The sequence below is a fragment of the Triturus cristatus genome, chromosome 9 (assembly GCF_964204655.1).
Source record: "Triturus cristatus chromosome 9, aTriCri1.1, whole genome shotgun sequence".
NCBI lineage: Eukaryota > Metazoa > Chordata > Amphibia > Caudata > Salamandridae > Triturus > Triturus cristatus.
The window spans coordinates 937,755,383-938,332,098 of NC_140592.1; the positions used below are offsets into that span (position 1 = coordinate 937,755,383).

The 576,716-nt window shown below is 47.0% G+C and overlaps 1 protein-coding gene and 1 pseudogene across 1 annotated transcript; one reads left to right on the plus strand and one right to left on the minus strand.

The window, feature by feature from the left end:
• Positions 1–20,334: 20,334 nt before the first annotated feature.
• Positions 20,335–297,131, plus strand: FBLN5 (fibulin 5). The gene is made up of 11 exons (XM_085626515.1): positions 20,335–20,781; positions 66,407–66,461; positions 68,277–68,328; positions 69,089–69,337; positions 170,542–170,664; positions 225,564–225,680; positions 235,349–235,468; positions 240,874–240,996; positions 242,707–242,833; positions 251,599–251,794; positions 296,580–297,131. The coding sequence occupies exons 1-11, from the start codon at positions 20,768–20,770 to the stop codon at positions 296,739–296,741; spliced, it is 1,338 nt and encodes a 445-aa protein (XP_085482641.1). The 5' UTR covers positions 20,335–20,767; the 3' UTR covers positions 296,742–297,131.
• A 129,442-nt stretch (positions 297,132–426,573) lies between these two features.
• LOC146799106 (transmembrane protein 45B pseudogene) lies at positions 426,574–427,471 on the minus strand (annotated as a pseudogene).
• Positions 427,472–576,716: the final 149,245 nt, after the last annotated feature.

Here is a 576,716-nt window from a genome sequence, read left to right on the forward strand (position 1 = left end):
GAGATGAGGGGTGCTAGTGAAGGGAGCAGTGAGGAAATCCGAGGAGGTGGTCACGGGATGGAGGAATAATAAATTGGTTATATTTAAATTCATGTTTTGTGCTCGACATTTCATTTTTTAGTGTTCTCTGTAGGTATGTCTGTGTTTTATGACTGTGTATCTTGGTGCTCCTTAAGGTAATCATTTACTATAGCCTTATAGCCCGCCGTAGCGGGCTATACCGGCTGTTAATGGCCCGCTGCAGCGTTAAAGGCCCGAGCCGAAGGCGAGGGACTTTAACAACAGCAGCGGGACATTAACAGCGGTATAGCCCTGCTACGAAGGGCTATAAGGCTATTAGAACATTCTGCCACTAGAGGGCAGAATGTTCTACCAAAACAAAGCCCTTCAGGGAGCGCGAGGGGATTGAAATCCCCTCAGGCTCCCTGAAGTCTTTGTTCACAGCCAGAGCTGTGAACAAAGACAATCATTGGAATGTTGGAGCTCCGGGCTTATACCAGCCAGTATTAGCCCGGAGCGCTCCATTGTCTTCAATGGAGCTGCCAACGTTCCAATGTTCTAATATGCTTTAAAAGTTAATACAATCCAATATGTAATGTAATGTAATGAAAAATGTGTTGAAAAATGCTTTTTTTTTTTGGCCTTTCTGTCTCCCAAATTTCTTGTGTGGGGGGGACAAGTTCAACCCCCCCCCAAACTCCCCCTAATAGTGGTTGCTCACTGCGCTTGCTCGCTACACACCATGTGGGGGCTGGTCTCACTTTTATTTCTCTCTGATTTACTACTCGTGCCTATTTTTGGTGCTCTCTGAAAGAATGTCTATGGGTACATATGACTGGGTGGGTAACCTGGTGCTCTTGAAGGTCATCATCTACTATTTACTGTGGTTTGAAAGTTGATACAACTGAATATGTGATGAAAAATGTGCTGTAAAATTCACCATTTTGGTCGGTTGTTTTCCAAAATTTTCTTGGGGGGAGAATCCCCCCAAACCCCCCTAGTAGCGGTCGGGCTCGCTCGCTATGCTCGCTCGCTACGCGCTGGACGGAGGTTGGTCTGCCAAATTTGACGGGGGCTGGTCTGCCAAATTTTGCCAGGGCTGATTTCAGTTCCCAGTCCGGCCCTGGGGGGGGGGGGGGGGAGATCAACTGCTATGCCTTTTGAGGTCCATGGCTTTGATAACCAATGTTTGGATACCACTGGTAAATGTGGCTATGCACTTTTGGGACCTCACTTCTGAGGATTCACTAAGCCCGCTAGGTTGTTAAGGGGCTTGAAAATTAACAAATTCTGAATTTGTGCAAATTCACGATTCGCAGTCGCACCTGGGATTTTGTTTTGTAACTAAAACTTGGAAAAGAGGGCCCCGTTAGGAGGGTTTATCAGAGCATTAAAGAGACTACATTGGTGGCAGATACAACACAAAGCTTCAATGATCTACTTGTGTTCCTTTTCTATAGCGACAGGGCCCGGACACTGCAGCATTGTCCTTTTAGATCGACCTTTAACTGAAGTGACACAGACCCAATAGTTCATTATTAGTGGCATATGGCTAACGTCGTGGGAACACTTTTTCAACGGGAATTCAGTACATTTGCTGTGACAATTGCAGAGCGAGGTGCACTTTCATTCGCCATCTCTGCGTTTTGCAACACATCCTGCAGTGGACTGGCCATTGCAGCTCCACTGCTGGTTGTGATCGAGGGATGAAGAAGCTGGCTTTGACGGAAAATGTGCGCAGTTTTGGCCTGGCCACAAACTGCTAGGACAACTGTGATGCTTTTTGAAGACCTTTCCCATCCTAATAAGCTATATCCCTCCAAGAGCCTCTGTGTGATGGAGAACATTTCTGACCCTGCTCGCACTCCCCTGCTGCAATCTTACAAGAAGTGCAACACTTGACTGTAGGCTGTTTTTGATAGTGCCCCCGCAAAGATGAACCAACCAGCAGCATCACGCGTGGGGCCAAGAGAGGTACTATTTCCTTGAAGGCACCTATGCCTGGTTGGCTACATGCTATGTGTAGATCTGTCTGTGTGCATGTTGGAAAGCATGCGTGGCTGAGTGAGTGCGTATCTATCTGCATGTTTGTGTATTTGTATCCTAGTGCATGCGTGTGCATGCATGTTCCCATTCTTGCATGCCAGCTGGCGTTTATATGTGCACGTGTCTGTGAGTGCAACGCAAACGTTTAAGTGCCTGTGTGCCTGCAGAAGAAATTTAGACATATTGGCTTGGCCCATTTTTGCTTACATTTTCATTGATTGATTTTTTAAATGTCATTGCATTTTTGTCCAGGGGATTACTTTGTGTTCTTATTTCTCACTTTTATCGTTTCCAACATCCTGCATTTACACTTTAACCTACTTTAAAGCCTTATGTTACCAATATCTTTTGAATTTAGATAATACATTTACTTATAAGAGCTTTCTGCCGGAAAGCTTAATTTTATTAGTTTGTTGTGCCATTCACATTTTTCTTCTCCCCCACTATAGTAAACAGATTGGATGGGGAATGGTCAGTTCACTTCAGCCATTGGCTTACTTCAGTGTGAGTGACAGCATTTTGCTCCTGCACAAGGTTATCATCTGTGCAAAAACTTCAGTGCTAGGAACTACTGTTACTATTTTTTTGTATTTAAAAATTACATTTAGTCAATGCTTGTTTTATTTGGGATTGGCGAAGGCTCAGCAGCTCCTCTAACACTGCTACCAGGCTGTTAGTGTTTTTGTCATCTAGGCATCATGGGCATAATAACAATAAATATTTTTTTAATCTAAAATGTCGATGTGTGCATTCGTCTGAATGCGTGGTTGCCCCTCTTTTAATGTTTCTTTTCATAAAAATATTCTAAGGTGGCTGCTTATTTGTTAAAGTGTGTGGTTAGGTGGTCATTTGTCAATGTTATTCATTTTAATAAAAACTACTCTGCAATGGCTTCCATTGTTTTCGCATGTGTACAAATAAGCAGCCTGGCTTTTAATGATTTTACAAAAGTAAAAAACATTCAAAGATAGTCACCAACATGTGCACTTTCTTTGTATGATTTCAAAAAATGATTTAAAGACGACTGCCAAGGCGCGTGCATGTACATGTGAGTAGCCATTTTGCAGTGTTTTTTGTAATAAAGGTTGCCAAAAAGCATTACAAAACAAAATAAGCACTGGTAAAGCCAAAAGGTTGCCAACTAATGCCAGACCAATTGGCTATGCCAGTGCTTGGTAATATATTGTAGTTGCCCCAAGTTTCTTGCAGCTACTCCATTGTGGACAGGAGTTGTCCATAGGCAGTACTTTAAGCATCCCATAGGTTCTGACAATGCTGTGCTGGTGTAAGCAATGGGTGAGACAGGCACTTGCGAGGGATGGGACAGTTGCAGGGCAGTAGCATGATAACTTCTTAACCTCAGCTCGGTGTGGAGAAGGAGGCCCTAAACAGTGTATACACCTGGTGGGTGGGTTTCAAGCCAGAGAAGGATTGTGTTCCTAATGAGGAACCATGACAATTCCCCCTGCTTTGCTGAATTTCGCCCTTGGCCCTCAGGAAGCTCCAAGGCCGGCTGCTTGGATCGATTTACCATGCAACGTGATGTGAAAATAGATTATCGTGCATATATCCCTCGTGGATCAGAAGGGACACACGCACATACACCTCCGTACTCTGATCATAGGTGTTTATGAAGGGTGCACTGTCCAGTCATCCAAAAGAGAGCCACAACGATAGCAAGTGTCCAGAGCAGGCTTACTGAGGTGGTCCCAGCTCTCAAGCAAGGCCAGCGTTCTCCCTCTCCAGGATAGACTGGACCATTGCCCCAGTATTCCCCTGAGCTGGCCCTGAAGGGCATATCTGTTGTATTTGTGGTGCCTTGTGGGTACATTTGGGCATGTGTTATTGTTAGAAAGCTAGGGGCGGTTCCATAGTGGATGTTACTGTCAGTCTTCGTTTGGGTTGGTAGCCCCATCCTTACAAGTATAACCCAAATGTGCAAGTAGTAATAAGGGTGCAAACTGGGAAAGGGAGCCTTGGATTGTAAAGCCTTGAAGTGAAACGACTGCTGTCACAATTGAAGCCACCGCTGAGCTGCACGCAGTGATAATCCTGGAAGAAGGATGACCTAAGCTATTGGAAGGATTAGATCTTAGGGTCAACTTCACAAAGTCTTTTGCCATGACCTGTGGTCCCAAAGGGGTAAAATCTCGCAGGTTTATGGTGAAAGACTCAATTATTGCAAAAGTGGACAATTTTAATTATCTGGGGAATTTATTTAATAAAACGTTGAGTTGGGACTTTTTAATATCAGCTCGCGCCCAAAAGGCTGCACAATCTATAGAGGCCCTTTTTCATTTTTCTAGTAAATTGGGTCAAAAGTCGATTGCAGAACTAAAAACTTTATACAAAGCAAAATGCCTCCCCGTTGCCACATATGGTGCAGGAGTGTGGGGGATACAAAACTGTGACAAGAGCCAAGTTATGGAAAATAAATTTATAAAGCGCCTTTTATCTGTCCCATCTGGTACTTCAAATAGTTTCTGCCATACTGAGGTGGGTATTGATTTTGTGAGCGATATTATTCATGTCTCTCCTCTGCTGCTATGGAGCAAGGTTTGGCGGTCTGAAGAATTGAAACTTACAAAGGAAATTTTACAAGACTGCCTTAAGCTTGATTATTCTATGGAGATCCCATGGCTGTTATATGTAAGGGAAACCCTTTATAAGGTTGGGTTGGGACATATATTCCAAAATCCCGAAATGGTTGGTAAGGAGTCTAAGTTAATGATTAAAAACACTTATTGTACCAGGTTAGGCATGCTAAGAAATAGTGAGCATGCACTATATAATAGGGGTAAGCTGCAGCAGCAGTTTTACCTATCGAATATCATGCATACCCAATGGCGTTTTTACTTGACAAGGTTCCGTCTCAGCTCTTTGCACTTTCTTTTTGCTTTCCCAAAACAAGGGGGGTGGTGTGAGAGACTACCCCCTTGCCCTTGCAACGATAAGGCTTTACAAAGCACAGTGCACCTCATTCTTTTTTGTGCTTTGTATAATGATCCAAGAAACCGATTTATTAAGCCTGTTTTGTTAACCCTTGGATCTCGTTATTATAAAGAGGGTTATGAGTATCTACTGTCCTTGTCATCTTCGGCTATATGTAGTGCTGTGCTTAGTTTTATTAGATTGGCACTCAATATTAGAAATCGATATTGAACAGTATTATTATTGGAAATCTATTGTAATAGACTATTATGTGGATTTGTACTTTAATGGAATGCACAAGCACTTTACAATATGTTTATATATGTGACCCCTTTAGTCTAAATGTATTGCAATTTTAATATGGATAAATTACGTGTTTTTTTTTTTAAACAAATTTTATGTAATCTTTTTAAATCTGTGTACACTTTTATGATTCTAGTTATGAATCGAAATAAAGTTTATTGAATCAAATCGACCTAAGCTATCCTGGACCAAGCGATATGCAATATATGGTTCAAGTCACTGCCCATTTCAGCTACCAGCACTAAGATGTTTTGTAGGGAACCTCCCTATTAATGCATTCCCATCAGTGCCTGCTCCCACCTGCATGATGGTTTAAGTATGCACAATGTGGTCTAGGAGCTGCTGCTCGGAACGGCCTGCTGTGGCATTATAGCCACCAATTGTTACTGCACATTTCACCACAGTGTGACTAAGGACTTCTTTCTGCCTGTAGTCATTCTCTGCAGTGGAAGTGGTGATATTGGTGGGTATCATAGACCGCCCTGCAGCGTTTGCAGTACCTTTTTTGGGAGCAACTCTGAGTTTGGACTGAGTGGGCCGAGTTGGATGTACAATAGTTTAGTCATGAAGGTGTTGGCGGTTAAGCCACTGCTTTGGAACCATGGTTGCGAATACAGTATTCCATGTTTTAAGCGTTTCAGCTGAAACGGGCACCTTTGGTTGTTTTGTATGGCAGATTGGAGTGGAGCTTGTCACCAAGAAGGAAACACAAGGATTCTATATTTTTGCCGGTATTGGGCACGAATCCTGAACTTGGGAGTCCACGTCTAATGAGTAGAGGGGTCTGTGTAACGAGAAATGTGGAAGAGAACCAGAGGAGAAGAAAATCCTAGAGACTACTTACATTTTTGGAGATAGGCAGAGCCTTGTGGAACCCCGAAAGGGGTATGTGAGAGGAGGATATAAAGTAATCAATTCTGATGAACTCGGAGCAAAAGACTCAGAGCCCCTCCCAAACTTCTTTGCAAGGCTCCTGTTCCACACGGGTACCAGCCATTCAAAGGCGACAACTTCTGGTAGGATGCTTCTGTATTATTGAACAATAACAGGCCACATGTTGTGCATGTTTCTTGTCCTTGTCCCTCGTACATAAGTTCTGCACAATGCATTTCAATGGGGGTGTTGACAGCAGTCCTTTGTTCTAACTTCAACGGGCCATTTAGACAATTGCATCAGTTGGCAGCTATAGAACACCCCAGTCAACATATTGTCTGTGTCATGACCTGGCTGTGTTAATTCCCTATTCGGAATACAGTGGTAATAAAAAATGGAGGACAATTTATAAAAAACATTTGTGCAGCTGTTTCAATGTTTTTACATATTTTTTTATGTGCACAGGCTGACTGTTCAAATATCTATTCATCAGCCTTTTGATATTTGGGAGGGGCGTTAGCAGAGTCGTTTTTAAGGCATGGGCAAAGTTGTCAGTTGCCCAGGACCCACACCTTCCAAGGAACTCCCGGATAAAGCGAATGGACATTCGAAATTCCTGCCCTGATAACATTTGCTCATAAAAAACACAGCATCTTTTTTTTAGATTTTACCGCAGAACATGCTTAACAGAAAATTATGGCCACATTTACTAGGGATTTGGGCCAGAAAAAAGTCATGCAAAGCAGCATGAACCCTTGCAAGGGTATTTACATTCTAACCCAAAAGTTATTTTGTGCAGGAACGTTACATTTTTCTCAATGCCAATAGTGGTTTGCCCTGCTTTGTACCACTTAAGTATACAAAAAAGTGATAGATTGAATGCTTGAATTGATCTCAGCCACAGGAAATAACTAGCTGCATCCCAGTCATTTTTAGGTCTTGCCTGAGCCAGCGCGCATGCGCTGCTCTGTGAAGCTTCTAGTAAGGACTTTGAACTCGGACCACACACTATTGGCCTTTGCGTGCGTCTTTCTAAGAAGGACAGCACACAATTGGCCATAGGCGGGTGCATGTCCTGCCTTCTCTCTTCCCTGGCCTAGGGAGGTCGGGAGCGAGCAGCAGTGCGGCCAGGTGCCAGCTGCATACCTTGCATTCTTTGCAGTGCGTGCGGACCGCGCTTGTTTTTTCTGGGGGAAGATTTTTTCCGGACGATTAAACAGAACAGTTAAATGTCACCATGGTTTTTGTTTTCAGTTCCTGTCTACAAAATTCATCTCTGAACAATTTCATGCACGGCTATGGCACTTCATTTTCCACAAGTTGTATCTAATGTCTCCATACAGAGCCGATAGCTGTACACTCTCAGGCGGAGGTCTTGTGGGCCAGAGACCCCATCCTGAGATGTGAGACCCCTTGCTGTCTCTGGCAAGCCTCCCTACAAGCGCCAGACCCCACGCCATTGCTACTCTGTCCGTCTGCACCAGGCACAACTTAAAATCGGCACATTAGTATTTGTATTTGCGGCCAACGCTGCATTTTAATTATCCCCTGTACAGATGGCTATTAAAGAGGACGCATCCCTTTTGTGCGGAGCATGTAGAAAGCCTTTATTGTCTTATCAAAGAATCCAATATTGCCCACAAGAGGGGCGCGCTCTACTCGTACTAAAGAGCACAGATTTTTTCATTTTTCTATCTAATTCTTTATGCCATAATGAGAGAGCTTAATGATTCTTAGCACAGAATGCAATCTGATACATTCGCTGCTTTGAAGCAAAATTCTTCTTTGCTTACACTTTCTAAAAACTCTTTGCCAACATATCCTCTTTGGAGACGTAGTGCAAACCAGCTTTACAATTCACAATTGTGTAAAAACTGCTAACCTGCATGCAGGCTTTTCCATGCTATTAAATATATAATAAAACAGAAAAGATGTTCAGTGCAGTGCTTAATTATACTGAGCCTACCTAGCTAGGGCACAAGTCTTAAAAAATGAAGTGGGGGGGACTAGCCAAGTTAGGTAGTATGTAAGTGATATCATGGCATGTAACATCACAGCGTGTGACATCACGGAGCATAATATCGCACATGGCATCTCAGGAAGTGGCATCACAACCCATGAACTCACAGGAAGTGACATCACAAGAAGTGACTTCAGATCTTAAGACCTTACACACAGGGCTTTAAGTGGAATGAATAAACTGGGGAGGGGGGTCTAACAAAGGGACGTGGCCAATGTAATTAAGGGCGTGGCTTAAAAACACGTAAGCTAAAAACATACTTATAAGGTCCCAAAAGCGAGACCTATTGGCTATGCCAAAGCTTGTTATTTTACACACCACGCCACCTCAGTTTAGATCCAGCCATATGCAAATCCATCTTGACCCTTGATCCTGTGGGGACAGTCCAACCCGAACAGCCAGGTCTGGTCCTCCCTTAACTGGAACACAAGCAATCCAGGACCAGTTTTGACCTTATCAGGGCTCATCAGCCAGGTGCAAAGGTTGCGCGGAAGCGTAGGGATAGTGAGCAGATGATTTGTAATAATATGGCGCTGCCCTGCTTTCTCCTCCTTGCTCAACACAGCACAGCAGTTTCTGTTGCTGCTCTCCTCTGCACTCAAAAATAAATCGCCCCCTTTGTGTGCATGCCTGGTCTGCACAGCCTTACCCTCACACTCAGGCAGCTGGTGGCTTTTCTCAGTATTTTCCTATAATTTCTCTCTCCTTAATTCACTGTACCTCTTCTCCCTTAACCATGTCTCTTTTCTCTATTTCAGCTATCTGTACCTCACATTTGCCTGCCTCACTTATCTCTCAATATAGCCAAATTACCTGACTCAACTTAATCTCTACCTCTCTCATGACCGTGCTCCTCTCTCTGTCACTGTGCGGATATTTATTGCTATCATTCTAGATCCCATCTCTTGACCTCAACTCTCTCGCTACAACATCCCCTTTTCTCTCCCTTACTGCACTTTTTTCATCTGGCTTCCCTGTGTCTCTCCTCCTTCTACTTCACTTCTCACACAGCCTCATTTCTATCTCTCTCCATATCTCTGCTACATTACCTCTCTCTATCTCTCTCTCAGTCCTTTCTGTACCACACCCCTCTGTCTCACCACTCTATCTCATTTCTCTCTCTACCGCTCTTTCTCACTACCTCACCTCTCAATATACCTCCCCATTAGTTCACTACACCACCTCACCTCTCCCCCTCCTCTCTCTCATTCCACCCCTTTTCCCTTTCCTTCACCTCTCTAACTATCATAAACATTTCTGGCTAGCTCTCTACTTTTTTTTCTCTATCATCAACTCCTGTGCTTCTCCCTCTCTCTGTCTATCTCTCTTTGACATCTCTCATCGGACCTCCTTCACCATTTCAACTCACTGCTCCTCCTCCTCAACTATCTTGATCAACCTCTTCTTTATAAATCTCTTTACCTCACTAGCAATTCCTCTTTTTCTGTACCACAACTCTGTAGCTCTATATAAGCTTCACCTCTCTTTCTCTATTTCATGTCTCTTGTCTTCCTCTTTTCACTCCACATATTTCTCCTACCTTTCATCCCTCTCTCTACCTTTTTCCTCTTCCCCACTACTCTCTTTAACTGACCTGTTTTTTTATACCTCTTTTAATTCTGCTCAGGCTACCTTTCATTTTTGTTTTTCCTAAAGCTCAAGTCTAATAATTGCTTCTTTTAGCTTGCTCTAATTCACCATTTTAGGTCGAGCCTAGCAGCGCGCATGTGCTGCTCTGCGAGGCATGCTGTATCTGGTCGGGATGCTTAAGCCACGCCCACCGCTTTCCATTTGTTCCTTCTTGCCTCTATATTATCTCTCGAACTCCCTACCTCACCTCTTGCAGTACTTTATTCCTCTACCTCTCCTTTTCTTCCTCTATCTTCTTCTACCTCTCTAGCCCACTCTAAAAACGTATCTATTACTCTGCCTGTCTTTCTCTACCTAGATCATACTCTTTCTACCTCTCCTTAGCTTTCTGTGTGGCTACCTTTATTTCTTTCCTTACTTTACTACCTCTTATATCTGTCTACATCATCTCTAGCTCTACCACTTTCTCTCTTTACTTTACATCTCTTATTATATTGTTCTCTTTATGTCCATGTACATCTCTTGGATCATGTCCAATTTTCTTACTGAGCAGGGTCGCATGTAATGGGTTAGCCAGAGAAGTGCTTACATTTAAAGAGGAAAGGGAGCAAAGCAGGGTAAGAGAACTTAAGCCAAAGTTACTACATTTTTACCAATGGAATGGTGAAAATGGTCAGAGCAGCACTCCTGCAACAAGAATGCCAGTAGTGAAGGGGGATATATTTGTGATTATTTGTAATTCCAGATATTCATCAATTAAAGCTACAATTTCAAGCAATATGAGCAAACGTCTTTAATAATATACACTAGTCCACTAAACTATTAGCCATTCACCCCTAGTGTGTTTCCTGCTATGGGAGTAACACGCTGGTTAGGCATCAAAAGCCACATAAAATGCTGTTTCAAGTAAAAAGAATCTAGAACCAAACCTGAAAAAGAAACATCTTTATCAGTGCTTGTTCACTCTTTTTTTTGTACCATTTAGGTGGAGGACACCAAGCAGATTGTTGATTTTGGCTAGTCTTCAGTGGTCCAGTTTCTGAAGGTTTAACATGTAATTCAAAATTGTTTGTCCTCAGGGGGGATTGAATGAGTCGGAAAATGTGTTAAATTGAAGGTTGCTGCAAACAGTGCCCGAAAATATATCGTGCCCAGGGCCTCACAAATCCTTAAGCCTTCCCTGTGCGGTGGAATGAGTGGGCGCACTGCTTCATACATCTCCCATCCCTTTCTGTAGGAAGCCCCCCAATGAAACCTAATTATAGCTGTCTTTACCTTACTTACTCTAGTTTATATGCAATTACGACTCTATTATAAGTGAGCTGGGAAATTTCGACCGCTGCGCACACCTGTTTATACAGAGGTCAGAACTATGAGTTGTGCAGATGTAATGGGGTAGGGGAGGAAGAGACACGTGAACCAGTGGACTGTACTAATCCGGGATTTATTAAGTTCAGGATACGTCTTCTTCATACAGTTAACAAGTCAGGGGTGGGGAAAAAGAGTCCTTTTGGGGCAGAAGCTTTTCCTTTTCTGGAAGTGGTAGACTCCTCGTTGTACCTTCTGTTCCGCCGTTTCCAGGGAGACTCCGTGGTGGCGCATAAAATAAAGAAAGAAAACGGTGTGAGCTGGTAGTTTGATACCTTCAAACTAATTAAGGATAGGGGGAGTGAAGGACCACCTCCCAATGTGCTTCACACAGTCTTACAAAAAGCAATGATGGGGTGAAGGGGGACCGGGTTCGTGCTCGCGGCAAGGGTTCGTTATGTAGAAGGGGGAATAAGGCGGTTAGTCTTCCGGGCGCCCTTCCCGCCTCCCAATCCAGCCCGTTACCCGTTCCCGTACCTTTGAAAGCCACGCTCCTCCTGGAGCGTGGCGGGGCTGTTCGCGTGGCAGAGGTTTTCGCAGCCGACTTGGCTCCTTCAGTAGCTTCGGCGTTCACGGTGTTCTTCGTTCTGCAAGCCCGTAGAGAATCGTGTTCTGCCTCTCAGCGTCTTCTTCTCTGTCGGTGTACGTGCACACTTCCTTCTTCTCTTCGGTCAATCTTATTGGATGGTTAGGCGAAACGCCCATAACGGGTGGGGCTTCAGCGGACGCGCTTCCCCAATTAAAGGGACCCTCCTCCGCTTCCTCTACTGTTTCCCAATGCGGTGCTGAAGCGTGATTCCACTCTTCCTGTTGGTGGGAGAGAAGAGGGAAAAAAAGGGGGACGTTGCAGACCACCAGTCCTCACATATATTGTCCTCCTCTGATATCAATCCCACCTCGTTACAGCAGACTTTATACATCGGGTAATTACTAAGAGAGATTATGCCCACAACCCAGTTACATTTTAGTCGGTCAAACCTGAGGGAGTTTACCAGAGGACAAAGGCCCAAGTAATAACCTTATCTGAAAGAGACACATTAGTGATAGATTCCTTATCTTAGTATATCCCCAGGCGTCCGACTGGATCCGGAAAGTTTCGCTTAGCAGTACCCCTGCGCGTCAGTAGGTGGTGTCGTGCGGCTCCGCGTCCGTCACTGGCGTCGTAAGCACCGAGATGACTCCACGGAGAGTACTTAGGCGCCACCCATGCACGCTGACGTCATTTCTTTCTTTTCCGGGGCAAGCAAGCGCAGATATGGATTGAGCACGTACCTTAGTCACTTTTTGACTACTATTTTGAGACTTTTTGTCTCCTCTCGTTTCTCCTGGTGCACGTAGGGATGCATGGCTTTAAGTCCTGTGGGGCCTGCCGCCGGAGTATGTCGGTGGCGGACCCCCACAATGTTTGCCTCTACTGCCTGAGGACTGCCCACGATTCCCGGGACTGGAGGGATTGTCACGCCATGGACCCAAGGCCTTGCTGGAGCGGCGTAGGAAGTTGCTGGAGGTCTGGCATTCGTCACGCCGCCGCTCCGGGTCCAGGGGCCATTCCCGGGAGCGCTCGCGGGACCGGAGCCGTCGCTCCTCAGGCTCCAAGTCTTCGCCTTTGGATTCCGGTAAGCGACGCCATAAAAAGAAGTCGAAGAAGCGTGTTCTCTCTCCGACGTCCCCCCGTCGCTCCCCGGAGGCGGATGAGAGGGACAGGGGCTTCGCCCCGGCGGCTCCCCTGGAGCCTGGGAGTCCCGCGGCCTTCCTGCCATACCCGGGTCAATCTGCGACTCCCGAACAGGTGCAAGAATTCCTTGATACCATGGACCGCCTTTTTAGGCCTCGGGCTCCTGCTGGCGCGCCTTCGGGCCCCGCGGTCCCATGTCCAGATCCTGTTGGCCCGGCGGCTCCGCCACCGGCACCACAGGATCCTGCGCCAGCGGCTCTGGCCCTGGCACCACGGGGTGCGGCGTTGCAGGCTCTGGCCCCAGCACCGCCCTCGGCTCCACCCTGGGCGCCACACTGGGTGCCGTTTATTCCTCCCTTGCCCTGATTCCAGGACTATTTTGTTCCAGCCTGGGATCCGCATTGGGAGCCAACGCCGGTCCGACCCCGGCCGACGCCGTTCCCGGCGCTGTTAGTCCCTTCTCCGGCTCTGGCTTTGCCGCCGCGACCGGCTCCCTCTACGCCAGAGGCGGACGAAGACTGGGAAGGGTCCATGGACCCTCTTGCCCGGCAATGTGACTCCGAGCAGGATTGGGTGGACGACTTGGAGGAGGCAGGCGACCTCGATGTCTCCCCTGACCCGGGGTTCGCTTCCCCCCGGCCTACGATGGAGGAAGGTGCCTCTTACACGATGGTCCTCCGTCGGGTGGCTGAGGCCCTTAATCTTGACCTCTCCACAGTGGCCCTCAAGACAAACCTCCTCACCGAGGTGCTCCAGACGGCGTCTACTTCGTCGGAGCCGTTGCTTCCCTTCAATGACGCCCTTACAGACGTCCTCTTGGGCACTTGGTCGATGCCGGCCACGGGGGCCACGTGGATAAAAACGTTGCCAGACGCCACCGACAGGCGCCCGGTGACCCCGTCTTTTTGACTACTCACCCTACGCCTGAGAGCCTGGTCATTCAGGCCTCGACGTCACAGAGTGCTTTTCCTACGGCCCCGCCAGATAAGGACTCTAAACGGCTGGACCAGTTTGGGAAGCGGTTTTTCTCTTTGGCCAGCTTAGGGCTGCGGTCGGTGAACACCGCCTGCTTGTTGGGCCGCTACTCCCTCGCGGTGTGGGATGCCGTTGCTCAGGTGTTGCCTCAGTGTCCTGAGGAGGTGCAGGCTGTCCTTTCTCAGGCAATTGCTGAGGGTAAGGATGCGGCTAAGTTCGCCATTCGGTGTGGGTTGGACACCACCGACTCACTGGGCAGGGCGATTTCTACAACGGTGGCGTTGCGACATTACGCCTTGTTGCGTTCGACTGGGTTTTCGCCTGATGTTCAAAGCTCGCTCATGGACAAGCCCTTTGATGGCACCCGCCTGTTTGGCGACAAGGCTGACAGTGCCCTGAAGCCCTTTAAGGATTTGCAGGCTACGGCCAAGTCCTTGGGCCTTTCTACTAAAAGTTCTGCCTCTCCTGGTTTTCTTTCCTTTCGTGGTCAAGGTAGAGGCAGTCAGGCGCTCCCGTCTCCTAAGCCTGGGCAGAACCAGCCCCAGCGCGGCCGGGGTCGCGGTTTTCACAGGGGCGGGACGGGGAACCAGCGTGCGGGTCAGTCCACCTCCACCCCCTCTGCTTCCGCCCCCAAACCTTCCTAATCTCAGCTTTGGGGAGCACCCCACGCCGGTGGGTGGCGGGATCCGCCACCACCTACCTCACTGGCATGAGATTACATCAGACAGATGGGTGCTGCAGATAATCTGCCACGGTTACTCCCTTCCCTTTAAGTCCTCCCCTCCTGCTATGCCACCTCGGTGCCACCGCATGTTGAGGATCACTTGGTTCTTTTCCGACAGGAAGTCACGGCCCTCTTGGCCAAGGGGGCCATCGAGTGCATTCCTGGGCCAGAAGTAGGGTGTGGTTGTTAGTCCCACTGCTTTTTGGTCCCCAAGAAGGACAAAGGGAGCCTGCGTCCTATCTTGGACCTTCGGGACATCAATCGCTTCCACCGGAAGGAGAAGTTCAAGATGCTGACTCTGGCTCAGGTCTTAGCTGCCCTCGACCCTGGAGACTGGATGGACCTTCAGGACGCATATTTTCATATTCCCGCACTGCCGGCCCACCGGCGTTACCTGCGGTTCAAGGTAGGCCAGGAGCATTTTCAGTTTGCCGTGCTCCCCTTTGGCCTTATCAGCGCCCCTCAGGTGTTCACGAAAGTGATGGCGGTGGTTGCAGCTTATCTGCGCAGGTCGGGGTGGCAGTCTTCCCCTACCTCGACGACTGGTTGTTGAAGGCGGGCTCGCCCCAGGCAGTCGTCCACCACCTTCAGACTACGGCCGACCTCTTGCATTTGCTGGGGTTCTCCGTCAACGTGCCGAAGTCGCACCTGAGTCCCTCTCAGAAGCTCACCTTCATCGAAGCGGTTCTGGATTCAACGCTTTTTTGGGTTTATCCTCCCGAGCAGCGAGTCCGAGATATTCAGGCCATGATTCCGATCTTTCAGCCTCTGTCCCGGGTTTCAGTCAGGGTGACCCTCCGGCTCCTGGGCCTGATGGCCTCCTGCATCCTGCTAGTGCCACATGCCAGATGGCATATGCGGGCTCTGCAGTGGGACCTGAAGTTCCAGTGAGCGCAGCATCAGGGCAACCTGTCTGATCATGTCCAGATCTCGGAGGGCACTGCACAACAATTGCAGTGGTGGCTCACGAATCACGATTGGGTCAATGGCAGATCCCTCTCCCTTCCCCAACCAGAGCACACAGTGGTGACGGATGCGTCCCTCCTGGGATGGGGAAGCCACTTGGGAGAGGTGGAGATCAGAGGACTCTGGTCTCCAGCGGAGTCCCGGCTCCACATCAATCTGTTGGAGCTTCGGGCGATCCGACTGGCACTGAAGGCATTCCTTCCCTCTGTCTGGGGAAGTGTGGTGCAGGTTTTTCATGGACAACACCACTGCCATGTGGTATTGCAACAAACACGGCGGGGTGGGGTCCTGGACCCTATATCAGGAGGCTCTGCGCCTCTGGACATGGCTGGAACATCAAGGCATTACCTTGGTGGTTCAACACCTGGCAGGTTCTCGGAACGCCAGGGCGGACAAACTCAGCCGCCAGTGCTTGATGGATCACGATAGGCGTCTGCACTCGGACGTGGTGCAAGGTCTCTTTCAGCAGTGGGGAGAGCCTTGGTTAGATCTATTTGCCACCGACGAGAATGCGCAATGTCATCAGTTCTGTGCGTTGGAATTTCCATGGAGGCACTCGCTCTGAGACACTTTTCGTCGCGAGTGGAGTTGCCGTCTGTTGTACGCCTTTCCGCCTATACCACTTCTGCCCAGAGTGCTGAAGAAGATTCGCCGCGACCGGGCCCAAGTCATCCTTGTGCTCCGGATTGGGCACGAAGATACTGGTATCCCGAGCTACTCTGCATGGCAATTGATCCCCCGATCCGTCTGCCTCTTCGGGAGGATCTTCTGTTGCAGCAGCAGGAGACGGTCCTCAACCCGAACCTGCCCAGCCTCCACCTCCATGCGTGGAGATTGAGCAGCGACAGTTGACAGCTTTCGATCTTCCTCCCGAAGTCTGTGCTGCTATCTTGGCAGCCAGGCGTCCCTCCACTAAAATGGTATACGCCTGTCGGTGGAACAAATTTGTGGCATGGTGCACAGCGAAGGCTGTGGATAACCTTTCTGCCCCTCTTTCAGAAGTTCTTCTGTTCCTGCTTTCCTTGGCCCAGCAGGGATCTGCTCTGGGCACTCTTAAAGGTTATCTTTCTGCCATCTCCGCCTTTCTCCGGCTTCCTGATCAGCCTTCTCTTTTTAAGTCTCCGGTTGTTAACCGTTTCCTTCAAGGCATTACGCACATGTTTCCTCCCAGGCCGTTCATCATGCCTCAATGGGACTTGAATCTCGTTTTGACCTATCTGATGTGCGCTCCTTTCGAGCCCCTTCATACCTGTCCTTTGAGTCTTTTCACTTTCAAGACGGCTTTCCTGGTAGCTATCACCTCTGCCAGGAGAGTGAGTGAGCTCCAGGCTCTTTCTTCCAAACCTCCTTTCCTTTCCTTTCTGTTCATCCGGACAAGGTGGTTTCAAGGACCCGTCCTTCTTTCTTGCCAAAGGTTGTCACGCCCCTTCCACATCGAGCAGACCATCACTTTGCCCACCTTCTTTCGCCTCCGCATCCTTCAAGGGAGGAGGAGAGGCTCCATCGTCTGGACCCAAAACGTGCGCTTGCATTATATCTGCAGCATACACAGCAGTTCCGGGTGGATGAACAGCTCTTTGTTGGGTACGTGGGCGCCAAAAAAGGTTGAGCCGTGCACAAACGAACCATCTCGCGGTGGGACATTCTGTGCATCAAAGCATGTTACTCCTTGGCTAAGAAGGAGCCTCCTGTGGGGATGCGTGCCCCTTCTACCAGGGCAACTGCAGCCACTACTGCCTTGGGACGCGGCGTGCCCTTGCAGGACATTTGTCAGGCAGCTATTTGGGCCTCGCTGCACACGTTTACCAAGCATTACTGCCTTGATAGTCAAGTCCAGAGAGACGGCTTCTTTGGCCGTTCTTTTCTCCGTGACTTTCTGGTATAATTTGTTTGCAGATCCACCACCGAGGTTGGTTTTGCTGGGGTATCTATTCTAAGGTAAGGAATCTATCACTAACGTGTCTCTTTCAGATGCACACGTTACTACTTGTGTAACGATATATCTGTAAGAGACATTAGTTAGTGATAGATTCCTTACCGCCCCACCCATCCTCCCCGTTCTGCAAACTGGTTACTAGGATTAAGGTCATCCCTCTTAAAGCCCTAGTTTTCTGCACCAATGGTCAGTATCTTGCATGGCTCTGCATTCCTGGTTCAAGTAGTAACTTGTGCGACATGCATCCTTTGGTATCTGGATACTATACACCATTTTAGCACCAATGTATTTTACATGCCATTTATCGCATCTGATAAATTCCAAATCCCATGATGTTGGATTTTATTGGGTGTGATAAATACAGAATATCCTTACGAGACACTTGTAACCAAGGTCTTAGCGTCTAGGTACTATGTTAATGCGATCAGTGTAGGGCCAGTGAGGTGCAAACAATCCAGTTTATTTTTTAGAGTTGCTCTTAAATGGGGTACACGGTAGATCAGTCCTACTCTTGCTGCAGTAGGGCCGAAGAAGCTAAGTCACCCTAGTTTTTGGAAACTTCTTGTGAAAATAAACTCTTTAAACGGTTATCAGGGCTATAGATTACATTCAATAACCCTTTTCAAAAGATGGTGTGTGCACTCTGCCTCGATGGATATCTACATTTATTAACCCATGAAACACTTTTCTAGGCAAGATGGTACAAGACATTGCTAACCATAAGGTGCTCAGTGGGCTGCGTCAACAATGCCCACGCCATATAGCTGGGTGTAAAACAGTATTTTCTTTATTTAAAACTTTAACATGCATCTAAAACATAAAGGTCAAATCCCAGCTGGACCCAACTCTAGGTAAATAATTTCTGCACCTTGTTAAAATTAACACTTGACATTAACGCAATTCACATGATCAATTTCAGACTGAAATAGAGGTTATTACATAGTCCAATTGGGTAACCAGCTTCACTCACAATTTTGGAGATTAAAAGTGATTCATTTTGAGAATTATATTTTCATCCGTTTTACTGTGGTGATTTGAGTAGGTGAACGTATAAACCGGTATCTCATTTGAGTCCCTCCTCTGACTGTAATAAGTGCATGATGTACCAATCTTCAGTCACACGTGCCAATACAGCTGCCCCCCTCACCCTCAACCCAAAAAAGTGGTTGCAATCCCGTCAGTTCACCAGACGCACCATGAGTTTGTCTCAGGGTTTCCCTCTCAGGTGCAGACCTCTTACATATGAAGGGAAGTAGAGTCACTGGAACACATCTGATGTTCTGCCAAGGGAGATTCTTGGGTGAATCCCTAAATACAAGTTATCCCATGAGCTGACTCTACAAAATTTTCTAACACGTTTACCTGGGGAAAACCAAGCCCTCCTGGCCTCTGCCTTTTTCTGCTTCTACTCTCTAGTTCTCCAGACTCCTCCTTCCACCTGCCTCCCAGACCCTTCCCAACATTCCAGTGATGACATCACAGCATCTTAGCATGAGCCGACTCCAGGATCTTCTACACAGCAGCTCTCATACAGGACATCTATTGTACGGACAAAATGCACCAAGAAATACAGGCGCAATGTGAAATACTAGAATCCATGAGATATAGAACTCCTGCTTGGCAACCAATACAATGACGTACGAAAAATGTAGAGAAACATAACACGGATACACCATGTAAGGGTGTTCCAGGCGTTCCTTTGTAAACACTGGTCTGTGCCTTCCTCACATATTTTACACGACCACTCTGTTTCTTTATCTTTGCCAGAATAGATCCACAACTTCAAATCTAGCTATTCTTTTGCTTCCCACATGCTATAAAATTGGACTCTGTCCTTCATTATAGTTGGCATACATTGTGCAATTCACCACCCCTCTCCCCGCACCCTGTGTGGGGTTAAGACCCAGTAAAACACACGAGACGGTAGTTGGTCTTCACAGCGTAGTCTTTATTAGCTTAAGATACTGCCAATTTCAGCATTGGCTCACTACTGTCAATCTCTTGACCAACTTTATTGTTGATTTATTTATTACACCACAACAGGCAAAGAAGATATCAGGGTTATGCATTTTAGCATTTGTATTTACATTTGTCTCTCCACAGGTACTTTGTCTCGGGTTGTGCCAGCAGGCCACAACCAAGATACCCTGCTCTCTTTTGTGCTGACCGCCCACCGGCCAACAGAGCCGCAGGTAGCTTCACCACTGCTTATGACTAGCACCGGCTTCCTGGGTAGGACCAGATAGTCCAGGGCCACCAGCAGGTCAGCCCCCTCTCCCGCCAGCCCCAAGCCCCCAATAGACTGCACGCCCTGTTCTGGGGCCAAGCAGCCGCCGCCAAACGGAGTCCCTGTCATTTCTCTTGTCCAGGATCCCGCTTAACCAAAACACTGAACTTAGGGATGGGTGGGTGGGTAACTTCCGCGACGCTCCGATCTTGTTCTTCTGCAGGCAAGAGGACAAAGAGGGCGACGTTATTACCCCCTGGCCTTTTAAACCCCCCTGCCAGTTTGGGGTTTCCGTTGACCCCGCATGACGCGTTTCCGGAGGTTCCTGAGGAGAGCCCGCCCTCTTCCGGGTCGCTTGACCCGGAAGAGCTCCTAGACACGTTCCTGCTCCTTGTTGCCACTAAAGGTTCCACGCCCCCTAGGTGGGGTGGTGCCCGTCAAGAGCCAGAGATGATGATAGGCCTAGTGGGTACAGTGAAGACAGGTACAAGGCGATCTGGCGCCTTATTTCGGCATCTCTACTTGAACACTCTGTGATCTTAAGCAACGTCCTTTATCACTCCCTGCCTCAATCTCCTTGTCCACCAAAGTATTTGGCGCGATCAGAAACCGCTTACATCGCTATGAAGCTTGTATTTGTGCAGTCCAGAGTTTGGAAGTGCACCAAGGCGCTCAGTCTGGGAGTGTGTGCGTTTTTTTTGTTTTTCCTTGGGACGTATGCTATCCCTCCTATTCTTGGCAGGCTCCTCGAGATTGTAGTGGCCCGTCTGGGCCAGCTGGTGATATAAACCAGCCGTCCCCAGACTGGGGCCCCCATAAGCATTGTTGAGCAGACTTAGAAAACGAAGTGTTCATTTTTAGCATTCCTCCCCCAATTGGTTTGATGCAGAATCACCGAGGAGCGCTAAGTAAAACCAGGTGGCCGCGCTGGGCTCGCGCCAGTGTCCCAGTCAGCTCGCGGCCCGTCGCCTCGGCTCCGTTGTTCGGTGCTGCTCGTCGTTCTGCGCACTTCGGGTCCCGGCGACTTCCGGTGGGCGCTTCACAGAGGTGGATCCGTGTCCGTCCAGGTGCGACGCTGTCCTGAAAACAGACTTTGAGTGGGAAGGAAGAGTATACAACACAAGACTTTGAGCATGCCAAACATGAGGTAAGCCCTCCATTGAGTTCTTCGTCGTGTCAGCGCAAGAAAGATGCGTGTCTTAAATGCGTATTCCCTTCAGTTTTATTGAAAAACAAAATGATTTCGAAGAAGAGCAGTGGCGTAGCAACGGTGATCTAGGTGGTAATGCGAACATGTACCACGCCAGCCTTAGTTGGGTAGTAAAAGGTAGATGTAGTTGGGATTTATTGGGACGCTAAGATCCCGGTGCGACTGCACCTGCCGCACTATTGATAGCTACTCACTTGAAGGTAGTACAGCTCAATAGCTTTTTTTCAGATGCAAGCATTTCCAGACGAATGTGCTGCAAATCCTACATAACACACAACGCAACTCAAAATCCCAGGACCCGAATCACAACCGAACCAAAGACATGGCATGGTGCAAACGCATCTTGACTCAACTAAACATAACATACCTCTTCCTAAAATGACGTAACATAATAACTTTTAAGTGACGCTGTGAAGTTCGGTGGCTGGTGCTTTGAAATATTTCTCTTTCATGGAAAATGCTTTTTACGTGGCGAAAATGTTATGGTTACGTATGCAAAAAAACACTTTATTTAGTCTTTCTGAGGAAGGGTTCTTTGTCTCTTTAAGCCACCGCGTCTTGTGAAGTGCGTGCGTAGAATTTTATCGGCACAGGGGAAAAGTTCTTTCAGCAGTTGTTTTCGTCCAAGATGCTGGGGCGAAATCCGAGTCCCCTTGAAGTCGAGAAAGAGAGAGGCTCACGCTTCGGATAATTCAGCCACCGATTTGGACCTCTCCATAAAATATATGGAAGTGAACAGACAGACCTTACTACTGACCAGGGTTAGTCTCTGAAACCAAATGACCAAAGTATACTCAGACTCCATGAAATAGATACGCACACCACAGAAATGCGGTAGGTTGATAAGGTTGGATCGATAGTACCACTCCTAGGAGATCACTTGTATAAAGGCGGGCAGTTTACTGGGCTCAACTGGACTGTTGTTGGCATTAAGAAAGTCTGGCATGAAACACCACCCATGTTGTAACACATGCGACTAGAATAACTTAAATCACAACATAGAACAGGCTGTATGACCCATACCATGGCGGCCCATCAACCTTGCAGCATGGCTAATGTATAACAGGACATCATGCATGAAGTATGGCTGCACTAACATAACATAGATAAAGATAACATAGCATCACTTATGAAGTATGGTTGTACTAACATGACAACATAAGCCAATTCTTTAACGATACACAATACTGTGTGTGAAGCACTACCGTACTAACATAACACAACATTTATGTTTTTTAATAGTGTTTTTAAGTCGTTCGAACACTATTGCTGAACACAGACATCATAACCTCCAACTGCTCGGCTAAGGTATCATAACACACCACAGCATAACAAGTTGTTCCTAGCATGACTGGAGTGGCATAAAATATCGCCACACATCAATGCATGGACTAAGACAGGCTTCCTCGGGCAGGTTTGGGGACCCCCTGTTGTGATTTTCAACCTGTTGGCGGGCGGTAGACCTTCGTCTCTTTCTGTTTCCGGGTCAGCCCCGGTCGGTGATAACACACCGCTGAGCACAGCTGTCAAACTCTGCCAGGGGAGGAGGTGTTAGAGATGCATTTCTTGCTTCCCCCTGACTGTGCTGAAAGACAGAACAGGATGTCACTGACCAATGACCTGTAGAAAAGACCGCGTTGTACAAAAAAAAAAAAACATCATCCAGATTACTTTTGACTTCAACATCAGCAGTTTCTGATGAGACAGAATGGAATGAGTGTACACTGCCTGGCATAAACAGGCGGGCTGCCATGCCCGCCCTCCTCACGCGCATACTGCTTGCCCATTCATTCCAGGGCCTCACTACCGAGAACGGTCGAGGGCCAGTTTCGCATTATCGTTTGAGACCGAAAGGACAAGTTGGCCAAAAGAGATACAAGTCAATTTGGGAATTATATATTAAATGGCTTCAGAATTTTCGAGAGAGGCACTGAGCGAGAGACATAAAGGGGGGCAGTCATACATGACTCATTCACTCTATACACAATCTGCAACCTGCTAGGTGATTGTGGGGGTGAACACAGTTGCCACATTTAAAACCCAGTTTTGATGAACCCGTATTTTGGGGGTAGAAGGATATTTTCAAGGACATGTGTACTCTAACCCCTTAGTCTACAAAATAATCTTTTTAAGGATATGATGGCTTTATCTAAAATAAATCCTTAATATACACGTTTCTAATCTTAGTAAAGCAATTCACATCTTAAGGAGTCTGGCGGTCCCCCAGTGTCTATTTGCGCCCATCTGCCACTATTTAGGAGAACTACGACCCTGCTCTGCAGTTTCTCAAAGCGAAGTCGTTTTTGCATCTTTGCCAGAAATATTCAAATGCCGAATTATATTCCCTCATTGGCAGACTTTTTCAATCAAATCCATGAAGGGAATAAAAGGTGCTACTCTTTTATTGCAACCAATTTTGAGCAACTTGCTATGTTATAACAAATCCATGCAGCATCATGTTAGGATGCGGAAAGGTGAATATAGCTACTTGTGAAGCAATTTCAAATTGACTTGCTGCTTGCAATTTAAAATCTACTTGCGGCTGTTGCAGGCCCACGAAGATTACTCTCTGTAAAATTCCAGGTGATTCAGATAATGTTAATATCTGTATGAAATGTGATGCACCGCGGGTGAGAGTAGTTTTCGCAAATGAGATGTAATGGTCAATTTTGACTGAGGTTGTAAAGTTAATATTTTTTAAATTAGCATGCAAACTTTATTTTTCATCGTATTGTAGGTTTGCCATTTGCTAGTTCAGAATATTGTTGGGAAAGGTTGTTCATTTACTTAAAAACAATCTTTGGGTTTACTTGCCACCTCAGACCACGGGAGAGAGTTGAGTGATTAATTATTTATTTTGTGTGAGTGTTTTGGCCCAAATTCTTTCGTGTGTATGTGTCTTTGGCTTCATGGCAACAGAAACCCTGCCTCTGAAAAGAAATTGTATGCGAATGGGGATTAGTGCCGATGAGATCTGACCTGTAGGACCGGGTGCCTTCTAAACAAGCCAGTGTCTCTGAAAGGCCAGGAGAGCTGGGGCTGAGTCGGGCAAGGGCAGAAAGTGATACACAACCGAGGGCCATCAGCCCTCCTGAGGCTTTCAGGTACATGACAAGGTTGGCAACAGACCAGTGTCAACGTGTAGTTTTCCCACCTGAGCATACCAGTCTAACTGCAAGCACCACAGACTTAAGGGTCAAAAGAAAGAATTCTGTGTAGATCGCAAACACGACAAGATGATGGACAGAGTAGTGAAACTTTTCATCCACTCACCCCCAGTCAAGACATTTGTTCTTTTGCTCACTATGACACCCCGGTTTGGAACCAGCCATATGCAAATCAGCCTAGAACCTGCTCCTCATGAGAACATTCCAGCCCGAACTGCCAGGCCAGGTCCTCTCTGGACCGTAAACAAGCATCCTGGGATCGGTTTAGGGATATCACCCCATATCAGCCAAGCTAGCTTGAATCCAGTGGCACAGCAAGCAAGGGACCCACGTCTGGGATTACCCTTGGCCACTTAGGGCAAACATAGCAAACGCAACAAGATGATGGACTAAGTGCTGAAACTTTTCAATCACTTACCCCAAGTCAGTAGATCTGGGTTTAATCCATTTTTCTTTTGCTGACTATGGCATCCCAGTTTGGACCTAGCCATATGCAAATCAGTCTTTTTTTTTTAAACATCTTTTTATTGAAAAGGAAAAAAGAAACATAAGAACACACAACAGCGGTAGGTATCTCAGCCAACGTCACATCACAATTGCATGTTTCATACATAACAGGACATTTATCTCCATTTTCATATGCAAATCAGTCTTGACCCTGCTCCTCATGGGAACAGTCAAGCCTGAACTACAGGACAGTTCCTCTCTGGACCGGAAACAAGCATCCTGGGACCAGTTTCGGGGTCATTTTGTGATGAATTCTGTACACATGTCTGGTTCCTGTATGCTGAGTGCAGGACGTCATTCAATATATTTTGAAGCATTCCCAATTGTTGACGCTTAGATGAACAAATAAAAGTGATTTGTAGAGGATCATGTATGGTCAACTTCGGAAGTCTGGAATTTAAACCTTATCGTCTTGTACCAGTGCCAACACTTTAGCCATTGCACCCTAGACCATGTGTCTGCTTCGTAAAATTAATTTGTGATCAATGTCTATCCTTTGAACACCCCTTAACCTCTGGAGTCAAAGGACGCTGCAAATGATGAAACTAAACTTTTCATCACCTCCTACAAAACCAGATCTTTCACAATGATATGTCCTCCCCAAAATAATGCTGGATGCTCAAAACCACCTTGCTCATATCTAGGGCCTACCCCATGCACATTAAGATTTCAAAGAAACATCTGTCAGTGCAAACTCCCTAGGTAAAGGTATTGGTGTAACAGTGAGAGTACAGAGGCCCAGTGGGCCCCTGGAAAAGGTGCAGCAAACGACAACCTGCCTAGCCCCATCAGGGAGTATACACATTTCATCAAACAAAAGTCAAACAAAGAGGGAAAAATGGCTGAATGTAAGCATGGCAAAGATCATCCTGTCATTTATGAGATCACTAATAACACACTATATATATTACCCAGTGACGGTCACCACTGGGTAGTTATAAGCGGTTGTATGATGGTACACCGCTAGTAAAAACATTGCATTCCTTTAAAATGCATTTGTTACCCCACATTTGTTTAGTACGCATATGCTCTTACCTCACATGCCATTACCACGCATTACTAAGGTAAGTTTATATATATATATATATATATATATATATATATATAAAGCCGGGAGCTCGTTATTGCTACTTTTAACCTGTTTGTGTCCTGTTTTTAAAATATATGCTTATTTGCACATTGTTTATCACTGGCACTCACCCTTGACTCGCCGAGCAGCTGAATACTAGCTGTTTGAAGGGAATCGCTCGTTTCTTTGGCGCCATTGCACGCCGAGGGAGACTACAGTCACGCCCATCTCTTGCTGGCCACGCCCCCTCCGCAGAGATAAAAATAGAGCGCGCTGAATACTAGCGCTGCTCCACTGTATGCATTACTCCTGAGGCGAAAAGCCGGGAGCTCGTTATTGCTACTTTTAACCTGTTTGTGTCCTGTTTTTAAAATATATGCTTATTTGCACATTGTTTATCACTGGCACTCACCCTTGACTCGCCGAGCAGCTGAATACTAGCTGTTTGAAGGGAATCGCTCGTTTCTTTGGCGCCACTGCACGCCGAGGGAGACTACAGTCACGCCCATCTCTTGCTGGCCACGCCCCCTCCCACGTCATTCGCTGCCACTATAAATCATGTGTCAACACCGGAAGCGCAGTGGACGAGCGCAGCGGGCACGCCGATTGCGCGCCAAAGGCGCGCTTAAGGCAAGCTCGTCTGCGCTCGTCCGCGACGAGGACGCGACTAGCGCCACCAACCATGCCCTTTTCGGCCCACAGTCCCCACGTCACACCCGGGATGCATTGCTTAACCTACGAGGGTCTGCACACGAAGGTAAGCTCACCTTTGAAGAGACAGCTTTTCCCTTACCCGACTTCACCCACAAGGGCTTAATAGTAGGAGGTCTGCTGAACGTCAGATCCCTACCTAAGCATGCCACTGAAATCAATCTCCTCATAGAATCCCACCATCTAGATGTCCTTTTCTTAACTGAGACTTGGACAAATGCCGACTGTGATATCGATTTAGCATCTGCCTGCCCTTTAAACTTCAACATCTTGCATCTTCCCAGACCCAAAGGCCGCGGCGGCGGAGTTGGCATTATCTTCCGAGCCTCATGGCAAATAAACACCATAGACATAGACTCAGTGCCTGGGATTGAGCTCCTTGGTCTGGCCATAAACTGCCACCCAGGAGTCACCTTCACGGTGATCATCTGTTACCGACCTCCAGGGGCATTCTCCATCCCGCAACAGCAAGCTCTTCTTACTATATTTACAAACATGGCAACCTCCCACAACAAACTAGTTATTCTAGGAGATTTCAATCTCTGGCCAAACGGCAGCCTAGATACAGGTTTAGTCAACCTCTTGCTGTCCTGTGACAGCGTGGGGCTTCACCAACTGATTAAGGATCCCACCCACTCTGCAGGCAATCGTCTCGACCTTATTTTTTCAAGCCCTGATCTAACACAAGTAGGCGACATTTTGCCTATGAGCTGGACGGATCACTCACTTATCAAACTCTACATTACCTGCACCACAATTAGAAAGCCCAACAATACCTCTCTACCTGAATTTACGTACCGAAACTGGAAAGCCCTAGAAAAACTCAGCGCCACCACCAAAGTATTTGACGTGGAAGATAGTTTCTCTCCTACCAGCTCGGTTGAAAACAACTACAGAGCCTTCAGCACGAGAATAACCGCCATCACGGACTCTATTGCCCCATTAAAACACTGCAAACCCAAAGGTAGAGCACCTGCCCCCTGGTACAACGACTCCCTGAAAACTCTTAAATCAGCTTGTAAACAGGCCGAGAGAAAGCGGAGACACGGATACTGTGACAATAATAAAACCCTCTGGAAAAATATGCTCCGTGACTACAAATCTGCCATTACTGAGAGCAAATCGACTTACTACTGCTCCACTATAGTTAACGCAGCCAACAGTCCTAAAAGCATATTCCAGATTCTGGATAACCTTATACATCCTGATTGCGCCAAGAAGTCTATTCCCCCATCTCAGACCCTCTGTGACAATCTCGCACAGTTTTTCACGGACAAAATCGAGACTATCATTAACAACTTGGCAACCCCCCTATCACTTAACACTCCAACCCCCCCCGGACCTGGTTCCACTAACCTTGATCCTCCTAGTTCTGCATGCCCTCCTGGGGAAAGTCTTTTGGCCTTGCCCCAGATCCATGAAGCAGATTTTGAAAAACTGGTACTGGGCATTACCTCGGGATCCCCCCTTGACCCTCTGCCCCCGAAAACCTGGAAAGCTTGCGGGAACGAGCTATTCCACACCCTCCGGAGGATCTGCAATCAATCTCTCGGTTGTGGACTCGTTCCCAACCCCTGGAAGCAAGCGCTCATTACACCGCTACTGAAGAAACCAACTCTGAACCCAGAATGCCTTTCCAACTTTCGCCCCATCTCACTTCTGCCCTTTCCGGCGAAAGTGGTAGAACGTTGGGTTAGCACCTGCCTCTCAACCCATCTCGAGCAGCATCACGTTTTGGACGATTTCCAATTCGGATTTCGTCCAGTCCATGGCACTGAAACAGCAGTGCTTACTGCCATGGAAGAACTTCGAGTGCGTGCAGACAGGGGCCAAGCTGTGGCCTTGATCTTATTAGACCTGTCTGCCGCATTCGATACTGTCAACCACGTGACCCTGCTTGAGAGGCTGAGAGAGGCCGGGGTTGATGGCACGGCCCTGCTCTGGTTCCACTCTTATCTCAGAGACAGGAAACAGGCCGTATCTCTCCCTCCTTTTCAATCTGCCTTCTCCCCAGTCCCTCACGGTGTACCCCAGGGTTCCTCTATCAGTCCGATTCTTTTCAATGTTTACTTAAAACCACTGGTCACTTTAATCAAATCTCATAATATGACCACAGTAAACTATGGGGACGATACCCAGCTCCTTTTCTCCTGGGAGGGCGAAGATTCCATTCCCTTGGAAGCCTTCCACAACTGCCTTAGAGACACCGCAGGCTGGTTACAACGGAACTCCCTCCAATTCAACTCCTCGAAAACCGAGGTTCTGTTCTGTCCGGCGAGCCGTATCCCTCGCCCTCTGCCTGCGGAGTTCTGGCCCCCGGAATATCCAAACAATCCGCTACCTGTTGCCAGCGTTCACAACTTGGGCGTCATGCTAAATAACAAACTTAGCATGGAAACGCAGGTAACAAGAACAGTCGCCACCTGCTCGGCCCTTATGCGCTCACTGCGCAAAATCCTGCCACTATTGCCACCTTCAGCCCGAGTATTGATAGTCAGGTGCACTATTCTGAGTCGCCTCGACTATTGCAACGCCCTCCTGCTTGAATCTCCTTCGATACTGTTAGACAGACTCCAACGAGTCCAGTCGGCAGCAGCCAAACTGGCCCTCGGATGGTCCAGGAGATCCTCGGCCACCGCTGCCTTGGCCGAGTTGCATTGGCTTCCCTTGAAGCAACGAATAGGTTTCAAAGCCCTTTGCTTGGTCTTCAAGGCACTACACGGTGCAGGACCTAGACCTCTTCAACATTTGTTCTCTTGGTACACCCCTACCAGAACGCTACGATCCACGACCGCCTGCCTTGTGAAAGTACCCAGATTTAAGAAGGCCAGGATCGGGGGAAGATCTTTCAGAGTAGCTGCCGCCAAGCTCTGGAACAGTCTGCCTGCCGACATTCGCCAAACTTCACAGCTCCTACCTTTCAGGAAATGAATAAAAACATGGCTCTTCCCCCAGCCTTCCACCCCCGCCCCCCCTTAATCAATTCCCATCGCTTCTAACCCAGGAGTAAGCTACCAGCGCCAGGATACCTGCCAGGTGACAGCCGCGCTCTATAAATGTTTTAAATAAATAAATAAATTATATATATATATATATATATATATATTCTGTCAGCTCACAGATCCTTCACTTCCTGTAAGTACGAGCCACACGAATCCAGTTGATTTACAATTTTTTAATGTTTACGGGCAAACAAAAATGACGCGTTTCGAGCAAACGTGCTCTTGGTCACATGACCATAGGTTCCGAGTTCAGTGTATTTGAAGTCATACAGGAACATAAACAACAGACTTTTCAATTCATACATTTAGAAGAAAAATAATAATGATATTTTTATAAATCATCGAGCTGCTGCGCAACGGTAATCATAAACATGAAACGAATGTAATTTAAAGAATTTAGAAAATATAAAGGAACACCATTTGTTTGCTATTGCGTCTCCTGTGAACAATCACATATATAAGGAGGACAAGCAGAATTTACATACTTCATTATATTGTATTTATGTGAGTACAAATAAAACTTATAGTAAGTCAAATTCAACATACATTTTGCCGCCGCCAAGATATGCAAAGAAAATAGTAAATGATTCATCATTGTTAGGTTTCACCCGAAATCAAGGTATAGTACCCTATCAAGCTAAAGAAAAGTGTGTTTCGAGCTCTTTTCATATATATATATATTTTCACTGAAAAAACCATAGGTTTCAGAGACGTTATAGTTAGAAATTAGCATTTAAAAAACCTTAGAAACTCACAGAAAAAACCATAGGTTTCAGGGGTGTTATAGTTGGCCATTTCACTCGTACAAAACCATAGAAATTCCTCCGTTATAGTTAGTTCTGCTAGCTATAACTCGCGCGCCCGCAATGCACTGCTGATGATGTCACATATTGCATCATTCATGACATGGTCAGTGACATCACTGATGACATCACTGATGACATCTCAAATGACATCACTGATGACATCATCCAGTGAATGTGGTTTAGTTTGAAATTTAAATATGTATTATGTATATACCAATCTGTATTGAAGATTGAGAGGATATATAACTGTCTGGATGGAGGATTTAGTAGCTGTCTGACTGTCTGTATGAAGTGAGTAATTAAAAGTGTCTCACTTAATACATGGATTAGTAACTAAACTATGTGAATGTGTGCAACACTGTCTCTGTTGTTGTATAACATGCCGCATCAGTTGGTCACTAACTACATGAGTGTGTATATTAGTTATTGATTAGTTGGGTGAGTATTTGTATGGGACACTGAGTTTGTGTGTGGTTGGATGGGGTGTGTGTAACTTTATGCATAGATGTGTGAATGGTTGATTCACTAGGTGTATAGGTTTAAGAGTGCATGTGGAAACAGTTGTTTGGGTGACTGAGTGTATTTATTTGTGTGTTGGTGAGCAAATATATGTTTTAGTTTTACATCTTCAACAAAGTAAAAAAATAAAAGGCATTGTATGTGAGAGTTGGTGTATATAAATAAGTATGTGTAAGAGTCAGTGATTGTGAGAGTAACTATATGAATGAGTGTATAATTGTAATGGTGATTTTTTAACATATTAACTATGAGTTACTATGTGTTTGAATAAATTAGGTGTTGTTGGATAATTGTGTAAGTGAGTAAATGTAAGTGTGATTAATTTTTTTCATGAGTGAGTAGGATGACTGCATAACCGACTAAGATGACTGCTGATGTGTCAATGTCTATATATGTGTATAAGTGCATTTGATAGTGTTCTATTAATTAGTGACTGCATGTATAAATTATTCTGTTGTTGAATGGGTAGTTGTGTGTGTAGACTTAGGAATCAGTGAGTGGGTATGTAGTAACTGGTATTGGTGTGTCAATGGTTTCAACTATGGTACTCTGTATTTTACAGTGAGTGATGAAAGGTTATACTAGTGTATGATGAGATGTATCAGATTGTCACGTGGATGATGTCATCAGTGATGTCATTTAAAATGTCATCAGTGATGTCATCAGTGATGTCACTGACCATGTCATGAATGATGCAATATGTGACATCATCAGTAGTGCATTGCGGGCGCGCGAGTTATAGTTAGCAGAACTAACTATAACGGAGGAATTTCTATGGTGTTGTACGAGTGAAATGGCCAGCTAACTATAACACCCCTGAAACCTATGGTTTTTTCTGTAAATTTCTTAGGTTTTTTAAATGCTAATTTCTAACTATAACGTCTCTGAAACCTATGTTTTTTTCAGTGAATTTCAAAGCTTTTTTAAATGTTAATTTCTAACTATAACTTGTCTGAAACCTATGTTTTTTTCAGTGAATTTCAAAGGTTTTTTAAATGCTAGTTTTTAAGTGTGATAGTAGTTATACCTATTTTTTTGTACTGATTTTCTACAGTTTTTTAACTGTTTATTTATAAATATTTTATTCATTGAATAACATTATATAGTTTTCTGAAAATTGCAAAAAAAATTTAGCAGAAAAAATCCAAACTGAAATATTGATTAATTTTCTTGTTTCAATTTTGTATTTTAATCTATTTATATTATTTTCTTTAAAAAAAAAGAATTACATTTTTTTTTCAGAGTCGCGCACTCAAAGCGTACACATCACGGTGGGTGCGCGCATTCTAGCTGCCATTCTAGAAAAGTCGTGAAGGATCCGCGTACGGTGTGCGATGGCTGCGTGTTTTTCAGTTACGTCATATACATTTAATATTACGTGATGTGCGCGATTGGTATGCGACCAGTCCGAGACTCCTGCGCATTCGCGACACATGCGCATTACGGTATGAGATGCTTACGTGGTTGCGGGTCCCGCATGACGTCATATACGTGCTGGGGTGCGCTGGGTGTGCGACTCCCGCAAAAAAATGTTATGTTCCAAAATGATATGTATGTGTCTTTAATATACATATTAGGGCAAGAGATTATCTAAGATATTCATAAAAATAATATATTTGTACTTCTAATAAACGTATATTATTTTTAAATATATTTTTGGGAAGTCGGGTGCGTGCATCGTGAGTGCAGAGAACCAGGTCATCAGAGCTGCTCTAGAGCCTAAGAAACAGGTCAGCAGAGCTGCTCTAGAACGAGAGACCCAGGTCAACAGAGCTGCTCTAGAGCCAGAGACCCAGGTCAACAGAGCTGCTCTAGAGGACGAGAACCAGGTCAGCAGAGCTGCTGTAGAGCCAGAGAAGCAGGTCAGCAGAGCTGCTGTAGAGCCAGAGAAGCAGGTCAGCAGAACTGCTTTAGAGTCAGAGAACCAGGTCAGCAGAGCTGCTCTAGAGCCAGAGAACCAGGCCAGCAGAGCTGCTTTAGAGCCATAGAACGAGGTCAGCAGAGCTGCTCTAGAGGCAGAGAACCAGGTCAGCAGAACTGCTTTAGAGCCAGAGAACCAGGTCAGCAGAGCTCTTTAGAGGGAGAGAATCAGGTCAGCAGAGCTGCTTTAGATCCAGAGAACCAGGTCAGCAAAGCTGCTCTAGCTTTAGAGCCAGAGAACCAGGTCAGCAGAGCTGCTTTAGAGCCATAGAACCAGGTCAGCAGAGCTGCTTTAGAGCCAGAGAACCAGGTCAGCAGAGCTGCTCTAGAGGCAGAGAACACGGTCAGCAGAGCTGCTTTAGAGCCAGAGAACCAGGTCAGCAGAGCTGCTTTAGAGCCAGTGAACCAGGTCAGCAGAGCTGCTCTGGAGCCAGAGAAACCAGGTCAGCAGAGCTGCTTTAGAGCCATAGAACCAGGTCAGCAGAGCTGCTTTAGAGCCAGAGAACCAGGTCAGCAGAGCTGCTCTAGAGGCAGAGAACATGGCCAGCAGAGCTGCTTTAGAGGGAGAGAACCAGGTCAGCAGAGCTGCTCTAGAGCCAGAGAACCAGGTCAGCAGAGCTGCTTTAGAGCCAGAGAACCAGGTCATCAGAGCTGCTTTAGAGCATCAGCAGACCTGCTCTAGAGCCAGAGAACCAAGTCAGCAGAGCTGCTTTAGAGCCAGAGAACTAGGTCAGCAGAGCTGTTGTAGAGCCAGAGAACCAGATCAGCAGAGCTGCTCTGTAGCCTAAGAACTAGGTCAGTAGAGCTGCTTTAGAGCCAGAGAACCAGGGCAGCAGACCTGCTGTAGAGCCAGAGAAACCAGGTCAGCATAGCTGCTTTAGAGGGAGAGAACCAGGTCAGCAGAGCTGCTTTAGAGCCAGAGAACCAGGTCAGCAGAGCTGGTCTAGCTGACACTGACTGACTGACACTGACTGACTGAAACTGACTAACAATGACTGACACTTACTGACTGACACTGACTGACTGACACTGACTAACTGACACTGACTGATTGACACTGACTGACACTGATTGACTGAAACTGACTGACTAACAATGACTGACACTTACTGACTGACACTGACTGACACTGACTGATTGACACTGACTGACACTGATTGACTGACACTGACACCAACTGACACTGACTGACACTGATTGACTGAAACTGACTGACTGACAATGACTGACTGACAATGACTGACACTGACTGACTGACACTGACTGACACTGATTGACTGACTTAGAGCCAGAGAACCAGGTCAGCAGAGCTGCTCTAGAGCCAGTGAACCAGGTCAGCAGAGCTGCTCTAGAGCCAGAGAAACCAGGTCAGCAGAGCTGCTTTAGAGCCAAAGAACCAGGTCAGCAGAGCTGCTTTAGAGCCAGAGAACCAGGTCAGCAGAGCTGCCTGTGGCAGAGAACACGGTCAGCAGAGCTGCTTTAGAGGGAGAGAACCAGGTCAGCAGAGCTGCTTTAGAGCCAGAGAACCAGGTCAGCAGAGCTGCTCTAGAGCCAGAGAAACCAGGTCAGCAGAGCTGCTTTAGAGGGAGAGAACCAGGTCAGCAGAGTTGCTTTAGAGCCAGAGAACCAGGTCAGCAGAGCTGCTCTAGAGCCAGAGAACCAGGTTAGCAGAGCTGCTCTAGAGCCAGAGAACCAGGTCAGCAGAGCTGCTTTAGAGCCATAGAACCAGGTCAGCAGAGCTGCTCTAGAGGCAGAGAACCAGGTCAGTAGAGCTGATTTAGAGGGAGAGAACCAGGTCAGCAGAGCTGCTCTAGAGCCAGAGAACAGGTCAGCAGAGCTGCTTTAGAGCCAGAGAACCAGGTCAGCAGAGCTGCTTTAGAGCCAGAGAACCAGGTCAGCAGAGCTGCTCTAGAGCCTAAGAACCGGGTCAGCAGAGCTGCTCTAGAGCCAGAGAATAAGGTCAGCAGAGCTGCTGTAGAGCCAGAGAAACCAGGTCAGTAGAGCTGCTTTAGAGTGAGAGAACCAGGTCAGCAGAGCTGTTTAGAGGGAGAGAACCAGGTCAGCAGAGCTGCTTTAGAGCCAGAGAACCAGGCCAGCAGAGCTGCTTTTGAGCCAGAGAACCAGGTCATCAGAGCTGCTTTAGAGCCAGAGAACCAGGTCAGCAGAGCTGCTTTAGAGCCAGAGAACCAGGTCAGCAGAGCTGCTCTAGCTGACACTGACTGACTGACACTGACTGACACTGATTGACTGAAACTGACTGACTAACAATACCTGACACTTACTGACTGACACTGACTGATTGACACTGACTGACACTGATTGACTGACACTGACACCAACTGACACTGACTGACACTGATTGACTGAAACTGACTGACTGACAATGACTGACACTGACTGACTGACACTGACTGACTGACAATGACTGACTGACAATGACTGACACTGACTGACTGACACTGACTGACTGACACTGACTGACACTGATTGACTGACACTGACACCAACTGACACTGACTGACACTGATTGACTGAAACTGACTGACTGACAATGACTGACACTGACTGACTGACACTGACTGACTGACAATGACTGACTGACAATGACTGACACTGACTGACTGACACTGACTGACTGACACTGACTGACTGACACTGACTGACTGACACTGACTGACTGACACTGACTGACTGACACTGACTGACTGACACTGACTGACTGACACTGACTGATTGACACTGACTGACACCGATTGACTGCCACTGACACCAACTGACACTGACTGACACAGATTGACTGAAACTGACTGACTGACAATGACTCACTGACAATGACTGACACTGACTGACTGACACTGATTGACTGAAACTGACATTGACTGACTGACACTGACTGACTGACACTGACTGACTACTCTACTACTCTACTACTCACTCTCTACAACTCTCTACTACTCTCTCTCTACTACTCACTCTACTACTCGCTCTCTACTACTCACTCTACTATTCACTCTCTACTACTCACTATCTACTACTCACTCTCTACTACTTTATACTACCCACTCTACTACTCTCTACTACTCTCTACCACTCACTCTCTACTACTCACTCTCTTCAACGCTCTACTACTCTCTCTCTACTACTCACTCTCTACTACTCTCTCTCTACTACTCTCTCTCTACTACTCTCTCTCTATTACTCACTCTCTATTACTCACTCACTACTACTCACTCTCTACTACTCACTCTCTACTACTCACTCGCTACTACTCTCTACTAAGTCTCTACTACTCTCTCTCTACTACTTCTCTCTACTATTAACTCTCTACTACTCACTCTCTACTCTCTACTACTCACTCTACTACTCTTTACTACTCTCTACCACTCACTCTCTACTACTCTGCTACTCACTCTCTACTACTCTCTCTCTACTACTCACTCTCTACTATTCACTCTTTACTACTCGCTCTCTACTACTCACTCTCCACTACTCACTCTCTACTACTCTCCACTACTCACTCTCCACTACTCACTCTCCACTACTCCCTCTCTACTACTCGCTCTCTACTACTCTCTAATAATCACACTCTACTACTCTATACTACTCTCTCTACTACTCACTCTCTACTACTCACTCTCTCCTACTCACTCTCTGCTACTCTACTACTCTCTCTACTACTCACTTTCTACTATTTTCTACTTCTCACTCTACTACTCTCTACTACTCTCTTCCACTCACTCTCTACTACTCTACTACTCATGCTCTACTACTCTCTCTACTACTCACTCTACTACTCACTCTACTACTCTCTACTAATCACTCTCTACTACTCTCTCTCTACTACTCTCTACTACTCACTCTCTACTACTCACTCTCTACTACTCTCTACTGCTCACTCTCCACTACTCACTCTCTACTACTCGCTTTCAACTACTCTCTACTACTCACTCTACTACTCACTCTCTACTACTCTACTACTCTCTCTTACTCTCTCTACTACTCACTCTCTATTACTCTACTACTCACTCTCTACTACACACTCTCTACTTCTCACTCTACTACTCACTCTCTACTACTCTCTCTCTACTACTCACTCTCTACTACTCACTCTCTACTACTCCACTACTCTGTACTACTCACTCTCTACTACTCACTCTCTACTACTCTCTCGCTACTACTCACTCTCTACTACTCTCTACTACTCTCTGTCTACTAGTCTCTCTACTACTCACTCTCTACTACTCACTCTCTAACTCTCTACTACTCACTCTCTACTACTCTTTACTACTCACTCTCTACTACTCTCTCTACTACTCTCTACTACTCTCTACTAATCACTCTCTACTACTCACTCTCTACTACTCCACTACTCTCTACTACTCACTCTCTACTACTCACTCTCTACTACTCACTCTCTACTACTCTACACTACTCTCTCTTTACTACTCATTCTCTACTACTCACTCTCTACTACTCACTTTACTATTCACTCTCTACTACTCACTCTCTACTACTTTATACTACCCACTCTACTACTCTCTACTACTCTCTACCACTCACTCTCTACTACTCACTCTCTACTATGTCCTACTACTCTCTCCCTACTACTCACTCTCTACTACTCTCTCTACTACTCTCTCTCTACTACTCACTCTCTACTACTCACTCACTACTACTCACTCTCTACTACTCACTCTCTACTACTCACTCGCTACTACTCTCTAATAAGTCTCTACTTCTCTCTCTCTACTACTCTCTACTACTTCTCTCTACTATTCACTCTCTACTAATCACTCTCTACTCTCTACTACTCACTCTACTACTCTCTACTACTCTCTACCACTCACTCTCTACTACTCTGCTACTCACTCTCTACTACTCTCTCTCTACTACTCACTCTCTACTATTCACTCTTTACTACTCGCTCTCTACTACTCACTCTCCACTACTCACTCTCTACTACTCTCCACTATTCACTCTCTACTACTCTCCACTATTCACTCTCCACTACTCCCTCTCCACTACTCCCTCTCTACTACTCGCTCTCTACTACTCTCTACTAATCACACTGTACTACTCTACTACTCTATACTACTATCTCTACTACTCACTCTCTACTACTCACTCTCTACTACTCACTCTCTGCTACTCTACTACTCTCTCTACTACTCACTCTCTACTATTTTCTACTTCTCACTCTACTACTCTCTACTACTCTCTACCACTCACTCTCTACTACTCTACTACTCATGCTCTACTACTCTCTCTACTACTCACTCTACTACTTTCTACTACTCACTCTCTAACTCTCTACTACTCACTCTCTACTACTCTTTACTACTCACTCTCTACTACTCTCTCTACTACTCTCTACTACTCTCTACTAATCACTCTCTACTACTCCACTACTCTCTACTACTCACTCTCTACTACTCTACACTACTCTCTCTTTACTACTCACTCTCTACTACTCTCTACTACTCACTCTCTACTACTCACTCTACTATTCACTCTCTACTACTCACTCTCTACTACTTTATACTACCCACTCTACTACTCTCTACTACTCTCTACCACTCACTCTCTACTACTCACTCTCTACTACGTCCTACTACTCTCTCTCTACTACTCACTCTCTACTACTCACTCTCTACTACTCACTCTCTACTACTCTCTCTCTACTACTCTCTCTCTACTACTCCCTCTCTACTACTCTCTCTCTACTACTCTCTCTCTACTACTCTCTCTCTACTACTCACTCTCTACTACTCACTCTCTACTACTCACTCGCTACTACTCTCTATTAAGTCTCTACTACTCTCTCTCTACTACTCTCTACTACTTCTCTCTACTATTCACTCTCTACTAATCACTCTCTACTCTCTACTACTCACTCTACTACTCTCTACCACTCACTCTCTACTACTCTGCTATTCACTCTCTACTACTCTCTCTCTACTACTCACTCTCTACTATTCACTCTTTACTACTCGCTCTCTACTACTCACTCTCCACTACTCACTCTCTACTACTCTCCACTATTCACTCTCCACTACTCCCTCTCCACTACTCCCTCTCTACTACTCGCTCTCTACTACTCTCTACTAATCACACTCTACTACTCTACTACTCTATACTACTCTCTCTACTACTCACTCCCTACTACTCACTCTCTACTACTCACTCTCTGCTACTCTACTACTCTCTCTACTACTCACTCTCTACTATTTTCTACTTCTCACTCTACTACTCTCTACTACTCTCTACCACTCACTCTCTACTACTCTACTACTCATGCTCTACTACTCTCTCTACTACTCACTCTACTACTCACTCTACTACTCTCTACTAATCACTCTCTACTACTCTCTCTCTACTACTCTCTACTACTCTCTACTACTCACTCTCTACTACTCACTCTCTACTACTCTCTACTGCTCACTCTCCACTACTCACTCTCTACTACTCGCTTTCAACTACTCTCTACTACTCACTCTACTACTCACTCTCTACTACTCTACTACTCTCTCTTACTCTCTCTACTACTCACTCTCTATTACTCTACTACTCACTCTCTACTACACACTCTCTACTTCTCACTCTACTACTCACTCTCTACTACTCTCTCTCTACTACTCACTCTCTACTACTCACTCTCTACTACTCCACTACTCTGTACTACTCACTCTCTACTACTCACTCTCTACTACTCTCTCGCTACTACTCACTCTCTACTACTCTCTACTACTCTCTGTCTACTAGTCTCTCTACTACTCACTCTCTACTACTCACTCTCTAACTCTCTACTACTCACTCTCTACTACTCTTTACTACTCACTCTCTACTACTCTCTCTACTACTCTCTACTACTCTCTACTAATCACTCTCTACTACTCACTCTCTACTACTCCACTACTCTCTACTACTCACTCTCTACTACTCACTCTCTACTACTCACTCTCTACTACTCTACACTACTCTCTCTTTACTACTCATTCTCTACTACTCACTCTCTACTACTCACTTTACTATTCACTCTCTACTACTCACTCTCTACTACTTTATACTACCCACTCTACTACTCTCTACTACTCTCTACCACTCACTCTCTACTACTCACTCTCTACTATGTCCTACTACTCTCTCCCTACTACTCACTCTCTACTACTCTCTCTACTACTCTCTCTCTACTACTCACTCTCTACTACTCACTCACTACTACTCACTCTCTACTACTCACTCTCTACTACTCACTCGCTACTACTCTCTAATAAGTCTCTACTTCTCTCTCTCTACTACTCTCTACTACTTCTCTCTACTATTCACTCTCTACTAATCACTCTCTACTCTCTACTACTCACTCTACTACTCTCTACTACTCTCTACCACTCACTCTCTACTACTCTGCTACTCACTCTCTACTACTCTCTCTCTACTACTCACTCTCTACTATTCACTCTTTACTACTCGCTCTCTACTACTCACTCTCCACTACTCACTCTCTACTACTCTCCACTATTCACTCTCCACTACTCTCCACTATTCACTCTCCACTACTCCCTCTCCACTACTCCCTCTCTACTACTCGCTCTCTACTACTCTCTACTAATCACACTGTACTACTCTACTACTCTATACTACTATCTCTACTACTCACTCTCTACTACTCACTCTCTACTACTCACTCTCTGCTACTCTACTACTCTCTCTACTACTCACTCTCTACTATTTTCTACTTCTCACTCTACTACTCTCTACTACTCTCTACCACTCACTCTCTACTACTCTACTACTCATGCTCTACTACTCTCTCTACTACTCACTCTACTACTTTCTACTACTCACTCTCTAACTCTCTACTACTCACTCTCTACTACTCTTTACTACTCACTCTCTACTACTCTCTCTACTACTCTCTACTACTCTCTACTAATCACTCTCTACTACTCCACTACTCTCTACTACTCACTCTCTACTACTCACTCTCTACTACTCTACACTACTCTCTCTTTACTACTCACTCTCTACTACTCTCTACTACTCACTCTCTACTACTCACTCTACTATTCACTCTCTACTACTCACTCTCTACTACTTTATACTACCCACTCTACTACTCTCTACTACTCTCTACCACTCACTCTCTACTACTCACTCTCTACTACGTCCTACTACTCTCTCTCTACTACTCACTCTCTACTACTCACTCTCTACTACTCACTCTCTACTACTCTCTCTCTACTACTCTCTCTCTACTACTCCCTCTCTACTACTCTCTCTCTACTACTCTCTCTCTACTACTCACTCTCTACTACTCACTCTCTACTACTCACTCGCTACTACTCTCTATTAAGTCTCTACTACTCTCTCTCTACTACTCTCTACTACTTCTCTCTACTATTCACTCTCTACTAATCACTCTCTACTCTCTACTACTCACTCTACTACTCTCTACTACTCTCTACCACTCACTCTCTACTACTCTGCTATTCACTCTCTACTACTCTCTCTCTACTACTCACTCTCTACTATTCACTCTTTACTACTCGCTCTCTACTACTCACTCTCCACTACTCACTCTCTACTACTCTCCACTATTCACTCTCCACTACTCCCTCTCCACTACTCCCTCTCTACTACTCGCTCTCTACTACTCTCTACTAATCACACTCTACTACTCTACTACTCTATACTACTCTCTCTACTACTCACTCTCTACTACTCACTCTCTACTACTCACTCTCTGCTACTCTACTACTCTCTCTACTACTCACTCTCTACTATTTTCTACTTCTCACTCTACTACTCTCTACTACTCTCTACCACTCACTCTCTACTACTCTACTACTCATGCTCTACTACTCTCTCTACTACTCACTCTACTACTTTCTACTACTCACTCTCTACTACTCTCTCTCTCTACTACTCTCTACTACGCACTCTCTACTACTCACTCTCTACTACTCTCTACTGCTGACTCTCCACTACTCACTCTCTACTACTCTCTACTGCTCACTCTCCACTACTCACTCTCTACTACTCGCTTTCAACTACTCTCTACTACTCACTCTCTACTACTCTACTACTCTCTCTTACTCTCTCTACTACTCACTCTCTATTACTCACTCTACTACTCACTCTCTACTACTCTCTCTCTACTACTCACTCTCTACTACTCACTCTCTACTACTCACTCTCTACTACTCTCTCGCTACTACTCACTCTCTACTACTCTCTCTCTACTAGTCTCTCTACTACTCACTCTCTACTACTCACTCTCTACTACTCACTCTCTACTACTCTTTACTACTCACTCTCTACTACTCTCTCTACTACTCTCTACTAATCACTCTCTACTACTCTCTACTACTCCCTCTCTACTACTCCACTACTCTCTACTACTCACTCTCTACTACTCACTCTCTACTACTCACTCTCTACTACTCACTCTCTACTACTCTACACTACTCTCTCTTTACTACTCACTCTCTACTACTCTCTACTACTCACTCTCTACTACTCTCTACTACTCTCTCTACTACTCTCTCTCTACTACTCACTCTCTACTACTCACTCTTTACTGCTCACTCTCTACTACTCACTCTCTACTACTCTCTACTACTCTCTACTACTCACTCTGTACTTCTCTCTCTCTACTACTCATTCTCTACTACTCACTCTACTACTCACTCTCTACCACTCTCTACTACTCACTCTCAACTACTCTCTCTCTACTCCTCTCTACTACTCACTCTACTACTCACTCTACTACTCACTCTCTATTACTCTCAAATACTCTCTCTCTGCAACTCACTCTCTACTACTCTCTACTACTCACTCTCTACTACTCTCTACTACTCACTCTCTACTACTCTCTACTTCTCACTCTCTACTACTCTCTACTACTCACTCTCTACTCACTCTCTACTACTCACTCTCTACTACTCACTCTCTACTACTCACTCTCCTACTCTCTACTACTCACTCTCTGCTACTCTCTCTACTACTCTCTACTACTCACTCTCTATTACTCACTCTCTACTCTCTACCTCTCTCTGCCTCTCTCTCTACTTCTCTCTACCTCTCTACCTCTTCCTCTCTACCTCTCTACCTCTACCTCTACACCTCTACCTCTACACCTCTCTCTACACGCACACATATGCACATATATATGCATATATATGCATATGCATTTATATATATGTATGTGTATATATATATACATACATACATATATAAATATATATAATCTGCATATCTATATAAATACAAATATAAATGCATGCATACATATACATATATGCATACATATGCATGTTATGTACATGAACGTTTGAAAACCACTAATACAAGCAAAGCAAAAAAGCCACCTAATTACAAACAGAATTGCTTTAACTTAAACGAGGGCAAGACCTATTGCATTTTCAATGCTTGTTTACTTTGGTTCCATCAAGAAGGCATTCCGATGTGTCACACATTTGCCATAAATTCTGAATGGTAGCACTCTAGTTGCTCATTAGATCACTGTAGTAAAGCTACTGCTCTTAGTCAAACAAATAGAGCCTCCTTGTCATTAATACATTACAATCAACACACCTTTCACACTAACGGGATGAGGATGGACAACGTAAATGTAGTCACAACAATTGAGAGAAAAAATAAGTCATAAAAATGTATTCACTATATCATTAAAGAATCTGCAAGTTCAATACTATATATGGTCATATAGCGGATTATGTAGCAATAACAATATAAACATATCAATACATAAATATCAGTATATTGTTAAAAAAACATCTGCAATAACAATTCAATAAACACCATAAAACATAAGATTGGGAACACAATAAAAAAGGACAGAGTAGTCCTATTCACAAAGGGAAATCACCAAATCAAAGATTCATCAATTGCGACCCCAAGAGATATCGCTTTTAATCATGCATGTCACAAAGAACTGTAATCAAAGATTTTATGTGGTTTCCTCTTTAAGAGCATCGACGCGATTCGGTGGGCACTAATTCACGGCCAACACCTTCTTCAGGAAAATTAAAATAGAGTCCCAATATCAGTTACATTTAAAACAAGTGATACCTATTATTTAAAGAGCTGTATCCATATAAATACTGCCAAAGGTTCTTTTTATTCTTATCTGCGGCCAGGATAGGTCCTTCACAAAGGGTTTATGAACACCTTAATTGCATACACTCTGCATAGATCTACCATCTAATGTGATACATATTGTCTTGTCTGTTTTAGCCTCTTCTGTGCCCATGACGAGATAGTCTCGTCATGGAGCACGGTCGCGCTGTGCCCATGACGAGACTATCTCGTCATGAAACCCACCCACTAAGGAAACGCCCGGCACAGGAGGGGGAAAGGGCGTGGCACCGAAGGGGTTAAGAAATTGTTTTTGTCTATATATATGTGGTGTATATTACAATATATGTGTTTTTATATGTTATCCGCAGCCTTGAAGAAGCCCCACTGGGGCGAAACGCGCGTCGGCTGTTGTGTTTGATAAAGAAAATAATAAAGTGGAATGATCTACAGCTACGTTGCCATCCAACGATGTTGAATTACTTATGTTTTTTAAGTGTGCGCAATGTACAAGAGGATGAAAGTAACATACATATGCTGTGCTCTGGTGTCATTTTCTCAATTGTGACCTATATCACACATTGTGAGTTTAGGAATTAATACTCTAGGTGGATGAGTATTAGACACCAATGTTGCACCTAATATTTGGTTTGATGCTTTTGAATCATTTACTTTTACAATAAGGTGACATTATTGATGTGCAGATAATTGAAAGCATATCCACCACATTCTAACTACACCTTCCAAATCTCTGTGGGAAAAGCATGAGAAAATAGTTTTCTCTCAAACATAATTCATGATATCCCAGCAGAAGGCTTTTTCACATTGTAATATCACCTTAGAACATACCACAATTCCTAAAATGAGTATGGTACCATCAACAAATGATTTATAATGTAACTAAAGTCTTAAAACCTTCTATTAACTGCAATGCTTTTTAATGAGGTGCTATCATGTATATTGGTCCCAAGATGGTCGCCAACACTTCTTGGATGAAGTGCTGACAGCCAATCAGATCTCACGATGAGATGTGTGGTTAGGCTCCGCCCAGATATATGTGATTTTACTTTTGATTTTCTCAGGAACTACTGAACGGATTTACACCATTTAAGCAAAAGGCACGACTCTGAACCAAGGTCTACCTTTCTGCCAAATTTGGTGTAATTCCGTTCAGCAGTTCGGGCTGTAGCTGCGACTAAAGGTCCCTATGGAAAATTGCATGGGGAAAACATGTTTTGGGACCCCCCTTTTTTCTTGGCCCCCGCTTGACGAATCACCCCGAGACTTTCAGGATAGGAGCGGACCGGAGCGGGCCACGAGTTTTGAAAATTTCACAAAGATTCATCCACCGGCGCCAATGTTATTCTAAATAGAATGTTGCGGATTTCCTATGGATAATAGGTCCTAACTATAATTACCTACTGGCGACCGCCAGTAGGTAATATATATATTTATTTATCTTTTTGGTGGTAGACCCCCAACCCCGTACTTAACTTAAATGCGTGGTAAAGGCCTCTATGTGCTAAACAAATGCAGGTGTAACAAATGCATGGTAAAGGCACTGCGATGTAAAAATCGCGTTGCAAAGACTGTGTCCCATTATAAGCTCGGTCTGGTTTTCCATAGGAAATGCTTTTTTTGGTTTGCTAATAACTTTGAAGCCGTTTGATGAATCTTCACAAAAATGTCCCAAAATGTGCTCTTTTTTGGTTAGCCCATTCCTGGAAAGTATCGGGGTGATCCGTCAAGCGGGAGCCTGAGAAAAAGGGGATCCCAAAACACAAAATAGCCATGCATTTTCCATAGACTTTTTGGGAATGTGATACTGCAAAAACTGCTGAAAGGAATGACACCAAATTTGGCAGGAAGCTAGATCTTGGTCCAAAAAATTTGCTTTTTGTGGTTTGGTGTAAATTCATTCAGTAATTTTTGAGAAATTAAGGTTAAAAAATATTTGTATATCTGGATGGTTGGGCTCGAGGGACTCTCATAAGTGTCCCTCAATCACAACTTTAAAAAAGTGAGTCTTCTGATTAGCTGAAGGGGCATTCTTTTTTTCTTGGGCCATCTTGCTCTTGTGGGAGTGAATGTCCAATGGGAGTGAGCACACTGATTGGCTGGCCACAACATGAACAATAATGTTGCTGCAGTCATTACAGGAATTCGGGGACTTAGTCCCCTGTCCTGAAATTGTGCAAACAAAAAAACAATATAAGTTGGCAGGGTAGGATACCCTGCCCCGCTAGCCCTTGTGGGCAGGTCACAAAGGGACCGTCCCTGGGGCATACATACTAAAAAAAGGTTTTTTTTACGTGATCCTGAGGTACTCCAGTGGGATTGTGTAAAAAACAAACCAAAATGGCAGCTGCCATTCATTTTCTTAAAAGTAAAATGACCACTGGGCTGGCCAGGGCCCGCAGTTAAACAAAATATATATTGGAGAGGGGACATGCACGTGACCTCCTTCCCCGAGGTAATTACTGACCTAGGGACCCCACCCCATGGCACGACATCATTAACAAAGGGGAGGGGGTTTGTGGCCCCCCCTTCCAGGGGTCATTTATGGCCCTGGGGACCGGCATAGAATTGAAAGGGAGGGGGGCATGAGGCCTTCAAGAGCCGATTATATCCCTGTGGACCACATCCCCTGGAGCCCTGCATATATATGAAAGGAGAAGGGGGTGCAAGGCCACCGTTCCGAGCCGATTTCGACCCGTGGACCTCATCCCCCAGGACCTGACTTAATGTTGAAAGGGGAGGGGGGTATGACCCCCATGCCCCAATTACAGCTCGGGGGCCCCAGCATAATTGTTGAAGGAGAGGGAGGCATGCATGCCTCCCTTCCCAAGCCTTCTCAGGCACCGGAGGCCCCATCCTTGGGGCCAAATGTATTTTAAAAATGGAGGGAGGCGTGCGTCTCCCTCCCCTTGCTGATATCAGCCATGGGGACACCATCACCAGAAGTCAAATACAGTACAGTGTCCCAGGGTGCACACTCAGATACCGTGCCTGCACTCTTCCGTATAGGGAACTCAACTTTCCTCCCACCTGGCGGAAGCAGTAAACAATGCTGCTCCCGCCTGGGCGGGAGCAAAGGAAAGGCATTGGCTCCTGCCGGAACCCTGTATTGTGGTGACTGTGGAGCTGGCTGGGGCCACAAGGGCCTTAAGGCTATTTCAGCAGCCCCCAATGAAGCCAGCAGTGTCGGTGCCCTAGGCAGGCACCGGGGCACTCATTAGAATTTTTTTTTAAAAGCTGTTTCCCACCGGGGGACCCGGCTGGGCCACGGGGGCATAGGGGCTCCCCTCACAGCTCCCCAAATAAGTTGAGCTGAGGGTGCCTTGGTGGACTCCGGGGCACCCATTTAGAAAAAAAATGCCAGCTCCCACTGGTACCCATTATGGGTGCCAACTGGGGCTGCAGTCCTGGGTGGGCACCGGGACACTCAACAATATTTACAGAAAAAAGTGAATAATAAATGAGTGGCAGGAACTGCCCATTTGTTATTCACTGCGTGTTAATGGAATGCCCCATAATGCCCTGCAAGACTATTTAATTTTGTTTTCATAGCATGGTGATGTCCTTAGAAAAACATGCTGCTCCCACCCGGACGGGAACAAGGGAAATGTGCCAGCTCCTGCCAGCACCCACAATGGTGCTGACTGCGGAGCCGGCTGGGGGCTTAAATCTACCCCAGCGCCCCGCATAGAGTCGGCAGTGTCAGTGGCCCATGTGGGCACTGGAGCACCCACCAGAAATCTTGTGAAAAAGGGCCATCTCCTGTCAGGTTAGCCCGACAGGGCCCGATGGCTGACCCTGTGGCCCCCCAAAAAAAGATGAGCTGTGGGTGCCCTGGGTGGGCACCGGGGTCACCCATTTAAGAAAACAAATGCTGCCTCCCACCGGTACCCACTATGGTTGCCAGCTGAGGATCTGGCTGGGGTCGCAAAGGCCGTGCGCTGCATGGGGTTGCTTGACTTTGTGGAGCTGGCTGGGGGGGGACACAAGGGCCTTAAGGATATTCCAGCAGCCCCCAATGGAGCCAGCAGTGTCGGTGCCCTAAGCAGGCAGCGGGGCACTCACTAGAATTTTTCTTTAAAAAGCTGTTTCCGACCGGGGGACCCGGCTGGGCCACGGGGGCATAGGGACTCCCCTCACAGCTCCCCAAATAAGTTGAGCTGAGGGTGCCTTGGTGGACTCTGGGGCACCCATTTAGAAAAAAAATGCCAGCTCCCACTGGTACCCATTATGGGTGCCAACTGGGGCTGCAGGGGCCCTGGGGCTCCCCCTGCAGCCCCAAGCCAAATTTATAATGTGAGTGTCCTGGGTGGGCACCGGGACACTCACAACAATATTTACAGAAAAAAGTGAATAATAAATGAGTGGCAGGAACTGAACATTTATTATTCACTGCTTGTTGATGGAATGCCCCATAATGCCCCGCAAGACTATTTAATTATTTTTTTCATAGTATGGTGATGTCCTTAGAAAAAAATGCTGCTCCCACCTGGACGGGAACAAGGTAAATGTGCCAGCTCCTGCCAGCACCCACAATGGTGCTGACTGTGGAGCCGGCTGGGGGCTTAAATCTACCCCAGCGCCCCGCATAGAGTCAGCAGTTTCAGTGGCCCATGTGGGCACTGGAGCACCCACCAGAAATCTTTTGAAAAAGGGCCATCTCCTGTCAGGTTAGCCCAACAGGACCCGGTGGCCGACCCTGTGGCCCCCCAAAACAAGATGAGCTGTGGGTGCCGTGGATGGGCACCGGGAGCACCCATTTAAGAAAACAAATGCTGGCTCCCACCGGTACCCATTATGGTTGCCAGCTGAGGATCTGGCTGGGGTCACAAGGGCCGTGCGCTGCATGGGGTTGCTTGACTTTGAGGAGCTGTGGCTGGGCCCTGCGGCCAACCTGATGCCATAAATGGTCTTCAGCTGTGCAGAGCGGAGGGTTGGCTGTCCGTGGTGGGTTGGATCATAGAGCTCCAGCTCAGAAGTTCTTTGAAAATATGGTAAGTTCTTTTGGAGTCAATGATTTAATGACCCAGGAGACACTGTTTTTTTAAAATGTTTCTGGAGGGCTGCTGTACTCCCTGCAGTCTCTCACAGTGTTAAAAAAATGGTGGTGGCCCTGCCCCTTCTAGGGACATCACCAAACAAAGAAAAAACATATAAATAGCCTCGCATGGCATTATGGGGTGTGCCTTCAAGGAGCAGTAAATAATAAATTAGCTCCCCCTGCCGTTCATTTAGTATTCACTTTTTTTCCAAGCTAGGACGCTCTCTAGCCTTTAGGCCATATCTCCTACTCTATAGAAGTTGTTAGCGAGTCAACAAGTATGGGCTACGTGGGACTAAGGCTGATATTTTGGCTAGTGAATGTGAAGAGCAGTTTGCCTACCTCTATGGTGCCGACCAAGTGAACCTTAAGAGGAGAAAGCCGGAAGCAAATGTAACAGACGTAGAGCTGGTCCAATCTATTGTAGATCTCAGTTTCTATGTAAAAGCACCACAATTCTTCAACAGCGCCGCAGCCCATGACCCAATAGAGTTCCTGTGGATGTCTTTAAAGAATGAATAGAAATGTAGGCAACAATATTCCTGAAAGGAATAAATGACGTCATAGGGTTAGTTGTCAATGGGCAGAAATATTCTCCATATTTAGCAAGCACTGACAAAGCTGATGGGCTTCCTAAACCTTCCTAAAGTGTGAATACTAGGTATTCCAACCTTTTCTGTAGTAAGAAGTACTTATGTATGATGAAAATCCTCCTGAGCTACTAATATTATTAGAGTTTTAATACTGACCACATCAGACAAGGTTACATTAGTGGCCACCACATGCAAGGCTACCAGCAGTGATCACCTCAGTGCATCAGGCAGCAGTAATGTAAAAAAAGGTTTGTCACTGCAAAATGCCTCAGGGGCAATACATAACAGCCATTGCTGCAATACCCCTGCACCAAGTTAATATTACAGTAAGTCTCTCCAAACATTACCTCATAATTTCTGGAAATGCACACATTTTTGTATCAAATAGTACTTTTTTGGTATACATACATTAATTCAACCAAGCAAAAGCTTCAAATTTATTATGTTGGGCTGCAAACAGGATAGCTAATTATCAGTAGCCGAAGATCTATCAGTAACTCATGAGCTACTCGTTGGAGAAGTCTGGTGTATAGAAATGTACAATTCAGATGGTTTGAAGGAACAGGCACTGTGGGGTTGCAGAAGTGTTGTGGTGGCCTCTACTTGCCAACCAGGGCTCAATTTGTGCAGGTGAGAACAGGCACCTGTTTTTGGGTACCATGCACTTATTTTTCATCATTTGACCTAGAGAACATAGAGCAAGAAGGGAACGATGAATATAGGAAAGAATTGATGAAGAGAGAAATAAAGGATGAAAAAGAGGCCCTAAGGCTGAGATAAAGAGACAGGAAAGTGCGAGGCGGTGCAAGAAAGAGGCAGGAGGTGGAATAAAGTCTAGGCAGCACTGGCCGTGGGCTCATCAGAGCAGCACTGCCCCCTGCACCTGTTTATTTTTTATTTATTTTTTTACAAAGGAAAGACTGATGCTAACCCCGATTTATTCAGTCTGGCTGCACGACGCAGACATGCCCTCATGTCTGCTTCAAGTCAAATATTTAATGAGTTGCTTCACATTCTGCCTGAGGTTCTGCCATGGATATAGCTGTTGCATAAATCAGCCATATCAACATCAATACACATAAGGACAAATGTAGGGGCTGTACCTGGCAGTGAGGAACCTAGGCAGCAGTGAAAGGACAAGCTGAAAAATAATTTTCGAGCTGCCCTGGTCACCCAGAACAGTAGCACTTGAATGAGACTTTGGATATCAACCAACTGCAACTAGGGTCTTCTGAGTCCCTTCCTCGTGCAAGGCCACAGGAGCAGCCTGTACAAGCTTTAACGTCATCTCGGAGGCCAGGGAAGAGAGGAAGACCCAATGCCCCAGCAGCAGCTGTTTGCAGAGGTTGGATGCCACAACTGGGCCATGCAGAGGATCTGTTAGCTCCCTTCAAGAAACAAGTAAGGTCAGAGGCGATGCCATATTGGCCAGTGTGGAAGCCATATTATCCAGCATTCCCTTGCCCAGCATCTTTTACCCAGGAAACAGGATGCAGGACTATCTGACGATACAGCCACACGAAGAATGCCTTGCATTTATGAAAGCAAGAGTGAGGTATGAGGCCATTACTTCGCAGTTTTTACTTTGTGGATTATTACATCACAGGTAAGCACATCGGAGTCTTTTGCACTGTAGGTAGGTTTTTCAATACTTTGCATCACATGATTTTATTTGGTAAGTAAGTTATTTTTTGATTGTTTAAAGTCATTTGTTTTTATCAATATAGGACTCGGGGATGGACAGCGTTTAGTAAGGTTTTGTTTTTCGGGATTCAGGTGCGAGTAGTCTTTAGGGATAGTTCGTTTTTTGGGGGGATTTCGGGATGTATAGTGTTTAGAGGTTGTAACAATTTTTAAGGTCCTGGGAAGGGTCAATTTAAGGGTTGTAAGGTGTTTGTTATGGTCTACGATGGGTAGTGTATAGGAGTTGTAACAGGGCCGGACTGGCTTTTTATTCCATGATCAGCTGGGGCCAGTGGAGGCTGTTTTTTAAAGCACAGGGCTTCTGTCACTTCCCCAGCTCCCTAAGATTAATTGCAGGTGGCACAGGGGGCTTCAAGAGACAACAAGCATTTGCAATGCAATCGGTCTCGCCTTTGGGGCCTTTTAAGTATTTGGCAATGCAATACATTTATCGCACATTACTGCAACGTAGCTTCGCTTACATGTATTTGTAGCACAATGACATTCCCAGATGATGGTAATCACCACAACATATTCAATAATTGAGACCTACGCCCCAGATTCAGGGGAGCAAATTGAAAGTTATAAGAATGGCTTTGTTACCTTGTTCTTATTGGCGTATTACTTATCCTTTGTCATTCCAGTAGGAAGGGCATTGGCACCTTATCTTTATGTGAAATAGAATCTTCATTTTGCTTATGTATTTCTGTACTGAACCTGTATTAACATAATCAAGAGTTGTTTGGACAATGCTTATTACGAATGATTCTAGAGGCATTGTACCATATTTTCCGACCATCACCTGGAAGAGAATGAGACATGTACCTAGGTAGATTAAAAACTCTTTATTGCCATTTGTTTGTGTACTGTGGTTTTCTATAAAACTCAACAAAATATTTGCTACACAAAAAAGCAAATGTTCAAATCCCAGAATACTAGGTCTATAAAGCCAGTAATTACTTAGGGAGTCATGACATGGGGCCCCTTGGCAGCTGAGTGAATTCTTAAATGTAGATGTATAGGTTAACGACGCTTAAATTACATAATGTATGTATGACATGCAGTTTATACTGAATTGTGTTCTGAAATTACAAAACACGTCCGTTTACTGTATTTTGGTCAATTCACAGAAATACTGCTTTACTGTGATTCTGCCGACCATGAATCACTTAAAAAGTAAAATAACTCAGTTTTACGGAAGAGCAGACAAGCGGCACATTTTGCTTCAAATAAACAGTGTTATTTATCACACACAGTACATACCATTACCCGGGGGGGAGGGCGAGGGCGGGTTGAATACTGAATGTGATCTATACATCTCCATACTCAGATTTTGTCAGGGAAACTGAAACAATGTGGAATCTGTGTTTGCCTTTATGGTTACCTGAAGAAATCTGGGAGGGGGGAAACTGCGAGCATACAGTATTTATCGCACGTGGTAATACACCATATGGAATTTTACGCATAACTCAGAAATTATCTCCTAAATAATAATCTGGCCAAAACGGTCACTCACAACCAAAACGGTCACTCACAACCCCTCCACCCTCATGATAACGCCCTCCCAAAAAAAGTAAAACACAAAAGACTTCCCACTTCCACTCCCTAGAACCACCACGTCTAAGAGAACATACATTAAATCCCACACAAGATAACTCAGTTCTCCAAACACCACTAAGCTTTCGTTAATTATAACGCAGCATTTGTTACCCTACCAAGCTCTGAAATTTCCGCCCCAAAAGAAAAAGGACTCAATAACGGGCATATGCAGAACCCACTCAACACGCACCAATGAAATATGAAGTACCTACTGAGGAATCCATAGCAGCCCCCCTCCAACCCCCCAAAAAAGAACCAAAATCCCCACTGCTCATAGAGCTTAATATAACCCCCACACAAGACCAGACGCTGCTTCGAAGGAGCACTTGGGAGCACTTCCACCTTCTAGCCTAAAACAAAGCATATAATCCCAAAGAAGCACAACACATTTTTAAAGCATTATTTAACCTCACCCCAAGCAGTACAAAAGTCCCCTAACTTAACGAGCACAAACATCGACTCACCCTACCCCAAGGAGATGAGACCCACTCCCTAAACAGAACATACAAGCCGCACCTTACTGAAAGGAGCATAACACCCACAAGTATATACACACACACACACACAATAACGCCCCGCCCCGATGCTGCACTCACTAGTTTGAACTCTTCCAGAAGTTCCCGGCCATGGAAGAACCGCACAGGCTTTGCCAGCCCGAGGCTGTGGTTACCGGGGTAAGGCAGCGGTTGTAGCGCCCCACGGAGGTGGAACCCCGGCTCCTGTGCTAACAGGAGGAAGGGACTGAAGACGTCCAATGTCACAAAACGACGTCTAACCGCCCTTATTGCGCACCATTAGCTATTGCTGTAGAGAGTGTTGTGCGCGCTTCGGATGCCTGGTGTCACAGCAGGTTAAGCTGAGCACCCAGACGCGGCTCTCAAAAGCAGTAAAAAAAAACAACATGCATTGGCAATGCCCTGAGATCACCACTGCGGCCCCGAGCTAAGATAATGCCCCCAAAGCAAAGCAAGCTCCTACGAGTCGGCTCTCACTGCCAATGTCCGAGAGCCGACTCACCCACACTCTTGCGACTCACCCACACTCTTGCCCCCACCCCAGGCGATTAATAGACATAAGCAGTGTACGTAGGGGAATACCGAGAGGGAGTGGGGGCCGCAAGTTCACTGATGTGACGCCGGCAGTGATATAAATGTTAAATTGCCCGAACACCTCAATGAAAATATCGGACATGTAATAACACCAACGCTTTTATATAGCGCTTGCTAAAAGAGGTTAGTGCTCTGACTGCTCAGCAAAGAAGCCTTGCACGTTTAATCAAATTGGCTCCTTGTTCCGAGTCTCTGAAAGACGAAGGCTGAATTTGCTTTGGTGTGGTCAGAGTGTGCCGCGGGCAAGCCGAAACTGAATAACAAAGTGCGTACCACTTAATGAGGTAGAGAGTGTCACGCCGCCGGTAAAAGATCAAATCCCGGTGGGCGTGGCCAAAAGGAGACAAGGCGGCAACAAGGAGAGACTAAAAAGCCTCCTTTGCAATCAAAAGCCAGCGTTTTGCATTAAAGATGACGCTGGCCAATAAAAAAGAGCTTTGGAATCTGAATTGATTCCAAGAAGCTCTCGGATGCCGAGAGCAGCGCATGCGCGCTGATTTCTCCAGCCGAGACCTAAAAAGGGAGACAGGATGGAGAGAGCAAGCAATTTTAAAGGGAGGAGAGAGAGAGAGAATGGATGGATGGTTAGAGAGAAATGGGGCAAAGAGGATGTGAGTGATGCTGGTTTGGACATTTGTGCCAGGGCTGCTTTTGGATCTCCAGTCCGACCCTGGTTAGTAAGAAGTTTTTAGGGTTCAGGGATGATTACTATTTAGTGGTAGTAATGTGTTTTTAGGGTTCAGAGATGCGTGGTGTTTAGGAGCAGAACGTTTTATTTAGAGTCCAGTGAATGGTAATAGAAAATTAATTTAGAATGAATTAAATTTAAAAAAAACATGAATTATATTTTTGACTGAATTAATATTAATGTAATTAAAAATAATTCAATATATTTAAATAAAATATATTTTATAATTTAAAAACATGCCACATTGTAATTTTTTATATATATGTTTAATAAAGTCATCAAAATAAAAGGCAATCTGACATGCAAATCATGCTAATCTGATCATGTTGTGTATATTCTTTTGTGTCCCTTCAAGAAAATCTATGTGGGTAGCACCACATTGCCTGCACACAAAAGAATATTACAGCATATTTGTGCCATCATACACAAGGACCGCAGTTACCCTAATGACCGCCATCCTGAAAAAGTCCATCATGGTGATCCCACAGCCTTGAGGTACAGCTGTGTGGCACAAATACCTAAAAAGAAAAGAGGAGGAAACAGAAGGAAGGAATTGCGGAAACTTGAAACTTGGTTCATTTTAGAACTAGATAGTAGGGAACCTATGGTTCTTAATATGGACTAAGAACTGCACACCTGTCTTCTCTGAGAGTCAAACATGAGCAGTTGATACATGTTTTCTTTCAGTATGTGGAGTTATTATCTATGAATAGATATGTACAAAGGGTAACTTTCGGAATGTAGGATTCCTAATCTACAATTGTCGTTTTGGGGGCTATGTTCAATTATGAATTTTCCATTCTTAATAATTCTTATTTTCTTACCTTGTTATCTTCTAATGATTATTTTCATGTGTATACATGATACTATAGGAAGATGTGGAATGTCCCCTATCTGCGAAATCTTTTGAATATTTCATTATGATTTAAACTCTGATGGGTCTTCCTACCCCAAGCTGGACGTGTATATATATATATATATATGTTTATTTGTATTAATTTGACACAAGTGCACTTTATTTTAGGTGATGTAAGGTACACAACATGGCATGCATTAGGCACTTGCCGATGAACATTTTTTCGAATAAATGCACTTTATTTGAGATTAGAGGGTTTGTGGGTAGTCTCAGGCCTCTCTTGTGTATTATTGCTGAATTTAAACCAACTTTGGTTTACACACTAAATTATTTACTCAACTGGCAGCACTGTGCTTGAAAATTATTCAGAAAATTACTTCTGGAAGGCATAATGTATAGGCAACTCTTTTTAATTAGGACAATATAATTTTATGTTTCATCAATTTTGATTTCTGTTTCTAAATTTTGTTAATATATTGCTATGGAGACTACTAAAAACCACAACCACCCCCCCAGAGAAATACAAAAAGCCTTTAACAGTAATGTTATGCCTGTATATGTGTACACTTCTAACCAAATATGTTTTCTATGTCTATTGAACTCTTTGTCTTTGTTTACCACATGTATTCACTACTATATATGCATTTAAAAAAATGGTGCTCACTGTGATTAAGGCTGCTGTGAGCAGTTGAAACGCGTAGACAGTCACTCTGTATGCTTTTAAATAAAGCATCTGCTGAACAATTTGCCGAGGAGTTTGTCCGTATCCTTTGTTTTGGCGTTTGGATACATTGGGATATATATATATATATATATATATATATATATACCAAAAAGAAAGCAGGGAACTCTGGGTAGTTCCCAAGTTTAGGCAGGGAGCAGTTCCTTTATATGGAGCACTCTACAACATCACCTGCACTCAGAATTAGCACACCTCAAAATGTCTGTTTGTCTTGCAGAGTTTTTAGGTCTCGCTGAGTCAGCGCGCATGCGCTGCTCGGAGAGACTTTAGTAGGTGAGTTTTCAAAGTGCTGCTGGCTGGCGACAAGCTTGCGTTCACGCGAGCGTGCACGCGCAAACCGCCAGCCTTCAGCAGCACTTTCAAAACTCACCTACTAAAGTCTCTCCAAGCAGCGCATGCGCACTCAATCAGCGAGACCTAAAAAATGGCTCTTAACTGTTGGCTTCATCTTGCTCCTACATCAGAGAATGGAAACTGAAAAGTGCTTGCAGTGAGCGCAGACGAGCAGCTGAACGACACCGCATTTTGGGACACTCACGTGGCCAGTAGCGAGATAAGCCATGATTGAGACATTAGTGCCTTAATTAAAGGCCGCTCAGTAGCCTCAATGCTCTCACAAACAAGGGCCCGTATGTGTACTTTAATACCTAGTAAGTTTGGAACATACACGAAGCACGAACCAGACGCCAGTGCAAGGCAGGAAAGGTCTTGTGTTAGGCAGCTGCGCCTCCAGATTCTTGCATTCCTTAACCCAGCCTTCTCTGGTCCCCCCTTATCTGAGTAGGAGGCAACGTTAACCTGTTCACCTAAAAAGGTGGTCTTCCAGTCCAACAGCATAAACCCTGTGAAACTGGTACTGTGTTCTATGCTCATCCATTCTATGTACCAACATATTCAGGTGTTTGACCGGGGGCTGTAATAACATGGGAAAAATCAGCTTTTAATTGGACACCGCACTTGACAGTGAATACGTCTCTCAAGCACTTCCTGTCCACTTACAGCCTGATTAACATAAGACCTGGCTAGTCTTTTTCATGAGCCTTGACTCAAGGAGTGTGAAGAAAGTTATGCCTCAATCATGTTGGTCTTAGGACCTGATTGCAAACATAATGCATGGTAATGGCTCACACATTCTTACTGATATCCAATGGTATTACCATGCGTTTACCAGGAAATTCAGTTTTCGCTGCTGGAATGGTGAATAAAAAGTGGTAAATGTAATTTCCACACCATTTCCCTGCCTTTTGCAACTGGCTGTGTATCCCAAAATACCAGGAAAATTGGAACTCCTTACCACCTGAAAACAGAATTACCGGCTGTCTATTAACCGTGCCCTTAGATGTGCCCAACAAATCACTTTCTCAGTATTTTTTCTATGGTGAATGAATTTGCCATCTATTTGCATGCCATATTGAATCTCTTGAGATTTGAAAGATTAGCTCAAATCTAGTCAGTTATAGGTCGAGCCAATTTCGGTTTTAATATATAGTAATGTTTTGCAAAATAGATTGCATTGTATTACATTCCATTCCATCAGTCCATGTAATAAAATGCATGCGTTGTGTTGCAACCGGTCTAAGAACGGCCGGGTCAAATAAAAAACCCTAGGCACAAAAACATTTGAAAGTTTGACAAAATGTAAATCACCACAAAATGTGGGTGATTCAAGTTTGACCTAATTCAGTTCAAACAAGGTTCTATGAAATTCTCCGAAGAAGTCCAATCAGGAAGTTTGAAACACTGTTGCTGTGCTTTTGTTACAGGGGGCCGATTTTGAAGCTGCTGCTAAACCGGCCCCCAGTAACAACAAGCATTTGCAATGCAATAGGTCTCGCATTTACAGGAGTTTCAGCTATTGACATTGCAAATACCAATACCTTTTATTTTTGTTTTCGTTTTTAAAACCTAAATAAAAGGCATTGTAATTTGCAGTGCCAATAGCTTAAACTCGCATAAATGCGAGACCTATTGCATTGCAAATGCTTGTTAGTCATAGGATTATCACAGTGCTATCTACCCCGAGCTAGAAAGTCACAAAGCCTTTTTCCAGTTTTACAGCAAAGTCTTTAAGCATAGGATTAGCACAATGACATCCACTACGAGCTGAAAAATGACAACATCCTTTTACCACTCCAGGTACAGTATTGCACCTTTGGATTGGTAATACACCATTCAAGCCAATCTGGAATGAATATAAGCAACTCCGGACACGTGTTTTTCTCTAGTTAGAGCTCATCAGAAACGTACCGCTTTGTCCACTGACACGCTGAATCTGCTCACTTCAAATGTCTGTTTTAGTAGCAGAGTTTTTAAGCATAGGATTAGCACATTACTATGCATATATTTCCCAGTGTTGGACTGAATAAGTATAGTTAGTACCACGTTTTCATAGGAAATTGCATTTTTGGTTTCCAAATACCTTTTGCACCCTTTGACAAATCTTCATGAAACTTTCCAAAGTAAGTGTCATCCACCTCAGCTGCTTCCTGGAACCTTTTCTGGTGATCTGTAATAATGGGTCTGAGAAAAAGGTTACCCGAGGAAAATTTGACACAGCTACATTCAAAACGCCTGAACGGAATTACACCAGATTTGGGAGAAAGCTAGATCTTTCTCCAGAAAGTGTGCTTTTAGTGATTTGTAAATTCATTCAGTAGTTTTTGAGAAATTAAGGTTTAAAATGAATGTATATATTGAGCAGCAGAGGGTCTGTGGAGCCAACAGATTACTAGATGAGATCGGATGGGCTGCCACCACATTAAGAAAGATGTGGCATCAGCCATCTTAAGAGTCGGTGATTCAGTTCCCTGTCCTAGATAAAAGTAAAAATAAAAAATATGGGGGGCAGGGGACAGGATAGAGATACCCTACCTACCCAGGCCTAGTTGAGGGGGGTGCGGATGCATGCGGAAGGCAATTTTTTCAATCAGCGCCGTAGGAGGATCTGTGGATTCAATAAATAAATGGCAGCCTTCCGCCTTTTGTTAAAAACTTCCCAGAGTGGGCCTGGACATAGGGGCAGCAGACTTATCGTTTTTGCTCATTCAAAGACACATGTCTGCCGGTTTGAATGAGAGGAGCCAGATGATTTTCTAACTGCCTTCGCATGGCTGAAATGAAAGGAAACAGTCAGGATTATTGCAGAAGAAATTCACGGCGATGCGCCCAGGAGCTCTAACTACATTTCACGAGTCTCAAGATCCTGGCCCTTTTTTAAATCATTATCAAGAGTTTACACACGCCCAGAAAATGTAAGCCTCGATTAACACTATGAATTGAAGAACAGATAATGGACATCTGTCTGCAGCACAATTGAGAGCCCAAACCAAACCAAGTCCGAGTCCTGAAGATAATCCCGGAATTGTTGCGGATTCGAAACGCGTTGGCTGTTTGAGTGTGGGGGACGGTAGAACAAGGTGTGCCACGAGGGGACTGAATAGAAATTATTTCCCCCTTGTTCTAGGTTGTCAACACCCTCAAGTAGGATATGCATCCCCACCCTCCCACAGGCAGGACAGTAGACATGTGTCTTTGAATGAGCAATTGTCCGCCTTGTGTTTTCAGTGAAAATGCAGGACTGGTTTAATTTCAGGCTGGCACACATAATTTATCGCTGTTTGTCTTGTCTTCATTGGTTTGTTGTATATATTTTTGTCACAAATAACGTTTGGTATTATGTATCTGTTGTATGTATTGTCTCACAAAAGAAATGGTTCTAAATTACGCATACAAATATCTTGCAATTGTGTGATTTACTAATGTGGTGTTTCCTTTTAAAAGATATGTCCAATTGATTTATGAATGTCTTTTTGAATTATCAAAACTAAGCAGAATAAATGCTCAAAAACCTCAGAATTAGTGGTCTCAGGTTTGTCGCGAATATTTAAAATAAACCTCCCTTGACATCTTTCTGTGATTTCAAAACCAAAAGTCTGGCGGCCAATACCACAGCACTTGACTTTACCAGTGCCTGTTTTTTTCTTTCTTAGTGACCTGAATGAGAGATCCTCCAAAAGGAACAGCAAGACTAGTCACATGACAACGTATTTAAAGCACGATAGTCTGTATTACCCTCATGGATTTGATGTATTCCATTTACACCATCCCTTTCCTCTTTTTTCTTTCTCATCTCTGTTTTCTCCATATTGTTTGGTCTGCAAGATTGATGCTTTCATATGCATTATTTTTCCTGCTTGAAATACAGGACTGCTGGAAATACTTAATATAAAATGTACAAATATTTGGGCATTTGAAAATGCACTTGGACATATGAAATATGAAATCTAATCTTTAGTTTCCTAGCTAAACAAACTGTGTGGTCATACAAAAATGGATGCATCTACTCCCCTGTTTCCCCAAATTAAGAGAATTTAAAGAGGGAATGACTCTTACTAGGTGTTTCATAAAATAAAAGTGACATTTATGAAATCGCAAATTTCAGATGGATTTTTGATCCAGCCTGGTCATAATAACACAAACTATATAATACACAGATGGCTTAGCGGGTGTTTTGGGGAGTTTATGCCGTACGTTAATCATAAGCAGCGCTGGAACAGTTGACATAACGGAGATATAGCATCTGTGCTACACCTAGAGAAAACATAATGATCATAGATAACAAACATCTTTTCTAAGTACTGTGCCAGAAGATACTATGTCTTTCCCTATCTCAATGCTAGCGAATGACACAGCAAATGTGTGGACATCACATGCCAGGGTGCTGCATTATATATTTTGGTACCACTGGTGTTTGTCATCTGCCAACACTGGAGCTGTTGATGTACCAGATTGGGGTTTATGATGGATCAGTTTCTTGAGTGAGTTATTGGATCCTTGACAAATTACTAAATTAGAAATATAATTTATTACAAGCTACTGAATACATAATGAATCTAGCCTCCGTGTTCAATACCACCTCATATCTCACTCACCATCTCAGGATCCTAGCTCGGAAGACAGTGGCCTGCCTCTGAGCCCAGGAAGGACAGGGTAGTATTAACTGCTGATCGCTTAGCAGAGATTAGCTTTCTTGGAGTGGGCAGGAACAGCTGGCAGAACCAAAGACAGACTTAGCACTACCTCTTTTGGACTGGAGATGCAAGAGATGGCTTCTCCTAATCATTCCCTGGATCCTCCTAGAAAGCCAGCTCCAGTCACAGTGGGGGAGGAAACCAGTCTGGACACTGTCAGGCGTGGGGAAGAGAGTTCATCTAAATAGGGGAGTAGGTACGGAACTGAATGCAAACAGTCCAATGGTGAAATAGTTCTGCCATTTTGAAATTAGGACTCCTGGTTAGTTTTGAAGTAAGGCAAAGAGAAAGTGCTGCAAAAAGAGGTGGGAGAACTGTGAGAATAATGTTAGGATTGAGTGGTTGAATTTCTGCAATCACTGGATAGAGCACATATTAATCTGGCACCAGAACCACCACCCATCCCCAGTATGTTCCTGGATCTAGTAAGACTCTACCTATAGAAGGCCATGCTTGAAGAAAAACAATCCTGACTCCCTGTGGAAACCAGGCACAGAATTTAGAGGAGGAAGATATCCCTTAGCATGTCATTCATACTTCTCCCTTACCTGAACAATCTTCTTCACGGCAGCCAACACTTAGCTCTGGCTCTGCTCCACAGGAGGCTTTCGGGCAGGGTCATGTGAGGAATAGCAAGCCCTCCAGACCCGATCACGTGGAAAACCAAGAACCAATTACAACACGAAGCGGACCCTTTAAAATGGAAGATACGGAAGGAGAAGGGGAGGATAGAGAAAAAAAGGCAGCCGGCGAACCAGAAGATTGGACGTGCCACTACCAGGGAACCCTCGTGGACCCAGAACCCACCTGGTTTCTTTCCCGAGACTGGAGGAGATGAGGAGCTGCCAGAGGATTTGCAGTTCTGAGGCCGACACCTTCGGAGTCCTCAGCCCAGATGGCGAAATCAGAGAGGACGCCAAGAGCACTTTAGCACTGGCGTCCCTACAATCAGATTGAAGCGGAAGGCTATGGCAGAGCCCCTGGTTGGACTCACAGTCCCGCCCCGTTTCTGGAGAAACGTGGCTTAGTCAGGTACGGGGTCGGATCTGGGGAAAGCCAAAGGGAAGAAGGACATAGTTAATTTTCTTCTATCTCTCCTTGAGTTCTTTTTTCTTATTTCTTTTTTTCTTTTCTTGGCATACTCGTAAGACTACAAATGAGCACATACTTTCTAAATACGTTATAACCCTGCATCGAGAGGGTACCTTATTTTGGGTTTTCCAACCAAAGGACTTTGTGAAGTTAACCAAGTCCTTTCTGCATTACCTAAAGTTTTCTATCTCATCTGCATGACACTTTATACTGTTTGCTTAAACCACGGGTGCAAGCCTCTCTGGGAACGGACCCTTTCTGTTCACATATGTTGAAAGGTAAAATGACTTACCCCTGGCCTATCTTCTCTTTGTTTGAGGGTGTGATATGACCGGGTCGCTAAAGACTGAAGAAGCTGAAAGCCTAAAAAAAGGGGAAAGACAGAAAAAGAAAAGACTATATTAGCGCCTTGGTTGCTTTCCCAGCGAAAAAATATAACTAAAAATAAAAAGAGCACTAAAATAAATTAGTTGTGAGCGGATTGAAATCCCACCAACCGTGACACTCCCGCTAGAGGAAGAGAACTCATTCAAGGTGCAAGGACTCCTGACTGCTGCTGGCACAGCGAGACTGGAACTGCTCCCCAAGAGTCCATTTTTTGGCCTGCTTCAGGGACATGATGACCCAGTTGATTACAGAAGAATGGATCAAGCAGGAGACCAAGCTAAAAAGAGACCTAGTGCCTTGAAGCCTGCGCTGGGGAGCTCTGGAGGACTGCAACAATGTGCTGAGACTTGCCCTGGGAAGCTGCATTACCGGTGGGCAAGAAGACCAAGTATGTGACGCTTGGAGCTTTTTCCATGCTGAAATCAGGTTCAACAGGACCTCGTGGTAACAGTATCTGGTTTTCTGGAGCCCTGTCTGTTTACAGCTTTATGCCTTGTCTTGCTGGAGGATATTGGCTTCCAAAAAAGTGACAAAGCCCAAAGGTAAAGTCTTGGATCAGGATGAGGCAAAAAATCTGAGCCTCCGGGGAAACACCCTCCGCGACCACAAAATCCAGCTTTGTCCACTCTGAACACTAAAATGAGCAGCTTCAGTGGGAGCTTGGCAACTAGGTATCTGACATCGAGAGGCCCGTTCTAGCCACGGCGTTGAATCTTTCATTTCAAAGATACTTAATTTGGTGAATCTGACCTCTGCTCCATCACAGTCAGCCTGAAATTGTGTCCAGGTCCTGGACAACAGCAAACTACTGTTTTCCAATGAAACTTTGCTTTTTCTAGGTCCTTTTTGCATCTAAACATTTAAAATCACCTCTATGGTTACTCTTATCCCATTTTGATGATCTTGGTTTCTTTTTCTATTAAAGTTTTCTCTAATTTTCTAAATTAGTTTAGGATTTATTGGGTTGTGTTCTTTACTTTAAAATTGTTTATACTGCTCGAGTTTAACACACACTTCCCCGGGGACTGCCCACTGTTAGTGCCATATCCACTTGGATCTTAGCATAGATTTTCTCAAAACTGTGCTTTAATCTGACCAGATTGTGTTCATTAAATCAGTTGGGGGCACTTACTCCCTCAAATTAGTAATCCGGTATCTGACAACCTCCCTAAGAGGTGGGACTTCTGCTGGGTGACTAATGGATAACAATCAACTGTCTGGAACTTCCTCGCTGCTACTCTGAGCTAAGTGCAGCCTATAATGGTAGCAGTCAAAAATCCCTGCAGACAGACATCCCACTCATCTTAGACACGACATCTGGCTGTGAAAAATAACTACCAAAATGTTCAACTCTACCTTGAGCCGTGTCAGGCAGCTTTTCTCACCTTTATGAAGTGTGAAGCATTCCTAATTCCTAGTATGATAGCAACAACTTAATTTCGAACAGCTTTAAATATGGAGGAAACAGCACCTTTTGAGCAACAAGGCACATTACATCAAATAGAGCTTTTTCAAACATTTGTTATAAACCTATTTAAAAATTGTATTACAATTGCACATATTTAGGTTTTGTGGAGAGGTAGGTTAAGTAATTTGTCCTGATTCACAAAATCTTTAGTAAAGTGTTAAAGCCAGCAATAGGGCCCAGGTCCCCAATTTCCGAAACAGACCACTATAACGCATCTCCTTTCCATACAGTGTGCACAAGACTTATTATCTAGATGATTGCAGAGAAGACCACTACTTAAACTTTTCTTCTTCAAATGTATCCTGCAAGCAACTGAGATCACCAGTCCCACTGTCATTGCCTGCATCCACAGGCAAACCTCTGCCACACAACGAATCCCAAGTGGAAGGGCGCAACTACATATGCTGCAGAAAACAGATTAAAAAAAGTATTTGAGCTATAACCTTTCAGACTTTAGAAAGCAATTTCTCATTTTTGTTGGTATTCAGTGAACTTTGCCTATGCCCTCAAATGAATAAGGAATACATAATTCTGGACGGAACAAAGTGTGGAAAGTTAACAATGTTTTTTTGAACTATATTACAATGGGAAGCTTTAAAGAGATCAACATTATTTGAAACCATCATACCAGGCTCTCTCTCTCTCTCTCTCTCTCTCTCTCTCATACATATATTACAAATATTTTTTTTTCATAAAGACACATATGTCATCAGCACAGGATTACGGTCGCGTGAGTTATAGTTGCCTACAGTAACTATAACGGGGGAATTTCATTGGTTTTTTATCAGTAAAATTTCCAGCTAACTATAACATGTGTGAAACCTATGGTTTTTTCAGTGAATTTGCAAGGTTTTTTAAATGCTAATTCCTAACTATAACGTGTGTGAAACCTATGGTTTTTTCAGTGAATTTGTACGGTTTTTTAAATGCTAAGTTACTTTACGCCATTCGTGGCGTGCGCGCCCACTTCGCGCACCGTGCGCACATGGAGGACATATTATGCGCTTCCTTGTGATAGGTAATCTGTTGAAATTTTTTGGGGAAATGCTGGAGTTATATATGCCATGCACAAATGGTGGTCTTCGACCACCATTTGCACACGGGGTGGAGAGAGTGTGGATTTTTTTTTTTTTCTATTTTTTTACCGTACGCGTACGGTAAGCGTACGGTAAGCGTAATCGGCGAAATTTTCGAAAAATAAAAAATTACCGTTTTTTGCCTTGGGGGATCTTTGAAGACTCAACTAACATGGTTATGTGCATGGGCGCTGTCTAAACAGCCCCTTTATATGTTTTTGACATTTGTTTATCAGCTCCCCCCTCAGAGTGCGAGAGAGAAAATGGCGGCCGCCGCTTCCTGGTTTCGACCGATTCGAATGTTTACTAAGATCTAACAGCCAATCAGAATCGCGCACGCCACCGTACGCGCACGGTAAGCGCACGGTAAGCGCACCGTAAGCTGCCACAGATATATATATTGATTTAAAGGCTATTTTCTCAGATTCTACTGAACAGATTTACACCAAACCTACAAAAGGCACTTCCTTGACCTGGGGACTACCTCTCTGCCAAATTTCATTAAATTCTGTTCAGCCGTTCGGGCTGTAGCCCTGTCTAAAGGTCCTATGGAAAAATGCATGGGAAAAATGCGTTTTGGGACCCCCCTTTTATCTCAGCCCCCGCTTGACGAATCCCCCCGAGACTTTCAGGGTAGGAGCGGAGCGTAGCGCCCCACCTATTTTGAAAAATTCGCGAGGATTCGTCGACCGGCGCCAAAGTTATTCAAAATAGAATGTTGCGGATTTCCTATGGAAACGTGGTCCTAACTATAACTACCTACTGGCGACCGCCAGTAGGTAATATTATATATATATATATATATATATATATATACACGCACACACACACACACACACACACACACACATATATATGGAGTTAAGTATAGTACATTTATACTTAACGATTGATACTTTCACAATATTCTTATTTGAAATTTAAACCTAAATATTTGTGATTTTGTGTGCTGAGCTGCATAGAAAGGGATGTATGGTCTGTGGTGTGTTACAGTATGCTTAGTGTAGTGTCAGGGTATGTTTGTTGTGGGTTTGTGTGAAGCGTGTTCTGAAATTGTGATGGCTGTCAGGGGCAGGTTTCAGGGCTGTATGGACTAAGAATGCCTCATTTCATGCTGTTCTGAATGTGTCCCACTTCCCCAACCCCACCATGAATTTTTCATGTGGCTCAAATGGTCAGTCCAAGCCTGCCTTTATTAATACAATGCAAACTATGCCGCGCGAGAACGAGATTAGAGTTCCCTGCACTAACATAAAACCTCATAGACAAAAAGACAGAAATACAGTGACACATTATGTCACAAGTCAATAATAGCCTCCTAGAATACCGGCTGTCAATGAAAAGATCCAACTTCTTCATGTACTTTTCTCTTCCTCTTACAGGATACTGGCCCTCTTCCTGCTTGCCATCGGCTTCAGACACCAAGGGAGTGCACAAGTAAGCATGCAAAACCCAGATTGTTTATTCATGAGGTGACTTTTTGACATATGTGTAAATTACAATATAATTGCATTCTATTGAAAGACCATGGAATTCATTCTCAATGTATCTAAGCCACCAAAAATGGTTTCAGTCAGAAAAAGTGGTTACAATGCTGAACCGCCAAAGTCCGGAAGCTACACAACCTTAATTTCAACCATTCCAAAGATCTGAAATGGGTTGTGAGATCACCACGTTTTAGGGCCTTGGAACGATAAGGCAGGGATGCCACATGTTTCTCAAGAGCATGCAGGCTCAATCTACCATCCAGAGCTATCAGACTAATATTGCACAGATGGCAGCATTTATGGGTAATATAACCAATGTACAGAAGTTGTGTCTGACTCTCAAAAAACATTACTACTATACTTGTGTATTTTTAGATTCAGATGTATTCCTTCCTGCCTTTGCTTTCAATTGTTGTCTTCTCCCTACTTTCCCCCTCAAACCTGATGATCCAATGAGAAGGTGTTTTTGTGCCATCATACTCTGATACTGAAAAATGGTTGCAAAACCCTCAAGGCTCCTGGCATCATCTTTGGAATGACCCGGATCCAAACCTGAGATCCCAGCCGCTCTATTGAAAATTAGTGGATGACTTGAATAACCTCTGTATTCACGAAAACATTTGGTGTAGAGAAGACAGAGTGGAAACTACCACTACTGGCCTCTGCTTTGAGGCATACATCAAGTGATCACTTAAAATCCTTTGTAAGTTTGACACATTTTTCTGATTGGAAGTAGCATGTTTCAGCCTCCATTCACAAACCACCAGATAAATGTTCCTGAGGCAGGTTCAATGATACACACCAAATGGATCCAGTAAACCTCAGCTGAGAGGACACCATTCAATTGGAGGATGCACCCTAAAACAAACGAAATGGCATTACTATTTGCCATTTATCTTAACAATCATGCACTCAGATGTAGCAGTGAAATGAATTTGCTCTACACGAAATTTCATAATAAATCAATACACTTATGAAATTCCTGGATAAAACTGGCTTTTGTAAGAAAGTGCAAATAAAGATATTCCCTTTCCTGTCACTTACCAAAAACCAGGGGGCCGATTCACAGAACTAACTTAAGACAAAATCCTAAACTTACTACTTTTGGTATTCACAGAAGTTAGGATTTTGTCTTAAGTTTGTCTTAAGACAGACTTAAGACAGTCTTAAGACAGACTTAAGACAGTCTTAAGACAGACTTAAGACAAACTTAAGACAGACTTAAGACAGACTTAAGACAGACTTAAGACAAACTTAAGACAAAATCCTAACTTAAGTCAGTCTTAAGTCTGTCTTAAGTCTGTCTTAAGTTTGTCTTAAGTCTGTCTTAAGACTGTCTTAAGTCTGTCTTAAGACTGTCTTAAGTCTGTCTTAAGTTTGTCTTAAGACAAACTTAAGACAAAATCCTATCTTCTGTGAATACCAAAAGTAGTAAGTTTAGGATTTTGTCTTAAGTTTGTTCTGTGAATCGGGCCCCAGATATTTATTCAGGAATATCTGTGGTGCTCAGGATTTGCTTGGTAGTAGATCTGCTACCAGACACACGCCCTCCTGCTTTTAACACCTTCTCCCAGGTTTATGGTATGGAGGGACTTCAGAGTCTTATACCATTGGCTGCCAACTACTGGCATTGTAATCAGCATCCAATAGTGAATTCAATTTGCTGTATGCACTATATAAATGGTCACTATTCGTATTCCCTTTGTCGCTCTCAAGAATTCAAATATTACATTTCAATGAACAATTCTGTTCTGTTTTGTTTCAGCAACAATGCAGCAATGGATTTGAGATGGACCGCATATCCGGACAGTGCTTAGGTAAGAAATGGCAATAGATCGTAGCCGATAGTTAATTAAAAGAGCAACTATTTAATTTATTTATGTCCTCCATGGGTGTAAAGCATTGTAACCACATTCTCCAATTCTAGAGCATGATGCCAGATAGAGCCCTAAGACCAGTTTGGAATTAAAACACCAATCTGAGCCCTTAATCCAAGTGCACAATACTTTATATTGGCCTTCCATCAAGTTAATTCTCATCCCAACAGACACATTCCCTCCAAAGTTCTTATATGTGTGTGACACATGATATCTCCCATTGCAGTGGTCACAAGCATGATACTATATACAAGCTCGTCTGTAAGGTTTGCTCGGATACCAGCTATATCCTTTCTATACTCCTGGTGACAAATAATGGCCTAGATCCATCTTATGTGCATTACGTCAGATGCAAGGCATATGTCTAGATTCTGTGTGACAAAAAGTAGAAACCTAAAGTACTTGTATGTAGTGTATATGCAGTAGACTAAATACAATTCTAAATCATTTTATGTGCATGATACCAAATTCGTATATAAGTTCATTGTACGCACATTTCAGAATGTACAGACAGGAACTTAGAAAATAGAACATGCATGATGTTTCGTCCAGAGTATATGAATTGTTCCAGATATTGATCTCCTGTGTCCTGAAGTGTGTATGTACTGTGCACCTTTGCATGCTAATGGGACAATTGTGTAGGATTTGGACGTCATCCCATTGCTGATCCTGCTCTTTCACGATTTATTTAATTCTTAAGATGTTGATGAATGCCGCACCATCGCTGAAGCCTGCAGAGGAGATATGATGTGTGTAAATCAGAACGGAGGATACCTGTGCATTCCCCGAAGAAGTACTGTGTACCGCGACCCTTATGCAAGTCCTTACGAGCGCCCCAATGCCTATCCACCTCCTCCTGCGCCTGTACCTGCACCCAACTTCCCTTCTGCCTCCAGACCTCCAATCTGCCGTTTTGGGTACACAATGGACGAAAGCAACCAGTGTGTTGGTAAGTCATATGTAACTTTGGCCAGTGGGCCAGCATAAATCGAATGCATCTGAAAGTGAATCTGACATCTGAGAAATTGTCTGAGAAAGATGTCCACTAAATTGTTTTCAAATAATTTCTATGAAGTCTGGGGGTTTGCATTTTAGTAGGAGATTGTACTGATTAAACCTCTTCGAGTGCAGTGATCTTGTACTGTGTATCTATAGATTTTAATAGGATGCCAGCCTGCCACCATGGCAGCCTCAGTGTGCTATGTGGGATCTCACGGAGGTCTGAAGCTGACTGCCTACAGAGAAATGTTGGCATTTTAAGTTAAGCAGGCGCTTTTGAAAATATGCTCAGGCTGCCCCATAAACCAATTTGAAAAAACACAACATTTTCCAAAGCAGCAGTCCTCGTGGCTCCATGTATCCTGGGCAGTATATCTGGCAAAACCCAGTTCTGCACTTCAGTGGAGAGTGGGTGACAATAACAGTGATGCTTCACCGAGTGCCTGGCAGAAATACTGTGTGTCCGAATCACAAAGCCATTTTACAGAGTAGTAAACCACACACAAGCAGTGGTGAGTAGGCAGATTAAGATGTGGTTTGCCCTGGAAATTTGCGAACAGCGAACTATCTCAAATATTTGTGAGTTTATGGGCATCCACAACGTCCGATCTGTCCATTTCCCACCCCGTAAATGGTTAGAGTTTTACTTCCACAGTGAGAAGGGAAATTGTTGATTCCAAACTTGAGGGCGATGGGAAGATCTTTCCTTATGGGAAAAAAAATCCTTTGTGGAAAAAAGAAACACTAAAAAATGTGTGTTTGCACACCAGGCTGTATTTCGATGTCATGTGATATTCCCAGAATTATACCTGTAAACCAATACCTATCGCAGCTTTCTAGGAATGTTTGAGAATTCCCAAAAGTAGTACATCTGCACCTGTTTTCTTGTGTATTGGTCTTTAATGTATCATTTGATGCTAAAGTCATAAATTATATCCCATAAACACAAGTCATAAACATTTCTCCTCTTAGAACTAATGTAGTTCCATTAGGAGTGATATGTTATAGATGAACATGCGGAAATTAGCTATCGATGATTTGTAAATGTTTATTTGGTGCACCTGAGCATATGGTGTCTATGTCGATATTTTTTGCATTAGTTACAGTGTCTCTAGGGAAAAGGGTTTGAGCAATATTCAAGAAAAAGATTAAATGTGGATCAGTAACTAAGGCAAAAATACCCGTTTCTTTCTGCCAATAATTATGAAGAAAGTTTAGCTTTAGAAAAATAGGCAGAGAAAGTGCAAAGGCTTGGGTTCGAATTGCGTTTATAAATGGACATTGTACCTAGAGGTTTTTTAATATATTTCTAAAATGTGTGTTTTTATATGTATGTTTGTTTGATTTGGAAAACTGTATTTTTATTTATCTGTCACTGAACAAGTGAGTAATCCGACCAAAGTACTTATATACTAGTACATTTGAAAACATACCACAAGATGCATCATGTGCCTTGCAATGTCCCTTTTTTTATTTAGTATTTTGATTCAACTGTGCCATTGAATCACTGTGCGTGATTTGTCAGTATCTATTGATTAATCCAGTACACGTATACAGAGCACTAACATCCTGACGCGTCTACTGTTTCTGTCCATTCATCACTGCCATTTAGAATATGTGTGCCTTGAGTACAGCCTGGAGCTAATCAGACGCGGGTGTGGGCCGGGAGGTGGATCTAAGTCACAGCTGCTTGTTCAGAATATCAATGTTTGCTCTTAGACACAAATGACTAGCTAGTTTCAGAGTCGGTGATCTTTTCCGCTTCTAAGTGGCCGAGGTTTGACAATAGAAGCTGGTCTGGGATACATTCAATCTTTAGCTACCCAGAAATTTGCAACGCTGTACTTAGCTACATAATTTTAGCTCTGAAGCTTAGGAAAATCTATGCAATGTAATATACTTTTTGTTCTGATTTTAGATTTTCTAAAAAATCATATTGATTGTATTTGATGAATTATTGTATTATCTTTATTAACTGTGATTCATTTCTATGTGCTTTTATGACCAACACATTGGTCGAATAAAGATTTTGTTGTTTTTGTTGACAATAGAAGCTGATTTTAGTGGCAAGGTAAAGAGGGGCCAGGCGCAAGTGTTAAAAGCTGATTAAGTCACGCTCTGGTTAGAATTTATGAGTATGACACAGACCGTCTTGTTATTCTGAGAATATAAATGGAGGAGCCTTTCTAATTACTCTAAATTTATTTACAGAGAAATGTAGGGAACGGCAACTGTAGGGCACATCAAGACAAGGTAGCAATAGAAGATGGAGGGGACTTATCAGTCGATGAAGTGACCACCCTGGCTTTCTGATATTTTGTGAAAGAGAACAAGTTAGAGAGGTGTTTCTGAGCTGGTGTGGAAGTGCAGTGCCTTTGACTGCAAATCTTTAGCCTTCCTGGGTGTGTGATATGAAATAGTGGGGTAGGTATAGACCAAAGGAGGAGGGGTCTGCAAGTCTTGTCGGAAATAGTGAGTTGTAATTGCTTAATTAATAAATTAAAACCGAACTAGAAAGACAGTGAAAATAAGATAATAGCCCATCCGAAAATTGTTATGAAAGCAATAGAGTTTACCTTTCCTCTCTAACATATACATGTAAAATTCATTTTCTACAAACATTTGAGTATTTTTCAAAAGTAAAGGATGCGTCTATCCTTCCCTAAAACAGAACGTATAACACACTGCATCCATAAAAATGAACTACCGTTCAAAAACAAAAGGCTTCTATAATAAGCAAATAGAACTATTATAATTTCAGCATAATAATTTTTAATGGACAGATGAGGATCTATAATTGATTCATCACTAGGAAACGCAAATGGTTTGGTACTTCAATCTCCAACATCTAACGCTTCTATACAGCATATCTAGATCTTTCACGCCAATTAAATAAACAGAGGACTTCTCGTCTGCTTCAAAGGTTGCCTGCATAAAAAACAAAAGTATTAAGTATGATTCAAAAAGTAGAAATACACTCATCTCCAAACTATAGTTCAAAGGATCACGATGTAATACACAGAATCTCTAACAAAAAACTAATTGTGATTGAAAAACTAGAGACATGCTAATCTCAAACTATAGTTGGCCCACAGGAGTCCCACCCCTTCTACTTACAGGTCTGAAAACAGAACCAAACTTACAAATCTGGCTGCGCAAGAGCGTGAACCTGCATTTCGATTGTCTGCTTCTGAGTGGTGCTCACAAGAGGCACAGTGGAGGTCCCGGGAGTCCAAGAGACCCGACCCACAGATGGAAAGTCAGAGAAGTTATAGTTAGAGTGGCCAGTTCAAGAGGCTGCAGCTCTAGAAGGGTAAATAAGACACATTAGGCATTGTCTGGTGATGGGCAACCAAGCCGGTCTGTATTGAATTCAATAAATGAAGGCAACAGGGGTTATGAATTCAGTTGCGGTTGGTTAGCATGTTCTAGCAGACACATTAATCTATTGTGAGAGGTCATGATATAAAAATAGTCGTGAGCGGCTCAGTAGTTAGCATAATGCTACGCTAAAAGCATTTGTCTAACTCACTTCTACCATTAGTAAGGCACTGCAGGCCTTTGCAATCTGGGCACCCTTTTCATAACGTTTGTGAATATCCATTGATCAGTTGTGATGGTTTTGTATGTTGTGTCTGGTTCATAGTTGTTGACTCTCTGATTTATTAATGGTTTGTGTTGGTTGATGTGAAAGGAAAATGAGTTTAATTCGGCTAGAGGGTTTTGCCCGAAGGTATACGCATCGAGGGGTGTGCCACAGAACTTTTTTGCATTTCATTGCAGTTAATTGGTCAGTTGTCCATTGCCCAGGATGGGCAGCTTGTTTTGCCCGGGTATGGTATACTGTGCACGTGAGAATGTGTTATGTTTAAGATAACTTTATTTAAGTGGTTCTAAAATGTGTATTAATGCATTGAGGGAAAATAAAATTCTGTTCAGTTTGAAGCATCTTACTACTTTACATACATGAAAGTATCAAGGGTGTTTTCAGCGACTTGTCATTGAGTAAGGTGAACGATAAAATGACATTGAAAAGGTGATGTGTAAAGGTAGTTTCTGGAAAGTGCTGTTTGTGATGGTAGCCAGTGATGGCTTGTGTGATGGGTGCATATGGCTAAGGTCTCTCTACTGTGCAGTATTGGATTTGGGTGGACATAGTGAAGCACTGTCAAAGATGACTGAATGCCAGACCCGAACTGCGCTGCATGCCTGCGAGATGTTCTGTCAAGGAAGCCTTATTGAGGCCTGGCAGTTTGTGGGAGAAAAGCAAACAATCATCTTTTGAAAGTTCATGGTGTTGTCATTTAGTCCAGTATCACACTGAATAATTGAGACAGGACTAAAGCACTCATTTCACATATGCATCGTTTTATTTCTCGAGGTAAAATGTGTTTGTGGTGTGTGAAAGCTATGGAGTTTCTAGTTTCCTGCCGGCATATGCCGTGGTCACCCCAGATTCCAATTGTGTGGAGCCTCCCGGTTCCTAACAGTATTTGTGATGTTCATACAGCTGCGACTTAGGAGGATCCTAAGCAGGTACTCAGTTCCTTGCAGTATTTGCGTTGTCCAGCCAGTTGTGATTTATGTAGAAGTGAAGGAGCTTTTCTCTTCCTAGCAGCATATGCGAGGTCCTTCCAGGTGGGATTAGAGACCTGGAGACTTAAGTAGTTCGGAGAGGTATTTGCGAAGTCCACTAAATGAACAGTATGTTCTGAATGCTCCTGTGCTCTGTGGAAACGAAGTGCTGGGTGAGGTAGCAGATGCAGCAAGCAAACAGCAAAATCTAACTGAACTGCAAACAATGCCACCATCCAACAACTCATCCACACAGCCAGTAAAGATTATTTATTTAAAACGTTAGATCCATTTCAGAAAACATATTTTCATAAAAATAAATTTATGGAAAAATAAACTGCTGCTTACAATATTAACATTCATGTCCCCAAAGGATACGCCATGCCTCTTTGTCAGGGATTTACAGCATGATCGAACCAAACAAAAAACTGCTTTACGACAATGTAAGGCTTTGCTGTTTCAAAAATTATTCATTAATCAAATTAGTTGATTAATTCAATTGTTAATTAATCCACAATGATCAATTAATTAACAAACCGTGGAAATCTGAGGATGTTTATGTTGCCAAATGACTAATTTATGTATTACAATAACAATTGTGTTGCACAAGTGGCCTTTGGGGGAGCTGAGGTACAGGAGGGGAAAGAGGCATTGACCCAGGTTGTTTGAGATCATTATGAAATCTGTCCAGATGCTGACCTCAAATGAAGCTAGCAGCAACTCCTTGTCCGGACAGTAAAAAAGCAAAGGTAGTGCAAGAATAGGGGAACCATGGGTGTGTCCAGATGGAGATGAGTGTGACACGAGGACAGGCAAGTAGAGACTATGGGGCAGAGCGGTGATGGAAGAAGCGAGAACAGATGGGGAGAGAGTTATCCACTGAAACATTCAAGGAGCAAGGCTGGAAGTGTGGAGGGAACTGGGAATGCTACTTTGTCCTATGTTTGCCTCACACAGTGAATTGATACATATTCCTATTAAAGACGTGTATGACATCATGTCCAGATTAGGTGGCATAAACACTTCCTTTGTTTGGGCACATGCCGTCTTCTATTGGTCATCTGGTCCATCATCCACCTCACTCGGATTGCAGAAGTTATTGTAGGATGTCTAATTATTATGAGGCTCTTCTTACCATTGCAGGGTATAGCCTTTTATGCATCATGCAGTGCACTGTATTCCAGATGAAGTTCATGGCCTTGTTATGATACACACTTTTTCTGATACATTTATCCAGCCTGGGACCACGCAGAGATAGCCTAGCCTTAGGTGGCTCATTTGTACTGTCAATGTGTATATTCGATAAACGTGTCATGCAATGCTGTTCGTTTTCCATGAAGTTAATCTCCATGATATGACACTATTTGATATGATATGATACCAGAGCCTAAAAATTTTTGGGAGGATGGACAGCGTTGTTGTACCTGGTAGAAATCAGGGTCTCTAGTTGGCAGTGGTATACACCCTGTCCAAGTAGAGACCTTTCCTTCTAGTCCAGATAAGGGGATTACACACCCAAGATCACCCCTGCTCACCCCCGTGGTAGCTTTGCATGAGCAGTCGGGCTTATCTCAAAGACAATGCATAAAGTATTTATACATAACACGCACAGTAATACAGTGAGAACACTACAAATGGACACCACACCAGTTTAAGAAAAAAGAAAGTATCTCTAGCTAAACCAAACAAGACCAAAACAACAAAAATCCAACATACACAACTCAAAATATGACTTTTAAAATGTTTTAGCAATTCTGTCCATTGGAACCCATGGATGCGTTGATTTTACACAAGGTACCTTCAAATGCGTCAAAATTCACAAGGCAAAACAGTCGCAGAGGAGGAAAGCGTCGGAAAACACAGCGATGCATCTGTTCCTGAGTCCATGGGAAGTCGATGCATCAGTTCTGCTGCACGCAGGAGAAGTGTTGTATTAAATCCAGACTGTAGGGGGTAGCGAAGAGTCGAAATCCAAGACGGTTCTTGTCTGCCGGTGATGCGTCTGAAAAACGTGCTGCACAGGGGAAATGCGTGGAAATCCAGATGCGCTGGAGGTTGATGCAGTGGTGGCCCACAGGCACTGCGTCAGTTTCTTTAGCCGCAGTCCAACGATGCTTCGGTTCTTTCAACCGCACAGCAGGGTCTGCGTCGGAGTCAGTGCGGTGGTCTCGAACTTCTAAGACAAAGTGCGCTGAACTCGAGCTGCGGTGGTTTCTTCAGGCTCTGACAGGTGCTGCGTCAATGTCTTCACCCACACGCTAGCAGTGCATGGAAATTCTTCCCGCACGTTGGTGCTGTATCATAAAAACATGCGCTGGAAGGGCGATGCTTTGATTTCCAGCTCTTCTTGATGCTTTGTGTCTCAGGAACAACCTCCAAGGGTCCAGGACTGGAATTGGCACCACAAGGCAGTTCAGAACCGCCAGCAGTGGAGTTCAGGGATGCTGCAGGTGAAGTCTTTGTGTCCCTGAGACTTCTTAACAGAAGGTAAGCTCTACATCAAGCCCTTGGAGAATCTTCTCAAGCAGGATACAGCAAAGTAAAAGTCCAGTCATTTCCACGTCCCGCATTCAGAAGCAGCAGTTGCAGGCCAAACTAGCGAAGCAATACACAGCAAAGGGGTAGTACTCCTCCTGACAGCTCTTCTTCTTGGCAGAGTCCTCTTGATCCAGGCGTGTTTTAAAAACCTGGGGTTTTCGGTGAAATACATATACCCCTTTTGGCCTTTGAAGTTGGCAAACTTCAAAAGAAAGCCTTTGTTGTTTACAAGTTCTTACCTTGCCCAGCCTTGGCTCCAGACACACATCATCAGTAGGTACAGACATCATTGTGAGAGGACAGGCACATCCCTATTCAGGTGTCTGTGACAACTCCTTCCACCACTCTATCCCAGGAAGACCCATCAGCCTGGAGATGGCCCATCAGGATATGCAGGACCTCAGCTTCCTTTGTGTGCTGTCTAGAGTGAATGCACAAACAGTCCCCTGTCAGCCTAAACCAGACATTGAGTCCACAGGCAGGCAGAGGCACAGGATGGTTAAACAAGAAAATGCACACTTTCTAAAAGTGGCATTTTCAAACACACAATTTAAAAACCAACTTCACTGAAAGATGTATCTTTAAATTCTGAGTTCAGAAAGCCCAAGCTCCAAGCCTCTATTTCTTCCCAACTGAAAGTTACACTTGTAAAATGTTACAAGGCAGCTCCAATGATAACCTATGGGAGAGACAGGTTTTGCAATAGTGAAAAAAGAAATTGCCAGTATTTCACTATCAGTACATGCAAAACACACCAGCTCATGTCCTACCTTTTACATACACTGCACTCTGCTGGAGGGGGGTACCTAGGTTCCACCTTAGGGTTGCCTTACATATATAAAAAGGGAAGGTTAGGGCCTAGCAAGTGGATGCACTTGCTAAGTCGACATGGCAGTGTAAAATTGCCCTCACAGACACTGCAATGGTAGGCCTGAGACAAATTTACAGGACTACTCGTGGGTGGCACAACCAGTGCTGCAGGCCTACTAGTAGCATTTGATTTACAGGCCCTGGGCCCACACAGTGCACTTTACTAGGGACTTACCAGTAAATCAAATATACAAATCAGTATCACAAATTACACAGGGAGCACTTGCGCACTGATCAGCAGTGGTTATGTGCCCAAAGTCCTAAAGCCTACAAAAACAGGGTAAGAAAAATAGGAGGAAAAAGGCGAGGTTTGGGGATAAACCTGCAAAAAGGGCCAGGTCCAACAGTACCCCATATCATCAACTCACTATGTTGTATTTTCCTACTTTTCTCCTTTTGTTAACAGTAACGTGACACCCTCCAGTCCTGGTTCATGCTATGTCAACCCGCAGTTAAATAAATTAATAAATCTAGTAAAATAAATATAATTTTGATCAATCCCTTAGCCACACAGAGAAAGAAACACTTGTAATGGTGGGGCTTCTTTCTGAAACCTTTGCATTGTCAATATCCAATTTTACTGATGATGAAGACTTGCCAGTAATGGTCAGTGAAGGCAAAAAGGAGGCCAACGAAATCCCACTTGTCCACCTGTTTTGATCGGGACAATATAGACAAACTTCTCAATTAGGAACCAGGGTAAAAATAGAGGTAGACACTGGTTGAGGACAGGCACTGGATATCTGATCAGGACAATGTAAGAACTAGTGCTTGGTGCTATTCCGAAAAGAACACATATTTACGGACTATAAAAATGTGACGGTCAATCGATAAAAGATATAGTGCACTCAGGATTGAGTGTACTCTACTCTTGATTTGGGAAAACAGTGGTGAGTTCTGCATCCGATCTGGAACCTGGATCTCCAGGACATCCAGGAAAGGGGAAACATATCATATTCAATAACCAAAATCAAAGGGGGGGGGGAAGGAGAAGGCAATAAAAAGGAAGAAATCATCAAAATTGCAGAAAGTCCGGTGACAAACTAATCGACAGAGAAGAAGCTGACGCAACTAGAGATGTTGCAGGGACCTGAGGGAGTGTCTGTCTACGTGCCCTGGAAGACCCAACCTAGAAACTTGGAGATGATTTTCTCTGAGCCTAACTCTGACTAAAGAAATATCCCCAAATTATCTGTTTCCAAAACTTCCGGCCCTGATCTCTCCTGATTTTAAAGGATTTGTTAAGACCCCTGAGTGAATCAGGTACGCGAGAACAGTTTCCCTTTTGACATATGACACACAACTCTGAGGTCCGGCATAACCTGACAGCTATTGCTCTGTCCTGCTTAATGTCCATTGCTTTTAGTCGATATTTAATGGCCCTGATTAATACTAATTCAATCCTTATATATATTGAGGCATAGTATAATCCGATTATCTGCTCTGAAAATTTACTTCACTTCTTCACTGGCTCCCACAATGGCAGCTGGTGTTTTCAGAAGAGTGTAGAATGAACGTGATCTGTGGGATTGAAAGGACAGCTTTGGATGGCATCACTCTTGCAGCTTTCCTTGGGTCCAGTATTATTTTTATTGGCTTGGATATGCTTTATTTAATTTGTATTCACTATGAAACAGGTTATCTAGATGCTGACCTAATGACGTTCACATAACCTATGCAAAATTAAAAACAAACATAAAAAAACGATCTAAGTTTTATCGGCCAGATCTGGCGTTCTTAATACATTACGTGGCCAGACCTAAATGTGCAATTTCCATTTACCTGAAATCCGCGAAGTAAAGCAGTAATGAAAGGAATAAATAATGTTTCTAATAAACTCCCAACAAAAATGAATGCTAAGTTTAGCTTTTTAGATTTGTATTCGTGGCTTTAGAGTAATTCCCAGGTGAAGCAGGTTGAAGATAGACCTTCGTCGCACTAGAGACTGGCACATAGCAATAGTCCTCACAATATATTTCACTAAAATATTTTCCCAGCTTAGTGATTAATATCAGTTATTATTAGCTGATGCATACTTGGCATAACGATCCATAATGCTGGAGTGGGTTTTCTATTTAGGTGGCTCCTCTCACAACTTCTGCTGTACAAGATTTTACCATGTTATTATAATTAATCGTAAAATGATGTAGCAACATTCTCTTCTAGCATAGTTTGTTCTTTCTTAACTAGTTGATGCTGGCCACCGACATCTGCATTTTGTATCGTATTATTATGCGTGCTTAGCAGATGTATTAATTTAACCTTATAACCTGTTGCCCAGGACTATACCTATTAGCCCACTAGGGGGCTTATACTGTATACCATTAAAAGTCTGCTCCAGCATCGGAGAGGGCATTTAACAAGGGAGCGGGAATTTAATGGCCAGTGTAGCCCGCTATGGCAGGATGTAAGGCTATTAGAACATTCCGCCCCATGAAGCCAGAATGTCTTAATTAAAAAAACAAAGGCCTCTCGGAGACGGAGGGGGTCGAAACCCCCTGTGGCTCCAAAGCCTTTGTTTCACAGCTTTTGTTGTGATTGGTCAAGACATAACAGCCGTGCGCAGGGCGACAACTGTTAGCTGTTGAACATTCACAGCAATAGCTGTGAAAGGAGGATGAAGTCAGCCATGGCCTCCCTGGGCTGACTAAACTACTTTTCCTCGTTCACTTGAGCCAAGGAGACACCGGAGCTGAGCAGAATTCCCCCTCCCTCCTTCCAAGGCTCCAGAGACACTGTGAGCTATGGGAGGAGGGGGCGGGGAAGGCTCCAGTGGGACCTGCTGCACAGCCTCTGCCTTTCGCTTTTTCCTGCCCAATCCATATATTTTGGATAGACAGGATAAAGAGAGATGCAGAGGCTGTGTATTAGGACATTTTAATGTTGATAACAGCGGTCCTATACCAGTTTATATAGGCCAAGCTGCCCCATTGTCTACAAAGGAGCTCTTGACAATCCAGTGTTCTATTATAGCTTTATAGCCAGCTGTTGAGGGCTATACCAGTTGTTATTGGCCCTGAACCCATGTTATAACCCTGAGCTGCAGGTGAGGGCCTATAACAAATGAGAGAGCCTTTGACAACCAGTATAGCCTGAGATAGAAAGGCTATATGGCTATTAGAACATTCTACCCACTAAGGGCAGACTGTTCTGAATTAAAACTGGAAAAACGAAAAGACAAACATTGGAATGTTGGAGCAGAAGGCCTGTACTGGCTATTATTATCCCTAAGCCACTTCATTGTCTTTAAAGAAGCTCTCAACATTCCAATATTCTAATGGGTGTTAAAGGCACAGAACCCAAGGTATAGGCCTGAGCTGCAGACGAGGGCCTCTAAAGATGGGAGAGGGCCTTTAGCAACTCATATGACCCAAGACAGAAGACCTTATAAGGCTATTAGAGCATTCAAACATTGGAATGTTGGAGCAGAAGGCTTATAACTGCCATTATCAGCTCTGAGCCACTTCATTGTCTTCAAGGGAGCTCTCAACATTCCAGTGTTGTAATCTTCTTTATCCAGAGACCAAACCTTACCAGTCGAACTTACCTTGGATCTCAAGTTTTAATGGAAATGTATTTTGTTTGATATAGCACTTTTAACTGTTTTAGTTAGGTGCAGGAGACTGGGAATAGACGGTAGGTTACCGGGCTCCACTATTGGATACAAAGTAACTTACAGCACTATGAAAAGCGCACTTGACAGTGCACTGGAAGTCATCTGGTTAATTCACTACAAAAGGCTGCTTGTCCATCATCACATTTTCATATTATTTCTTTCAGCACTTTGGTTTTCTGCCTTGCGTCAATCTGCCGGCATGCACTGCATGATGCCAACACTAAATGTAGTCAACTCATCTCTTGTTTCACTTGTGCCTCACACTTGTAGGATTTGTCGGCCAGACTTGTTTTGTGGCCAAATGTCTGTTATGCATTATGTCTGTGTTCCCTTGTCAGTCTGTTCCTGGGCCCTGATTTATGATCCAGACCAGTAACTCACAACATACCCTATAAGCGCATGGAAGAAGGAATATTGGCTCAATTACATTGTAAAACAAATGGGGCGAAGAGCCTTTCTTTTCAGTGTATGCTGAGTTCGAGCATTTCAAGGTAAGCTGCTCATACCATGGGATTTCCAGCAGTCTTCGAGACCACATATCCCATTTTTCCGCTGCAGTACGCCATGACACTGATGGCAATGCGAGATGTTCGCACAGGTTGATGCCTCGACAGGTGGGTAGGATCAGTCCAGAATGCCTCTGAAGGGGTTGGAGGGATATGGCAGATTGAGTGACATTTGAAGGATGCCTGGCGTCTGCCCGAGCCAGGGGTCCCTTCAAAGCCAGCGGGGTTGGGGGGTTGGGGACGAGCCAGGCACATGTCTGGCTAGCCTCTTGCTACTAACTGAATCGCCTGCGTCTGATTTTAGCAGGGCTAACACTGACTCCCTTGTGACCATAACATGGTCTGAAAAAGCATTGAAAATGCAATAAGTCTCGCCTTTGATTAAGTTAAAGCCATTTGCTTTGCTAATGGTATTGTATAGTAAAGCAAATGGCTTTAACTTAATAAAAGGCAAGAACTATTGCATTTTTAATGCTTGTTGTTGCACTAGGAGCCACCATGTTGGCTGTCATAATATTGATTCTCTACATAGATTACAGTGACATCTACAAGCTCTAAGGGGTGGGGAAGAAATGGCTTCCAGTTAAGAGTGATGGATTGGCTTTACTTTAGGGGAATGTAGCCATCCTTAACTATGAATTGGCTCTTTTTGGAGTAGTCCCCTACTGAAGCATAAGGAATTTGGTTATGGGACCAAACAAAGATAAAAGTTGATGCACACCTTATAGGAGTCATTACACAAGTTTCACAAAGATAAAAAAGCAGGTGGCATACCAAAATGAGCAAAAGAAAGCATGATAGTGCAAGTGGACTGTGTCAAATGGTTTTGAGACACTACACCTTTCTACCTCACCTCTTAACACTAACCCCACTCTAGTGAACATAACGGAGTTCTCACCAAACCCATCCTAATGCCAGCAGCCCACGTCCCTCCTGCTCCTTTTCAAACCTCACCCCTCAAAATATCACTCTGTCCACAATCTCAGCATTCCTTACCTTTCCCTTCTAGGCCATCAGGGTTCCATGAGTCATCTAGTCAGCCCAGCTGGGTCTCTGCTACACCCGATCTTTGTTCCTTCCAGTTGCAGTAGTGCCATAAAAGTCAATGTTATAAAAGGCACTTTGTGTCTTTTTGGTTTTTTAAAGACATTTATGATGATCTTTTTCAACATAAAACGTAGCTATCCTGAAGTCAGGTCACTAAGAACCTTCTTGATCAGAGGGACAAGACTAGGATGGATTGGTCTGAGGTTGGGGTCTTTGGGATGCAATAGAATGGAATCAGCCAGTAAAACATTAGGGAAATCCTGTAGGCCAATTACATTTTAAGTAAGGAGTTCTGATTAGGTTCAAGAACATCTTCCTATATGTGCTCAATGCGTGGAAGCTATTCCAAGTCAAAAGTGGGCGGTGGGTAAGCGGGGTTGGCAGATCACGTGTCAATTGTGCCAGTAAAGGAAGCTCGGTTTGTTTAAAGCTATGGGTACCCACTGTAGCTTTGATGGAGTCAAGTGTTGTGACTTCCATGTCAATAAGAGGGCGAATCAAACGGATGATGGATGGAAACACAATTTGACTTAGTTCTTTAATTCATCTAAGCAGGCCCCTACTGACAAGACCATTGTGGTACAGAGTGCAAGAGGCATCCTAACTTATCTTTTGACTTTGTTTGTGTTAGATACAAACTATGCCTTTTGGATCTTGTGAGCTTGGTTTCCAGTTCCAACAGTAATGCCTTGTTACCAATTTTGATTTATGGAGGCACGGAACAGAGGAGTATCGATGCGTACTGTACTTTTTGAAGGGTACCCTTACGGTTTCTGCATGGAGTGACTTTTTTGAAGAAGATTTTAAGTGTGAGTAGATCGTTGCATGTTGGCTATTGCACTTATATTGAGACTTAAAATAGGGAGGTGATGCTGAAGAGAAAAAGAGACCTGCAGATTAACATATCTTACTTGGGATTGCTTTCCCACACTAGAATACGTGTGTAAATGATATTTTTCAATAGTTTAATTAAGTTCCAAGCTCCCTGAAATTATAACCCGATTCTAGTCTGCCTCCAAATAAGAAACTCCTTCATTGGCTTATTTATCGCTGTTGACCCATCATTCCTGTCTACGTTTGAAAGCTGTAACACGTTTTCCTAAGATTCTGCTGCACAGCTCGCAAACACAATTGTCTAGAAAAAGGAACCTGCATCACTCAAAGGGCAAAACTTTCTACAAAACACATATGAGAAGACAAACAATAGACATGCAGTAATAATCAGCTGCAAATGGAGATGGTCCTAAAAACAAGGAAAAGTCAAACAATTTAGAGTGTTTAAGGCCAAAACAACTGCTGTAAAGAGAAGCCCAGCTCAAGCAGATTACCTTTACAGGCTGGGCAAAGGAGAACAAAGTCTGAGCAGTTTCTACTATTAGCTATAAACTCTGCAACACTGGAAATGGTGGACCGCTCAGGTTAACAAAAGGAAGCAGAAAATTATAAGCAAAGAGAAGTAAACCCCGATTTCCTTTGCATACTTAAAGATGCATTCATCACAGGATTAAAAGTGTGATTTGTGCTCATTGTGCAACGGTATCTTGTGTGATATAAATCCACAGCTCCTGGTAATCACAAAGTAAGTGAAGAACCTAGCTTCCCAAGAGATGTTTTGCGGCCATGCAAACTCAAGCCGAAAATTACTTTTCAAACGGTGGCACGTTCTTTCTGATCAATGCATATTAAAGAGACAGAGTTTGGTAGGTGTGGGAAGGATGTTGGAATACAGGGCGTCAGGGTGAAAGACTTACTACCCAAAGTACCTGTAGGCCTGTCAGCCTCACTCGGATATCCAATCTTTTAGCTAGAAGCTCACAGGTGTTATTGATTGTCCTAAAAATTTAACTGTGACTCTATCCATTTCATTCTTACGCAAATGAAACAACGCCCAAACACAAACTGGGTAGTCCTCCACAGTATGCTTACACTGTCCTCCTTGTATTCACAGCTTAGTTTATAGGAAATAATAGCTGGGGTGAAAGTTGGGGTCTCAACCCAATCAGTTCAGCATACCTCCCAACGCAATTGTCATAAAAATCTGAATTAGTATATGTCTGGGTTATAAAAAAAAGACACTACATGCCTCTTAAAGCGGTGGGTGCTGGTTACTATGGCTTACGCAGGCAGGGGCGTGAGTGGAACGCAGGCATATAGTGTTGATGTGTTTCTAGCGGGGTTAGGTTAGCTATCCTGAGTAGAGGTGCTATCTTTGATTTTTGGGTGTGTGTGTTTTTTTTAAAGATGGTCGGCGTTCAGTCGGGATATATATGATTGGGGGAAGTTGTAACCAGAGCAGGGGTTATATCGGTCTTGTTAACAGATGGTGGTTGCCCAGGGTACTGGTCGCGTTGTCTGGAGAAGTACGGGTTGCTCACTACAGGGGGCAGGTGGACAGTTAAACAGTCTTGGGGGAAGAGGTGGTCTACTTAGCTCGTTATAAGGATCCCTCCGTTACCGGTGGGGATAATGTTGGCAGGCCGGTTTGACCTCCCCATAGAGAACTCACTCGCAACGCGACCAAGTGCGCACCAGATCTCCCATCAGCCTCGCAGAAACTGCAATTCCGTGGCCAAAAAAAACCCCGCCCACAAAGGGACCCGCAAAACACGGAGTGTACGAGCTGGCAACGGACGAATAGCCCAAGTATATAGGATAATATTTCCGGAACTTTCTGGTTACGGGTAACAGAAAATAGCATTTTCTTTTTATTAATAACACATACTGGTGTATTCAGAAGGAAAAATAACACCCCTTATGTGCTGGTGGTAACACAACCAGAAAGTACTAAATGAAACAAGCTCATTTTTTAACTTGACAAAGAAGCCCAGTGGTTTCCCTTGAGTCTACGAACACATATTTGAAAACAGAAAAGGGCCGTGACGTATTTGCTCGGCTTTCTCGCCTGCTAAAAGGTTTATTGTCTTTATGGGGCCATGTGTTTGGCCCCATAAAGATAAGAAACCTTTTGCGAAGAACGCAAAGCAGGCGAGGCCGTACAAACGGGACGGCCGAAAAAGCAGAGCGAATACGTAACAAGGAGCTCTTTTCCAATGGCTGGCCATCGTTTAGCATAAATGGTGACGCCAGCCAATGGAAAAGAGGGGCGGGGCTTAATGCCCCTTACAGAAAATACCCCATATCATTAAATCTCGCCAGCGAGACTGCGCATGCGCTCAGCCTACGCCAGGCGAGACCTAAAAATGGCATGGTCGCGTAGGGGTGGTAGAACCTGGGGTGCGTGAGGTGAGGTTGAGATATGCTTGAAAGAGTTAAAACAGGAGAAGAGCAATAATGAGACCTTTGAAATGTTGTTGTTGGGCAGGATAGGATGCTTGACCAAAAACACGGAACTGCTGCAAATGATTTTGACATATATGTTAATGTTTCCTTTCTCTGGCTGCAAAGGTGGACAATTTTGTATATTGAACCAAGGGCAATCTTACTGGTAGAGAGGGGTGTGAAAAGAGAAGACAGTTCTTACACGCATACAAATAAAAATATTGTATATTAATCCAAAAATGTGAGGGAATAAAGATTTTGGTAGTTTCAAAACAAATCAAGGCAAATTAATTGTACTTTGCATGCTGTGCACGAAGTTAAACTGCTCTAATTATTTTCTTTTTTAAGTATTTCCTGTGTTCTTTTAAAATTGACACAACAACAAACTGAAGCCGCACCGTACTTTGTTAAATGTTACTTGAACCAATGTATTTTTGGCACATATCATGCCACTTAACTCCCCCCGCTACATGCTGGCCCTACTTGAGAGAGCTGCGCCTGCGTACACAGTAAGAATGGGCAGAAACCTGACATCAACATGTCGGCTGAGTGTATTATGAGTTTTTTGGTAAAGCGTTTTGTCTTATGTAGTTTTGCCACATCAGTGAAAAGGTAAAATCGAATCACGCCATGTAAAATGTGTCCTTTTACAGCCAGAAGCACGCTGGTACAAAACAATGTAAATACACATATTGGAACAGTGCTATATTGTATCATGTTTCGTTTTGTTCCTAAAAATGAGAATGCTTAGTTGAGTGGTAAAGCACAGAAAAGTTACCAATGCTAAAGGGATGTACCTTCGCATTTAGGAGGTGCAGGGATGAACTGCACCTCCCTTTCCTCAATGGGAGATTGTGTTGCGGCCGGTTTACGGCCATAACACGAGCTCCCATTGAGGAAAGGGAGCATGCGACCGAAATTAGTACCCCCAGGGGCACCCCGCTGTCCGCCTCCCCCATCATGGGTTACCCAAATGACACACACAAGACAGTTGGTGTTGGGTAACAAAATGCTGCAGGTTTATTACATAATTCCAGAATATGTAATGGGTGGGTTATCTTACGGGCGATCCAAGGGCAGGCAACCAACTGGGTCGCCTGCCCGCCTGATGAGCCGGGCAGCGCGGGAGCGATGCCCGCCGTTGCTGCCCTCCAGGTGATTCTTTCTATGATCACGTGCCGTTGGTAACTCTACTCACGCCCCCCCTATTGGGGCGGAGCGTCGCATAGCAAGCCCCCGGTTGTTCAGGCCCACAACCGCCCGCAGGACTAGCGGGGCGCCGACACGGCTTCCGGGACCTCCCATGAGGCTCCTCGTTTTGGCTCAGGCACCACCTCTGGTGCCGCGCAGAGGTACCCTTTGTACCGGCCTGCTTCCAGATCGCCCTGTAACTCCGCCACAGCCCTGGAGGCGGCTCACCGTCGCAGCCAGGGCCCCCCACCAACCCGCTATAGTCTTACCTGCCACCTCTCCTATCTAGGGCTTCCTGCAACTAGCTGGAAGGGAACCATCCTAGCAGAAAGAAGAGTTTGAAATTCTGCCTCTTCATGACAGTGTGACAGCGCTAGCGGGACTCAAACCTTGTGAGATCCCTTATATCCACAGGCCCAAGACTTACCAGTTAGCTATAGCTCCTGGTGTTGTAGATGGCCCCATCTAAGCCCCCAAGACCCGAGACGCTATCCTAATCGGAATAGGGTCTGCTGAAATAAAGGACCCGTTGGGCCTGGGGAGATGTGCCAAGAACTATTCGCCCCCCATGCGGGCAGGTTACCCTCTTCACAATTCTGGGCCTGCCCTCTTAGGCTATGAAGGCGAGAAGGGGTTTACTTAACCTTTGGCCAGCCCCCTCTGTTTGCTAAACCTGGAGCACAGGAGTGCTCCTAGCTGCCAGCGCGTGACCGTGGGCAAGGGGCGACTCCTGCCCCTGCCCACCATCCCCTATTCCTTATGGGAATTATGCCCCTACAGATCCCTCAGTGATGTAACCCCCTAGGTATACCATCTTCGGGAATCTGTCTGGCTTAAACCTTGCGCGCTGTCAGTAAAGTTCAAGCATTGAGGATTGACTAAGTCCTACTACGCCCCTCCCATCATGCTCCTCAGAAGGAGGGTGGCGGGGGGTGCCCCCCACCACAAACCCAGAGCATCCCCAGCGGTGCCAAATTCCTGCTCCGTTGAAGTGGAGATTTAGTGCACCCTGGGCGTGTCAAATGTACTATTGACATACTGTCCCCTTGCGATTGCCCCGCTGACACCCCAGTTACTGGGACAGCAGCACCCTATGTTTGCTGGCAGCGCCCCTAGCACGGTAACGTGTCCGTAAACCCGGATCCCAGTCTCCCGCAGCTGCGGTACGCGACCAGTGAATCCGGTGGGGGATACCCCCAACCGCAATGGTCCTCTAGACATTAAGAAAAGCCCTATTTTACCTGGGCCTATCTCCAAATGATGGTGGTTTCACCCAGCTGTAAGGCCCGAGGCCCGCCTATGGAGCCTATTTAATTGTTTTGCTACTCGGCCCCTTTATGGGTAGGCCTCAGAATTAGGGCAACGCGCGTGCTCCCAGGGCACGGTGCTCCCTGAAAGCAGATGTCCGATACCCACACGCTGATACTTTCATCTGATGCTAACTGCCCTACGCCTGGAAGCTTCCCAGGAACCGTAGACTTCGTGGTCCCACCTAAAATGATCCCATCGACTGGCGGGAACCCAGTGGTGGCAGGACCTGCATGGTACTCCATCCCCGCGTAGCTAACGCTTATTTGTGACGCCGGAGCAGGAGATGACCCCTTAGTCTCAAGTTCTACCCCTAAAGGGTAACCTCGGGGGCGGACAAGTCTGTGGAAACCAACCGGAAACTTTGGTGCAAATACCGGCCCTATTCTGAATGTTGCGAATGCTGCAAGGTCCATAATGCCCTGACGCCATGAGGTTCTACGTGGTGTTTACCAAACTTTGAACGACCGCACCCTTGCTATATAACAACTATACCACCCACAAGCCGCCCTGGCTAAAGCGCGGGTGGAAGGTCTTCACTGAAGCAACCCGAAATCTGTCTTTTGTTGCAGTGGAATGCCCCCCAAAGTACACCTGGACCTATTCCTATATGGTTCCTTTAGCTACTTCTCCTGCAGGCCAAACTCTTGGTTATGGTGCCCAGCTCAGTGTGCTGCAGGCTAATCGGCTTAACTATGAACTATCGGTGGATTTGAGACAGAGGTACACTACAAAACACCGAAATAACCACGGGTTAAAATCCGCTCGCGAGCGGCGCACCCGCAACCACTTGGTCAATCACGCCGGTAACCTATGTGGTGACCACTTATTCTTTTGCCGCTAAGTCAGTGCGTCCCCGTATCCAATGCGATTGGGGCACTGAGCTACACCCATATCTACACCCATCTAGTGGCTCAATCCAGACTTCCTTTAGCATTAGATAATAACTACCATTCTATCTCGGTTGCGTTGCCCTGCCCGACTAGGCACCCACCTGGGTGTCTAGGTTACAGTTAGTTATGTGTGGTTTCCCCCATATCAGTGCCACTATAAGTGACAGTTGAAAGCGGCCCACATAAGCATGTTGGCGGGGCAGAGATGCGGGCATAAGCATACCTCTTATAGACTGTCGGCAGCGACCCGTGTTTAACTGTTACTAATATGGCAATGACCGTTCTACATTAGGACTATCCTACTCTGGTCCGTCCTACCCAAGGACTGATGCACTTGGGAGCGCGAGGCCGTACGCAATGGGGGTGGGTGTCGAGACAACAACAACAATGACAAACGACCCAAGCCCCCTTTCAGCAAAAGGTTGGCGACGAGATACACGCATATCTGGGCATGGGGCGATCAGTGATAGCCCAGTCATATATATACCTATTCGTGCACGGTGGATTAGTGATTAGCTCAAACCGTAATGCTTGCAAAATTATTAGAGCGCCGGACACAAGCACCGACCAAATAACCCATTCGGGTGCAGGGGGTGTCGTAATGCCCAGATTCACCTAATGCGCGCGAATGTGGGCACGAGCAAATTCTTGTGAATAATACATGCACTTGTATCATGTGTCTGCATTATAGGAAGCCAGCGAATACATGTTGCATATTTATCTAGCGTGAACTCGACCCGAGGGTACTGGAGCAAAATCTTGTGAACAATGCCTGCACTTGTATCAAGTATCTGCCTCATAGGAAGCCAGCACATACATGTTGCATATTTGTATGGCGCGAACTCGCCGCCAAAAGTATTGCACCGCTTTACATGAGCACTGTATTTACGTTACACATACAGGCACGGGGAGCGTGAGGGATTCGTACCATGGAACACGAACCCCGTGCCAGGTCACGCGAGCACCGCCCCAGATTAACCCTTGAGGTGCGGGGGGGCCCAAAGCACAACTATGTGCTCAGCATACTGTGTGGGCCGACATGTAATTTTGCTGTTTCTGACCTTGCTCCTAGCTGTATGATACGCGTAACATCATACCTACCACAAGTCAGCACTATTGGCTTTGTTCCTGACTCGCACAACTGTCCCCATTACATCACGCGACAGTAGCCCCCAGCTCAGCGTATGGAGCAAAAGGCCACAACGTCAATCTACCGGCCCCAATATACGCGAGGCCAAACAACCCGTTTACGCGAAGCCTCTGTCGCTAACGCCACCGCGCGCCAAGGCAACTGAGCCTGGACGCGAGCACCGTACCACCTAACTCAGGTCAGGTGAGGGCGCATGTACTGGAGCGCTGGACGCCCGCTACATGCTACACATGCCTGCGCGGGGAACGACGAAGTTCCTTAAAACAGTAATACGCGCCAACGAGTAATGACCTGAATCACCTAATGCGCGCGCATATAGGCACGATCGAGATCTTGCGAACACTGCTTGCACATGAGCTCATAGGCCTCCAGCAATCGTAGCTTGCATATTCATCTAGCGCCAACGCGACCCGAAGGAATTGGCGCCAAATTCGTGGCCAAGCAATCTATGCATCGCGCATCTGCCCATGTAGGCAGCCAACCAATACCTGTTGCCTACTATATAGCTCGAAATCGACCCGAGGTATTGAGCGCTTTGCATGAGCATCACAAGGCACTGGGAGCTCAGTACCGTATTAAATGTTCCAATACGAAATCGACCTGAGGTATTGGAGCGCTTTACATGAGCACCGTATTTACCTCACACAAGCAGGCACGGGGAGAGTGAGAGATTCGTACCATATAACACGAACCCCGTGCCAAATCACGCGAGTACCGCACCAGATTAACCATTGAGGTGCGGGGGGTTAGTAATGCCCGTAAGCGCGTGATGTGAATAATGCTTGTACTTGTGTCATGTATCTGGCTTATAGGAAGCCAGCAATTACATGTTGCATATTTATATAGCGCGAACTCGCCCGGAAGGTATTGGAGGACTTTACATGAGCACCGTATTTACATTACGCATTCAGGCACGGGGAGATTAAGTGATTCGGCCAGAATCACAGGATGTGGACGCGACCCAAAATGATCGAACTCTGGTTACCAGCACCCAAATCAGCAGTCCAGCCGAGGCCCATCCCTTCCGCTTTCTACCTGACCTGCTCGTTCAAATTCCATGCTAACTGCACCTGGTGCAGTTCCAAATTCCAGCGCGAGCGCTATCCATGCAGCGCTTGTTTTGTGGCAGCTTCTGTTTTTAACTACCCGTTTTGCATTTGATTTGAAAATTGTTTTAGAGTTATTTCCTGGTCTTACCTGCCTGGCCTCGCATACCCCCACCTCTGCCATCACACCTGCACTGTAATTTTGGTATATCACCGCGTTTTGCGGGTCCTTCGCCCCTGACTCGCGGCGGCCATCTTGGGTGAGTGGGTCCCAGCGCGCCAGCAAGTCCTCTCTCCATTTCGTTTGGAGACTACTTAGGTAGCCATGCTTACGCGCAGCGGCCACGCGCAGCGGGGACGCCGGACTGACGCCGAAGTTACGCCAGAGTTTAGCCCGTCTGTGCCCGTCCGGGCCCAGACGGGCTCAGGGCTGGTCTCAATGCCCGCCCCTCTGGAACCGCGTTACACTCGTATTGGGTATAGGAGGGAGGAACTTATGTCTTGGCGGTCCTCGAAACCCTCCACATGTAGATATGCCCACGAGGGTGGACTACCGTTCCTGCCTTGTGGGATATGTACTGGGGGTCGGGGTATGACCCTTGATAAATCGGTTCTTTCTATAGCTCTGTTGAATTGTCGGTCTTTGCCCAGTCACGCCATAGAAATGAATTCCCTTATTTTGGACCACAAGCTGGATGTGTTATTTTTAACAGAGACCTGGATTTCCTCCTGCTCGGGCCCGACATGGTTAGAGCTCTTCCTTCTGGTTTTCTTATTACACATTTGGATAGGCCTGTGGGGAGGGGAGGAGGAATTGCCATCCTCTATAGGGACTCGCTAGTTTGTAAGGTGCAGGACGGAGGGATGAGCGACTGCGAGAGCTGTCAGTTCTCTCTTCGCCTGTCACCCACTGCGTCTTTGACGGGTTTTTTGATTTACCGTCCACCCGGGACCTTGGGAAATTTTCTTAACTCCTTCCTAGAATCAGCTGCGCTCCTTGCCTCGTCCACTGGTAACTTTATAGCTTTGGGTGATCTTAACATCCACTTCGATGACCCTTCCAACTCCCTGGGAGTAGATCTGCAAGGCGATCTCAAAGCCTTTGGGATCAACTTGGCTAATTTGGGTGCTACACATGGGAAGGGCCACTTGTTGGATCCTATATTCTCAAACTCTGTTTGCCTTAAAGCTTTTCCAGTGCTGGCCCTGCCTTGGACAGACCATTTTATGGTGCCTGCCCAGTCGCAGTTTGATGTCCCAGTTACATCGGCCCCCAGGGTATACACCGTGGAAAGAGCCTGGTCCAGGCTCCCAGTGGATACCTGGGCGGTACATCTGGAGGCGTCCCGGCCTCCCCTTGGGTCCAATCCGTTAGTTGCCGATGAGACGTTTAAACTTCTGGCTCACCAACTCGCTTGATGCTCTCCTCCCCAAGAAGAAACAACTCACCAGGGGTAAGAGAGTGGGATCTGCGCCCTGGTACACATTGGAGTTGAGAATTTTGAGGAAGGGTTGCAAGAGGTTGGCTTGCGCCCTGCACCCCCTGGGTCCCCCCTCGCACAATAAATCACCAACCACCACTTACTTGTTAGCAAAAAAGGCCACTTTATTAAGACAGGTGCCAAATCATAATTTTCTGCAATGCAATAGCTTTCAAAGTTTGTCTTCAAATCTCCCCAAAACCTACCCCCAATGTAAAAAACCCCACTCCTAACCAGAACACTGACCCCTGTGTGCATTTTCCCCTACTTCCCATTTCCTGTTCACGTGACTGCTCCCCCCCTCCCACGTTGGAGGATGGGCTAACCCGCTCAAGGCTGCCCACCCCCCATCAAAACCCCGCCACCCAGGAAAACCAACAGAGTTTTCCTGCCCCACCTAAAAGAAAATTTTTGGTATTGCAAAAAACCCCTTTTCAAGAGCACCATATATGTTCCTTCCAAATTTGCGCAATCAAATCCCTTAACTCCAGAAGGTAGTACGCCTGCCCCATTGTAGATAAATGTACCCCATCTTCACGAAAAAGATACCCTTCCGTGCATTTTATGTTGGAGTGAGCGAGGACCCGCACCCCATGACCTTCACAGAACAGTCTCATAGTACGGTTGACCTTCCTTCTCGCTTTTTCCATAGCTGCATGATGACGTGCTCCTCTCCAGTGCAACCTCGTAATGAACTCTGTCCAGATCAACTGGGTGCTCACCCAGGTAGCCTGGAGGACCTCCAGATCATGTTTCATCAATTTGATTAACGTCAGCCCTGATAGGTCAACCAGGTCATTCTCTCCCAAATGAATAATTAGCAAATTTGGTGGTCCCCTTCCAGAACACATCGTGGCCAGCACCGGAAACAAACCCTCCCAACGCATTCCCCCTTTGCCTTTCCATACCACCTCGTGGCGAGCACTGGGCAGTCCAAGGGAACGCCCGCACATCTGTTGTTCAGCATAAACTGCAGCCCATTTAACGAAGGAGTGTCCTACAATCCATGTTGATTTTTTCGAACTTACGGGCCCCGGCGCCGTACCTAGATAGAAAAACAATGATTAACCAAAGAAACGAGGATCTATGCAGAGACTTTCCTAACATATTTCTCACAACACTTGGACTTCCATCTCCCAATACGGCGTATGTCTGCCCAGGACCCCCCCAACCTGGCCGCCTCTGTGGCTGCCCCAATACGAAAAGAGTGCGTTCCAAAACAGAAAGGGTTTCCCCCCAAAATAATGAGTACCTTTCTCATCACCGCCAGCAACTGGGCCACGGAAATTGGTTGACCCGAGGCGTGGCAAAATATGAGTCCCAGAGCAAAACTACTAGAAGCCTTGAAACTTTCCCATTCCCCTACAGGACAGCAGAAACCATCCCCACTTCTGCTTAAGAAAACCCATTTACCCCTGCCCAGCTGATCCGTCTTTGAAAATCGCAACCAAAGGCTCAACCTGTGTCCGTCGAGAAAAACCTCATCACTGCGGATACCTGGCCTATGGCGCAGCCCAAGCAGTTCAGACGCTCTGAAAGCCCCAAATAACAACCATAGGAAACATAACCGAAACAGCCTGCACTCGAACTCATCGTAATATACAAATGGTAGCTGCAACAGCATTCTTCGCAGCAAATCATAAGTCACTGCCCTGCGTAACTGTTTCGTCCCTGCCTGCACCCCTGAGGACCCTCTTCACCAAAACCCCCTGTACCAGATCCCTCCCCCACCACAACTGCCCGTAAAAGGAAATCCCCGCCAACTTGCCGGAAATAGTAGTATGTGTGAGACCTTTGTCTATCAAGTGTAACACAAAACCTAGAACCAAATGAGCATCGTCCAAACTCCACCTATTCTCAGCACACAGTTTACCATAGTGTAAGAACTCTCTCCACGCCTGCTGATAGCTCCGTCTCGTAGAAGCCGCTATTGAGTTCTCCACGAAGGCGACAAGTCTCAATCCCCCCACTCCCAGACACACTGCGGGATTGGAGTCTTGGTGTGGTCCGCCCCAGGGGCCAGCCTGCGAAATCTCACCCACTGAAAACGAGACAGAGAGTCTGCTACAGCGTTATGCACTCCCGGGATATGCCGCGCCTTAAAAACAACATTGAGCTGTAAACATTTGAGCATAAAAGCACGCAGTAAGCGTAAAACTCTCAAATCCCTGGCTTTCTGTTTGTTAATCAACTCTACCACCGTTAAATTGTCAACGTGGAAAAGCACTGAACGATTCTGAAACTCAGCGCCCCAAACATACAGGGCAACCAAAAGAGGAAAAAACTCTAGGAAAGCGATACTGCGACCTTGCAACATCCAATGGCGTGGCCAACTCTCCGCACACCAACGCCCTTCCCAAAAGACACCAAAGCCTTTAGCACCGGACGCATCCGAGTAGATCTGCACTTGCCAAATCATGTCTTCATCCGCAAAAAACAAAGACACACCATTAAAATCTGCTAGAAAAGTCAACCATATAGCCAAATCAGCCCTCGTAGCTGCTGAAATACGCACTCTGTGGTGAGGAAGAAAAGCCCCAGACGTGGCCAATCCCAATCTCCTGCAAAACGTTCTCCCAGCACGAATCACCCTGCATGCAAAGTTAAGATAGCCCAAAAGCTTCTGCACCTTCCTGAGCTCCAACTTGCGCTCCTCAATCACAGATGACAAAAATGCAGAGATTTCCTGAACTTTCACCGCTGGCAACCTCGCTACCATAGCCACTGTGTCTATTTCAATACCCAAGAACACCATCGTTGTACTCGGCCCCTCTGTCTTATCCGGGGCCAATGGCACTCCCACTCCCTGCGCCATTTTCTGAAAAGAATGCAAAGCCTCCTGACACTGACCTGTGCCCTGAACACCAATGAAAAGAAAATCATCCAAATAATGACAAATGAGGGCCTGACCAGTAATCTGAGTGAAACGCCACTGCAAAAACGTGCTGAACATTTCGAAGAGGGCACAAGAGATAGAGCATCCCATAGGAAGCATCCTATCTACATAAAACACCCCCTGCACCTGCATTCCCAACAGTTCAAAGTCAGAAGGATGAATTGGTAACAGCCTAAAAGCAGATTGGATATCACTCTTGGCCAATTGTGCCTCCCTCCCTGCCAATCTAACCAAACGCAGGGCATCATCCACTGAAGCGTATGACACACATGCATCGTCGGGCGATATGAAATCATTGATGGAGGAGCCCTCAGGCCATGACAGGTGGTGGATCAGACGAAACTCCCCTACTTTCTTTTTGGGTACCACCCCCAGTGGAGAGACAATCAAATTGGGCAGAGGACAGCTTAAAAAAGGACCAGCAACTCTACCTGCCTCCACTTCATCCTGCAACTTCAGCTGAACCACCTGTGGCAACTCTTTAGCAGACTTCAAATTATCTGACCACCTACGCTGTCTCGGACCCTGGTAACCGATTTTGAAACCGTCCTTGAAACCCCAGAAGAGTCTGCTGGCAACCTCAGCATCCGGATATTCCTGCAACCATCGCCCCAAAACCTCCAACTTAACCGGGGTAGGACCCTTTTCCTGCAAACTGGAAAGCATTGCCTCTTCCCCCTCTGCCCCCTGCCCATGTCACCAAACCGCTGGCCGGCGAAACATTGTGTGAGGAGATGTTTGCCTCCACACTGTGAACACTCGTGCTTGTATCTGCAAAACTGCCTATTGCAGAAACCCCTGTTGAAATTCCAACAGGCTTCAAAATTAGTTGACTGACCTCTGCCCCCAAACCCCGCCCCAGGCTGGGCGGGACGAGAGGGAAAGGGCCGATAAGATATAGGTAACCCACTAGCCGTGTGCGTGGTCGCAGGCGGCTGAGAAGACACCATCCATTGTAGCCACAGCTCGGAATCCACAACGCCCCAAGGTCTGTCCTGAGACACACTCATACGAGCTCTAAACTCCTCGTCATATGACAGCCATGCAAAACCCCCAAAGTAACTCTGAGCCTTCCGAATAATATCCATGTATTTGAAAATCGCTACCGCCCTATCTGGATATTTTTCACAATAGACGCTGGCATATATCAGAAACGCAGAAGACCAGTTCTCAATAGTCTTAGGTACCCTATGACGCCTAGCCAGCTCCCATTCTTCCTCCTTAGAGCCCTCTTTTGCCTGAATGTCACGGTGCAAAAATTTGAAAACATCCACAAACTCATGACGCCAAATCCTGCTTTTTGTCTTTTCTGATAAATGCGAGCCCAACGGCATAGCAATCCCCATATAAGGCAATTTTTTGTGTATATTTTTATCTTCCTCCACTGCCTCCGGGGCCCCCTTAACCTGATCCGAAAGGGGCTGTGACCCAGGGACGGGGGCACTCCCCCCCCTCCCCTCACCCGTTGACGAACCTTGCAGCTCCGAAGCCTTGTCCCCCAAGGTATCCCCCCCAATGCCAATAGACCTGGTTGCTTTTGGCGGTTGTCCCCCTTGCCAAACCGACCACCACCCCGTCGTACCTGTAGACAATGGAGCTGTTCGTGGGTTGCTGACTGGCCGATCTGCTTGCCTGCGACTGATAGCTGCCAGAGCCTGCTCCTTTGCATTGTCCGCACTAGACGTCTGCAAAAAACTAAGCACATTTGGTTGCCCCAAAAAAACCCTTCTCACCCCTCACAGATTTCCCCATTTTTTCCCCACAATCACCGTCCCCGTCCCTTAATTCACCTTCCTCCAAGTCATCACAGTCCAAATCCAAGTGCCCCAAAACACCAAAATCACCAGCAGGTGCCCCATTGTCCCCCATCTCCGCAAATAAACCCCCTCTCCCAGAACCCAAATGCCGCTGAGCAGTCCTCCCAGCGGAGGGGTGACCTATCTGTGAAAGGAAATCCGCTCCAGATCGCCCTCCCTCAGTAGGCCCCCCAGACAGAGCCGCAGCATGCTCCATCCGCCGTGTGCGCTTGCCGGCCGCAAACCGCGTGGCTAAAACCGGCATATCTTCCTGTAAGCCGCTCAAACCATGCTGTTCCTTCTCACCCGTCGCAAACCCCTGGCCCTCAAATCCGCCACCCCTCCCAACGCCCGAGGCACCCTCACTGCCCACCCACATCCACTGTCCATCCCGTGGCACCTGTAACCCCTGTGTGGAAAACCCCTCCAAGCTGTAAACCTGTGCCTCTTGTCCCAACGTGGAGTCCGTGCCCTGAACCGCTGCCTGGCCGATGTATTTGCCTTGAGAAACAAGGGGGCAAGTGCCAACTAGTTCAGGAGGTCTGGCAGTCAATTGCTGAAAATCCGCCCCTCCCTGCGCACTCTCCTGCCCCAAGTCGCTTCCTCCTGCGTGGACTGGGCCTGTCCCAACTGTACCCGGGGCCCCCACCACCCTCCTGGGTGGCACAACCACTGACCACCCCTTGGAGGGGAATCCCTGAGGCACCACCGGAGGAAGAACACCAGGCAAGGACGGCGCGGGGCTCAAAATAAACGTCTGCCCATTCACCTGCACTAACTGAGGGCTGCTCTGCCACACCAACTCAACAGGCCCTGAAACTGGGGTGGTGGCTTGCCTCTGAAACGGCCCGGGGGCCTGCAATACCTCCAAACTCCTTGCACGTCCACCACTCCTAGCATGCCCAGGCCTGAAATCCAGCCCTGCAACCGGCTCTCCTCCCACGAAGACCGGCAGACGATAGGGACCGCCCCCTCCTTCCCCCCACCTTAGCGCGCCTCGCGCCCACAACAAGACGGGCAGGCGCACATACCTGCACCTCTTCTGCCGCCTCCTCCGACGGGCCAGCCTGTGCCGCAGCAGCCTCGAACCAGGCCGGTTCTGGCTCCACCATCAGCCCCGGCGCGACCTCCTCCTCCGGCTCCACCATCAGCCCCGGCGCGACCTCCTCCTCCGCAGCGGGCCCCGGGGATAAGCAGGCCGCCACCGCTCTAGCGACGCCCCTCCTGGCCTTACGTGGGGCGAGTTCAAGGCCCACCCAAGCCTGACCTGCAACGCCGGGCTTCAGTAGGTCGCCTCTGCCGGCCTCGCAAAGCACCCGTACCGCCTCCCGAACCGCCTCCTGTGACGCCATGACGCCTAAGCAGACCGACGGTAGGCGAAAAGAGACAAAACTACAACCAGCCCCTCCTCCCCGCTCCCGAGGGCACAGTGATTTTCCCGCCCTTGCCTCCCCCTACTTATGACCTCCGTCGCGCCGCGCGCCCTCCTGATTAAATCCCCTGCCCTACACCTGGGTGGCCGCTCCATTGTGCGAAGCCACCCAGGGGGAGACCTGGCTCGCGCCCTGCACCCCCTGGGTCCCCCCTTCCACCCACTAAATGGCTTCCTTTCAGCATGGATGCCTCATTGCCAGCCGCGTTATTGAAGGTTCTAGTGTTATGCCTCAGAGGGCTGGCCCAGCTCTCCACGAATAGGCATGGACTTTGTACTTAGGCCCCCCGAGTCTCGCGCCAGCACAGCTGTGCCCAGCCGCGGCCTCAGTACATGCCAATTCCCCCTATCTAGAGGGAAAATGCAATTTTTAACTCACGACGGTTTAATTTCCTACTGTATTTCACATTCTACGCGCTCCCTATTCCTGCTGCGTTGCCGGCAGACTCTAATAAATCGCCACCCTCGCCCTGATCTTGCGCCCCCTCCGCCCGTGGCCATCCGAGCCACAGGGCCCCGTCGACCTGGTACTGCCCAGGGACGGGGCCAGGGCGGAGTGGGACAGCAAGACTCACCGTAAGTGCTAGGCCACAGCGACGAGACGACGCCCAGTGCAACGAGACGGGAACCACGACCGATGTTGCAAAAGGCGAGGTGGGCGACAAAGAGGTCGCCAGGAAGGGTGGGGGAAGGCTAAATAGCCTCCCCCTCACACCAGGGCCAGGAAGTGACACGCATTGCGCGTCACTTCCGGCCAAGCCCGAGGAGGGGGGCTCCGGTCTGCGTCCCCGCCCCCCCCCGTGGGAGGGGGTGGGGAGGGGTGACCGGTGCCCCGGGGCCACTAAGGCGCCGACCGCCTATTGGCCCCCTGCGGGGGCCGCGGTCAGCGGCAGAGTCGGTCGGAACAGCCGACCGGGTGTCGGTCAGTCCCAGGAACGAGTCGGTGTCAGGCAGAGGTAATTCCGCCCAACATCCAAATAAGCCCCTTAGTGTTCTTTTCTACAGGAGCACCACAGTTTTGTTTCATCCCTATGATCTTTGCGGTTCAGTGAACCATGTGCTATGTTGTTATGCACCTCACACAATCATCTAATGAGAGCAAATCCCCGTACACACCAACAACTTTCTGCCCCATCGGTTTCATGGCACTTTGCTGGCATGCTGCTCCTTTCTGTCACTCCTCCGTCGCTAAGACCCTTATGCGGCATTTATGCTAAGCATGCACACACAGTTCCTACCTAACCCATGCTGCTGTATGTAAAGGGGGTTGTAGCAGTGCTGGATTACCAAATAGGCAAAGTAGGCACTGGCCTATGGGCCCCACTCCTTTTAGAGACCCCGCAATATTATTTACAAAAGATAGAAAAAAATGAATCAACTCAAAGGAAAACTTTACATTTACAACTCTATTAAGAAAATACAGTATTAATGTGATGTACCCATTAAGAACTTAAAGTAAATAAACCAGAGACATCAGATTCACATAAAAGTTTGCCTCTTTAAAAGCTCATCTTCTGGCATTTGTCAGTTTGTAAACAAATTCAGTGCATTGGCTATTTATTTATTTATCCATTTTTGCCATTTATAAAGTGCACAGCTACCTTTAGGTTTCCCAGCGCTAAGCACCACATAGGCATTACTGAAGACACTACCAATTAAAAGAGCCATGTTTGCAAGAGGTACAATTCCTCATATACTGAGGTAAGGCATTCCACAGTTTCGGACCTAGATATGAAAATGAGCGCCCGCCTGAACGTACCCGATGTATTCTTGGAACACGATTTTGTCCCTGGACGGCTGATCTCAAGTTACGAGAGGAAATATACAAGGAAACAAGATCTTTAATATATTCAGAGCCAAACCCAGCCTTAGCTCTAAACATATAACAAAGGGTTTTGAAAGGTATTCTTTTTTCGATCGATAACCGATGTAATTCCCTCAGAATAGGGGAGGCCGCGGTCCTTCTTGAAGAGCAAGTGAGAAGCCTAGCTGCAGTGTTCTGTGCCACCTGGAGTCGACGGATAGCTGCCTTATTCGCCCCCAGGTACAAGACATTACCATAATCCAATATAGAAAGAATGAGAGGCTGAATTATCGCACTCATAGCTAGTTACGAATAATCGAACCATTTATTTTTACCCACTTCTTGACTGCGAAGCAGGTTCATGCCACTATGGCTGCTTGGGGAAGCATAGACAGATCTTTATATAGCCAGACGCCCAAGCTTTTTACTTTTGGAGAAGGGGTGGGAACAGAGCCTAAAAAAGCCTGCCAATATTCCGGACCCCATTGTTATGGATTTTTTCCCATAATCAAAACCTCAGTTTTATCCCCGTTCAATTTGAGCAGATTGCCATCCATCTATGCTGCAATCTGTTTGAGACTATAGTTGATTGACCCAGCGTAATGTTTCTGATGGGAAGTCAGTGAGAAAACGATTTCGTATTAGGAGATAATTTGCGAGGGGGCGGGGGGCGAAATTTCGACTGCCTAAGGGCTGCGACAGGGTTTAATCTGCCACTAGGTTGCTGGTTTATTTGTTAGGGCTGGAATGTAAATAGTAATCTGCCTAGTTCTAGTACATCACAAAGAAGTATTGTACATTTTTACACATTGAAAACCTTGGTTTAGCCCACACCAGTGGCTTAAAAGAGCCAGCCTTGGACAGGAAAAATAAATGACTGCCCACCACTGCTGTGTCAATGCTGTGCTCTGTGGATAGTAATTCAAGGAGCTGACTCCATTCTTAGTTTTATTACGAATGATTTGACTCCTGCTGACTTTCTAGCTTGCTTTAGGGGAAAAATGTCCAATCGGTTGTAGTTAGAGCGGCGTAGGAAGGGGGGGGGGGGGGGTGCAGTGGGTGCGAGACGCCCCGGGTGTCATCACTGAGGGGGGTGACAAAATAGCAAAAATATGTGTTTTTAAACAACATTTTTTGGGAAAAAATAATATTATTTAAAACAAGTGGTGCGCAGCAAAGAAAAAAACAGAAAGGCAAAGCTTTAAGTATCTTATTTTTCCTTCTTTTAATAATTTCAATGTGGGGGCTGGGGAGGACAAGAAATTTTCTGCACCGGGTACCACCTAACCTTGCTACGCCACTGTGTTGTTATTTTTAATTGTGCCGGTGTTTAGCATCCTCTCTTTCCAGTGATATCTTGCCTGGGGTAGCTTGTGTGTTATGTTTAGCAAACTAACCAAGCAAGCAGAAATGTGATCAGAGAAGCAAAGAACTTAATCTTCACTCAAAGTTCTAGTAAAAGGATGGAATTTTAATAGGGAAGGTGTAGCAAAAGTGGAGGAAATCTATGGGAGGTTTAAGGATTATGGGAACATAAAAAACATCACCATTGAAAATCAATCGGAAAATAATTAAATAAAAAATAGATGGTGAAAAAACTGTGAAAATCTAGGTTCCTCCAGAGGCTTGGTCAAGATATGGACGCCATTGGTGGCCAACCCTGCAGTTGCACATGGTCATGTTCAAATAGGGGTGTTTGTCTTAGCAACGTTTTTATACTTGAACCTAGAAAAACTTATGGGGCAAAAAATTGTCTAGTTGAACTAATCTTTGGGCTGTATTGGGGCAGGTCTTCCGCATTTAGAAAGTATGATGTAGGAGCTGTCATTGTACTACTTAAAAAACACCCAAGCAGCACTGAGGGATGTATGAATGCACACAGCCAACCTGAAGTTGGGAGTTCACCTTGGTGAAAATTCCTACTTTCCCACTTAGAAATGCTTAAGGTGATCAAAATGTTCTAGCAAGAATCTGTGTAGCTTGAGGAGCTATGAGCTTCACATTTTACAACAATTATAAAGTTAAAATACATTATACCACAAGCAGGGTGCATGAGAGGGGCTTAAGCGACAGTGAAAAGGGAGAGGAATGTGGATTGGAAGGGGTACTAAGTGAGAGAAATCACAATATTTTGTAAAGTAACCAACATTTTGTAAGGCTTTAAAAAAATGAGTGTGTGTGTGTGCATTTTTGTCTATGTGTATGTAAAAACTTGTGGTGAAATCCAACAGACACCTCACCATACCCGACTGAAAGCACCTATAGCCAACTATTTACCAGAAAATACATTTATTAGGGGGGTGTGACATCCCAAACACCCTCCTTGAAGCTACGCCCCTAAGCAGGATGAAGTCAAAGAGAGCATCCAGCGAGAGATTTATGAGATCAGTAGGCATAGCAGGAACCCATCATGAGTACTTTTGTGGAGAATCAAAATACGCAGAGTGAGATATGTCTGTGCAGGTATCTAATGAGGTCACAACTTTGTGAAATATTTTTTCTAGTCCACTGGGACCTACAAATAAGCAGCCTTTGTTTCTTAAAGCAGTTAAAGCAAAGTCAAACAAAAACTATTCTTTAAGTTCCTCAAAGCAAGTCCACAAAGGTCTTCTCAGTACACAGGAAATATGTTAGGTTTCTTAGGTTGCAAGACCATGCCTATTTACAGGTAGCCCAGCTCTCACGACCATACGAGTCTGTGGACGACCCCACACATCTGGTACACGTTCTCTTCCTACTTCCATCACTTTTAGGTAATTTAGAATACTTGACTTTCTGGTAGCTCCCGCTGGCTACAGGTCTGTTTTCTTTATCTCTGTCAGGCTTTTTAGGAGACATAGTTCCCAAATGGCAATTGACACTCTTCACAGCAAAATCAAATCTCACTGTTCCTGAAGGTCAGTGAGAAGGCTGACTGAAACAAATCCTTTCCAACAAGAGATTAAGGGGTCGATTAGTATGACGGGTGGATTGCCACCGCCCGCATGGCGGTGGTGATCCGCCCGACATTTACGTCCGCCCGCATGCCATTTCCCCCCACCACATTAGTATGGCAGGGGGACCCCGGCGGACGGAAAGACCGTCCGCCGGTTTTCCGCCAGTCGACGAGTCGACCGGGCAGAAAAGGGGCTGTATATGGTGGCGGTGTCTGCCAGTCACCGCCATCCATATTACAATGCAGGCGGTGAAACGCCGCCATGGAAAGACATGCAGTAACTGCATGCGGGGGCCCGTTGGGGGTGGGGGGTGCACCCACGCAAATGCACAGCATGCCTTTTTGCTATTGCGGCGGATGCTGCTGAAAGCACCACCCGCTGCAATGTCAGAAATGCAGGATGCGCCCGCCAGTGTGGCGGGCGCATCCTAATCTTCCCCACGGGACCGCCGCGCATATGGGCGGTGGTCCCATCTCTGTTAGGGTGGCAGGCGGACAAGAGTCCGCCCGCCATCCTAATCAGCCCCTTAATGTGGAAAATTTGGGCACCTCCTCTTGTATTTTCTCTACATAGGAACCTGGGTACAAAGGCGACAGGACCTTTTTCTATTCTGTGCTTCTTCTCTTCCAGCCTTGAAATCCTTAAATGTGGATGGGGTGGTGGGTCTATTTATCTTCCTCAAACACATGTTCTTTTGTGCACCACACTTTCCCTGCCATTATGATTTCAATGCGACCAGTGCCAGACATAATGCTGTATCCGCTTCAGAGATGAGTCCCCCCATACCCTATACCTCTGCAGAACTTCACAAACTAGGTTCCCGTAGGAGGAATTGTTTTAACCCAGTACTAGTGGACTGTGTGGGCACTGTCACTTGCCTCTTTCAGAAACAGCACCTTCTCTCGGTAAACCTAGGAATCAGGGAGAAGTCAGGGAAGCCAGACGCTCCTTTAAGTCTGAAAGCAGCCCTAATCAATGTTCGCTTCTCCGTAAACATGCACTGGACATATATAACCTCATTGAAGAGGAGCATTTAGGTATCCTCTCTATGACCGAAACCTGGCTTAATGACGAATCCTGTCAAAACCTGTGACTGAACCTTCCCCCCAAACTATGGCTGTGTACATCTAGATAGAGCGTGGCAAGTGGGTTGCCCTAGCACTTAGAAAATCACTCCATGCAGTACCTTCCAGGTCGAAGAACTGACAGGAGCGGAGGCATTGTGCTTCCACATTTCTCCTTCCGCTCCCTGCTCCCTTGCAGGCGCCCTGGAGTATTGCCCCCGGGATATGCTGCCGACTTCATCAAAGCTATCATTCAGGCACTTGCTCAGAAAATCTTTAATTATGTCAATTTTACCCTCCTGTGTGATTTCAACATTAATTTAGACAATCCTTCAGACAGCTCTGCATAGAAGCTGACAGGTACACTTGCGACCGCCAACTAATCTATGACCCCCATGGGAACGACACATAGAGCAGGGCACATATCCAATGCTATATTTTCCAATAAGCTAATTAATCTTTAAAAGCCTTGAAAAGTCCCTTGGTCTAACCATTTTATACTTCCCCTCTCCTGGCCTTCGTCCGCTCCAAGAGAACGGATCCCCTCTGTAGAAACCATGCCGGCCAGAACAAGGTCAGTATATCCTTGCTGAAGGCTATCTTAGCTTCTACCAAACCAGTACGAAGTAGAGACACTATGTTAGATGAGGAGACAGTGAACAACTGGCTATCAGAGGCTGCTAATTCACTTGTCCCCAAAACCAGATCCAGAACTTTCAGACAGCATCCTTCCGCCCGCTGGATCACTACTGAACTAGCAGGAGAAAGGAAAGAGTGTTAAAAATTAGAACGACTATGGAAGAAATACTACTCTGAACCTGACACAACTTGATACAAAGCTTCCTTGAATACCTACCACAACAATCTGAAGCTTGCTCATCACACCTTTTATTCTAACCAAATAGTGGAAGCTAACAATAACACAAAATACATTTTTAAAATTGTGATAGATTTTACAGACCCTAAAATTACTGCTCCCCCTGAGACAAACTCCTCCCTATATACTAAACTGAGTACTTTTTGTGAAGAGCAAATTCTAAAGATTCAGAACAATCTCTCAGAATTGAGTGATAATGAGCTCATGGGTGATGCCCAAACTATAAGAATTCCCCCAGTTCAGGTCAAGTTGTCACAGTTCATACCTCCAAATGAATCTGAACTAATGGGGTTATTCACCAAGTGCAAATCAGGCTCCCCCTGGATCCCTTTCCCTCTCAGATTGTGAGGCAAATAAGGGAAATACTAAGCCCAATCTACCAGGATCTTTACGCTACCTCACTCAGCTCTGTGACAGTCCCCGCTTCATGAAAAAGGGCAGGCATAATCCCCCTCCTTAGGAAGACTAATGCATATCCTGAAATCTTTGCTAACTTTAGACCAACCTCTACGTTCCCAGGCATCTCAAAGATCATTGAGAAGATTGTAAATATCCAACTGTCGGCTTACCTGAACACCTTCAATCTCCTCCATCCTTCACAATCTGGCTTCAGGGCTATCCACAACTTGGAGACAGTGCTTATGGAAATAACAGACTCCATTAAATTTGCACTGGACGCCAGCCAAAACCCAGCGCTAATTCTATTCCTCTCTGCAGCGTTTGACAAGATCCCTTATGAGATCCTGTTGGATCGCCTGGCAGCCATTTGAGTGCAGAGGCCTGCTCTAGCCTGGTTGAGTTCCTATTTGGAGCACAGAGAACAGGCATTGTGACTGAAATCGTTCTACTCCGAGGCAAAAGCCCTAAAGTGTCGAGTGCCTCAGGGCTCCTCCCTGAGTCCCGTGCTTTTTAATATCTACATGACGCCACTGGCATACCTTATTGAATGATTTGGTATCCATGGTATCATACACAGATGACACCCAGCTTCTGTTAACCTATGAAAATATTACGACAGAATCTAGGTTAGAATTTGCTGCATGCATACTATAATGGGGTAGCTTAAGGCCAATTTGCTCCAATGCAATCCAGATAAAACGGAGGTCTTATTGTTTTGTGCCAACCCCCTGCCCAGCTGGTTAGGGATATGGCCGGACAGTTGTACCTCACCACCCCCATCCACAGAGATAGCTAAGAATTTATGGGTGCTCATTGACGCTCACCAATCCTTCAAAACCCAGATCGCAGCGGTGGTTAAAACCCCTTCTGGATTCTGAGGATGTTGAGAAAATTAAAGAACCCCGTGCCTTAGGATGCCCAGAGAAGTAGTCCAGGCCATAATCCATTCCAGAGTGGACTACGCGAACATAGGAGCACCGTATTATCTCATTCATCGAGTACAAATGATGCAGCATATGGCAATTCGCCTCTTATTTAAGCTTCTCAAGCACACCTTCATCTCCCAATACTGCAACCAGCTGGACTGGTTAGCAGTTAAAAAGAGGATCAGGTTCAAGGTACTGACGGTGGCACAAACCACCTTCTATAAGATGGGATCCAAATACCTGTCCTGTCCAATAGGATGGTGGAATACTGCATCAAAAGAAGTTTACATTCAAAGTCTGCAAGGTTGCTAACAATTCCTTTCACCAAACTGAGGAAATGTGGTGAAACATCCTACTTGGTTCTTGCAGCTAAATACTGAACGAGCTCCCTCTTCCTCTCAGGTGCATCCCTCTTTCCGCAAGCTTCTGAAAACTCATCTGTTTAAGCCGTAGGGTGTGGAACACCTCCTATGGCTGTCTGTCTCAGTACCAGGACACTCTTGCAGCAACTGTCACACTTTACAAAAACCCTCATTCATTCATTCAATTAAGACCTGTGAACTGTAATTTCAGGCTGTGCAAATCTCACCGAGGGCTTCTAGGAAAAATGAAGATGGCGGTGCTCACCTCCATTGGAAAGATCACTCTAAAGCCCACACCCTCCCTTTACTTCTCCAATATAATCCAGACCATCCCTTCAACTGAACATTCACATTATTCCTCTCTCTTTGACACCAACGAACATGTATGGTAAAAATGGTGACTGAAGATTATTTGACATGGAGTGATGTCCCATTAAAAATAACCTGTTCTTATTTCTAAATATTCATCTTTCTATTCTTTATTGAACATCTTTCTTTGGGCTCATTTCAACACTTGATCAACGTTTTAGAGGTATCTGCCTTTTCAGCTTTTATTTTATGTGAGGCCCACTTTGTGTGCAAGGATCTGTTGATGAGAAACAGTTTAGAGCCTGAAGACGGCCTGTTTTTGTTTTATTCACAGTATATGTAAGGGCGAAACTGACTCTTGCTTCAGAAGTTCTACACTTTCTTCTTGAAGTCATAGTTCTTTGACATTTTTCTGCCAGGAGTCCTGAATTAGATATGTAATTAGGGGAGCCTGAACAAAATCTCTTTTCTATGATCTTCCTTTTTATAGCCAGACATCCTCTTTCAGGTTTTTCACATCCCACCTCCTTATTCATTAGGAGCCCTCTCTCGAGTTTCATTCAGAGTGTTGTCTTGTTTCTCCGGGTCAAACACTCAAGCTGTGTTCAAATGAGGAGGCTTCAGATGCGTCTGAATTTATTGTTGACCTTCTGTAGACAAAGACAAGTTGTGGAACAGCATAAGCACTAAGAGAACAGAGATTTAATTCTACAGACTCAGTGGGCCTGGGCTGTTACTGGTAACATCACAGAATCATGCTGAGCTGACAAGTGAAAGGAAAGGGAGAAGAGATTCCTCCTGACCTGTATTACTGATAATCAGAATCCATGGCGATTGCATGAGAAAGCTGTGTCTACATGAATGTTGATGCCTGGGGAAATAGGAGTAGATATACCTTATCAGCAGTGGCTTCTTAGAGGGAACGGGGTTTCAAGAACAATGACGATAAGCGGGACGGCTAGAACGGAGATGCTGCAGCCGTTGTGGGATGGAGTACAGCTCGAACCATTCAGAAGAAATCTCATGTTTAATTTAGCTTACCAGCCTCTGGATAACAGCTGTTTTCTATAAATATTCTCTGATATCTTGTTTGGATTGTTTTTAAAACAATTTCTACCCAGTTAATTTTAATGCCATTGAGCATAGCAATGTGTACTATGCTTCAAAACGCCGGTTACTAGATACTTACAATCTTTCTCAGCTTGACTCATCGCCTACCCAGGACAAAGGTCACATTCTAGAATTTGTTTATTGCTCCTTGCTTATTCATTTACTTATACAGGCCCATTCCTCTAGGTTCGACTCATCACTTTTTTTTTTTGTAATTCTTTTTATTAACATACATAAACATATTGGTCACTTCACAGTTTTAGGTCATTGGAGTTACAGTGGTTCAGCCTTGGACCCTTAAACAGTCCTGAAATTTAATATGGTACAGCAGAGCAGGATCAGACAATCTCGTCATTTTATTGGGTTAACATTTCCTCAAGGGGAGAAGAAACTGGGGGCTCACAGATGTTGCCGCGGTATGCATTCCAGGGAGACCAGACCGCTACCCACTTCCCGGGGCACCCTCTCGAGACATACACTATCTTTTCCTGCAGCATGCACCAGTCCATGTCTTTCTTCCATGTTCCAAGCAATGGGGGCGCTTCCGCCCACCACAGGTGCGCTATGTTACGCTTTGCAATCACCAGCCCCAGTGTTGCCCACAATTTGCCTTTTACCGGTAGGTCCGTGGGCTCCCAAATGTGTAAGAGGCATCGTTTAGCCTCAGGCCGCAACCTTACCACCCAAACCTTGCTTATACAGTCATGTATTTTTGTCCAGTATGTTCCAACTTGCGGGCATTCCCATAATACGTGAAGAAATGTCCCCCTTTCCCCACACCGCCTCCGGCAGAGCCCATCCGTACTCCTCCCCATCAACACTAGTCTGGTGACTGAGATATACACCCGGTGTAATATTTTGAGTTGTATCAGCCGCAATTTTGCCGATATTGCCACTTCTTTGGGGGAGGAGAGCGCCTCTCTCCATTCCTCCTCGTCAATTTCCAGGCCGTCCGACTCCCACTTCCCCCTGAGGGGGCCTAGTGGATCTGGAGAGTGATGTATGAGTTTCTTGTATGTGAGGGATATCGCCCTTTCCGGTAAGTGGCCGTCTAATAATCTATCCTCTAGGGGGGAGGATTCCGGGAGCGTTGTCCCCGGCGGAATGTTAGATTGAAGAGAGTGCCGGACCTGCACATAACGGAAGAATTCCGTGTGTGCCAACTCGTGTGACTGCTGTAGGGAGGCAAAGGGCACCATTCTCCCAGCCCCCCAGAGGTCCCCTATACGGGATATACCGATCAGATCCCAATTGCGGAATCCCTTAGTGCGTCCCAAGGACCCGAGCCTTTCCGACACCCAGAGTGGGGTTGCCTTCGTAAGTTTGTCAGCCCATCCCAACTTCCGGTTCACAATATGCCACAGTTGGACCGAGTGTTTTGTAGGCCCCGTGAGGCGGAACTTATTAGGTCGCGAATAGAGTGCGGCCTCAAAATTCCCTCCGGGGAGGAGCCACCTATCCATCCCATACCTGGGGTCGTCCCCACTACCGTACGTGCCCTGATTGATGGCCAAGAGATGCGCTGCCCAGTAATACCACCCCAAGGTAAGTTTCGGGAGAGCCATGCGCGGTGTGCCACTCCACAGCAGGTCCCGCTGAGTGGCCTCAATATCTGCAAAGTATTTGTGTGGTACCAGATCCGAGTAGTTTTGGAGCGCGTATAAAAACCGCGGCAGGGCCATCATTTTGAATAGGGCCACACAACCCAGCGGCGATAGCGGGAGCCTTTTCCAGGTTGCCGCATCCCTTTGGAACCTCTGTAGAGGTGGCCTGAGGTTATTCTCAAAGCGTGTTTTTGCATCTCCGGAGATGTAGATTCCGAGATATCTGAACCCTTCCGTGGCTATCTGGATCGGGCAACCACGAGGAACAGGAGGAGGGGCCCCGTGCAACACATAAAGCAATGACTTTCCCCAGTTGATGCTATAGCCGGAGTTTTTCCAAAATCTTGTAAGGATGTCTAAGGCCACACGGAGTGATTTTGCGGGGGAGACAAGGTAGAGCAGGACATCGTCCGCATATAGCGAGATCCTGTCCTCCCATCCCCCCGCCCATATCAGCCCTCGTATAGAGGGATCCTGTCTTATCCAGGCTGCCAGAGGCTCTAGGCAGAGTGCAAACAGTAAGGGTGAGTGGGGGCAGCCCTGTCTCTTCCCCCTCTCGAGTGTCAAGACCTCAGAACTCTTATTATTAACTACCACCTGTGCCAATGGTTCGGTATATAGGAGGCGCACCCACCCGACAAAGTTGGGACCAAATCCCAACCTCGTAAGGACCGCCATCATATAGGGCCATTCCAGGGTATCAAATGCCATAGCAGCATCCAATGATACCACCACCACCGCGTCTTCCTGGATCGTATGGCAGCGTCCCATCACACCATGGAGCCGCCGCAGATGACTCATCACTTTTAAGCAATTTTAACATTAGAATAGGATGGAGCTCTGTAAGTACAGTGTAGCATTTCTAACGGATCACTGACGTAATATTGTGGTAAATAATATCGTTGACAAAAATATTGTTAACAATATTGTTTACCATAATATTGTGCTCCTATACTTGCAATGGTAAGTACAAAATATCAGAAAAAACAATTCTGTTGATACTAATATAGTAAAAAAATAGACAATAATACCGATTTTTTAATATAAATAAAGTTTTAAGTAATACATTTTAAATATTTTAATATATAAATGTGATATAATGTATATTAAATATATTCTACTAATAGTTAATATTATATACCTACCACAAGTGACCCACTGGGGAAGGATTTGCATAAAGTTTAAGGTGCAGCGGCACCCACTTGGGATTCATCTTACATCGTGGACTGCAAATACCATAGTGCAATGGTGCACACACCCATTGGGGCGGAACTTTCCAGTAGCGGGAGTTTGATCATGACATGCAGGTGTTTCACGATATGGCCGCTGTTTCCTTTCTGCAATGCCTGTGAACAAGGGCGATGTGAGTGCCCGAAACGCATCTGGCGGAATTGATTACATCTGTGGCAGGATAGCGGATTCGGCATAGTCCTCAAATAAAGGAGTAGAACTTACCTTGGCTGGCGTCTTCACTTTTAGGTGTTTTGCGGTTTGATATATGTGTATATATATATATATATATACACTATAGCCACTAAGCCCCATCGGTGGGATCCAAAGGTGCCCCCCAGTGCCAAAATAAAAAAACAGTTTCTGCTGCAATCCCGCAAGACTCCCACAGGGTTGGGAAAGTAGGCGGGTGGAAGAGGGCAAGTAGCCCCGCTCCCCAACCCATTATAGGCCCGTGAAGCCCACCGCCAGATAACACTTAACCCCTTCCCTGCTCATGACGGAACCATTCCGTCATGAGCCACGGTTGGCGTGTGCTCATGACGGAACGGTTCCGTCATGACAATCCTGTTGGCGGCCGCTCCGCCTGCGCGGCGCTGTTTCCCCGCCTGTGCGAGGGGACAACGCAAATGGGCGGAGTCATGACGGAACCGTTCCGTCATGAGCACAGCTCAACTGTGGCTCATGACGGAGCGGCTCCGTCATGAGCACAGGCCCGCCGCGCTGCCCCCCTGCCCCCCCCCCAGCGCTGCAGCGGAATGTCCGCAGCAGCGAAGGGGTTAATAAGGGGATGGGAGAGCGTGCTCCTACTCCCTAAGCCATTATAAGCCTCGGGGAGTACACCCTAGGGTTGCAATAATAGGTGGAAGGAGGACATTGTAGGCCCTGGAGAGCCCAACCCGGACCAATATTTTGCAAGAAAGGAGAGCGGGCCACGCGGCCCCTCTTACCGAATCATTATAGGCTCTGGGGAGCCTACCCCGGTGGCCGAAATTCACCAATAAGAGGGCTTCTAACTTCACAAAAAAGGAGGGGGCCGCACTGCTCCCCTCCCTGAACGATTAATGGCCCCGTGGACCACATCCACCAGGGCAGGCTCACTTTCTGTTGCCTGGTGAGACAACCCTGGGACACAGTGGTTTCCCTGCCCACACCGGCAGGGAAACCTGTATTTGCTCCCGCATGGGAGGGATGTCATCAATTGTGTCATCAACCATTTAATTTGAGATGTCATCAGTGATGTCATAAATGATGTCATAGAACATGTCACAAATGATGTAATATGTGAGGTCAGAAGTAGTCCATGGTGGGGCTGCAAGTTATAGTCAGCTCTGCTAACTATAACTGGTAAATTTCTGTATTTTTATAGTTCAAAATATTAATGGTGTCACGGAAATGTTCACCTAACTATAATGTTACTTTTGTTTTGTCTCTGTGAATGGATCTATATGTGAACTAAAACAATTAATCAATGTACTTAATTACTGGTACATTTTGTTATCATTTAATAAATCATTGTTATCCAATTATTCATTAACTTCCAACCCTGTACCACTACAAATTTAGTAGTCTGCACCTAAAATATAACAGAAAAATAACTAATCCATAACTTCCATATTTAAAAACAATTACATAATTAACATTTAATAATTAATTATTAATTGTTAATTAATTATTACTTAACTTCCCACCTTACACCCCTACAAACCCAGAGCCCTGCAAATAAAATATAATACAATAACATACAGCACAATTTACCTAATTGATAAATAATTTAATAATTAATTGATAATGAATAATTAATTGACAATTAATAAATAAGTGGTAATAATTGTTATCCAATTATTCATTAACTTCCAACCCTGTACCACTAAAAATCTAGTAGTCTGCACCTAAAATATAACTAAAAAAATAACTAATCCATACCTTCCATATTTAAACATAATTACATAATTAACATTTAATTATTAATGATTAATTGTTAATTAATTATTACTTGATAACTTCCCACCTTACACCCCTACAAACCCAGAGTCCTGCAAATAAAATATAATACAAAAACTAACAGCACGCTTTACCTAATTGATAAAATAATTAATTGATAAAAAATAATTAATTGACAATTAATAATTCAGTGTTAATTATTATTACTTAACTAATTTCCTACCTTATACCCAGCAGCCTGCACCTAAAACATTAAAAAATATATAATTGTTGCACAATTGACTTAACTAATAATCAATTAAATATTTATTAATAAAACATTTTTTAAATTTAATTATCACTTACCTTCCCACCCTATACGTTAAAAACCTAGCACCCTGCACCTAAAATATAACTAATAGAAATGTATATAACACAGTTAACATAATTAATACCATTCAAATATTTATTGAAAATGATTATTTCATTCATAATTAGTGTTTGCTTAATGAACTTTTCATCTTACCCCCTACAAACCCATCAACCAATTACAACACTATAAATTACTACTAACAATTACACAAAACATTCGAAATCACTTAAAATTGTAAACTATATTTTATAAAATTAATAATAATGACACAAACAACAGTAACATTAAATTAATATATGAACAAACCACATTACAATAATTAAAAAAGAATATTTTTGCAACTATATTATTGAAAACAATATTAAAAACAATAGTATTCTTAAAAACAATATTAAATCACTGGGAGGAGACTAGCGCGCAACCAAGATGGCCGCGTAGGTGCGAGGCTCCCGAGGACCTCCGCAACCTCCTACGACTATCCTGCATTTATCCTGTCTCGGATGAGGGGAATGTGTTGGTGAGCCTGAGCTGAGGTGGCACCCGTTTCCCGTTGTCAAATCGGACCTCGGACACCGAGTGAGCACCGATTGAAGTCTGCGGCCTTCTCCTCGCCAGACCCCGGATTTGCGCTGAGGGGTGACCCAGTGACAAAGTGAACAACAGCGGCGGGCCGGGCCTGGCGAGTCGCGTACCCCGCACTTTCGCTTTCGCACCCCCTTGCCGTCTCTGCAGGTTTGGGTCGCGGGGCTCTTTGTGTTGGTGTGGTCTCGCTGGGAGACTCGGCCTGCCCGCCGGCTGTGACCCACCCCGCCGATCTGGGGTGGCCCCCCCCGGAGCTTGTAGCCCTGATTGCCTGCCCTTCACGACGTGCCTGGTGCGACCGGGGGACTGGTGGCCATGGCCACGAAACAAGATGGAGACCGGGCAAAGACCAAATCGACCCGGCGTGGCACCACCCATCAGGCCAACAGTATGGACCGCTATACCCTCCAGAAGGGATCTCCCGGCGGACCGCACAAATCCCCTGAGGGCCCTCCTGATGCCCCGGACCTGCCCACGGATCTGACTCTGCGGGATGTCATGGGCGCCATTGCCGAGATGAAGGCCTCGGTGGGCCAGCGGTTCGACACACTGGCACAGAAGATCGACTCGGTCCTCGTGGATGTTGGCCTGGTGAGGGCCGATCTTTCCAAGACCAACGACCGAGTTGATTCTTTGGCCCACACTGCATCGGGCCTTACTACTGAGGTGGCGGCACTACAAACAGAGGTGCGCCGGCTTAGTCAGGCGAGCGCGCTTATGGATCGGCGCCTGGAGGCCTCCGAGAATCGGGCCCGGAGGAACAACATCCGCATCATCGGGGTGCCCGAGGGACGGGAGGAAGCGGCGGTGGACCTATTTGTGGAGGACCTGATCGCTACCCATCTCCAGCCACGGAGGCTGAGTAAATTCTTCGCGGTGGAGCGGGCCCACAGGGTTCCCGGGGGAAGGCCGAAGGTCGGAGCCCCTCCGCGACCTCTCATTGCCCGGATTTTCAACTTTCGGGACAGAGACGCTATCCTGCAAGCCTCCAGACTGCATGGGCCGGTTAAGCTCGACAATATGGAGATGAACTTTTACCCTGATTTCACCCCAGCGGTCCAGAAGCAGAGACTGAGCTTCCTAGGCGTCAAGCGCCGTCTTCGGGACCTGAACCTTAAATACGCTATGCTCTTCCCAGCCAAACTGCGAGTGGAGGTAGAGGGTCGCACGCACTTTTTTGATCGTCCCGAAACGGCCGGAGACTGGCTGGACACTCTGTCTGGGGATCGTGATCGAGGGGGCGGGGGGGGGGGCGGCGGGGGGAGACGGCACACTGGATCGGGACTGAGGGGGTAATATTGGGCTTCACTCTGGACAAAAATGACGCCACTCTCGATTAAGCGTCTGTCTGTATAATTTCTCCTCCTATGGAGGTTGTGTGGGGTCAACTGGGGGTTCTCCTTCCTCCTCTAGGGGGTTTAGCTAGTTTTTACTATATATATGGGGCGACAGGCACACTGCACGTTGGGGGGGCTGTTCGGGCTCATGCAGGGGTGCAGGGAGGGGGGAGTTTTGTTGGGGCGGGTGGGCAGGGATGGGGGAGTGTTGTTCGTTTTTACCACAAGGCAAAAGTATCATTGTGTCAGCTCTATAGTGCTCTCGGGGGGACAAATGGTGGTTTCTGTCTATGATGGGGGGTAGGGAACTAACTCTGTTGTCCTGGAACGTGAATGGACTGGGGGACAGGATTAAACGTGGTGTGGTCCTGCAGTTCTTGAAGCGAATCTCGCCCGATGTAGTTTTTCTGCAGGAGACACACCTCATTGGCAACTCCTTCTGCGCCATGAATCGGCGTGGCTATCGCCTAGTGGCCTATTCGGGCTTCACGTCTGGCTCAAGGGGTGTGGGCATCATGGTTAAGAACTCGCTCCCGTTGGAGATTGATGAGGTGCTCCATGACGACAGGGGACGTTACACGGTCTTGGTGGGAAGGATGGAGGGCAAAGTGGTCGTTTTTGTGTCAGTATACGTCCCGCCGGGGCTGCAGTCGACTACCTTTGCGGACCTGGGGCGCCTCCTCCTTGGCCTTCCGGGGGGGATTCTGGTGGTGGGGGGGGATTTCAATGCGGTGGTTTCCGGGACTGTGGATCGTCACCCCCCTAGGGACCTCCCCCGGGCCCAAGCGTGGCTATCTGGCCTATTGGACACTTTGGGATTGGTGGATTGCTGGCGTTTAAAACATCCCACGCAGCTACAGTATACCTTCCATTCGGGGGCCCATGGTAGTCTCTCACGACTAGATTATGTCCTGGTCCCGGCGGCCTATGTTGGGAGGGTGGGAGAGGTGCGCCATTTGGCACGGGGTATCTCGGACCATTCCCCGCTCCTGTTACACCTGGATCTTTTTCCGAGGGGTGAGGGTAGGGTGGTCCCGATCAATCCCTGGTACCTGCGCGACCCCACCATTCGCGCTGAATTGATTAAATCCCTCCAGCGCTATTTTGACGAGAATGTGGGGTCCGTGCCTTCGGCTGTCTCACTGTGGGAGGCATTCAAGACAGTACTACGAGGAGAGGCCCTGTCCCTTATTTCCCACACCCGGAGGCGCGAGCGGGAGGAGGTGACCCGGGTGGAAGCTGAGATAGCCGAGTTGGAGGGTAATCTAGAATGTGGGGTGACGGATGCCGTATTACATGTTCTCCAACTCAAGCAAGCGGCCTATAGGGCCCTCGTCACGGAGGCGGCCAGGGGCCTCAGTAGAGAGCAACAGGGGAGACTGTATGATGTGGGTGATAAGGCTGGTAAATTGATTGCGTGGCTGGACAAAAAGGAGAGAGCGAGTCGTGTAGTCCCGCTGATTGAGAAAATGGACGGTGTGTGTGTTACTGAGCCGGAAGAAATTGTCTCCTGCTTCGCGGATTATTTCCGTGGGGTGTATTCCCCGGTGTCTTCCCGCTCTGAAGAAGATTCCCGTGCCCTGCTCAGGGATATCGCGCTGCCTTCCCTTTCGGAGGAGGACAGAGTGTCGTTGGACGCCGCTCCAACCTCCGACGAAATCGCCCTCGCCATACGTTCGGTCGCTTCCGGCAAGGCCATGGGTCCTAATGGTCTCCCCATCGAGTTGTACAAGTTGCGACCGGATACGCTGGCACCACATCTCCGATCGATGTTCCTGGAGGCTCACTCGGTGGGCTCCCTCCCGCTGGACCAGCGTCTGGCTACAATCGTGGTTATCCACAAGGAGGGGAGACCTCGGGACCAGGTTACATCCTATCGGCCCATTTCGCTACTGAACGCAGAGCCCAAAATTCTCGCCAAAGTCCTGGCCAATCGGCTGGTCGGCGTGGTGGGTGACCTGGTTCACCAGGATCAGTCCGGCTTTATTCCCCATCGTAACACGGCCCTTAATTTGTGGCGTTTGCATGGGGTGCTCGCACGTGTTCAGTACATACGGGAGCCGGCCATTTTGGCGTCCTTGGACGCCACCATGGCGTTTGACACACTTGAATGGCCATACATCTGGGCGATGCTTGCGAAGTTTGGCTTTGGCGCAGGGTTCATCAGTTGGGTCAAATTGCTGTATTCGGGCCCATTGGCGCAGGTGGTGGTGAACGGTAGAGTATCGGCTCCGTTCGAGCTGGGCCGGGGCACGCGGCAGGGCTGCCCCTTATCGCCGCTCCTTTTTGCGCTTGCCTTGGAGCCCCTGGCGGAGTGGCTGCGGTGGGAGCCTTCCATCCGTGGTCTCCGTTGGACCCCCGAGTATGAGGACCGCGTATCCCTATACGCTGATGACATCCTCTTGTACCTAGCTTCCCCACGTAAATCACTGATAGTACTGGTTGATGTTTTGCATTCATTTGGTCGTAACTCCGGCCTTGTCATCAACTGGGCTAAATCGTGCGTGTATGTTCTCTCTGGGGAGGCTCCTATTCTTCCGCGGGGCTGTCCGATCCAGATCGCCCCGCAGGGATTTCGGTACCTGGGTGTCTTCATTACTCTGGACCCGGAGGCCCGGTATGATCGGAACTTGCTTCCCCCCCTCCAGCGCCTGAAGGAAGATGTCGCGCGCTGGCGGCGCTTGCCGCTTTCGCCGCTCGGCCGGGCAGCATTGTTTAAGATGATGTCTCTGCCGCGTTTCCTGTACGCTTTGCAGAATACTATGGACCTCGTCCCAGCGCGCTACTTCCGTGAGGTGGAGAGTTTGCAGCGCCGCCTGTTCTGGGACGGGAGGCCGCGTATCGCCCTGGCGAAGCTGACGCTCCCATGGTATGACGGAGGGATCGCCCTCCCGGATATCAAACGGTACTATTGGGCCTCCCAGCTGGCTGCGATTAATCACGGCCTGTACGGGCCCGCCTTAAACCCGGCATTCGAAATGGATAAGATGCTACTCCCGGGTGGGGACTATAATCGAGCGCTCTACTCCAGCGCGCCCGACGCTCGGCTGACCGGCCCCACGGGTGTCATGGTGCGAGTGTGGCACGCGGCTAATGTGGCGATGGGGTGGAAGGACCGTCTGACCCGGGCATCACCACTATACGCGTCCGAGCAGTTGGGCTCCCTGTGGACCTCGAAGGGCTTCGAGAAGTGGGACATGATAGGCATCAGCAAAGTGGGGGATCTCTGGACGAGGGGAGGATTTAAAACGTTCGAGATGCTGCAGACGGAATTCCAGTTGCATGATAGGGAGTACTTTCGGTATTTGCAGATCCGTCATGCACTGGGCTCCGTCTTCCCGGACGTTGCATCCATCCCGGAGTATTCCCCCCTGGAGGATAGAGTGCTGGATGGACACGTTCCGGACAGCACGATCTCACTGATCTACAAAAAACTGATCAATGACCGCTCGGGATTGCTGACTGCCCTTCGTGAGGCTTGGGTTGCCGATGGACTGGAGCTGGACGACGAGGACTGGACCTCTGCGGTGGCCTCCCCGAAAGAGGTGGCCATACCGGCCCGCCTTCGCTTCGTCCAGCTCAAGATACTCCACAGAGTCTACATGACGGGGCCAAGGCTCTGCGTATGGGCTATGCTGTGGACGGGTTGTGTAAGCGTGGGTGTGGCGCTTTGGGGACCTTTCTGCATATATTGTGGGAATGCCCGGAGGTGGAGCGATTCTGGTGTGGTGTGCATGAGGTCCTGCGTGTGGTTACGCATGTGGTGCTGCTACCCGAAGCAAGGAGATGCCTGTTGAATGTGTGGGAACCCACCGACTACTCGGCGCCACAGACGTAGTGGGTGACTCTGGGATATATGGTGGCCAAGCGTGATATTGCTCAACTGTGGGGATCCCAGAGGTCCCCGACTGTCTCGGCCTGGAAGGAACATATGGATTGGTGCATGTTTCGGGAAAAGGTGGTGTATGTGGCGAGAGGTAAGCCTGGGACATGGGTGAAAGTATGGGGCCCCTGGAACGCCTACCGCGGGGGAATCCGTGCTCCGCCGTTATTGCCCGATCCGTCGCCTGCCCCATCCCCTTAGCCGACCCATCTTCCTTGTTCCGGGCATTGAGTTTACCCAGCCCTAGTCCTGATCTCTTCCCCTTCTTGATACTCCTATGGACTGGTAGGGTCCCCCTATCAGGGGAGCACATGCTGCTATTTCTGATTGTGGATTGCCTTGTGGGTTTGTTTTTCTGGTTGTTCTTTCAGTTTAAAATGAAACCGTACAGTGGGGTCCGGATGGTGTGGCTATCAACGCTGCTAACTCCTGTGCATCTTCCTCAGCCGTAACACACGCTTTACAATGTGTATCATATTCTCCTTTTGTCTGCTAGCGGCCGGCCGGAAGGTTGTAGGCCCATCTTTGTATATTTTTTGAGTTTTGTAATAAACGGTTTCAAAAAAAAAAAAAAAAAAAAACAATATTAATTACCCAAAAAAGATATTCTTGACAACAATTTATTGCATCACGATATTTTTGCTTTACAATATTTTCTTCCGCTATTTGTGTCCCACAATATTTGCAACTCAATTTTTTGTCCAAACACCTTTTTAACAACTTCCTATAGCTAACTTGAAGAGCTCTCCTACCCTACTATTCTATCTAACCTGTACTGAGTAAGTGAACAAATTGTAATTGAGAGATCTACTTCCAATTTGATTGGTCCTGTGACTGATGACCAATATCCATTAAAATTGAAAATATGTGTGAAACAGAAATTAGCCCTATGATATTCTTGTGAGCTATGAATGTGCATGTTATGTTCAAAAGCTCATCAATACAACCAGCTTCTATGGATCTCATTAATTCTCTGGTGTACTCACTCACAAACACTGATACATAATTAAACCTCCCCAGTTACTTAGGACCTAATTATGAGTTTGGCAGTCCATCGGAAGCCCCCCTGGTATTGCACCCCGAGTTGCTTCATGGGAAGAAATGCACAACATGGTGCATTGCTTCCCATGCAGGAATGTGCTGCGGCTGTCCCACGGCGGTGCCTTTCTATGGCTTTCCTTTGAGCCTTAGAAAGGCACTGCTGTGGGACCGCCACAGCAATGACCGCCTGGCCTGCATTCCAGTCGCAATCCAGCAGGCGGTCTCACTATGGGTTTGGCGATCCTCCCGTGGAGCGCTGGCGTGGCGCTCTGCGGGAGGACGCCAAACTCATAATTAGGCTCTAGTATGTCACGCACCCTAACTCTGAAACTCACATGCATTCCCTCAGTCACTTAGACATTCTCCTACTTCAGTTTAGAGTGGCTGATGTCCCAATGTTTTGTAGATCCCCTGGGCAACTAAAACCTGTGTTTCTGCTAATTAAAGTTGGTATACTGTTCAAGCTTTTGTCATTAAATAAATAAATATGCTATAAATCAAAACTGTTAAATCTGTCTTCTGCAGACATAGTAGAATGTGCAGATTGCATTGCTTCTGAAGAAAATAAGAAAACCACAAAACTAAAAACAAAACAAACACTGGCAAAGCCAACAAATCTGACTTGCATTTTTGAAACCTAACTAAAAAGGTTTTTAAAAGCTGCTTCAATTAAACTGGTTCAATTAAAAAAAACACTAAAAATAAATGCATTCTCTATACAATTCATCCATGAGTGAAAGAACAGAATGAATGATGATTTATTATACGTTTGAGTTATCAGGTATTCCCACATGCATCAGAAAGCTAGTATCTCTATATTAGGTGGATTGCTACACCAACCAGCCAATATCACAAGGTGAGAGGATAATATTATTTTATACTTTACTTATTTTCTTTCAGTGCATTCTTAAGGTCGTTGAACTGGACATCAGTAGAATTTAACTTCATCAGTCTGCTTCAGATTAAAATTAGTGCAAGATCATACAGTCCCTAACCCAGCTTGAAGGCAGGTATCTGGGGCTGTACGAAGTGGAAAAATCAAATAGCAGAAAATAAACAGTATTAATTACATTTTGGAAAAGATTGCATCAAAAATGTATCCTTATTATTAAGACACATATCAGCACTCTAACCTGCCTCATTATTTGCTGCCTCAAAGTACAGATAGCCACTGCTTTAACCTCTGCATTCCAACCTCAAGCATGTGGTCTACAAACTGGGGTTGGGGGAATTATTTGTACAGTGAACTGTACACACCATTTCCTCACCTTTCCCTCCTTACAATACAATACAATATTTTTATTTGATTCAGACCTCTACTGAGATCAACAAATACCAACACATAAACTCATCCTTATTGAAATACAATCGCAAACAATTCATTATAAAAATAAAACAATAAAAATGCTTTAGAATCCGCCTGTGCAACCTTCTATTAAGTATAAATGTTACGATTGTGTGCTCTACTTTAAAACAATTTCAAGAAACTTTAAAAAAATTTAAACAAGTTATGACAGACTAATTTGTTATCTGGAGAGTTACACAAAGTAATTAAGTCACGAGCTAGAGTCGCTTTGTGCTTTAATTGAATAGTTTTTATGAATCTTCGTCGAGCCTCTACCATTCTCGGGTTTGGACAAATTAGTAAAATATGCAATAAATCTTGTGGTCCTCCTTTACACATTTCACATATACCTTTCTTATTATTTATACCGTCCCAACTGGCTAGGTATGTTGCTAAAGGGAGTATTCCCATACGTAAAAGAAGAATACAACGTCTTACCGTGTGTTTTAATTGAAATTGTAAATAGGGTGCATGGGTTTTCAAATCTATGCCTTCAGCGAATGCTTTATACTGCTTTAGCTGAATGCAATATTCTTTGTCATTTTCGTAACTGATTCATGGAGTCAGGTTTTTAAAAAAAAGCTTCAAATGTGCTGGGGACCACTCCTGTAAAAGTGCTACAGTGCATTGAGAGACCTCAACAGACTTTGACAAATTCCTATTAAAAGTATACTGTGATGCTTCCTCTCTAAAAGTCTCCAATTTTAAGAGATACCTTAAAGTGTCTGGTGCAGCGTGTAATAAATTGTACGCCCACCTTATGATGTTAGAAATTATTCGAGCGAAGTTTCCCGTTAGAGATAATTCCAAACGGAGGGCTTGAACTGGTACCGACTGAGACACCTTTACAAATTTTCTAAGTATGATTCCCTCCTTTACCTTTATAGATTGCCATGTTTTAATTTGTGAAAATTCCATAGCATATGATAGAATCGGTGGGATTTTCATACTATAATCCTCCAACATAGCTTTTAAGTGTCTATTACCCATAGTGCGATACAGTCACTGTAAAGCCCTACATGAGATTCTGCCTTATGATTTAAATGTTGAAGGTGGGCTGTTTCTTGTAGATTATTCGTGAAAATACGGCCCAGATACACATACTCTTTTACTGTCTCAATTGGTTTACCTCCTAATGACCATGTAAAAGATAAAGATTTCCTTCTACCACTGAAAGGAAGAGCTTTTGTGTTAGAAATATTAGGCAGCAGAAAGTTTTCATTAGCATATTGGTTTAGTTCGTTCAGGTTTCTTTGCAGTCCTATTGGGGTACGATCGTATATAACTATGTCATCGGCATATATTAAACAATGTAAATCAACTTGTGACAGTTTCGGAGGGTGGTTTTTGATTTGGGAGAAACGCCCTGGTAGATCACTAATATAGATAGAGAATAATAAGGGAGCTAGTAGGCATCCCTGTTTCAACACGTTTTTCGTGGGGAATGATTCAGTTAGGCCCTTTTCGCCCCCCATTTGAACTCTACACCATGTTGCCGTATGAAGGGAAAATATAATTGTTAAAAGATCTTTAGGAATCCACAAATTCTCCAATTTTCTCCATAAAATCGGTCTATCTACAATGTCAAAAGCAGTTGAAAAATCGATAAAAGCACAATATAAAATTTGAGCATTTAACTTAACATATTTGTGAAGGACTGTTTGAAACACAGCAATATTATCCAGTGTAGAGTGCTTTGATCGAAACCCAGCCTGGAACATAGGAATTACTTTATTCGAAAATGCCCAGTCTTTTAAATGTCCCAAGACACAAGCTGCAAAAATGTTGCCGGTGGCGTCAAGAAGGGCTATTTGTCTGTAGTTGGCTGGATTCATTCTTGAGCCTTTTTTCAGGAGCGGAACCACTACACTTCCCCGCCATGATTCCGGTATTTCCCCACTTTGCAGACAGTATTGGAAGAGTGGGGATAAAAATTTACTCCAATCATCAGCTTTTTTTTGTATGACTTTAATTGCAATTCTATCCGGACCCATCGCCGCTGATGCTCTGGCTGAAGTTATAAAAACTAATATTTGTGCTGCTGAAATTTTCATTCATTCCTGCTCGCATTTTCTCTTCTGCCCATAGTTCTGTTTAGGAAGGATCTGATTTTGATGGTTAGGTTTATAGAGCCCAAGGATGTGTTTTTCCCAGTCAGATGACGAGACTGGTGTAGCTTGAATTGATTTTCGTATTCCCATTTTTGCGGTAATTATGTTCCAAAATGATTTATTCTTTCTGTATTTTACTGCCAGTTGGATATCGACCCAAACACGGTCTCTTAAAGCTTGCCTCTCTCTCTCTCTCTTTTTAACGTTGACGAATTTTTCTCAGTTTTCTTATTTCTCCTTGTCTTACATCACAAAAGGAACGAAATTGAGTTCTAATCAGTCTATTTAGTTGTCGAGTGTTGTTATCTGCTTGTTTTACTTTTTGGAACTTTTTAATGATCTCTTGTCTTGTTGGATTCACTTGAAGAGAGGCAACTATGGACTGTGTGATAGCTTCATATCTCTCTATATGATTGCCTTCTCTATTTGCAGATGATGACAACACTTGGGTTATTGTGTGATTTAATTTACTAGTTGCTTTGGAGCTCCAATGTATCCTTCCTGTTTTATGATTTATAACTGCCCGTCCCTCCAGGGAACTTAAAGACCAAGAAGATGTATGCTGTGTAAAAACGTCAATTTCTATGAGAAGTAATGCGTGGTCACTTTCATGGGTTTGCTGGGTAGATAATGATTGGACCTTCGAGAAAAAGTCTAAGCTACAGATAAAGTAATCAATTATTAAGCATTTAGTGGGTCCCAGCCTGGTGTATGCCGCCGGGATATCTCCGTCAACTCTTCCATTTAAGATGACACTATTGCTTGCTTCTATAGATGCTACCAGCAATTTCCCTCTTTTATCTACTTTTATCTTTTCAGGAAAAACAGGAGTTGGTATTAAACATGCTTCTTCTTGAGGAGTTCTCCCCCTATTATTGACTAGAGCGTTGGAAATTTTTTCCTCCTTACCTCCCTACCTCAACAGGCTTTTTTTCTGGCCTCTGCCTAGTCTCCATTCAGAGACAAAAGTTACATCTTTCCAAAGTAACTCCTCCTCTCTCCTTACCAGCTCAAGAAGCACAACGTAACTCCAGTATATTCTAAACTGCTGCATCCCACACATACATCATAACACTGCTTAATGCTATACCATTTTACAGCCCCAGAGCAGTCTCTGTTTTTATAGCAAACTGAAATACTCTCCCAGGAGTATTCTCTCTTCATTCCATTTCCTACTGCCTTCTATGCCCTGCAGTCCATCTTCACCTTGACTTAGGCGAACCAGTTTTCATTTCAAATGCTTTTAAACGCTTGTGGCCTGAGAAACACTGAGTGCGAGACTCCCAACAAAATTTTTCCTGCGATCAGCCAATAATGCTCCTTCTCCCTCGTCCCCATCCGACAACCAATCTATACTTCTCCCCTTAACTTTTCTGGTATCATACCTCATTCTCGAAAAGACCTCCAACCACTTTTCCTTTCCCCCAACTTCCCTACCCTCTTCCACTTCTCCTTCCAAGGGATAGCCAACCACACAACCTAACACTCAACCCTCCACAGCATTCTTGTAATATAAACTGCCAATCCTCCCTAACTGCACCACATGAACCAACTGCACCCTACCATAAGCCGGCCACACTTGATGCTGTCAAACCGACCAGTAAAAAAGTCTGAATCTGGTACAAATAACCCCAAAACCATAACCCTTAGTGTGAACAACGAGCCCACCCATGAGAAGGGCCACCTATTGGATCCTATCTTCACCAATATAGCAACGGTGACCACCAACTCACCTGTGACCCTTCCATGGACAGACCATTTCCTGGTCCCTTTTTCCTGGGAAACTCCCATACCTATTCACCTAACCCCTAAAACCCAGGTTACCGACCGCCAATGGCACAAACTGTCACCTGAGAAATGGGCCCTTTCTCTTGCAGATTCCATTCCCGAGCTCTCCTCTGACTCTAATACGGCCGACAAACAATTCAGTGATTGGATCACGTCGTCTCTTGACACTATACTTCCAAAAATCACCACCTTTAAACAGCCTAAAAGGATATCTCCCGCTTCATGGTACACTCCAGAGCTTAAAGCCCTACGCCAAGAGTGTAAAAAAACCGAACGCTCATGGAGACGCGATAAATCAGGAACCAATAAAAACATCTACTCTATTTCTCTTCTAACTTATAAAACCGCTATTCGCAAAACCAAAAGCGTGTTTTTTCAGGAGAGAATAGAGAAAGCGGGATGCTCCGGGAAGGAAGCATACGCTATCCTTAAAGAGCTCTCAAAACCTCCAGAACAAGGACGGGGACCTCCTTCCGACCCCAAAGCCGACCAGGAGAAATGCCAACAATTGGCTAACTTCTTCCAGGACAAAATCCGACTAATCCTGGACTCAATTCCTCCCTCGAGCCCGAGGGGAGAAATTGCTCTCCCATGTTCGACATCTTCTACTGGTCTGTCCACGTGGGGCCAGGTCACAATAGACGAAGTACGGACGACGTTCAACTTCATGAAGAGCGGTTCCCCCAGAGATCCTGCTCCTCTTCGGATCCTTAAGGAGGTAGCCCCTTCTATCATTCCCTCCCTCACTCATCTGATTAATACCTCACTCCAACAGGGAGTTGTACCCCCGAGCTGGAAGAAGGCTGTGGTAAAAGCCTTACTGAAGAAACCTGCTCTTGACCCTGAGAACCTGGCGAACTACAGGCCCATTTCCTTACTCCCAGGAGTTAGTAAGATCGCGGAAAAACTTGTCAACAGGAAACTCTCGCAGTTCCTAGAGGCCAATAACAAACTGAAAAACTCCCAGACGGGCTTCCGACCAGGACAGGGCACGGACATCGCCCTCCTGGCGGCGGTAGAGGAAGCCAGAACGCTATTGGACGGGGGAGGATCAGTGGCAGTGATCCTCCTCGACCGTAGCGCAGCGTTCGATACCGTTGACCACCAACTCCTCATCGAAAGACTGGCAAGAGTTGGAGTGGAAGGTACAGCCTTATCCTGGCTTTCATCCTTCTTGACACAACGATCTTATCAGATCTGGGAGAAGAACGCCCGCTCCTCCGAAATGCCCCTCCAATGTGGTGTGCCTCAGGGCTCCTCCCTGAGCCCCACATTATTTAATATCTATATGTCCACATTGGAGGAGGTTATCACCCCTTTCGGAGTGAGTGTCGTCAGCTATGCTGACGACACACAATTAGTGGTGTCTCTGTCCCACCCCAAACAACAGAAAGCTGATCTCTTCAACTGCCTCACGCAGGTCCATCACTGGATGAATAGATCAGCCCTAAAGCTAAACGGGACAAAAACTGAGGTCCTTTTACTTGGCCCAAAAGGAACCTCACTCCCCCTGGACATGTGGCCAACCTGTCTAGGTCCTCCCCCAGACCCAAAGACTGAGGTGAAAAGTCTGGGTGTATGGATAGATTCTGAACTCTCATTCGCCCCGCAAGCAAAGAAGGTCGTAGGGACCTGCTTTGGTCTTCTAAAGTCCTTGAGGAAAGTCCTGCCCCTTCTTCCTCCTAAATCGCAAAAATTACTAGTCCAAGGTCTTATAATATCAAGACTAGACTATAGTAACGCGATTTATTTGGGCGCACCGGAAGCGACTCTGAATAAACTGCAGAGAATTCAGAACACGGCTGCCCGGATTATCACCAACACCCCGGCCAGATCATCGGCCAAACCCGCTCTCAAACTCCTTCATTGGCTCCCCATAAGGGAGAGAATCAAATTTAAAGCCTTGTGTCTTGTGCACAAAACTTTGCACAACCAAGGCCCCCCAGTCCTCTGCAATTTTATCACCCCTTACATAGCCACTAGATCCCTCCGTTCCAACGCAGAAAATCTCATCAACACCCCAAGATTTAGGAAAGTCCGTTCAGGAGGAAGACGTTTCTCGGTACAAGCGGCCCGTCTCTGGAACTCTCTTCCTCGTGACCTACGTCTTGAACCTCAATATCTGCGTTTCAGGAAGTTGTTAAAGACACATCTGTTTCCCTAGTTCCTATGCCCTCCCCGTGAACTCAGCCTCGGTCCTCAGATTTTACTGTTTTAGGGTTCTCTAGCGCTGGGATACCTCCGGGTGACTATGCGCTTTATAAAAATAAATAATAATAATAATAATAATAATCCTAAATGCCACGCTTTGCCTTTTGTTCCCCATGATGAAGCTGTTAACTGCCAGTCCACATCCCCTGCCACCTAGGCGAAATCCCCTTGCCCACCAAGTCTGAAACTATCTTTAAAGTCCTCTATATCCCATCCTCAAATCCTCTTGTTCTTTCACGCTCACACATGTAAAATACCTTTAGGTTGTACTAAGGCTGTTTCAATACATTCCCATGAAAGTAGCCTTGGCAATTGTTCTGCCCTTGTCCATCCTTTTTCATTTCTTCACACCCCACTCCACTAATACCTGTTCAGTTTTTAACAAGGGCTCTTGTAGATCTTCCTGCAAACTACCAACATTCTGCTTCCTTCATTTCTTACCCTGAAGGCAATTCAGTATTTAATCATAAATGGGTTGGAAATCAGTCTTATCAGCTCCTTCCTAATCCAGCCAAGACCAATATTATCTTTGCAGTCTGAAAACGTATGGCACGGGTCTGCTTTTTGTCCCACTGTTGTTTCATACGAGACAATTAACAATAAATTACACTTCCCTCCTTGAATCACAGCCTACTATATAAGGTAACCAAATATTCCACAAACGACCACCACAGCACCATAATAAAAACAGTTTATCCCCCTACTTTAACGGTATCACAGCAGGTGCAAAACAGCGTTAGGTCCTCGAAAGAAAATATTTTAAACTACCCTTCAACATTGTTTACCTGTCTGCTCCCTCACTCGAAGTATCATCCTCCTCCTGTCCTGTGTGATGAGCCACACTGCCCTAATTTGCCTGGACCGCATCTCAGCCCTTGATATGTGTTGGCTGCCTTCCATTCCTTGCCATTCTTGAGTAAATCACCAACAAGTAATCCGTATCTCATTGCAAAACCAGTAATTACTAGTATCCTTCCCACTATTCCTTCCTGTAGAGTCTTACCTCAACTCACTCCTGCTAGCAATAGCTATTGCTTTAAAACTTCTGCTCCCTCCGCCTGAATGACGCAAAGCTGAAAACTCCTTGGTAAAAAAGCACCTCTTAACCCTATTTCATCTTTCTAACCCCAAACTAAAAAGTACTACTGTAAAGAGTGCATGTGATTACCATTGTCTGTATCTGTTCTCATGAAAACAGTTTAAATCAAGTCATAACTATGATTGCATTTTACCTTTTCCATTACCTTTTAACCCATCACTGCATTTTTTACCTTGAAAAGTGATCACCCTTTTTCACGTTCCTTCCTAATCTTTGACATCTATATTTTCCTTTGCCATTAGAACACCTTGGGCATCCCCTTTTGGTGACCTATGCGACCTTAAATATACTACTCTTCCCCTATTAATTTCTGACTATTTTTAATGCGACAAAATCCCTCATGCCTCCTCGACTTCCCATCTTTTCCACAAATGCCCCTGCATGCTTCGTGCAATTCGGCTCAAGGTGTACACATCCCTGCTGCTGGTTTCAAATTCACAAAATTTTCCCCACTTCTAATTTTCCACCATGGCAAGCAGTGAAAAAGCAGAACGCTTCCTACTGGGCCACGTCTGGTGCACAACTTGCCCCTATAAATTCCAATGACCCAGTTGAGTGTCCCTGTCATCGCCTTTCTAGACTAATAACCCTTTATCGTAGAATCCTGTTTTTAATTGACACTAGTGCCCTGTTATTTGGATTTCACCCTTCCTCATATGACCAATTTTTAATTGAGGCTAATGTCGCATTCCTTGGCTAATCACAGCCTATACCTTGTTTTCACTTGAGTCTTTCAATCCATTTCCTGTCCAGTCACCCTTAATGCCAATCGCTCTTCTACAGGTGTCACTATTATCTAATTCCTTGACCACGCCCACTTCTTGATTCAAATCCATAGTTTGACCAAGATTCCTCTTCACTCATTCAGACTTTGCTTTCCTCAACACATTCACACAATGTGGCACAAGGTTCTAGGTCGCATTCACAAGGCACACTTTTTCCCCCAAAAATCCCAACGTCCCTCTAGTTATCTTTGGTATCCTGTTCTTTCACCAGCTATATACATCTTCCTTAGAACTTTCTATTTGTAACCTGCAGCAGTAAGTTTGCGAACTTGAAAGTCTGAGTTTATACAACTTTAAATCTTCATCTATTATCTTCTGTATACATGTATATTTGAAGAAGTACTATTGGAGGCAGGGTGAAGATATGAAGTTCTTCTTTATGCCAGGATCATATAATAAAAGCGGCCTACCCACAGGACACACAGCAGTAATGACACTAGAAGACTTGGTAGCTAGGCACCAAGTACATTCCACATTCTAGAGTTGCCTACAAGAGTTAAACACATTGAAAAGCAGTAACATAGGTGAATACCACACACCTTCCCCCAAACACAAACATATGAACAATGGCTGATATTCTCAGTTGCAAACGTAATCATGTAGTCTCACAGGAGTTGCACATGTGCGAGTAATCCAGCGCAGAGGAGAAATACGCTTGGAGGAGGTGGGTTGAGAATGAGAATCGGAAGAAACAGGTGAACGTACAAGAGAAATTCTACCAAGATTCCAAATGCACCCATCCTCAAGTTTCACAGCATTAAGGAATAATTTAATAACTTTGTGAGGAGTAGAGAACTTGGTGCCTCCAGACTTCTGTGGAAATCGTACCCTCACACAATCACCTACATTGACTCGAGTGTGAGCTACAGCATGTCTGAGATAATAGTTGGCCTTCCTTTTAACAGACTTTAGATCCTGGAGAGCCCTCCACTGAGGATCCTCAGTAACACTAATGTCATCCCCATTCCCTCTCATTCAAGATTGAAACAAATGAGTGTTAGGTGTACGTCCCCCAAACAACTCAAAAGGAACTTTATCAGTGGTAGAGTGGGGAGTCAACCAGTAAGCCATAACCTTCTCAAATATTGCGGCTCTCCAGTCACGACCTTGTTCCTTAGCTGACTGAATAGATTCTTTTAATATACGGCTGAATATCTCAACCATCCCAGTACAATCTGGGTGATAGAGAGAGCACCGTTTATGAATAATTCCCTTCTTAGCTAGAAAGTCCTCCATTTCTCTTGACACCAATTGTACACCATTGTCAGTCTGGAGAGACTCAGGAAGACCTTTCCTGTAGACAATGCCTTCTAAAAATGTTATAACATCTCTGGTTTCAATACCCTGAGTAACCTTGACCTCCGGCCACCTAGAGTACATATCAATAAGTACCAGAACGTAAAACTGGCCTGTCTTGGAAGAAACAGGACCCAAAAGATCAAGTGCCACATGTTGCCAACATCTAGTCGGGGATTCACAAACAACCATTGGTTGAGTTCTAGTTTTACACACTTTATCACACATTCTACACTCAGAGCATTCTCTGACCAGCTGTTCCACAAGAATATCGACCCCTGGCCACCAGAAGTGCAAACAAACTCTCTCCTTCGTTTTGAAGATGCTCTGGTGACCATCATGTGCCAAATGAATGAACTTCTCCCGAAGAGAGGACGGAGGAACAAGGCGTGTCCCTCTCCACAAGAGATCATTATATAGTGAGAGTTTGTGGCTCACATTCCAAAGTTTTTTTGCATCCTCTGAGAAGGACTTAATACCTGTCCACCCATCGGACACAAACTTGCAAACTTCAAGCAATACAATGTAATTTTTCAAGGAATCTCTCCATTCCATTTCAGATACAACACCTTCAACAACCTCACACACCTTGAAGTTGTCTAATTCCCATGTGTCTTCAGGATGAAGATCAGCAGAACATTTGGGTATTAACCGGGAGAGACAATCAGCAACTTTGTTATCTACCCCAGGGATATACTTGACAACAAAATCAAAATCTTGAAGTGCTATGACCCATTTACAAATTCTAGAAGAAACAGAATCCAGATATTTCTTGCAAAATAGGTCTTTGAGCGGTTTGTGATCCGAATGAACGACAAATGAAGTGCCCCAGAGAAACTTCTTGAGTTTCTTGATTGCCCAAAAAATGCTAAGTGATTCCTTCTCAATCACGGAGTACTGCAATTCTGGGCCAACAAGAGCTCTCGAAAGATACATAATAGTTTCTTTCCCATCTTTTATTTGCTTAAGGGCAGCTCCTAACCCTTTAGAACTTGCATCAGTGACAAGGATGGAGTCCGAGGAAGTATCGAAACTTGGTAAGGAAGGAGCAGAATTGAGTGCACTTTTGATTTCTTCAAAATCCAATTGACACTGGGGCGACCATAGAAACTTCACCCCTTTCTTCAGAAGAGCCCTGAGTGCATGAGTACGGCAGGCAAAGCGTGGCCCAAACTTATTATAATATTTGGCCATACCCAAGAAAGTTACCAGCTCCTCCCTGGATTGAGGAACCGGGAGTTCATTTATGGTTTTCACTAAGCGAATCTTAGGTCTGACTCCATCACATGTCTAGCGATGACCAAGATAATCAATTTCGGTAAGATTAAACATACACTTATTTTCACGGAGAGTCAAACCTCTCATGCGAAACCGTTCAAGCACACATCTCAGTTGCGGATCATGTTCAAGTTGTGAAGAGCCATGAATCACCACATCATCTTGATAGATCTTGACTCCCTCTACACCCCTCAACACATCCTCCATTACCCTCTGATAAACAGAGACTGCAGAGACCAAACCGAATTGAAGACGTGTGAACTTGTAAGTCCCAAAAGGAGTAATAAAGGCAGTCAAGTCCATGGAAGTAACATCTATCTTGACTTGATGGTAGGCAGCACGCAAGTCTAATGTGGAGAAAATACGAGAATCCCTCAATTGTGACAACATTTCAGTTATGTTCGGGAGAGGGTACCTGTCCGCAACAACTGCATGATTGAGGGCTCGTAGGTCCACACATAGACTCACCTCACCTGAGGTCTTGCGTGCAAGAACGACTGGAGCTAACCATTGACTGGCCTCAGTCTCAATGATAATCCCAAGACTTTTTAATTTCTCAAGCTCTGCACGCATCGACTCTTTCATGGCTAAAGGAAAATACTACACCTCACATGTGACTGGAACAGCATCTGGTTTTAAAGTGATTTTGTGGATATAATCAGAGAGTCAACCCAATTTTTTGCTAAAACTTCTTTGAATTCAGTTTGTAATGTAAAGCTAGAATCACCAACACTTGAAACATCATTGCGCACTTTGTCACACAAGTTATTGTTTTTAAGGAGAAAACGTGAGGTAATGTCTCTTAAAACAATGCAGGGATCAGCGCCAGGAACTAAAGACACTCCCAAATCAGCCTGGTGAAACCAGCTGATTATGCTGTCGCCTCTGCATGACACATACATTTTCCCAGCAGTCAGTCTTCCTCTATACTCAATGTTGCCAAGAAAATACCCAAAGAGTTTAATCGTTGACCTCCATATGCTAAAGGTTTGATATCTGGCTTATACATTTTTACTTTCCCATGTAGTTTTAGATCAAAGAATTCCTTGGGTATAAGAGATAATTTAGCACCTGAATAGAAGAGGATTCTTATATTACAGTCATTCACAAGAACAGCATCAACTGGATCCTTACACTTGTTTTTTTATTAGGAGTCAAAATCTCCCCACAGTGCAAGTCATCTTGTTCATATTCAGAGTCATCACTTTCAAAGAAAATTTCTTTGACACGCTTAATTGACTTGATCTTCTTGGCCCTGCAAGCCTTGGCTATATGTCCTAGTTTTCCACAATGGTGGCACTTAGAGGAGAGAGCAGGACAAGATTTGTCATTAGCAAGATGACCAACTAAGTCACAACGGTAACATTTGACTCAAGGATTTTCTATTTGTCTGGAATTAGAAGGAAAGTTAGTAGGAGTGTGTGCCTTCCAACCAGGTTCACTTTGCTTCCAAATGGGTTTCACAGGGTTTTTGTTAACAGTGTGAACCTTCTCTTCCAAGACCCCATTCTCCTTTTTTATTACCTCCACACAAGCTAAAGAATGTTCAATCCTCTTGGCCAAAACAATCACCTTATCAAGTTTCGGATCATCTTTTTGCCAAAGTTCATCTTTTATCTTCGCGACATTACAACCAAGCATGAACTGGTCACGTATGCGTTCCTCTAACGAACCTTCAAATTTACAAGTCGCACCTAATTTGCGTAAGGCTGTGATGTAAGTCTCAACAGACTCCTCAGACTTCTGTACACGTTTCCCAAAGTGATAATGTTCAAATATAGTACTTAGTTTTGGAAGATAATGTTTATCTAGTTTTTTTAGACAAATTTCAAACTCATTAATATTGTCAGATTCACCATTGTTTAAGTCAGGAAGGTGTTCAAACACATCTTGGCCCTCTGACCCCAAACAGTGTAATAACAGTGCTGTTTTTCTCTCCTTCCATCCTCGTCGCCAGTGTGAATAAGTCGAGTTGGAGGCAGGATGAAGATATGAAGTTCTGCTTTATTTCAGGATCATATAATAAAAGTGTCCTACCCACAGGACACACAGCAGTAACTGACACTAGAAGACTTGGTAGCTAGGCACCAAGTACATTCCACATTCTATAGACGCCTCCAAGAGTTAAACACATTGACTAGACGAAGAACAACATATGCATGCAAAGCAGTAACATAGGTGAATACCACACTATACCCTTTCTATGTACCATTGTACAAGACTTAAGGCAACTAACTTCTTGTATAACAGTACTGTACATAATAAAAGCACCAAAAAATACTTTTTATATCCACAAACAAAAAACTTACTTTTATTCATAACAGTCAATATATATTACACTAAGAAACTCACTCATACAGTCTCACTCATGTCCACATGCATACCTCACATCAAAACATTGCTTTTTAAAAACAAAAATACAATATACAAAGGCAATTGCAAAAAACGTTTGATATATTTTTTTGAACGGAGCTAATCTATTTTGCTCCAACATTGATTGAATAATTAATTACACATGTACATAAAAATTGAACATTCTCTAATAAAGGTTTTTTTGCTTAAGGACTTGCTATGTAGTCTTATGTCTATATATTTATTACTTTACACCTCTTGTAGAAGAAGGAAGAAAACAACACCTTTCACTCTCTCCAATACAGTACTCTATCTCACCCTATGCCTCTCTCAATATACCTCTTACCTCCACTCTCTGACTCATCCCAACCTCATTCTACTATTATGATCGCCAAAGTAACCTTTTCTAGACTCTTCTCTCCTCTATAATTCCTGGCTCACCCCAAACCTCATTTTAATACTCTGATCTTCCAAACAACCCTTTCTAAATTCTTCCCTCATAGATCCCTCAATTGACTCATCCCAAACTCATTTTACTACTATGACTAGAGACTCTTCCTTCCTCCATCTCTCCTTTTTACTCATCCCAAACCTCATCTTACTACTATGAGCTCCCAAAAAATACTAATCCACCACTAATTCTTCGGGTACTCGAGTAGCGTGCTACTTGCCAAAAAGTGCTTTGATGCCTCATCATGGGTTGTAAGTGCTTTATAAATTCAATTACAAGTACAACTGATTCCAAAATGTCCCCCTCTCTATTCTGTCTTCTTCGGTCACAACCCTTCAAAGGATTTTATCATCCTCTTCATACGTGCTTCTTCACATACTGTATTCACCCCTCCTCACTTCTGAATTACAATTCCTTCCTATTCACTCCTTCCTCCTGGCCCTTTTTAACGTCACCCTTACCCTTTCGATGAGTCCCCTCTGTGTATTGCATTCATCACCCTCCTTATGCCAACTGTCGCGCTTTGTTCCCTCTTCACCCTTTTTGTCTCCAGGGCACCATGATCCATCCCTTTCTCCCTGTCACATGGCCTTCTCACCCTTCAGTTGCACTTCCTGGTCACTCTATCCCCCAGTATTCTGCAAGCTGTGTTTGAAATACGAATAAGGAAATTGCTCATGTTCACGAGTCCTTTCATTATCATCCTTTAGGTCAGCAAAACTAATTTAAAACCTTGAAGACTTAATAGTGACTTTCCGGGCTCTCCATTCCAATTAAGGCTTCATTTTTTCTTTCTTGAACTTTCTGTAGAGCCTTACATTCTCCTTGGTCTTTTGGGAAATTAATGTTTTTGTGACACAGTTCTGCCATTATAATTCCCTATCGTTTTCCTTATGTCTGATAAAAACTTTTTTTACAAATCTTTTTATTTAAGCAAGTATACAAACAGCAAGCAATCAGCGAGGCAATGCACATTCAGTATCATTACATTTTTTTTTTAAACCTGTTTCAAAGTATGCTTTCAGATACAATTACTCCTTACAAAGTAAGCCCTGCTTAAAATCTGCAAAAGTGATGGAATTAATGTGTTTCCTGCCAACTCAACCCATTCTATGCTGAAATGTGCAGCACTGTGAAAAAATGTGGCATATTATGTAGAATGATGCATAATTATTGAAGGTTGACTGAAAACATTTCAGTATTATAAAATTATGAGGGTTAATGTTTGAACAAATAGCATAGAACTCCTAGAGAATTGTGCAAAATTAGCAAATTATGGAATGCAAATCTAAAATGTTCTATTATGTGATCCTGCTCAAAAAGAATTGCTTGCACTAACATTGTTAATGGCTGGGAGTTGATTCAAAAATACCAAAATTGTTTTTACACTAAACGTCTGCATGGAGAAATGCTCTTAATGGACACCATCTTGAAGCTTTGGCCATCTGGGCATTGTACTAATTTATCATGATGCAGCTGATGCCTTTACTTACTCAGTGAACTTCAAAACTTAAAGTCTAGCCAAGGTACTCCCCTCCAAAACATTCACCAACCTATTTCAATTAAACCCTAGAGAGGGTGATGTATATTCAAACTAACAGGAGAGGGGGCTTCACACTTGAAGTATGCGCAAGCCAAAGTCAACCTGAGTCTTGCTTAGGCATAAAGGCAGTGCGTAATTTTACAAATAATCTAATTCTGAAAGTTGATTCAATAGTTTAACTACACGGCGCCTCCACTCTGCCTGCTTTGTAGGTGCTTTAGAATGTTGTGTTTCTTTGTCTACACGATGATCATAGAGATTACATGCTACCTCATGAAAATATACAGCTCCTTGAAACTCCGTCCTCTCCAATCATTCGGTGTGAAGCAGTCTATATTTATTAACCTGACAAAACATATGACCACATCAACTTGGCAGTCAAATAGAAAGATTATGAGACAATTAGCTTGGTCTACCCAACCCTTGTGGAAATGTGTATCTTTAAATGACAAATATATAAAGATATATATTAAAACCCACAACGATATATATCAATATTTATTTGAGTTTTATATAGCACTGGCTAGACCCGGAGGTATCAGAGCGCTTTACATGAGGAGATTTACATAGTTAACAAATTACACATTGTTACAGAAGGTACAACAGTTACAAGTTACATCCGTTGGTTCTTGACGTGCAGAAGGGTAAGGGGGTAATGTAAAAGGGTGAGGGGAGGGAGATTAAGTGGAGTATAAGGCATAAGGATAGACAAAGCAGGCAGGTGGAGAGGAATTCAGGGGAGAGAGGAAAGGAAATAGGGAGGTAGCCAAATAATGAAGGAGGGAAGCGAAGGTGGAGGGGGTAGGGGACACAGCATGGAGACGTGGAAATAACTGCGTCTGGCGTCCAGCTGGGTGGGAGACAGCTCCCCACGGGACAGGGATCATTCTCAGTCCTCAGTTATGAGTGATTCCCTTGTCACGGTGGACTCTCTCAGCGGGGTCGCTGAGACTCCAGGGCATAGATGCTGGATCCCTCCCCAACAAGGGGAGAGGAGTGCTTTGGTCACGGGCACACTCTGAAGAATGAAGGAGGGAAGAGGTGGGGGAGGGGGTAGGAAACCCAACGGTTAACACAGTGTCCGACGTCCAGCAGGGTAGGAGACGGCTCCCAGTGGTAAGGGGTCAATCCCAGTCCTCCACTATGTGCTTCATCCTTGTCACTTTGGACTCTCTCAGAGGGGTCTCTGAGACTCCAGGGCAAAGATGCTGGATCCATCCCCAACAAGGGAAGTAGGAGTGCTTTGGACAAGGGCATAGTTATGTGGGCCATTTAAGGGAGTCAAGCTGGTAGAGAAAGGCACTCCCTGTAAAAGGGTCTAATGGCATTGCAAATGAGGAAACAATGTCCGATGTCCGGCTGGGTAGGTGACGGCCGAGGGGTGAACTAGAGCCAAACTCCTCAACAAACTGCATAGGACAGCACCACAGGGCTTCGGCCAACGTTGCTCAGGCACAGAGGTGAGTATATTAGAAAAGGTTTATATAGCGCTGACTTGACCCGGGGGGTATCAGAGCACTTAACATGAGGAAGGTGTACAGTGGGTTACAGGGTTGCATAAGTTCCTGGAGCATAAACATAGCATAGAGAAAAAAAAAACGTGATTTCAAAATTACATCAGTTACTTAGTACATTTAATAACAATAGAAAACCAGTTCTTTGGATCATGGAGGGAGGGGGGGGGGGAAAGTAAAGGGGATTAGAAAGCAGATCTGGTCTGGCAGATCTGTCATGGAGGAAAGTACTTCACGAGACAACAAAAGTCAGAGTATGCGAGTCTATAAACCGATAAGTGTTCAGTGAAAGAGCAACATCTAGTACCTTATACCATCACTGCGTTGGATCAAAAAAGAAAGAAAAGGCATGGGTCCGAAACGAGCCACAAGGGGGTTTTACTGTGACCAAAACAAGAAGTGAGGGGTGTGTGAGTCATAAGAAGGGGTCGAACTAAGGCAAAGGTCAAGCTGGTGGCAAAGGTGGTGACCAGCGGCAAGAATCGATCATGAGATTCAGGCATAGCCACAAGATGGAGGATCCAAGTCATGAACGCCAAGAACTTCAAAACAAAATGGAGGGGTTGCGGAAGAACAGAAATCCAACAACAAGGTCGAAGAAAAAGAAAAAAATGCCATAAGAAGGGCTGGATGAGGAAGGCAGCCACCAGATCTGGCGGGCGGAACCCGGAGGTCGACGAAACCATTCACGGGTCGTCATCGTCAGGGGGAGTCAGCGCGGGCGTCCATCATGCAGCAAAGCCGGACTAGTAGAGCTGCTGCAGGGTCAGGAGGATGTGCAGATTCGGTGAAGAAATAGGGGGATCAAGCTCACCGGTACAGGGCAGCTGCATCGCAGTCCGTTTCTGCCCTTGTTGATGGCGAGAGACTCGTGAGTCCATCCGACCTCCTGGAGACGCAAAGCGTTGCAGCCTTTTCGTTGCTGCCTCTGCTAATGGACAGAGACTCGCGAGTCCATCCGGCCTCCCGGATAAGCAAAGCGGGATGTCCAGCAATCAGCGGTCTAGGTCCGGAAGGCAGGTGAGGGCAGCAGTGCCGCAGCATCAATACCTCCCTACTTGTTTTTTTGTTTCTTTTCTTTCCCCTTGAATGAAAAGTTTACCTACTCTGAGAACTATTGCAGCTTGAAAAAAAATGATATGGTTCTGAAGGAATAACACGGGAAATTGAGATGAATCCTGTATAGTGCCTATAAGCTGTGGCCCGTGCAGGTAAGAGTGGTGAGGCAGTTGGTCCCGGTGGGGGGGATTTTGACAGATGATGATGAGGGAAAATTATTTAATTTTCCCTTTTCATCGTCCATCGAAATCCCCCCTCCCCCCACCGCTCTTACCTGCATGGGCCACGGCTGGTGTCTATGAGGAGGTGGTTGGTCAAGGTACCAATTCCCTCTATTTCCCTAACTCTGTCATCTTGAAAACAACAAACATGCAGTGTTTCTGTGTCATATGAAATCTGCTTGCACATACCCTAGTTGAGCACTCTTACATAGTCTAGCCTTTAGTGGAAATTGACAGGTAAAGTTACTTTGCAATATTATCTTCAACCAGGTCTGATCAGCCCGCACCTATGTCAGCTATTCCTTTGTTCCTCTGTGAACATTACATTTTCCTGGTCATATGTATTCCATATATCTCTCTTAATTAATACTTATGCTTTTAGTGAAGTGATTTCAGCCAATAAATCAAAATACATAATTCTGATGTCTGTGTGTCCTTGTTTGATCATTACCAAAAGCATATAAGAGAAACGTATTTTATTCAAGGGCTAAACTTCTCGCTGCATATTCATCTCCCCATATTCCGTCACTCCCCACCTTTTTTGTCAATGTAGCATTTTTAGAAACTGTCTGACACTCTGGGAAGCCATTGTAATGAGGTATTCAGCACTACAGAATACATATCTGGACATATTCACCCTCATTAATTCTCTCAAGACTGTCAGTCCTACTCGCTGCTGTCTTATCAACATCCGGTGACTTAGAACTTCCAGCAGTGCCACTAAAATGGGATTTTGCTGGTTCACTGACCAGTCTGGTGTTGCAGGGTGTCTCACTTTAACACTGTAAGTAATGAAGGAAGAAGGGAAGGTGCACTCAAAATGAAGTCAATCAGTCCAGTCCGATATAATCCAAAAAGTTCCTTCATTTATTGGGCTCAGTTAGAGAAACAGCACACAGCCAATGCGTTTCGTCACAAAAGTGACTTCGTCGGGGCACACGCACGTCCAATCAATAAGTTGAAAAGAATAAGTAGATCTAGATAAATAATTTGAGTGCTTTACAATCTGGCAGAATAAGCCATGAATCAATCAAATGCGAAAATTTAAAATCGCCATGTCAAAGAAATCTATATACATATTCAGTGGGCAATGGTCTTGTAATCACTTTCCAAGTAGGGAGCATCTAGTTCCATAAATTCAAGAACTACAATCTAATCTGTAGGATGTGGCGCATCACGGCATAATAACCTGTAGTAGCGTCTCCGGTAAGGAACGCGCCGAGTTTAGAAGATGCCATTGGTAAGGGGGCCGACGTCACGGCATTCTCGATAGTCACATGATCAAAGTCACATGTGGCGTGTTATTTACTGTAAGTAATGATATGGCATTCCTGAAATGAGTCAGTAATTCAGAAGCCTGGGCCCCGCAGTCAGCTCCAGCCTCAACATCCACAGTGGAATCACAGTCACTCTGCCCTGGCTGGCCCTAGAATGTTACCCTCAGACCCCAAAAGGTCATAATCAGAAGCAATAATCACAAGCATACACAGGAGTTCTTCTGGAAATCTGCACCAGGTTCCGGGTATACATCTAGGAAAGCCATGTGATATTTCCAGCAGGATTCTATTCCCGCTATATAGAGTTTTCCATAGCACAGAACTCCGCACTTGGAGAATAGGATACCCTCTGCAAAAATGCATGTTTTTTGATCTCCACGCGGAAAATATTTTTCCCTGTGGAGAAACCCCTTTTCCTCCAACTCCATCAAATCTAAGGGGTGAACCTTCCCTCTCTCCACCCTGACAAGGAAGGTATACCAGCCCTAGAGTAAAAATCCTACTGTTTTTATAATGGAAAGAGGAATTAGAAAAGTTTGTTGATGCCAACAAACGTACAAGCTTCAGGGCGTTCAAAAACTTTCAGATCTAACCACGCTTTGAAATATACTGAAATGCCTAATTCACATCCCTGAGCACAACTTACAGGTGCAGAGAACATCACATTTGTGGCAGAAACTTCCACGCATATAAATTGGGTTTATGCTTGCCAGGAATTCCTTTGTGGATCCTTGCCAAGTGTAAAGCTAGTCAATGTGGTTAAATGTACTTTTGTGAACAGGGCCGCATGTTGGAAACATACTGATCAGTGTCCAGGATGTCTCACGTCTACCCAAGCAGAACGAGGCCACAAATAACCAGAAAGTACTTCTTAATGGTACTACACAAATACATCTGATAGTTGTCCTTTATATAGCATTATTATTATATTTCTATTATGACAGCTGTAACACCTGCTCAAAGTAACGTTAGATACACTATGGTGGTGTTCTCGGCTTCCTCCTTGTTTGTTTTTACAAGCAGAGGTATTTTATGTGGTGTTTCTTTTGGGATAACAACAGACTGTACCCGCATTTGTTTGTATTATTGTCTGGTTTAAAATTCGGCAGACGGGATACTCTGTCCTGTCCGCCCTATTACAAGTGCCATAGGATATAAGGCACTTATAACATGGCAGACGGTGTATCTGTCACGTTTGGGAAGGAGAACCCCTTCCGCCGAAATCAAAATCAGCCCAACGGTTTCTTGTTTCTTCGAGTTTTGGTGTTGGGATTTTGAACAAGATTGTTTAGTTGAAGTGAATACTTTTGAAGCAGCCCTGAGCAGGGCTGCCAGTTCTCACACACACTTAAGCAATTTACGAGGGACAAGAGGAGGTCATGGAGTCCAAGGGGACTCTGGCAGGGAGGGCGTGGGCCTAAAAACAGACAACTTTGGCAAGCGGAGCAGATTGCAGCAGAGAGAGATTTAGAATCATTGCCTCTTCCGGGAAGACAGGCTCAGGAGTCTTACAGCGTGAGGTTTTCAATTCATTTTGATTAATTTGTGACTTTTCTTTGGTGTAGCAATGCAAGGTGGATCACATCTGGGTGTATTGAAACTACGTATGTGATTACACCAGCATCCAGGAGTCTGAACCTTGCTTATTACCTGCAAGGCAAGAAAGACATGCTGTGTGCTATACAAATGCTAGCTAACATAACATATCATTAGATGTTTCTGTCCTAATTAGATAGCTCAGTGGGTCAGAGTGTTTGTTGTAGAGATTACTGTGTGACTCGTAGATCACAAATTACAAACTTGTAATGTAGCTCAGTGTGATATGCTTCTAGTACAATCACCTGTATGTAAACTGCAAGACACACATTTGTTGTAATTTTCTAATTTCGAGAAAATGAGCTTCAATGAATTGTATTTAATTACAATTACTTTTGTATATAGGGTCTTATGGAAATAGTCGTTTTACTGTAGTTGCACAAATAGAAAAACATACTTCGCATACACAATAGAGGCCTCATCTACAAAAACAAAATGCAGCGACTCAAGCCATTTAGCTGCGCCGTGCTAGGTCATTTCAAAGCACAGGGATGCGTCATATTAACAATATGACGCATCCCTGTGCTTTCTCCTGCTCTGGCGCGTAATTGGCTGCCATGCACCAGCATAGTCACCCTTGCATCATTTTGCAAGGGTGCCTGCGCTGCGGGGATGATTGTTTTTGTGCAGGAAAGGACACCTTCTTGTACAAAAATAATAATTAATGTCATTTTCCTCTTGCTATTCGTGCTGCAGAATGCAGCACACATGGAAAGAGGAAAAAACGAGGAGAAATAAAAGTTTTTCTCCTCGTTGCACCATTCCTATGCCTCGGGGAGGCGTAGGATTCTGACACTTTACAAGTTTTACAAAATGTTGTTATTCTGGGAATGCATTACGTTCCATGGATGTTGCGTGGGAACACCCACATCAACACCCATGGAGTGCCCCTTTCACACGGAGTAATGAATGGGACTCATATTTACAAGGCCATGGAAAGTCACGCAGGGCGACTTTACGTGGCCTTGTATATATAGGCAAGCCCAGTGCACCGCCTGTGCATCAAAAAAAAGTGACACACCAGCGGCGCAATGGGCTTGCAAATAAGGTTCGGCAATGTAAACATATTCATATCTTGCTTTATCTCGTATTCAACTTGTGCTATGACACCCAGAGTGTACCTTTGTTTCGCCTGATTTTTTGGGGGGGATATATCTTTATTAGTGTTTTTAGTTTTTCATAATTGCATACATACAGGTATCACTAAGGTATAGTATGTTACCTAATCCAACATTTATATCATTAATTACATCAATGCATCTTTGGACACTCAGTGTGCACTCAATTCTTTTTTCAAACTCTATTTCAAAACAGTGTATTGGTACCATAGTACTTTCAAATAGCTGTTCCTGTTCTAGCATAGCATTATGTACACTCGGGAGTCTCAGATATATTTGCATCTAATAACCATATGTTGTTTTATGTTAACAACCAAAATGTCCTATTTTCTGGGAATCCATGCAATCTAATGATATCCAATGGTGCCTTCTGAGTTCGGTTTTCTAATTTCTTTGTATCGCCTGAAGGTCAGTTGCATCTGGATGCTGGTTATGGCCGTATGCATATGACCTTTCTTTGACCTCTGACATCTGCGTCAAGCCAGAACACAATACTGACAAAATAATCATCCTTTTAGATTTGTGGCTGGGCAGTCCCCTGGCCATGTGTCCTTGTACCACTACACTACACCTCGATACAATATGGATGATTCAGTGGGACCCGCCTGGAATCCTGTCATGCATGCGTAGAGCTGGTGGGCTTAAATTCAGCCGGCTCTAAAGCATCTTGATGCAGACCTGAGCTAGGTTCAATGGATGGATTTATGAGACTCCAAAGTGTGCTCGCAGGGTGCCATATTCACAGCCAATTTCAATAAAGAGGTTTGCACCCCGAGGGGCTTAACACAGGCCCCCACAGCCCCTGCGGTGCGGGGGACCCCAAGCTCCAGGGGGCCCCCTCAGCACAGCACTACGGTTGGAGGGCTCATGATAAAGTCTGGAGGAGACCACTCCATGTACCCTGCAGGGGGGCCCCCCTCAAGTTTCGTTACGCTACTGTGCACCACATACCTGAAATTTTAGTCGTGCTGGGTCAAGATTGTGATGGTCGCAGCTTTCTGTTTTCTGTTATAATCCAAGATTTTTGTTAATATGATTTTAAGGGTCCTGATTTAGGATTTGTATCTAGTATTAGTGTGCAAAGGTTCTTTGCCTCAGTACAGAGAAAACCTTGCATGCAATGTGATTGGCCTGATTCACAGTGCAATGCTTAGTGAAATCCAGAAATATATTCCTGGTTTCCTCCTAGGTTTTGAGTGGAATGCCAGCTTTTATGGGAGCCGGAAAATTTTAGAAGTATTCTTTGAAATGTATTGTAGCTGTAGAATGTAAGGAGTTGATCCTGTGGAACCGTGCTTGAACATTTTTTAGATTTGTTTTCTCCACAAGGATGTTTTCCATATGGAGAAACCCTTTTCGCCTTCGCCCCCATGAAATGTCTGTTCCTTGCACTTTTTTAACATGCAAAATCACGAACTCACATACATGCCAACATTTTAGAGCAGGCAAGGGGGAGATTTAAAAAATGAAATAGTCTAGATAATGTATTTTCCCTATTGATTTAGAATGAAGCTGAGGCAATCTGCATGAATCGGGCCTATTGGCATGCGTGGTTACCGACAATCAGCATTTCATTTTTGGCAGTTTAATAACATAGCACAAAGAAAAACAGTTGTAAACTCTCTTTTTTGTGCGTGCCATGTAAAATTGCCTTCACACACTCTAATCTCCCCCTCCAAGAATTAAGGGCAAGCGTTCTGGCTCAGGATATATATTTCCAACCTGGAGCTGCCTTGTTTCCGATAGATCATGATTCGACAATCCAAATCGGGTTTCTGCATGCAGGAATCAGGAGGCTACCCTTGAAATCGGTCCTCTCCCGTCTGCATTGAGAGTGCTGGCATGTATGAACTTACTACACATGAATAGTTTGACTAACTGCAAAATGTATATGAGTCCCAGCAAACGTTTGTAAATGTTCAATGGATTTTGCATATGTCACCTCCCATGTAATATGTTTGCTAGAAAGTGTTATTTGTTTAGTTCATGTGTTTCCAAAGGCAGTGAATGGCTGTAAAAGATCATAGACAAAGATACAGTCAATGAGTGATTGGAGGGGTATGGGTTCTGCGAGTGCGCGTAGACAGTTACTTTGACTTTGGCATATTGTTTGATTTCATTTGAATATTTGTATAGCGCTCAAATGCCCTGAGGTGTCTTGACGCTGCATCTAATACTAGAATGATGCAGGATCCTGAATGTTGCTGGTGCTAGTTGTTAAAGAGCCAGGTTTTTAATGATTTTCTAAAAGACCAAAGATTAGGACTGTCTTTTATGGCTAAGGGGAGAACATTCCAAAGTTTAGCTATTCCTATAATGAAACTTCTCCCGTCCCAGTGAGCTCTTTTAGTTCTGTGGGCCACCAGGAGCTTAGCAGCAGATGATCTTAGATTTCTTGATGGAGAGTACCAAGTGAAGCCATCTCTCAGATAGTCTGGGACAATATTATGTAGCGCCTTAAAGGCTATGCATCGTGATTTGAATTTAATCCTTTTGTCGATTGGGAGTTAGTGTAGTTTGATCAGTCCATGGGGCACAAATTGGTACTTGGGGATGCCCAGGAGCAATCATGTAGATGCATTTTGTAACATCTTCTGTCTCTTTAAGAATCTTTATTGGATATTTAGAAATAATGCATTTTCAAGATCAAGTTTGGACAGGGCAAGAGCAGTCACGTCTGCCTTCTGGAGGTCAGACGGAATGAAGGGACAGATCTTACTAATCATCTCTAGGATGCTGATACCTGGGTATTGATCTGATTTTTGAAGGTCAATCTATCATCAAAGATAATCCATAGATTCCTTTCCTTTCTCACAGGTGATGGTATGGAGCACAAGTCTATAGGCCACCAGCTAGATGACCAGAAAGAGGAGAATCTCAGTTTTCCCATAGTTAAGTTTTGGGTATTTGGTCTTCATCCATTCATTATTCTGGGCAAGGCAGATGTTAAAACGTTCTGCTGTTTCTTCTGGGCTGCTGGATACCGAGACGATTAACTGGGTATTTTCAGTGTAGAGGACGACTGAGAAGCCGAAGGATCTGATGAGCTTGGCCAGAAATAAAAGAGTTGGGCTCAGTGAGGAGCCCTGCGGTGCCCCACATGGCAGCCTGAACTGATCTGAGTAGTATGCTCCCATCGCCACATACCTGGCAAGAAAGATTTGAGTACTTTTAGTTAAAGAGGTGTGCATACAGCTCTATCCTAAATTGGAGCAGTGCCAGGCTAGTTCTGAAGGATACTGAGCTGTTGCTCCACATCATTCGTGCATAAATGTAAAAAGATTGTTGTTTTGTTTTTTATTTTATTCACTTCTTCTTTTTCAGTCTTATTACATCTTGTTCACCATGACTAATCCAAAATGTAAGACATTAGAAAAGGTGCAATTTTACTCACCTACGTTACATCGTTTCATTAAAAGTAGTACCCTCTTGCTTTACACACTCAATGAATCAAGCAACATTCACTGGAAGGAAGATGGAACGAAGGGAGCTACTCCTGTGGCCCCAATCCTCAAAGAAGAGTTAAATGTAGGTGTAAACCTGTTGCGTTGGACTCCACGTTAGCAAGAAGTAGATTTTGATCCTCTTGGGGATTCACAAAGAATCACATGAGCACTTGGTGAAATCTCTGACTGTTATAGTTGTAGAGATGTGTTTTTACTGCACAAAGTATTTTCCATTATGTTGAAAATGGCATTGTGAATATCTGTGTTTGCACATATAAAAAAAATTCTCCATAGGGAAAATATTTTTCTCAATATAGAAATACCTTCCTCCTAACTGCCGTGACATGTAGCTGGTGCTGCCTCTCCTTTCTTACCCTTGAAAGGTAATTGCCTTTAGTAGCATTATTTGCATTTCCAGGGTGGAAAACCATCTGCAAATTGTTGGGGAATACCCCAAAACATTTGAGTTTGTACGTGTTCACTTATTTTGCAGGACCACCTCATGTAATGTCCCCTTTACCACCCTTACCCTAAATTTATGACAGCAGAAAATCCACCACATTGACAGATTTTATGCTGTCATAAATGCAAGTTATCATAATTGCATTTTTCATACGCATAGGCTCCACCTTGGTGTGCAGAAATGTTTGTGCGTCAGAGACCTGCTCTCTCCCCTGCAGCTCTGCTGTTGTGCCGCTGCCTGTGCAGTGCCCTGTGAAGGGTAGATGTCGAGGCCCTCCTCCACCCGCAGGCTCCAGCCTGCACCTCATCCCTGGTGGTCCAGTGGGAGAGCCTTGCTCTTCTGCAGGCTCTGCCGCTATCTGTATTGTGTTGTGCCCGTTTTTCTGTCTGTTGTCACTGTGCCCATTTTTCTGTCCTACTCTTATTGTGCCTCTGTACTTTTATTTGTAATCTGTTAATTGTTGTCTTGTCATTCTCTGCTTGTTTTGTCTTTGTCATACTCTGCCTGTTTTGTTTTTCTGCCCGTTTCCCTTTCCCGCTGCTGCTGCCCCTGTGGCCCCTGCTGGTTCCCGCTCACGCCTCCCAGCTGCGCTTCCCTCCCCCTTCCCTATTTAATGGTGGCCGCCGTGAGGGTTTGTGAGCAAGACCTCTGGCCTCCTGGTCAGAGACCTGCTCTCTCCCCCTGCAGCTCGGCTGTTGTGCCGCTGCCTGTGCAGTGCCCTGTGCAAGTAAGGTGTTCGAGGCACTCCTCCACCCGTAGGCTCCTGTCTGCTCCTCATCCCTGGTGGACCAGTGGGAGAGCCTTGCTCTTCTGCTGGTCCGCCGCTATTTGTATTGTGTTGTGCAGGTTTTTCTGTCTGTTGTCACTGTGCCCATTTTTCTGTCCTATTCTTATTGCGCCTCTGCACTTTTATTTGTAATCTGTTAATTGCTGCCTTGTCATTCTCTGCTTGTTTTGTCTTTGTCCTTCTCTGCCTATTTTGTTTTTCTGCCCGTTTCCCTTTCCTGCTGCTGCTGCCCCCGCTGCCCCTCCACCCTGCCAGTTCCCACTCCCGCCTCCCAGCTGCACTTCCCTCCCCTATATAATGGCGCTGTGCGCAGCGGACGCACCGCTGGCTCGCCAAAGGCGCGCCAATGCGACCCGACCGCGACCAGTGCCACCGCCCCTGGTTCTCCGACCTCCCACTACTTCGACTCAGCTGCCCTCCTCGCACTCAACCCTGGAAGAAACTACAACTGCCAGCTGTTCAAGCCTAATACCACCCGCGGTCAGTTCTCCTGCCGCCACTGCTGCCAAACCTTTGCCAACCTTTGCACCGCCGCCGCCCCCACACCGGACGCCAACACCACCGAAGCCTTGAGGTGCATCCTCGTCAACGTGCACTCCCTTCTTCAGGCACGCTGTAAATATCTGGGACCCCATTCACCACCAAAGACTCTGCATCAACCATGAAAGGCATTCACTCAGGGGCACCTTTGAGCCCCTACCCCCCCACATCTTCCACAGAGCCGCTGGCGCCATCGCTCCAGAACTACGATGCACCATCAATGCCACCTTCGAAACCGGCATCTTTCCAGACGACTGGAAACATGCAGAAGTCAGACCCCTTCTCAAGAAGCCTTCAGCAGAGCTTATGGACCTCAAGAACTACCGACCCATCTCCCTCCTCCTCTTTGCGGCCATAGTCACTGAGAGGACCGTCAATATCCAACTAACGAAATTCATCAAAGAAAACTCCATCCTCGACCCCTCCCAATCTGGATTCTGCAATAACCACAGCACTGAGACCACCTTACTCACCACCACAGACAACATCCACACCCTCCTCGACCAAGGGCACACTGCAGCCCTGATCCTTCTCTACCTCTCTGCAGCATTCGACACTGTCTCTCACCACCAGACTCCACGATGCCGGCATGCAGAGAACCGCCCTCAACTGGCTCTGCTCTTTTGTCACCGGCTGAACCCAAAGAATCAGACTGCCACCCTTCCTCTCCGAACCCACAGAAATAAACTGCGGAGTACCCCAAGGATTGTCACTCAGCTCCCACGCTCTTCAACATCTACATGGCCTCCCACGCCGCCATCGTCAGAGAGCACGGACTCAGCATAGTATCCTACGCCGACAACACCCAGCTCATCCTCTCCCTCACCAAGGACCCCATCACCACCAGACTCAACCTCCAGGACTAGATGACGTTGCATCCTGGATGAGCAGCAGCTGCCTGAAGCTCACCTCGGAAAGACAGAGGTCCTCATCCTCGGATGCTCCCCCTCGGCATGGGACAACACCTGGTGACCCACCACCCTCAGCAGCCCCTCCCACCCCAAAGGGCCACACCCAAAACCTCGACATGGTACTTAACTCCTCCCTCTCCATGACCCAACAGGTCAACGTCGTCGCCTCCACCTGCTTTAACACCCGCAGCTTCCTCTGAAAGACATTCAAATGGTCCCCCCGAATCAAGGAAGACCATCACCCATGCACTCATAACCAGTAGACTGGACTGCAGAAATGCCCTCTACACTGGGATCAACAAGTCTGTGCTCCGCAAACTCCAGATCATACAGAACACCGCAGCCAGACTCGTCCTCGGCACCCCTTATCACGAACACATCACCCAACACCTGCGTAACCTCCACTGGCTCCCCGTTGAAAAGAGAGTAACCTTCAAGATACTCACCCACGCCTTCAAATGCCTCCACAACATCGGACATTAATATCTCAATGATAGAATCTCCTTCCACGTACCCAAGAGGAACCTCTGATCCGCCAACCTCGCCCTCGTCGAACCCCCGCACATCTGCAGAGCAAGAACGGGAGGAAGAACCTTCTCCTACATCGCGGCCAAGACTTGGAACGAGCTCCCAATCAACATCAGACACGCCCCCACCCTGCACATCTTCAGGAGAACCCTCAAGACCTGGCTCTTCGACTAACCGGCGCTGCTCCCCCACCCCCCAAGCAGCTTGAGACCCTCACAGGTGAGTTGCACACTTAAAACTCCATGATTGATTGATTGTGCGTCAGGCTGCATGCAGAGTTGCAATAGATTTTTAAAGAACCAAAGAAGGCGATATACAAGTGTACAAGTAAAGACTGCAAATCAGCATGACAGCAATACTTCCATACTTCCCAGTGCTCTCTTTGTAAGTTCTTCCAGCACACTAAAAGGTTTTAATTGAACAACCACTACTCAATAGAAGATGACACCCCAGCAAAGAGGCTGTTATTGATCAGGTACTCATTCTATTCTGTGAAAAATTTAAATTTAAACTACTTTCAGATGAGCTGTGTTACATTCCTCTCCAGAGCTCCAAAAAGTGATTTATATTTATTGTACTGTGTAGAAAAAAAAAATGTACTGAGCTAATACCTGAATACACATTTATTTAGTCACGTTGAGGAAGGGTTGACTGATAGAGAACATCAAAGTCATCTGATTCCCCTTTATAGGAGGCATGTTCAAACAAAGGGGTCTATTATGATGTCGGGCATATCGTCCCTGCCCGCATGGCGGTGGCGATCCGCCCGACATCATCCGCCGCCTGCCTCCCATTTCCCCCCGCCATATTATGATGGCGGGGGGTACCACGGTGGACGGGAAGACCGTGCGCCGCTTTTCCACCCAGTCGACGAGTCTACCGGGAGGAAAAGGGTTGAATATGGTGGCGGTGTCTGCTAGACACCGCCATACATATTACAATGGGAGCAGGAGGCAGCCTTTCCGTGGGGACGTTGCTGCCACGTAAAGGCATGCGGATTTTGCAGTTGGGGGCCCGTTGCAGGCACCCAGGATGTTGGGGGGGCACATGAGGTACCCCTCTGCATTGGCACGGACAAAGTGGTAGGCACAGCGCGGTGCCTGTCACCTTGTGCATGCCAATGCACGATGTGCATTCCCAGCATTGTGGTGGGCGGTGCTCTGAGCACCGCCCGCCACAATGCTGGGAATTTAGGATGCCACTTCCACGGTGGTGGTGGCATCCTAATTGCCGGTGCGGGACCGCCGCTCCACTGGCGGCCGGTCCCAGCACCGCTAGGGTGCCCTCCTAATAGGCCCCTAAGTGTTTTACAGCTTAACAGGTGTGCAACATAATTTAAGCAAGGCTTCCTGCATTTAGAAACTGTTCCAGCTTCTCTCTCTCTCTCTCTCACACATTTATTTTGTTTTCTCATCATGTGTTTTTCATTTATGTTCCACCATTGTAATGATCATAATTTACTGGCATGGGCTACAGAGCAAAAAGACTGAATATAAGAAAGTTGGGAAATATAAACTGTATGATACATAACTACATTACTCATAATCCGAAGCATGACTAGTAAAAAAGAAAAGACTGTTTGACCAATTAATTGCACCTATAAGTGAGTTGCTGGCAAGGAGTCAGCAGTCCCACTCACCAAAAATGGATCAGTCAGCCGTGTAGGCGGTCAGAAATTGCCTTTTTTTACTGCAGCTTGTGGTGCGGTTCAGAAAAGGGCCAAGCACAAGCCGTAGTAGAAGAAAGCATTTTTAAAAAATTCATGGTGCCTGGCAGACGGTGCATGGGTGTTTGGAGGGCACCACAGGTGCCCCCCTGGCCACTTAGCAGTGGCCCACAGGGGACAGGGGCCCTGCTTCTGGCCCCCAAAGTCCCTTTCCCACAGCCTTTTCATGGCGGTGGCATTGCCATAAAAAGGCTGTGGGAAATAGACTTTGTGATCGTGACAGCGGTGTCAGAGCAGGCACCGCCTCCATTCAGGATCACGAGTCCTACCGCGGCCAAGTTGGGATCAGTAGATCCTGGCGGAGGCGAGGGTCTGTCCCCCGACAGACAAGGGTCCGACCGTCTGCATCCTAATGCGGTGGTTGGCCTGAAGGGCTGTCTGTTGGTGGGACGCCACCGACGGCCAGCCGGCATCGTGAGGTGCCCCTGTTTTAATTGTATCGTCATTACATGATGATCAGAAGATGATCTTGGATACACTGGTTAAATTGATGGCCCTACTAGGATTCAAATCAAGGTTCATAATCAGTGACCCAGAGTTTAGACAGATACCCACAGTGGGTGCATTAATCGGCTGAATTATCTCATTCATTTTTTAGTAAGAAAAAATGAGAAGGAGCAGGATAAAGCACATCATGTATATATGGAGGTACCACCTCATTAGCCTGCTCTCTAGATCTGACCCTTGCACCCATTAACAAATGCTCCCTATCTTTGCCACTTTTTCTACATATTATTGATGACGGGTTAATCATGTTGTTTACACCACACAAGAGAGTTATTACTCAGTTTAAGAATACCAGTTTTAGTAAAATGATTTGGCAAACACGTTTCTACATTGCTGCAACTGGGGAAGCATCCATTACCACACGAGCATTGCATCGCAATGCCTTTACATCGCGGGTAATACAACGCAAGTCGTTACAACAACTTGCGCTGGATGGCGCTCTAACCTTAGGAATAGTATGATTTACTATTCCAACACCTTCCCTACTGGACGTAGACTGGTGTTGGAATAGTAAATCATACTATTCCTAAGTCCAGCGCCCTCCAGCGCAAGTCGTTGTAACGACTTGCGTTGTAAAAACTGCGATGTAACATTCCACGATCATTTTGATCGCGTTGTAACGTCACATATTCCTGCGACTGCAATGCTTAATTTGTAAAAACATTATTTTCAAAAGGGCAGGGATCAAGGTTTTTCTCAGGAACCCTCCGCCAGTTCTGCAAATTCCACGTCATGTCTCTTTTGTCCACCTCATTCCTCTTTCTTCCACCACCCTACACTTTCTCTAACTTATACTGGTTGTTTTGAACCCCTACTTTCTCTTTGTCGCTTTTTCCTAGGTTTGATTGCCCCCTTTTCCACTTTTCTCTCTCTTAATTTAGGTCAAAGTCTGATGATGAAAATTAAGTCTGGGCCCAAAAACTAGTGCGAGTAATCACCACTTGTAGCCACCGGCACAAATTAAGCACTGGGCGACCAATTTATGTGCAATGAATAATGCAAATATGAACAAATACATTTATGAAGTGAATGAATGAAAGTGAGAGCCTAATAGCATAAAAAGGCATTTTTACAGTGCGTTAACAATCACAAAGAATCTGTTATAGCAAAACCAGAATCACCAACATCTTTGGAAAAATCCCTAATGTTTTTCCTCAGCGTACACCGAGTCCTATCCCTCAACACAGCCTTAACCCCAAACCACGCACTAAACTTAGCACTAATCGAAGCAACAATAGTATCTCTAATTTACAGCAGAATCTTAAAGTCCACACGCATAACCTTAATTAACACCTTTGCCCTATGTTGAGGACTTACAGCTACCCTAGCCCTTATCCTTACTATATCACTGATCTACTATATGTTATGATGATGACATACATTTTTCCAGTGTTTTATGGAGTTTCTTCGTTATTACTCAAAATGCAATTTTTTCGTAATTGATTTATCAGTGCAGTGTAGCACACTTATAATCCGTGAAAATGTAGGAAATATGTAAACATTTCTCCTATTTAGTGCCTACTCAAAAGAGGCAATATTTTTGGGTGCAAAACCTTTGCCTAACAGTTTTAGTAATGCCCATGTCTCACCCATGGGATGCTTCCTTGATGCAAAGTAGCACAAAGCACTATCTGCGTTGCTTTAAGGACTACTTTCCAGTGCAAAAAAGTTTTGCTCTGGGAAAAAAATACTTTATAAAGAGTTTGCACCGCTTTGCTTGATATTGTGATGGCACATAGTACTGAGAAATCTACTCGGCAGTGCTTCAAATGTCACTATGGGCAGTCTGACATCTTTCTCTTTCATGGGAGTCAGACCTCCAACTTAAAACCGGATGTGAACATGCACAAAGATCATTATGCATCATGGGTTCATTGTTTTACTTATATACGACTCTTTCTAGGCCAGACGCATTAAACCCACAAATAATATACAGTGAGTGCATCAGTGAACTGTGCACTTTAGGTTTTAAATATATCTCTCATTCACAATGGTGTGAGATATATTTTGGTAGAGGTAAATTGTTGGTGATTAATGTGGGTGTGAGCAAAAACATTTTTTCACCCTTAAAGCTTTGTCAAGTTCCCCTTTTTCTCCCTTTATGTGGCTTCCCTTTGCCCGCATATCACGACCTGCAGAGTGTTATTGGCGCTATTTGAATATTTGTATCATAATTCCTGCTGGAAAATGTATGCAGATTTTTTTCTCCTCAAGGCAAGTTCCCCTTTTGCTGATCTTTGGGCAGTGCATTGTAGAGAAAATCTACACAGCCATTTTCAGCTTTAAGAAAGGCTGGGTACAACATACACTTCATAAACTGCAATTTCAGACTGAACAAGCATATGCAACATAAGTTGTCGTAAAATGTATAACTATCACATGGATATCTTTAAGCCAAAAAACTGGAAGCCATGGTAGTATGAAAATTCCCATTGACCTTCGTGAAGGTTATAAAAAATAGCTAAATCTTTACAACTTCGCACTGGGTGCAGTTCTTGAGTATGAAATGATCCTCCCTAGCTTCAGTGACTTTGCTTGGGTCACATTACACAGCCGTACTCTAGCCAGTTCTTGACCTCATCTGTGCAGTCTTACTTGACTGTGACCTTCTATTCTGGCAGTACCTCTGTGCACTCCACATAGAATGGCTAATGTAAAGAGTTGTTAATAGAACAAGAATGGGCCTAGGAAAGCATGCAACACTTATTTCAAGCAGAGCCCTTTGCAGAAGATAACCAAGAACTGGAGAGGATATTTTTTTTTTTTAAGATTGGTGTTGCCCTCAGCTGGTATTCTGTTGTGTGTCATTCATATCTGTCTCTTCTGTGAGTTTGACAGTCTGGTATTTATGCTACTAGGTTTGGAGCCACCCGTCTGGGAAACTTTTGTCCAAGATGTTTCAGCCCGGTGTCCAGTCTCTTGGTTCTCATATGTGGTATTTCTGCTTTCCCTACTTTTCTTCCTTTTACTCTCTTTCTCTCTTGTTTTCTTTCCTGGTGTTTCCCTCTCTCCCTTTCACCTTGTCCAACCTACACAGAGTTCTCCCTTCTGTGTAGTTGGGGACTTCTACCCTTTCTGCTTCTTTCCCACCCCTTCTGCTCCTCCCCATTCTCCGCCTGTTTAATACTTCAGAGTGTATCCGCTGAGGCATCCAGGCAAAGTGTGGAAGGTTGACTGCTGCTTCCTGTGGTGTCTTCCTCTTATGGGCCTGTTAGGACCTAGGGCCAGAACCATATCTCTTCCTCTGACTTACCACTTCATGAACCTCCTCCCCACTCATCCAGGATACACTCCATACAGGTATCCTTTGGTTGTTTAACATTGCCTCAGATGGGTTGTTTGTCTATTGCTTCGGGGTAGACTCAATGTCCTACTCCTAGGTAGTTTATCAGTACTTCAGGTGGGTTTCTTCTCTGTGTCGCAACTCTCGCTCCTGAGTAGACTTTATATAATACTTGGTTGTGCCTCCGATCATTTGCTCCTCTGTCGCTCCTGGATGGACTCCGTATATTCCTTGATGGTTTTGCAGTGTCCCCAATGGGTTGCTCCTGAGTTGGTTCTATATAATACTCCTTGGTGGTTTAAGCGCGCCTCCAAGGGGTTCTCTTGTGTCACTCTGTGGTAGATTCCATATAAAACTCATTGGTGGTTTTCCAGGACTTCCAATTGGTTGCTCCCCTATGACACTTGACTGGACCCAATATCCTTGGTGGTTTAACAGTACCTACAACATGTTGCTCCTCTGTTGCTCCCATGTTGATCCATATAATATTCTTGGTTTTTTAACAGTGCCATGATTGGACTTCTTTGCTATTACTCCTCCTTTGCTTCTGACTAGACTTCCTGAAATACTATCTAGTGGTTTTGCATTGTCTCCAATGGGGTGCCCCTCTGTCACTCCCTGCTAGACTCCGTGTAATACTACTACATGGTTTATTAGTGCCTCCAAAGGCAATTGGGTGATTTCCATATTTTATAATGTACCCCACTGATGTACATTAACTGTGGCTTCTATGTATAATACTAACCAACCCAAAGGATGATAACTACCTGCATGTGTGGCTGCATCTGTTCTCACACTCCCTGCAGCATCCATTCTTAAACACAGTAATACTCAGCTAAATATGCTCCTACCACGTCCTCAAACCACAAGAACCTCACTAGCATATCTCATATAAGTCAAAACACAAACACTCTTTCAACCATGCACTTCAAAGGAAACCCAGGAGCTCAATGCAAACCAAGCCGCTTGACGACCTTGATGAACACCTATATTAGTAACAAAACTGGACCGCTGAGGCTTCACAAAAGATATAGAATGTGCTGATTCCAATACCATACATTTAAAACAAAAGAAGCTGGAATAACCTTAATACCTCATGTTGCAGGATGTTGTAACATGTTCATACAGCAGTCTAGAATGTCTTAGGAATTAGAAAACAAGTTGTGACTCCAAACCTTCCTAAAGCAAGAACTTGTCAATATAGGGTATTTTGGATTACTCAGTGGTGGTCAATCTACATAAGGACACCAGTTTAAATGAGGCACAAAATTCCAGCGCTACTGTTTACCAAAAAATGCCCTCCATTCGCAGGAAGGTATGGCAAAAATGGCGTATTGACGACAAGCCTAATCAAACCGTTACTGAGAAAAAAGACGGATTTTTAAGTTTTTGTAAAAAGGGACAATGTAAAGGCATTTCGGTATTCAAATGGAAGCTCGATTCAATATTTAGCCGAAAGGATGGCAAAAGAGCAGAATCTTGTTGGTTGGATATGAAGGGTGTTTGAACTTCCTTAAAAATGGACAGGATTGTAAGGGGTGATGACCAACTGAAGATACACTGGGCCCTTGTTTGTAAAAGGGCTGGTAAGTTAAGGTAAGGGCCTTAAATGTACCTCTCTTGGTCACTGGCAGCTGTTGAGAATTTTAAGATGTGAAGAAGTGGGGCTGTGTTGAGGTACGTTAAAAATCAGTTTAACTGCTGCATTCTAGTCAACATTTATAGTTTATGTATAAGATGTTTGAGAAGACCTAAAATTAGAGCATTCTCATAGTCCAGCCTTGAGATGATAAGGGCATGTACCATTACTTAGTATTTTGGAGATGGAATGATTATAAGAATGTTCTGCTGTGCTTTAAGCAGTGGAAAGCACAAGCTGCCACTGAGGTAACTTGGGGACTGATGGGAAGGTTGCAGTCAAACTTAACTCACAAGTGTTTGCAGTGGTGGCCAGCAATGCTTGCGGGTGGGGGACGAGCTCAGGGAGGTGCGGGGGGGGGGGGGGGGGGTTGTGGGGTTGCAGGGGTCACGCGAGGAGGAGTGGAGGGCGTGATTGCGGTAGGGAGTAAGCATAAAGAAAACATACCTTGCTGCTGGGCCCTGTGTCTCAGCTCCTGCTCTCCTGCCTCTGACTTCAGGAACAGGGAGCAGGCAGCCAGGCTACCTCCCCGAGGCCAATCACAATTCTGCAATGCAGCGTTGTGATTGATCTGAGCACCGTGAAAGGGCGCTCAGCCATGGGCTGGAGAGGTGGGCATGTTCTCAGTGCAGGCTGTAATGAAGCCTGCATGGAGAATGGGGAAAGTGTGCATGACTGGTTTGGGCGCTCGAGAGGGCTGAACAAACAGTTGTTGCGCACTGAAGAATGGGCAAACCACTCCTCCCCTGCCCTGCTCCGAGAGCAAAGCAGCCCCACCCGCCCGCCCACAAAGCAGCACAAACATAAAATGATAATAACTGAAAGTTATCATTTTATGTTTTTGCTTATTGCACTGCTTGAAAGCAGTGGGGCGACGCCCCTCCACCAAAGCGGAGGAGCCGCCACTGAATGTTTGGCTGCTTGCCTGATGGAAGTGGACTCAGATGGCCACCAAGACTCTGTACATCTTCAATGAGGAGAATTTCGGTTTAGTCTCAGACAGCTGTCTTTCATCCAGTTAATGACGGCCAAAAGGCCGACCTTAAAGGCTAACCGAGTGGCCCCATAATTTTCTGTTGAAGACACAATTAGTTGGGTTTCATCTGCATATGAAAAGACTTCAAAATCTAAGTCTAGTATCAGGTTGGTTAATGGGGCCATATAAAATTTAAAAGAGTTTTGCATAGGGAGGAGCCCTGTGGGACACCACATCATATCAGAGAAGGGAAGATGTGAAGGAGGAGGGAAAAACAACACAAGCAAAAAGAAATCTGTTGCAATGCATGATGTTGATTGCATGGTTCACTTAAGGCACCAGTTGCTGGCAGCTCATGTTGGGTCAGCCCTGTTAATCCCTTAGTTGCTGGGCCTTTCCCCCTTCAGTGATGATCCCATGAGGTTTCTTTTACGCACAGTGCCATGCAAAACTCAAACTTTGCTTGAAATCACGCATTTTCCTTACATTTCCGTGATGGAAACGTCTAGAATTTTTAGGAATTTACAAAATTCCTACCACCCAACATTGCCCGACTTGTGCCATGCACCACTTAGGATATTATTTGATTTTCTGTGTTGGACTGTAAAACATGTGTTTTCATGAGTGATGTTGTGCCGAAGGTGCTAGCATCACCCATGAGTTCAAAGGAATGTGATGTCAACAAAGGAATATTGCTGTTGAGCCGTAGAGACGAAGAAAATAATAAATTTGCAGTTTTCAGTATTAACCTATATGCCCAAAGATTCTCCATGGGAAACTGTAATAGGTGGCTGTTTCCAGGCATAATACAAGAATTTCCAGGTGAATCTTCATTGAGGGTGCTTTTCCCCTTTGCTGAGTTCTTTATTGTGGAGAAGTACGCACAGGGAGACTGGATCCTCCTTTTCAAACACACACTTTCTTCTGCAGGGAAAACATTTTCCTCATGCAGAAAGCCGTTCCATTACACCCCCACCATATCTGAAGGTGACCAGTTCCTGTTCCCAACCATTTCCAGGTAGAAAAGGGTCAGAGAGCAGTTTGGGAATTCCCAAGAATGGACATTTTTGTGGACAATCCCAAATTTCCAAGGTAAACCATTCCTTGGAGAACCAATTTTTCACCCCTTGAGTGGAATTTCCAAATATGGACTTTTCCTTGTGGAATTCCATTGTGGATTCCAGACAGGTGTAAACGATGTCAATTGAGTTGTAAAGTTAAACGCTTATGAACGAATTTACCTTTGTGAATCGGGCACAATGGGTCAGAAGGGATTAGGAAACTGAAGAGATCTGAGTGACGAATGAAGCAGAGAAGGGGTGGAGGACAGGAGCCACAGTTTTCGGACAGGTATTCATGATAAAGCCCTGGGCAGAAGTGGCCCCTGGGGTGACTTATTACGTAAGCGTTATCCTGGTTCTCCCATAGGATTACACTAAAATTAGTTCAGAAGCCACAAATTTGTTTCATTGACCCATCCTTCTGAGTAGGATCGCTGGAAATGAGAGGGTGACCATGAGATAAATATGATTTCAGGTGGGCTGCTAGGATTCTGTACATTAATAAGCATTGAGTTAGTGAGCTAGTTTTTGCCATGGGTTTACCTGAAGTAATTAGTGGGAAAAAAGCACTTTGTGCAGCGACCGGAGAGAAGATTCCAGGTGCCATGTTTTAGCATTTTTATTCGGGTCACACTTCTCTGGAATAAAGGTCATGCAGTGTGCCTCACCACATGAGCATGCTCACTACCTTTGGGGGTCAGTATCAGCTTTGTCAAGGACAGTCCCCATACATGGAGCCTCATGCACGTAGCGAGTTCTGGAAATAAAGTTTAGAGAGTCTTTAGAGGGCCATTCATTTGGTTGAGGATCCCTTGTGAGCCTGCTTTCTTTTGCCACGTCAGACAGTGCAAACCCCATTGGCTGACGATACGTGTTATAGTTTCAACCTCAAAGAGACTGTTAGGAAGGGCCTTCATCCTTTTCCCATCATCTGCTTTTAAGTTGAGAATGTCTCCTCTTGGACGGCAGGGCAGGAACCACCAGGAACTACAGAGCAGGAACCCAAGGTGCATTAAGTGTTTCCCCTGGCCTGGACAATGGGATTCAAGCCCAGCAGTGAAGTTCCCCTTGGTGAATGGAGTGGCCACAAAGAGAGGCCCTAAGGAGTAGAGCAACTACCATACCCCCTTCTCATCAGTGGCACGATATGCACACTTTACAAGGACACTTAACAGCTGATGTCTCTGATGACAAATGACTGACCACAAAATATCCCTGGACTAATTCGACTTGAAAGGCAGCTGGGGTAGGTAACCCAGGTCCTCCTCATCTGTGCTCCCACACCAAATTATTAGCACTGCTGACTGCCTAGGCGAGGCATTTTTGGGGAGGGAAACTTGAACACAATTTACAGTGTCTGTGTAACCGGTCATAAAGTGATTGGTGGGTCTAGGGTACGCCTTACATTCACTATGTTGGACCAACCCCTTTGCGAGAAAATGTACACAAGGCCACAGGCAGAGTCCCACTGGCCACCCCCTAGTATCTTTCTTCCACTCCCTATCCACACCAGCTGTTGAAGTTCTGAAAGCGAATTATTTTTGTTGTTGAAATGCATGAACATTTTCTGTGTCTGGTCTGTCATACCGGAAAAATGCATTATTTCATGTTATCCACTAAACGGCCAGTAGCAGAGCCAGTGTGTCATGGGCTCTAGTTCAAGTATGCAAATGAACTCCCTGGCTGCTGTTCGAATTATAAAATACAGCAATAATCATGGTTCAGTGGGCCCCTCAGTTCTATGGGCCCTGGAGCCATTGTACCTGCTGCACCAATGTAAGCTACTGTCTCATTGCAAAATGGCAGCCACATAAAGTGAGAAAGAACAACCATGATGAGACAGAGTATTTTTCACTTTTTATATAGACTAGTTTATTTTCTCTTTGCAGATGTATTCCAGTGTCAGTATTTAAAATGTACATGTGTATGTGTAATTTTAAAATGGTATTTCTATATTGAATTAGTTTATCAACTGTAAAAATGTATACTACGTTCGAAAAAGTAATTTTATTTAAGTAAATAAATCATGAAATTGGAATCCATAATGCTAAAAGAACCTAAACTCAATAGGATGTGACTGGTGGTGGGCTCCTACCTGCCCCTCGCTACCTCGTCCGCCACAGCGGAAGTTGCATCAATGAACTATGACAGAATAGCAATGCACACCTTGCCCTGGAAATGCCTGTGTTGCACTTCTGTGCAGAAGCAGAGAGTTGGCAGCCAATCATTTTGTTGCACTCTTTGCTGTGTTAGGAGCACTTGCAATATGGCTTAGCAATGGTAGATATGCCCTAATTCAAGCAAGGGAAATTGCCACTTTTGACCTTTGCTTGGGTAGCCAAAAAACCCAAATTTGTGGTACAGAAGACCCTTCTGACCTTGGTGTCCTCCTGTCATGGATGATGCTGCACTAATGAACGGGAACACAGGGCGGTTCGGCATATAAAGCTAGTCCTTTAGAGTCTCCAACTCAAACGTTTTGGGGAGAAAGTTGAGAACCTGGGTGGAGGTAGCCTTTGATAGCCACTTTGAGACAACTCTGGAAGAGCTTCAGTCACCAAGAGCTTTTTTCTAAAGTAACTTAAGTAGAAAGGCTGGGGTATGTCCAGTTAATCCAACGGCAGAACAATCCCTAGCAGGGGAGATTAGTCTATGGAGTTTAAAGTGAAAAGAGCCGGTGAAAAGGCATTTGGATTTGAATTCCAAACTTTGGAAGGTTCGAGCAAAACATAGAGCAGTCAAAACACTGGATCCGGCACTGGCTCCGGCACTGGCTCCTGGGTGTATTTATAGTGCAACACAGCTGTTGTCTGCCAACGTTAACATACATAAACCAGACACGCGAAGTGATGGATGTCGGCAGCCTTTGGAAAAGGAACCCTTTCTTCCCACAGGCTTATGAATTGCCTATCATTGGATGGATAGTTTGTGGGAAGCAATGGGGAGAGGTGCAGGGGATACTATCTATGCACTGATAAAGCTTTTGTTTGGAGCTTTTATGGTTTTCTTCTAAGATCACAAACTAATTAGATAAATAAAAAATAAAACTTGCAAATCCCCTCGATAAACAAATTGAAAATACGTTATAGTTACTAAAAAAAAACCCCATCAAATTCGCCAGTTTTGTTTATCTATTCAGCCATGACTACCTCATGCACTGTGTAAGAAGTGAAACTTGCTATCACAGAAGGCATCATTGATTACATCACATATTACGTCACCACTTCCTGCGTGACATCACCAGTGACGCATCATGGCCTTACACAGTCCAGGACCTGTGTCCATGCCATGTCTGAAGGATGCATACAGTAAGTCCACTGGTCATTATCTTTGTGCACAGTATCTCAAATATGTGCCTGCCTTGCCCTGTGCCCCCAGTTCCTGAGGTAGTAGACATGCAGGGCACAACCTGTAACCAAGCAGTTTATGTATCGCAAACAAGTACGTGCTTCGCACCATACTCTGTGCAGACTACTTGCACGGGTGGGACGCATCTGTATGTAGTGCACATGCAGCAGACGAGGTAAAATGCACATAGTTAATGGCCTATTTCATTGAGGTCATTGGTTATGTCATCAGTAAAGTCTGGTGATGCCAAGGGCAGTGCTGGGGGGTTGGGGGTTATAATTTCACCTTTAACTATAACTGGCTAATTTATGGAGATCTGAGGATTTAAATGTTAATTAAAGAGCCCCTCGCGATGATTTTTTTTCCCATGAATATGCACTTTTTTAATATGACATATTAAGTTTCTTTGTAGCACAGTGTGCACTTGCTGTGTTACTCGAGCCATAAAAAGACATAACATAATCCGCACTACACCTTTGCATGAGGTTCGTAGGAAATGCAAGATCCTCGAACAGGTGAACTTTTTTGTTGTGCATTTCATAGTCAGATCCATTTTTACCTCTTATTGCATAGTGTAGACAGTGGCTTACATCAACATGGCATTGTAAGGCATCAAAACACACTCATTTATAGGTAACCACATTTTTTTAACTTTTCGAAGAGAATTTCGATTTTTCCCGAGAGCTGGGGAAAAGGTGGGTGCGCAAGGAGTGAGACTAGAAAGAAGGAAAGAGAAAAAGTAATGCACCAAAATAAACATAAACTCTAAACTATGGTGTCTTCATGACCCCCTAAATAAGTGCTTCCCAAACTATTTAGAAGCAGGACCCAATTTTTAGAATGACAAACTTTCACAACCTACCTAGCTTTAATGGAGATGAGGTGGGGCGAGTTTTTTTTATTTAATTGTAGACTTGCTTTCAAATTGCTGTGCGTGACTAAAATAGCACCCTGTTTGCAATTTTTAGTGTTCCTTACTAACAGAAATTGTCCGTAAATGTTACCCTTCCTTATGTCTTTATCGTTCTGTGGCCAAGATGTTGATGGGCCCATAAAAGTGGCAGATGATGAACTGTACTCCAGCTTTGAGCAGGAACACTTTTCAGAGTGGAGATCTGGTTTGTGGCATCTGTTCACTAAAATCACAAGGCTTCTGAAAAAACTTGGTGTCAGTACCAGTGATTTTATTTGTAAAGCTCCTTCTGCAGCAGAGTATGGGATAATGCCGCATATCCATTGATGTGTTAAAACGAGACACAGTGGTGCATTTTGGACTCCATAAATATTTTCTTTGCAGTTTTATATAACATGAACACAGCCCAAGAACATTGGAGCACTTAACATGAGCACCAGATTACATTACACAAGGTCAGAGGATGTTGAGCCAATGACACTCCTCAGCACACGTAGCATTTATGAAATAACATCAGTATGTAGTGTGTTTCCATAGAATAGTTGACAAATTTAAAGTGGAAAAACATATATATAGAGTCTTCTTTCTTCTTTCTTGTTCTTTTTATTTAATGAAATCTTCCAATAGTTCACTACAGCCAACACGTGTTTCGTCGCAAAATGGGGGAGTAGTCCCGCGACTTTTTCAAGGCTAAATTCCGTGTATCTGTAGATTTTGTTATGCGGTGATAATTCCAAACCGCAATGGTATCTATTGTGGTAGCGTCTTAAAAATCGGAATGAGACTTTACTGGTTCTTATTTTCCAGTTCCAGTTCCAAAATTCCTACGTGCTCCTGTGTATCCTCCGTGAATATAATATATATGTGTATATATATATCCACACGAAAGCTGCACCACTGTGTATATATATATATATATATATATATAAAGAAGACTCTCTATATGTATGTTTTTGCACTTTAAATTTGTCAACTATTCTGTGGAAACACACTACATACTGATGTTATTTCATAAATGCTACGTGTGCGATGGAATGTCATTTTTTACTGAAGGCTCAGGCCTATCCTGAGGAGGAAGGTGGTTCTACTTACCTTTTAGCACCGTCACATACTAGGTTTGTTCATGGTGATATGTGCCAATAGTCTCTGCGGTGGCCTTTACCTAAACCCAAAACCACTATCTAGCTTCTTCCAATGTCAGGACTCAGCCCTTGTTTCTGAGATCCAAAGTTGGCAGCACTGGCTGTTAGGCCACATCTGTATTTCTCAGTTTATTTGTGAAAGTCATACATGATTGTGTACGGTCTTGCATAGTGAGTGCATTCTCTGTTGAAATGACTTTGTGAAGTAAAGAAACAGCAGCAACATATACTGGAAGGGTCAGTCAGAGCCTTGCTTGGGAATAGCTCAAGGGTTTGTTTTGAAAGTGCCGTTAGGGACATATTTCAACACCTTTGCATCAGTGGTGCTGGAACAATTATCAAAGTAGGGGTGCTAACATCTGTGTCAAATCATTGAAATCCTAGGGATTGTGAAAAATCCTAGCCTCACACAAAGAACAAGTGTAGCAAATGTATTCAGCAGATAAGTGGTAGGGGTGTATTATTTTGGAGCACACTGTCAAAAATATATTACTGAAGCACTGTCATTTACAGACAGCACAATTTCTATTGAAATAGCCACTGAAATTGCACAGACATACAGTTATACTGATAAGATTATAAAGCACACAGATTGATAATGTGTGGAAACCAGGTTTCAGTGAAAATGTATCATTTGCGCATCACCAAGTAAAGTGTCTTTATTTGTTTTGATCCTATTCAAATCTTTATTTCGATCACATTTTGGCATTACCCAAAAAATAGCTTAATTTTTCCTCCCTAACTGCTGATATATTCTGAAATCTGTGCCCAGTTCATTTACAGGTATTCACATTTCGTTGTGTTTCAAAAAATGGCATACCTCCAGCTTTTTCTTTCACACTCATTATACCCAGCAAGATTGTCACAAAGTTGACTTTACAAAGTCCTCTCACTTTGTAGTCAGAGAAAGAAAAGTAAACACCAATCCCTAAGTTAAAAGAATAAGCAGCAATTCTTCAGAAGACGTAGCCAGACATTTACCCTGTCTTTAAAGCACAGCAAATGCGATAAGATGAATGCAGAATTTAAAAGCATCTTTTCTTATTGCTGGTCCACCTTCTGAAGAACAGGACTTTTAGTACTGTGGGTCGCACCAGTGCATTGCGACCCACAGTTTGGGAACCGCAGTCCTAAATAGTAGCTCTCCACTTAAAGCGCAGCGATCTTTTAACTTTATATCACATTAATATAGAATGCAAAACCTGGTGTATTCTCAACCAATGTGAATGATTCAGGTCAATTATAATTTGCTGAAGACCCCAAATGTTATCATTTTCCGCACACTTGGGGCATGAGAATAGGTGGCTCACTAAATTATGATCCATGTGAATGCAATTCCAAGTGATGCAATGTTTATTACACAGGGTAATTACCAGGTGCAACATAGTTTACACCCTTTGTTAAATTTCAGCAAGTCAAAATAGCCTGAATGTAACAAAGGCTAAAGGCCCGGTATTGACTGGGGAGTATAGATTTTGATGCAGAGGCTCCTTTCCTGATATGTCTACTCACACTTTAAATCTCGTTTCTGTCTATGGTCCATTGTTGTGGTGTCTGTACTTTATGGCTTAAGCCCTATTTTTCTTTCATAGGTTTATTTTCTTTATTTGTGCATATATTTAATTAATAGATTTTTAATATATTGTGATCCATAGGGGACGGGTATGGGGGCAAATTACATTGAGGGGAAATTCAGATTTCGCTGAAAGGAGTCATTTGAAAAGTGTACTGAGAGTTCAAAACATCAGTTGGTACTTCTTTATACTATGTAAAGAGATTTCTACTCTAATAAGCTATAGAGACTTTGGGCCTAATTATGAGTTTGGCGGTCCACGGAACCGCAAAACCTGCGGTGGCATTGTGGCTGCTGCTACACTGCCGGTTCGACTGTTGGATTCCAACTTCGGAAGTCAGACCGCCTTGGGACTGCCGCATCTGCCGAGGATCCGCGATCCCTCGGCTGGGGAATGGCAGTCTGGGGCAGCAATATGCTGGTGGTGCTGCTGTGGCGCCATCAAGCATACTATGACTTTCCTGACCTCCACACTTTTCATGGCGGTGATACCGCCATGAAAAGTGTGGTGGTCTGGACAATAAGGGACCCTACAGAGCCCCCTGGTGGCCCAGTGCATGCAGAAGGGCCCCTGATGCCCCCCGTGTGCATGCACCCCAGTTCCTGCACTGCATGGACTGCACAGTGCATCTCGTGCAGGAACTTGCTTTGGGGCTCCCTCTGTGCTGCAGTTGAAAGGCTCACTTATGAGCCTTAGAACTGCACTGCCATGGGACTGCCAAAGCACCACCCAGCAGACCACACAGAAATTCGTAATCCAGCGGGCGTGCGGCGGTTGACTTTGTCGGTGTGGAAGCGGGGCACAGGTATGGCAGCCCGCTCCCTCACCGCCAAAGTCATAATCGGGCCCTAAGATTAAAGGCTTTACAGAATTATGTGGATTTTCTACAGAATGGATAACATCTAAAGTGTAGTTGGAGGTGACAATAGTCATCAAATGAGAGAAGAGTGGGATAGAGAAGGTTAGATAAGGAGGGTGTATTTGATATATAGAACGAGGATATCTGACATAGAACTACTCGTTCAGTACTTACTATTAGGTGTGTCTGGGACTTCACCCTTGGCATATGGGTGGCTATCTCTTGTGTCCTCTGAAATAAACTGTTCCATTGCTCTCATGTAGATGCCGAATTCATGTTTAGTTTCTCTCGTGCAGCAAACCGACTTTGCAGCACTCCACACCTGGGAGGTGTGCTCACTGGGCAGCTTCCCACGCTCTGCGGAAAAATGTACCGAAGTGCGCTTCCTGGACCTAGTTGTGGTTTTGGTGAAGCTCACTAGTATGTGTCGCTGGAGGGCCCTGCTACCCCCTGCTCCGACGGCGTGGAGGTGTTTGCTTCAGACTTGCGTGGAGCCTGAGAGCACTGCTATGAGAAGGGAGGTGGCTCAGGGACTCTGGAAGTGCCCCATCTCCATGGAATGGGACGCTCTACTGCTCAGGTTCTGAGGCCATGGCTCCTCTTTTCCTTAGTTGCAGTCCCCCCGTCTGCACGCGGAGCATAATTCTTGCATCTTCTGATATACCTAGCACAACCTAACCCCTGTTCATATTCTCCTTTATGCATCTACCCCCGCTCACCCGCATTAGGGGCCCACTACCCAAGAGGGACCATCTCCCTAATTCAGTTACATAGGATGCTCCCAGTGCATAGTTGGCCTTCACTATAGGCCGTTACTTCGATCTGTATTGGACTTGGAGTGAAAGACGCCTACTTTCCCGATGTCAGCTTTTGCCGCCAGCCTGTCTTGTTGATGCTTCCTCCACACCCTATCCCCTTCTCCCCTGTTCTCCTTGCTGGTGTATTATTGGTGGGATTTTCTCTCTATGTTAATAGTTCGTATTCAAAGACAGACCAGTCTTTCAATGTCAATATACCACAAGCATATGACTAGGACACAACGTAACCATATCTCGACCACTGCACGTTATGCCATTGGTGTTTTGCTAAATTACATAGATACTGTCGTTATTGTCGATTTGAAAAGCAAAACTCAATGAAACATATTTCAAAAAGAGGGTATAGAGGAAGGGCTTTCCTTGTGGAGAAAGAATGGAAACTTGCAGTTGCTCTCATGCAGAAGTATTCTAGCATGCACAATTGTACACTGTGCACAATTCTGCGAGCAGCACAGCCAACCGGTGGCCATGGAGTTTGCTCCAAAAGGAGTCAATCGTCTCTCTTCTGACGCTCGGGATCTTGCTTGTGAAGAGGTGTGCAAGCTCGGCTCAGTGCCCTAGGGTGAGAGGTGCAGAGGGCTGAGAGCGACAAGTATGTTCTCCGGTAAAGTTAATACGTTTTAATAGGCGACCTTTGGTATTGTTGAACTTGTGTGAACTAATCTGCTGTTTATGCTACTTTTTATCTCTGCTCCTGTGAAGCATGGTGTGAAGTGCTGTGGTTTGGTGTTTTCTTTATTTATACACAAAGGGCATTTACAATGGAGAGACTCGCGTGAATAAAGGGAGAACAGGGAGCAGCATATTTCATAAGAAGAGTCCTCTAGAAGAAATGTCACAACGAGACACTGAAGAAGGTGGGATGAGTAGGAGTACATTAAAACATATTTGAAGATTGGAATATTGTGTGCTTAATTAAAGGCAATGAGGTGGCCCAGGGTCACTAATGGCTGGTACTGACCTTCTCTTCCAACATTCCAGTTGTTTCTATTTTTGCCGTTTTAATTTAGAACATTTTACCCTCAGTGAGTGGACTGGTCCAATTGCATTGTAGCCCTTCTGCCTCGGGCTACAACAGTTCTTGAAGGTCTCCATGCTGGTTTTAGGCTCTTGCTTTACTTGGACGTATAACTCTGGTTGGGAGCCTTCAATATTCGCTACATTCCTCGGAAATGGACTATAATTCTTCATTGGGTCACCCAATGGTCAGCCTGCTGGTAGAGGTATGTGAGGCGCCTACAGTAAATCAGCTCCAAAAGTTTTAGGCAGAGGAAGTTCAATGTGCAGGGTCTCTATGTCAAGGGCAGATAAGAAATGGACAAAAAATGTCCTCAAAAATCACTATCTTTCTTTGAATTCTATGGGGCATATGCATCAACATTGGCATTAGCGATTCCTTATTAGCGAAAAATAAGGAATCGCTAATAAGGAATAGCAAAAGGCTATGCATGTAGGAATCGCTATTCAAATAGCGATTCCTTAACTTTCCTTAATTGCTACTAGCAAATTGCGAGTAGCAATTAAGGAATGCCATCCCAATCATTCCTATGGGCCTCCAGGCCCATAGGAATGAATTGGAGATTGCATGAGCAAATAGCGAGTACCAGTAGGTTCTCGCAAATTGCTCATGCAATTTCAAGGGTGCAAGGGTGTCAAAATGACACCCTATTGCACCCCTGAAATTGATATGTGCACATATGTTGCACACACACATGCTCTAAGGGCATGTGTGTGCGCAACATGAAACTTTGAAAAATGCACAAAAGTGCATTTTTCAAACTTTTAGCAAATTACCATGCAGTTCATCTTCATGGTAATTTGCTTCCCCTATTAGCGAATTCGCTAATTTTTTTACTTTCATGCATTGCATTTAAGGAATCCCAAATAGAGATTCCTTAAATTAAGGAATCTCAATTTGGGATTCCTTAAATGCTATCGCTATTTAAGGAATTGCTATTTAAGGATTCCTTAAATAGCGATTTTTGCTTTTGGGTTGATGCATTGGGATTGGGTATTTTTAACTCAATACCGGGAGCTATTACCGAATCGGTATTTTACCGACTGGATTTTGGCTTGATGCATGAGGCTGTATATTCTTTAATGCTGTAAATATGTAGTCTTACCTTCAGATGATTAAATAGTATGCAAGTGTGTTCTTACTTTCAAAGGACAACATGATCCATGCATCTCCTTTTATTTTTACAGATATTGACGAATGTGTGTCGGAAACCCATCAGTGCAACCCCACCCAGGTTTGCATCAACACAGAAGGGGGGTACACCTGCTCCTGTACAGAAGGGTACTGGCTCCTCGAAGGGCAATGCCTGGGTGAGTGAGCTCAAGCTCTATGAATCCAGCCTGGATTGTTTTCATAAATCTATCTACTTCTCATACAAAGAATATTTAGATTTATTGGTTTGATTGTATTTTGTCTTGTATCAATATACACTTTTACAAAAGCCTTGCCTAACCGTTGGTGTTTCTCATTGTAACAATCAGCAAGTCATACAGGCTTCACTGCCAAGGAATTGGAATAGTATTTTTGTGGACGTCAGTAGAGTTAGAGTGACCAGTAAAAATTTTGGAAATTTCCTGAAAGGCCGGGGACTTTCGAAATCACAAATCAAAAGATATTTCTAGATTTACTAACTGAGATGCCTCCTGACTTGCCAGGTTTTCCTGTGATCTGGTACTCTTTTAAAACCACACAATAAGTGTCTGTCCTGGGTGAGGAGGGGACAGTCCACCTCTCTATTTAATGGGAGAGTAGGAGGCAGATAGATTTTCTCCTCAAATAATAAAGATTGCGCCTGTAAATAAGATGTTACATGTGCTGTTGCATATTTACCCATCGTTATCTCGTATGTGAAAATTCTGCAACGGGCAAATTGCGCACTTTGGCGCTTTCCAAAAGTCTACGACTGTCATCAATGTTCTTAGTTACTCCCGCAATTACTTTTGATTTTCTCAAAAGTTGAAAAGTCACTACTTCAAATGATAAAGTCTCTTGGAGCAGATTGATGATGTTTACAGCAGGGGCTGAGTAAAGTTTTTTTTTTAACATGAATGTGGGCCACCGCTAACATGTGAGTTACAAGATGGCAAAAAATAACATTGTTGAAATCAAATTACAAAGAATACTGTCAAGGGTTTAAGGAGCAATATGTTCACTGCTGAAAAACACTCAGACTGGAAGAGCTAAATTACAGATAAACAACCTTAGCAAGAGAGCTCCACCGTTTGGTGCAGTAGTTCCATGTTGGATAAATATTGATACCGCCAGGTGTGGTACGTATTGGGTATGGTACTATGTCCCTGTTCCGAGTTTTGCACCTTGGAATGTAGTATGAAATAGTAGTACTGCATGCATGCCCCCTTTTGAGTTGCAAAATTCCGAATGTGCAGTTTCCTATGTTTCACCGTCGAAGCTGTGATCACGATTCAGGTGCAATCTCCAATTTGCACTCGGATGAGGATTACTGCTGTCTCATACTGAGATACCCTCTGTGTTGAGAAAGTCTCGCCTTCATTTGTGCATCGAACTCCAATTTTGTAAATGGCAAGCTTCACCTGTCACTTCCCCTGTGCTTACTAGATTAAAACAGGTGTAACTATTATTAGAAAATTTACTCCGAGTCTCAATTGTCCTCTTTCATAAAATAGGTGTTAAATAGACCTCCTGCTCTACCTCTCTCCTATGACATAGGAAATTTGTGTGTAGCTAAGATAAATTCTGCATGTTTTGTTTTTAACCGCTCAGGTACCTGGCATTTTTAATGACATTTTTTATATACTGCATTAAACCTTTGCAGTTATTTTTGAAGTCTTTTGACAGAAGTAGGAGTAGGAAGTAAGATACACTTTATAGAGCGCACAAATACCTGAAGGTGTCAAAGCACTGAGTTGACGGGGGAGAAGAAAGAAGCACGTAGCCGCTCACTAGGATGAGAAAAGCCATGTTTTCAGCAATTTTCTGAAAGTCAGAAGACCAGGAAGACCTGGCTTGGCAGTTCGGGCTGGACTAGTTCCATGAGGAATAGGGTCAAGACTGATTTGCATATGGCTAGGTCTGAACTGGGGTGGCGAAGTGAGCTAAAGAACGATGATGGATTCAACCCAGATTTGTGACTGGGGTGAGTGTCTGAACAGTTTTGGCGCTCCGTCCATCATCGCCTTGTGTTTGTTTTGTTTACCCTAAGTTAGCAGGGTATGCCCAGACGTGGGTCCCTAGATCCCTTTGCCACTGGATCACGCTAGCCTGGCTGATGAAGGTGTTACCCTTAAACCAGTCCCAGAATGCTTGTTTCCGGTCCAGGGCAGATCTGGCTTGGCAATTCGGGCTGGACTATTCCCATGAGGAATAGGGTCAAGACTGATTTGCATGTGGCTGGGTCTGAACTAGGGTGGCAAAGTGAGCTAAAGAACGATAATGGATTCAACCGAAATCTGTGACTCGGAGTGAGTGTCTGAAAAGTTCTGGCGCTCCGTCCACCATCTCCTTGTGTTTGCTTTGTTCACCCTAAGTTGGCAGGGTATACCCAGACATGTGTCCCTTGCTCACTTTGCCACTGGATTCAAGCTAGCCTGGCTGATCAGGGGTCTTACCCCGAAACTGGTCCCAGAGTGCTTGTTTCTGGTCCAGGGAAGACCTGGCTTGGCAGGTCGGGCTGGACTATTCCCATGAGGAATAGGGTTAAGACTGATTTGCATATAGTTGGGTCTGAACTGAGGTGGCGAAGTGAATGATGGATGCAACCCAGATCTGTGACTGGGGGTGAGTGTCTGAACAGTTTCGGCGCTCCGTCCATCTTCTCCTTGTGTTTGCTGGTGTTAGCAAGACCTTTTAATTTTTCCCAAATTATATGTATAATATAGGTATTTGTAGGTGCTTTCAGCTAGTCCTCTTCATCCATTGGCCTGTTATTGTGACATTCTCATTTTTCTAAGCCACAGTACTGCATACATCATGGGGCAACTCACTCCAGCCATTAACTAATGTGATGGCATCCTCATGGACCTCAATTAGGGATCACCAGGGGTTGCAGCGGCGACTCCCTTGGTTGCCCTTTGCAACCCCTGGCACTGGTCCTGCAACCCCTAGCAAGATATGCAGAGGAAGCCACATGAGAATTAAGGTAACAAGCATTGGCATAGCCAATAGGTCTTGCTTTTGGGACCTTATAAGTATTTAGTTAGGCAGCACAATATCCTTGGTGCAACAACATCAACTATTGCATGGCTAAACACTTATAAGGTCCCAAAGTCGAGATCTATTGGCTATGTGCGTTTTACTTAGGTCGCATCGCAAAACACAGGGAGGTCACCAAAAGTCAATTCGCATTTCGCACCCACTATGTGGGACCTGCCTCAATCATACATTGGGACTTAGATCCTGACTTTTAAATGAGGAAATTTTCAAGCATGCCCACAGTGGCAAAGGGTCGTAAAAAATATTTGTGAATATCGCCCAAAACATGTCCTCAAACTTCTCAAGGAGCCCTACGCTGAAACATCCACTTCCTTTGCCAGAGTAGGATTTACTCATACACAATATTAAGACATGATGAGTAGTGAACATATGGATTTATGACTGCCAGGAAACATTTAGTAAATTCTTGCCCCTTGAAGATCGAGCCGTTTGCACGTGTAAATTGAACTCACACGCTCAAATGACTTTGGAAATCAAGCAGGTTTCTGAATTATATTAACTTACTAACATCACACTGTAATCAACAGGGAAAGAGAAGTAGCAGCAGGTATATATGTCTGCCAGTCAGGAGGGGCGTCTGGGATGGGGAACAGGATGCCGAGAGGCTGGGGAGGGGGTCTGTCCTGGAGGGGAAAGCTGGAAACTGAACGGAAGGTTTGTGGTTTTTGCGGTTGGAAAGGCCTGCGGAGTTTTGAAAAATGTAATGAACAGGAAGTCGTATGTAAACGTCGATGTTTATGACTCTATCACCAGCTGCAGATGGATAATAGCACGAGCCGCTTCTGGGTGACCCCAGATATAGTGATCTACGGGGCCAGGACCTGAACTCAGCTTGACCCCATGACCCTCCTGCGTTTGGAGCAAAGGGTATGATATATTGAGGTACAGCAGAACAAATTGAGCTGCCCAATTAGCTGTGTGCACATCTGTCAGAGGGAAAATGGGACTGTTGCCCCCGCACCCCTCCCCCCACCCCGTATCGAAGCTTCCCCGAAATACGGAGCTCCTGTTCTCAAGACGACGGCAAATTTGATTTTTCTTGTCCTGTGAGACATTACTGTAAAACAATTTGTTTATAAAGAACTTTCGAATGCTTTTCTCCTCATATGGCACTTGAAATGAAATAATCACGCGCCTGTGGCCATGAACTACAAGGGAAGGCGCTTGGCGACTGCTTATATTTTTCAATACTCAGCATTGAAAGGGAAAGTATGTTAGCGGGGAGAGCGAGGGAGAGTGTGAGAATGAGAGAGAACTACAGGGGAGGAATGGAGAGAAAGAGAGCAAGGAGTAACACAAAGAGAACACGGGTGAGAGAGTGAGAAAGAGAGACGTAGAGAGAGAGAGGGGTAGGAGGAGAAAATAAAAAATAAAAAAAATAACACACGAGTGGTGCGCACGTAGAAAGTGAAAAAAGTGAAAGTAAAAAAAACGAAACCCATGAGTTGTATGCGCGCACGCGCGTGCTAAAAGAAAAAAAAGAAAGAAAAAATAACACGCGAGTAGTGCGCACGACGCGCACGCACGAGACGGCAAAAGTGAAAGCAGCTGCAGCGCCAAATCTGGAAAGTGGTGTGCGATGTGCGCACACCATGACGAGAGAGGAAAGCCAGATGGCGCCTCTTCTCGTCATTGTACGCGAAACCGCACGCTCTATGCCACCCAAAAAGCGTGTGGTAGCACTTTGAAATCCCACTTACTAAATGTCTCACAGAGCAGCGCATGCGCTGGCTCAGGCGAGACCTAAAAATGAGAGCAGGGCTCTCAAGGACCAAATATCACTCTCTGAAGTCACCACCTCTGTTAGTCCTTTAGCCTTCAGTGGAAAATAGGAGGACATTGAAGGACACTGGGTATGAGGAGTCCTATCAAGGACATCACAGTGGCACGTGCACCTCTTGCCCAGCTGCTCAGTCTCCAAGGGAGTCCCTTGCCCTCAGCTTGTATTTGAGTGTGACCGTTCCTTTATCAGCAGTGAGGCGACTGTAAGGCCCAGCTGCCAGTGGCGTAATGAAACTGCAAAGTAGATGGAGAGGGCTCCCCATGCTCTGGGCCCAGTCAAGAGCTCTCAGGCCAGGGGCCTGCTGGCCGTGTGCAGTGCCTGCCGGGGCCCCCTGGAGCTCCGGCCCCCCTGCACTGCAGGCGCTCCCGGGGCTATTGTTACGCCACTACCAGCTGCTCCAAACCTGGAATTTCTGATGAAGCTGCCTGGGGAAGTGGGAGGGGGTCTCACCATTGAGTGGATGGGCCCTAGACATTTAAGAGAGTGGGTGACATTATGTCGCGTGATCATCACATACTATTGCAAAGTTTTGAGAACAAAGTGTGATAAGATAATTGAAGCTACAATTACAGTTATAAGATCTATTTGCCGCGCCCTTTCCACCTTGTTATTAGTAATGTGAGGGTCATGCAGGATAATGTCGCCCAAGGTCTGAGCATGGGAGGGTCAACCTTAAACCAATTCGGCCTATCCATTCACTGAAAAAAAACCTCAAACTTTTCCAGGAAGCTTCATTCAAACCGTTTTTTGGATCAGCTTGGCGCCTGCATGCCATCACCCCAGCAATCATCTATTACCTCACTTCAACTCCAGTGCTCCAAGCACATAAGTAAATCCCTTCTGAATAGGGCACACATAGTTTTTTGCTAACCATCCCTCTCCTGTGTAGTGTCTCTGTCATGGTCTGCATGCCGTCTTAAATGTAAATGTGGCTTAGTGCATTTCAATTGATGGTTTAATCATAATCTTTTCTCTGGTAAGGCAGCACAGTAGGGGAATGCAGATTCTTCATGTATGTAGATAACCTGTAGATTCACAGGGTTGCCTCTTGAGTAAGGCAACACATATATTCATATTAGCCACTTCAAGTGCAATTTGCCTGGTTGTTGAGATGAGAATGAAACACCTCAAGGTAATAAAGCTTAAATGTACTACAATGTTATTCATATTTCACCTAAGTATCCAAGTGCAAATATGAAGTGCCGAAAAAAATGGTTAAAAAGAGACTCCCACAGGGGGAGTGGCTAACGAGCTTTGTGATGCCCCCCTGAGCCGAAAGCTCCGTGCTCGATCCATCTACATCGCTAGCCCAGCATGTCTTAATTGAACAGAGAAGGCTGTTTTTGATGTCACAGTGACTGTGAGTATCTTGGTAGTGCTCCAATGGGTCTCTTAATTCAGTAGGCCACTTGAGCTTCCCACTGCCCGACTAACCCAACAAGGCGGCCATAATTGGAGCTCCTGCAGGAGAGTAGCGCTCAACACAGTGTGGCCTGCCATGCTGACTGTGTGCCAGAGCAAGGGAGAGTGTGTGGCCAGCAGATGATCGCCGAGACTTTAACTGGCGTTTCAACACCGTGAAGCCCCCAAACTAGGAGAGACTGTGATGAAGATAGCTGACTGAACCACTCTCCCACTGCAGAACCTTGGCACCTAGGTCCAAGGAACTGCATGCAACGGCCCCAAGCTTTCAGAAGACGTGCTATCGGAAACAAGCAAAGAATGGATGCTGCATATCAGAGGTGACCCTCTCCTAACTTGGGTTGCTAATGGCCATAGATTGGCTTTCCATACCTTGCAGTAATTTGCAAGGGCTCTGTGCTATTTCATCCTTTTCCTTGTTATTAAATAGAGCTTACGTGTGCATGACATTTCACTCCTCAGCTCTCAAGAAGATTTCCATGTCCCGATAGCATTAAAGTGCCATTGGGGTCCTATGGGGGTGTTTCTACAGCTGAGCATGATGGCAGCCTGAGCTGAAAGCTCTGCGCTTGATCCATCTACATCGCTAGCCCAGCACGTGATAATCGAACAGAGAAGGCTGTTTTTGCTCTCACAGTAATTGTGAGTATCATGGTAGTGCTCAAATGAATCTGTTAATCCAGTAGGCCACTCGAATTTACCACCACCCAACTAAACCAAGATGGCAGCCGTAATCGGAGCTCCCAGAGGGGCGTAGCGCTCATCGCTGTTGTGGCCTGCCATGCTTACCATGTGCCTATGCAAAGAAGAGTGTGTGGCCAGCGGATAATTGTAGACATTTTCACAGATGTGTCAACATCCTGAAAGCTGCAAATGGAGAGCGCTCCCATGACGAAGATAGCAGACTGAACCGCTGGCCTATTTCAGGACCTCGGCATCTTGGTCCAAGGGCCTACACGCAAAGACCACAAGCTTTCAGAAGATGTGCTATTTGGAACAAGCAAAAAATGGATGCTGCCTATCAGGGGTGACCCTCTCCTAACTTGAGTTGCTACTGGCCATGGATTGACTTTACAAACCTTGCAGTAAGGCGCAAGGGCATTGCACTGTTTCAACATTGTCTACATCATTAAATAAATCTGATGTAAGCTTGAAAATTCACTCGTCCGCTCTCAAGGGGATCTCCATGTCCCAATATCATTAAAGTGCTATTGGGGTCCTACTGGCAGACCTTTGTATTCCTACATAGTGCACTACAGAACTGATCAGATTGTGTGTTCATCATAAAGGCTCACTCTACAACCAAAAATCTTACCTCGCTTGCAAATGCGAGGACCCATAATGGCTGACTCCAAAAGCAAAGAGAACAGAGACCACAATGACACTAAAGAAGCCAAATCCAGACTGAAATGTGCAAAAGCGGATCCGCCTATTCCAGACTACCTTAAATCAGAGATAACATTGAATATGGACATTAGCATACAAAGACTGGGTGTGCTCCATGATCTGCCAAAAACACTAGAGCCAATACTGTTGTCAAGCACCATGATATTCAAGCTCTCCATAATCACTTCAAGGAGCTGACCAGTAGAATCGCAGAGGCGAATCCAAAATTAGTGCACTGGAGGATTTGAATACGTCAGAGAAGAAACAAACAGATGTGGCAACTCAAAAGCTTAATAGGTTAGGCAGAGAATTGTCTGACTTGAAGATCGCAACTGCAGAGGCAATCTGCGAATCTTTGGCCTACCCGAGAGTGTGGAATATGATGCAAACTCTTGTGCTGAATTTCTAGAATCTTGGCTGCCGCAAACTCTTGGACTCACATTTGAGAAGATTTTGAGATAGCAAGAGCACATAGAATTCCCTCGGGTAAACCATTGGCCACTTCAGCTATTCTCTCGAAATACCCTAGAGCAATGATCTTTAGGCCCCTACGACTTCAGCATGCTGAGTTATTCCTATCTTATATGAGGAAAATTCATAACATACAGTGGTATGGCACAAAGATAACTATCACACAGGATTATTCCAAAGACGGAAAGGTTTTCTGGCACTCAACCAATCATTGAAGGACCTCTCCATACCTTTCTCCTTTGTTGGCCCAGACAAATTCCACATTGTGTACAAAGAAAAAACAATGGTCTTCACTAATTCTATGTACCTACAAACTTTCATTTCTACTTCTGCCCAATCTAACATGCTAACCTGAAGATGTCGGGATCCCAACTCTTCTGGAGATGTCATCCAGTTTTCTCTTACAACTACACCTTCTTAAAGTTAAGAGTCTGGTTTTGGTTTGCCATACAACCTGTGCTTTCCCATGATATGTCAAAGTTTGGGTAATGTGAACATGATATATTCTTCGAACTTATTCTTTCCATCTTCTCTGTCTCCCAGTCCTACAGCAGTAGCTGGTCCGCTTTGCTCCATAACCTGAACATGTCAACCTCAGTACAACTCGGGAGCCAATTAGTACTGCTGTGACTATTTAAACACTTCACACTATCCATGCCATTCACTAAATTTATAGAATCACTTAGATTGTACATTCATTTGCAATCTTAGACCCAGACATAGGTATGGTTGGTGGGTAGAGTGTACACAACTTTTCCCAGTACCTTCCAAATCATTCAACACACTGATCCCAATGATCAGACTGCAAGATGACTTCACAAATTAAAATGCTTTGACTTAATTCCAAGGGCCTAAGTCATCTCATCAAACACAAGATGATTGCAGACTATTGTAATAGACTGAGGGGATGTTATCATGTTGCAGGAAACACATCCTAACTCCATCTAAGATGCTAAACTCTACTGCTCGCGGGTTGCAGAAATTATACTTTACCCAGCAGTCCACAAGAAAATGGATTAATCACCATAATTTTGAAGAACTCTGAAAATAATGTGATATTACACTCCCATGACCATGAAGGTAGATGGCTTATAATTAGAGCTAAGAAAAAGGGCAAGGAATTTTTAATTGTAACTATTTATGCCCCGACCAACAACTCAGTGGAGTTTTAGAAATACCTTGACACGTGATTATCAGAGATGCCTAACGACCTCTAAGTGATTTTGGGAGGCAATTTCAATCTCCTGATGTATGGGACCCTAGCTAAAATATTGAAAAGCAGATTTTTAAGTAGTAGATCACACTCCCAAATAAAAATATGCTGCAAGAACAATAGCCTGATTTATGTCTGGAGATTTTACAACCCTTCAGGTAGCCATTATTCATTATACTCAACTCCACATCACTCTTTCACTAGAATCAATTATATTTTGGTTAGTAAACTTCTACTACTTATGTCCACTAACCCAAAAATAGAGTCAATACTAGTTTTGGAACATGCGTACATGTTGTTAGTTCTTGTAATAAGTGATTCTCCTCCACCCCACAAAACAATGGCGTTTCAATAACGATCTCTTCGAAGATGCTACCTCCAGAAACAAAAGTAGAGATTAGCCAGTTTTTGAGTGAAAGCTCAGTTGGGGACACCTCTCCCATATTCAGATGGGACACGCTGAAAGTCACAATCCGAGAGCTCCTGATAAATTTAATGACGATCAAAAATAAAGCAAATTCCAAACAAGCAGCGTGACCAGTAACTGAAATTAAAAGTTTAGACAAAAAACTGAAACACACAAAAGGTTTGGCAGATCTAACAAAACTACGTAACCTACAATACGAGTACAATAAAATACTTAGTAAAAGAGCTCAAAAATGAGTTGATGTTTCCCTAGCAGAATTTTTTTTTACCAGGAACAGAGTCAGGAAATCGCTCGCAAATTAATTGAAGTATAGTAAAAATAAGTCTCTCATATCCACCTTCAGGAATGACAATTGGGAAGTTGTAACCTCATCTTAGGTCATTCTTGATTCTTTTCGATTATTTTACTCCAAACTCTACAATTCTAATAAGCCAGTGTCCCCAAAAAATGTGCTGAGTAGATAGATTCTTGTTTTCCCTCACATAAGTCACTAATAACGGCTATGTCTTAATACACCCATCGAAAATAGGAAATTCTGAAAGCCATCCACAGTCTTAAGTCCGGAATGGACATGGGACCTGATGGCTTCTCTGGTAAATTCTATAAATCTTTTGCAGATCTAGTGGTAGATCCATCAATATGAAGAATCCAAGACTATCTCAGATTCAGCCACTGAAGCCATGATGGTGATCATCCCGAAGGAGGGTAAAGATCATCTGGATTTGAAGAACTTCTGACCCATATTACTAATAAATCCTGACTGAAACTATATGCTAAATTTATGGTAATTCTATCTTCCCAAACTGGATTTCTAAACTGTAGATTGGCCGCCAACATCATCAGATTATTTTGCCATGCACTTGACAAGGCTAAATCCATCTGGCCCCCAACAGCTGCATTGGCCCTCGGTGTGGAAAAGGCCTTTGATAAGGTCTCTTGGACCTTTCGACATTCTACTTTATACAAATATCTGGGAAGTGATGTTACACGCATGGTTAGGGCGCTCTATTCGGACGCTGTAGCGAAGGTGGGAGTAAACGGGCACTTATCCCAATCATTTCCATTACCCCATGGGCACAAGTTAAGGGTGTCCTTTGTCCCCACTCCTCTTTGTGTTAGACATTGTACCAATGCTTTCAGCACTCAGGAATACCCAAGACATTAAAGGAATCTCTTTCCACTCTGGTAGACAACTAGTGGCTCCCTATGCTGATGATGTGCTACTATATACAGAGGAGGCCGAACACGCCATTCCGAACATGTCGCATGAGATAGGAAGATACTCGATTGTCTCAGGTTACTCTCTTAATAGAGAAAAGACAGAGGTCTTCCTACTCAATGTTCATTGCACAGCAACAGTGATTGATAATGCGGGTATGAAATGTCAGCCTGTTGCCCTCAAGCATCCAGGTATCTGGTATGGCAAAAACGTTAAACGCTCTCTAGCCGTTAAAGAAAGCAAAGTAGTATCAAATATCAAAAAATTGCCGGCTGCCTGGTCGCCTAAATACAGCACTTGGTGGGGAAGGACTGAAACTGTCAAACCGATGGTAGCCCCACTTGTTCATTTTATATTAAGTAGGCTACCAATTTCACTTTCGGCCGCCTTTATTGAATTTCTGAACAAATACAGCTCTGATTTCTTTTGGAAGGGTAAACGAGCCAGGATTGCCATGAATACATTAAAAATGAACACGATTAAAGTGAGCCTTAACATCCCTGATTTTCTGAGATACCACTGTGCTTTCCTGGCTTCCCAAGGCACGTGGTGGTGCATGCCCCGGTAAAATAGCTCTCTCCCCGGGCTACAGATAGAATCTCAGTTACTACACCCTTTACCCTTTAGCTCTTCTCTCTCCATACATCACGTATCAAAATTGTCATTAGAACACTCAAAAGCCATAATTCTAGATACAGCCTGTTCCTTACTGCAAATAGATAAGTTACAAGATACGAGAATGTGCGACCCTTTGAAGACCTTATTGGGAACAATGGGCAAATAAAGGCATAAACACCGTAGGGGATTTGGGAACACGCGAAAACCCTATTCCTTTCTCCACTTAACACATGAAATTTGCTCTGCCTGATAAAGAGTTCTATAACTTCCTGAAGCTGAAAAGTGTAATCATGAAACTGGTCCATCCTTATACCCCTAATCTTCCGGGTTGCTCGGTAACTTCAGGAAGATTGGTCACTCAGCATCACATATTTACAAATGCTTGAACCCACTAAAAACTACTTAATGAGAGGGCTGAAAAAGAAATGAGCCACATACTCTCTGCATACTAAATCCTTTAAGGATACATCATGGGGAAAGATCTGGCAGTCCCCATTTTACCCCGGCTATAGCACAATCCAGATTTTGGTCCATTCATAAAACTTACTGGACTCATGCCAGATTCTATAAATTGGGCTTATCTAGGACAGACACCTGGAAATGCAGGAAGGAGGTGAGCTGTTTGGAACACATGTTTTATTCCTGTACACCGGTCCAACCCCTTTGGACCAGAATACAGTCTCTGATCCAAGATGTTTACGAAAAACCCTTTAAGACAGACCTTCTGACAATTTTATTGAGAATTTCTGCAAATCCAGGTTCACCGTCTATCAGCAAAAAACTCATCACGTCTTGACCTACTTTTAACCTTAGGCACTAACGTGGTTTTGATGGAGTGGAAATTAGCTCACGCAATTTCATTCAAAAAATTTGTGGAACATGCTTTGTGCAACTAGAAATGCAGATAGCATAATGTACACATATCTGTGGGATTCCTTCGACAAATACTTACAGAAATGCAAACCCCGTAGGTGATACTATAAAACTCACTCTGTAAGATGATGGCTATTTACTTATCTCAATATGCACTTCCATTTGGGATATCATGTTATTTTAGTCATAAGTACAGTACTTTTGCATTGCTCGAGATATGTGATATATTGTGCTGTTCCTTGTTATCTCAAATATCCACATCTCAATACTGTGTTCTATAGTTGTTAAAATGATAAGATCACAGCTCTTTCCCCTGAGTCTACTCCCCGAGGTATGTTCCCTATGTTCCCTATTTAGAAGTGTAGCTTTGTTCGCTATAAATCCCATTACAAATCTGTTGAAATGAAAAAAGATACCGCCCGCATCGGGGAAGCATTAAGTATGTTGCGTACATTATGAATAGACTCTAAAATGTGCAGGATAGATAGTTCGGTGAGTTGAGCACAATGTTGCATCGATTGCGCAATAAGATGTTCCGACCAATAAGTCAACTCAACACAGTTCAGGCCACAACTCAGTAAGACAACTCGTTGGAGTAATGAACCTTTGACAGAGTGCTAACTTCTCCATGTCACAGAGTCCAGTGCCAGTAAGGTAGCCTGGTCGGTTAAGGCACTCTGGGAATATGTGTGTGCGTTACATAACATGCAGTTTGCTGGTTCCATGTAACATTTCAGTGTTGATTTATTTGCAGCAGGGCTGTGCGTGTACTCAGCAGGTCATAGATTCCAAACAGGTAATTCAGGGGGTCATGATGCTGGTGCAGTGATCTGTGCATCGTGTGTAGGTCACAGGTTACATTCCTATTTGGACAGCTTAGATTGTTAGTATTTTCTTTTTTTTTTAGAACAATCTAGTCTCTTGTTTGGTGGCAGTAAGCTTTAAAGAGCACATGTGCAGCACAAAGTGAAATGTATCACGGTGGGTAAAGAGGTTGCCTACAATATTAAGATTGATTGAGAAATACAATAATTTGTTTTCCAGCGTGACAGACATTGGTAATGCCAATTGTTCTGGTTTTAGTGGGCTAAGGACTGCAGGATTGGCAGACTGCAGCTTCACGCTCTGCGGGGAGCCAGCAGGAGGCGACAGAGGGTCATAGTTCTAAAGTACTCCCTCATGCATTATGTGAGTGATGACTACCCAATGGGCTGATACAAGATGTGACTGAAAAAAAGTATAAGCCAATTTCTAAAAGAGGGTGTTCAAAGAATGACTGTGGTTGAAAGGGCCATACTTAAAGCCTCTCTATGTATATTGGAAGTAATAGTTCTGTTTCACAGCTGTGCAGTCAATATCCAGACTTAGAAAGTAGAGGCATTAATACAGTCAGATTTGCAAAATTCTGGTCAGAGATATAAAATGTGAAGCGTCTACAGTGATGATCACGGAGACATAGCAAATGTCATAAAGTAATTGAGCATGGCAGGTAGAAGGTACTTCAGTTTTTATCACAGTGCGAACTTTATATGAAGGTGCCAAGGCGGGGCAAGTACTGAGGCTACTACTGAAATCAGTAATAACTGTATAATGGGTCTCTCACATCCTTAGACGCTGGTGCCATTTACCTTCTACACTAAAGTAGATACATTCCTAGGGGCTGGGGCATATTTAACAAATGTTCAAGCAAAGCAACGCAGCAAACCACGTTGCTGCGGTGTGCGAACGGGAGAGGGAGGAATGCGCCGTATTTAACATTATATGGAGCATTCCTGCTCGCCGCCTGCGCTGACTGCCGCCAAGCTCCATGGTGCAAGGGTGCCTGCATTGCTGGCAGGATTGTTTTTGTACAGGAAGGGCCTTCCTGCACAGAAACAATCCTCAGAGACATTTTCTTCTTTCCAAGTGTACTGCACAATGCAGAACACTTAGAGGAAACATTGAGGAGAAATGAAGACATTTCTCCTCTTGTGCTTTTGGTGGGGAGGTGTACAATTCGGAGGCATTCCCAGATCTACCAATGTTGGAATGTGTCAGAATGCATGGGTGGATGTATGAGAACACCCACGCTCCACCAATGGCAAGCCTCCCTGCTGCAGAGTAACACAAAGACAGTGATTTGCGCAGCCTTGCGTTACTCAAGTTTTATCAAGCCATGCAGGGCCATGCAAGGTGGCCCTGCATGGCTTGGTAAAACTCATTTTAGGATTTGTGTCTCCCTGTGTCCCCTTCCGTGGGACAGGGAGATGCAAAGACTTTAATAATTTTTGACCCCTAGTATCTTTAAGCAATTGACTGACTGCATGGTTGTTTAATGTGCCTGTTTCCCCAGAAATTTGAGAACCTCAGTCATATGAGATATGCAATACGACACTTTGATTTTCCCATTTTTGAGCAGTCACTTTGCTACATTTGGAATATTTAGGATGTTACAAATCTTGAGAGACCAAAACACAGAACTACAGGCAACTGAAGGTATTTCACTGTTAGGATTTCTGAACAGAGCTGGTGGGTCATTCTCCGATACGCACAGCTTGTGAATTGGGTGCCTCCTCCACCAATGCGGTTTGTTCTTTTATTGGAGCGGAGACATGTTGGTCTTGAGTGCTGATAACTGGCTACTAGCATCCACTGCTTACCTGTTCAAGCAAAGTCGTCTTTCCACAGAACACCAGAGTCTTCAATCCACAAGTAAGAAATCATAGAAGAAAATCTTACAGTGTAACTCCTTTCACCCTCATAGTCAGGTCCACTGTAGTTATGTGGCAGAGGAGGGCCAAATTATGGGGAAGGGTTGAGTAAATCATGCTGCAAGAAAAGGCATATTATGCAGCGTAATGCAGCACATTTTGTGATAGTAATCCTTTATTATTTTGTCATTTTAAGGCTTTTTAACACTCTCTGGGCATTGGTTACCAGTCGTTTAACACCCAAATATAGCAAGAAGCAACAAAAAGATTGCCAGTCAATTTTTGCAAAAGGCCTTCTACAGCGCGGCAACACGCATGACTACATTTTATTAACTTTTGAACTGTTTAAGCCAGAAACATTTTGTTTGTTAAAATCTGTAGATTGTGCAGCAGATGATGGATTCTGGGGCAAATGCCACAAATCTATAATCGTGCAAAAAAAAGCCATGGTTGATAATCACATAATTCTAGCAGCCCTGCTCATAGCCTCCACTGGAGAAATCTCCATTGACCAGCAAGTTCTGTCGATACATATGTAAGGGATGAAGCAACTGACAGCAAAGTGCTAACAGGTACTACAGGTTCTAACTTTCCATTCCTATTAATATATCTTAAACTTCAAATTTCAGAAATTATTCTCCGGCACCATCACAAACAGACTACTTTAACAGTTTCTCGTTGACTTGCACCTCTTCCTATTGAAATGAATTCGGGCCAAGCACTGATGGTGGGAAGGCAAAATGTTCAGGGATGACCCTACAAAAAGAGCCAAGTCCAACACTATTTCTCTGGTTATTGTGAGAATTCAAGACAGCAAAGTTGGCAATGTGTGCCAACTTGTTTATTATTGCAGGAACCATGTTTGCCAGTTCCTGTACCACGTGAATCTTGGGATGTGTACTTATTTTGTGATTTTGTCTTTCAAAACGTATTCTAGTACTACAGAAACATTCTGAGTATAATTTGCAGCAGTATTGCTACCAGGCATCTGTCTTGTTTATAAATCTAATTCATTATTTTCACTCTAAACATGGACATTATCCATTCCCACAATGTCACATCATGTGTTGTGATTAGGGGTAAATCCTGCAGGATGTCACTTGTTGTGTCACTGAGGTCATAGGCTGTGTGATGTAATTTCCTGTAATTTCATCGGATGAGTCGGTTAAAACTTGTGTGATGTCTTTTCCTCTACCCCTGACATTTTGGTGAATATATGTTCATGGGCACCCCACCCATTCAGAAGAAGCACATCCTCGCACAAAGTAGCCCCCATCAATGCAAATAATTAGCCTGGCAATATGTGATTTTTAAAGTCAAAAAATACTTTTGCTTTTTACCAATGTTTTTTGTTTGTTAGATTGAATGGGTCCCAAAAGCTTGCCCAACAATAAAGTTTCCAAAAACCATGCAAAGACAAAACAAGCATTGTCGAAGCCAAAAGGCTGATGGCCAGTGCCAGACTGGTTGGTATGCCAATGCTTTTTCTATTCTCAGGACCATCATCCAAGATTCATGAGCACCCTGAAGTAACTATACATGATATCTGCTTACTGTTAAAAAATGCAACGCACATATACCTATTATTGGCAAGAGGACAAGCTACAGATGTGTGATAAAGTGCTAAGTGAGTGGCCCTGTTGATAGGCCTAGATATAGAACTTATGACGTGGTGGAGAGTAATGTAAGATCCTCAGATTTGTAGAGGAAGTGCTAAAACTGGAGGAGGATCTGCCCCGTTATCGCTATTGTGTACACAAAAAATAAAATCTCTGGAGAGTGGGATTACCACAGTACTCGGTTCAGCAGGATCAACTGTATCAGTATTTCAGGCCATCTACTAACAAGGGCCTTGGTCACTGTGGTGACTTATTGCACAGTTTTCAACAGATGTTAAGGATAAAACGGATGCAAGCCACAACGCTCAGGTTTGGTAATAATATCAAATGTTCCTGGGGCTGGCAAATTCCACTGTGCTTGCGACTACTGGACCTGCTTTTGTGACTATGCTAAACACTGCATATGACAGCACAAATTATGTCACTCATTACATGTCTAATGACATCATTGATGACATCTCAAATCACCTCATTGCTGACATCATTGATAACACCATTGCAGTATGCAGCATAGAGTTACTGATAACAACATACAATCATTGTGACTCTGTCTTGTAGGGTTTTGGTCAGCTGAGTTGTATTTAATTAACTAACCATCTCAGGGCAATTATCTTTCAATTTATGCTGCATGTTAGTCCAGCGTGCAGGCGCTTTGGCCAACTCCCCCAAAGGCAGCCATCCGCCCTATAGGCCTGCCAACCCCATGCTCAGCACAACCTTTTGCATGTAGGGCAGCACCTATCCCCAAGACTTAATAGTCCCCAGGGGCTCCATCTCTGGGTCCGAATTCCATTAAAATGGGGAGTGGCTGGGTGGCCCCCCTCCATGAGCCCATTGTGGCCTCGGAGACCCCATCCCCCATGGCTTTTTGAAAGTATAGGTGGGTGCCTCAGAGGCCACCGGGGCACCCCCCAAACAAACATAGATCAAGGGGGGCACAAGTGGCCCCCCTCTCCGAGCCTCATTAAGCCCCGTGAACCACATACCCCAGGGCTCAATTCAATTAAAAGAGGGGAGGGATCCCCAATGCCCACCGCCCTGAGCATCATCAGGCCCTGGGGATCTCATCCCCGGGGCAAAATTCAACAAAAAAAGGAGAGGTGGTCACCCACCTCCCCTCCCTGAGTCTAAAAAGGCGCTGGAGACCCCTTCCCCGGGGATGTATGTTATTTAAAAGAGCCCGGGAGACTTCATCCCCTATGGCTGTATTTTTCTTTTTTTAAAAGGGTTGCAACACCCTCCCCAAGGCTCCATAGGCCCTGGGGAGCCCTCCTCCTGGTCCGTACCGTATTTTAAAGGGGTGGGGCCATTCTCAGTGCCCTAGGATTCCATGTACCCAGGGCCTCTCGTTATAATAGGTGGGGTCCCCGGCGCCCACCCGAGGCACCCACAAACCACACAATTGAGGCTGCAGGGGGAGCCCCCACAGCTGGCTAACCGCATGGTGTGGGAACCGGCATTGCCCCAGCATGGAGGAAGCAGCTGTTTTCTGCTTGCTCCCTCCAGACATGAGCATGTTAACAGAACAGAAGGCAGCTCACGGTCGGAGGAAGCATTTTTAAATCTCCTGCAGCTGGGAGCAGTCTTCCATGTTTGCTCCTGTCTTACGGAAGATTAAAAAATGCTCCAGCCAGCCTGTGCTCTGGCAGGGAAACTACTGTGTCATGTTGGTTGGCTCCCTGTATCACAGTCACTGAGCAGGCCCTGGAAGGTGGTATTCCGGGGCCTTTAAAGCTCAGGGAAGGGCTGCACAGCTCCCCTTCCTTTTAATTACTATCACCGCCTTGGGGGATCGGGTCCCTGGTGCCTTTTTAAGGCCCGGGAATGGTGGCAGCACGTCCCAGGGCCTAATTAGGCTCAGGGAGGAAGTTGTGTGTGCCCCTCCCGACATTAATTAATTGGCCCCCGGAGGCTGGGGTTCCAGTCCACTCTAGGCCACTCCACTCTATGCTACTGCGCTATAAACCACTCCACTGTACTCTATTATACTGTTCGCCTCTCCATTGTACGCCGCTTCAGTTTACACCACTCCACTGTACTCCACTACACTGTACACCAATCCACTCTACACTATTCAACTCTATGACACTCCACTCTTTTATACACTATTCCACTGTACACCACTCTACTCTATACCACTCCACTCTATGCCACTCCAGAGTATGCTATTCCACTCTACAACACTCAACTTTATATCACTCCAGTCTAAGCCACCCCACTGTACGTTGCTCTACTCTATGCTATTCTACTGTATGCAACTCAATTCTATGTGATTACACTATACGGCACTGCACTATACGCCACTCCACTCTATTCCACTCAACTGTATGCTCCTCCACTCTACACCCTTCCACTCTACACGATACCACTTTACACTATTCCACTCTACATCACTCCTCTATATGCTGTTCCACTCTACGCAACTCCACTCTACACAACTCTACTCTCCACTATTCCACTGTATGCCACAACACTCTACCTTACTCCTGTGTTCGGAGCTCCACTCTGTGACACTCCACTCCATGCTACTCCACTATATGCTATTACATTCTACCACACGGCACTCTATGCCACTCTACTCTTTGCCACTCTACTGTACGTCATTCCACTCTGAGTCACTTCATTGTACCCCACTCCTCTCTAAACAACTCGAGTATACACTATTTCAATAATTTTAATTGTAAAACAAAAACCACTGTTAAAATATGTATTTTTTAGTTATCTTTAACTTTTCTTGGGAAGGCTAAATTCTATTGAGTGTCATTTCGCTGATCAGAGCCTGCGTTCTCCATCTTTTCTTGTACTGCGAGTGCCATATATACCCTACTGTTCATCTGTGTATGGGAGGGAACATCAGCATCCATGCCTGCTAACTTTCACACCATTAAATGCAGGCACTTTTAGGAGCCTCAGTCATTATCATGCAAGCAACGTGATTTAGCAGAGTTTAAGAGCACACAGGCGACACTTGAAACATTAAAAAAATGTAACTAATTGAAGCTTTTTGCTTAAAAATTATAAGTGAAAGGGCCAGGAGACTTCCTTGACAGGGCCAGGCCCTCATGTCCCCCTCTAGAACTCTGCCTGTCTCGAAGCACAATGGGTTTAATGTGGTCTGAACTGGAGCAAGTTGAGAACCTAGCCACAGTGTTCAGCACTCAGGAGAGTTTGGCTCCGTTTCACAAACTGGATCAGGCCAGTCTGGCATCTTTCCTACGCTGTCATTTTTCTTTTCAACCAGTATATGTTTATAGTATGCATGTTGGCCTGCAATCATATGAATATTTAACCTCTGCTCTGTAATAGTTAAATAAGTTAGCAGCTGCAAGGTGTCCAGGCTTTACGAGTTAATTACTCTGATGCAGACTAAATACATTTCCAGGCCAAGAAATTTATTAGTCTAACATTTTGTTGGCTTGCCTGTACTAAAGACGTGATGTAGGCTTGTGTGCAACAAATTCCACAGAATTTCTGAGTTAGACAACCATGATTAGAAAGCAGCACATTAAAGAAAGCAATATCACATCAATTTAAGAAACAAAAAGAAATGTTCTTGTTCAATTTGTGCCCCGCCTGGACATCCACAATTATAGCAGTGACTAATGAAAAGTGTCATTTGCCCCTGCCCTGAGGCACTTCTCGTTGGCTGATTGAATGGCAGGACTGCCTAATGTCTGCAGGGAGAGAAATATTTGTGAGTTGTGTTTGGCGTCACCGCTTATTTGGATTGTCAGGGAGAATGTAGGCCAAATTCCACTAAAAGCCCAGACCTGTTTTTGTCTGTTCCCAAGAATTTTTTGCCAATTAAATGACAAATGTAGTGCCAACGGATTGCTAATGTGCATAATATGCATGGTGATGAAACCTTTTATAGGTGTCTCCCCTTGATTGATTGAAACCTTTATTCGATTATAAAATATATAATCATAAAAGAGTAAAACAACATAGAAATACCATATTCAATATAAATGCAAGGCAAGTCATAATAGAAAATATTAAAAACATACAAATAAAATCAACAGAATTAAAAAGATACAAATTCATCATACTTCACAGATGGTCACATTGACTCTAAAGTTAAAAAGCCAATTAGCATTTTAAGAATTCATCACTTTGTAATACAGTGCACTTTTCAAAAAAGAACAAACCGCAAAAGACACAGATTATTTTTTTTGCAGTTTTATATAGCGCAAACATGACCCGAATCGGGTATCAGAGCGCTTTGCATAGCACCAGTTACGTTACTTGAGGACACACATTCATTTTTGGTAGGCACGGGGAGATTAAGTGATTTGCCCAGAATCACAGGATGTTCAGCGTCATTGCCGAGACTCGAACCCAGTTCCCCAGGTTCGAGGTCGAGCGCCCTAATGATCAGCTAACAATAGTAAGTATAGAAAGGCCTCTCTATTTTGAAAGAAACCCCTTAACTTAAGAAAAGGCAACAGATGTGGGGGGGGGGGGGGGTCATAATATCTACAGAATAATACCAGGTGCTCCAATGTCTGGGGCGAGCTTCCATCACAGGGGCAAATATCAATAGAGCTCGGCTCATATTGCTGTGGAAGGAAACTAAGATTAAATATAGTACACAAGTGAAACCGCGTAAGAAGCGATCTCTCCCTGGAATTCCTAACACGAGAAGGAAAGGTAGGCTTCAGGGCTAGCACTGGTTTTTAAAAACAAGAGGAATCTCAGGGTTGGTTTTTCTAGGGCCATATTCTCTCTGTTCTCCCCATCACGTTTTAAGAACAAATCCTAGATTAGTTTTGTATTTCCTTAGTTTAACTGTTGAGGGCTATGGAACAGTTCTGGGTGGCCCAAAGACATGGCAGTACTCATCATGTAGTTAAGCCACATGATTTTGTGACCATACTCGCACCCAAGGCAAACTTCAATCACATCCCTATTGAATGCATTGTACTCACCACTCCACACTGCTATCCACAAAAGCAAGGGGGCAATTTTTACGACGTTTTCAACATATTCAGGGTACAGCCCATCATGCATGCAAAAACTCGAGCTGGTGGGACCCAGACCTAGTAGTCTCCTGCAAAAGCGGTTTTACTCTCGCCGGATGCTCAAGCAGTTACGATGCCTCCAGATGGCGGCACCATATAGCAACACAGGGAGGCATTCCATTCTGTATATTTGCAGCAGCGATCAGACAGGTTTACTGCCCACCATCGATTCACATCTAAAAAGAAATCCACATGCTTGATTAAATTGCTGGCAGAGGTGTGCAAGACAAGGTACCCAGCTGTTCTGTTGCTCAAAGGTAGCCCGTAAGTAAGGAAATGCCATCCTTGAAATGACCTTCCGCTTGATGGTGATGGGTCTAGCTTTGGAAGTCTGCCTCCCACAGGACAGCTAGTGCCTTTTGGCAATGCTAGTATCCAGCTCCAATTCATCCATGAACTTTACAAATGAATGAACAGGGCCCTTAAGGCCATTGGAGGTGTGGGACAGTTACACTGCATATAAGAGGGAAGGAAGAAATGTAGATTTAACTTTGGGCACGTACTTCCCATTGGCTGCCAAAAAATAATTCAAACCATTAATGTAAAGTAAAATACGCCAAAACGTAGCTTTGCCTAACCCCCCTAGACAGGCTAAATGAATCTGTGCACTCCCCTTCCATACCATAGCTCACCGATGCATTGACATCTGTATGAAGGGGACGTAGGAAGTCAATACAACATTTTCCAGCTGTCGCGACAAGAATTTTAGATTCTATTAAGGACACGAAGGTGAGGATTATGCTGTCTCAATTTCTTTACTGACTCACAGCAGCCAATGAGAACACAGTAACATTAATAAAAACTTCATTTCCCATGAGGCTTTGAACCACGCCTCTTCTAACAACCAATAGTAACACATTACATTATACAAAATAGTGAGGCACCATCTTGGCTTCCTCTTTCTTTGCAAACCAGTCCTTAAGTGTCCGAAAAACAAGTAACAGTCTTGACTCTCAACAGAGAGTAGTAACAGCAGGAGCAATTCTCAACGGAGAACACGATCCAAGGATCCTGAATACACTAGTCATCCTCCAACAACGAGGCGATCCATGCCAGGGAACAGCAGCGCACTAATTCTGTTTAGAATTAGTTCCTGAAAACAGAAACAATTATGAAAAAAAAGGAACCCAGAAGGTTCAACATTTCAGGGTGAGAATAACATGATTAAATATATATATATTTTACAACATGACAGTTGACATCATTCTTGTCCCAGCGGGTGGGATAATCCTCGCCTCCGTGTCTTTAATAGAATCTAAAATTCTTGTTGCGATAGCTGGAAAACGTTTTATTGTAAGGCAAGACCAGAGGCTTCAGATTATGCTGGTTCAAAGCTCACCAACACCAACAACAGATGAAACATGCGTAATAGGTTTGTAATAAACACCTTAAACATTGAGTCCGAAGACCAATCTGCCGCTTTTAGGATGTCTTCTAATCTAGACCCCAACATATATGCTTTAGAGGCCATAGCGCCTCTGGCAGAATGAGCACCATATACAGAAATGTCAATCCAAGATTCTGACATAACCCATCTTACCCAACGGGCCAAAGAGGCAGCTGAAACAGGTCGGAAAGGCTTTTGAATTGCTAACAACAGTTGACCCAAAGGGTCAGTCCTATGCGTTAAAGTACATTCTTCATACGTTTTTAAACACTGTAAAACACATAATTTAGCATTGTGTGGAAAAGCAGGATAGTCAACCGAACGTGACATAGTTTTGGTTCGTCTCGAGGTGATGAAAGAAACGCCCTGTGGAGAGAACATCCTTCCTGCCAAATATAAAGCACGCACATCAGAAACTCTGCGACAGGAGATCAAGCACAAGAGCATTGTAAGTTTGGCCAATAATTGTTTTAATGATAAATCCTTGTTATCTGGCCAGGATTCCAATAAAGACAATACTTTAGAAATGTCCCACAACGTAGAATGTCTGGGTCGTGGCGGTCCAGCCACCCTAATTCCCTTGAGCAATTTACACACCAGGGGATGCATCCCCACCGGCTTACCGTCAATGGGATCGTGTCCAGCCGAAAGCTCTGACCTAAAATTATTCACAGACCTATAAGAAAGACCAGATTCAGCACATTCTGATAAGAAATGTAATACTTCCTTAACATCTGATCCCACGGGATCCACCTGCTGTTGAAGGCACCAACCCAGCCATCGCTTCCATGAAGCCGAATACCGTTTGCGGGTGGATGGAGCCCAAGCTTGATGTATAAACTCAGTAGCCGCCGTTGAAAGGCCCTCAATTTGCTTGTGTCACCTCATAGCGTCCAGACCATGAGGGATAGCTGGTTCTGCAGGACCAGCGCATGTGGAGCTCCCACTGGGTCCTGGAGAAACAACGGAAACACCGGAAGCTGCAAGGGTAAGTCCACCGATAACTCCAATAGTGTCGAAAAACAAGACTGAGTCGTCCACAAGGGTGTGACCAACACTACTGACGCCACCTGTCGACGAATCTGGGCCGCCACTCTCAGGATCAGAGCAAAAGGCGGAAAGGCATAGTTCCTCTGCGGCCCCCAATGCTGCAGGAACGCATCCGTTCCCTTCGCCATCGGGTCCGGTCTCCAACTGAAGAAATGAGGGAGGTGTGTATTGAGGCGAGAAGCATAGAGGTCTATCAGGCAGGGACCTCGCATATGCATGATCTCTACAAACAAGGAAGCGTGAAGCCTCCAGTCACTGTAATCCCTCAGGAACCTGGAGTTCCAATCCACTACCGGATTGAGCTTGCCTGGCAGATATTCCGCTATCACACTGATCTTGTGGTCTAGGCAAAAATGCCAAAACTCCTTCACAATGTTGGCCAGCATCCAAGACTTCGTCCCTCTTAGGTGATTGATGTATCGCACCGCTGACACATTGTCCATCCTGAGAAGGATGCAACAATTGCTCTTCAGCTGAGAGATCGATTTTATGGCAAAGGAGCCCGCTAACAGTTCCAGACAATTGATGTGTAACTTTAACTCGTCGGTGGACCAACGTCCGCCGGTGGCAAAGTCTCCACATCGAGCGCCCCAGCGGCTGGCATCGGACTCTATTATGAAGTCAGGGGAGGCGCCAAAAATAGCTCTTCCATTCCAAGCCGCCATGTGCTCTAACCACCATAGAAGCTCTTCTCGAGCGTCTGGGGACAAGGGAATCAGATGACCGTAAGGAAACCTTTTTTGCAGGTAGTGAATCTTGAGCATAACCAGGCCCTGTAGTGGAGGGGACCTGGAAAGATGGCCTGAATAGAGGATGTCATAAGGCCTACAATCCTCGCTAAGACTCGCAACGAGATCATCTGTTTCGACAGGGTGGAGCTGATCTCTGTCTTGATGGATCTGAGTTTGGTCATTGGCAGAAGCAACTGGGCGGAGATCGACTTTATTTGAAAACCCAGAAACTCTATCTGTTGACTTGGGATAATCATGGATTTCTTGATGTTTATCACAAACCCCAACTCCTGTAACAATGACATTGTCCACTCTAAGTGAGTGAGGAGAAGATTCCGATCTTGAGCCAGAATTAGCATATCGTTGAGATAGACTATCATGCGCACCCCCACCTCCCGCAGGCGCATTTCCACCGGTTTTAACAGTTTGGTAAACAGCCAAGACGCTGAGGACAGGCCGAAGGGTAGTGTGCGGTACCGGTACCATTGCCCTTTCCAATAGAATTGAAGGAATTTCTGATGAGACGGGCAAATGGGGATTGTGAGATAGGCATCCTTTAGGTCCAGACGGACCATCCAGTCCTGTTCTAACAAAAGATCTCTCAACAGATGGATCCCTTCCATCTTGAAATGCTTGTACACCACAAAAGGATTGAATTTCCTGAGATTTAGAACTAATCTCTGTCCTCCTCCCTTCTTTTGCACCTGGAACACGTTGCTGCAAAACCCTTCGGGAATGAAGGGTCCTACGGCAATACCTTGCTTAACCAAAAGCTCTTGCAGTTCGGAGTCTATAAAAGCTTGCTCTTGTAGGGAAAAAAGGATGGGACGAGGAGTGGTCCTCTGACACGTGGAGTCCAATAGCTCTATCTGATACCCTTGGACCGTGTGGAGAATCCACGCATCTGTGGTTAGACGTGTCCAGTTCACTACAAAATGTAACAGTCTGCCCCCGAGGGGGATCATTGGAAGCAGATGGGAACTTACCAGATGACTAGACATCGAAGTTTTTGTAACCCCTGTTGACGTCTCTGTTGAAACGCCCACGGAAGCCGCGGGACCTGGAGGGGTAGAAGCCCCCTTGGTCTGGTTCCTGGGTGTACCCTCTGCGTCAAGGGGAGAAACCTCGTTGAGGACTGGGATTGACGTAGTGGCCGGTCGAGCGTCCCCTACCACAACCAGCCCTACCAGAGACCTGGTGGAAGACTCTTTTCAGCGAAGACTAGGACTTGTCCAAGGATGCAAAGGTACTGACAAATTTCCCTATGTCATTGACGAATCTCTCTCCAAATAATTGTCCCTCAGCTAGAGGGCCAGGCTCGGCTGCAGCCAATTTCGCAAGTTGTGGGTCGATTCTCAAAAGGACGGACATGCGACTCTCATAAGAGAGAGCGCAGTTGGTGTTGCCAAGGAGGCAAATCGCTCTCTGGGTCCACCCAGCTAGGACATCTGGATGAATAGCAGCTCTTGTGCTTGCAGGGCTAATTCAAGGATTTTCGCTAGGGGGCCTGCAACATTCAGCCCCTTGTCTAGGCATCCCCTAAGGACGCGATCTATGCCCTTCTTTGTGTCTTTCTTGTATTTCTTCAAAAAGGTGGTCACTGAAGAATCAATATCAGGGGTAACTGCCACCTTATGCGCCAAGTCTGGACGGGGACAATCAGATTTTAGTCGGGCTCTAACCTCCTTATAAAAACTTTTCCTGAGGTAGTTTTGCATATATTCTGCTACCGCTGTAGAGTGAGTCCAGTCAGCGGAGCGGGGGTGGACTATGTCTGAGGGTTCAAAGGAAAAGGGGGAAGGGTGAACAGGTGAGGAAGAGTGCTTGCGCTTCTTGGCACGTTTGCGTGGCTTGGACTCTTGGGAAGAGTCGTGTCAGTGCCTGCGTCAGTGGTAGTGTCTGGGACAGGGCTCGTAAGGGCAGGAGAGAGGGCAGGGATGTCAACCTGGGTTTGTTCCTTAGATTTGCATATAGAAGAATAAGCCTTAACATGAATCCAGGGAAGGCCAGCTGGTTCGGGGGTGGGGGTGCAGGAGTAGGCGTACCAGAGGGGGTAGGGTTACCTGCCACCAGTTGCTCTAAACGCTGGGAGATGGGTAGTAGGTCGGAGGAGAGGACCTTGTCCAGCATGGCATCTAATTTCTTGTCGATAATGTCCTTCATAGATTCATCATAATAGTACCCTTCCTCATCAGGGCCATCACACGCTGCCACCTCTTACTCGTAGACCTCGCAGTCTGACATATCAGCCATCAAGATTAGGCAATCTCAAATCCCCAGAGGGAAGCTTAATTATACAGCCCACTAACTCTCCAGAGCAAGGGCGTCGGTTGGGAGCAAAGCTGGGGCAGATGGGGCTACCTAGGTACCAAAAATACCCCTGGCTGACTAACGGAGGGTGTAAAACCCTGACTGCCTAATCTGTCTCAGGGTTGTCCAAAAATTACTATTTGCCACTTCTGGGCTTGCAAGGGTTAAACACTCGAAAGTTTCTCAATATGCGTGACAAAAAACGCTGCCAAAATCAGGGCCCCATACCTGTAGCGTGAAGATCCCTCATTCAGCCCGGGAAAGGCGTCACAACCAGTTTGCAGGATCGGGGCCGCACGCGTGCACTGACGCGTGCAGGCTCTCGAGACGCATGCAGGATTCCCAGCCGGGATCCGTCATACGTCTCGCTCCCTGGGAGGGGGGGGGGCAGTCCCCGCAGGGTGCCACCAAAGAGCAACCGCACAACCCGCACTGCGAGTCGGAAGCGGTAAGGAAACAGAAGTAATTATAGATTAACGGGCTAATGCAGCACAACATAAAGCAACACATGCACAGATAATCGACAGTTATCAAACGGCATAAAATGCATTAAATAGTAATTAAATTCAATGGAATACAAATCACACTAGAAGATAGAACAAAATAATGAGGCACTTATCTTGACTGCGGAGCAGCAAAGAAAGAGGAAGCCAAGATGGTGCCTCGCTATTTTGTATAATGTAATGTGTTACTATTGGTTGTTAGAAGAGGCGTGGTTCAAAGCGTCATGGGAAATGAAGTTTTTATTAATGTTACTGTGTTCTCAATGGCTGCTGTGAGTCAGTCAAGAAATTGAGACAGCCTAATCTGAAGTCTCCGGTCCTTCTATAGAATCAGTGGTTGAGGCAACCCAAGATTGGCTAAAATACTCCAAAGCTTTGATCTGTTGACCCGATCAAAAGCACTACTCAGGTCTATGATGGCTGGATAGATAGCCCCATTCTTGGCTACAGCATATTTCCCAACTATCAAATTTAAGTCCAAGCATTGTTCCATGGTTCCCTGCCTTCTCTCAAACTATATTGGGCTGGGCAAAGAATGTTGTTAAGTTGGGCCCAATCTTCCATGCGTTAGAATTATGCGAACCACTATTTTGACAGCAGAATCTAATAGTGATATGGGTCTGTAGCAACCAGGATCCTGCCTGCTACCCTTTTTAAAGAAGGGTACGATGACCGCAGTTTTCCATGAACTAGGAATTTTGATTGAGGTGGCAGCATTTAGGGCATTGGTTAATAGAGGAGCCCAAAGAAATATATTTGCCATCTAACGGTCCATAGTTTCCCCATCTGGACTGGGTGCTTTGTTCGAGGGGCTAGCTAAAATCGCTGAGTGTACTTCCTCAAGTTCAAATGTGACACCCAATGGGGATATTAAGGTTCCCTCGGTGGCAGCCGGGAGCCCCTCCACACCTAATGCATAGATATTTTTAAAATGTGCCACCCATTGTGTGAGAATACTGTTCGAGCCTATCTCATCGTCCCTCGCAGAGTAAGACTGCTTCTCATTAACTAACTCCCAAAAACCTGTGGCATCCCCAGAATTACTAGACGATCCCACGTTTCATCTTTTAGGATTAACTTCCTCTTCCTAATGGCATTCTTGTATTCTAATCTTGCGGTCGAAATATTCTTCTGGTTTCTTGGCCTAGCATTAAGGGCTTCATGGAGTCACTTATTAGCCACCTTGCACCATTTATCAAGCCAACCAATTTTAGGAGTTTTATGAGGGACGTATAATTTGAGCATGATGGTTCTTATGGAGTGATTTATAAACTGAAAAGCATATAAAACAGATGTCCGTGATCCTTCAAGTGTTAGCAGAGAATCCATAATCAGAGTCAGGTTTGAACCAACTGAAACTTTTAACAAAGTAGAAATTAATATGCTACGACATATAACCCTGAGATCTCGGTCTTTTGGGATCAAGCCAGTTAGTCCAGGAGGATCGGGACTGGGGTAGCTACTAACTGGCATCACCATCCTGGCCTCGATCAGGTTATTATCACTAAAAAAGGATCAGAGGCACTAGGGTTGAAACCCATTGTAGCATTAAAATCGCCTCGCAGTAGCACATTAAACCAGATGAGCTTGAAAAGAGACCTGTTCTCAAGAGCAGATAACACCTGGAACAAGGTCTCAATCTGGCAGCCTGATTCGTAGACTGGGTTGTAAAAGTTGACTAGGAAAAAGTGTAGCTCTTTTGATAGAACAACCCATAAGATCTGAATCCCGCTATGCCCAAAGGGGACCGGTATAACACTAAGATGTTTAGAAATGCGAGCACAGTGGCTAGCCTACCTTTTAGCCAGGGGAGGGAAAGTTGGGATGATAACACATTCAAAACCATCCCAGGTAAACTGTTCCTGAGCCCAGGTCTCTTGAAGCAAAATCACATCGAACTGGGCGATAAACATTAGCCTCTCTGGGCCCGCTAACTTGGCCCTAGTGCCTGCAATATTCCAACAATGGAACCTTAAGCGAAAATTTGTGGGTGAATCGCTGCTACAATGGGATGATTAGTCATGAGTGAACTGCTTGCATTGGTGCTAGGGGTTGGGATGTCTGGGAGTCAGTCATTATGGTCAAGGTCTGACGAGGAGAAACCTATTGCAGGTAGGAATACACAATTTCTCTGTATCCCACATCACCGATAACCCTACTTTATGTTGGGGTTGTATGTGCCTGTAGAAAAAGCCAAGCTGGAGAATGTTGATACCCACATCCAAGTGAAGCTGCTGTTTTTCACTGTGGCTCAGTCGTCTATCCAGATTGGGTGACATACAGTTGATTACTACCCAGTCCCGTTTCAGGCCCTTGACAACTGGACCAACCCACCCAACCCTCCTCACAAATAGTATGTCCCTGTATTCACTGATATTAAAATTAGGGTGGCGACACAACCAGGGGCATACTTTGTTTTTCAGGTAGGCGGTAGATTCATCTGCATTAGTGGTAAGATGAGGAACCCTGTCATAATTGCAACTTTTGAGCAACACTCCGGTGGCAGGTTAAGGTGAGGCAAACCTTTAACGGGCTGAGAGCACCCTCCTGGATTCTGAACATACGCTGCCTCGGAACGGCTAATCAAAATCCCATGAGCCAACCCTCCACTGGATGAGGGGGCAACAACAACACCAATAGGTAAGGGGGTGGCTGAGGGATAACAATATCAGCTGGTGGACTACTTTGGACGGAACAGGCAGTATTTGCATGATAGGACCTGGCTGTACCCCCAGGATAACAGAGCAGGCTGGTTGGTGCACACCTACAAAACAATGGAGGTGGTGGAAATTTTAGACAGGGCTAAAACAGCAGGTTCTAAGCTGTGCAATCTCTCCACTAACGAGGCAAGACACTGAACGATAACTGATTTTAACTTGTCCAAAATGAGATCATATTCTAGAGTAGGATCTTCACGAACAGCCTGATGATCCACAGCGGATCTCAATTGTTCGGTGTTCACTTGATATCTACTATTGGCAATTCACTTAGGTTGGCGCTTTGTTTTGGCTGAAGTGGCACACTTGTTACTCTTTGAAACTTCATGCACATCATTCCACGTTAAAAGCTTGTGATCAGCAGGCAAGATACTGGAGGGACATACACGTCCACAGGGTCAGAGTGGTGATGAGAGTCTGGTTGGGTTGGTGGCAGGAGACTATATCCCTCCCCTGCATCCATAGATAAAAGCCGCTCCGCAAGGTTGATTTCTTTTGCAATCACCCCTGCTGCACATGCTAAAAAGGAGTCTATGGTGGTGCATGAGATGACTTGTTGACAGAGTCTTTATCCCTGTGTAGCTTATGCTTGCCCATGCTAGTCACGTGTTTACCCTCAAACAATTAAGCTGGAATGTTTGGTTTTGCTTAAAGAGTGGCACACCCATGAAAGAAGGAAAACCAGGCTACACAATAAAAAATCATGTTATTGCTTACTACTCATGAATAGAAATATCAGGACCAGAGAGTGGGGGCCCAGCCCAGTCTCCTCCAGTCTGTGACTGGCGAAGGCTAGCCCTGTTTTGCCCCGGGCACATCCCTCGATGCAGGAGTGAAGCTAGCGATTTTTACTGCCCAGCTGGCACACAGCACGTTCTGCGCCTTCTCCGCAGTGCTCTGAGGCTTGTAGTCTTTCCCCAACTCCAGTAAGCACGTCCCATGCTGTGTGAGTAAAGCTAGCAATTTCTAGAGTCCGGCTGACGCACAGCACATTACCCGCCTTTTCCGTGGTGCTCTGGGGCTTGTAGTCCTGCCCCCAACTCCAGTGAGCAAATAGGGAGTAGGCACAGGTGCATGAAATGGCTTGTAACTACCCTCTGTTCCCAGAGCCTGCTATATATGCATCACGGACATGCTCAGCGGGGTCAGGAGCCTATGGGCAATGTTTATTTCTGTCCAAGTCCTGATTCCATAGACAGTTGAGAGCAGCTAAAGACTGTGTATAGTTGATTCCTAGGGCACAAGAGCATGGCACAATGCATGGCATCCTCTATGCCCTTCACCCATAATCCTCTGTACCTGCTGAATGGATGCCTGAATTGGATTTATGCTGCATGGGACCTGAGTTCATGGCATGGCCAGAGGCCACTTAGATTCCACTATTCATGGCCACATGAACACACACTGTGGTTTCTTGATTTGGCCATGGGCTAAAAAGTTTAAAAAGCTAAGTATACTCACTGAAAGAACTTTGAAAATGCAAGTTATAGTTCTCTAAATGTGATATAAATGAAAATAGAAAGTCACCTACACAATTTGGTGAATGAATGAAAAGGCCAGTTCCTGTACTCTACATTCTTAAAGTCAAACTTACTTGCTATTCCCTTTCACTGTGTCTCTAAACGGAGTGCCTAGATAGGCCTTGTTTGTGCTATATAAAAACAATGAATAACTAAATGAATAAATAATTTGACTGCTTTTCAAAAGCCTATACTCTCACCCAAATAACTCACTCTTGGCGATGCCCAGTACATTCTGAGGTGAAGGAGCCGGGTTCCACATTTACTCTGGAACCCCAGGCCAATGTCTCTTTGTCTCGGCATTAAAGTGTTACCCCATCAAACATTATCGTTCCAATGAACCATGACTCAGAAGAATCACCGACCCCCATTTTAAGTTTATTTAATTTATTACAAAGCCAAGGACAGTTGGACATACAAGCACCTCAAGATGAGGGTGTAGAAATACATTGGAGCTAATTCAAATCCAAACCTACAAATAAAGTTAAGGCGGTGCAACATGCATAGAATAACCAGTTCAAGAATCAGGATACATAAAATGATGAATCCAATGTCCAACTTTCCCTTCATCGAAGGTTCGTAGGTGAAAAGCATTAGTCTGCCCCTACACTACCACTAGCAAGAGATCCCCACTCAACATCTCCCCAAGACAAGTTCTGATAGGTGTCAGCACATGAGGATTCCCTAAGAAGTCCACTCACGTTGAATGGGTCAAGTAGCATGAAGCTACAGAGCTCGTTCTGAGATGCTCTCTTTCTCAAGGCAAGGCAGAAGTCCCCCACTGTCCCTACATCAACACATGAACCCGCAGGTAACATCCCAGAATACAATGCAGTATCACCCCATCTAAGCAAGCCACCTTCTTGCAGGTAACTTTCCACACAGCAGCAATGCTTCCAGGCCTTGATGACCTTGATTCCCAGGCTCACTCCGATGAGAAAGTACAGCGGTCCTCTCATTAGCAGTGTCGCCATTCAATGTATCCTCTCCTGCCTGAGCCTATCTCTTAAACAAAGACATTATTCTAACTAACGAAGACTAACTTTTCCACCTGCAACAGAAACCTGAGAAATGATAAATTCCATATGCACATAAAATTCACTAACAGGTCTAATGCAAGCCTCCAGAGAAGAGAAATACAATTCAGGCCTACAGAATTCGGCCAACATAAGAAATTACATATAACTCCATGAAAACACACGTATGAAATAAACATTATTACTCAGCACTCCCAAATTAACGCATCACATAAGCACATCAATTATATAAATGCTTGTTAGCTACATGTACGAACTTCGCACGTTAATGTCTTGTCTAATTATGTCGTACTATATCAAAATGGAGTAGAGCCAAGAGGCCTCGAGAGATCTGGCACAAATATGTAAAAGACCCGATTTTCCGCCTTTGGTATGTTTTTTGCCATTGGCGTAATCTTGACTGATGGCATCATCATCGGGTCTCTTGTTGACCTCCACCAGGAGGAGATCCTTAAAAACTGGTGAGGATCTAGTTTGAGCAGAATAGAAAATGGAAAATTACCTCTTTATCATGTAGTGCAATTTATTCTAAAAAATGATACGGGTAAGATTAACAAGCATTTGCAATGCAATAGGTCTCGCATTACTGAAAGTTTGAGCTCTTGACTTTGCAGATAATAATGCAACAACAATAGCTCAAACTTTCAATAATGCAAGACCTATTGCATTGCAAATGCTTGTTTTTTTTGTGTGTGCTGTGCTGCTGACAAAGGAGTTAAAACAGACCATCCCTTGGACGCCAGTACATATGATACCACCAAGCCCACTGCTAGGTTAGAATGTGACTAATTTCACCCACGCTCTTGTCAGAAAACAACCTTTACAGAAGAACGAATCATTAACAGACTCATTCAATTATAAAAATACAAAACATTTTTATTTCATCATTAATATCACAATAAAAACCATTTATTTAAAAACGTATTTTCTTTTTAAAATCTCACTAAAATGTATCCCACAATTCATATAAACAAATCATACAATGATCACAATTTTATACAGGACATACGTCACAATATAAACACAAGAGAAAAAGAAGAAGTTTCTGGACAATACACTCTGTTTTTGGGTATAACATATCATATGGGGTATTAAAGACCCAGCCCGGTTGCACTCCTCGTTTTGCAAATCCAGGATCCGATTAACCCTAAGATTATGTCAATCAATATGCGTCGACGCGTTTCGATGGTTTAACTTTTCATTCCATCTTTATCAAGACTGTAGATAATATTTCCTCTGTTATTGTCCTTTGTTATGGGAGGGAGGCATTCAACTATTGTATTATCTCATATGTTTTCTCTTCTCAATAATTTCTTCTTTTTGCCCACAGTTAGTTGCTTGCTTATAAATATTTTTTGTGTGTGTAGATCCCACACCAATTCGTTTGTTGTATTCAATATTTTAAAATAGGTCCGTCCATAAAATTTGCCTGGAATTAGCACCTAATTAGCGTGTTTATTGTATGCGCAATGCCCTCAGAGACAGCCAATCTACTCTCTCTTAAAAAGTCGGGGTATTCCAAATAGTCCACCTCCACTCTTTGGTTAATGCTGGTGAAATACAGCGGTCCGTCTAGAAATCGTCCTCCTCGTCGTTTTTGATTCATGCTGAAATAGGAAACACTCCGATACCAATCAGGCTTTTAAATAATGAGTTCAGTGCGAGGGTGATGTACGAAGTTTAAAAAATGAGAGCTTGGCATAACTCTGGTGGCTGAAGTGTCAGTGGTGGGGTTGGTTGGACGAGGGGGGATGGGAGGGGGGGTCTGTGGCCATCCAGAGTCTCCTACCTCCAGTTTGCACAGTCTAGGGCACTTCCCGGTCGTTATTTGCATATAAAGTGATATATATATACTTTGCATCGCTATTCAGAGGTGGGTTAGGGGCAGGTGTGTCTCCGTCCGAAGCGAGCTGGATGTTTTAGTGAGAGCAGGGGGTGGGGGAGCTTGACGGGCGCAGTTTACGGCCCTCTCGCGGCGGTAGTTACAGTGTTGTCGGTATGGCACATGTATGATCGTGCCTTTTATAGTTTCGACATTTATTGATCAAATCACACAGGGCTTCTTTGCAAAACTGTAATACACCCCACTCTTTATGTTTTCAGACACTGTTTTTTTAGTGTGTGCTGTGCTGCTGACAAAGGAAACACTCCGATGCCAATCAGGCTTTTAAATAATGAGTTCGGTGCGAGGGTGATGCACGAAGTTTAACAAGCAGTGTTCTTTACACTTACATGGGAAGCAACCGAAAATGAAATGAATCACATTCAATGGCACAGAATGAATAATCACACTTGCAAACATTGTAATCAGCTGGCAGAAAGGTGTGACTGTTTACTGACACATCGTTACGATTTAAGTACACTGCTATTGTTGCGGAGTTGCACTTTGAAGAAGTTGGCTGTGCAGTGCATGCTAAGTGTATCCAGTTGTTGGAACAGAACAACTGGCGCTGAATAGAGGCACAGCCGATAACAGCACAGTGGCAGAAAATAACCGCAGAGAGGCAAACTGCCACTCGGAGGTTTCATTGACACATTGTTCACAACCAGTGAGAGAGGTTTTATCCAGTCTTTTGCCTCTTGTTGGCAACACCGTGGGAACCTGATTCCGACACCATGTTATTAATTTTATTTAGAAATCTGTTTATTGAGTTTGCAGGTGGAATCACATGTTACATCATAGTTAATCAGCGAGCATCGTTACATATATCACTTGGCTAAATGTCAGTGCACAACGCACGTAGTCCGGCTGCGTTACATTAACTGAAAAGTAAACAGCAGTGCCCAAATTTACAACCTGCGGGGCTCTGAGCAAATCTATCGCCATGCGTGATGCTGTGGCCGCAGCCCTTGTGGAGAGCATCCGCTCACCATCTCCTGTACCAGTTACGTGCTAATCCCGGTGCATCCCCAAACAGTTATACAAACAGTGCTAAACTCCCCGCTCAGTAACCGGGTAGCTGTCTCCTCAACAGCCTAGCAACTAAAACAACTTCCAACAGCAGCTCGCAAGTTCTAGTCTAAACGGCCCCTCTCTTCTGATCCCCTTCCCCGTCAGATTCCAACCTCCCCAGCCCCCACCATCAGGACTAATTCAAGCACTGAAATTCGGTCCGCGACATGCACTGGCCTCACTTTTAAGCCTGCCACACTCACCAGCGCAGCATCTCCACCAGGCGGATTGCGCCCCATCGCCTAGCGCAGCTCCGACAGCGCGTCCCTGCCTCCACCCGGGGCCACCTCCTCCGATTGCAGCAGAGTCTGCAGCATCTCCCCCCATTGGGATGCGATCGGCGTCACTCCAAGGCCCAGAGTCTCTTCCCGCCGAAGTGCCACCTCCTCCGCCTTCGCCCACACCAGTAAAGAGCTACGCCATGCTCGCACATGTGGCGCAGCGTCTGCCTTCCAGCGTTTGGTGATAAGTCGCTTAGCCACAATGATCCCCAGATCGAGAAAACGAGAGGCCACCTTAGCCGGGGGTGGCCGGTGAAAGAGATGTAGTAAATAAGTGGGCCACTCAGATGGAATTTCCCGGCCCGTACACCTACGGAGCTCCCCATGTATCGCCTGCCAATACATTTGTAGTGCTGGGCAGCCCCACAGCATGTGGAGCAGGTCGGCGTCAACCACTGCGCAGCGGGGGCAGCATGCGTCTACGCGATGAAAATACTTATTAATGGCAGCCGGCGTAAGGTAGGCCCTGTGCAGGACAAAAAACTGTATTTGACGAGATCTCATGTTTCGAGGTACCCTCCTCGGCCCCTGCAGCACCCTCTCCCACTCTTTATCTACCATAGGGCGGACAAGATCCCCCTCCCATTTCTCACGCAGTGCCCCTAGGCTCGGTGCCGCGTGTATCCGCAAGGCCGCAGCAAACCATTTGATTAGATGCCCCCCTCGGCCCATGACATGGAGGTATTGCAGCACTAAGTGCTGCTCCGGCTCTTCCCGTAAGTCCCCCCAATGACCTGTCCGCGTCTCTATCAGAGCCCGGTGTCGGGGAAACTGGCCCTGCGCCAGCCCCGTCTCTTCCGCCAGGGTCGCGCACGGCATAAGGCCCCCTTCATGGTATAAGTCCTCCAGTGTGTGGATATCCGCCGCGTGCCAATCCCTAAGTTCTACAGCCCCAAGCGTGCCTCGCCCGCAAGGGGAGCCCTCCAGAGGAATAGCCGGGGCGTATGGGATCCTGGCCCGTGTCAGCCGGAGACATCGACGGTAGCATTTATACGCCACCACTAGCAACAACGGTTCGGGCTTGTGCGCGCTCGTCGTCGGGTGAAAGATTCTGAGGAGCTCCGTTAATGCCAGCGGCGGGTTCACCACCGTCGCCGTGTCCTCGCGGCATCTGTAAGCTAGCCAGCGGGCCACCCATTGCAGCTGTGCTGCCAGATAGTAGTGCTCAAGACACGGCATCCCTAGCCCGCCCTGGCCCACAGGAAGACACAGTTTCGGCAGCGCGACCCTGTGGCGCGCCGTTCCCCATATGAAATCACGGAGGGAGCGCGTGAAGGGCGTGAAGAAAGACACCGGTATGTATACCGGGAGGTTGGCAAAATAGTACAGCAGCCGGGGCAGTACTACCATTTTAACAAGCGCTATGCGGCCGGTCACCGAAAGGGCAAGCGTGCTCCAGAACGCCATCTGGGCCCGGACCGCTGTCACAGCGCGCCCCAGGTTACCCTCCACCAGATCCGCCGGGCGGCAATATATCTGGACACCCAGATAGCGAAAGGTGTCCGGTTGCCATTGGACCCGCACTCCGCCAAGGTGGTAGTCTGGGTCTTGGACGTCGTCCCGGAAGGCGAACAGACAGGATTTAGCGGCGTTGACTCGGAGGCCTGAGAGCTGCTCAAAGGTGTGTAGGATGCAGTCCAGCCTCGCCGGGATAGTAGACACGTCCCTAACATAGACCAGTAGGTCATCCGCGTAAAGGGACACCTGGTGAGTTGCGTCCCCCAGCGGGATGCCATCCGCTAGCTCCCTACGGAGCGTCGCCGCTAACGGTTCCATTGCAAGCGCAAACAGGAGGGGCGACAACGGACACCCCTGCCTGGTACCTCGGCCGATTTTGATGGGGTCCGAGACATATGGGCCAGTGCGCACGCGCACCGTGGGTCCTTTGTACAGAAGAGCCGCTAGCTGAAGAAAGCCCAGCCCCAATCCGAAGTGCGATAGCGTCGACACCAGGTATCCCCATTCCAGGCAATCAAAGGCTTTCTCCAGGTCCAAGACCAGGCAGCCCGCCTTGGGCCATTGTCGGGTGCTCTCCTCCATCACCCGAAAAAACCGCCGCAAATTAAGCGAAGTGCTGCGTTTGGGCACGAAGCCATTTTGATCGCTGTGCACCAGCGCGGGCACCACCGGCGCCAGTCTCTCTGCCAGTATCTTCGCCAAGATTTTATAGTCTGTGTTGAGCAGGGCGAGCGGGCGATAGGACCCCAGCTGAGTGGCGTCCCGTCCCGGTTTCAGCAGGGAAATCAGATAGGCTTCTGTCAACGATGCTGGCAATGTGCCCTCCTCTAGTGCTGTCAGGTAGAGGCTGTGAAGCCTCGGGATCAGGGACTCACGGCAGGTTTTGTAGTATTCTGCCGGAAGTCCATCCGGCCCCGGCGCCTTCCCCGAAGCCAGAGAGGAAATAGCCTCCCCTATCTCGTCAACTGTAGGGGGGCACTCCAGGGCCGCATGGTGATCCTCCGGAACCATGGGCAATCCCACCGCTTCTAAGAACTCATCCAGGTCGCTCGCACTCCTCCGCCCCGTTGACCGGTACAGAGAGGCGTAGTGTGCCGTGAACGCCTGATGGATTTCCCACTGTGTGTGGACCAGTGCTCCATCAGGTCCAGCGATTGTACCTACTGGGATACGTGCCGTCTCCTGCCTAATGAGCCAGGCCAGGAGTCGTCCCGCCCTGTCCGACGTAGCATGTACCCGGGCTGAGTGGGCCGCATAATTGAGGCAACGAAGCCGCTCAAGGAGGTCGGCATGGCGTGCCCGGAGATCCAGTAAGCGACTCGAGTCTGTGCCCCCCCCTCACCATGCAATTCGCACGAGAGAAGGCGGGCATCCAAGGCGGCGAGAGCACGTGCCAACTGCTTTCGAATATTCCAGGTCGCGCCCAGACAGTGCCCCCTAATATATACCTTATGGGCATCCCATTCTATCAGCTCGCTATCTGTGGAGCCCTCATTAAGATCAAAATACTGTTCGATCGCAGTGCCCAAGGAGGCCCGGAATTCCAGGTCCTCCAGTGCTGTTGTCTGGATGCGCCATGTCTGCACCGGGGGCCGATCGGGCCGCCATCGGAGCTCCAATATGAGGGGATTGTGGTCTGAATGTGTCCGACCCATGTATTCCGCACGGGTCACCCACGGAAGCACCGAAGGGGTGCCCACCACTCTGTCCAACCGGACATGGAGGCCGTGAACCGCGGAGTAGTACGAATAGACGCGCTCGTCCGGGTGGACATTCCACCACAGGTCAGTGAGAGTCCAGTGTGACAGCCAGGCGGTAAGGGCTCTGGCGTTCGACCCCACCTGCGTGCCCCGCAGGGGCGGGAACGACCGGTCCATGTGGATATCTAGCACGGAGTTAAAGTCTCCTCCCAAGAGCCAGGGGAGGCCAGCAAACGGCGCCAGTACCGACGACAGGGTGGCCAGGTAGGACGACTGCTCGACATTCGGCGCATAAAGGGACCCCAGCAGCACCTGCTGACCATCTATTCTTCCGTGTACCAGGATCCACCAGCGCCTGCAGACAGACAAACGGGGTACCCGCCCTCACCCATATCAGCGTGCCTCTAGCGTGTGCCGAGCATGTAGTGCCATATACCTGCCCCCTCCAGCGCGCGCGCAGCTTGCCCAACTCCCCAGCCGTCATGTGCGTCTCCTGCAGGAGTGCTATTGCCACTGCATGTCGCCGCATGTATGCGTAGACGGAGTATCTCCGCGCCGGTGTGTGCATGCCCCTAACATTCCATGTAATTACATTTGTTGCAGTCATGCGGAAGTCCTAAGGGTAAGTCTGTGGCGGGGGGGACTAAGGGCGGCCCTCCAGGGCGGGGAGCAGCGGGCCTTCGCCTGACCATGTAGAGAGCTGTGACATAAACCCTTCAACACAACAACGCACAAACATAGTACCGTGTGCAAGAACAAGCCAAACTGGCCAACTGAACTGCCAGGGCGAAACCCTCTATGGGTATTCGTCCAAACCATGAAACAATGCTCACAAAGCGTAACTAAGCCCAATTGTGGCTAGGGGGCAGGCTAGTGAGAATCCCTACGCCCGGGTGCACCTCCACAAAGGTGCTTGTGTACATGCGAAGCTAAGGGACCCTCAGGATCAAAGCGCAGCGCAGCGCCTATCCGGGAGATGTAGAGTCCCCCCCCCTCCCACATCATGCAAGGGCGGATGAGTCTCACCCCAGGTGGCCACCCCGCTGCGGTGGGGCAGGAGCCCGGCACCCACCCCAGCTCACCTGTCCCGTCAGCCCCCAGAGTTCCAGCAACAAGTCCTCTCCTGCCTGCCTCTCACCCCTCTGATCACTGCTCGGGCGGGAGCCGCAAGGTGTCAATCTGTTGGTTACAGGACCCATCTCCAAGGAGTACCCCTGGCGATGACCCCCGATGTCCTTCGTGTTCTCGTACTATATCACAAGATCTGCCGTTTGCGGGGTGACCAGCGGCAACAGCTGGTCTTCTGAGATCATAGTAGATGGGGAAGATGAGCCGCTGGTCAACACATCACCCCGGTCCTGAGCAGTCTCTCCACTCCCGCCGTCCGGTGATCCGAGGGTGGCCACCGCTGCCAGCGCATCCTGGCGTTCCAGCCTGCTCCTCTCCGGGCTGGGAGCCACCCCCAGGCTTCGTCCCTCTGCGCGCCGTTGCCTCCTCCCTTTACGCTGGCGGGATCTTCTACCACATTGCGTGGCGGCCTCCTGGCTCCGCGGTCGCTGGCCATCACTTCGCCCCGTGTCCTCCAGCCAGTCCCAGACCTCGGATGGCGTGTCAAAGAAGTGAGCACCGTCTGTAGTGATCACCCGCCGGCGGGAGGGGAACAGGAGAGCATACGATATTTCCAGCTCACGCAGGCGGCGCTTCACCGCCAGATAGTTGCTGCGGCGCTTCTGCACCAGAGCGGTGTAGTCCGGGAAAAAATGTACCTGTCCGCCCCCAATAGTGATGTCGCCTATCCTCCTGGTCTCGCGGAGCACCACATCTCTGTCCCGGTAGTTAAGGAGTTTGAACAGGAAGGGCCGCGGTCGGGACCCCGGGCTGGGCCTCTGTGCGCGCGTTCCACCACAAATTGCGGAGAGAGTTTCTCAGATCCGATCAGGTTGCGCAGCCACTCCTCCACATATTGCTCCGGTTGCCTCCCCTCCTCGCCTTCCGGCAGGCCAACCACGCGCACATTGTTGCGCCGAGAGCGCCCTTCTGCATCATCCACGCGGTCCTCCAAAGTATGGACACGGTCGATGAGGTCCTGAAGGGTGGCCGTGTGTGTGGTTACTACCGGCCGCACCTCCTGGAGAGTTTGCTCCTGCTGTGTCACCTTGTCTGCCAACTTGCGGTGGTCCGCGTGGAGCAGCGTGAAGTCAACCGTGACTTTATCAATGCGGGCTTCCAGCGATGACCTTGTCTGTTCAAGAGAGGAGCCGATCCGCTCTACCGCGGCCAGCACCGAATCCAGCTTAGCGGCCAACAGCTCAGTGCGCGGGGCCGCGCCAGCTTCTCCAGGCACTGCGACGGGACCCGGCCCGACCGCCGGCGTCCGGCCGTCTCTCTGGGCATTGCGCAGCCGGCCCATGACCAGTTGTTGTACAGTGGGCATCCGCCCGCAGTCCGGTCGGCCAGCAGGCAGGAACGGCCCAGTCCCAGCAAGCCTCTCCGCCACCGAATTAGCCGCCGCAGCAGGGCCCCACCACACTCACGGGTCCACCGCGCCGAAGGAGGAGGAAGTGGAATGGGGGGGGAAGGTAGAAAATGGCCCAGAGCGACAGGGGGGCTGGGCGACCCCGGAGCAAGTGACGCACCCCTCAGCTTTCTCCGGGCGCGTGATCGCCGCGGCCCCCAGAGACCGCCCGCCAGGCTCCGTCAAGGTCTCCTTCCGATCCACCTCTCTGCGTCCGGGTCTTCTCGCCTAGCGGCCCAGGCCCGGTCGGCACCACTCCCCACCGCAAGGCGGTCCCCAGTCTCGGCCCAGCGAACTCCGTCGCAGTCGCAGCCCCACAGCGTGGGGAGCCGCAAAGTGACCTCAGGCCGCCGGCCTCACGCGAATGTCGAGCGCCCCGGTCCCTCCTCTGCAGGCCCCTCCGGGGGCCGAGTCTCCTGGGCTGTAGGCCCCACCGGGGTCGCGCCACACCCTTCGCCCGTCGTCTCCTTCCCGGGCCAGTAACTCAAGTGCCGCGCTCCTTCACCTGTCCCCTCCGGGCAATCGGGCACCAGCGGGCGCTGGACCACAGAGTCCTCCCAGTCTAGTCTCCGGGCGTGTCTCGCCCTAGCGGTGTTCAGCCAGAGGGCCCCCCGCCCGGGGGCCGGCCGCCTCCAGTGTCCGTACCTTGGGCCTTGGACAGCCAGCCGCCGATGCCCCCCCGCAGGCACTCACGGGGCAGGTCGCTGCTGAACGTACGTTGTCCCTCTGAGGTCCGACCTCCTTTGTGGCTCCAGGCCGCCAAATCCGACACTCCGGCAGTCGCGGCCCAGGGATCTCTCGTCAAGCCGCGGGGCACAGTAGTGCGTGTGGCCGGTCGCGGAGCTCCAGCGCCTCCTCCAGCCGCCGGTCTCACCCTTCAGGCGGTCCCGAGCCGTCGCTCGATACCCTCGCTCGCCGCTCGGCCCGGCTATGCTGCGGTGGGTGAATGGGCTACCTCCGCCCTGGCTCCCGACATCAAAAGGGGGTCCTTTACAGGAGATATGCCAGGATTGGGGCACTGATGTGCCGGAGCTCTACAGGCTTGCGGCCATCTCGGTCGCGCGCCAAGCCACGCCCACCATTTTTTTTTTTAAACAAACTTTATTAGGTCACAGAACAAAATGCAGTCAATCCCCGTCCCCCATAGTCCTCCCCCCAGCCAAATCAGGACATCTTGCAATAATCACCCCAGCACATAAACTACATCTGTACAGCATTCACCCCAATAATGTCCGTGCTACTAGGTAGTGCATCCACAGGAGTAATCCACCATGAGTGTGCGAGACAGCCAAAACACCCAAGCCACGCCCACCATGTAATTAATTTTAAACATTTGCAGAGTATTACTCCCCAAAAATGGTTCAATACGTTTTTCTGCACATCTGTTCCCAGTCAATAGGCATCAGTGAGAGGCTGCTGCCAGATATAACAAGCCAAAGCCTTGTTATAGTGGAAATTGCCGCTGTGGGTGCCGATGAAACATGTATGGCGTCGACCTGCCCGGGGGCGTGCTGTGTCTTCTGAACATGGAGACCCCAGAACTGTTGATAAAATGGAGTTGCTGCATTTCATGTAACTGGGACAAACCAACCTTAGTTGGGCGAGCTGCGCATTTTATAAATATTACACACGGCCGCCATCAGTAACAAAAGAAGCTGTTCAAATGCTGCTCGTGAGCCACAAACTCAGACACGTACCGTGACATGGTCATGTGACCCCTGCGGCTGGTGTAAGCGCCCTGGGCATGCGTGCTATATTTTTGTGTCACTAAAATACAAATGGGATGCATAAAATATAGAGATTAGTACCATCCCCTGCTCAGCGGCCATTTAGACTCTGCCCACTGAGAATGTTCAGAATTTGGCAATTTCAATAAGAACAGAAATGAGTACTCACTTATACACTACAATCACCAGGACGCTAAAATCTGCCAGCAGTCACGAAGCAGAAAATATCACCGAACCGCAAGGGAGTGCCGCAGCCCCTTGTCTTTCATCGCAGACCAATGGAAAACAGTATACGAGCCACAAGATTCCTGCAGAGTTTACAGAAACGAAAGCGATTTGTGTCTCATTCCGAAGCGAAGCCGGCCAGGTCCATTGAGAACAAGAGCACGCTCAGCTGACACTGTGCGCTATACAGACACCCTCACTCATCTAGCGAGGCCTACTGATCACCACATGCAGGAGCGGGAGCAGCAGCAGACATGCGGCCCTTCCTTGATCCAACCTTGTCCTCTCACACTCTGGCCCGGCCATCCCCTGACTGACAGGAGGGACCCGCACACAGCCTTATTTACTCGGGAGGGCAGAAGCTCTGTGCCCACTACCAGCAGGTTCAGTCGTCGCTCTGCCTGGCCCGTCGCACAGGGGGCCGGCCCCATCAATGCTTAGGCTAGAAGGCATAAGCAGGGGGCGCGGAGGGCACCTGCGGCGTCTCTCCCAGCCCCAGACCTCCTCGGACTAGCCAGAGATAGGGATAGTTGTGAGATTTGCTAATGCGACGAGGATTTCATTAGGCACAGTCACGCTTATTACTGCTGGTATGCGGTATGGCTATCGGAACCAGGGAGGACCAGGCACGGGGAGCTCACCGGCTGCCCCAAGTCTGCAGCCCCTGCATAACCTGGCCAGCAGAGAGGGTTGGGCAGAGTGGCTCTGGGGGCACACACACCTCCACCCAAAACAAAGCCCCAGGCCCGTGATACAGCAGCCGTGACACATTTGAATATAACTATGGAGCAACAACACATGTTTCATTTGTTTTGCAACGTAAGCAAAAGTCCATGAAAAACGTTGCAACTTGCAAGTTTGGGGAATTTTTTCGTATTGTGTGCGTATAGAGACCGTTACGATTTACCCTCATGTGTCCTCCTATTACCAACATAAAAGTGGTTGCGCATTATAGACAAACGGCTGCACGCATATAAACTAAAAAAACAAACAGCCCCACGCATACAGAATTTAAAAAAAACTTCCACTATTGTCCCAGCTGCACTTGGAAACTGAAAGCGGCCATGGCCCTGAATGTAAGCCGGGAATCGAAAGTAGTGGTGCGCGCGCTCCACAGAGGAGCGGGGGGAGGGAGCGCGGCGAACGCGCGCTGCTGCGCATGCTAGACACGGACGGGAATGGGTGTTGCAAAGGTGGGACAATCACGTGCCTTTTTTTTTTTTAAACACGCGAAAGCCAATGCCTGCCAGCAAAAGCCTGATCACACGCATGAGCGTGTGGTCAGCTTTCAAAACCCCCTTACAAATGGTCTCGCGCTGCGCGAGCAGTGCTACGCACTGCAACGCTAGGCGCGAGACCTAAAAACGGTGTATGAGACGTGCACTGTGTCCTTCACATCACTTTGTCAACATGTTTCAGCCTGCATGCTCCCTTGCCGGGTCGATGGCTTTCGTCAGGACCTTATTTGGGAGAAAAACTAATCCCCCTTTAAATTTCTTACCCACGTCAGGTGGAGTACTATCCCCTGTACTTGGTGATACCACCGGTTAGGTAAACAACGTTTACCACAAAACTTTTTCCCCGCATACCATTACTCCGCAAGTCGGAACAACGACTTGCGGAGGGGGGGGGGAGGTGTTGAATTTAAAATCCAACACCTTCCCTAGTGTCCGCACAGACTGGAGTTGGAATAGTAAATTATACTATTCCAACATCCAGCGCCCCCCCTCCGCAAGTCGTTGTTCTGACTTGCGGAGTAATGGTATGCGGAATCACAACGCGGTCGTTGTAACAACCGTGTTGTGATTGCCTGCGGGCAAAAAGACGGCGGGATGACGACATAGATTTCACCGGTTATGTTCATTCTGGTATGCGAAGGAACCATTTCTCATCTGCTTTTAAGATTAAAAGACGTGACGTAAGAAATTTAGAGGGGGATTGATTTTTCTCCCAAATAATACTCGGCTTCTATGTTGACTGTGGAGCAGCGAAGAAATAGTGTGAGCGAAAGGGAAGTAGAATGGATATGGATAGTTCTGTATTCTCATTGGATGAACTTTTACCTTCATGTTGTTCCCTAGTGTTTCTAAGAAAATAAGTTTTTTATGATTGTTCTACCATTTTGATTTGGCTGCTGCGGAAATAGAAAAACGAAGAAAGGAAAGCCTAATCCTCGCCTTCTGTTCTTGACATAGAATTCGATCCATTATATGCCTTACATCAAACATGCCTGCTGTTTCCACAGATGAGCTCTCAATTCCATTTCTTGATAATTTATAGAAATAAATAGCCCAAGGGAGCATTGGGAGGACGTTAGATCGCAGTTCTTAATCTTTGACTTTTCAGAGCAGATACCTGCATGACCTAGTCGTACAAATTCTTTCAAATTTATATTGAGTGGGATTCAGTGCCTCCCAGGGGGGTATTGTCTCTCACCTGATGATTTTGGCTGTTCGATGTTGTAAACCACCTCCTACGGAGTAAATGTATCACAATGTACAAAGGACTATTTTACATTTCAAAGTACACTTATTTGTCACACATTAAATTCTTTATCTTATAAGTATATTGTGTACCGAAAGCAATTAGTTGTTCTTTTGTTTTCCACTGGAGTAGAAGTCTTTTATTAATGTTTTAATTAGGACTCAAAATGCAGGTCTTTTGCCAGTGCTTGTTTAAATTAGAGTTCATGTTGCTGGAGGTTCAGAACTGAGGCCCTCTTCGTCTCAAGTACCTTCACTTCCAGTTCAGGGGTGATCTAGGCATGTTCAAGGGTGATCTAGGCGATATGAGTTGTACTTTGCATTTGGGCACCTAAGGAGACCATATATTATTCACCACGAGTTTTCTCCGGAACGGTTGAGAGTAAGGACTGAAGATTCAAAGGAGAAGCAACAGCGCACTCTAGTGTACAAACAGCACCAGGTCCTAGCTATTTGTTTAATTTGTATAAGAATCAGTGAAGGAGGAGTCCAATGCTTTTACCAGGAGCCCTCCCTTACTGAGTGAGGCACCTTATCTTTATTTTGTAAATTCTTTTTATTTAACATCTTACACGTTATGACAATAGCTTTACATTTTTGCATCATACGAACTGCTTTGTTACATCTTCAATATTGGCATTCCCGTCTTGCTTTTCTTTCCCTCCTTTTCATTCCTTGTTTGGTAGTCTTACAGTCTGTTCACCCCCATCCCCTTATGTGCGACCCTTCTACTCTGCTGAGTCACTATCCTCTGAGTCTAGGTCATCAGACTGGGTGGGTTCACAAATATTTCCTCGGTACTCATTCCATCCACCCCAGACCTTTTCCCACTTTTTGGGGCACCTCCGATGAATGTATACTGACTTTTCCGCCACCATTGCCATATCCATGTCTTTACACCATTGAGCCAATGTGGGACAGATACTGGATCCCCACCGTTGGGCAATGTTGCGCTTTGTGATCGTCATGCCCAGCGTCACCCAATCTTGAGCCATCGCATTCAAATCTGTAGGTTCCCATATATTGAGCAGGCAGCACCTCGGGCTTGGAAGTGTCCCAATACGCGTGACCTGGGACATTGTACGCATTACCGCTGCCTAGAACCGCGCTATCTCAGGGCATAGCCAGACGGTGTGGTAAAATGTGCCTATCTCCCCGCACTGCCTGAGACAGAGCGGTGTGTCAGCCCTGTGTATTTTATGTAGAAGCTGCCTAGGGTAATAGGTACGATGTAGGATTTTTAGTTGGACTAGCCTCAATCTCGATGGGATTGCCGCCTCTCTGGGGGAGGCTAGCGCCTCCCTCCAGTCCGCCTCATCAATCTCCCTCAGCTCGCGCTCCCATTTCACTTTGAGCGCAACCATAAGGTCCTTTCGGTTATTCACTATTTTCTTATATGTCAGTGAGATCGCTCTCCTATGAAGGTGATCCGTTAAGAGTCTGTCTTCTAGTGGAGAGGCCTCTTCAGGCCTTGTGCCTCGTGGTATCAGGGACTGTAACGCATGCCTAACCTGCAGGTATCAGTAAAATTCCGTCTTGGCCATACCATACATCTCCTGAAGATGAGCAAAGGAGACCACCTCACCCTTTCTCCACAGGTCCCCCACTCTGGAGATGCCAATCAGATCCCAGCCACGGAATCCCTTCGTCCTTCCCAACCTCCCCAGTCGCTCGGTCTTCCATAATGGCATCGCCAGTGTGACAACCCCGTCCCAGCCTAGTGTGCGTTGCGCCTCGTACCATATTTGCAGTGTGTGCCGTGTGGGCCCGGTACTATTCCGCTGTACCTTTTTATTATATAGGGCACCCATTAATCCTGATGGTTCTAGCAGGTGTCTGTCTAGCCTAAATGCGGGATCATCCCGTGGGATATGCAGCCAGCTGAGAGGCCCAATAATAAATCTTCAGGTCCGGGAGGGCTATTCCGCCATCGTACCAACAGCTGGTGAGTTTCTGTGGAGGTATTTGAGGCGTTTTCCCGTCCCACAGCTGTGATGTTACCTCCGCCTTTACTGCAGTGAAGTATGCATCCGGGACCCAAAATGGCGTATTTTGCAAAGCATATAAAAACCGGGGGAGCGCAATCATTTTAAATAGGGCCGCTCATCCCAGGAGCGTTAAGGGTAGGGTGCGCCAAAACTTGACGTCTTTTTTTAACCGCTCCAGGGGCTGGTTCAGATTCCTTTCCATGAAAAGCGCCCGGTCATGTGTCACAAACACTCCTAAATACTTAAAGCCGTCCGTGACTATTTGTAGCGGGCAGCCTCTTGGGAGCCGCGGCGGAGGGCCGTGGAGTATATATAGCAAAGACTTTCCCCAGCTAATGGTGTACCCCGACATCTGGCCGTACGCGGCACAAATATCTAATAGGCAGTTGATGGACCATGCAGGGGACGTTAAGTATAGTAGTATATCATCCGCATATAGCGAAATGCGATTCTCCCAGCCAGCGGCCCATCGCAACACTCGTATTGAGAGGTCTTGACGAATCCAAGCCGCCAAAGGCTCTAGGACTATCGCAAATAGGAGCGGAGGCACCTTATCTTGATTACAGCCTATCATGCCTCTTGTTTTTCCCACCACCCTACCCTTCCTGTCTCTTAATTACACTCTTTCTGGTTATTTTTTATCAATATCCTTAGTCAGTTTTTTCTATTCTTCTCTTCCTCCTTCTTTTTCTGCCTATCTCTCTAATGTTCTGGGTCCATAAAATATCTGATCATGAGAAAATAAGTCCCACTCACCAAAAATAAGTGCCGGTGCCCCCCACCTTCAACCACTCCTACAGACATGCGGGAACTGTACTTGAACCACGATTTTCCCCTTTCTTGAATAGAGATTGTACTCTTTGCGCCATAAGTAGAGATATCACAGGGCTTCCTGGCTACAATCCCCTTTTCAGGTCGGCTAGGGTAATGAGGTCAGCTAGCCTGCGTTACACGACAGAGCCCTCTTCTTCTGTTATGTGATTTGCCGACCATCTTTTCCATGTCTTTTGTGCAGGATGTGGCACCTTCTCGCATGATCTGTTTTTGTTTTAACACATTGTCCTAAAGTTGTCCACTTAAGGGCATGGAGCTGTGCTATGTTTTTGGGATATTCACGTGAGATAAATGTGCATGCGCTGACTTCATGGGAATCATTTGGAGAGTCACTTGGTTATTTTGAGAACTTGGCCTTATTGCAACTCCGCTGAGTCCAGATTTGAAATGTGTGCCTATAAATATCTTCAAACTCTTAGCGCAATTTTCGAAATGTTTTGGATTTCATGAATATTTCCACAGGTACTCCTTAGAAGTTTCCACTCTTGCAGTGTTTTCCGAAGAGTACTCCTGGAAATGCCTGTGAATTCCACTTTCACTTCAGCAAATATGCACAGTTGTAATTTGCAAACCAACTCATTAATGTTTTGTACACAAGGAAAATATTCCAAGCCAGGAAGGTGATAGACCGAAGCCTTTGAGAGGAGTAAATCTCTAAACCCTTTCATGTCATAGGATGAAAATTGTTTATTGACAATGAATGATCCTGGGACCACCTGCTCAGTTCCAATCCATTGTCGGTCTTCCGATGGCTCTTTTTATCAGCATAAAAGCGTAGAGGGGAGTAAAAGGTAGCAATTCACTGGAAATACAGTGTAACACAAAACGGCTACACAAGAACCCAGGTTGAAAACCATTTGAAGGTTAGTCAAGTTTATTACAAATTTAAAAATAGCTGGACATGCACAAATCTTAGCTCGAGGGTATAAAAAGGTTCTCTCGGTGAAGCATGAAATGAACTATAAGTTTGATGACAATTATGCATGACATGAGAAAGCAAAAGTTCAAGTCCCCATGCATCGGCACTTCTTCTGTATACAGCATTTAGTTCCAGCTATCCCTACTCTAACTCTAGAAGTGGCATCCCTAAATTAGCATGTAAGCAAAGGATTTTCAAGAGAAAAGGTATCAGCAGGTAGAGCCTTCCTAAGAAGTTACTCCACCATAAGATGGGTCTGAGGCATGAAGCCACAACAAGGAAAGGGAAGCAAGGTGGCACTCAGATGCTCTCTGCCAAGATGGCAAGCGGGAATGGGATAACTGTCCCTCTCTACAACACATCATATATTCAAAGTCGTAGTCTGCAAATATTCCATGATACTTTTCGCACACAAGCCACAATCTTTTCCATGACGTAAACTCCCTTCACAGCCTTCTACATATACGCCCCACTGTAGCAGTTCGTCTTTGGTTGTTTCTCCTTCTCCCATGTGAAAACACCTCCCTCCACCTTATCTTCCTCAGGCCAGGCTAACTGTAACTCCTTCATTCCACAACCTTGTCTAATAGAGGGAGAGGATGTAGCCTTACGGCTAGAGTGGTCGACCTCGAACCTGGGGAACTGGGTTCGAGTCTTGGCAACGACGCTCAACATCCTGTGATTCTGGGCAAATCACTTAATCTCCCCGTGCCTAGCAAAAATGAATGTGTCCTTCTGTAACGAAATTGGTGCTCATGTAAAGCGCTCTGATACCCGATGTTTCGGGTCTAGTTCGCGCTATATAAAACTCTAAAAAAAAAAAAAATAGAACAATACCCCTACTCTTCACTAGGAAACGTCATCCACCTGAAATGCAAACGTGAGACAGAAAGCATTCTATGAAACTCACATGAGAATTTAAACATTAATTTTTTGAAACGAGGACATTTCAAATATCCTTCAAATTTAGGCCTACAACCTGGTCTAAAATAATGAATTCACCATACTGTGTATGTTAGGAACTACATAAACCATTGGCATTCAATAGAAACAATTTTCTTTAGCACATTAATATGTGTCTTGCATCTACAACTTAGCCTTCAAAAGCATTTAATACAATTAATACATCACTGAATCATATTCACTAATGAAGCCTATAAACAAGTTGCATTTGTTACACTTTCCAGCACAAGTTGTACATGTAAATTATTAAGCTCTAAGTCTGAATGTACTACCTTCGTAGAAACATATCACTTTATTCACGTTTCTTTTAGCATCTAATTTCTCTCATAATGTTGGATAATTCGTGAGTGCGTTCCGACAAGCAATACCATTGCACTACTAACAGGTGGTGAACAACCTTTACAACGCAACTATTACAACGCACTACACTTACAACAAAATTTTTACAACGCAACATCCACTACAACGCATTCCATTACATCGCATGACACTACAACGCATGTTTAAAAACTACCTTTACAACGCATTCCATTACATCGCATACTACCTTTACAACGCATACCATTACAACGCAATCCAACACTTACCCTACTGTTGCAACCCCTGGAGTTAGAATAGTAATTTTTACCCCTATACTATCCAATACTTACCTTAAATGCAATTTAATATTATGCGTTGTAATGGTATGCGTTGTAAAGGTAGTATGCGATGTAATGGAATGCGTTGTATAGGTAGTTTTTAAAAATGCGTTGTAGTGTCATGCTATGTAATGGAATGCGTTGTAGTGGATGTTGCGTTGTAAAAAATGCGTTGTAAGTGCATGCGTTGTAAAAGTGTGCGTTGTAACGACATACATCCCTAACAGGTACCCCATGTAGGATATTAATTATCCACTCTATCAACAAGTTCGTCCGCAAGCTCTCTCTCCGCCACACAGCACTCACCTCACACACTAAAACTCATGTCAAGACAATTCCACCTCGCCAATCTCTAGATCAGCAGATCCAGGCAGTGGTGTATCGAAAGTTGAGGGAGCCCCCCCTGCAAAGTACATGGAGGGGCCCCCTCCGTACTCACTCAGGAGCTCTCAGGCCAGGGTACTGTGCTGAGGATCCCCTGGAGCTCTGGGGTCCCTCCCACACTGCGTGGGCTGGGGGAGCCTTTGTTACGCCACTGGATCCAGCCTCTACATCTAAACCCAATCCCTAAGACCATCCCACATTTTTTAAGTCCCATTCAAATGAAAGCCACCATGATGAGAAACACAATGGCCTACCTCAAAATATTTAGCTTATGTAGAGAGTCAGACACCGCAGAACAAAGCAGATTGGCCTGTCACAGCAGTCTAATAACAGTTAGTCTAAGGCCCTCACAGTGAGACAATCAAAATGTGCGTAAATGAACTGCAGATTAGTACTGGCTAATATAGCTTTGTCCTCAGCTCTTTAACACAACGGTGCCATCCTTTTATTATGATAAACTGTGTTCTCCAATTGCTCCCTGGTGTGGGTCATGAAAATACTACACAAAAGTTCCCCGTGAAAATGTTTGTGAATACCCACAAACTCCCACATCCTTGGACGTAGAATTATACCGACATGATAGTCCATCATACTGGTGTAAATTATGTGTGGTATTTTATTTATGATTGTAAATTCATGCTTGTGAATACAAAAAGCCTGTACATTAAATTAGTATGGGCAAATGGCTTTGTGAATCAGGCACCAGTTTTTGCTCTCTCCAGTAAGGGTCCCACACAATCACCTCCTTTCCTATGCCAGTGGGTCTGACCCTGACTGAAGATCATTTTCATAATAGATATGAGCTAATACATTACACAGGAAGGGGTTATATATGTTTTAACCTTTGTTTGTATTCAATTGCATTTCTTAAAAGAAAACCAATACAAATTAAAAATCCCAAAATCTGGCTAGCCTTTTGCTAACTCATGAGAAAATATTTATGTAGTTGTTACAGATTTTTTTTATCATATGTAGTTGTGCAATAGGGTTTGCTGACCATGGATAGAATTAGGTATATTTCTAAACAATGCCCGTTCAAAACCTTTCCCTGTTGAGGTTCCATTAGTGTCCAGGATAACAAGAAGAGGGGCTCATGTTACTTAACATTAATAGGTGTGATAAACTGCGCTCTGGGAGTGGAATAGAAAACTGAGAAGACTGTGGGTAGCATTTCCAGCAACCCCAAATTTAAGTTGTCACTCTTACTGAAAAAGGTCAAATAGCCTGGCACTTGTCCAGAGATACCTAACAATGGCAGCACCAACAATGGTGGATACTAAAGAGTTATAACTAAAGTGAGTGTTATCAGGCACTCAATTTACCAAAATATATCTGGGAGAATTGTGTGCTGGTTTGTTGGAATGTGCTCCCTCCCTCATATGTGGTGGGATAGATTGTTTGTGGTTAACAAAAATGGGTGGGTGGTGATGTGTGCATTGAGGTGAACAGTATAGGACTATGACCTAATGTACCTAAATGAGCTGAATCTATATGTTGATGGGCCGCACCCATGTGTCTTTCTCTTTCTAACCCACCTGACCGTCCTCTATACTTGTGTTACCAGACAAGGAATGCTTAGCTTATTGGAGCCATTACAATAATGGGGTAACCCAATAGTCAAGGACCTTGGTGCAATGCGATACAAAAAACAATGGTCCTAGACCTTTATTACAAGAAAGGGGTATTAATCCCTACTAAGTGATATCACTCATTAATTATGAGCTATTTGGAGAGCCGAGTTAGGTAGCTCATGGTATTCAATACATTGATCATCATAAAACAAGGAGAGTGCAACAAACCATAATCTTCTTCACCATGCATTTATTTTCATGATACTTGGTGAAACATACAGTCTTTCTTTTAGCAATTTTGTAGTCAAGGTTGCTCCAGAGGGAACGTGCATGTAGCAAGGGTGCTCAAGAGTGAGTGAGTGAAAAAAGAGAGAATTCAGAGTGGTGACATAGGGAAACTAGACATAATTAAACAATGGACTGGTTTTCAATCACCGTCCTACAAAGCCTGGCCACGTTTCACAGTATACAATCCAAATCATATAATTTCAAAAGTGACTAGACATCCTTTCTAGTATAGCACGTGGGGAGATTACGGGTCCCAGGCTAAAACAAGGGGGCGTCGACGTTTCGATCCGTCTTTGTGGCCTTGAGGGTGATTTAATACTCGGCCGTGCGGATCTTCATCAGGACAGAATGGGGCAACCTGTGCGGGTACCGGTCTTAGTCATGTGCCCGCTATGATTCGCGGGACTGGGTTCTTCAGTTTATAACGTTGGGATAAAGTATATAGTTCCTGTGTCCATGCGTATTAACCCCTTTGGGGATACGTTTAAGGTCAGTGTCTGAAATCTTGAAGCAGAAGAATGCAGCATCCGCTTAAGAGGATTGTCTGACGGACGTATAAGTATCTCAGCTGGAATTAATGCCACACTGGATCCGCAACTCGAGGTGTTACACGGATGCGACCACTGAGCGGATCCAGTGTGGCATCAATTCCAGCTGACTGGAATATTCTTGGAAATGTGGGTGGGGGAATACAATGTAAAGAACTTTAAAAAGGGGGAGCAATTCTTGGAATTATGCAGGAGTCGAGTCACTTAGGTAAATGCGGAATGAGGCAGTTTTCAGTTTATTTCTGAAAGCAATGAGGATCGGTACAATTTCTAAATCGAAGGCGAAGGAGGCCCAGATGGAGGCAGTAATGCCGGAAAGGGTTGGTGGAGTTCTTGAAAGTTTTCCAGCCTGGGCTAAATTGCAAACCAGCAAAATTCCCACCTTAACTTATAATTGATTGATAGTTTCATTTCCGCTTTTGCACGAGTGTCGACATTTACACTTGGTGTGTGCTTTCTTGAAGAGTACTTAGAGGTGGTGTATCACAATTAGTGTTACCATGGTGTCATTACTCACTCTATCCCTTATTTTTATCCCTTTAAAAGACATTGACGAATGCCGCTACGGATACTGCCAGCAGCTGTGCGCCAACGTGCCTGGCTCCTACTCCTGTACCTGCAATCCAGGCTTTACTCTGAACTCCGATGGGCGGTCCTGCCAAGGTAAGCAGTCAGTGACGAGAATGAAGCATGTGCTTGGTGCAAGCGTGCAATGTCAATCAGAGGACATTTGTGTCTTCTGTACTCCTAGCATCCTCAAATGCTCAGGTGTACAGCCAGTGCAGTGTGAGAAGCACCATCAGAGCTGAGCACCATTCATGCACCCTACATGAGCATCGCAGTACCTCCTTGTAACCACTTTCCTCCTTGGAGGTATGTGCATAATATCTGACCTACTAGATTCATATTTCATGAAGCAATACGGTGTGCCACACATTTTCTGTTCACATTTTGTATGAAATGGAATCATACAGTAATATATTTTGAGTGAAAAACACAGTGTTATCAAGTTGGTACAGGGTCAGTATATCACATAACACAAATTTCATAGCCTCTACACTGACTAAAGCGCAGCATTGCATGATACGTTTAGGTAAGTAGATGTGGCGCTAAAAACAGCGAATATATACTCACCTAACCGTGTGGTGGGTGCGGTATTTTTATTACTCGATATTGCTGACCCTAATATACTGTCACAAAGCGATCAAATTATAATAGCCGTGTGAATTAAGGCCTCTTAGGCGTCTACAGAGGTTTAAATATTATCAAAATACAAGAGAGATTTTGGATGTGCACAACTCATCACCACCTGCAGTGAATCAATCTAAGATTTGGCCACCTTCGGATCACACTTTCTTCCCATATACTTTCACCTGCACACGGTGACCAACCAATTTATTGTCATGTCAAGGGTGAGGTATTGCCAGCCAGGTGGCTTCCAACCTTGCATAACATGGATTTGCTTTTTTATTATTTCTGACTATCACCCCGAATCTTCTTGCCTGTCGAGTCTTCATTTTATGTTTGTTCGGCTGTGCTGACCATACTAGCCAGGATTATAGGCAGAGGCTGGAAAGTTCATATGATGTATAACATTTTACTTTGCAATTGTCAGAAAAAACATCGAACCAAGATGGTTCCGATAAGCCCACACATATTAGAAAATTCCAACAATTTTCGCCTTTCTTTACTACTGTCAATCTTTCTATAATGTTCGTTGGTGGTAATAACCGTTCTTTGTTGGGATAAGTTCAGTAGATTCTACTGGTTTGACTCTGTAGCTATGGCACAATAATTCAGCAGTATCAAAAGTATTGTTCCCCAAGGAAGCATGCCAGTGCTTAATTTGAGCTGGCAGTTTCTAGTGGGACCAATCAGCAATCTTGTTCGGGGACATGACTTATTTTTTATCATCAGACTTAGAACTGGAGCAAAAGAGAGAAAAACAGCAAAAGAAGGAAGAAGAGAAAGATAGAAAAACTGTGGTAAGGGAGAAAGCAGGGATGAAAAGTAACCTATGAGAGTGTGCTATAGCAGCAGGCAAGCAAGTTGGGGATGAAAGAAACGTGAGGCGAAATAAAAACTAGACAGCTTGACATTCAGCAAATCTGACATTAAGCAATGATGCTGGCGGCCTTCTTAGAAATATTTGGCCCGGCACATATTGTTTTACAAAGTGATCACTGCAGCATCCCAATGCTGCACAGGAGCAATAATATTTCATACTTTACTCAAAATATGCCCTGGAATGACGTATTGCAAAATGTGTTTACACCCCTTTGGTTGTACTGCTACAAAGATAGGAGTAAAGGTATATCATTTTGTATTTTCCACCATGCTATTTTGTTACGCTGTAATGTTACTGTGACTGCTGTAAGTAACAAGTAAGGTTGTAGTCTAGCCTTATTTTGTGGTATTAGGATGGAACAATCTCCCACTAGTTGAGACAAAGTCCAGCAGCATATGGTTTCATTTATTCAGAATGTCTCACTGTCTCAGTAGCTTCAAGGGATGAAGACGCTCTCCAGTGGAAGATCCTGGACATAGGTGTTTATCACTGTTGTTTATGAGTGATTTGCCTCGCTCGTGCTCCACCTGTCAGCCTCCATGAGCAACTGCTACATAAAGTATTTCATTCTTTGTCCACTATTCCAGTTGTACTGTTGTGCTTCGTGCATTTCATTGAAGTTTGGTTCAAAATGTGGATCAATTTTGTCAGTAGTTATAACTACTTGTGAAGCACTTGCCCTCATACATTTTTATTTGGGATACCACTGATTTAAATATATGCTCTTTATCTGGTGTCAATGTATATATAAAGTAACCAGATATGCTTATTTTGCTTGGGGAAACTATAGCATTTAGACGTGGGGGTTTGCTTCAACATTATTGAGTTATTAATGTCATCTTGCAGAAATATTGATTCCAGAATATCATCTACTTCTGTATTGTGCAGATAAATATATATAGTTAAGTATAAATTCACTATCCTTAACTCCAAACCTATCTATGCACAGCTTTGTACATTGAGGTTTTGGAACTTCAGCCACTTTGCTACTGTTGCCATGGCAATGACACATGCTCGAGTATCCTAGAGACCTTAATACAGAGGAAGGTGCCAGGGCAGGGTTCTCTCGATCTGTGCCGCAAGAAGACGAATACTTTGATGCCTGCATTCAGTGCAGCAGCTGTCCTGAACAAAACAAACAAGTGACATTCTCTCCTCTACAAACAAATAAGGCAGGCCCCATCTGGCACTATGAAATATCTGCATACTCAAATCCACTTCGAATAATCATTTTTTTCTCATGAGCTCAATAATTGTTTTTTTTAGATATCCTGTTAAAAATGTAAAAAATATAGAGGAAGTAAGTTCAATATACCATGAAAATGTATGACATGGGTGTTTTTGAATGAAACAAAATACACCTTACTTTCAATCCAGCTTCATTTTTAGTTCACAGAAATTGTTCTGAAAGAACAAGAAACCAACAACAGGGCGAGGAGACCATTTTGCCCTAAACAGTCTACTAATTTTTTTCAAAATATTTATTGACTACTCATAATGATAAATTGCAAATAAAAATGTTGTGTGTTAGGCATGACTTTCACCATGCTCCCTTTGAGAATACAATGAAATTCGCCTCTATTATTAATGTAAACATATTTAACAGGCACTACATAACACCAAGGATCTTAGTCCTGAGGACGACCTCAATTAAATCACAGTCACCGGCAGGGAGGCTGAAACACAGCTTTTTTAAGCTGCCTGGTATCTTCAATCAAGGGGACAGTAGTACTCCACGTGACTGGCATAAAGAAAACAGAGATAGGGTCTTAATGAACTGGCATTCCTGTACCCTTAGCTGGGCCAAATTACTTTTTGACTGCAGACTGGTAGAGCAGTTTCAAACTGCTAACCCAACTTTGCCCTTTAAGGAGTATGGCAAAGCCCAGACCGTCCTTTGTAAAATATAAAAGACACTTCTAAGCCAGCCCCAACAAGCCCTAAGGCAGGGTGCTGCATATTAAAAGGTAGGACACTTTTTTTTCTTCACAGTAAAACCACCGCATTCAGTCATTTTTATTGTAGCCAGGCTCATTGGCTAGTATGAAGTTACACAGTGACAAATCAGCTGTGTTAACTTCCAAATGGGGCTACTAAAGTTTGAACTTCAAGGTAACAAATAAATCATTGCATTACACCCGACGTGATGCTCAAGTCAAATTTAATGTAACTTTTACACAAATTGCAACTTTAGAACTTTAGAAAGTTGCCACTCTGTTGACCCAAAGTCTCCGGAAGCTGTTCACATTTGCACACAAGCTTCTGTCCTCAAGACAGCCTTCTGCTGGACTTGGAGAAGGTGATACGGACTCTCAGGAAGCCAAACAATGGATCTGCTGTAAGAAGATGTGTGACCTCCTCCTGGCAGGATTGCCAAGAGTAGGTGCGTGCCCAAAAGACATGCTTTAAAGGGGCAGCTGCCTTTGTGGGGCAAATGGTGAAAACACATGGACGGAGCTGCTCTTTTATTTAGGCAGACAGTCAGGCATCTCGGGCAGAGAGGGAGAAGCCATTGTCAAACCATTTTTTCCGTGGGAGTGAAGATCCCAGGTAGCCACTCGTCTGAGATGGGTTAAAGCACTCTATACACCAAGAGAAGGGTTCTACCATGCTGGGAGTGAGCAAAATAGTGCATTCTGGGCTAGCCAGATGTCACACTTTGCCGTAAGTCATCCCTAGCCAGAAAGAGACCAAGTAGCCCATTGGTTAGTAGTTGCCACATCCGCCAAGGGCAATAAATGGGCAAAAAGGTGGAACCTCTGGCACCAAGACCTCAGATCATGTCTGAACTTGAGAGAGGACCGAAGAAGGACTGCCCTGCTGTTCTGGTCCCTAGACCCAGCAAATACAAGCTGCACCAAAGACTGGAATGCACCTAGTGAACCTTGGGCTAGCAAAGAGAGACTTTGCCTGTGATGCACTGCTCGGGGAAAAGTTGCCCACGAGCACCAGAGAGAAGGATTGACTCCAAGAGTCATTTGGCCGACTCCCTGTTACAGCCACAGGTTCATAAAAGCTGAGAAGTCTGCCTTTCGGAATTTCAGTAACTAGAATTGTCTGCCTTCTGTTGGAAGCTAACGGGCAGCCTGGGAGACCGAGTCACAACCCTCAAAAGTTGCGCCTGAGTCTGCTGGACCTGGGAGAGTTGCTGGATTGCAGTTTGATCACCCAGCATGGAAGTTACTGTAAGTTAATAGGAAAAACTGTTTTTCCTGTAACTGGAAACCAGTAGACCAGCAGCAACCAGTTTTGTGCTGAACCACATCAGGACTGCATAGAACAGCGACCCCTGAGGCCAAGTTCACCCCCCTCCTTTGCTCGAGGAAGCTGGGGTGGCCTCAGAACGACCCCCTGACAGCAGCTCTGCATCGTTAGCAACTCTGAGCATCTTCAGCATCCTGTATCGCTTGCATCAGGACCACTCAATTTTTTCCTAAGGAGGTTCACCTGTTGAGCCTGGAACTGGACTGGAGACTGCTTTCCTTGCAAGGAAACTGTTCTGTTGGATCTGACTAGTCTCTAGGACTAGCTCCATGTTGGAGGGAGCACACACAAGAGTGCCTATATATCCATTTTCAAATCACTTGGTGTGGCTAACCCCAAACCATGATTCACTGTATATTTTAATGATTTATTGCATAGGAGTGGAAAGCAGAGATTTATTGTTTACTTAAAAATTCATATCTCCTGAACCCTTCAGTGAGTTTTCTGTCACTGAGGTGTCTATTTAGTGATAAAAAATACGACCTATTTTTTAAATTGATGTTGGATTTTTATTGTGTTCTATTTTCTTATTATTTAACTGCTTTGGTTCTTCTTAATGCTTTACACTTGTCCTTTTGATAAAGCCTGACTTCTCTGAGCCACAGGTACCCAGGACTGAGCTAAGGTTTCACAAAGTGACCTGACTGGACCTGATAGAGATTTGTGCCATTTGTTGCACAACCACACCATATAAAAATCCACATTTCTCACAGCTAGCTTTAGATGTCTGGCCAGCACATAGTATAAGTCAGAATGAGGAGTAATGGAGAGAGGAAAGAGGGCAGAGATTGGCTATAGTTATGAGTTGGGGTCCCAGTAGATGTGGTAAGTGAGGCTAGCATATTCGCATCAAATTTAAATGCAGGTATTTGTCTCCTGTATATGTTTAGTGAAAGGATGTAGTGCTCATTTGAAAACAGCATATAGGCATGGGGCGTGACATAGTGGAGCGAAGTGCAGATCACTATGAACTTGAAACACCCTCAACTGCAGTGTTCAAAAGAATTAGAGTACCCTGTGTGGGAGCAAAAACTACCCAGCCAAGTAAATGACAACGTGCAAGAAGCTCCACCTTTCCATAAAAGCTGATATTTTTCCATTCATAGTGTATTAGTGCATTGCATTGTATCAGTTCTGGACTCAGTACTAATGCATTCCTGGTTTTAGCTGAGCAAGCAATACTGTCACAAGATGGCAGAGCAGTTCTTTACATAAAATATATCAATGTGCCTACACTGCAATGAATGCATACTTTACCATCTCTGCACTGTAATGAAAACAGCCATTTGACATGGGATGGGGATATGCGACCTATGCACCAATTAATTTTGAGTTGTCAATTTCAATTAACATACACTGCAGTAGTTTATTGTTAGCGGTGATAAAACGCCTATACAGCAAAATGTCAACATTTATGAAGTAGATTGGGCTTTGGCGCAATCCAAACGCAAAGATAAAATTGTGCAAAACAAATCTCTTACATATCAGCTGTGTGAGAAAATGCCCTTTTTGCATGATCACTCCCATTTTTTGAGGAATTTTATTGCTGTTTTTTTCTGACTGCACACTTGGGCACTGTTGTCCAGTGCCCAGTGTATATGCTCTGATCCTAAAACATATAGAAATTGATTATTACATGATTGGCATTTTTAACTTTCATATAAAGCCGTAGTATATGGTGTAGAAACGACACCCGAGGCAAGGAAAGTTAAATCTCACCTGTGGACTGCAACACGCATTGTACCATCCACTAGTGTGACACAAGAATACAGGGCTTCAAGCCTACCACTGTAGCATACCTGCTGCAGTTTAAACATGCAACCCGACCTGTGAAAATAACCCTTCCTTTTAAATATTAATGAATCACCCCTAATGTAGCCCTTGATGGCCCATAATGTACAGTGCATGGTATTTAAAAGTGTGACATATAGAAATATGATACCAGGTCCCTGCAGTGACAAGTTCCCAAAAGCTATTTCCATTGTGGAAGGCTCTGGCTGTTCTACAAGAAAACTAGAGTGCAGCTGATAGTATTATTTCTGCTGTCTCGGTTTGAGACCAGCTACAAAAATTATTCAACCACTGTTTTTAATATTGATTACAAATCCAGTTCAATGGTAAAGTAAGACGTATTTAGAAAAAATTACTTTTACTATGTTATCTTTTCCTTGCTCGAAGCTCCTGGATGTTAATCTCCTTTAGCTAGACAGCAGCTGCTAGCCAATGCTTGACTTTAATGAGGTGTGAAAACTGCTCCTGGACAGAAAAATTGACTTGGGTGTTGGGAGTTTTTCTTTCTTCCTTTGCAGGAATGCCAGTTAGGGTGGACCCAGAAACAATTAGCTCATAACGGGCCTGCCGTTTCACAAGTAAATGTAAGGTGAGACCCATGGAAGCTAAGATGGCTGCAAATCCAGTTGGAGGGACACTACAGCAGAACCATTTTTGAATGATCTCAGAGGAGGGGGTACTCATTTCCCCGGGCACACCTCTGGATAGCACACAGGCTCTGCACAAGGGAGAAAGGTAACCCCCATTTTGGATTTTGGAAGTAATGTGCACTGTGGTATTTTTTACAGTAGGGCGCATAGAAGCTTCTGCAAAAGTGCCCCCGGGAACCTTTACTCCATTTTGTAGGGAAGAGCCTGGAGTCAGTTCCATCCACTATCTAGTGCCAACTATAACTATGACACCAGCCTCAGAACACCTTCTGGACCTGTGGAAGAACAGAAGAGGAACTGCACCTGCTTTTTGAGACATGTACGCACTGGGCCTGCTCCCAATTGTATGCAGTACAAAGAAGTGGACTCCAAGAGTCAGCTGTCTGACCTCTTGTATGGCTATAGGGATAAAACAAACTGCAAGAAGCCTTCTTCCTGAAGTGCCCATCTAACCAGTTGCAACTGGACTTACCGCTGCTGGTGGCCTCTGCTGGAGGAAATCTTAAACCCTAATTGCTGTCCCTGAGGCCATGGGACCCTTGCTGTATCTAATTGGACTTTCCCTACAAACTCTGAAAAGTTTAGACTTCTTGCTGCCGGAGGACAGTGACCAACCACCTTGGTGGGACTTTGCTGTGCTGATGAACCAGGTTTCATCCTCTTTGAGCTTCTCCACTGCAGCAAATCTGTTTCAACAGGCCATCTGCGAGATGGTGTCCAGCCATGTGGAACTCATCATAGGATACAGCCTACAGCCTTGTTAGATTCTGACTAAACCTGAATGCAGATATCTTGACCGGGCAAAGGCACAAAAAGTATATCACCAACGAGAGAAATTCCTTGGGCATGAAATTTGAATTTTTCACACTTAAAGATTTTCCTCCCATAAGCCAGGGCTTCAGCAGGACTCTGTCCAACAGCTATCTAACCTCAAGAGGACTTCCTTGGACACAGTCTGCAACCTTGCCCAGCTGAAAGATTTTGACTTCCATTTCAGAGATATAGATGGATGGAGTAATTGTTGTCGCCATGGCAGAGTACCTTACTCTTACCATGATGAGGGTATTCCGCCGACCGTATATAAAAATGTTTGCTCCTCCTGCAGACATCTCTTACATTTCCAGGAACTGTCATCATGGTGGTTCTTGGAAATGCATTGTAAGTTTGACGTTTAGCTCCGACAAGATGATGAAGTCGTGCATCAAACTTACAACTTCCTTTTTATTTTCAAACAGGAAATCCCTAAGCGAGACTTTCTTTTTTAAATAAAAAGAACAATGACCCTCTCGCCATTCTCCCATGGCATAGGAGGGCATTTAATTTTTTTTACTGCCCTTTGCCATGCTTTTCATGGCAGTGACGAGAGGGTTTGAACAAAATATTGAGTCTAAAATATTGTGTGTCAAGAATATCGAGGACAAGAATATTGTGAAGGTAAGTTTCTGTGGGTGGGTAAAGTTGTACTATACTTAACTCCACATATATGTACCTTGAGGATGTATATATCTTCGAGGTGCGTAGATGTGGAGTTTAGTATAGTAAAGCTATACTTACCTATTTGGACTTACATTCTCGATATTTTGATCCTCAATAATTTTGATACAATATTCTGTCCACACAATATTTTTGTCCTTGATATTCTGTCAGCGTAGAGTGACGGGCAGAGAGAACTTGCCATGTGTCTGCCCAATCACATGGCAAACTTCCAATAGTCCTTACTCCGTTTGACCATTGGCGGTGTGTGAAGGTGGCAGAAACTGAAGATCTGTCCAACTCTAAATGAGATGGGCAGACCTTCAGGTTAGTGGAAAGGGTACTCAGTCGCCGTTGTGACAGAGTACCTTTTCCACCAAAATTTAAATCCGGCCCCCATTGTCTTAAGTTAATATCTTTGACCATGACAAATCTGAATAGCATATCTGAGCTACGCTCCATCTTGGTCGGCCTGAAATCACCTCATTTAGCGCTTTACTTTTTCATGGTGCTTTTTCTGTTAACTCTTTCAAAATACATATATTTAGTCCCCCTTATTGAATTTTTATCGCATTGATGTCCTTTTGTTTATTACATTTTACTATATTTATATAAATTGGAGTGGGATTTTAATTGTGTTGTGTTTCTGACCTTTTAACTGTTTTGGTATTTCTAAATGCTTTGCACATTTTCTCCAAGTGAAGCATGTCTGCACTGCGACACCGCTTCCACTGGTTGAGCTCAGGTTTAAATTACTTAAACCTTTATCTAGACCTAACAGATTAGTGAATGTATTACTTGGGATGGACTACCATTCACCTCAACTAATAATTCACATTTTTACAAGCTGGTAATAGAGCTCGGTCTGTTGACCGTCTATCACTGAAAAATATGTTTCATTTGCAAGGAACGGTTTGATTCTTTGTAATTTCTCGAAACATTCTCAGTTCAAGCGGTACCATTGAGTTGTCATCATATTATATGCTACATACCATGTATCCATGCTAAACACTTGCAACCATCGGTAGTATATTACTATGACCATATTACTGTCAATGTTACATTTAAGGCTTTTCTTCTTGCAGATGTGAATGAATGTGCCACTGAAAATCCATGTGTACAAAACTGTGTCAACACTTACGGCTCTTTCCTGTGTCGCTGTGATCCTGGCTATGAACTTGGCGACGATGGAATTGCTTGCAATGGTAATGGTTTTATTTGCAACCTGATGTGCATTGTCAAGTTTCTTACAAGTTGGAGATGGGTTCATTTGGTGTTTCCACTACAATAGCAATTTTTTAATATCAGTAGTGGCTGCTCTTGATAATAAGTGGCGGGGCAGGGGGTGGGGAGATGTGGGAGTTGGGGATAAATAACAAAAACAAAAAAAAGCACTTACCTGCCGGCTGCCGTCTTGGGAGTCTTCTGCTGCGGGCCTGACTTTGATTCCCAATGGGCTGGTGCACACTGCGCAGGCTCCTAGACGCCAATCAAGATGCTGCTCTCATACTGGTAATAGAGCGGGCTGGTTTGACACTCGCTCAGGTCCTAAGAGCCTGTGCCTCTTCTCCACCCAGCTGTGCAGCACAGCTCGGGTTGATAGAGATTTAAGTGCGCATGACGGTTTGGCCGGCCTTATACATCCGGCCAAACTGTCTTGTGCACTTACAGTATGCACTACTGCTCCCCTGCTGTCATCATGGCCCCACCACGCCCAGACTTGCCTGGCTCTAGCAGGGAAAGAAAAATAAAATTATAATAAAATGTTTTTTTAAATCATTTTATTTTTCTCGTTTCTCTCAGCTGGCTCTCAGGAAGGGGGGCGATGCTCCTCCGCCAGGTGGAGGAGCTGCCTCTGTTTAATATCAGCCTTCACAATATCGGCTACCAATGTTTTGTCAAGATAAATAGTTGTAGAGTTAAAAATAGTACATTAGAGGCGCATTTGGTACATCACCTGTCTCCCTTCATTCTCAACTAAGGTTTCTTTCCAATTTCCTGACAAATTTACAGATTAACATTCCCTTGCTCTCTTTTAATCGATGTGCTGTGCCCCGCCACTGGACAGGAGACTGTGTACCCTGACACAGATCACTTAGCCCTTCAGTAACCTGTTACTCTACCTTTTGTACTCCTCCTTCCAATGTGTGCCTAAACACTGTTCCTGTTGGCACGCCATTTCCCGTTGTGGGGCACTGTAGCGCATTAGTGGATGAATAGCATGCATGCACTATTGTGGAGTGCATGGTTGGCAATGTTGTGTTTACTGTGATCCATAGTGGGAAGTATTTTGATGTGGTGCATGAGTGACCAGCTCTTGGCTTGGGATGCAATGTTTAGCAGTGTGAAGGCGACGAAGATGTGAGGGATGGGCACACAAATATTAATTGTAATTAGCTAGCGGATATAATTAACTCTACAGCTCCTGTGTTATGTTTTATAGGTTCTATTCTGCTGTCAATTCACATCTCATGCTGACTGCAGCAGCTGGGTTACCCACTCTGTGAAGGTTTGTAGTCTGGTGGCAAGGCAGATGGAAGAAATAAGGGGAAAAGAGGCAGAGGAAAGAGACAAGAGATCTACCTGGAAGTTGTCTTTTATAGCTAGTATAGTTAGAGTTATTAAAGGGACTTCACCATAAAGGCAGCTACATAGCCTAAGGAGCAGAGGGGCACTCTCTGTGTGGGCACCAAAAACAGGGGTTGATCAGAGAAGGCCTGGTAATCCACCCAGTGTGTACTAAGTACAAATCATGCAATAATATTATGGATGAGTTCTTACTTACAAAGGCAGCAGCAGCGTCCCTGATTGTTGCAGGGGAGGTTCCACACATAGTTCAGCTGAGGAGTCTCTATCCTGACCTGCATGACATATGTGTTTTTTAGTACGGAAAACGTACACACTGCACTCTGCTGTAAGGATGACATTCCCACGCAGCTCTGCCAGTGCACCCCTACAATCACTAGCAAGCGAAAACTGCTTTGTAGACCTTCTCAAACAGTTCTGCCAATGCTTTAAACGTTCTAGGGGTGAATGTTTGATTTGTTCATCTTTCTGTTGATCATCTGTTCTATTTGCATTTTTTGCCCTAAGTGGAAAGGGTATGCTCGGACGTGGGTCCCGTGCTCGCTACACCACCGGATTCAAGCTAGCCTGGCTGGTATGGGGTGATACCCAGAAACCGGTCTTAGGATGCTTGTTTCTGGTCCTGGGAGGACTTGCCCTGGCAGTTCGGGCTGGACTGTTCCCATAGGGAGCAGGGTCAAGACTAATTTGCATATAGCGGGGTCTGAACTGGAATAGCGTGCCGTGCAGAAAACAATGGATTTTAACCCAGATCTGTGAATGAGAGTGAATGTTTGATTTGTTCAGCATTTTGTCCATCATCTGTTCTTTTTGCATCAGCATGGCATTCTCCTTTAATGGTACCTCATAAACTGCCCTGGTTGGGTACATCTATCCTGACATGTGTCAGCACAGTGCTTTCAAGCAGTAAAACACCACACAAAAGGCAAAGCCTAGACTCTGAGGGATGGCACATCTATGAGGAGAGGTCTTTTGAAGCCATCATCAGATATGGCACCCCAGACGGGAAGGAGCACAGGCCACTAGCTTATAATGATGATAATCTGTGGAATGTTCTTGAATGCACCTTCTACCATGACGTGTATTACACTAGTACTCTCCATTATGGTGTAATGCTCCACTGCAATGTCACAATGTGCTCTTCTACAGCACCTGAGACCCGGCCTGTTTACGCCTCTTTTTCCTTTTCTAGTTCTGGCACCAAGACAAGGATCTGCAAATACACATCAATCCCGGATATCACCACCACTCCTACATGGTCCTCTCTTCCCTCCTCCTTTCTCAACTTTTCACCTAGAAGCAATTTGTGGATGTCCATTATAGGTAGCCAGGGCTAGCAGTGGGTTCCAGTCTTGCCAATTGGTACACCTGGTACTGCCCCTGCTTCACCTGGTCTCAGGTGTCAGAAAGTAAGTGGCAGCCAGGCTTGCCCATTGGTACCCTTAGTATTGCCTGACTTGCCAAATGGTAATCCTGATACTGCCTTCCATTCCTGGTCTCAGGGGGGAGAAAAGAAGTGGCAGCCCAGGCTTGCCCATTGGTACTTCTGGTACTGCCTTACTATGTGTGGCTTCAGGGGCCAGAAAGGATGTGGTAGCCAAGTCTTGCTGATTGGTATCCTTGGTACCTCATTGCTGCGCCTGTTCTTAGGGGTCTGAAAAGAAGTGGCTTTCGAGTCTTGTCTATTGGAACCCCTGGTAGTACCTTGCTATGTATGGTCCCAGGGGTCAGAAAGGAAGTGTCAGCCCAGGCTTGCCATTGGTGCCCATTGAGTCTGAAAGGAAGAAGCTGCCCAGGCTTGCCTATTGGCTGTCCGGAAACGGCCTTGCTGTGCCTGTTCTCAAGAGTCCGAAAGGAAGAACATGGTCTAAGAGCCATGTTTACTTTCTGTAGTTTCCACGTCTTGCTCTTCCTCTCTGAGGGCCTGAGGGTAGAACAGGGGGCAAACCATGTGAAGTCATTAGAGTTTTTACTTAAAAAAGATTTTAATGACCAGGGCTTCTATGCACCCATAAAAGAACACATTGCTTTTATGCTCATTTACTGAATTTGATATGTCTACTATCACTCTTTTAAACTTTTATTTCATTATATGATGTGATAATGTGATTTTACTGTACTTTTATGATAATGCTTTTGCAGGTCGAATAAAGAATTTTGACTTGACTTGACATTAGTGGTGAAAGGATGTGTGATGCCACCTTCTCTACCACTGGCATTTTGGGTTAATTGATGTTGATGAAGCAGTTATGTTCGCACGACGAGAAATATATATAAGCCACTCTCAATTACATATATATTTTTATTTTATGTTTTTGTTATTAATTTACAACATAATGCATCGCAAATCTCCTTCCAGGGTTTACGTATGTCAGCACCTAATGCTATTGGTTCCTAATTGCGAGTACAAGATGCTATTACTGCAACGATAAACCTGAAAGGAAATATACAAAATATCAATAAAAAACGTGGCATTCTGGGTGAGTGGAGGCACTAGCAGGCTTGAATGCAATCCACCTTATATCACAAGAACACGTGCAAGTGACCGTTCAATCGGATCAGGAGAATGTTCTCGTCCATAATGCCTGAAACATTGATCAAGTATCAGCAGAATTGAATTAGACACCAGCATGAACGTTTTCCGGTATGTTAATCAATCAATCAATCAGGTTACTTGTAAAGCGCGACTGCTCACCCTAAAGGGTCTCAAGGCACTGGGGGGAGGGGTTGGGGGTGTACTGTGGTTCAGTCGAAGAGTCAGTTCTTAAGGTCCTTCCAGAATTGAGGCAGTAATGGAGATTGCCTGAGGTGGAGAGGCAGGGTGTTCCAGGTATGTTCAATACCAGTAATAAATATTTGTAATGAACTAATGCGCGTAAACCAGTAGCGGTCAATTTGCCATTACAGTTTTACGCATTTAATATTTTTCCCGAGTGCAATTTCACCCCACTATTTCTGTGCACTTGAATATTATTGAAGTTACTTTGGCTATGTTTGAATGAAAGTTCTTTGGATCCTATTCTAGTAATGGGCCCAAGCGCAAGACAAACCAATCTAAAAATAATGCTTCTATGAGGTTGTGTATTCATAAATTAACTATAGGAATCATAATCTAAAAAACATGTCTAGCAATAGGGTGTGTTGCTCACCTCATAAACTAACACTAGGGCTGTACCACAGGAGACCTGCACTCACTTCAGACCACACTGGAAATATACAATGGACACCTAGATGCAGTGGTGGAATGCAAAATGATGGAGCCCCCCGTAAATTATGAAGAGGGGCCCTTAGTATCCCATATCTCACAACTTTCCCCCTATCTCACAGAGGTATGTCAAATACCTGCAGTTTGATACCAACACATAAGACCAGGGCACCGCATAGCTCTCTGTCACTGCCGGGGTACCTGTCACCAGGTGAAAGCCCCTAAAATCGTCAACTCCAGGCAACTCAGCGTAGGGCAGAAAGGTCCAGAACCACCAGCAGGTCAGTACCCCCTCCAGCCAGCCCTTTGCCCTCACAAATCAACTCCTCGCCAAGGGGCCAGTCCATGAAATCAGTCCACTTTTTGGGTAGGTACCCCTTTCTCTGTTGCTAGAAACTCCGCCGTCCTCCAGGTGTAGGTGGGTGGGTGTATAATCTGGAATGCAGGTTCTCGGATAAGGAAAAAGAGGCTTTAAATGCCTCTGTCCCGTGTGCTCTGTGATGACGTCACAACCTTTGCGGGAGTGTTACAAATGAGGGGCACTTCTCCATGGCTCCTGCCTATGGGTTGACTAATGGCGCCCCTGCTGCTATGTGCAGGGTACGCCTGAATAATGCTAGCCACGGTCTTCTGAGGAAAGCTTTGGGCTTATTCTTTTACAAATTAAGCACTGCCCATACCCGATTGCTCTAGACCATTCCAAGCACTCTCACCCTCTCTTTGGTAAAGAACTCAGTTATACCTGTACAGATGTTCACATTTATTCATTCTGCCATCAGACGCCACCTCCTGCACATTAATCTTTCTCTGCCTTTCCAGATATGGACGAGTGCAGCTTCTCGGAGTTCCTCTGCCAGCACGTGTGCGTGAACGGACCCGGGTCTTTTCACTGCACCTGCCCGTCCGGGTACCTGCTTCTTGACGACAGCCGCAGTTGCGAAGGTAAGGATGTCAACACCCTAATAAACTAAAAAAAGAAGACCACATCCCACACCATTATAAGCAAGGATACCATTTTGATGCAGAAACCGTGCTCTGTTTAAATGCTGCCTTCTTACATACTTTTTCTGTGTAAGATAAAAAATGATGAACTAATTTCACAACGATTCCAATTTTATGTAAAATATCACAAATCGGCCTTACTAATACTAGAACATTAAGCATGGTCTGCTTACGTAGGTGTAAACATTCTTATCGCACTGCGCATGCTCCCAATTGGTCGATATACACCACCTGCTGCTACTGCTATTATTGCTTTCAATATTATCATTATGTCATTAGCAATATTATGGTTGTCATTGTCATGGTGTTGTTTCTGCTGCCCTTTTGAATTCTTCAGAGCCCTTTCCGAAACGCCCCAATGGCTCCTATCATTTTTAGATAAAACAAGCCATCCTAAAAATACAATTCTGGAACCATTTGTGAGCCTTCATCCCCACTCCAACTACCCACGTCCTAAATGCCCATTTCTGCCATTATCAGCTAATAAATGCTTAGAGTGTGAAGATAAAAAACTTGCCATACATCAATAGTTATTAACCTTTTGACTTATGTGGACCTCCACCAAATCATTACTGGAACCCTGTGACCCCGACAAAATCATAATTGGAATCTGGGGACCCCCATTGAGTCATTATTGGAAGCCAGGGACCCCGACCTAAGCATTTCCAATTATTTGAACTGCAAAAACACAACAATTGAGAAACAAGCTTCCTCAAACCAATACATAAATTATTAAATACATTTTCAAATTCCCAAATAAAAAAAATAAAAAATAAAAAATACATTTATAGGAAGGTTGGAGCTTTTCTAAATAACTTTGAGGCCACCTATCGTCCATATTATATTCTGTCCAATGCACTTGCACTGCTCCCACAAATAAATCTGGGGACACTAACTTAATGTTTAACCTCCAATGTCAAATTCCGTCACATTTATAGAACGTTCTATCATTTTCAGTTTTACATTTCGCTTTTGTATTTATTTGCACTTTATTATTCTGGTAATATCATGTAATATTCTAAGCAGTCACGGACACCCTGAGTAGGTTTTGTGGACCCCAGGGGTCCCTGGACAACAGATTAAGGATCACTGCCATACATTATGGACAGGCTGTTTATGTTTGAAAATCACCTCCTGGATTTTAACTGGAGACTATCACAAGACCGTCATAAGGAGGGTGAAACAAAGGGGTTATATAATGCCCCATCATCAGCAACTTTTATCTATAGATTTTTTACTATAAGCAAAGTTGCCGTCTTAATAATAAAGCAGCTTGTGCGGCCGGACCACTTGATGGCGCCAGAGGCCAGTCTTTCTCTTTCCCTGAGTACATTTTTAAACACTTAGACAAAAGTGCTTCAAATGGCACCTGGACAAAATGAAAGAAACACCCAGGGCCCTGCATCAACTTTTGGCCCCAGTGCTCGCACTATCTTCTGACAAGCCCGAACAGTCACAAAAAGTCGAGTTTAATCAGTCTTTGTTTTGCTCTAGCTATGCTCTCGTATATTGGATACATCTTGGGAAAGCGTCAGCCTCTTGGGTTTCTCGATGCAATGATCAAGGGTATTATTTGAAAAAGCTCATAGAAGGCTCACGTCAATGAATCCACCGCATGAGGCTCATGCAATCTCTTACGTTTGATTTCAGATATCGATGAATGTGAGAACAGAAACAACACGTGTACGGCGCAACAAACCTGTCTGAACATCCAAGGCGCCTACAAGTGCCTGGACCCGGCGCGGTGCGAGGAGCCCTACATCCCCTTCAATGACAAGTAAGCCGCAGTGGACTCGGTGCGGTCTGGAGTTTCACGTGAGCCGCGCGCGTCCTGCTGAAAGGAACAAACAAACACGCGCGCAAAGCGATTGTAAGAGTAGAGTTCTGTAATGCAGTACCAAGAATTCATTTACATAAAGGCATTGCTTTCCAAAGATGACATAACAGTCACTTGTTTTATTTATCACGCTAAATATGGCACTTCTGCTGTTTCTAAGTACTGTAAGTACAAGATGTCACTATGACCCCCATTTATGGCGCTCGGTTTACCCACCTCTGCAGGATGGAAGGCTGAGTCATGTTGTTTTTAATCTCGATTCTTTTTAATGTGAAGAAAGAAATGACTTTTTTTGTGAGCTCGCCTTGCCAAAGAATGCTCTCGCATAGATGGAACACTGCTGAGGTTAACAGCGTCGCCGATGCTGGAGTACAATGCAGTCGTGTTTGTGGTGATTTGCTGTGCTTCGGTTGTGGCCAACAGCTGCATTCTGTGTGAAAACGTCCGCCAGTCATGAGAGATGGAGGCACCTCCCTCTCCTGTGTGATCAGGATCTTGCCAAGGCCCGGCGTGGCCACATATTCCATCGTGCATTTTACTGGGGCCTGGAGCCGATGGATTCTGGGGTTTTTCAGCCCAAGGCCTGCTCCAGGTTCTTCTGTCACCTTGTTTTGCTCCACGGGGTTTATTGCCAAAGAGACCGTGGCAGAAAGAGAGAGGAGGCAAAGAGAGATCAAGATAAGAGAAAGAGAGTGAAGGCAAGAAAGAGAGGGGAGCTAGAGGGGGAAGAGCGATAGAGGAGAGAAGGAGAGAGACACTGAATGGATGGGAGAGAGAGAGAATGGGCGGCATGGAGCAGGGCTGGCTTTAACATGGTTGTCAAGGCTGCTTTTTGTTCCTCGTCCATCCCTGAATTTGTTCTCTCCAATGCTTCCAAACTGGTCCAGTCCAAGATCTGGGCTGCCATTTGTAGGTTGTTCCTGAGATACAGAGAAGCACTTTTTGTACACAGGCCAGAATATTCCCTGAGCTCATCCTCCTTGTTGTAGATAGACATGGCTGGGTGCTCTCTGGTGCTCCAGGCCTGGCCACTATAATGGAATTCGCTTGTATGTCATTTTGGGGCTGCCAGGGGTTGCAGCTGGGAACCCTGGCTTGCCCTTGCTACCTCTGTCTTCACGCCCATGGCCTCAGAAACGACAAAATGAGTGCCCAAACACAGGTGCAGCCTGCCCTTAATGGGCATCGGGCCTACACCGTACTTGTTTTCTGCCCACTAGTTCTTACTCTGAAAGTGAAAATTATTATTCTTTGATAGTGTAATTAAAAAAATGAAGCACCGGGGGCTGGAATGAGACATTCACTTGCAGCTGAGATAAGTTAAAATAAAATGACTTTAAATGTATGTTGTGTGCATGTGTGCAGATAAGAGTGTGTTTCTGCCACAGAGAACATTTGTATGTGTGAGCACGAGGGACTGTTTGCATGTGTGAGCGAGTGACAGGTAGTGCGTGGGAGTGAGTGAGATTGGCAGTAAGTGAGAATGAGTGAGTCAGGTGAGTGAAAATTAGTGAATGAAATAAAGAGTGGCTGCAAGTGAGTGCACAAGAATGATGAGTAAGAATGAGTGTGAGGGAGGTGTTAGTGAGATGGGTGAGAATGAGTAAGTGTAATTAGCCGTGAATGAAAATGAGAGAGTCAGAGTGATAGAAAATATATGAGTGTTAGTGAGTGAAAGTAAAAGTGAGTGCAACTGAATTTGAGTTAGAAAGTATGAATGAAAGAATGTCTGTGTGTGAGTGACTGCAAATTAGTGACTCCTATTTAGTGAAAATAAGCGAGACTGAGTGAGAATGACTAGTGAGTGTACATCAGTGAGAAAGTATGAATGAGTCAAAGTAGGAGTGAGTGAGATCGTGAATAAGTGAGAGTAAGAGTGAATGCAAAAGAGTTAGTGAGAATTAAAGAGTGTCAGTGTGTGAGAATCAGTGTGAGTGAGTGATGTAAGTGAGCATTAGTGAGAATGTGGTGTTAAGCGTTTGAGTCTTCCCTTGGCCCTGGCACACTGAAGATAATTCTTAGCTTGTGGAGGCAGCCATGGCAAAATGCTGGTGCCTGCATACTGGAAATGGTTCTTAGCATGACAGGTGCCTGTGATAAATACTGGCATTAGCATACTATAGTAGTGCTTCCCAACTTTTTACAACCATGACCCGCTCTTTTGAGCAGCAAACTTTCGTTACCTACCTAGCTTTAATGGACATGAGGTGGGTGATATTTTAATGTAAGTAAAGAATTGTGTGGCAGCGCAACTGTCATTTACAGATAGCACATTTTTTTGTAGAATTGGCTACTAAATTTCTACAAACAGTTTTATTGATAAAACTGTATTGCACACAAATGGTAATATATGGAAATCGGGTTTTGGTGAATATTCTTTCATTTGTGCATTCCCCAGTAAAGTGTCTTGATTTGTTTTGATCCTATTAACATCCATCACACTTCAAATTTTAAAAGAATGTGCTTCATTTTTGCTTTCCTAACTGCTGAATATGTACAATTCATTTACAGATATTTAATTTATGTTGTGGGGTAAAAATGAAGAACCTGCAGCCTTTCCTTTCAATCTCTGTGTGCCACAGAAAGATTGTCACATAATTCACCTTACTTTTATTTCTCTGCAAAATGTGAAGAGTTTGTAAACACCAATATATGTTTTTATTAGCATTTCCATATAGTATACAGTGTTACTGTATACTACACTTACTGTGGATCTCATCCTTCATTGTTTCCTAAAATTCGTGGTTATGCCAAGGTATCCCCTCAGGGCCCATGTTTCAGCAGTCTGTATCTTTATCCTCTCCCCGGTTCCCCCCCTTCATTCAGGCACCCTCCTCGGCCTCCACCCCATCTCCCTGGTGTGTCCCAGGTGCACTGTCAAGGGATCCACACACCGAGCATGGGCAGGGGGGAGCGCTCTTCCTCATTGGCCTCCTGTCGTGCCGTTAAGCGCATCCCCCATTTTTCAAGATCATCTTGTAATTTAGCACCCTTCCTGCTGGCTTTCATGTGTTCCTTCTCTGCAAGCCCCCACTCTGTCATGTCCTTAAGCCACCACGCGACAAAGGCATTCTATCACTCAACCACCCTGTGGACACACACCACTGTGCCAGGAACAAAGCTGGTTGCAGGAATTCCCAATGCCTTTCCCCCCTCTGGGTTGTTTTATGACCCCCAGGAGGCGGAGTAGTGGTCCCTCTTCTATGGTAATGCCAGTTGCTGCTTTTATTAGTGGGAGCACCACCACCCAGAAGGCACGCACCCCGGGGAACTCCCAGGCCAGATGCAGGAAGGAAGCGCCATCCACCCCACACCTCTGGCAATCTGCATCTCTGAGCCTCTACATCCTACAAAGTTTAACAGGGGTAGTATACAAATGTTGTACATACCTGGATGTGTCAACTTGAACCTGGCATTGCACAAGACTATTCTCACTAACGCACAAGTCATGCTCCTGTCTACATATGATAGTGGTGCACCAAGATTTTCCTCCAGGCCCGCTGGGCCCTGGGTTAAATTCCCACCCTGTCAATTTTAAGAGCCTTATAAAACAGGGACACAAAGTGACACGCTGACCCATCCGTCAATAGTACCTGTGGCGTCTCTCTCTTCAGGGGTGTTTTTGGAAAGTCCATCCAGATTTCCCTTGCCGTGTGTGCTATTTTTGCAAATTGGAAGAATTGCCCACCCCCTAAGGACAAAGCCTCTCGAGCCTCCGCAAAAGTGAGGAAACGCTTTCCTGGTTAGAGATCCCCGAATGTCTCACATCCCCCCTCTCTCCAACGTACAACTGACACAGCTACGCTAATGCAATTAAAGGGCAACCGCATCCACACAACCAAGTCCTGAGTAAGGGGGGCCTCTTTATTACTCACCAGATTACGTTTTCCCAGATCTCTGTGACCTGACGAACCACATATGGGTGGTGGTGTTTCGCCCTCGACCCCCTCATGAGTGAATCCATCAATGGAATGGCCCTACAGGTGCCCTTCAGCAAGTGTTTCTCCCAGTTGTCATAACCGCTGCCCAGTGCGCTACGTGTTGTAGCTTAGTGGCATAGTAGTAAAGCTCAAGGTCCAGTAGCCCCATACCCCCCTCCTCCGGGTCAAGTGTGAGTAGTGGCAGCGCCACTCTACTTCTTTTTCCCGCCCGCACCAATGAAATTAAGAGACTATCCAGTATTTTATAGAAGTCTCGGGAATAACCGTTTCCCATGTTAAAAAAATAAGGAGCAATTTGTCAGAAGAAATAGCCTCACATTTGACCTCTGTCTTTGAAGCACAGCAAATGTGACAAGATAAATACATAATTTAAAGCCATCTCTATTTATTGCTTGGACTTTCATGTCTGACCATAATCGGGTCGTAACCCACAGTTTGGGCAATAGGGTACTAGAGGTAATACTCAGCATATGGGACACCCACTGCAAAATGCTAGCACTGGCATACTGAAGATCATTTTTGGCACAGGACCACCCATAATAAACAAATGCTGGTGCTGGCATACTGTAGGAAATTATTTGCATGGGACACTAGAGACAAAATGCTGGTGCTCGAACATTGAAGGCAATTCTTGGCACAATGGAGGACAACCGTGGCAATATGGGAGGCGGTCTTTCACAACAAAATGCTTGTTCTGACATACTAGAGATATTTTGTCACACAAGGGTAGCACACATATGGATGGTACCAATGGCAACATTCTGGCTCTGGCATACCGTTTGTAATTTTTGGCCTAAGTAGGAAGAAAGCTATTGATGGGCACCCATGACTAAATGTCTGACCTGGTATAGCGGAGATAATTTTGATATATGGGTGCACCCATAGCATTTTGTGAAACAAAATATGGTAAATTCAAGGGTAGCATAACTTTTAATGGCTTAGCACGCCATGAAAGGCCTTGAATATTTAATGAGGGCCCTATCAGACTCTAAGCCTTTTAGCAAATAAATGTGATAATTGTGCCTTACAGAGTACTAATTGACTCAATTAAAAAAAAAATATATATATATATATATATATATTGGTAGAATAAACTGAACTCTCCCTAGAAATGGTTGGTGTCACTCGCCACAATTTAGGGCAAATAGTACACCTCACCACTTTGAAAGATCATCATCCGCCACTGGTGATCTTTATATTGGTAGGCCTGACTTATACTTTCAGTTTTCACTAGTAGATATTATTAAGTTGCATGATATTAACACCTACTTTTTAAAAACAAAATAGAGCTAGTAGGGTACCATCTACAGATATATGGTTGCATAAAATATCTATACCACTTGGGCCGTTGCCCCTTTGAAAATAATTGATAGGTGGAAGCTGATCACCCATCAGTAAAGAGTAACTTAGATTACAATTGAAATATGTGTATGTATGTTCTGCAGCTCTAGCCTGTAAATCATATTAAGGGCCATTAACCACCCTTATAGCCCATCAGCAACAGGCGGCACTGCTATATTATAATATATAAATATGTGGACAAACCTAGTTATACCCCGGCACTCCAAATATCAAATCTTTTCTTTGATAAGCTGTCTTCACAAAACCATGTAATCAATATATCACTGGTCAAACAACAAAGATAGGTTATTATTTTCTTAACTTTTGAAACATCACAAATTAAATCAAGACTGCAAAAAGACCCCTGTTGTAGAGAACATCTAGATGGGGGAAAAGTTGCACAGAAAATTCACAGTTGTACAGTCCTGATCAAGATGCGTGAGAACAGCCCGTCTAAAGGATGTCCAAAGCGTATTCCAGAGTGGAAGCCCAAATTCAGATTCCAATGTGTGTTTGTTCCTGTGCAGTAATGAGCATTCCAGTATTTGGTGCTTGAAAATATACAAGCCCTCTGAAATTCTGCTTTTTCAAGAGTCGCATCCGTATTCGGGATACCGGCTCGGGCTATGTTAGGCCCCGATTAGAGCAAATGCGCGACGTGGGCCTCCAGACTCGAGGTCAACACACATTGGAATCTGAATTTGGGCTTCCACTCGGGAATACGCTTTGGACATCCTTCAGACGGACTTACTTAAGCACCTTTGAGCTACATTTCCACTTAATATATGAAGAAGCAGGATCGGTTATTATCACAGACATTATTTCTTGTCTTGAAAGCCTTGAGGAAGTCACTGGATGTGACGAAACACGTGTCGGCTGTTCTCACGCATCTTGATCAGGACTGTACAACTGTGAATTTTCTGTGCAACTTTTCCCCCATCTATATGTTCTCTGCAACAGGGGTCTTTTTGCAGTCTTGATTTAATTTGTGATGTTTCAAAAGTAAAGAAAATAATAACCTATCTTTGTTGTTTGACCAGTGATATATTGATTACATGGTTTTGTGAAGACAGCTTATGAAGGTGTTACATGAGAAAAGATTTGATATTTGGAGTGCCGGGGTATAACTAGGTTTGTCTGTGTTGCACAGTGACTATTGTCAGTACCTTTCCATTTTTTCTCTAAGGTAGTAGGGTACACTTTCTACCCCTAGTGGCACCATAAACAATTGTTTTGTTGTCTGGGATAAATATGAGAAATAACCATATTTGTGACTGCCCAGTCTGATTGAATACCTTTCTGAAGTGCGACCCCCCAAAAAACACTACTACCGCCTTTTGTATTATATATAAACGTGTGTGTGTATATATATATATATATATATATATATTATATAAATATCTATCTCTCTCTATATATATTTATATATAGATAGATATAGAGATAGATATATCTATCTAAATGTATATATCTATATATATATTCACTTAAAAAACCATAGGTTTCACACATGTTATAGTTAGCTGGACATTTCACTCGTAAAAAACCATTGAAATTTCCCCGTTATAGTTAGTTCAGATAACTATAACTCACGCGCCCGCAATCCACTGCTGATGACGTCACATATTACATCACTCATGACATGGTCAGTGGCATCACTGATGACATCATCCTTGTGATAGAGTGGCGGTCGCGCGAGTTATAGTTATCTGAACTAACTATAACGGGGGAATTTCAATGGTTTTTTACGAATGAAATGTCCAGCTAACTATAACATGTGTGAAACCTATGGTTTTTTAAGTGAATTTGCAAGGTTTTTTAAATGCTAATTCCTAACTATAACGTGTGAAACCTATGGTTTTTAAAGTGAATTTGTAAGGTTTTTTAAATGCTAAGTTATGTATGTTTTATTATATTTTTTATATATTTATTTTACAATAAGCTACCTATGTATATAGTTATAGATTGACTGTATCCTGTAATATGGAATGGCTTGTTTAAAATGTTTTTTTTTTTTTTAAGGTTTTTCACCATGCTCGCACGGTGCGCGCTCCCTGCGATTTTTTGAACAAAAAATAAAATGTTTTTTTCACCCTTCGGGGTCCTTCAGGGACCCCCTGACAAAGGCTAGGGGGTCAGGAACTCTCTACCCTGCCCCCTTTTCACGTTCTCCACCTTTCTTTTTCACTGTCACACACAAAACACACAAAATGGTGGCCGACACTTCCTGATTTCGACCAATTCGAATGTTGACTGACATGTAATCACCAATCAGAATTACGCTCACGCACGTTATGGTGCGCGCACCGTTCGCGCACGGTGCGCGCTTATAGATATTTATGTGCTTTTAAATGCAATTTTCTCAGGACCTACTGAACAGATTGACACCATATATGCAAAAGGCACATGCCTGACCTGAGGACTACCTCTTTGCCAAATTTCAAGTAATTCTGTTCAGCCGTTCGGGCTGTACCTTCGACTAAAGGTCCTATGGGAAAATGCATGGGGAAAACGCGTTTTGGGACCCCCCTTTTTTCTCAGCCCCCGCTTGACGAATCACCCCGAGACTTTCAGGGTAGGAGCTGAGCGGAGCGCCCCATTAGTTTTGAAAATTTTGCGAGGTTTCGTCAACCGGCGCCAAAGTTATTCAAAATAGAATTTTCAGATTTCCTATGGAAACACGGTCCTAACTATAACTATCTACTGGCGACCACCAGTAGATAATATACATATCTATATATACATATATATTATCTACTGGCGCTTACGTAGTTTATTGAAAAAGAAATATATTTAAAAAAAAATACATACATAACTTAGCATTTAAAAAACCGTACAAATTCACTGAAAAAACCATAGGTTTCACACACGTTATAGTTAGGAATTAGCATTTAAAAAACCTTGCAAATTCACTTAAAAAACCATAGGTTTCACACATGTTATAGTTAGGTGGATATTTCACTCGTAAAAAAACAATGAAATTCCCCCGTTATAGTTAGTTGAGATAACTATAACTCGCGCGACCGCCACTCTATCACAAGGATGATGTCATCAGTGATGTCATGAGTGATGCCACTGACCATGTCATGAGTGATGTAATATGTGACGTCATGAGCAGAGGATTGCAGGCGCGCGAGTTATAGTTATCTCAACTAACTATAACGGGGGAATTTCATTGGTTTTTTACGAGTGAAATATCCACCTAACTATAACATGTGTGAAACCTATGGTTTTTTAAGTGAATTTGCAAGGTTTTTAAAATGCTAATTCCTAACTATAACGTGTGTGAAACCTATGGTTTTTTCAGTGAATATATATATATATATATATCTACATCTATATAAATATTCTGTGTGTTAAGGTGGCAATTGTAATCTGGGATCACTTGAGGACAACAGGAATAACCCTCCCTTTCTCTTCCAGTCGGTGCATGTGCCCAGCTGAAAATACTGGATGCCGCGACAAACCTTTTACCATCGTGCACAGGCATATGGACATGGTGTCCACACGCAGTGTTCCAACTGATATCTTCCAAATGCAAGCAACAACCCGCTACCCTGGTGCCTATTACATTTTCCAAATCAAGTCTGGGAATGAAGGCAGAGAATTCTACATGAGGGTAAGCTACACTTGGTGTTTCGGTTTGTAAACGGGAATTAGATGGTCTGAAGCTGGGCCTGACCTCTTCACCAGAAACTCTCCCCCTTGAAAACATTGTCTGCAATCACAGCACTCCTGGTTGGTTTTACCTGCTGTTGGAAAAAGTGTACTTTGAGGTGGAAATTTCCAAAATCATGATTTGCAGGATGAGGATATGAGAAAATTCACAAATCTGAGGCCCTGATTACAAGAGAAGGGCAAAATTCGAATCTCTCTGCAAACACGTCTGTACATGGATTAGAATGACAAATTATGCAAAAATTATCACATCCTCTCAGTTTTCCCTTGATAAATTCCAGCAGGTCAAACACTGCGAAATGTATCACGGTGAAAGGTCCATAAAAAAAGGCAAAACATGCAGATTTGGTGTGTTAAATACTGATTCCACAAGTTATGCCTCATTTGAAAGGTAAAAAGTTAGAATAGGAGACATTTGCTTATTTGGTAAATACCTCACTCCAGGGTAATTGTATTTTACTATATGTGGTACATTCCTCACTTGTTATGCCTAACTAGTAATGATGGCCTATATATATTCACTGATTTGCATATGGCCATGTCTGAACTGGGGTGGTGGAGTGAGCTAAAGCATGATGATGGATTAAACCCAGAACAGTTGACTGGGGGTGAGTGTTTGATTTGCTCAAACGCTCTGTCCATCATCCTCTTTGGTATCGCTTTGTTCGCCCTAAGTTGGCAGGGTATGCCCAGACTTGGGTCTCTTGCTCACTTTGCCATTGGATTCAAGATAGCCTGGCTGATGAGGGTTATTAACCCGAAACCGGTCTCAGGAATCTTGTTTCCGGTCCAGGGAAGACATGGCTCGGCAGTTCGGGCTGGACTGTTCCCATGAGGCACAGGGTCAGACTGATTTGCATATGGCCATGTCTGAACTGGGGTGGTGGAGTGAGCTAAAGAAAGATGATGGATTAAACCCAGATCAGTTGACTGGGGGTGAGTGTTTGATTTGCTCAAACGCTCCGTCCATCATCCTCTTTAGTATCGCTATATATATTCACCGACTTCATCAGTAGTAGGGAGGGTGAGACAGAAGTTGTGCCATTTACAAAAAGAGGGGTGGAATTTCAATTACGCTGACATAATTAGTGTAATTTCCAGTAGTGCATACTATGCTTTTTGCATGAACTTACACCATTACACCAAATGACGTAATTAGTTGTCCCTCGAAAGCACCCGAATAATGGAAAGGGATACTGTATGCTGAAACAAATTGCACAAAATGCCAGATTTGCATTTCACGTAATGTCTTGTAATTTGATGCCATTTTACTTAATGACACAATGGAACTTATGTGAACTTTGGACCCCAGGGAACAAGTGTTTATAGAAGCTCACTGCGTAGGCGACTGGGAATGCTGGGAGCACCCCTTTGTGAGCGGTCACAAACATTCATAAATGTTTGTCCCACCCCAATGAAACATCTAACTTCAGTTTTGAAAGCCTGATGGAGTAACATCCAATTATAGTGAACAAATGGCCAAACACCTCCGTTGTTTCAGAAGAAGGGATTTTCCCACATGAAAAAAATAATAGTGCAGAACTAATAGGTGGATTTGGAATTGAACAGTGACCTTCACCTGGTGTATTGCCCCCACTGTGGATATTCTTTCAGAGTTTGAAGAGAAATTGTTAGTCAGTGCATCGTCCTTGCGATTTTGTGAATTCCAGAAAATCCTACTCAAGTTGTATTCGTATACTTGTATTAATGTCTTTGGGAATCGTTCCCAGTGACGTTAAAGGGACATGTTATCTCAGTTGGTTCTTTTTAGCTGAAATCCCCTTGAGACTCTCGGAGAAAGACATTACAAATCCCCTTGAGACTCTTGGAGAAAGACATTACTCTTTAAAATGCCCTCTCTCTGCAAATCACCTGAAACCATGGAGGAGTGGAGGTCACAGCCATCCTTTTTTGCCAGGTCTTGCCATATACTATTTTAGATTGAACTATGGATACAAAGTCTCCCCCCCCCCTACATATAGTACTTGGTGTGATATTTAGATTGCGGTATTCTGTATGTTGAAACGTCCCATTGGGTAATGCCTCAGTGCCTTCCATATTTTTGATCACTGCACTCGCTGAGTACTTGAGGGTCACAGAAGAACTACTAACACAGATATCAAGCATTAGAACAGCCCTTGTGTTCTGTTTCAGTAAGTTTGTGCCTTTTGATAGGAGCCATATTTTTGTGGCTTTACTTGAAAGTGAAGGGAAGGTAAATTAAAAGCATTAAGTAGTCGAGGATTGGAAAGTTTACTATTCTAAACTCCTTCCCTGAATTTCACTACAAATATTTCAGAAATAGAGTTAGAATAGTACATTTTGTCCTGACTATGAACATTTTGGGATATTTCTGTGCTTTCATGTCTACTCTGAGCCGAGAACTTAAAATATCGCCACTTTTGGGGAGCCGTTCCTGCCACGCTCTTCAGCTGCCTGGGAGTTCATTGCACAGCAGAGTTGTAGGGAGAAAGAGAGGAACATAGAAATAAACATTGGCAAAGCCAATAGGACTCAGCTCTGGGACGATCTAAGTTGGTGGGCACCACTTAAATTGGTCGATATGAAAAAACAAAATTGTAGCTGCGTGAAAGCACTTTTGTGGAAGGCCGGCAAGAATTTTCTGCCTGGAACTCCCCCCAAAAATATATATGGAAAAAACACGGCGAGGCAGGGGTGCAACAGAGCAGCCGATCAGGAAGTGGGTGGGGGCACGAGGGCGAGAGCTACATGGGTGTGGGGTAGGAAGCGCAATAGGGAGACACAAAACAGGGAGTGGGGAGAAGTGTATGAGGTATTCGCCAACAAGGAGTGCAGGTGAGGCAGAGGAAGAAGTACATTGGAGAGAGACTGAGCAGCCATGAGGGAAAAGACAAGTATTTGGCGAGGGTGGGGGGGGGGGGGGGAAGAGAAATACAGGAGGAAGAAATCTGGAAAACACATGCACCTCTGATAGAGAAAAAGCAAAAAAAGTAGTTCTCTTAAATTGAGCAGTGGAAGGACACAAGTCAGACAGTCAAATGAATGGTAAACAAGATTTTGCTCCAGGGTAGAGCAAAATACAAGATGGACAAGCAAAGCTCTGGGATAAGAGGCACGCAAATTAGAATGACATTCAAGCCAAGAAATGGTAAGCGATGGGTGGGATATAAGCCCGTGTAAGTTCATGCTAAGCCTACAATTGGTCTTTTGGAAACAGACAGCTCCCGTTGTCTGGTAGGCTCCTTCTAAAAAGCGAGCCAGTTTCAATATTTTTGCCAGGGCTGCTTTTAGTTTCCAGTGTGACCCTAACAATCATATAGGCACTGCCAATGAGAAGCAAGTGTCTTGGTAAACAATTTTTACATTCACACATCTCTTCCTCACTCCTCGCCTGTTGCTTTGCTTCATGTGTTTTGGTCGCTTCTTTCCATCTCTCCTGTCTTAACTTGTCATTTGAGATAGTCTTAAGGGTTACAAATCACACAAAAAAGAAACCACTAACAACACAAATGATAGAAGACATAAAATGATACACAAATATTATAAAATGAATCCGACAGAGTGTGTGGTGTGTGTTGATCAGTTGTTCCTGAAGTGGTGGAACATGGTGCTCAGATTGGCACCTAGGTCCTGATGGAGCCCTTTGTGATATACTTACTGTAAGGCTCCAACCACAATATCCGTGTTCTTTGTGAGAGAACAGCCAAACAAATTGTGTGCACCCAGCTTCTTCACTTGGCTTGGAACAACATGACAGCCTTATGTAGCTGGTCTGGTTACGTTCTCTCTCTTCCGAAGAATCTCCATAACCATGTCAGGCGAAAAATGTTACTAATTATCTTGTCATCCGTCATACTCTTCACACTCTTATCAAAACAAGATTCTGTGTAGTGGCACTGCTGCTTTGCCAAGAGTGAGTGGACAGTGAGGGCGGAGGATGGCTGCAGCGAATCCCGCTGGTCCGTAGCCACAGGTGACCGGGAGCCCCTCCCCTCGGTTTGGAGGCAGCTGTTTGTGATGTCGGGATGTCGGAAGCGGGTTGCCGCGCTCTGAGACAAGCTGAGACAAGCTGTAATCGGCACCGTGTTTGACGGACTTTCATGCTGATCTGGTGGGTTTTTCTTTTTCTTGTTCGGCTCCTTGGCCCTGCCGAAGGATGGCCCGGAAGATGTTGCTCCCCAATGCCCGCGAAAAGTGAAGACGGGGAGAGTGAGGTTCCGGCCTTCCCCTTAGTGACATAGCGACGGTACAACGCTGGAAAAACTTTACTCTGCGGCAGCTCGACTGAACAAGGAGGTGCGAGGAGGTGCGGCTCAGCCCTTATGAAAAACTGCCTGTCTATCCCCATTTGCTGCGTATCCCCACCTGGAATTCCGCTTCTGAGGGATTTTTGCTCTCCTTTGGGGAAAGGAGCCTGCAAAGTTGAAGCTGCTTATCGGTGAGTCATCAGTCACCAGTAACCAGTCATCTGGTACCGGGGTACTCCTGCCCTTTTTGTTTTTTTTCTGCTTTCTGCTCTCTCCCCTACTGTTTTTTTCTTGCGCATTCTGTAAGGCACTGGGGAAAACAATCCGCAGGAAAGACCACCTTGTTATCTGGCAGGATGGGGCAAAACCTCAAATCTACGGTTACTGCCATAAGACCAGATGCAGCGACAAAACAACAGATAAAAACTCGCCCTGGGCGACTAAGACAACGTTACCTGCAGCAGCGAGGCTAGAGAGCAATCCATGCCAGACTGCTACTATCTCCAGTCTGGAGAGCACCGACGAAGAGGGGCGTCTCTCAGCAGAAATCGACTCACCCCCAAAAGGGTTAATGTCTGCCCCAGGTCTCGGGAATGATTCCCCCTTTGAAAATCCAGCTTTTGTTTTAGTTCCAGTCCATTTATCCCCAACTGTGGGCCCCAGCTTTAAAGAATTTCCATTATTCCCAAAAAAAAACATACAGCATGTATCTGATATCCTAAATGGGACATCTGGTAAGGACTTACACGCTGACGGATCACCAAAGGTTGATACTACTCAGGCATCCCGACTGAATACCTCCACCCCTATATTAAATCAGGTGAAGGGCACACCCTTAGTTTCGGCGCCGACCGTTGAACAGTCTATTTTAAGACCCCCTAAATTAATGATGCCGTTAGCGGGTTTACCAGCAATGGCAGCTATCTCACAGACCCCTGCCTTAACACTCCCCCTACAGGAAGGCTCAACTACTACTTCTGAAGATGCAGGTGAAAATATAACAGCAGTAAGTCCACGACTAGTAACAGCCCTATCCGAGACTGTCGCTGTGCACCCAGTAGTAGAAATAGGTGACTGTTTACCAGTTCCTGGGAAACAGGCAGGGAATTCATCTCTTTTGAATAATGCTCAGCTCCAGCCTCCAGTTTCTGAAATCAAAGAAGCAAATATGTTTAAAATAGACATTAAGGAAATGCTCAATATGATCTTAGATGAAATCAGGGATTTAAAAAAATCACATGAAACTGTGACGGCATCCATTCACCTTCGTCTGGATAAAATCGAAGAAGCAATGGCGGGTTTCCCCGCTAGAATTCAAGAAGCAGAGACAAGAATCTCTGACTTGGAAGACCAGATGAACATTATGTCCTTGAAAGTTAAAGAGGGGGTTAAGGAAAAACGAGTACTGGAAAATAAACTGGAGGAACTTGAAAATCATTCCAGGCGCACTAACCTCCGGTTTGTAGGGGTCCCGGAGGGTATTGAAGGAGCACAACCTCTCCAGTGGGCAGAATCCTTCATTAAACAGAAAATACTTCCTGACTGTATGGATGATTTAACAATTACCCGGGCGTATAAAATACCATCTCACCCTCTTCCAAACTCTCTGATACCTCGCACCATTTTAGTTAATTTTGCAGATTTCAGAGTCAAAGAGAGAATCCTCAGCAAGGCTATTGAACAAAGACAATTTTCGGTTAATGAGACATCAAAATGCCGAGTCTTCTCAGATATGTCAGCTCAGGCAGCCAGAAGACGAAAAGAGTTTGTTAAACTCCTGCATCTTTTTAAAGCTAAGGGGGCACAAGCCTCCATAGCACAACAATCAAAGCTAAAGGTTCTAGTGAGAGGAAAATTTCTTATGTTTTCGTCGGTTGAAGAAGCTCAGGAATTACTGAAAGAGCTATCAGCAGGATAGAACATCTTCTCGCAGGGGGAGGAAAATAAAGAAATGCGGGGGAAAGGTGAAGGGTAGAAAAAAAAGGAAGAAGAAAATGGGTTAAAAAGGGGGAAAAAGTGAACAGAGAAGAGGGGAAGAGAGGAGGAAGAAGAAGGAAAGGGCAAGGAAAAGGGAAAAGAAAGGAAAATTAAATGGCTACTGCCTTCACTGGGGAGGGGGGGTGAAAGGTCACATAGGGTGCATCAACAAGGCACCCCATGCGGTTTGGGAGGGTGAGATGTAGTAAGCGGGAATCTCTCACATCTCTAGAGGGTAGGCGGGGTTTGGGTTGGGGGGTTTGGGTTAAAAATAATAAAATGAGCAGTATCAGGGAAAATTGTAAATTTGGTAAATCCAGGGAAATTAAAATCAGGAATGTTTTACAAATGAATGGCTAATAAAGGTAACAAATGTACTATGATGTCAGTCAATGTAAATGGGATCTTAAACAAGCAGAAATATGGAGGATTAATAAGGTGGCTCACCTCCTTTTCCCCTCATGTATTATTTTTGCAAGAGACGCATTTGAAAACTAGCTTCCCTAAGCTATTTCTTCCCAGATTTTTTTCTCATGCGTTTTAATCTTCGTCAGGCTTAGCGAAAAGAGGGGTAGCAGTTTATTTCTCCAGGAATTTTTCCTGGCAGTTTGGCCAAATTGAGAGAGACCCACAAGGGAGGTGGATTTGGATTGTGGCTAAATTAAGTGGCACTATATTAAACTTCATAAACTACTATGGTCCGGTAGTAGATGAGATTTCACAGATAATTAAGATTGCGGACTTAATAAGGGGCGTCCCAGGAAAAATAATTATGGGAGGTGATTTTAACTTCATCCAAGATATTAAAAAAGATACTTCTAACATAAATAAAAAAGAGCTAAAACCGCATACTAAGAAGGTGCTTGAAGCCCTTAAAATGGAGCATCATCTTCATGACCCCTGGCGATATATGTATCCCTCACTACATAAATACACTTGTTATTCTCGCCAATTTCGCTCTGCTTCTCGGATTGACTTTTTTCTGTTATCCCAGTCAATGAAATGCATGGGTTCTGAAATAGGGGCTAACTCCTTTTCAGACCATTCTTTTATTAAATTAGAGGTTGCAATAATCGAACAAGCAAGTGCCCGCTCCAGGTGGCAAATGGATCGGCGTCTAACGCAAGATCCCATTTGGGTGGCGAATATGAGGATTTGGATATCTGAGTTCTTTACTCGTAATCAGGAGTCTGCAGGGGTATTTGCGGTCTGCGGAGCATTTAAAGCATCATTGCGAGGTCAACTGATAGCCTACTCTGCATTCCAGAACAAATTACGGTGGGATAAAATTGATAAACTCCAGCGGGCAGTAGAAAGCGCCCTTCAGCTTCGAAATAATCTACAAGGCTCTACCAATGTGGGGTGTCTGCCCGAGAAGGCGAAACAATCTCTTCGGGAATTTTTTCTGATAGAAGAGATCAATAGCACTAAAACCTTCCAACAGAGGGTGTATGAGGAAAGCCAGATGGTAGGTAAATTGCTACCCGGGGCGACGAAATTTAAGCAGGAAGCGGCACTGGTGTCTGAGATTATTGATCCTCAAACCGGTAATATAATGGGCGAAAAGGAAGGAATAGCTAAGGTTTTTATGGAGCATTACTCGAAGCTATATGCCACAAACTATGAGCTACCCCAGGAACAGATAATTCAATATTTTGAGGGAGTTACTTTGCCATGCCTTTCAGAATTTCGATTTGAGCAAATTGGTCAACAGATTATGGAATTGGAGGTCTCGCAAACAATAAAATCTATTGCAGGAGCCAAGGCGTGTGGGGTAGATGGCTTCCCTGCTGAACTGTATAAACATTTTTCAAACGAATTGACTCCCTTCTTGACAAAGCTGTTCAATGTTATTAAGAACGGCTCTGATATTCCATCCAGCTTTAAAGAGTCCATGATTGTCAGCTTTGTCAAGAAGGGTAAAAACTCAAAGGATGTGAATTCCTACAGTCCCATTAGTTTGCTCAATGTTGACTATAAAATTCTGATGAAAGTCTGGGCACAGCGGTTTACACCAGCCGCTCAAGAGTTAGTTCATAGTGATCAATCTGGCTTTGTAGCTGGTCGCTTCATGTCATCAAATACTGGGTTTTTAATTCAAGCCCTTGATTATTTTACTTGCAATAAAATTCCATCAATGTTTATGATGGTCGAGGCCGAAAAGGCTTTTGACCTCGTAAATTGGGACGCATTATTTACTGGGTTAATTAAATTCGGATTTCCGCTCCCAATCATCCACATGTTAAGGAATATATATCTGGGGGCTGAAGCCAGAATAGTTTTGAATGCCGATCAGATTGGGACAGTATCCATCAGGCGGGGGACCAGGCAGGGGTGTCCCCTGTCCCCCCTATTATTAATTTTTTTTAGTGAGCCTCTGGCAATTAGAATTCGGGAAAATCCTGAGATTAGAGCGCCCATAGACGGGATGGAGAAATTGAAACTCTTTGCTGATGACATCATCCTTTATCTGCGTCCGGATAAATTCAATCTAGAGCGGCTTCTAGCGGAGTTTACCAGCTTTGAATCTATAGGGGGGTATAAAATTAATCAAAATAAAACAGAAATCATTACATTAAATATTAATGACAATTCTTTTTTACCACCTATTCTGCAAATACAAGCATCCAAGTCAGCCCCCATACGATATTTGGGTATTTTTATCTCTAAGTCAATAGATCAATTGTTTACATTGAATAACACGGCTATGTTGATAAAAATAAAAAGCCTGCTTGATAAATAGTCCGTACTTCCTCTGACAGTTATAGGACGTGTGGCACAGATAAAAATGTCTATCCTCCCTCTTCTGGTGTTTCTCTTTAGCAACGTCCCTCTAAAGATTAATGCAAGTTATTTTAAAGAAATTGATTCTTTATTCAGGAACTTTATATGGGCAAAGAAGGCTCCCAGGGTGAAACTCTAAGTGTTACAACTGGAGGTAGATAAAGGGGGGCTAGCACTTCCAAAAATCCGCACTTACTATGAGGCTGCGATGCTCGATATAGTAGCTCGTCTATTAGATTTTAATAATTTAGAAGACCATTTTTTTCTAAATATAATGGTTCAGGAGGCAGGTGTACAACTTCCTACTTTCTTAAAAATTATCAAATTGCCAAAAAAAACAAGATACCAGACATTACGTGATCTATCATCCAGACTCCAATTGTTATTCAAACAGCACACTTCTCCAGGGTGGGTTTATTTAAAGCTGCAGGAATGTAAGACTTTAGGTCTATTACTACATCCTTCTCGAATTCGGAAGTGGAGGGAGATTGGTCTTGAGGGATTGGGTCATTTCTATATGAATAATAAGGTGATCTCGTGGCAGGAGGTCCAAAACAAGCTTTTAGATCGAACTATACCCAACTTCCTTGACTACTTGCAGGTCATTAATTTCCTGAAGAAGGTCAATTTTCTCTCCCCTTCCGCGACGATGAATTTGGCTTCCCTGCTTTAGGAAACTAAAGTTAAAGGCATAGGAAAATGGTACACTCTGCTCTGGAAAGATGGTGAGCTCCCTATCCTACATATGTTTTTGGGTAAGGTTGAGCACGAAACGGGGTGCGCCCTGTCCTGTCAAGAGTGGCAACTACAAGCCCAGCTCGGTCATAAGGCTTTGAAAGCGGCTAATTTTAAACGGATGGCTTTTTTAAATAGATGGCTAGCATACTATACTCCCAAGACTCTGAGTAAACGATATTCAGATGTGGAAAATAGATGCTTCCGTTATCAGGCTGAGGAGGAAGGAAATTGGCTCCACATTTTTTACACCTGTCCTAAACTTAATGAATTTTGGGGAAACATCTTTGTAGCTATCAGTCAGGCCATCCAAAAGCCGGTAGATCCTGAAGTTGAAATTGCCTTGTTCGGAATCTCCAGAGTCAAGCCAGGCTTGACCAAACATGAACAAGCATGTGTGATGATTTGTTCATTGATGGCACGTTCATTAATTCTTCAAAACTGGAGGTTGCTAGAGATACCCTCCTTTATGAAATGGTTTAATAAAATGAAGCGTACGAGGGGGTTCGAGGAAGCGTATGCTATGAGGGCTGGAGCAACAAGTACATTTGTGAAGATTTGGCAGTTATTTGACAATGGTATTAGGAAATGAGGTTTTATGGTTTTATAGTTTTAGTACTTTTTCCCATTTCACGCCCTCAAGAAGCTTAAATATAGGGAGCCTGAGGATAGGAAGACGGTGATAGGAAAAGTCTACTGTTTTGATTTATTATAAAAAAGGATTTAATGTCTATGAACTGTTATGCTCTCTACGTAGACCTCTCCCAGCACATAGTACTTTAAAGTATTTTTGCACTTTAGCTAAAGAACTTCCATGTACTGGTTTAGCATGAAAAAGGGTTTAATGTTTATGATAATGCTGCTATGGATTTTAAAGGTTTGTAGTCTAAATACTTTGAGTATTTGTCTTTGTATTTTTTTTGTTGTTGTTTTTTTTTTTTTTTAGCACTTTCTCACTTTTTGAACTTTAGGAATTGGGGTCCAGTTCTAGAAATGGATTTCATATTGAGTTAGTATTAAGCAGCAAATACTGTTTAAAAATTCATATGTACTGTATTCCGACACTTTGTAGTAACATTGGACTCTATGCCAAAATATTTATAGTTCTTCTCTTGCATTTTTTCACTTCACGTAAATGTTTTTTTGCCATTCAGTCATGGTATTTTAGTACATCAATGTCTAATTCTCTTAGGTGGTATATTATAAGGATTATGATTGATTTGTACATGGAGAATATTTCCTGATTGTTTGTTACTATCCCTGTTCTGCTCAATAAGAAAAAAAAAAAAGAGTGAGTGGACAGTGCATGTGCAAATTATTTGCCATCTTGAGGAAATGAGTCCCAGTTTTTAGACGTATGTTTCATCATAAAATGTTTTTTGCAAAGGATGTCACCCATTTCTTATTCCACCCTCTGTATGGAATAAAGAGGGTGCCTTGTGCGCATATCGCCACTATACAATTTGTGCAGGCGCAAATTATGAGATCATGTGAGTTTAGGCTATTGTCCTGTGGATGAGCCAAACGTTCTGGAAAACAAGTCTCACAAAATTGGAAATTTTGGCAATACTGTAGTGAACTATTCTTTGGGATCACTTTCTTTGCCTTCCAATTTAGGTGAATGTCTTGCCCTGGCATGTAAGGTCAAGAACTTAGATACAATACTAGACATAGAGGTGAATTTGGGCCAACAGATAGTCAATGTAACCAGGTTGTGTTATCATCTGATCCAGCTTATGCCTTTTCTGTCCTTTTTCCGTAAAATTCTTGCTTATATTGCTGTTGTCCATGCTAGGATAGGTTATAAAGCCTACCTGATCCGCTGACAGACCTCATACCACGCAGCCGACTGATCGCTGCGGTGGTAATTGTTTGTTTGTTGTTTGAGCGGCCGCCATCGCAGGTGTGCTCGCTAGCCACGCCCCCTTGAGGCCACGCCCCCTGCCCTGTTATAAGGCGCCGTTTCGCAAGCATCTTCAGAATCCAGATTCCCAGACCTGAGGCGGAAGCCGGGCTCTGGCGGTACACTTTTTACTTATTTTAAAATTGTTTACATTGTGTCACTTGCTTTTAACAGTTGATATCACGAACTCCTAAAGCCTACCTGATCCGCTGACAGACCTCATACCACGCAGCCGACTGATCGCAGCGGTGGTAATTGTTTGTTTGTTGTTTGAGCGGCCGCCATCGCAGGTGTGCTTGCTAGCCACGCCCCCTTGAGGCCACGCCCCCTGCCCTGTTATAAAGCGCCGTTTCGCAAACATCTTCAGAATCCAGATTCCCAGACCTGAGGCGGAAGCCGGGCTCTGGCGGTACACTTTTTACTTATTTTAAAATTGTTTACATTGTGTCACTTGCTTTTAACAGTTGATATCACGAACTCCTAAAGCCTACCTGATCCGCTGACAGACCTCATACCACGCAGCCGACTGATCGCTGCGGTGGTAATTGTTTGTTTGTTGTTTGAGCGGCCGCCATCGCAGGTGTGCTCGCTAGCCACGCCCGCTTGAGGCCACGCCCCCTGCCCTGTTATAAGGCGCCGTTTCGCAAGCATCTTCAGAATCCAGATTCCCAGACCTGAGGCGGAAGCCGGGCTCTGGCGGTACACTTTTTACTTATTTTAAAATTGTTTACATTGTGTCACTCGCTTTTAACAGTTGATATCACGAACTCCTAAAGCCTACCTGATCCGCTGACAGACCTCATACCACGCAGCCGACTGATCGCTGCGGTGGTAATTGTTTGTTTGTTGTTTGAGCGGCCGCCATCGCAGGTGTGCTCGCTAGCCACGCCCCCTTGAGGCCACGCCCCCTGCCCTGTTATAAGGCGCCGTTTCGCAAGCATCTTCAGAATCCAGATTCCCAGACCTGAGGCGGAAGCCGGGCTCTGGCGGTACACTTTTTACTTATTTTAAAATTGTTTACATTGTGTCACTTGCTTTTAACAGTTGATATCACGAACTCCTAAAGCCTACCTGATCCGCTGATAGACCTCATACCACGTAGCCGACTGATCGCTGCGGTGGTAATTGTTTGTTTGTTGTTTGAGCGGCCGCCATCGCAGGTGTGCTCGCTAGCCACGCCCCCTTGAGGCCACGCCCCCTGCCCTGTTATAAGGCGCCGTTTCGCAAGCATCTTCAGAATCCAGATTCCCAGACCTGAGGCGGAAGCCGGGCTCTGGCCGCCACTTTTTACTTATTTTAAAATTGTTTACATTGTGTCACTCGCTTTTAACAGTTGATATCACGAACTCCTAAAGCCTACCTGATCCGCTGACAGACCTCATACCACGCAGCCGACTGATCGCTGCGGTGGTAATTGTTTGTTTGTTGTTTGAGCGGCCGCCATCGCAGGTGTGCTCGCTAGTCACGCCCCCTTGAGGCCACGCCCCTTGCATCTCATTTCCTATAATATGTGCCTAGGCAGGAAGCGCAGCGGACGAGCGCAGCGGGAGCGCCGTTTGCGCGCCGAAGGCGCGCCTAAGGCAAGCCCGTCTGCGCCCGTCCGCGACAAGACCGCGACAGGCGCAGGAAACTCTGCCCATCCTTCCTCCCACATCTCCTACCAACCTAGCGACCTCCTTCAACTACAGGTCACTAAACAGTGTCCATGTATACTAGACCCAGCCGCACTTTCAGGCCCAGTCAGTTGCAAACACTGCCACTGGTCTACTGGCCTCTTCTCAACTATCCCATCGGCCTATACACCTCAGGCTCCCCTGCCCTCCCTCAAAGGTGGTCTGATCAACGCACGATCCATGTGCAAACACAACCAAGATATACACGACCTTATCTTGGAGTCCGACCTAGACTGCCTCATGATAACTGAGACATGGCTGACAGCAGATAGTAATCCTGATATTGCTGTTGCCCTTCCCCTAGGATATTCGCTCCTCAGGGAAGATAGAGCTAAGGGCCGAGGTGGAGGTGTCGCTATCATCCTTAAAGACACCCTCCCTTGCCACACCTTTAGTCTAGAGCCTTTAAAAAAGACAGAAGGACTAGGCTTCTCTATTAAATTGAACGAACATACTTCGTTCACAGGCGGTCTGATATACCGCCCACCCAGTAACGCATCTGAGTTCCTCGACTCACTGTATGATTCCTTAGGACAATTCTCACTCAGATATCCATTCTTCACCCTCCTTGGTGATTTTAACCTTCATCTAGAATCGAAAATAGATGCTCAAACCATCAATTTCGTACAAACCCTCGACATGTTCAATTTTAAGCAACTTGTCACCTTACCAACCCACTCCCTAGGCCACACCCTGGATGGAGTCTGCACAAACTCTCCCTCCTTGATCACACTATCCCCTTTGTCTCAGATCTGGTCTGACCACTCCCTAATTCCATTCCACATTCTGAGCGAAAATTTACCCAACCGTAACAAAGCTGTCTCTCGCCCTGAGAATCATATCAATTGGAAAAAGGTTCAGGATAACATCACTCTTAATCCCTCAATGCAAACTCAAGCACCCACCCTTTCCGGCATTGTCGACACCGACGCCGATCTTTTTCACAACTGGATCACTCAAGAAATTAAATCCAGACTCCCGCCTCCACGCCCTCGCACCTCCCGGGAAAAAAACAAAACAAATGCCCCCTGGTTCACACCAGAACTTGCAAATGTGCATCGGCTATGTAAAAAAGCAGAAAGAAACTGGCGAAAGACATACGAGGCCACTAACCGTATTTCCTATATCGCGACAAGGAAAAATTACCTGTTGGAAATCAAACTGGCTAAAAAAAACTACTACGTCAACGCCATCAAAAACGCTGGCCAAAAACAAAAGGTGCTGTTCGCTATAGTTAAATCCTTCACGCAGCCTAAGGCACTCGTACCTGAAATCCTCCCATCCCAGAAATTCTGTGACCAAATTTCTGATTACTTCGAGGACAAAATTGCCTCTATCCAAATCAATTTCCCCCCCCCCACCACTCCCCTTGTGCCCCTTCCACTGGTCCCCCAAGGCTGCACACTAAGTAGTTTCCCCTCTGTCACTTTTGAGCAGTCGAGAAAAGCCATCCTGGCCTGCAAATCGGGCGCTCCGTCTGATCCTTGTCCCCCTAAGATACTTCACCAATTAATTGACGAGGTTAACCCGACCATCAACAACCTAATCAACTCCTCGCTTAGCTCAGGTTCAGTACCCAGTCGTTGGAAAAAAGGAATAGTCAAACCCCTTATGAAGAAGGCAAATAAATCCCCAACTGACCTAACCAACCTCCGCCCAATTTCGCTACTCCCGGCTTTGGGAAAAATTACGGAACACCTAGTTCACAACGAACTTAAACGCTACCTGGATGAAAACAACCTTCTTCATCCCCAACAATCTGGTTTCCGCCCCAAGCATTCGACAGAAACCGCTCTTATCGAACTGTCTGACACCATAAAATCCCTACAAGATCAGAGAAAAAACTCCATTCTAATCCTCCTCGACTTAACGGCGGCGTTTGATACCATCTCCCACGCCATCCTCATCAGTAGACTCAGGGACATTGGCATCTCTGACTCCGCCCTATCTTGGTTAAAGTCTTTTCTCTCCGACCGATCCCAAACAGTCGCTCTGGGCGCATTCCACTCCAAAGACAAACTTGTCCCCTCAGGCGTCCCGCAAGGATCCATCCTTAGCCCCCTCCTTTTTAACATTTACCTTATTCCCCTTCTTAATTTGATAGAATCATTCGGCATACCTGTCACTTCGTATGCCGATGACACACAACTCATTGTGCCACTGGACGAACGATCCACCAAAGCTGAACTTAACCTGAAACACTGCCTGACCGAAGTATTTCGATGGATGGACAACAACCATTTGAAATGCAACTCGAGTAAAACGGAGATCCTCCCGATTGGTATCAACAGCTCCTTCTCTCCAGCACTTTGGTGGCCGGATAATTCTGCTGCCCCCCCCCAGACAGTATCGTCAGCCCGGAATCTCGGCGTAATCTTTGACTCCGAACTCTCCTTTGAGCAGCATGCCAGAACTGTCGCAGGCAAATGCTTCGGAACGATCAGATCCCTGAGAAAGTTCTTCGACTTCCTCCCCGTCGATGCCAGAAAAACAGTAGCAGTAGCACTCATAATCTCACGACTGGACTACTGCAACGGCCTGCTTGCAGGAGTCAAAAAGAGCACCACCCAAAAACTGCAGAGCGTTCTGCATACAGCTGCCCGTCTTGTCTTGGGCCTACCCCGCCGATCCTCTATCTCTGCAGCGCTTCGTTCACTTCACTGGCTCCCCCTTCACAAGAGGATTCTTTTCAAAATCCTGATTATAGCCTTTCGTGCCTACAACCAAACAGGCCCTAAATATCTCACCAAGCGCTTTCCCCACTATTTGCCCAACCGTCACCTTCGTTCGACCCACGACAACCTCATCCTTCCCCCTAAATACAATCTGAAAACGAAGGGTGAGAAGACTCAGTTTCCTTGCAGCCAAAGCTTGGAACAAACTGCCCAAAACACTCAGACAACAAACCCAGGAAAAACCCTTTAGAAAGCTCCTAAAGACATGGATCTTTAATCTCTCGGATGATTACTCCAAAGCTTCCTTATAAATTCTCATGGTCTGGGTCTTTCAGGATCCTCAGCGCCAAGATGCTCCCTCCGGAGCGTACGTTGCGCTTTAGAAATACCCCTCAAATATCAAATATCAAATAGTAATGCTGTCTGTTTAAGCTGAACCAAAGCAGGCATCCAGTGTCTTAAAAAAGTACAGAACTCCTTAGTGCGTACTACTATCAGCTCATCTTCGTTAGCTTCACTGGCTTCAAAATGCATTCTCAACATACGCCGTTATATTTTCGAAAACCATTGCTGAAGTGTCTACAAGACTGGGCTGTGAGATCTCGATCCACCAGCTGGTTCACCACACTCGCATTTAGAAATGAAAAATGCTGTGCTAGAGGATTTAGGGCCATATGTAGGTGGGCTAATACCGGTCGGTAACGGCCGAAAATCAGTACATTTTCCGTTACCGACCTGTATTTAGCCCTTTGAGATGTAGGAGGCTGTATCGAAGGATTCGGTAATTTACCGATTCGGTATTTTAAGAAATCGGTAAAATACCGAATCGGTAAATTAACGAATCCTTAAATCCTATGTAGGGAGCACTCAAGTGAGTGCATTTTTAGGTTAAGGATTCGTTATTTTCCACCAGCTACAAGTTGATGGTAAATTCCGAATACCTTTTCAAATGCAATTTTGTGCTTTTTTAAAAGTGCCATGTGGCAGACATACATGCCCTTATGGCATGTATGTGCGCCACATGTGCACACATGCACGATTCAGGGGTGCAACAGGGTGTCAATGTGACACCCTGCCACCCTTGAATATGCTCCCCCTATTACCGATTCGGTATTTACCGAATCGGTAATAGTGAATGGCTTCCCATTCATTCCTATGGGCCTTCAGGCCCATAGGAATGAATGGGAAGGTATGCCTTATTACCGATTCGGTAAATACCGAATCGGTAATAACGAATATTACCGAATCGGTAAAATTTACCGATTTTTTACCTACATTCTATTCACCGATTCTTAAATACCGAATCGGTAAAATTCGGTATTTAGGAATCGGTAAATAGAAATTACCTACATATGGCCCTTAGTGTCGAAGAAACTAAGGGGTCTATTACGATGTTGCCCACCACCGCAACGGCAAAAGGGACCACCCACCATAGGTGCTGCGGTCCCGCCATTCAAATTAGGATGGGCCCGCCCCACTGGCGGGCGCATTCTGCATTTTTTACATTGCGTCAGGCGGTGCTGTAAGCAGCACCCGCCGCAATGTAGAAAATGCATGTAGTGCATTTGCATGCACAATGTGACAGGCACTGCACGGTGCCTGCCACCTTGTGCATGCAAATGCAGGGGGGTACCATAGGTACCCCCCATGTGCACCTCCAACATCCTGGGGGCCCCGCTATGGTCCCCCAACAGCGAAAACCGCATGCTTTTCCATGGCGGCAACGCCGCCATGGAAAGGCTGTTCTCCGCCTGCATCGTGATATGGATGGCGGTGTCTTGCAGACACCGCCACCATATTCAGTCCCTTTTCCGCCCGGTCGATGAGTCGACCGGCGGAGAAGCGGCGGGTGGTCCTCCTGTCCGCCACGGACCCCCCAGTCATCCTAATGTGGCGGGGGTCATTCTTGGAAGGATGGCGGGTGGATCGCCCCCGCCGGGCCGGCGGTGGCTACCGACGGCCCGGCGGGAGCGATCTGCCCGCCATCCTAATGGGCCCTTCAGATGTGAAACTGTATTCCCACTGAGATCAGGGCCATACGTATATTTTGCGTTTCAGGAAAGCCCTTACAAATCAGCCTGTTCAGTATTTAGGTGTGTTTCCTTTTCTCCCTGGCAGTATCACTTACACCATGAATCTGCTTTGGGGTGTATGTTTGTCCTTTACTAATTACCCATAAATAGATAAAGAAAGAAAAATACATACCCGACGTCCAATATTGTGCATTATGGGTTTTCCTGCTTGTGAAAGTATTCCGACATATTCACTGTACAAAAATGCTCGGCAAATCTTTGTGAAAAGACCTCAAACAAATGCCACACTTCTGCGTATCTGGTACCTTTCTGTGATCTGCAGCATTTCCTTTTGGGCTATAGCATTTTAATGTTGTGCAAATGTTACCCAAGATTGCTTTAGCGAGCCTGTATCTTAGCTGAACGCAGATGAAACAGGGTTTGAGTCATAATGTTTTGTTTTATTGTTCCTTTTCACAGGTGACTTCAGGTGTTTCTCACACATAGCTATGATGATTTCTTTAGGTGTGTCTTAGGCGTGCACTCTTCCGACGTGGAAGAATTGCTCAAAATTGCAGTAGAGTTGCAGAAGCTGCACCTAACTCACAGCCTGACTCAGTGAAGGAGCGCGAGCGGCTGTACCCAACGCCACGCCCACCCGTGCCACCCGAGCCAATCACGTTGTGTGTGTGTGTGTGTGTGTGTGTGGAGGAAGAATCGAAGGGCACTGAATCAACAAATGTTGGCGTACTTGGAACTGCCCTTCCTGGGATGTGGAAGCCACAATGAGGAGAAACGTTTAGTGTAATAGTTGGAGCCTGATAAGTTCTGGCACAAACCACTCTCTGGAAAGGCGCTAAGAGACGTGCATCTCATGGTGGGAACTGAAAGTATATTAGCTCTTGGCAACTGGTCGAACAAACAGTGCACTGACGTGTCAAGGGTGCCATGAGCGCTAGTGTATGCAAGAGCCACTGGCTAAGTAGTAAATTATAGCAAAAATAAGAGTTCAATGGCCTCTCACACCTCTAGGCCCTGGTGCCTCTGCACCTGCTGCACCATTGAACATTACGCCCCTGAAAGAATTGCCAGTAAGCCCTCCATGCCGCCCAAAATGGATTCTGGTAACACATGCATATAAACCCTCTTCCATCAGTATGCACAACTTCAAGAACACTGCTCATCTCCCGCCATCCAATAAATGAAACGCTTGGAGATCTGGGAAGAAACGCGCGGGTCAGATGGGCACATGTTTGAAATTCCAGAACCATGTGCACGCGGCTAGTTTAGAAATAAACTGAAACCACTCCCGATCAGAGAGTTTCAAGCTTTCACCGACCCCGATCCTCCGCAAACAGAGAAACTATCTGTGTAAATTATAGCTTGAGTGCAAACAGGCTTCTGTCTTTGACCGCTGCTAGCACTGGCGCGCCCACGTCTGATGCAGCTTTCAGACATAAATAATGTGATTCAAATCAATCAATTTAATTTCCAGAGCAAAAGGCATCTTGCGCAGGAAGAGGCCCCTTTCCTTTGCCCAAAATTCGCTTTGCGCTGCTTCGTGCTACTTTGCATCAAGGGGGCATTGCATGGGTGGTACTTGGGCGTTATGGCACAGGTAGCAATAGTTTTTGATGCAAAGTCAGATGTACAGGGTAGACAGACTAGACTTTGCGTTACAAGATAACGCCTCTCTGAAGCGGGCACAAAGTTGGAGAAATGTTTTTATCTCTCCAAATAGATCACACATTGCAATAACTGATTTAATGTGTGGAATGTTTTACAATTTGTCTTGGTTTAGGATCTTGTACTGGAAGGGTAAACTTTCAGTACAAAACCTATACTGGCCATCCTGCACACTCCACTACACCGTGGTGCAAAGGTTGTGCATGAAACTAGACAGTTTGTTTGTGCACAAGTACAGGGGAAGCTGGGGAGAGCAGCAGCAAGTCATTTTTAGGCCTCAAATAAAACAGCACATGCCCTGCCTTTTGTAATACATAATATTTTCCTACAGGGGGCTGAGAGGCCACCCATTGTTTTCCCTGGTTGGCTTCATTGTCCCTCATTTGTTGTTTTTTATTGCTCAGCTGCTCAGAGCTCCCTTCCTCTTCGTGTGTTTGTCCCTCGCCTGGAGCACGGATACATTATGCTTCTGTACAACATGGATAAATACCTCCCTCCCACCAAAAATGTAAATAAAAAGTGCAATGACACAGCCAGCACTGATCTCTTCAAGCACTTAAAAAACTTTTTTTTAAATTCTTTCAGCCGCACAGCTACGCTGATGTATAACATGGCTAAAAACATTGACAAAGTCAATATCTTGTATAGGCGAGACCTATTGGCTTTGCTAACGCTTTTTAGTAAATAAGGGTCTGCCGTGCTTCCTCTCCCTCGCATAATGTAGCACAACAATTTTAGCTGCCGTGTTGTGATAACATTTAGAAAATATGCCCCATGATGTAAATTGCTACATATTATCTTTACATTGAAGGCTTCCTTGTAGTTCACAATTGGATTTAAACCTGGAACAAAAATGTGCAAGTTTGCTGCGGAACGGAGCGATGCAATCGTTTCTGACAGAGTAAACATGTGTAATCGCCCACACGAGTGCTTCGATTGTCTACGCATTGGATTCAAACAGAAATATAAAATAAATCATCAATATAAACAGTCAACTACACAGAAGCAAAAAAACCCCTCAATTGACAGGAATAAAATGGGGCAAAGTATCCGTGTCTTCTTATGTCCTGAAAAGTTCTTTTTCCTATTGCATCAGGTGCATGGTTGAACTTCACTAATTATCGAGGTCCTCATTTATGAGAAGTGACGCATCGCTGCGTGAAAGCGGTGATGCGTCACTTCTCAGTGCGCCCTCCTTGCGACATGGTGGGTGCATCATATTTACAGTAGGACGCATCATGTCGCAAGGAGTTACAGATACGTCAGTATTTGCTGACGTATCTGTAGGCGCAAAAGTGACGCATTGCTGGAGTGTGTCAGAAAAGTGACGCAACTCCAGCAATGTGTCCTTTCACATGGGACAAGCCCCATGTGAAACAGCCTGCGTCAGTCCTATGCCTGCCATGAGGCAGCTGTAAGATATTGACGCATTTGTGCCCTAGAAGTGGCGCCGTGAAATCTTGTACATTTCACTGCATCACTTCAACGAGGCTTACTTACGTGGGAATACATTATACCTGGCGCAGGTATAATGTGACGCACAGGTTTACAAAGTGACACATCTAGATAGATGCGTCACTTTGTAAATATGATGCAACAAGGCTCACTTTTTACGCCACCGGTGCGTCACAAAAGTGACGCTCCGGCAGCGTAAAAGTGACGCAAGGGCTCATAAATAAGCCCCCGAATACATGCACAAGATGCGTTTGCACAGCACATTATGGAATGGCCTCCATTGATTGCTCTGCGGCCCACCGGACACAGTCAGATAAAGAAACGGTTGGGTTTACATGTAATGAGAGATCGCCACCTGCTGGTTAAAACTCCAAATGTAAGGCTTTTTAGTTCTGCTTGAAGGAGCTTCAACTGAGTACCTTTGTGCTGGGGACAAAACTGCACTCAGGTCACTGCTCTGGGTGCAGAAGACTCAGGTGCAACGTTTGAGGGTCAGGACTCGGTTTCCCAGGCTGCACCTTGGCACCCAACTGCGATCAGGCTTTTTGGTGCTCGGCTGTCAGGCTTCTCAGCTTTTACGGCCCTGTGGCTGTAACAGGGAATCAACCAAATGACTCCTGGAGTCACCTTCTCTGTCTGGTGCTCAGGGATGACTTTTACTCCCGTGGGACACCAAAGGCACAGTCCCTTCTTTGCTAACCCAAGATGCAGCAGGTGCAGTCTAGCATTCGGTGCAGCCTCTCTTTGCTGGGTCAAGGAACTGCAGGGAGGTCCTTCTTCAGTTCTCTCTCCAGGACAGGCGTGATCTGAGTTCTGGGTATGAGGGGTGTCACCTTTACGCCCACTACCAGCCTAGGGGGAATTGGCAACTACCTAGCCACTGTGCTACCAGGTTGCTTTCCGCCTGAAGTCAACTTCCTGAGGAGTGTGGCTTCTAGCTATCCCAGAATGCACTATTGTACCCAATCCCAACACGGCAGAACTCTTCTGTTGGTGTGTGGAGTTCTGTTAGAAATGAGGATCTCAAGTTGGCAATGGTTTGCACCTTTGTCCAAGTAGGTACCCTTCTTCCTAGTCAGGATAAGGGGGATACACTACTGAAATAACCCCTGCTCACCCCCTTGGTAGCTTGGCATGAGCAGTCAGACTTATCTCAGAGGCAGTGTGTAACACATTTGCACGTACAGTAATACAGTGAAAACACTACAAAAGGACACCACACCAGTTTCAGAACAATAACCAATATTCATCTGTGCAAACAAGACCAAAACAATAAAAGACTCGCATACAGTATTCAAAAATAGGCACTTTGCAGAAATAACTTTAAAATGCAGTTCCTTGAAGCCGGTAACTCCGTCTGGAGCTACAGCAGTGCTAAAAACAACAGAATCCAACAGGTCCAGCCGACCACGTCAGTGCGGACCAGCTTTAGTGTCAGCAGACTCGTAAACAGTACTTTTGGTTCTGGCCGACCACGTCGGTGAGGGCCCGGCATGGCAACCGTTGCGGTTGCAATGCGAAGCATAGCAGTGCGGCGTGCGGTGCCCTCAAGTCGCGGTGCAGGCAGCAACTCAGTGATGGTCGTCCAGCAGCATCTGTGAGACCAGGGCTGCGGGGCCAAGTGAGGCGGTGCTAGTTGTGGTGCTGACAGGTTACAGTGCAATCAACAGTGCCGGTTGATGGGAGCTGGAGTTGGTCGGCCCAGACTGCGGTGTAGGATTGGGCGGTGTGTCGTGAAACTGTGGCAACTGAAACCCAAGGTTCCAGTCTCAGTACCCAGAGGTGAGTGAAATCTTTGCTGTCCCTGAGACTTCGTGAACAGAAGGCAAGTTCTAGTTCAAGCCCTTGGAGATACTCAGCAACAAGTAGATAAAGTTCAGTCCAGTCCTTTCACTGCCCAAGGCAGAAGCCATAACTGCAGGCCAACCCAAAAAAGCAACAACACAGCAAAGGGGTAGTACTCCTCCTGGCAGCTCTTCCAGCTGTATTAATTGGGGGGCACTTGTCCATAGCATATTCACTTCCTCTATGTATCTTCACCAGTAAATGATATATTCAGCACAGATTGCAGCCTCGGGGTTCCAGACATGCTTACTCTCAAATCACCTCATAATGAGTTTCACATTTGAGGGATCAAATCAGGAATTCATAACTACAATTTCCCTTTGTCTATAAACGCATACTTAATTGAAATGTATACATTGTTGGAAGTAATGAGTTTTATCAGCTCTATAAACCTTTTTCTATGTTCTAAAAGGTAGCTTTTCTTGAATAAAAAAATGATGCATCACTCTTTATGCCATTTCAGTAGGAATGCAGGTGTACACCAAGCAGACATTAAGTGTGACCTATAACATGCCTGGTTTTCTCTTTAGTATCTTAGATATAAGAAGGTAGATGTACCACTAATGGTTTAAGAAAGCACTCCAGATATTTTTCTCATAGGGGAACTAATATGTGATATTGTGTTGGTTTGTGGTTCCTGGAGGAAATATACCTAGGTGTAGATGTTGGACTGTATGTAAATGCATCTCTGTGTGGGTGAGTTTACCATGATATAGCTGTTCTCCTTGTCTGAGAGTGATAGTTTGTCTCTCCTTTCCTATAGTTAAGTTTCTATACTTTTAGTGATGGAACAATTTTTCATATCCAGTTTTGCCAGCTAATTGTCTATTTCATGTACATATGATTCCCTGTCCATAATTACAATGTTACCCCCATTGTCTGCCTCTTTGATGACGATGGACGTGTTATGAATCAGTTTCACTGTAGCATAGTGTTTGGATGTAGGACATAGGCGTTGGAAATAGGATTGGTGGGGTGCTGCAGCATCCCCAAAATAATTATACTCAGGTTCAAAAGTTAATTATGCAGCAAAGATGTGTTTTTATCTTGTTTAATTTCTGATGCATTCAGAAATAGGGGTCATATATCAGGGTATGTCTTCTTTGAAATAGCTGCATATTCTTTTTGCCATGGAGATAGATGTTTGCTTTTCTTTCTCGTTAAATTGAGAGGCTTTTGTAAAGTAAAGTAGTGTGACAATCTTGTTGGGGTACAGAGAGTGTGAAAGGATAGGAGGTAGGACGTAAATTATTTAACATTATACAATTTAAATATCTGAAAATGTACTGCACAAATATTTGTACGATTAGTGAAGTACAAATGAAAGACGGTTTTTGTAATTCTGAAGTGTGATGGAAACAAGATTTTAATAGGTTCAAAATAAACCAAGACACTTTACTTGATGATATACAAACAATAACTATTCAATAAAATCCAAATTCCACATATTAACTTTTGTGTTCTATATAGTTTTATCAGCGTCCCGTGCTCCACCATTGGACAACCTCTCATAGAGAGAATGGGAGGTTCTTAGGGCTGCTGAAATTAACTGTACGGTTGTTTTAGACCACTATTGGATGACCCTTCCTACTGGCAGAAATGCATATGTGAATGCTACCTAGCAGGACTTGATGTAGTTGCAGAACAGAATTGAGTGGCATTGGGCCAAAATGGATCTAAAGACAAGGATCCCGATTCACGAACTGCATTTTGTAATCTGTAAACTAATAGCGCAGTAGTACTCCTTACTTACTGTAAAATGCAATTCACAAACCTGCGTGCAGAAATCTTCACCATCACCTCTTCTATATTTCTGTGGGGAAATCTCTGTGTATGTTAGTTTACTACTTAGGGGTCGATTCCAATCTCGCTTGGAAGGCATACGTATCGGATTTGGCTTCTATGGATCCGATTCGTAGCCCTTTTTTCCAACCGAATCGTACACAGGTCCGAACGACCAAGTACGATGAAAATGCTTTGTACAGCTCTATGGACTGTTTCTGAGCGAGCAAGTACGAAGCAAGATTTGGACAGCTTACACGATTCGGTATGTCTGGATCGAAAAAGCTGCTGGAACCGTTCTTTTGGAGCCCGTTGCAGGCCCCCCCATCACCTACAGCCATCCGATTCCGACCAGTGGGGGTACCCATGTGTCTCCCCTTCCCATGCATGCACAGTGTGGCGGGCACCATGGGGTGCCCGCCACAGGGTGTACGCTTTTCCCCACCCACCCCTTTTTGTTATGGGAGCCTGTCTACACGTTTAGTATACAGGCTCCTATAGAATTCAATGGGAATCCAAGCGAATCGAGTCTGTAAGCATGTGAATGCATCGTACTCGCTCGCTCTGACTCCAGGTGCACGATTCGCTCGTAAAGCCCTACGGATCCAAGTTGTACGGAGGGCATTACAAGTGAGATCGGAATCAGGTCCAGAGTAGTAAAGGTGGGAGGAGCTAAGCCAAGCGATGGGAATATCTACCGCTATATGGGAGGAGATTAGGGAGGGGCACGAGTTTAGAGAGGTGTAAGGAGGAGTTTAGGGAGGGGTACACTAATGGAAACACCCACCCACAAAAGAGTATGACCATTGCTATTTACAAACTGCACTTCTAAAGTTACTACTGCTCTAAAGGTACCAAAACAGTAGTAAATGTATTCCAGCCCAGCCTTGGAGTAAGACTAGCATCACTAGGCCACTCACTGGTATTGCAACACATTCTCAAAACAGATGAAGGGACTTAATATAACACCCCATAAGAAATGTTAAAATATTTACATTATTTCCACTTTGAAATTATATATATTACACAGTGGTGGTTGCGACTTTGTAATTATAGTTAGGACCGAGTTTTCTTAGGAAATATATTTAGCAAATATATTTTTTGTTTTGCTAATAACTTTTTGGGACGCTTGTCGAATCTTCACAAAACTTTCCAAAAAAAGGTTAATCTAATTTGGCTCCTTCCTGGAAAGGTTTAGGATGATCGGTCAAGGGGGGGGGGGGATAGAAAGAGAGGAGGCCCCAAAACATGTTTTCCCAATGGAATTTTAGACAAGGCTACAGCCAAAACATCAGAACGGATTTACACCAAATTTAGCAGAAAGCTAGATCTTTACCCAGGAAGTGTGCTTTTTGTCATTTGGTGAAAATCTGTCTAGCTATTTGAGAGAAATTAAGCTTCAAAACGTACAAATATCTAGTGACACAATACTACAGGAGAGTACCAAGGGAGTATTGAGGGAAAAAATGAAAAATTAAGCATTCTGACTGGCAGGTCCTGTGGGACTGGACCCAGTCCCGCTAAATATATGGCTGGCAGCAATGTGAAGAGAAATGTTGCGGCTGCCATTTTATGACTTGGGGACTCGGTCCCTGTGTCCTGTATATTGAAATAGAACAACACATGAGGTGGCATGGTAAGGCTACCCTGAGACCTTGTGGGTGTGTACTTGAGAGCACCCCTCTCCCCTGCGTCAAGTGCAAAAAAGATGTTTTTTTCACGTTGCCGTGGACTCACTGTACTCACAAAACGTCAGAGGAGTACCACAAAATTATGGCGAGATTACAGTGGGACCAGATAGAAAAGACAAAAAAAAGTGGTTGTCTGTTGGTGTTGCATGACTGTGGGAGTTTGGCCACAAATGGGGGATTGGCCGCCTACAGGAGTATGAGTGCAGGGCCTTGCCACAGGTCATTCCTGCACCCAAACCCATGCTGCGCACGGCTAAAGACCAACGGGCATGCGTGGTGGGAAGTTGGATGCCCATGGGGGGTTGGGTGCAGGGTCTGGCCAAATGCTCGCCCTACGCCCAACCCCCTCACAGTGCACAACAAAAGCTGTGGGGTGTTGGGATAGTTATTTATGGTAATAAATTCTTACTTAATGTTAACGAAAAAAAACAGAACTTCACTGAAAAAAAGGTTTAAAGTGACGTGATAGGTAGGCCTGGTAATACCATACTTCACATTAAGAAAACTTAAAAATTCACTGTAAAAACAAAGGTTATAGCTGGGTCAAAATGTCAGTTCAAAAAAACATTCTAAACTCATAAAAAAACACTGAAATTTACCAGTAATAGTTAACTAACGTAACTATAAACTGCACACTTGCATGCACTGCTTATGACTTCACACATCACATCACTAATAACATATTATATTATATCATTGATAACAACACTGATGACATCTGAAATAACATCATTAAGGACATCATTGTGCATGTGAAGTGTGCAAGTTATAGTTGCTTTAGGTAACAATAACTGTTAAATTTCAGTGGTATATCAATAGATATAAACATACCACAGAGTGGCAGTAGTTATAGTCAGCGTTACCCAGAGATAGGAATTCCTTGGATTTTTGTCCCTTAATAAATTTGCACCCATTTGACAAATCTTCGCAAACCTTTGCAGACCTATTACACCTGTTACATTGGTGAAAATTGAAGGTTCGGCAGCATTTAGTCAATGAGGTGCAAAGAAAAAAGGGGGAACCCAAATCACACTTGGACTCCAACTCATTTCACATAGAATTGTGTATTTCACGTAAAGCAAAAACGGTCTGTCGGATTTTGATGAAAATTGGCAGGATTATGATTAGGGTCTGTAGATAATTCCTTTTGTGGTTGCAACTAAAAAGGGTAAGTATCTTTAGAGTTATTAGCAGTTAAACCTAGTGATATCTGCTAGCTCGCTAGTTTCAAAATAGTTTTCTAGGTAGTACCACAGTACATAGTGATGACAAGTCAATACTTGATTGGATAAGGACTGTCTTTGCAAAAATTGCAAGCATACATGTTGTTTTAAGGCCACCTTGCCGGTGTAGTAGTTTAGGGCCTTAAATATAGTTAAGCATTAGATTCCATATGTTTTCCCTACCTATTACCAGTTACTGTAAGTGCTAATAGGTAGGGAAATGTAATTATGTTTAAATATATGTATTTTTTAAACATTACGGAGTACCGAGGTATTATCTAGGTACTACCAAGGTACCTTAAAAAAAAAAATTAAAAGCATTGAAAACGCTGTAATGTCAAAAAAATATAGTGTATTAAAGTGTCTTAACAATTTTTTACATATCTTATCACGTAAAAAAAAAGTCTACGCATTACTGCGGTAATACCTACAAACTGTTGTGTTACTTTAAAACAATCACAAAAAAGGGTACATTTTGCAAAAAAGCAAGGTACGTCCTTGATACTACCGCAGAATTGCGTCAACTGGTTAAATAAATATATAGAACATTATTTTAAAAATTCCCAAACTTATTCCCTTTTTTAAAAAATGGTAATAGTTAGAGATCAGCAATAAAATCTGCTACTTACCTTTGTGTAACGCCCTAAGCCACAACAAACCAAAAGTCTATTACAAGTATTATGGCTGCTTTTAAATTTGTAAAGGCAGACATTAGCCAAATATACTCTGCCTTCTTACCGCTATGTACCACGGTAAACCGTTAATTTACCGTGGTATACCATTGCACAATATATCACCAGGGGACAAATGTGAGATTCTATTGCGTTACGCATAGTGTTGCAAGGGCAACTCAATACTTACATAACATTTACCAAACTACCCAAACCCACCATGCTTTCCCTGCTTGCTTGCTACATGTACAGAAACGCAGTGCAGCATAAGTCGCTGACTTGTGTTACTCTGCACACCTTAATCTACAGTCCGCCAAAATTTCTAGTACATCATACCCATACACCACTCCATTATACACCACTCAACTCTACGCTACCCCATTGTACGCCACTGCAGTGTACAACACTCCACTGTACATGACTCCACTATGAGCTAGTCCACTCTATGCCACTCCACTGTATGCTATTCCACTACATGGCAGTCCACTCTACGACACTCCACTCTATTTCACTTTATGCCACTCCAATGCACGCTGCTCCACTGTATGCCACGCTACTGTATGCTGTTTCATTCTATCCTATTACCTTAGATGACACACCATTCAATCACACTCCACTATATGCTATTCCACTCTACCCACACCATCAGTTCCACTATAAAATACTCCACTCAACAACACTCAACTGTAGAACACTCTCATTCATTTTACTATACAACACTCAAATTAACGAGACCTTAATAAATAACACTCAATACTATGTTTTGAAACTAATTTTCATTAACAACAAAAACAAAACAATGAAATTCCATGAAAAATCCAAAGGAGAGAGAGAATTGATAGTTAGGAAAGCTTTATTTATTATTTCCATACAAACAAGACTTAAACTACATAAACATTAGAAATTCTATAGTTACAGCTTAAATTTGGGAATTTAAACACCCCTTCTACTTACTATAAATCGCACACCTGCGTACACAGTGTTACTTATAACTTGCTTTTTAACTAAACACATGTAGGAAGCTGGCTCTTTATTTAGTGTACCAAAAAGAGGTATACTGTGCAAAGAGTCTAGGTGTCCCTTATAAGCAGGCAGTGGCTTGGTCCAGCAAACCCAAGGTAGTGTGGTCGAGCAGCCTTAGTCTTATCAGAGAGGAGGGTTAGATATCTGCTGAATGCACACAGTCAATAAATGAGGCACCCAACTCAATAAGGACATCCGCACCAATTTATAAAAATAACACATATTTATATAAATTTAAGCACCAAGATCATCAAAATTAGGCAAGTAAATTTTGAGTTAGAAATATTTACAATTTTTAAAAGTTGACACTTGCAATTTCTGGAGCAGTAATGTTATCCTATGGAGGAAAGACATGTACTGCATACTGTTACTTTACAGTGGCAGGACCAATCTTCTGGTCTTAAGGTGAGTGATGGGGGGGGGGGGTCCAAGCAAGCACCAACAGGTCACTATGGGTAGCACTGGAGGTAGAGAGCCAAAAGAGAAAGTTTGAGCTGGATGTGGCTGTGCAGATGATGAGACTCTTATGTTAAATGTAAGGGACCTTGAGGTGCTGGTCTCCACCAGTCAAGCCTCCCTCTCTTGATGAACATTATCATAATATGATTCTTAAAGAGACTGCAGACAAGGTAACGACAGACAAGAAGATAGACAGCCAGGCCTCTGATTTGCTCTGCAATTCTACAGTGAAGGCCTGGGAAAGCCTAGAGATTTCAGATACTCGGTGCAGTGGTATGTGTAACGTGAACACAGCTGCTTGAGCCTGAGGTATCTGTACCCATGAGAGCAGAAGTGACATTTCTTGGCTGCAGTGCACTGACACAAATTACATATGCTCAAGGTTGACAAACAGTCCGTAATATTTTCCAACTCCAAATACCTCACAACCAGAGGACCAGATACTGCAAATCTTTCAAGCATCAAATTGGCAACCCACTTCTAAAATACCCTGATGAAGGAAGATCTCAAAGCATGTCCAGCAGACTTATGAACCAACCTGGAAAAGTCCATTACTGAAAAGCTAGCCACCTGAAGAACTGCACTAGGTAAAGATGTAATGGACATTAGTGCTGATTGGAGTCCCTCAATCAAAGACGTGAGGCAGCAGAAAGCCACCTTGAGATAAATATAGCAGATGTGAAGCTGCTACATGCAGTAATGTTGCAATTGATGCCCAAACTCATCATCTACACAATAAATGTGCGGAGCTGGAGATCCATTCCAGAAAGGACAGCATTGCATTTGCAACCGGAAGAAAAGCATAGAAGCAGAAAACATCCATGCATTTTTAGAAGATACCTGTAGAAAGATATAACAGCAATCTCCAGATTCCAACATCTGCATCATTTCAGAGCACAGCGTGGGGAGGAAAACTAATTAGACAGCAGCTGACCTAGAGACATAGTAGCAAAAATGGTGGATTACAAAACTAAAGAAGAAATCATTAGCTATATGAAGATTCAAAGATTCTCCTGCTCCAAGATTTCAATGTTTTGACCCTTCAGAAGAGAAGAGAGTTGAAACCAGTTGTCCAGATTCTCAATGACAAGCATATCAAGTACAGATTGAGCTTCCCAATAGCTGTTCACTTTGAATGGAAAGGGGAAGAACAGATCTTTAAAGATATGGAAGCAGGGATGAAACTTCTGAGAACTTTCCAACTAGAGGCAGCCTTAGCGATCACCCAGCCGTGGAAGAGGAGAGACCCTAAAAAAGGCAAAATAAGTGCAGAGATGGAGCTCTAAGAGGAACGTGCACATTATCATTTTCAAGGACGGTTGATGAACCCATTAGACTAACAAGTGGGGTGAGGGAGAACTGAAGCACGATCTCAACTAGATCACAATATGTAGTGAGGGCACTGGGAAGGTATGGAGGATGTTTGGATACTGTGACTAATCCCCAATTTCATGAGAGGTAGATGTTCAACTCTAAGAACAGGCCCCAATAGAGGGATGGAGATCAAAAACACCAACTAGATCCTTGAATAGGGTATTGGTTCTTAGTGTACTACCCACTTCACTCAAGTCCACAGGTGAGAAACAACACCAACATTTAAACTATGATAAAATAAGTTGCTAGATATGATTTTGGTTTGATAACAAGGAGGGATACTAAAATGACAACAACAGCTATTACAAGTAGATGCACCAAATGTAATATGTTAAGTACTACCATTTAAAATAGCGTCCCTTAATGTTAGAGGGCTAACTTCCCCCAATTATAGACATAAAATGTAGAACTATAAATAGAGTATATCGTACAGATAGGAGTCCTAGGTTGTATATTAAATGTTTGAAATCCAACTAGGTCACTATGAGCGTGTGCTCATAGGAGCACAAGCCCTCACCCACCCAAGGGTGGCATGCTTCATCTTCAGGCCGTGCTCTTTGGAGGGGCCAGTGCTGCAATTCCTAATGGGCCCCGCTAAGGGGCAGTTTGCCAGGGATCTTTTATCGCCAATCGGGTTGTAAGAATGCAACTCAAGTTCCTCAAATGTTGAAAGACACTTGCAACTGAGTGGGAAGATTGGCGTTGATAAGATTAACTGTTGAGTTCTAATGACCTAATTTATTTGTATTTGGAGTTGGTAGCAATTTTATGTAAAGAACGCATAGACAAAAAGAAATCAACTGTAGTTAGAGATGCAGAGGGCCGATTTATAAAAAATCTACCTGTAGGTTAGGCATGTCAGTCACCCTCATAAACAGTTATGCACCCAATTCAACCCATGACAAATTTCTGTAAGCCATTAGAAACAAACTTATGGATGCCACAACAGGCAGGGTAATCGCAGGAGGGACTATAATTGGCATTGGACCACCAACCTTGATAGGTCCACCAAGTAAAATCATCTTCTGGAGTGGCCTCTAAAAGTCTTTGTTGACTGATGCTAGACTTGGGGTTAGAAGATGTCCGGTGCTCCCGACACCAGAGGGACAAAGACTTCTCTTTCTTTTCACATGTCCACAGGACCTACTCTCAATTATACAGAATCTTCCAATTCTTAGTATGTAGGCTACACATTGCAGGCATATCCTCCATCTCCATATCAGGCCATGGACCTGTTGAAATTGCCTGGTAATAGAGCCTGAACAGACACACTAGAATGCTTTGGCACATTAATACAGTACTAACATATACAAGTAAAATTTGTTCAACACAACTTGCTGTGAATCCTTCAAAGTGACCATATAAGGAGATAGAATTGCAATGAAGGCTGCCAGGAGAAGGGAAAGAAATCTAATCAAAGACAAAATAACTGAAGAGTTGAAAGAATGTGTAAAGCTAGGTGAATAGAAACCATCTCCCCTTTACTGTAGAAAACTAGCAGCCATAAGGGAACAGCTAAATGTTGTCAGAACAAATAGAGTTGAAATGACCATTTCAAGATTAGGTAAAACTTTTGTTTGAAGAGCAATGAGATAGGGATCCTATTAGTCTGACAATTAGCATCTCAAAGGTCCAAGAGGCACACAAAAGATTGTCGTTTGAGGTAAATCAGCACAAAGAGAAGCAGAAATAAAGAAGCCTTTAGATCATTCTTCCAACAGCTATATACAGAAGGCCCAGAAGCTGATGCAAACATTGAAAGAGTCGTTAAAAATGATGAAATCCTAAAGCTTACATATACTGGAGGGACATAGCGGAATAGCCCATCGACCTCTCTGCGATTCGAACAGCACTAAAGGAAATGTACTACAACAAGACACCAGGACCTGATAATTTCTCTCTCCTATTTTATTAAAAGTATCTCCTTTTACCTTTTAGTTCTTTAGACTGGTTTTCAGGCCCAACGCCCTTCATGAGAGAAGCATACATCATTCTCATCCATATGGCAGAAAAAGGCCCTGAGTAGTGCTCAGCCTCCTGGCCAATAGCACTATTCTTGATCTAGATGTTGAGATATTCCAAAACTTTGTGCAAACAGATTAGTCGGACTAATGCCATACCAGTTGAGCTTCATCAATAGCAGATAAGGGAGCGATCATGGAGAAAGCATATTACAAACATATACCACCTGTCTTTGTAAGCTGATGCACAGAAGAGGTGTTAAATATGGACGGCTAGAAATTCCATAAAAGTTAATGGACCGGGACCCAGAACGATGGGTTGGAAAATGGCAAACTGCAAGAGCCCATAAGGTAGAGTGACAGATAATGTCCTATTAACCCTAACCAAACTGCAGATTTCATTACTGGCAGGTTAAGAGGTATTGAGCGACTTTCAAAAGGTCTCAGGGTTTAAATTAACTTCAATAAGTCAGAGGTTTTAAGCTTAACTCTCTTGACTGATGAGGTCCAACAAAGTGCGGCATTCTGCCCCTTAGGATGGGAGGCAACTCTAAAAATTACCTACCCAACTGTGTAGAGGGGTGGTATAAAGATAACTGTCCTAAGCTGAAAAGGCAGGTGAAAAGGGACCTCAAACAGGTGGAGCTCACAATATATACCACGGCTCCATCATATCCACCTTCTTAACATGAATATAGTACCTGCTTACTATCTCTCTTGAAGACTTTGCCAGTAGCCATTCAGAAAAAGAAATAATATAACGTGAGAAAGAAAGTATGTCTTTTGTCTGGGCCAGAGGCAGATCCAGAGTAAATGCCAAAAAAGTAAAAGCACCAGAGGAGAGAGAAAGACTGGCATGTCCTGATCTTGTTGTTTACTACAAGGCAGCTCACCTGAGAAAAATTGTGAAATCTACCACGAGATGGAAAAGAAGTGGATCAGCATGGTCAAAGCTGTAGCGATATAGCAAGATGGGATCTTCCCTGTCTAGCTAAACCCCAGGGGCCTTGTAACACTTACATATCTATACCAGCATGGAACGATTTTGGCAATCTGGGATAAGGCGACACGTGATGGAAGACTGACATTGTTCCATTGTCCCATTTTCCTGATAAATGACAACCCCTCATTCACCCCATAAATAAACAGAGACATTTCAACAATGGAAAATAGGAGAATGTCATACTCTTTCTGACAGATTTGTCCAGGTGAGATAAAAACGTTCAAGCAATGTAAGAAAGACTTTAAGACTACAGAGAGAGGTAGGTTAAACTATCTACACGTAAGACACTGACTCCTGAGCCACAAGTAAAGCCAGGAATGACATGAGACCTAGTCCCCACTCAAGATGGCTCTGAGCAGCCATCTCGTTGTGCTCAGAGCCGTAACGAGATGGGCACCGAGCTCCACCAAACACAGCAGTGCGCCCGCCTAGAGGCTGGCGAGAACAGCCAGGGGCGGGGTTAAATCAACCTGTCTCTCTTGAGCTTTACTCTTTTTGGGTAGAGGGGACCTGGAAGTGTGCCATTGACAGGCATTGGTTCAGGGACTGTCCAACTGGAACTCCATTCCTTTGTGTCATCACAGTTGTGGAGATGTAGGAAGGATTCAGCTGCTGCACGTGTCTCCAGAGTGCGAGTAAACATGGAAAAGGGACATTGTCATCCTAGGCCACCTGCGAGTCTTTACCTATGAGTCTTCACGTTTGCTTGGGGCGAAAATTTCTTAAACGTATAATGTACTGTCTGTACACTCGCATTTGTACCTCCTCTGAGGAATGCTCTAGGCAATTTGGCTATAGCATGTCTAATTTATTTGAACCTTTCTGCATTGTCTTAGGCAATAAGAGCCATGTCCAGAGAAGACGTGACTCTGGTTTCCATGGAAACCTGCTCCCGGCCCGACTTGTTACAATGCATTTGTCTGGCACGGAATCATCACCGTACCTGCAGAGGCGCAGACTAAGCAGTGTTGGAGTGGGCCAATTGTATTACTGTGTCATTGTATTTGTACACCATAGTCTATTCTATTCTGCAGGTCTTATATTGCACATGACTACCCAAAGGCCTCCCAGTGGTAGAGCAGTCAACATATTAATTAGTTCTTAAACAGGACTTTAATTATAAAGCCACATTTTCAGGGACTTATGGAATGGGAGCTCTTTAGAAAGTAGATGTAATTCAAGGGGAGGAGTGTTCCAAAATTTGGGGGCCTAGTGACAAAATGAACGGCCACCACAGTGAGACCTGCTAAATTTGATGACCTGCAATAAGTGTGCTGAGGAAAATCTGAGAGACCTTTCTTGGATGTAGGGAGTAGCAAGCGGTCTTCGTAAGACAGGACCTTCCTTGTGGAGTGACCTGTACAGAATGCAGAAGGACTTAAACTGGACCCTCTGCTCAACTAGGAGCCGATTGAGGTCCTTCAAGGCCCTTTTTGCATAGTGTATTAATAATGTTCCTGTGTTCGAATTTTCAACTTGTCTGACACAACGCTCGGCAGTCGATGTAACTGCTGTTATCATATGTGGTCCTTGAGCTGTTCTTCCTAATATAATTGTATTTAGCAAAGAGTGTCAACAAATTAATATCCCAAGCTATGTTCACTACGAGCAGCAGCTCTCAAGAGCACATTTTGACGGTGCATGCTGCTGTGTGCCCACAGGACCAATGCCCAGCCAAGTTCTCTGTGCCAAAATGCCCTCAGTGACCCCAGATTATCGAGGGCTGCTTTTGGTAACGCCTTGTTGTGCCGCCGCCTGCCTCAGCCAATGTATTTAGCTGCATTCGGCACTCACGGCTGCCAGCCTCAGGGGAATCTAGAAGTTGTTGTTTTTATGGTGACTTATTGAACTTTCTTTTTGATACAATCTTTTCGCAAGTTCCGGCGCAGAGTTGAATAAACAAAACTGCGATGGCCAGTGCTGGCCTCTGGCACACACGGACTGGGCCAAGCCATGCTGAGCAGATTCCGTCTCCGCCACCTTGAATCACGGGCTGCTGCTGTCGCTTGGCTTAGCTGGTGCCGCTGCACCCAGATATAGTGTCACCAGCCGTGCAGGCGGCTGGATCGGCCGGAGCATGGACACTTTTCAGGACTTCACTGCACTGTACAGGGCGGCACTCCCGTCCTGCAGCTCTCACTCACTTTGGCAGCTGCCGAAAGTGTAGACAGACACAGTGACAGTCACTGACTGTCACTGAAAGGCTCTGGTCAGTGCACGCTTCACAGCAGTAGGATGTTTTAATTTCAAATTCCTGCAGCAGCTAGACCTGCTCCCCCAGGAAGTGCTGCTACCGCTGCAGAATGAATAAGTAAAGGGCCTCCATGACCTCCTTGAGAGGTGCTGACCCCTCCTGCTCGTGGGGGGTCCCTGGGGGCTGTGCCGTTCATGCTGAGAGCGGGCGCCGAGTGTCTGAAGGTGCAGGGCATAGCTCTGAAGACAGTGTGCCATGCCATGCCTTCTTACCACGACTTCCATCTATGGCTGCAGGTGGGTCAGCTTCATCTCTGTCACTGTGCCATCCTGCCCTCTCCGGACCGGTAACTTACTCCTGTCTCCAGCAGGCCCGGACTGGCAATGCCGGGCACCGGGCAATCCCCCGGTAGGCTGCCAGGGGTGGGGGCCGGTTTTTGGGCCGGGGGCCGGTTTTTGGGCCGGGGGCCGGTTTTGTTGCTCACTGTTTGCTCTGTACTGTCTCTGCTGCGTGACTGCGTCTCCCTCGCTCGGTGCGGAAAAAAGCAAAATTTATGAACACAATTAATGAATTTAGTGCTGACTGTAGGTCAGTGCTGGATAAATAGCGCGGTGCGCTGAAGTCTCCACCGCCGCGTCTGCGCTGCCTGCTCTTAGTCGCAGACTCGCAGTTCACCCACCTTAGGGGGGTGGGGCGGGTGCGGCTGTTGGTGGTGAGTTGACACATGCGCATTGGAGCTCACGCAATAAAAAGTGCGCGTGATCCCCAGGTTCCAGAACGCAGGCTGCAGCAGAGACTGAGACCTTGACGAGTCGACCAGAGGCCCTCTCTCGCCACCCCATAATTTAATTTATTTATAGCCCCCTAGCCCCTGCCTGTCCCAGTGTGTCCCAGTGCTGCCCGCCGCCAAGTGAGTGTTGTTTTTGCATTTTTGCTAATTGCATTTTCAATCAGATAATGCACAGCAGTAGGAGCGCGGGGTCAACGGGTAGGGATCGACCTGGTATTCTCTGATTGTCGTGTTCACCGAGCTCAGGTTTGTGTATGTAAGTTACGTAACAGAGCAACAGGAGAATCCAGATCAGAGTCTGATCTGGATTTTCCTTTTGCTCTGTTACATAACTTACATACACAAACCTGAGCTCGGTGAACACGACATATGGGCAACTGCGTGCATTGTTCCGTCCTATGGTGTGGTGGCACTGTAGTGTCAGGGCAGTGTTCCTGGTGCGGGGGAGTCGCGACTCAAGACCGGGCTGGAGCGGGCCAGAAATTTCAAAAGCAAAAGGGGCCTAAGGAAGTAAGGGGCAAGGGGGCTACTACTAGGCACAGGGAGCGAGGTGGTGGCTGGCCTCAGGCCTGGCACTGCAGCCAGCACGGGTTTAGGATTATCGCCTACTGCCTGACACGCGACGCTGCTCCCTGACACTAAAAGCCGCAGGACTGGGTGACTGTCCAGCGCTGATTGACAGTCTAGTTCACGGTGCGATGTGCGTCCCCTGTCTCATTCCTCTCCTTTCTTTTATTTGCTCCCCTGTGAAATGGATCCAAAAAAAAAAACACTTTTGTTGGAAATGTCGTATTTTTCTGTTATTTTATTTCCAAGGTGCAGCTTCGGGAATAAAAGGTTAAAATATGATAAAATAACTAAATAAAGTAAGACAGAGTGGTAGCAAGCTGGCCAGATTGATTTTATTAACACCCAAACACATTAGCGTCACTTTTACAGAGTTTGCCAGTGAAGCGCTATTTTTGTTTTCTTGTCTTTGTTTTTCCTGGGCTTGCACCTAGTGCACCAATCCTGGAGGTGCTGCAATGTGTGGATTGGAGAAAAGAAATGTGTACTGCGGCTCTGCGTCCAGGGATGTGGTCTTTTTTACCCTACTACTGCTTACATTTTGTAAGGATATAAGCAATGGACGTTAAAATGGGTCCATTCAGGGCCTTGTTGTCATGTCCTCAACTTTTCAGGCAAAAGCACTCACTGATTTCTGAATAGTGAGTGTAAAAGCGCTAAGCTAACCATGTTGTTCCTGCTTACATTTCACATGGTTTGCTAATTTTGCATTCCCTTTGAGTGTTTGCTTTTCCAGGATGTTGTTACTATTTTTTGTAGGCCACATATTGCTCTTGTCTAGTGCGTCATTTAAATTGAGCCACATCCAGGTGTTTATAGCCGGCAACAATTGGGTTGTAATTGAAGGTAGTGTGAGTTTTTCTCAGTGGGGCAGTATGGTTTTCAGTGGGGGAGAGGATGTGGCACTATGGCCAGAGCTGCTGAATTTGGAACTGGTGAACCAGGTTCAGCCTTAATAACCAGTCCATTAGACCACTCTCCTGAGTGAGCACAACCCATGCTAGACCTTAGAAGGCTTCGCAAGACCTTAGAAACTCTGGTGTCTTAGCACCAGCAGGCGGATCCTAGCAGTGGCAAGTGTGGTTTAACCTTCAAGGCTTGTCCACCACAATCCATACTGAAGTTCACCTCCAGTCTTGCGGGCAGGCCTATGAAGCAGCACACCCTAGAACAGTGACTGTCATTGAGGTCACAGGACCCTTGAAGGGCCAGCTCTAGGGCAGTGCAACCGGTGTGACCGCACCGGGTGCTGACTTTGGGTGGAGGCATTATGTTTGCAAGTATATTAAGATTTTAAAAGCGCTTGCTGCCTCCTTCCTGGCCTCCAGCAATTTTCGGCATCAATAAAAATGGCATGATGAATCTGGTGTTGAATGTTCTTCCTAGAGAGAGATCTGCATATTGTTTAGTGGAAGTTTTGACTTATGGAAAGGTAGCTCAGAGTGTTAATGTGCCTGCTGCAAAGAACATGTACCATGCAGATCACAAAGTGCACATAATGTAAATAGGTCAGTGGGCTACTGCTTTTGTCAGAGAGATCCTATTGTTACTTGCAGTTAATAAGTTAAAATCCTAACATAGAACAGTGAGCTATTAATGCAAAGGGCACCACCAGTGCTAAGGCCGTCCCTGGCCTTGAGGGCAGTCTTCCTCACTGACCTGCCTGTGCCTGAGGCTGCGAGCAAGACTCCGGCTATGCTAGCAGGCTGCACCACTACCTACCAGGCCCGGTTCTAGAGGGTGGGCCAGGCCCACCAAACATGAGCCTCCTTAGCCCTCGCAGTCGCAGTGAATCTGCCACCGATGTACAACAACAATAAAAACTGTTAACTTGTGATTTACGATCCTGCTGCAGAGCAACCATTTGTCGGTTGGTAGTTCGTAAATGCAGATAAACTGAATTTTATGGGAATAGCTCAGTGGGTTACTACCTCTGTCACAGATATCCTTGTGTTACTTGCAGTTCAGAAGTTAACATAAGACAGTGACCAATGAACTGTCATAAAAAAACTGCATACAAACTTCGCTTTTTTGTGTTGTGATGTAGTTAGAACTTCTCCATTCTTTCATTATTCTAATGTTACTAATAAGAGTTTGTTTGGGCAGTTATACATTTTTATCAGTAAAGCCAACCCTGACCACTGGAGTACTCTTTAAATCCTGACTTTGTGCTTCTCCGAGTCCCGACCAAACCCCTGTAAAATATACTGCCCACCAGAATGGATGAAGTGATTTCTACACCTTGTAATCCTCATTAGCTTATGTGACATTTCGCGTAAACTGATTTTGATTTATTGTCTCTGTATAATGTGTGCTGCTGTTATGTAAAGTACTGTGACACCTTACACTGATATGAGTAGTGCTATACAACGAATGGAATGGGTATGAGAGGGGCAACGGAGAGATAAGGGGCACTAGTGGAGGGTGGCAGTGAGGGAATACCAGGAAGAGGTCATGGGGTGGGGGGAGCTACAGAGAGATGAAGGGTGTGGGTGGCAGACAGTGAGGGAGGGTGGCAGTGAGGGAGTCAGAGGAGGAGGTCCCGGGGTGGGGGGGAACTACAGAGAGCTGAGGGGCACTAGTGGAGAGTGGGAGTGAGGGAAACCGAGGTGGAGGTCATGAGGTGGGGGAACTACAGGAGAGATGAGGGGTACTAATGGAGGGTGGCAGTGAGGGAAGCCAACGAGGATGTCATGGGGCAGGGGGAACTACAGAGCGATGAGGGGCAATAGTGGAGGGTGGCAGTGAGGGAATCTTATGAGGAGGTGGGTCACAGGCTGGAAGGGAACTACAGAGAGATGAGGGGCACTGGTGGGGGTGGCAGTGAGGGAATCCGAGGAGGAGGTCACGGGGTAGGGGGGGAACTACAGACAGATGAGGGGCGCTGGTGGAGGGAGCGGTGAGGGAATCTGAGTAGGTCATGGGGTGGGGGGCTACAGAGAAATGAGGGGCACTAGTGGAGGATGGAAGTGAGGGAATCTGAGGAGGAGGTCATGGGGTGGGGGGCTACAGAGAAATGAGGGGCACTAGTGGAGGATGGCAGTGAGGGAATCCGATGAGGGGGTCATGGGGTGGGGGGAAACTACGGAGTGATGAGGGGTGCTGGTGAAGGTTGGCAGTGAGGGAATCTGAGGAGGAGGTCATGGGGTGTGGGAGCTACGGAGAGATGAGGGGCACTGGTGGAGGGTGGTAGTTAGGGTGTCTGAGGAGGAGGCCATGAGGGGGAGTGGCTACGGAGAGATGCTTTATTTTAGCACTATTTACAAAACTCAGGATATAAAAATCATTTAATGTTTGCACATTGTCTTGTACACTTTTTACTCTGAACCTTTGCACAATTGTTTGAAGTTAAGTGCGTTTTTAAATGTCTTTATGCTATTTTATATGAAGAATAAATTGTTTATATTTATATTCATGTTTTGTGCTCGACATTTCATTTTTTAGTGTTCTCTGTAGGAATGTCTATGTTTTATGACTGTGTATCTTGGTGCTCCTTAAGGTAATCATTTACTATGCTTTAAAAGTTAATACAATCCAATATAATATGTAATGAAAAATGTGTTGAAAAATACTTTTTTTTTTTGGCCTTTCTGTCTCCCAAATTTCTTGTGTGGGGGGGACAAGTTCAACCCCCCCAAACTCCCCCTAATAGTGGTTGCTCACTGCGCTTGCTCGTTACACACCATGTGGGGGCTGGTCTCACTTTTATTTCTCTCTGATTTACTACTCGTGCCTATTTTTGGTGCTCTCTGAAAGAATGTCTATGGGTACATATGACTGGGTGGGTAACCTGGTGCTCTTGAAGGTCATCATCTACTATTTACTGTGGTTTGAAAGTTGATACAATTGAATATGTAATGAAAAATGTGCTGTAAAATTCACCATTTTGGTCGGTTGTTTTCCAAAATTTTCTTGGGGGGAGAACCCCCCCAAACCCCCCTAGTAGCGGTCGGGCTCGCTCGCTGCGCTCGCTCGCTACGCGCTGGACGGAGGCTGGTCTGCAAAATTTGACGGGGGCTGGTCTGCAAAATTTTGCCAGGGCTGATTTCAGTTCCCAGTCCGGCCCTGGTCTCCAGCACATCACAACACTGTCAGAGCATCTGTCTGCAGTGAGTGACTCCACAGACTGCAGCCACAGCTTCCAGCCCGAGGCAGGAGGCAGTATTTACCCAGCACTGTTAGTGCCTCCTTCGGTAAATCAAAGATAATGTGGTGATTAATGTTCCTAATGGATGAAGATATACATTTTGTCTATTGCAGGTTTTGACTCACCAGCAGCACAGAGGGTAAATGTACCTGCTGCAAAGAACGTGTATTCTGCATATCACCGAATACTATTTTATGTTAATTGTTCAGTGGGTAACTGCTTTTGTCACAGCGATACTTTTGTTACTTACAATTTATAAATTACAATCCTAATTTACACAGTGACTTAAAACATGTCATCAAAGAAATCAGATCCATGTAAAGTGCTTAGTATAGGTTGTAATGATATATCCACACCACCCCGTCTTTCATTATCCTAATTTTGCTGAAAGTTAGTTTGGGTAGAAATGCATTCTTATTAGTAAAAAAACCTCAACCGCTGTGGTATGTTTTTAAATTCTGAGTTTGTGCTTCTCCAAACCAAACACTCTTAAAATATACTGACTACTAGTATGGAGGACATGTGATTCCTACACCTTGTAATCCTCATGTTTTAAAATAATATTTCCTAATATAAAATAACCACGAATAATTCATTGTGTCTGTTTAATGTGTATGTGATGTAAAGTGCTCTGACACCCTGCACTGGTATGAGCAGCACTATAAAACAAATTAAATGTTCGTGAGAGAGGGGCTATGGAGAGATGAGGGGCACTGGTGTAGACTAAAGTGAGGGAATCTGTGAAAAAGGAAAAAAGAAGGTCATGGGGGGGCAAAAAAGAGTGTTACTGCGGGCACCAGCTGCGCTAATGCCAGCTCTGAAAGAGTGAGCTCAGTGATGCCTGTCACTGTGCTGTGTGACATTAATAGCTTTGTCCAGTTGGGAAGGTGCTGTACCTGGTCTTGACTGCATGTACATATGGAATTTAATAGTACATTTCTTAGTTTATAATGGAAGTGACAATCTCTAACATCCAGTAAGTATTTTTTTTTTTTTAATTTAACTGTGTGTCTTTGTATTTCTACAAAGAACGTTAATAATGTACTGCCTCCGAAAAACTTGTTTATTGTTTAATATCATGGTTACACAATTGATTTACAGTTTAATGAGCTTACAAGGGCACTAGGTTAGTGTCCTTCTATTTCAACTGCAGTTTCCAAATATTGGAGTCTCTCCTTGCTTAATTGGGTGTCATTTCGAAAATTTGTGTTTCCTAGGACTTCAGTGCTTGATTCTGCTCATTATAAAGTGTCACTATAAGTGGCACACATTTGGTTGTTGAATGTCACTCATAAGTACACTGAAACTATAAAAAAAATGGCACACATATGTAATCTGAAATCTTGGCAGCTATGCAGTAGTCCTCTGTGGGGCTGGCCTACATCCCAGATTGAGCGCGGCAATAACTGTAGGCGCTCGGGGGGGGGGGGGGGTCTCCCTGTATTCCAACACTGAGGCTGAATCAGTCCCACCTTAATCCGAATTTGTGACTTGCAGGTACCTCGATGGTTTCTGCAGCAGGTGCATTGACCCTTGAGCTAAGTTACCTGCTTAGGCAGTCACAGAGCTCATTTTGTTTAGTTTGTCAAAGAGTGTGGCAAAAGAGCATTGTGTAATTGGCTTGAACAAAGCCTCTTATAAAACCAAAGAGGATTGGGACTTGAGTTTCGCTTAAAATATGGGGTGCCATTCTGGATAGATTGTACAGAGTTCATTCTGCTTTTCTCTTGACAAAGTAAACCTGAGTTTGGTTTAGCACTTTGTGGGATTAGCTAGATGTAAGCTGATCAGGCAAAGTACAAGTTGTGGCTGTTATTTCTTTACCAAATGTGAAGATTAGGGTTTCGGGTAAATTAGTGGGTCAGATTATAATGTTTCATCTTTTAAAATAACTAAGCGGAAAGCACTGTGACTTCTGGTCAGGACTCCTGCCTCCCTTCTGGCACGTTGGGTTCTACTAGTACTATTTTGTTTCACCTCATCTACACTTTCTAGACTCTTCCCTCCTCTATCCCGCCATTATCCTTTTCAATCCAACTAACGGACTCACATGTCCGCTACTCAAATTAACTCATACTTTCCTATACTAATTCACCACTAATCCTTTTTGGGTTCAGAAGTAGTGTGCTACTTGCAAAAAAGCACTTCGACGCCTCCTCAGGGGTAGTAAGCGCTATATAAATATAATTACAACAAAGCTCTTGTTTTTTATTAATTACGGATGCCTAGCAATTTCTGCCCAAGGCTATGATGATCCGAAGGGAAGGTATGTGATGTTGTTCTTTTTTATTTAAACAAGCCATAGAATTAATGGGGACTTATTTATATCGGGTCCTTCTCCTGTCCAGCACAATTCATCTTGCATCATCATCATCTCGCAACAAACGCTCTCATGATACCCCGGGTACAAATCACTTTTGGCGCCTTTTCTCCCCTGTTCCACACTCCTCAGTGTTGGCCTATGGAAGTGTGTGTCACTCTGCGATTGGCCACACCATGTGTGTATGTACTGCATGGCTAAAAACTTATAGGGTCCCAAAGGCGAGACCTATTGGCTATGCCAATGCTCGCTAGGCAATGTGAACAATACGTCATCGTACAGCCAGACCTAAAAAGGGACTGATTAAACTGAGTAGGTTGTTTTGGTCTGCATTATTATGCTGAGAGGTAAAAGAGACGAGGGGTACGATTTAGAGAGGTGTGTAAAAGCATTTCATGAGAATGAATTAAAACAATTTATGGATATGGAGTCATTCCTCATTGATGTTCATGCAGCAGCAATACACAATTATGTTATACATGAAATTATACTCTTATTTTAAACACCCAGGAAATTCATGCATGCCTCTTTGTGTTTTTGTTCACAGCAAACAGGCCCCATAAGTGCCACCCTGGTGATGACTCGTCCCATCAAGGGGCCTCGCGACATCACGTTGGACCTGGAAATGGTCACCGTCAACACTGTTGTCAACTTCCGAGGAAGCTCAGTCATCCGGCTGACGATATTCATCTCCCCTCACTCATTTTAAATCAGGCATTTCTCCCTTTTCTCTTTAAAATAAGAGACATTGTTCCAATTTTGTTGAACTTTTTGTTCTATCAAAACCAGTCCCAACTCTGTAACTCAAAATTGAAAAAGAGGAAACCACAAATTTCACAGTGGACATTGAACCAGAGTCCCTTGTTTGGAAGAGTCCTTTTTCTTTGTCTCTTCCACAATGTTATTTTTGATGTAAGAGTCTCAGAAGATCCCCAATGTGTGTCACTTTATACAGGTTGTTTCTAAATCTTTATACGTTTTTATTTCTTATAAAAAAGCTTAATACGGATTCAGGTGGCGATAATTTTGAAATGTAAACGATGTTTAACAATAAAGGTGCCAGAGAAATAATGTGGAATAAATGAGATTTGCTACCGAATTTGTGAAAACTTATTGTCGGTCAGGGATTGGAACAGAAGGGAAATGGTCCATTTTCCTCAACTACTTTAAATCCTTAGCTATGGTGAGAAGTCTGGCCTGTGGCTGGAATCAGAAAATCTAAGGCCCAGATTTTCTAAGCTTTCCACAGCACTAGCGTGACCCAAAGCAGTAGAAGCAATGATTTGTTTACCAATGCAAAAGGAGTTCTGTGCTGGAAAGATGTCTTTTTCACAGCACCACATCTACTTTGGGCAGCTTTGTATAACGGGTTCGTTTCTGGAGGTGGCTCAGCGCAAACATCCATAGAAGTTGACCTGACCGGACTTTGTGTACAAACATTAAGACCTAGTCGAAGTAGATGCAAACAAGGGTGGATGTGTTGATTTCTCCCAGAAACTGATTCATTACATTTGTGCTGCAGTGCAAAGCACACATCAATGAGTCAGGTCCTTCTTCGGTTTCTATGCATAGAAATTTGTACTAGAAAGGTCTGGGCCAAGGTTCAAGGCTATATATTGTGAAAAGTAGTCTGTTTGTGGGTCAGCGTTGATGATGACACCAGCAGCAGGCCGGTCTTTGTATGTATGACTCTATGCTATTTGCCATTTGTGCAGTGCAGGCCTGTATATTTGTATGCTGCACTGTGTAGCAAGAAAACGTGGTAAATTTGGGCCTAATGGTTTCCAGTTCAGCATAAATTCTGTTTGGAAAGCGTGATTCTGAAGACCAGTTCAGAATAAATTCTGTGTGAAAAGCCTGATTCTGAAGAAGTCCTGAAGGGTATAAAAAGATTGATTTATGTTATATTTTATTAGTTTGTTGTATAATCCAATGTTGCTATATAATGCAATGTTCTCTGAAAAAGATGTGTTAGCACTCGTCCTGATGTGGTCCTTTCTTATGAAAGATGAATTTGTTCAAAATAAGTGTCTCTTAAGAATTTTCTAAAATAAAATACTAATACTTCTGTTCCCTAACAGTAAGGCATTCCTCAGATGTGGCCCTAATTGGAACGAGGAGAACCCATTTGTATCATTTTTTCTGTTTCTTCAACAGATTAGGCCCAGATTTAGAGTATTATGGACGGGTTATTCTGCCACAAAGTGACAGTTATCCCGTCTGCCTTATTATAGGTGCATTATATCCTACAGTGCTTGTAATACAGCGGACAGGATATCCATCACGTTTGTAACAGGGTCGCCGAACTCCAAATCAGTATTTAAATTCAAAACTCAGATCTTTGTAGCTTCTAAGTATTTGTTGTGGCTAGCTGTTCCAGAAGGGAGCTGTCCTGGTAGTTTAGTTTGGCATGCCTTTAAGGAGCATGACCAAGGTGGTCTGCATGTGGCTGTTCCTTGTCTGCAACAGTGCAGATGAGATAAACAATCTGCACATGGGTGTGGCCAATGGCTGAATTAAATTGAAGAATGTCATCCATTACCTTATTGTGCACTCTAAGGCCATTTCATTTAAATTTTGGATTTCATGTGCTACATTTCAACTATGGCAGGGGGCAAAAACATCCGAAAAGGGTGGTTAAGGTCCACCATGTTTTTACTAGGTATACAAAATAGACTTGAATACAGTGGAAGATGATTCCTTTGCAAACCCCTTTATCTACACCTCTATTATTCAAAATAATCAATTTATTTTATCATCTCTACCTTGTATAGTTGTGTGTGTGTATATATATATATATATATATATATATATATATATATATATATATATATATATATATATATATATATATATATATATATATATATCCACAAAAAGCCTCTCTTTATTTGAAGAAAAGCACACTGACACCCGATGGAAGTGGAGAAAAAGGCTTTTAATCCGAGTGGAAAGTTGCACAGGTAAAATACACCCAACGCGTTTCTCCTCCTGCGAGGCTTGATCACGGGTAGAAGTCTCTGCCTCTGACTGGCCGCGTGAGTTACCACCGCGGTTTAAGTCCTCCTTGAGAGTGCAAATACAAACAGGTGTGTCCATTTTTTATTCACTTTAGACAAACAGCATGGCAAAACTTTATTTGTTCACATATGCCCAATCGCTGCTCTTTGGTCTTAAACTGAAGAAAAGTTTGTAAAATGCAGTTCGTTTTAACCTGTCTTTATCTTGCATTTTACTTTCCCTCATAGCGTTCTTAAACACAATCCATCAGCAAGCGGAAAACATCCATCTCGCTTCCCTTGCCTGCTATATATATATATATGCGAAATTCACTGCAATTGGAGCCTACGGCCCGGTTGACTCTTGTTCTGGGGGCTTGAACGTATGCGGGGACCCGAGGAGACACTAGGACAACATACACCGGGACCTGCAATCACTGAACCTTGCTCTGCACAGCTCCAGCCGACACGGGCACAATTTTGAAACAATACCCCACGCAACACTATCCCAGTCATGGTGAACTCTGGGAGATGTAGTTTGTCAGCATAATGCATTATGCCACACTTGCTATCCATTAAAGTGTCTTCTCAAGGATTCCTCGCGTGGCCTCTACTTCTTCAACCTGAAGGGATGTGTTGTGATGTATGCGCGTCAGCCAGAGAAAAGGGGCCCCACTCAGCAAGTTGGCTGGTGCTTTACTGGTTCCTGCTTTTGAAGTTTTCTTTCGTCCAAGTAATTGGGAATGCACCAGCCCGCCATCCAGCGCAAGTGAAGCAAAGGGCCGCAGGCATTGGCAGCTTGTGACTGCACGGGAGGCGAAATTCACTGCAATTGGAGCCTACGGCCCGGTGGACTCTTGTTCTGGGGGCTTGAATGTATGCGGGGACCGAGGAGACACTGGGACAACATACACCGGGACCTGCAGTCACCGAGCCTTGTCCTGCACAGCTCCAGCTGACAGGGGCACAATTTTGAAACAATATCCCACGCAATGCTATCCCAGTCATGGTGAACTCTGAGAGATGTAGTTTGTCAGCATACTGCATCTAGTGGGCGAACAAATGGTTAGGGGTGGTGAGCACTCCCACCAATGGGAAGAGTGCAGGACATTTATAAGGTGATGTCAAGGCGAGATCTGGAAAGCAGCGGCATCTGAGGAAGGCGAATGTATGCCGAAATGCATTATGCCACACTTGCTATCCATTAAAGTGTCTCCTCAAGGAATCCTCGCATGGCCTCTACTTCTTCGACCTGAAGGGGTGTGTTGTGATATATATATACATATATATATATATACACATAATCCCACCCACCCCGTCTCCACTCTTCTGGGAACATGTGGCTGACCTCATTTGCTGGCTGACAGATACATTACTGAAATGTTTTCAGTTTTAAGAGTCACCTGTGAAAGGAGAGCATACATTTTAATTCTGTTGTACAGAATGACCTGCCCTTTGTTCCAAAACTGGACATATATTTAAAATTACAAAAAGTGGCGGGCCACTGGGACAGTCCTCTGAAAACTGGTGCTATCTGGGACATCGAATTACCCTATTCTGCCAATGCTTTTTTATTTTTGTTTTGTCACATTTTATGCTAATACCTTTGCAAGACGGCTTCCAAGCATGCACATGCCATATACACGCAAGGACGCCATCTGGGAATATTTTTTCGTCTGCTGTTTGAAAAAACTTTCAGTTTTCTGTAGTACTATCTTGTGAGGGGGAGAGCAGGACATAGTTAAATAGTGTGTGTGGACTTTGCAGGGTCAACAAAAGAGACAAAAGGAAATGAAATGAAAGGATGCAATGTAGGGGGCGCAAACAGGCGCTGGTAGACAGTCAAACATTTAAATTAAAAGAGCAGTGGGATGGTAAAGGGTGGGGGAGTAGAGAGAGCGACGAGAGATAGGGGACGAACATATTTTCTCATGCATTACAATTTAAGTTCTTGACATCAGCAGTGAATATCTACAACTCATCCAAAGAAAATACAGAGAGTTCAAAATGCTCCTAAGATGACAAACACAGGAATAGGTTGGAAAGCCATGAATCAGGGAATGAGAAACTGAGATAGATTGGAAAGCAACTGAGTCATGAGCAGGAGGAAGCTCTAAAGCCTGTTCTGGGATTATATTGAATATAATGGGTCCGTTGCCAGCAGCTAAAGCTGTCATGGGCAAGACATAAGATCAAATGCAACCTGTCTCTCAAATAATCGGGGAGCCAACACATTTCTGCCTTTTCACCATGTATCTCACGCTGATTATTCCGAACAAGAAACATAACTTTTCCACAAGATAAGACCCAGATGTGTACACTCTATTAACTCAAATTCTTAGGTAGCTCTGATTGCAATTGCTTCTTATTCCTCTCTTTAAGTTTACTGTCCGTGGTTAGATCTTTTGGGAAAGCAAAATACAGGCAGAGAACAGACTTCACAAAAAAATTCCATAGTGTTCCCTTATCCCAGGTTTCTTCAGTGCCATGTCTAATGTCTTCTAAAATGGACTTGCATGTACAGTCTCATCATTTATCAATATATCAATATATCTTAACCTGCTGCTGTAACTGTAGATTGCAGCTAGACTATATTCTCAACCCACTCAACAGCAGTTCTTTCTACATTTTCAGTATACATTTCCAGTTTAAAAGTGGCTATATTTCAGTCTGCATTTTCAATCCACAATAGTAGTTCTGTCTAGCTATTTGGTCTACATTCCCAGTCTACAAGAGTATTTCTGTCTAGATCTTTAGCCTTCTTTTCAACTCACACCAATCTTTAACAGAAGTTCTGCCTGGAACTACATTAGCAATCCACAACACAAGTTCTGTATAGATCTTTTAGATTCCCACAAACTAACCCTAACCAAATCAGTGATACATATAACTCCCATTGGTAATATACAGGTGCATATGTCATGCATACGTCTATTACCATGAAATGGCCAAATATCTATTGCTCCATTTATCTTTTTCAAATATAATTTCTATGCTAATGTAGTCCCCCATTAAATTGTTCCCCTCCAATAATAAATAATACACAGTAACAATATTTTTGGAACACCCCATGTTCCAACCATCTAAATTCTCGTATTAATGAAGAGTTTCCTAACTAATCAATGATAGAAAAATCGAAAGTTTATGAAAGAAAAGGGAGCGAGTATTATGCTCTGTTTTCTTTTTTATTAAATTCAGCAACTAAATTAAGAAGAAAAACTAGAAAACGTGCACTCCCTGGAAACCTGTGAGAGGTGAGACAGCAAGCAGAAAAACCTTTCCAAGTCCATCAATTGGAAAGCACCCACTGCTACCTAACCTTCCCATGCATGTAGGAAGCCATCCTTTCTTGCGATATCTAATAAGTTAAATGACGAAATGGGAACATGACAACCAAAACAAATTCCAAATAAGGACAAACCAATCCTCTCAGCCACCATACAGGATTCATCCCGTAATTCTAACAAAAGACCTGACCGCATGAAACCTTCTGTTTATAACCTTGGTGGTTTACATCTTACTGAAGAGGAGTCAAATATGAGTAGTTAACATATTATAAATAAGGCTCCCAGTTTTCCGTTTTTACAGATTTTTACAGATATTTACGGACAGAAAACAAAGTGTTTCCTGTCTGTATTTATTTTTAAAAGCAATAAAGTGTGATCCTTGTGGGTGACTCTCCATGCTGTTTCTCCCGATTTCTAGGAAAACAGCTGTGCAGATAGGCAGTATGAAAAGTTAAAAATAGGTTGAGATTTCCCTAAATGCAGGTGTATGGTAACATATATTTGTCACATAATGGTCATATTTACCTGAAGGTGCAGTGTTTTGCTATATTTGGCTGCTTAATTTACTAAAACGCGACAGGCAGTAAAGTATGAGTGCATGCTTATCAGTTAAATAAATGTGGAAATATACCATTTTATGACTCCATATATTCGCAAAATACAAAATAAATAAATACCAATAAGATGGGCAAAAATGAATATATGGATAAATACAGACGGAAATGTTAAAAAACATAAATGCCATAAAACCTTGAGCCCTAATTATAAAGAATACAAAATATAACTCAGTTTGTGTAATTCGAGCCATTTTTTGATGATTGCCTATTAAGAGCCCATCTATTTTGACTTACCCCACAGAAGTATTAGTTTAATCGAATTAATCTGAGTGGTAAATGATGCTTAGCTAACACAGTACCCTCTGAGAGAAATTCAATATTCATCAAAGAGAACTGGGCACCGGGAGCTATTTGGAAAAGAAGAAGGTCCAGTACACATGCTCCCAAAGAACAACATGGTATACAAGGGGGGGTAGCTGTTCCTAAGGTCTCAGGAAAGTAGCAAACAAACTTTGGTTGGCAGAGAGGAATGGTAACAAGTGGTCAGTCTCAAAGAGGGTTGGGTTATAAATAGTGATGGGGGAATCCCTCCTTTTGGATATAGTGCCCTCACACACCCTTGCGAGTGTCATGTTTCATTATTGGGCGTTGCTCCTCGTGGGGGTGGCGCTGCAGTCCCCCACGGGCCTCGCGAGAGGGCTCTTTAGCCGAGATATTTTAAGGAGACTCCGCAGTTGTGCATGTGGGTGTGTGGGCCTGGGGAGGTAAGTGAGTGGGTGAATTAAAATGACCAAACGGTACCTAGAACCTGTGTTTATTCGTGGGTCCGAGTGGTAAGTTAAAATAGATGTGGAACCTGGAGCTCCTCTTAGAAACAAATAAAGAGGACGGATGTGTAACTAACCGCTGCTCTCAGAATTATTGCAGGAGTGAATTAACTACACAAAAAATAGGTCAACATGTTTCGCGCTCTTTGTTGGTCCATAAGGGATCCATAGGCGCTTCGTCGGGACCGGAAAGCAGGTGAAGTGAAAAAGAGAAAGGGATAGGTCTCAGGAAAAGGAGCTCCTGTAAACCTGTTATACCTCGGTCTTAAGGTGTGTGAGCATCCTTGCGCAGATAGGGACTCTCAATGTGGGTTCCTACCCCCAAATGGATGAAAACAAAAATAGTGAGAGACACACAAATATAAAGGTATAAAAATGCACAACACATATGGGACAGACATCATTTCAATGCGGTGCTCTTTTCCGCTCTAGCATGCACAAGAGGTAGGCATATTTCGAAGCTGTGGTCTGGGTGCAGGCAGAGCTGGAGCCGCAGGGAAAATGGCCCACCACAGGTGGTAAGGCCCAAAGGGTTGGTTGCCTCGTGAGTGGTGGCTTAGGGCACGTGAGGACAAGGTGGTCCCTCAGATTCTGCGTGTGTTTGAATGTAAAATGGGGGGGGGGGGGCGGAGTAAATGTACCTGTCCTTAGAATGTCCCAGTGTTTTCTTATAACTCTATGAACCTTGTTGTAACTAAGCGTCAATGTAGTGAAACATGTAATAGCTTCAGATTTTGGTCTGTCCCTCACTTCTAGGAGGTCAGCTCTCGGGTTATTTCTCGCTCTTTTATGAGCCTGGCGTATGATGTTACTAGGGTAGTTACGCCTTCTCAGATTATCTGATAGAATCTCTGATTGCCTTTCGAACTCAGTGTTGGTGTCACAGTTCCTTAGCAAGCATAGGAATTGTCCGACTGGTAAGTTGTTCCTCAGTGCTTTCGGGTGATGGCTGTTGTAAATGAGGAGACTGTTTCTGTCTGTGGGCTTCCTGTAGTTGGTTGTATGTAAGGAACCGTTGTCCAGAGAGATGAGCAAATCTAGGAACGGGAAGTTGTACCGTGATTTTGTACTCGTGAATTTCACAAAGTGGTCCAGAGTTTTGATCCATCCGCAGAAAGTGGTACATAGTTCTTCGTCCCCTATCCAGAAGAGAATGATGTCGTCAATGTAACGATGCCACATCAAAGTGTTCTGTCGGTAGGGGTTGGACTCCCCTAGGATGTACTTCTCCTCAAAATCTGCCATGTAGAGGCAGGCCAGGCTGGGAGCGAAGGTGCTCCCCATACTGGTGCCCTGTACTTGATGGTATAGTTTTGACTTGAAGGCAAAGAAATTTTCTTTGAGGGCTATTGAAGCGCATTCACAAATGAAGGATATTGGTGTCTCATAAGGCCATGGTTTGATGATCCGTAGGGTAGACTCGAGCACCTCCAAGGTGGCATCCTGGGGAATGTTCGTATATAGAGTCTCCACGTCTAGAGTGACCAGCATGTCAACGGTTCCTGGTTCAGGAAAATCTTCTATCAGATTGAGTACTTTCGTGGTGTCCTTACGGTAGGACGGGGTTTTGCTCACCAAGGGACGTAGGTAGAAATCGCAGAACTTGCTGAGAGGTTCAAGGACCGATTTGGTGCCAGACACGATTGGACGGCCCAGTGGTGGGTTGACTCCCTTGTGAACCTTTGGTAGGGTATAGTAGTAAGGAGTCCGGGGGTCCTCATTGGTAAGGAAGTCCGCCTCCTGGCGGGAAATCCAACCTTCCGTGGCCGCTTCATTGATTAAGCTCTTTATCTGGATGGTGAGTCGCGTCGTTGGGTCTTCAGTGACAGGTTGGTAGTATTTTGTGTCCGTAAGTTGACGGTGGCATTCGGCATCGTATGTTTCAATATCCTGAATGGCTATGGCATCGCCTTTGTCTGCTGGTTTTAGAATGATGGTGGTATCTTCTGTGATGGATTTCAGAAGGGTCCTCTCCTCTTTAGAAAGGTTGTCATAAGGACGTTCATGGCCGCCACATCCTTTAGGATGGCTTGTTCAAATGTCAGGACTTCATTCGGTGTCATAGCAGCTGTGGGGGTGAACTTAGATTGCTTCTTGAGACCGGTCTCTATGGGAGAGGTTTCTGGTTTGTTTTGAAAGAAGGCCTTAAGTCTCACTTTTCTGAAGAATCGGTGGAGTTCTTGGAGAAGTCGGAATGAATCTTCAGTTGGAGTGGGCACAAAACCCAAACCCTTCTCCAAGAGTTTGGTTTCGCCCACTGTCAACTTTCTGGAGCACAAATTGACCACTAAGTTCTCTGCCCCATCATTTTGCTCCGTAGTGTCATTGGTTCCGGGTCTTGCCAATGGACTGTCTTGGATCCTCCTCTTCATCTGCCTCTTCCTCTGCCCCTCCCTCTGTTGTAAAAAAGGGAGTTTGGGAATTGGTGGAATTGGGGTGGTTGTAGGTGATGTCCCGGCAGTATGTCCCACATCGGGGGGGGGGGAGTCCCATCCATTGACCTGGGTACATTGGTGGTTGGAAAGGTTGCTGCGGGAAATTCTGGAATGGTGGGGGTCGATGTTGTCTCTGTGTCTCTCTGGCACGGGGTGTGTAGTTCCTTCCCTCGTGGCTTGAATCACTGCTGAAGGATCCTGATCTATTCCATTGGTTACTACTTCCTTCATAGTTCTGGATCACGTAGTCTTCCTTAATGTAAGGATATACCTTCTCTTTGTTGAAGCATTTGACGTCTTTCTGAAGTTTTGTTATTTTCTATTTTGTGAGGAATTCCTTATGTTCTTCATTAATTTCGGCGAGTCGTGATTTGTATGCCGTGATTGAAATCCCTGCCTTCAGTCCGTTTTCAGTTAGAGTAATCTGTATCAGAAGTACATCCGATAGACGTTTGGCTGTGTTAATGATTAGCACGAGCCAATCCCATGTGCACTTCCATGCGATCTTCGACCATTCCGTGCGGAAGGTTAAGTCTTCTAAAAAGATTCTGGGGGAAAGCGTGACTAGGAGGCCATTTGGCGCTATATTGGCCCTCATGTATTCCATCATTATTATCCCATGAAGGGCTGTCTTGATCTGCAACCTCCTCAATGATTTCAAGGCCTTCCAGTCATCTACCTTACTCCCTGTGGCTGCGCTGCCATCTTCTTCCAACAGTGAGGGTGCCCGGGAAATCTCCGCCACAATGTCTGCGTCAAAACTCAAACCCGGGTTGTCCATGATCAGTAGTGGGAGTGCCTCCGTACAACTACTCAAAGTGTAGTGTAGAGTATGAGTGCACGAGAGAGAGGTGTCTAGGGGAAAGGATACAATAAATGTCCCACGGCTGGCTGCCGTACTTAAATCATCACACAAAGAGAATTGGGGACCGGCAGCTATTTGGAAAAGAAGAAGGTCCAGTACCCGTGCTCCCAAAGAATAACGTGGTACACACGGGGGTAGCTGATCCTAAGGTCTCAGGAAAGTAGCAACCAAACTTTGGTTGGCAGATAGGAATGGTAACAAGTGGTCAATTTCAAAGAGGGTTGCGTTATAAATAGTGATGGGGGAATCCCTCCTTTTGGATATAGTGCCCTCACACACCCTTGCGAGTGTCATGCTTCATCATTGGGTGTTGCTCCTCGCGGGGGTGGCGCTGCAGTCCCCCACGGGCCCCGCGAGAGGGCTCTTTAGCGGAGATCTTTTAAGGAGATGCCGCAGTTGTGCATGTGGGTGTATGGGCCTGGGGAGGTAAGTGAGTGGGTGAATTAAAATGACCAAACGGTATCTAGAACTTGTGTTTATTCGTAGGTCCGAGTGGTAAGTTAAAATAGATGTGGATCCTGGAGCTCCTCTTAGAAACAAATAAAGAGGGCGGATGTGTAACTAACCACTGCTCTCAGAATTAGTACAGGAGTCAATTAACTACACCAAAAATAGGTCAACATGTTTCGCGCTCCTTGTTGGTCCATAAGGGATCCATAGGTGCTTCGTCAGCACCGGAAAGCAGGTGAATTAAAAGGGACAGGTCTCAAGAAAAGGAGGACCGGTAAACCTGTAATACCTCGGTCTTAAGGTGTGTGAGCGTCCTTGCGCATATAGGGACTCTCAATGTGGGTTCCTGCCCCCAACCTGATGAAAACAAAAATAGAGAAAGACACAAATATAAAGGTATAAAAATGCACAACACATATGGGACAGACATCATTTCAATGCGGTGCACTGTGCTGCTCTAGCATGCACAAGAGGTAGGCATGCTGATATGTTATGCCAGGGTGAACTAATAACAAAGACAAATAAAATACGTATTTCAGGGTGTAGCTGACAAGTGTGCAGAAGGGTGGAGTTTTATAGGCAGTATTTGTATTTGAATGCCCTATAGTTCCCACATGCACATTGCCAGCTGGGTACTGATCAGGCGTAATGGAACTGGGTGAGGTTTTGTACGTGTCTTCAAAACATCAATCATACATGTGATGGTGGTGTGGACTTCGTCTGGACTAGAAAGCAGGTAAATTAAAAGAGAAAGGGACAGGTCTCAGGAAAAGGTGGTCCTGTAAACCTGTAATACCTCGGTCTTAAGGTGTGTGAGCGTCCTTGCGCAGATAGGGACTCTCAATGTGGGTTCCTACCCCCAACCTGATGAAAACAAAAATAGAGAGAGAGACACACAAATATAAAGGTATAAAATGCACAACACATGGGACAGACATCATTTCAATGCGGTGCACTGTGCCGCTCTAGCATGCACAAGAGGTAGGCATGCTGATATGTTATGCCAGGGTGAACTAATAACAAAGACAAATAAAACACGTATTTCAGGGTGTAGTTGACAAATGTGCAGAAGGGTGGAGTTTTATAGGAGGTATCTGTATTTGAATGCCCTATAGTTCCCACATGCACATTGCCGGCTGGGTACTGATCAGGCGTAATGGAACTGGGTGAGGTTTTGTACGTAAAAATGCCAATCATACATGTGATGGTGGTGTGGACTTCGGAATCCAAGCCCAAGATCATGTGGGCCTGTGAGTCACCTCCGTGGTACACTGCGTGTAAGTGATCTTAATACTGGCTCTGGTCCGGGTGGTATGAGGACCCGTGGGGTATGGTGCTAAGCTCTACACACACACACAATCCCAGCCCTCCCCGTACATAAAGTGTCGAACCCAGTAACTACACATATGCACTCAAGTACTCATACCCCTCATTAAGCAAATCAGGCTTTGTCGGCGCGCTCTCGGTGAGTGGCTGAGTTTCTCTTTGGCGATAGAAATATAATGGTTAAAATGGTGCCGTGAGTATGTGCGAGAGCGGAGCCCTCGGACTCTATCGTTTTTGTTACCTTGATCCATGCATATGCCGGAATGGCTACTTACATTAGCTCGCCTCTCCTAGGTAAACGACCTACCCCTCCGTAGCAGTGTGCTGGAATCGAAGGGAAGTAAGCTCAGATCGCCCGCTTATATCTTCCATACTCGCAAACCTGGCAAGAGTAGGTGGGTGGGTACAGACGTGCCCAATGATGCGCAACGTGGAGGGTGTGGCCACGATGTTCTGTGTAGCTCCCTATAGAGTGTGTGATCATGGTGGCTATCTTAAAGTGGGGGAACCAGATTGGTTAGACTGTCTGATCACAGTGCGTTATATCTATATCAGAGAAATCTACTCGAACACTACAACAAGAGTTAGATTTGGTATAGGGGGCCAGCTTACTTCATCTTTTGGCATTGAACGGGGAGTCAGGCAGGGCTGTGTCCTGGCGCCCTTTCTTTTTAACATTTACACCAATGGTCTAGAAGCAGCACTGCTAAAAGGTAGCCAGGACCACCCACATATCCAACTGCGCCCAATCCCCGCCCTTCTTTATGCGGACGACGCAGTTATAATAGCCCGCACCCCTCTGGAACTTCAAAGGACCTTGGATAGATACACAAATTTTATGCACTCATTGGGTTTAAATATCAACGCCAAGAAAACCTTTACAATGACTTCAGGTAAACAACTGCGTAAAAGGAAAAACATCTACTCAAACGACTCTGAAATAGAACACACTACAACCTATCCCTACCTGGGAGTCATAATAGATAACAAATCCACCTGGAATAGTGCCGTAGAGAATAGAAATCTACAATTCTTAAAAACAACAACGGCACTGAAAATGTTTGCTCGGAGACTGGGAAAAAGAGCATCCAAAGAAATGCTTGACATTTACAACTCAAAATGTCTCAGCGTGGCGATCTACGGGGCAGGGATCTGGGGCAATGCACGAGTCTCCTCAATTCAAAAAACAGAGAACTCCTTCCTGAAATTCCTGCTGGCAGCCCCGCGATCCACTTCAACTTTTAACATTCACAGTGAACTGGGCCTCCCATTTGTCACAGACGTAATACGAATGCAGCCAATTCTCCTATGGCATCGCATCTGGTCCACACCGGAACTAAAATTTACACAGACACTTATCTTAGATTGTATGAAATTGGAACACGGATCACGCATTACTTGGCTCACCTATGTCAAAAATTTTCTTACTGACTTGGGACTCGAACACTTTTTTACCAATCCCCTAAATACTAAACAAATCTCCAGAGGGAAAATACGTGACATATGTTCAACCCACCTAACAGACCTACGTCTGGCACTTGAAACAAACAAAACTACTGTGCAACCGTTTCTTCACATCCAGACAACAGATCAAATTGAGCCTTATCTGAACTCCGTCTTAACCAACTACGAGAAATTCTTATTGACCAGACTGCGTTTGAACATATTCCACCGCCTAATTACATTCCCCGTGACAAATGATTGGTCAGCCCAATTGGCTCTATGCCCTTGTGACGACTCCTCTGTTCAGTCGACTCTGCACACAATAATGTTTTGTAGATTTTATAGCGAGGCAAGAAAGCTATATCTGATTCCTGTTTTGAAACACCTGGGCTTAACCCAATGCAGACCAGCCTTCATGACTCTTCAAATGCTAGAAACAGAAATGTTGGCAACTAACATGGCGAAGTTCCTAAAATTTTGCGTGCGACACAGAGCAAACCTATAAGTGAAATTTTATCCAGACGGCCCCTCGAGCCACTTAACTATTCCCTACGATGAACTGGGATTAGCCCCCCTTGCATCCTAAACCTGCATTAGGGGGGTTCTGTTTCTCGAGCACTGTCTGTATATTTTTACATTTTTAATGTTTTAAAATACTAGTAAGGAATTGTTATTAACCAATTTATATGTATATTTGTATGTGCTTTTATGGTATGCAATTTCCTTACCGAATAAAGCTTTTCATTCATTCAGTGCGTTGTTTTTACTGTTATCGAACCGGGAGTGGGGACCCATGTTGATTATTATGGGACCTAGAATTTTTTTTTAAAGGGTGTGCTGGTAAATTAACATGTAAGGATTGCGCCCCTCAGTATGCTAGTAGGTTAGTGACCCCTTTTTCAAATTCATGAGTACAAAATCACGGTACAACATCCCGATCCTAGATTTGCTCATCTCTCTGGGCAACGGTTCCTTACATACAACCAACTACAGGAATCCCACAGACAGAAACAGTCTCCTCATTTACAACCGCCATCACCCTAAAGCACCGAGGAACAACTTACCAGTCGGACAATTCCTACGCTTGCGAAGGAACTGTGACACCGTCACTGAGTTCGAAACGCAATCAGAGATTCTATCAGATAATCTGAGAAGGCGTAACTACCCTAGTAACATCATACGCCAGGCTCATAAAAGAGCGAGAGATAATCCGAGAATTGCCCTTCTAGAAGTGAGGGACAGACCAAAATCTGAAGATATTACATATGTTACTACATTCGCACCTAGTTCCAACAAGGTTCAGAAAGTTATAGGGAAACACTGGGACATTCTAAGGACAGGTACATTTACTCTGGCCCCCGCCACCACTTTTTGCATTCAAACCCACGCAGAATCTGAGGGACCACCTTGTCCACACCCGCCCTAAGCCACCACTCACGAGGCAACCAACCCTTTGGGCCTTACCACCTGTGGTGGGCCATTTTCCTTGAGGCTCCTGCTCTGCCTGCACACAGACCACAGCTTCAAAACAGATTGACCTTGGTCTAGCCACACCTTGGCGACAAACAAAACACACCAATTGCAACACCAAAAATTGTGTCTATACCATTCTGTGCCCCTGTGGCAAGAGATGCATTGGCATGACCACCAGTCGGGTCAAGATAAGGATTGATGAGCACAAAAGCACAATACCACGTGGTAAAATCAACACCAAGTTGCTCGCCCACTTCATGGAGCAAAAACACACCGCAGACAGCATAAGGTGGACGGTTATCGTATCTAATCCTACCTGGACCAACAGAACCCTCTTTAGGCAGGAACTGTGCTGGGTCCATAGGTTGTGAAGTGACACTGAGGGACTCAACAATGAAATCCCGTGGGCAGAATTAATGTCTTAATGTAGCAACTCCTCCTCCATCTTAATATTGACTGGTTTAGGAGTAAGAGTATTTGTTCACTGAACCGGAGCGTCCTCCAACACCAGTTATGTACACATTACGTGGGCCGATCTCTTATGAACCTTGGGTTATCACCATATACCGACCCTGACCATTACATCCTCCCTTTTTTAAACAAGGCACGGCCTCACAGCTTTATTTATGGCCATGGGACTTATCCTGTGATGAGTACACCGCCCTACATGACAAACATGAGTGGTGCACTCCATCTACACACTCACCACGGTCGCATTATTCATAAACACTGCCTACCAGCTTAGTTTATGTCCACGGAGGGGATACTGTGATTTGTGCACCACCCTAAATTACATACGTTAGCTATACACACTAACCTCCTACCATACTGAGGGGTGCTATCCTTACATGTTAATTTACCAGCACACCCTTTAATAAAAATGTCTAGCTCCCATAACAATCGACATGGGTCCCCACTCCCAGTTCGATTACAGTAAAAACAACGCGCTGTGATCAGACAGTCTAACCAATCTGGTTCCCTGCTTTAAGATGGCCGCCACGATCACACACTCTATAGGGAGCTACACAGAACATCGTGGCCACACCCTCCACGTTGCACGTCATCGTGCACGTCTGTACCCGCCCACCTACTCTTGCTGGGTTTGCGAGTAAAGAGGATATCAGCGGGCGATCTGAGCTTACTTCCCTTCGATTCCGGCACACTGCTACGGAGGGGTAGGTCGTTTACCTAGGAGAGGAGAGCTAATATAAGTAGCCATTCCCGCATACGCCTGAATCAAGGTAACAAAAATGATAGAGTCAGAGGGCTCCGCTCTCGCACATACTCATGGCACCATTTTAACCATCATATTTCTATCGTCAAACAGAAACTCAGCCACTCACCGAGAGCGCGCCGATGAAGCCTGATTTCCTTAATGAGGGGTATAAGTACTTGAGTGCATATGTGTAGTTACTGGGTGCGACACTTTATGTATGGGGAGCGCTGGATTTGTGTGTGTGTGTGTAGAGCTTACCACCACACCCCACGGGTCCTAATACCACCCGGACCAGAGCCAGTATTAAGATCACTTACACGCAGTGTACCACGGAGGTGACTCACAGGCCCACATGATCTTGGGCTTGGATTCCGAAGTCCACACCACCATCACATGTATGATTGGCATTTTTACGTACAAAACCTCACCCGGTTCCATTACGCCTGATCAGTGCCCAGCCGGCAATGTGCATGTGGGAACTATAGGGCATTCAAATACAGATACCTTCTATAAAACTCCACCCTTCTGCACATTTGTCAACTACACCCTGAAATACGTGTTTTATTTGTCTTTGATATTAGTTCACCCTGGCATAACATATCAGCATGCCTACCTCTTGCGCATGCTAGAGCGGCACAGTGCACCGCATTGAAATGATGTCTGTCCCATATGTGTTGTGCATTTTATACCTTAATATTTGTGTGTCTCTCTCTCTATTTTTGTTTTCATCAGGTTGGGGGTAGGAACCCACATTGAGAATCACTATCTGCACAAGGACGCTCACACACCTTAAGACCGAGGTATTACAGGTTTACAGGACCTCATTTTCCTGAGACCAGTCCCTTTCTCTTTTAATTTACCTGCTTTCTAGTCCAGACGAAGTGTCTATGGATCCCTTATGGACCAACAAAGAGCGCGAAACATGTTGACCTATTTTTTGTGTAGTTAATGCACTGCTGCACTAATTCTGAGAGCAGCGGTTAGTTACACATCCACCCTCTTTATTTGTTTCTAAGAGGAGCTCCAGGATCCACATCTATTTTAACTTACCACTTGGACCCACGAATAAACACAGGTTCTAGGTACCTTTTGGTAATTTTAATTCACCCACTCACTTACCTCCCCAGAACAACACACCCACATGCACAACTGCGGCATCTCCTTAAAAGATCTCCGCTAAAGAGCCCTCTCGCGGGGCCTGTGGGGGCCTGCAGCGCCACCCCCACGAGAAGCAACGCCCGATGATGAAGCATGGCACTCGCAAGGGTGTGTGAGGGCACTATATCCAAAAGGAGGGATTCCCCCATCACTATTTATAACCCAACCCTCTTTGAGACTGATAACTTGTTACCATTCCTCTCTGCCAACTAAAGTTTGGTTGTTACTTTCCTGAGACCTTAGGAACAGCTACCCCCCAGTGTATACCAGAAATTCAATAATCACTTAATTTTTTTCAGGTCTGATATTAGGCAAGACCTTTTGATGTTATTAAATTATATATATCATATCCTTAGAATCAGGGCTTTCAATCAGCCCTTTATATACATTAATCTATTGGTGTGCCATTCACATTTTTCTTCGGCTCACTAAAATATTTAGCATTGTGCCGTGGGCCAGACCACTTGAGTCGTGACTTCACTGGAAGTGCCTGCATTCTGACCTGTCACAAGAGACACACCCACACCCAAAGTAATTCCTTTTAGTGCCAGAGTCTGCTATGGTAATGTGAGCTTTTAGAGACTGAAAAATATATTTGTTTTTAGTCACTGATTGTCTGTCTGGCATTAACAAAGAACTTTTGATTTACTAAAATTTTATTTGTAAGATACTTGCTTATTAAAATTGTATTTATAATATACTTGCTTATAGTGGCTTTCAGCCAGCCTTCTTCTTCCATTGGTCTGTTAACGTGTCATTCAAATTTTTCTTCCACCACTATAGCATACATCATGGAACTATTATTCTGTTCTCATTAGTTATTTGTTGACTTCATTCTGTATTCTGCTCTTTCACAAGGAGCACATCTGCCATCAAAGTAGTTCTTTGCCAGGGACACCTATGGCAATGTGTGCTTTTTTCACACAAAAAATATTTTTGCTGTTTGCAATTTTTTAATATTGGCAAAAGTGGAGCAGCTCTCGCTACAATAAAGTTTTATAGAAAACAAGCATTGACAAAGCTTAAAGACTGGTAGCCAGTGACAGACCTATTGGCTATGTGATTACCTGTTGTTAGCCAGTGATAAACTGAATAACAGCTTTGTCACAATTTTGAAAGTATCAAACACAGCATCATGGCATATTCATGTCAACTTAGGAAGTCATGACCCCAGAACAAAAGATGCCGATCATAATAGCCTCATTAATTTTTCTTAGGATAAAAAAACCACAGCAAGCAAAAAACAAAGTCACAGTGGCTCCACAGGAAACTGGGTGGAACAAAGGGAACTAAAGAGAGCGATAGCAAGAAACAGCGTCAAGTAGAACAAGAAGCAGCTTCCTTACTCCCGGTGTGTCTTCCCCAAGTGAACCATCCCAGAACCTCCGGTGCAAGCCCCCTACATTACTCCAGAATAACACAGACATTGACTACATCACTCTCCATCCTGACGGGGCTTCGTTAAAAGGCATTGATTACGTCGACCTAGGAAACAAAATATTTGTGTCTTGGTGGGTCACTTTCAGTCTGATCGGGAGGCCTGCAAACCTTTATCAACGAAGTCCCACTTGAGTCCCATCAATGCTTTCTTTCTAACAAGAGTTTTGAAGAAGGAGTCGTCTTCTACTTTCCAGCTACTTACCACTCTTTCAAGGTATTCAGGAGACGGGTGGTCGCAGTTGGCTTCCCTCAGTATCCCTCCTACCACTTGAAGTTCCAGATCTTCCGGAGCATCTAGAAGGCCATTTAGCACACCTGACACCACGCCAGCCAGTTTCCCCAGTGATGTCAGAAGAAACCTAGCACAGCTAAAAGTGCACGTTCCTCCGATTGACCAGTGCTCCTCCAAATTCAGAATCCAGATGTATCATGCTTGTACCCCATTACATTTTGTCTGCAAACAACATGTTTTTTATTTTTGGGGAATTTTATGTAGCGCAAACTCGACCCGAAGGTATCAGAGTGCTGTACATGAGCACCAGTTGCGTTACAGACAGACACATTCATTTTGTTAGGCACCGGAAGATTAAGTGATTTGCCAAGAATTGTAGGATGTTGAGCGTCCCTACCAAGACTCAAACCCGGTTCCCCAGCTCCGAGGTCGACCGCTGTAGCCGTTGTGACACATGTGCACATACCCTGCTTGTTTCTCATTACTGCTATTGTCTTCCTTTCTGCATAACATGGGTTTAACCCAACTCTACATTTAAAACTGCATCCCTGAGTGTGGGGTTAGGTAGGGCTTTGATATAGGGAAAGCTATCTTCATCGCTCCAACTATTAAACAAAAATAGCGGATTTTCCCCTGAAATACCACAAATCCTCATCTCTCGCACAGTTAGATGCAAGAGTGCATAGCTCCTGTTTGCAGATCCGCAGTACTTGCTTCCACTGATCCGGCGTTATTGTCAGTCTAGAGCAGAGTTCCTTTAACATATATCTGACCTGGATCGCCCATTTCAATTCCCTATTCTCTATTTCTGCTTTGCAGAGTTGGCGATATTTTATGGGTGTCTTCCTTGATTAACCTCCTGTCAAAACTTCAGAGTGGCAACTACCCCCAAAAAGCTCCAGGGCTGAGCTAGTACTTCAAACCCATACTGGAATTGGGGAGGTACCATTGCATTTAAAGCAGAAAGTATGGGTCCTAGGGAGGGCCCACTATACTTCTGGCTAAACTTTTTTAAGCCACATACCGAGGTCAGTGCAGTTAGTTTCAGTGATTCAACCTGATCTCTCCAACTTAACTTTGTATTGAACCACATGCCCAGGTATTTATATTTTTCAGCCACATCCACTCTAGTCCCACCTAGATTCCAATTAACCCTCCCTTACCTATACCTAATAACATTATTTTAGTCTTGTCTAGATTAACAGCGAGCCTTTTATTCAAACAATAATCATGGAAGATGTCCAGTTTCTTTTGTAACCCCCTTTTCATCATGTCCACTATCACCAAATCATCAGCATATAGTAGACATGGGACGCGGGTACAGTTTATCTTGGCACAAAGACCACTTACCTCACTTAATGTTGTAGGTAAGTTGGCCAAAAACAAGGAGAACAGTAGGGGGCTAGGACACAACCTTGTCGTAGGCCATTTTGAATCTGTTTATTCTTTGACAGGGTTCCTTTGGTATCTAAAGGCACTCCACTAGGTCGAAGGCAGCACGGAACTCTACAAAATAATAAACTCCTTAATTCTATTGATTTCCTTGTCATCACCAAAAGAATAAAAACAGTGATCGATTGTAGAGTGGTCTTCCGTAAAATCACCATGCACAACTGGAATTATGTTGTTTTGTTATACCCAGGACTTCATTAGGCCTAATAATACTTTGGAGAAGACTTTTGCCTCCACATCAAATCGGCTAAATAGGCGGTAATTTTTTAGCAGTGTGGCATCATCCTTCTTGTAAATCGGACGGATTATTGTGCCTCTCTAGCTCTCGGGCAAACACCCCGAAGCCAAGGCCTTTTGGAATTGACATAATAAAAGCTCGCCAACCAATTTACATTGTTTTTTATTATTATTGCTGGCAGGTTATCTGGACCCGCCACTTTATTTAGCTTGAGGGCCCGATAGTTTCTTTTGTTTTTCCTCATAAAGGAGAAGTACATCCCAATTTCATCACCCACCATGACTTTATAATACGGACGCGCCACCTCATCGTTACTACCATATAAATTGCTCAAGTGGTTGACCCAGGCATCTACCGGGCGTCTCATTTTCCCTTCATGTCTCCCCTCACGCACTAACTGCCAACATTTCCTAATATTATTAGTGCCAATCACCTCAGCCATGATTTGCCAATTTTTACTTAAAAACTCTATTTTGCTTTTCCTCAGCATATTTTTCTATTCAGTTTTTGCAGAATGGAGCTTGCCACCGATTCCTGGTTCACGCTTTTTCCTGAACAATCTCTCCCATTTCCATACCCTTCATTTTAACCTCTTGCAATCATTGTTAAATCACCCATTTCTCTTGCCCTGAATTACATACCCTTGTTCCCTGTTTCGAGTTCTTGGGCTGAGTAATACCCTCAGACAATTTAAGACCTGCTCTATCACCTGGTCATACCATTTTAAAACATCTGCCTGTTCCTCTGGTGCCTCTAGTCTCGTATCATCTATTAACAAATCATTGAGTACTTGAAAAATTTCTTTTGATATACAAGTTACGTTTCTAGGATACTTCACTTGCAGCAGAACAACTTTATTTCCTTGCTCATGCTGTCCTGGGTTAAACCTTAACTTCCACCAAGGAAAAGTGGCAGGCATTGATAAAGGCACAATCAATCGGACATGCTTGGTTTCCGGCAGGGGCGGCTGGTGACATTTTAAAGTGGTGGGCGTAAAATGATTGGTATACTTCACCGTTGCGAGCGAGCGTAGCGAGCGAGCCCGAACCTCTATAAGGAGGGTTCGGGGGGGTTCTCCCCCCGAGAATATTTTGAAAAAAGAGAAGAGAAATGGTGCATTTTCAAGCAAATTTGAGAAAGCAGGAAGGTTAATAAAGCAATTGTGAAAGTGCAGTTATAACATTAATAAAGAGATGTCATATAACATAGGTAGCTGCTTATTCAGTGTATAACCACAGAGCTTCATAACAGACTTCGAGATACAATGCATTTCTGAGTACCTCACTCACAGATGTTTTTTATTTAACTAACTAAACTGATTGCAAAGTAGCAGCATTGAAAATTGTTTACTTTTTGTAAATGAAATCAGCACGTCTCTCTCTAAGAGCAGCAAACTTTTCAATAACTTTAGTGTTAAAGTCCGGGATTTTCTGAACTAGCTTGCTCTCTACAGAGAGCATTGCCAAAGCATTGAGTCTTTCCTTAAGCATGGTGTTTCTCAGGAATGTCTTAATCCTCTTTAAGGCTGAAAAACATCGTTCTGCCTCGACTGTTGTCATAGGAGTGGTTATGACAATTTTAAGTAAAGCCACTGTCTCTCCAAGTGACTTTTCCATATTAAGTTTATGAATTAAAGCCAGCAAAGACAAGGCACTTGTGGCCTTCCGGTACACAGGCATTGCGTACAGTACAGTCAACTCAGTTCTCAGCTCTTCTTTATTGAGCATAGGATAAGCTCCCACAGCCTCATTCAGAGCACGCTCCGGGAAGGATTCATCATATTTGGCAAACTGTTGACTTTGCAATAATGTGGCACTCACCAAATGTTTTGTGAGAGAAAAACGCTCTTTTGCCTGCACAATTACAATGTCACAGATCTCCTTTGCAATTCGGACCATAGTGGTGATGTTTTTCCTGCGGTTTGCGAAAATAGATTTCTCTGGCAGTTTGCTGTCTAAATTGTCAACCCCATCTCTCACTTTGCTTATGCTTTGTACAAACATAGTAGTATATACTTGCACAGTATCTATCTCTCGTGCTTGTAACTGATTGTATAACAGGTCGACAGCTACCATTATATCATGAAATAAAAACAGTAAGAACTGAAACTCTCTGTCTTGTAGTGTTCTACCAAAGCCATGGGCTTCAATCTGACTTTTGTAATCAAACTCATCATTGGCTTCTATGGCTTCAAAACATTTCAGAAGGGGCTGCTCCTGGCTGTCTCAAAATGCCCACCGACATGAAAAAAACTTACTTTTCATAGGATGGCTTTGCTTTCCCATAAGTAAAGGCCATATTTGAAAAACATGGTAACTTTGGCAAAATAAAAAGAAAATGAAGTCATGCAACAAAAAAGATATTTTCCAAGTGCCGCAGTCTCATACTCTCAGGGAGCTTGACTATTCTATTATTTAAATAATAGGAGTGCACTGCAGCCGCCGCGGCAACTGGAGGCCCTTACCGCACACAATTTTGCAGAGTGCTGTGCAGAGTAGTAGACTAAGTAAAGTTCACACTTCGATTCAACATGAATCGCCAGAAAAGTAGTAGGCCTGTCACAAAGGTGAGCCGACTGGGCTCACCTTTTAAGTGAAATGAATCATCAGGAACACTTCTGCACGAGGCTCCCAAACTGTTGAGATATGTTGCTTTGTGTTTGATGTTAAAACCTTCGCAGGGTGTTTTTATTGTCCAGTGCGCCTTATTGTTTTTGGCACGTAATGTTTGCTTGCCTGTTTTGGGTTGGCCCTCCGCAATTCGTCCCACTACCTAGGTTGACATTAAGGTTGAACCCAGATTCTTGTTTAAAAAGTAGGGTAAACACAGGATGCTCACTAGTATCTAAACAGGCGCAGCCCCACGGTTCCACAGCCCGAGGGGCAGAGGGTACACCCCCGAGAGGCCTACTTATAAAGTCGCGTGGTGAGGTTTTGCACGCGCGCCAGAGAGTGACCCTGCGCTCCTTACGTCACTGTGCAGAGTCCTTAAGCACAATCCCTTTCTTAACAAAAACCCACCCAAAACTCTGATTGCATTAAAAAATGTGGTTCTTGTGGTTTCGACATGGAAACAAAATACGCTTCCTAGACATGATAACTACTGTATAAACCCTATAGTAAAAGAAAAATACAGTACATTGCTTTATTGTGGTTCTCAAAATGTAATTAATTAAGAAATCGTTAAACGATCTACTTCATTGGCCTTGATTAGTCATTTGTCATCCTCAAAATATGCTACTCACATTCTGTGAGGGCATACCCCTGCATTCTGGGTCATTCATTGGCTGCTGAGTGCTGTTCAGTGCTTAATTTGTAAAAAGAAAAAAAATACATAATTGCCAGGGCCCTCGTCCGGAGGCCACTGCAGCTTGCACTACGAACCGAAACCATGGTATACCCCCACAGGTTTATAAGCAACGCTGCGCATGAACACACCCTCTCTCGCAATCATTAAATAATTCCACCATTTAAGAATCCAAAATATATGTCTTCAATATTATGATTTTTTGCCTGATAATGGACTTGGTACAACGTTGCGCATGATTTTGAAACAGCCGTCATATAATAGGAACGTCCGTGAATGTCATTTGACAGTTTAATAGTTTTGCGGCCTTTTTCTGTGTTTTGGTCGGCTGGATTTAGTTTATTATTTTTTTTTTGCTGCAGATTTATATAGCGCGAACTCGACTCGAAATCGGAGCACCGGTTACGTTACACAAGGCTACATATCATACATTCATTCGAAGGGTACAACAAGTCATGCAACAAAAAAATATATTTTCCAAGTGCCGCAATGTCATACTCTCAGCCTCAGGGAGCTTGACTATTCTATTATAGGAGTGCACTGCAGCCGCGGCGGCAACTGGAGGCCCTTACCGCACACAATTTTGCAGAGTGCTGTCGACTCGGACTAAGTAGTTAAGTTAAGTTCACAATCACACACACGTCTTCGATTCGACATGAATCGCCACTCACCAGAAAAGTAGTAGGCCTGTGGCTGCGCCTGCACCGCACGAGGTCTCGTGGTCACAGCAGCAGTCAGTCTCCTCGTGGCACTGAGTAACGATGACGCGGTGACCGTGACGGAGCCTGCGCAAGCTCCGGTCACGTCACGAATGTATGCCAGCCAATCACAGTGCGGCACAGCGGCAGGGCCACCCCACCCACGCGCGGCACCCAATGCGGCAAATGCCTGCCCTCAGGCTCAGGCTGCGCGGTGTCTCTGCCAATCCAGACGCTGCATTAGCAGCGCCCGGATTGGATTGGCTAGAGCACTGATGACGGCTCGCCCATTTGGAGACCGGGGGCTGCTGCATGAAGCAACCCTCGGCTCTGATTTCTCCCCTACACCCCCCCCCTCCTCAACTCGCTTCCCTGGTTGAGTGGCTACCTATGGGTAGTGCGCATGTTCGGGATGGTCAGCTCTCAAAATCGAGCATGCGCACTTACCCGCACTGGTATTAGTATTGCAGCACCTGCCAGCTACCTCTGCTGTCACTCAGCCTGGCCCTGCCCCCACCCATCAGCGCCGCGATTGAATCCGCGACCGCGAACACATAATGCACAGTGCGCAGACTCTCGAGGATTTCTCTTTTTTTGATTGAGTTGACTCTGTGCTCATCATTGTGCTGGCTGGCTGGGTTAGTGGGGCATCGCCCCACCGCCCCAATGGACGCACCGCCACTGGTTTCCGGCACTGTCAGCGTACCTCCTAAGGGCATGTTTACCTCTGCATCGGCGTCGTTAATATGGCAGAGGCGCAGAGGTGATTCCCTCATTTGCATGGACCCACACCCCCATACAAATTAGGGCATGCCCTCTCAGTATAGCGCTGGTGCTAGATCTGAACCAGTGCTATCAGTGTTACAGAAGGGGTAGCACACGCATCTGCAGCCCATTCTGCAATACCATAATGCCCCAAGGTCCAAAATGTGGCTGCACATGTCCTTTACACTCCTCTGGGCACGATGTGTAAATCGGCCCCATATGGGTACAGTTTGTTGGTGAATGACAGATTTTGTAATCTGTTTGCTCCTCCTGCTTGCCGTAATTCATGTTAATATAATCCAGTGGTGGATAATACTGTGTTGACTGACCATTCCTGCTACCCACCTGCGAGTCACCCTTTTTTTGTTGGATTGGCATTAAGTATGTTGCCTAGTAGTCCGTTCTTCATCAGTCCAGCCCAAAAATTGTTATGATTTATACCGGCCATTTCTGACAAGAGAGATCCTACCAATCATAGTTTCAAGAAACCAGAGTCTCTATCAGCCTTTCTATCTGTGAGTCACCTCCCACTGGACCAGCCAGTTTTACAGATATTGGTATACCATCTCTTTCACAAAAGAATCCTGAGAGATATAAATGGGTTTTTTACGAAGTATTTCTACAGGTCAAGTGTGGAGAAATGTTGAGTAGTAACTATCACGCAAGGTGTGGAAGTGAGCAGAACGAGTTGCGGTTAGCCATGCAAGGTTGCGAATGCCCAGAACTTGTACCTTTAAGTGTGTTCACTTTTTAAATAAATGTTTTTATTGGCTTAGGTATTTCACATTATTAACTGTTCGAAATTTGCCCTTTCTGGAAGGGAACCCTATTTTTGCTGGCTATAGATCTCTGCGCACTTTACCTCTGCTAATATGTGGTAATGTGCTTGTGCTCCTCTTTTCAACATGGTAACATTTGTATAATCATGATTGGCATATTTAACTTTCCTACAAGTATATGGTACCAAGGTGGACCCAGGGCCTGTAAGTTAAATGTCACAAGTGGACTTCATCACAAATTGTGCCAGTTGTGCCATCCACTACAGTGACAATGTAAACATGACTGCAGACCTACCACCAGTAGCCTGGCTGTACATGCTTTACCTGCAAATTGGATCTGTTAAAAATAACCCCCTTTGACAGGCCTAAACCTTCCTTTTAAATGTTTATAAGTCACTGCTTTGTGGACTTTATTCCCCATAAAGGCAGGGAACATGGTATTTAAAAGTAGGACATGTAAATGTTTAATGCAAAACAAGTCCTTAACTCAAAGCTATTTTTACTGTAGCAGGTGTGACTGCTCCATTGGAAAACACTGGAATACACTATTAAGTACTAATCCTAGTGCACAGAGGTTTCTTGCCAACAGCTTTCTTTTACAGCGCCTTCCACATGCCGAAAGTGCTCAATATTATTCTGATTTCCTGCCAATGGTTGTGTTTATATCCGTGAACGAAAGAGGCATATTTCAATGTAAACTGACTTCTCAGTAATCCAACTTACGTTTCACTTGCTGTTTTTTCTGGCTCTTGTTGTCTAGTTTTTTTGTTGTTACGGGGAGGTTAGGGAAATTGCCCAGAATCACAGGATGTTGAGTCAATGCAGAGACTCGAATCTTGTTCCCCAGTTCAAAAGTCAACAGCTCTAGCCAAGTCATCACATCCTCCTCTTTGTTGGCATGTCTTGTCGAGCTCTGTCCCTCCTCTTGTTCACTACGACTAGAGGTGTGCTTCCTGGCACAAGCAGGAAGGCCACGCACCCTGCCCATCTTCATGAAACGGCCTCCTATTGCCGTGGTACAAGTGTGGCTGTTCCGGAGCAGACCTCGCTTTTTGTTTTACGCACCTTTAGTTATCATAACCAAATTTAATAGGCATTGGTAACTATAGTTTTTTAAGTTATTGAATGAAGCATTTTACTGTCGATTTAGGTCTATTCACGCAGCCTTTATAACCACTCACCATGCTTACCCGGAGTATCCTGATGACACGCTCCACGGCACTATTGATATGTTTTTAAATAAAGTACAGTTCACACCAGAGGTTACGTGATTAGTTTTACTGACCTTGCAAATGACATTTTGTACACCAAGATGAGTGTCATTGCACTCGATTTTCACATGCTTGTAAAGGACAATGGGCCCACGGTGGGTTCATTCTGCTTCGGGAAAGAACCCATTGCCATTCTGCACTTAGCCCTAGCCTCTCCCCACATAGCCACCCTCCTGCACAACATTCATGTCCCCCCTCGGTGGGTTCCAGCAGTGGTGCTTCAGAGAGTCCAAGGGTCCAACGGGAAGCAATGTTTACGAATATCCCACCGGGGATTTCGGGCGAGTGGCACGTGCCAGGGACCAGAGGTCCCTATATTGAGCACTTTGGGATTTGGGGTGGGGCTAGGATGACAGATTCGTTGAGGTAAATTGTGACCTCACTTACTGGTGGCTGTGGTCCTGGTAGGGCAGGTTACATTTTCTGGTGGTTTATATTTCATTGGCATTGCCCTTAAATCAGTATCAATAGCATCCGATGAGGTGAGGGCGATTTTGCTGACTATTTGTGCTGCATGTAGGGAGGATTTGATACTGATGTAGCGCAAAATTCACTTTTTCATTTGTAGGTGTGCATCATAATCACGAGAAGCTCGCACCTGCATATATCCCTTTGTTGTATTAACATGAGACAGTAGAAAGTGAACTGTAATAACGTGAAATGTGGTGTATTAGGGACATTTCTATGTAAACGTGAAGAGAATAATGTATTCACATGTTGAGCTTTAAACATTAACGCGCAGAAATCATGTATGCTGCTGACAATTATTTACATATTTGATTTGTTTATATAACGTGTTAATATAGAAGTGCTCAGTGAGAGAGTTCATTTATATGTAATTTCGGAAGGTCTGTGTGTTATTTCATATGTTGGCTGATTTCTGTAGGCCTGAAATACATTTTCGCTGGAAACTCTCGAATTAGATTTAATATTTGAATCTTATGTGCATGTTGGATTTGTTCTTTCTCATGTTTCTGTTGCAGGTGGAAGAATCATCCTTGTTAGTTAGAATAATGTCTTTGTTTTAGGCAGTGCTTAATTTGTGCCGGAGCTTTCCGGTGCTTAGCACTGGCACTAATTTTACCGGGCCGGGTCTATACGATTTTCTCCTCCAGCAGATGGATGGCCCAGTAATTATTAAAATAATTTCCTGCGTTGCTCTCCTTCTGTGGCTGCTTCCTGGTATGTCTCATAGGAAGTCCCACCCTTGTCCAGGCATTCTCGAAGAGCGTCGTCATCACGTTAGTGATGAAACATCGTGAGCAGATCGTGCCTGCCTTTCACAGAATGTTGTTGTTTTATTTACGTTGAAGAATGCTTGAGGGCGGGCTTTTGGCTGCGCTGGGGAACGTCAGGCTGGAAGTGTGCAGCAGGACTGCCAAAGTGCCAATAAACGTTTTAAAATATACAACGTCCTGTCCAGCATGAGTGAAATACTGAATATGTATGAGCGCCGGCGCCCGCAATCAATACAGGTATCATTTTTGTTTATTAAATATACTTGCTTCATAAAAGCAACAAGAGCTGCACGTTATAAAAAAACGTTTCCGGCATTTAGGCACGTTCTTTTAATCTCCTGTGCTAAGGGCTCGGCCTGCACTTCAGATTTATTGCTTAAGCCTTGTAAAATCGGATGATGGTTGTCAGAGGGCAGGCTGCGCTTGAGTCTCATAGTTAGTGCACATGCTGCTCTGCACTCAGTCTAGGTCCGTTTGTGTTTTAGTGAAGTAACATGTTAAAGCAGATTGCATTCTGCTTGCACTAAGCCTGCTAAAATCTTTGTCTAATTCTGTCTGGCATGGTTTTGTAATAGTGTAGTGACAAACTGAAGAGTTCGGAGGAGGTAGTACTTTTTTTTAAGTGGCAAAAAACTAGGATTCTCACATTTGCTTTTTATTAACTTTAGCATCTTTGCAAATTTCCGGCTCCACTTGTGTAGGTAGAGTGTGCAGGTTATTGCTTGACTTGTTCGGAATAAATTATATGACCCTTGGAATTTAAAAGACATCTTAAATAGATAATAATCTTAAATTTGAGATAAGAAGGGGAACATCAATTCAAAACCTGCAGAGAAACAATGTGATTAGGAAACATCAAATTACTATCAGGAACCTGGTATGAGATATAGCGGAACTCTATCAAAGAGATTTTTCTATGTAAAGATTAGGAAACCAAGCAAGCCTGAAACCATTTTTTGAAAAGTCACTCGTACTGATATAAAAAGAATGCTGACATAGTTTTCAAATTGGGTTTGTGAAAGAATCAATCCCCTTCCTATTTTCAGAATGTATAGAAGAAGCCTTTAATCTACATGGGAGATTATTTTGCATGAGAAGAAAAAGCAGAAACTAGTGAATTTTGCAAAAGATGCTGACTTCTGCCAGACTTTCATTTGTTATTGCTTTACGGTTACTCTTGTTATGCATAATGATTACATTTGCCAGAAAGGTTAACTCCAAAAATATGGAATTGTGGGTAAATCGTATGTGCAAAGCTAGAATACATATATTTCTGCATTTTTGTGAATCTAGTGGCAGGGGAAGTAGAGGTTTGCATAGACAGATAAGCATTGTGGATATTAGGCGTTCTGCAAATGCAATGTATTATTAAAAATGTGCACTACTCCAGTGGTTCCCAAACTTCTGACTCCTGAGGACCCCATTGAGTCACCACTGGAAGCCGGGGACCCCCAAGCAATTTGTTGGATTTAAATTTCAAACATTAAAACAGTAATTCGAAAAAAATAAACACATGTGTGCACACAAAACAACTACTCGAATTACTAAGGATTTTAGGGGCATATTTACAAGTCCCTATCGCCATGGGAATGTCACTTTTTGCGATGTTCCTGTGGTGATAGGGGCTTCACCATATTTACAAGGCAGCGTTAAGCCACTTATTGTGGCTTAACGCTGCTTTGTAAATAAGGCCCCCTTTCACGCAATGCTTAGCGTGAAAGAGGTGGGCAGTGGGAGTTGCAGTGGGCGTTCCACCCCAACACCCATTGATTTTGACGCTGCCCTCTATTTACAAGGGCAGCTTAAATAGGAGACAGCACATAAATTAAGACCATGAAAAACCTGGTCTTAACTTGGCGAAACGAGGAGAAATGCCTTATTTCTCCTCGTTTTTGCTTTTTCCCACAGAAAAAGTAAAACACCTTCGATTGTTTATGTTCAGGAAGGTGACCCTTCCTGCTCATAAACAATCTTTGATAAAAATGACGGTTTGTAAATTCCATGTGTGCTGCATTAGGCAGCACACATAGAGGTGACAAAACGGCATTTCAAAATTGTTCATGTGCAGGAAGTGGGAACTTCCTGCACATAAACAATCTTCCCCTGCACGCAGACACTCTTGCACTATGGTGCAAGGGTGCCTGTGTTGGCTCTACACTGCTAAGTGTAGTGCCAGCGCAGGGGGAAACGCAAGGCTGCACCATATTATTGTAAATATGGTGTAGCCCTGCATTTCTGAAGTGGCGGAGTGTGTTGTTAAGCCAAGGAGACTAATGACACGCACCGCCAATTCTGTTGTAAATATCCCCCTTCGTATTTTATATTGAAAGAATTTGCAAAGAAACGGAAACTTTCAATGGGACGGTTGGTGCTGCATCTCCGTGACTAACTTTTGAATGGTTGGTTTTATTTCACAGTACGAGGCTCCTGCCAGGGCCTGACTGGAAACCCAAAGCAGCCCCGGCAAATGTTTTCAGACCAGTCCCTATACGGTGCACACAAAGTGCAGTGAATGAGCCTCACCACTACAAAGGGGGCTTTGGGAGGCTCTCCCCCCAAAACAATTTAGGAAACAATGGTGCTGTCTACAACACATTTATCATTATATAATGAATTGTATTAGCTTTTAAAGAATAGTAAATAAAGACATTACTATGCACCATGATATGACAATCTTTGTTGGGGTTCTTCAATGATTCTCTTATTATCACCCTCCAACAGTGCCTCTCATCTCTCCATAGCCCCTCTGTCACATGTATTTCATTTGTTTTAGCATCTCTCATACCATTGTAGGATGTCAGAGCACTTTACATCACACACATATAGAGATAATGAATCATACGTGTAAATCAGTGTATAGAAAATGTTACATAAGGCAAAGGGGACTACAAGGTGTAGGATTCACATGTCATTCATACTGGTAGGCATTTTTAAAGAGTGCTTGGTCTGGAGAAGCACAAACTCAGGATTCAGAACATAACACAGTGGTTAGCATTGACTTTAACAAGAAAAATGTATTTCCACCCTAATAAACCTTTTTAGCAGCATTAGGATAATGACAGACTGGGAAAAAACATAAGTTAGTAACTTGTACAATGCAATTTGCAAGCAGCTCTTTGACAGTTTATAGGACACTGTGCTAGCTTACGATTGTCACTTATGAACTGCACAGTAACAAAAGAATCTCTCTGACAAAATCAGTAACCCACTGACCTATGCACTTAAAATACTGTTTTTTAAAATGCATTGTACACGTTCTTTGCAGTAGGTATATTAACCCTCTGTGCTACATTAGATAAGTCAAAGCTGCCACTGGACAACACTCTCATCTCTCCAGCAGGTACATTAATCACTGGCATTTTCTTGACACTTTTATAGTTGATTTAAAACTGCTAATTTTACAATGAACTTTGCAGTGCTTTTAAAACTGCTGCCTGCGGACCCCCTGAGAATGTGCCACGGACCCCTGGGGGTCCTCGGACCCCAGTTTGGGAAACACTGCACTACTCCATACATTTGTGTAGATCTTCTCTCCATATTTTTTCCGTTCATAGGAAACAGCACTTTTGGTGCTCATAGTAATGAACGGGGTTTGAGCTGGATACCATTGGTATCAGTATTTCCTGGAAGCAGGAATATCACAATGTCCCGCACTGGGATCCCGACAGTGCCCTTAGAAATTGAGGGACTTACTGCAGAAATCAGTAACCACAACTAATTGCCAGGTTAATTCCTTATTTTTCAGCTGCTTCCCAATTGAACATTTCAGCAGATTCAAACCGGTGAGATACCAGAGTAGAAGACATTGGGAATTCAATACTTGCTGCATTACTTGTCATTCCCTATTCGAATCCTATATTTGTGACCAGCAGAAATGAATATCACCTAGCTCCCAGAACAAGGGCCTTAGAGTTTTGAAAATTTTAAAAGAGCAATTTGGCAGGTATTAAAGAGATGTAGTGAATTAGTCAGGCCATATACAAACATTAATATGGTTCTTTATCACTATATATTCTGAGAACAAAATGGTAACTATCCTTCAGTGTTAACCAGAAGTCCGGATCTCACACCGAAAGGATCAATGGATAACTGTGCCAATGATTCCCCCATGCTTGCAGGCCATAACGTTCTGGCCCTTTTCTTTGCTTATGATACATTTCTGCTAGCTAAAATCAAAGCTGGTTTACAAACTCTTGTTGACAGATTTGAATCTGTTTTTTAGGTTATATGGTCTTATAATAAATGCATCCAAAAACAAGCATATAACTTATTTCAGGGGGTCAAGGGGGTACCGTAAGCTTGGGAAGGGACGTTTTGGAAAGGGTCAAGGAATTGACTATTTAGGGCTTCATTTGCCTGATTCTGGATCATGGGCCCCTCAGATTTCTGAAAGCTCACTTTTGTTAACCCATAGAGCTGGGGCTATTTTTAGATTTTCTAAAAAGGCTCCCTGGTATCGGAGTCTTCCAGCAGTGGAGATAGAGAAAGCCCAACCAAGGGGTGCTGTATTAAATGGCACAGTGACAGAACTATGGGTCCACTGCTACGCAGGTCAACTGGGAACTAGTGAGAACAACTTCATAAGAGCTCTAACAGTAATGGAGAGAGGCACCCCCTTAGTTCCCTTTACATTGGACCTTGAACTTAAGCCTATAGCTGTGTTTGCCACCCTAACACCGGTACTTTATTGGGTTCGCTTATAGGCCATTAAGGAATTGCGACCCTTTAGAGAGGGCTTTGTTGATATTCTCAGTATAAACATCTCCAAGAAGATCAAGTGGTTGGCCTATGTCAAAAAATAATTGTATGACCTGCACTAAGGTAATTTTTGGAAAGAGCCCTCCTCTGTCACACCCACTGTGGTTACTGTTGTCAAATTAAAATACTGGTAAAGAGTTGCTGCTTAGAATGAGTTACCTAGTTCCATCAGCAGCTGCACAAGGCTTTTTCTATTGCATAAGACTGTGCTTAAGGCAGAGCAATTCCTAAATTGTATCTGACTAGTATGTACACACTCACATTCTTTGCTGTTTAGGTGCAGGACTTTGCCGATTGTTGTGTTTACATTAACATGGGCTCCTGCACAGTCAGTGTCTACCTTGTGTCTGTCTGCATGCTTTTCTATAAGACCGAGGAACAGTTGCTATTCCTTTGCCCAAAATATTCTAGAGCTAGGTGAATTGTGCCCTTTTGTCATCTTCTGGGAATGACAAATCGCACAAAGGCTTTCAGAATTTATAAAAGTGTTTCTACAAGTGTGAAAGTGCCTTCGCATATGTTACATTATGTTATGATAAATTGATTTATGTATCACATTAATCACCCGAGAGGGTATCCAGGCACTTGGGCAGATGTGTAGGCGTGAGGTCCCGGAGGTGCTTATGTGAAGAGCCAGGTCTTCAGCTTCTTGCGGATTTCAAGATGTGAGGAGGTGGCTATGATGTATTGAGGCTTGTGGATGTGGGTGGAACCGATAAAGGAAGTGGGTGGAGCCTCTGGAGGAAGTGGACGGAGCCAGGAAAGTGGGTGCGGCCTCCTAAAAAAAATTGAGCCCCTGCACCTAATATTTTACAAACTAAGCACTGGTTTTAGGAGTTAGGCTTAGAGAGAAGAGGATACATTAAGTATTGATACTGATGGTGGGGAACTGTTGTACTTTCTCATCAGAGCTAGCCTAGGAATCAAGGCCATCTTGCAAGGCTTGAGAGCATCACTGCCTAATGCAAAGTTACCTACAAGGAGGTGGCCTGACTGGATAATGTGATTTTGCAAAGCACCCTGGGATACTACCTGTGGTATTGATGTATCATAACTAGGGAAAGTGTCCGTGGACATCTGCCTTGCCCTGAGAGAGAGAACATCTTAGAACTAGCTCTGTAGCTTTATGCTACTTGACCCAACTGATGTGAAGAGACTTCTTAGGAAGGCTTCACATGCTGACACCTCAACTGATCTTACCTTGGAATCTGCTATGTAGGGATGCCACGTTAGTGCTAGTGTAGGGACCAACTAATGCTTTATACCCACAAACGTCCAATGAAGGGGAATCTGGACGTCTGCTCTATAATCTTTTGTATCCTGATTCTCAAACTAATCATTTTGTGCATGTTGCACCACCTTAACTTCACCCGTAGATTTGGTTTTGTATTAGTTCCGATGTATTTCTACACCCTCACTTTGAGGTGCCTGAATGTCCAGTTGTTCTTGGCTTTGTAATAAACCAAGTAAGCGTAATTGGGAATCTGTGATTCTTAAGAGTTGTAGTAAATTGAAACTATAATGATTGATCTGCTAACGATCTCTCCCCCCATGCTTTCACGCTGATAAAAAGTACCATCGACCCGAGGTTCCAGAGTGGATCTAGAACATGGAATGCGGCTACTTCAGTTGGTAGCTGAGTAGGATGGTTATCACATGAAGTGGGGGGAGAATCCAGAAAACCTAGAAAAGAGACCTAGAGCCCCAAAATAGAGCCCAATGACCCAGAACAGAGAGCAACAGACTTTGGCGTAGACCAACGGAGTTTGATGGTGCAGAGAGAACATTGGCGAACAGAGGAGTGAGTATCAATAGGGATGGCGTTGTGTGTTAGATTGTGGGAGTGATGTGATTGTGTGCTGCCTGCAAAGTTTATGTAGAAGTTGAGGGAATGTGGCTTCAGGACGGAAGTGGTCAAAGGATTGAGATTTGAGTTTCAGGCTCTTAAGTGGCCTAAGATCCCGTAATATATTGAATGGTATAGAAGACACCAAGTTATTGTGATTATCTGACTGCATATTTGAGGAGTTGTTGTTAGAAGTCACCGGTAGTTCAACCTAAGACAAGGAACTTTGTGTGAATGGGATGTGTGGGAATCGTGTGGTAAACCTTGTGTACAGGAGTGGACTATACTGATTCAGGTGACCAGCGAAGGTCGCTGTGCGTGAATGTTCTTGACTGATTGAATTCTATTGATCTTTTAGAAGGCAGACGATTATGGAGTTGTGATTGAGTGAGCGAACGTGGACGGAGAAATTGTGAAGGAGGGTGAACCGCTGCATGAAGGAAAAAGGTGATGTCAGAGTGTGCCACACTGCGATAGGTCGTTCGGTGTATCGCCATGCTGGGATTGGATGGTAGTCATCCAGAAGCTGTGATTGAGGAAAATTTTCTGTTGAGGGGAAATTTTGATCTAATCTTGCAATGTTTTAGGGCGTCATGAGGTTTGTTCGGGAGAGATCAGGAAGTTGTTACTCGAGTGGTTGAGGAAGCACCGCCCGAGGATGCTCCAGCATATTATATGGCGACAAATGTAGGAATCCTTACCATAGTCTGGCTTAAAAAATGGCATAAAATCACTGAGAAGAGGGGGATTTAGCATTTGCACATTATAGCTCATTTCAATTGAAGGTGTTGCATCAGTTGAGGGGAGTGATCTCTTCGCTACGACCTTTGCCTAGACCAACACAGTTTGAAGCATTAGATACGTGGATGCGAGCAGCACGTGCAAAGCACAGGGAGAGATTCCACGGAAAGATGAAAAAGCCAATGAAGGCATATCAGGATGCACGGTGGGATGTACAACTTAAAACATGTAGAGTAGACACCATTAAGGGAGATTGGTTGTACCCGATGCTGGTGAAAGAAGGAAATACTCAAGATAGGAATGGGGGAGAAAATGAAAATGATGGGAGAGATATGGATGACAGCTTATTGGACAGGTTATTATCAGTGCATCCTCCACCATATAACCCACATTCAGACGAAGGAAGGTAGAACTGGCGAATGCAGGCAATACGGAAAGGGTGTCAACATCACAGACAGGCCCTAGTGCAGGGATAGTGGGAAGGATTTCAACAGGAGTAGAAGGAACAGGAATACCTGCTCTAGGAAGTGCAGAGTCAAGTGGAGTCAGTGCTGCTTTACGGTTACCAGAAGCCCTTACCTTACCTGTGGTAATCAGACCTGTAGTCTCTATGTACGATCCAAACTTAGTGGGAAACTCTAGTCAGCAAAAGTCAGGGTTGGAGGAGAGAATAGGCTTCGGGGGGAATGAGACTGCGAATGGAAACAGTCCTCTTCTGGTGCCTGTGGAATCTAGCACCCCTTTGCCGGCAACTGCAGATCCTTCGAGAATACGCTTTGGGTTCAGTACCTTACGATCATCTGTATTGTTATCGAACTCAAATTCAGATTTGAAGATGTGGGAAGCTCCAGTCAGAGGACCCATAGGAAGAACACCAGAAGCAAGTGCAAGTCAGGGAGCCTCTAGAAATCATAATTTCCTAGAGACCACAAATTTAGAGAATTGGCTGAGAAATCAGAATAGTGATAGAGAAGGACAGAATAGCACGTCGAGTCAGGGCATGATTAAGGCTGTGGTAAAGGCAAAGTTGTTGGGTATAGTGAGGTTGAATGCTGAGGTGTATGAAATAATCAGTGGGAACTTACCTTTGGAGAAGATAGAGACTTATGAGCAAGACAAGCTATTGTTTGTGGTGAAGGATGTCACATGTAGGGCGAGATGAGCACATAAGAAATTTACAGAATTGGCTCAAAAATATGATATAGATCTGTCTAAATGATACAGGGAAACCATAGGTTGAACTACAGTGATCAGGAACTGGAAGAGAAAAGAGCAGCAGGTTTTAAAACACACATTAGAGAGCTGATCATTGGGGTGCGCACTTAGATCATGCTTGACAAATGGGAGGAAAGGTGGTCAAAGAAAAAGAGCATTAGGATGGTGATGGGGGAAACAGCACCTCCAGATGGAGGAACAGCGGGTGTTGAAGCGTATCCACTGCGAGAGATGCCTAGTGGAGGGTATGTGAATGTTCCTTGGAGCAGGGGTGATTTAGCCGCGTTCACAAATGATTTTCCTTGATTGAGGGAGAAGCCTGTTGAATGGTACAAGCAAGTCGATCGCTTTATAAATATTTCAAAGGTGTTATGGATTGATCTGAACACGTTGTTTGACATTGTGGTTCCTAGTGTTTTATGGTCTGCTTGTAAAATGTCCATGGATTTGCCTTCTGCTGAACCAGAGAGTGATCCTATAACTCACGGGCCTTCACCTTTGGTTATGAAAATGTTTGAACGAGTGATTACATAGTTACAGTCCAAAGTAGCTCCACAAGATATCAATGAGGTTAAAATAGATTGAATGACACAGGAACCTAAAGAATCAGTACATACCTATTATGAATGGAATTTGCAAGCCTTCAAGCAATATAATGGACTAGATACTCTTGACCCAAAAGACATGGGACAGTTTGTTTCCAAATTTGTGAAGGGGTTGAGACCACAAATTAGCTCTATGATCCAGCAACATTTGATCTGCTGGCAAAACAAGTCAGTGGATGAAATTTTACAGTATGCCAGTGATGAGGTGGAATCCAAACACAGGAGAATTAAGGACAAGTTTATGTTGGTCCAAATGAGGAATGCTTAAAGAGTAGATCAGGCGCAGACAAATTGGGGTCAATGGGTCTGAAACAAGGGAATAATCAAGGAGGGGTTCAGAACGTTCTGAATAACTCTGGACAGGGAAAAGGGAGAGGTGTCCCTATAGACCCCAAAACAGGTATATACATTGCAACGCTAAAGAAAACGACAGTTTTTTGCCACAAAATCGGGAATTAGAAGCTTGAGTGTCGATTGAATTCAGCAAACCAGATGCAAGAGAGAGAGCTAATGCAAGTGCCAGATGCGATAAACACAATGACAAGGTCAAGATCCTACAATGGGGGAGGTCGAAACCAGTTAGTGCAAGTGCTACAACCTCTGAGTGTTCCGCAGAGTAATTGAGCGTACCACCAAATGCCCTTTATTGAAGCATTGTGCGGACTCAATCAGAACCTGTCACAAAGACGGTGCCTGAGGGGGGAGGAAGACTGTACCCTTGGATCAGTCTTAGAGGTAGACCAGAGTGGACTGTATGTGGAGGCAGAGGTAGGCACTCATCCTATTACATTCTTGATTGATACTGTGAGATCTGCAGTCGTCCCAAACCTACCCCTCTTTGGACAATCGATCCAAGTTGTAGGAGTTGCCAGTGAGAGAATGACAAACCCATTGAAAGAAGAGGTACCAGTGAAAAAAGGAAACTTTCAATGATATGCTCCAATTTGTGGTGTGCAATTCAAGTCCAGTCTGTTTGTTAGGGCGTGATCTCTTATGCAAAGTGAACTGGACCATTTATTGCACACCAAAAGGAATTGAACTGCAGACTAATAATGATGACATTGCTTTCAAATTGGCAAATCAGAATCTGATAGACATGCTTCCCGTACTGACGGTGGAAGACATGCCGCTGGATTTGTGGGACACCGTCTCTCCAGTGGGGTGGGACTTCACAGGAGAAGAGATAGGATTGATTTAACGAGTTGAGACAGTCCGTATACAAATCAAACCGACTGCAGAGATTCCGTGAACGCCCCGATACAACCTGACCCCGGAGATGGTTGGCTACTGCAGACAATGGAAAAGTCGCCCGCTTTTGTGCAATCCATGCATATATCTTCAATGGGGAATATTCTGGCGAGAGCACAGAGAGAACCAAGCTCTGCATGATGCTAGTCATAGCAGATACCTGGGATGAGGTCAGGCGTCTACAGTGAGAAGCGTCAGATCAGGAACAGGTTGGTTGAATTAAAGCAGGATGTGAAAAGAGCGAAGATGACATTTGGATTTCAACAGATGGTAGAGCAGTGTTGCCGGATTATTTGCTGAGTCCTATGGCAAGACAGATTCATGAAGTAGCTCGCCTTGGGAGAGATGCAATGGTGAGATTGTTCAGGCAAACATGGTTCAATCCGAGATTCCATGTGATTGCTGATGCAGTGTGCCATAGATGTGTCACATGTCAACAGATGAATGCTGGAAAGAAAACTCTGGTTGCTTTGAGTCTCTTTGGAAGGTCAGGGGGTCCTTTCAACGGAATACAGTTAGACTTTGTCAAGATGCCTTTGTGTAACGGTTTGAGATACAGTCTGGTTGTTGTGTGTATCTTTTAATGGTGGGTGGAAGCTTATCCGACTAGAAGGTGTGATAGCCTCACAGTAGCAAAGTTACTGCTAAGGGAACTTATACCGCGCTTCGGGTTTCCAACTAAATTGGACTTGGATAGAGGAACTCACTTCCATAGTGAGATCATGAAGCTATTGTGCACTGCCTTAAACGTTGTTCAGAGTCTGCACTGTAGCTACAGGCCAGAAGTGTCAGGAATGGTGGAACAGGTTAATGGGACTTTAAAGATGAGAATGGCAAAAGTGGGTACTCCGACATCTCTGAAGCATTGCCTTTGATTTTTATGAGTTTGCGCAGCATTCCAGACAGGAAGACTGGGCTATCCCCTCATGAAATCCTCATGGGGAGGGCGATGTGCTTATCTGCAGTACCATCCACAGCGTCAATTAGCATCACCAATGATTTGGTTCTTGACTACTGCAAAGGATTGGCTGATGTGGTTCATTTTGTGTCACACCAGGTTGAAGCTGCAACTGCACTGACCTCGAAGGACCTCTGCCATTACCTAGGTCTAGGAGATTAGGTCCTGGTCCGAAAGCATGTAAGAATGAACTGTCTTGATTCACTGTGGCGAGGTCGATGTCAGGGGATCTTTGCGACGAATACTGCCGTGAAGTGTGGAGGTCTGCCAAATTGGATACATGACTCACACACCTGATGAGTCTCAAGACCCTCAGAAGAAACAGCTCCTCTCATAGAAGTGATTCTAGCCGTGGTTGCCAAACCACTGGAGAGGACAAGCCAAGGTGTGGGGGTTCCTGAAGAGGCTGGATACCCACCAAGTCGAGATGAGGGGGGTCACGCTGCATAGGGCTCAGGTACAGACTCTGAGGGTGACCGTAATGTTGCGAGTGGTATAGAGTCTGACTCAGCTGAAGAGACTGATGTGGAAAGTGGTCATGTGGTGCGAAAGAAAACAGCGGTTGCAAGAGAAGCGTGGCCAGTGAGACAGAGAAGGCAAAACTTGAGACTTGCACCTGAGAGAGATCTTGCTCCCATATCTGAATCATCTGAACCCAATCAAAGTTAGACAGAAAAAGCTCAGGGGAGCATGAGGAGATCAAGTAGGGCAAGAGTACCATGCCAGAGATACGCCTCCTCGTCGCCAAATTGTGGTGTGGCGGCTTCAATGAAGACAAACAATCTGTATGTTCCATTGTACTTTTATTGTAGATCCATGTAATAGCACCAGGAGCACTACCACCTACAGCTTGTCTAATGCTCCACATTCAAATCACATTCCAATTGGAATACTCCAGTTAGAATTCCCAATTCACTGCATTCGCCACTGCACGAGCTTTCCTCGGGCAGGGAGCGCATCTAGTAGGTTACCACACTTGCCTTGCTACAAATGCTGGGGAGAGTGAGATCGGAGATGCCAATACTGATAATTGAGTTCGAGTTGAGAGTTCCCGGAGAAGAGTCTAATGGAATTCTGACATTGACTGTACCATATCCACCGAGACTGAGTGGCTTACAGAGTTTGATTCTGGAGGATCTCACGTTTCCAACCTTTGGAAATCAACAACCGCCTCAGGAGATCGCAGCATTTCGAATCGAACTCTTGCAACGTGTCATTGATGAAGTTGGCTCTGATACTGATCCAGGATGTAAACTGAACTTTGAGCTGTAAATAAAAATCCTTTTGCTTAAGAAGATAACCTAGGCCCGAGTGGAAGAAGAATAAAAATAGGGACTTTTTCGTAGAAGAAGAAAGAGGGCTAGGGAAGTCTTTCAAACTATGTAAATATCATGCCACAGACTGATAACTGTTTCCACGATTTCAAGGAACTGCTTACGAACTTTATTGTGTAACAGTGAGAGGCAGAGAAAGAGACACAGCGTTAATCCTCTTACAGCTACAATCCAAACAGTTGAAAATTGAGTTTGGTAATCCGAACCGTACGACACAAATGTATAATAGGTCCACTTACTGTAGAAGTAATCATAGTAATAGCTGTAGTCATCATTATGTCCACTATAAGTTCACATGAAGCTGAGGTTAAGGGAGTGGGAGTACTTGGGATGTCCACACCTATCACTTCCAGCACAAAAGAGGGCACATTAGGATTTGATAGTGCTTTAATAGAGCAAACTAGTCACTTATTGCATGTAGTTTTGTCCAAAGGTAATTATATGCTGAATGCTTATGCAAAATTGCTGTATGAGTATGTGAATACCATGGATGTGAAAGATTGTTATGTGTGCATGCAATTGCCTGCCTCAGTTGAGGAGGGCATTAGGTACCATCACCTGCCCTTGACATATGGCATTAGGAAATTATGGTCCAATAGCTCTAGATTGAACAACGAGGCAAGCTTTGCATTCGACAAGTACAGACCCGAAATGACACCATCTTTGTGGGACAGAGTGCATGCAAACACACATTTCTGATTGATGCTTCTTCAAAGAATTTGTTGCAGGATGTAGTACACTTTGTGTCAAATGTGTACTTTGTGTGTGGGAGGAATGCATATGTCCGACTGCCGAACAATTGGTATGGTACTTGTTATGTGGCTGATGTTTTTTTCTTAGATATACCACGTAGAAGATTTGAAGAGTTTGGAATGGAAGCCATCCCATAGAGATAAACGTGGAACAACTGTACGAGATATTGTAGGAGACGTTTTTGGAGCAATGATACCCACTTTGGGGGTAGTCATAAATGATGTCAAGATTAGAAGGTTGTCAACTATAGTAGATAAGTTGTCAGTCAATATGGCTCGGTCGTTGTTACTCATAGATGGAGAGATGACTTTGATAAGAGCTATGGTAATGCAAAACCGTCTTGCTTTAGACGTGTTATTAGCAAAAGAGGGCAGAGTCTGTCAAATATTGAAGGTCCAACAGTACCGTACTTATATCCCAGACCATAATAAGGATCTGTGGAAGTATATAAGTAACATCACCGAGATACATCATGAGATACATGCCTTGGCAACTGAGGGAATTTGGGATAAAATTGGGAAAGGATTTGGAAAAGTAGAAAGTTGGTTTGCAAATCTTGGGAAAGGAATCATTGGTTATATCTTGAAACCAATAGTGATAGTTGTGATCTGTGTTATCTTGTTGTTCGGAATAGTGAGGGCCTACAAGTTGCATCAGTCTAGATGAGCTGAAAATTTCTTTAGGGAAAGAGAAAGGAGAATGAAAAGACTGCAGAACAGTCACTATGAGAATCTTAAGCGCTTAAACAGGTTTTGACAGGGGAGACTGGCTACGACATTTGTTTAGATCAGTCCTTTCCACAGGGAGTTGTGTTGGGTGTGATGACACTTGTCATCAGAGAGGGGACTGATGTAGTGCAAAATTCACTTTTTGATTTGTAGGGGTGCATCATAATCACAAATAGTTTGCACCCGCATATATTCCTTTGTTGTATTAACATGAAACAGTAGAACATGAACTGTAATAATGTGAATTGTGGTGTATTAGGGTCATTTCTATGTAAACATGAAGAGATTAATGTTGAATTCAAGTGTGTTTAGCTGAAAACATTAACGTGCAGAAATCGAGTGTGCTGCTGACAATTATTTACGTATTTGATATGCTTATGTAACATGTTAATATAGAAGTGCTCAGTAAGAGTGTTCATTTATATGTAATTTTGTAAGGCCTGTGTGCTATTTCTTATGTTGGCCATTTCCTGTAGGCCTGAAATGCATGTTCCCTGGAAACCCTTGCATTAGATTTAATAGTTGAATTTCATGTGCATGTTGGATTTGTTCTTTCTCACGTTTCTGTTGCAGGTGGGAGAATCATCCTTGTTAGTTAGAATAATGACTTTGTTTTAGAAGTTAGGCTACGTTAAACGTTGATACTGATAGTGGAGAACTGTTGTACTTTCTCATCGGAGCAAGCCTGGCAATCAATGTAATCTTGTAAGGCTTGGGAGTGTCACTGCCTAATGGAAAGTTACCTACAAGTAGGTGGCCTGACCGGATGGTGAGATTTTTCAAAGCACCCTGGGATACTTACTGTGGTATTGGTGTATCGTAACTAGGGAAAGTGTCCGGGGACTTCTGCCTTGCCTTGGGACAGAGAGCATCTTAGAACGAGCTCTGTAGCTTTATACAACTTGACCCAACTGATGTGAAGAGACTTCTTAGGAGAGCTTCACACGCTGACACCTTAACTGATCTTGCCTTGGGAAATGCTATGTAGGCATGTCACGTTAGTGCTAGTGTAGGGACAGACTAATGCTTTATACCCACAGACATCCGATGAAGGTTAATCTGGATGTCTGCTCGAAAATCTTTCGTATCCTGATTCTCAAACTAATCATTTTGTGCATGTTGCACCGCCTTAACTTCATCCGTAGATTTGTATTTGTATTAGTTCCGATGTATTTCTACACCCTCAATTTGAGGTGCCTGTATGTCCAGTTGTTCTTGGGATTGTAATAAACCAATTAAACTTAATTGGGTGTCTGTGATTCTTAAGAGTCACAGTAAACTGGAACTGAAATGATTGATCTGCTAACGATTTCTCTCCCCCCCCCCACGCTTTCACGTACCATTGACCCGAGGTTCCAGAGTGGACCTGGAACATGAAACCCGGCTCCTTCAATACAACCGGGCATGTTAGCCCAGGCATGGGTGGGTATGGAGAGAACCAGGAGGGAGGCTGCAGGGGGAGTAGCCGCAGCTGTTTTGGCTTGCTCTCCCTCTAAGGCAAAGGTGAAGGGGAAGAAAATGCCTGTTAGAAAGACATTGACGGGCGGTACCCGGGGTAAAGAAGAAGCATTAGGCTTTGCGGCTTATCCAGAGCTGCCCGCTGCTCAGGTTAGGTGCCAAAGGAGAGTGCAGAGAGCTTCAGCGGTCCTCCCCGAGATGGACAATTCATGCGGGGTTCAAAGTATGAGCACTTATGGTGCAGGGGGTGAGCCGCCTGGAAAACGACAACGCTCATTATCTGCGATTGCAAGATCGGGTGTGGTGGACCCACTAAGCCGGCATGGGGCTCATGGGGTCTATGACTCACAGCGCATTATCATGTGTATCTCTGCAGCACAATGGGCAGGTGGCGCTGCACATCAAGGAACCTGGCCCTCACACAATACTGGGAGGAAATGCGGGAGTACAGGGTACGCTTGGGACTGCAGAGCAAATGCACGAGGAAATGAAAATAATATATTATAATATATTTGGGGCAGGATACCGTTTTTTCAACATTGTCTTCTTTTAGCAGATTACAGAATTATGGCTCATAAAAAGCCAAAAAAGAAACTAGACAGACACTGATTCAGTCACAATTTACCCCAGGAAGGGCTGGGTCGACAGTGCACAACAGGGAGAGAGGAGGGGAATGTGGAGTTTATTATCAGCCTGAGAGTGAATGCATACTCAGTTGTCTAGGTTTGGAGGGGACATTGTAGACTGCTTCAGGAGGCTGACTAAGTGGAGGTATACAAGAAAGGCCAAAGGGGAATGAGTTTAGATACCTAATGAGGATAGTGACAGTTTGAAGCATGTGTCCCTTCGGGCGGGACCTCAGTGTTGGGGACGGAAGGGGAGGGTGAACAAGGGGGTGAATTTTCAGATTTGGATTATGATTAATTGGAAGAAGGTGAAATACCCAGTTGACGTGCAAATAAGAATACTCTCAATACAATTGTTGGTTCAACCAGGAAAGGGCTCGGGGGAAGGGGATCTTATGCTTTTGCCCAGTCTCCTGTTTTGCAGACTTCCGAGGGGCCCATGCTAGAAATCAAGAGGTTGGAAAGTGACAGCAGGAAGAGGTCGGTGTGTGCACAAGAGCAGTCCAGCAGTACAGAAATTAGACTTAAGCCAGGTGGGTATCAATGGTGGCAGACTTAGAGTGAATTAGGGAGAGATCCAACAGAGAATAAGGGGTCAAGCATTCGATTGCAGTGGGGACAGACGAGAAGAAGGATACAAACTTGAGGGTGACGGTTTCCAAGACGGTTGATACTAGTGACATTGAGTTGACACATTCAAAAGAAGCAACTAAATCACAACAGACAGGGAAAGAAGAATATGTACAGACAAAGCAGGGGGGATATGCAGAACAAAATGGGGCAAGAGTCAAAGAAACAGGGCAATCAGGATGCAAGTCACAATAGGACAGATTTGGCTTTAGGAGACAGTAGTACAGAAGGGTCTTGCTTTACAAAATTACCTCATATGGGCCTTTAATGCCTCTGGGGGCTCATTTGTCTTCAACTACAAAAGAGAAGATATGGAACGGGGAATTTGTTGATGTCTTTAAGCTACTTCACGGAGAGATACAGGCCAAAGAAGGGTCGAAGGAGGAGGCTTGGGAGATAGCTGGAGACCCTGGGTAACCATCACAGAGCGTTTGTATTACCCATTGGCAATTCTCATATATGCAAGTATTTACTGTGAGAAATACATAGAGAGGGCTCTACCATATTTAAACATATGGATATCATGAGGAAAGCGCAAATGGATTTTGGAGGTTTTGCATGATACAGATATGATGAGGAGTTTCACCTGATGTTGAGTATAAAACAAGAAAAACCATGGGGGGAGCTAGATAATGAATTATGACTGCAACTTATGGCTCTGATACAACTAGCACCTTCACTACATACACTGAGCAGGCTTCCAGTACATTATCTGTCTTTTCTTGCCTGTCCTACCCTCGGGGGGAGGATTTCAGCCAGAGGACAATTTTACAATGCTTGAGCCTTTTGGGGATTCAATAGGGGTTACAGAAATAAATACCCAAGTAAATACGAATGCTCCTATTGTGGGGTACGACACCCCATTGTACAGTGCATGGGAGAAGTCATGCCACAGTGTCCAGTGCAACAACTCAGAGGGTGGACAGGGAAACAACAATTTTGTAGTTAAGTTAGAGGTGCTGAGAGAGTGGTTAGCCTATTACCCTAACAGAGAAGATGTCGTTTTTTTGGCTTGGAGTTTCAAAGAAGGTTTTAGACTAGGTTATCAAGGCCCCAGTAGTAGACACTTTGCGGATAACTCGAAGTCTGCAAATTTGATGCCACTTATTGTGTGTCAAAAACTCATGAAAGAAGTTGCGGAAGACAGGATGGCAGACCCGCTTTCTGAATGGTTAAAGGAGAATTTGATGTTTTTGCCTCTGGGTGTAATGCCTAAAAAAGCATCCATACAATTCAGGATGAACCCCCATCTGTCATGGCCTACTAGGCAATCTGTGATTGATTACAAGCCATAGAGGATGTTTTGCTGAAATTTGCATCAGTTGATGTGGCTTTCAGCTTGAGCAGGAGTTGTGGGCGAGTGGCGGAGTTAGCAAAATGCAACATTAAATCAGCATTTCAGTTATTACTGGTTTATCCTGTGGATTTTGAGCTCCACGGTATCTTTTTTGAAGGGCACTTCTTTGTGGATAAATGTGTACCCATCGGCTGTTCGATTTCTGTTTGCAACATTCTGTTGTTTTTTGCAATGATGCTTTTCTTCTAGGACAGGTCATGATTGGGTCATCCATTATTTGGACGATTTCGTGTTTGCAGGGCACCCATTGTCTGGGGAATGTGAGAGAACAATAGTTGCTTTTGAGAAGATGGAGCAAATGTTAGGAGTACCTTTGCCACCCGAGAAAACGGAGGGTCCCCATTCCACATTGACCTTTATAGGCATTGACATTGATAATATAGCAATGGAAGCATGCTTACTAACTGCCAAAGTTGTCCAAACTGATTGATGAGGCCATATCAGTAAAAAAGATGGAATTGAGAAAGTTGCAAAAGTTGCTAGGTCACCTTAATTTTGCTTGCAGAGTTGTGAAAGTAGGCAGGTTGTTTTGTAGAAGGCTAGGTTTCACTATGTCCATGGCCAGTCTTCCAGATCACAAAGTACGAATTTCAGTAACCATAAAAAAGATTTAAACATTTGGCACATTTTTCTAAGAAATTTCAATGGGGTCACATTGTGGTCTTTGGATCAGGATCTTATATGTCTTATTCAGATTTTTCCAGGAACTTTAAGAGCCCAGGGCTTTGGCCTCTTTTGGGATGGCAAATGGTGAGAAGACAGTTGATTCCAAAAATGGAAAGAGGAGGGGCATAGCATTGCATTCCTGGAGTTTTTCCCTCTCTTAGTGGCTTTGTCAATATGGGGTAAAGATCTGGATAGCAAGAAGGTGGTTTTTAGTGTGGACAATCAGACAGTTGTGTCACTTGTAACTGGCCAGAAGGCAAAAGATGTTCACCTATTGCGCCTCTTACAGAGATTCATGCTAGGCTGCTTAATGTTTAACATAGTTTTCAAAGTGAAACGTACCAGGTCTGAACAATAACATTGCAATGCTTTGTCTCGTTAACAGTGGCAGAGATTCATTGGACTGGTACTGGGAGCGGATGCACACAGGACAGTGATTCCACTAGAGATCTGGGCCCTAAGAGACTGAGAATAATTGATCTAGCGTAGAATACTTTAGCTCCTTCAACTAGAAGATCATACAAGCAAGCCTGGGAGGAGTTTTAATGGGGAAGGCCAAACGGAGAGGCTGTTCAGCAGAGGAGTTGTATTTCAGATCACAAGGTGTGTTGTTTTTTATGTTAAGTTTAATGTATAGAGGTTTGTCCAAGGTGACCATAGCTGGTAAGTTGACTTGTGTGGCTTTCTATGGTAAAATGTTTCAAGGATACGAGCCTACGGGTAAGTTGGGAAGGAAAATGTTGCAAGGCTGGGATAAGGAACAAGGGAGGAGGCAGAAATGGAAGGACCCATTGGCTTTGATCCTGCATTTTTAATATGTTTTCACATATGAAAGTTCGATATTTAAATTATGTATTGTGTGGCTCTTTTTGGGGGCTTTTAAAGTTTTTGAATTGTTGGGATCAGCCAGTTTTTTGGGGCTCATTCATGAAGAAGTTGACTGCAGGGATGGAGTTTTGTTGCTATTTTTATGTAGGTCCAAAATGGATCAGAGAGATGCAGCTAAAGTAGTCAAACTTTGAAAAAATTATGGGCTACTGAGTCCAGTCGAACAGTGGTTAAATTTTAAACAGCAAAAAGGGTTCACTTCAGAGTATGATTTTCAGGCATTTCGATGGCAAAAGAGTGCCAGCTTTTCAGCTAATGTCAGTCTTATAGAAGGCACTGAGGCTGTTGGGTAAAGTTCCATCACGATATGGCACTCACTCTTTTTGAATCAGTGCAGCTTCGGAGGCACACAGATTGGGTTTAGGGGTCCAAGACGTTACGAGAATGGGTGCTAGCATTGAATTGTTGTTCGCGGTATATCTGCTATCTAGATAATAGTTCTTGAAAAAAAAATCTTTCCTATTGCCCATTGTTTTGAATATGTTTGTTTCATTGTAGGTTGTGTTGCTGGGCCTCTGCATGCACTCTTTTCTATGTGGATTATCAGACAGTCCTTCGAGAGACGCGCCAATAGCTCTCTGGCAGTCCTGCTTCATGTGTGTCTTGGTAAAGCAGCGCTCGAATACTTGTCTCTGATGTAAATTGTCATTTTTAATTTGCTCAAAGTCACGCTTGTGTTTTGAAAAATTTAAACAATTGACTCACTTCCTGTTGGTCCTGTTCAAATCACTGACCTGAACCACCACTTCCGCTTTGAACGCGGTCTAGTGCTGAGAGGGAGGGAGTTAGCAGCTGCTGCACAGCAGAGCTGATTGGTTGGAGGGCGGTAGGGGACGACATTTCAGCGCGCTGGAGCCGACGCGCAGCGGACGAAGCGAGAGACGCGCCAATAGCTCTCTGGCAGTCCTGCTTCATGTGTGTCTTGGTAAAGCAGCGCTCGAATACTTGTCTCTGATGTAAATTGTCATTTTTAATTTGCTCAAAGTCACGCTTGTGTTTTTAAAAATTTAAACAATTGACTCACTTCATGTTGGTCCTGTTCAAATCACTGACCTGAACCACCACTTCCGCTTTGAACGCGGTCTAGTGCTGAGAGGGAGGGAGTTAGCAGCTGCTGCACAGCAGAGCTGATTGGTTGGAGGGCGGTAGGGGACGACATTTCAGCGCGCTGGAGCCGACGCGCAGCGGACGAAGCGAGTGACGCGCCAATAGCTCTCTGGCAGTCCTTCTTCATGTGTGTCTTGGTAAAGCAGCGCTCGAATACTTGTCTCTGATGTAAATTGTCATTTTTAATTTGCTCAAAGTCACGCTTGTGTTTTTAAAAATTTAAACAATTGACTCACTTCCTGTTGGTCCTGTTCAAATCACTGACCTGAACCACCACTTCCGCTTTGAACGCGGTCTAGTGCTGAGAGGGAGGGAGTTAGCAGCTGCTGCACAGCAGAGCTGATTGGTTGGAGGGCGGTAGGGGACGACATTTCAGCGCGCTGGAGCCGATGCGCAGCGGACGCGCGCAGCGGGCGCGCCGCGGGCGCGCCGAAGGCGCGTCTAAGGCAAGCCCATCTGCGCCCGTCCGCGCCCTGCCGGGACCAGGGGCCATAAACCCTGGCCCAACGTTAAAATACTCATCTATTGAGCTGTTGTCCTTCGCCACATTTATCTACCCTCTCAAACCCTCTACCCAGTCAATATTGGAAACTGAAAACCTTCTTAGGACTCCCGCTGTAACCCCAGTCCACTCTGTTGCTCCCCCAGTCCATCCTTCACCCAGACCAGTGAAACCTCCGGGCCTGACAGTGGCCTTCCTGAACACAAGATCTTTGCACAAACATCGCCTTGAAATCTTTACCCTCCTTCAGGATGGCGATATTGACATTCTGTCATTGACAGAAACATGGATGGGAGAGGCATCAGTCCCCGACCTCATCTCTTCCCTGCCAGGGAATTTTGATGCCTTCTGGCACAATAGGCAAGATAATAGAAGAGGTGGGGGGGTGGCGACTTTTTTTAAATCTAGTCTCAAGGCCACCATGATACTATCAGAAAGCTTGGACAATTCTGAGATCCTAGGAGTCAAGTTTATTTTTGACTCCTCTTGCTTTGTACTTCTGACAGTCTATCGCCCCCCGGACGCCTTACCTGGTTTCTGCAATTACTTCAGCGAAACTATATCGGACCTTAGTACACGCTATCAAAAGCTTATGGTTGTGGGTGACTTTAATTTCCACTGGGATAGCAGTCCCCGTGAGTCTCAGGCCAGTCAACTTGACATGACTATGTCTAACTTAGGATTCCATCAGTTGGTAAATGGCCCCACTCACCTTAAGGGACACACCCTTGATCTGGTTTGGTCAACTAGCCAGCAAGATAGACTGTTAAATTGTCTCCCATGTGTCTGGTCGGATCACTTCCTTATCTCTTGCTGGGTCCCCTTGGACTGCCCTTCCACCTGTTTACCTCCAGATTGGAGGAGAGTGCGAAGTTGGCATAAGATCAAGTCGGATAATCTCACCGATTTTCTTCAGAGACTACGCCCGCACAGGCCTGAGGAGGGCTATACTAATATCGACTTAGCCAGTCAATCTCTTAGTGATACTCTCCTTTCGGCCATTGACCAGCTAGCTCCAGAACGCAGGGAAAGAATTAAGCCCAAAAATAAAGGGGCCCCCTGGTTTAACGAGGCCTTACGGATACACAGACAGAGCCTGCGTAAAGTTGAAAGACAGTATAGGAGAGCATATAAGGCCTCCGACCTGATCCTCTATAAAGCTGCTCTGGTCCTTTATAAGAAAGCTATCACTTCCAGGAAAGCAGAATATTATGAGGCTCGGATTATTGATGCCCCTAACAAACAAAAGGAAACCTTCAAGATCCTAAAAGAACTTAGCAGAAAGGTCGATGTGCCGTCAACTTTAATACCTTTCGACGTTGACACCTTGCAGTCCTTTTTCCTGCAGAAAGTGATGGATATTTTGCTTGAGATTAATAGATCTCCTGCGATTGCTGCCAGTCAGGGACTGGCGTCACCTCAAATGTTACCAGCCCAATTTCTTGCCCAATTTCCTCCGCTGGACTCAGAAGCTTTGGCCTTCTTGATAAATAAAGTTAAAACCGGCTCACCGGCTGATCCTGGTCCTCCCAGGATTTTTCAGCTGGCTCGCCCAATCTTGGAATGTCAGATCCTCTCGCTCCTCAACAACTCCCTGGCCACTGGACAGGTGCCAACTAACTTGAAGGAGGCCAGAGTTATCCCCTTACTGAAAAAGCCAGGAGCTGACAAGGCTGAACTGAAAAACTATAGGCCTATTTCACAACTCCCCTTTTTGGCTAAAGTTGTGGAGCAACATGTCCTAAAAAGCCTATCCGACTTCCTGGACACATTTAAGCTTCTACATCCACGTCAGGCTGGTTTCAGAGCCCATCATAGCACGGAGCTAGTCATGTTGTCTGTCCTTGACGACCTTAGATTGAATGCTGACAAGAGAGAGCCGAGCGCACTTGTGCTCTTGGACCTCTCTGCAGCATTCGATACGGTCAGCCACTCCATCTTGCTGACCCGTCTGATGGATCTGGGACTCAGGGGCTCGGCCCTTGACTGGCTAAAATCCTTTCTCTCTGGTTGCTCGCAAAGGGTGCATCTTGGTGATTGTTCCTCTAAGAGAGGTGTCATCCCATGCGGCGTACCCCAGGGCTCTGCGCTGTCCCCTTTGCTTTTTAATATCTATTTGCAACCCTTAGTGACCGCCTTATCCAATCTGGACTGTCGTGTCTTTAATTATGCTGACGACACTCAGCTTATTCTGAGGATTGACAATTCAGCCCATGCCCAGGAGACGGTTCAAAATATTTTAAGATTCACAACTAACTGGATGACAGCTAATTCTTTAAAAATCAACCCCGATAAAACGGAGGTTCTCGTCGTCCCAACCATTAATAACTCCTGGGGTGGCCTGTTCTGGCCCAAAGAACTTGGGACTCCTCCCTGTCCATCCCCAGTCGTGAAAAGCTTGGGAATCAAGATTGATGCAGAACTTTCGCTAAGTCATCAAGTCTCCTCAGTGGTGGGCACCTGCTCTGGTAGCCTGAGGCAACTGAGGAAGCTGGTTCCCATTCTATCAACTTCCTCCATGAAATCCATAGTCTCGGCTACTATTTTATCACGCCTTGACTATGGGAATGCGCTGTACCTGGGCCTTCCTCTGAAACTCACTAACCGGCTCCAGGTGGTACAGAATGACGCTGCTAGGTTGGTTTTCAGTCTTCCTAGGAGGTCTCATGCCTCACCTCTGCTTCTTAAGCTACACTGGTTGCCCGTTAGACAACGCGCAAAATTCAAGGGCCTATGTATCGCCCATAAATTCCTCTATGGTCACGCCCCCAGCTACATTAGGGATCGCTTGGCTAAGTATGTTCCAGGACGCCTACTCCGATCTACAGATGCTTTCCAGCTGGTCTGCCCTCGAAGCAATCTGGCCTCCAAGGGGGGGCGAGCTTTCTCTGTTATCTTGCCACGTCTTTGGAACCAACTGCCGGATGCTTTACGGAAATAACCAGGCTTACTCCCTTTTCAAAAGCTACTAAAAACGCTGCTTTTTAGAGACACTTCTTAAGATCCCTGTCACCAGGACTGTCTTTGCCGGGCCATTTTTGCAAATCTTCTTCTGTTAGCGCTAAGAGACCTGTCGGTTTACATGCGCTATATAAATTCCCCTACAAATACAAATACAAATACATTGTTTAGGCAGAGAAGTAAGTAATAAAGTGACATATTAGACCCGGTTTAGGCTCGAGATCTGATTATTTTAGTGTTAAATGGTGGGACAAGAGTGGAATAAAATGGAATTAGTTAATGCCTTGGCTATCAGAGTTGATTACTGCTTGTGTGTGTCCGGACATCCTACTCACACTTAGGGATAAATGACCTAGTTCAGTTATCGGGGCTGGGTGTTTTGAAGCTTATGAAGAAGGATTTACAAACTACTGCAAGGTGATGGACTGGTACTCATATTGTGTGGACCGAATTGGTGCCAAGAAGGGTATGGAGGGGTGCATGGAAACATTGAGTAATTGAAATGGCACGCAGTAAGGTTAATCGGGATGTGAGGTTTTTGGGGGAATGGGAAGGATTTTCGGTTTTCAGCATAATAATAATATTATCATTTATAAAGCACACAGATGCCTATGATGTCCCTGTGCTGGAAACAGGACTCTGCACCTTTATTCATCATTTTTAAACAAGATAACATCATGGAGAGAGATGTTCATCTATATAGGCAGCATGGTGTTCACGTATGTTTTTTTGGGCAACGAATTTTACCTGATGGATATTAGGGCATTTTTGGAGAAAAAGTTAAAGGTTGGCTTATGGAGTTAATTTTGTACATATGATGACTGTTTTACCAACAGCTGTAGTAAGTTTTTCTAAGTATGCTCTGTGGCTGCTAAAGCGGCAGTCTAATGAGCTTTGCTGTGTTTTTGGGTGTGGGGGCAGAAAAATATCTCGAGGAATGTTTTTCTGGGTGGCGTGAGGAATGAAAGCCTGGGGGCCACCAGGTGGGAGATAGAGGATGGGGACAATTGAACGCAATGTTTGGGGTAGATTGGGTCAACGGGCAGGATGTTTGGGGTGAATCGAAGTTCAGGTTGGTTTAGCATGGAACTTGGTCCTACATGTTTGGGGGAAGATTAAGGAGGCGAGGGTTTAGGATTTTCACTTGTATTCGTAAAGTTGATTTATTATTGTGATATGTTTGAAATTACCTGCACACCTGTTCCCAATAAAGCAGCCTTTTTATGTTTTGCCTGTACAGCAATTGTGCTGTGCTTGTGTCTACACAGCTTTTGAGCTGTGCTTGTGAAATCAATTGTATTTAATATAAATCTTAAAAGGGACTTACATCCTGCCCCCTTGCTTTCCTTGCTTTTCATTGGCTTCTATGCTTGACACTTACTGGTCCTCTGTTACTATTAGCTGTAGCATATTGTTTCCTGTTGTTTCCTTGTGTGCTTCTATTATCAGTTGCACGGTGCTGAAGTACTGTTTCCATCTGCTTCTGTGGAACTATTTGTTTAAGGTATTTGTTGCCCATCGATTGTGCTGTGCTCAACCTGACCCCCTCACATAAGGCACCGAATGTGCATAATTAGTTTAATGTTGGCTCTTATAGTTATTATTAACTTTGTCGTGCTGACAGCCTGTTTCCGAGGACTAGTACATCGGGCTTGTCTGTGTTGAACTTCAGGCAGTTGTACTTCACCCAGATGGCGACATCTGTCATGCAGTTGTGGAAGTTGAAGTTGTCTTCAGAGAGGATGAGTTGTGTGTCATCAACGTGGTAGATGATGTTGAGTCCGTGGGTTTTGACGATGCTGGTCAGAGGTGTCATATAAGTGTTGAAGAGGGTGGGACTGAGCAAGGATTCTTGGGGTACTCTACAGATGATTTCCCTAGGTTTGGAGGTGAAACGGGGAAGGGGGACTTGTTGTGTTCTTCCAGAGAGGAAAGAGGCAACCCATCTGAGAGCAGCTCCTTGGATGTCTATATTGTGCAGCCTTGTAATGAGTGTGTCATGGGAGGCCATATAGAAGGCTGCCGGGAGGTCTAGGATAAGAGCCGCAGTCTCTCCTTGGTCGAGCAGGTCTCGGATGTCGCCGGTAACTGATATGAGGGCTGTCTCGGTGCTGTGGTTGCTGTGGAATCCAGTTTGGGAGGAGTCAAGTAGGAGGTTCCATTCCAGATGTGAGGAGAGTTGTTGGTCGATGGCTTTTTCTAATACTTTGGCCCAGAGCTGGGAGATTGGTCGGTAGTTGTTGAGTTCGCTAGGGTCTGCTGATGGTTTATTTAGTAGAGTGTTGACTTCTGTGTGTTTCCAGTCCTCGGGGAAGGTGGTTGTGGCAACTGAGGTGTTGAACAAGGTGGTGAGTTTGTGACTGATTCTGGCTTCGCCTAGGTTAAAGATGTGGTCAAGGCATGGTTCGGATGAGGCCCCTCAGTGGACTGAGTTCATAATGAGGCGGTGTCCAGTGGGGTGAACTGACTCCATTTGGTTAGTCAGATGTCTGTGGTGGTAGCAGGGTCATTGCATTGCTTGAAGAAGTTGGTGACCTTGGGCTGGTGTTTGAAGTTTCTGTAGATGTTGGTGATCTTGTGTTGGAAGAAGTTTGCAAGGTTGTCGCAGAGTTCCTTTGAGGCGGTAATGTTGTTTGTTGCATCTCATGTCCTTGCTGGTGCGCCATCTCCTTTCCAGTTGTTTCCACTGTCATTTAGTGGGTCTGAGGTCTTCAGTGTGTGTACCAGATAGCCTGCTTGGTGGACCTTCTGTGGGTGTTATTGCCGATAGGAGCAATGCTGTCAGTACAAATAGTGATCCAATTGTTGATATTTCTAACATCCTGGTCTAGGATATTGGAGGAGATGAGATGGGTGGTGTTGAGGGCATTGATCCATGTGTCCTTCAGACTTTGCTCCAGCTGTGGTGGGGGGTCTTTGAACTGACTGGGGGTGGAGTTCCGTGAGCTGGTGATGTTGAAGTGGACGATTGAGTGGTCAGTACAGGGGAGTTTTGTAGTGTGACTGTACCTTATGAGGTCCCTGGAGGTAAAGAGGGGGTCTAGTGTGTGGCCTGCTGTGTGCTTGGGGTCGTGGATGAGTTGGGTGAGTCCGATGTTGTTAATGCTGTCAGGGGGGTTGGTAGTGTTGATGTCATTGTGGTCGTTGAGATAGAAGTTGAAGTCACCAAGTAAAATGTAGTTGTTGGATTCTGTGGAGGAGGGGGGCGATGAAGTTGGCGATGAAGTTGCAGAAGGCTGGACATGGTCATGGAGGATAGTAGGTAAGGGTGCCTCTGATGGATGTTTTGCTGTCTGTTTGGAGTTGGAAGTTGCGGTGTTCTATCACTGGGGTGATGTCATCATTTGTGGTGGTGCATTGGATGGATTCCTTGTGAATGATGGCGATCCCTCCGGCAGACTTGTTGATGCGGTCACGGCGGGTGATCTTCTATCCTTTCGGTAATGCGGTGGCGATATTGGCGTGAAAGTCGTGTTGAGCCAAGTCTCATTGAAAAAGAGAACGTCAGGCGTAAGGGTGGAGATAAGGTCCCAAATCTTGGTAATGTGTTTGCAAAGTGAGTGTATGTTAAAAATGGCGCATGAGAGTTGGTGTTTTTGTTCAGGTGGTGTCTGCAATTAGCGGGAAGAACAGTGAGCAGGAAAACCCAGATGGGAAAACACAGGTGGGAAAATCTGGCAAAGAGCAGTTTAAGTTTAATTAGTGTTTCTCCACTGGCCGTCCACTGCTCGCACTGTGATTCAGGTGCTACTTCATTTTTTAAAGAAATCTACATGATGCAGTCAATGTTGGGTGCGATATAGTGTTTTTTTTTTTTTACCTAACCCCGCCTGCCTCCATCCTGTTGCTTCTCCCCCTCCCACTGGCTCCTTCATTACGCTTTTTTTTAATGGCCCCATTACCCACTGCCATCTGCCCCCATTACCCATGCCCATTCTCTCCCTATTAACCACCGCATGCTTCCTTACGATCTTCCATGCTCACAGATCCATTGGCTTTGCCAGTACATGTTTAATTTGTCTTTCATTTATGTTTTTGATGTGCTACAATTCACAACCTGCTGTGTTTTCCAGGTCGGTACTGTGATTTGAAAAAAAATAGAGTGCTTACGTGCACAGGTCGAGCCACATACACTTTGGGGCAAATTTATGAGCCCCTTGCGCCACTTTTGCGTCACTTTTAACATGGGAAAAGTGACGCAAAAGTGGCGCAAGGGGCTCATAAATCTGCCCCTTTGTCCCTAAATTATGTGCATTAGGTTATTACCCATGGCTGCATATTTACAGATATGCACTCACCTTTCAGACCCTAACCACTACACTTTGCCTGTGGTATATCCACAACAGACCAAATTCACTTGCAATTACGGACATCTATTCACCAAAATGCCAGGGTTAGCGTAAGTGACACCAAAGACGCTTTTGACTCCTGATGATATCGCAGTGGTGGTCCCTTGCCTCACCCTTCCCCCTCATTTCCCATTCCCTGCTGAGCTGCTATGTCAAGGTCAAGGAGAGGAAAGTACAGGTCGTAACCAGGGATCTCAGGGCCCCTCTTACTGCCTGGTCCTGCTGCTCTCTTCATGAATCCAGAAGACAGAGCAAGCAAGGCAGTGCCAGAGGAGCAAAGGGCAAGTCATAGGTCACAGCTGCTAACCCTTGTTGCATACAGTCCACAGCCACCAGAGGCGGTGGTGGGTACTAAGAGATGGTTGGCACATTAAGCTTCTTGGCAATAATTGTCTTTTTTTTCTAGGCATCGCGTTATTCGATCCGGTCGAATGGCATGGATTTCCTTTCGGGTGTGTGCCAGAGAAGCAAGGACCCATTCGTGCCTGATTTAATCACAGCACAGGAGCAGCATTGTTAATGCATGAAGTACTCTGGAATGTGCTGAGGAGGGTGAGAACAAAGGCGCAAAGGGCGTGCGCACCGGGAAATGATTTTCAGCATTCAGATATAGAGTAAAAGCAATTAAAAGGGCAACGCTGAAGTTATTTTTGGATTTCAAAACACAGTGTACCCTTGACACAATTTGTTTTGTTCAATTTGTGCACAAAATGTTGTGGAGGCGGAACATTCTTCTAACATTATTGTTTTTATTTTGCCAAAGCTTTACATCTTCCTTTACGAATCTGATTGTACGTGCACCAGCTCTATTCGGTAATATCCTGGAAGTATCGTGTAAAAAGACATAGTTAAGTGGAAATAGCGGAGATTTAAAGTATTACTAACGGGGTAAATGTGCAAATATTTTACGTGCATTGGAAACGTCCAAATGATACTCTGGACAATGTGACAACTTCCCAATGCGTCCTCAGGGATGCGTGCTCCTGTACTCCACGTGTGTGCAGTGGCTGTGATGGAATACATCCCTTGGGGTGCACATCCTCTGTCATTTTGCCCCTGCACCTCCTTGTCCAGACCCTCAGATTACTTACTTCATGTACCCAAGCATTAAGAACAGACATGCGTGTTCTCCTATGAAAATGGAGACAACTACCAGTCAGTAAACACCTTGGGGCAGATTTACAAGCCCCATGTGCCACATTTACGCCGCAGCTGCGTCACTTCTGTGACGCAGCGGCGGCATAAACCATGCACCACGTTGCGCCTTATTTACAACGTAACGCATCTAGGGAGATGCGTCACGTTGTAAAGCCCAGCGCCACATGAAACCTGCGTTAGGTTTCATGTGGGCGTTCCGGCGCAGGGTGGGCGTTCCATTGCCGGAACGCCTCGTAAAAGTGACGCAGTGAAATCTACAAGATTTCACTGAGTCACTTTTACGTCCATGCCACGTCAAAACCCTGCGCCTGCTTGAAGCAGGCGTAAGGAGTGATGCAGCATGTTAGGCATAGGGCGCCCCTGAGCATTGCTGGAGACGCGTCGCGCTTGCGACACGACTCCAGCAATGCGCCACCCTTACGCCACAGGATGCGACACGCATCGCCCTATCCTTGCACCACGGTGTGCCGCATTGTAAATGCAACGCATGCATGGTATCACAGGGAGGGAATTGCGTGCCGCATCTTTTCTGGCGCATCCCTGCTGATTTGCAGAGATGCGCCAGAACTCGTGAATCTACCCCCTTGAATCCTACAAACAAGCCCTTTAAACTCTCGCATATGTACACTTCTTCCTGTCTAATCCTCCTATTTTCAAAACCTAATCTAATGACTAAAGTGGCACCCTCAAAGTCTTGTTTCCACCATCAATATTCTTCCCTCACCTGCTCACACACCTGTTACGTATCCTCCTTCTCAGCCCTAAAATGTTCATCTTTTTTCAATGTTTATTGACATTAAATGTGTAACATCAGTGTGTTTGAAACTGGGTTATTGGTTGAGGTGGGTGTGAGACCTTCTCAAGCCACAAATACAATCTCTTTCAGGGTGAAACACAAAACGTCAGTAAATTAACCTGTGCTTAAACCTCTAGTAGCTTGGAAAAAAAGCAGTCAAGCTTAGCTTAGAGGCAATGTGTTAAGTATTTTTTGCAGTGCACAAACAGTGATTAAGGGAAAATACAACACAAGAAAAAACACAAATCAATGTAGAAAACTAGAGTAAATTATTATAAATCATTTGACACCAAAACAACAAAAATCCAATTAGGAGAACCGGAGATATGCAATTTTAAAGGTATTGTAGAAATGAAGCACTATGAAGCAAAAAATGCCAACTGCAGTTATCTGGTCGAGGCAGACAGGGTGCAAGTCACAAGTTCAGGCAAATCTCGATGTAGCACGGACCGGAAACAGGAGTGAGTTCAGTCTGTTGACAAAGTACCTTGTGGCATGGACATTGAGACACAAAGTCCTTGCGTCGGGTTGCATGGGTCGGCGTCAAGGAATCGTCAACGAGGAGCCACAATGCGAAGTCTGGCATTGTGATGCGTCGCACAGCAACAGAACCGATGAAGCCGTCGACTGGAGCTTGTGATGTGAGGTCCTGCCTCATCGTCAAAGAAGCCTCTGGGGCTGCGAAGACTTGCACTGCGATGCTTTGTCGCCGAAGACTAGATGCGGTTAGCTAGGCCAGTGTTGAGTTGCATTGAGATGCGTGGAGTTACATTAACGTAGAAGGAGCCTGTTATGTCCCTGTGGCTTCAACAGGGGTCCAGCCGACTGACCCGTGGAGATTTCCTGGAGTCCTGGGTCCACACAGTCAAGCTAGATTCAACAGGTCAGCTTACAGCAGCAGAAGAATCCTTGGTGCAGCAACGCAGTCCTTGGTCAGCAGAGTAGATCTTAGGCAGCAGGGCAGACTCAACAGCTTGGCAAACCCTCATCCTGGCAGAGTCCACAGGTCCAGAAGTGATCTGAAGATTTGGGTCTGAGGATTCTATATTTATAACTGGTGCCTTCTTTTAAGTTGGAGATCTTTCTGGAGTTCACCCCTACAGAGGTGTCTGGAATTTCCTGCCTCCCTGCCCTAGTCCCAGTTTGTCTGGGGGCACAATAGAATCATGGGAAGTACTTTGTGTGTGAGCTGAGCCAGTGTCCTTGAAGTGCAAGTGTGGTAGGTGACAGCTTTGCCCCACTTTCAAGTCAGAGATGGCCAATCCTGCCTACTCCCAAACCCTCTGGTGTGATGCTGTCTGGGAGGGATACACAAAGGCCAACTGCCAACTACACCTAGTCATGTGACCCAGGAACAGGCTACAGGCACCAAAAAATTGGGATAAGAAAATGCCAACTTTCTAAAAGTGACATTTTCAGAAATTATCACTTATTAAGTGTAATAAGCTAACCCAATGTCATCCTATGGGAGAGGTAGGCCTTTCAGTAGTATAAAACAAATGCAACAGTTTTTCACTACAAGGACATGTAAAACTTAAAAGTATTTGCCCAAACTTTTAAATATATTGCACCCCGTCCTCTGGGATGTGAAGGGCCTACCCTGGTGTGACTGAAATGTATTTAAAAGGAAGTTTTAGGACTAGCAAAAGTATTTTTTTCGCCAGGTCAAAATGGCAGTTTAAACCTGTATTCAAAGGCTGCAATGGTAGGCCTGAGGAACGTTTAAAGGGCTACTTAAGTGGGTGGCACAAGGAGTGCCTAGGACCACCAGCAGCATTTAATATATAGGCCTTGGGTACATGTTATGCCACTTTGCTAGAAACTTATAAGTAAATTAATTATGCTAATCAGGTGTAAGCCAATCTTATCATGTTTAAAGGACAGAACACAAGCACTTTAGCACTGGTCAGCAGAGGTAAAGTGCACAGAATCCTAAGGCCAACAAAAATGAATTTAGCAAAAATAGAAGGGGATGAAGGCAAAAGGCTTGGGGTTGACCCTCCATAGAGGCCCAAGTCCAAAACGACACTCTACAGCTAAAAGCCAGGGGAGACTAATCAATACCATAATGGGCTTCCCTTCTTAGGCAACACAACATGGACATTGGGGCTCTACTGCAGAGGCCCTTTCAGTTCTATGCCCCTCTGAATTCAGTTGGATCCCTCTGTTTACACTTTCCTGAGCTAATCCATGACAAACCCTTCTCCTCACCTGTGGACCCCATCTGTGAAGCACCTAGCCTTAACTTGCTCAAACAGAGCCCTGTAGTGCCTCTCTCTCTTTACAAGGTATCTCATTGTGGTTGTGGATTGATTGGTAGGTTGGGGGCTTGACTCCTTTTGTTTATGTACTCTTGCCTAGAGTATCAACTGGCAATATTTATACAGTAGCGTATATTTTATCGTTTTGTTTAATCTTATCTATGGCCTTGTACTCCCCATGGGGAGTATCACTGCAGTGGGGTCCTGATTGGTCTTTTACCCCAATTCTGTCAGTGTTACAATCTTTCTTTTTATGTAGTATTTTTATTTTCATATTCATGTATGTTTTTTGTTTGGTTGTTTAATTCTGTTTAGCTCTGTCTCGGGCCAATATTGTCTTCAGTCCTGATGATGATCCCTTAATTGAGATGGGATCAAAACGCCATCAAAATATGGTACTGGACCCATGTTGATTGTACTTTTGTATGCGGGCAGTGTCCACACTTGATGATATGTAAATTCAGCGGTGGCCCCTCCATTTGAGCAGAGGACCCCCCCGCTACCATCCGCAAATAAAACGGGTTTTAAACCCGTTTTATTATCGTTTTTTTTTAATCCCCCTGGAGCCGCCCCAGGGCCCATGGCGAGTCTTGCGGGCGGGTCCAGGGGATGACACTGGTGGGGGAGTGGTAGTGCACTCCATTCTCTGCAATGAGGGTTTGGCAGCCGTCTCAGGCCAGCCAAACCCTCACCGCAGTGAAGCTTTCTCCAGCCACAGCTACATTGCTGGGGCTGAAAAAAGCAGGCACAGGCTCCCAGTCTTCCAGGGAGTGCAAAGTCCCAGCGCTCAGGCCAATCCCGATGCTGCTTTCATGCAGCATCAGGATTGGCCACAGTGCATTCTGGGAGCCTGTGCCCAGAAGATGGAAGAGTGCGATTCAGTGGACAGCGGCAGCATTGATCAGGTAAGTTATTTTTTTAAAATTGTTATTTTGTCCCCCCGAACCCTCCTCCAGCTTCCTCCTCCAGCCCGCCCGCCTCTTTGGCAGAGGATGAGTCGCTACTGCATGTATTATACAATTTGCACCACTGTATCACTGATTGGACACCGAACATCTTCTTACCTCACATATTATTATTGATTGAACTTGTTATTGATTATTAATTATCGGCATTTTGAATGATACAAAGAGCTGTGCAAAAGAATGGAATTTTCTCTTCAAAGGCGAGCAGGTTTGGGTTTAATGATTTGGATGTACTGTAAGATGTTGCATACATTAAAAAAATAAATACCTCTGCAGACACACGTAGGAGGAGAGCGGCTACAAGCTGGGAGGAGAGAGACGGCCAGCGTGTTTTTGGCGAATATATTTTACATTTTTTAACATACATGTTTCCAACAAAGAGGCCGCTAAGTTTTCTGCTCTATGGGAGCAGACTACGCTTTCTCAATGTCCCTCAGGGTTCCCTCCCTCATTGCCCTATAGTAACCTTTGCCCAATGATCGGAGGGCAGCTGAAAGTGTCCGTGTGTAAAGTAACTGGTGCTCATGTAAAGCGTACCAATACCTTTGGTGTTGTTCGCGCTATATAGTGCATAAAAAGAAAAGAAACAAACAATTGAGTGTGCCCCTGCTTCAGCCCGGGGTGGGGGGGACTGGTGAGTGTGTACTGCAATCTAAACAAGCGCCAGCCCCTGATGCACTCAAGTGGGTCCCTGCTTCAGCCCCGGTGGGGACTGGTGAGTGTGCGTTGCTCGTTGCAATCTAAACAAGCGCCGGGCTCTGATGCACTCAAGTGGGTCCCTGCTGAATGTGCCCCTGTGTAACGTAATTGTTGCTCATGTTGAGCATGTTAAGTGATTCAATACCTTCAGGCCGAGATCACGGTATGTGAAAATGCCAAAAAAAACAAGTAAAAGAGTTTGGGATCACGAGGTCTCCACTGAGATCATGAGGTCTCCCTTGAGACCAGCACAGCGTGCTGAGCCCACGGCACTCGGGTAGCGCTGGGGTACTGAGACACTTAAAAGAAGTTCCACCAAAACGGATGAAAACAGTGCTTGGGACACAGGAGACTGATACACATGTGGAACACACAGAAAATATTATGGTACGGCAAACAAATGATGGACGGAATGCTGACAATGCAAACATTCTCCCCCAGTCAAAAGATCTGGTTAAATCTATTGTTCTTTTTCCCACTACACCACCCCAGTTTGGACCCAGCCATATGCAAATCAGTCTTGACCATGTGTCCCATGGGAACAGTCCAGACCGAACTGCCAGGCCAGGTCCTCCCTGGACCGGAAACAAGCATCCTGGGACCGGTTTGAGGGTATGTCACCCTTCTTCAGCCAGGCTAGCTTGAATTCAGTGGCACAGTAAGCAAGGGACCCATGTCTGGGCATACCCATCCCACTTAGGGCGAAAAGTGTTACAGCAAACAAATGATGGACGGACTGCTTTTTTTTTTTTGTCCTCATTCTGTTAATTCACTTGTTGGCTATACTCCCATCCTTCTCTGGTAGACCAGGCCAGGTTGGAGTCATTCCACTCAAGAGAAAAGCCGTTTCCACTTCCACCCTTCCCGGGAGTGCCCGTAACACTGAAAGGAAACAGGATCGACGGATAAACATTGGCTTAATGATTGGACCTCAAGTTTTTGCGTCCAATCCACCAGCTTAATCCATACTTTCTCTCGACTGCTAGGATCACATAATAGGTCCTGTTTACTTCTATATATAACACTTTTTTTGCATTCCAGAGAGTGAGGTGGAACATCCGAGTTCCATGATTTACAAATCTCCCGTCTTCCTAAAAAATTACATAGAAAATAAATCTTGCATCTAGCCTGCTAATAACAGTAGCATTATCCTGCCAAATTCCAAAAAACACCAGGAGTGGGCTTACCCTCACTGTAATACCTGTAACTTCAGTTAAAAATTCACACATCTCAGACCAAAACTTCACAATAGCTGGGCATGTTAGAAACATATGAAGATCATTGGCCGCGGGATCTCTATATCTTGGACATTCATAGTGGGTCCCTGAGAGTTTTTCTAGTCTTGCTGGGGACCAATACACCCTTTAGACAGTGAAGAGGTAATTGCGTTTTAGATAGGCAGGTCTGACAGTTTCTCTAAGCATTGCAAAGGAAGCCACCCAGGATTCCCTCAAGTTTATATTCAACATTTCATCTCCCCAGAGCCTCAGGATATCTCTGTCCAGGTCATCTTCTGCATTAATCATAGTATGATACCACAGAGCTACCTCCTTCATTCCAGTCTTGACTCCCCCACCACGGAGAGAGCTGGTAGTATTTAAACCTAGTTAGTTGGCCCCCTGTGATTAAATTCAAGGTTTCCCAACCTACTAACTCGGTTCCCGACTTCAAATCTCCCCAACAAGAAATACCTGTGTTCCTTAATGGGAGGCTGAGTGAATCATTCAAACACTCAGGGGTCCCTGGAGATGGCCAAATAGGGGCCCTGGATGAATAATAGGACATTCCTATTTTTTTCCGGATAAAGACCCATACTTTTGAAACCCCCAATAAAATCTCAATCTTAATTTTTTGAAGAACTTTGGGTCTCCAAACTTAAACAAAAATTGATCTTGGCCCTCCCTCAGTTCACCAAGCATTGCCCCCTAAGAGGATTTCTATAGCAGAACTATCAACTTTATTTAGGAGAATCCGACAGTTTTTAAAGCAAAAAGCATGCCCATAAGTCATCAAATCTTCTAGAGCCAGCCCACCCTTCTCCAGTCTCCTCCTCAATCTTTTCCAAGATATGCTAGAGCCCTTAGAAGCCCAGATAAAACTACCTAGCCTTCCTTGAAGTTTAGTGATTTTTCTTTTATTAAATAATAATGGTACAGAATTAAAAAGCAATGTCATTTTGGGTAAAATAACCATCTTAATATGATTTACCCTACCATAAAGATTTAGAGGGAGATTTGCCCATCTAACCAGCAGTCTCCCTACTTCTTGGCTGATCTTTTTCCAGTTCACCATAGTAACCTCCACCAATATCGGCGCAATTATAATGCCAAGGTAGCGCATGCTCGATTTTGCCTGCAATTGCTGCTTTGGTTGGTTCCATTCCATGATTTCAGTCTTATTCATATTCACCCTGTATCCTGAAATCTTCCCAAATGCTTCCGCTTTGGCCAATAATATGGGGATGGACAATTGTGGATTCAGGGTATAAAGTAGAAGATCATCAGCATAAAGAGCTAATTTAATCTCAAAATGTGCGTATCTGAAAGGAACAATAGCAGTATCCTTTCTAATCCATATCGCAAATGGTTCAATATATATGTTAAACAAGAGCGGAGACAGGGGGCATCCCTGTCTAGTTCCACGCAATATATTGAACCAATCAGTTAACTCGCCGTTTACAAGCACTCTTGCTCTTGGTAAACGAAAAACGATACAAAAGTTGGACGGCCTTTATTATATTAGCAGGAAATCCAAATCTCTTTAGGACCTCCCAAAGATATGGCCAGTGAACCTGGTCAAAAGCCTTGGCCGCATCCACTGCCACTAGTGTTACAGGTAGATTGTAGGTTTCCGCCAGGTCTACTACTCCAAGCATTAGGAAGGTTAGCTCGTTGGGCTACCTCCCAGGAATAAAACCTTTCTGGTCGTTGTGTATAATGCACTTAATGATCTTCGCTATCCTGCCAGCCAAAATCTCAGCAAAAACCTTATAATCGGTATTCAACAAAGATATGGGCCTATAAGAATCGACCGAGAGAGGGTCCTTATTAGGTTTCAAAATCAATGTTAATGTTGCTTCAGCCCAGCTTAAGGGAGGATGTTCCCCATCTCTTAATATTATATTAAAAAGCTCCTTAAGCACTGGTATCACTTCATCCAAAAGAGTAAGATAGATCTCAGTTGGGAGGCCATCTGGCCCTGCGGCCTTCACTCTGGCCATTTTTCTAAACTGCTGTCGGATCTCCTCCTCTGTTATCTCAGCTGTTAGCGTCACCTTCTGATCTTCACTTATATTCGGGAGTTCAATTTCCTTTAAAAAGCCTTCAATGTTTGCCCTCCCCGGGGAAATACCGTCTTTATACAATTGGCTCATATAGATACTTCCAACCCAATTCTAGCATTAGTATCAACTATATCTCCTGTCGTATGATCTCTAAGGCTTTTGATTTGAATGCGAGCTCTATCAGCCTTAGCTTTCCATGCCAGCAGAGAGCCACTCTTCTCACCATATGCGAAATGCTGCAATTTGCTAACCTTCCATCTATCAGATGGTATCTTATCGAGGGCTCCTTGATATTCTGCTGGCAATAATTCTAAATGCTTCGTAAGGGAGGCCACATTACTGGAGCTCTCAAATGAAGCTTTGTGTACCTCTTGCACTATAATCTTAATAGCTTCCAAATACTTTTCCTCTTGGTGTCTCATACTGCGTTTTTTACCCACCATAATACCAGTGCCTATGGATCTTAAAAAAGCCTTAAAAGAGTCCCATATAATTTGAGGGTTTGCAGACCCACTATTAGCCTCAAAAAACATCACCGCCTCTTCTTTCCTTTTGAGTATAACCCCTTCATCTAACAGGATTGTCCTGTCCAAAGTCCACCTAGTTATACCCCTCTCGTTTTTTAGTATTTAGTGATAGGAGAACAGCCGAGTGATCCGAAAGTATGGCAGGTACATGCTTGATCATTTCAACCCCTGATAACAGCTCATGATCTAATTGAAAAAAATCAATCTGTGAATGGTGGCCATACCTTTTGCTAAAGAACGTAAAATCTCTCTTATCTCCCATCTTATGTCTCCAAATGTCAATTAAATGTAACTCACTAATCATAGTTTTAAGTACTGCCATGGTTTTTGATGGGGTGATATATTACCTTTGGAGGTTCTATCCAAACTCTTATTTAAGACTAAATTAAAATCCCCTCCAAGAATCACTGGGGCACTAGATGACAGTAGACATGATTCCAATTTGATTAATGCATCTGGGTTGTCCTCGCTGGGCCCGTAATAACTAACAGCAACTACAGGTGTTCCTTTTATTCTTATCTTAACTAGGATCCACCTCCCAGAGGAATCTGTCTGATGGCTTTCCAATATGATACCCATATTACCTCTGATGAGAATAGCTACCTCTCCTTGTATTACTACTTTGATCTGAACAAAGGATGCCCTGAACCCATGCCCATTTTTTTAAAGCGTTTATACATTCATGTTTTATTAAGTGAGTCTCTTGCATTAGAATAACATTGGCCTCGGTTCTCTTCCAAAATTCCATTACTCGAGCTAACTTCCTTGTAGACCTTAGACCATTTACGTTCCAGGACATAAAGTGCACTAAATTCTTTTTCATCTATCGATCGTTGGAACCCAATTGCTAAAATCCCTTCAAGCTCAATCTTATATTGCACTACCCTTTGGAGGCATACAACCATTAGCAGATCTGCATATAGCAGAGTGAGGACAATATTTTTTATTTTTCTCCCAAATACTCCCAACCACCCGTGACCCTCCCCGTACCCCCCCCTGGGGAATCACCCCACCCTATCTCTCAGGCAACCGCCTTTGAGGTCTCACTGTGCAAAAGAGAGAGAATCAATAGAAAAGAGAAGAAAAACAAAAAGGCGTAATGGTGTGTGCTATATGTACATTAGGGTGCCGATTACGATCCTGGAAAAACCGGATACGAACCGTCGGTCGGAGCGTTTTCTCCGTCCGACTCGTACCCGGTTGTAAAACTTTACAAACATGGAAGTACGATTCGCACGGAAACACCATTTCCGTACGATTCGTAAAAAACACCGTCCGACGAAAATATACATACGACTGTGATCCGGGAATGCTCCGACGTGACGTCGGGACGCTGTCAGGCAGTGTTTCACGACCCAGGAAGTACGATTCGAACCGACAGCAGTCCGGACGGCAAGATTTTCACGGCACCCAAAAAGTGCCGGAAAAGCGAAGTACGCCGCGAAACGACCAGAATAGGGGGCACGGTACGCGCCGTACCCCCCCCCCCCAGCCCCCGTGAGTACGCGCCGAGCCCCCCCCAGCCCCCGTGAGTACGTGTCGAACCCCCCGTGTATGTACAACCGTGTACGTGTCGAACCCCCGTGTATGTACACCCGTGTACGTGTTGAACCCCCCGTGTATGTACACCCGTGTACGTTCGAGTCGTACCCCCACCCGTGTATGTACGGTGCGTACCCCCAGCGCGTACGACTCGAACGTACACGGGTGTACATACACGGGGGGGTTCGACACGTACACGGGTGTACATACACGGGTGGGGGTACGACTCGAACATACACGGGTGTACATACACGGGGGGTTCGACACGTACACGGGTGTACATACACGGGGGGTTCGACACATACACGGGTGTACATACACGGGGGGTTCGACACGTACACGGGTGTACATACACGGGGGTTCGACACGTACACGGGTGTACATACACGGGGGGTTCGACACGTACTCACGGGGGCTGGGGGGCTGGGGGTTCGGCGCGTATGTGGGCGCATGTCTCCATGGTTGCAATGGGAGTTCGGTGCGGACGGTGTTTTTTCCATACGCTTGTGACATCGGACGCATGGGATGGATCGTACTTGCGCGGTCGGACTTCACTTTTCACGTTTGTACGGTAAATCGTCCAGGGAAGTGTCGGACACATTTCCCGACCCGAGGACGTGTGGGGAATTATTCCCAATGCGACTCGTATGGAGTTTTTCCCATGCGAATCGGAGTTGGCAGTTTGTACGGCACTTGTACGATTCGTACGGTAAAAAGACCGGATACGAGTCGTACGGGGAAAAATTTTCCAGGATCCTAATCGGCACCTAGGTGTCTATTATGTATATTTGTCACGTACTACTTTACTATGTGATCTTTCTATATACATCTATATACATGTTGTGTCCCTATTCTGGGCTTCCCATCAGCTTTAACAGGCTGTTGACCTCTGTGGGGTCTCTAATAGTGTTCATTTTGTTTTGCCACATTATCTTTAGCATGGCAGGACATTTCATTTGCACTTGGGCCCCCCTGGAGCGTAGTTCACTCATTTTTGAGCCAAGCTCCCACTGCCTCTGGGCAGTCCTTTTACCCAGGTCGGAACGAATTTGGTGCCTAACATCCCCAAATTTTAACTGTCGTTCCTTCAACGCCCGTCCCAACACTAACTCCTTAATTGAAAAAGTTAAGAAGTTTACAAGGATTCTTCTTGGGTCCTTCCTCCCAGGATGGAGCCTATATGGGTCTCTGTGAACTCTTTGAAGTTCTTCTTCCCAATCAATATCGCTTCTGTCCGGAAACAGATCCCCCAGTAGCTTACATATAAATCTTTAAATGTCTGACCCTTCTGCATTTTCAGAAACCCCCAAAATGCAAAGATTATTTTGCCTAGCATGTAACTCAAGTCTTTCCAGATCCTCTTGTAAAGTCTTGTTCTCTTTTCTGAGGACCGCTATTTCCTTAGAGTTTACTGCAGTGGCCTCCCCCAGCACCTTCACCTCCTCCTCCAGTCCCCAAAGGTATTCGACACCTTTGTTGCGTTTTGTTCCTGTTCTTGACCCATTACAAGGGCCCCAGTACGTCTTAAACTCTCTGTATTGTCAATGTTCCAAACATTAAGAAGTTTGGACCCAGCCATATTCAAATCAGCCTTGACCCTCTGCCGCATGGGAACAGTACAGACCGAACTGCCAGGCCAGGTCCTCCCTGGAGCGGTTACAAGCATCCTGGGACCGGTTTCAGGGTATGTCACCCTTCTTCAGCCAGGCTAGCTTGAATCCAGTGGCGCAGTGAGCAAAGGATCCCACGTCTGGGCATACCCATCCCATTTAGGGTGAAAAGTGTTACAGCAAACAAATGATGGACGGAATGCTGACAATGCAAACATTCTCCCCCAGTCAAAAGATCTGGAATGCTTGTTTCTGGTCCAGGGAGGACCTGGCCTGGCAGTTCGGTCTGGACTGTTCCCATGGGGCACAGGGTCAAGGCTGATTTGCATAAGGCTGGGTCCAAACTGGGGTGGCGTAGTGGGCAAAAGAACGATGGATTTAACCCAGATCTTTTGACTGGGGGAGAATGCTTGCATTGTCAGCATTCCGTCCATCATTTGTTTGCTGGAACACTTTTCGCCCTAAGTGGGATGGGTATGCACAGACATCGGTCCCTTGCTCACTGCGCCATTGGATTCAAGCTAGCCTGGCTGAAGAAGGTTGATATACCCTGAAACCGGTCCCAGGATGCTTGTTTCCGGTCCAGGGAGGACCTGGCCTGGCAGGTCGGTCTAGACTGTTCCCATGGGCCACAGGGTCAAGACTGATTTGAAAATGGCTGGGTCCAAACTGGGGTGGCGTAGTGGGCAAAAAAACAATGGATTTACCCAGATCTTTTGACTGGGGAGAATGTTTGCATTGTCAGCATTCCGTTCATCATTTCTTTGCTGTAAAAGTTTTCGCCCTAAGTGGGATGGGTATGCCCAGACTTGGGTCCCTTGCTCACTGTGCCACTGGATTCAAGCTAGCCTGGCTGAAGAAGGGTGACATACCCTGAAACCGGTCCCAGGATGCTTGTTTCCGGTCCACAAAGGACCTGGCCTGGCAGTACGGTCTGGACTTTTCCCAAGGGGCACAGGGTCAAGACTGATTTGAATATGGCTGGATCCAAACTGGGGTGGTGTAGTGGGCAAAAGAACGATGGATTTAACCCAGATCTTTTGACTGGGGTCAATGTTTGCATTGTCAGCATTCCGTCCATCATTTGTTTGCTGTAATAATATGCTACAGCCAATAGAAACGGAGAAGAAAGTAAGTGGCAAGCGCACAAACCAATGAAAAGCAAGGGCGGCATGTAAGCTCCTTTCAAAATGTATATTAAATACAATAGATTTCACAAGCACAGCACACGCACTGAGCAGGTCGAAACCTAAAAAGCTGCACTCAGTAAAGGAGCACAGCACATGTTTTTAGACCCGCCTGATCTCTCTCTCATGCACACACAATCACTCTCTGTCTCTCTCTCGCTGAAAGTAGCCTGCACATACACTTTGATTGTGCAAGAAGAGTGTTCTGTATATACAGGAAGTTTACATGGGAGTAAGTTCCACATATACACACTGCATGGTGAAAGTAACAACCTACACATAAACACAGACCATGTACATACACACACTCTAAGGGGGAAAGCAGCCTGCAGATACAAACAGACTGTACAGGGACCATTTCAAGAGACAATTAGGTCTGGATTAAAAGTCCCTGTTTACAAATGAGCTGCCAGCATGAATTGGAAGGATCTTTCCTTCTAAAATGTTGGGAGCTTAACAAAAAATGTCGATATGTACAGGAAGAAAAAGGCCTCGGAAAATACAGGGACCTGTATGTAGACTTTGCTGCGGTAAATACTAAAATCCGCAAGTACATTATCGCCGTTTTAGCGGCAGTAAACTGCCGCCAAAGCGGCGATAAGGGGCTTCATAATATGTCCTAGAGAATTCCAATAGAAGCCCAGGTTCTGGTGTCAAGGACATCAAACCTGGGCTTCTATTGGAATTCTCTAGGGCATTATCAAGCCCCTTATCGCCGCTTTAGTGGCAGTTTCCTGCGGCTAAAACAGCGATAATGTTTGCGCCGCTATTGATAATATGGCCCATTATTTCTCATATTAATTGAGCAGCTCTTCACTCCTGGACTTTGTTATGTCTTATAAATAATAATCCCCGGGGTATCGCGATAAATGACCTACCACAACCGAGGCACTCGTAATTAGGGCCTTAGCGTTTGGATCCAGGACTCGAGTCGGGGTACTACGCGGGTTGACAGCGTCCCCCACTTATTTTACTGGGAGCTCGATAACTGGTGCAAATGGAGCCACACATTCACTCTTTGACCTCTCTGGGGCGAGATCGGGGCTCATTCAGAACGCTGCTCACGCGCTGGCTTCTCTGATGCAATCGCATCTAAGGGGAGGCAATGAGTCTGATGGTGCAAGCCACCTTTCGTGACGTCACTTCCTGTCATGATGTCAGCGTCCCCCCACTTCTGTTTTTTAGGACTTGTGCCCTGTTTGGATAACTAACGTCGAAGAGCTTTCGCGAGAGTTAGATTCATACCTAACTATGCTCATCAGTTGCTTGCATTCAGTGGCACGGCTGTCAGTCATCTTAATTGAAGGAGTGTTCTTACAATTCAATTGCATGCCTCCAAGCCCGAACAGGCGAGTCACCATTTACCTCGGATGCCCTTATAATAATTTTGACCAAATCACTTCGCACAGTGAGTGATACAGTACTAAAGGTACTGTCATGAACGTCAATTCACCAAAAGGCCAGTAGTAGCGGAAGTGACATCACGCGCCACATGACCTTTACTTTCACACACGCATGCTAACGCATAAACACACATTCACATAGACACACACTCGCTCTCACATAAACAAACTCTCAATCGCAAGCACGGTAAACAACATAAATTTAAAAGCATTTTTTACTAACCTCAGTTCCTAAGGAGGGTCATATTCCAGCTAATCGTAATCCACAAAAGTGAATAATAAAAAGTTGTGCACTAATAGTTTAAGAAAAAATTGACAGAAAACAAGGAAAGTGGAGCTCCAACCAATGTCCATAAGGATGAGCTGCCCTTGTGCTACTGACACTGATTATGTAAACTTTGGAACCAGCGGTCGCAAAGGCAGTGCCAGAGGTCACAAGGGGCAAGCCAGGGGTTACTGCAGCGACCCCTAAATAACATCCATGGTCCCGTACATCCCACTTGAATGTACTGGAGAAGGCTTGCATATGGCTCCCTACCAATCAAACACTAAACTGAAGTCTCCGGTTGGGATGATGTACCTCATGGCAACCTCAGCTACTGTCATCAGCAAAGTTTTGGAGGAGCGCATCCTTGACAGTTCATCAGAACATATATTATAGGTCTAGTCTCCAGATGCCCACACAAGTATCCCCATATAATCAAGAATCTAGCCTCTTTATACGGTTTGATGCCCATCACCATTCGCGGAAGGACCCTCTTTAAGAAAATACCCATCCCATTGTGCTCAGTGTGTACTGAAGAATAATAGCCCTTTGGGTAGCCACTATGCTTCACGCTCCTGTGACCACTTTCCATATGTGCGCTTCTTGCATGAATTCTGTGTCCAGCTGCGTCGCTAGCACAGACCTTCCAATAGCAACTCTCTCTTCACTGGTGCATTCTGTGCTTCTACATTTAGAAAAACTATTTCCAGCTCAGTTGACGTAGTATGATTATTTATAAGGCATGTCTAGGCAGTGAAGAATGTCTATCTTCCCCATAAATGATGCACTTATCACCTGACTAGATCAGGTGGTGGAGTTGTTACAATCATAAAAGCCCCATTGACATTATATGTGTATTTTTTGTCACTGTGGGGACGAGAGGATTCCTAAAACAAATTACAGAACCTTTAAGGACACAGGTAAGCTGATTTGGGCCCACTGAACTCTGACCCTAGTTTCACAGAGTTCACGCTATTCTGGCCATTCGTGTGTAGATCATCCAGACGTGTTTTTCATTTGCATTCTGTAATTTGTAGATTTGCTTCTCCAAGTATGCATACATGTCTTTAAGTTACAGAATTAAAAGACAAACAAGCATTGGCAACACCAACATGTCTCACTTAAGTAAGTGCTATTCAACTTGCCAATGTGTTTTAGCCATGTTGTACACTAGAGTGGTTGCTTTTCAGCATGGCTAATAGTTTGTAGCATAGAGAAGAGTGGTGTGGAGTGGAGTAGAGTGGCATAGGGTGCATCTGTGTGTCGTAGAGTGTCATACAGTGCTGTGTTGTAGAGTGAAATGGTGTACAGTTGAGTGCTGTACAGTGTTGTGGCGTAGAGTCGGGTAGAGTGTAACAGAGTGGAGGGGCGTATGTGGTATAGCTTGGCTATTTGATAAAACCCCACCGAAAGAAAAATAGCCATCACTGGTGTAATCATATAAACACTGAAAAAACACCTTTGCAACCACAAACTGAGTGTCATTCAAAGAAAGGAAAAGATGAGTGAAAGAGTCATTTTTATTTCGTCCTTAAGGGGCCAATACAATGTAACTTTGTTATACAAGGTAGTATTAAGAAAGACTGGGCTAACAATATTCTGCTTGAGTTTTGTTGTTTAGGGATGTCACTGAAACATTGTCTCTTCTTCCTTCTGCTTTTTTTAGGTTTGTGATCTTTGGTCTAAAGATGCAGTGTTTAGATGCATTTTTAGGTCTTATTTCGTTATTTTATAAACTGTAGAGAATCGGGAAATATCAAAATCATATTTGAAATTATGGCTACATTTGACTTCACTGATAGGTAAAATGGCTGGTTTCATTAGAATCTTTCCTAATATGTAGCTTCACATTTACCCACAGACAGAGAATGGGTGAAATTCTTTGATACATCTGCCACCCTTTCTAGTGAGTCAGTATTGATTGTCTGGGAATTGCCAAACACCCCAGTTTTCAAACATTCAATGCAAGATGTGGGGACAGGTATGTGTGAAAAGAATGTTGTCACCAAGCATCTGAGATAGTGGTGAAAACATGATACCAGGCGTTTGGTAAACATGGAACACAGTGCTGCTGAAAAAAGTTCCTACCAAGTTCAATTAAGATTGGAGTGATATTGTTTGTATTTGCAGTAATTCAGCTACGTATATGAACAAGTTGTATGATGGCCTGTCAAAATCGATACCTGAGCTGAAGTGCTTCTCTGTAACATATCCTTGTCACTTGCTAGATGGTATGCTGAAAGCATCTTTACAATTTTCAGAGTTAATGAAGAATGCTATTGACTTAGTAGTTCATTCTGGTGCAGTAAAAATGTATTTGGTCCTCATATACCCTGTGCACACACTACCTATACACATGCACTATCAGTGCAGAAAGCAAGCAATAATTAAAATTAAATTAAAATTCCATAAACACCGGAAAAACACTGTTTCTGTTGTTTTTAATGGCGCAAAAATGTGTAACCACTGATAACCACTGTTTTTTAAGGTATTGAAAAAACTGAAAAAAACCCACCAGAATTTACCAAAAATAGAAACTGAAAACAGGAAAGCCTAGGTATAGCATAGAGTGGAGTCAAGTATTGTAAAGTGGAGTAGAGTATCAGAGTGGAATGGAGTAGAGCGGCGTAGTGGAGTGGCCTAGAGGTGAGGAGCGTAGAGTAGACTGTCGTAGAGTGGCATTAAGTGGAGTAGAGTGTCATGGAGGGTTGTAGAGTGGAGGGTTGTAAAGTGGAGGGACGTAGAGTGTTGTAGAGAGAAGTGGAGTAGAGTGGAGTAGACAGGCGGGGAGGGAAGGGTCATAGGAGTGGAGGGGCATAAAGTGGAGTAGAGTGGCATAGCATAGAGTGGAGAAAAGTGTTGTAGTGTTGAATAAAATGTCATAGATTGGAGTAAAGTGTGATAGAGTAGAGTAGAGTGGCATAGTGTGGAGTGGACTAAGGTGTTGTGGAGCGGCGTAGAGTGGAGTAAAATTGCATAGGGTATCATAGAGTGAAGTAGCGTTGAGTGGCATAAAGTGCTATTGAGTGGATTGGTGTAGAGTGTCATGGAGTGACATAGATTAGGCTGCTGTAGAGAGTGGAAGATTGTAGAGTGGCGTGGCATAGAGTGGAGTAGAGTGGCCTAGAGTGAAGTCAAATAGAGTGGAGTACAGTGTCAGAGTGGAGTAGGGTAAAGTAGAGTGCCATACAGTGGAGTAGAGTGCCGCAGAGTGGAGTAGCGTAGTGTACAGTGGAGTAATGTGTCATAGAGTGGAGTGGCGTGGAGTGGATTTAAGTGGCATAAAGTTGAGTGAAGTAGAATGGAGTGGCAATGAGTGGAGTGGAGTTGAGTGGAGTGGAGTATAGTGTCGTGTCATAGAGTGGAGTGGTGTAGAATAGAGTGGCGTACAGTAGAGTGGAGTAGAGTGGAGTTGCATAGAGGGGAGTGGGGTTGAGGGGAGAAGTGTGCAGTGGAGTAGAGTGGACCTGCGTAGAGTGGAGTAGAGTGTTGTAGAGTGGAGTTGCATAGAGTGGAGTAAGCATGGTGTGCACTACCAAGACAGTCAACACATTTCCATTTGAAATGAGCATTACATTTACACAGAAATACAGTTTTATTGATAAAAAAAATGCAGCACACAAACGATAATGTGTGGAAATGGCATCCCCAAGTGTATTGATTTGTTTTGAAGGTATTAAAATATTTATTTCCCCCACACTTCAGAATTAAAAAATAATAATTCTTCATTTGTGCTTTCCTATTTCCGATGTATTCTAAAATATTTGCACAGTTCATTCACAGACATTTACATTTTGTTGTGTGCTAGAAAAAAAAATGTTTACGGTTTTCCTCCAGCACACCCCCAGAACGCAGCATGATTTTCACATAAATCCTCCCAATTTGAAGTCAGAGAAAAAAAAGCAAACACCAAGCTCCTATGAAAAATAGAGTACAACATTTGACCTTTGTCGTTGAATGCACATCAAATGTGACAAAATAAGAACAAAATGTAAAGGCTTGTTTAAACAAAGGGAGCAATCGTGGAAGAATACAAGGAGTGAAAGTAATCAGGCGATACTCCACGCGAGGGATATAGACTTGATGGACAGCCTAAAACAAATAAAGCAAGCAAATGTGAGTTAAAAACCACAATGCCATTGGTAAGTAATGGTCAGAATGCATTCCCAGAAAGTTTAGGCTTCAACCTAAAAAGGCAGCGTGGTGGGATTCTCGTCTTGGGACAGATTCAAATCTTGGTAGAGAGTAAATCTCATACAACTTTGTTTTTGCTTGGCTCTTAAAATCATTGCTCAACTGTCCTAACCCAACCATCGTTCTGGCAATGCAAAAACGTAACAACCACGTAAAGGCTGTGACCTCATAGGCGAAGATTTTAAAAACAAAAGGCTCTTATCCTTGGGGGGCCGATAACTTAAAATCAGGAGTAAACAGGTGTTTTCTCTCAATTTGAGTTTACAAGTTGCGCCAACTGTTCCTGAAATGTTTTCCCCGTGCAGATTACATCTGGAAAATACGGCCAAAATTTTGACAGACAAAAAAAAGTCTGGATTGATGAAAATCACTGTAACCAAGCGTGCAAACTTCGATACCACCGGTTATCCTTCATTCCGATCACATTAACTAGTAAAAATGTGGTAATTTCACACTTTGAAAATACCACAGTGTGGCATATCGTTATTTATCTAGGGGGCGAAATTACCGACTGATAAATCGAGCCCTTTTAGAATGGCCTCTTAGGGAGGGAGAGGGAAAGACAACATGGGCTAATTATGCCTTAGAATTCTAATTGTTTAAGTCAATGTATTTTAAATCGAACAAATATCACATGATCATAAAGTATAATATTCCAATCGTATGATGATGTTCCTCTGATAAGTCGATAACCTTGCACCTTACACGAGGAAAGCCTCCTATGGTTCACTCTGTGTGACGTCAGACTGATTTTCCATACCTTTGATTGTGGTCGCTGAACCATTATGTCCCCTATGAGCCTCCGTTTGCAATAGGGCGCTCCGAGCTTGCGTGCTCCCTAGAGTGGTATTTAATAAACTAGCGCCTCATACTCAAACAGGATTTACCGGTCTGCTTCCACCGTACAATAATATATTTGGAACAATTGCAACCCTTTTGCTTGAAAGGAATCCCGCGAGGAAGTAATCCGCCCGCGCGGGAGTCGGAGAGGCCAAGACAGGCTCACTTTTCAATAAGGCGCCTCGTGTTCCCTTCAGGTCGCAGTCCTCCCACGGCCCTTTCTTCCCTCCCGGAACACTCTCCCTTGTCTAGAGTCGGGTTTCCTTTCTTAAGGTCTTTCATTGACGACGGTCACTGCAGTCTCTTGGATTTTAAGAAACAAGAGCTATTTCTGTGCGCGTGCGTGAGGGAACGAGACCTGAGACTGCACAGGTGCCAAGGGTTGGTCACTGGTCAGCAGGTCCAGGGAGTCATACTCCCTGCATTGGAACACCACGCACTTCCCTCATACTTCCGCGTTGCCTATTGCATCGAGAATGCACCACTATGTCTTTCAACATGACTTTAGGAATTGTACAAAGCATTTATACCTGTTGCCTGAAAAAGACTTCCGATTACTTGAAAGGCGCTTATAAAGCCCCCATCACCCCAGAGGGGTCAATTGGCGCTGCTGATAGATACCAGTGCTATTTCTGACCTCTCTTTCCTCCAACCAGTGATATTTCTCAACCCTCTGTTCCTAATATTTCTCAGGCAGATCTCACGTCATCTTTGTTCCTCTTCCCAGGTCCCATCTCTCAAATGTCACCATCATTCCAACGACGTGGTCTCCAGAAATGGGCCTCCTGCCATAAATCTGAGTCTGAGTACAAGACTCTCACCATTACAAAATTCAAAAGCTGGATATGTCAAGACCTGTTTAAATCTGCTATTGAAAAGCAGCCAGCACAGTGGAATTCTACAATCGACAACAGTGATAAATGTAACAATAATGGCCACTTATACCTCTGAAAACAGAGACTCACCCTTCTAAAGAGAGATTCTTGAGAGGCGAGCCCTTAATGATAGTGCCGCAAATTCATTAAAGAGAAAAACAAGGCAACTGGCCTTCTCTATTTATGCACCTCGAATCTGGAACAATATCATTGGATCCACCAGGCACCTCGAATCCGGAACAATATCTCTGGATCCACCAGGACTGCCTCAGCTCTGCTCCAGTTTAGGAAAGAGATGAAGGCTTATCGCTCTAAGGGCCTTATTACGAGTTTGGCGGTCCTCCTGTCAGTCTGCCATGCAGACAGGAGAACCACCAAGTCTGTCTTGCGCTCGCCCGCCGGATTACAAGTGTAGGCAGGCGGTACTGCGGTGGTCTCATGGCAGCGGTTGTGTAAGGCTCATAGGACATCCTTAACAGCAGATTGCTGCCTAGTGCCCTTGACAATTATTAGTCTCTATCTCTATTTTGGACAATAGAGTTTTTGAGGATCAATACATTTTCATGGGTCTTCATTAGGATTGACAGACAGCAGAGAGGGATAATGCACCTGCGCTAAACAGGAGGCCACAATTTTGACTACTGAATGGGCCAACCCAGCCTATCACCCTTGCATCCTATCAAAAATAAGAAACATTGATCATCCGTTGGCCTGTTATGATGGGTGTAAGGTCTGCATGGCCTGAATATGATCTGCCCAGCCTGGTACAACCTTGCAGTTCATATTGTGACCTTGGATATAGAAGCAGTCTGAAATGCAATGTTGTGTACTGCCTGGCGACAGGTCAGAGGTAGTGGGGTATGAAAATTGGCTTTCAGCGTGGCAGGATATCTGTATCTGCAGTGCTTTTCAGGGTGTGAAATAGAGTGCGCTGCGTTTCCTTATTGCTCCTGCTACCTTCCAATAATTTTTTACTTGCAAGTTAGCTATTTAACAAGCTACAAGACTGCTCCACGCCCACAGCTAAGGAGCACTTCTGTTACTTGACTATTTATTGCATCCATTTTACTGTCTTTTAGGCAGCAGCAGAGATACGTCATGGCGTTTTGTCAGCTGTAACATTTTTACTGAAAGGATGCTACTGAAATGTTTAGTTTCATCCTACCAATTGAATATGTAAATGCCTACAATCACTGTAATTTTGCTCCTTGTCTTGAATAATGCCATTTGTTAAGTATGCTTTGCAAGATGTTAAAGAACTGTTTGTTTAAAAACATAAGAATATATATTTTCAGCGGTTATGAATGGCTGCTGTTTAGGTTAATATTTGGATTGTGTAGTACCCTGTAAAAGTTGTTTACCCAAAGGGTTAGTTTGTTTAAAAGTGTATTGAATTTTTGCTTAGTCAACTTGCCACTGAATGGTTTAAGACATGGGTAAAGTGAGCAATTGTCCAACACCTTACTCTTTTCAGGGGATCCCTAAAATTGGCCTTTTTTATAAACTTCTCGGAGCCCACTCCCTGGCCTGTGAGATAACGTCAACTGTTGAGTTAATACTGTTTTTTAGGTCGAGCCTGGGCAGCGCATGTGCTGCTCTGCGAGGCATGCTGTATTCGAGTATGGCCTTGAAGCTCCGCCCGCTCTCCGCCCATATTTTTCATTGGCTTGTGTTATTGTCCTTTGTAAATGCTGGCTTCTGATTCGTTAAAAAGCTTGTTAGTCCCTCCTTACAAGGTATGTCTTATTTAGTCTGTAAGCACTGTTTTCTTTAATGAGTTTCTCCTACTGCAGGCACAACATGCTTTCCTGCAACATTCAGTGCACCTGTCAGATACCATCAGGGAAGACACTGACGAGGCATACGTCCTCGACTGGAACTACCTCTCCCATGGTTCCTTGCGACGATCACGTCAATGACGTCATCGCGCTTCCGGAAGGGCGTTACTTATTCATCGCAGAGGGAGCCGCGGGTGCCGGTTACTCTTCCCACTGAGACACCGAGTCCCCGAGGTCTGGTAAGGGTGCAAAAGCACCACCTTCTTGGTTCTATACATTCTTGGTCGCTCAGCGGAAGCGGCATATGTCTATCTCCTTGATTCAGTTACCACTATCCCGTTGGCTGGACCCCGCTTCCGGGTTCTTGCGGGAGAGCGGAAAAGGTCTTGTTTGTTCTCATGAGCAAGCTGGGTGTTTTGATTGCCTAAACTTTCCTATCGTTGTACAGAGGGGAGGCGGCTGCCTTTCCTGCACCTTGATAACTTTCTCTCCTTGAGGCGGGGGTTGCTATCCTTTGGAGAGCATTGTGTACCCTGTCCAAGCCGTGCTTTTGAACGGAGGTGTTTACCATTGTGAGTCGCTCTACCTTTTATCTTCCTGGAGAGTCTTCTACACAAAAAGGAGACATAAGGCATTGGTACTTGATTTCAGTTCATGTTTAGATACTCACGTGACCAGTGAGGCAGAGTCCCAACAAGCTGTTTGTTATCAGGGTTCTGAGACGTATCAGAACGTTTGAGTTCATTATTTTCAAGTATAAAAGCTTGACAACTGTGGAGCTGGATTATGAATCTGTCCTCTATTTAAAGAGCTTCACATTTCATGCATTATTTGTTCACATCCCCATGTCTGGGGGACTTCTTTGTATTGTTTTGCTACAGGGGAACCTGAGATTACTCAAGTCAGCTCTGCACCCCTGTAAGACCCCGCTCAGCATATCCTCGGGTAGGTTACACAAAGCTGGTAGAGAAGGACGGGTGAATTAGTACTCTCATGTGTTAACCTGTTTCTTTCATATCCTTAGATATGTACAGCGCCATGATAAACTCTATATGCTGACTAGAAAGCAAAGACATTTTTCTTTACAGGTATTTAGACAGGGAGGTAAGCATCTGTAGACTTATGGTTGATTCCAGGTTGTGTGTAATTACTGTGTGTTACCTGATTGTTATTGTTTTGCAGGTCTCCCTCCCCGCTGTCCCCATCCTTCCCTTCCCCCGCTTGATCACTCCATGGAGTCTGTATACTAAATCAGACAGTGGTGGTATCCAGAGGTGGACCATAACGAGCAACATACGACCCTGAGGATCCAAGGCTGCGACAGCACCGTGCGTGCTTTCACTTTCCAAGCAGCCTGGGTCAATGGTGGCCGCTTCTTTGAAATAAAATAGGTCTCGCATTTACAAGAGATTGAGCTATTGGCATTTTAAATGACAATGACTTTTATTTATGTGTTAATTATCAAAACAGATAAATAAAAGGCATTGTTATTTACAATGCCAATTGCTTAAACTCTCGCAAATGCGAGACCTTATTGCATTGCAAATGCTTGTTTAAATACTGTTTTCATGTCAAGTCTGGCTACAAATTCGATTCATGTCATCAATTCTTCAAAAAATTACAATAGAAGGAAGTACAGAGAGAGAGAGTGTAAACTCGGGGTCGGCCCCCTTCTCCGGCATTGGCTTTGTTTGCATGGGCTGTTTATCGCAGCATGGCATTTCGTGGATAATTGCATTGTCCTATCTGTGTTCCTATTAGATTTTGGTTATGGGCACCAAGTAATCCTTTTCTTAGGCTGCAAATGCAACATGGTGTGTAGCTTGTAATTGAAGCACAACAACTTACAAATACTTTAGGAGGAAGGACATAATAGAGGCAGTATGTGTGAGTTGTGTCCACACAGTGAGTGTACCCTTCAGAAACCCCTTTGTTTAAAGGATCTGTTGGGTGGCGCCCTTCATCATGTCTGTCACCCATTTTAAAACATGTTCTCAATTGAATTCTCTTTACAAGGGTGTTTTCCCTGGTGAAAATTAAAGTCAACGAGTTGTAGATTGTTTTTACTGGAAACAGCTAGTAGCATTTTGGGGTCTGGACTTTTAATTACATGCATTTGTTTATTTCATTAAATGCGGTGGGGCAAATTCCAGTTGCGTCCATTTGCACATTGAAACTGGTTATTGTGTGTAATGGTTACCATTGCTAGTTTCATTTTACCAGTCTAATTTCTTTAACTGGACAGTGCAGCTCACTGTCCTAAATCTTTAATGTCTCAACTGGACTCATGTAACTAGTCACTGGGATTTTAACAAGTATACACGCTTACCCCAGTGCATTTCAAGAGTAGGGATGGCAGTACCGTGCACAAATAAATGTACAAATTGCTTTGCCACAGAAGTATATACACAGCCACAATACTGCACACACTTTGTAAATCACTGTAAAAATGTAATCTGGAGAGAGCTCAGCATGGCCACTGTCCAGGCACCCCTCTGTTTTGCCTGTTCTCTCTCTCTGCCTGTGTTTACCTATCTGTCCCAGACAGATAACATCAAAGTTCTGTGCCAGCCACTTCTATGGAAACTGTTCTTTGCACTTAATATTATTTTTTGTGACCATACTTTTATCTTGAGCTGCGTTTTCGCTTTCATGATCTATCACTTTTCTATATTTATTTTACATTGCACCAATGAACTGCACAGAAAGGGCGGTGCGTAGACCAGCGCTCCTTATGAACAGTCACCTTGTTTTACATTTCTTTAAAACGTCCTTGTGCTCCAGTTATACACCCTTGTCTTAGTTTCCTCGATATCGGGGACATTGTGGCATCTTTGCCATGCGGAAACACCCGAAAGTTTCTGTTTTTTAAGGGACTAAGAAACAGATGGCTCCGAAAAAACGCAGGACATTTCCGTACTGAAAATACTGAAGTAGGAAATATTTCTTGATGCAGGGGTTATATCTTCCTGGTCTGAGATCAACCGAAAGCAAAGCCATTTAATTCCTCTTGCTCTCCCAAGCTTTCAGGATAAAAGAAATCATTTGTGGGGCAACATATTTCCGAGGTTTAGGCGCTGGTTGCTGATAACTCGAACCTGTGAAAATCTCAGCAGAGCTGATTCAGCCTTCCATCTTTCTGGAGACGAAAACATTCAGTTGGGATACAGAGTGTTTAAGGAGAGACTGTAAGGTGTCAATTTCATTCTAACAACATTTAAAATGCATGTACATGAACTGTTTTGTATTGTATTGCAACATTTATACAGTGCTTGGTAAAAATATTTCAAAATGTATCAGCCTTCAGGAAGGCAATTCTGTGGCACTTTTCTTTTAATTCTGAATTGTGATGAAATCGGATTAACACAAATCAAGGCACTTTTCTTGGTGATGCTCAAATGAGAAATATTTGCTGAATTTCGATTCCCACATAGTATTGTATGTGAATTAGATAGTTTTATCAGTAACGCTGCATGTCTGTGCAAATTTAGTGGCAATTTCAATGGAAAGTGTTCTGTCTGTAAATGACAGCGCGCAACCACAGCATGCGCTAGTAATATATTTGCGACAGAGTTCTCCACAGTGAACTACAAGCTACGTACTACACCCGTACCACTGTCCTGCAGAATGGACGTAGATCATTTGCTACACTTGTTCTTTGTATGATGCTTAGGCTTTTTGCGATCCCTATGACTTCAGTGATGTAACATTGACGGCAGCATCCCCACTCTGAAAACTGTTCCTGCACCACTGTGGAGAAAGTAACATCACTGCAGGCACTTGTGTTCTCCCATGTGTAAATCCACAGCACTGGATTATGAACATGTGGATTTCTGGGTGGTTTATTTGAAACTTGAACAAAAGGACCCCAGCTGGGTTGAGACATTCCTTAGCATTCCAGGTTGGGCTGTATCCAAGAGGAGGGCCTCCCAAGACTGTGTCTACACACAATGTTTGCGGGTTGATTCTGGGCCTCTGGGAGCATGACAGCCTCACAAAAGAACAAAACAGCACCCTGAGGGAAGAGCGAGGAATGAGTATATTTTAAGTATCTCCTCATTAAAGGCATGTTTAACCAGGCCGTGCTTTCGGTTGTATTTGTATCCAGAAGTGTTTAATCAGTGGTCTCAGCTTGGGGCTTGAAGAAGTAGGTCTGCTGAAAAGCCTATCTAGTAACTGCAGGCTCCTTTCAATGTCCTTCGCCTCTACGCTCATGGAATATCTCAGACTGCTTTTTGTTTAACTGGTAGATTAAAAAATAAAAATGGAAACAATAATCCTAATAACAATACTACTACAACTATTGATAATATGAAGAATAAAAAAAGCATATTTTTTCATTTAGCGCTAAATTCTGGTGTTCCCAATCATGTAAACTCTATGGCATATGCAACCATCCAAATTTGTAAGTGTTCAGTCCAGTGGTGGCTGGTGACATTTGAAAGTGGTGAGTTGTAAAAGGTGGGCTTGACGTTTATGTAGTGAGCAAATTTAATGGACTAACGTGAAGTCCAGAATGGGTTTTCCTCCTGGATTCTTTTTAAAAAGATAGGCAAATGATGCCTTTTGAAGCAAATGAATTTAGAGAGAAAGCAGGGTTTATAAAGCAGTGGAAACATATAGTCTTGAAATATTAACCACATTAAAAACTGCCCCATAGCTTACTGCATTCATATCTTCAAAAGTTACTGTAATGTGCAAATTGTTCGGCGCAACAACTTCAGCTGTTAAAGTGTGTGCTTGTCCAGTGTCCTGACAATGATTTAACCAGGCTTCGTGAAGCACCCTAAGTCCTATAGAAATATGTTAAGAAAGATCTTTAAGTGGGAATGTGCCATTGGTTTCTCCCCTCTCTGATTACCTGACACTCTCAAGAACATCAAATTCAGTGCTGGCAGTAGGGCTGCACTATAAATATATCTGAATTAATGTATACTGCCGCATAATAATGAAATAATTCCAGGCTGCACCTTCAATTCACTCATTGGAAGCTTTTGCTCAAATATGTCAGCTTCATTCAGTCTACGTATTCACCATTAGAAACAAATATTTGAAAGACGTGATTGTGTTTTTCTTGTGTTCTGATTTGCTAAAGAAATGATTTGCTCAACCCACGTTGATTTCACAGTTTGCCTAATTTGTTATGCAAGAATTGTCTATAAAAACCCTGGATTTGGAGGAGTGAGCTAGTAGACTTTCCATTTCTACTAGAGTTGCTGTCCAACTTCTTTTTTTTATTTTTCTGCTCTTTTGGGATTTAGAATAATTCTGGTTTTGCATATTTTATATAACTTTGCACTTGAGAGCCTTTATAGCCCTGTTTCACTTATCTTTGAATTTTTGTAATAAAGGTTTTTAACTTTTACTTGATCTGGAACTCAGTTATTGAGTTGGCCCCATTATTATTTGAACTGTTTTAATCTGATAATTTGTGTTTAGGTGGTGCCTTAACTTGGAATTCAACCTGTGCAAGAACCAGATGAGGTAACATTTTGGAATGTCAAAAATGTTGTGGTGTCTAAATTTTGGGGTACGGTTTTGCTCTGACATCTCTCTACCTGTGATATATTATACATGCAATTGCAAAGGAGCTGTCGGAGTGCACAGACTGTGCTCCACAAAGAGATGGTGCACAGTCTGTGCATCCCACAAGGGAACCATTTAAAAGGTGGTATGTGATCCTATTGAACCTCCCCACCTCCCATACTCCATCTGCAGCCACCTGGAGGGTGATCTCTATCCTCATTTGAGAGCCAGGCCTTGTTGCTGCCTGCAAAGTAAAAGAGAGACTCGCAGCATCAAACAGCCAGACTGCCTTTCACTACTAATGTGCTGCCCTCAGGGCAGGCATGAGTTTGTGGCTGCCCTGGACGCAGGGCATTGATGCTAATAGAGCACAGTGACCAGGCATGCGCCCAGTGCACCCAGTTAAAGGCGAGCTTTGGCACAAAGCAGGGCCTTGTGCCATATATATAGTACAGCCCCCATCTGTGCTCCCTCACCTCATTGACGTAACACAGCCGATTTTAATTAATGGTGAATTGAGTGTCACAGGTGTCCATCAGTCAAGGCCAAGACAGCACCTGAGAATCAACACAGCATAGGGAAGGGAGTGTCTTCATCTGATGAGTTTTATATACCAGGGGGCAGATTTACAAGCCGCTTGTGCTGCCAGTATGTCACTTTTGGTGACACACTGGCAGCGCAATACACTGCCCCATATTTACAAGGACAGGAAAAGCCACCCTGTGTGGCTTTTCCTGTCCTTGTAAATATGGCCCCTTAACACGCAGCGCTTTACGTGAAAGGGGCGTTCCATGGGTGTTGCTGTGGGTGTTCCCACGCAACATCCATGGAACGAGACACATTTCCAGATTTACGAGGAATCGTAAATCTGGTAATGGGTGTGAAGGCGCAACAAGGAGAAATGTATTCATTTCTCCTCGTTTTTGTTTCCTGTTTCTATGCGTGCTGCAGCACACATTGAAAGAGGAAATCACCTCTAATGATTGTTTTTGTTCAGGAAAGGTTCGCTTCCTGCACATAACCGATCATTGAAAGAATGCTGTTTTTCAACTTCTATGTGTGCAAATGCAGCACACATATATGTTGAAAAACGGCATTTCAAATAGTTTTTTGTACAGGAAGGGAATCCTTCCTGAACAAAAACAATCTCCCATTGACGCAGGCATCCCTGCACCATGGTGCAAGGGTGCCTGCGTCGGCGCATGGCAGCAGTTTGTGCACCACCGCAGATACAACATGTTGTTGTAAATATGTTGCATCGCTGTGCTTTCCAAACTAATAATGCACGGCGCAGCAAAATGACTTGCTGCAAAGTGCTGCGTTAGTTTATTGTAAATCTGCCCCTAGAGATTTTCAAAAGTCTGTAGACACCAAGGGCCAGATTGACAAAGCCCTTGCATTGCCCTTGCATTACGCTAAAGTAGAGCTAAAATGGTTCTGCCGGGGAGACAAAAATTACATTGCTGATAAAGACGGATCTTGTTGCGATTACTTTATAAACCTCTCTGCATAACCAATGTGCCAGAGAGTACAAGTGGGCTAAATCACAGCGTGCAACAACATGAATATTGGAACACAACAATACAACAAAAAACTCCAAATATATTGCAAAAAATTATTTGCTTTTTTCGAGTTTTCACAAACCATTTTCTAAAAACACATTTTTCAAGGGCTGTCAAAGTGAGGCGCAATTGTGAAGTGACCAGTGTTTTAAAGTGACACGAGTGCTCAGTGCTGGGAGTGCATTGCATATATACAAGAGTGAAGCTATGTACAAGTATATACAAAATGATGAATGGTCAGAACAGCAACGAAGATAATATTTCTGGTTGTTGGAGAGCCGTTCAATACTATACACCAAGAGATTTGTTAATGCTGAACCATGTGTTATCGTTGATGTTTCGACCCTTATGATGCGTTAGTATGGTATAGCGGGTCTTCTTCAGGACAAAAAGGACGGCCCTGCAAATGAGAGGTATCCCAAGGCGTCCCTCGCTGAGTGGAGGCTGCCAGAAAGATCTGCACTTGTCAGGAAGGCTCAGGTAAGGCGAATCTCTTGAGATAAGGTTAAAAGAATAATTTGTCTAAAAGTGAAACAGCAATGTTGTGCCCTCTTGGGCTAAGGTTAAAAGAATAATTTGTCTTAAAGTGATACAGCAACGTTGTGCCCTATGTCGAGTTTGTAGGGAATCAATTAAACTGGAGATAATTCAAAGATCATCCAGGCAAATCGTCGGTGGGTGTCTGTGCTTCTCAGTCAGTAAACTGTGGATAGAAAGAACTATACAGAACCTGAGCAAAAAATGTGTTCTAGAAGGTTGTAATGCAATGTGATTTGTTTGTATATAGACAATATCTTGTGTTATTTAATGGTTTATGTTGTTGTGTTCTCAGTGTATGTTTAATATGTATAAAGGTCCATGTTATAAAATAAAAATACATTTTTTTTCTAAAAAACAATTAAAAAAGAACAAAATTAACTAAAAGTGATCAAAATAAAAAAGTTTTTTCCGATCAGATCGATTAGGCCTTTTGATCTTGGGAGGAAAGGATGAATGAATGAGTATCAGTATTGGCCTTCTTTGTGGTGGTTTCTTGTTTATTGGCCCGGCCTTACTGATTAACCCCTTCAGTGCCCCGCCCTTTCCATGCCCTGTGCCGGGCGTTGAATTAGCGGGCGGGGTTCATGACGAGATAGTCTCGTCATGGGCACAGCGCAACCGCGCTCCATGACGAGACTAACTCGTCATGGGCACTGAAGGGGTTAAGGGCCAAACCCTTTTTAGGTCTCGCCTGGCTATCGCGTAAGTGATCGCCCAGCGAGACTTATGTAGGGGCTTCAGAAAATGATCCCAAAGGCTTCCCAAGCGGATCGGGTGGCGGTTACGCGCACAACCACGCGCATTTCATTTCCCACCAGCTACTTTCTGCGCGTGCGCTGCCTCACGCATTCAGAGAGATTTAGTAAGGGGCACAAGACCTTAGGAATGCGGTTTATGGCCAGTGCATGTGAGGCATTCAAGCGCGAAGCTGGCATCTGGCATCGGACTTGAAAGCAGCAGACTGCTTATGCCAGCGTGCGCTCGGCCTCACTTCCTGCATCCCCTCTTACAACAATTAACTTTTGTTATAACTCACACCCCATATGCTCGTTCCCTCCCACCCTTCCTTTGATATCCGCTTTTCTTGTTGTTTACAAACCACGCCACACACTGCTGCACGCCACACACTGCTGCACGCCACACACTGCTGCACGCCGCACACTGCTGCACGCCGCACACTACCACACGGCATAAACTGCTGCACACACTGCTGCATTACACACTGCTGCATTACAAACTGCTGCAAGCTTCACACTGCTGCACGCCTCACACTGCTGCATGCCTCACACTGCTACACGAAACACTGCTGCACGCCTCACACTGCTGCACACCTAACACTGCTGCACGCCTCACACTGCTGCACGCCACCCACTGCTGCATGCCACACACTGCTGCATGCCACACACTGCTGCACGCCTCACACTGCTGCACGCCGCACACTGCTGCACGCCTCACACTGCTGCACGCCTCACACTGCTGCATGCTGCACACTGCTGCACGCCGCACACTGCTGCATGCCGCACACTGCTACACACCACACACTGCTGCACGCCACACACTGCTGCATGCCACACACTGCTGCATGCCGCTGCACGCCACACACTGCTGCACGCCACACACTGCTGCATGCCACATACTGCTGCACGCAGCACACTGCTGCACGCCGCACACTGCTACACGAAACACTGCTGCACGCCACGCACTACTGCACGCCACACACTGCTGCATGCCGCTGCACGCCACACACTGCTGCATGCCACACACTGCTGCATGCCACACACTGCTGCACGCAGCACACTGCTGCACGCCGCACACTGCTACACGCCATGCACTGCTGCACGCCACACACTGCTGCATGCCGCTGCACGCCACACACTGCTGCACGCCACACACTGCTGCACGCCACACACTGCTGCATGCCACACACTGCTGCACGCCGCACACTGCTGCACGAAACACTGCTGCACGGCACACACTGTTGCACGCCGCACACTGCTGCACGCCACATGTTAGAAACGGTAGACGGACCGGGAGGGTCGGCCGGGGTCAGGAGGAGAGGTCTCCGGGGAGAACCGTCTCCAGCGATCGTACAGACAAGTAACTTCCCCCCCACAGACAGATACCACACACGGATAAGGTTCAGTGTTCTTTATAAGCACTTCTTAAGGTACGGTTGAATGGTACAAGGAGGTCTGGACTCAGGGGTCCCCTCGATTCGAGTCTCGCAAGGTAGGAAAGGGGGTAGCGGGACAGTCTGTTTACCAGTCAGGTGGTTCAGATGAGATGATGAGCTCACAATCCTCGAGCTTGGTGGTTAGGTGGTACGGGCCGCGGCAGCGCCAGCAGGTCCCGGTGATGATGGTCGTTACAACGGGCCGCGGCAGCGCCAGCAGGTCCCAGGAAGATGGTCGATGTACGGTCCACGGCAGCGCCAGCAGGTCCCGGTGAAGATGGTTGTTACAACGGGCCGCGGCAGCGCCAGCAGGTCCCAGGAAGATGGTCGATGTACGGTCCGCGGCAGCGCCAGCAGGTCCCGGTGAGGATGGAGATTGCAGAAGGCCGCGGCAGCGCCAGCAGGCAGAACGATGGGTCACAAGAGCGGGCTACGGCAGCGCCAGTAGACCGTCAAGGCTGAGTTCACTCGGTGTCTCTCGACTCCAGGATACAACTGCCTTCCTGCTCCGGAGCTGCCCCAGTTATAGGGCTGGTGCCCTTTGATGTCCGGACCCTCGCACTTAGAGGTCGGAGGGTCCGGGATGAAGGTGTCCAGACACCCAGCAGGGGGTGGAGCCAGTGCCTGGGGGAGCTGGGGGCGATCGGCACCTGGCGGGGGAGAGCCTTTGACACCTCGTTCTCTCATTGACCTGCCAAGTGGTCCGCTCACCTCCTGGGCGGACGGTGGTGCCGGGATGTCGGGGCCGGCCAGGCCCGGGGTTGGGGTCGGGGTGAGGCCACGCGGCCGCGTGGTGCAGGGCCCAAGATGGAGGCTTGACCCGGCCGGGGAAGCCGGTGGGGCTGGACCCCGTGATGAGTAGTGGTCCGAGGGCAGAAGATCCGTCGGGAGACGGGGTACAGGTGCTTGTCGCGGGGGTATGCCTGGTGGGCCGGAGCTCGGGCCCTGTCATGCGGGGAGGGAGCAAGCCCTCTGTGTGGCCTGTCCAACATGCGTCCCCCCCAGCTGAAGGCAGGGAGAGTCACCCATCTCCTTGGGGACTCTCTTCGTCGAGGCGGAAAAAGCGGGACAGGCCATCCGCGTTGGCGTGGTCTTGGCCTGGTCGGTGCTCCACGGTGAAGTCCATTCCCTGCAGGGAAATGGACCAGCGCAAGAGTTTTGGGTTCTCCCCCCGCATCTGCATCAGCCATTGCAGGGGTCGATGGTCGGTTTGTACCCGGAAGTGGGTACCGAAGAGATAGGGTCGGAGCTTTTTGAGGGCCCACACTACTGCAAATGCCTCCCTCTCGATGGTGCTCCAACGCTGTTCTCGGGCCAGGAGACGTCGACTGATGAAGGCCACCGGCTGGTCATGACCTTCGGGGTTCAACTGAGAGAGGACGGCCCCGATGCCGTGGTCGGAGGCGTCGGTCTGCACCACAAATTCCCGACTGTAATCGGGGGCCTGGAGCACAGGGGCGGTGCACAGGGCGGCCTTCAGCTTCTCGAAGGCCGCTTGACAATCAGGAGTCCAGTTAATCCGCCTCGGTTGGTTCTTGGACGTGAGACCCGTGAGGGGCCCCACGATGCTGCCGTAGTCCTTCACGAACCGCCGGTAGTAGCCGGTGAGCCCCAAGAAGGCTCGGACCTCGGTCTGGGTGACGGGGGGCTGCCAGGACTGGATGGCCGCAATCTTAAGTTGTAGGGGGGCCACCAGCCCGCTCCCCACTTGGTGCCCAAGGTAGGTCACAGACCCTTGGCCAATTTGGCACTTGCCGGCCTTAATGGTGAGGCCGGCCCGCTGGAGGGCTTGTAGGACCTCTTGGAGGTGACGGAGGTGGTCGGACCAGTGGCGGCTGTATACAGCGATATCGTCCAGGTAGGCAGCGCTGAACTCTTCGAGCCCCGCCAAGACCTGGTTCACAAGGCGTTGAAACGTGGCGGGGGCATTCTTCATGCCAAAGGGCATGACCTTGAATTGATAGTGGCCATCGGGGGTAGAGAAGGCTGACCGTTCCTGAGCCCTGGGTGTGAGGCCGATCTGCCAGTAGCCCGCTGTTAGGTCGAAGATACTAAGGTAGCGGGCGGCCCCCAGCCGGTCGATCAGCTCGTCTGCGCGGGGGATGGGATGAGCGTCGGTCCGGGTGACAGCGTTCAAGCCCCGGTAGTCGACGCAGAATCTCAGTTCAGGTGCGGTGCCGGGGGCAGCGGCTTTGGGAACCAATACAACCGGACTGGCCCAGGGACTGTCCGAGGGCTCGATGACCCCGATCGTGAGCATCTTGGCCACTTCCTCTTGTATGCAGGCCCGTACCCGATCTGGTACGCGGTAGGCCCGGTGTCGGACAGGGGGACTGTCCCCGGTGTCTACGTCGTGCAAACACCAAGGGGTGACCCCGGGGGTGAGGGAGAACAGGGCAGCGAACTGCAGCAGGAGGTTCCGGCAGTCCTGGCGTTGCTCCGAAGTGAGGGCGTCAGAGAGCCGGACCCCGTCCACGGAGCCGTCATTCTCCTGAGTCTTCAGAAGATCCGGGAGGGGTTCGGAGTCTTCCTCTGCCCCACTGTCCGTAGCCATCAGGAGGCTGAGTTCTGAGCGCACAAAGTGTGGTTTGAGTCGGTTGGTGTGGAGGACCCGAAGGGGGTTCCGGGAGGTCCCCATGTCGATGAGGTAAGTGACGGGGCTTTTGCGCTCGACCACTTTGAAGGGCCCCGTCCACTTATCTTGCAAGGCACATGGTTCGGTGGGGGACATCACCCATACCTGCTGACCAGGCTCGAATTCAACGGAGGAGGCATTGTGATCATACCACCTCTTCATGTCCTCCTGGCTGGCCTCGAGGTTCGCCTTGGCCATCTCCCTGAAGCGCCGGGTCTGGTTTCGTAGGGCCAGGATGTATTTGAAGACGTCTGGAGGGGTTGTTAGGGGGGCCATCTCCCAACCTTCCTTGACTAGGCTGAGGGGCCCTCGTACAGGGTGCCCGTACAGGAGTTCGAAAGGGCTAAAACCGAGGGACTTCTGGGGAACTTCCCGGTAGGCGAAGAGGAGGCACGGGAGTAGTACATCCCACTGGCGACGGAGGGGCTCTTCCAATCCCCCAATCATCCCCTTGAGAGTGCGGTTAAAACGCTCCACTAGTCCGTTCCCTTGGGGGTGATAGGGGGTCGTGAATCTGTAGGTGACCCCGCATTGTTGCCAGAGGGACTTCATGTATTTGGATATGAAATTTGTGCCTCGGTCGCTGACGACTTCTCGGGGGAAGCCTACCCGGGAGAAGATCCCCATTAGGGCCCGGCCAACCACCGGAGCTGTCACGGTCCGTAGGGGCACCGCCTCGGGGTAGCGGGTGGCATGGTCCACTAGCACTAAGATGAACCTGTGTCCTTGTGCCGTGCGGGGGTCCAGGGGCCCCACAATGTCTATCCCCACCCTCTCGAACGGGGTGGTGACCACAGGGAAGGGTTGCAGAGGGGCTTTCAGCTTCCGACCACTCTTCCCGCTGGCTTGGCATGTGGGGCAAGATCGGCAGTGGTTCAGGACGTCATTCCTCATTTTTGGCCAGAAAAAGTGGGTCACTAGGCGACTGTACGTTTTGTCCTGGCCCAGGTGTCCAGCCAGGGGGACATCGTGGGCTAAGTTGAGCAGAAAGTCTCTGAAGCGGAGAGGTACCACCAGAACTCGACCGGCCCCCAGCTCGGCGATTCTTTGCTCGCTGTAGAGCAGGTCGTTATCCCAGTAGACCCAGTGAGTTCCGGTGGCGTCCCCTGTGTTTTGGGCGCTGGCTTGTTGGCGGAGTCCCTCGAGGGAGGGACAGGTCTTTTGTTCCTGGCGGAACTGTTCTTGGGTGGGCCCCCCTTCTTGACGCCACTGAGCCAGATCCGGAAGGTCCTGGGGTTGCGCGTCCTCTTCGGTCGTCGGGTCCGGGAGGCCGGCCTCGCCGTTGCCCTCTACTGGGGCGACCGGGGGCGGAGGTGCTGGCCATTCGGGTTCTTCTGATCGGGGGGCGGCACGGGCGGCCATGGACCGGGTGGTTATGCAGGCCCAGTCCGGGAGGCCCAGCATCCCCAGGTGCTCCCTTCTCTCGACGGTGGCCCACGGGGAACTCTCGAGATCATTCCCCAGGAGGCAGTCCACGGGGGCATCGTCCCGGACCGTCACTTTCAGCAGGCCGGAGACCCCTCCCCATTCGAATGGGACGCAGGCCATTTTACACATACTCTCAGAGTTATCTGCCGAGCGGACGGGGCAGAGAATGTTCGGCAGGATCTGTTCGGGCTTCACCAGGTGACAGCGGACGGCCGTCACACTGGCGCCGGTGTCACGCAGGGCCTCGGCCCTCTGTCCATTAATGGTCACCCACTGACCGTATTTCCTGGTGTTGGCGGGTAGGGGAGCCCGCGGGACCATGTCCCTTCCCCCTAAGCACGCCAGGACCATGGCGGCCGGTTCCCACCCTTGCTGGGCCGGCTCATACTCTTCGGGTTCCTCCGATAATCGCTCTTCCCCCAGGGCGGCGGCCGCTACCTGGCGGGGCTTGGGTGTTTGGTTTAGCGGGCAGCTCGGGTCATTGGCGTAGTGGCCTAGTCGCTGGCACCGGTGGCACGTGACGTTGGCTCGGAACCCGGGCCGCAACGGGGGGTTGCCCCGGCCGGCCGGAGGCGGGGTGCTGGCCACGGGTGTTGCTGGCAAGGCGTCTCTCCCTCGACCCTGGCCCCCTCCTCCTCCCCGAGGACGGTGCTGGCCTTGGCTGCTTCTGTTCTGGTCGTGTGGCCCTTTCCGGCCCACTCGGGTGCTTTCCCATCGGTCAGCTTCGGCGGCGAGCTGCCGGGGGTCAGTCAGCTTACTGTCGAGGAGGTGCTGCCTGAGCTCGACGAAACAGTTGGTTGACAGGTGCTCCCATACCATAAGGTTGAAGAGTTGTTCGTAGGTGGTGACCTGACTCCCCTTGATCCAACCCTCGAAGGCACGGCTGAAATAGTTCACGTATTCTACCCAAGTTGTACCTGGGATCCGGGTGCAATCTCTGAACCTCTGGCGGTACATCTCGGGTGTGAGGCCGTAGCGGGTGAGGAGGGCAGCCTTCATGTGGTCGTAGGACGACATTTGGTGATCTGGGAGCTGCAGTAGGGCATCGCGACCCTCGTTGATAAACCTCCCCCAAAGTCCGGCTCCCCAATCACTCCGGTCGATCCGGTGGGAGGTCATGGCGATCTCATAGGCTTTAAACCATTGCTGTATGTCGTCTTCTCGGACATACTCGCGGACAACATCCTTGGGGATATGGACTTTTTTCTCAATTGGCCCCGGGGTGTGTGGTCGCTCAGGCACCCCCAGTTCCTTATTCTGTTTTCGCAGTTCTATCTCCGCTAGTCGGCGCTCGTGCTCGAGCGTTATTTTTTTCTCCTCCAGCTCTCTCTGTCTCTGCTTCTCTTCTCGTTCATCTCGGAGCCGCATGTGCTCGAGGTTGAGTTTCTGTTCAGCTAACTTGAGTTCCCCATCCATCTTGAGTCGTGCCATCTCCAACTCGTGTAATCTGATTCTGTCTCTTTCTCGGATCTCCTCCTGTGAGAGGCCCGTTCCCCGCTCCTCGGGAGCCGTGGCGTTCCCCTCTGGTGTGATGCTGTTTTGGTCTGGTGTGACGCTGCTTTGGTCGGAGGGTCCTGCGACCCCAGTTTCTGTCCATGACTCAAGGGCGCGCTTTAGATCATCCTTGGTACTTAGGCCGGTGGTAGCAATGCCAAGTTCTATGCAAAATTGTCTCAGTTCGCGGTGGTTGTATTCTTCTAATTTCTCCATTTGGAATTTCTCGGTGGGGCTGCTATCTTTGGTCGACATCGTGTTTTTGTCGTGGGGTGAGCTACTCTCTGTACGATTACGCGTTGATTCGGATCGCGCCGCTGGCCACCAATGTTAGAAACGGTAGACGGACCGGGAGGGTCGGCCGGGGTCAGGAGGAGAGGTCTCCGGGGAGAACCGTCTCCAGCGATCGTACAGACAAGTAACTTCCCCCCCACAGACAGATACCACACACGGATAAGGTTCAGTGTTCTTTATAAGCACTTCTTAAGGTACGGTTGAATGGTACAAGGAGGTCTGGACTCAGGGGTCCCCTCGATTCGAGTCTCGCAAGGTAGGAAAGGGGGTAGCGGGACAGTCTGTTTACCAGTCAGGTGGTTCGGATGAGATGATGAGCTCACAATCCTCGAGCTTGGTGGTTAGGTGGTACGGGCCGCGGCAGCGCCAGCAGGTCCCGGTGATGATGGTCGTTACAACGGGCCGCGGCAGCGCCAGCAGGTCCCAGGAAGATGGTCGATGTACGGTCCGCGGCAGCGCCAGCAGGTCCCGGTGAAGATGGTTGTTACAACGGGCCGCGGCAGCGCCAGCAGGTCCCAGGAAGATGGTCGATGTACGGTCCGCGGCAGCGCCAGCAGGTCCCGGTGAAGATGGTTGTTACAACGGGCCGCGGCAGCGCCAGCAGGTCCCAGGAAGATGGTCGATGTACGGTCCGCGGCAGCGCCAGCAGGTCCCGGTGAGGATGGAGATTGCAGAAGGCCGCGGCAGCGCCAGCAGGCAGAACGATGGGTCACAAGAGCGGGCTACGGCAGCGCCAGTAGACCGTCAAGGCTGAGTTCACTCGGTGTCTCTCGACTCCAGGATACAACTGCCTTCCTGCTCCGGAGCTGCCCCAGTTATAGGGCTGGTGCCCTTTGATGTCCGGACCCTCGCACTTGGAGGTCGGAGGGTCCGGGATGAAGGTGTCCAGACACCCAGCAGGGGGTGGAGCCAGTGCCTGGGGGAGCTGGGGGCGATCGGCACCTGGCGGGGGAGAGCCTTTGACACCTCGTTCTCTCATTGACCTGCCAAGTGGTCCGCTCACCTCCTGGGCGGACGGTGGTGCCGGGATGTCGGGGCTGGCCAGGCCCGGGGTTGGGGTCGGGGTGAGGCCACGCGGCCGCGTGGTGCAGGGCCCAAGATGGAGGCTTGACCCGGCCGGGGAAGCCGGTGGGGCTGGACCCCGTGATGAGTAGTGGTCCGAGGGCAGAAGATCCGTCGGGAGACGGGGTACAGGTGCTTGTCGCGGGGGTATGCCTGGTGGGCCGGAGCTCGGGCCCTGTCGTGCGGGGAGGGAGCAAGCCCTCTGTGTGGCCTGTCCAACACCACACACTGCTGCATTACTCACTGCTGCATGCTGCACGGCACTGCTGCATGCAGCACACTGCTGCATGCCTCACACTGCTGCAAACCTCACACTGCTGCACGCCGCACACTGCTGCACGCCTCACACTGCTGCATGCCGCACACTGCTGCATGCCGATGCACGCCACACACTGCTGCACGCCACACACTGCTGCACGCAGCACACTGCTGCACGCCACACACTGCTGCACGCCACACACTGCTGCACGCCGCACACTGCTGCACGCCGCACACTGCTACACGCCACACACTGCTGCACGCCACACACTGCTGCACACCACACACTGCTGCATGCCGCTGCACGCCACACACTGCTGCACGCCACACACTGCTGCACGCCGCACACTGCTGCACGCCGCACACTGCTGCACGCCACACACTGCTGCACGCCACACACTGCTGCATGCCGCACAATGCTACACGAAACACTGCTGCATGCCACACACTGCTGCACAGCACACACTGCTGCACGCCGCACACTGCTGCACGCCACACACTGCTGCATGGCACACACTGCTGCACGCCGCACACTGCTGCATGCCACACACTGCTGCACGGTGCTGCATTACTCACTGCTTCATGCTGCTCGACACTGCTGCATGCAGCACACTGCTGCACGCCGCTGCATGCCACACAGTGCTGCACGCCACACACTGCTGCACGCCGCACACTGCTGCACGCTACACACTGCTGCACGCCACACACTGCTGCATGGCACACACTGCTGCACGCCGCACACTGCTGCACGCCTCACACTGCTGCATGCAGCACACTGCTGCATGTAGCACACTGCTGCACGCAGCACACTGCTGCACGCCGCACACTGCTGCACGCCGCACACTGCTGCACGCCGCTGCATGCCACACAGTGCTGCACGCCACACACTGCTGCACGCCGCACACTGCTGCACGCTACACACTGCTGCACGCCACACACTGCTGCATGGCACACACTGCTGCACGCCGCACACTGCTGCACGCCTCACACTGCTGCAAGCCTCACACTGCTGCACGCCACACACTGCTGCACGCCTCACACTGCTGCACGCCTCACACTGCTGCACACCGCACACTGCTACACGCCACACACTGCTGCACGCCACACACTGCTGCACGCCACACACAGCTGCATGCCGCTGCACGCCACACACTGCTGCACGCCACACACTGCTGAACGCCACACACTGCTGCACGCCACACATTGCTGCATGCAGCACACTGCTGCACGCTGCACACTGCTACACGAAACACTGCTGTATGCCACACACTGCTGCACACCACACACTGCTGCACACCACACACTGCTGCACGCCACACACTGCTGCACGCCACACAATGCTACACGAAACACTGCTGCATGCCACACACTGCTGCACGGCACACACTGCTGCACGCCGCACACTGCTGCATGCCACACACTGCTGCACACTGCTGCATTACTCACTGCTGCATGCTGCACGACACTGCTGCACGCCGCACACTGCTGCACGCCGCACACTGCTGCACGCCGCACACTGCTGCACACCTCACACTGCTGCATGCCTCACACTGCTGCATGCCGCACACTGCTGCACGCCTCACACTGCTGCACGCCGCACACTGCTGCACACCACACACTGCTGCACGCCACACACTGCTGCATGCCGCTGCATGCCACACACTGCTGCACACCACACACTGCTGCACGCCACACACTGCTGCACGCCACACACTGCTGCATGCCGCTGCACGCCACTGCACGCCACACACTGCTGCACGCAGCACACCTCTGCATGCCGCACACTGCTGCATGCCGCACACTGCTACACGAAGCACTGCTGCACGCCACACACTGCTGCACGCCACACACTGCTGCATGCCACACACTGCTGCACGCCACACACTGCTGCACGCCGCACAATGCTACACGAAACACTGCTGCACGCCACACAGCTGCATGCCGCACACTGCTGCACGCCACACACTGCTGCACGCCACACACTGCTGCACGGCACACACTGCTGCACGCCGCACACTGCTGCACGCCACACACTGCTGCACACTGCGGCATTACTCACTGCTGCATGCTGCACGACACTGCTGCACGCCACACACTGCTGCATGCCGCACACTGCTGCACGCTGCTGCACGCCACACAGTGCTGCATGCCTCACACTGCTACACGAAACACTGCTGCACGCCACACACTGCTGCACGCCGCACACTGCTGCACACCACACACTGCTGCACGCCACACACTGCTGCACGCCACACACTGCTGCACACCGCACACTGCTGCACACCTCACATTGCTGCATGCCTCACACTGCTGCACACCACACACTGCTGCACGCCGCACACTGCTGCACACCGCACACTGCTGCACTCCACACACTGCTTTTATGCGAGTTTATGCCACTGACATTGTAAATGACAATGCCTTTTATTTGTTTTAAAACCAAAACATAAATAAAAGGCATTGTAATTTTACAATGCCAATAGCTCAAACTCTTATAAATGCGAGACCTATTGCATTGCAAATGCTTGTTTAATTTGCATCATACATAGAAAGAGCAAACAACGAGGAGAATTAAAAGTATTTCTCCTCGTCGCGCCACTCTAACGCCTACTTTTCACTGGTGCTGGTCTTTGGCGCTGCCTCAGATTTACAGATTTTGTTACATGTGGGGCAAATGCTAGGGGTGTTGCATGGTATTAGATTTGGGGGTCTCTAGTTGGCATAGGTAGGTACCTGTGACAAATAGGGACCCTTGCGTCTAGTCAGGGTAAGGGGCTACACTCCTAAAATAACCCCTGCTCACCCCCTTGGTGGCTTGCATGAGCAGGCAGGCTTATCACAGAGGCAGTGTGTAAAGCATTTGTGAACACATACAGTAATACAGTGACAACACTACAAATGGACACCACACAGGTTGTATCATAAAAATAAGTATTTTTATCTAGACTTAACCCAAGACCAAACGACAAAAATCCACAATACTGTACTCAAAAATAGTCTCTCAAATGTTATAAAATAGCTCAGTTCTCTTCAGTTGTAATACAACACTTTACTCTCAATGTACCTTAGATGCGTAGCGCAAAGAAAACAAAAGGTTTGCAGGGAAGGTGATGCGTCGGTTCCTTACTGCTGCGCAGGGGAGTTGATGCTCGCTTCCTTACTGTGTGGAGAGTTGATGCGTCGGTTTCTTACTGCTCTCCGGTGCGATGCGACACGCTGGCACCTCGATGCGATACTCTTCTCGGGTGCGATGCGACAAAATGGCATCTTGATTGCGATGCAACAACGTTGATGTGATGCGACACGCCCGACGGCCGTGCGGCGACTCGATGATCTTTGGAGCCGCGACAGGCCCTCCAATGCGCTTCTCTGGTGATGCGACGATGACCTGTGTGGCAGCATCCCGCTTCTCCAGCGATGCGCAGCTCTTCGGCGATGCGATGATGACAGCGGCAGAGGCGGCTTGCTTCCTCGGTGATGCGATGACAGCGGCTGCGGCGGCGACACGCTTCTCGTTGTTGCGTCGTGCTTCCAGCTTCCAGCGACACGCAGAAAGCCCAGCACAACAGCAGGCACTTCAATTCCCAGCAAGGGAATTCAGGGGGAAGCTGGTTGGTGAAGTCTTGTATCCCTGAGACTTCAGGCAGGAGGCAAGCTCTAGTTCAAGCCCTTGGAGATTCTTCTTCAAGTTGATAGAAAGCACACTCAGTCCTTTTCTTTTGTTGTCATGTCTCCTACTTTCCTTTCACAGTGCAGGGCAGGGACATCAGACACACCACAGGAGGTGGAGCCAGCATTGTGGAGGGAAGGCCCAGCCCTATTCAGGTCCCAGGTGCAACTCCTCCCTCCCATCTAGATGCAGATCTCTCTGTTCAGCCTTGTGCTGACTCACCCTGTCTCCTGGAATCCCCTAGCCCCTGTCGCTCAAACTCCAGACAAGGAATACACAGCCTAGCAGAGGCAGGTTTGGATGGTTAGACAAGAAAATGCCTACTTTCTAAAAGTGGAATTTCGCTGTCTCCGTGGTATTTACAAGCAAATGATGGTTTAAAAATCATGATTTAAAGGTCAAGTCTTTGATAAAAAATATGGATGAAAGTACTTTGACAGAAAGGGAAAAGGTCCCATTTAAAGCAGTGCGCTCGTTTGGTGCGTCAGTCATGTGCCTTTTGTTATCTTCATTTTGAAAGTGTGACCGGGGACGGGTCACTAAGAACGGCGCGCACGCAAGTCACAAGGAGCATAATATGGATTATACGAAATGGAAGGAGTGCACTTTGATTTACGTTTTCTTGTTGTTCACAATTTCCGTCCCGACGAAAGGTGCACCCCACAGTATTACAAATGAATAAATTCAAGATTTCGACATCGGAGACATCGGAAAAATTTACATCTGAGAGCGTCTTGATTATAGATGAACATTACGTTACATCTTGTACATTATGGGATTGCTGTTTTTTAATTCGTTTAATTTAGCATATGGTTCAACTGTTTAGTATTTTTATTGTATTTCAATGTTGTTTTTTGCAGTCTTGTGAAGGGGAAATAATTTAAATGCACAGTTAGACATCCGTTCCGTGCCGTGGTGAAAATATGTGAAGGGGCAATGAGTGAGCAGGGGTAAATGTGGGTGGTATCTGATTGAGAGAGTCTGGTTTGTGCTTAAAATGTGACGATAACAATTCAGGTAGTGGCAGGCATGTATGAGCATTTATCATCCAATTTGTAATTCGTTTTGGTTTGATTCAACTGTAGGGTATGATGAGGTTTTGAATGTGATGCACGATAGGTATGTTTGATGTTTCAGTCAGTTTTTTATTTTTGGTTAGGACAGTGCATTCTGGGTGTTGCAGTATTGGTAATGTGTGGAGATTGAGTTACGTGGTTGGATGAGGAGGGTTGTTTGAGGGCACGTGAGTGGTAGTTTCACTCCTTATAACGGTTCACTGGGGAGAGCGTTCGTGAAAGCAATTTTGGTTGAGCAGCGAGGAAAACATCGGATATAACAATTAAACAAAGGCTTGCATTACACAAGGTAAAATGCGGATAGAGTTAAGAGTGTTTATATACTTTTTTAAGGATGGTGTTTGTTTTAGTTGTGGGTTGGTTTTTGTGGGGGTGAGCTTTATCACAGTATGTTTTGGCTAATACATCACTAGAGGGTTAGTGAACAGCAGGGTGATTTACATTTATGGTTTACTTTTCATTGAGTTTTATTAATGTTGAACTAGCCCATATGTTTGATGCGGTTGGTATAGCTGATTTCATTGTATTTTGCAGAAACCCCGACGAAGAGCCTATGGCTCGAAATGCATTGGGTTGCATAAACAAGGCCTATGTTGGTGTTTATCAAATTACACGTGTCGCTGTTTAAAAACCTGGAATGGAAAGCAGCCGCATTTGAAAATGTTCAAAAAACATCCAAATGGAATTTCGCTGTCTCCGTGGTATTTACAAGCAAATGATGGTTTAAAAATCATGATTTAAAGGTCAAGTCTTTGATAAAAAATATGGATGAAAGTACTTTGACAGAAAGGGAAAAGGTCCCATTTAAAGCAGTGCGCTCGTTTGGTGCGTCAGTCACGTGCCTTTTGTTATCTTTACTTTCTAAAAGTGGCATTTTCAAACACAGAATGTTAAAACCAACTTCACTAAAAGATGTATTTTATCATTCTGAGTTCAGGCATACTAAACTCGAATTTCTAGCATGTTCCCTGAGTCAGTTAGGATTATAAAATGTAATAATCAAACTGCCCATTCTGGCCTATGGAGAACAGGTAGCCTTGCAATAGTGAAAAAACGAAAATGGCTGTAATTCACTATTAGGACATGCCACACACACCAGGGCATGTCCTACCTTTTACCTACAATGCACCCTGCCCTTGGGCTTACCATAGGGGTGACTAATATGTATAAAAGGGAAGGTTTAGGGACTGGGAAGTGGGTGCACTTGCCCAGTCAGCATGGCAGTATAGATTGCACACAGGCTCTGCAATGGCAGACCTGAGACACACTTTACAAGCTGCTCCGGTGGGTGGCACAATCAGTGCTGCAATCCCACTAGCAGCATTGGTTACAAGCCCTGGGCACACACAGTGCACTGTACTAGGGTCTGACAAGTAAACCAATCAAGCCAATCATGGAGACACTAATTCATACATCAATTTACCATAGGGAGCACTTGCACTGTGGCACTGAACAGCAGTGGCACAGTGCCCAAAGAATCTATAACCAGCAAAAACACATGAGGCAACAGCAAAAAATGGAAGGGAGACCCACGCCAATAGTGCCAGGTCTAACACATGGAAACACCTACAGCAACGCCAATTGCACGCCCCTTTCATGCAAAGTGATGCGTGATAAGGGACCGTATTTACAAGGCGGCGCTAAGCCACTCAAAGTGGCCAAGCACCGCTTTGTAAATATGGAGCAGAGCATAGCGCCACTGGAGCATCAGTAAAAGTTACACTCCACTGGTGCTATGCCCATGTAAATATACCCCTATGTGCAGGGTACAGTCAGATATTGTCTTTCATGTTCAGCCCCTGAGAAAGCAAGGAGGTACAGCTACAGGAGATGTCGTCACAAGCCAATGCTACTTACGCTCCCTCTGCTTTCTCTTATTTCCCCCTAGGCAGCGGGATGCTACAGAGTGAAAAACAACAGAGACTTCCAATGTTATGGATCATAATAAAGTGACAAAAACAGTACACTGTGTTGAGATGTAGAAAAACATCTATTGTGATTATAATATCTTGCACCCAGTTGAGGCATTTTTGATGTCCACACATCAAAATTAAGACTTAAGCAGGCCTTCATTTCCTATTAACACCAAATGCTGTTCCCCATCATCGCATTGTTTGCAGTTGTATGTATCTAGTGCCTTGTGATCTGGTAAGAGATACCAGCGCCTGTGGGCAGTGCTCACAAGGGTTAGGCACACATTATGGGGGAAAAAAGAAACAATAATCAGCGGCGGCTCTGAGCGTCGCCCCACAAGAAAACTAAAATGATATTAACAAGCTTATTATCATTTTATTTTTCACTATTGTCGCGCGTCCTGAAAGTGCGGGCGGGGAGTGGCTGTGCCGGCCGCAGAGCAGGAGGTGGAGTGAAGAGCACACTCTAAAGTGTGCAAGACTGTTTGGCTGGCCGTTTTGCGCAGGCCAAACAGCCATGAGCACTTTGCATGTTCCTCACCAGGCTGCATTACACAGCATGGTGAGAAACATACCCAGGCTCCCATTCCCCGTCTGAGCGCCCAATCACAGCGCTCAGACCAATCACAACGCTGCATTCCAGCGTTGTGATTGGCTTAGGGGAGGGAGCCTGGGTGCTTCCTGTTCCTACTTGCGTCGTATCCTGGATGTGAAAGAAGAGGACGCAAGAGACCGGCCGCCGGGAAGGTAAGTGTTTTTTTTCTTTATTTTTCCCCCTCTTCTTTTTTTTATTCATTCCCCCCATCTCGCCGCACCCGTCTCAGCACTACTCCCCGGTAGCAGACGCTACTGACAGTTTTGAATGCCGTGCCTCTGCCGCTATCCTCTAAAGCACGTGTATACTCTATGCTGCAAACATGACAACCTCCCAAAGTCAAGGCAATCTTAAAAAGTGTATGAGTAGGATTGAAAATTTTCACCATAAAAGTACTGTGTGACTAAAGGAACACACATGAAGATGCTCCACGTTAAGTAAATCAATTGGAAAAGGTCAGAGATGGCTGCTCGTCTGCACTGCTGGCCATACAAAGTGGTATGGTCAGGTTAGATAGACCCTTATCTATAAGCACTGCAGAATGTCTTTATAAGTGTTAGAGCACAACACGGGAGTCTGTGTAGTCCAATAACGATAGGGGTCATTGGTCAGTACCACCTCTACAGCCACTATTACACGATCAGTTTTTTTTGGACTTTTGTAAGTCTCCAAAGAGAGTTTTATTACTATATTTGAAACGTTGTTCCATTTAATTTAAGCTAATATTGTTAATCATTGGAAAAACCACGAACAGGCTTTTGTTTTAAATTCTGGCTCTGTCTACCCCCTACTAGTATCGGACCAATAAGAATGCGGTGTGCATTCCAGGGTGTCTCTTGTGTAATATGATGGTTTGAACAAGACCCACTATTTAATTTAGATTAGTGAAGGGTAATTGGTACTTCAGTTCAAACCAACTGAATCTGGAGTTAAGAGACAAAAGAGAAGCAAACACAACACAATGCTTGCATTCATCTATCTGATGCTGCATTAAATGTTACCTAGATAAGATTTAATTTGAAAGAAGTTATAAAACAGCAGCACTGGTTCCAAATTGTTGTTGCAGGACAAGTAAACTATAGTGTTACACAACTGTAATCTTACAAGCAATTTTGATAAGTTAAAATAAGCCTGCATAGCTGCTTTCAACAAATGTCATTGCAGGTCCAGTAAGCAAAGACAAGCTCTGGAGAGTGAAGAGCTCTATTTTTACCAGCTTGCACTTTGGAATTGGGGGCTGCGACCTGTCTCACAGGTATAGGCAATAAGGTAACGAGGCTCATTAAAAGAGGGTTTGTTTATATCCTCTGGCAGCTCCAAAATAAGGGGATGAGACTGATTCTAGCAGATAATATAGATAAGTGGGTTCATGCACTTGCTGCACTGATTTTTCTGTAACTGAGGTTCTTCATAAGTTTGCAGCCTAGAGGTTGAATCAGTGAAAATTGTGGACTTACTTCCCTTAACTGCAAACCCAACATGACCATTTTGTATTGGTGAGTAGATTATGTCTGCATGCCTTTCTGCCTAACAAATATCAATTCTCCTAGTACTTAATTTGAGCTTGTCGTTTCTGGTGCTCGGCCCTTGCACTTGATTGTCAACACTGGCGCCTGTGACAATCTGCCACAAGGTGGCACTGTCTGGCTGATTTGAGATGACCAAAACAACAGGTAATTATTGATTCAATATACATAAAAAATGACTATTACCTGCCTTCCAAGACATTCTTATAGCTATGGAGGCCTGAAATAGTCAGAAATGACACACTTGTGAGAGCGTGATGGATAGTAGTTGTGATGTTACTATCACCGGCAGCATGGCAGGGGCAATGTGTGGTGCAAGCTGCAGTGGCCTCCTGACGAGAGACCTTGCACTTATTTTTTTTACAAATCAAGCACTGAACTCCCCTCTTTCTTGCAGATGAGCTCTCATCTCGATATTAATCTGAAATTGTACCTGAATATGCACTTCTTCCCACCCCTATACAGCATCACGGTCCTTAACACGTGCCAAATATGCAAAGTCATAGGACTGGGCACCAGCAATCTACTGCAAAAGTCTAATTCCTACTTTGGAGTACATTTCCAACTTTTTAAGGATTCCCATACACATACTATTGTATAATGGAGTATGCTGGGAATCCTTGACAATATTTCTAGAAGTGTTAATTAATTATACAAAACTGAGATATCAAAAATCCTGGTGGACTTCTTTTATTGGTTATTGATTGACAACCCATGATTTCTCTGTGACTATGACTGTAAAATTCATATACTCACCTCTTTTTGAGCACCGCGCCATCTGCACTATTTCCGATTGTGTCACTGCAACTCTTACCATGATGCTAGACTCCTTTTGCCCCCTCTCACTTGTCTGCCACATTACAACTGATTTACACTAGTCAGGCAGCTCATAATTTCTCAAGTATTGCTAAAGTGACATTGAACTGACTACAACTAACATGAGGCCTTGTCACTGCAACCCTAACCAAGATGCTACTGCTCCATTTGCCCCTTCTCACGTGTCTGCTATGTTACAGCTGATCTACACTAGTTAGGCTGTTTACCATTTCTCAACTGTTGGTAAAATGAGATTGAAGTGACTACAACTACCATGAGGCCTTGTCACTCCAACTATAACCAAGATGCCACACTTCGTTTGCCCCTTCTCACTTGTCTGCCATGCTTTTACTGATCTACACTAGTCAAGCACTGTGCAATGTACAGCCAATGCTCCTCTCAGATATACATCTGAATACTTTGCTTGATGGTGTCCTGGACCCATCAGCTCAAACTAATGATGGCATGAGTGACACCATAACAACAGTGTACCCCTAATATATGTCAGCCATGAAGGAAACTCAGCTGATTAACAGTGCCAGATGACCTCTTGGCTCTGCACTTCTCACATGATGAACAATGCTAAATATGCAACCACGCTGGGTGTTTGCCTATATTAGACACAACTAGGAATTGGAATGGACAAATGCACTTTATAACAACACTGTGTTTGTAGCAGAGTTTTCGAGATATCTTGTCTAGCCCGAAAACCAAAATGCCACATATCTGCACAAATGGAATGAGCTGATGAAATCTACTACATCTATTGAATATCAAAAAATGCCTAGTAACCAACTTCTACTTCACGCAAATTGATGACAATACTAATCTCCATCTATTTTGTTCCATTCTAGGTCCATTTACCTTAATACAAACAACATGGATGTAGATACCTCACTTCCACCATTAACAATGTTCTCTATTTCTCAACAGGTCAATTCACCACTGCACCTGCACAGGGGTTGGAAACTGAACAGAGTTCCTCTCCACCCCAGGATGAAGCCCTCAGTGATGACAATGCTCCTGAAGAGGTGGACGTGGATGACGGTCCTGGCCAATCTGGTCAGCCTGGGCAGACACCAGCAGCAGAGCCTACTGTGCCCACTATAACACCTCCCACTACCGCTGCAACATCACAGCCAACCACTACTCCCGCAACCTGTACACCTAGCACAGTCAGTACCATCCTGTGCACCCCAGTCCTGGACTCTATGATGGCTATCACCACCCCAGTCACATAGGAACCAGGACTCAGTGGGAGGATGCACTCTGTGTCAAGGACACAGGGCCCTGAGGGTAGGCGTAGTGGAAGGATAACTGTGGACCCGCAGAGTGAGCCCTCTGAGGCAGCCTGTCATCGCCCAAGTCCTGGCAGTCTACCAGGACTCCCAAAGTGTCTTGGGCCAGGTGCCAGGTATTGGCCAAAATACGGGAAATGATGGGGCTACAGAGGGACACAATCGGAGGTTGTGACATCCACACCGAGGTGGCCAGCATCTGCACCGAGGTGGCCTCCCTGGATGGGTGCTGCAGGACATCAACACCACCCTCTGCAGGGTTTTTCCACCTGCAGCTACCCCTTCCTGTGGTCCAAGTACATCCACACCATCAACATCTGCCACAGCCACAGGAAGGAAGGCCCTGCCAGAGGATGACAGGGCTGCAAGCGCCCCGTCTCAGGAGCTCCAGATCCCCACTCTAGCAAACAGAGGGGACATCCATGCAAAAACCCAGGAGCTCAGGATGGCATATCACCCTAATCTCGTGCTGTGTGTGCTACACATTCACTTTGTTTGACTATTCCTGCTCACTTTTCCATATCTGATGGGAGGAGTATGTTGGACTTTGGACTCCTGATCATTTGGACTCTACTACAATTTTTTCATCCAGACAGTGAGGAATTAGCCAATGTGAAGGCAGGATAGCATGAATTGGGCACAACTCAACACTGTATTGGATCACATGATGGTACACATATTGCATTAGAACCAAGTCCAATGGAAGCCACGTAACTTCCGTTCTATTGATGTGCAAGCTGTCTTGGTACCTACGGGCTTTGTACACCCAAACTCTGTGACAGACATTCCCAGGACAAATCGTATCCATACGTATGAATAGCATCATATACCTGCTAATACTTGCTAATGTCATAACTCTGAAATGTCCAAATGAAGATGACATGGTGAAGGTACCTAAAACAGACCAACACAGAGAGATTAGCTAAGAAAACATACATGACACACATCACATTGTCAACTTCTAGAGAACACAGTCCAAGACAACATTTACAGCTGAACAACCCTACACTTAAAATACAAACACCTTTACCCAGATATTACCAGACCCATATATTGCTAGTATGTAGCATTAACAACCACATCACAACATCACTACAAGAGTTACAAGACTAGTTAAAGTTATCACATCATACCATTCTTACACTCAGGAGAAGTAGTTCTGGATGAGATCGTGACGCTAGTCAGCTCCTTCCTCTTCACCACTATCATCAACTTCATTTGGCATTTCAGGGTTCCCACCTAGTGGGTCTTCATGGCCAGCATCTTCTGCGATGTAATGTATATTCCGATGCAGGGCAATGTTTTGGAGTATGCAGCAGGCCACAGTGATCCTATACACCTTCCTGGGTGAGTAGAGGAGGGCTCCACCAGTCCGGTACAGACATCTGAATCTGGCTTTCAGGAGTCCAAAAGCCCGCTCCACTGGCCGCCGTGTTCTTTCATGGTTTTCGTTAAAGCAGACTTCCCCAGGCATTGTAGGATTCCTCTGCAGTGCCAATAACCACGACTGTTTGGGATATGATGAGTCTCCTAGATGGAAGACAGACAGAAGTGCAAAAATGAGTTACACAGTTTTAGATCATACTACCTGACATTCCCCACACAAAGTTCGGACAGATCACACTTACATACAAGCCAGCCCCTCTCTGGTAGTAGTTGAGACAGCTGGGGTATGGTGCTGTTCCGCAGTATGAAGGAATCCTGTGCAGATTCTGGGTACCAGGCACAGACGTTAGAGATGTACAAATCCGGTAAGCAGACAACTTGCACGTTGGTGGAATGGAAGTGCTTCCTGTTCCGGTAGACTTTCTCCCTGGTATGTGGTGGTACAAACCCAATATGTGTGCCATCAATAGATCCAATAACATGAGGGATGTGACCAAACCCATAGAAACCCATTTTCACAGTGCCTAAATCCTCACATCTGGGGAACTGGATGTAGCTGCCCACTTGTCTCAAAAGTGCTGCTAGAACCTCTGTGAGGACCACTTGTTCCCAAAGTAACTTGTGCTTTATTGTGCAAACTTTGGAATCGTGAAACCCATTTTTCCCCCTATAGTGAAGATATTCATTGTTATGTTATGTTATATTTAATTTATAAAGCGCACGGCTACTCAAAGTGTCCCGGCGCTTGCTCCAGAATGTAGACTGCACACAGATCAGAAGCTTAAAAAGCAACGTTTTAAGTTTTTTCTTAAAAAGCAGTGGGTCCTGCATGCCCCGGAGTACCAACGGTAGCATGTTCCAGGCCAAGCCGGCTTTACGAACAAAAGAACTCCAGCCGAGCCTTTGGCGATTGAACCTGGGGGTCTGTATCAATAGCTGGTCGGACGAGCAAAGCTGTCTACTAAGTTTATAAAAGGCAAATCTCGTCTGGAGATAGATTGGGCCTAGACCATAAAGGGCCCGATGTGCAATGGACAGCATTTTGAATTTTAGCCGAGATTCAATTGGGAGCCAGTGCAAATTACGCAGATGGATGCGAACACTATGTCTAGATGATAGTCCCAGTAGCAATCTGGCTGCTGAATTTTGGACTACTTGCAATTTCCTTGCAAGGTAGCCTGGACTGCCAACCAAAAGATCAGAGTCCGGACCACTGTTTCCTTGGCACTATCAGGCACAAGAGGGAGAAAATGCCTCAGGATTTTCAAAGTGCCAAAGCAGGTCCCTGCCAGTTTTTTCACTTGTGACAAGAAGTTCAAGTTTTCGTCGAACCAGACACCAAGGTTTTTAGCAGTGCCCTTACGCACGGTGGGTCGGGGGAAGTCAGGAGGCCACAGCCTTTCTCTGAAGTCCACTGGGAACGAGCCATACAGGAGCACTTCAGATTTTCCTTTATTGCTCTTCAACTGTGCACTTGCCAACCAGTGAAACACAGAGGACAAACAGTGCTGCGCTGCCACAACAGAGTCGTCGCCCTTCTTCCAGGAAAACAAAAGCTGCGTATCATCCGCGTAGGCCATCACTTTAGCCCCCAGTGACTCCGCAAGATAAACCAGCGGAGTCACATAGATGTTAAAAAGGAGAGGGCTGAGTGATGACCCCTGCGGTACGGCAGTTGTCAGCTGCATAGGCATAGAGGCACAAGGAGGGAGCCAAATCTGCTGCGACCTATTTTCCAAGAAGGACCTGATCCAATACACCGCCGATCCAGAAATACCAATTTCCACTAGGCGATCAAGGAGCAAAGAATGAGGCACTGTGTCGAATGCTGACAAGAGATCAAGCATAACCAAGGCTGCTCTCCCGCCAGCATCCAGACACTCCCGGATTGCCTCCAATAGTAATGACTCTGTGCTATAGGATGAGCGGAAACCAGATTGTGCTGGATGAAGCAAGCCAGAGACCTCTACATAGTTGGTGAGCTGAGACGTGATAACCTTCTCGCATACTTTGGCCAGACTTGGCAAGAGCGAGATGAGACAGTAGTTCTCAGGAAGCAGAGGGTCAAGTGATGGCTTATTGAGGAGGGGGAGAATCAACGCCTGCTTCCACGATAGTGGAACACACGCCTCGCGGAGCGACTTGTTGACCATTAGATTTACTTCAAAATTAATAGTGTCTGCCACTTCGGACAGAAGCCTAGCCGCACATGGGTCGTTAGGTGATCTAGATTTAAGTGCCTTAAGAATTCTAAGAGTGCTAGGCAGATCAACAGGTCTAAATGCAAAAAAGATGGAAACAATTTCTATCACTTGCTTCCCCAGCGAGGCGGCAATAGACTTCCCGGATGTGGTCGAAAAGTATCCTGTATGCTAACTATTTTATCCCTAAAAAATGTCGCCAAGGTGTTACACCAGGTATCCGAGGTGGGTATCACCAAAACCTGGGCGCTGGGAGCCATGAAACTCTGTACAATAGCAAATATTTCTTTAGAATTATTATTAGCCCGATCAATGCGAGTGGAAAAATGCCGGCCTTTGGCCATTCCAATAGCCGCATAATAGAGTTTCTGTTTGGCTCTGAGAGCAAGTTTGGCAATGGAGCAGTAGCCGCTGGAACGCCATGCTCTCTCCAATACCTTGCAGGCATGTTTCAAAGTCTTCAGCTCAGGAGTAAACCAAGGCTTGGAGGGGAACTCTCTCCTCAGCTTAAGCTGACCTGGAGCAGAAAAAGTGCCGACCGAATCGGTGATCCACTATACAAACCTGTTATTGTATAACTGGGCACAGTAAAATGAATCGCACACAATAAGTGTGGGGAATTCCCAATCCAAATTTTTTTGTGCCAGTACTAGGGCTTTTAGATCTGCCAGCTGTGCCATGCAGTCTCCTAGAGAATGCATCTGTGTATTACTAGGACGGAAGTTACCATCCCGCATACGTCCTTTCACAATCGCACATGCTGCGCTGTATTGCTGTTTACTTCCTACGGCAGCCTGGGAAGATCCGTCAGTGTAAATGATGGCATTATTTCATTTGGGAGAGGATATTCTTATTCGTACTGCAGAAATGCTTGTGTTTTTAATGTAGAGTAAAATGTGTAGTCTACATCTGTTGCAGTGAGAGAATTAGCCCGTTGTATCCATCGTGGATGTAGTGCCTTTGCGTTTGGAACGCCTGCTTTGGTAACAGCCTCTAAGGTTGGTGCTGGAGTCACGACAATCATGCGTTTCCCCTGAGCTAGTGCTCTTTTACACACTAGAGCAGTCTGTACTGCTGTCAGTTTCTTTTCTGGTGATGCAAAACGCATTTCAGCGTTTGTGTACAAATGATTGACCCGCGACAACACGGATCACCAAATTTGCAGTGTTTACACATGTGTGTAAGTGTTTGGAAGCTATCATATAAACTTGTACGGAACAGAGAATTTCTGTGTGTTCCTGTGTCCAATGTAGAACTGAAAAATCAGGACTATCTAGGTCGTAGAAAGGTTTTACCGTTTCTGCGTAATCCAAAATGTATGTTCTGCCAAAATTTAAGAATCCTAAAATGGATTCTAAACCCTCCAGAGTCTTTGGAGGTTGGAGCAGCGCACGTTTTTCTAAAAAATTAGCTGCCAGGCTTTTTCCTTCACTTGATAGCTCATATCCCAAAAATAGGATATTGAGGTGAGCAATTTTTGTTTCATTTCTAGCCCACAGTGGCAACCCCCAAAATTATGTTGTTCACCCTGTGTAAGTGATCCAATAATTAGTCGTCCATCAGATAAATATCATCTACATAGGACAATGCCTCTTCATCACAATTTTGAGGTAACTCTGTTACTCTTGCTGAGAACAACCCGTGGCTATTCTGATAGCCTTGGGGCAGTCTACAGAATTGGTGTTGAGAGCCAAGCGCTGAAAATGCTGTCAAATGTCTGCTTTCAGGCGCAATATTTTGGCAGAAGAATCCATTTGAGATATCTAGTGTTGTTTTGTATTTCTTCCACACAATGTTATTCATTAATGCAGCACTGTGTTCAAATGCTTGTAGTCTAAAACTAGACCATATGAATTGCTGGGTGTCATTACAGGAAACACCTTGGTATTACAGTTGATCTAAGATCTCCCTGAATTGTTTATTTGCGTCATGTTTTATTGGGTACTGCCTCTGTGGTGTAGGAGTAGTTTTAACTGGGATTTCATGGTGAGGTGACTCAGCATCCCACCCTACATAATTGTGATAAAGTGCGGTGGCTAACGCTAATGCCCACTCCTGTGAGTATGTGTGTTTTAATGACTCTGGAATGAGGTTGGAGAAAGCCGGTAAAGATTACATCCTCCCCCTTTGGGCACTCCAAGATGAACTCAGACGCCCAATCTTTTTTAGCCAAAAGGATATCGTATCAATATGTCAGGTTCTCCCAAAAGAGACCTTTCACTTTCCTGAGTATGTCCCTCTTAATTTGGAGCGTTATTTCATATAACTCATGTGGGGCACTTACACTTGTATCTAGTGTTTCCACCGTGATATGTTAATTGAACACTGCTGTCACCAGAAATTCCATCAGGTTCTGGTGACGTATTGTTTCTTCTGCTGTGCTGTCTAGCATCGTCAGAGCCCATTCCCCATTTAGTAGTAGAGTCCTAAGTAGCCTGTACATTTCTCATTTTAAGGTCAGCTACCTTCTTCTTTTTAAATTGAGGCTTATTTTTGGGTTTATCCTCTTGTTTGATAATGTAGTCTGAAGTGCGATGTGTGTCTCTCTGCTTGGCTCACTCTTCTGATCTGTGTTCTGACCGTCCTTCCCTCTCCGAGTTTTTTTTTATGAACCCTGAAAGGAACTAGAGGAATGTGTATTAGTATCCTGGAACCTGTCAGGTTTTTTAATATTGTCACAGTTTTTAAGATTATATTTTCTCCCTCTGGAGTTGGCGATTACGCTGAGACTCCGACTGATTCAGCTCAAGGTGCTCCACAGGGTCTACTTCAACGCAAAGGTATTATTCCAACTGGCTAGGAGATTGGATGCACTTTGTTTACGACACTGCAATCAGACTGGTACCTTCACACACATACTCTGGGACTGCCCTCACATCCAAACTTATTGGACGGATGTCACTAGGCAGCTCACTAGGGCCTGCAGTAAACCTCTCCATCCCTCCCCCAGAGTCTGCCTCCTCAATATTTGGGACGCCACAGACCTCACCCAGATGGAACAATCATGGGCTACTATGGGGTGGACCATAGCTAAACGTAACATCGCTCAGAAGTGGGGATCCGACATGCTGCCATGGATGAGGGACTGGGCATCTGATATGGACTATGCCATGATAGCCGAAAAAACATTGTTCAAGGGGCGTGGATGCCTCAAAAAGTGGGATAGTAAGTGGGGAAAGTGGAATAAATATCGGGGGGACATATGTATTTCTCCCACATTGGAATTGAGAAGGGAAATGCGGACACTGATGGAACTACAGGACGGGGTTGATGGGTCGTAATCATCGTGTGACTACTCCTGTTATTCTGAAGAGCATAATCATACGCACCTGCTCTGCACTGTTTCTGCTCTCTGTAACAGAGAACCACTGTAATGACAGCTATAGACACTGGAATGGATAAAATGTCCATTGCACTTTTAACTTGCATAACTAATAATGTACCCTACTGTATCCTCTGCCTTGCCACTGCTAATGATGTATTGCCTGACATGTTGCCGTTTATCATCAATAAAATTGTTTTAAAAAAAATATATATATATTTTCTATCAGAGGGCTACTGTTGAGGAGACCCACCCAGTTTGTGTTCTCATTTCTTTTTAGAAGAATGGGGTGCTTGCTTTGACTTGTCCTTTTCAAGATTACTCATTAATTGTGGTTTAACAGGTCTAGCTTCCAAGTTATCTCTACCCAGCGAAGCATAGGCATCTTCGATAAACTTAGGTAGTTCTCGCTTCAGTTGTTCAGCAGGAGTGTATTCCCTCAGGCATTGGCATATAGCCACTGCTGCTGCCTTCCCTTTTATGCTAGCTAACATAATTGTTGATACCTGGGCAAAATTGCTTATCAGTTTCATCCACAAGTCCAGGGCAGGTTCTGCTCCGTACTCATTCTATATTTGTTTCAAAACCTCTGGTATGACTGCTATTGAGGTGGTACCATGAGTTCTGGTATAAACTGCAGCGAAAACCGTACCCAAAATGGTACAATCCTCTATCGGGGGAGCTATTCTCATTGGCAAGCAAATTTTTTATATTCTGTGTTTTTCCTGCGGGCCCATATGGGGAAATACGGGCTCAAGCTGTTCTATTTTCTGTGCTACCCAGAACGGCATCTGCTCACGTTTAGTGGCCATTATTCTCATAATCTCATTCAGCGTTTGTGGGGTGATTTCTGTCAAAGTTTCTTGCAGTTGATCAGCTTGAGTAACCCTTGTAGGTTGAATTGTAAGTGTTCGCATTACGAACTGTGTAAGGTTTCTGTATAGTTTTACTATCTCTTGATGTGCTGTGTAAGCAGCTAGGACATGCCAGGTCACTCCTCTGCTGAGCAGACCGAGTGTAACATTTGTTGTGGTGTGCGGGAGGGCACCTTTAAACCAATTAATATGTTCTTGGTAGGTTAATGAGGCTTCTATGTCCTCATATTCTTCAGGAGTCTCATCTGGAATGTAAGTATGAAGCACCTTAGTGTGTGCATCTGCACGTGGAAATTTGATCCATGAATAGAATACCTCTGTCCTGAATGCCTCGTGTGCCTCAATCATGAAGGAAGCATGTCCACCCATTGCTGGGAGGCTTTAATCTATTAATTTCATAGTGATTGCATGTCTGCAGTTTTCTGAAATGTTAAGAGCACCTTCCTCCTCAGCTTCCTCCGCACTAGCACCACTCATACCAGCATCTCCATTCTAAAACATTATTGGAGGAAGATTTAAGAAAAAGAGATAAGGTTTTGCACAATGTGTGGAACTAAAATCCTTCAAGCTTGAACAAACCTACAGCCGATACATAGGATATACCTACTCAGCTGTGGCGGATTTCCCCTTCCCACTCCAGACGTTTCTGCTAAAATATGAGTAGAGGACTCTGAGAAAGCATGACTGAACTACTCAGATTTGACCGTTAAATAAGAACCAAACCAACCTTGGCGGGCGCCATGTTGTGTAGTTCCTAAAAATACATAGGATCTGCATGTTTAGACAACATAAACTGAGGGATTGGTGTCCAGACAGATTTCAGATACCCCCAAAGAATATATCTGCCTTTAGACCAGCTAGCTCACAGTGCCACCATAAGCCCCCTAATCTTACCAAGGAGCGAATAGTTTCTGGCAACTATTGAACATGACAACATTTGATACTTCAGGGATCGTGGAAACATTGCAGTACTTTTCGCTCAGTCAATCGTACTCACTTAGTCTGTGAGAGATACCCAGAATAAATGATGGGGATGTTTTCAATAAGCATTTATTGAACAAGAGTCATTCTAGTATAAAACATGTTTGTTGCGACAATCATTAGACAGAAACAGATATAGAGGATTACAAGCACCAACAAAGTAAATAAAAGGTAGAATTCTACCATGGTGCAAAAACAGTGAACATAAGCAGGCATACAGATACATGACAGTAATCAAGAGTACTTCAGTGTACCTGATTGTACCTATCATGTATGTGGGTGTAAAGCCAAGAATCCCCTGGGAAAGAGCCAACCCCATTACCTGATGGGAGAGAATGAAGGACCCCGTCTAGGTCTCGAGTTGGACACCCTGCAAGGGATGTCAGACCGCTGCGTGTTGTAGCTTATGAAGGCCGGGATCTCAGCGTCTAGTGTCAGCATGAAGCTTCTCCTCTACCTATCTAGTCTTGGTATGGTTCTTTTATACCATAAAGATAGCCTCAGGGTTCCTTACACAATCAATATTTTGTGAGTATGATTATGCAAAGGAGCCTAGAACAATACCTGCGATTAGCAAAGCAATTATTTCGCCCTAGGATGAAGATGACCATGATTTTTACACAGAGTATGTTCATGCTGTTATGTACAACATACGCAGGGACTTTTCTAAGAATCCTCATGCATAATAAATGAGGCTAGTTTCCAGGAAACTGATCGACATTTATTCAGCACATAACTGGGTAAAAGGTCAGAACTAAAACCATTATGCAGAGCAAGGTAAGACAAATGTAGGTAAAAGGTTGTGTAGCTACCTAGGACTACATTGTAGTACATTGAGATACATAACAATACAGAGCCCTCCACAGACACACCTGTGCCTACAGATACCACACTCACACCCACAATGCAGTGACATGGCCTCATGGTAGTTCTAGTCCCTTCAATGTCACTTTAGCAGCACTTGAGTAATGGTAGCCGGCATGACAAGTGAACTTCAGTAGTGACATGGGAGTCAAGTGAGAAGGGGCAAACGGAGTCTGGCTTCTTGGTTAGAGTTGCAGTGGCAAGGCCCCAAGGTAATTGTAGTCAGTTCAATGACACTTTAGCAGCACTTGAGAAACAGTAAGCTGCTTGACTAGTGTAGATCAGTAGTAACATGGCAGACAAGTGAGAAGGGGCTAGTGGAGTGTAGCATATTGGTTATCGTTGGAGTGACATGGCCTCATGGTAGTTGTAGTCACTTCAATGTCACTTTAGCAACACTTGGGTAGTAGTAACCTGCATGACTTGTGACCTTCAGTAGTGACATGGCAGACAAGTGAGAAAGGGCAAACAATGTGTGACAGAGATAAATAGATGTGATATTGTCGTGGAGGTGCTGTTGTCGAACACAAAATAATGCACACATCAATATCACTGTATGTAATTTGCAAAAACATGCCCATTTGTGTAGAGTGTGCCTGTGCAGTACCAATGTTTTGGCCTAGGAGGGCATTCTATAGATGTATCTTTGATGATTGATAATAAACAATCTCAGACAGGGTCCTGTATATGTGTAAATTACTTAAGGACTTCAACTCCCTTGCCTGGTCCATGGCGGTGCATTGTTTTACATAAGGGTCATAGTTGTATGATTTACCGCCGATTCCATCCATGACAGACTGTGTTTTGAAGGTGGTGAAGGAGGTAGAGCGGCGGCAGGATGTGTCTGATGGGCTCCATGACACTAATTCTTTGTTCATATCAGCTCCTATGTTGAAGATTTGGGGGTGATTCGTTAAGGGGGGGCCGAGAAATAAGGGGGGTCCCAAAACGTGTTTTCTCCATGTTAATTTCCATAGGAAACTTTAGACCAGGCTACAGGTCGAACGAGAGAACAAAATTACCCCAAATTTGGCAGGGAGAAGGGTCTTGGTCTAGAAAGCACACTTTTGTTTATTTGGTGTAAATCCGTTCAGTAGTTTTGGAGAAATATCGAAATTTGCAGATATCGATATTTGGAAATTCTGCCATCTGATTGGCTGAGGCGTTACGAGTACGAGCTTGATGCCTATTGGCTGCGAGCTGTTGCAACTAGGAAGTGTTGGCACCATTTTGTGATTCCATTGAAATGAGTAAGGGGGACAAAGGGCGAAAAGAGTAGGAAACAGGAGGATAGGAGCACTGTAACCTCTGTGGGGGAGTGCGAAGCGAAGTAGTCACTCCTACCGGACCGAAAGTGCGGTGTTGCTCAGCTGAGATGAGATTCTGCTACACTCGGGTATGAAACCGAGAGCCTAAACCATGAGCTCATTGCTGTAAAGTGATGTGCTCTAGTCTTTGTAGCATACCTGTGGAAGTAGTGTTAGTAGGTGTTTATACCATACAGGGAGTGGGAAGCGAACTGACCTCTACCGTGCGTTTATACTATACCGGAAGAGGGAAGCGAAGTACTCACGCTGACCGCTGTGAAGACTCAGGAATCAAACCGAGCTGATTGCTGTAGCGTACTGGCTGCTGTAGTATAACTGTGTAAGTAGTATTAGTATGCGTTTATACTATACAGGGAGTGGGAAGCGAACTACTCACCCCTACTGGTCTGAAGTCTCGGGATTAAACCGTGAGCTCATTGCTGTAGAGTGATGTGCTATGGGCACTGTAGCATACCTGTGGAAGTAGTGTTAGTTTGCGTTTATACAATACAGGGAGTAGGAAGCGAACTACTCACCCCTACCGGTCTCAAGACTCGTGGATGAGACCATGAGCTCATTGCTGTAAAGTCATGTGCTCTGTGTAGTATTCCAAAGTCATGGTAGAATGTTAGTATGTAATGCTACTATAATGTAAATATGTAATCTTAGAATGTAGGGCTGTCATGAGGGGAATCTTGGAGAGTTTGTACACGGTGCTGGAGAAGACGGTTGCCTTGCTGTCTGCTCCTGTTGGTGGCTGTTTAAGCTGTCTTCTTTTCCTGCTATAAATCTACTTATCGGATTCACTGCTGTCTTCCTCTTCACTACATAAATTTAGCGACGAGCGAGAGAAGGTAAAAAGAAGGCAGCACTCACCAAGATTTTGAGCTTGCTTGCATTCTGCTGAAGACCCGTTTTCTTGGTGAAGCTGTTTCTACTCATCCCAGGGTCGTCAGCTCATCAAACTATGTGATCCTACTTCCGGTAGGATTTATATTTTTTGATTTTGGGCTTCCTCTACCTCTTCACTACACTCTGGTTGCTGTACTACACGTGTGCAAGTAGTGTTAGTATGCGTTTATACTAATTCTGTAGTTATGCAGTAACCAATACATCATGGCCCTATGGAGCGCCACCTCCCAGGCGCAGCTCATACAATGTTCCAGGGTGTGCATCCGCGGGACATTTATGTTTGCTATTACAGGGCGGGAGCATGGCTTCCACCCTGTGATAGTAAATTCTTGTTTGCCTTGTTGAAGCGAGAGGTGGAAAACCTAGTATCGCTTCAATAAAGCGGATCCAGATGGTAAAAATGGAGAAAAAAAAATAAGCGGGGTCTCACCGTTCATTTAAATGAGCCCACTGGTGGGTAATATTCTGGGGCCAATCCTATTATTATATTGCAGGGTCTCTGCAGCACTGGGGACCTTAATCCCACATGTAAATTAGGAGCGGGAAGGCACAGAGACGTTTCGCAGCCTAGGGGATCAACACCTCCCCGGGTATTGGTAATGAATAGTTCTGGGGGCTTCAAGGCCAACTCAAGACTGGGGATCTGCAACCTCCGGGGCCTTTCTTAAATATGCAGGGTGGGCCTCGCCAGTCCTTGAAGCCTCGGTGGCCCTAGGCAGTGCCTTATTGGTTCTGTAATCACACGGGCAGTACTCATGGTGTTATAAAGTGATACACTCATAGAACCCTTGCCGTTGTACAATTACCCAGGCTTCATTTATGTAATAGTCTGTTGGTTTATGTTTGGTAGGTGCACCGCAAAATTACAAATGTTTTCCCTCATAACCTCCTATCAACCGCCGATTTTCACAATAAACTACAGACAAGTGTTGTCAGAAAAAGAAGACCCATACACTCACTTATTTATTGGTAAAAAAAATAACCTTTATTAAAACAACACAAATAAATGGAAACTTAACTTTATTCGAACAAACAACAGTAAAACATGAAAGAAGTGGGTGGGACTCCTCCGGAAGCAGCGTACAAAACCTGCGAGAGAAAAAAGAAACATAAGTATGTGTGCCATGTCCAAGAGAAAAAGAAAGGTAGTCAGAATGAAAGGAAGAAAGTGATAATGGGACAAAGAGCGAGTGGGTGGAAGGAAGAAGGGGACGGAGAGTCAAAAGAACAGAGGAAGGAGGAGACAGAGGGTCGGCCTACTGCACCCAGGCCTCACTGTTCACCTCCCGTCACCCGTGTGTCTGGGATGCTGGGGTCCGCGAGAAACAGTGTGGTCCAGCAAGTCTTTAAAATGAAACAGAGATATGAATGAGGCCAGAGATTATATTATTATCTACGGCAACATCACTTGCCTGCACCTGTGCACCCAGGCTGCTGCACCCCAGCACCTTCCCCAGCACTGTGCTCAAATGCAGCTCCGGTGCACCGAGGCTTCTCAGCTCACCTGCCACAACCAGTGTGTCCAACGACGTGCCGGTGTGAGCTCCGACTCCAGGGTGCCTCTCAGGGTGGCACAGCAGGTCTCCGGTGTGGGACGGTGTCTTGATACCACGATGGAAGGCGTCAGAAAGGCCAGAGCATCATCACCGGTTGAGCACCTGCTGCGTGCTTTTTCGTGCAACTAACTCAGTGTCTGAAAAGGGAGAAATAATAAAATGGTGGAAACGTCTTAAGGTAAATGAAGGTTTATTTCAAGCTTAAGAGAGAACACCAGTTGAGTGCATCCTTCCTTCTTGAAGTACGATCTACCAACTGTTAGTGGTAATTGTGGTCCAAAGAGGAGTTGGAGGGCACGAGAAAACACAAGGGTAAATAATAATATGTTATGCAAACGTTCACATACAAAGGAACAGAGCGCATGCTAGAAGCATAATGTGCGCGTGCAATGCAATGGCACAAGCCTGTGTGCATATACACTTAGGGGCTGATTCTGATCCGGGTCGGAAAGCACTCTGACCGAGCCAGATCCGGAGTGTTTTCCGACCGAGCCGGAGTCCTGCAGTCCGACCGAGCGAGCACGATGCGGCCGTATGCTGCCGGACTCGGTTCGGTATGTGCCTGTGTTGGGGAGACCCATGGGTCTCCCCCTGTGTCCGAGTCGTAGGGCTGCGGGTGACAGGGGGTCCATCGTGGACCCCAAAGGCAACCACCCGGACGATTTGCGAGCCGGACATTCCGGCTCGCACAGGCTGTCCGACGTGTGCATCGTACTGGCTCAGTTGTGAATCGCATCCATTGCACGCCACGGTTAGCTTACGACCGAGATGTACGGAGCGGTTCGGACCCGGAAACGACTCAGTCGGTGAATTTCATATGGCTCGCATCGTACTTGCTCGCTCATACAGCTGTACGAGTTGCCCGGAAAACACGCGTACGGCTCGTAGTTTTTCCGGCCGGATCGCGTTCCGTGCCCTTCCGACCTGGATCGGAATCGGCCCCTAAGTAGTCAGCTCACTACAGCGCCCCAAAAGCCAACACCACGTGTCTGTAGGGCAGCGTTGCCCGCTGGCTCAGGCCTACAGTACGGTCCAGCAGGTCCTTAAAATGAGACAGAGATGTGACTGAATGAGGTCAGAGATCACATCATTACGCACGGCAACATCTCTTGTTTGCACCTGTGCACCCAGGCTGATGCACCCCATCCCTACCGCCGCAACGCGCTCAATTGCAGCCCCTGTGCACCCACCACTGCTCACCTGCTGTCATTGTTGTGTGTCCAAACACGACGGCCAGCAGGGTTCATAATTCGGATGTAGTTTTGATTGCCAGGATGATGTACACCTCATGGATCCCTTTTTATTTTGGTGCATTGTGATATGCGAGGTGGATGCGGCCATTTCACCTGAAGCAGTGTGGAAGAACTGGGACATGTGGCGTCGTCATTATCCTATTTATACGTACGCAAAGTGGGCTGGGCTTGCGTACGCCAGGCCAGCGTAGGGGTGTGAATAATTATTTCGGGGCCCTGGGCGTTGTTCAGTTCCTGTCTGGGCAGGAAGTGTACTTATGTGTGTGTCCCTGTTGCAGTTTTGACGTCGTACAATCCGCAATTTACATTAATATAGCATGTACCGGTAGGGCGGCAACTATCGCTAATGAGATGCTGTCCGAAAACATTGAATGGACAACATCACATGTGGTTGTCAAGCTGGTGGATATGCGCAGACACGCATGTCAATGGTGTGCGGCATTATTGAAAGTGTTGCTATCGCGAAGCGCACACACGTGATTGTGCTCGGTTGGAGGGAGGATCAACAGTGATGTTATGTCATACACAGTGATAACGCTCATTACAGTCAAGCAATGCATGTTAAACGTGAAGCTGAAAGTCTCACATATGACACACTACTATACTTGTAAAGCCTGACAACAGATCATACTGCAACACAAATCTACACATTACTCTTTACTGTTTGTCACATGTGATCTAGGATGTGCACTCTGCCCGTGGCTGATGATACCCCTTCGAGCCACCAATACCCAGGCCGAAAGGCAGCACAATAATGCGCGCACACACACACACCAGGGGCAAAGTGTAACACACATTTGTTTTTTGATGTAACGTTTCAGATGCATGGCTATCAGTCGTGGAAGGCTACTGTACAGAGCATGATTATTGATCAAGATGATCGTTGCATGTTGTATGTACTATAAGATATGTTATGTTATGTTATGTTATATAGAATTTCTATAGCGCACGGCTACTCCGACAGAGTGTCCCGGCGCTTTTCACTGTGTACACAGCAAAAAACTTTTCAAAAAAGCTCTGTAAGCAGAAGAGGTGTCTCTCATCAAACGGTGAAGAGAGAATGACTAAAATGGGTGGGGTCCTCCAACTGTTACAATGGGAAATGTTATGAACCAATCAAAAGCTTTTTTTTAAGGTCACATGGCAATCATGCACCGAACGCAGAAGGAGGCCGCACCCGACGTGATTTTGAGAAAATATATTTACCATAATATAAGTTTATTACAGTTAGAAATTATCGCTTGCTCTCATGTGCACTTTAAACTTATTTACATATAGTTTTGAGACATAAAAAAATAAATGAGGGAATGGCGTATCCGGCGCGATACCATACGTCTATGACACACAGGGCCTGGCAGCGTGCACTCGTCACATATGGAACTCACACAGCCAGCGCGACCCTATACGTATATGACGTAATGCGCGTATTGGTACCGCGCACCCGTCGCATACCAAACTAGGAGCTGGTGCGACCTTATACGTATATGATGTTAGGCAGGACACGGTGCTACGAAGCCGTCGGATACGAAAAGCGCATCCTTAACGAGTTTCGCAATATGGCGGATAGGATTTGCGTGGTGATGGAGCTTGGTACACTACCGGTACGGGAATCTAGTTTTCTAAAAAAAATACATATGTATACATACTTTTGTTTTAAGATATAAAAAATTACATAATTTTTCAAAATTAAGAAAAAAGGATAATAGAGTTCCAAAATATTACAAAAAAAATAGAAAAAATATAGGTTTTCTAAATATTAAAATATGAAATTACATTTAAAAAACCTTTGAAATTCACTGAAAAAACATAGGTTTTACAGACGTTATAGTTAGGAATTAGCATTTAAAAAACCTTTGAAATTCTCTAAAAAACCATAGGTTTTACAGACGTTATAGTTAGGAATTAGCCTTCAAAAAACCTTTGAAATTCACTGAAATAACCATAGGTCTTACAGACGTTATAGTTAGGAATTAGCATTTCAAAAACCTTAGACATTCATTGAAAAGCCATAGGTTTTAGGGACGTTAAAGTTAGTTGGACATTTGACTCATATAAAACCAGAGAAATTCGCCTGTTATAGTTAGTTGAGCTAACTATAACTCGTGCGCCCGCAATGCACTGGTGATGACGTCACATATTACATCACTCATGACATGGTCAGTGACATCACTGATGTCATCACTGATGACATCTCAAATGACATCACTGATGACATCATCCACATGATAATCTGATGCACATACTGATGCCCTAATATAAACTTTGATACATGCACTCTAAAATACAGACCACTATTTTTGAAACCATACACACAAGAATGCCAGAAACTACATACCACCCACTATTTCCTAGGTCTACACACATCCAGTCACTTATACATGCAGTTAATTATCAATACAGTACTATAATATGCACATAAAATACCTATACATACAGTCACACTCCGCTACTCATCCAAACAGTTACTCACACACCTAGTCAGTCATGCAAAGAATCTATCACATACCCATTTACTCATGTATACAGTTATACTCACCAACTCCGTTATTTATACACACACCACATCACTTATTTATGCAGATACTAACAAACACTTACAATCTTATACAATCACTGATATAAGCAGGCACTCATTTATACACCCACTCTTCAAATAACTTACTCTCAGGTATAGTCATTTATATACTCCAACACTCACATATACTGTCTTAAAACATATGTAGTTACTCACACATATACCACTGAGACATTCATTCACTCACCAACACACCCATACACACTCTAACTCACCCATACAGCCCTTCCCAGATGCACTTTTTAATCTATACAACCAATGAATCACCCACTCAGACGTCTATGCACATAGTCACAGACCCCCCCACTCACCCATACAGACACTCAGGCACCCATACAGATACTCAGACAACAAATCAATAGCCCATATAGACACTCATTTAGCTACTCACCAACCTATGCAGTCACTTATACACCAACTGAGACACTAATACAGACTTTCACACAGTTTAGTCACTAACCCATACATTCAGTAACACATGTTCAATCACTCACTTATACCGTCAGTCACGCACCTACTAAACAATCCATTCAGACCCTTGTAAATCCACTCTTTCTTCAATACACCTTGGCACAGATATATATGAAAAATATTTAAACTTTACAGAAACACACATTCACTGGATGAGGTCATCATTGATGTCATCAGTGATGTCATTTGAGATGTCATCAGTGATGTCATTTGAGATGTCATCAGTGATGTCATCAGTGATGTCACTGTCCATGTCATGAGTGATGTAATATGTGATGTCATCACCAGTGCATTGCGGGCACGCGAGTTATAGTTAGCTCAACTAACTATAACGGGCGAATTTCTCTGGTTTTATATCAGTCAAATGTCCAACTAACTATAACGTCCCTGAAACGGATGGACTCGTAGCGGTTATTGCTTCCTGACGAGAGTGCAACAGTACTTTGGTACTCAGTGAAATTGATCCGGAACAGCCTGTACGCGACGTCCGGACGTATTTAAGCAGCGGTTTCCGGCCCAGCAAGTACGATTCGTCCCTACGGCACTCCGTACGGCTCTTTTCTTACGGGAGCCAAAAACAGCCGTAAAAGCAGACTCCTACAAACGGAGCCCCGGTACGCGACGTACACGCCATGAACCCCATCGTACGTGTCATCCCGGTCCTCTTAGCCTAAGACCTGGTGCACCGAAACCGACGCACACGCCGCAGAAGGTGAGAACAACACCCAGGGGCCAGGGTGGGGGTGAGGGGCAGGAAACATACCCCATACCCAAAGCCAAACCTATAATATGGAGCCCATACATTACCACCAGGGTCTGGTCACTTGGGGGGGCTTGTCCAGCAACCCCTGCGTACCACAACAACGGAAGTGGACATGTACGGTGCGTTGCACACGTACCCGTATGGCACCAGTACAATAGTGATACGAGGCGTACACAGGCAGTGAATGTGGGGGTACGGTGCGTTTCACACATACCCGTACGGCACCAGTACAATAGTGATACGAGGCGTACACACGCAATGAATGCAGGGGTACGGTGCGTTTCACCCGTACCCGTACAGCACCAGTACAATAGTGATACGAGGTGTACACACGCGATGAATGCTGGTGTACGGTGTGTTTCACACGTACCCGTACGGCACCAGTACATTTGGGATACGAGGCGTACACACGCCACGAATGTGGGGTTACGGTCTGGCCCTGTATGTTACCTTCATATTGGTGTGTGTTTAGGTCCAGGCCAGCAGTGTACTGCTCCAAGGGGGTGGGTGGGTCCAAGGTGGCAGAGGATTCCCAGCAGCGGCCAGCCATATGGGGGTGGCTGCAGATCAATACCAGCAGTGTCCAGACATGTAGGGGTGTCTGTAGAGGACTCCCAGCAGTGGTCAGCCATATAGGGGTGGCTGTAGATGAATACCCGCAGTGTCCAGTCATATGGGGGTGGCTGCAGATGAATATCAGCAGTGGGCAAACATATAGGGGTGGGTGCAGATGAATACCAGCAGTGTCCAGACATATGGGGGTGGGTGCAGAAGACTCCCAGCAGTGGACAGAGACATGGGGGTGGGTGCATATGACTACCAGCAGTGGACAGAGATATGGGGGTGTACATCATTATCAGATGACCACATTTATATGGTGGTATGGACGCATCCCTAACTTTGGACTATGATGATAGTGCTATAACAACACATCACTGACAGCAGTTTCCCACTCCCAGGAGGATGGATGTTTTTCACCCACTGCATGATACACCACATGTGGGTGTGAGGACAAATAACACATGCATACCCACCCATGGCGGATGCAGCACAATACACACCCTGATATCATGCCACAAGACTGTATAGTCATGTAACTGCCTACAAAACTAATAGCGATAACAGCGTGATGTCTGCCATTGAAAGTCACTCCTCCCAACGTAAGCATGCGCACGCAGATACACGCATTTTTTGGCCCCCTGTTTAGGACTGAAACATGTCGGCACTAGGGTCCTAGGACCATAATACTCCTACAAGACCCACTTTTATTTATTTTAATTACCCGGACAGACCCAAGAATAAAGGGATACTGGGGATCTGTCTGCGGTATTTTATCTAGATAACTCCCTCTGCCGTAAACATATTAAAAGCACTCCCAACACTGTGGTCGAGCCCACCCGGACTTCTAGGGGTCTGGGTGACCCGATGATGAAGCATGACACCACTAGGGTGTGTGAGGGTAACGTAAAGAAACACTTAGTTTCCCCACGACCACGGTTGTATTAGGCACAACCACTTCGAGGAGTTCTCATTTCTCCCCCTCTCTTTTCATTTTGTTTGATCTCTTCTCAGATCCGTTAGAGTATTTTTTGTGCATATAGTTTGTATGGGAGGATATACTCTATACAATCCTACCTCTCTGACCCCATAAGTCATTGGGATTTCCCAAGACCTTGTTGTGTTATACATTGTTGAAGGGATCCGTCACCAACAAAGGAAATGTTGACACAGGTCAGCACAACAATTGTGCAACTGTTTGCAGGGAAGATCTCAGGTGCCACAGAGGAAGGAACACTCCTTGGGACAATGTCTCAAAACTAAATGAACACACACTACCAATGATTCTTTGCAGACATTGTTATGGCACACAGATACCATGGTCCACCTCATGACCATCATACAAAAACATTTCTCAGAACCCTAACACATTACCAGAACACCAACTCCAGGAGCCTCATCACCAACATCAAGTACCTGAAATGCAATAGTGTTGAAAGTAAAAAAAAAGGCTTTATTCAGCACAAGAAAAACAATTCTTTTTTTTTCTTTTTTTTTACAATCACTTGTTTTATAGAATTATGTTTATTAATTTTTTTAAAAAGGTTTTAAAGAATTTTATATGGCTTTTGGGTACTTTCAATGTACTAGATGAGAACCCACATTCCTCTTCGTGTAGTATCGCTTTCTAGTAAAAAAAGAAATTCTAAAAAACAATTTACACTGCTTCACTGAATGCGTCATCGTCGTCCAGCAACATTTGTGGCCTCTATCGGGCGATTTTACATTTTCCTTCTTCAGATGCCTTTTTAATTTGTTTTACATTAGGAAACCCTACTACGTTATAAGTTACAAGGGTTTACATTACCACTATATGCTTGCGAGGAGCACTTTTGAGGATTATAAAAAGGGGAAGAATACAATGGCACGTGGAGTTTTCTTTGGTACATCTATTTGCACTTCTTTATCTCTGGTCTGGTCTACAAGTCGGACTGCACGAGGTTTTGTTGGTTTTCAGTAAATGTCGGAAATCGGCTCAGTCGATGTCTTATGTGATACTTAAATACAGCATTTAGTGGCCATTGAAGCAGAAATGTTTAACATGTCCCAAGTGTCGATTTCTTAGTGCATTGCCTGGCTCTCAACAAAATGGTGTCTTGTGCTGCTCTCCCACTTCACACATCACCTCTATTCCTCGTCAGACTGGTTGAGGAGCGCTACTTCAACGCCATTTTGATCTGGCTTTAGCTTCCTTATTCCAATCTCGACCTCTCCCGTGATCCTCTTGTGCCTGTTGAGACAGCAGTGGACTAGGAAGTAGTTAGTGGCTATGAGGATGAGGGCGGCGGCATAGTGCCAGCAGAAGCACATGGTGATGAACATGATATTCTCGTGTTCTGTCTGGTTCCATTCAGGCCCTCCCCAGGGGGGGTACAGGACAACACCGATCTGCCAGAACCAAGTCCCCTGCAGAATGGTGAGGCTGGTGCGGAAGAGCTCCAGCACAATGTGGTCCCTCAGAAAGACTTCAATAAATATAGTGATGGAACCACCAAACACCGCAATGAGGAGCAGGGAGTGTATGTGCTGGTCCAATTCCGGGCGGTTGTGGACGTGAAAGTAAAAGAGAAGACCTTCAATGAATACTGCTAGGAAAAGGGTGAGGCGGTCCAGACCTTGGGGCACCTTGAATGGGGAATAGACAAGGATGTCAATGACCCCAGAAAGTCCGTAGAACAGATACATGGTGGAGTGCTGCCAGTTCATCAGCTTCACCCAGCTCTTCTCCTCTCCATCATACAGGTGCATGTGTGGACCATCGGGGACGAACTGCTCAGCCAGAATACCCACAAGAGCAAACACTGCTTTTGCGACGCCTTCCGCGAGCTCGAGGCGCTGGTAGCACTGTCTCGAGCGGCAGCCGCTCTTCGTCTTCTGGTTCAGGTACCGGAGCGGGTACTTTACAGACCACCAGAGTCCGAAGACCAGGAAGAAACTGCCCGGAAGGGCATGTCCTTTGAAGTTTGCCATCGTGGGCCGGTGTCTCTAAGGGCGTGGATCTCCACACGCTTCAGCGAAGGGACCCAGACACTGCGACACAGACCGGTGTGTTCTTTGTTCCTCAGAAGGTGGGAGCCGCAACACCTAGTCCACCTGTGAAGACCTCTGCCTCTTACGTGCGCCAGCTTCGTCCGGATCTGGGTCCCTGGCACCTGTTGCCCGGCTCACCTGCCACTGGATAGTTAGGTAGCGTCACCGGGGGAGTGGCATGGGATTGAGACTGACAGGAGTCGGTTGTGTTAGGAAGGATCGGATCAGAGAAGAGGAACAGGGAGGGCTATATCTGTGGGACGGTGAGAATGACCACCAAGGTGAGGTGAGAATAACTGACAAGTGATGTTATAGCACCTGAGAGGACTCCGGGGAATAAGTGAATGGGTGCGGGTCGTAACTTGAAGTGGGAAAAACAATTCAACAAATAGACTATTTACACAGGCCAATGGCCAGTCCATATGTAAAGTCCAAGGGGGGACGTAGGGGACCGCGTCTACCCCTAGCTTGCCTGCACAAATGAACCTCCAGGTTCGTCGAACGGGTGTGGGGCATCATCTGGGGCAGTACCAGGCACCGCAGGGACAGGAGGGGGAAGGGTAGGTGTGGTGGGTGCAGGGGTGGACGTCTCCACCATAGGGGGTGGGTCAGCGCCGAAGGTGGAGGCGAGCTCGGCGCTGCACACCGCTGCAAGTACGTCCAGCCCAACCCCTGCACTTGAGGATTCCCCAGGGTCAAGGGAGGGTGTGGTGGGCGAGGGATGGGGTGCAGCACTCCTGGGGGAGGGGGTCGACGTGGTGGGGGACTCAACTCCCGTGCCCGGGGACTTCCTTGCCCGCTTTTGGGGTGGTGGCTCAGCGGGGGCGAGGTCCAGCTCACCCAGAAAGAGCTGCTTGGGTGAACGTATGGCAGGGGAGCCAAGGGGAATGGTTTTGGAGGGACAGGGTTGTGAGGACTGCGGACTGTGGCTGCGTGTATGTCGTCTGTCCCCAGACCCTGTGGGTGTGCCTACATCCCCCTGAGTGTGCGTGCCAGGAGGTGTGCGCTTCACCTTACTTGGGGTTGTGCTGCCTGTGTCTGGTGGGGGGCGTGCTCGCGACTGTCTGGGTGTGCGTTGGACAGGTATGGGAGAGGGAAGTGTGGATGGGTCCGGGGTAGGGGGGGATGGAGCGCTGCAGGAGAGTAACTGCTGCCATCAGGGAAGAGTCCATGGACCGCAGAATCTTGCGTTGGTCACACATCGTTGCTGACATGCCCTCCATGAACGACACCATCTGTGTGAGCAGTTTAGCGTGGCCATGGAGGACAGTCAGCACCAATGCTGCCCAACCTGCAACTGCCGCAGTATGTCCACAGACTCTTCACTGAGGGCAGCAGGGGTGACAGGGGCAGGGGGTGCAGTGCCTGGGCCGAAGGAGACATGGTGGGCCTCTGCATGGACAGAAGGGACGGGAGCAACTGGAAGGGCGGAGATGGTAACGGAGGAGGCGGGGACAGGTGTGGGGCTGCTGCCAGGTGGTGTAGCAGCCTCCGCCTCCTCAAGGAAGTCAGCGTCGGACCCGTCGGCGTCGTTGGTGGTATCGCCTCCAGACAGGTCCTTGGACTGACTCCCCTCCTCGCCCTCCGTGCCACTGGCTCCCTGGACTCGACAGCAATCGTGGCACTGTCGCTGGGTCCCTCCTCCAGGTCCATGCAGGTGTCTCCATCTGTTTCGGATGATGATGCTGTGGGCAAGGAGAAGAAACCGAAATGCATCAGTCACCTGTATACATCTGACACATGAGCACAAAAACAATAGGTCACAGTGCATATCAGGCAATGCATCATGAGTAACAGCTAGATTACTCCGCACATATGTAAGCCCTGTACGGCCCAGTTGGTAGACCCACTATGCCACTTGGACACAAGGAAAGAAAGAACACACCAGGCCACAACTTGAATGAGAAATACACTGAGAAGCTAGTGTCTGTGAACAGGTGAGCACAGCAATACAATGAAATCATGCCACCTCTTGTTTACCCTGAAAGAAACAGTAGTGGTGCACCCAAGGTAAACTAACACACCTCAATACTCAAGGTGTCACCACACTCAGAGACCTGTAAGTACTTTGGAACAGAAAACGAAAACATTTTGGTACCTTGGGACTCACAATACTTTACACAATCGACATGTATTGAATGTGGCAATTCGCCATTTCGTGAAAAGAACACTCATGTGCCTGCATGAAAGATGTCTCCCAAGGAAGTGCACACAAAACTACATTTACATTGTCATTGAAGAAGCTGGCACCTTTTTCAAAGAAGCCACTGTTAGAAATAAATGGTGTTGCAGAAAGTACATATACATGGGCCCACGGAGGTCTTGATGTCTTGACACTCGTTAGTTTGTATCACCAACAACAAAGGAGTTTCACAAAATCAAGACCACTGTGGGAACATGTATATGGAGAATCTGCAACACCATTTAATTCTAACAGTGGCTTCTTTGAAAAGGTGCCAGCGTGTTCCATGAAAGTGGAAATGTCGTTTGGTGTGCACTTCCTTGGGAGACATTTTTCATGCAGGCACATTAGTGTTCTTAACACAAATCCTCAAATTACCACATTTAAAACATGAAGAACTGTTGACAAGTGCTGTGAGTGCCAAGGTACAATTTTTTTTGACTAACAACTTGAAATATGTCAGTTGACACATGGCCATCCGTTACCTGATGACACAGTTGGCTACACATATGACCTACTGCCTGTCATGTGGAGTGGCACACATGTCCAAACCCAGGACAATGCATAAGCTAATGGGCCTGCAATCAGGTTGTAAAAAAGCATAGCTGTTCTGTGGAGACACCCTCATGGCAAGCCAGAATATCCACACAGATGTCAGCACACAAAGACCAAACTGCGTTGCATCTGAACCACACACAGGTGCCACAAATGTATGAGCAGGAATCATGTTTTTAAAAAACTGACACAGGCTGCAAAGCACAAACATTAAACACTGGACACCATCACAGGGGCACTGCACTGTGATTCTTTGTACAGCCAATTCTCACACACAGGTCAGACCTGACAAGGAAAAATCAGGGGTGCCCATGTAGGCCTCTCCCGCACAACCCCCTCATACCTGAGTCAATGTGATTGATACAGATCAAGAAGTGATACCTCTTAATCAGGGTTACAAAAACTGTGAAGCAACAATTGCTACATTGACACACCATCACCTCGTGGGGCTGGCAACACATATTTGTGACAAACAACCATCAACAGATTGTTGTGAAGAGCCACATAGGCACTGCCCAGTGTGAGTATGCACAAGCAAAATGGTGTATCCCTGTCCAGTGGACACATGTGGCACACATTGGAAAAATACTAACTAGGCCAGGGAACAATGTCACAGAGGCAGACCTATGCTGAACCCACAGAGAATGTGCACAGTGTTGGATGACACACATGATTAGGAGGCCAGGGTGTCTCAGGGGACTGTAGTGGGCACACTGCTCCATGTTCCTGGAATGAGCTGACTGTACCATGAGAAACCGTCATGGCACTATGCATATCTCCCACTCATGCACATCATGTCTGAGGTCACAGCATTGGTCATGCATGGTGCAAGGGTGTTCAGTTGAAACCTCACACTCCTATGTTGAGACTCATCATCAGTGCCAACAAATATGGACCCCCAACATAGTGAACAGGTCATGGCACAGGCAAGGTACCAACACAAGTCACAGACCACCCTCCCACATGATGCGGAAAGCAATGTGCACTTTGATTTTCTGGCACCCTAGATGACCATGTGCAAATGTGATTACACACAGACCATGGAACACATGTCAAGGGGGGGAAGGGATGAAAAGGTGCACCAGGTGACATTGGGAACAGAAAATGCACTGCACATATAAACTCTGGGAGTGTATCCAGGCTACAGAGCACTTCCAAAAGCTGGTGACACATAACACAACAAACAGCCATGTACCTACCCCCTCCTTGCTGCAGTCTCTCCTGTTACTGCCTATCGAGGTCAGGGAAGACCACCGCCAGGACACGGGTCATGTGGGGGGTCAGGCATCGGCGCCTGCTGTGGGGGCGAGGAGGGTCGATTCCCAGCTGGACCTGGGCGATCCGCCGGGTCCAGCACCGGATATCCTGCCACCTTTTTCTGACCTGTGGTAGGCGCCGACTACGATCCCCCGCCGATCTCACGGCCCTGACGATGTCCCGCCAGATCAACATCTTCTCGTAGGCAGTTACCTGTCAGGATGACAAAGTGAGACAACATCACTACACCTGCTCCATGTCCCAGGGACACACATTTGAACATCTTTGATATGTTGAACAGGGCATAGGATGCTGACAGGAATTGCATCATTCTCAATGAGAAATTGGCCTGTGTGCAAGCCCCAATGCACTACATGGCATTGAAAGTCAACAGGTGGCATAAGGGGTGCGACACACTCACTGATCACGGCACACACTGTGCAGCACATGCAACAGCAGGCTGATGGACAGCACATGCCAAGCAGTCACATGTCCCACTCCACTGACGCACCCTCAGCAGACTAGACAGACACACCCAGGCACAGATCACTCGCCTGTCAGTGACAACAGTGGATACAACCCTCACTCTGCACATGTGCCACTTGTCTGTGGGGTGTCACAGGTGTTGTGCTAGCTCTGCAAGTCAGACACACAGCACGGCTTACTTGTCACATCAGATGGGTAGAGCTGTTGCCTCCTCCATGCAGCTGTGGCGCAACACTTCACATAGACACTCACCCACATGACAAGGAACATTCACACACATCAATGTCCATGAGGTCGTACACATCATTTGGACACTCTCACCACAGGTCCACTCAACTCATACACATCTGTGGGTACAGTCACCTGTCACACCGGGGGGACCACTGAATCACCTCAGGACAATAGGAAAAAAAGCCACCAAGGAATTGCCAGGCTAAATGTGTCATGCACTATGCAGTGAATGTCACAGTAAGCACAATGCAAGTGAGGAGTGCACACAGGAACTACATCATGCTCTGCATGAGAGACATAAGCATGTCCCCCCCCTGGGACCCACTCTAAACAACATTGCATGTCTGTCACACCTGGACACAATGCCAGAAGTGACAGTCACACAACTGGTGCACAGTCAAAGGTAGTGTTTTACACCGCTTATGGCAACATTACAACAGTGATACGATTCTAACCGACACCATGGGTACGATGCGTACACACGCAATGAATGCAGGTGTACGCTTCGTTTCACATAGCATGTCTGTCCCACCTGGACACAATATTGACAGTCACACAACAGGTGCATAGGCAAAGGTAGTGGAGTCAGCACTCACCTGCTCCCCTGGTCTCCCATACAGCTTGGGGTACTGTGGGAGGAGGCAGTCGAGCAACGCCTTATTCTCCTTTAGGGTGAAAGGCTGGGCCCTCTCCACAGTACGCGACATGGTCCAGAGGAAGCAGAGACAGCAGCAGTGTGGTCGACTCGAAAGTTTTGCAGGCAAGTGCCCTCTCATGGGTTCTGGCTGCCTTATATCTGTCTTGCTGAGGGGCATTCATTTAGAGGAGTACATAGTGATTGGTCAGACTCATTCGCATCGTACGTTTACTCCAATTCCTTTAAACATACACCAATGACACGCATTCGCATTGTTCAAATTTTGAGCATCATGTCAAGTCAACAACCACTTTGCAACATTGTATTTTTTTGCCAACTGACTGTTCCAGGACACCTGATGGACACATTGCAACTGAAAACTCTGTATCCATGACAACCAGCATGCATTTTGGGCCTAATACTTGTCCCCTATGTGTCCCCTATGTAATTTTGAAATCCACACACATGTACGGTGCGTTTCACACGTACCCGTACGGCACCAGTACAATAGTGATACGAGGTGTACACACGCAATGAATGCGGGGGTACGGTGCGTTTCACACGTACAGGTACAGCACCCGTACAATAGTGATACGAGGTGTACACACCTAATGAATGCGGGGTTACGGTGTGTTTCACACGTACCCGTACGGCACCAGTACAATAGTGATACGAGGCATACACACGCAATAAATGCGGTGGAACGGTGCGTTTCACACGTACCCGTACGGCACCAGTACAATAGTGATACGAGGCATACACACGCAATAAATGCGGGGGTACGGTGCATTTCACAAGTACCCGTACGGCACCAGTACAATATGATACGAGGCATACACACGCAATGAATGCGGGGGTACGGTGCATTTCACACGCTTACAATGGTGATACCAGGCGTACACACGCCAGGAATGGAGGGCTACGAGTTGCACAAGGATGTCCATCAAGTACTTGTCATTGCATACTTTCATGTGCAGGCCCTAGGTGTGGCAGCCAGTGATATTGCACAGGTCATCTCATCTAGTTGCACAATTGATGTGTGATGACCTGTGGACACATGTCATGTGTGATGGGGCACTATGTGGCACACATCACCTTGACACTTGCCACATGTGTGTCTGTAGTCCAACTGTGTCATGCACAGCAGCAGTGGGATGGCACAGTCATCAACACCCGCACCTGTCTCCTGATGCCACGGACAGGGACACTCTATCAACTGACATGTCACGATCAGCGTGCCCCTATGTGACTATGTCAGGTGTGTGTCATGTGTTCCCATGAGCTTGCTGTTAGTGTTCCGTCAACTGCATCTGCTGTTGGTGCATCCAACATGGGTCTGTGTGGAGATGGGCATGGCACACATCTACGCACAGCATGCCACATGTGGATTCCCACGGCTGTAGGGTCTGTGTGCATCAGACATCATATTTTCCCAGGCATACATGTCTGCGTCGCCTCAATGGCTGTGTTTTTTTGTTGTCACATGTACCCCTTCATCGCAATGTGTTTGATATGTACATTTGACATTCCATGTGACCTGTGCGTGTGCCTTGCAGTCAGCTGTCTGGATGAGATGACATCCTTCCAATGCAGCTATGTGGATGTGTGTCACTCCGGTGATATCTCTGGCTGTTCACTCAGACTGGCCCCCAGCTCATTTCAGGGCACGTCATGTAGACTTGACAATCAACAGGTGTATCTGGCTTTTCGTAGGAGTGCCAGCAAGCTGGCATATGTGTCCTGGATGTATTGCACACACCAGACTCCATAGTTACCTGATGTTTAGTAGCAGCTTAGCATGTGCTATGTTCATTGACATTGATGTTGGCAGACTCTCAATCTTCATTATTCCAAACAATGTCCTGCAGGGCACCGCCTGTCCCAAGACCAATGCCAGACTTGGCTGCCATGAGGGAACGTGCCTGCATCCGACGTTACAGATTCACTCGACAGTTGATTGAGGACTTGACTAACAAGCTGGCACCACACCTCCAACCGCGACACAGGTATCCTACTGCGCTGACCCCCAAGATGAAGGTGATGGCAGCCCTACATTTTTTTGCCACAGGTACGTTTCAATTGACCATAGCTGATGTTGGTGGGATGTCACAGACAATGTTCAGCCGTGTCCTGCGTGATGTTTTGGCAGCCATGTTGGAGCACCTTGATGAATTCATCAAATTTCCTACTCCTGAGGAGTTGACAGATGTCAAGGGTGATTTCTATGCCCTGGGAAGGATGCCCCATGTCATTGGGTCCATTGATGGGACACATGTGGCTTTGGTACCACCACAGGCACAGGAGCAAGCCTATCGCAACCGAAAACATTACCACTCAATAAATGCACTTGTGGTGTGTCTTGCTAACATGCTGATTTCCCATGTCTGTGCACGTTTTCCAGGATCAGCACACGACGCCTACATCATGAGGCATAGCAGGGTGCCACAAATGATGCTGCGGCTGCACAACGAACGAGCATGTCTTGTTGGTGGGTATACTCTGTTTGTCCTGTGTGTTGCGGTATCTTTGGCTCTTACGGCATCTCCTGACCCACTTATTTACATGATGTTTCCATGTAGGGGACTCTGGATATCCCAACATGCCATGGCTACTGACACCTCTCCGCAACCCAAGAACAGCTGCAGATCACCGGTACAACAATGCACACGGGCAGACCAGGCGAGTGATTGAGAGTACGTTTGGCCTCCTGAAGAGCCGATTCCAGTTCCTTGACAAGACAGGCGGGTCCCTCCCATATGCACCGGAGAAGGTCTGCAAAATCTTCATTGTGTGCTGCATGCTGCACAACATGGCAGTTGAGAACGCAGTGCCACTCATCCTGGATCCGGATGAGCAGGAACATCCACCCGTGGAGGATCAAGGGCTTGGTCACGAGGCAAGTGATGAGGAGGAGGAGGAGGATGATATCCGGAGTCAGCTCATACGCAACTTCTTCTCATAATGGTGAGTCACTGGATATGAGTGTGCAAGCTTGTAGCATTGAGTGGCATGTGTTGCAATGTGTGTGTCCAGCTGACTGAATGTAAAGTGACTTTGATGTGTGTTCTGATGTGTCACTCGAGTGATGATGTCATGCCACACAGTTTTGCGGAGAGACTTTCTTTGAAATTTGCATGTGTCCAACATTGTTCATGTTTCGTAACTGACCATGTGTGCAGCGAGAATTGTTTTAGGTGACTTCTTGTGTATCTGTCATTCCCAGGTTTTTGCGCCTGTTATCTGCTCGTGTCATCTTTGTCCTCCTGCTATAAGGATTGCAGCAAGGCTTTTTGGTGGTGGTACGGGTTGGGAATGTGTTGGGACTGCTTCTGTGCATGTTGAGGTACCATGCATACATGCATACATGTCTTCTCACCATGGAGCATATAATATGTAGCATCACTCCCATGACATGATAGTCACCCTTCTTGACAGTCATCTGTAGTGGAGTGTGGAGTCTGATGAAGGCATCAATGTGTGTAAACCTTGCCTCTGAAACATTGCGGATGCTACGGGTGGACATAGTGTGGGACATCACAACAACAGGCTCTATGGGGAATTGCAGCCTCTCCGTGTGCAGCAGGATGTGTTTGGCTCATCCCCTTAACTTGTGTGCCAGTTCATTGGGATTTACAACATCTGTGTTGTGAAGGGGGGGTCCAGCGTATGTCCCACATGTTATGTCAACTGACCTGTGAGTCTGTTCATATGGATGCATTTCCCTTTGTGTGAGTTTGTGTAATAAAGGTGTTCACCACAATCCAAAGTGCCTCATCTGTGTCACTGCAGATCTCTTGCCAGTTTGCATGCGTCATCTATGGCATAATTGTCAAAGATTGAGCATATGAGTGTATGTGTACTTCGGCAACATGCATGCAGTTCTTCATGGCTAATAATCTCTATTGTGCATGAAGTACCTGGTTGTGTATGTATTTGTGCAGGTTGCTCCCCACAACGGGACGTCAACGCCTGCTGACGGTGTGTCTCCTGTGTGCAGCTCCGCATTTTGTTGCCTGATCCTGTGGCTGTCATTTTTGGTGATTGTTCATACATTTTCTCGGAGTGACCCATGAGTAACCTGACACTCCTTCCTTTACATACACCTGTTGCACTGTGCCTTTCTGACCTCCTTGTCTTTGTGTGCTACTTTTTGCCTAGTTTCTCAACCCTTCCGCCTGCTGCTGCCTCACCTGCGGCACCGCGTGCCCTGATTCTGCAACCCACACGCCTCCCTTCCCCCCTCCACCCATTCTTAATGCAGCCAGCAGCTTGTCTGTGCCACTGTTGCGCCAACGCCGTGCCAAAGACAGGACCGTCAGTGCCTGCAACGTGCACAGTGCATGACCCTCTGATCCTTGCATGACCCACGTCACACAACAGGCTCATGCTGCAGCCACCCTCCAAGCAATGTCCTCCAGACAATCAACCGCCTGCTATCAGGCAACCCCTAAGCGCACACATGACACCTTCGCATGCTGAGTGTGCAACTCCAACTGCCTACACAGAGCTGCCCCGCCTACCAGACCCTGTCAGAATAACCAGGTCATGTGCCTCCTACTCCACACCCGCTCCGTCCACCAGCAAGGCCATGGGAGTGGGACTCAAGCCTTCAGCATGTTGTATAGTGGCGTCATCTTGCACATGGCCCAGGGATCATCTCTCAGCGTGTCAATCTTCAATGTGTCCATGACCCCCCTCTCCACCATCACATGCGCACACAACCTCATCATCATCTCGTATGCCATTGACAGCCAGCTGCTCCTCACCCTCACCAAAGACACAGCCATTGCCAGTTCCAACCTTCAAGAAGGCATGAGGTCCGTTGATAAATGGCTGAACATCAGCCACCTGAGGCTGGACTTGTACAGGACTGAGGTAATCATCTGAGGATTGTACCCTTACAGCTGGGTCCACTCCTTGTGTCCCACCCGCCAGGGCACTGCACCAGCACCCAGTGGCCACGCACACAATATGGTGTGCATCATGGACTCGTCGCTCACAATTGCCATGCAACTCACCAGCATCTGTATCTCATGCTGCAACACCCTCCGCATGATGCACATGACCCACAGATAGATCCACTCCAAGGCAAGACAGACCGTCCCCCAGGTCCACGACACCAGCCGTGTCAGCTACAGCCCCGCCCTCCATGGAGCAAGTACAGCCAAACTCCCGGAAAACTTGTCCACATCCAGGGTGCATCTGCACTTCTCAGCTTCAACATCCCGCGCCCCAGCCACATCACCGTCCACCTGAGATAGCTGCAATGGATCACTGTCTGCTGCAGGATGACCTTCACACTCCTCACCCACAATCAGGAGGCAGTCCACAACCCCAGACCCCAAACCAACCTTGGACGTCTGTCATCCAAGACCCCGTTGGGTCAACTCCGTGCATCCAACCTTGCCCTGGCCAACATTCTTCACATCCACTGAAGTCCAGCATGCAGGACATAGTTCTCCCACCTGGCTAAACATACCTGGGACTCCCTCCCCGGGCACCTCCACATGAGCCATGACCTCTACACCTTAATGATGCTCTTCCAAATTGGTCTGTCCGCACAGTATTGCAAGCCCTCCCTCAGCAGCTTGAGGCCATCACGGGTGAGTATTGTGCTCCATGTCTGTATTGGATGATAAATTGTGACCCATGTGTGTCCTGTACCGGACTCAGATCCCAGGGTATGGATGGCTGGAGTTAGTTCAACACTCAGGCATAGTTTGACATTTCCCCACACATATGTTTTGGACTCATGCACAATGACTGCAACATCTAATTAAAGAAATTTAGTTTTATTCTCGGTGAGGGGCGTCTATTGTGGGTAAAAATAGGTGCTATACAGTGTGCCTATAATCCAAAGTTCACAGGGGGAGATGGGATCCTTGGCATTTGAAGTCATCAGTGTTTGTCATCATTGGTCAGACTGTGACCAGCAAGTCCATGTGGCAGAGAATGTCAGTGAATGAGGTGCTGCTGTTGCGCATGAAGGCCAGGTGCCAGGCCAGGTGACCTGGGAGATGTGGATGGTCCGCTGCCTCTCACGGTCTTTTCCATGGACGACCCACCTTCCTCGCGGGACCCTCAGATGCAGACCATGACGATGTTTGGGACGCTCCATCGGACGAATCCTCCTCCTCCTCCCTCCCTGTGGCTGGTGTTGGTCTTCGCCTGGTGGCACAGGGAGGGTTGCCCATGTTGTCGGCGATCCGACGGAGTGAACGGCTTATGTCCGTTTGCACCGCCAGGAGCTCAGCCAGTCTTGCCTCCATCCATCCTTGGTGTTGTTGTTGACTGGCGTGTTGCTTGGCCTGCTGGTTCTTAATCTCTGTGAGGGTCTCCACTACCTGGCTGATGGCCCTGGTGTCACGCCGGTATGCGTCCATAATGTTGCGTATGTGTGACATACCGGTCCCTTCAGCTGGCTGGTCAGGTTCTCGCCTCCGCCTGCCTCCACTCCCACCACCCCTGCCCACACGAGCCTGGCCTGCCGTTGTGGGCACATTGGGTCTACTTAGTTCTCTTTTCCCAATGTTTCTCTCAAAGCCCTAAATTGAGGGAGTTCCGTATTGGGCATGCTTGAATGTTATGGTTAAAAAGACAAACCTATTTGGAAGAATGCATTCTGCTCTTAGGTTAGTGATTTGAGTCCTGTGTGCCTATAATGTATGCGTTCAGCACTGCAGCAGTAATTATCACCTGCATGCACACATGCTCTTTTGGAGAGTCTGAAGAGGGACATCGGGTAGCAGGAAGACAGAGAATCATATCTGCCTTTCCGATCTGCTTTGCAGTAAAAAAGGCCACTTTTCAATGTGGTTTTGCCTCTCACCCGCTCTTTCCTGTTTGACCAAGTGGTGTGATCCTGGGAAAATACTTAATTTCACTGGGCCTACTTCTATTCATTGTTACATATGAGAGCACATTCAAACTTGTGAGTTATGGATTGTGCGCTGTGCAAACATTTCGAATAAACTGTACTACAGTGAAATGCATTTGGCAGAGCAGATGTGTGTTGCAGTTTAAGACCACTGCTGGCCGCTGTTACAGTTCCCTAGTTGCTAAATTAGAGGCCAGTTCAAGAGCTCAACAAGCTTGTGAAGGAGAGTTGTGTTGGCAGGATGTTGTTTCCCTGCAGTCTGCCTGCGTATCGAGGCCTGCCAGCCCTCACCTACTCAGGTGCTTGACTAGTTATTTACAATGAGGGACCCTGGCCGACGGTCCTAGAGGAAAGAGGCATGCAGCCACCTACAACCTGCTACTAATCTCTCAGCACTGTGTGAAGCTCACTTGCCCACCCTGACCAACAACCTGGCCGAAGAAAAAACGCTCGCTGGGCTTCTGGTGGCACAAGAGGTTAGAGTCCAGTAGAGCACAGAAGGTGAGTGCTGTATAATCATGGGGGAATAATCATGTCTTTCAGAGTGTGTTTGTGGTTGTAAAAGACATCACATGGCTATTGAGAACAAAATGTTCTAAAACTATTCTGGTCTTTGTTCTTTAGGTAACCATATATACAACCATGATATACTTTAATTTAAAGATGCTCGTAGATCATGCAAGTTTAAATTGATGGGAAAATGAATTATTTAATCTTTTGTTTTTACCTTATGAAACTTCAACTGATTAATACAATCAAATGTAGGTTGTGTGTGTAACTAGAGAGAGACAGATTTGTGCCCTGTTTTGTGTTTTGGGAATTACTGATTTCTTTATTCATAGTGCCATGAGGTCCTAACCAGCAAATAAAGCACTGTGTGAAAATGCAATAGTCATCTTAAAAAGCAGCTGTACTTTAGTGATCTTCCATTTCAAGGATTTTGCAGTAGTTTAACAGTCTTTTTTAGAGCGTTTCATTGCTCAAAAGCTTGTAATTTCTGATATTAATGTCTTTCTTTGGACTACATTGCTTAGTTTTACGATTGCAAAAGGAGTTTCTCGTTGCTCAAATAGGTGTAATTTCTGATATGTATGTTTCCCTCGTCTTCATTGCCTGGTTTTGCTCGAGAGAAAGTGTCACTCATAGTCGTTGAATGTCACTCATTATTACACTGAAATTATGAAAATGTCACACATAAGCAATCTGAAACCTTGGCAGCTATGAAGGCGGGTGCGGTGCAGAAAAGAGGGGGTCGTGAGGGACAGTCATGAAGAACGGCGTCACGAGGAGCGGAATTAATAACAGTTTATACATCAATTTAAAAACTGTTCCAGTCAAATTGAAAGCTAGAAACACTCCAGGTATTTGCATCAAAAGAGAAAGAAAAAGACCATCTCATAGACTAGAAACCCTGTTTGGTTTGAGGATGACAACCCTCGGACACCTTTTGGTAAAGTTCCCGCTATACAAAACTGCATTAAATACATTTTTTTAAAACTCTCACCATCGATTATTTAATATGGCGTGGCTAGTCCCCCTGCATGGGAGGGACTCTTGAGAGTGATCACCCTATGGGTGCAGTCAGAGGCGCAACTAGAGCCACATTTCGGGAGGGGCTAATAAAATTTCGGGGGGGGGGGTAATTCTTCCAGCAATAGGCAGAGTGACGATGCAGGGGCTCTAAGAAGGGGTGAAAGCACAACAAAGCCTCGTTAACAAGTAAATGTCTTTGAAAGACCTGTAAAGTACTCTGGTGCGGCTGGGTGTGTGCCGGGGAATCTGTCTCAGCCCGGCTGACACACACGACGGGGAGGGGGGAGCTGAAGCCCTTTGAGCCCAATGGGCGTTGCGCACCTGGGTGCAGTATAGGTAGGCCACCCAACAAATTAACAGGGAGGACCGAGCCAAGGGTCTGGCTTGCAAGGCCGATGGCAAGGCAACTGCTCAGGGCCCCGTGCTCAGCACACCAGCATGGGGTCTCGCCCCTATGCTGCAGCTCTGCCAGGCCCACTGAGGGGAGGGGCGTCTCTCTCCTGGACCTCGCAGGCACATTTAGCGCTGGGAGGAATAGAGAAAGGGGCGGGCCCCCTTCTCCCCTGGACCTTGCAGCCCCAACCCATAAACTCGAAGGCACACAGCACAGCATGATGTCAATTGTCCTGCATTTTGACACCCCAGCATTTTCAAAGGACAATCAACTCTCATTCAGCCCATTATGAACCGTGAAAGGTGGCAGGCAGGGAGGCGTTGCCGCACCGGTGGGGTCCTGCTCCTTGCAGATTCAGAAGCACCTTCAGTATTTGCAATGCAAACTGGGTTGAATGAGTGATTGAAACCAATTATTTTTGCAGTTTTATACAGCACGAACTTGGCCTGAAGATATTGGAGTGCTTTACAAAAGCAATGGCTACATTACACAAGGACACATTCCTGGGAGATTAAGTGATTTGCTCAGAATCACTGTTGAGCCGATTGCTGTGACTCAAACCTGGTTCCCCAGCCAGCAGCTCTGGACTAATTCCACATTCTGTCTCCTCCTCTACCCCAGTGGCATAACGCAGACCCCCACAGCCCCTGCGGGGGCCCCCAAGCTGTAGGGGCGCCGCCTCAGCACAGTTATCTGGCCCAAGAGCTCCTGATTCGGGGGCCCTAGAATGTACCTTGCAGGGGGGCCCCCTCAAGTTTCGTTACGCTACTGTCCAGAAGGAGTACAACTTCTTGCAGGTCCTGTTTTCTCTCCCCAGGGGAAGAGAGTGCAGGGAACCAGGTTAGCGATGAGGGCGACTAGGACTTGGAGTAGTGAATGTTACTGATAAGTAACCTGGCCATTACCTCATCATTTGGCTCACTTAAAGATGAAGTACTGCAACAGTGTAGCAAACAATGTATTTCCCTAACAAAAAACAAAAAACTTCCATTCAAGAATGCACAGAGGCTAACAGATTAGAAGTAAATGTATCCAAAATCCCTCCACACATCTGCAGTTATTGCGGACCCTCAGGCAGATGAGAAGGTGCAACATTTCCTCCCCTTTCTATGGGCATGATGTGGCAAATATATTTTTCTCTGGTGGCATAATTCTTTGCAGAGACCTATCTGCAAAAGAAAGAGTGTTCGCCACAATCTATGATTGCTCTGGAACGAGCTAGAGCTGTGCTGTCCCCTCCAGAGTGCAGCAGAAGTTTGGGTGATCTTACAAAACAAGCAGTGGAAAATCCAACAGGCTTTGTGATGATGGTACGTTTTAGTGTGGTATGAATGCATCTGGCTCAGATAATCATTGGTCATGTAATGCACATATCTAGGCCAGCGCTTCATGGAGTTACTAAAACAATGTTTAGCATTAGTGTACTTGTCTATAATGTCACCTCACTAAAGGCATAGTTGATATGTGACAACCTGTTTTGAAAACACAACAAAATGGTGCCACAAGAAAAAAAAAACATTTGAAGGGTGCCTCTATTGCTCATTCACCTTCTAAACTCGTTTAAGTTTTATGGGGGTGTTGCAGGACCTCTTGCCCCCCTAGCAAGGGACGTAGCTTCAGGGAGGTGTTACACCCCCCTAACAAATATATTCTGTAGTAAATAGTTTGGTACAGGTGCTTTAAGTTGGGTTTGGTGAGGTGTTTGCCAAACTTAAAAACTGTATTTTACAAAATATTGAATTTAAAATACCACTGACAATCCGCACTCCTCTCCCTTCCTACAGCTCCTTCAGTCCCAACAAGGCTGCTCTGCTTTAACTAGCACGATTGTTGGGAACTCTGAAGACCACCCAACACCCAGCCCCCCCACCTCCCCCCCACCCCCAGCCTGACTGAGCAAGCCACGCACATAGTACCACAGCCACTGATTGCCTTCCCTGTGACGATGAGCTGAAAAAGCATCCCCTAGAGCACAGGTTTCCAAACTTTTCATGCTGGTGACACACTTTTTTGACATTCCTGCTTTAGTGACACGGTAATGCGAGCAAGCGTAGCGAGTGAGCCGGAATCACCACAGAGGTGTTCGGGGGGTTTAAAAAATAGTGGGCAAATGGTGCATTTTCAATCAAATTGGAGAAAGCAAGAAGGTTTAATAAAGCAATTGTGAATCTGTTTTTAACAAAGACAGTGACTGGCAAAACAGGGAGTAAGGTTAGGTTTGTGCCTGAAACAAGAATATAATCATGCACACATCGACACATGCCCCAGGGATTTACAGCACAAAAAGGGCACCCCCACAGCATATGGAGTGTTGGTTTTGGCAAACGTTTCTTCCTTCTTAAATACTAAAAAGAAACATGTGAATCAAATTAGAATAATTCCCAGTTAAAAAAAACAAGGCAGTACATTAGATCAACTGTCGGTTGGGTTGTGGAGTTTTTGTTTCGCCACATTATCAAAAGAAAACCTATTTCCTGTATTGGGCCAAATATTAAGTTGCTGGTGAGCTATTATATAATAATCAACTTTAAGCATGTTGGCCTTGTTTGTCATATTCTGTCCTTTTTTTTTTAGGTCCCGTCTAGGCTGCGCATGTGCTGTCTCGAACAGCATGTTTTCAATCTGTGGGCTTCAGCCCGCCCATTGCCTTACCACTTGTTTGCTCCATCGTGCTCTCATATCCGTCGTTCCCGTTAGTCCATAGCATAAAAGCGTCATGCTTCTTCCTGTGTTTGACCCTACCTACTTTATTAGTCAAACTGTGTCACAGCCTGGTGTGATAAACTGCTGCAGGGGTCGGGAAAGGTGACAGGAATAAACAAACTTCTTTTCTCCTGCACTGCATAGAAAAGGAAATATCCACGCAGCAGGACAGTCGGCAAAGGTTACCGGTGCCAAACAAAGGATTTGTCCCTTTCGCCATGTGGAGATGGAGGGGTGAAAAAAAAACAAAGCCTCGTTAATGGTCTTGTAAAGACCTGTGAAGTACCCGGGTGCGGCTGCGATAATCTCAAAGCTGTCTGTGTGTGTGGGAAGCTGTCTCAGCCTGGGCGCGCGCACACACAGACAGCTCTTTGAGCTCAATTCCGTTGCGCCCCTGCCTTCAAGCCCTCACTGCGAGGGCCAAGGCTCCTGTTGCGCGACACACCCACGAAGGTCAGGCGACACAGTAACGTGTCGCGACACATACTTTGGAAAGCTCTGCCCTAGAGTCACATTGAGAGGTGGTGTCAAATCACTATACAAGGTCTGAACGTTTTTTTGTGCGAGGAGTGCTCCTGGACGCATAGAATTCTGTGGTGACTAGATACGAAAGAAAACACCGATGCTCCCCTTGATGAATGAGCCACGAGTCGTGTCTGGCGAACAGTCCTTCATCAGAGCAGCCACAAGCGCTGTGGGAGATGGGCAGGCTGGACCGACAGCTTTCTTCCAAAGGGCCGCCAAAAAGTACATAGACACGGTAAACAAAAGCGACCTGGTGGCTGAGGAGGAATTTACTCGGAACATTCCGCAAAGGGTTACACACTAGAGAGATGTCTTAGCGGGCCTTTGATATCCAGTTTACAAAGAACTACTGAGGCGAGGAGGAGGTCGAGTTACCGACGACAACTGTCCCTGGGTATGAATTGTGTTATTATCAGAAAATTAATCTTGAGGAAACCGCGGTGGGGATTTTCCACCGCTGATTAGCCTCGGTACTTAAGGGCCTGGGGTCTGACATCTCAAAGGAAAGTCTAAACTCCTCGGCGATTCGCAGGCGGACGTTTATTAGAAAACTTGAGTTCACTGAAAGACTGAGGAGTTTCCCCTGGCAACGGGCACAGCGTTCCGGTCCGGGAAGTACCCGCAAGAGGTCACATCCGGGTTCATAGCGGGTGGACAGGTGGGGAAAACAAATCCCACTGAGAAAGATGCAGGGCGGGGGCTCTCTCTGTTCAAGCCGGTGCAAAGCAGTTCCTGCATCGTAAAACATAATATGCATATCACACTTTAATGACTTTACAAAGCGTAATTTAATAGGCATTCTGAAATGGGATTACACCAAACAAACAAAAAGAGCATACCAATGTAAAATGTAAGTGAGGCATTGAACACCACCCCTCCCTCGCAGACACATACACCGATAGTGCGATAGTACTCTCAGAAATGTGTGTCTGGGAAAGAAAAAAGCTACATAACTTGATACTTTTTATTGGCAGCATTCAAAGTAACATGCAAAGATGAAACAATATGTAGTTTTGAAAATTGAATCCTTAGCCAAATTGCAATAATTCACAATAACATAAAGTCGATCATATCATGAGTTGGAACATCAGACTAGAAGCATAAAACAATATAATTCCAAAACATTTATGATCATAACATTCCTAAGGAATCCTTCAAAGTTACAAACGGATTCCCCTGTAAGGTCAGCATCGCCAAACCCCCCACCCCCTCCTCGAGAATTATGCAAAGAACTGGTGAACACTCTCAGAGAAACTAAAGTATACAAAAAAGTGATAAATGGAAGCCTTGAATTAATATCAGACACTGGTAATCACTCTGACCGCATTCCAGTCCATCATCATTATGCACACCATGCCCCCAAAATTTTGACACAGCCGTATACAAATCAGTCTTGACACTGCTCCAGTGGGAAGAGTCCATCAGAACTCCCTGAACGGGAACACAAGCGACCCAGGACCAGTTTCACCCTAGTTAGGGCTCATCACTCAGGCGTAGCTTGATTCAGGTGTCAGTGTGTGCAGGGTACCCATGTCTGGGCATACCTGTCCTCTTAGGCCAACACCCTAAAGTATACAAAAAAGGGATGGAAGAAAAATGTTTGAATTATTCTCAAACACTGTTAATCACTCAGGCCACCTTCCAGCACATCGTCATTTTGCACATCATGCCACCTCAGTTTGGACCCAGCCACAGAGGCGTAACAAGGTCAGGTGGTACCTGGTGCAGAACATTTCTTGTCACCCCCGGCTTGACAAAATGGCAAAAATATGTGTTTAAAACATATTTTTGCCATTTTGTCAGCCCCTTCAGTGAAGACACCCGGGACGGCCCGCACTCACCACACCCCCCTTCTTACGCCACTGCCCAGCCATATGCAAATCCGTCTTGATCGTGCTCCAATGGGAACAGTCCAGCATGAACTGGCAGACCAGGTTCTCCCTGAACCAAAACACAAGCAAAACAGGACCGGTTTTACACTTGTTAGGGCTCATCAGCCAGGCAGAGCTTGGTTCCAATGACAGAGTGTGCAATGGACCCATGTCTGGGTATACTTGTCCCACTTAAGGCGACACGCTATATAGTATACAAGAAAGTGATGGATCGAATGGTTCAATTAATCTCAGCCCATGGTGATCATTCAGGCCGCATTCCAGTCCATCGTCATTGTGCACACCATGCCTCCTCAGTTTTGACCCAGCCATATGCTGATCAAAATTGACCCTGCTCCAATGGGAACAGCCCAGCTTTAAATGCCAGGCCAGGTTCTCCCTGAACATGAACACAAGAAACCCAGGACGGGTTTCACCCTAGTTAGGGTTCATCAGACTCTCAGAGAAAGTCACAAAAATCATATGTGCAGTGCAACCTCAGTTCATGTCCTCCAGAAGGCTATGGGCCATTTTCTTATTAATCTTGCTTCACTTCCTGAGTCAGATTTCAAACTCGTAATGTCCTTGGTGATGCACTGTCACTATTTTATGCTTTGCAAAATATTTATGTTAATTTGCACTGCATGTACATGTGTATAACATTTGAGGAGAAAGTCCAGAACTCTGCCACAGTAAAGGACTACAGGTCCCAGGACACTTAGCAGGTGGGAGCAGCTCGAATGAGGGGGAGGAGCCCTCTTCACCATTAAATGCACCGCAAGCCTCCAGAGGCGCGGAACGGGTATGGGACGTGCCCACACAAAGCCCAGGCCAAGGGCGGGTCCGTCTTTGTCATCAATGGTCGGAAGAAGCCATGTTGGGCCACCTCTCTTGGCTTGCAATTTGGATACATTGTTCTAAGACTTAATCCCTAAATAATTAATTAGTGCCCTGACTTTAAACGTTTACTAAACACTGTAGGGGGTCATAGCCCATTTTTATAATCAATATTGTTACCTTTTTACTGTTGGTTATATTATTTTTATCTAATCTAGTGCATTTGAACTAACAGCAAGCGTTGACCAGACTTCAAGTTGGAAACTAATATGGGCAAACGCAAAGCAGCAGACACCCTGCAAGGTGTCACAAAGCAAAAACAGGGCCAAAACAATTGCACTATACTGTGCCTGCCACTTGGTGCATGGAAATGCAGGGGGGTACCATGGGAATCCCCAGTGCAGCGACACCCCCCCACACACGCCACCATGGAAAGGCCTCTTCAAACCCACATCCTAATATGGCGGACGGTGCCTGCTAGGCACAGCCACCATATTAGTTGCCCTGCTCCGTCCGCCAGGCAATCGGTGCGATTGCCTTTGGCGGTGAAGCAGTGGACGGACTTTTCGTCTGATGCAGTACCCACCGCCATCCTAATTTGGGTAAATCACTATGTGATGGCGGAAGGACCGCCACTGCCGGCCCGGCGGTGGCGGTCCTTCCGCCATCATAATGAGCGCCTAAGACTGGATGTGTTATCACTAACCTGTGGGTTGACAGAACTACTGACCAAAGTAAAGGATCTAATGGGCATGCAAGCGAGGGAAGCAATTGGGACAGAAGCTCACATAGGCATTGATTTAAAGTCAAATTGCCCAGTTGGTGGTCAAAAAGGAAGCAGAGTATCCTAACAGGCTGAACTTAACACTAAACCTATGCAGAAAACTGGGGATTTGCTTAAGTGGCATACCAAACAAACACACAAAGAGCAACATGCAAGTTTCCCTCCCAGCAGCACAGTCAAAAACTCATGTGAAACAAACAAGCAAAGTGGTCTGACCATCTTGCTGTCATGTTTACCTGCACACCCCATACGGTCCTATCCAACTCTCCTTAGCGAAAAGTCCACAAACTAATTTGCTCCTGGCATTCTATTACATCACCGAGGATGTCTTTATCTCACAACCCCCTGTCGCCCTACAAAAACCTTAACAAGGTCCCAATTTCTTTGGACCACTGGACCAATACATCCTTGAACTCTAAGCATCGGTCAAAAAACACAAAAACCAGAGACTCAAGCCCTCAGTGCCATGGTTCTCGGAGAGTCTTAGTGCTTATGTACAAGCCCCTGTCACCACCACAACGTCACGTTTACCAACTTTGTGGTGGCAAAAGGGGCTGCGCCTTATTTAAAATAATGCATTTCTCCTTAACGTGGCTTAACGCTGCCTTGTAAATAAGGCCCACTTTCATGCTATGGTTAGCGTGAAAGGGGTGGGCAGTGGGTGTTGCGGTGGGCGTTCCACCGCAACACCCATTGATTTTGATGCTGCCCCCTATGTACAAGGGTGCCGTACATAGGAGGCCTTTGGTCTTTAGTTGGAGAAACAAGGAGAAATGCATTATTTCTCCTCGTTTTTGCTTTTTCCATGCGTGCTTCCTTATGCAGCACACATGATAAAAGCAAAATGCCATGGATTGGTTATGCATAGAAAGATCCCCCTTCCTGTACATAACAAATCTAAAAATAAAAAATGCCATTTTGTGACTTTTATGTGTGCTACATGAAGTAGCACACATGAAAGTGACAAATGGCATTTCAGGATTGTTTATGTGCAGGAAGGGACACCTTCCTACACATACACAATCCTCCCCTGCTAAACTTAGCACCATCGCAGGGGGAAATGCAAGGCTGCACCACATTCTTGTAAATATGGTGCAGCCTTGCGCTTCAGAAGTGGCGTAGAGAGGCTTTAAACCAGGAAGGCTAACGCCTCTCTCCGCCACTTCCTTGTACCTATCCCACTTAGTTTCCAAAAGGAGACCTGCCGTAGGTTGGAGAGAAAATGGAGACTTAACTATGGCTCCACTGAAAGGGAATCTTACAAACAGTCTTTAGCAATTTAAAAGGTGCTAATTCTTACTGAAAAAACCTGCATCTATACGATCGCTTTGAGGCTTCAAAAAACTAATCTAAAGAACTTTTTGCCACTGTAAAAAGAATTACTAAGCCTCCAATGTTTGCCAAGCTTTTTGTGACTCCCTTGCGACTTTCTTTCAGGTTAAAATAAAGGCTTTTTACCGCAACTTCGCAAATAACCTCTCCCCCGGGCAGTCCTCGTCTCTTAGCCCGATTGCCTAACCTTCATCAATTATGTATATTCCAGACCCCATAGGGATCTCAGCTGATTCCCCCACCTTATTGTCCTTTTCGCTTCTCACCCCTGCTCAAGTTATGAACCTGCTTCACCAAACGAAGTTGGGCTGCCCGCTCGATCCTTGTTCCCCAAGGTATTTCATCTAGTTCCAGACGCCAGTGCGGAGCCTCTCTCAGTATTTTTTTTTTAAAGAAGTTTTTATTATTTTGTAGAACTGAACAGTCACCAGTAACACCATATCAGTGGCATAGAAGACATTTTGCATATATTACCATCATAGTCGTCATATGGAATTCATAAATCCACATACATTCATTCAAACATGTCCATTTCTCTGTTGTTCTCACATCTCCATCTCCACAGTAGGAAAGATACATATCTCCCCCCGATAAATGTTCCATTTGCCCCATTTTGTGTCCCATTTCATAGGATATCCTCTAGATTTAAACACCTCTTTTTCAGCAATCATGCAATTGTCTAGCTCCTTAGCCCATCCCCTTGCCTTCGGCACATCAGTAATCCCCTAATGTATAGCAATTGCTCTTTTGACCAGTGTGTAGCCTAAAGTGACCCATTGCTGTTCCTCTTCAGTAAGATCTGTGGCCTCCTATATATTCAAAAGCCCCAATCTCGGTGTCAGCTGGATATCCTTCCCAATGGTCATGTGCATATGACGTGTCGCTTCTTCCCAAAGAACCCTGCTGTGGGAGCATCCCCATAAGGTGTGGTATAGGGTAGCCTCCTCTGTGCACTGGCTAAGGCAAATTACGGCCTCCCTGCACCCTAGTTTCAGAAGTGTGGCCCTGGTGAAATACGATCTGTGCAGTACCTTCAGTTGGATGAGTCCGAACTTAAGTGGGATAGCTGATTCTCTCGGTGTCATAAGTGCAGCTTGCCAATCCTCGTCCACTAGTGTGCCTATGTCAGCTTGCCATTGTATGTGCAGGCTCCTAAATGGGTCCGGCAGATTATTGCATAACTTACAATAAGTTAACGATATTGCTTTTTTCATCATTGGTTCCAAGAGTAAACTATCCTCCATGGGGGAGGATTCTGGTATCTCCCCAATCGAGGAGAGGGCGGCCATAAGAGCATGTCGGATTTGCAAATAACGGAAGAGCTGCCCTTCAACCAGAGCATAGTCTTTTGCTAGTTGTGTAAATGGTACCATTTACCCTATTTTCCAAAGGAGACCAACGGTAGAAATACTGATGGTATCCCATCTGTCAAACCCAGGTTGATGGTACAGCATTGCAAGTTTTTGGGTTGTCCACAGTGGGGTGGCCTGAGTCAAAGTACCCAGCCAGCCAAGTTTCTTGTTGGCTTGCTTCCAAGTAGCAATGGTTTGAGATGTAGAACCAAAGAACGGCCTCTCTTGGCCTTGGAATAGAGAGCACCTAGGTAGCCTTCTTTCCCCATCTGATAGTTATCCAGGAGATAAGCCGGGTCTAACAGGGGACGGTATATCTAGTGGTTCACCACCACAAGCTGTGAAGCCCAGTAATAGAGGCATATATCCGGAGAGCAATGCCTCCGTCGTACCAACTCAAAGTCAGCTTATGCAGGGCTATATGGGGGCTCTCCCATCCCACTATTTAAAATATATAGGAAGCAGGAAAACGCCAACATTTTGAAAAGGGCTGAGTGGCCCACTAAGGAGAGAGACAAAGGTGCCGATTATGATCCTGGAAAAACCGGGTACGAACCGTCGGTCGGAGCGTTTTCTCCGTCCGACTCGTACCCGGTCGTAAAACTGTACAAACATGGAATTACGATTCGCACGGAAACACCATTTCCGTATGAATCGTAAAAAACACCGACCGACGAAAATATACATACGAATGTGATCCGGGAATGCTGCGACGTGACGTCAGGACGCTTTCAGGCAGCGTTTCACGACCCAGGAAGTACGATTTGAACCGACAGCAGTCCGGACGGCAATATTTTCACGGCACCCAAAAAGTGCCAGAAAAGCGAAGTACGGCGCGAAACGACCAGAGTAGGTGGCCCGGTACGCGCCGTACCCCCCCAGCCCCCGTATGTACGCGGCGACCCCCCCAGCCCCCGTATGTACGCGGCGACCCCCCCAGCCCCCGTATGTATGCGCCGACCCCCCCAGCCCCCGTACGTTCGAGTCGTCCCCCCCAGCCCCCGTACGCTCAAGTCATCCCCCCCAGCCCCTGTACGTTCGAGTCGTCCCCCCCAGCCCCCGTAAGTTCGAGTCATACCCCAACCCGTGTATGTACACCCGTGTACGTGTCGTACCCCCCGTGTATGTACACCCGTGTACGTGTCGTACCCCCCGTGTATGTACACCCATGTACGTGTCGTACCCCCGTGTATGTACACCCGTGTACGTGTCGAACCCCCCGTGTATGTACACCCGTGTACGTGTCGTACCCCCGTGTATGTACATGCGTGTACGTGTCGAACCCCCCCGTGTATGTACACCTGTGTACGTTCGAGTCGTACCCCCACCCGTGTATGTACGGTGCGTACCCCCAGCACGTGGTGCTGGGGGTACGAACCGTACATACACGGGTGGGGGTACGACTCGAACGTACACGGGTGTACATACACGGGGGGTTCGACACGTACACGGGTGTACATACACGGGGGGGTACGACACGTACACGGGTGTACATACACGGGGAGGTACGACACGTACACGGGTGTACATACACGGGGGGTATGACTCGAACGTACGGGGGCTGGGGGGGTCGGCGCGTACATACAGGGGCTGGGGGGTATACGACTCGAACGTACGGGGGCTGGGGGGGTCAGCGCGTATGCGGGCACATGTCTCCATGCTTGCTATGGGAGTTCGGTGCGGACGGTGTTTTTACCATACGGTTGTAACATCGGACGCACGGGATGGATCGTAATTCCGCGGTCGGACTTCACTTTTCACATTTGTACGGTAAATCGTCCGTGGACGTGTCGGACACATTTTCCGACCCGAGGACGTGTGGGGAATAATTCCCAATGCGATTCGTATGGACTTTTTCCCATGCGAATCGTAATTGGCAGTTTGTACGGCACTTGTACGATTTTTTACCGGATCGTAATCGGCACCAAAGTGTTTCACATCGTTCCGCAGTCGAACTAGGGGGGCTACAAGATTGTTCGTATAAAATACGGTAGGATCCGGGGTGATATAGATTCCCAGATAGCGGAATCCATTCTCCGCCACCTCCACTGTATACCCGAGAGGGAGTCTGGGAACCGGCCCGTGTAGTGGGAAAAGCACGGATTTAGACCAATTAATTGAGTATCCCGAATATCTCCCGAAGTTTGTAAATATATTTAATATTCTGTGAAGAAATTTTGCGGGGGCAGCTAGATAAAGCAGGATATCATCCGCATAGAGGGATATCCTGTCTTCTTGTCCCTCGGCCCATTTCAATCCCCTCAATACTACATCCCTTCTAACCCAGGATGCCAGAGGCTCCAGTATCAGACAAAAAATAAGTGGAGATAGGGGGTATCCCTGCCTAGTGCCCCTCCTCAGCGGAAACACCCGTTATGTGCAGTTATTGACTTTAGTTTGTCCTGTGAGGTCTGTATATGGCAACCTAATCCATCCCAAGAATTCTGGTCCGAATCCCAAGCATTGTAGCACCTTGAAGAGGTACGGCCACTATATCGAGTCAAACGCCATTTTAGCATCTAGATATAAGATGATGGCGTCTTCTTCAATGACGTGTTGGCGACCCATCAAATTATGGTGCCTGCGGAGATTAAGGGCTGTGCTGCGTCCCGGCATAAAACCGGATTTATCCGCATGCATGAGTGAGGTGAGGAGTGGCGCCAGTTGGGTAGCCAGTAATTTTGCTAGAATTTTGGCCTCAGCATTAATTAGGGAGATCGGCCGGGAGGAACCGGATTTGTTCCCGGGTTTCCGAATGACTACTATAGATGCAAGCCTCTGATCCTCCGGAAATAACCCTTTTTCGTAGCTCTCGTTGTACATGTCTTTTTAAATAAGGTGCTATGAGGGAGCTAGTAGATTTGAGGAGTTCAATAGGGATCCCGTTAGGACCCATTCCTTTCCCAGATTGTATGTTCCCTATCGCCTTTTGGACTTCTTCGCCAGTAAAATCGTCCTCCATAGAGCGACTCTCTTTCGATGGGGGATAGGACCGGTAGATGCACATCTGCAAAGAACTGTTGGGACTCTTCAGCGGTGGTAACCACCGAGGGAGTATAGATATGTTCAAAATAATCTGCAAATGCCTCCGCTATCTCTTGCGGATCCGTTATATTCAGGGTACCATCAACGGTAAAATGAGGGACCCATCGCTCAGTCAGCTCCCTCTGTTCCAACCTGGCAAACAGCTTCCCCGCTCTATCCCCAAGCACATACAGTTTATTTTGGGTGGCCAGTAACTTGGCCCGAGCCCGTTCACACGCCGTAGTATTATACTCCATCTGTTTGACCTGCAATTTATGACGAGCATCCTCAGAAGGGGATTGCGTGTATTCCACCTCGAGTCTGGAGATCAGATTCCACTTGTTCTATCTGTGCCTGTTGTTTCTTAATGTACCCCACTTTAAGAACTGGTGCCTGTCCTTTCACCACCACTTTATATGCCTCCCATATCATCTGAGCTGAATCCACAGAACCCACGTTTTCAATGAAGTAATTTTCCAAGTTTTCTTGTAAGCGTTCTTTAATATCTGGCACTTTTAGTAGCCATGGATTTATGGTTACGGTAGCTCTCTGGCGCTGCTTATTATATGAGAGTTCAGCACATACCAGGGAAGGATCCGAGATACCACGTGGAAGACAGCATGGATTTCGAAAGCTCCCTACATTTGCTGAGTGAGTCAAAAGGTAGTCTAAGCGGGAAAGGCTACGATGTGAATAAGAGTAATACGTGAATCGTGTCAAATAAGGATGATAGTGGCGCCATATATCCGTGAGACCCATGGTGAACAGAAACTCCAACATATGCCTGCCGAGCCTCGGCTAGGGGATTGCAGGTTGTCTGTCTAACTGGTTGTTTAACGTCATATTGAAATCTCCCCGAAGGATCAGGGTGCCTAGTGGTAGGTCAAGCATGATCTTGCCCAAGTCCACCAATGTTTCCTTACCTAGAGCCCGGGGGCATAAATAGAGATGATGTTAACTCGCCTCCCTTCCCAGCTAGCCTCCAAGATCGCAAACCTACCCATTGGGTCCACCCGTGTGTGATGTGGGGTTAACGCAAGGGATTTCTTGAATAAAATGCCTGTACCTCTGGATCCTGATGTATATCCGGTTTGGACCATGAGCCTGTATCCCCATCTGGTCAGAGCAGTACAGTTATTGCCCACCTGATGCGTTTCTTGTAAGAGGACTATATTGGGAGCCTGGCCTTTGAGATATTGCAGGACAATCCCCTTTTTATTTTATCGCCCAGTCCATTGACGTTCCAGGTTAGAATCGCAAATGACGTATCTGCTGCCTGTGTAACCATCTCAGTTACCATAGGGATAAGGCCGAGCGTCGACCCTCGATCACCAAGGTTCCCATTAACAGCGTGAGCCCGCCCCCCTTCCAATACGGCAAGAGGACGTCTTTCACCCAGATATTTGCTGGGTCGTAAAGGCCTCGGGTGGCGATGCGATAGATGTCTGGTGTATGTGAATGGTATTGAGTGACTAGTATGAAAAACAAACAGAACAAACACCCCCTTCCCTTAACTGATCCCCCTCCCTGCCACCCTGCCAGTGGATTTCAAACTACCCACACCCCAATTCGGCAGTGTGCCCATCACCCCCGCCCTGATTAAGTAGGTGCATGGGGAAGCAGCCTCTGTCCCCCAACACGTCCCTTGTTTGATCCACATGTCTAGAGTTACAGACTTCGTAAACGCGGACCCCCATCTAGGCCTCTTTGACATTTAATTGGTAACGCACCCTTCTGATCTAAGAAATAAGGCGTTGTCTCAGTCTGGGTCCCATAGGGCGACCCCTTAGGTACCATAAGTTACCCCCCAGCAAACCAAAACCCCCTCTCCTCCCCACTTATCTGTACTTCAAGTCCATCAAAGGCAATTAGTTCATGTTGTCAGTTCAGCTGCTGCGGGCCATGTCCGCCCCTCCTCTCTCAGTAATTTTTAATCAAATGTTTAATACAGGCATTTTCCCAACTAAATGGAAATTAGAGTCAGTCCTTCTGCTTTTGAAAAAGCCAAATTTAAATAATACTGATCCCAATAATGCCAAAATGGTTGAGAAGGCTATGAACACAGAAATTACAGCCTTCATTGAGGCTCACGGACACCCAGACCCTTCAGTAGCCACCACTGCACCGAATTTGCTATGATCACAGCATAAGAGCAGGTAAGGCAGACCGTCAGTGCCGGTGGCAACACTGCATTAGTGCTTTTAGACCTCTCTGCAGCATTTGATACAGTCAACCATAACACGCTATTAGACCGCCTGGCCTTGATCGGGATCGAGTGGTGTGCACTCTTACTGCTGAAATCCTTTCTTACCGACCGTGAACAATTTGTGGCTGCAGCAGATTTCAGCTCACCTACCTTTACACTCCCAAGGTTCTTCGTTGAGCCCAACCCTTTTTAATATTTATGTGGCCCCACTGGCAAAACTGATTCAGTCTCTTGGGTTCTCGGTAGTGTACGGCGCTAAGGACACCCACATTTTTAATGTCTGTAGCTAGCGACCCTACACACACTGCCACACGTTTTCATAACTGTTGGCTGCAGGTCAGAAACTGTATGGCTTTGAATTGTTTAAAGCTCAACTCCAATAAAATTGAGGTCCTACTCTTTGGGGAAAAGTGCTTTCTTTTGATCTCTAATGTGGTGGCCACAGGAACTTGGCTCGTTTCCTACAGCCATAAACCAGGTGAAGAATCTGAGTGTAGTCTTAGATGACAATCTCTCCTTTGAGGACCACATTAACACCATCACTTCTGCTTCTTTCTTCATGCTTAAGCTTCTTAGAAATATTTTCCCTTTTATTCCACAGAATTTGCAAAAAAACTTGACCTCAACTATGGTACTGTCAAAGGTTGACTATTGTAATGCCTTATTCGTCAACATTAGGAAAAAGTGTCCAGCCAAAATCCAGATCGTACAAAATGCAGCTGCCCACCTGCTTCTGGCCATTACCAAACACAAATCTGCTTCCTCTGCGCTTAGTCGCCTGCACTAGCTCCCAATCATCAAGCACATCAATTTAAAAGTGTTCTGCATCGTCTTCAAGGCACTCCACGGCATAAGTGCTGAGTATCTTAAACACAGATGTTTGTGGAACAGTCCATCTAGACCACTTTGGTCTGCATCAGCACACAATCTTGTATTGCCCAAAAACAAAAAAGCCGGCTGAGTGCGGCAGAAGCTTTATTGTGGGGACAACCAGACTCTAGAATTCCCTCCCCCGAAGCTGAAAAGGAAAACCGATCTGTTAGCTTTTAGGAAAACACTTAAAGCATGGCTTGTTAACTAATAATCTTAACTTCTCTCTCTGAGCTAGCACCTAGTCGCCCCTGGGTATTAGATTGACTCTATAAATTTCATTTTCAATTCATTTCATTTCACAAAAGTCCTAAAGCTGAATCAGTAGAGCAGGGAAATTGAGGAATCACTCCTCAATAAGTCCATCCATTGGATTAGGTAGGTCCCTCACTGTTACTCCCTAATTAGAGATGATATTATCCGGATGAAACACCATCCAATGCTTACTAACTGCAATTGGTATGATTACCTAGTGATTTATGTGAAAAACAGAATCTTGACTGATGGCCTTGTGACTTGATCTATGGACTACTTATACAGTGAAATCACCAATACAGCTGAAATACAATCCACCCCAATTGTAATGACGTAGTTAGTTCATCTCTGCCCATGCTAATAGCTTGGCTTTTGGACATGGAAGGCCAGAACAAATCTACAGCCTTAATACAGTAGATTGACAAATGATCGAAGGGGGCAATAGCCATAGCTAATCTCCCAGAGATATAGATAGCGATCAGGGCTCATATTCACTTGATGTATTACCAATGCAGATGATGGACGCCAATGTACGAGATGCTAATGCCAAAGCCACTGCCCTGTGAAATGTGCATTAGCTTGCAGTGAAACAAGCCCAGCTAGCTCTGAACACCACCTTATATTTATTTCATGGAACTCTACTGGTTTAAAGTCTAAGTTAGACGATCCTGAATAGGGGAGTTTTTTTGACCTGTCACACAAAAAGGTCAGAGGAGGTTTTGAAACCAGCAAGGGTTGACTCCCCTATTTCATACATAAACCACAAAAAAGGAAATCCATGGATCTATAGAGAAATTGCTATCACAACTGAAAGACTTGTTGTAGTGGGATATCCTTTTAATAGGACGATTTCCCTCAACCACCGTGGTATGCAGACAAAGGTGCCGATTCCGATCGGGTAAAAACGTTTCCCGTACGACTCGTATCCGTATATTTTTACGTATGAATCGTACAAGTCCCGTCCCACCGGTGATGTACGATCTGTACGTGAAAAATACATACGAATCGCTTCGGGAAAAGGTCTACGAGACGTACCCGCACAGTTTTATATACAAATTGTAAAATCGAAGTCCGAGCGCACAAGTATGATCCGTAACGCCCTTCCGAATATACAAGCGTATGTAAAACGTCCCGTACGGAGCGAACTCTGTACCACTCGTATCACGGGTAAACTTGTGCCCGGGATACGAGTCGTACAGCCCCCCCTCCCCCGCGTATGTCCGCACATCCCCCCCGTATGTCAGCACCGTACCCCCGTGTGTCAGCACCGTACCCCCCCATGTCCGCACCGTACTCCAGCCCCGTACTTGGATGCACCGTACCCCAGCCCCGTACATGGACGCACCGTACCCCAGCCCCGTACTTGGACGCACCGCACCCCAGCACCGTACCCCATCCCCTTACTTGGACGCACCATACCCCAGCACCGTACCCCAGCCCCCTACTTGGGCGCACTGTACCCCAGCACCGTACTTGTATGCACCGTACCCCAGCACCGTACCCCAGCCCCGTACTTGGACGCACCGTACCCCAGCCCCGTACCCCAGCCCCGTACTTGGACACACTGTACCCCAGCACCGTACCTCAGCCCCGTACTTGGGCGCACCGTACCCCAGCACCGTACATGGACGCACCGTAACCCAGCACCGTACCCCAGCCCCGTACTGGGACGCACCGTACCGCAGCACTATACCCCAGCCCCGTACTTGGACGCACCGTACCCCAGCACCGTACCCCAGCCCCGTACTTGTATGCACCGTACCCCAGCACCATACCCCAGCACCGTACCCCAGCCCCGTACTTGGGCGCACTGTACCCCAGCCCCGTACATGGACGCACCGTACCCCAGCACCGTACCCCAGCCCCGTACTTGGACGCACCATACCCCAGCACCGTACCCCAGCCCAGTACTTGGACGCACCGTACCCCAGCCCCGTACATGGACGCACCGTACCCCAGCACCGTACCCCAGCCCCGTACTTGGACGCACCGTACCCCAGCACCGTCCCCCAGCATCGCGTATGTACGGACCTTACAACAACATTGCGTATGCGAGCACGGTACAACAACATCGCGTATGGACGCACCTTACATACGCGAAAACGACTCATACTGAACCAGGACACTGTAAAACAGCACAAGGAGAGTCAATTCGACTCACACAACACCACAAAACACATCTAAGGTACAAAAAACATAAAAATGACTGACCTGGTACATCCAAACAGGTAAACAGAGGCCCAAACTCACAACCACCTCTTATAACACACCCACCAAAATTTCAAACTCAGGGACACCCACAAATGGACCAATAAAAAGGGCCCATACACACAAACCATGAGCATTTGCAACAGACTCACTGCAGCTACAGAGCACACCCCAACAACTGCACCCATACACCTTGTTAGAAGGCGACCTCAGAGGAGCCCGGAGGGGGCCCTGACTATCCTGAGGCCAACCCTCGAGGTATCGTAGCCGGGCACTGGCGGGAGACTCCTCAGGGGAGGAATCTCGTATCTAGGATCGTACACTCGGCAACACACCACAAAGAGACACCACACCGGAAGGTCTTAAGACTCAATCTTTATCAGATCGGAGTTGTAGGATCAGCACGGCAAATGTATACAAGTGGAGCGAGGGCTCACAGAGTCTTTGAGGGGGGTAAGAGGTAGCGGGACAGTTTTTGGGGGATATGGATCAAATGCAGGAGCGTACCCGGCGCACAGCTCACAATTCTCGAGCTGGGGGATACGCTTGTCGTCGTGGGGTCCGGCGGGACCAAGAGAGTCTGTGGGAGCCGCGAGTCACTCAGCAGGGCTCAGGTACAAGTTCGGAGGTCTTACGATCTTCAGGGAGCCGCGAGTCACTCAGCAGGGCTCAAGCACGAGTTCGGAGGTCTTACGATCTTCAGGGAGCCGCGAGTCACTCAGCAGGGCTCAAGCACAAGTTCGGAGGTCTTACGATCTTCGGGGAGCCGCGAGTCACTCAGCAGGGCTCAGGTGTTTCCAAAGGCGAATCTGCCGGACAGTCCCAGAGCACCCCTTGTTATAGGGCGACTCCTCTTTGATGTCCGGAGTCTGTGCAGGCAGGGGTCTTGTCACCTGGGGGTCGCTTGTCGGGGTTTCCTGCCATTGTCTTTTGATCCTTTCAGGGCCGGGTTGGGAGGAGTCCCAGACACCCAGCAGGCGTGGAGCCAGCCCTCGGGGAGGCCGGCGGGCCGATCGAAACCCACCTTCCCAGGGAAGCGCAGAGGTGTGATAGAACTTGCTCCTCCCTCTCTCATCCCAAGGGGAGCGCGATGTCCTCCAGCCGGAGTGGCGTCTCTAGGCCAGGGTCGTGCTGGGGCCGGGCGGCCATCTTGGTGCATGAAGTGGGCACGCGGGCCCGGTGTGGCCGAAAGGAGGAAGGCCACGGACGGGAAAGTCTGGGTCGGGTGTGTGTGTTCTGGTGGGAAGGATCGGCTAGGTCGTGGGCTCGGGGGCGGTGTGAGGTGCAGGGGTCAGGTATGGCTATGTCACGAGGGCCGGGTCTAACACGCGTCCCCCCCAGCTGAAAGCCGGAGAGAACTACCCATCCTCTTGGGGGTTCTCTTCGCTGAGGCGGAAGAACCGGGAGAGGCCATCGGCGTTGGCGTGGTCAGTCCCAGGGCGATGTTCCACGGTGAAATCCATCCCCTGGAGGGAGATTGACCACCGCAGTAGCTTGGGGTTTTCTCCTCGCATCTGCATGAGCCATCGCAAGGGGCGATGGTCGGTTTGGACCTTGAAATGGGTCCCGAACAGGTAAGGGCGTAACTTCTTGAGGGCCCAGACTACGGCGAACGCCTCGCGCTCGATGGTGCTCCATCTTTGTTCCCTGGGCAACAGCCTTCAGCTGAGGAAGGCCACGGGCTGGTGTAGGCCTTGGTCATTCACCTGGGACAGGACGGCCCCAATTCCATGCTCGGAGGCGTCCGTTTGGACCACAAACTCCTTGGAGTAGTCGGGGGCCTGGAGAACGGGGGCAGTGCACATGGCCGCTTTCAGGATATCGAACGCCTCCTGGCAGGCAGGGGTCCACTGCACTTTCTTGGGCTGTTTCTTAGACGTGAGTCCCGTGAGGGGTCCGACCAGGCTGCCGTAATTCCGGATGAATCTCCGATAGTAGCCCGTGAGGCCCAGAAAGGCTCGGACCTCCGTTTGGGTAGTGGGGGGTTCCCAGGCTAGGATGGCGTCGATTTTGGGCTGTAGAGGAGCGACCTGACCGCTTCCGACTTGGTGCCCCAGGTAGGTTACCGAACCTTGCCCAATCTGGCATTTGCTGGCTTTCACGGTGAGGCCTGCCTGGCGCAGGGCGGTTAGCACCCTCCGGAGGTGCTGGAGGTGCTCACTCCATTCGGAACTAAAAACTGCAATATCATCGAGATATGCAGCGCTGAATTTTTCCAGCCCGGCCAGGACTCTATTTACCAGTCGCTGGAAGGTGGCCGGGGCATTTTTCATCCCGAAAGGCATCACGCGAAAGCGATAGTGCCCATCCGGGGTGGAGAAGGCGGACCGCTCCTTGGCTCCTTCTGTGAGCGCAATTTGCCAGTAGCCGCAGGTGAGATCAAAGGTGCTGAGGAACCGAGCAGCCCCGAGTCGGTCAATGAGCTCGTCGGCTCGGGGAATGGGGTGGGCATCGGCTCGGGTGACTTCATTGAGTCCTCGGTAGTCCATGCAGAAGCGGAGCTCTGGGGCGACACCGGGGGCAGCTGCTTTCGGGACCAGGATCACGGGGCTGGCCCAGGGACTGTCCGAGGGTTCGATTACTCCCAAGGTCAACATCTTCGAGACCTCGGCCTGAATGCAGGACCGGACCCGATCAGGGACTCGGTAGGCTCGGTGTTTTACCGGTGGGCTGTCCCCGGTGTCCACGTCATGGACACACCAGTCGGTGACTTTGGGGACCAGGGAGAAGAGGTCAGAAAACTGCCCTAGGAGCTGGCGGCACTCCCCACGTTGCTGGAAAGTGAGGGACGGGGAGAGGTTCACTCCCTCTACGGAGCCGTTCTTCTCTTTGGTGCACAGGAGATCAGGGAGAGAATCCGACTCCTCCTCGGACCCGTCATCAGTGGCCAGTAGGAGGCTCAGCTCCATCCGCACAAAGTGGGGCTTGAGGCGGTTCACGTGGAGGACCCGGAGGGGGTCTCGTGGTGACTGGACGTCCACCAAGTACGTGACCTGGCTCTTCCGTTCAACCACTTTGAAGGGCCCCGTCCATTTATCCTGGAGGGCGCAGGGTTTCACGGGGGCCATGACCCATACCTGCTGGCCCGGCTGAAACTCGACCAGAGTGGCATTCTGGTCGTACCAGCGCTTCATCTCCTCCTGGCTCGCCTCCAGGTTGGCCTCGGCCATCTCTCGGAACTTCCGAGTCTGGTTTCGAAGGGTCAGGACGTACCGGAACACATCTCGGGGGGGGCCTCGGGGCGCCGCCTCCCACCCTTCCTTGACCAGGCTGAGGGGCCCCCTGATGGGGTGCCCGTAGAGCAACTCAAAAGGGTTGAACCCCAAGGATTTCTGGGGAACTTCTTGGTAGGCGAATAGGAGGCAGGGGGGCAGGACGTCCCACTTACGCCGGAGGGGCTCTTCCAAGCCCGCGATCATCCCCTTCAGAGTCCCGTTAAACCGCTCTACCAGGCCGTTCCCTTGGGGGTGGTATGGGGTGGTGAATTTATAGGACACCCCGCATTGTTGCCACAAGGACGTCATGTATCTGGAGATGAAGTTGGTCCCGCGATCGCTCACGACCTCGCGGGGAAAACCCATGCGGGAGAAGATTCCCATCAACGCCCGGCCCACCACGGGGGCTGTGACTGTGCGCAGGGGGATTGCTTCAGGGTATCGGGTGGCATGATCCACCAGGACGAGGATAAAGCGATGCCCTTGGGAGGTTGGGGGGTCCAGAGGCCCCACAATGTCGATCCCGACCCGCTCAAAAGGGGTACTGACGACAGGGAAGGGTTGGAGGGGAGCCTTGCGCTTTCCTCCACTCTTCCCACTGGCCTGGCATGTGGGACAGGACTGCAGTGGGTTTCTACATCGGCTTTCATTCTGGGCCAGTAGAAGTGAGTCACGAGGCGACTGTAGGTTTTGTCCTGGCCCAAGTGGCCTGCGAGGGGAACGTCGTGGGCCAAGCCTAGGAGGAGGTTTCGGAAGCGTAGGGGTACCACCAGCACCCGGCCAGATCCTAGTTCCACCGACTTCTGCTCGCTGTACAAAAGGTCATCCTCCCAACACACCCGGTGCGTCCCGGTCTGGTCGCCCGCGGCCTGGGCCTCTGCCTGTTGCCGTGGTCCGACCAGGGAAGGACAGGTAGCCTGCTCACGGCAGAACTCCTCTCGGGAGGGGCCCCCCTCGTGGCGCCATTGGGCCAGTTCGGGCAGATCGCCTAACTCGGTGACCTGGGCGGAGTCGGAAGGTGGGGGTTCGTCACTGGCGACCGACCCTTCTTGTGGGGGAATGTGGGGACCCTCGGCGGGGACCATCCTATCTTCAGTGGTCGGGGCGTCGTCGACTTCCCCCAGGGGGGTCAGTCGGGCCGCCATGGATCGGGTGGTGGCGCACACCCACTCAGGGAGGCCCATCATCCCTAGGTGGGTCTTGCGCTCGACTTGTTTCCAGGGGTAACTTTCCAGGTCGTTCCCCAGGAGACAGTCGACTGGCTGGGAGGTTCTCACTGCGACCTTCAGTTTAGCGACCACCCCTCCCCACTCAAAAGGCACCAGGGCTACTTTACACAGACTTTCCGTGTTGTCAGCCGAAATGACCGGGCAAAAGACGTGGGGGAGGACCTGGTCTTCGTGGACTAAATGACTGAGGACACCGGTGATGCTGGCCCCGGTGTCACGGAGGGCTTCTACTTGGTGGCCATTGATCGTTACGAGCTGCCCATATTTCTTCGTGTTGGAGGGCAGGAGGCTTCCAGGGACCATTTCTCTATCTCCTAATGATACTAGGGCCATGGCTGCGGGTTCCCACTCTTCGGTCTCCTCAACCTCCTCCCCCAGTGCTACATTGGCTATCTGTCTAGCGGGGGGTGCTGCCTGTGTGGGGTGTGGGGCCATGGGGCATTCACGGCCGTTGGCGTAATGCCCGGGCTTCTGACAACGGAAACAAGTGGCGGTCACCCGGTGCCCCCATCTCGGGGGGGGCCGGATACAGCTGGTGGGGGTGCCGGGAAAGGCGGAGGTTGGGTCTTCGGGGAACTAGGCTGGGACTCTCTCTGCCCTCCCTGGTTTCCCCCCCCTCTCTGGCGGGGTGGTCCCTGACTGGCTCGGGGGTACTCTCCTACAGGGCCCCGGGAGACCCGGGTGTTGGTCCAGCGATCCGCCTCGACAGCCAGCTTTCTCGGATCCGTGAGCTTGCTGTCGAGCAGATGCTGGCGTAGTTCCACAAAGCAGTTTGCAGCCAGGTGTTCCCACAACATAAGGTCTGTTAGTTCTTCCAGGGTGGTTACCTTGCTGCCCTTGATCCACCCATCGAATGCGCGGCTGAAAAAGTTCACATATTCCACCCAGGTGGTACCCGGGATTTTCCTGCAGTCCCGGAACCGCTGGCGGTACATCTCCGGGGTGAGGCCGTACCGTGTGAGGAGGGCCTCCTTCATGTGATCATAGGAGGTCTGCATGGAGGTTGGTAGGTCGAGCAGGGTGTCTCTCCCTTCGCTCAGGAATCGTCCCCACAACCCGGCCCCCCAATCCTTCTGCGGGACCCGATGGGAGGCCATGGCGACCTCGTAGGCCCGGAACCACTGTTGAATGTCATCGTTTTTGTAGTATTCTTTGACCACATCCTTTGGGATGTGGACTTTCTGCTCCGCCGGGGAGGCCGCCCCTCGGTTCCCCGGGGGCCGCGCTTCTTCGCTTTTCGCTTTTAGCTCCATTTCCTTCAAGCTGCGTTCATGATCCAGTTGAAGTCTCCTTCCTTCGTGTTCCCGTTGGAGTTTCTTCTCTTCTAGTTCTCCTTGCACCCGCATCTGTTCCACTGCTAGCTTTTTCTCGGCTAATTTCAACTCGCCCTCAATTTTGAGTTTGGCTAATTCGAGTTCGTGATGGCGACTTCTTTCTCTGTCTGCAAGTTCCTCCGGGGATAGGCCCCCGTCTGGTACGAAGCTTCGCGCCTGGTTGCTGCTGCGTTCTCCTTGGGAGGGTCCAGCTTCGTCGTGGGGCTCCACCGCTCCTTCTGTGCGGGGGGCTCCAGAATCCACCCAAGCTTTCAGTGCCTTTTGCATATCTTCTTTGGTGTTGAGACCAGTGGTAGCGATTTTGAGTTCCTTGCAGAATTGCTTCAATTCTTTGTGTGTGTACTCTTCCAGTTGTTCCGCCTGGAACACGGTACTGGTGTCGTTTTCGGTGAGAACCACGGCGTTTCCTTCTGCCATCTTTGTCGGTAGTGCGTCAGCCGTTCACGGTACGATCTCTAGATTATGGGCCCGAATCCCGTCGCTTGCCACCAATGTTAGAAGGCGACCTCAGAGGAGCCCGGAGGGGGCCCTGACTATCCTGAGGCCAACCCTCGAGGTATCGCAGCCGGGCACTGGCGGGAGACTCCTCAGGGGAGGAATCTCGTATCTAGGATCGTACACTCGGCAACACACCACAAAGAGACACCACACCGGGAGGTCTTAAGACTCAATCTTTATCAGATCGGAGTTGTAGGATCAGCACGGCAAATGTATACAAGTGGAGCGCGGGCTCACAGAGTCTTTGAGGGGGGTAAGAGGTAGCGGGACAGTTTTGGGGGGATATGGATCAAATGCAGGAGCGTACCCGGCGCACAGCTCACAATTCTCGAGCTGGGGGATACGCTTGTCGTCGTGGGGTCCGGCGGGACCAAGAGAGTCTGTGGGAGCCGCGAGTCACTCAGCAGGGCTCAGGTACAAGTTCGGAGGTCTTACGATCTTCAGGGAGCCGCGAGTCACTCAGCAGGGCTCAAGCACGAGTTCGGAGGTCTTACGATCTTCAGGGAGCCGCGAGTCACTCAGCAGGGCTCAAGCACAAGTTCGGAGGTCTTACGATCTTCAGGGAGCCGCGAGTCACTCAGCAGGGCTCAGGTGTTTCCAAAGGCGAATCTGCCGGACAGTCCCAGAGCACCCCTTGTTATAGGGCGACTCCTCTTTGATGTCCGGAGTCTGTGCAGGCAGGGGTCTTGTCACCTGGGGGTCGCTTGTCGGGGTTTCCTACCATTGTCTTTTGATCCTTTCAGGGCCGGGTTGGGAGGAGTCCCAGACACCCAGCAGGCGTGGAGCCAGCCCTCGGGGAGGCCGGGGGGGGCGATCGAAACCCACCTTCCCAGAGAAGCGCAGAGGTGTGATAGAACTTGTTCCTCCCTCTCTCATCCCAAGGGGAGCGCGATGTCCTCCAGCCGGAGTGGCGTCTCTAGGCCAGGGTCGTGCTGGGGCCGGGCGGCCATCTTGGTGCATGAAGTGGGCACGCGGGCCCGGTGTGGCCGAAAGGAGGAAGGCCACGGACGGGAAAGTCTGGGTCGGGTGCGTGTGTTCTGGTGGGAAGGATCGGCTAGGTCGTGGGCTCGGGGGCGGTGTGAGGTGCAGGGGTCAGGTATGGCTATGTCACGAGGGCCGGGTCTAACACACCTTAACATATACACCTTCACACACACTCCTTCCCACAAACCCCCTCTCCACATTCCCACAAACATCTTCACATTCACACCCACACACCCACAACCATCCACACCCTCACCCCACACCATGCCCACAGACAAGAATCCAAAGTTCACAAGGGAGGAGCTGGACATCCTTGTCAACGAAGTCATCAGAGTCGAGCCACAGCTCTTTGGAACATTGGTCAGACAGACCAGCATAGCCGAAAAATCACGCCTGTGGCAGAGGATCGTCGATAGGGTGAATGCTGTTGCGCCCATCAGAAGGACCAGGAATGAATGCCAAGCCAGGTGGTACGATCTGCGGAGGGCAGTCAAGCGCAAAATGAACGAGGACTACGCCCAGAGCAACATCACTGGAGGTGGGCTGCCCCACAGACCGGTACATTACCATCCCTGGGAGGAGAAGGTGATGGCCCTGCTTCTGCCGGTGGGAGTACACGGAGTCGAAGGAGTTGCAGAGCCTGGTGAGTACACAAACAACTTATGTAACATGGGGGTAATGGCATCCACACCCCAACTACACCAAATGCACGCAACTACCCCCAAGCCCTCACCCGTCACCACCACACTCAAAAACAATGCCCATACCACTAACATGTGTATGCCCCATCCACAAAGCAAGGCCATGCCATGTCCCAGGCTACACGAAGCACAAACCCAAGACTGGATGTCCGTGATGCTGGGAGGGTGGGGCTCACAAAACACATTGTTCAACTCTGAATCAGACACCATTGCCCTCAGCCCATGTGGCCCAGGTACATACCCATAAACCATGCTCAATGCACAGGGACTGGCAAAGTACTGACAAGGTAGCTGACACTTGGCCCTGCTGTAGCCAGCACAAGGCCCTCCTATGACCACTGTAAACTCAAACACCAACACCACAAGCTCAGATATCTAGGACAGGAACTCACACTCACTGTCATGCCATCCTGCACCATGAGGGGGCAGATACATCACCTGGGAGACCCACAGCCAAATCACACTACACCCACCAGCAGGCCCTGTCACACACACACCTTACACAAGCACACACCCCCGGGGCAGGCAATGGATTTACCCACTCTCACAATGGACATGTGACACAACAAGATCAATCCATAGCCAAAGAAGCATCCAAGTAAAAAATCTACATGTCAAACACTCAGGAGAACATATCAATCTGTCCCCCGCTACATACCCATCCACAAGTGAACATTGAGGGGAATGCTAGGCACATACAACTACCTGGAGGAACTGTGCCAACTTGAATATGTATGAAACATGGATGTCGCATGAAACAGCATTAACATTGTCTCTCTCTCACACACAGGGCAACGTCATGGATCTCCCCCCAACAATGGGGGGGGGAGAATCACAGTCCCAGGCTCGGGAGGAACCTGAACCCACCGTCAGCGACGCCTCTCAACACTCCGCGGATGACCCCAACCCACCTGGACCCTCTGGTGTCCAAGCCCCTGCAGCACCTGCCTCAGGTACATCTGTGCCAACCACCACCCCCATTCCTGCCACATCCCAGGAGACACCCAGGAGCCCTGCCCGCACTGAACAACTGAGCCAGTCTAACCTGGAGGGAGAAGGTTCGCCGGGCACCCAGGAGGAGGCAGACAACCCCGCAACTGCCATCCCTCAGGGGTCCCGTAGACCCGATGTGCCCACAACGGCAGGCCAGCCTCGTGTGAGCAGGGGTGGTGGGAGTGGAGGCGAGAACCTAACCAGCCAGCTGAAGGGACCGGTATGTCACACATACGCAACATCATGGACGCATACCGGCGTGACACCAGGGCCATCAGCCAGGTAGTGGAGACCCTCACAGAGATTAAGAACCAGCAGGCCGAGCAACACGCCAGTCAACAACAACACCAAGGACGGATGGAGGCAAGACTGGCTGAGCTCCTGGCGGTCCAAACGGACATAAGCCGTTCACTCCGTCGGATCGCCGACAACATGGGCAACCCTCCCTGTGCTACCAGGCGAAGACCAACACCAGCCACAGGGAGGGAGGAGGAGGAGGAGGATTCGTCCGACGGAGCGTCCCAAACATCATCAAGGCCTACATCTGAGGGTCCCGCGAGGAAGGTGGGTCGTCCACGGAAAAGACCGTGAGAGGCAGCTGACCATCCACAGCTCCCAGGTCACCTGGCCTGGCACCTGGCCTTCGTGCGCAACAGCAGCACCTCATTCACTGACATTCTCTGCCACATGGACTTGTTGATCACAGTCTGACCAATGATGAAAAACCCTGATGACTTCAAATGCCAAATATCCCATCTCCCTCTGTGAACTTTGGATTCTAGGCACACTGTATAGCACCTATTTTTATCCCCCCCCCCCGAGAATAAAACTAAATTTCTTTAATTAGATGTTGCAGTCATTGTGCATGAGTCCACAACATATGTGTGGGGAAATGTCAAACTATGCCTGAGTGTTGAACTAACTCCAGCCATCCATACCCTGGGATCTGAGTCCGGTACAGGACACACATGGGTCACAATGTATCATCCAATACAGACATGGAGCACAATACTCACCTGTGATGGCCTCAAGCTGCTGAGGGGGGGCTTGCAATACTGTGCGGACAGACCAATTTGGAAGAGCATCATTAAGGTGTAGAGGTCATGGCTCATGTGGAGGTGCCCGGGGAGGGAGTCCCAGGTATGTTTAGTCAGGTGGGAGAACTATGTCCTGCATGCTGGACTTCGGTGGATGTGAAGAATGTTGGCCAGGGCAAGGTTGGATGGACGGAGTTGGCCCAACGGGGTCTTGGATGACAGACGTCCAAGGTTGGTTTGGGGTCTGGGGTTGTGGACTGCCTCTTGAGTGTGGGTGAGGAGTGTGAAGGTCATCCTGCAGCAGACAGTGATCCATTGCAGCTATCTCAGGTGGACGGTGATGTGGCTGGGGCGCGGGATGTTGAAGCTGAGGTGTGCAGATGCACCCTGGATGTGGACAAGTTTTCCGGGAGTTTGGCTGTACTTGCTCCGTGGAGGGCAGGGCTGTAGCTGACACGGCTGGTGTCGTGGACCTGGGGGACGGTCTGTCTTGCCTTGGAGTGGATCTATCTGTGGGTCATGTGCATCATGCGGAGGGTGTTGCAGCATGAGGTACAGATGCTGGTGAGTTGCATGGGAATTGTGAGCGACGAGTCCATGATGCACACCATCTTGTGTGCGTGGCCACTGGGTGCTGGTGCAGTGCCATGGCGGGTGGGACACAAGGAGTTGACCCAGCTGTAAGGGGACAATCCTCAGATGATTACCTCAGTCCTCTACAAGTCCAGCCTCAGGTGGCTGATGTTCAGCCATTCATCAACGGACCTCATGCCTTCTTGAAGGTTGGAACTGGCAATGGCTGTGTCTTTGGTGAGGGTGAGGAGCAGCTGGCTGTCAATGGCATACGAGATGATGATGAGGTTGTGTGCGCATGTGATGGTGGAGAGGGGGGTCATGGACACATTGAAGATTGACACGCTGAGAGATGAGCCCTGGGCCATGTGCCAGATGACGCCACTGTACTACATGCTGAAGGCTTGAGTCCCACTCCCATGGCCTTGCTGGTGAGCCACTTGGTAATTTCATCCTGGTCCATCCCCTGGATACCAGTGTTGGAGATGTGTGAGCTGACAGTGTGTGAGCACATCATGCATAATGCTGTGGAGAGGTCAAGGGGGGTGGCCTCACCATTGTTGAGCAGGGCAAAGTTGTCGGTGTTGGTGGCAATGATGACGGTTGCAGTGGGGTGATTATTGTGGAAGACGGTCTTGTGCAGGTTGCCTGGAGCTCTTTGCGTGGAGGAAGTTTGTCAGTTGCTCGTTGACTGTATTCCTGATTACATTTGCTGGCTAGGGAAGCACGTTGAGGTTCCTTGAGAGCCAGCGTTCCTGCCATCCATTGTCTAAGAAGGGCCTGGGTCACTGCATGCCTCTATCTACCATGGAATGTGGCTAACTCCAAAGATACATACATGACGTGCTGGACAGGGGCCACAAGGATGGGGAATGATGTGGTTGAGATGTTGTGTGGGAAGGGTCCTGATGGAGATCCCCAGGGTATGTTGCACATGAGCCTGGTGTTGTATCTGCTGATGATGGAAGTCCAAAACCTGAGGGTGGTTGGTCACGCGTATAATAGTGCGTTCTGCCTCTGTGTGCCAAGGCTTGCGTGTATGTCCATGAGCTTGCAGTGGTAGAAAGTTGCAAGGTACTGGCTCAGCCTTGCAAGGGTGGGGTGTCTTTTGGATGGAGAGCTGATGTCAGTGCACTCACGATGCTGATGAGCTCCTTGATGTCGTGCTGTTTTTTGGCCTCGTCCCCATCTGAAGGATCTCTAATTGTCCTTGCTGATGATATGGTGATGGCTGTGTGTGCCGTTTTCCAGGGTTGTAAGGCCACTGATGGTAATTTGTGTTGCAAGCTGTTTACAAGAGTCCTGCTAGACGTGTATGAGTCCAGTAGGTCTGCCTTGTCCCAGGTGGCTTAATTGTTGATGTGCGTCACAGGAAAGTCTGTCAACGTGGCTGGATTGTTGGATCAGTTGCTGATCCAGTGTGTGAGGTTGCAGGGTGTGGCGGTGGTGTTGGTTCCAGTGTCCCACACAGCATGTCTGTGTTGACTTACATCAAGCATCTTTGGGGGATTGGTAGCGGGGTGTGTGGCAGTGTGTTGCCCGTCGGAGACGTGGATGCTAATGTGGATGGACCAATGATGGATGCTGGTGTGGTTCGCATCCAGCCAGAAGTTCCTGGCCCACAGCCACATGTATCCTGTGGATGTGAGGGCGTGCGTGATGATGGACATGTTGAGGGCTTTGCGGAATTGTGGATGTAGGCCTGGAGATCTGTAGATGAGTGTTACTCAGGGGGTTTGTGCCAAACCGGATTTGTGACCCTGAGTGCGTACTTGGGAATAGATATCAATTCATCCTCCAGGATTGTTAGTGCCGTCCCTGCGGGTGCTCTTGTATCCGTCTGAGATGGCAATGAAGAAGTTGTGTGCTGAGGATGCTTTCATCCAGGTCACTGTCATGATGGTGATGTGTGGGCCTGTGGTGTTGAGGAGGTAACAGAGTCCAATGGCGTGCTGTTGGACGGAGCCAGTGTGGAGTAGGAGGGACATGACCTGGTTGGTGTGACAGGGCCTGGAAGGCGGGGCAGCGCTGTGTAGGCAGTTGGAGTTGCACACTCAGCATGCAAAGGTGTGGTGTGTGTGCTTAGGGTATGCCTGAGAGCAGGCGGCTGATTTTTGCTTGGACATTGCTTGGAGGGTGGCTGCAACATGAGACTGTTGTGTGATGTGGGTCATGCAAGGACATGAGGGTCATGCAATGTGCACGTTGCATGCGCTGACGGTCCTGCCTTTGGCACCGCCTGGCCGCAACAGTGGCACAGACAAGCTGATGACAGCCTAATTAATGGGTGGAGGGAGGAAGGGAGGAGCATCTTGGAGGCGTGTGGGTTGCAGAATCGGGGAACTTGGTGGGCCCTTGCCGCAGGGCCCGCAGCAGCAGGCGGCATGTACTGGAAACTAGGCCAAAAGTAGCACACAAAGACAAGGATGTCAGAAAGGACAACTGCAACAGGTGCATGTAAAGGAAGGAGTGTCAGGTTACTCATGGCTCACCCAGAGAAAATGGATGAACAATCACCAAAGATGACTGACACAGGATCAGGAAACAGAAGGCCGAGCTGCGCACAGGAGACACACCCTCAGCAGGCGTTGACGGCCCGTTGGTGGGAGCAACCTGCACAAATACATACACAACCATGGACTTCATGAACAATAGAGATTATTATCCATGAAGAACTGCATGCATGTTGCCAAACTACACATACACTCATATGCACAATCTTTGACAACTATGCCAGAGATGACGCATGCAAAGTGGCAAGAGTCCGGCATTGACAGAGATGAGGCACTTCGGAGGGTGAGGAACACCTTTATTACTCAAGCTCACACTGAGGGAAATGCATCAATATGAACAGACTCACAGGTCATATGACTGAACATGTGGGACCTACGCTGGACACCCCCTTCACAACACGGATGTTGTAAATCCAAATGAACTGGCACACTAGTTAAGGGGATGAGCCAAACACCTCCTGCTGCACACGGAGAGGCTGCAATTCCCCATTGAGCCTGTCATGGGGATGTCCCACACTATGTCCACCCGTAGCATCCCGTATGTTGCAGAGGGAATTGTTACACACATTGATGCCTTCATCAGAATCCAAAAACCATCACAGATGACTGTCACGAAGGGTGACTGTCAATTCATGGGAGTCATGCTACATGTTATGTGCCCCATGGTGAGTCAACATGTATGCATGGTAACACAACATGCACAGAGGCAGTCCCCACACATTCCAAACACGTACCACCCCCAAAATGCCTTGCTGCAATCCTTACTCAAAATGAAATTTCCCCATGTCCGTGCATGGAACGCTGATTCAGCACATGTTGCAATACTCATGAGGAATAGCAGGAGGACAACGATGACACGAGCAGACAACATGCGCAAGAACCTGGGAATGACAGAAACACAAGAAGTCAGCTAAAAGATTTTTCTCCGCATACATGGTCATTTACTTAACAGGAACAATGGTGTCCTTATGCTAATTTAAAAGAAAGTGTCCCAGCTAAAATGTGTGGAATGACATCATCACTCGAGTGACACATCAGAACACACATCTAAGTCACTTAGCATACAGTCAGCTGGACACACACATTGCAACACATGCCACCCAAGGCTCCAAGCGTGCACACTCAGACCCAGTGACTCACCATTATGAGAAGAAGTTGCGTATGAGCTGACTCCGGATATCCTCCTCCTCCTCCTTCTCATCACTTGCCTCGTGACCAAGCCCTTCATCCTCCACGGGTGGATGTTCCTACTCATCCTGCTCCAGGATGAGTGGCACTGCCTTCTCCACTGCCATGTTGTGCAGCATGCAGCACACGATGAAGATTTTGCAGACCTTCCCCGGTGCATATGGGAGGGACCCGCCTGTCTTGTGAAGGCACCGGAATCGGCTCTTCAGGAGGCCAAACGTCCTCTCAATCACTCGCCTGGTCTACCCGTGTGCATTGTTGTACCGGTGATCTGCAGCTGATCTTGGGTTGCGGAGAGGCGTTATCAGCCATGGCATGTTGGGATAGCCAGAGTCCCCTACATGGAAACATCATGTAAATAAGTGGGTCAGGAGATGCTGTAAGAGCCAGAGATACCACAACACACAGGACAAACAGAGTATACCCACCAACAAGACATGCTCGTTTGTTGTGCAGCCGCAGCATCATTTGTGGCACCCTGCTACGCCTCATGATGTTGGCATCGTGTGCTGACCCTGGAAAACGTGCACAGACATGGGAAATCAGCATGTTAGCAAGACACACCACAAGGGCATTTATAGAGTGGTAATGTTTACTGTTGCGATAGGCTACCTCCTGTGCCTGTGGTGGTACCAAAGCCACATGTGTCCCATCAATGGACCCAATGACATGGGGCATCCCTCCCAGGGCATAGAAATCACCCTTGACACCTGTCAACTCCTCAGGAGTCAGAAAATGGATGAACTCATCAAGGTGCTCCAACATGGCTGCCAAAACATCACGCAGGACACGGCTGAACATTGTCTGTGACATGCCACCAACATCAGCTATGGTGAATTGAAACGTACCTGTGGCAAACAAATGTAGGGCTGCCATCACCTTCATCTTGGGGGCCAGCGCAGTGGGATACCTGTGTCGCGGTTGGAGGTGTGGTGCCACCTCGGCGGTCAAGTCCTCAATCAACTGTTGAGTGAATCTATAACGTCGGATGCAGGCACGTTCCCTCATGGCACCCAAGTCTGGCATTGGTCGGGGGACAGGCGGTGCCCTGCAGAAAATTGTGATGAATGACGAAGATTGAGAGCATAACAACATCAATGTCAATGAACAGAGCACATGCTCAACTGCTACTACACATCTGCTAAATACAGAGTCTGGTGTGTGCAATACATCCAGGACACGTATGCTAGCTTGGTGATACTCCTATGAAAAGCCAGATACACCCGTTGATTGGCAAGTCTACATGACATGCCCTGAAACGAGCTTGGGGGTGAGTGAACAGCCAGAGACATCACAGGAGTGACATACATCCACATAGCTGCATTTAAAGGATGTCATCTCATACAGACAGCTGACGGCAAGCTAGACGCCCAGGTCACATGGAATGTCAAATGTACAGATCACACACATTGCCAGGTCTGACCTGTGTGTGATAATTTGCTGGACAGAGACTCAACGTGCAGTGTCCCAGTGATGTTGTGCAGGGTTTAATGTTTGCGCTTTGCAGCATGTCAATTGTTTAGATACATGATTCCTGCTCCTTCATCTTTTGCACCAGTGTGTGGTCAAGATGCTACATAGTTTGGTCTTTGTGTGCTGACATCTGTGTGGACATTCTGGCTTGCCATGAGGGTGTCTCCTCAGTGCAGGTATGCCTTTTTACAACACAATAGCAGGCCCATTAGCTCATGCATTGTCCTGGGTTTGGACATGTGTGCCACTCCACATGACAGGCAGTGGGTCAGATGGGTTGGCAACTGTGTCATCAGGTAACGGATGGCCATGTGACAACTGACATAATTCAAGTCGTTAGTCACAAGGTATTGTACCTTGGCACTCACAACACTTGTCAACAGGTCTTCATGTTTTCTATGCTTTAGTTTGATGTTTTGTTGTTAAGAACAATAATATGCCTGCATGACAGATGTCTCCCAAGGAAGTGCAAACCAAACCACATTTACACTTTCAGGGAACACACTGGCACAATTTTAAAGAAGGTACTGTTCTAATGAGACTGTTTTTCAGACATGTTCCCCCAGTGTTGTGGAAATTGGGTAGGTCCTTGGTTGTTGGTGATACCAACTCACGAGTGTCAAGTCATCAAGCCCTCCGTGGGCCCATGTATATGTACTTTCTGCAACTACATTTCTTTCTAACAGTGGCTTCTTTAAAAAAGGCTGGCAGCTTCTTCAATGACTGGGTAAATGTAGTTTTGTGTGCACCTCCTTGGGAGCCATCTGTTATGAAGGCACATGTGTGTTCTGTTCACAAAATGGCACATTCCCACATTCTGACCATGTCGATTGTGTCAAGTATTGTGATTCCCAAGGGACCAACTTTTTTTCGTTTTGTGTTCCAAAGTACTTACAGGTCTCTGAGTGTGGGGACACCTTTGGTATTGTGGTGTGTTACTTTGCTTTGGGTGCACCACTACTGTTTCTTTCAGGGTAAACAAGAGGTGGCATGACTTCATTGTATTGCTGTGCTCACCTGTTCCCAGACACTAGCTCCTCAGTGTTTTCTCATTCAAGTTTTGGGCTGGTGTGTCCTATTGTTCCTTGTGTCCAAGTGGCATGGTGGGTCTACCAACTGGGGAGTACAGGGCTTACATATGTGCGGAGTAATCTAGCTGTTACTCATGATGCATTGCCTGATATGCACTGTGACCTATTGTTTTTGTACTCACTCATGTGTCAGACGTATACAGGTGACTGATGTTTTTCTGTATCTTCACCTTGCCCACAGCATCATCATTGGAAACCTAGGGAGAGACCGGCACGGACCTGGATGAGGGACCCAGCACCAGTGCCACCAGTGCTAGCGAGTCTGCGGGAGCCAGTGGCACGGAGGGCGAGGGGAGTCAGAGGACCTGTCTGGTGGCGAATCCAACTACGACGCAGATGGGTCTCAGGCTGACCTCATCGAGGGGGCGGAGGCTGCTACAACACCGGGCAGCAGCCCAACATCTGTCCCCGCCTCCTCCATTCCCAGCACCGCCCTCCCAGTTGCTCCAGTCCCTTCTGTCCGTGCAGGGCACCACCATGTCTCCTTCAGGACAGGCACCGCACCCCCTGCCCCTGTCACCCCTGCTGCACTCAGTGCAGAGCCTGTGGACATACTGCGACAGTTGCAGGTTTGGCAGGCATCGGTGCTGACTGTCCTCCATGGCCACACCCCACTGCTAACACAGATGGTGTCGTTCATGAAGGGCATGTCAGCATCGATGTCTGATCAACACAGGTTTCTGCGGTCCATGGACTCTTCACTGACGGCAGCAGTGAGTCTCCTGCAGCGCTTCGTCCCCCCCTACCCCAGCCTCATCCACACTTCCCTCTCCCATACCTGTCCCATGCACACCCAGACAATCCCAAGCACGCACCCCACCAGACACAAGCAGCACACCACCAAGTAAGGGCAAGCGCACACCTCCTGTCACGCACACTCAGGGGGATGTAGGCACACCCACTGGGTCTGGGGCAAAAAGACATACACGCAGCCACAGTCTGAGTCCGCAGGCCTCACAACCCAGTCCCTCCAAAAGCACTCCCCTTGGCTCCCCTGCCAAACTGACACCCGAAGAGCTGGCCATCACCCACACTGTGACACCAACCCGCAAGCGGGCGAGGAAGTCCCCGGCCAGGGTAGTCAAGTCCCCGCCCCTGTCCACCCCGTCCCCCATGAGCGCTGCACCCCATCCCTCAGCCACCCCCCCCTCCGTTGGCCCTGGGGTTTCTCCCGGTGCAGGGCTTACCCTGGACGCCCTGGCAGCAGTGTGCAGCGACGTGCTAACATCCACCTTTGCCGCTGCCCCACCCCCTGCGTTGGAGATGTCCACCCCTGCACCCACCACACCTGCCCTTCCCCCTCCTGTCCCTGCGGTGCCTGGTCCTTCCCCACGTGATGCCCCCCCCCCGGTCGACGAACCTGAGGGTTCCAATGTGCAGGCAAGCTAGGGGAGACGCGTGCCCATGTGTCCCCCCAAGGACTTCTATTGTGGACTGGCCATTGGCCTTTGTATATAGTGTCATTTCATGATTTTTTTTTCATGCTGAATAAAGCATTTTATTTTTACTTTGCACACTATTGCATTTCAGGTATTGATGTTGGTGCTGAGGCTCCTGGAGTTGGTGTTGTGGTAATGTGTTATGGTTCTGAGAAATGTTCTACTCTGATGGTCATGAGGTGGACCATGGTATCTGCGTGCCATCACAAGGTATCTGCAAAGAATCATTGTTAGTGTGTGTTATTTTGGTTTTGAGACATTGTCCCAAGGAGTGTTCCTTCCTCTGTGGCACCTGACATCTTCCCTGCAAAGAGTTGCACAATTGTTGTGCTGACCTGTGTCTACATTTCCTTTGTTGGTGACGGATCCCTTCAACTATGGCCATGCCTGCTCAGCAATGTCTCCGGCTGCATCGTCTGTGCCATCCTTGCTAGTCACTGTACTTGTGTATTGAGTATGTCGAAATGCCTTCATGGAGAAATTCTCCCTTTTCAGCACTCTGCATGTGTGTACTCCTGGCCTAGCATAAATATGGTACTTTTTCTGCAGGGTATTTGGGCACCTGACTCACAATTGTGGGCATTGTATCTGTGGGAACTCCACCCTAGTCATTCCATAAGAGACAACATCTTGGTGGCTGGCCCAGCACCTGAACATTCCTATCAGTCCTGGGATGTGACAGTGTGTGTTCCCTTTGGCTCTCTTAGTTTAGTAGGCAGTGACATGACTATACAGTCTTGTGGCATGATCTCAGTGTGTGTATTGTGCTGCATCCGCCAGGGGTGGGTATGCATGTGTTATTTGTCCTCACACCCACATGTGGTGTGCCATGCAGTGGGGGAGTGACATTCATCCTCCTGGGAGTGGGACACTGCTGTCAGTGATGTGTTGTTATGGCACTATCATCATTGTCCACAGTTAGGTATGCGTACATACACCCATGGAGTTGTGGTCATCTGATAATGATGTACACCCCCCATGTCTCTGTCCACTGCTGGGAGTCCTCTGCACCCACCCCTCACATGTCTGTCCACTGCTGGGAGTGATATGCACCCACCCCTCACATGTCTGTCCACTGCTGGGAGTGATATGCACCCACCCCCATGTCTCTGTCCACTGCTGGGAGTCCTGTGCACCCACCCCTCACATGTCTGTCCACTGCTGGGAGTGATATGCACCCACCCCTCATGTTGCAGGCCACTGCTGGGAGTCCTCTGCACCCACCCCCATGTCTCTGTCCACTGCTGGTAGTGATATGCACCCACCCCCATGTCTCTGTCCACCGCTGGGAGTCCTCTGCACCCACCCCTCACATGTCTGTCCACTGCTGGGAGTGATATGCACCCACCCCTCATCTGTCTGTCCACTGCCGGGAGTCCTCTGCACCCACCCCTCACATGTCTGTCCACTGCTGGGAGTGATATGCACCCACCCCAAGTCTCTGTCCACTGCTGGGAGTCCTGTGCACCCACCCCTCACATGTCTGTCCACTGCTGGGAGTGATATGCACACACTCCTCATGTTGCAGGCCACTGCTGGGAGTCCTCTGCACCCACCCCTCACATGTCTGTCCACTGCTGGGAGTCCTCTGCACCCACCCCCATGTCTCTGTCCACTGCTAGTAGTGATATGCACCCACCCCCATGTCTCTGTCCACTGCTGGGGGTCCTCTGCACCCACCCCTCACATGTCTGTCCACTGCTGGGAGTGATATGCACCCACCCCTCATATGTCTGTCCACTGCTGGGAGTCCTCTGCACCCACCCCTCACATGTCTGTCCACTGCTGGGAGTGATATGCACCCACCCCCATGTCTCTGTCCACTGCTGGGAGTCATCTGCACCCACCCCTCACATGTCTGTCCACTGCTGGGAGTGATATGCACCCAACCCTCATGTTGCAGGACACTGCTGGGAGTCCTCTGCACCCACCCCTCACATGTCTGCCCACTGCTGGGAGTGATATGCACCCACCCCTCATGTTGCAGGCCACTGCTGGGAGTCCTCTGCACCTACCCCTCACATGTCTGTCCACTGCTGGGAGTGATATGCACCCACCCCTCATGTTGCAGGCCACTGCTGGGAGTCCTCTGCACCCATCCCTCACATGTCTGCCCACTGCTGGGAGTCCTCTGCACCCACCCCCATGTCTCTGTCCACTGCTGGTAGTGATATGCACCCACCCCCATGTCTCTGTCCACTGCTGGGAGTCCTCTGCACCCACCCCTCACATGTCTGTCCACTGATGGGAGTGATATGCACCCACCCCTCATATGTCTGTCCACTGCTGGGAGTCCTCTGCACCCACCCCTCACATGTCTGTCCACTGCTGGGAGTGATATGCACCCACCCCTCATGTTGCAGGCCACTGCTGGGAGTCCTCTGCACCCACCCCAATGTCTCTGTCCACTGCTGGTAGTGAAATGCACCCACCCCCATGTCTCTGTCCACTGCTGGGAGTCCTCTGCACCCACCCCCCACATGTCTGTCCACTGCTGGGAGTGATATGCACCCACCCCTCATATGTCTGTCCACTGCTGGGAGTCCTCTGCACCCACCCCTCACATGTCTGTCCACTGCTGGGAGTGATATGCACCCACCCCTCACATGTCTGTCCACTGCTGGGAGTGATATGCACCCACCCCCATGTCTCTGTCCACTGCTGGGAGTCCTGTGCACCCACCCCTCACATGTCTGTCCACTGCTGGGAGTGATATGCACCCACCCCTCATGTTGCAGGCCACTGCTGGGAGTCCTCTGCACCCACCCCTCACATGTCTGCCCACTGCTGGGAGTGATATGCACCCACCCCTCATGTTGCAGGCCACTGCTGGGAGTCCTCTGCACCTACCCCTCACATGTCTGTCCACTGCTGGGAGTGATATGCACCCACCCCTCATGTTGCAGGCCACTGCTGGGAGTCCTCTGCACCCATCCCTCACATGTCTGCCCACTGCTGGGAGTCCTCTGCACCCACCCCCATGTCTCTGTCCACTGCTGGTAGTGATATGCACCCACCCCCATGTCTCTGTCCACTGCTGGGAGTCCTCTGCACCCACCCCTCACATGTCTGTCCACTGATGGGAGTGATATGCACCCACCCCTCATATGTCTGTCCACTGCTGGGAGTCCTCTGCACCCACCCCTCACATGTCTGTCCACTGCTGGGAGTGATATGCACCCACCCCTCATGTTGCAGGCCACTGCTGGGAGTCCTCTGCACCCACCCCCATGTCTCTGTCCACTGCTGGTAGTGAAATGCACCCACCCCCATGTCTCTGTCCACTGCTGGGAGTCCTCTGCACCCACCCCTCACATGTCTGTCCACTGCTGGGAGTGATATGCACCCACCCCTCATATGTCTGTCCACTGCTGGGAGTCCTCTGCACCCACCCCTCACATGTCTGTCCACTGCTGGGAGTGATATGCACCCACCCCTCACATGTCTGTCCACTGCTGGGAGTGATATGCACCCACCCCCATGTCTCTGTCCACTGCTGGGAGTCCTGTGCACCCACCCCTCACATGTCTGTCCACTGCTGGGAGTGATATGCACCCACCCCTCATGTTGCAGGCCACTGCTGGGAGTCCTCTGCACCCACCCCTCACATGTCTGTCCACTGCTGGGAGTCCTCTGCACCCACCCCCATGTCTCTGTCCACTGCTGGTAGTGATATGCACCCACCCCCATGTCTCTGTCCACCGCTGGGAGTCCTCTGCACCCACCCCTCACATTGTTGTCCACTGCTGGGAGTGATATGCACCCACCCCTCATATGTCTGTTGTTAGACCTGGCACCTTGGCGTGAGTCTCCCTTCCTCTTTTTGTCGCTGTGCCTCATGTGTTTTTATGGTGTTGGCCGCTCAGCGCGCTGTGCCACTGCCAACCAGTGTCGCGGTGCGAGTGCTCCCTATGTAAATGGTATATGTTGGTTGGATTCCATGATTGGATTGTTCGGTTTACTATCAGACCCCAGTAAAGTGCGCCAGGGGCGCCAGGGCATGTAAATACGAACACCGCTGGTGGGCTTGCAGCACGGGTTGTGCCACCCACAGAAGCGGCCGGTAAAATACGTCTAAGGTCTGCCATCGCAGAACCTGCGTGCAGTCTGGTACTGACACGCCGACCGACAAGTGCCCACACTTGCCAGTCCCTAAAACCTTCCCTTAGCTGCATGTTAGTCACCCCTCTGGTAGGCCCACGGGCAGGGTGCCTTGTACGCCTAAGGTAGGACAAGCCTGGATGCGTGGCATGTCCTAGTAGTGAATTACCGCCATCTTGTTGTTCACTACTGCAAGGCTACCCTGTTCTCATAGGCCAGTATGGGCGGCCTGGATTATTACACCCTATGATCATAACCGACCCAGGGAACATGGTAGAAGATCGAGTTTAGTATGCCTGAACTCGGAATAATAAGGTACATCTTTTCGCAAGGTTTATTTTAATATTCCGGGTTTGCAAATGCCGCTTTTAGAAAGTCGGCCTTTGCTTGCCTAAACATTTCAGCCGCCTCTGCGTGATGTGTATCTGATGTCTGGCTGGTGTGAGTGACAGGGCTGGGGGAACCCAGATGGGCAGGGCTAGGTAGCCTGGTATGAATAGGACGATCAACAGGTAGATGGGTGGGAGGAGTGCTTCTAGGTTCTGAATAGGACAGTGCTCCGCTACCTCGATGCCGGCTCCACCCCCTGTGGAGCGTCTGATGACTCTGCCCTGCACTCTGAAAGAAGAAGCCTGCATCACGTAAACAAAGTGCTCAGAAACCGGACTGAACTAGGCAAGGGCCCCCCTGGCCTGGGAGAACAAAAGATTTGTGGTATAAATGGAGGAGCCCTGCTCCTAAGAAACTAGATCCGCTTTTGACCAAGAAGAATCTCTGCCTGAGGAGGAGGCACCGGGAAAGCTGTAGGAGGAAGACTGTCCCTATCCTGGGGGATTGGCCTGCAGTGGTGACCTTGCTGCCAAAGGAGAGAAGAGAAACTGTTGCTGAAGACTTTCACTTTACTTTTACTTTCAAGACTTGTGCTTTTCCAAAACGATCTCCAAGGGCTTGGAACTGAGCTTGCCCCCTGAACTGAGCCCCAGGACCATTGGGCTCTACCTGATCTTCACTCGCCTGCTGCTGGACTGTGGTGTCCTTTCCCTCGCCGGAGCTGTGACCCTCGTGCCCAGTCCCTCCCTAAGCCGTGACCAGGACTGCTTAGCCGCCCCCGCCTTGGGAAGAGCCTCGCTCGATCGGAGCCGCTCCCCCTACGCTGTGCTGGGCTGCCCCGTCACCTCGCTCGTGGAGGCTCGCTGTGCACCTTCACCCTCCCGCCGGAATCGGCGTTTGTGAGCATCTCCCAGCCTCGGACGGCCCGGACGCATCGGCGTGCCCGGCTGCCCCGCTTTGTTCACCCGCCACCTGCAACACCCCGCTCCTGTCGTGAGCCTGAAGATCAGACCCCCCATCGCGAAGTGTGGGAGCCCCGGACGCCGCCTCGCTCTTCTGTCGAAGAGCCGCTGAAATCCCGCAACCGCCTTTGCGTCAAGAAACAAGGTACTGTACTTACGAACTCGACCGCAAGCTCGCATCGGATCCAGGGTCCGCAACGTTCTTATTTCCCTGTCATCTGCTGTGTGCTCCCCGGGCGCTGCCTCAGCCCCAAGTACGCTGAGGCCTACAGTTACCTTGTGCCCGCCTAAAGAACTTCCGTAAAACCAAAAGAACTTGACCGTATTTCCGAGAATTGTGGCCCCATCAGTTCAACGTTACTGGGCCTTGTATTTAACTCTGCTGAAACTACATAAACGCTTATTTTTATATACTACCGGATTGGTGTCCATTTGTGGTGCATGCAAGGGGTTTACTGTATGTGTAATTGCATTTGCTTAACCGTGTACGCCTGAGACTTAGCCTAGACTGCTCGCGCCACGCACCTAGAGGGTGAGCAGGGGTTATTCTGGGGAGTCATCCTTCGCCCTGACAAGAAGTAAAGGGTCCCTGCTTGTTGTGGGTTCACACCTGCGTCAACCAGAGCCCCCTCATTTCTAACATCTGTCCACTGCCTGGAGTCCTCTGCACCCACCCCTCACATGTCTGTCCACTGCTGGGAGTGATATGCAACCACCCCCATGTCTCTGTCCACTGCTGGGAGTCCTCTGCACCCACCCCTCACATGTCTGCCCACTGCTGGGAGTGATATGCACCCACCCCTCATGTTGCAGGCCACTGCTGGGAGTCCTCTGCACCCACCCCTCAGATGTCTGTCCACTGCTGGGAGTCCTCTGCACCCACCCCCATGTCTCTGTCCACTGCTAGTAGTGATATGCACCCACCCCCATGTCTCTGTCCACTGCTGGGAGTCCTCTGCACCCACCCCTCACATGTCTGTCCACTGCTGGGAGTGATATGCACCCACCCCTCATATGTCTGTCCACTGCTGGGAGTCCTCTGCACCCACCCCTCACATGTCTGTCCACTGCTGGGAGTGATATGCACCCACCCCCATGTCTCTGTCCACTGCTGGGAGTCATCTGCACCCACCCCTCACATGTCTGTCCACTGCTGGGAGTGATATGCACCCAACCCTCCTGTTGCAGGCCACTGCTGGGAGTCCTCTGCACCCACCCCTCACATGTCTGCTCACTGCTGGGAGTGATATGCACCCACCCCTCATGTTGCAGGCCACTGCTGGGAGTCCTCTGCACCTAACCCTCACATGTCTGTCCACTGCTGGGAGTGATATGCACCCACCCCTCATGTTGTAGGCCACTGCTGGGAGTCCTCTGCACCCATCCCTCACATGTCTGTCGACTGCTGGGAGTCCTCTGCACCCACCCCCATGTCTCTGTCCACTGTTGGTAGTGATATGCACCCACCCCCATGTCTCTGTCCACTGCTGGGAGTCCTCTGCACCCACCCCTCACATGTCTGTCCACTGCTGGGAGTGATATGCACCCACCCCTCATATGTCTGTCCACTGCTGGGAGTCCTCTGCACCCACCCCTCACATGTCTGTCCACTGCTGGGAGTGATATGCACCCACCCCCATGTCTCTGTCCACTGCTGGGAGTCATCTGCACCGACCCCTCACATGTCTATCCACTGCTGGGAGTGATATGCACCCAACCCTCATATTGCAGGCCACTGCTGGGAGTCCTCTGCACCCACCCCTCACATGTCTGCTCACTGCTGGGAATGATATGCATCCACCCCTCATGTTGCAGGCCACTGCTGGGAGTCCTCTGCACCTAACCCTCACATGTCTGTCCACTGCTGGGAGTGATATGCACCCACCCCTCATGCTGCAGGCCACTGCTGGGAGTCCTCTGCACCCATCCCTCACATGTCTGTTGTTGGAAGGCGGACCCCGAGGAGTCGGCGAGACCACCAAGGGGGGCCCTCACACTGTACGAAGTAGCCGAGCGCTGCTGAGAAGTCTCCTGAGAGATCCTTCTCCTATCACGTACTAGCACAGTAACACCACCACACAGGACTCAAGGAGGTTGTCTCAAGACAAGCAATTCTTTATCAGCAATAAAAAGGTTACGAGGTCAATATTTACACGAAGGGATCGAGGGATCCACCAAAAGTCTCAGTGTCTCTTTGGAAGGGTAGGGGTAGCGGGACAGTCTTTGGCAGGAGTGCGGTACGAGGGTACCTGGGGCCCAGTTCTTATCCTCAAGCTGGAGGACCTCCGGATCTCGGAGGGGTCGAGCCGCGACGGCGTCAGCAGGGCTCCGGCGTACAGTTCGTGGAGAGCCGCGATCCAATCAGCAGGGCTCTCAAGATGGTTTCTGCTCAGCTCGAGCCGCGACGTCGTCAGCAGGGCTCCGAGGGAGGTTTCAGCGAGGTTGGGCCGCGACAGCGTCAGCAGGGCTCCGATGTTCCAGGTGGCTTCAAAGTGTTCACAAGAAGGAGCCGCGACGCAGTCAGCAGGGCTCGTGATGGTTCCGACAAGAGTTCTTCTCCGTAGGGTCAGCCGCGATTCAATCAGCAGGGCTCTCGACTCCGGGATACAACTGCCGATCTGTGGCGGGGTCGCCCCAGATATAGGTCTGGAGCCCTTTGATGTCCGGACCCAGGCGCCCGGGGGGGGCGGAGAGGCCGGGTGGAGGTGGCCAGACGCCCAGCAGGAGAGGCGCCAGGCCCAAGGGAGTTGCAGGGCGATCACACCTCGAGAGGGGAGGACAGTTGGGGGTCCCATCGATACTGTCCTCCGCCGGGGGCGATGAATGGTTCCTGCGGCACCCCCTGGCCAGTTCGTGGTGCCCCGATGTCGGGGCTTCGCTGGGGTCGAGGCCGGGTTGAGCGGGGTCGCACTGGCTGGCGCACAGAGTCACGTGGATGCCAACAAGATGGCGGAGCCACGAGAGGTATGCGACCTCGTGCAGCTCAGGATGAAGGGCCTTGGTGCAGTTCAGAAGGGTGGCCCGTGAAGGCCGGGGCGGGGAACGGGCACAATCCCCGGGGGTAAGGACCACGCCACGAGGCCGGGTCCAACAGGCATCCCCCCCAGCCGAAGGCATGGAGAGTCACCCATCTCCTTGGGGATTCTCCTCGTCAAGGCGGAAGAAGCGGGACAGGCTGTCGGCGTTGGCGTGGTCATTGCCGGGCCGATGTTCAACGTCAAAGTCCATCCCTTGTAGCGAGATGGACCATCGCAGCAGCTTGGGGTTCTCGCCCCGCATTTGCATTAACCACCGCAGGGGCCGGTGGTCGGTCTGGACCCGGAAGTGGGTACCGAAGAGGTAGGGCCGGAGCTTCTTGAGGGCCCACACTACAGCGAAGGCCTCATGCTCGATGGTGCTCCATCGTTGCTCCTGGGGCAGTAGCCGTTGGCTGATGAAGGCCACTGGTCGGTCGAGCCCCTTTTCATCGGCCTGGGACAGGACGGCCCCAATCCCATACTCGGAGGCGTCCGTCTGCACCACAAACTCCTTATTGTAGTCAGGGGCCTGCAGCACCGGGGCAGTACACATGGCTGTCTTTAGGGTGTCGAAGGCTGCTTGGCAGCGGGGTGTCCAGTGCACCTTCTTGGGCTGCTTTTTGGACGTTAGCTCTGTGAGGGGGCCAACAATGCTCCCATAGTCCCGGATAAACCGCCGGTAGTATCCGGTGAGACCCAGGAAGGCCCGGACAGCGGTCTGGGTAGTGGGGGTTTCCCAGGCCTGGATGGCATCTATTTTCGGTTGGAGAGGGGCCACCTGCCCGCTCCCTACTTGATGGCCCAGGTAGGTCACGGATCCGTGGCCGATCTGGCATTTGCTGGCCTTGAATGTGAGCCCGGCCCGCTGGAGGGCGGCCAGGACGGCTTTAATGTGAAGGAGTTGCTCTGCCCAGTTGTTGCTGTACACGGCAATGTCATCTAGGTAGGCCGCGCTGAAGGCCTCAAGCCCGGCCAAAACCTTGTTCACCAGTCTTTGGAAAGTGGCCGGGGCGTTCTTCATTCCGAAGGGCATCACCCGAAAGTGGTAATGCCCATCCGTGGTCGAAAAAGCGGATCTTTCTTGGGCGCCGGGGGTGAGCTGGATCTGCCAGTACCCGGCGGTGAGGTCCAGCGTGCTCAAGTAGCGAGCGGCCCCTAAGCGGTCGATGAGTTCGTCGGCCCGGGGTATAGGGTGGGCGTCCGTCTTGGTCACTGCATTCAGGGCTCGGTAGTCCACGCAGAATTGTAACTCCGGGGGGTGGCCGGGAGCTGCGGCCTTTGGCACCAGGACGACAGGGCTGGCCCACGGGCTGTCGGAGGGTTCGATGACCCCCAGGGCCAGCATCTTCGTTACTTCGGCCTGGATGCATGCCCGCACTCGGTCGGGTACCCGGTAGGCTCTGTGTCGCACGGGGGGCTCTCCCCGGTGTCGACGTCGTGGACGCACCAGTGGGTCACCCCCGGGGTGAGGGAGAAGAGGGCTGCGTAGTCCTGCAGCAGTTGCTGGCAGTCGTTGCGCTGTTCCGGAGTCAGGGAAGAGGCGAGTTGGACACCTTTGATTGATCCATCATGGACGTTGGACTGCAAGAGGTCGAGCAGGGGCTCGGAGTCGTCCTCGCCCCCCTCGTCGGTCGCCAGTAGCAGGCTCAGTTCGGTCCGGGCAAAGTGGGGTTTTAGCCTGTTAGCATGTAGGACCCGGAGGGGGTTCCGGGGGGACTCCAGGTCGACCAGGTAGGTGACGGGACTTTTCCTCTCCACCACCTTGAAGGGCCCGGTCCACTTGTCCTGGAGGGCGCCGGGTTCAACCGGGGCCATGACCCATACTTTCTGACCTGGCTCGAATTCTATGGTAGAGGAGTTCCGATCGTACCACCGCTTCATGTCCTCCTGGCTGGCCTCGAGGTTGGCTTCGGCCATGGCTCGGAACTTGCGGGTCTGGTTTTGGAGGGTCAGGAGGTATCGGTAGACGTCAGGAGGGGCGCCTTGGGGCTTCGTCTCCCAGCCCTCCTTGACCAGGCTGAGCGGTCCGCGGACCGGGTGTCCGTACAATAGTTCAAACGGGCTGAACCCCAGGGACTTCTGCGGGACCTCCCGATAGGCAAACAGGAGGCACGGCAGCAGGACATCCCATCTCCGCCTGAGGGGCTCTTCCAGGCCCTGGATCATTCCCTTTAGTGTTCTGTTGAACCGCTCAACCAGTCCGTTCCCCTGAGGGTGATAGGGGGTCGTGAACTTGTATGTGACCCCGCACTGCTGCCACAGGGACCGCATGTACCTGTAAATAAAGTTCGTGCCTCTGTCGCTCACCACTTCGCGGGGAAATCCCACTCGGGAGAAGATCCCCATTAAGGCCCGGCCTACCACGGGGGCCGTTATAGTTCTTAGCGGGACCGCCTCCGGGTACCTGGTGGCGTGGTCCACGAGGACCAGGATGAAGCGGTGGCCCAGGGCGGTCTGGGGGTCCAGGGGCCCCACGATATCGATTCCGACCCGTTCGAACGGGGTGCTGACGGCTGGAAAGGGTTGGAGGGGGGTCTTGACCCGACCCCCCGTCTTCCCGCTGGCTTGGCAGGTCTGGCAGGACCGGCAGTGGTTGTCCACGTCTCTCCGCATCCGGGGCCAGTAGAAGTGGGTCACCAGACGGCTGTACGTTTTGTCTTGCCCCAAGTGTCCGGCGAGGGGCACATCATGTGCCAGGTTGAGCAGGAACTCCCGGAAGCGGAGGGGAACCACCAACACTCGGCTGGCCCCGAGTTCTGCCACTTTTTGCTCACTGTATAGCAGGCCCTCGGCCCAGTAGACCCAGTGGGTGCCAGTCTGGTCCCCGTTGGTTTGGGCTGACGCTTGCTGGCGGACCCCTTCGAGAGTGGGGCAGGACTGCTGCTCTTGTTGGAACTGCTCCCGGGTGGGGCCCCGTTCGTGTCGCCATTGTGTCAGCTCTGGTAGGGCGCACGGGGAAACCATCTCTTCGGGGGAGGATTCAATAGGTCCAGGGTTGGTGTCCGCCTCCCCCTCGCTGCTGGCGGGAGGGGGTGCGAGCCCCTCGGGCTGGGCGGCCCCGGAGGCCGAGGATGAGCGGGGGGCCCGGGCGGTCATGGACCGGGTGATGGCGCAGGCCCAGTCAGATAGTCCCAGCATTCGGAGGTGCTCTCGTCGCTCTACTTGAGCCCAGGGGGAACTCTCCAAGTCGTTCCCCAGGAGGCAGTCGACGGGGGCGTCGTCGCGTACCGTCACCTTCAGCAGGCCCGTCACCCCTCCCCACTCGAAGGGGACCAGGGCCATCTGGCACAGGCTTTCGCTGTTGTCGGCCGTCCGGACGGGGCACAGCACATTCGGTAGGATCTGTTCGGGGGTCACCAGGTGGCAGCGGACAGCGGTGACACTGGCGCCGGTGTCACGAAGGGCTTCGGCCCGTTGTCCATTGACCGTGACCTGCTGCCGGTACTTCTGGGTGTTGCTTGGGATGGGGGTGCAGGGCACCATTTCTCGGCTACCCAGGCAGACCAGGGACATGGCTGCCGGCTCCCATTCAGTGGTCCCTCGGTCGAGGGTCTCCTCTTCCTCTTCTTCTCCTCCCAGGGCGGCAGCCGCCAGCTGTCGGGGCGGGGGCCCGCCGGCCCCGTTTCTTCGGTTCAGGGGGCAGACCGGATCGCTGGCATAGTGTCCGGTTTGTTGGCAGCCGTAGCACGTTACTGGTGGCCGTGGTCCGGATCTGGCCGGGGGCACCCCCCTTCGGGCTAGGCTCGGGGAGAGTTGTAGCTGCGGTGGTCCTCGAGGGGGGCTCCTGGGGGCCCCGGCGGGAGGGTCTCGGTTCCTGTTCGGCCCTCCCCCTCCACCGCATTGGCGGGGGGGCCCGGTGGGGTTCCTCTGGTACTCCCCCATTGAGTTCCGGGGGACCCGGGAGTTGACCCATCGATCGGCCTCGACGGCGAGTTTTCGCGGGTCGGTCATTTTGCTGTCGAGGAGGTGCTGTCTCAGTTCCACGAAGCAATTGTTGGAGAGATGTTCCCACACGATGAGGTCGACCAGCTGCCCGTAGGTGGTTACTTTGCTACCTTTGATCCACCCTTCTAGGGCCCGACTGAAAAAGTCCACATACTCCACCCAGGTGGTACCCGGGATTTTCTTGCAGTCTCTGAACCGCTGGCGGTACATTTCCGCGGTTAGCCCGTAGCGGGTGAGCAGGGCCTCCTTCATGTGATCGTAGGAGGTCATCACCTCCTCCGGCAGCTGGAGCAGTGTGTCTCGACCCTCACTCAGGAACCGCCCCCACAGGCCCGCGCCCCAGTCTTTTCGGGGCACCCGATGAGAGGTCATGGCCACCTCGTAGGCCTTGAACCATTGTTGGATGTCGTCATTCTTGTAGTACTCCTTGACGACCTCTTTCGGGATATGTACCTTGGTCTCGGAAGGCGGTAGAGGGTCTCTAGTACTGGGGGCGTTGGTCCCTCCGTTCTTGGCCTTGATTTCGAGCTCCTTGAGACTGCGCTCGTGCTCAAGGGTCAGTTTCTTTTCCTCCAACTCCCGGTGTCGTCTCTTCTCCTCTATCTCCTCTTGAAGCCGTAGCTGCTCTAGGGCCAGTTTCTTTTCCGCCAGCTGGAGTTTGCCGTCCAGCCGCAGTCGTGCGAGCTCTAGCTCGTGGTTCCGGACCTTCTCCCGCTCTCGTATTTCTTCTTCGGAGAGGCCGGTTTCTAGGCTCTTTCTTCCTCCGGTTGCCGGAGTCAGTGCGGTTGATGTGGTCTCAGTCAGGGGCAAGGGACCCTCTTCCTGGGAGGGGCCCGCCCCGGCCTCCAGCCATGTCCTCAGAGCTTTCTGCATGTCTTCTTTGGTACCTAGGCCGGTGGTTGCAATGCCTTTGTCTTTGCAGAACTGTTTTAACTCTTTGTGCGTATATTCTTCCAGCCGTTCGGGCTGGAACTCCATTGTCGCGTTGTTTTCCTGGCTGCTCATGATTACTGTACGTTTGGATGGGTAGCTAGTGGGTACTGGCTGGTACGTACTGCGTTCGGCTCGGATCCCGTCGCTGGCCACCAAATGTTGGAAGGCGGACCCCGAGGAGTCGGCGAGACCACCAAGGGGGGCCCTCACACTGTACGAAGTAGCCGAGCGCTGCTGAGAAGTCTCCTGAGAGATCCTTCTCCTATCACGTACTAGCACAGTAACACCACCACACAGGACTCAAGGAGGTTGTCTCAAGACAAGCAATTCTTTATCAGCAATAAAAAGGTTACGAGGTCAATATTTACACGAAGGGATCGAGGGATCCACCAAAAGTCTCAGTGTCTCTTTGGAAGGGTAGGGGTAGCGGGACAGTCTTTGGCAGGAGTGCGGTACGAGGGTACCTGGGGCCCAGTTCTTATCCTCAAGCTGGAGGACCTCCGGATCTCGGAGGGGTCGAGCCGCGACGGTGTCAGCAGGGCTCCGGCGTACAGTTCGTGGAGAGCCGCGATCCAATCAGCAGGGCTCTCAAGATGGTTTCTGCTCAGCTCGAGCCGCGACGTCGTCAGCAGGGCTCCGAGGGAGGTTTCAGCGAGGTTGGGCCGCGACAGCGTCAGCAGGGCTCCGATGTTCCAGGTGGCTTCAAAGTGTTCACAAGAAGGAGCCGCGACGCAGTCAGCAGGGCTCGTGATGGTTGCGACAAGAGTTCTTCTCCATAGGGACAGCCGCGATTCAATCAGCAGGGCTCTCGACTCCGGGATACAACTGCCGATCTGTGGCGGGGTCGCCCCAGATATAGGTCTGGAGCCCTTTGATGTCCGGACCCAGGCGCCCGGGGGGGGCGGAGAGGCCGGGTGTAGGTGGCCAGACGCCCAGCAGGAGAGGCGCCAGGCCCAAGGGAGTTGCAGGGCGATCACACCTCGAGAGGGGAGGACAGTTGGGGGTCCCATCGATACTGTCCTCCGCCGGGGGCGATGAATGGTTCCTGCGGCACCCCCTGGCCAGTTCGTGGTGCCCCGATGTCGGGGCTTCGCTGGGGTCGAGGCCGGGTTGAGCGGGGTCGCGCTGGCTGGCGCACAGAGTCACGTGGATGCCAACAAGATGGCGGAGCCACGAGAGGTATGCGACCTCGTGCAGCTCAGGATCAAGGGCCTTGGTGCAGTTCAGAAGGGTGGCCCGTGAAGGCCGGGGCAGGGAACGGGCACAATCCCCGGGGGTAAGGACCACGCCACGAGGCCGGGTCCAACATCTGTCCACTGCTGGGAGTCCTCTGCACCCACCCTCATGTCTCTGTCCACTGCTGGTAGTGATATGCACCCACCCCCATGTCTCTGTCCACTGCTGGGAGTCCTCTGCACCCACCCCTCACATGTCTGTCCACTGCTGGGAGTGATATGCACCCACCCCTCATATGTCTGTCCACTGCTGGGAGTCCTCTGCACCCACCCCTCACATGTCTGTCCACTGCTGGGAGTGATATGCACCCACCCCTCATGTTGCAGGCCACTGCTGGGAGTCCTCTGCACCCACCCCTCACATGTCTGTCCACTGCTGGGAGTCCTCTGCACCCACCCCCATGTCTCTGTCCACTGCTGGGAGTGATATGCACCCACCCCTCATATGTCTGTCCACTGCTGGGAGTCCTCTGCACCCACCCCTCACATGTCTGTCCACTTCTGGGAGTGATATGCACCCACCCCCATTTCTCTGTCCACTGCTGGGAGTCCTCTGCACCCACCCCTCACATGTCTGTCCACTGCTGGGAGTGATATGCACCCACCCCCATGTCTCTGTCCACTGCTGGGAGTCCTCTGCACCCACCCCTCACATGTCTGTCCACTGCTGGGAATCCTATGCAGCCACCCACCCACCCACCCATCCCTTGGTGCAGTACACTGCTGTCCTGGGCCTACACACACATCAATATAGAGGTAATATGCTGCACCGGGCCGTAGGCCAACATTCGTGGCGTGTGTACGCCTTGTATCCCAAATGTACTGGTGCCGTAGGGGTACGTGTGATACGGACCGTACCCCCGCATTCATGGGGTGTGTACGGTCCGTACCACGCGTACTCCTAAGGCACAAATACAATGGTGATACGGCCCGTACCCACGCTATGTATGCGTGGGTGTGGTCCGTAACACTATAGCAGTGGTGCCGTAGGGGTACACGTGGTACGGCCCGTACACACGCCCTGTGAGTGTGTGTACGGTCCGTTCCACGCGTACCCCTACAGGACCACTACAATGGTGATACGGACCGTACACACGCTCTGAGGGCGTGTGTACGGTCCGTACCACGCGTTCCCCTATGGCACCACTGCAATGGTGTTACGGACCGTACACACGCTCTGAGGGCGTGTGTCTACAGTCCGTACCACGCGTACCCCTACGGCACCACTACAACGGTGATAGGGACCGTACACACGCTCTGAGGGCGTGTGTACGGTCCGTACCACGCGTACCCCTACGGCACCACTACAATGGTGATACAGACCGTACACACGCTCTGAGGGTGTGTGTACGGTCCGTACCGCGCATACCCCTACGGCACCACTACAATGGTGTTACGGACCGTACAAACGCTCTTAGGGCGTGTGTCTACAGTCCGTACCATGCGTACCTCTACGGCACCACTACAATGGTGATACGGACCGTACACACGCTTTGGGGGCGTGTGTACGGTCCATACCACGCGTACCCCCATGGCACCACTGATATAGTGCTACGGACCGTACCCACGCTATGTATGTGTGAGTACGGTGCGTATCACTATTGTAGTGTTGCCGTAGGGGTAGGCGTACACGTCCACTTCCGTTGTTGCGTGACGCAGGGATTGGTGGACACGCCCCCTCGGAGTGACCAGACCCTTGAGGTAATGTATGTCCTCAATATTGTAGGTTTTAATTTGGGTAGGGGGTATGTTTCCTACCCCTCACCCCCCCTTGGCCCCTGGGTGTTGTTCTCACCTTCTGCGGCGTGTGCGTCGGGTTCGGTGCACCAGGTCATAGGCTAAGAGGGTCGGGATGACACGTAGGATGGGGTCCATGGCTGTCCGTCGCGTACCGGAGCTCCGTTTTTGCGTCGGACTCAGTTTTCCGGCTTTTTTTGGCTGCCGTAAAAAAATAGCTGTGCGGAGTGACGTAGGGACGAATCGTACTTGCTGGTCCGTAAAACGCTGCCTGACGTACGCGCTGTCCAGGATCAGACTCGTAGGTAATTTTTAGCCGTACGGTGTTTTGTACGATTCGTACGGAAATGGTATTGCTGTACGAATCGTACTTGCTGGATTGTACGGTGGATTTCCCGGGTACGAGTCGTATGGAGAATACGCTCCGTACTACGAATTGTACCCGGGTTTTACAGGATCGGAATCGGAATCGGCACCAGAATATCGAGTTGGAAATGTCGACTTACACAAATATTGAGTTGGAAATATCGTGACACAGAAATATCGACAGCAAGAAAATCGTGGTCAAGAATATTGACTTTAAGGTAAGAAATATTGTTTTTAAAACTATCGAAGTCATTAATATCGTTTGCAAAAATATAGTTGCTTAAAATATCAATTTTTTAATTAGTGTTATGTATTTTAGTTCTGTAGCTGGTTGTTGGTTTATAGGGGAATAGGGTTAATTATAATAAATTAATGATAATTTTTTACTTAGGAATATTTATTTAATTTACATTTTATAGTGCTAATTGTGGGAAGTAATTTATTATTAATTAATTATTAATTGGTTGTTAATTAATATTAATTAATTGGTAATTATTTATGGTAATCATGGTTTTATTTAGTAGCTGGTTGTGGGGTTTATAGGGGTTAAGGGTGGGAAGTAATTTAATTATCATGAATTAATGATGTTTTAAAATGTATTAATATTTATTTAATTTAGATTTTATAGTGCTAATTGTAGGACGTAACTTATTATTACGTAATTATTAATTGGTTGTTAATTATTATTAATTAATTAATTGGTCAATAATTATGTTAATTGTGTCATTTTTTCAGGAGCGGGTTGTGGGGTTTATAGGGGTAAATGGTGGGAAGTATTTTATTTTTAATTAGTTAATAATTATTTGTTAATTATTTAATTACAATTTAAATATGGCAATTGTGTAATTAATTTTAGACGTGAGTTGTGGGGTTTATAGTGGTAAAGGGGGGGATGTAATTTATTTTTAATTAATTATTAAGTAGTTGTTAATTGATATTAATGTATTATTTTAAAATTAATTATGGAAATTGTGTGATGATTTTTAGGTGTGGGTTGTGGGGTTTATAGGGGTAGAGGGTGGAAAGTAATTTATGTTTAATTAATTGATCATTAATATTAATTCATCAATTGATAATTTATTAGGGTAATTGTTTATTTTTGTGTGTGTGAGTTTTGGTTTTATAGGGGTAACGTAATTCATTTTTGTCTGTTTGAAATTGTTTTTTAATTAATAATATTTCTTTAATTGATAGTTAATTATGGTAATTATGGAGGTACATTTTTTTTAAATTTAGATGTGTGTGGTGAATTGTGCGGTGTTATAGGGTAGGAAATAAAAAAAGATTACATTTATGTAATAATTCATGTTTTTGTTTAGAAATAATTTCTAATTAAAAATAGTTAATTGTCCGTAAATTATTTTAAAATGTATTTAATATAAAATGTATAGGTATTTGTCATATCTATTTAACATTATAATATGTTTCTAATTTTTAGATTTTAAAAATATTTTTATATATTTTTCATGCTTTTTGTTATTATATTTTGAGTTGGGTATGTATTTGTTTGTTTTTAATTTTGAACTGACTGGAGTGGGAATATTAATTTTTACCCCTCCGCTATCCAACACTTTCCCTACTGTTGCACTCAGTGGAGTGGGAATAATAATTTTTACCCCTCCCCTATCCAACCCTTTCCCTACTGTTACAGTCACTGAAGTGGGAATATTAATTTTTACCCCTCCGCTATCCAACACTTTCCCTACTGTTGCACTCACTGAAGTGCAAAATGTAAGTTTAAATACTTTTAAATAGTTTAATGTTTTAATTTAGAATATATTTTTTAATTAGACTTTATGTTATTGCTATATGTGTGTATATAAATATATATATATATATATATATACATATTTCTTTGTACATTTTCATATATACAATTATAAAATAAATAAAAATTAATCGTTTATTAATTGTTTTAAAGTAAAAATATATATTAACTGGTCTAAACGTATGCTTCAATTTTTTTGATTACATTTATTTGTTATATTTGTTAAAATGTATATTAAATCTAATTTATTTTTTACAGTTAATTTTATTATTTAATATATTTAATATTCTTTTTTATACATATATTAAAATTGATATTTTGTAAAAAAATATGTTTGTACTTACCATTATAAATATAGGATGTTGATATTTTTGACATCGATACTTGATATTTGTGTATGGGGACATTTTGGGGGTCAATATTCTATCAGTGAACCACCCACAATTGGTGAAATCCTTCATTATCGGAAATGTCCTCATACCGTGATGCCTAGTCACAGTACAGGCTACAACCCCTTCACTGTGAAGAAGGAGCTCAGGGATGTTTTGGTGTTGTAAGGGAGGTATTCGTATTACCCAGAGGATGAGCTTGGTGCAGTCGGGATAGCAGAGCAAAGTGAAAAGTGGGTGCACCACTTTTCGATTGTACAAGGGATTTTACCCAGGACCTGCTGTTTTTGACAAAAAAATACACCTCTTTTTGCTTGTTTCAATTGATGCTAAATATTTTGTCAAATATTACGCTACATGACAAACTCTTCCTGTTCAGATTGTAAAGGCCTTGAGAAAACCCTGGTCCAACTGACCGTCAAAAAGCGAAATACGTGTTGGCTGCAGCAACATCTAAAAAACTATCTTTGTAACACTCTGGAGAACAGTGATAATTTATGAATCATGATATGAAAATGAAGATTAAAAGCAAAAGGTAACAAAATAAAAAAATAAACATCAAATTGGAATTGTGCATTTTCTTGATCAAAAGAACTTTAACATTAACTAAGGAGGAGCACCAACTCATCTGTTTCCCGAAGATGAAAACTAGCAACAGGGTATGCAAATTCCTATATTTGTGTGTCCCTGGGCCAAGATTAAAACCAAGACACTGGAGGAAGTAATTGAACCCGCATTAAGTGTCGAAGAAAGGTTGAGATGTTTCAGCCTAGTAATCTTTTTCTTTGACAATCTTAAGGGGTGATATGTCCAGCACCTGTTGGATGGTAGAGCCCTCCAAGGCGGAGGGATACGTCCTACCTGTGGTATATTATTGAACAAAAAAGTATCCCATCGAGAGCCAGACTTGCTCCTTTGGAAGATCGGAGGTGGGGGACTACTTATACGCCTAATCATAGCACACCCGCTATTCTGGGTGTAAAGGGAAATTGACCCTTTTCTTTATATAATCCTCACTCACTCTAGTAGTGGCATGCTTCATCATCGGGTTCACCCTAACTCCTAATGGGTCAGGTTGGATAGAGCATATTCCAGTTAGCACTTATGAAGCTAGGGTGTATGGGGGCGTAACTTTAAAGATACAATTATTCCTCCTCTCTAAAAGTATCCTATATTAGAAGAGTGGGAGGGAAGAATAAAAAACATTTATGTAGGGATATAAGGATGTGATGGTCCTATGACCTTATAGCACCAACAAGTTTCAGCCCTGTTCTATCGGCCTATATGAGGTCCTGGGCTTTCGTCAGGGGGGTAGCGAAGAAATCCCTCCCCCGAAGATGTGACTAAAGTGTGTTTTTTATGGTTAGCATGCCATTGGCGTGCAAAAAATTAAAAGATGTTTACTTGTCACTGTTAGGAATCACCCAAGTCAATTGGGACATGTGTTCCCAAGGGGGCATGAAAAGGAGGCCTTGTAGTAACACTTTCCTCAAAGGTCCCATCCCTTCTGTAAACCTGTATTCGGCTCTGCTCCCCTGCTTGCGGTCATCCTCAACAGAGGTATTGTGGCTTTCTTCAGGACCTCAAAGTCAGTACTGCTGCTCAATGTGCTCAATCAAAAAACCTGTGTGTGTGAAAACATAAATATACAAAACCATCTAGTGATCCTATTAATTGTCATAGAGTAAAGGATTCACCGGGGAAACCTGCAGAGAAAATACATATTTGAAAACCTGTGTAAACATAGCAGCTAGATCTACAGTCTTACTAATATTGTAGTCCCATGTTGTTAGGCCAACCAAATCACGGGTAACAGTCTGATGGCAAAGTCCCCTCTATACTTATGTGCTCAAAGCTCCTTAATCTTTATAGTGGTGGAGACACACTTAAAAAAGTGGTACTCAAAAAACATCAAATATTAAACTTTAAGGAGTAAGGCTTAGCCACTGTTGTCAGGAATCGTACCTCACCTTACCTCATCCTGGAATGGGCCTCAGGGGGCTCTCTGTTCTATATCAGGACCTCAGGAGGGCAAGCAAAATGAGCAAAAATATAGGTAAGAAAACACAGGGAAAAAACTCAAGGTATTTCATGAAAAGAAGAAAGAAGACCCAGAGGCGTTTGTGTATACACACATAAAACTTTCCAGGGGTCAAACTGGAAGAAGAAACATAAAAAAGAGTCACCGACTTTAACTACTTGGGAGTCAGAGTGTCTTCCAACCTCTCTTAGAAAAAACATAGGGGCATATCTACAAGGCGGCGATAAAAAATTATCACCGCTTTTGCAGCCATTTTCGTCCGAAAAGCGGCGATAATTTTATCGCTATATCAGCAAGGTCACGCTATCGCGTGAATCCTTGCCTTAGCGCCTATTTTCTGAACGCCCAGCTGTTCATCTCTAATGAGATGCAAAGTGGGCGTTCCGTCCCGAAATAACTGGAGAAATGTCGCTAACCGACATTTCTCCAATTATCAAGGGAATCGCTAACAAGCATAGCGATAAGAAAAGTAGCGTTAACCATGGTTATCGCTACTTTCCTTACGCCTGCTTTAGTTCTGACCATGTAATCCAATGGGAGGTGGATTACATGGTTAAGACCACCCTGCGCTATCAGCAAGATATCGCCGGTCACAGTGCGATTATCGCTGGATTTCCAGCGATAATCACACTGTTTTCCAGCTAACGCTTGCATTACTATCGCTTTGGAGATAAGCGTTGCTGATAGCACGCTATCTCCGCGATAGAAACCAGCGATAGCCAGCGATAATTATCCTAGCGCTAAGTGCGCTTAGCGATAATTATCGCCGGCCCTTGCGGATATGCCCCATATTGATTTAAACTATTTAGAATTCCAACAGATAACCTGTGGGATAAGTCGGATGCATAAAAGTTTGATCAGCAGGTTTGTTACCCCAGCTCTGGAAGAGCACAACCTGAAAGCACTAGGGGAGGGCATTATATGCAGCAGAACTATGGTTGTTTTCGAATATTTAATATTTAGCTGTTATTGAAAATAAGTTTCTTCATTCTCTCATTAACCTCCCCCAGTGCGCCCCCTCTCTCCCTAGATTATACGACAGGTGAATAAGGCCTACATTACTGAAAGCATGTTTACAGCCATTTCTTTATTGAAAAGGGTGCACTGAACCCCTGAACTTTCCAGCTATAGAGCTTTTTATGAAGAACTAATTGACCTAGACTGGTGTGGGAAAATATGCTGGATTAACAAATTCAAGCTAACGCTAGAGTACTTGGGCTTGACTCAGTTCTGTGTCTTTGTGTGGAGCATGGACCAAGTACAGATTGATTTAACTTAATTACTGTCCTTTCGCTGCTCCAGTTGTAATGGATTGGGGTCAGGATTCCACAGAAGGCTAGAACAATTGATCCCACAAAGTAATTCCCCTTGGAAGTGCAGGAGAGCGAGTGCAGTATGTGTGCATGGTGATGAGTGAGTGAGAGAACTGCAGAGCTGCTGCAGGACTAACTGAGGCAGGACCAGTGGGCCTGGCTAGGGCAGGATTGGAAACAGGATGTAGAGGCTGAAGGCAAGGGCAGATCCGAGGAGCCAGTGGACTAACACAACCATCAGGCCATGAAGAGGTGATCAGCATTCAGTAGGCACTGTTGGGTGGTGTCCTGGAGTGCGAAAGTGGCCCAGCTAGTGGCAGTTCCCGCATGCGCTCAGGGGACCCACCTGCCTGCTTGCTCTCAATGACTGTCTGCCTTTTACTGGACTGCCCCCTGCCTTAGTGCTTGGCCAGGTGGCCTGTGGTCTGCAGGTCCTTCACTAGACTCCCATTGTCATAGCCTGCCGCCCCACCCATCCTGCTTCTCAGGTGTATTTGCGGAATACAACTCATAGCTTGCACTAAGCTTATCTCGAGCCGTACGGCTGGGCCACCCTCCTGCTTCCCTGCCTGTATCCACACCTGCATTAGTAATGCTCCAGGAACTTCACTTCTATCTGCCTGCATCTTTCACTACGCCACCACTGGATTTATAAGGGGTTCATCACAAGTTCTCCAAATACCTTGTACATTTTAATCTTAATTTATTAACATACAGTAGGGACAAAACAAACAGAAGATGTGAAGCTGTGAAGGCCAAGCAGATGACATCAGTGTTGGAACATAGGCTGCTGAAGTGCCACTCAGTCTATTAAAATGTCACTCTCTCTGAAGCTTGTGCTGTGCTCATGCCCCCAACTCTCTTGTCGCCCATCTCTACTGACGTACAGTCAAACTGACTGAGACTGTCACAGGGATTTTGCTGGTAAAATACTTCCAAAGGTTCAAGCTTGAACAGCCAACAGAAAAAAAAATGGTATTTCCTAAAATACTGTGGAGGACTTATTCCTGACACCACAGGCATCTCTAGAAGAGGTGTAAAGGAACTATAGGCACACACAAGTACTACTCAGGAGACCTGTTAAATAAGCACCTGACCAATCGTTGGTAGCACCGGGATTCTGCTGGTAAAGTAGAACTGTGCCTTGTGATAACAGGACGTCAGACTGTAGGGACTGAGCCTTTCTACAATGTCAGTATCTGTCGGCTCAAATCCTGGCTAGCTCACAGTACCTCACCTGTACTCCTAACCTTTCCAGAGTAACAGGTGGTTTTGGCAATCCAGAGTATGACCCTCTAGCCCCAAGGGAATTGTTGAAACAGTTCCTCACCTTTCGTCACTTACTCATGAATGCCCTCAGCAAACACAAGAAAGATATGAAGAAAGTTTAAAATACATTTATTGAAACTATTGTAGTCTATTAGGAAGCAAATGTGCTGCAAACAGTAGGCAGATGAAACTAAACAAAGTAATTAGTATTACTATCAGGCTGAATAAAATAAACATCCCAACCATGGCAAATTATCTAACGGTCTAGGCCTACCCTTACTGTGAGGACCAAGGGATATTTATATAAATCGGAACCAATGATATGGGGACCATACATAAATCTTCTCTCTAATTGTATACTGGCTGGTGGGGATATTCCTGAAACTTGGAGGGGAGCAGAGGTAATAACTATCTTCAAGAAGGGTGATCCTGCTATCCCCTCCAATTATAGACCTATTAGTCTAATTGACAATCTTCAGAAGATCTTTGCCAGGCAGATTTTAGATAAACTTCATGAATGGATGGATGCTTAAATGGTATTGTCCCCTGCTCAAGCGGGTTTCCGTGCCAAAATTAGTACATGCGACCAAGCCTTCAGGTTTTCCCTGCTGGCATGGAAGTACGTGCTACTTAGGAAACAGCGGCTATATGTAGCATTTGTGGACCTGCGAGCCGCATTTGACTTGGTTCCGTGCAACTTGCTGTGGAAGACCATGCTTGATCAAGGGGCCCCGGAAAACCTGGTGTCTATCATTGCCAGATTGCACAAGGATAACTATGCCCAGGTCAGGTGGGGGAAAACGGGGAATTGACAGAGAGGATTTCGATTCAATGGGTGGTGCGTGAAGGGTGTGTTCTCGCCCCACACTGTTTTCCCTGTTTATCAATGACGTGGTTAGTTGTTTAATGGGTTGTAAGAACAATGCCCCTACGATGAATGATGCAAAAGTCCCCATCCTGCTCTTTGCAGATGACTCTTTACTAATATCTACATCCCCTATGGGTCTACAGGCACTATTGGATACATTCCTGAGCTTCTGCAAAGAAAGAAAACTAGAACTGAACACCGCCAAAACTAAATTATGGTGTTCGGAAAAGTACGGGCGGTATACAAGAGGTTAAGATCTTACATGAACCACTGGAGCGGGTAAAAAGTTTTGATTATTTAGGCATAGGTTTAAATGAGAAGCTCGGTTAGGAATATCAGCTGAAGAAGAGTTCTCCAATACTATGCCAAAGATCTAAAGCAATACTAAGATTTTTAAAACAATCTTACACCCAACCCCTCTCACCAGCCCTTGAAATCTATCGTGCAAAAGCCCAAAGTGGTGCCCTCTACGGAGTAGAGATATGGGGATTTATCTCTGTAAATAAACTAACGATTTGCGAGAACATTTTTGCAAAGACTCTCATCTCGCTACCTGTTACAACACCACTCACCCCACTTTTTTGTGATCTTGGGATAAAAAGAATAGGCGACTTAGCTGCCCTGAGACCATTAACTTATTGGCAAAACAACTACCCTGGTTCAGACATATTGCTAAATGGTGTAAATTATTGAACTTGCTGGGCTTGTGGGAGCACCCAGAAAGGGCCACTAAACGTGATATCCTGACCCTCAAAGCAACATACTGGAGTGCAGTAGGGGAACAGTACACCAGCAATCAAAAAGGTGGACAGCTAACATCTAACTTTTTAAATGTTAAATCTAGCTTCTTGTTTGAAGCTTTTCTTGACCTGATATCATCCCCTCTTGCTAAGAGCTTGTATACCAGGTTTAGATATGGCAATCTGTTACTGAAATTTTCAGGGAAAGAGGCGACAGGCCTGATCTTAGAGCTATGCCCTGCTTGCCGTGAAGTTCACGAAACTGAAGAACACATCTTGTTTTTTTGCACAAAGAATCGGCAATTGCGCAGGAAATGGGTTAGACCATTATGCCTTAATCTGGGCGCCAGGCGGCATCAGATCGCATTTAGGATTTTAAAATCGGATACCTCAGGACCAATAGTTTTTGCCCTAAGTCGTTTTCTATTTTCATTCTGGTTGATCCGCAAAAAATTTCTATTGTAGTAATGAAGTAAATTTTTTTTATTTCTTCGCATGCTGTATATGTATTCTAAATATCAAGTTGGTATATTTGGTCAAGTAACCCAAACATTTGGGGGCCGATTCTGATCCTGTAAAAAGGCTGTACGAATCGTTGTACGGAGTGTATACCCCGTACGACTCGTACCCGGTAAACTTTCCGTACAACCTAGGAAGTATGATTCATACAGAAAGCCTATTTCCGTACGTTTCCTAAAAAAGTTCGTACCGTTCAAAAAAACCTACGATTCTAATCCGGAACAGCTTGTACGCGACGTCCGGACGTATTCAGGCAGCGGTTTCCGGCCCAGCAAGTACGATTCGTCCCTACGTCACTCTGTACGGCTCTTTTTTTACGGGAGTCAAACACAGCCGGAAAAGCAGAGTCCGACGCGAACCGCTACGCAACGGAGCCCCGGTATGCGACGTACACGCCATGAACCCCGTCGTACGTGTCATCCCGGTCCTCTTGGCCTACGACCTGGTGCACCGCACCCGACGCACACGCCACAGAAGGTGAGAACACCACCCAGGGGCCAGGGTGGGGGTGAGGGGCAGGAAACAAACCCCATACTCAAAGCCAAACCTATAATATGGAGGCCATACATTACCACCAGGGTCTTGGGGGGGCGTGGCCAGCAACCCCTGCGTACCGCAACAACAGAAGTGGACATGTACGGTGCGTTGCACACGTACTCCTACGGCACCATTAGAACAGTGATACAGACCGTACACACGCAATTAATGCGTGGGTACGGTGCGTACCACACGTACCCCTACAGCACGGTAGAACTGTGATACGGACCGTACACACGCAATGAATGCGTGGGTACGGTGCGTGTCACACGTACCCCTACGGCACCATTAGAACAGTGATACGGACCGTACACACGCAATGAATGCATGGGTACGGTGCGTACCACACGTACCCCTACGACACCATTAGAACAGTGATACGGACCATACACACGCAATGAATGCGTGGGTACGGTGCGTACCACACGTACCCCTACGGTACAGTAGAACTGTGATACAGACCGTACACACGCAATGAATGCGTGGGTACGGTGCGTGTCACACGTACCCCTACGGCACCATTAGAACAGTGATACGGACCGTACACACGCAATGAATGCGTGGGTACGGTGCATGTCACACGTACCCCTACGGCACGATTAGAACAGTGATACGGACCGTACACACGCAATGAATGCGTGGGTACGGTGCGTATCACACGTACCCCTACGACACCATTAGAACAGTGATACAGACCGTACACACGCAATGACTGCGTCGGTACGGAGCATACCACACGTACCTCTATGGCACAGTAGAACTGTGATACGGACCGTACACATGCAATGAATGCGTGGGTACGGTGCGTGTCAGACGTACCCCTACGGCAACATTAGAACAGTGATGTGGACCGTACACACGCAATGAATGCGTGGGTACGGTGCGTGTCATACGTACCCCTACGGCACCATTAGAACAGTGATACAGACCGTACACACGCAATGAATGCGTGGGTACGGTGCGTACCACACGTACCCCTACGACACCATTAGAACAGTGATACAGACCGTACACACGCAATGAATGCGTGGGTACAGTGCATACCACACGTACCCCTACGGCACAGTAGAACTGTACACACGCAATGAATGCGTGGGTACGGTGCGTACCACACGTTCCCCTACGGCACCATTAGAACAGTGATACGGACCGTACACACGCAATGAATGCGTGGGTACGGTGCGTGTCACATGTACCCCGTTACGGCACCAGTACATTTGGGATAAGAGGCGTACACACGCCAGGAATGTGGGCTTAGAGGACTGGCCCAGCATGTTACCTTCATATTGGTGTGTGTGTAGGTCCAGGCCAGCAGTGTACTACTCCAAGGGGGTGCGTGGGTGGGTGCATATGACTCCCAGCAGTGGCCTGCAATATGAGGTGTGGGTGCAGAGGACTCCCAGCAGTGTCCAGAAATACGAGGGGTGGGTGCATATGACTACCAGCAGTGGCCTGCAATATGAGGGGTGGGTGCATATGACTCCCAGCAGTGTCCAGACATATGAGGGGTGGGTGCATATGACTACCAGCAGTGTCCAGAAATATGAGGGGTGGGTGCATATGACTACCAGCAGTGCCTGCAATATGAGGGGTGGGTGCATATGACTCCCAGTAGTGGCCTGCAATATGAGGGGTGGGTGCATATGACTCCTAGCAGTGGACAGAGATATGAGGGGTGGGTGCACATGACTACCAGCAGTGGCCTGCAAAATGAGGGGTGGGTGCATAAGACTGCCAGCAGTGGCCTGCAATATGAGGGGTGGGTGCATATGACTCCTAGCAGTGTCCAGACATATGAGGTGTGGGTGCATATGACTACCAGCAGCGGTCAGAGATATGAGGGGTGGGTGCATATGACTCTCAGCAGTGGACAGAGATATGAGGGGTGGGTGCATATGACTACCAGCAGTGGCCTGCAATATGAGGGGTGGGTGCATATGACTCCCAGCAGTGTCCAGACATATGAGGGGTGGGTGCATATGACTACCAGCAGTGTCCAGAAATATGAGGGGTGGGTGCATATGACTCCCAGCAGTGTCCAGACATGAGGGGTGGGTGCATATGACTACCAGCAGTGGTCACAGATATGAGGGGTGGGTGCATATGATTACCAGCAGTGGCCTGCAATATGAGGGGTGGGTACCTATGACTCCCAGCAGTGTCCAGACATATGAGGGGTGGGTGCATATGACTACCAGCAGTGTCCAGACCTATGAGGGGTGGGTGCAGAGGACTCCCAGCAGTGGACAGAGATATGGGGGGGGTGTACATCATCATCAGATGACCACACCTACATGGTGGTATGGACGCATCCCTAACTTTGGACTATGATTTTAGTGCTATTACAACACAACACTGACAGCAGGGTCCCACTCCCAGGACGATGGATGTCTGTCACACACTGCATGACACACCATATGTGGGTGTGAGGACATATAACACATGCATACCCACCCATGGCGGATGCAGCACAATACACACCCTGATTTCATGTCAACAGACTGTATAGTCATGTAACTGCATACAAAACTAAGATAGCCAAAGTGAACACACACTGTCACGCACATCCCAGGAGTGTTAGGAATGTACAGGTGCTGGTCAAGCCACCAAGATGTTGTCTCTCATGGAAGGAATAGGGTTCAATTCCACCAGATACAATGCCCACAATTGTGAGTCAGGTGCCCAAATACCCTGCATAACAAGTACCATTTGTGTGGAAGGCCGTGATTACACACATGCATAGTGCTGAAAAGGGCCAATTTGTCCCTGAAGGCATTCCTACATACCCAAAACACAAGTACAGCGACTAGCAAGGATGGCACAGACGATTCAGCAGGAGACATCGGTGAGCAGGCATGGCCATTGTTGAAGGGATCCGTCACCAACAAAGGAAATGTGGACACAGGTCAGCACAACAATTGTGCAACTGTTTGCAGGGAAGATGTCAGGTGCCACAGAGGAAGGAACACTCCTTGGGACAATGTCTCCAAACTAAATGAGCACACATTACCAATGATTCTTTGCAGAGACATTGTGATGGCACACAGATACCATGGTCCACCTCATGACCATCATACAAAAACATTTCTCAGAACCCTAACACATTACCAGAACACCAACTCCCTGAGCCTCATCACCAACATCAAGTACCTGAAATGCAATAGTGTTGAAAGTAAAAGAAAAGGCTTTATTCAGCACCAAAAATAAATAAATTTAAAAGATACTATGTAAAAAGGCCAATGGTCAGTCCATTTCTCAAGTCCAAGGGTGGACGTAGGGGACCGCGTCCACCCCTACCTTGCCTGCACTAATAAACCTCAAGGTTTGTCGACCAGGGGGGGTATCATCTGTGGCAGGACCAGGCACCGCAGGGACATGAGGGGGAGGGGTAGGTGTGGTGGGTGCAGGGGTGGACGGCTCCACCACAGGGGATGGGGCAGCGCCAAAGGTGGAGGTGAGCTCGGCGCTGCACACTGCTGCTAGGGCCTCCATCCTAACCCCTGCACCTGAAGATACCCCAGGGCCAACGGAGGGTGTGGTGGGCAAGGGATGGGGTGCAGCGCTCTTGGGGGAGGGGGTGGACATGGTGGGGGACTCAACTCCCGTGCCCGGGAATTCCTCGCCCACTTGTGGGGTGGTGGCTCAGTGGGGGCGAGGCCCAGCTCAACCATATAGGTCTCCTTAGGTGAGAGTTTGGCAGGGGAGCTAAGGGGAGTGGTTTTGGAGGAACAGGGTTGTGAGGACTGCGGACTGCGACTGTGGCTGCGTGTATGTCGTTGTTGGACAGGCCACACGAAGGGCTTGCTCCCTCCCCGCACGACAGGGCCCGAGCTCCGGCCCACCAGGCATAACCCACGAAAAGCACCTGTACCCCGTCTCCCGACGGATCTTCTGCCCTCGGACCTCTACTCATCACGGGGCCCAGCCCCACCGGCTCCCCCGGCCGGTTCAAGCCGCCATCTTGGGCCCTGCACCACGAGGCCGCGTGGCCTCGCCCCGACCCTAACCCCGGGCCTGGCCGGCCCCGACATCCCGGCACCACCATCCACCCAGGAGGTGAGCGGACCACTTGGCAGGTCAATGGGAGGACGAAGTGTCAAGAGCTCTTCCCCCGCCAGGTGCCGATCGCCTCCAGCTCCCCCAGGCGCTGGCTCCACCCCCTGCTGGGTGTCTGGACACCTTCATCCCGGGCCCTCCGACCTCCAAGTGCGAGGGTCCGGACATCAAAGGGCGCCTGCCCTATAACTGGGGCAACTCCGGAGCAGGAAGGCAGTTGTATCCTGGAGTCGAGAGACACCGAGAGAACTCAGCCTTGACGGACTACTGGCGCTGCCATAGCCCGCTCTTGTGAACCATCGTCCTGCCTGCTGGCGCTGCCGCGGCCTTCTGCAACATCCATCCTCGTCGGGACCTGCTGGCGCTGCCGCGGCCCGTTGTAACGACCATCCTCGTCGGGACCTGCTGGCGCTGCCGCGGCCCGTTGTAACGACCATCCTCACCGGGACCTGCTGGCGCTGCCGCGGACCGTACATCGACCATCTTTCCGGGACCTGCTGGCGCTGCCGCGGACCGTGTACCGACCATCTCAACCGGGACCTGCTGGCGCTGCCGCGGCCCGTACCAACTAAGCCACCAAGCTCGAGGATTGTGAGCTAGTCATCATCTCATCCGAACTACCTGACTGGTAGACAGACTGTCCCGCTACCCCTTACCCTGCTTTGAGAGACTTGAATCGAGGGGACCCCTGAGTCCAGACCTCCTTGTACCATTCAACCGTACCTTAAGAAGTGCTTATAAAGAACACTGAACCTTATCCGTGTGTGGTATCTGTCTGTGAGGGGGAAGTTACTTGTCTGTACGATCGCTGGAGACGGCTCTCCCCGGAGACCTCTCCTCCTGACCCCGGCCGACTCTCCCGGTCCATCTACCCTTTCTAACATTGGTGGCCAGCGGCGCGATCCGAATCAACGCGTAATCGTACAGAGAGTAGCTCACCCCACGACAAAAACACGATGTCAGCCAAAGATAGCAGCTCCACCGAGAATTTCCAAATGGATAAATTAGAAGAATACAACCACCGCGAACTGAGACAATTCTGCATAGAACTTGGCTTTGCTACCACCGGCCTGAGTACCAAGGATAATCTAAAGCACGCCCTAGAGTCGTGGACAGAAACTGGGGTCGCCGGACCCTCCGACCAAAGCAGCATCACACCAGAGGGGAACGCCACGGCTCCCGAGGAGCGGGGAACGGGCCTCTCGCAGGAGGAGATCCGAGAAAGAGAAAGAACCAGATTGCACGAGTTGGAAATGGCACGACTCAAGATGGATGGGGAACTCAAGTTAGCTGAACAGAAACTCAACCTCGAGCATATGCGGCTCCGAGATGAACGAGAAGAGAAGCAGAGACAGAGAGAGCTGGAGGAGAAAAAAATAACGCTCGAGCACGAGCGCCAACTAGCGGAGATAGAACTTCGGAAACAAAATAAAGAACTGGGGGTGCCTGAGCGACCACACACCCCGGGGCCAATCGAGAAAAAAGTCCACATCCCCAAGGATGTTGTCCGCGAGTATGTCCGAGAAGACGACATACAACAGTGGTTTAAAGCCTACGAGATCGCCATGACCTCCCACCGGATCGACCGGAGTGATTGGGGAGCCGGACTTTGGGGGAGGTTTATCAACGAGGGTCGCGATGCCCTACTGCAGCTCCCAGATCACCAAATGTCGTCCTACGACCACATGAAGGCTGCCCTCCTCACCCGCTACGGCCTCACACCCGAGATGTACCGCCAGAGGTTCAGAGATTGCACCCGGATCCCAGGTACAACTTGGGTAGAATACGTGAACTATTTCAGCCGTGCCTTCGAGGGTTGGATAAAGGGGAGCCATGTCACCACTTACGAACAACTCTTTAACCTTATGGTATGGGAGCACCTGTCGAACAACTGTTTCGTCGAGCTCAGGCAGCACCTCCTCGACAATAAGCTGACTGACCCCCGGCAGCTCGCCGCCGAAGCTGACCGATGGGAAAGCACCCGAGTGGGCCGGAGGGGGCCACACGAACAGAACAGAAGCAACCCAGGCCAGCACCGTCCTCGGGGAGGAGGAGGGGGCCAGGGGCGAGGGAGAGACGCCTTGCCAACAACACCCGTGGCCAGCACCCTGCCTCCGGCCGGCCGGGGCAACCCCCCGTGGCGTCCTGGGGCCCGAGCCAACGTCACGTGCCACCGATGCCAGCGAGTCGGCCACTACGCCAATGACCCGAGCTGCCCGCAGAACCAAGCACCCAAGCCCCGCCAGGTAGCTGCCGCCGCCCTGGGGGAAGAGCGATCATCGGAGGAACCAGAAGAGTATGAGCCGGCCCAGCAAGAGTGGGAGCCGGCCGCCATGGTCCTGGCGTGCTTAGGGGGAAGAGACATGGTCCCGCGGGCTCCCCTACCCGCTAACACCAGGAAATACGGTCAGTGGGTGACCATTAATGGACAGCGAGCCGAGGCCTTGCGTGACACAGGCGCCAGTGTGACGGCCGTCCACTGTCACCTGGTGGAGCCCGAACAGATCCTGCCGAACATTCTCTGCCCCGTCCGCTCGGCAGACAACTCTGAAAGTATGTGTCAAATGGCCTGCGTCCCATTCGAATGGGGAGGGGTCTCCGGCCTGTTGAAGGTGACGGTCCGGGACGATGCCCCCGTGGACTGCCTCCTGGGGAATGACCTCGAGAGTTCCCCGTGGGCCACCGTTGAGAGAAGGGAGCACCTGGGGATGCTGGGCCTCCCGGACTGGGCCTGCATAACCACCCGGTCCATGGCCGCCCGTGCCGTCCCTCGATCAGAAGAACCGGAATGGCCGGCACCTCCGCCCCCGGTCGCCCCAGTAGAAGACAACGACAAGGCCAGCCTCCCAGACCCGACGACCGAAGGGGACGCGCAATCCCAGGACCTTCCTGACCTGGCTCAGTGGCGTCAAGAAGGGGGGCCCACCCAAGAACAGTTCCGCCAGGAACAAAAGACCTGTCCCTCCCTCGAGGGACTCCGCCAACAAGCCAGCGCCCAGAACGCAGGAGACTCCACCGGAACTCACTGGGTCTACTGGGATAACGACCTGCTATACAGCGAGCAAAGAATCGCCGAGCTGGGGGCCGGTCGAGTACTGGTGGTACCTCTCCGCTTCAGAGACTTTCTGCTCAACCTGGCACACGATGTCCCCCTGGCTGGACACCTGGGCCAGGACAAAACGTACAGCCGCCTAGTGACCCACTTTTTCTGGCCGAAAATGAGGAACGACGTCCTGAACCACTGCCGATCTTGCCCCACATGCCAAGCCAGCGGGAAGAGTGGTCGGAAGCTGAAAACCCCTCTGCAACCGTTCCCTGTGGTCACCACCCCGTTCGAGAGGGTGGGGATAGACATTGTGGGGCCTCTGGACCCCCGCACGGCACAAGGACACAGGTTCATCTTAGTACTGGTGGACCATGCCACCCGCTACCCCGAGGCGGTGCCCCTACGGACCGTGACAGCTCCGGTGGTTGGCCGGGCCCTAATGGGGATCTTCTCCCGGGTAGGCTTCCCCCGAGAAGTCGTCAGCGACCGAGGCACGAACTTTATATCCAAATACATGAAGTCCCTCTGGCAACAATGCGGGGTCACCTACAGATTCACGACCCCCTATCACCCCCAAGGGAACGGACTAGTGGAGCGGTTTAACCGCACTCTCAAGGGGATGATTGGGGGATTGGAAGAGCCCCTCCGTCGCCAGTGGGATGTACTACTCCCGTGCCTCCTCTTCGCTTACCGAGAAGTTCCCCAGAAGTCCCTCGGTTTTAGCCCTTTCGAACTCCTGTACGGGCACCCTGTGCGAGGGCCCCTCAGCCTAGTAAAAGAAGGTTGGGAGATGGCCCCCCTAAAGACCCCTCCAGACGTCTTCAAATACATCCTGGCCCTACGCAATCAGACCCGGCGCTTCAGACAGATGGCCAAGGCGAACCTCGAGGCCAGCCAGGAGGACATGAAGAGGTGGTATGATCACAATGCCTCCTCCGTTGAGTTCGAGCCTGGACAACAAGTATGGGTGATGTCCCCCACCGAACCGTGTGCCTTGCAAGATAAGTGGACGGGGCCCTTCAAAGTGGTCGAGCGCAAAAGCCCCGTCACTTACCTCATCGACCTGGGGACCTCCCGGAACCCCCTCCGGGTCCTCCACACCAACCGACTCAAACCACACTTTGTGCGCTCAGAACTCAGCCTCCTGATGGCTACGGACAGTGGGGCAGAGGAAGACTCCGAACCCCTCCCGGATCTTCTGAAAACTCAGGAGAATGACGGCTCCGTGGACGGGGTCCGGCTCTCTGACGCCCTCACTTCGGAGCAACGCCAGGGCTGCCGGAACCTCCTGCTGCAGTTCGCTACCCTGTTCTCCCTCACCCCCGGGGTCACCCCTTGGTGTCTGCACGACGTGGACACCGGGGACAGTCCCCCTGTCCGACACCGGGCCTACCGCGTGCCAGATCGGGTACGGGCCTGCATACAGGAGGAAGTGGCCAAGATGCTCACAACCGGGGTCATCGAGCCCTCGGACAGTCCCTGGGCCAGTCCGGTTGTATTGGTTCCCAAAGCCGCTGCCCCCGGCACCGCACCTGAACTGAGATTCTGCGTCGACTACCGGGGCTTGAACGCTGTCACCCGGACCGACGCTCATCCGATTCCCCGAGCAGACGAGCTGATCGACCGGCTGGGGGCCGCCCGCTACCTCAGTATCTTCGACCTAACAGCGGGCTACTGGCAGATCGGCCTCACACCCAGGGCTCAGGAACGGTCAGCCTTCTCTACCCCCGATGGCCACTACCAATTCAAGGTCATGCCCTTCGGCATGAAGAATGCCCCCGCCACGTTTCAACGCCTCGTGAACCAGGTCTTGGTGGGGCTCGAAGAGTTCAGCGCTGCCTACCTGGACGATATCGCTGTATACAGCCGCCACTGGCCCGACCACCTCCGTCACCTCCAAGAGGTCCTACAGGCCCTCCAGCGGGCCGGCCTCACAATTAAGGCCGGCAAGTGTCAAATTGGCCAAGGGTCTGTGACCTACCTTGGGCACCAAGTGGGAAGCGGGCTGGTGGCCCCGCTACAACTTAAGATTGCTGCCATCCAGTCCTGGCAGCCCCCCGTCACCCAGACCGAGGTCCGAGCCTTCTTGGGGCTCACCGGCTACTACCGGCGGTTCGTGAAGGACTACGGCAGCATCGTGGGGCCCCTCACGGGTCTCACGTCCAAGAACCAACCGAAGCGGATTAACTGGACCCCCGATTGTCAAGCGGCCTTCGAGAAGCTGAAGGCCGCCCTGTGCACCGCCCCTGTGCTCCAGGCCCCCGATTACAGTCGGGAATTCGTGGTACAGACCGACGCCTCCGACCACGGCATCGGAGCCGTCCTTTCTCAGTTAAACCCCGAAGGTCATGACCAGCCGGTGGCCTTCATCAGTCGACGTCTCCTGGCCCGAGAACAGCGCTGGAGCACCATCGAGAGGGAGGCCTTCGCAGTGGTGTGGGCCCTCAAAAAGCTCCGGCCCTATCTCTTCGGTACCCACTTCCGGGTACAAACCGACCATCGACCCCTGCAGTGGCTGATGCAGATGCGGGGGGAGAACCCAAAACTCTTGCGCTGGTCCATTTACCTGCAGGGAATGGACTTCACTGTGGAGCACCGACCAGGCCAAGACCACGCCAACGCGGATGGCCTGTCCCGCTTTTTCCGCCTCGACGAAGAGAGTCCCCAAGGAGATGGGTGACTCTCCCCGCCTTCAGCTGGGGGGGACGCATGTTGGACAGGCCACACGAAGGGCTTGCTCCCTCCCCGCACGACAGGGCCCGAGCTCCGGCCCACCAGGCATAACCCACGAAAAGCACCTGTACCCCGTCTCCCGACGGATCTTCTGCCCTCGGACCTCTACTCATCACGGGGCCCAGCCCCACCGGCTCCCCCGGCCGGTTCAAGCCGCCATCTTGGGCCCTGCACCACGAGGCCGCGTGGCCTCGCCCCGACCCTAACCCCGGGCCTGGCCGGCCCCGACATCCCGGCACCACCATCCACCCAGGAGGTGAGCGGACCACTTGGCAGGTCAATGGGAGGACGAAGTGTCAAGAGCTCTTCCCCCGCCAGGTGCCGATCGCCTCCAGCTCCCCCAGGCGCTGGCTCCACCCCCTGCTGGGTGTCTGGACACCTTCATCCCGGGCCCTCCGACCTCCAAGTGCGAGGGTCCGGACATCAAAGGGCGCCTGCCCTATAACTGGGGCAACTCCGGAGCAGGAAGGCAGTTGTATCCTGGAGTCGAGAGACACCGAGAGAACTCAGCCTTGACGGACTACTGGCGCTGCCATAGCCCGCTCTTGTGAACCATCGTCCTGCCTGCTGGTGCTGCCGCGGCCTTCTGCAACATCCATCCTCGTCGGGACCTGCTGGCGCTGCCGCGGCCCGTTGTAACGACCATCCTCGTCGGGACCTGCTGGCGCTGCCGCGGCCCGTTGTAACGACCATCCTCACCGGGACCTGCTGGCGCTGCCGCGGACCGTACATCGACCATCTTTCCGGGACCTGCTGGCGCTGCCGCGGACCGTGTACCGACCATCTCAACCGGGACCTGCTGGCGCTGCCGCGGCCCGTACCAACTAAGCCACCAAGCTCGAGGATTGTGAGCTAGTCATCATCTCATCCGAACTACCTGACTGGTAGACAGACTGTCCCGCTACCCCTTACCCTGCTTTGAGAGACTTGAATCGAGGGGACCCCTGAGTCCAGACCTCCTTGTACCATTCAACCGTACCTTAAGAAGTGCTTATAAAGAACACTGAACCTTATCCGTGTGTGGTATCTGTCTGTGAGGGGGAAGTTACTTGTCTGTACGATCGCTGGAGACGGCTCTCCCCGGAGACCTCTCCTCCTGACCCCGGCCGACCCTCCCGGTCCATCTACCCTTTCTAACAGTCGTCTACCCCCAGCCCCTGTGGGTGTGCCTACATCCCCCTGAGTGTGCGTGCCAGGAGGTGTGCGCTGTGCCTTACTTGGGGGTGTGCTGGATGTGTCTGGTGGGGTGCGTGCCCGTGACTGTCTGGGTGTGCGTTGGGCAGGCATGGGAGAGGGCAGTGTGGATGGGTCTGGGGTAGGGGGGGACGGAGCGCTGCATGAGAGAAACTGCTGCCATCAGGGAAGAGTCCATGGACCTCAGAAACCTGCGTTGGTCAGACATCGTTGCTGACATGCCCTCCATGAACGACACCATCTGTGTGAGCAGTTTAGTGTGTCCATGGAGGACAGTCAGCACCGATGCCTGCCCAACCTGCAACTGCCGCAGTATGTCCACAGACTCTTCACTGTGGGCAGCAGGGGTGACATGGGCAGGGGGTGCGGTGCCTGGGCCGAAGGAGACATGGTCAGACTCTGCACGGACAGAAGAGACGGGAGCAACTGGGAGGGCGGAGATGGTAATGGAGGAGGCGAGGACAGATGTGGGGATGCTGCCAGTTGGTGTTGCAGGCTCCGCCTCCTCAGGGATGTCAGCCTCGGACCCGTCGGCGTCGTAGCTGCTCTCGCCTCCAGACAGGTCCTCTGACTGACTCCCCTCGCCCTCCGTGCCACTGGCTCCTTCTGACTCCCCAGCACTGGTGGCACTGTCGCTGGGTCCCTCCTCCAGGTCCATGCAGGTGTCTCCCTAGGTTGCGGATGATGATGCTGTGGGCAAGGAGAAGAAACCGAAATGCATCAGTCACCTGTATACATCTGGAACATGAGCACAAGAACAATTGGTCACAGTGCATATCAGGCAATGCATCATGAGTAACAGCTAGATAACTCTGCACATATGTAAGCCCTGTACTGCCCAGTTGGTAGACCCACTATGCCACTTGGACACCAGGAAAAAAAGAACACAAAAGGCCACAACTTGAATGAGAAATACACTGAGAAGCTTGTGTCTGTGAACCGGTGAGCACAACAATACAATGAAGTCATGTCACCTCTTGTTTAACCTGAAAGAAACAGTAGTGGTGCACCCAATGTAAACTGACACACCTCAATACTCAAGGTGTCACCACACTCAGAGACCTGTAAGTACTTTGGAACACAAAACGAAAAAATGTTGCTACCTTCGGACTCACAATACTTTACACAATCTACATGTTTTGAATTTGCCAATTCGCCATTTCGTGAAAAGAACACTCATGTGCCTGCATGATATATGTCGCACAAGGCAGTGCACACAAAAGTACATTTACACTGTCATTGAAGAAGCTGGCACCTTTTCTAAGAAGCCATTGTTAGAAATTAATGGTGTTGCAGAAAATACATATACATGGGCCCACGGAGGTCTTGATGTCTTGAGGCTCGTCAGTTTGTATCACCAACAACAAAGGAGTCTCACAAAATCAAGAGCACTGTGGGAACATGTATATGGAGAATGTGCAACACCATTTAAATCTAACAGTGGGTTCTTAGAAAAGGTGCCAGTGTGTTTTTTCATGCAGGCACATCAGTGTTCTTAACACAAATCATCAAATTTTCACATTTAAAACATGAAGAACTGTTGACAAGTGCTGTGAGTGCCAAGCAGAGCTTAATTTGTGCCGGTGCTTTCCGGTGCTTAGCACCGGCATATCATTATCAGGGCCGGGTCTACACACTCAGGTGCACTTAATTATTTATATACAAGTAAAGTAACTTACTTGCTTCGCTAATGCTACTACGGGACACTTGCAGTGTAAGTAAAGTGTTTAACTCTTCCCGGCGGTCGGACTACGGACTGTACAGTCATGTGCAGACTGTATGACACACACTTCATTTTGCGGCTGAGCGGCTCGATTGTTGATGCGGCTTGAAACTCGGGCTTCGGGGGCGCGGGGCGGGGGCTGTACGCGGCAGCATGCGTACTGCGCAGATGTTCTCAAATTGTGCTTCACTGCGGAGTGCGCACGCCACGCATTCAGTGCCACACCCCAGCATAGCGCTGCCGCGCGGCGCACCTAGTCTTCGTGTTGGTGTTGGCGGTTCGACTTCTTCGCCGTGGCCTGCCATTCACAAAAACTTCACCACAACAATTAAAACCCGGCCGGACGACGTGAGCCAGTTAGCCAGGGTCTGGCAACAGCGGCTGCACAGCCACCAGGTGAGAGTGAGTCCGAGTCGAAGTCCAGTCAGGTTTCGAATTGGAGGGGATCCTTGAGCCCACACACGAGGGGTAGGCAAGTCCTGTCTTATACAATACATTTTGAATGTGTGGTTTTGTGACCATTTAGACCTGAGGTGAAATTTTGTTTGGAATCGGATAGCTTACGTTACACATACTTTTTAAATACTTACAAAACAGTTATGATATTCCCTTGTATCCTCCACGATGATTCCCTCATAGCAGCGCTGCTGAATTATAGTGCTAAGAAGCCTGCACGGCGCCATTCAGAGTGAGGACTGGGATAGTGCAACACATACTGCCTCGGATTGACGCTTCTGCTGTTTTGTTTTCATGACTATGAAAATGTATTGAATTTCGTCTCTGCTTTCTGAAATGCACCTGTTGGACCCGGCCTCATAACATGGCTCTACTGGTCCCCACACCACCTAACCTGGTGCCGGCGGCCCCAATCCCCCGGCCTCACCAAGCCTTTCCACCAGAACACACGCACTCAACCCGGACACCCTCGTCCATGGCCTCTCTCCTTTCGGCCACCCCGGGCCCGCGTGCCAACTTCATGCACCAAGATGGCCGCCCGGCCCCAGCGCGACCCGGGCCTAGAGGCGCCACTCCGGCTGGAGGACATCACACTTCCAGGGGTGAGAGAGGGAGGAGCAGTTTCTATCGCACCTCTGCACTCCCCTGGGACGATGGGTTTCGATCGGCCCTCCGGCCTCCCTGAAGGCTGGCTCCACGCCTGCTGGGTGTCTGGGACTCCTCCCGACCCGGCCCTGAAAGGATCAAAAGACAATGGCAGGAAAACCCCGACAAGCCACCCCCAGGTGACAAGACCCCTGCCTGCACAGACTCCGGACATCAAAGAGGGGTCGACCTATAACCAGGGGTGCTCGGGGACTGTCCGTCAGATTCGACGCTGGAACAACGAGAGCCTGCTGACGCGGTCGCGGCTCCTGGAACTTAGAACTACCTGAGCCCTGCTGAGTGACTCGCGGCTCCCCGAAGATCGTAAGACCTCCGAACTTGTACCTGAGCCCTGCTGAGTGACTCGCGGCTCCCTGAAGATCGTAAGACCTCCGAACTTGTACCTGAGCCCTGCTGAGTGACTCGCGGCTCCCCGAAGATCGTAAGACCTCCGAACTTGTACCTGAGCCCTGCTGAGTGACTCGCGGCTCCCTGAAGATCGTAAGACCTCCGAACTTGTACCTGAGCCCGCTGAGTGACTCGCGGCTTCCACAGACTCCACTGGTCCCGCCGGACCCCACGACAACCAGCCTACCCCCCAGCTCGAGGATTGTGAGCTGTGCGCCGGGTACATCCTTACCTTGAACTTTTGTGCCAAAGACTGTCCCGCTACCCCCTATCCCTTCCGAGACTCATTGAGCCCGCGCTCTCCTTGTACATATTTGCAGTGCTAACCTATTTGATAAAGATTGGTTCCTGAGAACGCACGGTGTGTTGTTTCTGTGTCGTGTGGTGCCCGAAGTACGATCCTCGATACGAGACTTCTCCTCCTGAGGAGTCTCCCGCCAGTGCCCGGCTACGATACTTGAGGGTGGGTCTCAGGGTAGTCAGGACTCCATTCCCGGGCTCCTCTGAGGTCGCCGTCTAACATTGGTGGCAAGCGACGGGATTCGGGCCCATCACCGAGAGATCGTACTGTGAACGACGGACGCACTACCAACAAAGATGGCAGAAGGAAACACCGTGATCCCCGCAGAAATCAACGCCAACAGGGTGTTCCAGGTGGAACAACTAGAAGAATACACACACAAAGAACTAAAGCAATTCTGCAAAGAACTTAGAATCGCTACCACCGGTCTCAACACCAAGGAAGATTTGCAGAAAGCACTGAAAGCCTGGGTGGATACCGGGGCCTCCCGCCCGGAAAACACGGGGGAGCGCCCCGACGAGGCCGAACCTCCCCAAGGCGAAAGCAGCAACAATCAGGTGCGAAACATCGTACCAGAAGGGGGCCTATCCCCGGAGGAACTCGCGGACAGAGAGAGAAGCCGCAATCACGAACTCGAGTTAGCTAAGCTCAAAATCGAAGGCGAATTAAAGTTAGCAGAGAAAAAGCTAGCAGTAGAGCAAATGCGCGTGCAAGGCGAGCTAGAAGAGAAGAAGCTCCAACGGGAACACGAAGGAAGGAAGCTCCAACTGGAGCACGAACGCAGCTTGAAGGAAATCGAACTCAAGGCCAGAAGTGAGGAAGGGAGGCCCCCGGGAAACCGAGAGGCGACCTCCCCAGCGGAGCAGAAGGTCCACATCCCCAAAGATGTGGTCAAGGAATATTATAAAAACGATGACATTCAGCAATGGTTCAGGGCCTACGAGGTCGCCATGACCTCCCATCGGGTCCCGCAGAAAGATTGGGGGGCAGGGTTGTGGGGACGATTTCTGAGCGAAGGAAGAGACACCCTGCTCGACCTACCCCTCTCTCTGCAGACCTCCTACAGCCACATGAAAGAGGCTCTACTCACAAGGTACGGCCTCACCCCCGAGATGTACCGTCAACGATTCCGGGACTGCAGGAAAATCCCAGGCACCACCTGGGTAGAATATGTAAACTTTTTTAGTCGGGCCTTCGATGGGTGGGTCAAGGGCAGCAAAGTCACCACTCTTGAGGAACTCACCGACCTCCTATTGTGGGAACACCTGGCTGCGAACTGCTTTGTAGAACTACGCCAGCATCTGCTCGACAGCAAACTCACCGATCCCAGGAAGCTGGCGGTGGAAGCAGACCGCTGGACCAACACCCGGGTCACCCGGGGCATGGTAGGAGAATACCCCCGAGCCAGTCAGGGACCACCCCGCCAGAGAGGAGGGGGGAACCAGGGAGGCCAGAGAGAGTCCCAGCCTAGTCCTCCGAAGACCCAATCTCCACCTTTCCCAGCGCCCCCCCCACCAGTAACCGGACCCCCCGGGAGACGGGGACACAGGGTAACCGTCACTTGTTTCCGTTGCCAGAAGCCCGGGCACTACGCCAATGACCCAGAGTGCCCCATGGCCACCCAAAACACCCCTGCAAGACAGATAGCCAACGTAGCTCTGGAGGAGGAGGTTGAGGAAGCCGGGGAGTGGGAACCCGCAGCCATGGCCCTAGTATCCCTGGGAGATAGGGAGATGGTCCCTGGTAGCCTCCTGCCCTCCAACACGAAGAAATACGGGCAGCTCGTTAAGATCAATGGCCACCAAATAGAGGCCCTGCGGGACACCGGGGCCAGCATCACCGGTGTCCTCAGGCACTTAGTCCCCGAGGAGCAGATCCTCCCCAACGTCTTTTGCCCAGTCATTTCCGCCGATAATAGAGAGAGTATGTGTCAGGTAGCTCTGGTGCCGTTTGAGTGGGGTGGAGTAATAGGTAAACTGAGGGTGGCCGTAAGAACCTCCCAGCCGGTCGACTGCCTCCTAGGGAACGACCTGGAGAGTTCGCCCTGGAAGCACGTCGAACGCAAGGCCCACCTAGGGATGATGGGGCTCCCCGAGTGGGTGTGCGCCACCACCCGATCTATGTCAGCCCGACTCACCCCCCTGGGAGAAGTCGAAGACGCCCCGACCGAAGAAGTCAGAGCAGTAACCCCCGAGGGTCCTCCCGTCCCCCCATCGGAGGGGCCCGTCGCCAGCGACGAGCCCTCCCTGTCCGACACCGCCCCGGTCCCTGAGTTAGGCGATCTACCCGAGTTGGCCCAATGGCGCCACGAGGGTGGACCCACCCGGGAGGAGTTTTGCCGGGAGCAAGCCACCTGTCCTTCCCTGGTCGGACTGCGGCGCCAGGCCGAGGGCCAAGCCGCAGGCGACCAAACTGGCACGCACCGAATTTATTGGGAAAATAGCATTTTGTATAGTGAGCAGAAGTCGGTGGAGCTGGGATCCGGACGGGTGCTGGTGGTACCCCTCCGCTTCCGAGACTTCCTCCTGGGCTTAGCCCACGACGTCCCCCTTGCCGGCCACCTGGGTCAAGACAAGACCTACAGCCGTCTCGTGACCCATTTTTACTGGCCTAAGATGAGAGCAGCCGTAGAAGCCCACTGCAAGTCCTGTCCCACGTGCCAAGCTAGCGGGAAGAGTGGGGGGAAGCGCAAGGCTCCCCTCCAACCCTTCCCGGTCGCCAGTACCCCCTTTGAACGAGTCGGGATCGACATCGTGGGGCCCCTGGACCCCCCCACCTCCCAAGGGCACCGTTTCATCCTGGTCCTGGTGGATCATGCCACCCGATACCCTGAGGCGATCCCCCTACGCACCGTCACGGCCCCCGTGGTGGGCCGGGCCCTGATGGGGATCTTTTCCCGGGTAGGGTTCCCCCGCGAGGTCGTGAGCGATCGCGGAACTAATTTTATCTCGAGGTACATGACGTCCCTGTGGCAACAATGTGGAGTGTCCTACAAATTCACGACCCCGTACCATCCCCAGGGGAACGGCCTAGTAGAGAGGTTTAACCGGACTCTGAAAGGGATGATCACCGGCCTAGAAGAGCCCCTCCGGCGTAAGTGGGACGTCCTGCTCCCCTGCCTCTTGTTCGCTTACCGAGAGGTCCCCCAGAAGTCCCTAGGGTTCAGCCCGTTTGAGTTGCTCTATGGACACCCCGTCCGGGGTCCCCTCAGCTTGGTTAAGGAAGGGTGGGAGGCGGCACCCCAGACCACCCCACGAGATGTGTTCCACTATGTTCTGACCCTCCGGAACCAGACCAGGAAGTTCCGAGCACTGGCCGAGGCCAACCTAGAGACAAGCCAAGAAGAGATGAAGCGCTGGTACGACCAGAATGCCACTCTGGTCGAGTTCCAGCCGGGCCAACAAGTATGGGTCATGGCTCCCGTGAAGCCAGGCGCCCTCCAGGACAGGTGGACCGGGCCCTACAAGGTGATTGAGCGGAAGAGCCCAGTCACATACTTGGTGGACGTCCAGTCACCCCGGGATCCCCTCCGGGTCCTTCACGTGAACCGCCTCAAGCCTCACTTCGTGCGGACAGAACTAAGCCTCCTGCTGGCCACCGATGACGGGGCCGAAGATGAGTCCGATCCCCTCCCGGACCTCCTGTGTGTCAAGGAGCAGGATGGCTCCGTGGAGGGAGGGAATCTCTCCCCAGCTCTCACTACCCAGCAGCAAGAGGACTGCCGCCAGCTACTAGGACAATTTGCCGACCTCTTCTCCCTGATCCCCCGAGTCACCGACTGGTGTGTCCATGACGTGGACACCGGGGACAGCCCGCCGGTGAGACACCGAGCCTACCGGGTCCCCGACCGGGTCCGGTCCTGCATTCAAGCTGAAGTCTCAAAGATGTTGACCATGGGAGTGATCGAGCCATCTGACAGTCCCTGGGCCAGCCCCGTGGTCCTGGTCCCGAAGGCAGCGGCCCCCGGTGTCGCCCCCGAGCTCCGATTCTGTGTGGACTACCGGGGGCTCAATGACGTCACCCGAGCCGATGCCCACCCCATCCCACGAGCCGACGAGCTCATTGACCGACTCGGGGCAGCACGGTTCCTCAGCACCTTCGACCTCACCTGCGGATACTGGCAGATTGCGCTCACCGAGGGGGCCAAGGAGCGGTCTGCCTTCTCCACCCCAGATGGGCATTACCGCTTCCGCGTAATGCCCTTCGGAATGAAAAATGCCCCGGCCACCTTCCAGCGACTGGTAAATAGAGTCCTGGCCGGGCTAGAACAGTTCAGCGCGGCATATCTGGATGACATCGCCGTTTTCAGTTCCGGATGGAGTGAGCACCTCCAGCACCTCCGGAGGGTGCTAACCGCCCTGCGCCAGGCAGGCCTGACAGTAAAAGCCAGCAAGTGCCAAATTGGACAAGGATCAGTAGTCTACCTGGGGCACCAGGTCGGGAGTGGCCAGGTCGCCCCTCTACAACCAAAAATCGACGCCATCGTGGCCTGGGAACCCCCCACCACCCAAACGGAGGTCCGACCCTTTCTGGGCCTCACTGGCTACTACCGCAGATTCATCAAGGGGTATGGCAGCCTTGTCGGCCCCCTCACAGAACTCACATCAAAAAAACAGCCAAAAAAGGTTCAGTGGACAACCGCCTGCCAGGAGGCGTTCGATGCCCTAAAGAAGGCCATGTGCACGGCCCCCGTCCTCCAGGCTCCCGACTACTCCAAGGAGTTTGTAGTCCAGACCGATGCCTCCGAGCATGGCATTGGGGCCGTCCTGTCCCAGATGAATGACCAAGGCCTGGACCAGCCCGTCGCCTTCCTCAGTCGGCGGCTGTTACCCAGAGAACAGCGATGGAGTACCATTGAGCGCGAAGCCTTTGCCGTGGTCTGGGCACTCAAGAGACTACGCCCTTACCTGTTCGGCACCCATTTCAAAGTCCAAACCGATCATCGGCCCTTGCGATGGCTTATGCAGATGCGGGGAGAAAACCCCAAGCTACTGCGGTGGTCAATCTCCCTTCAGGGGATGGATTTCACCGTGGAACACCGTCCTGGGACGGACCATGCCAACGCCGATGGCCTCTCCCGGTTCTTCCGCCTCAGCGAAGAGAACCCCCCAAGATGATGGGCAGTTCTCTCCGGCTTTCAGCTGGGGGGGACGCGTGTTGGACCCGGCCTCGTAACATGGCTCTACTGGTCCCCACACCACCTAACCTGGTGCCGGCGGCCCCAATCCCCCGGCCTCACCAAGCCTTTCCACCAGAACACACGCACTCAACCCGGACACCCTCGTCCATGGCCTCTCTCCTTTCGGCCACCCCGGGCCCGCGTGCCCACTTCATGCACCAAGATGGCCGGCCGGCCCCAGCACGACCCGGGCCTAGAGGCGCCACTCCGGCTGGAGGACATCACACTTCCAGGGGTGAGAGAGGGAGGAGCAGTTTCTATCGCACCTCTGCACTCCCCTGGGACGATGGGTTTCGATCGGCCCTCCGGCCTCCCTGAAGGCTGGCTCCACGCCTGCTGGGTGTCTGGGGCTCCTCCCGACCCGGCCCTGAAAGGATCAAAAGACAATGGCAGGAAAACCCCGACAAGCGACCCCCAGGTGACAAGACCCCTGCCTGCACAGACTCCGGACATCAAAGAGGGGTCGACCTATAACCAGGGGTGCTCGGGGACTGTCCGGCAGATTCGACGCTGGAACAACGAGAGCCTGCTGACGCGGTCGCGGCTCCTGGAACTTAGAACTACCTGAGCCCTGCTGAGTGACTCGCGGCTCCCCGAAGATCGTAAGACCTCCGAACTTGTACCTGAGCCCTGCTGAGTGACTCGCGGCTCCCTGAAGATCGTAAGACCTCCGAACTTGTACCTGAGCCCTGCTGAGTGACGCGCGGCTCCCCGAAGATCGTAAGACCTCCGAACTTGTACCTGAGCCCTGCTGAGTGACTCGCGGCTCCCTGAAGATCGTAAGACCTCCGAACTTGTACCTGAGCCCGCTGAGTGACTCGCGGCTTCCACAGACTCCACTGGTCCCGCCGGACCCCACGACAACCAGCCTACCCCCCAGATCGAGGATTGTGAGCTGTGCGCCGGGTACATCCTTACCTTGAACTTTTGTGCCAAAGACTGTCCCGCTACCCCCTATCCCTTCCGAGACTCATTGAGCCCGCGCTCTCCTTGTACATATTTGCAGTGCTAACCTATTTGATAAAGATTGGTTCCTGAGAACGCACGGTGTGTTGTTTCTGTGTCGTGTGGTGCCCGAAGTACGATCCTCGATACGAGACTTCTCATCCTGAGGAGTCTCCCGCCAGTGCCCGGCTACGATACTTGAGGGTGGGTCTCAGGGTAGTCAGGACTCCCTTCCCGGGCTCCTCTGAGGTCGCCGTCTAACAGCACCCCAACAGTCCTGTCTTATACAATACATTTTGAATGTGTGGTTTTGTGACCATTTAGACCTGAAGTGAAATTTTGTTTGGAATCAGAGAGCTGACGTTACACATACTTTTTAAATACTTACAAAACAGTTTTGCATGATATTCCCTTGTATCCTCCACGATGATTCCCTCATAGCAGCGCTGCTGAATTATAGTGCTAAATGTATTGAATTTCGTCTCTGCTTTCTGAAATGCACCCACAGTGTACATCACAGGGGTGCCAGCGTATAGCTCAGGACTGCCATGCACATGCAAAGAATGTCAGCGTCCATAACAGGGCTTCTGTGATGGGCACACCACAGGCGGCCTGTCACAGGACTGGCTCTTCATATCTCAGGCCTGTCAGCGTCCTTGACGGCTTTCAGTGCACTTTCCCCGGACTGACTGTGCACATCCCAGACCTAGCGCCTATGATAGTGCTTTCAGTGCACAGCATTGGGCCAAAAGTGCATACCGCGCACCGCTCTGCCACTGCACCTCTCAGGACAGCCAGCGCCCAGGCCCAGCACAGGGCTGCCAGTGCACGTCCCAGCGCTACTAGTGCCTACATAACCTAAGAACTTCCAGTGCACACCCCTGGCCTGACAGTTCACATCCTATGGAACGTTCCACGGCTTGCACGGATTGTCACCGCCTATAAGAGAGCTTCCAGGCCACAAACCGGACTGACAGGGCCCCTGTGCCCACCACGGGCCTGCCATTGCACAGCTAAGGATTGTCAGCGCCTCTAAGAGAGATTCCAGTGCACATTCCCGGCTGACAGGGCACATCCTAGAACAACCTCTGCCCATTACATGGCTTCCGCACCTCCCAGTGCAGCGACCACAGCCCGCCCACTTCCCTGCGCCCCATAGTTTTGTGACGTGCAGCCACGTGCTGCTCCTTGGTGTGAACTTCAAACAGCCAGCCCGAGCCAGCGACTTGTTAAACTGAAACCCGCGACGATCAGAAGCGGCCCTCTAATTTAACATGACAAATTGCACGTAGACAAAACAAGGACCAGAAAATGATTTATGGATTTTTTGCGATGTTCTGAGCAAAGTAATGCAACATGAATTAAACATCCGAATGCGAGCTCTACCATTCGTAATGGCTCAAAGCCCAGTGTTAACAAGTATTTATATTGTCCAAATTGGCGTTAGACAACTGACAGCTTAAAACAATAGACCTTGTCAGCATCCGGAATTATGCCACAAATCCACTATCTGTTCCAATATGATGCATTGTGTCAATTGAAATTGTTTTGGGCGTTTCCTCTATGCCAGGCAATCGCACCTCTCCCGTCGCATACCTCGGAGCTGCAAGGTGATTAACAGGAGATGAGGCCAGCTGCGTTCTGATACCTTCGGTTCCAGTTAGCGCTATATAAAACTGCAAAGGACAAGTAAAAACACACAAAAAAAAAACTGGGCTATTCACATACGCACTCATGTCTAGCAAATGCTGGAAAAGAGGAAAATCGGGCTGCAGCCTTTTATTGATCCAACTAAATAGAAAGACCATTTATATGTTAACGAGGCTTTGTTTATTGTTTCACCCCTTCATCTCCACATGGCAAAGGCGACAATGTTCTGCAGCGTGGATATTTCTTTTTCTATGCAGCGCAGGAGAAAAGAAGTTTGTTTATTCCTACTCACCTTTCCTGACCCCTGCAGCCGCTTACCACATCAGGCTGTGACACAAAGTTTGACTAAGGGAGAGTAGGTAAGAGAATGTGTTACTAGTTGTTTCTCTTTTTAAAATCTGCACAGGCCCAGCAGGACACCTACTTCGTGTGCGCTTCATTTAGACAGTTTTAAGCATTATCATGGCCGATGCAGGACAACAATAAGACAATACAAAATGCCCAGATAACGCTGGTGATTAATGATCCTGCTGGAGAGCAATCATTTGTCTGTTAGTAGTTTTTAAATGCAGATAAACTGTATTTTATGTGGAAGCTCAGTGTGTTACTGCATTTGTCACAGAGATCCTTGTGTTACTTGCAGTTCAGAAGTTACAATCCTAACATAGGACAGTGACCAATGAACTGTCACCAAAGAGCTGCATACAAACATGAATGGTAGAGTTAGAACTTCGCTTTCTTTTTTTGTGACATAGTTAGAACTTCCCCAGTCTTTCATTATTATAATGTTTTCAAAATGAGTATGTTTGGGCAGATATACATTTTTATCAGTAAAGCTGACCCCCATTGAATACTCTTTAAATCCTAAGGTTGTGTTTCACCAGCCCAATCCCTCGTAAAATTTCCGTCCCACAGGTATGGATGACACGTGATTCATACACCTTGTAATCCTCATTGGCTTATGTGACATTCCCTGTAGACTGATTTACATACTTGTATGATTCATTGTCTCCTGTATAATGTGTGAGTGGTGTAAAGTACTGACACACACTACACTGATATGAGTAGCGCTATACAACAAATGAAATGCATATGAGAGAGGGGCTACATAAAGATGAGGGGCACTGTTGGAGGGTGGCAGTGAGGGAATCTGAGGAAGAGGTCAATAGGGGGAGGGGCTATGGAGCGATGAGGGACACTGTTGGGGGGCGGCAGTTTGGGAATCCGAGGAAGAGGTCATGGGGTGGAGGAGGGAGCGATGAGGGGCACTGCTGGAGGGTGGCAGTGAGGGAGTCTGAGGAGGAGGTCTTGAGGGGGATGGGCTACAGAGAGATGAGGGACACTGATGGAGGGTGGCAGTGAGGGAATCCGAGGAGGAGGTCATGAGGGGGATGGGCTACAGAGAGATGAGGGACACTGGTGGAGGGTGGCAGTGAGGGAATCCGAGGAGGAGGTCATGAGGGGGAGGGGCTATGGGGAGATGACGGGCACTTGTGGCGTGTGGCAGTGAGGGAATCTGAGGAGGATGTCAATAGGGGGGGCCATGGAGGGATGAGGGGCACTGTTGGAAGGTGGTAGTAAAGGTTATTTACGGAGAGAGAGGTTATTGGTGCGATGCCAAAAAAGACTTTCGCATCAGCGCTGAAGCCGGCCCTGTCATGGCCTTCCTGATTTTGTTTATTTAATTAGCAGTCGGGGTCATAAGGGCTACTGTGGAACATACTTTGAAGTGCGTGCTAATTATATTTACCACTATATTCAATGTTTTAAGTTTGAAGGTGATTTTACTATTGTTTTTACTGGGATAAACAAGCCTGTAAGGGAGTGTGTTGCAGAGTCCAGGGTCAGGTGGAGGTAGTAATGAAGAGGGATTCTCCCTGAAGGCTCGCACAGAGGGAGCCCGAGAAATGTCACTTGCCTGATACTCCCACCTCAGAAACCTCCTCTTCCCATCAAAGCTACTCAACTGTCGAAAGCATCAGCCGATATGCAGGTATTCTACCACAGCACTGGATAGAGCAGGAAGTTGAGGCAATTGGGGTTGGTGAGTGTAGGATTGTAGAAAGATTTGGTTCATACAGTTGAGTTCACCAACACCACTCAACAAGCAGTGTGCTTCTAAATGCTCCACTGCAACATACCACACTCTCACCACCTCCGCCGGAATGGGCAAGGCTCATTTGCTATGTTTGTCCTTAGTGTGATGGTTGCATTTTTCTCAATCTTATGACTTCATTCAGTGATGTAACATTGAGGGCAGCACCAACACTCTGAAAATTGTTCCAGCCCCAATGGCTTGGGTACCTTTCTTTGACATTTTCATGCTTTCTAGTCAGCTGGCCCCCGGGTGCCTTTGTGTGACGTTTCTATGGTTTCTGGCCTGGGTGCCTTTGTGTGACGTTTCTATGCTTTCCGGCCTGGGTGCCTTTGTGTGACGGTTCCATGCTTTCAGTCCTGGCTCGGTGCCTTTGTGTAACATTTCTATGCTTTCTGGCCTGGGTGCCTTTGTGTGACATTTCCATGCTTTCTGGCCTGGGTGCCTTTGTGTGAGATTTCCATGCTTTCTGGCCTGGGTGCTTATGTCAGGTCATCATTTATGATTTACTATGCTTTGAAAGTTGATACAGCTAAATATGTAATGGAAAATGTGTTGTGCACTATTTTGGTTTTTCTTTTTGCAAAATGTTTTTGAGGGGAGAATTCCCTCATGCAAACATCTGTAGCAGTCATTACGCTTGCTGTGCTTGTGTGCTATGCACCGTATGGGGGCTGGTGTAACAAAACTTGCCAGGGCTGCTTTGGGTTCCCAGTCCGGCCCTGAGTGTCAATTAATTAATTAATTTTTGTGAATCACAGTGTGTAACTAACTCTGCACACTGCCACCTTACCCTGCTTTTGCTATACCAGAAGCCAAAGCTTAAAATTGAGGCAAACTGTATAGACTTTGTGTCTCTTTCGAGTGAGCGCTGCAGGGCAAGCAGGTAAATGATTTGGAAACGGCCTGAATTTGGGTGGGCAAAGTAGGAGGAGGAGTATTTTCCTTTCCCCAAATTAGCGCATAGAGCACTGGAATTGTCCCTTTTCAATGCATTAGTGATTTTATCTAATTTATTTCAAAATTGTGCTTTAAATGCACTTTTGATTTAATCTTTTTGAAAATGCTCACAGGGCAGGGGAACTTCCTATCTAAACCTTACTATGAGGAAGGCAGGCTCCCTTGCTGAAATTCATCTGACTTTTAGCAGTGCCAGTTGACGATGTGGGTGGAGCTGATAGAGGAAGTGGGTGGAGCCAGTGGAGGAAGTGGGTGGAGCCTGCGAAAAAGTAGGTGTGGCCTCCGACAAAGATTTGAGCACCTGCACTTCAAATTTTACAAATTAAGCACTGGTGCCAAGGTACAATTTCTTTAAGAGTAACAACTTGAATGATGTCAGTTGTCACATGGCCATCCGTCACCTGATTACACAGTTGGCTACACATATGACCTACTGCCTGTCATCTTGAGTGGCACACATGTCCACACCCAGGACAGTGCATAAGCTAATGGGCCTGCAATTGGGTAGAAAAAAAGCCTAGCTGTACTGTGGGGACACCCTCAAGGCAAGCCAGAATGTACACACAGATGTCAGCACACAAAGTCCAAACAGCGTTGCATCTGAACCACACACAGGTGCTAAAAATGTATGAGCAGGTATCATGTTTTTAAAAAACTGACACAGGCTGCAAAGCAGGTAAATTAAGCACCGGCCAGCATCACAGGGGCACTGTACAGCCAAGTCTCACACACAAGTCAGACCTGGCAATGAAAAATCAGGGTTGCACATGTATGCCTCTCCCGCACACCCCACCCCATGCCTGAGTCAATGTGATTGATACAGATCAAGAAGTGACACCTCTTATTCAGGGTTACAATAACTGTGCTGGAAAAATAGCTTCATTTACACAACTTCACCTCGTGGGGCTGGCAACACATATTTGTGACAAACAACCTTCAACAGATTGTTGTGAATAGCCACACAGGCACTGCCCAGTGTGAGTATGCACAAGCAAAATGGTGTATCCCTGTCCAGTGGACACATGTAGCACACATTTGCAAAATACTAACTAGGCCAGGAAACAATGCCACAGAGGCAGACCTATGATGAACACACAGAGAATGTGCACAGTGTTGGATGACACACATGATTAGGAGGCCAGGGTGTCTCAGGGTACTGTAGTGGGCACACTGCTCTGTGGTCCTGGAATGAGCTGACTGTACCATGTTCAACTGTCATGGCAATATGCATATCTCCCACTCATGCACAGCATGTCTGAGGCCACAACATTGGTCATGCATGCTGCAAGGGTGTTCAGTTGAAAGCTCACACTCCTATGTTGAGAATCATCATCAGTGCCAACAAATATGGACCCCCAACATAGTGAACAGGTCATGACACAGGCAAGGTACCAACACAAGTCACAGACCACCCTCCCACATGATGCCGAAAGCGATGTGCACTTCGATTTACTGGAACCTTAGATGACCATGTGCAAATGTGATTACACACAGACCAGGGGACACATGTCAAGGAGGGGAAGGGATGAAAAAGAGCACCAGGTGACATTGGGGAACAGAAAATGCACTGTACATATTAACTCTGGGAGTGTATCCAGGCTACAGAGCACTTCAAGAAGCTGGCGACACATAACACGACAAACAGCCATGTACCTACCCCCTCCTTGCTGCAGTCTCTCCTGTAACTGCCTATCGTGCTCAGGGAAATACCACCACCAGGACATGTTTCATGTGGGGGGTCAGGCGTCGGCGGCCGCCGTGGGGGCGAGGACTGTCGAGCCCCAGCTGGACCCGGGCGATCCGCCGGGTCCAGCACCGGATGTCCTGCCACCTCTTGCGGACCTGTGGCAGCTGCCGACTACGCTCCCCCTCAGATCTCACGGCCCTGACGATGTTTTTCCATATCACACCCTTCTTGTAGGCAGTTACCTGTCAGGATGACAAAGTGACACAACATCAATACACCTGCTCCATGTCCCAGAGACACACATTTGAACATCATATAAATGTTGAACAGGGCATAGGATGCAGACAGGAATTACATCATACACAACAAGAAATTGGCCTGTGTGCAAGCCCCAATGCACTACATGGCATTGAAAGTCAACAGGTTGGCATGAGGGGTGCGACACACTCACTGATCATGCCACACACTGTGCAGCACATGCAACAGCAGGCTGAAGGCCAGCACGTGCCAAGCAGTCACATGTCCCACTCCACTGACGCACCATCAGCATACTAGACAGACACACCCAAGCACAGATCACTCACCTGTCATTGACAACAGCGGATACAACCCTCACTCTGCACATGTGTCACTTGCCAGTGGGGTGTCACAGGTGTCATGCTAGCTCTGCAAGTCAGACACACAGCACGGCTTACTTGTCACATCAGATGGGTTGATCTGTTGCCTCCTCCATGCAGCTGTGGTGCAACACTTCAGATAGACACTCACCCACATGACAAGGAACATTCACACACATCACTGTCCATGAGGTCGTACACATCATTTGTACACTCACACCACAGGGCCAATCAACTCATACACATCTGTGGGTACAGTCACCTGTCACACCGGGGGACCACTGAATCACCTCAAGACAATATGAAAAAAAGCCACCAACGATTTGCCAGGCTGAAAGTGTCATACACTATGCAGTGAAAGTCACAGTAAGCACAATGCAAGTGAGGAGTGCACACAGGAACTACAGCATGCTCTGCATGAGAGACATCAGCATGTCCCCCCCCTGGGACCCACTCTAAACAACATTGCATGTCTGTCCCACCTGGACACACTATTGACAGTCACACAACAGGTGCATAGGCAAAGTTAGTGGACTCAGCACTCACCTGCTCCCCTGGTCTCCCATACAGCTTGGTGTACTGTGGGAGGAGGACGTCCAGCAAGGCTTCATTCTCCTCCTGGGTGAATGGCTGGGCCCTCTCCACAGTACGTGACATGGTCCAGAGGAAGCAGAGACAGCAGCAGTGTGGTCGACTGGAAAGTTGTGCAGGCAAGTGCCCTCTCATGGGTTCTGGCTGCCTTATATCTGTCTTGCTGAGGGGCATTCATTTAGAGTACATAGTGTTGGTCAGACTCATTTGCATCCTACGTTTACTCCAATCCCTTTAAACATGCACCAATGACTTTAAACATACACCAATGACAGCATTCGCATCGTTCAAATTTTGAGCATCATGTCAAGTCAACAACTACTTTGCAACATTGTATTTTGTGGCCAACTGACTGTTCCAGGACACATGATCAACACTTTTCAACTGAAAACTCTGTCTACATGACAACCAGCATGCACTTAGGGCCTAATAATTGTCCCTTATGTGTCCCCTATGTAATTTTGAAATCCACACACAAGTACGGTGCGTTTCACACGTACCCCTACGGCACAAGTACAATGGTGAAATGAAGCGTACACACGCGATGATAGCGGGTGTACGGTGCATTTCACACGTACCCCTACGGCACAAGTACAATGGTGAAACGAAGCGTACACACGCGATGATAGCGGGTGTACGGTACGTTTCACACGTACCCCTACAGCACCAGCACAATGGTGAAACGAAGCGTACACACACGATGATAGCGGGTATACGGTGCGTTTCACACGTACCCCTACGGCACAAGCACAATGGTGAAATGAAGCGTACACACGCGATGATTGCGGATGTACGGTGCGTTTCACACGTACCCCTACGGCACAAGTACAATAGTGAAATGAAGCGTACACACGCGATGATTGCGGGTGTACGGTGCGTTTCACACGTACCCCTACGGCACAAGTACAATAGAAGCGTACACACGCGATGATAGCGGGTGTACGGTGCGTTTCACACGTACCCCTACAGCACAAGTACAATGGTGAAACGAAGCGTACACACGCGATGATAGCGGGTGTACGGTGCGTTTCACACGTACGGGTACACACTAGTTCACACGTACGGGTACGCACTAGTAGTAAAGTGTGTTTGACACGTACGGGTACGCACTAGTTCACACATACGGGTACGCGCTAGTAGTACAGTGCGTTAGACACCTACGGGTACACACTAGTTCACACGTACGGGTACGCATTAGTAGTACAGTGCATTAGACACCTACGGGTATGCACTAGTTCACACGTACGGGTACGCACTAGTAGTACAGTGCGTTAGACACCTACGGGTACGCACTAGTTCACACGTACGGGTACGCACTCGTAGTACAGTGCGTTTGACACGTACGGGTATGCATTTCACACGCTTACAATGGTAATACTGGTGCACACATGCCAGGAATGGAGGGCTACGAGTCGCACAAGGATGTCCATCAAGTACTTGTCATTGCATACTGTTATGTGCAGGCCCTAGGTGTGGCAGCCAGTGATATTGTACAGGTCATCTCATCTAGTTGCACAATTGATGTGTGATGACCTGTGGACACATGTCATGTGTGATGGGGCCCTATGTGGCACACATCACCTTGCCACTTGCCACGTGTGTCTGTAGTCCAACTGTGTCATGCACAGCAACAGTGGGATGGCACAGTCATCACCACCCGCACCTGTATCCTGATGCCAGGGACAGGGACACTCTATCAACTGACATGTTATGATCTGCGTGCCCCTTTGTGACTATGTCAGGTGTGTGTCATGTGTTCCCATGAGCTTGATGTCAGTGTTCCGTCAACTGCATCTGCTGTTGGTGCATACAACATGGGTCTGTGTGGAGATGGACATGGGACACATCTATGCACACCATGCCACATGTGGATTCCCACTGCTGTAGGGTCTGTGTGCATCGGACATCATATTTTCCCAGTCATACATGTCTGCGTTGTCTCAATGGCTGTGTCTTTCTCTTGTCACGTGTACCCCTTCATCGGAATGTGTTTGATATGTACATTTGACATTCCTTGTGACCTGTGCGTGTGCCTTGCAGTCAGCTGTGTGGATGAGATGACATCCTTCCAATGCAGCTATGTGGTTGTGTGTCACCCGGTGATATCTGTGGCTCTTCACTCAGACTGGCCACCAACTCATTTCAGGGCATGTCATGTAGACTTGACAATCAACAGGTGTATCGGGCTTTTGTAGGAGTGCCAGCAAGCTGGCATATGTGTCCTGTATGTATTGCACACACCCGACTCCATAGTTACCTCATGTGTATTAGCAGTGTAGCATGTGGTATGTTCATTGACATTGATATTGGCAGACTCTCAATCTTCAGTCTTACAAACAATGTCTTGCAGGGCACCGCCTGTCCCAAGACCAATGCCAGACTTGGGTGCCATGAGGGAACGTGCCTGCATCCGACAGGCTGGCACCACACCTCCAACCGCGACACAGGTATCCTACTGCGCTGACCCCAAAGATGAAGGTGATGGCAGCCCTACATTTTTTTGCCACAGGTACTTTTCAATTCACCATAGCTGATGTTGGTGGCATGTCACAGACAATGTTCAGCCATGTCCTGCGTGATGTTTTAGCAGCCATGTTGGAGCACCTTGATGAATTCATCACATTTCCTACTCCTGAGGAGTTGACAGATGTCAAGGGTGATTTCTATGCCCTGAGAGGGATGCCCCATGTCATTGGGTGCATTGATGGTACACATGTGGCTTTGGTACCACCACAGGCACAAGAACAAGCCTATCGCAATAGAAAACATTACCACTCGATAAATGCCCTTGTGGTGTGTCTTGCTAACATGCTGATTTCCCATGTCTGTGCACGTTTTCCAGGATCAGCACACGATGCCTACATCATGAGGCGTAGCAGGGTGCCACAAATGATGCTGCGGCTGCAAAACGAACGAGCATGTCTTGTTGGTAGGTATACTCTGTTAGTCCTCTGTGTTGCGGTATCTTTGGCTCTTACGGCATCTCCTGACCAACTTTTTTACATGAAGTTTCCATGTAGGGGACTCTGGATATCCCAACATGCCATGGCTAATGACACCTCTCCGCAACCCAAGAACAGCTGCAGATCACAGGTACAACAATGCACACGGGCAGACCAGGCGAGTGATTGAGAGGACGTTTGGCCTCCTGAAGAGCCGATTCCGGTGCCTGGACAAGACAGGCGGGTCCCTCCCTTATGCCCCGGAGAAGGTCTGCCGAATCTTCCTCGTGTGCTGCATGCTGCACAACATGGCAGTTGAGAAGGCAGTGCCACTCATCCTGGATCCGGATGAGCAGGAACATCCACCCGTGGAGGATCAAGGGCTTGCTCACGAGGCTAGTGATGAGGAGGAGGAGGATGATATCCGGAGTCAGCTCATACACAACTTCTTCTCATAATGGTGAGTCACTGGGTATGAGTGTGCAAGCTTGTAGCATTGAGTGGCATGTGTTGCAATGTGTGTGTCCAGCTGACTGAATGCAAAGTGACTTGGATGTGTATTCTGATGGGTCACTCGAGTGATGATGTCATGCCACACAGTTTTGCGGAGAGACTGTCTTTGAAATTTACATGTGTCCAACATTGTTCATGTTTTGTAAATGTCCATGTGTGCGGCGAGAATTGTTTTAGGTGACTTCTTGTGTGTCTGTCATTCCCAGGTTTTTGCACCTGTTGTCTGCTCGTGTCATATTTGTCCTCCTGCTATTCCTCATGAGGATTGCAACGTGTGCTGAATCAGCGTTCCATGCACGGACATTTGGAAATGTCAGTTTGGGTAAGGATAGCAGCAAGGCTTTTTGGTGGTGGTACGGGTTGGGAATGTGTGGGCCTGCTTCTGTGCATGTTGTGGTACCATGCATACATGTTTTCTCACCATGGAGCATATAACATGTAGCATCACTCCCATGACATGATAGTCACCCTTCTTGACTGTCATCTGTAGCAGAGTGTAGCGTCTGATGAAGGCATTAATGTGTGTAAACCTTGCCTCTGAAACATTGCGGATGCTACGGGTGGACATAGTGTGAGACATCACAACAACAGGCTCTATGGGGAATTGCAGCCTCTCCGTGTGCAGCAGGATGTGTTTGGCTCATCCCCTTGACTTGTGTGCCAGTTCATTGGGATTGACTTCATTCGTGTCGTGAAGGGGGGGTCCAGCGTATGTCCCACATGTTCTGTCAACTGACCTGTGAGTATGTTCACATGGATGCATTTCCCTTTGTGTGTGTATGTGGAATAAAGGTGTTCAGCACATTCCAAAGTGCCTCATCTCTGTCACTGCAGATCTCTTGCCAGTTTGCATGCGTCATCTATGGCATACTTGTCAAATATTGAGCATATGTGTATGTGTACTTCGGCAACATGCATGCAGTTCTTCATGGCTAATAATATCTATTGTGCATGAAGTCCCTGGTTGTTTATGTATTTGTGCAGGTTGCTCCACACAACGGGACGTGAACACATGCTGATGGTGTGTCTCCTGTGCGCAGCTCCGCATTTTGTTGCCTGACCCTGTGACCGTCATTTTTGGTGACTGGTGATACATTTTCTCGTAGTGACCCATGAGTTACCTGACACTCCTTCCTTTACATACACCTGTTGCACTGTGCCTTTCTGACCTCCTTGTCTTTGTGTGCTACCTTTTGCCTAGTTTCTCACCCCTTCCGCCTGCTGCTGCGTCACCTGCGGCCCCGCCGAGTGCCCTGATTCTGCAACCCACACGCCTCCAAAATGCTCCTCCCTTCCCCCCTCCACCCATTCTTAATGCAGCCAGCAGCTTGTCTGTGCCACTGTTGCGCCAACGCCGTGCCAAAGGCAGGACCGTCTGCGCCTGCAACGTGCACAGTGCCTGAGCCTCTGGTCTTTGCATGAACCACGTCACACAACAGGCTCATGCTGCAGCCAACCTCCAAGCAATGTCCTCCACACAATCATCCGCCTGCTATCAGGCAACCCCTAAGCGCACACACAACACCTTCGCATGCTGAGTGTGCAACTCAAACTGCCTACACAGCGCTGCCCAGCCTACCAGACCCTGTCAGAACAACCAGGTCATGTGCCTCCTACTCCACACCCGCTCCGTCCACCAGCATGCCATTGGACTCTGTTACCTCCTCAACACAACAGGCCCACACATCACCTTCACGACAGTAACCTGGACATAAGCATCCTCAGCACACGACTTCTTCATTGCCATCTCAGACGGATACAAGATCACCCGCAGGGACGGCACCAAAAATCCCGGAGGATGAATTGCAATTGATTCACAAGTACACCCTCAGAGTCACAAATCCGGGTTTGCAGCAACTCCCTGCAACCCTCAGAGGAACACTCATCTGCAGATATCCAGGCCTACATCCACAGTTGCGCTAAGCCATCAACACGTACATCTGCACGCATGCCCTCACCTCCACAGGCTACATGTGGCTGGGGGCCAGGAACTTCTGGCTGGAGGAGAACCACACCACCATCCATCATTGGTCCATCAACATTTTAATCGACGTCTCCTACAAGCAACACACTGCCCCACACCCTGCTAACGATCCCCCAAAGATGCTTGATGAAAGTCACCACAGACAAGCTGTGTGGGACACTCAAAACAACACCAAGGCAACACCCTGAAACCTCACGCACTGGATCAGCAACTGATCCAACAATCTTTCCACATTGACGGACTTTCCTGTGAAGCACAACAATAGTTAAGGCACCTGGGACAAGGCAGACCTACTGGACTCCTACAGACGTAGCCGGACTCTTGTGCACACCTTGCAACACAAAGAGCCATCATTTACCTTACAGGCCTGGAAAAGACCACACACAGCCATCACCATATCATCAGCAAGGACAAGTGGAGATCCTTCAGATAGTGCTGAGACACCAAAACACACGACATCAAGGAGCTCATCAGCATTGTGAGTGAACTGACAGCAGATCTCCATCCAAGACACCCCACCCTTGCAAGGCAGATCACATCCCTTGCAACTTTGTACCACTGCTAGCTCATGGCCATACACAACAGCCTTGGCACTCAGAGGCAGACAGCACTATTATCCGCAGGACAACCCCCCCTCAGGTTCTGGACTCCCGTAAGCAGCAAGTACACCACCTGGCTCATGTGCACCATCCACTCTGGCTCTCCATCAGGCCCCTTCCCACACAACATCTCAACCACATCATTCCCCATCCTTGAAGCCCACGTCCAGCGCGTCCTGAATGTCTCCTTTGAGTTAGCCACATTCCATGGGTGCTGGAGTCATGCAGAGACCCAGGCCCTTCTTAAACAACGGACGGCAGTACCGCAGGATCTCCTGGCACATCACCCTGCTTCCCTACCCAGCAAATGTCATCCGGAAGACACTCAACAAGCAACTGACAAATTTCCTCCATGCAACCAGCTCCAGGCAACCGGCACCAGACAATATTCCACAATAATCACACCACTGCAACCGTCATCATTGCCACCACCAATGACAACTTTGCCCTGCTCAACAATTGTGAGCCCACCCCCCTTGACCTCTCAACGGCATTGTACACCATGTACTACCACATTGTCAGCTCACACATCTCCAACACTGGTATCCAGAGGAGGGCCCAGGATTCAATCAGAAAGTAGCTCACCAGCAAGGCCCAGGGAGTCTGCCTCCATCCTGCAGCATGTAGTACACTGGGGTCATGTGGCACATGTCCCAGGGCTCTTCTCTCAGCGTGACGATCTTCAATGTCTCCATGACCCCCCTCTCCACCATCACATGCGCACACGACCTCATCATTATCTTGTATGCCATTCACACCCAGCTGCTCCTCAAACTCACCAATGAGCCAGCCATTGCCAGATCCAAACTTCAAGAAGGCATGAGATCCATTGAAGAATGGCTGAACATCAGCCACCTGAGGCTGGACTTGGACAGGACTGAGGTCATCATTTGAAGATTGTCCCCTTACGGCTGTGTCAACTCCTTGTGTCCCACTGGTCTGGGCACCGCACCAGCACCCAGTGGCCACGCACGCAAGCTGGTGTTCATCATGGACCCATCGCTGACAATTACCATGCAACTCACCACCATCTGTACCTCATGCTGCAACACCCTCTGCATGCTGCAAATTATCCACAGATAGATCCACTACAAGGCAAGACAGACCGTGCCCCAGGTCCACGACACCAGCCGGCTCAACTATAGCACCGGCCTCTACGTAGAACAACAGCAAAACTGCAGGAGAAGTTGTCCACATCCAGGGTGCATCCGCACACCTCATCTTCAACATCCCCAGCCCCAGCCACATCACCGTCCACCTGAGATAGCTAGAATGGCTCACTGTCTGCTGCAGGATCACCTTCAGACTCCTTAACCACACTCAGGAGGCAGTCCACAACCCCAGACCCAAAACAAACCTTGAACGTCTGTCATCCAACACCCCGCTGGCCCAACTCCGTGCAGCCCACCTTGCCCTGGCCACCATTCATCACATCCACATAAACACTGCATGCAGGAGATAGTTCTCCCACCTCGCCAAACAGACCTGGGACTCCCTCCCCGGGCACATCAACATGACCCATGACCTCTACACCTTCATGATACTCTTCCAAATTGGTCTGTCTGAGCAGTATTGCAAGCCCCCCCTCAGCAGCTTGAGGCCATCATGGGTGAGTATTGGGCTCCATGTCTGTATTTGGTGATACATTGAGACACATGTGTGTCCTCGACCGGACTCAGATCCAAGTGTATGGATGGATGGAGTTAGTTCCACACTCAGGCATACTTTGACATATCCCCACACGTATGTTGTGGACTCATGCTAAATGACTGCAACATAAAATTTCACATATTGATTATTTAATTATAGGTCTGGGGTGTGATTTGTGCACTGAAAAAGGTGCAATGCAGGGACCATAGAATCCAAAGTTCACAGGGGAAGATGGGATCCTTGCCATTTGAAGTCATCAGAGTCCAGACCACAGTGTTTGGCATCATTAGTCAGATTGTGACCAGCAGGTCCATGTGGCAGATGATGTCAGTCAATGAGGTGATGCTGTCGCACATGAAGGCCAGGTGCCAGGCCAGGTGACCTGGGAGATGTGGATGGTCCGCTGCCTCTCACGGTCTTTTCCGTGGACGACCCACCTTCCTCCGGGGACCCTCAGATGCAGGTCTTGACGATGCTTGGGACGCTCCGTTGGACGAATCCTCCTCCTCCTCCTCCCTCCCTGTGGCTGGTGGTGGTCTTCGCCTGGCGGCACAGGGAGGGTTGCCCATGTTGTCGGCGACCCGACGGAGTGAATGGCTTATGTCCCTTTGCACCGCCAGGAGCTCAGCCAGTCGTGCCTCCATCCGTCCTTGGTGTTCTTGTTGACTGGCGTGTTGCTTGGCCTGCTGGTTCTTGACTCTATGAGGGTCACCACTACCTGGCTGAAATCCTTGGTGTCACGCCGGTATGCCTCCATGATGTTGTGTATGTGTGACATACCGGTCCCTTCAGCTGGCTGGTCAGGTTCTCCTCTCTGCCTGCCTTCACTCCCACCACCCCTGCCCACACGAGCCTGGCCTGCCGTTGTGGGCACATCGGGTCTACGGGACCCCTGAGGGATGGCAGTGGCAGTGTTGTCTGCCTCCTTCATCACGTTGCCCTGTGTGTGAGAGACAGACAATGTTAATGCTGTTTCATGCAACATGCATGCATCATACACATTCAAGTTGGCACTGTTTCTCCAGGTAGTTGTATGTGCCTAGCATTCTCCTCAATGTTCACTTGTGGATGGGTATGTTGCGGGGGACAGATTGATATGTTCTCCTGAGTCTTTGACGTGTAGATTTTTGGCTTGGATGCTTCTTTGGCTATGTATTGGTGTTGTTGTGTTACATGTCCATTGTGACAGTGTGTAAACCCATTGCCTGTCCCGGGGGTGTCTGCTTGTGTAAGGGGTGTGTGTGACAGGGCCTGCTGGTGGGTGTAGTGTGATTTGGCACTGGGGCGCCCAGGTGATGTAGCTGTCCCCCATGGAGCATGCTGCCATGACAGTGAGTGTGAGTTCCTGTCCTAGATATCTGACCTGGTTGTCTTAGTGTTTGTGTTTGCACTGGTCACAGGAGGGCCTTGTGCTGCCTACACCCGGGCCGAGTGTGAGCTATCTTGTCAGTACTTTCCCAGTCCCTGTACATTGTGCATGGGTATGTACCTGGGCCATATGGAATGGAGGCAATTGTGTCTGATTTGGAGTTCAACAATGTGGTTTGTGCCAGCCACCCTCCCAGCATACCGGACATCCATTCTTGGGTTGCTGCTTCATGTAGCATGGGACATAGCATGGTTTTGCTTTCTCAATGGAGCATACACATGTTAGTGGCATTAGCATTATTTTTGACTGTGGTTCTGGCCGGTGAGGGCTTGGGGGTAGTTGCGTGCATTTTGTGTAGTTGGGGTGTGGATGCCATTACCCCTATGTTACATAAGTTGTTTGTGTATTCACCAGGCTCTGGAAGTCCTTGCAGTCCATGTACTCCCACCGGCAGAAGCAGGGCCATCACCTTCTCCTCCCAGGGATGGTAATGTACTGGTCTGCGGTGCGCACCACCTCCAGTGATGTTGCTCTGGGCGTAGTCATCATTCATTTTGCGCTTGACCGCCCTCCGCAGATCGTTCCACCTGACTTGGAATTCATTCCTGGGCCGTCTGATGGGTGCAACAACATTCAACCTATCGACGATCCTCTGCCACAGGTGTGATTTTTCAGCTATGCTGGTCTGTCTGACCAATGTTCCAAACAGCTGTGGCTCGACTCTGATGACTTCATTGACAAGGATCTCCAGTTCCTCCCTTGTGAACTTTGGATTCTTGTCTGTGGGCAGGGTGTGGATGGTTGTGGGTGTGTGGGTCTGAATGTCACGGTGTGGGTGTGAATGTGGAGAGGGGGTATGTGTGAAGGAGGTTGTGTGACGGTGTATATGTTAAGGTGGATGGGTGCAGTTGTTGGTGTGTGCTCTCTAGCTGCAGTGAGTCTGTTGCAAAGGCTCATGGTTTGTGTGTGTGGGCTATTTTTATTGGTCCATTTATGGGTGGGCCTCAGTTTGAATTTTTGGTGGGTGTGTTATAAGGGGTGGTTGTGAGTTTGCCCCTCTCTTTGCCTGTTTGGATTTGTCCAGGTCAGTCATTTCCATTTTTAGTGCACTGTAAGACGTGTTTTGTGGTGTTGTGCGAGTCGAATAGACCCTCCTTGTGCTGTTTTACAGTGTCCGTGGTTCAGGATGGTACAGGGGTACGAGTCATAAAGGCACACACCCCCATGCGTTGTGTATGTTTGGTGCGTACTCGGACATTGCTATGTACGGTGCGTACACCGCCATTGCATATGTACGGTGCGTATACCACCATTGCTATGTACGGTGCATACACCTCCATTGCTATGTACGGTGCGTACACCGCCATTGCTATGTACAGTGCGTACACCGCCATTGCATATGTACGGTGCGTACTACAACATTGGTGCGTACAACGACATTGCGTATGTACGGTGTGTACACCGCCATTGCGTATGTACGGTGCATAATACAAAATTGGTGCGTACAACAACATTGCGTATGTACGGTGCGTACACCGACATTGCATATGTACAAGTCATTCCCCGTGTACGGGAAGTTTTCCGTACGATTCGTAAATCGGAAAGCCGGTCCGGATCGTACTTGTATGCTCAGACTGTCTTTTTACGATTCGTACGGAAAGGTGTCCGGGTCTGTCTCGTACAACTTTTCCCGCTATGATTCGTACGGATCGGGCCGATCCGTATGTACTATTTCCCGTACGAATCGTACTTCATGGGTCGGACGTGACTTGTACGATTCGTATGGAAAAAAATACGGATACGAGTCGTACGGGAAAAAAAAATACAGGATCGGAATTGGCCCCTTGGTGTATTGTATAGTATTCCTTTTAGCTTGATTAGATCAAATGACATTTTTATACGTATGCCTTTTTTAATCTGATTGGGGATGTCGTTTGTACTTCTGCTAAAAATGGGTTAATACTATTTTAATTGTATATTTATTTGTGTTTTTATTCTTGCATACTTTGTTGGTGTTTTGTACAAACGACCGAATAAAGTTATATGATGATGATGATGATATGTCAGTGTTCTCTGGGATTGGTCATAGACCCCACAACGGATCTATGTAGTTAGATGGTCAACATCATGAATGTAAACTCAGTTTACGCAAGGCTGCATGTCAGGATTTGAGTGCGTTAGTTCCAGGATGGGTCTCTGCCCCCAAGGGGATAAGACAAAGTTTATATGATAAAACCACTGTGTTGGAAAGCTGCAGCTGTGATATGTCTAAAATGTTAGGAGCTGTTGCTGACTCGAGCAAAGAAAACCGTATTATGTTGTTATGTATTCCAGGCAACCTTGTACAAAATGTGCAGACTGACTCCCGAGAAGAATCACTGAATACCAAACAACATGTACAGTGTATTCCTAAAATAATGGCATGAAAACAAATGTGTTATGTGTGGCTGTGCAGAGCAGAGGAAGCCTAAAAACATCTAATACGCTAAACTAAGGTAGAACCAAAGTGGGCCCAGAAGGGAAATCACTACAGGATGTCTGCATAAAGTGTGGGGAGTAGGCAGCAGCATATGAATCTAGACCAGAGATTATGGGTGGAGAGAGCTGATCCTTCATTATCCAAATTTATCTAAGTTACCTGTATGTGTGTCAAGGAAATGTAGCCATATTCGTGCCTGACTTTTCAGACAAGAACCAGATGGTTCAGGTGGACAAAGTGGCATCTCCCTCATCCTTATGACTCCTTGTGTCCTGATAATTAGAAACTATCCCATAGAATCTTTTTCATGGGGCATAAGAGAGCTACTACATCTAAAAAAGAAGTACAATCAAGTAGCAAAAAAAGCGGACCCAGAGCTCAAACAAGAAGACCCCTATAAACAGTCTGTGCACTGTATCACCAACTGGTGGGGCGAACCTAAATGGACCAAAGCAAGGCCACTAAACAGGGAAGGGACCATTAAGCTCATTCAACCAGTATTTCACTCATAGGAACAGGCAAGGTAAAGAGGATCCAACATTGAGCAACCAGCTAGAAATCACTGATTGTGGTCCAGCCCAGTTCATACCTGGCACATCAAGGTTTCCACTACACATAGCTTTCCCTTCCATGGCCAGTACGGTCATCGTTCTGCGGCCACCATGGGGTGTACTCCCGGCTCAGTAGGACGCCTAGGATCAGATCGTCAACTCACACAGGACAGCTGCGACATAGATATTATCGAACTATCCTCAACCATAGATCTGCCGACCTCCCAGGCTCTTCACAGAAGTGGCTATACCTTGGCTCTCTCATAGACCATCAATTCTACACCGAAGGGACTGCAAGGTCACACTATACAGACTATAGCACAAGTACATCACCGCTCGGAGAGAGTAGTGGATAAGACAATAGACCAGATGATCCCTCTGCTTATCCCATTCAATCCTAACCTTCTCCTCAGGCCTGCCAATTCCACCAAAGGAGGTTACTTAGCACATAGCTCATTAACATAGAGACAAATGGGCATACGAATGATGGTAAATACCCTTTACAACGAATCCTTTACGACGAATACTTTTACCCCGCATCCCTTTTAAATGCATTGTTAATCATTAGATTACTTATACCCCGCATAGACTTTCACCCCACAAACCATTGCAATGAATATACTATTACAATGAATATTATTTGTAATGGTTTGCAGATAAAAATTAGGAACAGGAGGATGATGCATCATTTAAACGTTGCACAGGAGTCCAGGATAAACGCGATGGCACTACAAGCAGACTCTAACCTTCGTGGACACGGCTATGGAACCAGCTCGCAGTGCCACACCGTCATGGTCACGTAGGAGGACGGACTGCTGGGCAGGGCATTGAGTTTGGAACAACAGAAATAAAACCAAGATTGCTGACTGTTGCCTTGGTTGGTGAAGATTCCTACCAATCTGGAAGCTCGTTATAAGGTATGCGTAGGCAGTGGTCAGCGTCACTTAGACCCTTTTTTATGTTTATGCATGAATATGACGAAAGCGCTACACGTTTTTATTTAACTTTACAGAGCGTTTTCAACGACTGCAGGAGAGATCTGCTTAAAAGTAAGAAAGAATTCTTGGGGATTTATTTATTTTGATAGTTAGAGAGTTATTGAGTAAAAAATTAAAGAATGCAAAAAAAGTGTATTCGTTTAAAAAAATTTTTTTTATTGAAGTTTGTAAAAAGCGCTCTTTTAAAATATTTGTAAATTAAAAGTTAAAAATATATTAAAATTTTTAGAATAAGGAATATTTGGTCGCTGCCGACAAGACTGCTTGGAGCATAATTCTACCGTTGTGTTCTTTATCATTCACTGTGTCGATTTACAGCAGTACTGACTCAGCCCTTCAGCTGTCTGAAGATGTAAGAACGGCTGTTGTGCATGAGACGGGAAACATTCTTCTTAGCGATGCGCACTCTGTAGATATTGAATATTATTAGGGAAGTGAACCCTAGACTTTGCCTAAGTGGAAAATGTAACTTCAAGTTGGTGCATGAAAATTGGAGAAACAAAGTTAAATCGGCTTAGCATTCCGTGAAGGTCAAGTGTGGTCACGGAAGTCATGCAATGCCAACCATAGTTTATACATGACAGTTAGTAACATATATTTTCTGTTTAGTTCAAATAAATGGAATACAATGGAAACGATTTACAACCATACAATTTTCATTGTGTTTGCTTCGCTATAAAAGGTTGCGGGGTCATGGCCTTTGCGTTGTGAAACTTTCGTTGTAATGGTATGCGGAGGGTTTGGCTGCGGGGTAACGTCGTATATTCATGACGTGCATGTTTGCGTCGAAAGCAACCATAATCCAGCTATTATGCGGTTTGCCTTGGAGTATCGCTCAGCCGCTCAAATAAAAATTTGGACCTTCCAACAGGTGAGGAAAAGAACACATTATTAAGCAGATTCAACTGGAATTAGGTCTGCAACTGTATAGCAACTGCTGATTCGACATGGCCACTTGCTCCAAGACTGGCATCTAATAACAGAATCATTATATATTTTACCTTAAGGGCACAAAATAACTGTGGGCTATGGGTACTGAAGAAGCAAGTGACCAGTATCCACCTGTGACATACCAGAGAACTTACGAAAAGTAAAACAGTGCTAATTACAACAGCTAAAAGATATATTCGACAGAAAACAAGTTTGACTGGGCAGCTCTAGCTAAGTAAAATGAGAAAAGCTCATTGTGCTCTCTTGTGGAATACTAAAGCAAGATATGCAAAATGGCTCTTCATGCATTCACTTCTAATTTGCAAAACTCAAAATAAATTCTGACAATAAATCCATGATTTAAGTAACAGATCCATCGATAGAGAAAATGGCACCCACAGGGAAAATGGATTCAGTATGTGTAGGAAAGTGGGTTTCTTTTGCAGTAACCCCCTTCCCCCACAATTTTTGCCAGATTTCTGATGCACTTTGACAGTGTGTGCACTGGGCCCCTGCCAATCAGGTTCCCAGTGCTTGTGTTCTTCCCCAAACTGTACCATTGTTTCCACAATTGACAGACCTCTGGCCCACACATAAGTCCCTTGTTAAGGATTCCTTTTGACCAGAGAGGGTCCCTTAGGACTGCAGCATGTATTGTGCCACCATAAAGGACCGCAGGGCTCGAAGAAAAATCGATTTTATCAGGTCGAGCTATTTTTAGAATTTTCTCCCTGCTGGCAAGTTAACATAAGCTGAAAGGAACAGGTGTTTTTCTTTCTTTCAGAAAGTGAATGAGCAAAAAAGAGGCCTTTAAATCTTGTTTTTCTCTTGACACATTTGCAGTCTGTTCAAGGACAGAGGTCAAATGTCAGTTTGTTTCTATTAATTGTTGCTTATCTGTTCCTTGAAAATTGTGTTTAATTTTCTTTCTCTTGTTATAGGTAGTGCTTTTTGTCAAGTGAGTTATCTAACAATAATTGTGGGGAAAAAAGGCTGCAAAGTGGTAGGGTTTTTTTCAAACAAGATTTAAACAGCTTGTAAATGAATGGTACAAGTATATATCAGGAATTATGAAAGAACTTTTTTTGTAATTCAGAAGTGTGATGCAAACAAAGATTTACATAGGAGCATAACAAATCAGCACACTTTACTTAGTGATGTGCAAATGACAAATATTTGCAGAAACTCGATATCCAAACATTGTACACTATATAGTTTTAAAACAACATGTCAGTGAGAAATTCTGTGGCCATTTGAATTTAAAATCTGCTGATTGCAAATGACCGTGTGCTGCTACTTTATGCTTTAGTTGTGTATTTATTTAAAAGTGACCGTTTTTAAACATGATTTGAGAAATATTCCTGCCCCGCGCTGATGACAATGTGGTTAATGAACTGAGGCAATTTAGTGGTCATATGTATCCTACATGTGGCTAGATTTGTATTATATATGGAGCAAAGGTTTACTCTATTAAATCAGACAAAAGAGTTTTCTCTACAACAGACATGCCAAACTCGCCTACTTGAAGGTTCTCTCATGTGTGATCAAGAAGAAAATGGCGTCTCAGTGAATTAAAATACTTGTCCAGGATCACATAATTTTTAAACCAGTTTAAGGGTCAAGAGCATTATAATGAGGTTGAGTAGATTATTTAAGTCACTAGACCTGCAGTTCTAGTAACATTTTTAGGATTGTTCAAACCCTGGACCCCACACCTAGCACATACACACGGCCATTACAGGCTATGTGTTGTGGCTAAACTAAAGAGTTGACATGGCACACCTTCCTGAGTGCCATGTCTACACACCACTGCCTGTGGCATAGGGAAGTCACCCCTCTGGCAGCCCTTACAGCCCTAAGGCAGGGTTCAGTATACCACAGGTGAGGGCATAACTGCATGAGCAATATGCCCCTACAGTGTCTTGGTTCATTCTGGGACACTGTAAGTGCAGTGAAGCCATTTTAAGTACATGGGCTGGGAGTTTCTCATTACGAACTCCACCGCTCCATGATGGCTTTACTGAGAACTGGGAAGTTTGGTACAAAACTTCTCAGCATAATAAACCCACACTGATGCCAGTGTTGGTTTCATAATAAAATGCACTGAAGGGGCATCTTAGAGATGACCTCTGAAAAACGACTGACCTCTAGTGTATTGACTGACTTGTCCCCGCCAGCCAGCAACCACCAGACAGGTTTCTGACCTCATGGGTTGATAGCCTTTGTGCTCTCAGAGGTCAGAAACAAAGTGTGCTCTAGGTAGAGGTGCTTCACACCTCCCCCTGGCAGGAACAGCAACACCTGGAGGTGAGCCTCAAAGGCTCTCACTTTGTGCTGTGCTGCTTTAGGCATTTTTGTTAACAATAGTCCCTAGCGTAATCTTAGTTAGGAAAAACAGTTCTACATAGACTTCAATGAGACCTCTGTGAGTTCCTCCTGTGTCCATCCGGACAGAGGAGCATTTAATCTTGAATTTCAAAAGAATGTAAGTTAGAATAGTGAAGACTGATGAAACAAGGGCACAATCCTGTACCGAGTTTTCAACAGAGGGGGGAAAGGAAGATCAAGAAGTAAGAGCCAATTACAAATTAATAACAGGCAAACAAGCTTTGGAGCGATCATGGGGGCTTACAATACATTAATCAACTTTAAGTAAGCTCTAGCCAATAGTATCCACGGTACATTTACACAATCGATACAATGTGGAACTATTATAGCAAGTCGACGAGACGTTTCGATCCCTAGCTCCTAGTATAACGGGATCATCATCGGGACTAAAGGATTTGTCAAAAGAATGCCTGGTTTGATTATAACGCCTAAAGAGGGGTAGTGGATTATAAGTAAGCCAACAGTTGGCGGTTCAAAGTATTCGCGACTTCAAGGGGGTGAATTCTGCTCTGGATGAAGAAGCGGAAACCGAGGCAGCGTGATAGGTCAGCCACGGTGTCGTATCTGAAATTGAGACATGTGTTAAACGGTGACTTAGTTGGTGGCCAGACGGGAGTGTCAAGTGAGAAGAGCCTGCTCACCAATCTGGTAGTTAAGGGGGACACGCTTTTGGACCAAGGAATACCGGAGCGCGTCTGGTGTGGTATCTACGCGGCAGCTACTTGTGCTGTCCGTTGTTCTTCAAGGGCGTAGTAAATAGTTTGTGGGGACACGCGTACTTCGAAGGTTGACTGAAGAGGCGCGTCTAGTACTATATTCAATCGGCAGCTACAATGGCTGTCCGCGTTCCTTGTGGGAGCTCGTCCGAGTCTCGCAGCCACAATGGGGAGTCCAAGTCAGTCGGCGATGGGGACCTTAGGCAGCTCCAACTAGTGGAGATGCCCGTCCGTCCGCCTGTCCGGACCCCACTTTTGACGGCAGGACAGGCGGGAAAATTAGTAGGCAGGGTAGGAGTGTCAACCTTAGCCTTTGCCCACCCCTAGCCTGAAGCTAGGGGTGGGCAAAGGTGAAGGTGAAGCAGAGGTGAAACTCCTCTCTTAGAAATTCTCCATCTTGAATTTGAGAATTAGGCCCAATAGGAATAGGGATGTACCCCTCTCCCCAAAGGGAAGGGGCACCCGAAGGGTGTAGTCACCCTAAGGGATAGTAGCCATTGTCTACTGCCTCCTACCTCAGTAATGCCCTTAAATGTAGTATTAAGGGCTCCCCTGAACCTTGTCCCTCTGATTTGATGGACCAAAGAAGATGACAGAAGAAGATCGCTGCAGGATCAGGAAAGAAACCGCTGCAGACAGAACTCGGCATGAACCCCACCACCTGTAGCCGGCTCGACAACTGGACCTACTTCCCTTCAGAAACACTGCAAGGCCGCCACAAACCCCCAGAGACCTTCCAGCCTTCAACCAATCTCCAAGAACCCCCCTTTGGACTAGAGGCTGTAGTCCCCGCCACCCGCCGGCACACAAACTGTAGTAGCTGAGTACCAACACTTGTGTCGACATGGCTTACTACTGCAAAATAACAACAAGACTGCAGCAGAAAAGGACTGATCCTTGTGTTAACACTACTCTGTCCTGCCAGAAGAAAGCACTGCAGCTGGATGGCCTCAACGACCGAGAGGGATCCTCTCGACTCCACAACCCAAGCCGGTCACAGCCCCATTCCTGACAGCATGTACCCTCCTGCAAGTGGCCCTGTTGGCCTCCTTCTGCCCCGCCTACTCGACTGTGGCCTCTTCGAGATGGTCCAACCTCAGCAAAACTCCTCCATCCCCTGCGCATCTCCATCCCCATGACCGCGACTGCTGCGTTGATGGTGCCTCCCTTCGATCTACAGTGACCCACTAACAGTGAACGTGATGGTACCAGTGTTGGCAGTCTACTGAATCTCATTCACCTCCACTGCTCTCTGCTAACCACGAGAATGACCATCATTGCCGGTAGCGACTGCCGCGGCATAGATACTGAATCCCACACCTCTTTAGGTGCCCCCAGTCTCAATTGACTAGCCTTGCGCTCAGTGAAACCTGCACGCAGCCACTTTAGTGCCACTGGTGGTACAGTACCTACCGTAAATGGACCTGTTGGACCCGGCCTCGTGGCGTGGTCCTTACCCCCGGGGATTGTGCCCGTTCCCCGCCCCGGCCTTCACGGGCCACCCTTCTGAACTGCACCGAGGCCCTTCATCCTGAGCTGCACGAGGTCGCATACCTCTCGTGGCTCCGCCATCTTGTTGGCATCCACGTGACTCTGTGCGCCAGCCAGCGCGACCACGCTCAACCCGGCCTCGACCCCAGCGAAGCCCCGACATCGGGGCACCACGAACTGGCCAGGGGGTGCCGCAGGAACCATTCATCGCCCCCGGCGGAGGACAGTATCGATGGGACCCCCAACTGTCCTCCCCTCTCGAGGTGTGATCGCCCTGCAACTCCCTTGGGCCTGGCGCCTCTCCTGCTGGGCGTCTGGCCACCTCTACCCGGCCTCTCCGCCCCCCCCGGGCGCCTGGGTCCGGACATCAAAGGGCTCCAGACCTATATCTGGGGCGACCCCGCCACAGATCGGCAGTTGTATCCCGGAGTCGAGAGCCCTGCTGATTGAATCGCGGCTGACCCTACGGAGAAGAACTCTTGTCGGAACCATCACGAGCCCTGCTGACTGCGTCACGGCTCCTTCTTGTGAACACTTTGAAGCCACCTGGAACATCGGAGCCCTGCTGACGCTGTCGCGGCCCAACCTCGCTGAAACCTCCCTCGGAGCCCTGCTGACGACGTCGCGGCTCGAGCTGAGCAGAAACCATCTTGAGAGCCCTGCTGATTGGATCGCGGCTCTCCACGAACTGTACGCCGGAGCCCTGCTGACGCCGTCGCGGCTCGAACCCTCCGAGATCCGGAGGTCCTCCAGCTTGAGGATAAGAACTGGGCCCCAGGTACCCTTGTACCGCACTCCTGCCAAAGACTGTCCCGCTACCCCTACCCTTCCAAAGAGACACTGAGACTTTTGGTGGATCCCTCGATCCCTTCGTGTAAATATTGACCTCGTAACCTTTTTATTGCTGATAAAGAATTGCTTGTCTTGAGACAACCTCCTTGAGTCCTGTGTGGTGGTGTTACTGTGCTAGTACGTGATAGGAGAAGGATCTCTCAGGAGACTTCTCGGCAGCGCTCGGCTACTTCGTACAGTGTGAGGGCCCCCATTGGTGGTCTCGCCGACTCCTCGGGGTCCGCCTTCCAACATTTGGTGGCAGCGGTGGGATCCGAGCCGAACGCAGTACGTACCAGCCAGTACCCACTAGCTACCCATCCAAACGTACAGTAATCATGAGCAGCCAGGAAAACAACGCGACAATGGAGTTCCAGCCCGAACGGCTGGAAGAATATACGCACAAAGAGTTAAAACAGTTCTGCAAAGACAAAGGCATTGCAACCACCGGCCTAGGTACCAAAGAGGAGATGCAGAAAGCTCTGAGGACATGGCTGGAGGCCGGGGCAGGCCCCTCCCAGGAAGAGGGTCCCTTGCCCCTGACTGAGACCACATCAACCGCACTGACTCCGGCAACCGGGGGAAGAAAGAGCCTAGAAACCGGCCTCTCCGAAGAAGAAATACGAGAGCGGGAGAAGGTCCGGAACCACGAGCTAGAGCTCGCACGACTGCGGCTGGACGGCGAACTCCAGCTGGCGGAAAAGAAACTGTCCCTAGAGCAGCTACGGCTTCAAGAGGAGATAGAGGAGAAGAGACGACACCGTGAGTTGGAGGAAAAGAAACTGACCCTTGAGCACGAGCGCAGTCTCAAGGAGCTCGAAATCAAGGCCAAGAACGGAGGGACCAACGCCCCCAGTACTAGAGACCCTCTACCGCCTTCCGAGACCAAGGTACATATCCCGAAAGAGGTCGTCAAGGAGTACTACAAGAATGACGACATCCAACAATGGTTCAAGGCCTATGAGGTGGCCATGACCTCTCATCGGGTGCCCCGAAAAGACTGGGGCGCGGGCCTGTGGGGGCAGTTCCTGAGTGAGGGTCGAGACACACTGCTCCAGCTGCCGGAGGTGGTGATGACCTCCTACGATCACATGAAGGAGGCCCTGCTCACCCGCTACGGGCTAACCACGGAAATGTACCGCCAGCAATTCAGAGACTGCAAGAAAATCCCGGGTACCACCTGGGTGGAGTATGTGGACTTTTTCAGTCGGGCCCTAGATGGATGGATCAAAGGTAGCAAAGTAACCACCTACGGGCAGCTGGTCGACCTCATCGTGTGGGAACATCTCTCCAACAATTGCTTCGTGGAACTGAGACAGCACCTCCTCGACAGCAAAATGACCGACCCGTGAAAACTCGCCGTCGAGGCCGATCGATGGGTCAACTCCCGGGTCCCCCGGAACTCAATGGGGGAGTACCAGAGGAACCCCACCGGACCCCCCCGCCAACGCGGTGGAGGGGAGGGCCGAACAGGAACCGAGACCCTCCCACCGGGGCCCCCAGGAGCCCCCCTCGAGGGCCACCGCAGCAACAACTCTCCCCGAGCCTAGCCCGAAGGGGGGCGCCCCCGGCCAGATCCGGACCACGGCCACCAGTAACGTGCTACGGCTGCCAACAAACCGGACACTATGCCAGCGATCCGGTCTGCCCCCTGAACCGAAGAAACGGGGCCGGCGGGCCCCCGCCCCGACAGCTGGCGGCCGCCGCCCTGGGAGGAGGAGAAGAGGAAGAGGAGACCCTCGACCGAGGGACCACTGAATGGGAGCCGGCAGCCATGTCCCTGGTCTGCCTGGGTAGCCGAGAAATGGTACCCTGCACCCCCATCCCAAGCAACACCCAGAAGTACCGGCAGCAGGTCACGGTCTATGGACAACGGGCCGAAGCCCTTCGTGACACCGGCGCCAGTGTCACCGCTGTCCGCTGCCACCTGGTGACCCCCGAACAGATCCTACCGAATGTGCTGTGCCCCGTCCGGACGGCCGACAACAGCGAAAGCCTGTGCCAGATGGCCCTGGTCCCCTTCGAGTGGGGAGGGGTGACGGGCCTGCTGAAGGTGACGGTACGCGACGACGCCCCCGTCGACTGCCTCCTGGGGAACGACTTGGAGAGTTCCCCCTGGGCTCAAGTAGAGCGACGAGAGCACCTCCGAATGCTGGGACTATCTGACTGGGCCTGCGCCATCACCCGGTCCATGACCGCCCGGGCCCCCCGCTCATCCTCGGCCTCCGTGGCCGCCCAGCCCGAGGGGCTCGCACCCCCTCCCGCCAGCAGCGAGGGGGAGGCGGACACCGACCCTGGACCTAGTGAATCCTCCCCCGAAGAGATGGTTTCCCCGTGCGCCCTACCAGAGCTGACACAATGGCGACACGAAGGGGGCCCCACCCGGGAGCAGTTCCAACAAGAGCAGCAGTCCTGTCCCACTCTCGAAGGGGTCCGCCAGCAAGCGTCCGCCCAAACCAACGGGGACCAGACCGGCACCCACTGGGTCTACTGGGCCGAGGGCCTGCTATACAGTGAGCAAAAAGTGGCAGAACTCGGGGCCAGCCGAGTGTTGGTGGTCCCCCTCCGCTTCCGGGAGTTCCTGCTCAACCTGGCACATGATGTGCCCCTCGCCGGACACTTGGGGCAAGACAAAACGTACAGCCGTCTGGTGACCCACTTCTACTGGCCCCGGATGCGGAGAGACGTGGACAACCACTGCCGGTCCTGCCAGACCTGCCAAGCCAGCGGGAAGACGGGGGGTCGGGTCAAGGCCCCCCTCCAACCCTTTCCAGCCGTCAGCACCCCGTTCGAACGGGTCGGAATCGATATCGTGGGGCCCCTGGACCCCCAGACCGCCCTGGGCCACCGCTTCATACTGGTCCTCGTGGACCACGCCACCAGGTACCCGGAGGCGGTCCCGCTAAGAACTATAACGGCCCCCGTGGTAGACCGGGCCTTAATGGGGATCTTCTCCCGAGTGGGATTTCCCCGCGAAGTGGTGAGCGACAGAGGCACAAACTTTATTTCCAGGTACATGCGGTCCCTGTGGCAGCAGTGCGGGGTCACATACAAGTTCACGACCCCCTATCACCCTCAGGGGAACGGACTGGTTGAGCGGTTCAACAGAACACTAAAGGGAATGATCCAGGGCCTGGAAGAGCCCCTCAGGCGGAGATGGGATGTCCTGCTGCCGTGCCTCCTGTTTGCCTATCGGGAGGTCCCGCAGAAGTCCCTGGGGTTCAGCCCGTTTGAACTATTGTACGGACACCCGGTCCGCGGACCGCTCAGCCTGGTCAAGGAGGGCTGGGAGACGAAGCCCCAAGGCGCCCCTCCTGACGTCTACCGATACCTCCTGACCCTCCGAAACCAGACCCGCAAGTTCCGAGCCATGGCCGAAGCCAACCTCGAGGCCAGCCAGGAGGACATGAAGCGGTGGTACGATCGGAACTCCTCTACCATAGAATTCGAGCCAGGTCAGAAAGTATGGGTCATGGCCCCGGTTGAACCCGGCGCCCTCCAGGACAAGTGGACCGGGCCCTTCAAGGTGGTGGAGAGGAAAAGTCCCGTCACCTACCTGGTCGACCTGGAGTCCCCCCGGAACCCCCTCCGGGTCCTACATGCTAACAGGCTAAAACCCCACTTTGCCCGGACCGAACTGAGCCTGCTACTGACGACCGACGAGGGGGGCGAGGACGACTCCGAGCCCCTGCCCGACCTCTTGCAGTCCAACGTCCATGATGGATCAATCAAAGGTGTCCAACTCGCCTCTTCCCTGACTCCGGAACAGCGCAACGACTGCCAGCAACTGCTGCAGGACTACGCAGCCCTCTTCTCCCTCACCCCGGGGGTGACCCACTGGTGCGTCCAAGACGTCGACACGGGGGAGAGCCCCCCCGTGCGACACAGAGCCTACCGGGTACCCGACCGAGTGCGGGCATGCATCCAGGCCGAAGTAACAAAGATGCTGGCCCTGGGGGTCATCGAACCCTCCGACAGCCCGTGGGCCAGCCCTGTCGTCCTGGTGCCAAAGGCCGCAGCTCCCGGCCACCCCCCGGAGTTACGATTCTGCGTGGACTACCGAGCCCTGAATGCAGTGACCAAGACGGACGCCCACCCTATACCCCGGGCCGACGAACTCATCGACCGCTTAGGGGCCGCTCGCTACTTGAGCACGCTGGACCTCACCGCCGGGTACTGGCAGATCCAGCTCACCCCCGGCGCCCAAGAAAGATCCACCTTTTCGACCCCGGATGGGCATTACCACTTTCGGGTGATGCCCTTCGGAATGAAGAACGCCCCGGCCACTTTCCAAAGACTGGTGAACAAGGTTTTGGCCGGGCTTGAGGCCTTCAGCGCGGCCTACCTAGATGACATTGCCGTGTACAGCAACAACTGGGCAGAGCAACTCCTTCACATTAAAGCCGTCCTGGCCGCCCTCCAGCGGGCCGGGCTCACAATCAAGGCCAGCAAATGCCAGATCGGCCACGGATCCGTGACCTACCTGGGCCATCAAGTAGGGAGCGGGCAGGTGGCCCCTCTCCAACCGAAAATAGATGCCATCCAGGCCTGGGAACCCCCCACTACCCAGACCGCTGTCCGGGCCTTCCTGGGTCTCACCGGATACTACCGGCGGTTTATCCGGGACTATGGGAGCATTGTTGGCCCCCTCACAGAGCTAACGTCCAAAAAGCAGCCCAAGAAGGTGCACTGGACACCCCGCTGCCAAGCAGCCTTCGACACCCTAAAGACAGCCATGTGTACTGCCCCGGTGCTGCAGGCCCCTGACTACAATAAGGAGTTCGTGGTGCAGACGGACGCCTCCGAGTATGGGATCGGGGCCGTCCTGTCCCAGGCCGATGAAAAGGGGCTCGACCGACCAGTGGCCTTCATCAGCCGACGGCTACTGCCCCGGGAGCAACGATGGAGCACCATCGAGCGTGAGGCCTTCGCTGTAGTGTGGGCCCTCAAGAAGCTCCGGCCCTACCTCTTCGGTACCCACTTCCGGGTCCAGACCGACCACCGGCCCCTGCGGTGGTTAATGCAAATGCGGGGCGAGAACCCCAAGCTGCTGCGATGGTCCATCTCGCTCCAAGGGATGGACTTTGACGTTGAACACCGGCCCGGCAATGACCACGCCAACGCCGACGGCCTGTCCCGCTTCTTCCGCCTTGACGAGGAGAATCCCCAAGGAGATGGGTGACTCTCCATGCCTTCGGCTGGGGGGGACGCCTGTTGGACCCCGCCTCGTGGCGTGGTCCTTACCCCCGGGGATTGTGCCCGTTCCCCGCCCCTGCCTTCACGGGCCACCCTTCTGAACTGCACCGAGGCCCTTCATCCTGAGCTGCACGAGGTCGCATACCTCTCGTGGCTCCGCCATCTTGTTGGCATCCACGTGACTCTGTGCGCCAGCCAGCGCGACCCCGCTCAACCCGGCCTCGACCCCAGCGAAGCCCCGACATCGGGGCACCACGAACTGGCCAGGGGGTGCCGCAGGAACCATTCATCGCCCCCGGCGGAGGACAGTATCGATGGGACCCCCAACTGTCCTCCCCTCTCGAGGTGTGATCGCCCTGCAACTCCCTTGGGCCTGGCGCCTCTCCTGCTGGGCGTCTGGCCACCTCCACCCGGCCTCTCCGCCCCCCCCGGGCGCCTGGGTCCGGACATCAAAGGGCTCCAGACCTATATCTGGGGCGACCCCGCCACAGATCGGCAGTTGTATCCCGGAGTCGAGAGCCCTGCTGATTGAATCGCGGCTGACCCTACGGAGAAGAACTCTTGTCGGAACCATCACGAGCCCTGCTGACTGCGTCGCGGCTCCTTCTTGTGAACACTTTGAAGCCACCTGGAACATCGGAGCCCTGCTGACGCTGTCGCGGCCCAACCTCGCTGAAACCTCCCTCGGAGCCCTGCTGACGACGTCGCGGCTCAAGCTGAGCAGAAACCATCTTGAGAGCCCTGCTGATTGGATCGCGGCTCTCCACGAACTGTACGCCGGAGCCCTGCTGACGCCGTCGCGGCTCGACTCCTCCGAGATCCGGAGGTCCTCCAGCTTGAGGATAAGAACTGGGCCCCAGGTACCCTCGTACCGCACTCCTGCCAAAGACTGTCCCGCTACCCCTACCCTTCCAAAGAGACACTGAGACTTTTGGTGGATCCCTCGATCCCTTCGTGTAAATATTGACCTCGTAACCTTTTTATTGCTGATAAAGAATTGCTTGTCTTGAGACAACCTCCTTGAGTCCTGTGTGGTGGTGTTACTGTGCTAGTACGTGATAGGAGAAGGATCTCTCAGGAGACTTCTCGGCAGCGCTCGGCTACTTCGTACAGTGTGAGGGCCCCCCTTGGTGGTCTCGCCGACTCCTCTGGGTCCGCCTTCCAACAGGATCCTTGCCCAGTGCCGGCCTAAACCCCTGGAGACTGAAAAAGTAAGTTGTGTACTTACTTGCTGATGCATAAAACTGTTTTCCTTCCTTATGATTGCATTGTATGCTTTTTGATGCATCCTACTATCATCTTGTTTCAAGTACCCAGTGTGACATAATCGGATTGACAAGCCTGAAAGTATTTCCGGGACTATAAAGCATTTCTTGAACACGCAAAGTATTGATTGATGCTATACAAATCTATTACCAGTAATTTGAATGTATTGCATAAAAGTACTTACTTGTAACTGAGTTCAACTTGGTTCCTAGAAATAAAAGTAACTAAAGTAATATTTTTCTACAAACATTGGCCTGGAGCAGTGGCGTACCTAGACATTTTGCCTCCTGTGCAGGGCCCTGTGTTTGCCGCCCCACGGTGGCCGCATGTAAGAGTTGGAGGGGAAGCTGGCCATTCCTGCGTTCGCCGCCCCACAACGGCTGCAAGTAAGAGCAGGGGAGGGGGGCCACTGCCCACAAAACTTGTGTCACCCAGGGCGGACCACCCCTCTTGCTACGCCACTGCCCTGGGGTCAGTCTTTGAGTGTGTGGTTCTGCCTTGTATGAGTATGTACATCAAATGAATTCTCAGTACTCTCTAATAAGACTACCTGCTCACCGAAAATGTGAATTAGAAAATGATCTGTATCTATGTGAGGTTTTTAACAAGACAGCTGTTTGCAAAGCCATCAAATCCATCAGAACTAGTGAGGAGTTGCAGGGACATCTTAAGGATTGTGAGGGCCCCGGGCCGAACACAATTTGGTGGCCCCCTGCTCAGAACAACTTTGAATTTATTATCTACTATAGTTTCATTCACGCTGTCAGGGTCTATGGTCTGATCATTGACAACACTATTCCTTGGCCAGCCTAGATCTGGCCCAACCTTGGTGAAAACAGTGTTTCTCAGCACCAGAGAAACAGAAAGACTAGTGATGTAAACAAGACTGCTGGATATGATGCGAGGTTCATTGGATCAGTGTTTCACCCTTTGGGCCTGTGCAAATGGAGGGTGTTTGGTTTGTTTACTGCACTTTAGTCCCTGCTCCGTAAGGGACAAGGACCCTGAGTCAGGTGGCACTACACTGGGATTCCACCAGCCATCTGCAGCTTCATGTCGATAGTGCAGCCATGGGGAGAGCAAATAATGCCGCTCTGCGCTGCACAATGACATGTGGTCTACCCACCATAAAAGCAGAAAGACTTGTGGTCCAACTAAGTCTTCTACCCACAATGTGTGTTGTAGCTACTCTGTCATCACCATTAGGGCATACAGTGCTGATGGGTGCTTTTGTGTTCTGCAGTGCCTGTGCTGTGAGAGACAGGTATTAAGACTCAGAAGGCAGCAGGCTGTGATTGAAACTGCTGGCAGCAGCTTAACAAGGACGATGAAATCACAGAGGGAGAACACAATGCCTATCTTTACATAATAGGCACATGCTAAAGACAAGGGCATGTGCAGCTATGCTCTTTACAAGGTTAGTGTGCTTGCTGAATCTAACCAGATCAAACAGTTTTTTCATCTTCAATCACCTCTATGTTTCAGGCAGAGGCAAACTGGCCGGACAGCCTGAGCTGTCTTAAAAATAAAAAAAAGTGAGAAAACAAACAGCTTATTTAAAATTATAGACAGTCTAGGACTGTCACATAAGCTTAAGTTAAGGGTCCCCCTGAAGGGTAGGGGCTTGGGCCAGAGCCCATTTTGCCCATGCCTTAAAACGTCTCTGAGGAGCCGGGTCCCAATAACCTACCAAGCTCCCTTTTTAAATCAGATGTTGATTTTTCGGCAGACCTACTAACCCCCTCTATGTGGCTTGCTTTCAACCAGCCAAAGTTCCTCACTCTTGGAAAGTGTAAATCCTTCATCCAATACACAAACACGCGGCCGCCCCCTCCCCTGACCTGAACACAATATTCTATTTGGAGGCCAAAGCCTATGCCAAAATTCTACTAAGAGAGCTGGAGTCTTGGCACTCAGGGCAAAGAAAATCCTCTTTTATCAAAAGGGATTTAGAAAACACTTGTCTAAGGTGGATAACACGGTAGCCCTGTATTATTTAGTTGACTTTCAACCTTATTTGCATGTTTTGTTGATTATTGGGATTTGGCCTAACTGAGCAAAATCTTGAATGCAAGGCGTCCTTTCTTAAATACTGTTATTCTGTACAGCAAGCCAATTTGGGCACTCTGAAGACGGTCTTACAAGATGTCTTCTCTAAGTAAGACAATTCTTTGTGCAAGAATGATGGTCTTACCTACGAATACATTTTTGTCCAACTGGGGATCGGATTTTAGGATTGGTCCTTGAAGATTTTGTAACTACAAGAGAGAGTCTATGCTTTCCCTACTTTGCTGCTGCCCTGAATTTCTTCATGCATAACATACTTTACTGAAACCAATGTTCTTGAAATTTGGGATTTCCACTTGTAATGACGCTTGGAACTCTGACAACTGACATTCCGATGAACTTCACCAGCTTTGGCAAGTGTATGGATTTAATTTCCATTTCCATCAATCAGCGAACGCACGCCGCAGGCACATTTTGATCAAGGTTGCGACTGCTTTGAGTATCACACACTTCTTTAATGGTTTTATTTGCATTTATACAAAAACCTTTTGCTTATACTATGTGAAATTTGGGACATTTCACTATAGGTTTTATTAAGGTATTAACTGTTTTGTGCAATGAGATTGTTTAATGGCAATTTTATCCTTCATTTGTGTATATGTAGTAATTTTAGTTAATTGACACATTAAAAGACTAATTTCTAGGAAGATAAAATGAACTTTCCTGGAACCTTGAACCAGCAGATCAAGGAGACATTTTTGCTACTCCATCAGGAAAGAGCATTAGCTGATCCTAGACATTGTCCACTCCTTTCCTTTACATTTACATCAAGCTATGAACTATTCCTTGATCTAATTACACCTCATGCTGCCAGGTCACTCTATCTGAAATGAAGGTTTGGGATCTTGCCCACTAACAACTTACGTGCCGGGTCCCACATTTTCCTGCTGCGAAGCAGCCACAGGCAGCCTCCCTCCCCTCCCCTAAGCCAATCACAACGCAGTGTTGTGATTGGTGGGGACGGCGCCCAGCCGGGCGCCTATAGGGAGGCCATTTTCTCTATGTAGGCTTACAACTACAAAGAATGGGAACCCCCTCTAAGGAGTAGCTAAGGTCAGGGAGAAAGAGGGGAATAAGCAACAAAGACAAGCAAAAAACGGTCCCCCTTGACCTATATTACTTTCCAAGGCAGAATGTATCTGGTATGGGTGTAAGCAAAATCACATGAACATAACTACACAATTATAAGATACAAATCTATTTATTTTTATATTTGTCTTTGACTTGTTATTTATGATGACGTTTGCCATAATCAATATATCATTGGAAACATCTTACAGTAATTTTTAAATGCATTTTTTCTTTTTATACAAATGATATCCTTATGTTTCTTTAAAAGATAGTACAAAAATACTTATAAAGATACTGTCCCCATACAAAATGAACAACAGTATACCATTAACAGCCACACTCATTCATTCAACACAAACGTTTCACAGTCATTCACAAAACACATAAACACATCTGGGTGTGAGGAGAGAACACAAATGTCAAAAGTCTCCAAAACAATTGTAGATGACCAAGTACAGCAAGGTCTGGACAGATAAGGTCGACGCAAGTTTCGGTGGGTTGAAACACGATGTGAACCACCTTCTTCAGGACCTTTTCCAAATGGCATGGATTTTCACACAAACTTTTGAAAAGGCTGTGCTAATTAGATCCAATAGACGATGAGGATACATGGTTATATATGGAACTTAGGGCAATCGTGCCTATTTTACTGTGACCAAAGTCCACCACAGATGCCTGTGGCACTAATATAAGTGCTTTGTATCCAAATTCTCTTATGAATATTGGCAAAAAGAATGACAGCATAGGTTAGCGCAAGTTACATCAATCCAAATATACGGAAAAGGGAATATCTTTGTATTATGCCTTTAATCCAAAGTGGGGATGATACTAGCAATGATGTGAGAACAGACTCTCATGACACTGGCAAAGGGGAGTATCTCAGCGTTCCTTTAGTGGGTGTGCCTTGATTCGCAAATATGCCCTCCTGGAAGTATCACGTCCGTCGTGACCTGCATAGAGAAAAGAGAGAGTGCGCATGACTGGTTTGGTCGGCTCCAGAGGGCCGCCCAAACAGTCCGGGCCCACAGCATTGGGCAAGCCACTCCTCCCGACCCGCCCTCCTGCCCGCCCCCAACCAGGCATACCCTTCTGCTTTCTCGCAGTGTGAGAAGCAGAAACATAAAATGGTATTTAAAATATCATTTTATGTTTCTGCTTCTCGCACTGCGAGAAAGCAAAAGGGTATGCCTGCGAGAAAGCAGTGGGGCGACGCTCCTCCACCCTAATGGAGGAGCTGCCCCTGGTTTCAGGAGTCAATCTGGAACAGCCAATTTTTTATTAAATGTTTTTTCTTATTTACAGTTTCTGTGTGAATGTTTAATGTTGGTGTTCCATGGAGAGATAAAGGTTCTTGTATTTCTAATGGGAAGATACAGCAACTCCAGAATCTGACATCACCCTGTGCCCACCCTGTGACTTATGTCCTCTACTGCAAATCCCAGTGTGCCCACAATATACATGGCCATGTGCCCCCTGCAGCACAGTACCCTTTGTCCCCATAATGCACAACTGCAGTGCCTAGGAACGACATAACAGCCAGTGCTCCCCTGATACAAAGTGCTCAGCTCATGCACAACACGCAGTGCACTAATAAGATGGTGATCAGTCAGCAAGCGTTGAGGAATCTTAAGACACCACCTACTTGTTGAAGTAAATTCCCTATAAATTGGAAAAGTGCCTTTTTCATGGTATGCAAAGTGCTTAAGGAAGCAACCCTCGATTTAGCTAGGAACCCTGCATGTTTTCGCACCATTTCTGAGCCATAGTAGCTCTCACTTCAGCTTGCGTCCAGGTGAGCTGGCTGGAAAAGAGAGACACCCAGTGCATTCCTGATGAGTATCACCCACTGAGGTGGTTCACTAGTGCTCCGCTAAGGTGCAACACCCTGTTCTCTGGAGCTACAATACCCATGTTCCCTAATTATGCACATCACTTTGTGCCCCAGTTGCACATCATCCTGTGCTCATTGATGCACATCATACGATGCTTCCTTTTTCACAGGATTGTGTACGACTGCTTGCCTGTGAGTACTGATGACTGTCGTTCTACTGTGATATGTACAAGTGTGGCTCTGTACTGAACTTAGTGAAAACTGGTGCCCATAGGTATCTTGATCTATGTGCGTGTTTGCATACTCTGTGCTTACAGGTGCACCTGTTATCAGACTTGTCATCTCAGTTTGGGGATCTTACCACTTCTGAGTGTACAGGCCCATGCATCATCAAGGGTCCGATTCCAATCCTGGAAAAAGGCTGTACGAATCGTTGTACGGAGCGTTTTCTCCGTACGACTCGTACCCGGTAAACTTTCCGTACAACCTAGGAAGTACGATTCGTACAGAAAGCATATTTCCGTACGTTTCGTACAAAAGACCGTACGGGTCAAAAAAAACAAAGATTCTGATCCAGAACAGCTTGTACGCGACGTCCGGACACATTCAAGCAGCGGTTTCCGGCCCAGCAAGTACGATTCGTCCCTACGTCACTCCGTACGGCTCTTTTTTTACGGGAGCCAAACACAGCCGGAAAAGCAGAGTCCGACGCAAACCGCTACGCAACGGAGCCCCGGTACGCGACGTACACGCCATGAAACCCATTGTACGTGTCATCCCGCTCCTCCTAGCCTACGACCTGGTGCACCGGACCCGACGCACACGCCTCAGAAGGTGAAAACAGCACCCAGGGGCCGGGGGGGGTGAGGGGCAGGAAACATACCCCATACCCAAAGCCAAACCTATAATATGGAGCCCATACATTACCACCAGGGTCTGGTCACTGTGGGGGGGCGTGGCCAGCAACCCCTGCGTATCGCTACAACGGACGTGGATGTGTACGGTGCATTGCAAACGTACCCCTACGGCACAAGTCGAACAGTGATACGGACCATACACACGCGATGAATGCGTGGGTACGGTGCGTTGCACATGTACCCCTAGGGCACCAGTAGAACAGTGATACGGACTGTACACACGCAATGAATGCGTGGGTATGGTGCGTTGCACACGTACTCCTACGGCACCAGTAGAACAGTGATACGGACCGTACACACGCAATGAATGCGTGGGTACGGTGCGTTGCACACGTACTCCTACGGCACCAGTAGAACAGTGATACGGACCGTACACACGCAATGAATGCGTGGGTACGGTGTGTTGCACACGTACTCCTACGGCACCAGTAGAACAGTGATACGGACCGTACACACGCAATGAATGCGTGGGTACGGTGCGTTGCACACGTACTCCTACGGCACCAGTAGAACAGTGATACGGACCGTACACACGCAATGAATGCATGGGTACGGTGCGTTGCACATGTACTCCTACGGCACCAGTACATTTGGGATACGAGGTGTACACACGCCAGGAATGTGGGCTTACGGACTGACCCTGCATGTTACCTTCATATTGGTGTGTGCGTAGGTCCAGGCCAGCAGTGTACTGCTCCAAGGGGGTGGGTGGGTGCAGAGGATTCATATGGGGGTGGGTGCACAGGACTCCCAGCAGTGGCCAGCCAAATGGGGGTGGCTGCAGATCAATACCAGCAGTGGCCGGCAATATGAGGGGTGTGTGCAGATGAATACCAGCAGTGTCCAGACATATGGGGGTGGGTGCACAGGACTCCCAGCAGTGGACAGAGACATGGGGTGGGTGCAGAGGACTCCCAGCAGTGTCCAGACATATGGGGGTGGGTGCACAGGACTCCCAGCAGTGGCCAGCCATATGGGGGGGCTGCAGATCAATACCAGCAGTGGCCTGCAATAAGAGGGGTGTGTGCAGATGAATACCAGCAGTGTCCAGACATATGGGGGTGGGTGCACAGGACTCCCAGCAGTGGACATAGACATGGGGGTGGGAGCAGAGGACTCCCAGCAGTGGCCAGCCATATGGGGGTAGCTGCACATCAATACCAGCAGTGGCCTGCAATATGAGGGGTGTGTGCCGATGAATACCAGCAGTGTCCAGACATATGGGGGTGGGTGCACAGGACTCCCAGCAGTGGACAGAAATATGGGGGTAGGTGCACAGGACTCCCAGCAGTGGCCAGCCATATGGGGGTGGCTGCAGATCAATACCAGCAGTGGCCTGCAATATGAGGGGTGTGTGCAGATGAATACCAGCAGTGTCCAGACATATGGGTGTGGGTGCACAGGACTCCCAGCAGTGGACAGAGACATGGGGGTGGGTGCAGAGGACTCCCAGCAGTGGCCAGACATATGGGGGTGGCTGCACATCAATACCAGCAGTGGCCTGCAATATGCGGGGTGTGTGCAGATGAATACCAGCAGTGTCCAGACATATGGGGGTGGGTGCACAGGACTCCCAGCAGTGGACAGAGAAATGGGGGTGGGTGCACAGGACTCCCAGCAGTAGACAGAGATATGGGGGTGGGTGCATAGGACTCCCAGCAGTGGACAGAGACATGTGGGTGGGTGCACAGGACTCCCAGCAGTGGACAGAGATATGGGGGTGGGTGCACAGGACTCCCAAAAGTGGACAGAGATATGGGGGTGGGTGCACAGGACTCCCAGCAGTGGACAGAGACATGGGGGTGGGTGCAAAGGACTCCCAGCAGTGTCCATACATATGGGGGTGTGTGCACAGGACTCCCAGCAGTGGCCAGCCATATGGGGGTGGCTGCAGATCAATACCAGCAGTGGCTTGCAATATGAGGGGTGTGTGCAGATGAATACCAGCAGTGTCCAGACATATGGGGGTGGGTGCACAGGACTCCCAGCAGTGGACAGAGACATGGGGGTGGGTGCACAGGACTCCCAGCAGTGGACTGCGATATGGGGGGGGGGGGTTGTACATCATTATCAGATGATCACACCTACATGGTGGTATGAACACATCCCTAACTTTGGACTATGATGATAGTGCTATAACAACACATCACTGACAGCAGTGTCCCACTCCAAGGAGGATGGATGTATTTCACACACTGCATGACACACCACATGTGGGTATGAGGACATATAACACATGCATACCCACCCATGGCGGATGCAGCACAATACACACCCTGATATCATGCCACAAGACTGTATAGTCATGTAACTGCCTACAAAACTAAGATAGCCAAAGGGAACACACACTGTCACGCACATCCCAGGACTGATAGGAATGTCCAGATGCTGGTCCAGCCACCAAGATGTTGTCTCTCATGGAAGGAATAGGGTGGAAGTCCCCTAGATACAATGCCCACAATTGTGAGTCAGGTGCCCAAATACCCTGCATAACAAGTACCATTTGTGTGGTAGGCCGTGATTACACACATGCATAGTGCTGAAAAGGGGGAATTTGTCCCTGAAGGCATTTTTACATACTCAAAACACAAGTACAGTGACTAGCAAGGATGGCACAGACGATTCAGCAGGAGACATCGGTGAGCAGGCATGGCCATTGTTGAAGGGATCCGTCACCAACAAAGGAAATGTTGATACAGGTCAGCACAATAATTGTGCAACTGTTTGCAGGGAAGATGTCAGGTGCCACAGAGGAAGGAACACTCCTTGGGACAATGTCGCAAAACAAAATGAACACACACTACCAATGATTCTTTGCAGAGACATTGTGATGGCACACAGATACCATGGTCCACTTCATGACCATCATACAAAAACATTTATCAGAACCCTAACACATTACCATAACACCATCTCCAGGAGCCTCAGCACCAACATCAAGTACCTGAAATGCAATAGTGTTGAAAGTAAAACAAAAGGCTTTATTCAGCACCACAGAAAAAAATGAAAAATAGACTATGTACAGAGGCCAATGGCCAGTCCATATTTCAAGTCCTAGGGGGGACGTAGGGGATCGTGTCTACCCCTAGCTTGCCTGCAGAAAGGAACCTCAAGGTTTGTCGACCGGGGGGGCATCATCTGTGGCAGTACCAGGCACCGCAGGGACAGGAGGGGGAAGGGTAGGTGTGGCGGGTGCAGGGGTGGATGTCTCCACCACAGGGGGTGGGGCAGCGCCGAAGGTGGAGGTGAGCTTGGCGCTGCTCACTGCTGCTAGGACTTCCAGCCTAACCCTGCACCAGAGGATTCCCCAGGGTCAACGGAGGGTATGGTGGGTGAGGGATGGGGTGCAGCGCTCTTGGGAGAGGGAGTCGACATGGTGGGGGACTCAACTCCTGTGCCCGGGGACTTCCTCGCCCGCTTGTGGGGTGGTCGCTCAGTGAGGGCGAGGTCCAGCTCACCCATAAAGATCTTCTTGGGTGAGCATTTGGCAGGGGAGCCAAGGGGAGTGGTTTTAGAGGGACAGGGTTGTGAGGACTGCGGACTGCGACTGTGGGTGCGTGTATGTCATCTGTCCCCAGACCCTGTGGGTGTGCCTACATCCCCCTGAGTGTGCGTGCCAGGAGGTGTGTGCTCTGCCTTACTTGGGGGGTGTGCTGGCTGTGTCTGGGGGTGCGTGCCCGTGACTGTCTGGGTGTGTGTTGGACAGGCATGGGAGAGGGAAGTGTGGATGGGTCTGGGGTAGGGGGGGACGGAGCGCTTCAGGAGAGTAACTGCTGCCGTCAGGAAAGAGTCCATGGACCGCAGAATCCTGTTTTGGTCAGCCATCATTGCTGACATGCCCTCTATGAACGACACCATCTGTGTGAGCAGTTTAGTGTGTCCATGGAGGACATTCAGCACCGATGGCTGCCCAACCTGCAACTGCTGCAGTATGTCCACAGACTCTTCACTGAGGGCAGCAGGGGTGACAGGGGCAGGGGGTGCGGTGCCTGGGCCGAAGGAGACATGTTGGGCCTCTGCACGGACAGAAGGGACGGTAGCAACTGGGAGGGCGGAGATGGTAACGGAGGAGGCGGGGACAGATGTGGGGATGCTGCCAGGGGGTGTTGCAGCCTCCGCCTCCTCCAGGAGGTCAGCGTCGGACCCGTCGGCGTCGTAGCTGGTATCGTGTCCAGACAGGTCCTCTGACTGACTCCCCTCGCCCTCCGTGCCACTGGCTCCTCCTGACTCTACAGCACTGGTGGCACTGTCGCTGGGTCCCTCCTCCAGGTCCGTGCAGGTGTCTCCCTCTGCTGCGGATGATGATGCTGTGGGCAAGGAGAAGAAACAGAAATGCATCAGTCACATGTATACATCTGACACATGAGCACAAAAACAATTGGTCACAGTGCATATCAGGCAATGCATCATGAGTAACAGATAGATTACTCCGCACATATGTAAGCCCTGTACTGCCCAGTTGGTAGACCCACTATGCCACTTGGACACAAGGAAAAAAAGAACACACCAGGCCACAACTTGAATGAGAAATACACTGAGAAGCTAGTGTCTGTGAACCGGTGAGCACAGCAATACAATGAAGTCAGGCCACCTCTTGTTTACCCTGAAAGAAACAGTAGCGGTGAACCCAACGTAAACTAACACACCTCAATACTCAAGGTGTCACCACACTCAGAGACCTGTAAGTACTTTGGAACACAAAACGAAAAAATGTTGATACCTTGGGACTCACAATACTTTACACAATCGACATGTTTTGAATGTGCCAATTCTCCATTTCGTGAAACGAACACTCATGTGCCTGCATGAAATATGTCTCACAAGGCAGTGCACACAAAACTACATTTACACTGTCATTGAAGAAGCTGGCACCTTTTCTAAGAGGTCACTGTTAGAAATGAATGGTTTTGCAGAAAGTACATATACATGGGCCCACGGAGGTCTTGATGTCTTGAGACTTGTTAGTTTGTCTCACCAACAACAAAGGAGTCTCACAAAATCAAGACCACTGTGGGAACATGTATATGGCGAATCTGCAACACCATTTAATTCTAACAGTGGCTTCTTTGCAAAGGTGCCAGCGTGTTCCATGAAAGTGGAAATGTCGTTTGGTGTGCACTTCCTTGGGAGACATCTTTCATGCAGGCACATCAGTGTTCTTAACACAAATCATCACATTACCTCATTTAAAACATGAAGAAGTGTTGACAAGTGCTGTGAGTGCCAAGATACCATTTTTTAGAGTAACAACTTGATTTTTGATTACACAGTTGGCTACACATATGACCTACTGCCTGTCATCTGGAGTGGCACCAAGGTCCACACCCAGGACAATGCATAAGCTACTGAGCCTGCAATTGGGTTGTAAAAAAGCATAGCTGTACTGTGGAGACACCCTCATGGAAAGCCAGAATGTCCACACAGATGTCAGCACACAAAGTCCAAACTGCGTTGCATGTGAACCACACACAGGTGCCAAAAATGTATGAGCAGGAATCATGTTATGAAAAAAATGACACAGGCTGAAAAGCACGAACATTAAGCACTGGCCACCATCACAGGGACACTGCACGGTGATTCTTTGTACAGCCAATTCTCCCACACAGGTCAGACCTGGCTAGGACAAATCAGGGTTGCCCATGTAGGCCTCTCCCGCACAACCACCCATACCTGAGTCAGTGTGATTGATACAGATCAAGAAGTGACACCTCTTATTCAGGGTAACAAAAACTGTGCAGCAAAAATTGCTAGATTTACACAACATCACCTCCTGGGTGGGGCAACACATATTTGTGACAAACAACCATCAACAGATTGTTGTGAATAGCCACACAGGCACTGCCCAGTGTGAGTATGCACAAGCAAAATGATGTATCCCTGTCCAGTGGACACATGTAGCACACATTTGAAAAATACAAACTAGGCCAGGGAACAATGCCACAGAGGCAGACCTATGCTGAACCCACAGAGAAGGTTCACAGTGTTGGATGCCACACATGATTAGGAGGCCAGGGTGTCTCAGAGGACTGTAGTGGGCACACTGCTCCGTGTTCCTGGAATGAGCTGACTGTACCATGAGCAACCATCATGGCACTATGCATATCTCCCACTCATGCACATCATGTCTGAGGCCACAACATTGGTCATGCATGGTGCAAGGGTGTTCAGTTGAAACCTCACACTCCTATGTTGAGAATCATCATCAGTGCCAACAAATATGGACCCCCAACATAGTGAACTGGTCATGGCACAGGCAAGGTACCAACACAAGTCACAGACCACCCTCCCACATGATGCAGAAAGCAATGTGCACTTAGATTTACTAGAACCCTAGATGACCATGTGCAAATGTGATTACACACAGACCAGGGGACACATGTCAAGGAGGGGAAGGGATGAAAAAGAGCACCAGGTGACATTGGGGAACAGAAAATGCACTGCACATATAAACTCTGGGAGTGTATCCAGGCTACAGAGCACTTCCAAAAGCTGGTGACACATAACACAACATACAGCCATGTACCTACTCCCTTGTTACTGCAGTCTCTCCTGTAACTGCCTATCGAGGTCAGGGAAGACCACTGCCAGGACACGGCTCATGTGGGGGGTCAGGCATCGGCGCCCGCTGTGGGAGCGAGGAGTGTCGATCCCCAGCTGGACCCGGGCGATCCGCCGGGTCCAGCACCGGATGTCCTGCGGACCTGTGGCAGCCCCCGACTACGATCCCCCGCAGATCTCACGGCCCTGACGATGTCCCGCCATATCTCCCCCTTCTCGTAGGCAGTTACCTGTCAGGATGACAAAGTGACACAACATCAATACACCTGCTCCATGTCCCAGAGACACACATTTGAACATCTTTGAAAATGTTGAACAGGGCATAGGATACTGACAGGAATTGCATCATACACAATAAGAAATTGTGTGCAAGCCCCAATGCACTACATGGCATTGAAAGTCAACAGGTGGCATGAGGGGTGCGACACACTCACTGATCATGGTACACACTGTGCAGCACATGCAACAGCAGGCTAATGGTCAGCACGTGTCAAGCAGTCACATGTCCCACTCCACTGACGCACCTTCAGCAGACTAGACAGACACACCCAGGCACAGATCACTCGCCTGTCATTGACAACAGCGGATACAACCCTCACTCTGCACATGTGCCTATTGCCAGTGGGGTGTCACAGGTGTTGTGCTAGCTCTGCAAGTCAGACACACAGCACGGCTTACTTGTCACATCAGATGGGTAGATCTGTTGCCTCCTCCATGCAGCTGTGCTGCAACATTTCACATAGACACTCACCCACATGACAAGGAACATTCACACACATCAATGTCCATGAGGTCGTAGACATCATTTGGACACTCTCACCACAGGTCCACTCAACTCATACACATCTGTGGGTACAGCCACCTGTCACACCGGGGGGACCACTGAATAACCTCAGGACAATAGGAAAAAAAGCCACCAAGGATTTGCCAGGCTGAATGTGTCATGCACTATGCAGTGAAAGACACAGTAAGCACAATGCAAGTGAGGAGTGCAAACAGGAACTACATCAGGCTCTGCATGAGAGACATCAGCATGTCCCCCCCTGGGACCCACTCTAAACAACATTGCATGTCTGTCCCACCTGGACACAATATTGACAGTCACACAACAGGTGCATAGGCAAAGGTAGTGGAGTCAGCACTCACCTGCTCCCCTGGTCTCCCATACAGCTTGGCGTACTGTGGAAGGAAGCAGGCCAGCAACGCCTCATTCTCCTCCAGGGTGAATGGCTGGGCCCTCTCCACAGTACGTGACATGGTCCAGAGGAAGCAGAGACAGCAGCAGTGTGGTCGACTGGTAAGTTGTGCAGGCAAGTGCCATCTCATGGGTTCTGGCTGCCTTATATCTGTCTTGCTGAGGGGCATTCATTTAGAGGAGTACATAGTGATTGGTCAGACTCATTCGCATCCTACGTTTACTCCACTCCTTTAAACATACACCAATGACTTTAAACATACACCAATGACACGCATTCGCATCGTTCAAATTTTGAGCATCATGTCAAGTCAACAACCACTTTGCAACATTGTATTTTGTGGCCAACTGACTGTTCCAGGACACATGATGGACACATTTCAACTGAAAACTCGGTATCCATGACAACCAGCATGCATTTAGGGCCTAATACTTGTCCCTTATGTGTCCCCTATGTAATTTTGAAATCCACACACAGGTACAGTGCGTTTCACACGTACCCCTACGGCACAAGTACAATAGTGAAACGAAGCGTACACACGCGATGATTGCGGGTGTACGGTGCGTTTCACACGTACCCCTACTACACAAGTACAATAGTGAAACGAAGCATACACACGCGATGATTGCGGGTGTACGGTGCGTTTCACACGCTTACAATGGTAATACAGGCGTACACATGCCAGGAATGGAGGGCTACGAGTGGCACAAGGATGTCCATCAAGTACTTGTCATTGCATACTTTCATGTGCAGGCCCTAGGTGTGTCAGCCAGTGATATTGCACACGTCCACTCATCTAGTTGCACAATTGATGTGTGATGACCTGTGTGCACATGTCATGTGTGATGGGGCACTATGTGGCACACATCACCTTGACACTTGCCACATGTGTGTCTGTAGTCCAACTGTGTCATGCACAGCAGCAGTGGGATGGCACAGTCATCACCACCCGCACCTGTCTCCTGATGCCAGGGACAGGGACACTCTATCAACTGACATGTCACAATCAGCGTGCCCCTATGTGATTATGGGCCAGATGTATCAAAGGGTTTTACCCATTCTGTGTCTATGGGAAAATGTGTTCATACATATGGCCCTATGTCAGGTGTGTGTCATGTGTTCCTATGAGCTTGCTGTTAGTGTTCCGTCAACTGCATCTGCTGTTGGTGCATCCAACATGGGTCTGTGTGGAGATGGGCATGGCACACATCTACGCACACCATGCCACATGTGGATTCCCACGGCTGTAGGGTCTGTGTGCATCGGACATCATATTTTCCCAGGCATACCTGTCTGCGTCGTCTCAATGGCTGTGTTTATTTGTTGTCACGTGTACCCCTTCATCGCAATGTGTTTCATATGTACATTTGACATTCCATGTGACCTGTGCATGTGCCTTGCAGTCAACTTTCTGGATGAGATGACATCCTTCCAATGCTGCTATGTGGATGTGTGTCACTCCGGTGATATCACTGGCTGTTCACTCAGACTTGCCCCCAGTTCATTTTAGGGCATGTCATGTGGACTTGACAATCAACAGGTGTATCTGGCTTTTCGTAGGAGTGCCAGCAAGCTGGCATATGTGTCCTGGATGTATTGGACACACCAGACTCCATAGTTACCTGATGTTTAGTTGCAGTTTAGCATGTGCTAAGTTCATTGACATTGATGTTGGCAGACTCTCAATCTTCATTATTCCTAACAATGTCTTGCAGGGCACCGCCTGTCCCAAGAACAATGCCAGACTTGGCTGCCATGAGGCAACGTGCCTGCATCCGACGTTACAGATTCACTCAACAGTTGATTGAGGACTTGACCGATAGGCTGGCACCACACCTCCAACCGCGACACAGGTATCCTACTGCGCTGACCCCAAAGATGAAGGTGATGGCAGCCCTACATTTTTTTGACACAGGTACGTTTCAATTGACCATAGCTGATGTTGGTGGGATGTCACAGACAATGTTCAGCCGTGTCCTGCGTGATGTTTTGGCAGCCATGTTGGAGCACCTTGATGAATACATCAAATGTCCTACTTCTGAGGAGTTGACAGATGTGAAGGGTGATTTATATGCCCTGGGAGGGATGCCCCACGTCATTGGGTCCATTGATGGGACACATGTGGCTTTGGTACCACCACAGGCGCAGGAGCAAGCCTATCGCAACCGTAAACATTACCACTCAATAAATGCCCTTGTGGTGTGTCTTGCTAACGTGCTGATTTCCCATGTCTGTGCACGTTTTCCAGGATCAGCACACGATGCCTACATCATGAGGCGTAGCAGGATGCCACAAATAATGCTGCGGCTGCACAACGAACGAGCATGTCTTGTTGGTGGGTATACTCTGTTGGTCCTGTGTGTTGCGGTATCTTTGGCTCTTACGGCATCTCCTGACCCACTTATTTACATGATGTTTCCATGTAGGGGACTCTGGATATCCCAAGATGCCATGGCTAATGACACCTCTCCGCAACCCAAGAACAGCTGCAGATCACAGGTACAACAATGCACACGGGCAGACCAGGCGAGTGATTGAGAGGACGTTTGGCCTCCTGAAGAGCCGATTCCGGTGCCTTGACAAGATAGACGGGTCCCTCCCATATGCACTGGATAAGGTGTGCAAAATCTTCATTGTGTGCTGCATGCTGCACAACATGGCCATTGAGAAGGCAGTGCCACTCATCCTTGATCCTGATGAGCAGCAACACCCACCGGTGGAGGATCCAGGGCTTGGTCACGAGGCAAGTGATGAGGAGGAGGAGGATGATATCCGGAGTCAGCTCATACGCAGCTTCTTCTAATAATGGTGAGTCACTGGGTATGAGTGTGCAAGCTTGTAGCATTGAGTGGCATGTGTTGCAATGTGTGTGTCCAGCTGACTGAATGCAAAGTGACTTTGATGTGTGTACTGATGTGTCACTCGAGTGATGATGTCATGCCACACAGTTTTGCGGAGAGACTTTCTTGGAAATTTGCATGTGTCCAACATTGTTCCTGTTTCGTAACTGACCATGTGTGCGGCGAGATTTGTTTTAGGTGACTTCTTGTATGTCTGTCATTCCCAGGTTTTTGCGCCTGTTGTCTGCTCGTGTCATCTTTGTCCTTCTGCTGTTCCTCATGAGGATTGCAACGTGTGCTGAATCAGCGTTCCATGCACGGACATGTGGAACTGTCAGTTTGGGTAAGGATTGCAGCAAGACTTTTTGGTGGTGGTACGGGTTGGGAATGTGTGGGGACTGCTTCTGTGCATGTTGTGGTACCATGCATACATGTCTTCTCACCATGGAGCATATAACATGTAGCATCACTCCCATGACATGATAGTCACCCTTCTTGACAGTCATCTGTAGTGGAGTGTGGAGTCTGATGAAGGCATCAATGTGCGTAAACCTTGCCTCTGAAACATTGCTGATGCTACGGGTGGACATAGTGTGGGACATCACAACAACTGGCTCTATGGTGATTTGCAGCCTCTCCGTGTGCAGCAGGATGTGTTTGGCAAATCCCCTTGACTTGTGTGCCAGTTCATTGGGATTTACAACATCCGTGTTGTGAAGGGGGGGTCCAGCGTATATCCCACATGTTCTGTCAACTGACCTGTGAGTCTGTTCGTATGGATGCATTTCCCTTTGTGTGAGTTTGTGCAATAAAGGTGTTCAGCACAATCCAAAGTGCCTCATCTCTGTCACTGCAGATCTCTTGCCAGTTTGCATGCATCATCTATGGCATAATTTTCAAAGATTGAGCATATGAGTGTATGTGTACTTCGGCAACATGCATGCATTTCTTCATGGCTAATAATCTCTATTGTGCATGAAGTACCTGGTTGTGTATGTATTTGTGCAGGTTGCTCCCCACAACGGGACGTCAACGCCTGCTGACGGTGTGTCTCCTGTGCGCAGCTCCGCATTTTATTGCCTGATCCTGTGGCCGTCATTTTTGTTGATTCTTCATACATTTTCTCGGAGTGACCCATGAGTAACCTGACACTCCTTCTTTTACATACACCTGTTGCACTGTGCCTTTATGACCTCCTTGTCTTTGTGTGCTACTTTTTGCCTAGTTTCTCACCCCTTCTGCCTGCTGCTGCCTCACCTGTGGCACCGCACCACCGAGTGCCCTGATTCTGCAACCCACACGCCTCCAAAATGCTCCTCCCTTCCCCCTCCACCCATTCTTAATGCAGCCAGCAGCTTGTCTGTGCCACTGTTGCGCCAACACCGTACCAAAGGCAGGACCGTCTGCGCCTGCAACGTGCACAGTGCACGACCCTCTGGTCCTTGCATGACCCACGTCACACAACAGGCTCATGCTGCAGCCATCCCTCCAAGCAATGTCCACCAGACAAGCAACCACCTGATATCAGGCAACCCCTAAGCGCACACACGACACTTTTGCATGCTGAGTGTGCAACTCCAACTGCCTACACAGCGCTGCCCCGCCTACCAGACCCTGTCAAAACAACCAGGTCATGTGCCTCCTACTCCACACCCGCTCCGCCCACCAGCACGCCATTGGACTCTGTTACCTCCTCAACACAACAGCCCCACACATCACATTCATGACAGTAACATGGATAAAAGCATCCTCAGCACACAACTTCTTCATTGCCATCTCTGACGGATACAAGATCACCCGCAGGGACGGCACCAACAATCCCGGCGGATGACTTGCAATTTATTCACAAGTACACCCACAGAGTCACAAATCCGGTTTTGCACCAACCCCCTGGCAACCCTCAGAGTAACTCTCATCTACAGATCTCCAGGCCTACATCCACAAATCCCCAAAGCCATCAACACGTACATCTGCACGCACGCCCTCACCTCCACAGGCTACATGTGGCTGGGGGCCAGTCACTTCTTGCTGGAGGAGAACCACAGCACCATCCGTCATTGGTCCATCAAC

Bases quoted from the DNA above. Each gene is read 5' to 3' on its own strand.
- FBLN5 (XM_085626515.1), top strand. The intron at 68,329-69,088 runs GTAAGAAATGGC...TTAATTCTTAAG, and splicing joins CATATCCGGACAGTGCTTAG to ATGTTGATGAATGCCGCACC. The intron at 235,469-240,873 runs GTAATGGTTTTA...CTGCCTTTCCAG, and splicing joins CGATGGAATTGCTTGCAATG to ATATGGACGAGTGCAGCTTC.